This window comes from Macaca nemestrina, chromosome 2, assembly GCF_043159975.1.
Source record: "Macaca nemestrina isolate mMacNem1 chromosome 2, mMacNem.hap1, whole genome shotgun sequence".
Lineage (NCBI taxonomy): Eukaryota > Metazoa > Chordata > Mammalia > Primates > Cercopithecidae > Macaca > Macaca nemestrina.
In genome coordinates this window covers 65,594,002-66,170,717 of record NC_092126.1, presented here as the reverse complement: position 1 = coordinate 66,170,717, position 576,716 = coordinate 65,594,002, and the positions used below count along the sequence as shown (strand labels likewise).

At 35.5% G+C, this 576,716-nt stretch overlaps 1 non-coding gene across 1 annotated transcript; it reads left to right on the top strand.

Moving 5' to 3' along the window:
• Window positions 1-76,511: 76,511 nt before the first annotated feature.
• On the top strand, window positions 76,512-76,613 carry LOC112427841 (small nucleolar RNA U13). Its single transcript, XR_003019592.1, has one exon. It is a non-coding gene; the product is annotated as a small nucleolar RNA U13 (small nucleolar RNA).
• Window positions 76,614-576,716: the final 500,103 nt, after the last annotated feature.

Sequence of the window (576,716 nt, the reverse complement as noted above, 5' to 3'; positions counted from 1 at the left end):
GACCCATCAGAAAGCAGTTTCTCAGAAAGCTTCTTTCTACTTTTTGTTTGAGTATAATTCCTTTGTCACCGCAAGCTTCATTGTACTGAGAAGTAATCATTGCAGACTTCAGGAAAAAAGTGTTAGCAAACAGATCAATGAAAAGAGAAGTGTAACTCTGTGAGATACACTCACATGTCACAATGCAGTTTCTCAGAACGCTTCTTTCCAGTTTTCATCTGACGATATTTCCATTTTCATCATAGCCCTCAAGGCGCTCCCAAATATAACTTTTCAGATTCCCCTAAAGTATTGTTAGCAAACTCCTTCATGAAGACTAAGCTGTAACTCTGTGAGACGAATTCACATATCACAAAGAAGTTTCTCAGAAAGCTTCTTTCACGTTTTTAATTGAGGATATTTCCTTTATCAGAATACGTCTCAAAGCAATCCAAATATCCCTTCTCAGACTCCCCAAAGACAGTAGTAATAGTCCGCTCCATGAAATGAAAGTGTAACTCTGTGATCAATGAAAAGAATTAAGATCACAAAGCAGTTTCTCAGAAAGCTTCTTTGTAGTTTTTATCTGAGGATATTTCCTTTGTTATCGTAAGCTTCATTGCACTACGAAATATCTCATTGCAGATTTCAAGAAAACAGTGTTAGGAAACTGATCAATGAAAAGAAAAATGTAACTCTGTGAGATTTTTTCACATGTCAGAATGCAGTTTCTCAGAATGCTTCTGCGAGTTTTGGTCTTATGATATTTTCTTTTTCACCACAGCCCTCAATTCGCTATCAAATATCACTTTGCAGATTCCCAGAAAGTAGTGTTAGCAAACTGCTTCATGAAGACTCTGTTGTAACTCTGTGAGATGAATTCACATATCACAAAGACATTTCTCAAAAAGCTTCTTTCCCGTGTTTAATTGAGCATATTTCCTTTATCAGGATAGGCCTCAATGTGATCCAAAGTAACGTTTCCCAGATTCCCCAAAAAGAGTAGTATTAGACTGCTCCATGAAACGAAAGTGTAACTCTGTGACATGAATTCACACATCACAAAGCACTTTCTCAGAAAGCTTCTTTCTAGTGTTTGTCTGAGCATATTCCCTTTGTCATCATAAGCTTTCAAGCACTAAGAAATATCCCATTGCAGACTTCAGGTAAAAAGTGTTAGCAAACTGATCAATGAAAAGAGGAGTGTAACTCTGTGAGATACAGTCACATGTCACAATGCAGTTTCTCAGAACGCTTCTTTCCCGTATTTATCTGAGGATATTTCCTTTATCATCATAGCCCTCAATGCGCTCCCAAATATAATATTTCAGATTCCCCGAAAGTGGTGTTAGCAGACTCTTGAATGGAGACCAAGCTGTAACTCTGTGAGGTGAATTCACATATCACAAAGAAGTTTCTCAGAAAGTTTCTTTCCGTTTTGAATTGGGGATATTTCCTGTATCAGGATACGCCTCAGTGCAATCCAAAGTATCCCTTCTCAGATTCCCCAAAGACAGTGGTAAGATTCCGCTCTGTTAAACGGAAGTGTTACTCTGTAAGATGAATTGACACATAACAAAGCAGTTTCTCAGAAAGCTTCTTTCTAGTTTTTATCTCAGGATATTTCCTTTGTCAGCGTAAGCTTCATTGCACTAAGAAATATCCCATTGCAGATTTCAAGAAAACAGTGTTAGCTAACTGCTCATTGAAAAGAGAAGTGTAACTCTGTGAGATATATTCACATGTCACAATGCAGTTTCTCAGAACGCTTCTTTCCAGATTTTTTCTGACGATATTTCCTTTTTCCCCACAGCCCTCAATGTGCTCCCAAATATCGCTTTGCAGATCCCCAGAAAGTAGTGTTAGCAAACCGCTTCTGGAAGACTCAGTTGTAAATCTGTGAGATGAATGTATATATCACAAGGAAGTTTCTCAGAAAGTTTCTTTCACGTTTTCAATTGAGTATATTTCCTTTATCAGGATAGGCCTCAATGAGGTCCACAATATCCCTTCTCAGATTCCCCAAGGACAGTCATAATAGATCCCTCCAGGAAACGAAAGTATAACTCTGAGAGATGAATTCACACATCACAAAGCAGTTTCTCAGAAACATTCTTTCTAGTTTTTATCTGAGGATATTTCCTATGTCACCATAAGCTTCACTGACCTAAGAAATATCCCATTGCAGACTTCAAGTGAACAGTGTTAGCAAACTGATCAATGAAAAGGGAAGTGTAACTCTGTGAGATACATTCACATGTCAGAATGCAGTTTCTCAGAACGCATCTTTCCAGTTCTTATCTGACGATATTTCCTTTTACATCATAGCTCTCAATGTGTTCCCAAATATAACTTTTCAGATTCCGCGAAAGTAGTGTTAGCAGACTCCTTCATGAAGACTAAGCTGTGACTCTGTGAGATGAATTCACATATCACAAAGAAGTTTCGCAGAAAGCTTCTTCCATGTTTTGAATTGAGGATATTTCCTTTATCAGGATACGCCTCAATGCAATCCAAAGTATCCCTTCTCAGATTCTCCAAAGACAGTGGTAATAGTCTGTTCCATGAAAGGAAAGTTTAACTCTGTGAGACGAATTCACAGATCACAAAGCAGTTTCGCAAAAAGCTTCTTTCTAGTTTTTATCTGAGGATGTTTCCTTTGTTATCGTAAGCTTCATTGCACTAAGAAATATCCCATTGTAGATCTCAAGAAAACAGTGCTGGCAAACTGATCAATGAAAAGCAAAATGTAACTCTGTAAGATGTGTTCACATGTCACAATGCAGTTTCTCAGAACGCTTCTTTCGAGTTTAGGTCTTACGATATCTTCTTTTTCACCATGGCCCTCAATTCGCTATCAAATATCACTTTGCAGATTCCCGGAAAGTAGTGTTTGCAAACAGCTTCCGGAAGACTCTGTTGTAGCTCTGTGAGATGAATTCACATATCACAAAGAAATTTCTCAAAAGGCTTCTTTTCCATCTTTAATTGAGGATATTTCCTTTATCAGGATAGGCCTCAATGCAATCTAAAGTAAGGCTACCCAGATTCCCCAAAGAGAGTAGTAATAGACTGCTGCATGAAATATAAATGTAACTCTGTGACATGAATTCAGACATCACAAAGCACTTTCTCAGAAAGATTCCTTCTAGTCTTTATCTAAGCATAATTACTTTGTCACCGTGAGCTTCATTTCACTAAGAAATATCCCATTGCAGACTTCAGGAAAATAGTGTTAGCAAACTGATCAATGAAAGAGAAGTGTAACTCTGTGAGATACACTCACATGTCACCATGTAGTTTCTCAGAACACTTCTTTCCAGTTTTTATCTGACAATATTTCTTTTTTCATCATAGCCCTCAATGCGCTCAGAAATAATAAGTTTTCAGATTCCCCGAAAGTAGTGTTAGCAGACTCCTTCATGAAGACCAATCTGTAACTCTGTAAGATGAATTCACATATCACAAAGAAGTTTCTCAGAAAGCTTCATTCACGTTTTGAATTCAGAATATTTCCTTTATCAGGATACGCCTCAATGCAATCCAAGTATCCTTTCTCAGATTCCCCAAAGACAGTGGTAAGAGTCCGCTCCGTGAAACAGAATTGTTACTCTGTAAGAGGAATTCACACATCACAAAGCAGTTTCTCAGAAGGTTTCTTTCTAGTTTTTATCTGAGCATATTTCCTTTGTCACTGTAAGCTTCATTGCACTAAGAAATATCCCATTGCAGATTTCAAGAAAACAGTGTTAGCTAACTGCTCAATGAAAAGAGAAGTGTAACTCTGTGAGATACATTCACACGTCACAATGCAGTTTGTCAGAACGCTTCCTTCCAGATTTTATCTGACGATATTTCCTATTTCCCCATAACCCTCAAAGCGCTCCCACACACCGCTTTGCAGACTCCCCTAAAATAGTGTTAGCAAGCTGCTTCTTGAAGACTCAGTTGTAACTCTGTGAGATGAATGCACATATCACAAAGAAGTTTCTCAGAAAGTTTCTTTCATGTTTTCAATTGAGACTATTTCCTTTAACAGGATAGGCCACAATGAAGTCCAAAATATCCCTTCTCACATTCCCCAAAGAGAGTGGTAATACACCACTCCATGAAACGAAAGTGTAATTCTGTGACATGAATTCACACATCACAAAAACTTTCTCAGAAAGCTTCTTTCTAGTTTTTATCAGAGCAGATTTCCTTTGTCACCGTAAGCTTCAGTGCACTAAGAAATATCCCATTGCAGACTTCAGGCAAAAAGTGTTAGCAAACTGATCAATGAAAAGAGAAGTGTAACACTGTGAGATACAATCACATGTCACAATGCAGTTTCTCAGAACGCTTCTTTCCTGTTTTTATCTGACGATATTTCCTTTTTCATCATAGCCCTCAATGCGCTCCCAAATATAAATTTTCAGATTCCACGAAAGTAGTGTTAGCAGACTCCTTCATGAAGACTAAGCTGTAACTCTGTGAGATGAATTCACATATCACAAAAAAGTTTATCAGAAAGCTTCTTTCACGTTTTGAATTGAGAATATTTTCTTTATCAGGATATGCCTCAATGCAATCCAAAGTATCCCTTCTCAGATTCCCCAAAGACAGTGGTAAAAGTCCGCTCCGTGAAACGAAAATGTTACTCTGTAAGACTATTTCACACATCACAAAGCAGTTTCTCAGAAAGCTTCTTTCTGGTTTTTATCGGAGGGTATTTTCTTTATCACCGTAAGCTTCATTGCACTAAGAAATATGCCATTGCTGATTTCAAGAAAACAGTGTTAGCTAACTGCTCAATGAAAAGAGAAATGTAACCCTGTGAGATACATTCACATGTCACAATGCAGTTTTTCAGAATGCTTCTGTGCAGATTATATCTTACGATATTTCCTTTTTCCCCATAGCCCTCAATTCGCTCCCAAATATTGTTTTGCAGATTTCCCGAAAGTAGTGTTAGCAAGCTGATTCTTGAAGACTGAGTTGTAACACTGTGAGATGAATGCACATATCACAAAGAATTTTCTCAAAAGTTTCTTTCACGTTTTCAATTGAGACTATTTCCTTTATCAGGATAGGCCTCAATGAAGTCCACAATATCCCTCTCAGATTCCCCAAAGACAGTGGAAATAGACCGCTCCAAGAAACGAAAGTGTAACTCTGAGAGATGAATTCGCACATCAGAAAGCAGTTTCTCAGAAAGGTCCTTTCTAGTTTTTATCTGAGGAAATTTCCTTTGTCACCATAAGCTTCATTGCACTAAGAAATATCTCATTGCAGACTTCAAGACAAAAGTGTTAGCAAACTGATCAATGAAAAGAGAAGTGTACCTCTGTGATATACATTCACATGTCACAATGTAGTTTCTCAGAATGCTTCTTTCCAGTTTTCATCTGACGATATTTCCTTTTTCATCGTAGCCATCAATGTACTCCCAAATATAATTTTTCAGGTTCCCCGAAAGTAGAGTTAGCAGACTCCTTCATGAAGACTAAGCTGTAACCCTGTGAGATGCATTCATATATCACAAAGAAGTTTCTCAGAAAGCTTCTTTCACATTTTGAATTGAGGATATTTCCTTTATCAGTATACGTCTCAAAGCAATCCAAATATCCCCTCTCATTCCCAAAGACAGTGGTAATAGTCCACTGTATGACTAGTATACAGTGTAGCTCTGTGAGACGAATTCACAGATCACAAAGCAGTTTCTCAGAAAGCTTCTTTCTAGTTTTTATCTGAGAATATTTCCATTGTCACCGTAAGCTTCATTGCACTGAGAAATATCCCATTGCAGATTTCAAGAAAACAGTGTTAGCAAACTGATCAATGAAAGAAAAATGTAACTGTGTAAGATGTGTTCACATGTCACAATGCAGTTTCTCAGAACGCTTCTTTCCAGTTTTTATCTTACGATATTTCTTTTTTCACCATTGCCCTCAATTCGCTCCAAAATATCACTTTGCAGATTCTTGGAAAGTAGTGTTAGCTAACTACTTCATGAAGACTCTGTTGTAACTCTGTGAGATGAATTCACATATCACAAAGAAGTTTTTCAAAAAGCTTCTTTCCCGTTTTTAATTGAGGATATTTCCTTTATCGGGATACGCCTCAATGCGATCCAAAACAACGATTCCCCGATTCCCCAAAGACAGTAGTAAGAGACCGCTCCATGAAACGAAAGTGTACTTCATTGCACTAAGAAATATTTCATTGCAGATTTCAAGAAAACAGCTTTAGCAAACTGATCAATGAAAGGAAAAGTTTATCTCTGTGAGTTTTAATGGTATGTCACAATATAGTTTCTCAGAACGCTTCTTTCCAGTTTTTATCTGACGATATTTCCTTTTACTCCGTAGCCCTCAATGTGTTGCCAAATATCTCCTTGTAGTTTCCCCGAAAGCAGTGTTAGCAAACTGCCTCATGAAGACCCAGTTATAATTCTGTGAGATAAATTCACATATCAAAAACAGGTTTCTCATTAAGCTTACTTCAAGTTTTTAATTGAGGATATTTCCTTTATCAGGATAGGCCTCAATGCGATCCAAAGTATCCTGTTGGATTCCTCAAAGACAGTGCTAATAGACTGCTCCATGAAACGAAATTGTAATTCTGTGAGATGAATTCACACATCACAAAGCAGTTTCTCAGAAAGCTTTTTTCTAGTTTTTTTCTGACAATATTTCCTTTGTCACCGTAAGCTTCATTGCACTAAGAAATAGCGCTTTGCAGATTTCAACAAAACAGTGTGAGCAAAGTGATCAATGAAAAGTCAAGTGTAACTCTGTGAGATATATTCACATGTCATAATGCAGTTTCTCAGAACGCTTCTTTCCAGCTTTTATCTGACTATATTTCCTTTTTCACCATAGCCCTCAATGCGCTCCCAAATATCGCTTTGTAGATTCCCTGAAAGTAGTGTTAGCAAACTGCTTCATAAAGACTAAGCTGTAACTCTGGTGAATGAATTCACATATTACAAAGAAGTTTCTCAAAAAGCTTCTTTCCCGTATTTAATTGAGGATATATCCTTTATCGGGATACGCCTCAATGCGATCCAAAACAACGATTCCCAGATTTCCCAAAGACAGTAGCAATAGACCGCTCCATGAAACGAAAGTGTACTTCATTGCACTAAGAAATATTTCATTGCAGATTTCAAGAAAACAGTTTCAGCAAACTGATCAATGAAAGGAAAAGTGTATCTCTGTGAGTTTCAATGGTATGTCACAATGCAGTTTCCTAGAACGCTTCTTTCCAGTTTTTATCTGATGATATTTCCTTTTTCTACATAGCCCTCAATGCGTTGCCAAATATCTCATGGCAGTTTCCCCGAAAGCAGTGTTAGCAAACTGCTTCATGAAGACCCAGTTATAATTCTGTGAGATAAATTCACATATCAAAAACAGGTTTCTCAGAAAGCTTACTTCAAGTTTTTAATTGAGGATATTTCCTTTATCAGGATAGGCCTCAATGCGATCCAAAGTATCCTGTCTTGGATTCCTCAAAGACAGTGCTAATAGACTGCTCCATGAAACGAAATTGTAATTCTGTGAGATGAATTCACACATCACAAAGCAGTTTCTCAGAAAGCTTTTTTCTAGTTTTTTTCTGACAATATTTCCTTTGTCACCGTAAGCTTCATTGCACTAAGAAATAGTGCTTTGCAGATTTCAACAAAACAGTGTGAGCAAAGTGATCAATGAAAAGAAAAGTGTAACTCTGTGAGATATATTCACATGTCATAATGCAGTTTCCCAGAACGCTTCTTTCCAGTTTTTATCTGATTATATTTCCTTTTTCACCGTAGCCCTCAATGCGCTCCCAAATATCGCTTTGTAGATTCCCCGAAAGTAGTGTTAGCAAACTGCTTCATGAAGACACAGTTGCAACACTGTTAGATGAATTCACATATCAAAAAGAAGTTTCTCAGAAAGCTTCTTTCATGTTTTTAATTGAGGAGTTTTCCTTTAGAAGGATACACCTCAATGCAATCCAAAGTGTTAATTCTCAGATTCTCCATAGACAGTTGTAATATTCTGCCTCCTGAAACGAAAGTGTAACTCTGAGAGATGAATTCACACATCACAAAGCAGTTTCTCAGAAAGTTTCTTTCTACTTTTCATCTGAGGATATTTCCTTTGTCACCGTAAGCTTCATTGCACTAAGAAATATCCCTTTGCAGATTTCAAGAAAACAGTCTTAGCAAAATCATCAATAAAAAGAAAAAGGTAACTCTGTGAGTTGCATTGACATGTCACAGTGGAGTTTCTCAGAATGCTTCTTTCCAGTTTTTTTCTGGCCATATTTAGTTTTTAACCCTAGCCCTCAATGAGCTCCCAAATATTGCTTTGCAGTTTCCCCGAAAGTGGTGTTAGCAAACTGCTTCATGGAGACTCAGTTGTAACTCTGTGAGATGAATTCACATATCACAAAGAAATTTCTCAGAAAGCTTCTTTCCCGTTTTCAATTGAGGATATTTCCTTTATCAGGATAGGCCTCAATGAGATCCAAATTATCCCTTCTCTGATTCAACAAAGACAGTGGTAATAAACTGTTCCGTAAAAGGAAAGTGTAACTGTGTAAGATGAATTCACACATCACAAAGCAGTTTCTCAGATAGCTTCTTTCCAGTTTTTATCTGAGGATATATTCTTTGTCACCATAAGCTTCATTGGACTACCAAAAGTCCCATTGCAGATTTCAAGAAAACAGTGTTAACAAACTGATCAATGAAAAGAGAAGTGTAACTCTGTGAGATACATTCACATGTCACAATGCAGTTTCTCAGAACGCTTCTTTTCAGTTTGTATCTGACGATATTTCCTTTTGCACCGTAGCCCTCAACGCGCTCCCAAATATCGCTTTGTAGATTCCTCGAAAGTAGTGTTAGCAAACTGCTTCATGAAGACTCAGTTGTAACTCTGTGAGATGAATACACATGTCACAAAGTGTTTCTCAGAAAGCTTCTTTCATGTTTTAATTCAGGACATTTCCTTATCAGGATAGGCCTCAATGCGATTCAAAGTGTCCCTTCTCAGATTCCACAAAGACAGTGCTAATAGACTGCTCCCATGAGATGAATTCACACATCACAAATCAGTTTCTCTGAAAGCTTCTTTCTAGATTTTATCAGATTATATTTTCTTTGTCACCGTAAGCGTCATTGCACTAAGAAATATCCCATTTTAAATTTCAAGAAAACAGTGTTAGCAAACTGATCCATGAAAAGAAAAGTGTAACTCTGTGAGTTGCATTCACAGGTCACAATGCAGTTTTTCAGAACGCTTCTTTCCAGTTTTTATCTGTTGATATTTCCTTTTTCATCATAGCCCTCAATGTGCTCCCAAATATAACTTTGCAGATTCACTGAGAGTAGTGTTAGCAGACTGCTTCATGAAGACTAAGCTGTAACTCTGTTGGATGAATTCACATATCACAAAGAAGTTTCTCAGAAAGCTTCTTTCACGTTTTTAATTGAGGATATTTCCTATATCAGGATGTGCCACAATGCAATCCAAAATACCCCTTCTCAGATTCCCCAAAGACAGTTGTAATAGTCTGCTCACTGAAACGAATGTGTAACTGTGTGACATGAATTCACACATGACAAAGAAGTTTCTCAGAAAACTTCTTTCTCGCTTTTATCTGAGAATATTTCCTTTGTCACCATAATCTTCATTGCATTAAATAATATCTCATTGCAGATTTCAAAAAAACAGTGTTATCAAACTGATCAATGCAAAGAAAATTGTAACTCTGTGAGTTGCATTCTCAAGTAGCAATGTAGTTTCTCAGATTACATCTTTCTAGTTTTTATCTGATGATATTTCCTTTTGCACCATATCCATCCATGTGCTCCCAAATATCACTTTGCAGATTCCCAAAAAGCAGTGATAGCAAACTGCTTCATGAAAACTAAGTTGTAACTCTGTGAGATGAATTCACATATCACGGAGAAGTTTCTTAGAAAGATTCTTTTACGTTTTCAGTTGAAGATATTTTCTTTATCAGGATAGGCCTCAATGCGATCCAAAGTATCCCTTCTCAGATTCCCCAAAGACAGTGGTAATAGCCCGCTCCATGAAACCAAATTGTAACTCTGTGAGAGGAATACACACATCACAAAGCAGTTTCTCCGAAAGCTTCCTTCCAGTTTTTATCTAAGGATATTTCCTTTGTCACCGTGAGTAAGCTTCATTGCACTAACAAATATTCCACTGCAGATATCAAGAAAACAGTGTCAGCAAACTGATCAATGAAAGGAAAAGTATATCTCTGTGAGTTGCAATCACATGTCACAATGCAGTTTCTCAGAGCGCTTCCTTCCAGTTTTTATCTGACGATATTTCCTTTTTGACCACAGCCCTCAAAGTGCTCCCAAATATTGCTTTGCAGATTCCCTGAAAGTAGTGTTAGCAAACTGCTTCATGAAGACTAAGCTGTAACTCTGTGAGATGAATTCACATATCACAAAGAAGTTTCTCAGAAAGCTTCTTTCATGTTTTTAATTGAGGATATATCCTTTATCAGTAGAGGTCTCAATGCGATCCAAAGTAACCCTTCTTACACTCCCCAAAGACAGTGGAAATAGACTGCTCCATGAAATGAAAGTGTAACTCTGTGAGATGAATTCACACATCACAAAGCAGTTTCTTAGAAAGCTTCTTTCTAGTTTTATCTGAGAATATTTTCTTTGTCACTTTAAGCTTCATTGCACTAAGAAATATCCCATTGTAGATTTCAAATAAACAGTTTTAGCAAACTAATACACGAAAAGAAAAATATAACTCTGTAAGATGCATTCACATGTCACAATGCAGTTTCCCAGAAAGCTTCTTTCCAGTTTTCATCTGGCGATATTTCCTTTTTCACGTTAGCCGTCAATGCGCTCCAAAATGACGCTTTGCTCTTTCCCAAAGGTAGTATTATCAAACTGCTTCATGAAGACTCAGTTATAACTCTGTGAGATGAATTCACATATCACAAAGAAGTTTCTCAGAAACTTTCTTTCACTTTTTAAATTGAGGATATTTCCTTTATCAAGATAAGCCTCAATGCAATCCAAAATTTCCCTTCTCAGATTCCCCAAAGACTGTGGTTATAGATTGTTCCATGACACGAAAGTGTAACTCTATGAGATGAATTCACACATCACAAAGCAGTTTCTCAGAAAGATTCTCTCTACTTTAATCTGAGAATATTTCCTTTGTCACCGAAAGCTACATTGCACTAAGAAATATCCCATTGCAGATTTCAAGAAAACAGTGTTAGCAAACTGAACAATGCAAAGAAAAGTGTAACTTTGTGAGTTGCATTCACAAGTCACACTGCAGTTTCTCAGAATACATCTTTCAATTTTTATTATGACGATATTTCCTTTTTCACCATATCCCTCCATGCGGTCCCAAATATCACTTTGCAGATTCCCCAAAAGTAGTGTTAGCAAACTGCTTCATAAAAACTAAGTTGTAACTCTGCGAGATAAATTCACATATCACAGAGAAGTTTCTCAGAAAGCTTCTTTCACATTTTTATTTGAGGATATTTCCTTTATCAGGACAGTCCACAAAGCGATCCAAAGTATCCCTTTTCAGATTCCCCAAAGACAATGATAGTAGACTGCTCCATGAAATGAAAGTGTAACTCTCTGAAAGGAATTCACATATCACAAAGCAGTTTCTACAAAAACTTCCTTCCAGTTTTTATCTGAGGATATTTCCTTTGTCACCGTAAGCTTCACTGGACAAACAAATATTCCATTCCAGATTTCAAGAAAACAGTGTCAGAAAACTGATCAATGAAAGGAAAAGTGTATCTCTGTGAATGGCAATCACATGTTACAATGCAGTTTCTCAGAACGCTTCTTTCCAGTTTTTATTTGACGATATTTCCTTTTTGGCTATAGCCCTCAAAGTACTCCCAATCTTGCTTTGCAGACTCCCCGAAAGTAGTGTTAGCAAACTGCTTCTTGAAGACTCAATGGTAACTCTGTGAGATGAATTCACATATCACAAATAATTTTCTCAGAAAGCTTCCTTCTCATTTTTTAACTGAAGATATTTCCTTTTTCAGGAGAGGCCTCAATATGATCCATAGTATCCCTTCTCAGATTCCCCAAAAACGGTGGTAATAGACAGCTTCATGAAACTAAAGTGTAATTCTTTGGGATGAATTCACACATCACAAAGCAGTTTCTCAGAAAGCTTCTTTCTACGTTTTATCTGAGGATATTTCCTTTGTCACTGTAAGCTTCATTGCACTAAGAAATATCTCATTTAGATTTCAAGAAAACAGTGTTATCAAACTGATCAATGTAAAGAAAAGTGTAACTCTGTGAATTGCATTCACATGTCACAACGCAGTTTTCAGAACGCTTCTTTCCAGTTTTTATCTGATGATATTTCCTTTTTGTACATAGCCCTCAATGCGCTTCCAAATATCTCTGTGCAGATTCCCCGAAAGTAGTCTTACCACACTGTTTCATGAAGAGTAAGTTCTAACTCTGTGAGAGGAACTCTCACATCACAAAGAAGTTTCTTAGAGAGCTTCTTTCACGTTTTTAATGGAGGATATTTCCTTTATCAGGATAGGCCTCAATGTGATCCAAAGTATCCCTTCTCAGATTTCCCAAAGACAGTGGAAATAGACCACTCCAAGAAACGAAAGTGTAACTCTGTGAGATGAATTCACACATCACAAAGCAGTTTCTCAGAAAGCTTCTTTCTCGTTTTTATCTGAGGATATTTCCTTTGTCACCGTAAGCTTCATTGCACTAAGAAATGTCTCATTGCAGATTTCAAGAAAACAGTGTAAGCAAACAGATCAATGAAAAGAAAAGTGTAACTCTGTGCACTGCATTCTCATATCACATTGCAGTTTCTCAGAATGCTTCTTTCCAATTTTTATTTGATGATATTTCGTTTTTCACCATAGCCATCAAAGCGTTCCCAAATATCGCTTTGCAGATTCCCCGAAAGTAGTCTTAGCAATCTGCTTCATGAATACTAAGTTGTAACTCTGTGAGATGAATTCACACGTCATAAAGAAGTTTCTCAGAAAGCTTCTTTCACGGTTTTAATTGAGGATATATCCTTTACCAGGATAGGCCTCAATGCGATCCAAAGTATCCCTTCTCGGATTTCCCAAAACAGTGGTAATAGACTGTTCCATGAAAAGAAAGTGTAACTCTGTGAGATGAATTCACACTTCACAAAGCAGTTTCTCAGAAAGCTTCTTTCTCATTTTTATCTGAGCATATTTACTTTGTCACCATAAGCTTCATTGCACTACCAAAAGTCCCATTGCAGATTCAAGAAAACAGTGTTAGCAAACTGATCCATGAAAAGAAAAGTGTAACTCTATGAGTTGCATTCACATGCCACAATGCAGTTTCTCAAAATGCTTCTTTCCAGTTTTTATGTGACGATATTTTCTTTTCCACCATATCCCTGAATGCGCGCCCAATTATCTCTCTGTAGATTACCCGAAAGTAGTGTTAGCACACTGTTTCATGAAGACTAAGTTGTAACTCTGTGAGGTGAATTCACATATCAAAAAGAAGTTTCTCAGAAAGTTTCTTTCACGTTTTTAATTTAGGATATTTCCTGTATCAGGATAGACCTCGATGTGATCCAAGGTATCCCTTCTCAGATTCCACAAAGACAGTGGTAATAGACCACTCCATGAAACAAAAGTGTAACTCTGTGAGATGAACTCACACATCACAAAGCAGTTTCTCAGAAAGCTTCTCTCTACTTTTTATCTGAGGATATTTCCTTTGTCAATGTAAGCTTCATTGCACTAAGAAATATCCCATTGCAGATTTCAAGAAAACATTGTTAGCAAACTGATCAATGAAAAGAAAAGGGTAACTGTGTGAGATACATTCACATGTCACAATGCAGTTTCTCAGAACGCTTCTTTCCAGTTTCTATGTGACGATATTTCCTTTTTCACCATAGCCGTCAATGCGCTCAAAAATATCGCTTCGCAGATTCCCCGAAAGTAGTGTTAGCAACCTGCTTCATGAAGACTCAGTTGTAACTTTGTGAGGTGAATTCACATATTACAAAGAAGTTTCTCAGAAAGCTTCTTCCACGTTTTTAATTGAGGATATTTCCTTTATCAGGAAAGGCCTCAATACGATCCAAACTATCCCTTCTCAGATTCCCCAAAAACAGTTGTAATAGTCTGCTCCATGTAACGAAAATGTATCTCTGTGAGATGAATTCACAAATCACAAAACAGTTTCTCAGAAAGCTTCTTTCTACTTTTTATCTGAGGATATTTCCTTTGTCACCGTAACCTTCATTGCACATAGAAATATTCCATTGCAAATTTCAAGAAATCAGTGTTAGCATAGTGATCATTGAAAAGAAAGGTGTAACTCTCTGAGCTGCATTCACATATCATATTGCAGTTTCTCAGAACGCTTCTTTCCAGTTTTTATCTGATGATATTTCCTTTTTCACCATAGCCATCAAAGCACTCCCAAATATTGCTTTGCACATTCCCTGAAAGTAGTGTTAGCCAACTGTTTCCTGAAGACTAAGTTGTAACTCTGTGAGATGAATTCACACATCATAAAAAAGTTTCTCAGAAAGCTTCTTCCACGATTTTAATTGAGGATATGTGCTTTACCAGGATAGGCCTCCATGCAATCGAAAGTATCCCTTCTCAGATTCCCGAAAGACAGTGGTAATAGACTGCTCCATGAAACAGATGTGTAACTCTGTAAGATGAATTCACACATTACAAAGCAGGTTCCCAGAAAGCTTCTTTCTACGTTTTATCTGAGGATATTTCCTTTGTCACCATAAGCTTCATTGGACTTACAAATATCCCATTGCAGATTTCAAGAAAACAGTGTTAGCAAACTGATTAATGCGAAGAAAAGTGTAACTCTGTGAGATGCATTCACATGTCAAATGCAGTTTCTCAGAACACTTCTTTGCAGTTTTTATCTGACGAAATTTCCTTTTTTGCCATATCTCTCAATGCGCTCCCAAATGTTGCTTTGCAGATTCCCCGAATGTAGTGTTGGCAAACTGCTTCATGAAAACTAAGTTGTATCTCTGTGAGATGAATTCACATATCACAAAGAAGTTTCTGAGAAAGCTTGTTTCACGTTTATATTGGAGGATATTTCCTTTATCAGGATAGGCCTCAATGCAATCCAAACTATCCCTTCTCAGATTCCACAAAGACAGTGGTAACAGACTGCTCCCTGAAAAGAAAGTGTAACTCTGTGAGATGAATTCACACATCACAAAGCAGTTTCTCAGAAAGCTTCTTTCTAATTTTTATCTGAGGATATTTCCTTTGTCACCGAAAGCTTCTTTGCAGTTAGAAATATCCCATTGTAGATTTGAAGGAAACAATATTAGCAAACTGATCAATGAAAAGAAATGGGTAACTCAGTAGCATTCACATGTCATAATGCAGTTTGTCAGAACACTTTTTTCCAGTTTTTATCTGACGATATTTCCTTTTTCACCATATGCCTCAATGTGCTCCCAATTATCTCTTCGTAGATTACCCAAAAGTACTGTTAGCACACTGTATCATGAAGACTAAGTTGTAACTCTGTGAGATAAATTCACAGATCACAAAGAAGTTTCTCCAAAAGTTTCCTTCACGTTTTTAATTTAGGATATTTCCTTTATCAGGATAGACCTCAATGCGATCCAAGGTGTCCCTTCTCAGATTCCCCAAAGACAGTGGTAATAGACTGCTCCATGAAACGAAAGTGTAACTCTGTGTGATGAATTCACACATCACAAAACAGTTTCTCAGAAAGCTTCTCTCTACTTTTTATCTGAGGATATTTCCTTTGTCACCGTAAGCTTCATTGCATTAAGAAATATCCCATTGCAGATTTCAAGAAAACAGTGTCAGCAAACTGATCAATGAAAAGAAAAATGTAACTCTGTGAGTTGGAATCACATGTCACAATGCAGTTTCTCAGAATGCTTCTTTCCTGTTTTTATCTGATGATATTTCCTTTTGTACCATAGCCCTCAATGTGCTCCAAAATATCGCTTCCCAATTTTCCAGAAAGTAGTGTTAGAAAACTGCTTCATGAAAATTAATTTGTAACTCTGTGAGATGAAATCACATATCACAAAGAAATTTCTGAGAAAGTTTGTTTCACGTTTTTATTGGAGGATATTTCCTGTATCAGGATAGGCCTCAATGCGATCCAAACTATCCCTTCTCAGATTCCCCAAAGACAGTAATAGACTGCTCCATGAAAAGAAAGTGTAACTCTGTGAGATGAATTCACATATCACAAAGTAGTTTCTCAGAAAGCTTCTTTCTCATTTTTATTTGAACATATTTACTTTGTCACCAAAAGCTTCTTTGCACTTAGAAATATCCCATTGCAGATTTGAAGAAAACAGTGTTAGCAAACTGATCCATGAAAAGAAAAAGGTAACTCTGTCAGTAGCATTCACATGTCACAATGCAGTTTGTCAGAACGCTTCTTTCCAGTTTTTATCTGACGATATTTCCTATTTCACCATATCCCTCCTTGCGCTCCCAATTATCTCTTTGTAGATTACCTGAAAGTACTGTTAGCACACTGTATCATGAAGACTAAGTTGTAACTCTGTGAGATAAATTCACAGATCACAAAGAAGTTTCTCCAAAAGTTTCCTTCACGTTTTTAATTTAGGATATATCCTTCAACAGGATCGACCTCAATGCGATCCAAGGTGTCCCTTCTCAGATTCCCCAAAGACAGTGGTAATAGACTACTCCATGAAACGAAAGTGTAACTCTGTGTGATGAATTCACACATCACAAAACAGTTTCTCAGAAAGCTTCTCTCTACTTTTTATCTGAGGATATTTCCTTTGTCAATGTAAGCTTCATTGCACTAAGAAATATCCCATTGCAGATTTCAAGAAAACAGTGTCAGCAAACTGATCCATGAAACGAAAAGTGTAACTCTGTGAGTTGGAATCACATGTCACAATGCAGTTTCTCAGAACGCTTCTTTCCTGTTTTTATCTGACGATATTTCCTTTTGCACCATAGCCCTCAATGCGCTCCAAAATATCGCTTCGCAAATTTCCCGAAAGTAGTGTTAGAAAACTGCTTCATGAAAATTAATTTGTAACTCTGTGAGATGTAATCACGTATCACAAAGAAGTTTCTGAGAAAGCTTGTTTCACGTTTTTATTGGAGGATATTTCCTTTATCAGGATAGGCCTCAATGCAATCCAAACTATCCCTTCTCAATTCCCCAAAGACAGTGGTAATAGACTGCTCCATGAAAAGAAAGTGTAAGTCTGTGAGATGAATTCACACATCACAAAGCAGTTTCTCAGAAAACTTCTCTCTACTTTTTACCTGAGGATATTTCCTTTGTCAACGTAAGCTTCATTGCACTAAGAGATATCCCATTGCAAATTTCAAGAAAACAGTGTCAGCAAACTGATCCATGAAAGGAAAAGTGTAACTCTGTGAGTAGCAAGCACATTTCACAATGCAGTTTCTCAGAACGCTTCTTTCCTGTTTTTATCTGATGATATTTCCTTTTGCACCATAGCCCTCAATGCGCTCCCAAATATAGCTTCATAAATTCACCGATAGTAGTGTTAGAAAACTGCTTCATGAAGACCCAGTTGTACCTCTCTGAGATGAATTAACATATCACAAAGCAGTTTCTCAGAAAGCTTGTTTCACATTTTTAATCCAGGGTATTCCTTTATCAGGATATACCTCAATGTGATCCAAAGTAACCCTTCTCAGATTCCCCAACCACAGTGGAAATAGACCGATAAATGAAACAAAAATGTAACTCTGTGACATGAATTCGCACATCACAAAGCAGTTTCTCAGGAAACTTCTTTCCAGTTTTTATCAGAGAATATTTCCCTTGTTACCATAAGCTTCATTGCACTAAGAAATATCCCATTGCAGATTTCAAGAAAACAGTGTTAGCAAACTGATCAATGAAAAGAAAAGTGTATCTCTGTGCGCTGCATTCACATGTCACAATGCAGTTCCCCAGAACGCTTCTTTCCAGTTTTTAACTGATGATATTATCTTTTTCACCTTAGAACTCAACGCGCTCCCAAATATTGCTTTGCAGATTCCCTGAAATTAGTGTTAGCAAATGCTTCATGAAAACTAGGTTGTAACTCTGTGAGATAAATTGACATATTACAAAGAAGTTTCGCAGAAAGCTTCTTTGACGTTTTAATTTGAAGATATTTCATTTATCAGGATGGGCCTCAATGCGACTCAAAGTGTCCCTTCTTAGATCCCCCAAAGACAGTGGTAATAGACTGCTCCATGAAAAGAAAATGTTAAGTATGTGAGATGAATTCACACATCACAAAGTAGTTTCTCAGAAAGGTTCTTTCTAATTTTTATCTGAGGATATTTCCTATGTCACTGTATGCTTCATTGCACTAACAAATATCCCATTGCAGATTTCAAGATAACAGTGTCAGCAAGCAGATCAATGAAAAGAAAAGTGTAACTCTGTGAGATGCATTCACATGTGACAATGAAGTTTCTCAGAATGCTTCTTTCTAGTTTTTAATCTGACGATATTTCCTTTTTCACCATTGCCCTCAATGCGCTCAGAAATATCGTTTTGCAGATTCCCAAAAGTAGTATTAGCAAACTCCTTCATGAAGACCCAGTTGTAATTCTGTGAGATGAATTCGCATATCATAAAGAAGTTTCTCAGAAAGCTTGTTTCACGTTTTTAATTGAGGATACTTTCTTTATCAAGATAGGCCTCAATGCGATCCAAAGTATCCCTTTTCAGATTCCTCAAAGTCAGTGGTAATAGACTGCTCCATGAAACGAAAGTGTAACTCTGTGAAATGAATTCACACATCACAAAGCAGTTTCTCAGAAAGCTTCTTTCTAGTTTTCATCTGAGAATATTTCCTTTGTCAATGTTAGCTTCATTGCATTCAGAAATATCCCATTGCAGATTTCAAGAAAACAATGTCAGCAAACTGATCCATGAAAAGTGTAACTCTGTGAGTTGCATTCACATGTCACATTGCAGTTTCTCAGAACGGTTCTTTCCAGTTGTTATCTGACGATATTTCCGTTTTCATCAGAGCCTTCAACGCGCCTCCCAATATCGCTTTGCAGATTCCCCGAAAGTAGTCTTAGCAAACTGCTTCATGAAGACTAAGCTCTAACTCTGTGAGATGAATTCACATATCACAAAGAAGTTTCTCAGAAAGTTTCTTTGGCGTTTTTAATTGTAGATATTCCTTTAACATTATTGGTCTCAATTCAATCCAAATTATCCCTTCTCAGATTCTCCAAAGATAGTGGTAATAGACTGCTCCATGAAATGTAAGTATAACTCTGTGAGATGAATTCACACATCACAAAGCAGTTTCTCTGAAAAGTTCTTTCTAGTTTTTATCTAAGGATATTTCTTTGTCACCATAAGCTTCATTGCATTAAGAAATATCCCATTGCAGATTTCAAGAAAACAGTGTTAGCAAGCTGATCAATGAAAAGAAAAGTGTAATTCCGTGAGTTGCATTAAAAGGTCACAAGGGAGTTTCTCAAAATGCTTCTTTCCAGTTTTTATCTGATGATGTTCCCATTTTCACCATAGCCCTCAAAGTGCTCCCAAATATCTCTTTGCAGATTCCCTGAAAGTACTGTTGGCACACTGTTTCATGAAGGCTAAGTTGTAACTCTGTGAGATGAATTCACATATCGCAATGAAGTTTCTCAGAAAGCTCCTTTCACGTTTTTAATTGAGGATATTTCCTTTATCAGGATAGGTCTCAACGCAATCCAATATATTCTTTCTCAGACTCCCCAAAGACAGTGGTAAAGGACTGCTCCATGAAATTTAAATGTAACTCTTTGAGATGAATTCACACATCACAAAGCACTTTCTCAGAAAGCTTATTTCGAGTTTTTATCTGAGGATATTTCCTTTGTCACCGTAAGCTTCATTGCACTAAGAAATATCCCATTGCAGATTTCAAGAAAACAGTGTTAGCAAACTGATGAATGAAAAGAAAAGTGTAACTCTGTGAGTTCCATTCCCATGTCACAATGCAGTTTCTCAGAACACTTCTTTCCAGTTTTTATCTGATGATATTTCCTTTTTCCCCATAGCCCTCAATGCACTCCCCAATATCGCTTTGCAGATTCCCCGAAAGTACTGTTAGGAAACTGTTTCATGAAGACTCAGTTGTACTCTGAGAGATGAATTCACATATCAAAAAGAAATTTCTCAGAAAGTTTCTTTCACCTTTTTAACTGAAACTATTTCATTTATCAGGATAGGCCTCAATGCGATCCAAAATATACCTTCTCAGATTCCCCAAAGACAGGTGTAATACACCGCTCCTTGAAACAAAAGTGTAACTCTGTGAGATGAATTCACATGTCACAAAGCAGTTTCTCAGAAAGCTTCTTTTTAGTTTCTATGTGAGGATAGTTCCTTTGTCACCGTAAGCTTCATTGCACTAAGAAATGTCCCATTGCAGATTTCAAGAAAACAGTGTTAGCAATCTGACCCATGAAAAGAAAAGTGTACTCTGTGAGATGCATTCACAGGTCACAATGCAGTTTCTCAGAACGCTTCTTTCTGGTTTTTATCTGACGATAATTCCTTTTTCACCATATCCCTCAATGTGTTCCCAAATATCGCCTTGCAGATTTCCTGAAAGTAGTGTTGGCAAACTGCTTCATGAAGACTAAGTTTTAACTCTCTGAGATGAATTCAGACAGCATAAAACTTTCTCAGAAAGCTGCTTTCACTTTTTTAATTGAGGATTTTTTTTTTAATCAGGATAGGCCTCAATGCGATCCAATGTATCCCTTCTCAGAATCCAGAAAGACAGTGGTAATAGACCGCTCCATAAAACGAAAGTGTAACTCTGTGAGATGATTTCACTCGTCACAAAGCAATTTCTCAAAAAGCTTCTCCTACTTTTTATCTGAGGATATTTCCTTTGTCTCCGTAAGCTTCATTGCATTAAATAATATCTTATTGCAGATTTCAAGAAAACAGGGTTAGCAAACTGATCAATGCATAGAAAAGTGTAACTCTGTGAGTTGCATTCACATGTCACAATGCAGTTTCTCAGAACGCTTCTTTCCTGTTTATACCTGACGATATTTCCTTTTTCACCATAACCCTCAACCCTCAATGCACTCGCAAATATCGCTTTGCAGATTCCCCGAAAGTAGTGTTAGCAAACTGCTTCATGAAGACTAAGTTGCAACATTTGTGATGAATTCACATACCACAAAGAAGTTTCCCAGAAAGCTTCATTCATGTTTTTAATTGAGGATATTTCCTTTATCGGGATAGGTCTCATTGCGATCCAAAGTATCCCTTCTCAGATTCCCCAAAGACAGTGGTAATAGACTGCTAAATGTAACGAAAGTGTAAATCTGTGAGATGAATTCACATGACACAAAGCAGTTTCTTGGAAAGCTTCTTTCTGTTTTTTCTCTGAAGATATTTCCTTTGTCACCGTAAGTTTCATTGTCCTTACAGATATCCTATTGCAGATTTCAAGAAAACACTGTCAGCAAACTGATCAATGAAAAGAAAAGTGTATCTCTGTGTGTTGCATTCACATGTCACAATGCAGTTTCTCAGAACGCTTCTTTCCAATTTTTATCTGATAATATCTCCTTTTTTATCATAGTCCTCAGTGTGCTCCCAAATATAACTCTTCACATTCCCTGAAAGTAGTGTTAGCCGACTCCTTCATGAAGTCTAAGCTGTAACTCTGTGAGATGAATTCACATATCACAAAGAAGTTTCTCAGAAAGCTTCTTTCCCGTTTTTAATTGAGGATATTTCCTTTATCATGATTGCCCTCAATGAGATTAAAAAGTATGCCTTCTCAGATTCCACAAAGTCAGTGGTAATAGACTGCTCCATGAAACAAAAGTGTAACTCTGTGAGATGAATTCACACATCACAAAGTAATTTCTCTGAAAGCTTCTTTCTACTTTTTATCTGAGGATATTTCCTTCGTCACCGCAAGCTTCATTGCACTAAGTAATATCCCATTGTAGATTTCAAGAAAACATAGTTAGCAAACTGATCAATGAAAAGAAAAGTGTAACTCTGTGTGTTGCATTCACATGTCACAATGCAATTTCTCAGAACGCTTCTTTCCACTCTTTATCTGACGATATTTCCTTTTTTACCATAGCCGTCAATGCGCTCCCATATATGGCTTTGCAGATTCCCCGAAAGTAGTGTTAGCAAACTGCTTCATGAAAACTATCATGAAAACTAAGTTGTAACTCTGTGAGATGAATTCACATATCACAAAGAAGTTTCTCAGAAAGCTTCTTTCACCTTTTTAATTGAGGATATTTCCTTTATCGAGGTAGGCCTCAATGCAATCCAAAGTATCCCTTCTCAGATTCCCCAAAGACAGTGGTAATAGACTGCTAAATGTAACGAAAGTGTAACTCTGTGAGATGAATTCACACATCACAAAGCAGTTTCTCAGAAAGCTTCTTTCTTGTTTTTATCTGAGGATATTTTCTTCGTCACCGTAAGCTTCATTGCACTAAGACGTATCCCATTGCAGATTTCAAGAAAACAGTGGTAGCAAACTGATGAATAAATAAAAGTGTAACTCTGTGAGTTGCATTCACATGTCACAATGCAGTTTGTCAGAATGCTTCTTTCCAGTTTTTATCTGATGATATTTCCTTTTTCACCATAGCCCTCAATGTGCTCCTAAATATCTCTTTGCAGATTCCCCAAAAGTAGTGTTAGGAAACAGCTTCATGAAGACTCAGCTGTAACTCTGTGAGATGAATTCACATATCAAAAAGAAGTTTCTCAGAGTTTCTTTCACCTTTTTAACTGAAACTATTTCCTTTTCAGGATAGGACTCAAAGCGATCCAAAATGTCCCTTCTCAGATTCCCCAAAGACAGTGGTAATAGACTGCTCCATGAAACAGAAGTTTAACTCTGTGAGATGAATTCACACAACACAAAGCAGTTTCTCAGGAAGCTTCTTTCTACTTTTTATCTAATAATATTTTGTCACTGTAAGCTTCTTTGCACTAAGAAATATCCTACTGTTTATTTCAAGAAAACAGTGTCAGCAAACTGATCAATGAAAAGAGAAGTGTAACTCTGTGAGTTGCATTCATATATCACAATGTAGTTTTCAGAATGCTTCTTTCCAGTTTTTATCTGACGATATTTCCTTTTTCACCATAGCCCTCAATGCACTCCCAAATATCGCTTTGCAGATTCCCTGAAACTAGTTTTTGCAAACTGCTTCATGAAGACTCAGTTGTAACTCTGTGAGATGACTTCATATATCACAAAGAAGTTTCTCAGAAAGCTTCTTTCACATTTTCAATTGAGGATATTTCCTTTATCAGGATAGGCCTTAATGTGATCCAAAATATCCCTTCTCAGATTCCCCAAAGACAGTGGTAATAGACTGCTCCATGAAATGAAAGTGTAACTCTGAGAGACGAATTCACACATCATAAAGCAGTTTCTCAGAAAGCTTCTTTCTACTTTTTATCTGAGATTATTTCCTTGTGACTATAAGCTTCATTGCCCTAAGATATATCCCATTGCAGATGGGATATATCTTTCCCTTCTCTCTGCTAACATCAGTATTTGCTAACATCAATGTTCACTATCATGGGACCAGCTCCCAATATTTCAACTTAGGTTATTTTCTATTTTCCCTCAGCTTCAGCCAGTCTGAGAAATAAAGAGAAAAAGTACAAAAGAGAGGAATTTTACAGCTGGGTTTCTAGGAGTGACATCATGTGTTGGTCTGTTCTGTGATGCCCACCTGAGCCGCAAAACCAGCACGTTTTTATTAGAGGTTTCAATAGGGGAGGGGAGTACAAATAAGCAGTGGATCACAGAGATCACATGCTACAAAGGCAATAAAATATCACAAAGGCAGAGAGGCAGAGTGAGATCACAAGGCCAGGGCAAAACTACAATTACTGATGAAGGTCCATGTCCTGCTGGGCACACATTGTCATTGATAAACATCTTAACAGGAAACAGGGTTCAAGGACACACAAGTGGTCTGACTAGAATTAACCAGGCCACAATTTCCTAATCCTAGCAAGCCTGGGGATGCTGCAGAAGACCAGGGTGTATTTCTTCCCTTATCTACAGCAGCATAAGGCAGACACTTCCAGAGCAGCCATTTTGGAGACCTCTCCCTGGGAATGCATTGTTTTCCCAGGGTTGTTTCTTGCTGAGAAAAAGAATTAAGTGATATTTCTCTTATTAGCTTTTGCAAGAAGAGAAATATTGACTCTGTTCTGCCTGGCCCTGCAGGCAGTCAGGTCTTATGGTTATCTCCCTTGTTCCCTGAAAATCACTGATATCTTGTTCTTTTCAAGGTTTCCAGATTTCATATTGTTCAAATACACATGCTTTACAAACAATTTGTGCAGATAACGCAATCATCACAAGGTCCTGAGGTGACATACATCATCAGCTTACGAAGATGATGGGATTAAGAGATTAAAGTAAATACAGGCATAGGAAATTATAAGAATATTGATAGGGAAAGTGATAAATGTCCATGAAATCTTCACAATATATATTCAGAGATTTCAGTAAAGACAGGGATAAGAAATTACAAAAGTATTAATTTGGGGAACTAATAAATGTCCATGAAATCTTCACAATTTATGTTCTTCTGCCATGGCTTCAGCCAGTCCCTCCATTGTGGGTACCTGACTTCCTGCAACAGTTCACAACAACCAAGATTTGGAATCAACTTTCGTGTCCATCAACTCATGAATGAATAAAGAAAATACGGCACATATACGTAATGGAGTACTTATTCAGTCATAAAAAGAATGAGATCCTATCATTTGCAACAACATGGAAGGAACTGAAGGGCCTTAAATTAAGTGAAATAAGCCAGGCACTTACGGACAAGCTTCCTATATTTTCACTTATTTGTAGGGGCTAAAAGTTAAAATAATTTAACTCAGAAAGACAGATAATACAATGATGTTTACCAGCGGCTGGGAAGGGTAGTGCAGATGGGGCAGAAGTGAGGATAGGTAATGAGTACAAAATTATAGTTAAATAGAATAAATAAGATCTATTTATTGATAGCACAACAGGGTAATTACAGTTGATAATACGTTATTGTAAATTTTAAAATAGCTAAAATATAATCATTGAAATGTTTAGAATACAAATAAATGATAAATGTTTCAGGTGATGGACAATTTACCCTAATGTGGTTCTTATGCAGTATATGCCTGTATCAAAATATCTCATGTGTCTCCCTCACAAAAAAAAAATATATATATATATATATATGCCTACTATACAATCACAAAAATAAAAAAAAATAATAATCAATTAATTTAAGAAAAGAAACAAAAAACCCAGGACAGGTTCATCTCAAAAAGTCTCTGGCTGAGTCTGTTTATCTGGCTATATCAGATTGGTTCCTAAGCACAGGACAATAACATTTAGAATTAAATATTTAGAGAAAATTGAAAGTTAAACATTTAAAATTTAAAGGTGAAGTTTTCGTTAAAAATAATCTTTCACCCTATACTCATGTTGAAGATCTCCTTAATCTAGGTAGCTGTATCCCATTGAGCTGCCAATTATGTAACCAAGGCAACCAATACTGGAAAAATATTAAATGTTAGATTGCCAAAGCATGTGAAAGAATTTCTTGCCTCCCTATTTTTCTTTTCTTTTCTTTCTTTCTCTCTTTCTTTCTCTCTCTCTCTCTTTCTTTCTTTCTTTCTTTCTTTCTTTCTTTCTTTCTTTCTTTCTTTCTTTCTTTCTTTCTTTCTTTCTTTCTTTCTCTTTCTTTCTTTCTTTCTTTCTTTCTTTCTTTCTTTCTTTCTTTCTTTCCTTCTTTCTTTCTTTCTCTTTCTTTCCTTCCTCTTTCCTTCCTTCCTTCCTTCCTTCCTTCCTTCCTTCCTTCCTTCCTTCCTTCCTTCCTTCCTTCCTTCCTTCCTTCCTTCTTTCTTTTTCTTTGTCTCTCTCTCTCTCTTCTCTCTCTCTCTCTCTCTCTTTCTGTCTTTTTTCCTTCAGATGGAGTCTCGCACTGTCATCCGGACTGGAGTGCAGTGGTGTAATCTCAACTCGCTGCACCTCTGCCTCCCAGGTTCAAGCAATTAAGTGGCTGTGATTACAGTCGTCCACCACCACATCCTGACTAATATTTTTGTATTTTTAGTAGAGATGGGATTTCACTCTGTTGGCCAGGCTGGTTCTGAACTCCCGACCTCATGATCTGCCTGCATTGGCCTCCCAAAGTGCTGGAATTACAGGAATGAGCCACTGCACCTGGCTCCCTGTTTTCTTGACTATTGTCTCTGCTAAGTTTGCTCATCTGCTATTTCTCTTTCAGGAACTCCTACTAGACCTGGTTGAAGATTTCCATTTGATCTTACTTCCATTAACCTCTTTTGTGTGCTTTCTCTATCTCCATTTTATGTATTGTATTCTATGTAATTTGTGATTCCTTAATATATTTAGTATATTTAATTTAATAAATTAATATGTGTTAACATATTTAGTTTTCTCTACTTCAACTTATGAATTCAATAAAATCCATGCCTACTTTTTTCATTTCACATTTTCTGTGTGCTTGTTTATATTCTACTGTGTAATGAATTATAAACCATTTTACTGAATGCTTTAAATATGCTTATGTAGAAATACATTTCTGGCTACACTGTCATATGTTGTTTTGGAAGTATATATTTGCCCACGTATTTAATTTGCTTATTATATTTCTTCTTCGGTTATTTTTACATCTCTTCCTCAAAGAAGGTGTGTATGTGTATATATATGTAGCTTTACATATATTCTGAATACTGGCATTTCTATTTAGAAGATTTTTGCATTTTTCTTTGGCTAAATTTAGTTAGTAAGAATGTTTAATTTTTCAGCTATGTGTTTCTGAACATTACTTTTTCCTTCCTTCCTTCCTTCCTTCCTTCCTTCCTTCCTTCCTTCCTTCCTTCCTTCCTTCCTTCCTTCTTCTTCCCTTCCCTTCCCTTCCTTTCCCTTCCCTTCCCTTTTTCCTTTCCTTTCCTTTCCTTTCCTTTCCTTTCCTTTCCTTTCCTTTCCTTTCCTTTCCTTTCCTTTCCTTTCTTTTCCTGTCCTGTCCTGTCCTGTCCTGTCCTGTCCTGTCCTGTCCTGTCCTGTCCTGTCTTTTCTTGCTTGTTTTTTTGAGACTGAGTCTTTCATTGTCACCCAGGCCAGAGTGCAGTGGCACGATCTCGGTTCACTGCAACTTCCACCCACTGGGTTCAAGCAATTCTCCTGTCTCAGCCTCCCGAGTAACTGCGATTGCAGGCGTGTGTCATGACACCCATGTAGGAGTCCGCGTGTTTCCTAAACAAAGGAATGAACACACAAGACAACACAAGACAAGACAAACATGGCGGCCACCCCAAATGGCGCGCTCTGCTTTATTTTATACAGTCGTTTGTGGAATGTTACCAAGTCACAAGACACATTGTTGTTTTTCTGACCTTTCCCTGACTTCGTTTGCAAGAGCAGGACTTATGGGGAATGCCCTGCTTCGTTTGCAAGAGCAGGACTTATGGGGAATGCCCTGCTTCGTTTGCGAGAGCAGGACTTATTGGGAACACCCTGTTTGTGAGCACGTAGTCCTCTACATTTCCGCTTTCATTATTTACAAGTTTGAATTTCTTTTAAAACCATCATTACGTGTTGGGCTCGCTGGGATTCGGTGTTTTCCCTTTGGTACCATCTCCAGCAGACTGTGAAAATGACAAAGGCAAGAACAACAATCAATACATTACTAGAAACAGAGGTCAGCAAAGTTTTTACAGGGCTCATAGGGTTCAAAGACGTCAAACCTTGTGCAATACCAGTCATCACATCTGCACCAGTCAGCAGTGGTAACTGATTGCGAAAAGTTTCAAAAATGTTCTGTGTTAATTCTTGTATTTCTAGGGAAAGATTATTATGACCAATTAAAAGTCTGTTTATCTCAGTCCAATTATGTACAGTGCTGTCAAAAGGAACAGGAGTAATACAAAATTGGGTAGTGTTCCAATCACATTTCAACAAAGCTCGGGTATTCAACACTGTTAGCTGATCTCTCAACCAAGAAATCACTTGTTCCAGATTATCTACTCGTTCAGTCAAATGAGCATCTATGTATCGTTGCTGCTGCCACAACAAATGTGATTGTTCATGCCATTGTTGCACAAATTCTGCATTTTGCATACTCTGGTGTAGAGCTAATCCAGCAACAGTGGCAGTGGAAGCAATTGCTACAAGTCCTATCACCGCAGTCACGATGATTCCAACCATTCTCCAACTGCAGTGGACAAGATCTTGCATAACCTTATAAATTTGAGTAACCCCAGCAGATTCACTCCAAGTACGTGTTAAGTTTACAGGTAGCCAGGTTTCTTTTCTGGCTCTTAGTATATATAAATCGGAATGAGACTCATTCCAATTATTATTCCACCAAGTAGTATTTATACAACTTAAGAATGTACAATTGTTTGTACAGTTAACTACCCCTGTATTATTATCCCATTTAAAAATTCCTGTCAACAACGAGTAAGGCTTTCTTACACATGCAATAACGTATCTAGAACTATTTCGATGCAAAGATATATGGAAAGGGTTAGCAATAACAGTAAGATTTAAGGACATGTTTCCCGTGAAAGTGAACATTGGTTTACCAGCAGCTAGCAACTTCCAAATATGACCTTCTATTTGTGAGGTATTAGCCAAATGTGGCATAGGGGGTGATAGACCACCATCATGCCAAATAATAGTTTCATTGCCATCCGTAGAAATGCTGTGATTACCTTTATACCAACGCAGGTTGACAAGGCTGAATTTAGTCTGAAAATCTCCATGTACACACCAGTCTGTAACAAGGTATTACGACTCTTGCCTTTTAATTATAACAACAATCGTGGACCACTACCTCTACATCTAGTCCACTCTAGTTGGGAAACACCTCCGGACACATCAGGGATAGGGCATAAAGATAATGTACTTGACGGAGTTTCATTAAGTACTGCAGAATGATTATACTTGAAACTTTGAGCCACAACAATCATAGTAAAGGCAGAGATATGACTATGGTTATAGCGAACAGCCCAAGCCTCATGAGAAAGATGCAGACAATGCAGACTACCCCAGAGACATATAGGTAACCCTTCAACCACAAATTGATATGAACTATTTACTGTGCCAGTGTCTAATTCAGGATCCTGGTTTAAAAAAGGCGATGGCATCCAAGCAGTATCATTAGTAAATACTGGGACTTCTCTGTCTCCCCAGGCCACACCTTGATATAAGCATGGAAAATGAATATAAGCCCAGTATGTAAATTCTCCAGCTGTTATCTGACAATTTACTATGGCAAGCATAGCCAGGAATAGAGTCAGTGGGGTTTTTGGCTGCCCAGCTTGTTGAACAACTCCTTCAGCTTCTTGAGTTAACTTTTTCAGTTGTCTCCATGTTGGGGGCTCCGCTTGTCGAGTTCTGGAAGTGAATGTTCTCTGAGCGCTCAGATTTAGCTCCTGGAATTCCTTCAGGAACTCTTCGGATCGGGTCCTCTTCGCCATGGCACTGTTTCAACCGTCGAGATGGAAACCACTTGTCTCCGGCACCTGTACGGATAAGAGCATAGCCTCGGCCCCATTGTAAAACTTTTCCTTTTAAATATTTCCCTTGTAATGAAGGATAATACACCCACAGATTACTGGTTTGCGGCTTTTCTAAAGGCTGTTCAAAATGTTTCACCGCTGCAGACTGCTGTAATTGGCGCCAATGGTTGAGAAAATTTAAAGTAAAAAGGGCTTTCAGAATTTGATGTTTTGGGGAATCTCGCCCATCTCCCCCTTTTTGCTTTAAAAGTTGTAATTTTAAGGTAGCATTGGCTCGTTCAATAATTGCTTGACCTTGACTGTTAAATGGAATACCAGTGGAATGATGAATATGGTATAAAGAGAGGAAGGCAGCCAATTTGCAAGAGCAATAAGCAGGGGCATTATCAGTTTTTAATTCAGCAGGGACTCCCATAACTGCAAAGCAAGTAAGTAAGTGAGTAATAACAGAGTCAGCCTTTTCATAGGGTAATGGCGTAGCCCACTGGAAATGTGACCACGTATCAATAGTATGATGAACATATTTTAAACGACCAAAGGAAGGAACATAAGTTACATCCATTTGCCAAATGTGATTTTGTTGAATGCCTCGAGGATTAATACCTGGACTTAAAAAAGATGCAATAATAGGAGGACAAGATGGGCAGGCTCTGACAATAGCTCGGGCTTGATGGCGTGTTATAGAAAATTGCCATTGTAATCCTAAACTATTAGTATGATGTAGTTGGTGCTCATCCTGAGCCCGTTGGACACTGCCAATAAGTAAAGAATCAATCTGACTATTGCCAGAAGGTAAAGGTCCTGGCAAAGCTGAATGAGAACGAATACGAGTGATAAAAAGGGGGGCAGTGCGGGAAGTAAGAGTTACAAATAATAAAGAAAATAATTTTTGTAAAGGAGTTTGAGGAAATAATGGCAAAGAAGTCTGAGAAATATATTTATTTACATATACAACATATTGGGAATCACTAACTATATTACAAGGGGTTTGACGCCAGTCTTGTAGAACCATAAGAATGGCAAAAAGTTCTCCTTGTTGTACTGATTCAAACGGATAGTGAGAAATTTTTGAATTGTCTGAAGTCCAGTATCCAGCCTTTCCATTGCTTGAAGCATCAGTAAAAAAGGTGGGACCTTTAACTGGAGTGTAAGCGATAGGATGATATGGCAGTAAAGAATATTGTTGCAGAAAAGCAAACAATTTATTACTAGGATAATGCTGAGAAAAAGAACCAATATACTCAGCGCAAGCCACTTGCCAACCCTCATGAGTTTCCAGCAGAGATTCAATGTATTGATTAGATAATCGGGTAATAATTTTTATAGGGTCAGCACCAAGCAACTGACGAGCTTGATGTCATCCTTTAATAATTAATTCAGCCAATTTATCAATATATGGGTGAATTTTCTTAATGGCTTTATTAACCAAAAACAGCCACTCCAGAATATTATTATCCTGATGTAAAACGGTCGTTGGCGAATGGGGAGTATGAAAAAGACACAATGAAAGTGGAAGATTGGGTGCAATATAATCAAGGTGAGCTTCACTAATTCTATTTTCTACAAACGACAATTCTTCTTCTGCTGCAGGGGATAATTGACGGGAACTATTTAAATCTGAATCTCCTTCTAAGGTAGCAAATAGATGTTGCAATTTGTAAGTAGGTATGCCTAAGATGGGGCGAAGCCAATTTATGTCTCCTAGCAATTTTTGAAAATCATTAAGAGTCAAAAGTTGATCTCTTCGAATTTGAACTTTTTGTGGCCTAATCTGCTTTTCTGCTAAAAGGTATCCCAAATATTGAATAGGAAATTGAGTCTGTATTTTCTCAGAAGAAATATGTAAATTATATTGAGTTAATTGTTGTTGTAAGACCTGAAAAACTTGACCTTGTAGGACTTCGTCAGGAGTTGCTAATAGAATATCATCCATATAATGGTATATTAACACAGTAGGGAATTGACATCTAACAGGATTTAAGGCTCTATGAACAAACTCTTGACATAAGGTAGGACTATTAAGCATACCTTGAGGAAGAACTTTCCATTGATATCTTTGAGTAGGCTGTCCATTATTATATTCGGGGATAGTAAAGGCAAATTTCTCACAACCTTGGGGTTGTAACGGGGCAGTAAAAAAGCAATCTTTAAGATCTATAACCATTAATTTCCAATTTTGTGGGATAAGAGCTGGATTAGGAAGCCCAGGTTGTAAAGTCCCCATAGGTTGAATACAAGCATTTACAGCTCTAAGATCAGTTAATAAGTGCCATTTTCCATTTTTCTTCTTAATGACAAACACAGGGGAATTCCATGCAGAAGTACTTGGTTCAATATGCCCCTCGGCCAATTGTTCCTTAACTAAATTGTTTAAAGCCTCAAGTTTTTCTTTAGATAATGGCCACTGTTCCACCCAAACAGGAGTTGTAGTTCTCCACTTCAACTGTAAAGTTTGACGCTTGTGGACAGTGGCTAAGAGTTTAAAGGATTGTAGCCCATTTTGAACATTGTATTTTTGGCAGCTGAAGAAATATGAGGAATGCTTAAAAAGGCACCAAATTGTTGTAAAAGATCATGGCCCCAAAGGTTAATATTAATGGGAACAATATAAAATAACAATTTTCCTTGTTGTCCTTTAGGTCCTACACAGCTCAGGGGCTCGACACTTTGGTAGACTATAGAGCCAAACATTATTATATACATCCACTCCTGGGTCGACTAATGCCTCAAAAAGTATCCCATTAATTTACCATGAACATAAAGGTTTTTGATCAGAAACTAAAGTTTCCCAGAAAACAGTTTTCCCAGTACTACCGAAACCTCCTTGACGAGACACATCTCTAGATAAGAAAGGAAAAAAAGGCAATAAAAGCAATTGTGCAATACGTTCCCCTTCCTCTAGGAGCATAAGTTGTGAGACTTGTACCATAATAAGGATTTCATCAGTAAAATCAGGATCAATAATTCCTGGGACCACCATTAACCCCCGCATAGCGCTACCGCTTTGACCTAGTAAAAGTCCTATATGTCCCTTTGGCAAAGGACCACACACTCCGGTAGCCAACTTATATATTCCTCCATTAGGAGATAAAGTATAAGGTTGGACAATAGCTAGGTCAGCAGCGACACTCTGCTTAGTGGCAGCGTAAAGCTGAGAAACTGGGGTAGGGTAAGATGTCTTTAAGGAGGACTCGAGGTCATTCCTGTTGTAAGCCACTGCTCACTGTGTACTGGGGTAGGCCTGCATTGTAGTTGTTGGGGCCCCAAGCCTGCGGGCCCCGGCTCCCATTTCCCGAGAGGGGTGACAGTACATTCCCACTTTTATCAATTTTTGAACGGCATTCATTGGTCCAATGTCGACCCTTGCCATATCGTTTACACATATCAGATGGTAACCTTTTTTCTTTTAGAGAAGAAGAGCCTAATTTTTTCCGGCATTCCTTTTTAAAATTACCGGGTTTCCCACATTGATAGCATATACCTTGTATAGAAGTGCCTTTTAAAGCCTTAGAAAGTGCCCCAGCAAACAATTGAGCATTGTAAATAGCTCCTCCAACACCTGCACAAGCCTGAATGTATTCATCTAAATCAGCTCCACTAGCTTTTAGAGGATGCAGCAATTTTTGGCACTCAGGATTAGCACTTTCAAAAGCCAGAGTATCCAAAAGAATTTTAGCAGCAGGTCCTGAACCTACAGTCTTTAATACAGCATCTTGAAGACGGGCTACAAAATCTGGATATGGCTCAGTGGCTCCTTGTAGGATCTTTACAAAAGATAAAGAAGTTTTATCTGCTATTTTAACCTTAGTCCACGCTTTTAAAAACAAGGCTTTAATCTGAGTGGGAGCAATATCATCTAGGCCCGCCTGAGCATTAAGAGTGGCGTATTGTCCTGAACCCGTAAGCTGCTCTTCAGTAGGTCCTGGGGGATTTCACGCAGCATTTTTTCTAGCTTGTACTCTTGCTTCCTCCCACCACCAACTTTTTAATTGAAGCCATTGCGAACGATCAAGGACAGCCTGTCCCAAAGTTTCCCAGTCAATAGGAATCATCATATGTTCTGAAGAGAACGAATCGAGAAGGCCAAGGACAAACGGTGATTGAGGTCCATAATTAGAAATTGCAGCTTTCATTTCTTTCAAAAATTTAAATTGTAGGGCTGTAAAAGTCACATTCTGGCCACCGTTTGGGAACTGAGCATTGGGGTCGAAAGCAGCCCTTGTTATTGGGAATAAATCTAATTCCTCGAAATCATCCTTTTCCTTTGAGTCCTTCTTTTCTCCTACAGGAGGAAGGGGCACAGAGAAAACCTGACCTGGCATAGGCAAAGAGGTTGGAGGTGGAGGCAAAGGGAAGTCCTTTTCCAAAGGAGCAGAAGGGAAGGTAACAGGGAAGGCTCGTGGTGGAGAGATAGGAGAAACAGGAGCAGCGGCACCTTGCAATTTTAACAACTGTTGTAACATCTCTAAAATGCGCTGCAAATCAGAATTTCCTTCAGACGAAGGAGGCATTAGCTCTTTTACCAATTCCTTGTCCTCAATAACCGGGGCATAAACATGTTCCTCTCTAAGATCATTCCTCTCTAAAGCTTCAGATGCCTCACCTCCTGTGGCAGTATCACCATGCTCCGAGTCAGTTTCAAGTAACTCTAATGCCTGAGTAATGGAATTTCACAAAGTCCACAAAGTCAGAGGCATCGTTTGCCCTCGCTGATGAGCTCGACACAGGACTTTAACCACTTGTAACCATTCCTTTCAATTTAACTGCACTTTGGTTTGATATTGAAACCAATAACAATGTTTTTCAACATGGGCAAACAATCGCTTCAAAATATTTTCTTTTACTTCTACTCCTATAGACATCAACAGTCCCTGGAGTAACCGCAAATATTCAGAGGCCAGAGAGGTGGAATTCCCCATAATTTTCCCGTGGGTCCCCCTTTCTTTATTTACCTGCCCGGGCTGTTCCCCCTCCGGTTCCTTGCTCTGGTGGAGCCACGGACCCTGCTGGCTGCACCAGATGTAGGTGTCCACGTGTTTCCTAAGCAAAGGAATGAACACACAAGACAACACAAGACAAGACAAACACGGCGGCCGCCCCGCATGGCGTGCTCTGCTTTATTTTATACAGTCGTTTGTGGAATGTTACCAAGTCACAAGACACATTGTTGTTTTTCTGACCTTTCCCTGACTTCGTTTGCAAGAGCAGGACTTATGGGGAATGTCCTGCTTCATTTGCAAGAGCAGGACTTATGGGGAACGCCCTGCTTCGTTTGCAAGAGCAGGACTTATGGGGGACACCCTGCTTCATTTGTGAGAGCAGGACTTATCGGGAACACCCTGTTTGTGAGCACGTAGTCCTCTACACACCCAGCTAATTTTTGTGTTTTTAGTAGAGAGAGGGTTTCACCATCTTGGCCCGGCTGGTCTTGAACTCCTGAACTCAAGTGATCCACCAGCCTTGGTCTCCCAAAGTGCTGGGATTACAGGCATAAGACACCATGCTTGGCCTGGAGATTACTTTCAATAAAAATAAGGAGTCTGTGTCAATGACTGCAGCATGTCTTGTGTGCGTGTGTGGTTTTTTAATGAGTTTTTCTAAAGGCTTTATAAAGAATAATATCCATTCTCTTTATGCAGGCTCTTATGCTCCAAATTTGGTTTTTGCAACATCATTTCTTCCTATCACACAGTAGTCATCAGAATGAATATTGTTCCTATCAACTGAGTAGTCTCATCTTATCTTTGCTTATATTGGCTCCAAAAATCCCCTAATGAAATTCAGCTTGGCTTCATTTTATCCTGTAGATTTTTCTGAACATTTAAATTCACTTTATTACTTAAAATTTACTTTTATACACATCTGTGTTAAAAATGAATCATTATTTTACATATTAAAAATTCACTATTGGCTGAGCATGATGGCTTCCACCTGTAATCCAAGCAATTTGGGAGGCTGAAGTGGGAGAATCACTTAAGGTCAAGAGTTTGAGACCAGCCTGGCCAACATGGTGAAACCTAATCTCTACTAAAAATACAAAAAATTAGCCAGACGTGGCAGTTGGTGTCTATAATACCAGCTACTTGGGAGGCTGAGGCAGGAGAACCACTTGAAGTCGGGAGGCGGAGGTTGCAGTGAGCCAAGATTGCTCCACTACACTCCAGCCTGGATGATAAGAGTGAGACTCTGTCTCAAAATAATAAATAAATAAATAAATAAATAAATAAATAAATAAGAAAACTATTATAAGCAAATAGTTGATATGATTATATTAATAACAAAAATGTAGTGGCGCTAAATCATTTCTAGATATACTATTTTTATTATTGTTACATAAGAAATTCCTTGATTGAAGACTTAACTCTGCATTCTTTATGTTTATATATTCGCTTAATATGCCTACAATTATAGACTGAGAAAAAACCAAGTGAAAAATCTTTTAACTAAGTTTTCTAGAAAATTAAAAAAGAAACTATTTTATGGCCATGAACATTCTCATTGGGTTCTATGTAGGAAAATGACTTAGAAAGTCAGCAAACAAGTAACCATAAACTATTTTATAATTGCTGTTTATCATTTTTGGAAAATGTCAACAACTTAACTTGCCTTTAAGAAGGTGTATTAAAATAATTATCACTGCATGTAGGTATTGTAGTTTTCTCCTTTGTTATCAATCAATATTTGAAAGAAGTTGAATAATGTTAAGATAATTTTCCAAAATAATCTTAAGACTTTGTTATCTGCATGTCTCTTCATCACTGTTGTATGGTAAAATGAAATAATGCCATGAAAAAAAAAATACAGGGATTTCATTCCTGATTCATAAAATCAGGGCTCAATTAATATTCCTCTTTTAAATAGTTAGAATTTTTTTTCAAGATGATGGTTCCCTAATTTAAAATAATTTTAATAGCTTTGATTAACATTATTGTTTTGAATAATTTTCTTTATTTGATAATCATTGTTCATAGACACACTTTGTACTTATGCAAATTTTTGTGAGTTGTTATCTTGCAGACATAGATAATGCTAACATCTTTATGTTTGTTAATTTTATTTTAAATGTAAGATGGAGAGTTAGGCAAGAAGGTCAGTTGCATCCGTTTTGTCACTTGGCTCTGCACAGAATTACCAAGAGATACATAAAGCTTCCACTGATGTCTTAGAATCATAAGAATAAGAGTTATAGGCTGGGCGCGGTGGCTCAAGCCTGTAATCCCAGAACATTGGGAGGCCAAGACGGGCGGATCACGAGGTCAGGAGATGGAGACCATCCTGGCTAACACGGTGAAACCCCCTCTCTACTAAAAAAAAACACACAGAAAAACTAGCCGGGCGAGGTGGCGGGCGCCTGTAGTCCCAGCTACTCTGCAGGCTGAGGCAGGAGAATGGAGTAAACTCGGAAGGCGGAGCTTGCAGTGAGCTGAGATCTGACCACTGCACTCCAGCCTGGGCGACAGAGGGAGACTCCGTCCCAAACAAAAAACAACAACAACAACAACAACAAAAAAGAGTTATGACATCTTGGGCACCAGCTTAAAAGCATCTAAAACTCCAGAGTGTGGAGTCTAACTGATTTTCTTCAGTGCATTAATCAAAGCACCTTTGACAACTAGAATTATGCTGTTATTTGTGTGAAGCACTCAAAACTGTTCTAAATTCCTGGGTGGTATTTATTTCACTACTCTGGAGTAGTGACAGAGGGGGAAAAAAAAGAAAACATCTCAGTTAAAATATCAAAACAGTAAGTAAAAATGGTAAAATATTCTTAATCAAACATACATGAACTACTTGACTTTTAGAACTAAACATTAATGCTGCATATTTTCTATAATATTTTGAAGAAATAAACTATAAAATATTTTATATTTGCCATTTTCTTCATAAGTAGTAAAATCATGTTTATATTATCTTTATTTTTATAAAGTTTATAATATTATATGTTTTTAAATATAGCCTTCCTCCCAATAACTGAATAGCAAACTAAAACTAAAATTTTAATCAATATCAAATATGATTTTTATATTGTGTATTTGTGTATTATTATTAAAAGTTGAAAGAAATCCTGGGCTCAAAAAGAGCACATTTGCCATAGAAAATATAGCAAATTGAATAATAGCTGTTGAATTTAACTTTAGTATTTTTGTATTTGCAAATTTAACAGGCAAGTTGCAAATTCAACAGATATGTTCTGTTATTATGCTTATTAAACCTGTACTATGTTACCAGCAAAGTTTTAATTGGGATACCACATTATGATCCCTTGCCTCAACTGCACTAACTCTAAATAACAATGAATAGAATCCTGAAATCCAGAAATCTAAAGATCTGCCTTTATTTCTCTTATTTATACTTACTTATTACTACTGTAGAAAATCTAAATATTTCAAGATTTTCAGGACAGAAGAAGGCTGTTATGAGGGAAAATATGTAATCAAATCCAGGAATGTAACTATGAGGGAAAATGGAAAGATACATGTTCAACTAGATATTTGTTTGGGGAACCATCTAATTATCCTAAACAGCATTGATAACATTGATTAGCTTATCAAAGGCAAATACAATATCAAGTTCAGAATTAGGGCTCTAACCATTTCTGTTAGTGGATAAGAAATCTGTACAACAATAGTAGGTGGCACAATCACATTAATTGAAGTTTTAACTAACTGTAATAGAGAAAAACAGACAAAACTTGTAATCTCATTATGCTTATGTGACTTGCGCATTGCCATTTATTCCATATATAGTATCAAAATATGTTACTGTAAAGGCACAATATGTCTCTGGTACAGCTCTAAATCATCCTTTTCTTTTCTTTTTCTTTTCTTTTTTTTTTTTTTTGAGACAGTCTCAGTCTGTCATCTGGGCTGAAGTGTAGGAGCATGAATACTTTTTCTATGTTCTGAATGTGTTTCTTTAGGTTTGATGTGATGTCTCTTAAATACCTAAGAGTACAGAATGTTTCTTACTGTGCTCACATCCCACTTTATGAAGTGACATTTTCTTTGGAACTTTTCTTTTACTGGGAAATTATCCCCCAGTAATTCTATGTAGCAACATCCAAAATGGGCATTGGGGAGTATGTTCCTGGGATCAGCAGAGTTTTTGTGTCCTATTCTCTAACATAAAAGGTAAGGCTAAGGTTAATTTTTATACACAAATAGTCATCTAGTTTTTTAATACTGTTGTTTTACTTTATTTACTTTGAGTGGAAGTGGTGGTCAGGTAAGAAATGTTGTTGTTGGTGGTGGTATTGGTATTTTTTGTTTTGTTTTGATTCGAGTTTGGGATTTTCACATCTTTTGATATGAGTAAGTTTCTTGTACCAATAATCACAGTCATAGGCCCTTTCAAGACACTTTACCTTTTTTTTGTTGTTGTTGTTTCTTTATGTTTTGTTTTTGTTTTAACCTTGTGCTTGTTGCCTAATGGGAAATACTGGCACTATGACACTATTTGAGAAGTATTATCTGTAGATCAAGAAGATAGTTTATTCAAAATTAACTTCAGTAAATAACTTGGAATAGAGATCTCATGTTCAAAATGAAATGTTAAGAAAAAGAAATTGCACTCAACATTACTTACTCTGCAAATCTGTTGAATCGTCATTGACTTAAATTATTAATCATAGCAAAATGCATTTTCAACTATTTATAGTTTTACAGTTCTTAAGAGCTTATACTTAATGGGTATTGAAATCCCTCATAGCTTTTTTAGTAGGAATAACTAATTTGACTTTTTTTTTTAACTTAAATCTTTCTTGAAAACTAAGCAGAGAATTTCATTAGAAAGTACCTAATCTTATTGGATAAGTGTTAATGATGTATTTTTTACATTAATTGTGTTATAAAACCTTTGGAACAAAGAAAAAGAGTGAACAAATTAGAAGGAAGCAGGATTAACTTAAAAAGTCTAAGTTTATATACTCCTTTAAGGTAAATGCATGCAGGAGAAATTTAAAAATTGGGTGCTATGTATTAGGTTAGCAGTTTCCAGTTTACCATTAGTTAATGTAAGTAAGATCTGCTTTGGCAAGGGACTCTTAGTTGCAAAAAGATGGAAAATCTATTCTTCTCTAAGAATCTTCTCTGGCAAGATGTATCTATTAAGGCTGGCTGCATCAACCAGATCTTTATAGCACACTCTAGTGGAAATGTGGATCACCATCTTATTTAAGTAAGTTCACTTTAAATCACATAAAATAATAAAATAATGCTCAACTGGGGTGATGCAAAACAAAATCATTCTATGTTTTTCAGAAAATAGGAATTTCACTATAAATAATAAAGGCAATCATTGATTATTATATGAACTCCAAGTGGGCATACATGTTTATATACAAATATATATTTAATATAAATGTGTATTATGATATTCAGTAGTAATAAAATATGAAATATGAAAATACTCTATTTATCCTCATATTACTTTTATTAAAAATGAAAATGGAATTGGAGTAACTAGAAATAAATCAGATGACAGATTTTAAGTTTAGAATGAAACAACAGATCATCTGCTTTACCCTACCAAAAGATAAAAAGGACTTGTCTGCAGCCATTAACATACAACAAAATATTCATTCTTTGGCAAAACATAAATTATGATCACTTTTATTAAATTCCAACATTTTCTATTTATTATTTATTCCATTAAAAGCACTTGGAAAGTCAGAACAGAATCTAAAAGAAACATTTGTAAAGGGATAAAAGTGTTTGTGAATCCCTGAATCCAACACACTCTTGTGCCTATGATCTATTAAGAAACATGTCAGGGCAGTCAGTCTTTTAAATCTCTGCAGTGTTATTATTAATAATACATGATCTATGTAAAGGTGATGACAAGTGATGAAAGGAAAGGAACAGCTACTTAGAAAGAAATGCCTATTTCCTCTTGATGATGTGTTCTATTTGCTTCTGATGTCAAGACAGTAATACCTGTTAATGAGAATTTGAATTTTGTGTTACTTTAAGACATAACAGGGTAGCTAGATCTCCCTAACCTATCCTTCCACCCCTGATTATTTTGTCAATTTGATTTCCTTTGAGTCAGTGCTAGTCTATAATCTTCCTGTTTAGCATTTGCCTTTATGGATTAGGCCTTTCACTCTCATCTTTCAAATTTATAATAAAAGTAGATGTTTTCTAAAAGTGGTATTCACATGATTGAATTTTTATAATAGTAAAAAACATTGTAGATGTCACCCAGTGTCTTGTTCTTAGACGTTTGCACTCTGACATTCATGAAGTATTTTCAAAGAAAAAACAGTCTGAAGTCAAAGATTACCATAGTCATTACAGGCATTATACAAAAGTTGTGTATCAAAATGTAAACCATGAGAGTGCTGCAAGATGCTAATGAGTAGTATCTACAAAGGTTAAATATAAATGCACATAATCATAGCTTTCTTGTGACAAGAAATTATTACTTTCTTTCTTACCTACAAAACATAATTTTTTTAAAATAACAAACAGAAAGTATATTTATTCTGCAATCATAACAGAACTAGCAAATGTAAAAATATAGCACAGCATTTGAGACAGTTTGAATATGTATTGCTACTGCCTGTAGAGAAGATTAAAAAACTTCTAACCAATGAAGTTGTATATAATAGCACATTTGAATTTTGAAATTTAAACTGGTAAGAAAATATATATTTTTGTTTATGTCAAATTTATTACATCATCAGAGTTAAAATCTTAGAAAAAGTCAACTAGTTCCAAAGTAAAGTCTGTAATGAAGTTATTGTGAAGCAAGACTACCAGAGTAAAACTTTGTTTCATAAGAATAAATTGAATCATGAATTATTTTTACTGCATAATAAAGTATAAATTACTATAAGATGCCCTGTGTTGATTTTAGAAATGTAAGTTGCATTATTGAGTTGATTAATAGATAGTTGCTCTATAATGTAGTTGTAGATTTCAGTTTAGATTAGATGTAATCAGCATGATTATGAAAATGAGGGATACTAACGAATGTTAAGTGAAAAAATAAAAATTGGATTTATTTTATAACTATAATTAATAAAATACATGCATACATATTCATAAACACCGATTGGAGAGAAACATTAAAAGGAAAACAACGATTTAAAATTTATAATAAGAAATTTATTTTGGGGGGTTGTTTATTACTATAATAATTTTGATGAAGTAAATTTATTTTGGTAAATAAACTTCAGTAGATCTTGTGAAGGTACTAAGAGACTAGTAATTTACCACAAATAATACTCATAGAAATTAAAGTATAGGGATAATTTGAGGGAAAATCTTGGATAATTAAGTTATACTAATTATTTCACACTTGCTGACTGGAAATAGGGCAATTACAGTTCAAGAGTTTCTTTATACATGATAATTTAATTGATTGGGTATTGCATATTTTTTCAGGTAAATATATGTACTGAGAAGGAAAATTGTCCCTAAAGTCTCCCCTCTTACTTTTGACTTTAAGTTGTAAAATTTACACCTTTATCTTTCTTTTGTAAAAGAAAACAAATATACATTATTATCTAAAATCAAAAACAAATATAAATTAATGTGAGTTCCTAGCATGGCTTACAAGGACTTATAAGATCCAGGCCCTTGGAAACTCTCTGATCTCTTTGCCATTCATTATTTATTTCTTTATTATCTATATATTTATTTACTTAGTTTTTTTGTTTGTTTGTTTTTTGTTTTTGTTTTTGTTTTTTGACGGAGTTTCTCTCTGTCAGCTAGAATGGAGTGTAGTGGTAGGATCTCGGCTCACAACAACTTCCGCTTCCCACATTCAAGTGATCCTCCCACCTTATTCTCCTGAGTAGCTGGAACCACAGGTGTGCACCACCACATCCAGCTAATTTTTGTATTTTTGGTAGAGATGGGGTTTTGCTATGTTGCCCAAACTAGTTTTGAAGTCCTGAGCGCAACTGATCCTCCTGTCTCAGCCCTCCAAAGTGCTGTGATTACAGGCATGAGCAGTTGTGTCTGGCAATTCATTATTTTTCACTGGCATACAGCCACAGTCTTTGTCCTCTTGTTCTTTGAGCACTCCATGTTTGATCTTGCCTCAGGCACTTGCACTTGCCCTTGACTCTGCCTTGAGTGCTCCCCCAATCCTCCATATGCCCATCTGTCAGTCTGTTTCCTTTTGTTCAGGTCACTATGTTTATGACAACCCCTCAGAAATAATATTGCCAATTACCCTATAAAATAGTGGTATTTGCATTCACAATTCCCTAGTATATTTTCAACCTTTACAAAAGATAATAGAGCCACCTTATTTTTATGTGTGTGAATGTGTATATGTGTGTGTGTGTGTGTGTGTGTGTGTGTGTGTGTTTCCTATCTACATCCTAAGGAATATCAACAGGGGCATTTTCTGTCTTGTTTGTTGCTGTGGCCCAGAAGAGCATCTGATGGATATGCAGTGTTGAATACACATTTATTTGAATGAATTGATGAGTCATTTAAGGAAGGCTTAATAGTCCAGGGATCAGCAAAAGTGATCCCATCATTCTTTTATGCTCCAAATCGCTATGGTGAAGAGGTATAAGGAAACACCAAGAAACAGTATTGAAGTTACGTACTGCATCCTTTGGCATTGATGTTACAGTATTTCACCAAAGGCCTTGGGATAAATAAACCTTTTACATTTTTAACTCTGAGAAGAATAGAGAATAATTATATGACCATAAATTTAAATGATAGTAAATGTCAGCTATCATTGGTGCAGCCCAACTATGAGCCAATCATAAAACTGTTTATAAATGTACCTGTATACTTAAATCTAGTTATAAATATGTGTGTGTGTGTGTGCATGGAATTTTAACAATGCTTTGTAAATACTTACTTGTAACATTAAATATGATATTTCCGTAGACATGATAACTTAGTTTCACATAAAAAATATGCTCACTCAGTTTCTTACTCTTAGACATGTGAGATGTTTTTCTCACTTTTTCTCTTTCATAATTCACCACTGTTAAACTACTTTTTTTTCAGGAATTCTAATTGGAACATACAAAAACCCAATGCATGATTGAGCAGTAAACTATTCATCAGGTCACAAAAAGAGGAGTAAGAGGAGCTGACTCTTTATGTCATACCTTGGCTTTATAATTTGATTCTTTGCCAACATGCACAGCTTTTCTCTATGGGCTGTGCATTTGGGTAGGTTCTAGAGCCACAAACTAATTCAATTTTATGCCAGTTCAGCTGTAAAAACAAAAAAAGAAAAACGGTGAACATATTGCAGTTTCAGAATATATAAATATGAGTAAAGGCAATACTTGATCCAGTTTAGACTAAGTGTCTATTTCATGAAAGAATCATCGGTGTCTAGAAGAAAGCCAGTAGCCACTCTTGTAAATAGAGCTTGTGATGATGTGTCTGATATCAAATGGAATGTTTCAATAATGTGGTATAAGAGTAACAGAGAGTAAAGTAAAGTGATGCAATGTGCAGAAAACCTCATTCTAAATCGCCTGACACCAAAGTTTTATGAATCTTTATTTATTTTCCCAGGATATATTGTTAATATTATAGTATCAAAATACTAATCAAATAGATTTATTTCTATAACATGTAGTATGCATCATTGTGTATTTGATACTTAATATGTTTACTTAATACTATACAAAAACTGCAATAAAGCCATTCCCTGACTGGATGTGCCTGACACTTGTCTGGTTCTTAAAGGAGTTGGCTACATGCATGGGTAAGTTGTATAATTATTATATGATTTTTGTGAATATTAATATATTTTTTAAATCATAAAGCACAACACTGTAATGAAGAATTAAAAAGAAGTTGAAAGATAGGATATGATGGAAAACACATTTTATTTCAAAGCCACAAGTTAGTATGTTATCCTGCTTATATAAGGAAGAGTTTTGATAGTATTCATATGATAAAATTTGGCATATAATTTAAATTTTAATGCTTTTTAAAAAATTTAAGATGCTTAAATTCTAATCAAATATCTAATTTTTTACATACTACAGACCTCTACAGACCTTTATTACTAGGTGGTTAATGTTTGCTGAGATATTAAAAAAAAAAAAAGAAAAAAAGGCTTTTACTTTTTATTTTATTTTATTTTATTTTTTTAATTATTATTATTATACTTTAAGTTGTAGGGTACATGTGCATAACGTGCAGGTTTGTTACATATGTATACTTGTGCCTTGTTGGCATGCTGCACCCATCAACTCGTCAGAATGGCGATCATTAAAAAGTCAGGAAACAACAGGTGCTGGAGAGGATGTGAAGGCTTTTACTTTTAAACAACACATAATCTACTTGAGAAGACAGAAAAAACACAAAACACACAACCAAGGAAAAAAGAAATAAATGCATATGTGCAGTGTGGGGTGCCAGAGAGATTTGCCCCACAAAATTCATCAGAAACGCAAGCTAACTGAGGTTCCACTAGTTTGGGACCGTACCAACTGGAACACAAATTCTTTTTGGGCACCGCAACAGAGCAACGTAGAGCCAAGGGGTTTTGTGGGACCTTTTAATGCCTAAGCACTTCACTCCTGTTTACATTGAATTGGCTATGTTCATAGCACAAATTAGATGAATGGATGTTTGAAAATATAATGAGACAGTTAAAATATTGATGAGCACTGCTGTTTCTGTCATTCTGTCAAATAAAGAAAAATATGTTTCTTTTATAATGCAATGGTAGTATAAATGGAGAAAAAATGATGAATAACTCTACCACACATGTGCTCAGCTCATTCTATGAGGACATTATTAGTATGAAGCCAAAACTAGACAGATATACCATAGGGAAAAAATAGACTGCTGTAAATAAAAGTAAAAATACACCTATCCAAATTTGGGAGACACACTAAATAAATGCTTAAAGAAATAAGTTTTAGCACTCTATGCATATATTGGAAAATTTGAAGTATCAAATCAATAATCTAAAGTCCTACTTCAGGAATCTAGCAAAAGGAAAGCAAAATAAACCTAAAGCAAGAAGAAGGGAAAAAAAAATAAGGATAAGATCAGATATCAGTAAAGTTATAATGAAAAAATAGAAAAGCCCTTTTTATCAGAAAATATACATTTTGTATAAAGAGATTAATGTTTTTCAAACATGTTTATGGGAAAATAATTCTCATATTTAGTAGAGAAAATAATGAATCACTTGTGATTAATAAATCATAAACACATGATATAATTGATTTCCAAACACATTTATACTAAGAATTCCACAAAGTATTTATTATATTACATTATGAAGCCTAGAATGGAGAAGGAAAACACTTTTTAGATTCCTAAATGCTTAAAGTAGTTAACAATAATAAATTAGTTCATTTTATTATCTAACAATGATAAGTATTCTGATATAATAGCAATAAAAACTTAAATGCTAATGAATAAGATTTGCATTGCTGCCAACAGCATTACTTAGAAAACATTTATACTTTACTATCAGTTGGAAAGTCTATACAAATGTCTTGGACTTTGCCTGTTTTCTGATTCAGGATGGAAAAGTATTCAACAGTCAATGGCAGAATCAAATTTTTAACTTAAGAAGGCAGAAGGAATCTACCTCAATGTAAATGTTTTCCAAATAATCAACTTCAAATACCAATTTAAATTAAAAAATATTATGTTAGAAATGAATGATTAATTCAATATTAATTCCTATGCTAGTTTGCATTACTTGATGTTTCAGAAATGTTGGAGAGTCACCAAAAATAGCTCTCCAAGTCAGAAGCGGTGCAAAAACTGCCTCAGCTGTTGGTGGATTTTCAATTTCTCCCAGCCATCTCTGTTTCTCTAAAGGTTTCTGAAGACAGTGGGTATGTGGCAAAATTCTGCAATTCTATATTAAGATAAACTGTTAGATCAATTATGTGTGTTATATTATATTCCTTGTGCAGAGTTTGAGAAATAAAATTTTTACCTGTTTGCTTCAGGGACAACTTGTTTGGAAAAAAAAAAAAAATCACCCAGGGTTAAACATCATATTCTTTAGAACCCAAAAACATTGATACATTAATATCCAGCTTCAAGTACCATCCTAGTATTCCCCACTTAAGGGCCACCATATTGATGCATGCTAATGTGCCAACAGTTTCATCCACTATTTTATTTTATTCATTTATTGATTGATTTTTTGAGATGGAATTTTGCTCTTGTCACCCAGGCTGGAGTTCAATGGCATGATCTTGACTCACTGTCACCTCTGCCTGTTGGGTTCAAGTGATTCTCCAGCCTCAGCCTCCTTAGTAGCTGGGATTACGGGCACCCACCACCATGCCCGGCTAATTTGTGTATTTTTAGTAGAGGTGGGGTTTCACCATGTTGGCCAGGCTGATCTCCAACTTCTGACCTCAGGTGATTCTCTCACTTCGGCTTCCCAAAGTTCTGGAATTACAAGCATGAGCCACAGTGCCTGGCTTCACCCACTAATTTTTAGACACAATTAGTGTGTCATCAGAATAAAAAAGACAAATAATCTATTAATATTATGTGACTATAGTTGTGTCCTCACAGATCCTCAGGAAGCTTCTGGGGACCATCATGGTGCCACAGGCCATTCTTTGAGAATTGCAATCACAGAGAAAAGAAACCGTTGACACATCATAACTGCAGTCTATAGTACAGGATTTGTATATGCTGAAAAATTTCAATAAAGATCTGGAACAGAAGCTACAATTAAGAGTTGCCACTACATCAAACTTTTTATAATAATTTATCTTCCATCCCCAAGATACACCTATAGTCAAATTGTAAAATCTCTTCAGGAAGGTGTTAGAACTTGTTATGACACTGTAGCATTTTTCAAAACTATAATGGTGGTACCAATCTTCACAGTCCTCAGGATCATGGGCTTCCTTTCTTCTGGTAGGAAAGAAGTTCTAATGATCCTGGCTTGCTAAATTTGCCATCATATTTTAAACCCTGTGCATCTGGGAGCCACCACAGATAATTTGTTTAGATCTAGACCTTATTGAGTCTATTGAAAGATGCATATTGGTTAAAATTAGTGACTATCTATAAGCTTCCATTCTGAATAGTAAAGCAAAATTGCTTTATGGGTTGTCAAGAATTACTTTCTGTAAGTTTTTACCATCCAATCATTTAAATATTGGTTGTTTACTTTTCTACTATGATTACCTTATTTAATATCCACTGGCCACTGTCAGGGAGACTTAGAGAAAATATTCACCGAATGTAACTATGGTGTTATTTCAACAACTCTTCTTCACTCAAGTTGTTCAGCATGTGGAGATTTATGACAGACCTCTTAAAAGTGAGTGACTTTATAATAGTGGCTGTATTCATTGGAACTAGAATTTTTCACTTATGGAAATTAAGATGGACATTTGTCAGCTGCTCATCTATTCAGGTCCTGGACATCTTATGATAAATTAGTTGATTCAAAACATATTTTGATATTAGACTTTTCTGGTAGCCATGCTAGATTTGCTGCCTATTGTACTAATTAATCCTGCTTTGCCTCGATATTGCTAACTCTAATACTTGAGTGTATGCGTTATGAGATCTTGCCCTTACCGAAAAACAAACTAGTAACCATTTAAACTATTACATCTCACTCAAGCAACCCCAGTCTTCCGAAAACATGCATTAAACACTTTACAAAGATGTAGGTTGACTCAAAGTCAGTATTTTTCTCAAGCCTTGATGAAGGGTATAGCTTCTAGAATAATTTGAGATAACATATTTGTGGAGTTAGGAGGTAAGGTTTCATACTTACCTACACATTATTCCAGGAATATATGTAATCTAAAAATCACTTAATTTTCATCCTTTTGTGACCATCTGGGGAAATTATAGGAACAGTGTCAGCTGTATAAACCATTACTTTCAATTCAATAAATATTAGTGTACTCATATATTAATTTTCATAGCTGAAACTAAAACTATATTTTTGTGTATTTGGCTTTTCCTAAGAATTAGTTTCTGCCATGTATTCTCCAAATTTTGGCTCATATTAATTAAAATTATGTAATTATGTGTCATATATTTTAGGTTTGACTTTTTAAATGAACACAGTGCAAGCTGAAATATGACTTTAATTTTTAATTATATTTCTAGGGGAAAAATGACAAAATCAAAGCATAGGAAACGTATGCCATAAGGATAATTTACTTTTTTACTTTCTGGACAGCATTTTTCTCATTTTAGAAAATTAGAACATCTTTTAGCAAGAGAATAAATCAGGTTTAGAAGACAAGTGAGACTCAGAGGAGATTGTGGTTTGAATAGTCAATGTCTTTACAGTTCTCCCATATAAAACTTTTTGAATTCTCAGGGTCTGAAACTTTCTTAAGAAATTCCTTATCTTGCACTAGTGAAACTCTAAAGTCTACTGAGATTATAAATTGGCATTCTGAAGGATCAGACCTTGCATTTGCTTTTGGCTACCACAGCCCCGCAGCTCAGAAGAAAAACTTTTAGCATGTTCACAAAGTCCAGCTTCTCAGTCTCTGCTTTGAACCAGAGAATTTATAGATTCAGTCTTGTGGTTCTCTTTTTTCAGAGTGCCTATAAATATTTGATGTGAACACTTCAATTCACAATCCTCATATTACATAACATTTATGGCAATGCTGGATGAGTCCTTGAAAACCTTGCTTTCAATGTGATTTCATTTAAGATGACAACAGCCAATTATTTAATTAGCTATTTTGACATGGAATAACTTGGGTTGCCCGGGTCTCATTCCTGATTATTTTCTGTATTTTCCCTTAGTACTTTCATCACATTCGGTTCCTAAAAGACCATGTAATGTTTGTTAGCATATTTTTTTAAATCTATAATTCCCTATTGGTACCAATTTCTATATGAGTCCAGTTTATTGGTTACACAAAAGAGAAACTATGTATTCCTAACTTAAACACTGGAAGACTTCAACGGAGAGGTATTTTTGTAGCTTATAAGAGTAAATAGAGATGCCAAAGCACTGAGCTTGGAACGTTATCTGGAAGTTAGAACATGTAATCTACTTAGAACACTGTTTCTGGCAGTGAGATTTCTTTATTAACAGTGTTTAAAATCTATCTTGCCAAAAACGACAAAAATAGCATAAGCATAAATCACAACTAAAGTTCTCCAAAAGAACTTAGTTAACAGTAAAATGTTAGTGTCTGTGTGTTCCAAATATCTGGTGACCTGGTGTCTATTTTTAAACACTTAACAATTACCCTTGTCCTTAAATTTTGCAATAAAACAATGCAAAGTCTTATCCTCTATAATGGAGGTAGCTCCTTGAGAAAATTAATTTTTTACACATTTCTGAAATTTACCTTCTTTTAGACAACTTGGCTGTTAATAGGTAAAATATATAATTTGATTATTTGAAAATAATCAGAAATTATTTCTTATGCATAAGGGAAAAATCACTAAATATACTATTACTAATCATTTACTAAAAATATACAATATTAATGTCTACAGTCTTCTGGGTAATGTGCAAGATCTTGGTAATACACCTGTTAAGAATCCATTGCCATATTTTTGTCAAAATGTTCAAGATATATACTAGCTTTTGTAAGTTATTACTGAATTAAATGTATCTAATGATAAATTTCAGCTATCAAAAATTAGGAGATTTCTATTTTGTGTACCTATAAATAGCATGTCCATGTAAAAAATTACAAATCAGAATTGGAAATAAATATATGCAACAAAACTTGTAAATATCATCATCAACGCAAATGTGCCAAAGCTGTTATCCATAGGCCCTCTATAATTTTTTTCCCAAATAAGGATTATCTGGTTATTGCTTCTTCATGTTAATCACCATCTATGTACCACAAAATATTATGTAAACCTTAATCAGTGTAATGTATACTGATTTGTTGTGTTCTTAATGTTTGCCAGTAGTATTGTAAATTGCTAATATTTCCGTTTTAATTTTGTTTCAATTTGATAATTTTGTGTGGTGCTTAGCTTATTTTCATAAGTATTTTATTTATTTTTAGATTGTATTTGACAAGCTAGACTGAATAATAAATTATTTCTTATCTTATTCATTTTCTTAAATGTTTTATTTAGCATAGGGCTTTTTAAAGGATTAGCCCCAAAAAGAAGCCATGCTAGACAATTTTATGAGCAAAAATTAGTATCTTACTCACTTTCTTCCAAAATTAACATATTTAAATTTACTGATTATTTCTGAAGTTTTATACCACTTTAATTCTATTGTCATTCTGAACATTAAAATATTTATATCTTCAATCCTAGCAGTATAGCTTGATGCTACCTTCAAAGTTGGAACTTTTTTATTTCAAATCTTACCTCTATGAAACATTTTGCTCTTCTATTTTAAACATTTCTCAAGTTTTACATACAAATTCTAAATCACACATACATTATTTTTATTTTTCTAAACCATTTAGCAATTAACTTTAAGTTAAAAAAGCTGTTATACTCAATACAAATAAAATAACTTGACTTTCAAATTATAGGCTAAGGGTGTAAATGAGCATAATTATTAATTTTTTTGCATAGTTTGTGTTAGGAAAAAAATGGCTTGACCCATTTTGAAACCCTTAACAGAGATCTTTAAGGGAGATAATTTATATCGTAAATAATGAACTTGTAATATATTTGTAAAGTTTTATTAGAAAAGATGACGTTTAACAGCTATAGTTATTTTGGTAAAATTGGAAGCACTTTTTCAGTGATTGCTGCTGCTGTTTCACTATAACCCTCCTGTGGATGATCATTCAATTGCTGCTCCCCATCTCCGAGCACAGGCAGGCAACTTCATTTTTAACCACTGTATGGAAACTAGCAACAAATAACAATTTAATGTGAAATTCACTGAAACAAATGTATATGACAGGATTTGTGACTTACAGGATTTTAAAAGTATGAAATAGGGCTAAAACAACAAACAAACAAATAACAACAACAGGAACAGATTAAAGACTGAATGTGGCATGAAGATAACTGCATACTAACCCTCACCTAGTTAGTAATATATTTGAAGACAGAGATTTTTGTCTTCTTCATCTCGGCATCTGTCTGAGGTTTAAATGTAGCAGATAAAACTATAAAGTACTTTCTGGCTGCTTCAAATTGCCCTTTTTTCCAAGATAGACTAGAGGATATAATAGTTTACTAACATATTTGGGTCCTAGAATCCCAAAATACAAACTTTGATTATTAATTGCAGATGTTTCTTCCTAATATATGCATTTAATAATTTTCATTTCAGTACTGCTTTCATAGAATCCAACTAATTTTAATACGTTTTATTTTGTTCTTTATTTATATATGTATGTGTGTATGTATTTCTCTTAAGACTTCTTTTTAACTCTTGAATTATTTAGAAATGGGTTTATTTCCAAATATTGGGAACTTTTCCAATGATCTCTTCTTGGTTTCTTTTTAATACAATTTCTGTTTTAAAAATGAATTATATTATTTTTATTCTTTTAAATTTCTTAAGATGTGTTCAATATTTTAGGTGTTATACCTTTGTGATTGTTCTATGTGAGCTTGAAAAAATGTATATTCTGCTGTTTTGGATTGAATATCTATAAATGTCAATTATATCATGTTGATTTAAAGTGCTATTTGTCTCTTCTGTATAATTACAGATGTTCTGCCCATTTTTTATATCAATTATTGACAAAAGGTAGTGAAGTCTCCAACTATGATAGGGATTTCTATATTTCTCCATTAAATGCTATTTTTTGAAATATATATAGAATTGCTGTTTTAAAAAAAGAGATACCTTGAATCATCATGCCGCCTTGGACAATTGACCCCAATAACATCATGCTCTTTATTCTTGATTAAGTTCATTGCATGGTATATTTTTCATCATCCTGCTTTTAATCTGTCCGAGTATTTGCATTTAAAATGGGTTTTTATAAAAACAACAGTTATATTCTCTTATGTACTCTGATAATCCTTTTGTTTGGATGCTTACACAACTATATCTAAAGTGATTATTAATCCTAAGTCAAAAGAACAAAGCTGGAGGCATCACGCTACCTGACTTCAAACTATACTACAAGGCTACAGTAACCAAAACAGCATGGTACTGGTACCAAAACAGAGATATAGACCAATGGAATACAGCAGAACCCTCAGAAATAATACCACATATCTATAGTCACCTGATCTTTGACAAACCTGAGAAAAACAAGAAATGGGGCATGGATTCCCTATTTAATAAATGGTGCTGGGAAAATTGGTTAGCCATAAGCAGAAAGCTGAAACTGGATCCTTTCCTTACTCCTTATATGAAAATTAATTCAAGATGGATTAGAGACTTAAATGTTAGACCTAATACCATAAAAACCCTAGAAGAAAACCTAGGTAATACCATTCAGGACATAGGCATGGGCAAGGACTTCATGTCTAAGATGCCAAAAGCAATGGCAACAAAAGCCAAAATTGACAAATGGGATCTCATTAAACTAAAGAGCTTCTGCACAGCAAAAGAAACTACCATCAGAGTGAACAGGCAACCTACAGAATGGGAGAACATTTTTGCAATCTACTCATCTGACAAAGGGCTAATATCCAGAACCTACAAAGAACTCAAACAAATTTACAAGATAAAAACAAACAACCCCATCCAAAAGTGGGCAAAGGATATGAACAGACATTTCTCAAAAGAAGACATGTGTACAGCCAACAGACACATGAAAAAATGCTCATCATCACTGACCATCAGAGAAATGCAAATCAAAACCACAATGAGATATCATCTCACACCAGTTAGAATGGCAATCATTAAAAAGTCAGGAAACAACAGGTGCTGGAGAGGATGTGGAGAAATAGGAACACTTTTACACTGTTGTTGGGATTGTTAACTAGTTGAACCATTATGGAAAACAGTATGGCGATTCCTCAAGGATCTAGATCTAGAAGTACCATATGACCCAGCCATCCCATTACTGGGTATATACCCAAAGGATTCTAAATCATGCTGCTATAAAGACACATGCACACGTATGTTTATTGTGGCACTATTCACAATAGTAAAGACTTGGAATCAACCCAAATGTCCATCAGTGACAGACTGGATTAAGAAAATGTGGCACATATACACCATGGAATACTATGCAGCCATAGAAAAGGATGAATTTGTGTCCTTTGTAGGGACATGGATGCAGCTGGAAACCATCATTCTCAGCAAACTATTGCAAGAACAGAAAACCAAACACTGCATGTTCTCACTCATAGATGGGAACTGAACAATGAGATCACTTGGACTTGGGAAGCAGAACATCACACACCAGGGCCCATCATGGGGAAGGGGAAGGGGGGAGGGATTGTACTGGGAGTTATACCTGATGTAAATGATGAGTTGATGGGTGCTGACAAGTTGATGGGTGCAGCACAGCAACATGGCACAAGTATACATATGTAACAAACCTGCACGTTAAGCACATGTACCCTAGAACTTAAAGTATAATAATAATGAAAAAAAAAAAGAATTTCAGTATCAACACCAACATGTAAAGAGCTTCTGAAGTTGTTACTTCACTTAATTATTTTAAAGCTGAGCAAAGAGAAAATTATTTACATTTTTTGAACCCATCACATAACTAAGGTTGCGGAGCAATCTACCATCCTAGTATTTGGAGAAAGAGAAATTCTTTAGTCCCAGCCAAGATCTGCATACCTGAAATAGATCTTGCTGAGCCCAAACTGGTAGAAACATTTAAATAACATTTTAAAGATTACTGGCTGCTGAGTGTGAACTAATATGAGACTGAGAAACTTGTCTCCTTAGGATGCCCACAACTCTTTAGTGAATATTATCATGATAAACTCCACTAAGTGAAGAATCAGGAAAGATATCATGGCACTAGAAGAAGAAAAGAAATATTAACCATTGTGAAATATGCTCATTGTGTTCTTCCCAAGAAAGGCCTACTTTCTAGGGAAAAATATTTTAACAAAGCCGGATCTGACATGAAGGAGAAACATTGTTCTGACTGCAGCCCCTTTTAACCTTTCTGTTTTACATAAAAGAGTAAAAAGAGCTAAGAAACACTGTGGAGTTCTTTGCCTCAGAGAACAGGCCATTAAATGATGGATCTAGTCATGAGATTATAGAATGATTCTCTTTAGTCATCCCTTTACCACTAACTATGATGCCTCCAATATAATAACAGTGGATTACAGAGAAGAGAGCTACAGGAAAAATACTATCCCTTAAGGGAAGTACTTAGTGAATCCCAAAGACAGCAAGATAGACAAATACATATAGTTGAAATCACTGGCATCTATGACTACAGAAAACAGCTCAACTCCTAGCCACAGTAACATCAATCCTTACAAAAAAGCTTATTTTCTCAGTTCTTGTTACCTGATACAAAATGACCAGCTTTCAACAGTAAAATTACAAGTCATTCTAAAAGCCAAGTACAGTCTGAAGATGCATAGGAAGCATCAGAGCCAGATTCACATATGACATTGACTTTGAATTTATGAGACCAGTAATTAAAAATAACTACAGCAAATATATTAAGGGCTCTAATGAAAAAAGGAAACATGTAAGAACAGATGGGTAGTATGATAAGGGAGATGGACATGTTCAGAAAAAAAGTCAAAGGCAATGCTAGAAATTACAAAAAAAAAAACCCTACAGAAATGAAGAATGTCTTTGATGAGCTCCTCATTAGACTAAAAAATTATGAAAATAATCATGAGCTTGAACATAGAATAAAAGAGGTTCATAAACTGAAATACAAAGAGAAAAAAAGAATAAACCAACAGAGTTCCTATTAGCTTATTGTTCCAGAGGTTTTTGCCTCAAATAAACAGATATCAATTGCCACATCTTTCTGCGTATACCTATCTCTCTACATTTTAAGGTAGCAGTTTGCCCTGTTATCTCATTTTTTCTGAAGTGTTCAAAACATTGATTTTTTTTTAATTTTTTGATATAATACAGGAGTTATAACTTTCAAACTGTGTCTATGTTAGTGCTGAACATGAAAGTAGATATTTATATTTTCAACCATAGCTTCTGTTATTCTTTAAAAGTCTATTTAAACCTGACAAAATAAAATGAAGCAAAACACTTTCTACAGACCTCCACACTTTATGAAAATTTTATCAGTGTATATCCAGGTCATTGAAATATTCAAACCTAAAGCAAATATATGTTTCTATGTTTATCCTAGGAAGTGGTTACTAAGTTTTTGTGTTTTTTTAAATAAATTATTCAGTCATACAACGTGTATAAAGTTTTAAAATATTTCTTACAGTTTATATAATGTTATTTAAAATAAATCAAAAAATCACATACAGTTAACAGATGCATCTGACATAGAATTTAGCTGCTTTAAGTATTTTTGATCATCTTAATCATGTATTCTTTTGTGGAGGAAAGAAATCCAAATTTGGAAGGTGACTTCTGGAGTAGCTGTTCAAGTTTGTTTTGCTGTTCATATGCTTTCCATTTAAACAACCAAAACTGGTAAAAAGTAGAAAAACAAAGAAAATACGTAAGGTTGATGAAAATTTTCCTGAAGCAATACAAGGAAAAAAAAACAAAAACTAGAAATTTTAAATCTCCTTAAGAACAGCAGTAGTCCATAATACTTGAGATGCAACCAGCTTCCTTTATTACCTCCCTTAGTCAGCATGGTCAAAGCTTTACACTGGATGTATAAGAGTAAGGACATAGTGTTCCTTTTCCCCAAGTTCCCTGTCAAGGGCTACAATATCTCATCAGAGGGGCAGGCCTCTAGCTTTTCTCATCTACCTCAGCTCTGTGTTGCAGAAGTTCTCTTCCAAGAATGAATAATCATTATTTTTGGGTCTCTCTTTCTCAGATAGCGAAAGAGAGGTCCCATGGTGGGGATCTCAGCCATGTCATGTAAACACAGCACTATGAAGCTTTTCCTAAGGAAAATCATTTTATTTGAAACAGATAAAACTTGGGTAACTTCACTCTGAGTTAAGTTAAAGAGATAAGGGTATTCTAAAACAATTCAAGTTTTGTGGTAAGCAGTTGCCACCAGGGAAATGCAAATCGAAAACCACAACAAAATACCAACTCACACCTACTAGAATTGAAAATCGAATACTACCAAGTGTTGAGGAGGATGTAGAGAAATCAAAACCCTCATATACTTCCAGCAGACATGTAAAATTTTGCAACCACTTTAGAAAACAATTGTCAGTTCCCCAAAGTTTATACATGGAGTTATACAATCCAACAATTCCCATTCTACTATATACCCAATTAAATTGAAAACAAAAGTCCACACAAAAACATGTGCACAAATGTTTATAGCAACATTATTCATATAAGCCCAAAATGTCATCAAACTGAATATTCATCAGTTGATGAATAAATAAAATGTGATATATTTATACAATAAAATGCAATTTGACCATATAAAAAGAAATAAAGCACTGATTCATGCTACATACAGCATGTATAAATTTTAAAAACATTATTTTATGTGAAATAATTTAGTCACAAAAGATTACATATTACAAGAATCTATCTATCTATCTATATCTATCTATCTATCTAGCTAGCTAGCTACCTATCTATGTATCTATCTATCTATAAAGAATAGACAAATTAGTAGAAGCATAGAGCAGGTTAATTATTTCCTAGGACCGATGATGTTGAGGAAAATGGAGGGAGATTGACTACTAATGGCAATGGGTTTCTTTGAGTGGAGGCATTGTGAAAATATTTTAAAGTTAATGAGGTTAAAGTATTGTACAAATCTGAACATATTAAAAACCATTAAGATGTAAATTTTAAATAAGTGACTTGTATAGTAGAGGATTATATATCAATAAAGTTAGTATTTAAAAACTAAGATTTTATTATTCTAAAATTATTGTATAAATAATTACACTTTCTATCATTTTTTTCTCTTACTATGTGTCAGAAACTACTTTCAATATCTTAAAACCACATTATAAATAGGCAAGATATAACTTCTTCATTACAGTTTTACAGATGATGAATTAAGCTCAGATAATTTAACTTTTAGAAGCTCTCATGGTGGCATCTGTAGGATATAAATTTAGGACACTGCACATTATTACAGAAGTTGCCCATGGAAGTTATGGGGTATGTGAAAACATACCTAAAAGACAAGCATGATGGCTATAGGAGGATTTCACTCACGTTAAATAAACTCACCTTTAACTGCTTGCTGTGGAAGATAGAGCCATTAAATTTTGAGGTTAAATTAGACACAAAACAAGATAATAACCAATATTGATAACCATTATTCACACATTATTTGTTGGAATATAATTTTATAATTTTTGGATTATAATTTGATAGTTCCTCTTTAAATTAAGAGTTTAAAATCAAGCAGTATGCTTGTAGAAATATATTCTCCATAATATCTCTAAGACATTAGCTTGTTTTTACCTTGACTACCAACCCATCTTATACATCCCTGTCATTTTCAACCAACCTTCTCAAAAGTCAAATTGCTTCCCTCTTTTGCTCCTAAACATGTCCTTCTTCAACCATTTGTAACTGTATAGTCAGAAAGATTGTAAAAATATGTAAAGCAAGTGATGTCATCACTTAAAGTTTTCAAAGGTCTTTTCGGTTCACTTACAGAATGCTAACTCCTTACCATTTCCTACAAAGCAGTACATGACCTAACTCCTGATCTACACTCTCATTATCCACACTAAGCTTCTAAACACATAAACTTCTTTACTTTTCTTTAAAAATTAGTAATCCTTTTAAATATATTACCTTAACATTGGTTCCCTCTGTTTAGAACACTACTCTTCTAGTATGTAGCATATCTAGTTTATTATCTATTTTATTGATATTTTGAGCTGTTGATTTTGTTGATATTTCATTAGTTTACTATTTTTAATTTCATTAGTTTTTGTTCTAATTTTTATTTCTATTATTCTGCTAACTTTGTGCTTAATTTGCTTTTTTCTAGATTCCAAAGATAGCTGGATCCCACAAATTTTAAGTTATACATTTAATTTCATGTAGTTCAAAATATTTTATAGCATTTCTCTTGAAATTTATTTTGATCCATGTGTTGTTTAGAAGTATTTTAATTTTTAAGTATTTGGAATTTTTTTACCTATCTCTCTGTTATTGATGTTTGTTTATTTTCATTATGTCTGAGATAATATTCTGTGTGATTTCTATTCTTTTAAATTTATTAAGTTGCATTTTATGGCCCCAAATGTGATCTGTCTTGGTGAATATTCCATGTGAGATTGAGAAGAGTGTGTATTCTGACACTGCTGTATATTTTATAAATGTCAATTAGAGCTATTTGATTGATGGTGCCATTCGGTTCAACCATGTCCTTATTGATTTTCTAACTGCCAGAACTGTCCATTACTGATAGAATACTGTTGAAGACACCAGCTTGATAAAACAAAAACATCAGCCAAATTAAATTTAAAGGAGTTTAATTGAGCAAATAATTATTCATGAATCAAGCAGCCTTCCAAGACAGAGTAGGCTGAATGACTCCAGCACAGCCACGTTGTGGAAGATTTATGGACAAAAAAAAGAAAAGCGACTTATAGAAAATGGAAGTGAGGTACAGGAGCAGGGAGATTGGTTACAGTTTGAACAAGATTCAAACAGTTGGCTACATTTTATTGGCCAAAACTTGGTGATTGGCACAAGTGTAGCTATGATCTGTTTACACCTCCACTTGTTCACAATGCACAGAGAAACCATTAGGCCAAACTTAAACTGTGTAAGGAGACAGGTTTGGGCTACATTTTATTTAACAAGTTATAACAGTAGATTTATCTATTTCAATTTTCAGTTGTATTAGTTTTTGCCTTGTGTATATTAACACTGTTACTAGGTGCGTACACAGAAATAATCATTATAAATTGACTCCTATATCTTTATGTAACGCCTTTCTTTATCCCTGATAAATTTTCTCAATATAAAATCAGCTTTGCCTGAAATTAATATAGCTAATTCAGCTTTCACTTGATTAGTGTTTCCATGGTATATCTTTCCCTCTCTCTTTAAAAACTTATATGTGTTTGTGGATTTAAAGGGGATTTCCTGCAGATTACATAGAGTTGGGTAAGTTTTATTCTTTAAATTACTCTGAGAGTTTATGTTTTTAATTGTCATATTTAATCCAGTGACGTTTAAAGTGATTATTGATATTCTTGGATTAATAAGTATAATATTTGTTTTTCTTCTATTGTAGTCATTGCCTTTTATCTTTATTGTCTTCCATTCCTTTCTGCCTTCATTGATTTTTTATTTATTTTGTATGATTTCATTTTTTTTCTTTTCTAACTACATTAAATATACTTCTAATACTTCTATTTTACATTTTTATGGGTTGCCCTAACATTTGCAATATGTATTTACAATTAATCAAAATTGCTTTTTAAATAGCGGTATACCAATTCCCAGGAAGTTCAAGCATAATACTACAAAGTATTCCCAGTTCCTCTCTTATTCCTTTTAGCATTGTTGCAAATCATTTTATTTATTTATAAGTGACAAATACTAAATTAATCACTGTCCTTATCACTTTGAAAAACTTGTTATCTATTAAATCAATTAAGGAGAAAAATGAAATATTTTATTGTATCAATATGTATTCCTTATTTAAGACTGTTTTGTTATTTACCTATAACTAAGTTTCTGACTTATATCATTTTTCTTCCATCAAAATAATTTCTTTTAAAATTCCTTACAAGACCTATCAAGTAGCAATAAATACGTTCAATTCGTATTTGTCTGAGATAATCGTCATTTCTCTTGCAATTTTAAAGTACAATTTTTCTGAATACAGAATTCTAGGTTGGTATATTTTTTAACTTATTTAATATATTACTTCACTCTTTTCTTGCTTGTGTCAACCTTAAAAATAAAAAAGACAACATAGAAAATTATCTCTAAAATTGTTGGCTTTACCTGAGAATAAGAAATATGTATTACAATATAGGATGCATGGAATCATAAGCCATCAGTGCATTTGGTGAGGGAGGGGAAAGTATAAGCTTCTATTAGAAATAAGAAATTTACACTGGCTTCTTAAAAACAGATTTTATTGATTTCAGAGGTTCAAAGTCAGATTTATTTATTCCTTGTAAGTGAAGGTACCATTTCTAGGTAGGGGTTCTTCTGAAAGCATCTTGTCTGAATTACTGCAGCACTAATTAATGTCTATTGATGAACCTAATCAAAGCAAGAAGTGCATGAAAGATGCTAAATGGTTTATTGTGCAGTTCTTAGAAAGTCCTTGATAACAGTTCTTGTCTCAGACATATAAGCATGAGCCTCCTCTATTTCATAACTTCTTTGTCTGCACCCAACAAAAGTGATTTTATCCTGTGTCTGCAATGTTCATATTTGATTTCTGAAGAGAAAACCGAGGTAAATTTTATTCATGCTCAATGATGAATAGGTCATTATGTTTCTCTGTCTTTTTAATTTTTTTCTTTCATTTTATGCAGTTTGAATATAATATGTCCAAATTTAAATGTTCTGGTATTTATATTGCTTTGTGTTCTCTGAGTTTTTCAGATCTGTGGTTTCACTAATTTCACTTGAAACCACAATGATTTCACTAGGTCATTAGTTTCAGAAAGTTCTCTGTCATATTGCTTCAAATATTTTTTCTTTCTCTTTTTCATTATTCTTCTATTATTACTATTGTGTGTATATCACACATGTTGTGATTGTCTCTTTTTTAAATATTATGTTCTTTTATATTCTTTTTTATCTTTCAGTTTTGGAATTTTATGTTGTCATTTCATCAATCTCTCTGTTCTTTCCTTGGCTGTGTTCAGTCTGCTAAAGGGATTGAAGTCACTGTTCATTTCTATTATAATTTTTTTTAGCATTTCCTTTTTATGCTTTCTTAAAATTTCTACCTCTCTAGTTGCATAACCCATCTATTCTTGCATTTTTTCACTTTTCCATTAGACCCTTTAACGTATTCATTATCATTGTTTTAATTTGTTGTCTTTACAAGCCCAATATGTATGCCATATTCAAGTCTAGCTAGATTCTTTCTCTACCTCTTTAAACTATATTTCTAGTATTCCATTCTCATCCATCTATAAGGACATAACCAAGTCTGAGAAATTTATTGAAAAAAAAAAAAAAGGTTTAATGTACTCACCTTTCCAATGGCTGACGAAGCCTCACAATCATGACAGAAGGTGAAAGAGGAGCAAAGGCACATGTTATATGGTGGCAGGAAGGAAAAGAGCTGAGCATAAGGGAGAAAAACCCCTTCTAAAACCAACAGATCTTCTGAGAACTCACTCACTATCTTGAGAACAAGAGCGTGGGAGTAACTGTCCCCTCAATTCAATTACCTCCTAAAGATCTCTCCCGTGGCATATGGGGGTAGTGGGAACTAAAATTCAAGATGAGATTTGGGTGGGGACACAACCAAATCATACTTTTATGCCCCTGGCCCCTCTCAAATCTCATATCCAAAATAATTCAAAACACAACCATGCCCTTCCAACAGTTCCCCAAAGTCTTAACTCATTTCAGCATTAACTCAAAAGTCTTAAGTTCAAAGTCTCATCTGAAACAAAGCAATTCCCTTCTGTCTAGGAGATTATAAAATCAAAAGTAAGGTACTTCTTAGATCCAGTGGGGTTACAGGATTAGGTAAATACACCCACTGCAAATAGAAGAAATTGTTCAAAACAAAGGGACCACAATCCCCATGGAAGTTCAAAATCTAATAAGACAGTCATTAAAATGTAAAGTTCCAAAATGATCTCCTTTGATTTGATGTCTCACATCTAAGTCATGCTGATGTAAGAAGTGGTATTCCACAGCTTTGGGTAGCTCTGCCCTGTGACTTTGCTGGATACAGTCTTCTGTTCTGGCTGCTTTCATAGGCTGGCCTTGAATGTCTGTGGCTTTTCCAGATGCATGGTTCAAGCTGTCAGTGGATCTACCATTCTAGGGTCTGGAGGATGATGGCCCTCTTATCACAGCTCCACTATGCAGTGTGTCAGTGGGGACTATGTGTGGGGACTGCAACCCAATATTCCTTTCCTCATTGCCCCAACAAAGGTTCTCCATGAGGGCTCCACCCTTGTAGCACACCTCTGCCTGAACATTGAGGCGTTTCTATACTCCTCTTAAATCTAGGCAGAAGTTCCCACACATCAATTTTTGTCTTCTGCACACCTTCAGGATCAATACCCTGTGGGAGCTGCCAAGGCTTGGAGCTTGTACCCTCCGAATCCATATCCCAAGCTATATATGCATCCCTTTTAGCCATGGCTGGAGCAGCTGGGACACAAAGCACAAAGACCTGATGGTTCACACAGCAGGCACACACTTGACTGAGCCCAGGCAACTATTTTTCTCTCCTAGGCCTCTGGTCCTGTGACAGGAGAGGCTGCTGTGGATATCTGACATGCCTTGGAGATATTTTCCCCATTATCTTTGTGATTAACATTTGGCTTCTTGCTACTTATGCAAATTTCTGAAGCCAGCTTGAATTTCTTCCTAGAAAACTGGGTATTCTTTCCTCCTGTATCATCAGGCTGCAAATTTCAAACTTTTATGCTTTGTTTCCTTTTGAATTTTTACCACTTAGAAATTCTTCCAGCAGACACCCTAAGTCATCCCTCTCAAGTTCAAAGTTCCACAGATCTCTAGGGCGGGGCAAAATGCCAACAGTCTCTTTGCAAAGCAAGAGTGACCTTTACTTCGGTTTCCAAGAAATTCCTCATCTCCATCTGAGACCTCCTCAGCCTGGATTTATTGTCCATCGCTATCAACATTTTGGTTAAAGGTATTCAACAAGTGTCTAGGAAGCTCAAATGTTCCTACATTTTCTTTTTTCTTTTTTTTTTAAATCATACCTAAATACTAGGGTACATATGCACACAGTGCAGGTTTGTTACATATGTATACATGTGTCGTGTTGATGTGCTGCACCCATTAACTCGTCATTTTCATTAGGTATATCTCCTAACGCTAACCCTCCCTCCTCCCCCCTCCCCACAATAGGACCCGGTGCATGATGATCCCCTTCCTGTGTTCAAGTGATCTCATTGTTCAATTCCCACTTGTGAGTGAGAACATGCGGTATTTGGTTTTCTGTTCTTGTGATAGTTTGCTGAGAATGATGGTTTCCAGCTGCATTTATGTCCCTACAAAGGACATGAACTCATCCTTTTTTATGGATGCATAGTATTCCATGGTGCATATGTGCCACATTTTCTTAATCCAGTCTGTCACTGATGGACATTTGGGTTGATTCCAAGTCTTTGCTATTGTGAATACTGCCCCAATAAACATACATGTGCATGTGTCTTTATAGCAGCATGACTTAATAATCCTTTGGGTATATACCCAGTAATGGGATGGCCAGTTCAAATGGTGTTTCTAGTTCTAGATCCTTGAGGAATAGCCACACTGTTTTTCACAATGGTTGAACTAGTTTACAGTCCCATCAACTGTGTAAAAGTGTTCCTATTTCTGCACATTCTCTCCAGCACCTGTTGTTTCCTGATGTTTTTAATGATTGCCATTTTAACTGATGTGAGATGGTATCTCACTATGGTTTTGATTTGCATTTCTCTGATGGTCAGTGATGATGAGCATTTTTTCATGTGTCTGTTGGCTGTATGAATGTCTTCTTTTGAAAATTGTCTCTTCATATATCCTTTGCCCACTTTTTGATGGGATTGTTTGTTTTTATCTTGTAAATTTGATAGAGTTCTTTATAGGTTCTGGATATTAGCCCTTTGTCAGATGAGTAGAGGGCAAAAATTTTTCCCATTCTGTAGGCTGCCTGTCCACTCTGTTGGTAGTTTCTTTTGCTGTGCAGAAGCTCTTTAGTTTAATTAGATCCCATTTGTCAGTTTTGGCTTTTGTTGCTGTTGCTTTTGCTGTTTTAGACATGAAGTCCTTGCCCATGCCTATGTCCTGAATGGTATTACCTGCGTTTTCTTCTAGGGTTTTTATGGTTTTAGGTCTAATATTTAAATCTTTAATCCATCTTGAATTAATTTTTGTATAAGGAGTAAGAAAAGGATCCAGTTTCAGCTTTCTACTTATGGTTAGCCAATTTTCTCAGCACCATTTATTAAATAGGGAATCCTTTCCCCATTTCTTGTTTTTCTCAGGTTTGTCAAAGATCAGATGGCTGTAGATGTGTGGTATTATTTCTGAGGGCACTGTTCTGTTCCATTGGTCTATATCTCTGTTTTGGTACCAGTACCATGCTGTTTTGGTTACTGTAGTCTTGTAGTATAGTTTGAAGTCAGGTAGCGTGATGCCTCCAGCTTTGTTCTTTTGGCTTAGGATTGTCTTGGCAATGTGGGCTCTTTTTTATTCCCATGTGAACATTAAAGCTATTTTTTTCCAATTCTGTGAAGAAAGTCATTGGTAGCTTACTGGGGATGGCATTGAATCTATAAATTACCTTGGGCAGTATGGCCATTTTCACAATATTGTTTCTTCCTATCCATGAGCATGATATGTTATTCCGTTTGTTAGTGTCTTCTTTTATTTCACTGAGCAGTGGTTTGTAGTTCTCCTTGAAGAGGTCCTTTACATCCCTTGTAAGTTGAATTCCTAGGTATTTTATTCTCTTTGAAGCTATTGTGACATTCCTACATTTTCTTATCTTCTGAGCTTTACAAATCTCTAGGATGTTTCAAACCTTCGCACATTTTCCTTTCTTCTTCTGAGCCCTACTAACTGTTCCAACCTCTGCCTATTACTCAGTTCCAAAGTCACTTCCACATTTTGGGGCATCTTTACAGTAGAACCCCACTCTACTGGTACCAATTTACTGTATTAGTTCCTTCTCACGCTGCTATAAAGACATACTGAGACTGGGTAATTTATAAAGAAACAATGTTTAATAAACTCTGTTCCACATGAATGGGGATGCCTTACAATCATGGTGGAAGGCAAAGGAGGAGAAAATGCATGTTTTCCATGGTGGCAGGATGGAAAAATGCAGAGAAAAATGTGGAAAACACCCTTATGAAACCATCATATATTGTAAGAACTCAATCACTATCACGAGAACAGCAGCATGAAGGCAAACACACCCAGGATTCAATTTCCTCCACCAGGTCCCTGCTATGACACATGGGGATTATGTGAGCTAAAATTCAAGATGAGATTTGGGTGGAGACACAACCAAAAGACACCAATATTTACTATAGTTTAGTATGTCTTTTTGTTTGTTTGTTTTTTTTTTTTTTTTTTTTTTTTGGTTCAAGCCAAACTTGAAAGCCTGGTAAAAAGAATTGAAGTAAATTGGCCTTTAACGTGAAGTTCTATGTTTATCTGGCAGTGGTTAGGCTGTGTTTACTGCTTGTAGTTATAGGTGTCAGACATGAATCTTATTCTGGTATCCTAGATTACTCTCCCTGTTACGTAAAAGCCCTATTGATGTAGTAGTAAGGTGTGGGAAAGAGGAAGCATTCTATGGTACTATGATTAGATCTGAGCCCTTTAGGGAGCCTGTGTGCTTGGGCTGTAACTTTCACAATTGCTTCTTCATTACATGCATTTTGCTCACCTAAGTGAGACAGGGAGGTTGGAGAATGATGAAGATAGGTATTTTCCTTTTGCCATTGTTAAGGTTAGCAAAGGCTGGAGATAGGTATTTTTATTCTCACCTAGTTTGTTGGCTCTAATAAAATTATAGTAGATTAGGATCTGGTTAAGAAGTTATCTCTTAAGGAAAATCCTTGATAGAAAGAATAAAATGCTCTGGATGTGTTTAGCAATAACTAAATTTCCCCTGATGCTGACAGAGGCATGAGGGGATATATGACAATATGTGAGACAATATATGAAAGGGGGATTTTTATATATGTATATAAATATATATCATGAAGCAGTTTTCCCCCAAAATTTTCTCATGATATTGAGTGAATTCTCAAACAATCTGATGGTTTCATGAGGAGTTCTTCCCATTTACTCTCTTTTCTCTCTCCTGCCTCCATGTGTAGAAGGTGCTGGCTTCCCTTTCCCCTTCCACCATGATTATAAGTTCCCTGAGGCCTCCCCAGTCACATGGAATGGTGAGTCAATTAAATCTTTTTCCTTATAAATTATGCAGTCTCATGCAATTCTTTATAGTAGTGTGAAAATATATTAATACAGTAAATTGATACCACAGACAGTGAGGCACTGCTATAAAGATACTTGAAAATGTAGAAGCAATTTTAGAACTGGTTAACTCTCCAACCAGCAGAGGTTGAAAAGTTTGGAGGGCTTAGAAAAAGACAGGAAGCCATGGAAAAGTTTGGAACTTCCCAGAGACTTGTTACATGTTTTTGACTAAAATGCTGATAATGATGTGAACAATGAAGTCTAGGCTGTTGTTGTCTCAGATGGAGATGAGGAACTTCTTGGGAACTGGAGCAAAGGTCACTCTGACTATGCTTTAGCCATGAGACTGGTGGAATTTTGCCTCCCTTAGAGATCTGTGGAACTTTGAATTTGAGAGAGATGATTTAGGGTATCTGGTTGAAGAAATTTCTAAGAAAGAAAGCATTCAAGCAGTGAGAGTGTGTAAAAGTTTGGAAAATTTGCAGCCTGACCATGTGATAGAAAAGAAAAACCCATTATGGGGGAAGAAATTCAAGTTGGCTGCAGAAATTTGCAAAAGTCATGAGGAGTCATGAAAGTCATGAGAAGGGAAAAATGATTACATGGGATGGGTCCAGGGCCTCCCTGCTGTGTGCAGTCTTATGACTTGGTGCCCTGCCTCCCAGGTGCTCCAGACATGGCTAAAAGGGGCCAAGGTACTGCTCAGACTGTTGCTTCAGAGGGTGTAAGCCCCAAGCGTTGGAAGCTTCTACATGTTTTTGGTCTTTCAGGTGCTCAGAAGACAAGAATTGATCTTGGGAACTCCTGCCTAGATTTCAGAGGAAATGACTGGATGTCCAGGCAGAAGTTTGCTGCAGCAGTGGGACATCCATGGAGAAACTCTGCTAGGGCAGTGCAGAAGGAAAATGTGGGATTGGAACCCCCACAAGTCTTTACTGGGACACTGCCCAGTGGAGCTTTGAGAAGAGGGCCATCATCCTCCAGATTCCAGAAAGGTAAATCTACCGAAAACTTCCACCATGCACCTGGAAGAACCACATATACTCAACACCAGCCTGTGAAACAAACAGGATGAGTCCCCTTCCACTGCAAGGCCACAGTGGCCGAGCTTCCCAACCTCTTGCATCAGCTTTACCTGGATATGAGACATAGAGTCATAGGAGATTATTTCAGAGCTTTAATATTTAATGACTGTCTCACTGGATTTCAGACTTGCATGGGGCCTGTAACCTCTCAATTCTAGCCAATTTATTCCATTTGAAATGGGAACATTTATTGAATGCCTGTACTCTCATTTTATTTCAGAAGTAACTAATTTGCTTTTGACTTTACAGGCTCCTAGGCAAAAGAGATTTTTCTTTTCTCTGATGAGACTTTGGACTTGGACTTTTGGGTTAATGCTGAAATGAATTAAGATTTTGGGGTACTGTTGGGAATGGATGACTGTTTTTGAAATGTGAAAGTGCCATGTGATTTGGGAGGGGCCGGGGCGGAATGATAAGTTAGGCTTTGTGTCTCCATCCAAATCTCATCTTGAGTTATAATCTCCACTTATCAAGGGAGGGAGGTGATTGGATCATAGAAGTGGCTTTCCCCATAATGTTCTTGTGATAGTGAGTGTGCTCTCATGAGATCTGATGGTTTTATAAAGATCTTTTACCCCTTCACTCTTCTTTCTCCTGTCACCATGTGAAGAAATTCCCTGCTTCCCCTTTGCCTTCCACCATGATCGTAAGTTGCCTGAGGCATCCCTAGCCATGTGGAACTGTGAGTCAATTAAACCTTTTGCCTTTATAAATTACTCAGTCTTGGGCAGTTCTTTATAGCAGTGTGAAAATGGAATAATAGGTATTGAATTTAAAAGCTATTGAATAGTTACTGAATTTAAAAGTTGAGCCAGAAACTGCTCTTTCATCAAGTAGACTCTTTCCTGAGAACAAATACTATGTCAATCTCATTTAACTCTGTACCTCTAACTTCTGATACATGCCATGCCACAATATGCACTTTATAAATACTTTTGGAATAAATAAAAGCCTTCAAAAAACATTCCAAATGTTTTACTGAAAGCATTAATACAAGTCACCACCGAACAACACCATTGGAAGCATAATATGGTATATCTCCTATTGCAGTGCCATGATTGTTCAGTAGCCTTCAGTTGTCTCTTCAATGCTGAAAAGAATTGTCCTTGTCATTGAGAGAATAACAAAAATATCAGTATTTTCAGTAAACTTCATTGAAAGAAACTTCATGAGATCAGAGGCCCAAAAAGGTAGTATGGCAGCATTCGTAATTTACAGAAATCTTGAATTAGTCATTTTTCACATTTTAACAGAGAATTTGCCACTGACTAAAGAAAGATGGTTAGAATACACTACACTAAGTCCCTTCCTTCCTTCCTTCCTTCCTTCCTTCCTTCCTTCCTTCCTTCCTTCCTTCCTTCCTTCCTTCCTTCCTTCCTTCCTTCCTTCCTTCCTTCTTACTTGTTAATACTCTGAGAAATCCAAGCCCTGTTATTCATTATGACTGATTTTCTTTTTTCTTTTTTTTTTTTTTTTTTGAGACGGAGTCTCGCTCTGTCACCCAGGCTGGAGTGCAGTGGCCGGATCTCAGCTCACTGCAAGCTCCGCCTCACCCAGGCTGGAGTGCAGTGGCCGGATCTCAGCTCACTGCAAGCTCCGCCTCCAGGGTTTACGCCATTCTCCTGCCTCAGCCTCCCGAGTAGCTGGGACTACAGGCGCCCGCCACCTCGCCCAGCTAGTTTTTTGTATTTCTTAATAGAGATGGGGTTTCACCGTGTTAGCCAGGATGGTCTCGATCTCCTGACCTCGTGATCCGCCCGTCTCGGCCTCCCAAAGTGCTGGGATTACAGGCTTGAGCCACCGCGCCCGGCCCATTATGACTGATTTTCTACTAACTGTTCTGTGTGTTTACTTCAGGTAAGATTGATGACAAAAAATTATTCACATAAGTTGAAAGCAAAAAATACTTGCCACACTGCAAGTTTTATATACAACAGAGTAAAACATGATTTAATTAGAAACAAAAAGTTTGTTTCTTAAGACTGCAGTTACATAAAGTTTTGAATTTAGGGGGCCAGATGGTTGTCTAAAATAGCACATATTTTAGAATCTTTTGTAGCAGCAAAGTAGATCAAGTTGTTGAGAGGTTCACTTTATTCAGGTCAACCAACAGTTGCCACATCCAAGCTGATTGAAATTCAGTGAAATAAAAAATGTAACTCCTATATTCCAGAATTTTACTGAGATAAAAGATACAACTTATTTCCCATTTTCCTGTTTATAGATTGGATAATGTAATAGAAATTTACTCAATAGTTTATAAAAATAGAAATATAAATACAAATATTTCAGGCAAATATGAACTGGAAGAGATAATTGACAGATAAATCAAATTTAATTAAATTCTTGATGATAGTCAGGATTCTTACATGTTACACAAATGTATTCTTACTATTAACATGTATATTAATTCAGGATTTGAAATGTGATTTACAAATAAAATTGGAGGAAATCACATTTAGTTAGAAGGAACTGAGAATTTAACTTCAGGGTCATTCAGAAAATATATTAAAATTATTAAACTCTTTATCATTAAAACCCACTAAAACTTAAATATTAGCAATTTCCTTAGCTTCCCTGATCATGCATTTACTTGTATGGCATTGGCAATATGACTAAATGATTGCTGAGAACATTTTTCATTTTAATATCACTTAACTCTATCATTTACCTGACAAGAGGAAAAGAATAAACTTCATTTATTTTTATTCATTTATTTGGCAAATAAATATCAAGCAGTTACATGCAAAACAAATTTATGCTAAGGGAATAAATGCATCAAGTTCTTTTTCTCAGGGTACTCACATTTGATTGTGAATAGAAAGGCAGAAAATAAAGAAATGTGTAAGTATTAATGTGTTTAAAGAAACGTAATGCAATGGATGAGAGAGCATTAGAGAATTGTTCCATTTTTATATGGGGCAAAAGAAAGTGTGTTCAAGAGCAAAGGAGAGTTGAAGTGGAGAAAACACATTTTTAAAGTTGTCTTGTGGGTGTGCCTTTGAAATAATTGGCTCTTCTATGACTATCAATAGTTATTATTTTAAATTCTTTAACTGTGAACTTTGAGAATATGTTATTATAACATGTCTCTTTCTTCATTGGTACATATTAGGAAAAATTGCAAAATTAGGACAAGTTAATAAAGCAAGTAATAAAAGGCAAAACTAAGCATGCTTTCTTAAAAACAAAATTCTTAACTTTATTTTGAAACTTTGAAGAACCTTTTTTTAATGCTGATGTCATGCAGATATTTGAGAGAGAATTTTGAAAATGCAAGGGAAATAAGAAGATCAACAACATTAACTTTTCAACACAAGAGGAATAATATCTGTTATATTTGGAGTAAGATGTGGATAAATGTACAGACAAATTTATCCATTTGTATTTTATTTTCTGATTGTGAAAAAAGAGGAACTAATGCTAGAACTAATGAAGGAGGTTGTGAGAGTAGGAGGGTAAACTACCTGGACATATTAGTTCCCTGGATAATATTAAACATAACTAGAACAGTCTGGAAATAATTAAACAAGGCCAATTAATATTTGTGTTGGGGAACCTGAATTTAAAGCAACGTCAATAAATAATTTATTTTTCCTTATTTCTTCCATTTAAATCTCTCCCATAAAAAAGAACTGTGCTCCATATATCTGGAAAGCAAGAATAAAATAATTTAAGATATACTATTGAGATTTCAGTTAAGTAATATGTTTAATTTTATTATGTTTTATATAATACAAACTATATGTGTGGCATATATGTGTGTATGTTAAGCTGTATGTATAAGAAAAACACCAGACAACAGTTTTTAAAATATACATGTTAGAGAAAAATGCTTGTGTTTCAAGTACATTAGTTGATAGGCTTAAAAATATTTCTAATACAAAGCAATTATATTTACTCTATGAAGTACAGATTAGGAGCATAACTGATCAATAAGAAATTCCAGATTTTTATATATATATAAAATCATACTATAATAGTTTCTTTCTAATAATACAGTTTTTATTGTATGTTTTTCTCATGCTTTAACGATGCATTTTTTATTACCTTTAGCCACTTTTCTGTTGAATGTGAAAAGGAAGTGACATTTGTACATCTTCCTGTGTAAAATATAAAAGAAAAGATATAAACATGTTACTTTTAATTTTTTAGTGTATGTTATTAGTTTTTCTTTAGATTTGTGTCAGTTTTATAAGAATAATTTTTTTAAATGTCTGAATCCTTATAAGTTCACAAATATAACTTGCTACATAGATAGTTGGGAGTTTTGTGGTCTGAAATAACCTGAAAATAAAGAGAGTACATATCAGTATCCTAGACATCATTCTGTCTCAGAATCTTAGATGCTTTTTGGCAAGCTAACTACATTTTTCACCGTTTATTTTTATTATAATTAAAATTCAACTACAAATAGCTTTAATAGCAGTATGGGAATATTATATCATATTTATTAATTATTTAGTAATAAATTTATTGACAAACACCAGATTTTTTTAAACAAGGAATTTTTAGTGATTCTAAAACTGCATTCCTTAGAAAAGTAGTATGTATTTTTGTGTCTTTCTCCCTTTGATTAACGAGGTTAAATATACCAAATAATATCACAGGCCTCATTTTTTTTCTAATTTCATGGAAGTAGCATAGACATATGTAGTTTTAGCTCAATATTCATTTTTCCTCTTTTCATTTACTAAGCGAAGAACAAATTATGCTGTGCTTAGTGCTACCTTGCTAGCAAAAACAGTTCCTCTTGCCGGAAAGGCTTAATGTGTAATTTAGCACTACTCAATGAGATATGAGGGAAAATGATATGTAAAATTTCTCAATCACATCCTTCAGGGGAAGCTTTTTTCTCCTCTCCATCATAATCACTAGTATGAGAAGGGGTGCTAATGGACCAGCCTTGGCCTTGTAGATGAAAATGATGAAGGAAGAAGGTAGAAGGAAACTGGATACCTGTGTGACCTCTGGTATTTCACATGCCCTATCCTGTGGGTCACCTATTAGCTTAAACTTTTGCATAATTGAGAAAATGAGGGTTCTCTCTTATTTAAGGCACTATTGTTTGTTGTTTAGTAAGGCAGCCAAATAAATAACCTAGCTAATAAAAAATGTGTACTTTAAAAATATTCAAATATGAGACCTGCAGATGTTGAAATATTGTAATTAATGTATTCCCATTATTGAAGAATACGGTTTGTTAAAAATAAGTGTTTCTTCACTGAGATAGACTATATGAGAGAATAGTAATTCCTCCCTTCACATAACTTGGTATTCAGATGCTGTGAAGCTGATTTTTTCTTTAATACCTACAGACATGTTCTCTTAAATATAATCTACCATTTTCTTCTTGGTAACGTAGCAGAAAAATAAAGATTATTTCTAAAACAGCCTTCCTGCTTTCCAGTCCAAACCTAGGTCATTCTCTTCAGTCACCCTCTACCATATGGCTGTGTTTACCATCAGGTACAGAAGCCAGAAATTAAATTCAAAGTCTCAGGAAAGCTAGCATTTCAAATCTTTTATCCTGAACTCAATATTGTCTTTCTGGGGTCTCTCACAATTCCTCTCTACTTCCCAGTTTAAGGAAGCTATTTTTACTATACCCACATGCTGAAAAATACAACTACTTATTCTCTTCTCCTTCTTCTCCCAGACAGGAACAAAAAAAACACTAAAGCATTCTGTGGGTTCTTAATACGTATACCCAGTTTGAGCCTGGTCCTAAAAGAATAAAACTGACCATTTTGAAAGGAGGCAATAGCTAAAATCAGATCTCAAATTGAACTATCAAATTGGTGAGTGAAAAGAAAACCAGACCTTATAGACTATTAATCAATACCTTCATTTATTTTGCCTACATATAAGGCATGGAAATATCATATAATTGTCAACTTTGACTCCTAATTAAAAAAAAAAAAAACTGCAAGATTAAAAGGAACAAAAAACTAAATAGGCTTGTTATAGTGTATTTATTGTGTTATATTATTTTGTTTGAGGGAAATTCCAGAAACAATCTCCTGGGTCAGAATTTCCCAAATTCTATTCCCACTTCTGAGACTCCAATAAGTGAGGGGTGAGGTCCTAAGAACAGATGGTGGAGAAATAACTCACCTTCAGTCATAATTAGCTATATTAACTAACGTTCATATTTACAGCTTCAATAAATGAGTACTGTCTGCTTTATAATTATATTTTATTTGAATAAAATATTTAATGAGCTTTTGCTGAATAAAAAAACCATTGTAGGACATTTCAAATACATTGAAATGATAAATTAATTGGTTTAGGTATGATTTTTCTTTATAATTTGGTAATCAGTCAGGAAAAAATAAAATTAATTAAATTTTTAGTCATTGTTTACATTTTGTTGTCCTCTTTGAGTTCTTTAAATACAACATGCCAAACACTTCTCTCATAGTAGATAAAATACTAGTTTGTTTCCCCTCCCAGCTGAAGCTCCAAGATAGCCAGACCCAAATAAAAGTGACTTTAGAATTCATAGTCCTTAACACTGTGTTTGCAATGCATTAGGTGCTCAATCATTTTTTTATGGAGTGACTAAATGAATTAGAGTCATTCACTGTACATAATTCTACAGTTAGTATTAGAAGTATCCCCAGATATGCACATTTCAGAATTGAACTTCTGTCTGAATTAGAGCTTTGCAAAAATTTAGGGAGAGAAAAATATCCACATAAGGTGTAAAATATAATGGGGAAGTTCTGGTTAAAAAAAAAAAAACATAATAATAATCCATTGGCCCAGAGACCATGGAATTGTCTTTGGAAGAAAGTCTAAAGGAGAGCTCTTAAAAGAGATTTGACAATTACCTTTCAGGACAAAATCTTCCAGGAAGATGTTCTGACTAGTATCCAACAAATGAAGGAGCAAACCTAGAAATTCTAAGAACCTAGTAAGATGAAACGTTATTGAGTGACATTGAGGAGATTACAATTTCTCAACTAAAGTCTTTTGCTGCAAGAAGTCAGTTTTCTATTCCAATAAATGAAATAACAGACTGTATACCACAGAGAATTAGGAGAAACATCTCTGAAGCACAATGCATTGCTCAATTAACACATCAGCAGATCAACTTAAATCTGATCACTCACAATACACTTCATATATGTCCAATAATTTTATGGTACTTCAGAAATATATCCAATAATTCAGCCCCAAAACACAACAAATTATTTTCAGTTTGCTGTTGTTTTTATTTGTTTGTTTTATTTCCCCACTTGTCTTTTTTTCATCACTTGTTGTTACAGGTGTATTTTTGCACCTTTTGAGTTTGAAAGGTGTATAAGACTCCAGCATTGTTCTTGTAAATTAAATCATCAACATGGTCATTATATAAAATATAATATCTTTTGAAAACTAGTTTTTTGGAAAATGAATTGTAGTGACTGTTTTTACTATAAAATTTTACTATACTATGAGTATGTCAGTATTTGTACTACTAATTAACTGGAAGGTTTTAGCAGAATATAAATGAGTATTATGTATTATGTCACTGAACTTCTCAAATAAGTAGAAGTCATTAACATGCTTTGTGTCGTTCTAGCCAACTAATGATTTCACTTTAAAATATAGAACTTTCTAATAATGACCTTGTAGCTAAGCAGATTATATTACTTCTAAAATGAATAAACACAAATATTCCTTATGAAATGATATTCTTACATTTGATTATACTGCTTTCTGTTGTCACAAAATTATATATGAACAATGACTCTTATAATCTCTGTTTTGCTGTATATGCTACAGAATATTAAAAGTAATCATGATACTGACTTTTCCATAGACAGAATTAGAATTGTGTAACAAACATATCAAATTTTGAAACAGATCTTGAGGAAATTTCTGAATTTAGACTTACTTAATTTCTCTCAGCATCGTGTACCCAATTTGTTAAAATGAAATGGCAATGCCTTTATCATAGGGCTGTTACAAAAATTACACACAAGATGTTGTATTTTTAGCTTGTCTCTCTTAGGCCTTCCATGAATGATGATGACACTTTACTCGTTGTTGACATTTATTTCTAGAGAAATAGAGTGAGCTTATATAAATCTGTATTTAAGAATAAAGTTAGTGTTTTTATTTATGCTATCCAAGAAGAAAGAAATAGCATTCACCAAATATTTAATGAAACTTGTAATACAGTATTCCCTTTACTGGGAATATAATAGGGAATAAGGAGAGCAAGGTGCACCTTCTAAATATGCAATGGCAAATTCAGGTAAATATGATTTTGTAACAGTGAAACACAAAGAGGATTTTGACAGAGAGTATTCCCGAAAATGGGGCACATTTTACTTTGGAAAGGATTTCAGCGAGGACATAAAAGAAGATATAATCATTTCAGCTAAAACTAAATTATGAGAAGAAGCTTGTCATGTAAAGATGTAGATGTAGACAAAGGAACGGGCAATTGGAAATCTCACAACATAAGAATGAATTTACTATTTTTTATAATCAGAAAGTAGGTCCGTGTGTCTTGATTGCAATAAAGTATATTGTCAACAAGTTGGTGGGGGCCACATCACACAGTGCACTGTAGTAAATGCTATGGAGTTGGGGTTTAGTCTAAGAGAATGAAAGCAATACTAAGTGGTATTTGCTTATTTTTTCAAAGGAGATTGTTGCTATTGTGGATAAAATGCATTTTGATGGGACAAGTGAAACAACCAAAAAAAAAATCAGAAGCTTCAATCATAGATCCTGATAAATCAATTTCTAAAGTTAAAATCATTGACAGAAATAGACAATTAAAAGATGAGGTAGTTTTGTGGTTCGTAAGTGTGATATATGACTTTTAATGCTCATGTATGAGATGTGCCTCCCTCAAAGCTTAGGACTTCAGCACATGGCATAACATGAAAAAAAAAAAAAGAAAGAAAGAAAGAAACAAACCCAAAATATATGAATGTAGAAAACAACTTTTATAAACAGGTCGATAGCAAATACATAATATGCAGAGTTTAAAGGCATTTTAAAAACCAGTGGATTCTTCAGTGAGCAAAATAAGTAATTTATAGGAAAATAAACAAAATTTATAGGTGGACTTCTTTTCATTTTATAGAGATACAGAGAGAATAATTGGGATATTTTTCGACATGTGATTGTAGGAAGACATCCTTGCGGAGAAGATAATTCAACTGAAAACTGAACAATTATAAAAAGCCATTAACAAAGTGCTTTCTGCAATATTTAACAGATACAGCTAGCTAGATGCCAAGGAAGAGTCAGAAAACAACAATATGAATAGAGGCAAAAATGTCAGAATTTCACTGTGGTCTGAATTATGGAATCCCAAAAAAGAAACTTCAATTCTTGTCTGGACACCATGAAATTGATGTCATTTATCAACTACAGTTGTTATGAAGAGGGCTCTTAACGTAATTGCTGTTATTTTTGCAATAATGTGATGAACTACCAAAACAGGCTGAAATTCAGCAACGTTCATTCTCTTGGACTATAAGTATTTGTTTCTGTCTTGCTGTATATTATATATATAATCTATTTAAAAGTTCATTTAATTTTTTTTAGATTCTCATGTCTTGTTTACTTACCATATATTTAAATAAAAATACATATTTTTATGAAGATGTCCCATTGGAAAATAAACTAACTATAACCAACTTCCGTAAATGTTTTATTTTCTCTCCAAATGTATAAAGAACCTCTGAAAGAGTCCCATTTTTACATTTTGAAGTCTTTTGCCTTCTATTTATTGTTTTGTTGGGATTCAGTGGAGGATATTTGGTGGAGAATTGATTCTGAAACTTTCCAAAATATGGATAATATTTTGCTCATTTTCCATTGTGGGTTATCATAGAGAAAAGTTTCCATTTTAATAATCTATTTACAGGTCTGGCAATAGCTATTTTCTTTTTCTTTTTTTTTTTATTTTAGGTTTTATTTTAGGAACATGTGAAGTTTCTTGTATAGGTAAACTATGTCATGTGGGTTTGTCGTACAGATTACTTTATCACCTAAGTGTTAAGCAAGCTCTGTGCCCAATAGTTATATTTTCTGCTCCTCTCCCTCATCCCACTCTCCACCATGAGGTAGACCCCAGTGTCTGTTATTTTCTTCTTTCTGTTAACGAGTTCTCATCATTAAGCTCCCACTTGTAAGTGAGAACATGTGGTATGTGTTTTTCTGTTCCTGTGTTAGTTGGCAACAGATAATGGCCTCCAGCTCCATATTTGTTTCCCTCTCCAGCATGTTATTTTTTTTTAATTTTTAGTAATATCCATTCTGACTGGTATGAGATGGTATCTCATTGTGGTTCTGACTTCCATTTCTGTAATGGTCAATGATATTGAGCTTTTTAATTTTTTTCATGTGCTCCTTGGCCACAAGTACGTTTTGTTTTGAAAAGTGTTTGTTCACATCCTTTATCCACTTTTCAAGGTGGTTGTTTGCTATTCTCTTGTAAATTTGTTCAATTTTCTTATAAATTCCATGACCTAGCCACTGTACCTTTTTTATTTTGAAAACATACAATAAATTAAGAACCAATAGCACAGTTGATGGGTCTCTCTGTGACACTTGCCATCTTTCCTCTCTTCATAGCTATAAGAAAATATTTTGGAAGAAGAGTTTCTGATAAACGCCACTTAGAGAAGCTCTGAGCATCCATTATTATAAATGGTTGACTAAAATTTGGGGTAAAGCATCCTATTAAAAATGAAGTTAAGAACTTTATGTAGAACTTTAAAATGTGTCCCTCACAGAGTAAGTCTCTGTCTCAAAAAAAAATTGTCCCCCAAATCCTGTTGTATGTCAACCTATTATAAAATACATTGTAAATATGATAACTCAGCAGAAGAACGTCATTCTAAAATTCATTAAGAATTTAATGTTAAGTGTATCAGTGACACACAAATCATGAGGCAAGATGGTTTAAATATGTTACAAATAATATTAAATAATCACACCCTCTGAGTTTAAATTCTTTTTCACCCTATGTGTACTGCCACTCAACACTTGACTTCAGGGTCATAATCCTTAGTGAACCCATCTAACATCCACCTAAAATAAAGGTCAAGAGCCACTCTTCTATGCTTCACAAATAGCCTCAGGGCTTCATGAATAAACAGAGATAGGCTAGCTCCCTTTTGCTCTATAGCCTTAAGTAGTTCTGACCACAGCCAGAAAGAAATAGCTGCATGCAGCCTGATCTTTATTTAACATCTTGACCTTTGGCAAGGTATTTCTAAAATATGTTACTAATATGTACTTCTTGGTTGTTTTACTAATATTTGAAAGAACTGAAGTTACTATTATTCACTTTTCATTTGAAACTACAGAAGCAATAACAACAAAGTTCCAATATAAAATCCATTATTAAATAGCTTTCAACATAATAGATTATTTACTACAATTGGCAAAATCCAGTTATTAATAGTTTCCTACTAGAATGACTTTTTTTTTTCTTTTTGCCACATTTTAGGTTAACCCTATTTGTTTTAATCTCAATTTTATTGTGCATTTCCCTAAGTACTAAAAACACCAGTAGTGTCAGCAGCAATTTGCTACTTAACAAAGCTCCAAGTAACACTGTAGTATGCCACTTGCTACTAGTGCTATATTTTATCCAGAGGAGATTAAGAGGAGGTGCTAAAATCCAATTATGAAGTGGTAGAATTTCAGCACTTAATTCCCAAGTGCTACTATCAACATCAATTGACTATCCATGTGTTTTCATAACTGTCTGCCAGGCACTGAAGCTATGATAGAGCATCTTTCATGTGACTTCATGGGCTCGATTAGCTCCAAATGATTGTGCATAAAATTGCCACTCATTAAGTAAAGGTGTTAACTTTGGCTGTAAGATTTCCCTGTTTTAAAATTAGCATAATTTTCTCACCTATTGTGTGCACTTCCTACACCTAAAAAGTAATCTGTAGTTGCACTTTATCAGTCTGCTGAATAGTGTCAGCAAGATTATATATATATCATATTTTTTGGCTCCTCTCTGTAACACATTTAATATTTTTAAAAATATTAAGTCAAAGCACTGAAGCTAGCTGGGAATTCCTATACTCACCCAGAGTTGGCTAAATGTTCCATTTCTATAAAAATTATTCTAACTTTTAACATATTTTCCCAATATGAATCTTCTATGATCTCAAGTGATGACATTATCATGCCATCTTAAGTTAAACAGTGACTGTATGACATAAACTGCCCAATTTCCCAACCCTATATCTGAAAATGTTCCTAAAATAATATGCATTATTACCTGTTTCCTGATGTTGTCAGATGAAGAACAATACTTTCTTCCCTACCAAGGCTAACACAACATCCTTGTATACTCACAGTGCTATTTGTTTTGCATTCTCAGGAAAAGTTATCTAATAGTTACTGTCTATTGAAAAGAGCTGGGCACATTCCTCAGCCCCGGGCTCAAAACTCCCTGAGCCTAGTACAAACACATCCCATCCTCCCATCCCACCACATACCACCATATATCTCTCCAACTCCCTGAGCCCAGTACAAACACCACCTGGAAAGTCTCCGATAAGGGGACAGCCATTCAAGGTTACTGAAAGCGTGGGAGCCAAAAGAATTTCTTTGTTCCCCTGCAACTTTCAGGCTATAAAAAGCAAACGCTCGCATTGTTCGGGGCCCTCTTGTATACTGTGGAATGGAGGGACCAAGTTCGAACTTGTAGTAAAGATCCTTGCTGCTTGGCTTTGACACTGGACTCTGGTGGTCTTCTTTGGGGAACAAACGGTGTGGGCATTACATCTGGGGGCCCGTCCGGGATTCCCCAAGCCCACCAGACCCCTGGTCAACGGATCTGCTAGGATCGATCTACTGATAGGTGAGCTGGCTCGTCTCCGTTTGTCTGTCTGTGTCTGTATGTCTGTTCTGAATCTGAATCTGTGACTCGTGAGGTCTGAAACTGGAGCTGGCACAGTCCTGGCAGACGCGCTATAGGACGGCCAGCGGAGACCGGTGGGAGACGTCCCCTGGCTCTCTTCTGATTTAAATTGCGATCTGAGGTGCCGGAGCGCGTTCGCTATCCGGGCAGCAGCTGACTCTCACCCGGACTGCCGGGGCGTGCTCGCGATCTGAGTTGCCAGAGCGCGTTCACGATCCGGGCAACAGCTGACTCTGACCCAGGCTTCCGGCTCGCGCGTGCGATCTGAATTGCCCCGGTTCCCGGGCGCGCGCGTGCGATCTGAATTGCCCCTGTTCCCGGGCGCGGGCGTGCGATCTGAATTGCCCCGGTTCCCGGGCGCGCACGTGTGATCTGAATTGCCCCGGTTTTCGGGCGCGCGCATTTGCGGCCCCGGTCCCCGGGCTCCCGGCTTCCGGCACGCGCTTCCGGCCCCGGTCCCCGAGCTCCCGGCTTCCGGCGCTCACTTCCGGCCCCGGTCCCTGGGCTCCCGGCTTCCAGCGCGCGCTCGCGATCTGAACTGCCCCGGTTCCCGGGCTGCTGAAGTGTGCCTGTGACTAGCTATCATTAATAAGTCAGATCAGATTTCCTTTACAGGGATTCTAACCCACATTCCTTTACAGGAAGAGACACAGAAAGTGAAAATGAGTGAGAGAGAGACCATAAGAGACGGGAGAGGGAGAAAGTGGGAAGGGAAATCGGAAAGAGAAAGGGGAGGAAACGGCAGACGTGGAGAGTCAGAGAGAGAGACAGAAAGAGAAAGAGACTGAGTGTAAAGGAGAGAGGACACGGGATGACAGATAGAGGGAGAGAGCAGGCGGACGGGAGGCGGCCGCCGCACCCGGACCCACCCCCCAGGCTGAGTCGCGGGAGGGAGCAGGCGGAGGGGAGACGGCCGGCACTCACGAGCCCGCTAAAAGAGAAAGTAACTTTGAAGGGCTGGCAGGGCAAACGCGAGGGCACACTTCGCGGACTAGTCCCCTCCCCCACCGCCTGACTCCACGGTGGCTTTACCCCTTCGGGAAATAGGACCCCCAGATGACACAGGAATCCCCAAGCTCCAGTACTGGCCATTCTCCAGCAGTAATCTGTATAACTGGAAGACTCAGAGTGCTTGGTTTTCAGACAACCCCAAAGATTTACTGGCTTTACTAGATAGTGTCATGTTCACCCACCAGCCCACTTGGGATGACTGTCAGCAGCTCCTCCGAATCTTGTCTACCACGGAAGAGGAAAAAAAGAATACAGGTAGAAGCTAGAAAGCTGGTCCCGGGGGACAACGGTCAACCGACTGCCAATCCTGACCTCATAAACGTGACCTTTCCTCTGACCAGGCCGGCGTGGGACTACAACATGGCAGAAGGTAGGGGACGGCTACACCTTTATCGCCAGACTCTAATGGCAGGTCTCCGGGCAGCTGCTCGCAAGCCCTCTAATTTGGCCAAAGTATATTCTATTCTACAAGGAAAGACAGAGAGCACAGCTACCTACTTAGAGAGATTAATGGAAGCTTTTAGACAGTACACCCCCATAGATCCAGAGGCTCCAGGAAGTCAGGCAGCTATAGTAATGCCATTCGTAAATCAGGCAGCCCCAGATATTAAAAGAAAACTCCAAAAATTAGAAGACTTGGAAGGAAAGCGGATTCAGGACCTCCTTCAGATAGCCCAGCAGGTTTACAATAACAGAGATACTCCAGAGGAAAGGCAATTTAAGGCCACTGAAAAAATGACCAAGGTCCTGGCAGCAGTGGTACAGAAAGAGCATCTACAGCCAGAGTACACCCAACCCAGGTGGCCCCCTAGGCAGGATAATCTGAGAAAAGACCAATGTGCCTACTGCAAGGAGGCTGGCCACTGGGTAAGAGACTGCCCCAAAAAGAAACAACGAGGACAGGGACCCCCCAGGTCTACACCTGTACTAGTCACTCAAGATGAAGACTAGGGAAGACGGGGTTCAGATCCCCTCCCCGAACCTAGGGTAACTTTGCAAGTGGAGGGGTCCCCGGTCCAGTTCTTGGTTGATACGGGAGCACAGCACTCAGTCTTAGTTAAAACTAATGGAAAATTATCCTCCAAGTCCTCATGGGTACAAGGGGCCACAGGAGTTAAAAAATACCCATGGACAACACAAAGAACAGTAAACCTCGGAGCCAAGAATGTAACCCATTCTTTCCTGGTCATCCGTGAGAGCCCCTGTCCCCTATTAGGGAGAGACCTGCTAACTAAAATGGGAGCACAGATCCATTTCCTCCCTGAGGGGCCCGTCGTGACCAACTCCCACAATCAACCCGTGTCCGTCCTGACTATAACCCTAGAAGATGAGTACCGGCTCCACCAGGAGCAAACGGCCCCTGACCAGGACATAGCAACCTGGCTCCAGCAATATCCAGAAGCTTGGGCGGAAACGGGGGGCTTAGGACTAGCAAAACACCGTCCTGCTTTATTTGTTGAACTTAAACCTGGGGCAGACCCCGTGCAGGTACGCCAATACCCGATGCCCCTAGAGGCCAAGAAAGGAATTGCCCTGCATATCCGCCGGCTCCTTAACCAAGGGGTCCTTCGCTCATGTCACTCACCCTGGAATACTCCATTGTTGCCGGTACGAAAACCTAATAGTGGAGAATACAGACCTGTACAAGACTTAAGAGAAATCAATAAGAGGGTTGTGGACACACATCCAACTGTGCCTAACCCATATACCCTCCTGAGTACCCTAAACCCTAAACATCAATGGTACACTGTTTTAGATTTAAAAGATGCTTTCTTCAGTTTGCCTTTAGCCCCTCAGAGCCAAAAGCTCTTTGCCTTCGAGTGGAATGACCCTGATAGGGGCATAAGTGGCCAACTGACATGGACCAGACTGCTGCAAGGATTCAAAAACTCTCCTACCCTGTTCAATGAGGCCCTCCATGAAGACCTGGGTGAGTACCGATGCAAACACCCTGAAATAACCTTACTACAGTATGTTGATGACCTCCTGATTGCTGCTGAGACCCAAGAAGCTTGCATCCAAGGGACCAAGGGTCTCTTACAAGCTCTGGGAAATCTAGGCTACCGAGCCTCGGCAAAGAAAGCTCAAATCTGTAAGCCAGAGGTAACATATCTAGGTACCTGCTTAAAGAAGGGCAGTGCTGGTTAACAAACGTCCGGAAACAAACTGTTCTGCAGATCCCCAGGCCGAAATCCACCCTACAAGTGAGGGAATTCCTGGGGTCGGCGGGGTTTTGCAGACTATGGATACTTGGGTTCGCGGAACTGGCTAAACCCTTATATCAGGCAACACAGGGGCAGCAGCCATTTAAGTGGACAGACGAAGCCGAGTCGGCTTTCCAACAGATTAAAACTGCCCTACTCTCTGCGCCTGCACTGGGACTACCTGATTTTACCAAGCCCTTCCATTTATACGTAGATGAAAATAAAGGTGTCGCCAAGGCGGTAATAACTCAGAACTTAGGCCCCTGGCGGAGGCCAGTTGCCTACTGTCAAAGAAGTTAGACTCAGTGGCTGCCGGGTGGCCCCCTTGTCTCCGAATGATTGCAGCCACAGCTCTGATGGTGCAGGATGCTAATAAACTTATCATGGGGCAAGAATTGTGGGTTGTTACTCCACATGCCATCGAAGGTGTACTCAAACAGCCACCTAATCGATGGATGAGTAACGCCCGACTCACCCACTACCAAGGACTACTACTAAATCCTCTCAGGATAACATTCCTGCCCCCAACGACCTTAAACCCTGCCTCGCTGCTGCCCAACCTGGACCTGGACGCCCCACTCCACGACTGCACCGAGATACTAGCTCAGGTGCACAGAGTTCGAGAAGACCTGCAGGACCGCCCACTTCCTGATGATGACCTCGTCTGGTTCACTGATGGGAGCAGCTTCATGCATCAGGGCCAGAGGTACGCTGGAGCAGCAGTGACTTCAGAGACTGAGGTTATCTGGGCGGAACCCCTGCCCCTGGGGACATCGGCCCAGAAGGCCGAACTGATAGCGCTCACCCAAGCTCTTACCTTAGGGGCGGGGAAAAAGCTGACAGTATATACAGACAGCCGATATGCTTTTGCAATGGCTCATATACATGGGGCCATTTACAGGGAGCGGGGGTTACTGACGGCTGAAGGAAAAGAGATAAAAAAACAAGCAAGAAATCCTAGCCCTGCTAACAGCCCTATGGAGGCCAGAAAAGTTAGCCATTGTGCATTGCCCAGGGCATCAGAAACTAACTACTCCAACTGCTCAAGGCAACTTTCTGGCGGACCAAACTGCAAGAAAGGTGGCGAAGGCTCCCAGCCAACTCCTTGCACTCCAGCTCCCTGACCCGGGCCCCCGGGACTTGTCATATTTCCCTGATTATTCAGAACAAGATCTCCAGTGGATTGACAAGCTTCCCCTAAAACAGATCCAGAATGAGTGGTGGACTGATACTAATGACCAAACCATCCTACCAGAAAAATTAGGACAACAAGTGTTAGAACACATCCACCGAACCACCCACCTGGGTGCTCGGCGGATGATAGACCTGATCAGACGCTCTAAACTCAAATTCAGACATACAGCTGAGATGGCCAGCAACATCGTGACAAGTTGCAAAGTCTGCCAGCTTAACAACGCCTACCCCCAATCCCAGGCTACAATGGGAACAAGGCTCAGGGGAACCAGGCCCGGTATCTACTGGGAAGTAGATTTTACTGAGATAAAGCCAGGAAAATACGGGTATCGGTACTTACTTGTCTTTGTAGATACTTTTTCAGGGTGGATTGAAGCATTCCCCACCAAGAAGGAAACTGCTCAGGTTGTAGCAAAAAAAATCCTGGAAGATATCCTCCCCAGGTATGGCTTCCCTGTCCAGATAGGGTCAGATAATGGGCCGGCCTTTGTCGCTAAGGTAAGTCAGGATTTGGTTTCCATCCTTGGGGCAAATTGGAAACTACATTGCACTTACAGGCCCCAGAGTTCAGGACAGGTAGAGAGAATGAATCGGACCTTAAAAGAGACCTTAACTAAATTAACCATGGAGACTGGCGCTAATTGGGTGTTCCTTCTCCCCTACGCTCTGTTCCGGGCCCGTAATACCCTTTACAGACTGGGCCTTACCCCTTATGAAATTATGTATGGCAGACCCCCACCCTTAGTTCCCAGCCTAAAAGATGATCTGCTCAAGTCTGAAACAGAAAATGTCTCTGAACTCTTATTTTCCCTACAAGCCTTGCAGAAAATTCATCAAGAAATCTGGCCCAAGCTGAAGGAACTATATGAGACCGGTCCCCCGCTGACACCCCATCCATACCAGCCAGGAGACTGGGTCCTGGTCAAGCGACACCGACAAGAGACCCTAGAACCCAGGTGGAAAGGACCACTCCAGGTACTCCTAACCACACCCACCGCTCTAAAGGTAGAAGGCATTGCGTCATGGATCCACTACACCCACGTCAAGCCGGTGGACCCAAACTCTGACCTCCTGGGACCAATCACAGTGGCGGCTGAAGCACCAGACACATGGACTGTGGACAGAGCTAAAAACAACCCCAGTCAGGAGAAGTTTCCCTACTGTTTCTCAGAAACAAATTCCAGCCTCTGTAGCATCACTGCAACACCCCCTAATATCACCTTAAGGGCTCCATCAGGCATATTCTTCTGGTGTAATGGAACCATATCTAAAAACCTACCTAGTCCCTCTGTTAACAACCTACTGTGTCTCCCTGTCACATTAGTTCCCCGGTTGACTCTACTAACTGCTGGCGAGTTCCTAGGGTATACCGGTAACTGGACTAGTGCTGTTATTCACCCAGACCATAGACCGAGACCTGCATGAGCCATATTCCTCCCCCGCATTGCAGGAATCTCCCTCACCGCATCCTTCATTGCGGCCGGACTGGCGGGGGGAACCCTAGGTCACACCCTCATAGAAAGTAACAAGTTGTACCAACAATTTGCTGTTGCTATGGAGGAGTCGGCTGAGTCTCTTGCCTCCCTTCAGCGGCAGCTCACATCCCTAGCTCAGGTAACCTTGCAGAACCGGAGGGCCCTAGACCTACTCACTGCAAAAAAAGGTGGTACATGTATATTTCTAAAAGAAGACTGTTGTTTCTACATAAATGAATCAGCACTTGTAGAGGACCGGGTCCAACAGTTACGCAAGTTAAGCGCAGAAGTGAAAACACGGCAGTTTGCTTCAGCTGCAGACCAATGGTGGAATTCCTCTATATTTTCTCTGTTAGCCCCCTTCCTTGGACCCCTGCTAAGTCTACTATTTCTGCTTACCGTAGGACCTTGTGTTGTTAACAGAATTTTACAATTTGTTAGGAAAAGATTTGACACCGTACAACTCATGGTCCTCAGAGCCCAATACCAACCTGTAAACGCTGAAACAGAAAAAGACTTATAAGACCCAAGATTGGCTCTAAAGATACCTGAAAAGAAGGGGGGAATGAAAGGAGCTGGGCACATTCCTCAGCCCCAGGCTCAAAACTCCCTGAGCCTAGTACAAACACATCCCATCCTCCCATCCCACCACATACCACCATATATCTCTCCAACTCCCTGAGCCCAGTACAAACACCACCTGGAAAGTCTCCGATAAGGGGACAGCTGTTCAAGGTTACTGAAAGCGCGGGAGCCAAAAGAATTTCTTTGTTCCCCTGCAACTTTCAGGCTATAAAAAGCAAACGCTCGCATTGTTCGGGGCCCTCTTGTATACTGTGGAATGGAGGGACCAAGTTCGAACTTGTAGTAAAGATCCTTGCTGCTTGGCTTTGACACTGGACTCTGGTGGTCTTCTTTGGGGAACAAACGGTCTGGGCATTACACTATCATGAACAATTTTCTCTCCAGTGAATCCTTCTAATTCATCTATAATTCCATGGGCAATTTTCCTTCTAAATTAATAATAGTTTTTGGAAATTTTTTGTAGTATTAAACAGCTATCCTCTATTTTATTAATAATAATAAAATAGTGACAAAAATTATAGTGACCACGAAGTAATCATCCTAGACCTGTATTCCTTCTCTCGTTTTATTATTACATTTTAGATAGTCATATTTCCTCCAAAATTGCACTTGCTACCAGTGTTTTTTAATTGTTAAAAATTTATTTTTGCTGTGCTGCAGTGGGTTCAACCCAGTCCCAACTCCCAGCAGCTTTGTTTACACTGCGAGGGGAAAACTGCCTACTGAAACCTAAGTAATGGTGGATGCACCTCCCCACACCAAGCTCCAGTGTCCCAGGTAGACTTCACACTGCTGTGATGGCAGCAAGAATTTCAAGCCAGTGGATCTTACCTTGTTGGGCTACATAGGGTTGGGATCCACTGAGCTAGACCACTTGGCTCCCTGACTTCAGGCCCTTTCCAGGGGAGTGAATGGTTCTGTATCACTGACATTCCAAGTGCCACTGGGGTATGGAAAAAACAAACAAACAAACAAACAAACAAAAACCAAAAACTCCCACAGCTTTGTCAGTGTCTGCGAAATGGTTGCCCAGTTTTGTGCTTGAAACCCAGAGCCCTGGTTGTGTAGGCACCCAAAGGGATCTCCTCATCTGTGAGTTGCAAAGACTGTGAGAAAAGAGTAGCATCTGGGCCAGAATGCATGATACTTATGGCACAGTCCCTCACAGCTTCCCTTGACTAGCGGAGGGAAGTCCCTGATCCTTTAGGCTTCCAGGATGAGATGACACCCCATCCTGCTTCAGCTCGCCTTCCCTGAGCTGCACCCACTGTCTAACCAGTCCCAATGAGATGAGCCGGGTGCCTCAGTTGGAAATCCAGAAATCACCCTCCTTCTGCAGTGGTCTTACCGAGAGCTGCAGACCAGAGCTCTTCCTATTCGGCCGTCTTGCCAGTCAGCTGCTGTAGCCAAGCAACCTCTCTAGATTCCTCCTTTTAGGACAGGGAATGTCTGAAAGAAAGGCAGCAACCCCAGGCAGAGGCTTATAGATAAAACTCATCTCCCTGGGACAGAGCACCTGGGAGAAGGAGTGGCTGTGTGTGCAGCTTCAGCAGACTTAAACGTTTCTGCCTGCCAGCTCTGAGAGCAGCAGATCTCCCAGGACAGCATTCGAGCTCTGCTAAGGGAGAGTCTGCCTCCTCAAGTGGATCACTGACCCCTGTGCCTCCTGACTGGGGGGACACTCCGCAGCAGGAATTGACAGACTTCTCATACAGCAGAGATCTGGCTAGCTTCTGCAAGTGACCCCCTGGGATGAAGCTTCCAGAGGAAGAGACAGGCAGCAATCATTACTGTTCTGCAGCCTCCACTGGTGATACCCAGGCAAAGAGGATCTGGAGTGGATCTCCAGCAAACTCCTGCAGACATTCAGCAGAAGGGCCTAACTGTTAGAAGGAAAACTAACAAACAGAAACCAATAGCATCAGCATCAACAAAAAGGAAATCCACACAAAAATCCCATTCGAAAGTCACCAGCATCAAAGACCAAAGGTAGATAAATCCACAAAGATTACAAAAAAAGTGCAAAAAGGTACAGAACTCCAAAAACCGGAATACCTCTTCTCCTCCAAAGGATCACAACTCCTCACCAGCAAGGGAACAAACTGGACAGAGAATGAGTTTGACGAATAGACAGAGTAGGCTTCAGAAGGTGAGTAATAACAAACTCCTCCAAGCTAATGAAGCATGTTCTAACCCAATGCAAGGAAGCTAAGAACGCTGAAAAAATGGTTAGAGGAATTGCCATCTAGAATAATCAGTTTAGAGAGGAACATAATGACCTGATGGAGGTGAAAAACACAGCACAAGAACTTTGTGAAGCATACACAAGTATCAGTAGCCAAATTGATCAAGTGATAGAAAGGATATCAGAGATTGAAGATCAACTTAATAAAGTAAAGCATCAAGACAAGATTAGAGAGAAAAGGAATGAAAAGGAATGAACAAAACCTCTAAGAAATATGGGACTATGTGAAAAGACCAAACCTACATTTAATTGGTGTATCTGAAAGTGAAAGGGACAATAGAAGCAAGTTGGAAAACACTCTTCAGGATATTATCCAGGAGAACATCCCAACCTAGAAAGACAGGCCAACATTCAAATTCAGGAAATACAGAGAACACCACAAAGATACCCCTTGAGAAAAGCAAGCTCAAGACACATAATCATCAGATTCACTAAGGTTGAAATGACAGAAAAATATTAAGGGCAGCCAGAGAGAAAGGTCAGCTTACCCACAAAGGGAAACGCATCAGACTAAAAACGATGTCTCTGCAGAAACCCTACAAACCAGAAGTGAGTGGGGAGTCAATATTCACCATTTTTAAAGAAAAGAACTTTCAACCCAGAATCTCATATCCAGCCAAACTAAGCTTCATAAGTGAAGGAGAAATAAAATCCTTTACAGAAAAGCAAATGGTGAAACATTTTGTCACCACCAGGCATGCCTTACAAGAGCTCCTGAAGGAAGCACTAAATTTGGAAAGGAATAACTCGCACCAGCCACTGCAAAGACATACCAAATTGTAAAGACCATTGACACTATCAAGAAACTGCATCAACTAATGCGCAAAATAATCAGTTAGCATCACAAGGATAGGATCAAATTCACACATAGTGATATTAACCTTAAAGGTAAATGGGTTATGCCCATTTACATTTAAATGTAAATGCCCCAATTAAAAGACACAGACAGGCAAATTGGATAAAGAGTCAAGACTCATTGGTGTGCTGTATTCAGGAGACATATCTCATGTGCAAAGACATACACAGGCTGGAAATGAAGGGACAGAGAAATGTTTACCAAGCAAATGGAAAGCACACACACACACACAAACAAAACAAAACAAAACAAAACAAAACAGAAGTTGCAATCCTAGTCTCTGATAAAACAGACTTTAAACCAACAAAGATAAAAAATGGCAAAGAAGGACACTACATAATGGTAAAGGGATCAATGCAACGAGAAGAGTTAACTATCCTAAATATAAATGCACTGAATACAGGAGCACCCAGATTCATAAAGCAAGTTCCTAAAGGACTACAAAGAGACTTAGACCCCCACACAATAATAAAGGAAGTTCTTAACACCCCACTGTCAATATTAAACAGATCAATGAAACAGAAAATTAACAAGCATATTCAGGATTTGAACTCAGCTCTGGACAAAATCATAACAGTTTCTCAGACCACAGTGCAATCAAATTAGAACTCAGATTTTAAAAACTCACTCAAAACCACACAGCTACATGGTAACTGAACAACCTGCTCTGGAATAACTAGTGGGTAAATAACAAAATTAAGGCAGAAATAAAGGAGTTTTTTGAAACCAATCAGAACAAAGACACAACATACCAGAATCTCTGGGACACAGCTAAATCAGTGTGTACAGAAAAATTTATACCACTAAATAACCACAGGAAAAAGACAGAAATATCTAAAATCATCACCCTAACATCACAAATAACGAATAAAATAACAAATTCAAAAGCTAGCAGAAGACAAGAAATAACTAAGATCAGAGCAGAATTGAAAGAGATAGAGACACAAAAAACCCTTCAAAAATCAATGATTCCAGGAGCTAGTTTTTTGAAAACATTAACAAAATAGATAAACTACTAGCTAGACTAATAAAGAAGAAAAGAGAGAAGAATCAAATGACAAAATAGAAAATGATAAAGGGGATATCACAATTGATTCCACAGACATACAAACTACCATCAGAGAATACTACAAACATCTCTACACAAATAAACTAGAAAATCTAGAAGAAATGAATAAATTCCTGGACACAAACACCCTCCAAGACTAAACAAGGAAGAAGTCAAATCCCTGAATAGACCAATAACAAGTTCTGAAATTGAGGCAGTAATTAATAGCCTACAAACCAAAAAAGCTCAGAACCAGAGGACTCACACCCGAATTCTACCAGAGGTACAAAAAGGAGCTGACACCATTACTTCTGAAACTATCCCAACAATAGAAAAAGAGGGACTCCTCTCTATCTCATTTTCTAAGGCCAGCATCATCATGATACCCAAAGCTGGCAGAGACAAAGCAAAAAAAAAAAAAAAAAAAAAAGAAAAAAAAGAAAATTTCAGACCAATATCCCTGATGAACGTCGCATGAAAATACTCGTTAAAATATAGGCAAACCAAATCCAGCAGCACATCCAAAAGCTCCATGATCAAGTTGGCTTCATACCTGGGATGCAAGGCTGGTTCAGCATATGCAAATCAATAAACATAATTTATCACATAAGCAGAACCAATGACAAAACCACATGATTTTCTCAATAGAAGCAGAAAAGGCCTTCAATAAAATTCAACACCCCTTCATACAAAAATCCCTTAATAAGCTAGGTATTGATGGAACATGTCTGAAAATAATAAGAGCTATTTATGACAAACCCACAGGCAGTATCATAATGATATGGCAGAAGCTAGAAGCATTCCCTTTGAAAACCAAAACAGACAAGGATATCCTCTCTCACTGCTCCTATTAGACATAGTATCAGAAGTTCTGGCCAGGGCAATCAGGCAAGAGAAAAAAATAAGCATATTCAAATATGAAGAGAAGAAGTCAAATTGTCTCTGTTTACAGTTGTCATGATTGTATATTCAGAAAACCCAATCGTCTCAGCCCAAAATCTCCTTAAGCTGATAAGCAACTTCAGCAAAGTCTCAGGATACAAAATCAATGTGCAAAACTCCAAGCATTGCTATACACCAATAATAGACAAAAGGGTGATCTCAATCATGAATGAACTCCCATTCACAATTGCTACACAGAGAATAAAATATCTAGGAATACAACCTACAAGAGATGTGAAGGACCTCTTCAAGGAGAACTACAAACCACTGCTCAAAGAAATAAGTGAGGGCACAAACAAATGGAAAAATATTCCATACTCATGGATAGGAAGAATTAATATTGTGAAAATGACCATACTGCCCAAAGTGATGTATAGATTCAATACTGTCCTCATCAATCTACCACTGACTTTTTTCACAGAATTAGAAAAAACTACTTTACATTTCACATGGATCCAAAAAGAAGCCCATATTTCTAAGACAATCTGAATGAAAACTGACAAAGCTGTAGGCATCACCCTACCTGGCTTCAAACTATATTACAAGGCTACAGTAACCAAAACAGCATGGTACCGGTACTAAAACAGATATATAGACCAATGGAACAAAACAGAAACCTCAGAAATAACACCACACATCTACAAACATCTGATCTTTGACAAACCTGACAAAAACAAGTAATGGGTAAAGGATTCCCTATTTAATAAATGGTGTTGGGAAAACTGGCTGGCCATATGCAGAAAACTGAAACTGGACCACTTCCTTGCACCTTATACAAAAATGAACACAAGATGGATTAAAGACTTAAATATAAGACATAAAACCATAAAAACCCTAGAAGAAAACCTAGGTAATACCATTGAGGTCATAGGCATGGGCAAAGACTTCATGACTAAAACACCAAAGCAATGGCAACAAGGGCCAAAATTGACAAAGGGGATCTAATCAAACTAAAGAGCTTCTGCACAGCAAAAGAAATTATCTTCAGAGGGGACTGGCAACTTACAGAATGGGAGAAAATTTTTGCAATCTATCCATGTGACAAAGGGCTAATATCCAGAATCTACAAGGAACTTAAACAATTTTACAAGAACAAAGCAAACAATCCCATCACAAAATGGGCAAAGGATCAACAGACACTTCTCAAAAGAGACATTTATGTGGCCAACAATAATCTTAAAAAGGCTCATCATCATTGATCATTAGAGAAATGCAAATCAAAACCACATTCAGATACCATCTCGCACCAGTTAGAATGGCAATCATTAACAAGTCAGGAAACAACAAATGCTGGAGAGCATGTGGAGAAATAGAAACATTTTTACACTGTTGGCAGGAGTGTAAATTAGTTCAACCATTGTGGAAGACAGTGTGGCAATTTCTCAATCATCTAGAACCAGAAATCCCATTTGACCCAGCAATCCCATTACTGGGTATATACCCCCCAAATTATAAATCATTCTACTATAAAGACACATGCACACACATGTTTATTGCAGCACTATTCACAATGGGAAAGACTTGGAACCAATCTCAATGCCCATCAATGTTATACTGGATAAAGAAAATGTGGCACATATAAGCCATGGAATACTATGCAGCCATACAAAAGGATGAGTTCGTGTCCTTTGCAGGGACATGGATGAAGCTGGAAACCATCATTCTCAGCAAACTAATACAGGAACAGAAAACCAAACACCACATGTTCTCACTCATAAGTGGAAGTTGGACAATGAGAACACATGAGCACAGGGAGGGAACATCACACACCAGGGCCTGTCAGGTGGGGTGAGGTGGCTAGGGGAGGGGTAACATTAGGAGAAATACCTAATGTAGATGACAAGTTGATGGATGCAGCAAACCACCATGGCACATGTATACCTATGTAACAAACCTGCAGGTTCTGCACATGTATCCCAGAACTTAAAGTATTAAAAAACATATATATATATTTGGGAGGAATGCTTTAAAGTGACATTTTTTAAGTGGGTAAAAAGAAAAGGGACTGAAAGTCAGAAACTCAAATCTCAAATCAATATTATAAAGCTAGAGAAAGATTCCAATGCAAATTTCTTTGTTTTCAGCACATTAACTATGATTTTGATAAGTCAGAATTTCTTTTAATTTTTGAGATTTTATAACCAGAAAAAATTAGTAAATAAGAAAATTGCTGAAAAAATATTTTATTCTATATGAGGGTTAATAATAAATGAAGCTTAACTTTTGACTTTGAATTATCTATGTCACAATTACCCATAGTCAAACTGCATCAGGGGACCGTAGCTGGATTTGAACCTAAGAAAGTAACTGGAGGTTAAGAATATCACTTTATGTCTTCCTATTCTGTTTTCCAATATGACTGAGAAATTGGATTATCTTCTTATTGTGAAATTTAATTTACCTTCAGACATCTTTCATGTAAGCAGTGATAGAAGTTCACTAAATTTACAAGAAAGACTGCCTGCTTGTTAAAAATGAAAAAGAAAAAGGTTTGCTCATGTGAAATAATTTCTACATGAACAATGAAACTTGCTCTGTCAAAAACTGCCTGACAGGAATACAAAAGAAGAAAGATACAGCCTATAACCACCTCTAATTATCTAAAGGTACAGATATTTTCCAAAAAGAGCAGGTTTAAATTACACACAGGGCTTAGTATGATTCTCAAAAAACCTGTTTTTCTTTTAAATTACACACTAAGAAATGCACCTCATGTAAAGATCAAAGACTTTCGCATGCTATAATAAAATTCTCGTTCCAGGTGCAACAATCCAGCTGTTTTTTCTTCATGTTTAAGTAGTCTTAGACCTCAAATGACACATTACAAAGTTTTAATGAACAGTTCAGAGAGTTGGAACAAGATGGCAGAAATGGAAGACTTCATGGATTGTCCCCCAACAAGAACATTAAATTAACCACTATCTACACAGAAGAAAACAACTATTTAATAATCAATAATCTGGTGAAGACTCATAGTACCTGGTTTTAACTTCATATCCCTGAAAGAGGCATTGAAGAGAAAGAAAACACATTCATGAAATGAGATGTCATTCCTCACCCACCCCCAGCAACAGCAAAGTGCTATGGTGGTCATCACTGAATGCTGTAGGGGAGAGAACACAGAAATTGTCAGAACCTAAACTCAGTGCTGAAAAACAGACCAATGACTGATGCTTGCCCACAGAGGGAGCATTTAAACTAGGACTACCCAGAGCGGAATTGTGGATCACAGCGAGTGGAACTAGAGTTCCCACAAACCTAGCCCTCAGGGGCTACAGTGCTCTTTGTCTCTAAGTAAACATGAAAGGCAGATATTTTTATCTAAGTAAGCACAAAAGGCAGTCTAGACCATAGGATCAGCAACTTTTAGGCAAGTCTTGGTGCTGAACTAGGCCCAGAGACAGTGCATTGTGAGGACACATGGCATACTGAGACAACAGTCAGGACAGCTAAGGAAGTAGTGGCATCCCCACTTCTTCTAACTCCAGATCGAACAGCTCCTGCCTGCAAAGGAGACTTTTTCCTTCTACTTGAAGAGAGGAGAGAGAAGATTGAGAAGGACATTGTCTTACACCTTGGATACCAGCTCAACTATGAGAAGATAGGTCACTGGTCAGAGTTTTGAGCCCCTGCCTTGCAGGTCTTAGCACCCAGATGACATTTTTAGACAAACCATAGGCAAGATGAGAACTTGCTGCTTTAAAGAAAAAAGCCTGTTTCTGACAACATTTGTCATCTGCTAACTGAAGAACCTTTGGGGTTTGAATAACCAACAACAATATCAAGGTATTATATGGAGTGCCTTGGGTGAGGTTCTGAGACTTGCTGGCTTCAGGGGAGACTCAGCACATTACCAGCTGCAGTAGTAATGGGCAAAACTCCTTCTATTTGAGAAGAGTAGAGGAATAGTATAGTGGACTTGGTCTTGAACTCTAGGTACCATCACAGCCACAGGGGTTTACAGCACCTAGCAGGCTCTTGGCATTCTTAATTCCAGTACTTGACTTTTGGATGGCATACCTTGACTGGTGCTGAGCCAGAGGGAAGCTCACTGCCCTGAAAGGTGAGTCCCAGGACAGGCAGCATTCAACAGAAGCTAACTTAAGAGATCTTTGACTTTAAGGGAACGTCACCTATAGTTTGGCAGTATTCCTTATGGCCTGGGGTGGCAGTGGCTAAGAGGTAAGCCTCCTCTGCCTTTAGAAAGAAAAGGAAAGACTGGGAAGGATTGCATGTTGTGGTTAGAGTGCCAGCCCTTCAGCAGTACAACAGACCACCAGGCAGACTTCTAAGGTTTTTATCTGTAGCTCTTGACTGATAGGCAGCAACTCTGGACCCCTCTGGGGCCTAGGGGACCTGGCACCCTGACAGGAATAACAAAGATCTGACTTTTATTTAGCACTAATTAATTATAGAGCCCCAGGGCCTTGAGCAAACATAGGCAGCAGCCAGGTAGTGGTTACAACAGGCCTTGGGTGAGATCAAGTGCTGTGCTGGCTTCAGGTCTGACCCAGTGAACTCAAAGTGATGGTGGCCACAAGGACATGTATGTCACTCCACCCCAAGCTTTAGGTGGGTCAGAACAGAGAGAGAAAACTCTGTTTGTTTAGTAGAAAGTAAGGGAAGAGAACACGAGTCTCTACCTGGAAATTCAGAGAATTTTCCCAGAACTTGTCCAAACCAACAGAGCAGTATCTCTGTAAGTCTGCAAGAACTACAACATTACTTCCCTTGGGATGCACCATAAATGAGATATAGCTGGGATTATATCACCCAAGCCTTTTCACATATCTAGAAACTTCCCAAGAAAGATGGCTGCAAAATAAGTTCTACAGTCAAGACTACAATAAATACCTAACTCTTCAATGCCCAGATACTGAAGAACATCTACTAGCATCAACACCATTCAGGAAAATATGACTACACCAAATGAACTAAATAACAGATGAGAGACCAATCCTGAGGAAACAGAGATATGTGACCTTTAAGACAGAGAATTCAAAAGACCTGTGTTGAGGAAACTCAAAGAAATTAAAGATAACACAGAAAATGAATTCAGCATTCCATCAGATAAATTTGACAAAGAGATTGAAGAAATTAAAAAGAAATAATCAGAAATTTTGGAGCTAAAAAATGTGATTGGCATACAGAAGAATCCATCAGAGTCCCTTAATAACAGAATTGATTAAGTGGAAAAAAAAATTGGGAGGCTGAAGACAGGATATTTGAAAATACATAGTTCGAGGAGACAAAAAAAAAAAAGAAGAAAAGAAGAAAAAGAGGTGAGAACACCTACAACATCTAGAAGATGGCCTCAAAGACAAACAAATAAACAAACAAATTAGGAAATATTGGCCTTAAAGAGAGGTAGAGAAAGAGTTAAGGGTAGAAATATTATTCAAAGGGATAATAACAGAAAATTTCAGAAACTTGGAGAAAGATATCAATAGTCAAATAGAAGGTAATAGAATACCAAGCAGATTTAACCCAAAGAAGACTACTTCAAGGGACTTAATAATCAAACTCCTAAAGGTGAAGGATAAAGAAGAGATTCTAAAATCAGCAAGACCTAAATAAGTAAATAAATAAATAAATAAATAATAAAGTACACTGAAACTCCAATGACTCTGGCAGCAGACTTTTCCCTGCAAATCTTATAGGTCAGTAGAGAGTACCATGGCATATTTAAAGTGTTAAAGGAAAAATACTTTTATCATAGAATAGTATATCTGCTGAAAGTATCCTTTGAACATGAATTAGAAATAAAGAAGTTCACAGACAGACAAAAGCTGAGGGAATTCATTAACACCAGGCATGTCTTAAAAGAAATGCAAAAGGGAGTACTTTGAGTATTTCAATTCAGAAAAGGTCATTAATCAGCAAAAAGTAATCACCTGAAGGTTCTAAATTCACCGGTGATAGTAAGTATACAGAAAAACACAGAATCTTCTAACACTGTAATTGTGGTGTTTAAACTACTCCTATTCTAGGTAGAAACTCTAATTGATGATCCAATCAAAGCATAACTACAACTTTTCAAGACATAGTTAATACAATATGATACAGAAAGAAACAACAAAAACATTAAAAGTGGGAGGTGGGGCAGTTATATAATTAAGGTGAAGATTTTTTATTAGATTTTTTTTTTCTTGTATGTTTATATAAACAGAACTAAGGTGTTATTCGTTTAAAATAATGGATTATAAGATCATATTTGCAAGCCTCAAGGGAACCTCAAACTGAAAACCAACATAGAAGAAATGAGCAAATTCCTAGAAACATGCAACCTACCAAAATTAGATAATTATTAACAAGGTTTAATTTTTAATAATAATAATATTAAAAACTTACAGTACAAACAACAACAACAATACTCCAGGACCCAATGGCTTCATGGCTGAATTCTACCAAATATTCAAAGAAGAATTACTACCAACCCTATTCAATCTATTCTGAAAAATAGGGGAGGAGGAAATAGTCATTCTACCAGGCCAGTATAACCATGATACAAAAACCAGACAAAGATACATACAAAACAGGAAACTATAGGCTAATATCTCTAATGAATACTGATGTAAAAATTCTCATTGAAATACCAGCAATCTGGATTGAACAATACATTAAAAAAGATCACTCCATCATGACAAAGTGGAATTTATCCCTGGGATACAAGGATGGTTCCACATGAGCAAATCAATCAATGGGATACATCATATCAACAGAATGAAAAATGATAACCATATGATCATTTCAATTGATGCTGAAAAAACATTTGACCCACAGATAATATCATACTGAATAGGGAAAAAAGTGAAAGCATTTTATCTAAGATCTGGAACATGATAAGGAAGCCAACTGTCACCACTATCATTCAACATAGTACTGGAAGTTCTAGCTAGAGCAATCACACAAGAGAAAGATATAAAAGACAACCAAATTGGAATGAAAGTAGTCAATTTATCCTTGTTTCCAGATAGCATGATATTTGGACAAATTTAAAGATACTGTGAATGAAACTATTAGCATTGATAAAAAAATTTAGTAAAGTTTTAGGATATAAAGTCAGCATATAAAAATCAGTAGTATTTCTATATTCCAACAGAGAACAATGCAAACAAAAAATAAAAAACATACTCCAATTTACAAAAGCCATATATAAAATTAAATACCTAGAAAATAACTTAACCAAATAAAAGATCTCTAAAATAAAAACTATGAATCATTGATCAAAAAATTTGAAAAGAACACCAAAAAATTAAAAGATATTTCATTTTAATATATTGGAATTATCAATATTGTCAAATGTCCATATATACCCAAAGCAAACTACAGATTCCATACAATCACCATTAAAATACAAACATTCTTTACAGAAATAGAAAAAACAATCCTAAAATTTATATAGTACTAAAAAAGACCCAGAATAGCCAAAGCTATCCTGAGCAAAAAGACCAAAACTGGAGGAATCACATTACCTGACTTCAAATTGAGTTGTACTAAGAGCTATAGTAAACAAAACAGCATGGTACTGGGATAAAAACAGACATACTTATCAATGGAACAGAATAGAGAACCAAGAAACGCATTCACACACTGACAGTAAATCCATTTTTGAAAAAATTGCCAAGAACATATACTGTGGAAAGGACAGTCTCTCATATACATTGCACTAGAAAAATAGGACATCCATATGCAGAAGAATAAAACTAGATCCCTATCTCTCTCTATATAGAAAGATCAAATCAAATTGAATTAAAGACAAATCAAACACCTCAAACTATAAAATTTCTTCAAAAAAACTTTGAGGAAAGTCTGCATTACATTATTCTGGGCAAAGATCTCTACAAACACAAGGATCCAAAACAAAAATAGACAGATGGGACCACATTAAGTTAAAAAGCTTCTGCACAGAAAACAATACAATCAATTAACTAAAAAGACAAACCACAGAATGGGAGAATTTATTTGCAATCTCTTCATCTGGCAAGGGAATAATAACCAAAATATATAAGGCACTCAAATAATTCTTAGGAAAAAAATCTAATAATCCAATCAAAATATGGGCAAATGATTTTAATCAACATTTTTTTCAAAAGAATACATAAAAATGGCAAACAGACATGTAAAAACATACTCAATATTATTGAGCAATGTAAATCAAAACTACAATGGGATTATTATCATCCCACTCCAGTTAAAATGGCTTATATCTAAAATACAGGGAATAACAAAAGCTATCAAGGACGTGGAAAAAAAGGAACCCTTACATACTGTTAGTGGGAATGTAAATCAGTACAATCACTATGGAGAACAGTTTGGAGGTTCCTCAAAAAATTAAAAATTGAGCTACCATATGATCCAACATCCCAATTCTAGGTATATACCTCAAAGAAAGGAAATAATTATACCAAAAAGATATCTGCACTCCTGTGATTGCTGCCACACTGTTCACAAGGGCAAAGATTTGCAAGCAATTTACATGTCCATCAACAGATGAATGTGTAGAGAAAATGTGGTACATATTCACTGTGTACTGCTACTCAGCCATAAAAAGGAATGAAATGCAGTCATTTTAGAAACACGAATAGAACTGGAGATCATCATGTTAAGTGAAGTAAGCCAGTCACAGGAAGACAAATATCACATGTTCTCACTCATTTGTGGAATCTAATAACCAAAATAAACTCATAGATATAGACAGTAGAAGGACGATTTTTAGAAGCACAGACTGGTTGTGGGCTGGGGAGGAGTGGGAGATGGTTAATGGGTACAAAAAAACAGAAATAATGAATAAGATCAACTACTTGATAGCACAACAGGGTGACTATAGTCAATAATAATTGTACATTTAAAAATAACTTAAAGAGTGTAATTAGATTGTTTATAACTCAAAGGTAAAATGTTTGAGGAGATGGACACCCCATTGTCCATGATATGTTTATTTCACATTACATGCCTGTATCAAAACATCTCAAGTACCCTATTATTGGGAGAACCCGCTCCTGATGTTTAGCATGAGTTCTTTTCTATTTCCCGAGTGTCTTGGATGGATTGAGAAATAAAGGGAAAGAGCACAAGAGAGAGAAATTTAAAGCTGGGTGTCTGAGGGAGACATCACATGTTGGTAGGATCTGTGATGTTCCCCGAGCCTTAAAACCAGCAAGTTTTTATTAGCAATTTTCAAAAGGGGAGTGAGTGCACAAATACGGTGTGGGTCACAGAGATCACATACTTTACAAGGTAATAAAATATCACAAAGCAAATGGAGGCAGGGCGAGATCACAGGACCACCAGATAAGGTGAAATTAAAATTGCTAATGAAGTTTCAGGCTCCCATTGTCATTGATAACATCTTATCAAGAAACAGAGTTTGAGAACAGGTAACCTGTCTGACCACAATTTATTAGGTGGGAATTTTCCTATCCTAATAAACCTGGGAGCACTATAGGAGACCAGGGCTTATTTCATCCCTTCAGCTTTGACCATAAAAGATGGGACGCCTTAAAAAGGGGCCGTCCATAGGCCTACCTTCAGGGCGTATTCTCTTTCTCAGGGATGTTCCTTGCTGAGAAAAATAATTCAGCGATATTTCTCCTGTTTGCTTATGAAAGAGGAGGAATATAGCTCTGTTCCGTCCTGCTCAGTGGCGGCCAGTTCAAAGTTACCTCTCTTGTTCCCTGAACATCGCTGTTATCCTGCTCTTTTTTTTTTTTTTTTTTTTTTAGATGCCCAGATTTCATATTCAAACACACATGCTCTATAAACAATTTGTGCAGTTGATACAATCACAAGGTCCTGAGGTGACATTCATCCTCCTCAGCTTACAAAGAAGATGACAGAATTAAGAGATTAAAGTAAAGACAGGCATAGGAAATCACAAGGATATTCATTGGGGAAGTGATAAGTGTCCATGAAATTTTCACAATTATGTTCAGAGATTTCAGTAAAGACAGGTGTAAGAAATTATAAAAGTATTAATTTGGGGAACTAATAAATGTCCATGAAATCTTCACAATTTATGTTCTTCTGCCGCAGCTTCAAGCTGGTCCCTCCATTTGGGGTCCCTGACTTCCTGCAACACCCCATAAATATATATACCAACTCTGTACCCACAAAAAAATAAAAATAAAGAAAATTAAACACACATAAAATTTATCAAGTAAATTTGTTGAAAAAATGAAAAAGAAACAAAGATTTATTTTATGATTTAGCTCTGAATATGACAGACATAAAAATAATTGGCAATCATGCTGCTTAACCTAGAAAAGAATGAGCTGAGACACGTTTAACAAATATCACTCTATTTTCCCACTTCATTTTCTATTAACAAATCTTTAATAATAAAATAAATATTTTAATAAGTTACAAAAACTATACTACAACGTTAATCAAGACTGCATCTAAGAACACTGTAGGTGTACACATAGTAATATAAGTCTAGGCAATACATTGCATTTATGTTTTTGTTTATAATGTTTAATTATTTTCAATTCAAATGTTACATAATAGAACATATAATGTACAACTGGCCATGGCAATACTTCATATCTTTTAAATCCAAACTAAACCATGACTCATACTTTAACATCTCATAGTAAGTACTATCATTCTTGCTTCATAATTTAGAAAATAATATAGCTGCCTGATGGTTTTTCTAATCTGCTATATAAAAAGGCATATCCAAAATTACTAAACACTTATTCTAAAATCTAAGGCTCTTAGCCAGTAATTTGCTGAAAAGTTTTATAGTTTGATGTTTCATGTAATTTTAACAGAAACCTTTGTTGAAACATGTATTTTGATAAATTATTTTGAGATGTGGAACATATTTTGCCAAACTAATTGAAACCCCTTACAAAAGTATTTATCAAAATATGTTTTTTTCTTAAGAAGTTTCATTATTGTCATTTTCAAACTGGATAACTAGGAAAGGTGGTTGTATAATTCAGTCTGATTCTGAAAGCCTCAGAACCAAGAAGGTTGCTGCTGTATGTCTTGGAGTGTGAATGTCCAAAAGCTAAGAGCGCTGATATCTCAGTGTAGGAGAAGATATATGGCTCAGCTCAAGAAAAGAGAGAGAGAATTTTCTCTTAATCCACCTCTTTGTTCTATTTGATCTTCCCATGGATTGGATGATACCCCTCCCACATTGCAGAGGATGATTATTCTTTACCCATCTGCTGATCCAAATGCTAAACTCTTGTGTAAATATCCTCACAGAAACACTCAGGAATAATATTTTATCAGCTATCTAGCCCAGTCAAATTGAAACATAAAATTAACCATCGCATATATTTTTTGTTTGTTTATTTGTGTTCATTGGCAATAAGGAAAGGAAGTTAGTGATCAATTTACGTAATCCAAGTTGTGGTTATTTTTTTTAACTCAAAGCAATTTCTGAAATGTGTTTTGATATGCTTTTTTGTTTTGTTTTGTTTTGCTTTCTAATCATATCTCCTTGATATCCCATTCCTCACCATTTGCGTGGCATCCACAATGCTTATGTTCTCAACTTTGTGTAGCAAAGAGGAACTTCAGAAATTTGTGTAATCTTCGATAATTATTACCTGACTGAACTGAACTTTTATATTACCTCCAAGCCCACAGACTGTAATAAGCTGTAGGCAGATAATATTTTAATTCCTGCTACAGGCCTCTGTCCAATTCTACAGTCAATGGCTCTTTCAAAGAAATAACAATCCGTGGCACAAATAAAAAAAAAAAATTGAAGAACCCATTTTCATTCTAGAACTCTCAGTTTAGCTTCACTCATAATCCACATGTTCCTGCATCAGGCCTAGGGTTATAGCTAAGAGCAGAAATAAATCTATCTCCATTTCTACCTCCCCCTATATGTGTATGTGTATGTGCATGTGAATGTGTGAATTTACATGTGTTGGCAGTAGGGTTTGCTCTACCTTTTATCTGAATTCTGAATCAGATGGAAAAATGGAAAGACGCTGGCAGTTTTAAAAAAAGACTGCTTAAATCTTGAAATCTGCTTTTGATTAAGAAAACAAACATGGGTAAATACTTGAAAAGCAACTTACTCATCAACATCACTGAGGTAAATTGGTTAATATCATTAATTACCTTGACATTGCCAATTAGAAAGTTGGAAAATAAAGATACATTCATTATGGCATTTTCCTGTTAGTCTAGGTTAAAATGTCTACTAATATACTACTAAACTTTTATAAAAACTCAATTGTAATTATCTTCCAAAAAAAATCAAATCTAGTTTGCATTATCTTCCACCCCATTTTTAGCACTAATCATTTTAAAACAAGACATTCTAAATAGACTTGACTTTAGTCATTTTTTCAGCCCTTTAAACATACACACAATGTAAGTAAGAGTTAAAGTAAACTGTCTTACTTTCCTTTAATTAAATGGTGGAGAATTTTATAAATGTCCCCAAGGATGGTCTGATCGTCTAATTTGGATTTGCCTCACATAAATAATAAACTTGTAACTTCAAAATACTGTGGAAATCTAACTTAAAGGCAATTAATTATGCAATAGAAATGCCAAAGTAGGTATCATTTAGCCTTGAGGAAATTTGATCACATTCTAATACTATTTGCTTATTTACGTAATGAAAAACTATTGGAGGTTTGAATAGCACAATTTAAACACATATTCTTTTATGGTATCCTTTTAAAATCAGTGCCAACAAATAAATATCATATTATTTATCTGAAAAAAACTACGTAAATTGTTGAATGACAATTGGAAGATGAAAATGTAACCCATTGCCCTTTTTGTCATAAATTTCAATGATTTTATGTTTTTAAAATGTCATGATATTCTTACCAAGTTTTCTTCACATATTGATAAAAATCACATGTTTTGCATCTGCTTATAATTCTACTATACATATGTTGACCTAAGACATCTGATTGGAGAGTAAATATCGTGCAGATGCTTGAATGTGTGTAATAGTAAAAAGTATTTTATTTATTGAATAAATATTACACTTTTCCTTCAGATTTAACTAAAATTCATAAAATAGCTTTTCTTCTTTTTCCTTCCTTCCTTCCTTCCTTCCTTCCTTCCTTCCTTCCTTCCTTCCTTCCTTCCTTCCTTCCTTCTTTCCTTTCTTCCTTCCCTCCTTTCTTGCCTTCTTCCTTCCTTGTTTACTTTCTTTTTTTCTCTCAATCTTCCTCTTCATTTTACTTCAAAAATATGTTTTTAAGTACAAAATTAAGGATAGAAACAGTGACGTTGAAGAATTCTTATTTTATGAGCACGAATATTTTAATAGGTTTAGAAATTTAAAAATTGAGAAATTTTAAAAATTGAAATATTGTTTCTATATTTATATTTCATTGTAATTAAGATGGTTATTTTTAATTTATTCCAAGTACAACCCTTTGTTTCCTAACAATGAGGAAACATTCTGAGAAACATGTCTACTGGTAATTTTGTAAATGTGCTAACATCTAGCTTTGTGTAAGCACAAACCTGTTGCTTACACAAATCTAGGTGTTATAGCCTATGGTTCCTAGGCTACAAACCTGTGCAGCATGTTACCTTACTGAATGCTGCAGGAAAATTTAATGCTATAGTAACTGTATACTAAACATTGCTAAAAATAGAAATGGTAGTAAAAATATGGTATAAAAGATTACAAATGATACACATTTATAGGATATTAACCATGAATGGTGCTTGAAGGGCTAGAAGTTTCTCTATGTGAGTCACTTAGTGAATGGTGAGTAAATTTGAAGGCAAAGGACATTATTGTACACTACTGTAGACTTTATGATCTAAACTTAGTGTACATTACATTTATTAAACTTTTTTATACAATAATAAGTTAACCTTAGCTGTCACATTTTTACTTTATAAACTTAATTTTTTAAACTTTTGATTCTTTTGTAACAACTTAAAACCCACACATACTGTACAGATGGACAAAAATATTTACTGTACATTTTATAAACACTGTAAATGTAGGTTACACTAAATTTATAAAAATTGATCTTATCTTCAATGAATTACTCTTAGCCTACTGTCACATTTTTACTTTATACACTTTTAAGTTATTTTGACATTTTTACTGTAGTAGTAACTCAGCTTAAAACACAGTCATATAGTACAGCTATGCAAAAATATTTTCTTTATATGTTTATTTTATAAGCTTTTCTGTAGTTTTATTATTATTATTATTTTTTACTTTTCAAACTTTTCTGTTGAAAACTATAGAACAATACACACATTAGCCTAGGCCTACACAGAGTCAAAATCGTTAATATCGTCATCTTCCACCTCTACATCTCATCCCACTGAAAGGTCTTTAGAAGCAAAAGGAAGCATGGAGAGGTCATTTCCTGCCACAACATTGCCTTCTTCTGGAATGCCTCCTGAGAGGCCTACCTGAGGCTGTTTTAAAAAGTTAACTTTAAAGCATATATATATGTAGGAGGATTACACTCTAGTGGAAAGCAGTATAGTAAGTTCATAAACCATTATCATAGTTGTTTGCTATCTGTATTAGTCTGCTTTCACCCTGCTATAAAGAAATACTCAAGATTGATAATTTATAAAACAAAGAGGTTTAATTGACTTGGAGTTCCAAAAGACTAGAGAAGCAACAGGAAACTTACAATCATGGTGGAAGTGGAAGCAGTCACAACTTATATGGTGACAGGCAAGAAAGCATATGTGGGAAATGAAGAAAGAAGAGCCCCTTATGAAAACAGAAGATCTCATGATAACTGACTTGCTATCATGAGAATAGAATGGAGGAAATCATCCCCTTGATCCAGTCACCACTCACCAGGTCTCTTCCTCAATACCTGGGAATTACAATTCAAGATGAGATTTTGGTGGGACATATATCCTAACTATATGAATCTGCCCTGATCCCTCCCAAATCTCATCTCCTCAAATTTCAAAACCAGTCATGGCTTTTCAACCATTCCCCAAAGTCTTTAATTTCAGCATTAACTCAAAAGTCCATAGTCCAAAGTCTCATCTGAGACAAGGCAAGTCCCTTCTCCTAGGAGCCAATAAAATCAAAAGCAAGTTTGCTAATTCCAAGATACAATAATCATCCAGACATTGAATAAATGCTCCCATTTCAAATGGGAGAAATTGGACAAAACAAAAAGGCTACAGACCCCATGCAAGCCTGAAATCCGCAGGGCAGTCAAATCTTAAAGCTCCAAAATAATAGCTTTTGACTCCATATCTCACATCCAGACACACTGGTGCAAGAGTTTGGCTCCTATGGTCTTGAATAGTTACACCCCCATGGCTTTGCAGAGTACAGCTTCCCTCCTGGCTGTTTACCTGGCCTGGCATTGAGTCTCTGTGGCTTTTTCAAGAGCATAGGGAAAGATGTTAGTTGATCTACAATTCTGGGTTCTGGAGCATTGTGGCCCTGTTTTCACAGCTCCACTAGGCAGTTCTCCAATGGGGACTCTGTGTGGGAGCTTCAATCCCACATTTCCCTTTTGTACTCCCCTAGGAGAGGTTCTTCATGAAGGCATCATCTCTGCAGCAAACATCTGCCTGGACATTCAGTTGTTTCCACACCTCCCATGAAATCTAGGCCAAGGTTCACAAATTTCAGTTATTTACTTCTGTGCACCTGCAAGCAAAACACCATGTGGAAGTTGCCAAATCATGGGGCTTGAAACTTCTGAAGCAATGGCCTGAGTTGTACATTGGCTTCTTTTAGACATGGTTGGGATGCAGGGCACCAAGTCCTAAGGCTGCACAGAGCAACAGGGGGACCCTGGGTTCTGCACACAAAACCATTTTTCCCTCCTAGTCCTTTGGGTCTGTGATGGGAGGGGGCTGTTGTGAAGGTCTCCAACATGCCCTGGAGATTTTTTCCCCATTGTCTTCTGACTCCTTGTTACTTATGCAAATTTCTGCAGCTAGTTTGAATTTCTCCTCACAAAATGGGTTTTTCTTTGCTACTGAATTGACAGGCAGCAAATTGTTCAACCTTTATGCTCTCTTTCTTTTTAAACATAAGTTTCAATTTCAGATCATCTCTCTCAAGCTCAAAATTCTACAGATCTCTAGGACAGGGCAAAATGCTGCCAGTCTTTGTGCTAGAGCATAACATGAGTGATGTTTATTCCAGTTCCCAATAAGTTCTTCATCTCCATCTGAGATCACCTCAGTCTGTACTTCAGTGTTCACATCACTTATCAACATTTGGGTCAAAACCATTCAACAAGTCTCTAGGATGCTCCAATCTCTCCCACATCTTCCTGTCTTCTTTTGAGACCACCAAACTGTTCTACCTCTGCTTGTTACCCAGGTCCAAAGTTACAAGTTACTTCCACATTTTCGAGTATCCTTATAGCAGTGCCCCACTCTCTGAAGTGCCAATTCACTGAGTCTGTTTTCACATTGCTATAAAGGTATACCCAAGACTGGGTAATTTATAAAGGAAAGAGTTTTAATTGACTCACAGTTCCACATGGCTGGGGAGGCCTCAGGAAACTTACAATTACAGAGGAAGTGGAAGCAGACATGGCTTACATAGCAGCGGCCAAGACAGAGTGTGGCACACAAAGAGGAAAGAGCCCTTTATAAAACCATCAGATTTCTTGAGAACTCACTCACTATCACAAGAACAGGATGGGAGCAACTGCCCCATGATCCAATCACCTTCTACCAGGTCCCTCCCTCCACATGTGGGAATTATTCAAGATGAGATTTGGGTGGGGACACAGAGCCCTAGCATGTCACTATCATTATCAATTATTATGTATTCTACATAATTGTATATGCTACCCTTTTATATAAATGGCAGTGCAGTGAGTTTGTTTGCACAAGCATCACCACAAACATGTGAGTAACACATTTTGTTATGACATTGTGACGATTATAATGTCACTAGGCTACAAGAATTTTTTTTAGCTTCATTATAATCTTACAGGATCACCATTGTATATGCAATCAGTTGTTAACCAAAATGTTGTTTCGTGGCACAAGAATCTAGTTGAAATTAACTTAGGAAATATTTACTTTGACTTTAAAGGGAGGTATTTTGAAAGGAGAGATAGGACAGTAGAATCTTGTCCCAAAACTGAGAAAGTACTTAATTTTGGAAATTGTTCAATTTATGTTACAATTTTACATGTAAGTGATTTACCATAATAAAATAACCTAGTGTATGACTAGTCAGTAAATGGTAAGTACTTCTTTTAACTCCCTTAAATACATTACTCGTCATTCCAGAATTGATAAAACTTTTCAAAATAACTTAGAAGCCTCAAGTGAAATAATGGCATGACTTTATTTTGGGATGAATAGCCTTTTGGGGGCTAGAGTTGAAACTCTCATGACTATAATATAGTTTTTGATTTTTGGGGGAAAGATGTTTCAGTTTTGGCATAATGGTTGCTGTATAGCACTGAATGCATTTTTGTTAAATGTGTTAATTAATTAATACATAAAAAAGTATTTATAATTAAAAAAGACTTTTTGGAGCAGAATTCAAAAATTATCTCACCTTGATATGAAATGAAGTTGGTCTACAGAATATTTGTTTGACCCAGACGAAGGAATTTAAAGAGACCATCATAATAATCTTATGGAAGACTTTATCAACTGTTTTGTCTTTTTGTCTTTGAAGGAAAATTTTGGATTATAATGATGAAAATGATACACCAAGTAGAAATCTGTAGTATGATGAGCTTCATTTTGCCATATGGTCAGCATTTAGCCTGAAGACAGGTGAAGTTTGACACTTGAATTTGACTAAATTTGAAGACGGAAAGAATTGTGCACTCATAAAGAGTATTTGAGAACAAAATTAATTACATCTAATTTGTTTCTTTTGAATTTTTAATTTGAAATATTCATTTTATGCATCAAAGAAATTCAATATTCTTTTTCTAAAGTAAAGTATTTTCATTTCACTGATTAAATAACATTTTAGAATTCTTATTTGAAACTTGGACATCATGTTTTATATTTTATGCTTTCTTTTTTCCCCATCTGTACCTACAGTGTGTGACTAAAAATGCATTCATTATCACATAACTTATACCAGGGAAAGGTCATAATGAAGGTGTCTCAGCATTGCCATATGGTTCAATTGACCCCATTGTCATTCCATGCTCATAAGTGTCCAATAAATTGCCATATTTAGAAATATGTAGAGATGGAGTACTCAATTGTGTTGGCATCTTCACAACTGTTCTACTTCTTTTTGGCAGATTCACTGCCTCTTGGCCAAGTCACAGTGAGACAGATTCAAGAGCGTATGATGGAATAATATCTTCATCTAAGAGACAGAAATGTGAATAGAGTCAGTATCAAAATATATAACTTCAATTTTACATTTTATATCTAAAGATCATATAAATAAAAAGTCAAAATGAAACAAAACATATATTCTCTCAAATATATCCATGTTTCAAAAGTGGAAAAGTTTCAGCTTATTAATTGTCAATTCCAGCCCCCACTTACAGAACAAATATATTGAGTCATTAATCCTTTTGTCAACAACTAATATTCCCACTGTGCTAAAGATTTAATTTTTAAAGCAGTGGAGAGAACAGCATTTAGCACTAGCAGCTACTGGTATTTTTCAGAGGCCATACAGAGGGATTTTATTATTTATCTTATAGTTTTTAACCTGCATCTCACAAGGATATGTTTCTTCAGTCTTGTAAGAGTGTGACATAAAATGAATTTCTATTATGATAATTTATTGAGGAATGTCGTTCTCTTAAATGAAATGAGTTTGCATTAATTCTGAATTTCTCTTCTGCATATTTTCTTGCAACAGGCCCTGCTATTTTACTCACTGGTAGGTCAGAAGAGCAGCAAGAATTTTACTAAAATTCTCTCAATAGGTTCAGACAGAGTGACTCGCAGACTAGAATTCACTAGTCTATATACAGGAACTAAAATAAAACAATCAGCTTCGTTAGTAAAATTCATAGTAGTAATTTCAAGCTTAAATTTTTCTTCATTTAGTAACTTTTAATTGAGCTTTGTAGTTGACCCAAAGAAGGATGGTTTATATATATATATGTGTGTGTGTGTATGTGTGTGTATTCTACATCAGTGTTATGTAAACTTTAATATTCACAATGATCACATAAAAATCTTACTTAAAATACAGATTTTGATTCAGAGTTGCTGCATTTTGTACAAGCCCCCAATCTGTTCCAACAATCTCTCTTTGTGTATAAAGGTCTTAGAAGCCTTTATAATTCATTTGAAAACACAAAGGCCTTAAAAAATTAATGTGTACATAATGTGGTAAGTTTTATTAAATAATTGAGAATTAAGAGTTAAAAACATCACAGATAGAGAAATCAAATCTTTACAAAGACATCAGGGAAGATTTCACTGTTATGGCAATATTTAAAGTAAGTCTTGGAGGCTGTGTAGAATTTCCAGAATAAAATAAATTTTTTAAAAAACATTTTGTCAGTTTTGGCAGAAGGAAAAATATAACATATAAATACAGTGACTCATAAAAAATCATGGGATAATGTATTTTCTGTGAGAACTGATAAACTGGAAGAATACTGGTAGAATGATTTTGGTCCAGATTGTGAGGGCCAAATCAACAAAATTGTTTTTAGACCCTATGAATTGCATAAACAAAATAGGTTAATGAAAAGTGGACTAATATTATTGCTCTCTTCTGTGAAAATAATTCTAGAAGTCATTTTTAGGATTGATTAAAAAGGAAATTCTGGTGTAAATGAAACAAAATGAAGACTTAAAACGGTTCAGGCTGGGCGCGGTGGCTCACTTCCGTAATCCCAGCACTTTGGGAGGCCGAGGTTGGCGGATCATGAGTTCAAAAGATTGGGACCATCCTGACCAACATGGTGAAACCCAATCTGTACTAAAAAAAACACAAACATTAGTTGGGTGTGATGGTGGGCGCCTGTAATCCCAGCTACTCAGGAGGTTGAAGCGGGAGAACTGCTTGAACCCGGGAGGTGGAGGTTGCAGTGAGCCAAGCTCTCACCACTGCACTTCAAACTGGTTACAGAGTAAGACTCTGTCTCAAAAAAAAAATCATGAGTGAAGATAATAGTGTACATTCAGGGGTGTGAAGGATAGAAAAAAGTGCCAATTTTAAGAGATATTACCAGATTTTATTAATAATAACTGGTGATTAGGCATGGGAAACAGACAGACAAAGAGCAATGAATTATGATACCAAATTTTCTACTTTAATAATCAAAGTTAAATAATGACAGCATTAAATATGAAAAAATTTTGTATATCAAAATTTTTGTTCTTATAAAAATACAGCTATGACTATTGATACATTTGGTAATTACTTTTACCTCTGTTATGTAAAAGTTAATAGATAGTAATTATCAATTCACATAGTACAGATCAGGCTGTCTTTTGTGATTTTAAAATTATGCTTATCAAAATACTTTTTTTCTTTATTTCTTTCAAAAAGTAAATGGGATACAAGTTGCAGAATGTGCAGGTTTGATACATAGGTATATGCATGCCACTGTCGTTTGCTGCACCTAATGATGTATCCTCTAAGTTTTCTCCCCTCACTTTGCCCCCAAGAGGCCCTGGTGTGTGTTGTTCCCCTCTCTGTGTCCATGTATTCTCAATGTTCAACTCTCACTTATGAGTGAGGACATGTGGTGTTTGGTTTTCTGTTCTTGTGTGTTAGTTTGCTGAGAATGATGTCTTCCAGCTTCATCCATGTCCTTGAAAAGGAAATTATTTCATTCCTTTTTATGGCTGCCTAGTATTCCATGGTGTATATGTAGCACATTTTCTTTATACAGTCTATCATTGATGGGCATTTGGGTTAGTTCCATGTCTTTGCTATTGTGAATAGTGCTGCAATAAACGTAAATATGCATGTGTCTTTATAGTAGAATAATATATATTTCTTTGGCTATATACCGTGTAATGGGATTGCTGGGTCAAATGATATCTCTGGTTCTAGATCCTTGAGGAATTGTTATACTGTCTTCTGCAATGGTTGAACTAATTTACATTCCCACCAATGTCTAATGTTTAAAAATAGAAATGATTTCTATAGGCTTCAGAATTTTAAAGAACATTTCCTCCAATGTGATAACTGGAAAAGAGAACATCAAAAATTTGTTTAGGGTATATACATTACTTGTCAATAATTTTTTCCTGCTCTTGTCGTAGCTTTATTTCCAATAGAAATGAAAAACTTTCTGATACAATTGGACAGTTTCAAATTTTACTGTACTCTATGACTGCATATTCAGCAGTAAGAGTAAGAACATTTTCTGAAAGTTGACATATATTTGAAGGCATATGGATGATAAGGGAGTTTACAATTTTTATAGGTAATAATTAAGATTAAAATATGAAATACATTGAAAAAGAGAACACTACTATGTACTGCTATTTTGTTTAAGAGGGAAAAAAACTGTATAAGCCTTTATTATATATTTTCTGAGCTCAGCTGTAGTTTATAGCAGTCTAAAGGATAAAATATTTTGCACAAATAATGAGGATAAATATAAAACATGCTTTTCAGTAGCATCCTGCAATATTTACAATAGCTAACAGCGTGACTTTCAGAAACCTGAGCATGTAATAGTAATTTGTCATTTTTCTCCAAGTTTGTTGACATTGTCAAGGCATATTTAACTCAGCAGGAGAATTTAAATTTTATACTTGGTGAATTCATGAAGCATTCTTTTCACTCTGAGGTTTCAGCTAAAAACACCCTTTTCAATTATTTCAATAAATTACCATCTTTCACTTCTCATGGCTTCATTAGAATATTCAGTTGCAAATAATCAAAACACCACCTGCTTTCAAACTATGTTTCTATGAAAGTTTACTTCTAATTTGTAATTTGGATAATGACTGAAGAAATGCTTATAAATATAATCTCGGTGGGCAAGCAGAGTTAGAGAATTTGGTCAGAGTTCCACATGGTGTAACATAATCTATTTTATCAGTATGTTGGATTTAAATAGGCTGTGTTATATTAACTACTATTACCACTGGGAAAATATTTAAGAAATTAAAACAAAGTGAAATAATGGCATTTGAAAATTAGTAACTCACAGAGAAACAAAACGATCTCTTTAGTAGGAACAATGTGCTCCTATAAGTTTTACTCTTAACTCCAATTGGATGTATCACACACATACTCTTAAAATAGATGCGTACTGTATTGTATAATAATTTTCCTCTACCTACCAACCCCAGCCCTAAACAAGATCTCAACATTCCTGTGAATTATAATGCAGTCTTCTAATTCATGCACATGATGGTTTCTGAAAATATCTTATATTATGTCATTTTCTTAATGTTCATAACGCTAATACCATTTATTAAATCCCTACAATAGATAGGTATCATGCTGCATACCAGAGGTATTTTTTGCTGTATTTATTTATTTGTTTATTAGTTTTTGAGATAGACTATCTCTTTCTGTCACCCAGGCTGGGGTGCAGTGGAGTGATATCAGCTCACTACAACCTATGCCTCCCAGGTTCAAGTGATTCTCCAGCCTCAGCCTCCCAAGTACCTGAGACTACCGGCCTGTGCCACCTTGTCTGAATAAGTTTTGTACTTTTAGTATAGACCAGGTTTCACTATGTTGGCCAGGCTGGTCTTGAACTCCTGACCTCGGGTGATCCACCTGCCTTGGCCTCCCAAAGTGCTGGGATTACAAGCATGAGACACCACACCTACCCCCCTGTAATATTTTAAATAGGCATTATTATATCCATAGTATGTCTACATTATATAGAGAAGGAAACACATTTAGTTGGTTATTTACTTTGCCCTATCAAGGCACACAGCAGGGAATGCAGAAGCTAAAACTTGAACTACTTACTTTCACTATATTACATTGTTTTAGTCTCTTATATTTAAACCTTTACAATATGTGTTCAAGTGGTATCTTGTTTTATTCCAGTATGATTACTGGGCTCACTTTTCTTTTCTACTTGCTCTTCATGTACTTGGATCCAGAGTCCTAACAGTTTACACTTAGTTTACTTCTGTGGTTGCTATAAGATAGCCTCTCTACTTCCACCCTTGTCTATTCTTTCATTCCGCTTTTCACTACCAGCTATAATTTTTCTGGTCGATCAATGCATGTGCTTAGTTCAGTGCTGTAAGGTATAAAATTTGATGTTTTACTTGCAAGTTCTTCCTTACTTTTGCTATAACTCTTAAAATATATCTCTCATTTTATTTCTGTTAGGGTTTAGATATCTTGTGCTACGTTTTTTTTTTTGCCCTCAGCTTGCTATATAAGTTACCTGACTAATGTGGATTTTGTATTTTACTTCAACTTTGAATTATCTCCTGTCGATTTTATTTTTGTCTATACAATTCCCGTCCATTGAACAAAACACAAATTAGATTCTATCATTTACAAAGATATTAATTTACCTCCCATATTCAACTTTCCTGTTTAGAAACTTTGGCCCATACTGTGAGTGCCATACATTTTTCTAAAATTAGCAATAACTCTTTTTTTGTGGCATCTTATATGCAATCAGCTACTTCAAGGTGAAGCTGAATATGTCCTTTCCAGCTACTGGCTACCAGAATCTCATTGAAGTGGGTGATGAATGTGAACTTCGTATTTTTTTTGAAAAGCATATGATCATAGAAATCACTACTAATGCTCTGGGTAAAGAACGGAAGGGTTATGTGGTACAGATCAATGGTGGTAATGACAAAGAAGGTTTCCCAATGAAGCAGGATGACTTGAACCATGGCTTGGTCTTCTTCTTACTGAATAAGGGGAATTCTTGTTATAGACCAAGGGGAACTAGAAAACAGAATGTGAAAATGTTTTGAGTTGCATTTTTATGCCAATCTGTCTGAACTCAACTTGGTTATAAAAATAATTGTAAGAAAATAATACAGTAGAGAAGGTCATTTGTGGACTGACTGATACCACAGTGCCTGATCACCTGGGGCCCAAAAGAGCTAGGAAAATCCACCAATCATTTAAGACTCTCTAAAGAAGCTAGTATCTACCAATATGTTGCAAGAAAGTCCTTAAACAAATAAGGTAAGAAACCCAGGATCAAAGCTCCCAAGATTCAACATATTGTTACTCCACATGTCCTTCAACACAAACTCTGGTGTATTGTTCTGAAAAAAACTGTGTATCAAGACAACTAAGGAAGAGTCCACAGAATATGCTAATATTCAAGAGAATGAAGAAAGATAAAACAGATCACCAGGACCAGATTGCCAAGACACACGGACTGTCATCTGAGACCTTCTACTTCTAAATCTTAGTTCAGATAAAAATAAGTTTTTTTGTTGTTGTTGTTTTTGTTTTTTTAAAGTAACAACTAAATAAGACCAAACCTCAAATTAGCTAGAGTTTCTTAAGTGTTTAACATGTATGAAAAATCCTGATAACTATACAGTTTCTGAACCCTCACAACACCCCAATGAATTATCAATTATCACTAACCTTACCTAAGAAGAAGAGGAGGAGAAAAATAATTTGAGAAAGAGTAGGTTTCTCAATGTTGCATAGATATTAAATACTAAATTTGTTATATGATCTAGAATTTTATTTATTTGGTTTATGGTTCAAAGAAAAATTATCTTTACTTCTTTGTACTGAGTGGAAATGTTTTAGAAACCTTGGGATTCATAATCTTCATAGCTCTTAACCAATGTTTATAAGGCAGTCCATGTGGTCACATAAAAGATAGTTATTCATAAAGGAAATGGAAGATAGTCAGTTTCTTTTAAAATCATTTTAAGGGTATTAGTTATGAGGGTTTATGAAAACAATTTTATAATGAAAGTTTATTTTGAGAAAAAAATACACCTGTTTACAGAAAATTAAATTTATGCTAATATTGACAAACAGAGCCTATGGTTAAATCTTGTATGACTTTGGAATTAATCAGAATATGACCAATAAGTTCATTGATTTACATATGTATTAATCCAGTCCTTCTCTCTTTAATGAGTAATTGGAGGTAAGGATAGTATTTGACTTAGGAATAAAACCAAGAAAAATTTAATTCACCTGGATAGCATTGTATTTTTTAATTTACCAAGATCCTTTCTGTCTTAAACTGCCTGAAATAATTTTGTTTCAGTTTGTGACCCCAGTTACATTAAAATGAAATCCTCGATGTCTGTCATGTAAGACAGTGTTTGGCGTACAGTGGCATACAGACCCATGATATAATAGAACATCTATATAGGGCAAGTAGCAAGGAAAAATTGCCTTTGTCATATTTCCTCCTTGGAGTAATAGAAGAAGCATCGTAAAATTTGTAAGAAAGAAAATAAAAATGAAAACTTTGGTACCTTCAGATTTTAATGTCTTAAATAGGTTTAAAATTTAATGTGCCATCAAATTAGATTTTTACACTTCTTTGGGAGATGTTCTGGTTCAAATGTAACCAAAGAGAACGAGGCCAATCAGATTTTGTTCAAAAAGTATTGCATGTGGCAGAACTGAAAAAGTAACTTAATGTTCAACAGTAATTAGTTCTTTTATTTCAAAATGTACCCTCTAAGACTTTTACTGTTCATGATGAGAGACTGTCTGACACTAAGTAAAGTCAACAATGTAGCTGGAAAGAAGGAAAGCATTCCACATTTACAATATTTTAAATTAATTAGGAAAAAGATTGAGTTGTACAACCAAGGAATAAGGGGGAAAAAAAGACCGTGTTTACATTTGTCCTCTGTTCTTAAGTGTTTGCTTTGTTTTATGTAAATATTTTAAAAATTACAATGTCAGAGAATATTGGCTATACAGTAAGACTATTCTGTAAGTACAGTCATATGTACGTAGGTCAAATACAATTCAACACTGAATTTGTAGATTTCACAAAAAAAATAAGCCTCATTAAATTATGTTTCTGAAAATTTAGTAAATTTTTGATACAATGTTTATATTTCTATAACAAAAACATTCTGTTTGAAAAGTATAAATGATTATAGAGACTTCTCAAAAAATACACAGAGTAATTTGATTTTGTAGCTACCACAAAAAGAAACCAACCAATCAAACCAAGAAACAAAATTGATCCACTATTTCTATTGCCTGACTCTAAATCTATCATGAGGTTTATTATGCTTTTGCCTTCTTGAGCTTTTTTAACCTCAAATTTTAATACCCTGGTTTACAGTACTATACTGAATTTTTAATTTCTACACACATGATATTTATATGCATTCTTTCTGTAATCCATTAAAATTTAGCTTTGGATAGAGTGTTATGCATGATAACACGTCTGTCATGCATAAGTGTCTTTAGTTTTGTCATCTCACATATAAAACAGGCAAAGAGTGTGAAGCAGGAGAATAGGTCTAAAGGGAGATCTTGGTGTGTTTACTTCCCTACTGTGGTTAAAGTAATGTCAAAGAACTTCTTAATATTTATACCATTTATAAAATTACATTATTCAAACATAAAATCATACTATTTAAATCATTTGATTTAATCAAATAATCACTAAATTGCATTATATAAAATTACCTATAGTTGGTCTACCTAACTGAAAGTTTATGTTATACTTAATATTTATGTATCTGATTTGTTTAACTTGGTCCATAAACTTATTCTTAAAAGATTAAGGTTAATCCTAAAATGTAAATCCAAAAGAGCTACTTGCAATGTCAATGTTAATATGATTTACAGATAAACTATTCATATTCATGAATATGTGTGAAATAGGAAAACCAAAGCATATTTTTTGAGTTTTCTTTCTATTTTTATCATTATCAACATAAAATATTCAATAAGCTAATATTTAAAGCCTCTACTACAATTAGTACAAGTCTAAATTATCTAATGAAGGTTACGAATCAGGAATATGTTATATTGCACATCAAAAACTAGGATTAAAAAAGAGACAAAATAGATAACTAAAACAAGTGGCTAGATATTTAGGAGAAGATAATTTACTAGGTCAATTTATGTGATATGGCCAATATAATATTGTATTAAGAAACAATGAAATAATAGATGAAAGTCAGTATGGAGGATTCAGTATAGAAAGGAGAACTTAAAGTGATTTATTTAAAAAAAAATAAGCTTGCATCTTATACAGGCATAGTTCATTCTGCCTGGAAAACATTTGTAAATGGTAACATCAAAAATGCCTGATGATAGATCACCATGCAGACATAATAATAATGAAAATGTTTTAAATATTATGAGAATTACCAAAATGTGACACAGAGACACTAAATGAGTACTTGCTTTCTCCAGGCAGAGTTGCCATAAACCTTCAACTGGTTAAAAATACAGTATCTGCAAGATGTAACAAAGTGAAACAAAATACAGTGAAGCATTCCTGTTATAACACAGTTTCATTTTCTATTGTAAGAATTAAGTGAGCTAAAATGTGTTTTCTTATTTTTCATAGCCTTATGTTCATACGTGATCAACTGTTAATGGCAGCCATACACAAAATGGGGAACAAAAAGCAGTGTAATAAAACTTTTTTAATTGATTACATTTTGAGTAAAATTAAATTATTTATTTTAAAATAATAAGTGATAAACATCAAATAAGGGAAATTTAAGTTCTAAAATTAGACTTTGATAAATAAATTCACACATATATATCAGGAGGGTTACATCTGAGAAGTAATCACAGCCATGCATACCATATATTTTGTACTCGGTTTTGTGTTTACTGATTTAGAGATATTTACTTTTGAAGGCTAGCACCAGCACTCATTTATAATTTTTTTTGTGTGTGTGTCCTAAAAGTAGTTTAAGCTTGCTATAACATATCTAGAAAATACAGAAAATGAAATAGCCCATCAGAAGCTAGGCCATGTTTTACCTACCTGTGTTGCCCAGATTTTTATATCTGAATTAGTGATTTGCCCCGTTTGTTTTAGTTTCCTCTAAGGCTTGTTGAGAAATTCTAATCACTACATGCTCAATTGCATTGTCCTACTTAGGGAGATAAACACCGATAGCAAGTAGACTTAACACTTTGTCTCAAGCTTGCTTGTACTTATTACAAAATTACCTTGGATTTATATTTATTTTAAACCAAACTACTTTCACTATGCAAAAGCTCCATATATCATGAATTTTTAGAAGTTCTCCTTTACATAGAGCAAATATTTTAAAAATGATATTCTGTGGAATGTTTCCTATTTTATAAACTGATGCCTTTTTTATGGTTGCTTATCACCATCAAAGTTAAAATGTAAATAAAAAATTAAAATGTCTCCTACAAGTTCAGATAGAAAATTTGAGCACCCAGGCTTGTACTTCTCCATTATGAAATTTCTTTAAAATTACAGAGAGAAATATCTCATTTTATATGTTAAATTTATAGTACTATTTATAAATTTATAGTACTATTCAAATCAAGGAGAATGCATAGTTGAAAGTTTGAAGAGTTTCAAAGTTTACTTAGTCTCAGAGTTTCTCCAATAAGCAATATGGAAAAGACAGTCACTTTACAATAGAGAAATGCAGAAGACAGCATTTTAGCTAAAAGATTAAGGTAAAATTCACCACTAAGAAGGCATATAAACATCACGGAACAATTGAAAAGATGTGCTGAGAAGGACAAACATCACTGTTGTGATAGTCTTGTCAAAAAGCCCTAACCTCATTCCAATAATCTATAAACATAAGGTAAATATAAATTGAGGGCCATTTTGCAAAATAATTCATTAGCACTCATCAAGTGTCTTGAAAATCATGAGATGACATGAAAGGAATGTAGAATTGCTACAGTCTGGAGGAGACTAAAGAAAAATAACTGATAGCCATGTGGAATCCTGGTTAGGTTCTTGAAACAACAACAAAAGAAACAAAATGGTAAAACTGCATAATATTTGTGGTTTATTTAATAATATTATACCAATGTTTGTTTTTCCTAATAGCTATATTATGGTTATATAAGATATTAACATTTGAGGAAACAGGGTGAAGGATTCCAGTGGTTTGCAATTTTTCTAAAGTGTCTAAAATTAGCACAAATTTGTGAAGTGACTGTCTTTTCCATAGTGTTTAACATATTGAAGGGGAAACTGAGACTAAGCTCAAACAAAAAGTTAAACACACACACGCCCTCCCCTGCAGAAAAAAGAACCATAAAACTTTAGCAGCCTACAATAATAATCAAAGATAGAAAGAAGATTAGGAAGAAAAAGCAACATTATCAGAAACAGAATTTTTGTAATTTTTTTTTGTAAGACTGGAAAAAAAGATTACAAATCAAAGGAAAGAGGTCAAAATATCTTTTAGGGCCTGAGAAAGAGAATGTCAGGAAGAGGGAAGACACATTTTTCTTAAAAGTGCTTAAGTTTTTTTTTTAGGTACAATCATCAAACATAAATCCAGGTTAAAAACACAGCCTTAGGCTACATATTTTGTGTACTTCCCAAAATTCGCCTGGGAATAAAGTATCATTAACCGCATATTGGGTTATGTGAAAACATCTCTCTGACATCTCCTAACAGTTGGTTTCAGACAACTACTAATTTTGCTTTATACTGGAAATTTTGAGTAAGTGTTGGTGGAATGGATTCCATACATTTTTTAAGTGAAAGCATGCTTACTTATTAAGAAAGCAAAGGAATAAAAGAATGGCTACTTAAGGCCGGGCGCGGTGGCTCAAGCCTGTAATCCCAGCACTTTGGGAGGCCGAGACGGGCGGATCACGAGGTCGGGAGATGGAGACCATCCTGGTTAACACGGTGAAACCCCGTCTCTACTAAAAAATACAAAAAACTAGCCGGGCGAGGTGGCGGGCGCCTGTAGTCCCAGCTACTCGGGAGGCTGAGGCAGGAGAATGGCGTGAACCCGGGAGGCGGAGCTTGCAGTGAGCTGAGATCCGGCCACTGCACTCCAGCCTGGGTGACAGAGCGAGACTCCATCTCAAAAAAAAAAAAAAAAAAAAAAAAAAAGAATGGCTACTCAATAGGCAGAGCAGTGTGTATGTTGGTATTATTAACAAAAAAAGGTAGGGGGAACAAGAATTTTAGTTTATATTCAGGTTTGTGATCAATTGTTCACTATTCTGTAAATTGATGATTGTACCCTGTGGGGCTACACTTCCCAGAATATAAGCAAGGCACTACAATGTACATTATCTTTCTATTGTGCTGTTTTCTGTAATTAGTTATATTTGAACAAACACACAAAAAATAAGAGAGACATTGCCTTTATAGCCTTGAAAGCAACATTCCTGCTGTTACGGGAAATAATCTGAGAGTTTGATCCAGGCCAAAAAGAATAGAAATTAAAAAGATATCTTTCTCTCTTTCTTCAAGGAAGAAGGCATCTCCTTTGAAATAGACATCTTATCTGTCATATTTTAATCACTGCTCTTTAGCAGAGTACCATCAGCCTTATGGTTGATGAGAATCTTTGCAGAGTTGAACACTTAGTTATCTCTGTCTGATTCATAGAACTCTCAAATGTAATTGTTCGACATTTTTGTATGTTTATTTATGAATGATTTCCTTATGAAGTTCGGAGAGTTCAATCAATGGACACATTTAAGTTCATTGTATTTAATATGGATATCCCCTTGCTTCTGCATTATTTATTACAAAAATATTCTTTCTGCAATTATTAAATACCTTAGCATTGAAATCAATGAAAAAATACATATGAGTTTATTTTATATACTTCATTCTGTTATTCTCTATAACTTTTCTTATTCCAGTACCTAAGTACCCTACTTAGTCTTGAAAAGGGGTAGTTGGAGATCTTCAATGTTTTATTTGTTTTTTAAACATTTTACTCACTCAAGGTTTCTTGGATGTCCCTATAAATATAGAATTAATTTGTTAATTACTATAAAATAGCTTGTTGAGACTGTAATAATGTTGTACTGAAACTATATGCAAATTTAAATAAAGGATATTAAAATTTTACTTTAGACATCTACAAACATACCATATGTCTTCATTTACTTGTCTTACTAATGAATTTTAATATACATGCCTTAAAAATATTTTGTTATGCCTATTTTACTTTAAGCTATTTAGAAGTATTACATTTTTAAACTTCGGTTTTCTAAGTATTTTTTGCCAGTGTGTAGAATATTTTTTTATATGTTCTATTATTTAACATGGATAATTTTACTAATTCTTCTAGCAGTTTTATTGGCAAAATATTTAGGATTTTGTATGTATATAATTACCTTGTCTGACTTTTTAAAAAATTTACAATCTCTATAACTTTTATTTATTATTCCTGCCTAAATGAATTGAACTACCAGTATATTACTGGATAGAAGTGAGACTGGAAATCTTTGTCTTGTTCTGATCTCAGGAAAGCATTTAAGCTTTTAATATTAAGTATGAAGTTAACTCTAGATGTTTTTGTTGATGTTCTTTTTTTTAGAAAGTTTCTTTCTACTCCACTTTTCTGTGCATTTTTATCACTAATAGATGTTAAATTTAGGCAAATGCTATTGCTGCATCAAAAAACATGAGTATAGATTTTTTTAGATGAATGTTTTCCCCCGTTTTCCTTTTGCTTACGTAGTGAATTATACTGATATTCCTTCAACCTTGCTGACATTTCTGGGCTACATTCAAGTTAGTAAAAATGTATGTATTTTTATATATTGCTGGATTTTATTTGTTAATATTTCATTCAAGATTTTTAAGTCTACATTCATGAGGACTATTTTTCTGCATTTGTCTTTTATGATAACACCCTGGTCAGGTCTTGATATCAAGATAATACATTATATAATTTAAGCTTCACCTCAAGTATATGAAGTGATTATTACTAATGCATTTTGCTGATGAACTTTCAAAACAAATGATAAAGTGTTTATTGAGCACATTTAAAATACACCAGATCATTATGATACTTTGTAAAACTGCATACTCTTGGATGTATGCATAAGGCAGTGAAATAAAGAGTCTTGAGTAGGATAGCATGGCAACAGATTATCCTTAAAGGTTAAGGAAAAATGAAATACAAGGAATTAAGTTAGAAAACCTGAAACATCATATTGGATCCCAATTGAAATAGTTTCAGAGAAAACATTGTTTCCCAAAGAGTAATATGTAAATATTTTGTATCTATTAATTGTTCAGAATTCACCTGTCAAATGTTCATTTCTACAGATAAATTACACATATTAAATTTTTGAGTAGAGTTACATTATGGAATTTAAGTATTTTACAATGAATGATTTTTAGCCAATGGATACACAGAGAAAAATTACAATTTCTCCAAACTTAATATACCACAAATCAAACAATAACAGTATGTTATTCTGTTTTCACACTGCTGATAAAGACATACCTGAGACTGGGTAATTTACAAAACAAACAATAAAAGGTTTAATGGACTTACGAGGCTAGGGAGGCCACACAATCATGGCGGAAGGTGAAAGGCATGTCTCACAGGGTGGCAGACAAGAGAAGAGGGCTTGTGCAGGGAAACTCCTCTTTTTAAAGCCATCAGATCTCCTGAGACTTATTCACTATCATAAGAATAGCACAGAAAAGACGCACCCCCTTGAGTCAATTACCTCCCATTGGGTCCCTCCCACCACACTTGGGAATTCAAGATGAGATTAGGATGGGGACACAGCCAAACCATATCATTCTGCTCCTAGCCCCTCCATAATCTCATATACTCATATTTCGAAACCAATCATACCTTCCCAACAGTCCCACAAAGTCTTAACTCATTTCAGTATTAACTCAAAAGTTTATGATCCAAAGTCTCATCCAAGACAAGGAAAGTTCCTTCTGCCTATGAGTCTGTAAAATCAAAAGCAAGTTAGTGACTTATCAGACGCAGTGGGGGTACAGGCATTTGGTAAAGACAGCCATTCCAAATGGGAGAGATTAGCCAAAAAAAAAAAAAAAAAAAAAAAAAGGGGGCTGCAGTCCACATGCAAGTTTGAAATCCAGTGGGACAATCAAATCTTAAAATTCCAAAATGATCTTCTTTGACTCCATATCTCACATTGCAGGAAGGTGAAAAAATTGCCACAATAATGCCGTCTTAAAATATGCCTCCATCTATAAGAGGTAGGGGCACCTAGGTGAAAAGCAAAAGACACCTTGTGTAAGATTTGGTTAAAAGCCCAGATATTAACCCAAGTCCCAGAACACATCCCGAATACCGCTTCTGGAACTATTGTTAAAGTCCTGGAGTGTGCGTTCCAAAATGCTGCTCCTGAAACACTGCTCCTGGAACAATTGTTTCAATGTTGTTTGTAAGAAGTAGGCCAGATATTAAATTTAAAAATCAGCCAAGGAAGATGGCATCCAAATAATAACAGTTATGGAAAGAGAAAGCAGATAATAGCAAAGGGAATATTCATAGAAAGGATCATTCGTTGTAACTTTGAGAAAAGCAGAGATGATAAATATGACCTCCTTATCTTTGTCATAAATCTTTTCATTTTTTGGTGGTGGGGGCGTTGTTCTGGATTAGCCACATCTATTCCCTAGCTTATGACAGAAACTAGAGAGTTGATATAATATTGCTAGGACATGTAAATTCTGTCTTTTATTTCTTTCTAAATTATCTAATTGCATATATCCACCTGGTAACCAACCCCATTTTCAAGCCATCATCCTCTTGCACCAAATAATAGCATATTTTCCTAAATGTCATTTTTGCAACAGTTTTTTCCTCTAATTATTATTATTCTTTTTCTAAATAAGTATTATTTCAAGAGGTTAATAAATCTGTATGCTCTTAATATACCACTTAATTTTTTAGAACACTTCACAATGCTTTTATTATATAAAGGCATAATTTCTAAGTGACAAGACTTTCAGCATAGTGTTTCTTGCCTTCCTCAGTGCTCTCACATTCCAACTCTACATAGTAACTTACAAATCTCTGAATATTTCATGATCTATCTCATCTCTTTGCTTTAACTGTAACTGCCCCATACTTGTGACTTGATATGTTACCTCATTCCTCTTGTTTAATCTAACTCCTATTTTTATTATCTTTCAATTAAATTCTTAGTCCTCCAGAAAGCCTTCAAGATAATTATACTCTGGGCTTTGAAAGCATCCTTCACTTGCCCAAAGTAACTTTGCTTATATTTTAATTGTAATTTTCCACAGTATTAGTTCCACTAAACTGTGAGTCATTTGAAGATAAAAACTGTATTTACTTCATCTAGGACTAATAGCAAGTAGACACTTGACATACATGGATGTGAAATAAATGTGTGTTGAATTAATGTGCACATAAAACGTTGGACAAATTTTCTACATTTTCCCTTGATTATAGAAAGGAAACATTTGACAGGCAGGTAGATAGCAAAATTTTGGCTTCAGTATTATGATAGGGATAAATGCAGCTCCTGAAAATAATAATAATAAGATGAATGGGTATAATAACATTTCTAAATGACTAAGTTATGTTTTAGCATTTAGTTCTAGAACTTTTCCTTGCTGTTATATATAATCTGAATGACATTGGCTTTTTTATAAAAGCAGAAATTAGTAATTCAGCAAATACCTAAAAACTGAATATACTTTACCACGCTTAAAATAAAACTAAATTAATTTCAGTATGTGTTACTTAGAAAAATGTTACTTGTTTTTGGAAAATTGCTTTGAATAATGTTGATCAACTGTTTTCAGCCATCTGATGGTAATGTAGAGCAATTAGTAAATGAACCTTTTCTGAAGAGTTTATTCTATGTTTTTATAAAACATAATTAGTACATTTAAAATTTTTGGAGACATTTTTACATAAACACACAAAAATATTATTTAGAAAAATAGCTGTATAGGTTGTAATCTATTAGTTCCACATAGAACTGCCCTGATGAATCCCACTAACAAAACAAAACAATTTCTTAAGCATGTCCAAGTGAACTTGACATTTGAAAAGGTTTTGAAAGATTTTTTATTTTATCTTTTTTTGTCTATTCTTCCATCTCTGATATCTGTTGTAGTATGAGCTGAAAATGTTAAAGAGATTCTGTAAATGAACATAAAATTTGTGATTTTATTTGTATATGAAATGCTTCATATTTTCAAGATATTATAGCCAAGCAGTAATTATTCACAGTACTAGTCTCATAAAAACATTGACATCTTGCTGTGGGTTACTCATTTCACTAAATGACACAAAGTGTTCCCACTATTAGCTCATAGTGTTTACATAACAGATGTACTTCAAAAGGTTAAAATTATCTTACCTACCAAAAGAAATGTAATGTTAGAGATTATATAACAGTTTTGCAGATAATTTAAAAATTTGCTTATTTAGTCAAATAAAATAACTTCAGAATTGAATAAAACATTCCATAAATAACCTCTAATTTTATTTCAAGTCTCGAGATTCTCTGTGATATTTGTAAATACCATATATAGGAACTTAAATTCTAGCAAGGTCCTCAAGAACCTTTTCAGTTTTTTACTTGAGCCCCCAAAAAATAAAAAAATAAAAAAATAAAAATATTTGCAAGAATTTTCATTTCTTTCTTTCTGTCCTTCTCAACAGTCATACATGTAAAAGTCAATGAACTTTTGTCCTACTTTGTGCCTAGGAGAAAGCAGAAGGTTTCCATTATTTCTTCTCAACTTTGAGCCCTGGATTTTCCAATAAATACTTGGGGACCTTCTATGTACTACTAAGTAATTTTAAGATATTTTGTTATTAAAGCTGTTATTTCCCTCTTCTTCTTCCTATGGGCATTTCTGCATTTATAGAGCCATTGTATTTAAAAATAATGATTCCATCATCACTGAAGAATATAAAGAAATTTAAAACTATTTAGAATTATTAACTTTTATTCATGTTTTCATAGTTTTTCTACTATATGTATATCTATTTATGATATGAGCTAATTTAAACATATCTTGGAAATAATCACTGCACAGAATAATAACTATGTGCATGATCCTAAAATTAATCTAGGTTCTTGGCAGAGTTTTAAACCATCCTTAAAAATTTTTATTTATTTTGCATGTAGTTTTTATGGAGGTTTTTGATACAACTAATGTATTTTGTTGTTCTCTAGGTCTCATACAATGTGCAACTACCACCATTGCTTTTCATAGCTGAGTATTGTTCCATGGTAAATATGTGTGTGTGTATATATATATTTTATATATATGCATATAATATATACATATATATATATATATATATATATATATATATATAGAGAGAGAGAGAGAGAGAGAGAGAGAGAGAGAGAGCACATTTTTTATCCACTCTGGTTGATGGCATTTAGGCTGGTTCCATATTTTTGCAATTACAAATTGTTCTACTGTAAACATGTGTATGCAAGTATATTTTAAATACAATAACTTTTGTTCCTCTGGGTAGATACCCAGTAGTGGGACTGCTTTATCAAATAGTAATTCTACTTTTAGTTCTTTAAGAAATCTCCTTACTGTTTTTCTTAGTAGTTGTACTGGTTTGTATTCTCACCAAAAGTGTAAAATTGTTCCCTTTATGCCATATCCACACAAACATCTACTGTTTTATGATTTTGCATTTATGACCATTCTTGAAGGAGCAAGGTGGTATTTTACTGTGGTCTTGATTTGCATTCCCTGATAATTAGTGATGTTAAGCATTCTTTATATGTCTGTTGGCCATTTGTATATTTTTCTTTTGAGAATTGCCTATTCATATCCTTGGCTCACTTTTTGATGAGATTATTTGTTTTTATTTTGCTGACTTTTTTGAGTTCCTTGTAGATTTGGGTTAATAATCTTCATTTTATGAATGTTTGTGAATATTTTCCTCCACTCTGTGTGTTACCTGTTTACTTTTCTGATTATTTTGGTTGCTGTGCAGAAGCATTTTTGTTTAATTATATCAAATTTTTTCTCTTTGTTTTTCTTGCATTTGCCTTTTGGTTCTTGATTATGAAGTCTTTGCCTAAGCCAGTGTTTCAAAGGGTTTTTCTGATGTTATTTTCCCTAATTTTTATGTTTTCAGGTCTTAGATTTAAGTCTTTGATTCATCTTGAGTTGATTTTTGTGAATTGAGAGATAAGGATTCAGTTTTATTCCTCCTACATGTGGCTTCCCAATTATCCCAGCACCAGTTGTTGAATAGGGTGTCCTTTCCTCATTTCATATATATATATATATATTTTTTTTAGTTGCTTTGTCAAAGATGAGTTTACTGTAAGTATTTGGCTTTATTTCTGTGTTTTCTGTTCTGTTACTTTGGTTGATATGCCTGTTTTATATACCAGCATTATGCTGTTTTTCGTGACTATGGCCTTATAGTATAGTTTGAAGTCAGGTAATGTGATGTCTCCAGATTTGTTCTTTTTGCTTAGTCTTACTTTGGTTATGCAGGCTCCTTTCCGGTTTGTATATATTTTAGAATTTTTTTTTCTAGTTTTGCAATGAAGGATGGTAGTAGTTTGATAAGAATTGCATTGAATTTGTAGATTGCTTTTGGCAGTATGGTCAGTTTTCACAATATTGATTCTACCCATCTATGAGCATGGGATGTTTTTCAATTTGTGTTTTCTATCATTTTTTTCAGCATTGTTTTTTTAGTTTTCCTTGTAGAGGTCTTTCACCTCCTTATTATGTGTATTTCGAAGTGTTTTTTTTATTTTGTTTTTTGTTTCTGTTATTGTTTTTGCAGCTACTGTAAAAGGAGCTGTGTTTTTTATTTGATTCTCACCTTGGGTTCTGTTGATTTAGACCATGGATACTGACTTGTGTACATTAATTTTGTATCCTGTAACTTTACTGAATTCATTTACCAGTTCTAGGAGCTTTTTGGCTAAGTCTTTAAGATTTTTAAAATATACAATCATGTGATTGACAAACATGGACAATTTGATTTCCTCTTTACCAATTTGGATGTCTTTTATTTCTTTCTCTTGTCTGATCACTTTGGCTAGGACTTCCAGTACTGTATTGCATAGTAGTGGTGAGAGTGGGCATCCTTATCTTGTTCCAGGTCTCAGGGGGAGTGCTTTTAACCTTTCCCCATCAGTATAATGTTGGTTGTGGGTTTGGCATAGATGGCTTTTATTACTTTAAGGTATTTCTCTTCTATGCTAATTTCTATGAGGGTTTTAATAATAAAGTAATTATGCTGCATTCTGTCAAATGCTTTTGCTGTGTTTATTTAGATAATCACATGACTTTTGTTTTTAACTATATTTATGTGATGTATCATATTTATTAAATTGTGTATGTTAAACCACTCCTGTATCCCTGGTATAAAACCCACTTGATATAGTGGGTTATTTTTTGATATGCTGTTGGATTTGTTTGGCTGCTATTATGTTGGTGCAAATGTAATTGCAGATTTTGCCATTACATTTAATGACAAAAGCTGCAATTACATTTGCACAAATCTAATATTTTGTTGAGGATTTTTGCATCTATATTCAACAGGAATATTGTCCTGTAGTTGTTCTTTCCTGGTTTTGGTATTAGGGTGATACTTGTTCCATAAGATAATTTAGAAAGGATTATCTCTTTGTCTATCTGTTGACATAGTTTCAGTAATATTGGTACTAATTGTTTTTTGAACATCTCTTAGAATTCAACTGGACTCTTTTGTTGGCAGTTTTTTTTTTTTTTTTTTTTTTTTTTACTCTTTTAATCTCTCTACTTGCTGTGGGCCTGTTCGGCATTTCTATTTCTTTTTTGTTTAACCTAAGAGGGTTGTACATTTCCAGGAATTTTTCCATCTCCTGTAGATTTTCTGGTTTGTGAGCATGAAAGTGTTCGTAGTAACTTTGAATGATCTTTTTTGTTTCTGTGGTGTCAGTTGTAATATCTCCCATTTCATTTCTAATCTAGCTTATTTGGATCTTCTCTCTTCTTGGTTAATCTTGCTAATGGTCTATAAATTTATCTTTTCAAAATCCTGTTTTGTTTCATTTACCTTTTCTATTTTTTGTTTCAATTTTATTTAGTTATTTTCTGATCTTTGCTATGTGTCTTCTTCTGCTGGATTTGGGTTTAGTTTGTTCTTCTTTCTCTAGTTCCTCAAGGTGTGACCTTAGATTGTCCACTTGTACTCTTTCTAACTTTTCATATGTAGGCATTTAATGCTGTCAACTTTTAACACCACTTTTGTTGTATCCCAGAGAATTTTTGTAGGTTGTCATTATTGTCATTCAGTTTAAAGTAGTTTTTAATTTCCATCTTGATTTCATTGTTCACTCAAAGATCATTCCAGAGCAGACTATTTAGTGTCCATCTATTTGTATCATTTTGAGGGTTCCCTTTGCAGTTAATTTCCAATTTTATTTCACTATGTTCTGAGAGGGTTCTTGATGTAATTTTTATTTTCTTAAATTTATTGATATTTGTTTTGTGGCCTATCATATGCTCTATTTCGGAGAATGTTTGATGTGTTGGTGAAAATAATGTATATTCTGTGTTTGTTGGGTTGGGTACAATGTTCTTTAAATATTTGTTAAATTCATTTGTTCTAAGGAATAATTTAAGCCCATTTTTGAATTTACTTTTTTTTGTTGTTGTTTATTTATTTTTTTCCTGAGACAGAGTCTGACTCTGTCACCCAGACTGGAGTGCAGTGTCATGATCTCGGCCCACCGCAGCCTCCTCCTCCTGGGCTCAAGCGATTCTTGTGCCTCAGTCTCCAGAGTAGCTGGGATTACAGGTGTGTGCCACTGTGCTTACCTAATGTTTGTATTTTTAGTAGACATAGGATCTCACCATGTTAGCTAGTCTGAACTCAGGACCTCTGCTTAGCCAGGATGTTGCAGGCAGTGGAGTTAACTGTCATTTTCTCCTTCCTTAAAACAGAGTTATTCTGTCATAAGTTGCTATAATAGTTTGAGTCAGGTGGCCCCCAGTCAGAAGGTGGCACTTACAAGAGAGCACCTGCTGTGGTAATAGAAGGGGGATATAAGTTTGCCCTAAGTTGGCCAAGATAAGTATTGGAGTTTCTCAGGTGATGGGCAGATACATAAAAATCTCAAGTGTTTATATGTCTTTTGTGTTTGGCAACCAGGGTGGGCAGTGAAAAACCACCAGGTCGGGGCAGAGTCTGAGCTCAGGGGTTCCTTGGGCGGGGTTTGCTGCAGACACTGTGGGGGATACAGGGGTGGTTCTCAGGTTAATATAATTATGTTCAAGGGAGGATTATGGTTTCCTGTGTTGCATCATACAGGTCACCAGGGAGGTGGGAGGAAGCCAGCAGTGACAACCTCACCCATGCAGCCAGCAAAGCCTGTCTTATTCCCATTGTGAACCACCAACAGTGTCAAGTTTATAGACAAGCAGCCTGTGCGCAGGGTTCAGAATTTGCTCCAGGCCACAAACCTCCTCACTGAGAAAGCAAGCATGGCTTTCAGACTTCGCCCTTCTTACCTGCCAATGCCATTGGCCACAGCTCCTGTGCTTCCTTGAGCCACCAAATTCTACTCAAGAAAATTCATGCTCAATTGAAATTATTACAAAGTCCCGTTGGAAGCTTCATTTATCCTGTGACTCCTGCCTAGTTCTGCTGGCTGCCTTCCCCAAGAACCCCTGTGAGATCAAGTCAGGGATGGTTTCCCTGGGCTTGAGCTGAGGACTAGGAGTGCCTCCAGCACTCCTTCCACTGCTTCTCCTACTTTAATATTTTGTTTGGCTCCCCAAATCTGTTTCAGCTCTAGGTAAGTTTAAATCCTTCTCCTGTGATCCGGATTTTGAAGTTCCTCAGTAGGGATGAGTGTTTGGAGACAGAGTTTTCCCTCTCACACTTTGGAAACTCAATTTTGAAGCAGTCTCACAGCGCCTGCAGAGGCAAACCACATCTTCCACAAGACCTGTGAACTGCTCTTCCTGGCACATACCTGCAGTGGTTCTTAAGGGAAAAGTCATGGTGTGAGTCTCCACATGCTCTTCTATTCCTCCAAGTGGAAGTTGTACATTTGTCCTGTCTCCTATCTGCCGTTTTTCCCCTTTTAGCATTTAAACAATTACATCAAGCCTCAAGTAGCAAATATATCTTGGAAAATATTAACAATGTTAATTTATTTACAAAGTCTGTTTGAATCATAAGCTTTAGAGATGTGCAACATGTTAAAAAGTATTTTATAGTTTGTTCAATGTTTCTAAGTCTTCCATACTCCATATTATTCCAATTTAAATTTCAGAATTGACTTACAGTGTCTTATAATATGACAATTTAGGTTGCATGTATATTCTTGCTTTTTACGTAAATTTAAGCTTTTTTTTTTAAATCAATTAAATCACAGTTCCCTAGAGTGTCGAATTTAAAATCTAGTCAAGTGAAACCAATTAAGTCTGACCACTCAGTGAGCTTGTTTTTTGTTGTTAGTGGTGTTGTTGTTCAGCCTTTTCCCCTGAACTTCCAGCTTTTTCTGTTTAGTTTATTCTACTACAATGCTGTGTAGGTTTTGATGTAGTTAAAAATCACCCTGAGCTATAAGGATAGACCTTGACTGACTCATAAAAATCACTATTACCCCATTACCCTTACAGGAAATTTACCTAAACTGGTTCATAGTAAAGCTCAGGGTATATAATCAGAATAGAAAAGGGAAAGTTTTTTTCTTTGAAAGTAATACTTTCAAAGTAATCCTTACAAAAGCAAAAACACTCATTTTTGATTTGATGTCCGAAATTGCTTCTGTCATTTTTGGGAGGTCATCCTCAGGCCAGATCCATATGTGGAAAGTGGAAAATCTAGAAATGTTCTAGAGAATTAGAATTATTTGTTATGTATAACATTGGAGTCAAACCATGTTTAAATTTAAATATACCTCTGGACTTTCTTGTTACATAGATTAACAAATTATGTTTCTTAATCAAGCCTGTTTAAGTCATTTTCTAACAATAAAATGATTCTTAATCTGATAAATGTTTTTAAAATTGTATGGTGCTAATTACCAGAAAGTGAGTTTTTCATAAAGAAAGGTGATTAAGCCAGGTAGAATTATGTGTAGAAGAATTAATTTAAAAATACATCTTTATCAAAAAAGTAGTTTCTCATTTGTGTCTAAACAAGAACTACATATGGAAAGAAGAAGGGGTAGCAGTATTACAGGAGACATTATATCTACGGTGCCTTTTGTTAGCATCATCTACCGTTTCTTCTCTGTGTTTCTTTCAGTTATAATTGTTGTTACTCCAACCCTGGAATTAATTTGTTGTATCTTTTGTTTTGTTTTGTTTTTTGTTTTTTGAGATGGAGTCTCACTCTGTCACCAAGGCTGGAGTGCAGTGGCACCATGTCAGCTCACTGCAACCTCCATCTCCTAGGTTCAAGCAATTCTAGTGCCTCAACCTCCTGAATAGCTGGGATTACAGGTGCCCACCACCACGCCCAGCTAGTTTTTATATTTTTAGTAGAGACGGGGTGTCACCACGTTGGCCAGGCTGGTCTCGAACTCCTGACCGCAGGTGATCCATCCACCTTGGTCTCCCAAATTGCTAGGATTACAGACGTGAGCCACTGCACCCAGCCAGTTTGATCTACTTTTAACTAGCAATTAGGCAATATAAGTACAGTAATAGTGGAACTGTGACCAGAACACTAGGGGTTTGGTTTAGGTCCTGCTGCTCATCTCATAGAAAACCAATTGCTGAGATGATGAGTATTGCCCAGGAAGAAGGCTTTAATTGAGTACTGCAGCTGAGGAGATGGGAGCTCAGTCTCAACTCCATCTCCATGGATAACTAAAACTAGGAGTTTACGTACTAGGAAAGACATGTAAAAATGTGTAAGAAATAAGGAACTGTGGAGGGTCAAGGGAGCAATCATGATGTATGAGGGGTCCAAAATCTTGTAGTCTGGTTGTCGTGATCTGATGAGTTTCAGTTCTTTGATACTTTTTTTTAGAGGACAGAAGGTCGTTTCCTAAGGAAGGAGCTCAGATAAAATAAATATCAGTTTTAAGCTTTAAGATCAGAATGGTCAATTTCTATGTTTATCCAAAATAAACAATGGTATATATAGGATATATAGCCTATATTGCATGTGAGCCAATTGTCATAATAAATCCCTTCTTATATCATCTATCTATCTATCTATCTATCTATCTATCTATCTATCTATCTATCATCTCCACATCCTATGTTTCTATTTCTCTGGAGAACTCTAATACAACAAACAATAGATAAATTGATATAGAAAAACAGCCAATAATTATCCAGTCCATATAGATTGATCTTTACAGGTATAGTTAGCCATGAACTGAACCTGAAATATATGAAACCAAATCTAAAAAAGTAGAGCTAAAATTTTCAACTTGAAGTTCTGCAATTAAGACAAAGAAAAAAAATTGAAACTTAAAAAACAGCAGTAAAGAAGATAATTCAACTGAAGCAAAAATAGATATGCCTAACTCCAGTCTAAAATTGGCACTAATGTAGTGAGTAGAACTATTTCAGGTAATGAAGTAACAATGCTTCATTTCATTTTTGTGTTTCAAATTGGTTCATAATCATTAAATCAGGCACACATGCACATGAAAATATGCACACATACACCCCTACAGACACAAACACAACCTAAAACAAACACTATACTATCTATCCAGACTTCAAAATTCAATTCTGAGAAAGACAGATAATACCAGCAAAGTTATAACAAAAAATATGTGGGCCAATCCAGGATAGAAGGTCTTTCACTTAATTACCAGAGAATTCCAAATGCTTCAACTGGCTGTCATGGTAGGAATTACATAACAGATAGCATTTGACTTAAAATCTCTAATGCTATTAAAAGGGATAAAGCAATCTTATAAAAGACAATGGGTAAAGATTATGCAAAGTGAGTATGCTTTCATTATATTTTATTATATTTTATAACCTCACCATAAATTAATTCAAAAATCTCTCCCACTTGAATTTAGAGATTTAAGTACAGAAAAGGCTACAAATGTTTAAACACATTATTATTTTTATCTGGCATATATTAGTGTAACTGTTTTATCCAACCCCATCAATTAGTTCAGTAATCAAATGTGTTTTAATTTCATTTAAAGTGTAAATTAAATGATTCTAGAAGCCTAGTTTATAAGTTATAAGAAGCCTGTATTATATCTCAACTGACACCTCCCTGCACAATTTCATCACTCTTAGAAAAAACAGAGTATGCCAGGGTTTAATCCAGGCAAAGAGTCAGGTTGTAATACTTGTTTCATTAAGCAGGTTGATTATTGAGCTAAGATGCCTCATTCATGTTTATTATTGTTGCTTCATAGCGTTAAATTGGCAACATCAGTTCCCTGAAAATTCCTGTTTCCCATTTCATGGAGTGTTTCTACCTCTCTATGATGTTGTTGCCAGAATTATGGTCTGAAGCTGAATAAGGCAAGGTGTTTTTCTCATACCAAGTGTGATGACAGTTGAGACTTGCAGTCCGGCCATGTAGCCCTGATTCTACAGGATACTGTAACCAATAAAACCTGATTTCTCAGCAAAACCTGTAACAATTGTTATAGGTATTGTGAAAATCAGTGATTTCCATCCTACCCTCAGGTCTGTCAGCAGTCCCTGACAGCATTCATGTGCTGAAGGGAAGTGAAACAGGCAAGTAGAAATCAGTGTTCCCCAAGTATCCTCAGTTGTATGCCCATACGAGCACTCTATTCATATGTATGATCACTAGATATTCATGTACTACTTCTCTATGATGGAGGCTTTTAATACAATTTTAATTAAGTCTCTCAAAGTGGTAGGATATAGGACGCTCTACAAATAGAAATTCACTAGATACAAAATTTGTATTGTAATATCTACTACTATAAAGTACTATCAACCTAGTTTTAGGATGTACCATATACTCTTGTCATGTTTAGTGGTTATGGATTGATGGGTTTATTAGAGACATTCTTTAAGTCTCAGAAAAAGATAATGTGTGTGCAGGCCTCACTCTGTTCTCTCCTAAGAAAACCTCCCATGCCTTTTCAGATTCTCAACTTGCAACATTCAATTGACCCATAAGAGCTGATATACATGGAAGACTGACTGCATCATCCTATAACCAAAGCAATTTACAGACTTTCATCAAAATAATGTTTCTCAAGCTAGGACAATTCTTCTCTTTTTCTGGGATATAGTCGACAATGTCTAAAACCATTTTTGCTATCACAACTGGGAAGTATTATTGGCATCTAGTGGGTAAAGGGCAGGTATTCTACTACATCCCCTAAAATGTCCAAGACAGTCTCACACAGCTAAGAATTATCCTGGCTAAAATATCATTAGTGCCAGAATTGAGAGATAGTGCTTTATAAGATTTTCTGTATAAGTACAGTTTACTGTTTTCATTTTTAAACTCCATTCATCTTGGATTTCCTGATGCTAAAATTTTGTAGCATTCTTTATATATTTTCAAATACTTAAACTCACATCAAATTTCCTTGAAATAGAGTTTATAAGCAAGATTCCATTATAAATAAAATAAAATTATAAGAAAAGTATTTACTCAAAAAATGTGATATTTCTTTTTTTCAAATCAAAGGGTAAACTAGGAAGTCAGAAAATACAAATATATTAATGAAAAACATCAAATTGTGCCAAATTAATTTTGGTTTAGAGCTTACAAAGGTTTAGAGAAAAAAAAAAAGTTGTGTGTGTGTGTGTGATTGTGCATATTTATATTTTGTTGATTAGAAGCAATATATCTATATGTTACATTAATTAATACTGAGTATTAAAATGTATTTAATTTTTAGTATTTGCTTTATAAATATATTACATTTATAATCATAAAAATACCAAAGAAGTGTCATTTAATGATATTTTTGGACAGGGTATAGATTCTCTAATCAGACCTACACATGCAATCAATTAGTTTAGGACAAAGGTAAGCTTGCAGTTTGGGTGAAGAGAGAATGGTCATTTTAATAACAGTACTGTGACAGATATATATCCAAATAAATCATCTTAATTCAATATTCTTAACAATAATAACCTTCAACGTATACGTGAAGTTTATCCCAGACATAATACAGGCATAAATGTGAAATGATAAACAATAAGGGTTTTGGAAAAAATCTAAATATCTTTGTGATCATGTAGCAGGAAAGAAAACGACCAGAAAAAAGAAAACCATAATGGAAAATAATGTGTAATTTAGACAATATTAAAATTAAGAAACACTATTTTCCAAAGATACTATTAAGAGAGTCAAAAGGCAAATATATAGACTGGAGAAAGATATTTGGAATTGATATATTCAATCTCGAGTCTAGAATACATGAAGAATTCCCACTGAGAGACCAGACCATCAAGAAGACTGGCACAGTCCATGAAGATTTTCAGAAGAAAGGCGTTGAGAATGGACAGAGGAAGAATGCAGGTCCTGGTTTGAATGTGGAGGAAGTTGGGAACCCTGCACAGGGTTGCTGAATGCCAGAACTTATTTCCGGTCCTGAAAATCTTCTGGGGAAAGAGTAAGTTAAATAGCTATGGAGTGGCCCCCACATAACACAGACCTATGGAATCACAGCTGCAGAAGACCTCACAACCCCCACAGATATTTGGACTGGAAGGAGAAACTATTTAGGGAGTTAGCAGGGAGAGAACTCAAGCCTGTGCAGAACCCAGAGGTTTTGGTGTGGGAAGAGTAGCAGCGGAGCATGACCACGGATGCCCATCCCCTCAGTCTCACTACACTTCTTTACGTGGCTTTGGCATATGTTAACTGTTGAATCTGAACAGATCAGGTCTGTTTTGCCTGTCTACAGGGTCAGCCTAATTTGAGGGCCCCACTGTCTGCTGGCCTCTCCCAGGGTCCCTTTCTGGATGTACCTACTTGGAGTGTAGCCCCAGATACCCAAACAGAATGCCTCCTAGAGACTGCCACCACAGCTCTTTCACCAACAGGCCCTTCCTAACCATCAAATAATTTCTGCAGACAGATGTCCACCAGCACAAATTCATCTACAACCTCTACTGACTGCTTTTTCTGTGTGCATACACGTGGATCTTGGCGCCCCACATCCAGTGCTGTAGGTAGTGAACTGAGAATTGATTCCTCCAGTGCAGCAGGTGTTTAACCCCAAGGGGCTCAAAAACAAAGCAGTGGGACTGGTCCCAGCTTCCTATGTTATAGCACATAGTCCAGAAGCACTGAGTTGAGCTATGGCCCCTGAAATAATACAGAAACAAAGCCAGTCAACTGACTGCAACTTATACCACCGTCAAAACCTCTAAGGAATCAAAGTATATAAAAGCAAAAATCCTCATCCAAAGACAGCAGCATCGAAGATTAAAGAACAATAAGTTCACACAGATGAGAAAGAACAAGGAGAAGAACTCTGGCAACTGAAAGATATGGAAAGGCCTGTTACCTCTAAATTGCCACACTAGTCCTCAGCAATGGATCTTAACCAGGCTGAAGTGACTGAAATGACAGATATGGAATCCAGAATCTGGACAGTAATGAAGATCACTGAGATTCAAGAGAAAGTTGAAACTGAATCAAAGGAATATAAAGATTCCTTGAAGTAAAATGATACAAGAGCTGAAAGATGAAATAGCTATTTTAAGAAAAAGCAAACTTATCTAATAGAGCCAGCTAGATAGAAAACTAATATAAAAACTTGTGATAAAAAAACTAATCACAAAAATTTCATGATTCACTTGGACGTATTAACAGCAGAATAGACCAAGCAGAGGAAAGAATCTCAGGGCTCAAAAACAAGTTCTTTGAATCAATTTACTCAGACAAAGATAAGGAAAAAAGAATAAAAAGCAGTGAAAAAATTTCTGAGAAATATGATGGGATTATGTAAAGAGACCAAACCTGTGACTCATCAGGAAAGAGAGTAAGCAAATTGAAAAACATATTTGAATATATTGTACATTAAAATTTCCCTGACCTCACTAAGGAAGTTGACATTCTAATTCAGGAAATTCAGAGAATCCTTGCAAGATCCAATACAAGACAACCGTCCCTGGGACACATAGTCATGAGATTCTCCAAGGCTAGCGTGAGAGAAAGAGTAGGTTATGTACAATGGGAAATACATCAGGCTATCATTGGACCTTTCAGTAGAAACCTTATAAGCTAGAATAGATTATGGGCCTCTATTCAGCATTCTCAAAGAAAGAGATGTCAACCAAGAATTTAATATACAGTCAACCTAAGCTTCCTAAGCTAATGAGAAATAAAATAGTTTTCAGATAAGCAAATGCTAAGGCAATTCATTGCCACTGGACATGCCTTACAAGGGGTATTTAAGAGAGTGAAAAATATGGAAATAAAAGACTGCTACAGGCCACCACAAAAATACACTTAAGTACATAGATCATTGACACAGCAAAGCTACTATAAATTAAGTCCACATAACAAGCAGCTAACAACATGATGACAGGAAAAAATCCTCACATAGCAATATTAACTTTGAATGTCAGTGGGCTAAATGCCATACTTAAAAGTCACAGAGTGGCAAGTTGGATAAAGAAGCAACACCCAATGGTATCCTGTTTTCAAGGGACCCATTTTACATGTGAAAACACCTATAAGCCAAAAGTAAAGAAACAAAGGAAAATATATCAGGCAAATGGGGAGAAAAAAGCAATAGTTTCTATTCTTGTATCTGATAAAATGGACTTTAAACTTATAACAATCAAAAGGACAAAGAAGGACATTACATACTGATAAAACATTCAATTTATATATTTAAAAATTTACTAATAACTGTTATAAATATATATGCACCCAAAACTAGAGCACGCAGATTCATAAAATAAGTTCTCAGAGACTTATAAAACCATACAATAGTAGTGGGAGAATTCAACATTCCACTAAAAATATAAAACAGATCATCAAGGCAGAAAACTAACAGAGATATCTGAGACCTAAGCACAACACCTGAAAAAATGGATCTAAGAGATATCTACAGAACACTCCACTCAAAAAAAAAAAATCAGAATATATATTCTTCTCATTTCTACATGGCACATATTTTAAAATAAACAGCACACCCATCCATAAAGCAATTCTCAACAAATTCAAAAAAACCAAAATCATACCAAGCACGTTCTTGGGCCATGGTCCAATAAAACAGAACTCAGTACCAAGATCTCTCAAAACCATAATATCAAATGGTAATTAAGCAACCTGTTCCTGTATGACTTTTGGGAAAGCAATAAAATTAAGTCAGGAGTTAAGAAATTATTTTAAACTAATGAAAACATTAAACACACCAGAGTTTTGGGGACATAACTAAAGCTGTATTCAGAGGAAAGTTTATAGAGCTAAACACCCACATCTAAAAAGTGAGAAAGATCTCAAATTAACAACCTATCATCACTCCTAGAGTAACTAGTAAACCTAGCAAATAAATCCCCAAAATAACAGGATAAAATAAATAATCAAAATCGGAGCTGAACTGAGCAGAGCAGAAACAAAGAAAAAAGAAAGTTACAAAAGGTCAATGAAACAAAAAGCTGGGTTTTTTTTTTGAAAGAATAAATAAGATAAACAGACTACAAGCTACACTAATAAAGAGAGAAAATCCAAATTAACACAATGAAGATTAATAAAGGAGACATTACCCTAGACAACCCCACAAAAATATAATGCAAAAACCTCAGAGATTATTATGAATACTTTTCTGTACACAAAATTAAAAATGTGGAAATGTACCACCCCCCAAGATTGAACCAGGAAGAAATTGAAACCCTGAACAGACCAATAATGAGTTCTGAAACTGAATCAATAATAAAAAGCCTAGGAACCGGAAGAATCCCTAGACCAGATAAACTCACATCCAAGTTCTACAAGAAGTATAGAGAAGAGCTGGTACCAATCCCATTGAAACTTAAAAAAAATAATAAAAAAGAAGAAGGGCCTCCTTTCTAATTCATTATATGAGACCAGCATCATTCTGATACCAAAACCTGGCAGAGATACAATGGGAGAAAAAAATTAAAAACTTCAGGCCATTATCCCTTGTTGCAGGAAGTCAGGTACCCTGTACAGAGGGACCATCTGAAGCTGCGGCAGAAGAACGTAAATTGTGAAGATTTCATGGACCTTTGTTAGTTCCCCAAATTAATACTTTTATAATTTCTTACACCTGTCTTTACTGCAATCTCTGAACATACATTGTGAAAATTTCCTGGACACTTATCACTTCCCCAATCAATACCCTTGTGAGTTCCTATGCCTGTCTTTACTTTAATCTCCTAATCCCATCATCTTCATAAGCTGAGGAGGATGAATGTGGCCTCAGGACCCTGTGACGATTGCATTAACTGCACTAGTTGTTTGTAGAGCATGTGTGTTTGAACAATATGAAATCTGGGCACCTTGAAAAAAGAACAGGATAACAGCAATCTTCAGGGAACAGACTTGGAGTCTGACTGCCAGTGAGCCAGATGGAACAGAGCCATATTTCTCTTCTTTCAAAAGCAAATAGGAGAAAAATGGCTGAATTCTTTTTCTCAACAAAGAACATCCCTGAGAAAGAGAATGCACCCTGAGGGTAGGTCTATAGATGGCCCCCCTTGAGGTGGCTGCCTTTTACGGTTGAAGCCGAAGGGATGAAATAAGCCCCAGTCTCCTGTAGTGCTCCCAGGCTTGTTAGGATGAGGAAATTCCCGCCTAATAAATTTTGGTTAAACAGGTTGTCTGCTCTCAAACTCTGTCTCCTGATAAGATGTTATCAATGACAATGCATGCCTGAAACTTCATTAGCAATTTTAATTATGCCCCATCCTGTGGTCCTGTGATCTCGCCCTGCCTCCATGGCTTTGTGATATTTTATTACCTTGTGAAGTATGTGATCTCTGTGACCCACACCCTATTTGTGCACTCCCTCCCCTTTTGAAAATCACTAATACAAACTTGCTGGTTTTATGGCTCGGGGAACATCACAGAACCTGCCAATATGTGATGTCTCCCCTGGACACCCAGCTTTAAAATTTCCCTCTTCTGTACTCCTTCCCTTTATATCTCAAACCAGCCCAGATGCTTAGGGAATAGAAAAGAACCCACGTTAACCATTGGGGGCGGGTTCCCCCGATAATCCCTGATGAACACAGATGCAAAATTACTCAACAAAATACTAGCAAAACAAATCCAGCAACACATTAAAAAACTAACACACCACAATCAAGGAGGATTTATTCTTTGGATACAAGGTTGATCCAACATAGACAAATCAATATAAATACATATGATTCATCAGATCAACAAAACTAAGAAAGAAAAAAGAAAACCCACATAATCTTGTCAATAGATGCAGAAAAGGCTTGTGATAAAATTCAGTATTTCTTCATGCTAAATATTCTAAAACAACTAGGCATCTAAGACGCATATATCAAAATATTAAGTCATCTATGATAAAACCACAGCTAACATCATATGAAACAGGGAAAAGTTACAAGTATTCCTCTTTAGAACCAGAACAAAATGAGGTTTCCCACTCTCATCACTCCTATTCAACAAAGTATTGAAAGCCCTAGCCAGAGCAATCAGACAAGAGAAAAATTAAAAAATAAAACACATGCAAATAGGAAGTAAGGAAGTAAAACTATCTTTTTTCACAAATAATAAGACTCTATACCTAGAAAACTCCGTAGTCTCTGCCTGAAAGCTCTTTGATCTGATAAACAACTTTAGCAAAGTTTCAGGATGCAAAATCAATGTACAAAAGTCGATAGCATTTCTATACACCAACAATGACCATGCAGAAACTAAAAAAAAAAAAAAAAAAAAAAAAAAAAAAAAAAAAAAAAATGCAATGCTATAGACAAAAAAAATAATAAAATACCTAGACATACAGCTAAGTAGGGAAATGAAATTATCTCTGCAATGGGAGTTACAAAACACTGCTCAAAGAAATAAGAGATGACAGAAACTAAAAATATTCCATGCACATGGATAGAAATAATCAATATTGTTCAAATGACCATACTGCTCTGAGCAACTTACAGATTCAATACTATTCCTATCGAACAATTAAAGACATTCTTCACAGAACTTGAAAATACTGTTTTAAAATGTATATGGAACCAAAAGAGCCTGAATAGCAAAGGTAATTCTAAGAAAAAAGGAAAATGAAGCTGGAGGCATCACATTACCTGATTTCAAACTATACTAAAGGGCTACAGTAACCAAAATGGCGTAGTACTGGCACAAAAGCAGACACATAGACCAATGGAACAGGTTAGAGAACCAAGAAATAAAACTGTACACCTACAACCATGTGATCTTCAACAAAATTGACCAAAAAAAAAAAAAAAAAGGAATGGAGACAAGACTGCCTATTCAACAAATTGTGTTGGCATAACTGTCTAACCATATGTAGAATATTGAAACTGGGCACCTTCCATTCACCATACACAAAAATCAACTTGAGATGGGTTAAGGGCTTAAGCGTAAAATCTTAAACTGTGAAATCTCTAGAAGAAAACCTATAAAATACTATCATTTTGTGCTGAATAGAGGTCCTGTCAAAGATTTCATGATGAAGATTCCAAAAGCAATTGCAACAAAAACAAGAATTGACAGGTGGGACTTATAAATTAACAAGCTTCTGCACATGAAAAGTAACTATGAACAGAGTCAACAGACAACCTAGAAAATAGGAGAAAATACTTGCAACTTATGCATATGACAGAGGTCTAATATCCAGAATATATTAGGAACTTAAACAAATTAACAAGCAAAACCCAGATAACCCCATTAAGAATAGGCAAATGTCATAAACAGAAGCTTCTGAAAAGAAGACATACTCATGGCCAACAGGCATATAAAAACTGCTCAGATCACTAATCATTAGAGAAATGTAACTTGAAACCACAATGAGATACCATCTCTTGCCAGTAAAATGGCTCCTATTAAACAGTCAAAAATGTGCAGATGCAGGTGAGATAGCAGAGAAAAGGGAATGCGTACACACTGTTGGTGTGAATGTCAGTTAGTTCAGCCACTGTGGAAAGAAGTTTAGAGATTCTTCAAAGAACTCAGAACTGCCATTTGACCCAGTAATCCCATTACTGGTTATATACCCCAAGGAATATAAATAGTTCTACCATAAAAACAGATGCATGTTTTTTCATCAAAGCACTATTCACAATAGGAAAGATATGGAATCAACCTAAATGCTCATCAACAGTGGACTGGATAAAGAAAACATGATAGGCATATATGCAGGGGCCTTTGAAAACAGTATGCTGAGAATAGATAGGGCTCAAGGACAGTATCTCCAATTGAACTTTTAATGAACTCCCATAGGCGCCAAGAAGGCGGGCAGATAAGGAAGAGCATAGAGACAAGGAACTGAGTAGAAGGTTACATCTGGGAAAAGAAAGTTTGTTTTGCATTGCATTCTTTCTGCTGATGTGGGCTTTATGGAGTATAAATAAAGTGAGGCGGAGGCTCTGAGTGCGGCCGCCATGTTCTCTGTTTGTCTTTGTCTTTTGTGTCCTTTCATTCTCCACCACCCCTGGCACGGACCCCAATACATATATATATACACCATGGAATATTATGCAGGCATTAAAAAAAATCATGTCCCTGCAGCAACATGGATGGAGCGAGAGTCCATTATCCTAAACGAATTAACACAGGAACAGAAAGTGACATGCTGCCTGTTCTTACTTATAAGTGGAAGCTGGACATTGAGTGCACATGGAAACAGGGAAGGGAACAACAGACACTGGTACTTACTTGATGGTGGATAGTAGGAGGAGGATGAGGATTGAATACCTACTGAGGACTGTGCTCATTATCCGGGTGATGAAATAATAATATGTACACCAACTCCCAATACATGCAATTTACCCATGTAACCAATCTGTGCATGTACTTCCTGAACCCAAAAGAAAAAGTTGGAAAGAAAAAATAGGCAATAGGCCAAGAGCAGTGGCTCATGCCTGTAATCTCAACACTTTGGGAGGCCGAGGTGTGTGGATCACCTGAAGTCAGGAGTTCCGGATAAGCATGACCAGCGTGGTGCAACCCCGTCTCTACTAAAAATACAAAAATTAGCTGGGCGTGGTGACTGACACATCTAATCCCAGCCACTTGGGAGGCTGAGGCAGGAATATTGGTTGAACCTGGGAGACAGAAATTTCTACACCATTGAACTGCAGCCTAGGCAACAGAGACTCCAGCTCAAAAAGCAAACAAACAAACAAACAAACAAACAGGCAATAACATTTGACAACTTAAATGGTGATATGGTTTGGCTGTGTCCCCACCCAAATCACATCCTGAATTGTAGCTCCCATAATTTTCATGAGTCATGGGAGGGACCCAGTAGAAGGTAATTGAATCACGCGGGCGGGTCTTTCCTGTGCTGTTCTCATGATAGTGAATAAATCTCATGAAATCTGATGGTTATGTAATGGGGAATTCCCCTGCACATGCTCTCTATTGCATGCTGTCATGTAAGACATCCCTTAGCTTTTCCTTTATCTTCTGCCATGATCGTGAGGCCTCCCCAGTCACGTAGAACTGTGAGTCCATTGCATCTCTTTCTTTATAAGTTACCCAGTCTCAGCTATTTGTTTCTTAGCATCGTGAGAACAAACTAATACAAATGAAAGAATCATAAATTATTTAAAAATAGGAAATAAAATCATTAAGATAGTCAACTTTATTTTTTATCAGCTAAATGCATATATAAACCAAAGCAAGAACACAATAGATATACTATAGTGATTAAAATAGGGGGAAAAAAACTAGTAATTGTCAAGAATGTCAAGCAAACAAAACCTACATACATTGCTAATGGAAGTACAAGTTGTTACAATGAACAGGTCTTCTGTAAAATTGTTTGATGCTATTTACTAAAGCTGAGAACCATTCCGTATGAATCAGCAATTCTTCTCCAAGGTATTTATCCAAGAGAAGTGCTAACAAATGTCTGCCCAAAGTACAAGAATGAAGACTAGCTCTATTTGTCAGTCAAAAATTAGAAACAATAGAAGTATTTTCTAGCTGTACAGTGGGAATAAAATTATACCATAGTAAAATAATCTGAAGCATTATGACCATGAAAATGAACAAATCATAACTACAGCAACAACGTGAATGACTGTCACATGCATTATTTTGAGTGAAAGTTGTCACAGGTGAAAGGGTAAATATAAAATTATTTTATTTATACAAAGTTAAAAATCAACAAACTAATCTATGTTGTAAGAATCAAGATAGTGGTTAGTTTATGGGATGAATTGTGATTGGAAGAAGAGATAATTCAGATTCTCAGTTGCTGATTATGTTCTCCTTCTTGTGGATGTAGTTTAATGGATATGTTCAGTTTGTGAACATCTTAAATTACAAGATTTCACACTTTCTTGGTATGTGTTTTACTCAATAAAATACACGAAAATATTAAGGGAGTGAAATCATTTTCTCATTCTTTACCAAGCATACAAAATATTATTTTTGTATGCACTGTTGAATTTGAATTATAATACTTTTATTTTACTCAACAGAAATTGAACGTGGATTCTTATTATAAAATAGTTTCAAACACCTTTTGTTCAGAGTAGATGAGGTATCTATTTATCCCCAATAAGGACTCTGGGAAAATGAAATTATCCTCTTCAAACTGAAGTTCTTTATAAATAAAATTTAGATAAGCTATTCACAAGCAAATATTTTGCAATTAAATTAGAAATTGTATGTAAAACTTAGCACAAATCCTACTACAAAAATTTAGTTCACATTACTTAATCTTTGTTCCTCTCCATCTTTAAATATTTCAAATGAAACTATGTACATATTCTGATCAATAATAAATTGAAAACTAAACAAAATAAATAGTTTCATTTTTCATTTAACAATTGGGCACCTTGAATATCATTTATCAGCACAAAAATTGCTTAATCCTGTGTTACCACGACACATGGCAAGTCCTTCTGCTGCCACATCTTTCATCTAATAGACCCTGCTAGATGCTGTGGGTAGTGATCATTATCATTTATATTTGTCATCAGATATAAACCACGCAGCCCTAAGATGAATATAGCTACTCAAAGCTCAAAATCTCTAGTAGATATTTGTCATCACATTTGTATGAAGAATATTAAAATATATTGCTATTTTTAACTGGGTTTATACTGAAAAATTACACTACCTAGTTTAGTGACTTAAGCATTCTTCCTTGGCTGTAACCTTCTTCTTGGAGATTAGACAATGAACTTCATGATTTACCTGCTTTACATGTCTCTAATACCCAGATCAAAGTGGGAAGAGGACTAAGAAAATGAGGGAAAACAGCTATTTCTATTAAATTTGTGTTTCTCCCTGAATCAGCTTGGATGTGAACCTTCTACAGTTTTAGCTGGAGACTGAGAACATCACTTTTTATAGTTCAAGAGTTTAATGTTGTGCTTAATATTGTGCATATACGTCATATGGGGAGATAACTGTCAGTAGAGAATTAAAGGTAAAACAATTGAAATATGTATTGAAGTAACAATAACTAGAAAATTGTCAGACATGGGTTTAAAATTACCCTTGAGTGATATAGTATATTAATTCATGTTGAAGGGTGTTTGCTAACAGTCAATAAACTGGAATACTAACAACTGGGTATAAAATAATTTCAAAATGTTTCACTACTGAAACATGCTGATAGTTCAAGGTACTGAATGTAAACAATGAGAACACTTGGACACAGGATGGGGAACACCACACACCAGGGCCTATCGTGAGGTGGGAGGACAGGGGAGGAATGGCATTAGGAGATGTACCTATTGTAAATGACGAGTTAATGGGTGCAGCACACCAACATGGTATACATATACATATGTAACAAACCTGCACGTTGTGCACATGTACCCTAGAACTTAAAGTGTAATAAAAAAAATCTACAAAAGTAAAAAAGCAGTGCTTTCAGTTCAAAAGCCTTGCAAAATTCTGATTCGAATAATTAAAAACTAAAAGCTGTGGCCCAAGACCAAGCAATGGCAGATGCACTAAGATAATAATCAAGAAAGGCAAACTCATGTTAGAAAATAGGAAACCAAGTCTAATTAAGTAAATTAGGGCAAGTACTCAGTTGCAAGTTAAGCACAAAGCATTAATGAATATTCGGCTGCATGCAGTGGCTCATACCTGCAATCCTAGCACTTTGGGAAGCCTACGTTGGGAGGATCACATGAGGCCAGGGGTTTGAGACTGCAGTGAACTATGATTGAACTACTGCACTTCTCTGTAGGCAACAGAGTGAAATCTTGTCTACAATCAATCAATCAATCAATATAAGCATTCACTCAGAGTCTTGCCAAGAGGAAGTTACATGAACTAAAGAGAGGCATTTTCTATCTCTCAATGGAACAAAAGTCCCAAACCTGGCTGGAGTGTCTCTGCTCTTGTGCTGTACCATCCTATACAATAATAATCCACCCTCTGGATATACAGTTTCTTCCAGGAATTTGATTAGAGATTGATATAGAAACCAAGGGTCTGGCATGTGGGGACCAAAAATAAACGTTTACTGAAAAGTAGTGAAATAAGTACTCTACAAAAACAAAAAATATTAAAAAGTGCTACATAATCAGTTTTCTGCTCTTCAATTTTAAGTTGGAAGTTGCTTATTATGGAAAATAATTGAACTTCTTTATCTTCCTAATGATGTTATCCTTAAATATTGGAGGTGTTTACATGCTAGTAATGGATATTTTAAACATGGTGAAGGAAAAAACATTTAAATTTATTTCTCAACCAAAGTTATTTTTATTAACATCTAGAAAACATTTTAATATATATCTGTATATATATAAGTAGATAAAATATGAAGTTATAAACAAAATAGATTTATAAATTATGAATAGATAACAGATTTTAGAATATTGCTTAGTATTCCATTGTTTCAAAGAAATAAGTATGTCTCACTTTTAGGTGTTCTAGGCAAAGTTCTGAGAATGTTCCTTCCTACAATTTCCCACACTACTTCCAAAAACTTTGAGTATTATGAGTTTTCATGTCCATAAAAATATCACTTTACACAATAGAGGGACTTGCAAACATAATTAAGTCTACTGTATTAGTCAGGGTTCTCCAGAGAAACTGAACAAATGGGAAATATATTTTTCATATACATAATCTCTTTTTAGGAATTGGGTCACATGATTATGGAGTCTGAGAAGTTCCACAGTCTGTCATCTGCAAGATGCTATTAGTCCTGACAAGTAAAGAGCTTGGAAATAATCACTACAGTATTCATCAAAACAATAATAAGCTGAACAAACGGAAAATAAACAACTATTTTCAAATCTATCAAAGAGTTGATGTCGCAGGGGAAGTTCCTACCCCAAAACCTGAATAGGCCTATGAATACAGAGAAATATAGTCAAAGAATGGTAGGGAGATAATAAAAATGCAAGCTAACGTGTTTGCTACACATATATCTAATGAAAGATTTATATCCAAAAGGTACAAAGCACTCTTTAGACTCAACCGTAATAACACAAACAACTCAATTATATAATGGGCCAATTATCTGAGCATGCATTTCACCAAAGGTGTTATAAAGATGGCAAATAAAAATTTGAAAAGGTACTCAACATCACACATCATTAGATAATTGTCAATTAAAACAAGATATAACTGAGTATTTATTAAAATCCAAAATGCTGACAACACCAAATGCTATTGAGAATTCAACGCCCTAGAAACTCCAATCCATTTCTAGTGGGAATTCATAATGATACAGCAACTTTGGAGCACAGTTCAGCAATTTCTTTTGAGGCTAAACACAGTCTTATCACATATCCAGCAATCACACTTCTAGATATTTACCCGATTTAGTTGAAAATATATGTCCACACAGAATTATGCACACATCAAAGTTTACAGAAGTTTTATTCATTATAGACAAAACCTGGAAACAATATGTCCACAGATATGTAAACAGATACTCTGTGGTACATCTATACATTGAAATATTATTTAGTGATAAAACTATATGAGTTGCCAAATTGCCAAAAGACATGTAGAACCCTTCCATGTATATTGGTACGTTGGGGAGGAAAAGCCCTCTGAGAAGGCTTTATATTGTACTATTCTTTCTGTATGGCATTCTGGAAAAGGGAAAACCACAGCGACAGTAAAAAAGGCAGGGTTCCTAGGGATTTGAGGGAGGACATATTAGTATGGACAAGCCATGCACCTGCATTATCTTCTCAATGTATTTTTTATGCATTATTCTTTGTTGTATCAGCAGTCATTAATTGCCATGTTTTATTGATTACTTAGTTTTTTTCTTCTTTGCCAGATTTGTAAAATTTTTATTCATGAGATAAAACACACTATATTCTCAACTAACTATTGAAACTCACTAAAATTGAAAGGCAAAATCAGCCAAAAATGATAGTGTGGTGCTTAGAATACTGTTGAATCACAAAGCCATTAATTTGTTTTTGTTTGTTTTTCTTTGTATTTCAAGATTCTCCCAACAAGTCTTTTATTAGACCTTTTCTTTTTAATGAATCATTTTAACTAAAGATAAATTTTTCATTTTTCTGATTATGAAGTAAAAAGTTTATTGCTAGTATTTAGGGAGCTGATATTTAAAATAGCTAAAGTCATCAACTTTACTGTGTAGGCTTCTACTTAATGCCCATCTTTTCATTAAGACATATTTCTTCAACCTCAATTACATGTTTTAGGGGGAACCTTTCTATGTCACATTCTCTGGAAATAATATAACTTTATGTCATCTGGCACAGCTGCCTTGTTGGGGCAGGATTAAAAACTGAATCTAGTGTTTTAATAACTGTTTTGTATGCAACCTATATAAATAAAAATCATATCAACACCTATAGAGTCATTACTACATGCCACTTGCTCAAGGACCCTATGCTTATTAATTCCTTTAATTCTCTCAACAAACCTTTGTGTTAGGTAATCTTATTGAAAAAATTGAGGTAGAGATAGATTAATCAACTTGTCTAAGGTAACATAGTTTTTGAAAACCTCAAGAAGTTTGGCTGAAGATACTTCTCTTCACCATTACACTAAATTGCTACTCATGCTTTTTAAATACTCATTGCTATTTAGGACAACCTGTATCCATACTTTCAAAGGTAGATGGCACATGGAATCCTGAGCTGCAACTGCACATATCCTCAGGCTTCTTAATGTATTTTCCCCATGAACGGACTGATACTACTCTTGCTGGTTTACTCATGCAGTAACCAATCAGCTGTCTCCTTGGTAGATGCCCAAAATATGATGCTATCACTTTTCTCTTGCTCTTAGTTTTTATGTGTTTGTTATGTTTTTACATGAAAGAATGGATATGTTTTCTAAAATTCTAATTTTTTTACCAACATATTTTCTATCTAAATTGATACATTTCTCTAAGTCAATACAATGTAATGCCTCTTTGTATTTCTACCGATTGTAACAACAAAAATGGTTAACATGAGTAGCAAAGAAGTTAGGAAGAGTATTGCAAAAACTTTGGGAAATCTGTTAGATACAGTGTCATTGAGTGTGATAAAGTATAAAATGAGTAGTTTTCAATCATTAATTGTATTATTCTCTGCATTGTTTCCAAAATGCATGAAGGATTCTACGAACTAGAGATTTGCTTCTCTATGGTACTGTGCATTGTCTTGTCTAGTGTTCAAGGTTTGGTGGCATCCTTTGCATTTTTAAACTCATAAAAAGTCTATTTCAGTGATAAAGTTAGCTTTAACTGATTCTATAACACAACTTGCCCTTCATGGCTAAATGATTCAGGGGTTTGTCTTGCTTTAGTAAAATCTGTCTGGCCTGATGTCTTAATACACACATCTGCAGAGGCAGTAGGTAATTAATGTTATTGATGGTACTCATTTGCTTTCCATCTTTCCACCAAACTCCTTACTAAAGTAGAATGGGCTTTCACATGAGAGCTCTTTAAAAATGTCTTATAATATTTCTTTTCACAACTTGTTACCACTTACTTCCTCTAGAAAACATATTTTTATCTCTTTGCTAAAGCATATTCTAAGGTCACAATAGACACTACTTTTATTCACAGTGAAAAAGGGTGATGAATGTTTTCCAGAAGAGCCTTCATGTCCCTGATGGTTAACTTTTGTAATTGCTCGATTTTTCAGAGAATATAGTAAAGGTCTTTCAGGAAGGAATCAAATTGAATTAGGATGAATAAACCATTTTGGATGTTATTTAGTATCAATTAGCTATTGCTGAATAGTGTATTTTGAAAGTTTCTAAGAGTCTGCTTTGATTCTAAATTGGAAAACACCTTAAGCAGTTGATAAAACTTGTGTTCACCTAACATTGCAATAAAATGCAGGTGTGCTCATCTAAAGAGATCCAATTCACAATGAAATCTCATCTCATACAAGGTGCAGAATTATTTGTATAGTACTAGTAACTCATTTATCAAATACACATATTTCGATTGCTGAACACTACTTTCACACACTAAACCAAAGATCTTAATTCATATCTTGTGGTTTCTTCAATAGGCTGCCTCAATGTTTTTATTCACTGCAAAACATTTTTTTCAAAAAAAAGAAAATGTAATCATACACAAATATATATGTTATGCAGAGCTACACTTTGTGCAATCAAATAATAAAGTTGTCCTGTTAGTGACATTCGTAATTCTGAGATTGCTCCTACATTTAAATTATGTCATGAGTTTTATGCTGCTCATTAGAATATATGTTTGTTCCAGAAATAACTAATTAGCACAGGCCCATTAATTCTGTAGGACAAAGTAGCAGTCATAGAAAACTGGTAACAATTGTCAAGACAATGTATGCCCTTGTACAAAAATATTAAGATACTTATAGTATTTCTCTATTATAATGCAAATTGTCTTTGTTCGAAATTAATTTATAAGTGAGTTTATAGACAAGATGTATTATAAAAACCCAAGCCATCTTTCCTTATATGAAAGAAGGAATAGAGTTAAGACATACTAAGTAATTTTAGTACTTTACATGGCATTTCATGGCTTCTTATTAAATTACAATAAAATTTAATTTTTTAAAAAATGAGAAAATTTTTGCACATTTATAATTGCTCTTGGTTATTTATCTTAAATAAACTATATCCATATATTTCATGATGAATCATTACTTTTTATATTTCACATGACCTGGGAGAACTCCTGAGAGTCTTTGAAAACTGTTAAGCTTGTATTAAAAAATAGAACATAGATTCAAATGAGTAGAAAGGGAATGCAATGTGTTATAGATATGTGGAAAAACTGACAAGTCGAGTTTATAGGCATTGAATAAGAGATTGTCAATATAAGTTTGACAATCAGCTAGTGAATATTGCAAATTTATAAATTCAGCAAAGTGATGAGATGTATAATATAATGTAAAATGAGAGGAAGTGTTATAGGCAAAGGAATTTATCAAGATCTGTTTTTGTTGATTAATAATTGGTAATTTTTAATCTGAATAATTGTTATCTGTGGAAAAACGTTCAGTTGAGTTCCCCAAATATTTATTGACACTATTTTGTATCAGTTTCTAGGTGATGTTTACAACTACATAAAGTATCTCTTCTTCAGGTACTTATTAATATGTAGGAGATGGAGAACGATGTGGCTACAAGAAAATAACACATTGTGTTAGAATAACAGAAAGTCTATCAGCCCGTCATCTAGTTTTTAAGCCCCGCATGCACATAGCACATATATACCTATGTAACAAACCTGCACTTTCAGCTCATGTATCTCAGAAATTAAAATAAAATTAAAAAAATAAAAAATAAAAAGAATAATGGAAAGCCTGAGATTCAGGTACCACTTGAATCACAGAAGACAGAAGATAAGATATTGAAAGTAGACCAAATTTGTGGATTGAAAATAGTAGACAAGTTGGCATTTTCCCATATTCATTCATGCAGTCATTATTGATCATCTGTTTTTTCCAAGCTTCCCTGATGGGCTCTGCATATACAGTGGTGATTCAGATAAAGTCCCTGCTATCAAGGAGCAGACAGTGCAGATTATACAAAGGTATGTAAATAAGAACATGAAAAACAGTGAATTAAACTAGTTGGTATTATCTCTTATGAGATCATATTTATTTAGTAACAAAGGGCTCTTGAACTTTAAAATATGAGTATTTTCACAAACCTGTCAATCACTTTTAAAAATTGACAAATCTATACCTTTCCTTGTTCTGCCAAGGTCACTTAAGCACTGTACCCTATCCTGATGTCACACATCTAAGATTGACAGGAAAGATAAATACCTTGCCTCTCCCATTCTGCATATTTTTTTCTTTAGAAACACTTTCTTTGGTTCATTCCATTTGATTCCTTCTTATTTTCATTTCTCTTAGCAGATAAGCCCATTGTTCACCTTTCTATTATCAGCTTTTGGATATGACACTGCAGATTTTCTAGCTGGCATTTTTCTTCTCTTTTGAGCATACATTTAAAAATATAATATTCAAAAGGGTTAAAATATGACTCCATTAAAAACATAAGTATAAAATAAACATGTCTTAGTAGTTCAAATATAATAATAAAGTACCATAAACAAGATGTCATATGAACAACAGAAATTTATTTTTCAAAGTTTTGGAGGCTGTGTGCTAGTTTCATCATATCTTCACATTGTGGAAAGAGAACAAGAGAGCTCTCTGGGGTTCCTTTTATTAGGACACTAAACCCGGTCATAAGAGTGACTCCCGTGACTTATCTCCAAAGGACCCACCTCCTAATACCACAATATTTGGGGTTAGGATTTCAACATATATAAACATTCAGAGTATAAAAGCATGTGTCAAAAACTTTACCTAATCCATTAATTAATGAGGTGACTGTAGAGGACTACGTGCTCGCAAACCAGACGTTCCCGATAAGTCCTGCTCTTGCAAACGAAGCAGGACCTTCCCGATAAGTCCTGCTCTTGCAAACGAAGCAGGGCATTCCCAATAAGTCCTGCTCTTGCAAACGAAGCAGGGTGTTCCCGATAAGTCCTGCTCTTGCAAACGAAGCAGGGCGTTGGGGGCTTGTTTATGTGTAAACATCTTGAAAATCCAGAAAGTCAGGGAAAGGTCAGAAAAACAACAATGTGTCTTGTGACTTGGCAACATTCCACAAACGACTGTATAAAATAAAGCAGAGCGCACCATTCATGGTGGCCACCATGTTTGTCTTGTCTTGTGTTGTCTTGTGTGTTCATTCCTTTGTTTAGGAAACATGCAGACCCCAACATCTGGTGCAGTGAGCAGGGTCCGTGGCTCCACCAGAGCAAGGAACCAGAGGGGGAACACCCCTGGCAGGTAAATAAAGAAAGGGGGACCCACGGGAAAATTATGGGGAATTCCACATCTCTGGCCTCTGAATATTTGCAGTTACTCCAGGGACTGTTGATATCTAGAGGAGTAGAAGTTAGTTAATGAACATAAGACTTTGAAGTGATTGTTTGCCCATGTTGAACAACATTGTTATTGGTTTCTATATCAAACCAAAGAGCAGTTAAATTGAAAGGAGTGATTAAAGTCCTGTGTCGAGTTCATCAATGAGGGCAAATGATGCCTCTGACTTTGTGTACTTTGTATAGTTCCATTACTCAGGCATTAGAGTTAGTTGAAACTGACTCAGAGCATGGCAATACTGCCACAGGAGGTGAGGCATCTGAAGCTTTAGAGAGAAATGATCCTAGAGAGGAACATATTTATGCCCCGGTTGTTGAGGACAAAGAATTGGAAAAAGAGCTAATGCCTCCTTCATCTGAAGGAAATTCTGATTTGCAGCGTATTTTAGAGATGTTACAACAGTTGTTGAAATTGCAAGGTACCGCTGCTCCTGTTTCTCCTATGTCTCCGCCATGAGCCTTCCCTGTTACCTTCCCGTCTGCTCCTTTGGAAAATGATTTCCCTTTGCCTCCACCTCCAATCTCGTTGCCTATGTCAGGTCAGGTTTTCTCTGTGCCTTTTCCCCCTGTAGGAGAAAAGAAGGAATCGAAGGAAAAGGGCGATTTCGAGGAATTAGATTTATTCCCAATAACACGGGCTGCTTTCGACCCCAATGCTCAGTTCCCAAACAGTGGCCAGAATGTGACTTTTACAGCCCTACAATTTAAATTTTTGAAAGAAATGAAAGCTGCAATTTCTAATTATGGACCTCAGTCACCATTTGTTCTTGGCCTTCTCGATTCCTTCTCTTCAGAACATATGATGATTCCTATTGACTGGGAAACGTTGGGACAGGCTGTCCTCGATCGTTCACAATGGCTACAATTAAAAAGTTGGTGGTGGGAGGAAGCAAGAGTACAAGCTAGAAAAAATGCTACCCGAAATCCCCCAGGACCTACTGAAGAGCAGCTTATGGTTTCAGGACAATATGCCACTCTTCATGTTCAGGCGGGCCTAGATGATATTGTTCTCACTCAGATTAAAGCGTTGTTTATAAAAGCATGGATTAAGGTTGAAATAGCGGGTAAAACTTCTTTGTCTTTTGTAAAGATCCTACAAGGAGCCACTGAGCCATATCCAGATTTTGTAGCCCGTCTTCAAGATGCTGTATTAAAGACTGTAGGTTCAGGACCTGCTGCTAAAATTCTTTTGGATACTCTGGCTTTTGAGAGTGCTAACCTGAGTGCCAAAAATTGCTGCATCCTCTAAAAGCTAGTGGAGCTGATTTAGCTGAATACATTAGGGCTTGTGTAGGTGTTGGAGTAGCTATTTACAATGCTCAATTGTTTGCTGGGGCACATTCTAAGGCTTTAAAAGGCAATTCTAAACAAGGTATATGCTATCAATGTGGGAAACCCAGTCATTTTAAAAAGGTATTCCAGAAAAAATTAGGCTCTTCTGCTCTAAAAGAAAAAAGGTTACCATCTGATATGTGTAAATGATGTGGCAAGGGTCGACCTTAGACCAATGAATGCCATTCTAAAACTGATAAAAGTGGGAATGTATTGTCACCCCTCTCAGGAAATGGGAGCCGGGGCCTGCAGGCTTGGGGCCCCAACAACTACAATGCAGGCCTACTGCAGTACCCAGTAAGCAGTGGCTTACAACATCAAGGAATGACTGAAACTAGGCCTCATAATTCCTAAGCCTCATAAAATTTAGAAAGCTTGGCCATCATGAAACTTAAACCCCAGATGGCCACGGATAGCCCCCCGATGTTCCCAGAACCCAAACAGAAAGACAATTCCAGGAAATAGCCTCATAAGGTCCCACCCTGATAGCCTCATGAGGTCCCATCCTGATAGCCTCATGAGGTCCCACCCTGATAACCTCATGGGGTCCCACCCTGACTCAATGTCCCCGATGTTCCTGGAACCAGCAATTCCAGGAAAGAACCTCCTAAGGTCCCGCCCCAACCAATCAGAACAAGATACCTTGCTCAGGCCATAGACAGACCCAATGACCACGCGCCTAAAGCTTTGTTTGAATTTCGCGCCCTAAGCTGTGTTTGAACTTGTGTTTGCCTATATAAACAACCTGTAACAAGCACTCGGGGTCCCAGGGCCAACTTAGAGCTTGGGACCCTAGCGCTCTAGTAATAAATAACTCTCTGCTGTGAATCTCGTGTCGATGATCCTTCGCGGTGACCCCTGCCCAGGAGGGAATCAACAGTTCGGTTCCAACATTTGGTGCATTGGCCGGGAAGTGGGGTCGTCCGAGGACCCCCGACCCATCCGGTGGAGACTCATCTGGCCCGGGCCACGGACTGCTGACTGAACGGACATACCAGGTACTTTCGTTTTGTTCTGTCTGTCTTGCCAGCTAACTCTGAACTCTGGGGAGTACTCCTTCTGAATTAAGTGGGGAAGGGGGACAGACGTGTCCGGCACCTTCCCACTTACGCCCCGGGGGACACCCTGGTGGTAGTCTGGGAGAAGGCTGACGACTCAGTCAGCCTCCTTAAATCTGTAGGCAGGTCGACCCTGCCGTCTGAATATTTTGTGATCTTGTGGCGCCACTCTCTGGCCGCGCGGCTTCTCCTTACTTCTCTGGTCTTTGTTTTTGTTACTTTCGTTTTGTCCTTGTTATACGTGGACGAAATGGGACAAACGTTGACGACTCCTTTGTCTCTGACCCTGACTCACTTCCCTGACGTCTGGGCTCGAGCCCACCACCTCTCTGTAGAAGTCCGTAAGGGACAATGGAAAACATTCTGCTCGTCTGAATGGCCAACCCTCCATGGAGAGTGGCCCCGGGACGGAACATTTAACTTCTCAATTATCTTGCAGGTTAAAGCAAAAGTGATGGATCCTGGGCCACTCGGACACCCGGACCAGGTGGCCTACATAATTACTTGGGAGGATCTGGTCCAAAGTCCTCCCTCTTGGGTGAAACATTTCCTCCATTCCCCTTCCCCATCCCAATCTACCCTCCTTGCCTTAGAAGCCCCGAAGAATCAGAATCCGGACCCGCATAAGCCAATCCTCCCAGATGAACCCCAGAGGGATCTCCTCCTTCTTGACCCCCTGCCTCCTCCACCTCAAAACCCCCTTCTAAGACCTCCACCTTACGCTTCACCCTTGCCCCCTGTCTTGTCCCCAGCTCTTTCCTCTACCGCCTCGGCCCCTACCCTTTCTCCAACTTCTCCCTCGGCCCCTCCCTCCACCCCGTCTCCTTCTCCAGCCCCGCCCAAACTCACCCCTCGGACGCCGCCACTGACACCTCCTCGTCTCCGCTTGCGGCGGACTGAGGACCCAGATGGCCCTTCCACTTGGCAATCCTCCCTTTTTCCCCTCCGTACCGTCAATCGCATGGTCCAGTACTGGCCCTTCTCTGCCTCTGACCTATACATAACCTTTAACCCATAACCCATAACCCTTCCTTTTCCCAAGACCCCCAGGCCCTAACCTCGTTGATATAATCCATTCTCCTCACTCACCAGCCCACTTGGGATGATTGCCAGCAACTCTTGCAGGTCCTCCTAACCACTGAAGAAAGGCAGCGAGTCCTCCTGGAGGCCCAGAAAAATGTGCCAGGACCAGGAGGTCTCCCAACCCAACTTCCCAATGAAATAGATGAGGGATTTCCCCTCACCCGCCTGGACTGGGACTATGAAATGGCACCAGGTAGGGAGAGTCTCCGAATCTATCACCAGGCTCTGTTGGCGGGTCTCAAAGGGGCAGGAAAGCACCCCACAAATTTGGCCAAGGTAAGGACCATAACTCAGGAAAGGGACGAAAGCCCGGCAGCCTTCATGGAAAGGCTTCTGGAAGGGTTCCGAATGTATACCCCATTCGATCCAGAGGCCCTAGAACATAAGGCTACCGTAGCTATGGCATTCATAGACCAAGCTGCATTAGATATAAAGGAAAACTCCAAAGGCTACATGGGATCCAAACCTATGGATTACAGGAATTGGTTAGGGAGGCAGAAAAAGTGTATAATAAGAGAGAAACCCCTGAGGAAAGGGAAGCCAGGTTAGTGAAGGAACAGATGGAGTGAGAGGATCGTAGGGACCGAGTGAGGGATAAGCATTTAACAAAAATCCTGGCGGCAGTTGTGAGAGAGAAAGGACCAGGGAGAGAGGGAGAGAAGCGGAGGCGGCCAAAAGTGCAAAAAGACCAGTGTGCCTACTGCAAAGAACGGGGACATTGGATCAAAGATTGCCCCAAGCGTCCTAAAGACCAAAAGAAACCTGCCGCTGTCCTCACCCTAGGTGAAGATAGCGAATAGGGGTGTCAAGGCTCTGGAGCCCCCCCCAAGCCCCGGCTAACTCACTCTGTAGGGGGGCAACCCACCACCTTCTTGGTGGACACAGGGGCCCAACATTCAGTTTTGACAAAGGCAGACGGGCCCCTGTCTTCCCGCACATCCTGGGTCCAGGGGGCAACAGGGGGAAAATTGCACAAGTGGACTAACCACCGGACAGTTAATCTTGGACGAGGAATGGTGACACATTCCTTCTTGGTGGTACCTGAATGCCCGTACCCCCTCCTAGGGCGAGATCTTCTGACCAAGCTCGGAGCCCAAATCCATTTCTCCAAGACAGGGGCCCAGGTATTAGATTGGGACAGTCAGCCCATCCAAATCTTAACTGTGTCTCTGCAAGATGAATATCGGCTTTTCGACACTCCGGTCATCACTAGCCTCCCTGATGTTTGGTTGCAAGATTTTCCCCAAGCTTGGGCGGAAACGGGAGGACTCGGGCGGGCCAAGTATCAAGCCCCAATCATAATTGATTTAAAGCCCACGGCGGTGCCCGTGTCTATCAAGCAATATCCCATGAGCTGAGAGGCTCATATAGGAATTCGGCAGCACATTAACAAATTCCTAGAACTCGGAGTGTTGCGACCTTGTCGCTCGCCCTGGAACACTCCTCTTCTGCCAGTAAAAAAGCCTGGTACTCAGGATTACAGGCCTGTCCAAGACTTGAGAGAAATTAACAAAAGAACCATGGACATCCATCCCACGGTCCCCAATCCTTACAACTTACTCAGCACCTTAAAACCAGGCTATAACTGGTATACAGTATTAGATTTAAAAGATGCTTTCTTCTGTTTACCTCTGGCCCCCCAAAGCCAAGAACTCTTTGCCTTTGAGTGGAAGGATCCTGAGAAAGGAATTTTGGGCCAATTGACCTGGACCCGGCTTCCCCAAGGATTCAAGAACTCTCCCACTCTCTTCGATGAGGCTCTTCATCGAGACCTGACCGACTTCCGGACCCAAAATCCAGAAGTGACTCTACTCCAGTATGTGGATGACCTCCTCTTGGCTGCTCCTACAAAAGAAACCTGTATACAAGGTACCAGGCATCTACTCCAGGCACTGGGTGAAAAAGGATACCGGGCATCCGCCAAGAAGGCACAGCTCTGTCAGACCAAGGTAACATATCTGGGGTATATCCTGAGTTAAGGAAAAAGGTGGCTCACCCCTGGGTGCATAGAGACAGTGGCTCGCCTTCCACCACCACGAAATCCCAGGGAGGTACGTGAATTCTTGGGAACTGTTGGGTTCTGTCGCTTGTGGATACCCGGTTTTGCTGAACTGGCCGCCCCCCTTTATGCACTCACCAAGGAGAGCACCCCTTTCACCTGGTGGGCAGAGCATCAATTGGCTTTTGAGGCACTAAAAAAGGCCCTCTTGTCTGCTCCAGCCCTTGGGTTACCAGACACCTCAAAGCCCTTTACCCTCTTCCTGGATGAGAGGCAAGGGATTGCCAAAGGAGTCCTGACCCAAAAATTAGGGCCTTGGAAAAGACCGGTAGTGTACCTGTCTAAAAAGCTGGACCCTGTGGCGGCCGGCTGGCCCCTGTGTCTTCGCATCATGGCAGCCACCGCTATGCTGGTCAAGGACTCTGCTAAGTTAACCCTTGGGCAGCCACTAACTGTTATTACCCCACATGCCCTAGAGGCCATAGTGCGGCAGCCCCCGGACCGGTGGATAACCAACGCACGCCTAACTCACTACCAGGCCCTCCTACTGGATGTGGACCACGTCCAGTTTGGCCCTCCGGTCACCTTAAACCCTGCCACGCTGCTGCCGGTACCAGAAGACCAACTAAGCCCACACGATTGTCGGCAAATACTGGCTGAGACCCATGGAACGTGGGAAGACCTTAAAGACCAAGAACTCCCAGACGCGGATCACACTTGGTACACAGACAGCAGCAGTTACCTTGACTCAGGTACCTGGAGGGCGGGAGCGGCAGTAGTAGATGGCCACAACACCATTTGGGCACAATCACTACCTCCTGGCACGTCTGCACAGAAGGCTGAGTTAATAGCACTAACCAAGGCCCTAGAGCTGTCCAAGGGAAAGAAAGCTAACATTTATACTGATAGCTGGTATGCCTTTGCAACGGCTCATACTCATGGAAGTATTTATGAAAGAAGAGGTCTCCTAACCTCAGAAGGAAAGGAAATCAAGAACAAAGCTGAAATAATTGCCTTATTGAAAGCCCTTTTTCTTCCTCAAGAAGTGGCTATAATTCACTGCCCCAGGCATCAGAAAGGACAGGATCCAGTCGCAGTAGGAAACAGACAGGCTGATCAAGTGGCCAGGCAAGCCGCCATGGCGGAAGTACTGACCCTAGCCACAGAACCTGATGAAACCAGCCACATAACTATTGAACATACTTATACCCCAGAAGACCAGGAAGAAGCAAAAGCCATAGGGGCTATAGAAAACAAAGACACTAAAAACTGGGAAAAGGAGGAAAAATAGTCCTTCCCCAAAAGGAGGCCCTGGCAATGATCCAGCAGATGCATGCCTGGACACACTTGAGTAATCAAAAGCTAAAATTACTGATTGAAAAAACTGACTTTCTAATCCCAAAGGCAAGTACCCTCATAGAACAAGTGACATCTGCCTGTAAGGTCTGTCAGCAAGTAAACGCTGGGGCTACCCGAGTGCCAGAGGGAAACGAATTTGTGGTAACCGCCCAGGAGTCTATTGGGAAATAGACTTCACTGAAGTAAAACCTCACTATGCTGGATATAAGTACTTACTGGTGTTTGTAGATACCTTTTCAGGATGGGTAGAAGCCTACCCCACCTGGCAAGAAACGGCACACATAGTAGCCAAGAAAATTCTGGAAGAAATCTTTCCTAGATTCGGACTTCCCAAGGTAATTGGGTCAGATAACGGGCCGGCCTTCGTTTCTCAGGTAAGTCAGGGGCTCGCCAGGATATTGGGCATTAATTGGAAATTACATTGTGCCTATAGACCCCAGAGCTCAGGACAGGTAGAAAGAATGAATAGAACAATAAAAGAGACCCTTACTAAATTGACTTTAGAGACTGGTTTAAAAGATTGGAGACGCCTCCTATCCTTAGCTCTGTTAAGGGCCCGAAATACGCCTAACCGTTTTGGGCTCACTCCATATGAAATCCTCTATGGAGGACCTCCCCCTTTGTCAACCTTGCTTAACTCCTTCTCCCCCTCCGATCCTAAGACTGACCTACAGGCCCGGCTAAAAGGACTCCAAGCAGTACAGGCCCAAATCTGGACCCCCTTGGCAGAACTGTACCAACCAGGACATCCACAGACCAGTCACCCCTTCCAGGTGGGAGACTCTGTCTACGTTAGACGGCACCGCACTCAAGGACTAGAGCCTTGATGGAAAGGACCCTACATTGTTCTCCTGACCACGCCCACAGCCATAAAGGTTGACGGAATCTCCACTTGGATCCACGCATCCCATGCCAAGGTCGCTCCAGGGACGCCCGGACCAACACCACCTGAGACATGGAGACTCCGACGCTCCGAGGACCCGCTCAAGATAAGACTCTCTCGTATCTAGCCCCTTGCTTATTACTAGCCCTCCTTCCCTGCGTCGCTGGCAGTAATAACCCCCACCGGCCATATAACCTGACCTGGCAGGTAACTGATTTTAGTACTCATGAGGTCTTAGGTAAAACCTCAAAAATTGCTCCTATAGGGACTTGGTTCCCTGACCTCTATTTCAACCTAGACAAAATAGCAAGGATAGATGACATGGAAGGGGGAGAATGGAGAAAACAGGCTAGAAGGGTGTCCGTAAGCCGGAATGGGTTCTATGCCTGTACCGGATTCAGGACAGGAGAAATGAGAAAAACTTGTGGAGAAATAGATGCCCTGTTTTGCTCTAGTTGGTCCTGTATAACTACTAATGATGGAGAATGGAAATGGGCCATGAAACCCTGGTACATAACCATGTCCTTTGTCCAGCGCTGCACCAGAACCCGATATTCAAAAACTTGCCATCTGGTCCGCATCAAGTTTGAAGATGCAGCAAAATCTGATAACCGCTGGATATCCGGGTTAACATGGGGCCTATATTTATACCAAAAGCCACTGTATGGAATCCCTATCCAAATCAAATTAATAGTCAACCCTATCACAGCCCCTGTCGCAGTAGGACCAAACCAAGTTTTATCAGAAACAAGGAAGCCCCTGGTTCCTGCACCGAGAGAGCCCCAACCAAGAGCTCCTAAAAGCACTTCCCCGCCCTTAATCTCCACCTCCTCTAAATACACACCCTCAGCCCAAAACGTCACCCACGGGCCCCTTGACCTGGGAATAGGTGACAGGCTCCTAAATCTCATAAAGGGCTCCTATTTCGCTTTAAACCAGACAAAGCCAGAATTTACCTCCTCTTGCTGGCTATGTCTGGCAACAGCCCCCCCTTACTATGAAGGCATCGCCTCCACTAATAATTTCACTAACTCCGCCAATCCTACTGGATGCACGTGGGAACAACAAAGAAAACTAACCCTGGCTGAGGTTTCTGGGTCGGGAACCTGCATAGGCCAAGTGCCCCCTAGTCATCAGCATCTTTGTAATGTAACCTTGACAGTACCCAGCTCCAATCACTATTTGGTCCCCTCCAAGACGGACTGGTGGGCTTGCAACACTGGGCTCACCCCCTGTGTATCCACAGCCATTTTTAGCAGCGGCACCCACTATTGCGTATTGGTACAAGTTGTTCCCCGAGTATACTATCACTCTGGAGACTCCTTTGATCTCTGGTATGAGCAAAAAACTCATACTAGACCAAAGAGAGAACCTATCTCCCTCACCCTCGCCGTCATGTTAGGAATTGGGGTAGCGGCTGGAGTTGGGACCGGGACAGCAGCCCTAGTGCATGGTAACCATCATCTGCAACAACTTAGAGTAGCCATAGATGAAGACCTTAGAGCCATAGAACAATCTATCACAAAACTTGAAGAGTCCTTGACTTCTCTGTCTGAAGTTGTATTACAAAACCGACGAGGACTAGAAATTGTCTTTCTGAAAGAGGGCGGGCTCTGTGCAGCCCTGAAAGAGCAATGTTGTTTTTATGCAGATCATTCAGGAGTAGTTAAAGATTCTATGGCAAAACTAAGAGAAAGATTAGACAAGAGAAAAAAAGAGAGAGAATCTCAGCAAAGTTGGTTTGAAAATTGGTGCAACCGATCCCCTTGGTTTAGCACCCTAATCTCCACCATCTTAGGACCCCTCATCCTGCTCACGCTCATCTTGACTTTCGGGCCATGCATACTTAACCGTTTACTCGCCCTTATTAAAAATAGATTAAACATAGTACATGCTATGGTTCTGACCCAACAATACCAGACCCTCAGGACTGAAGAAGAGGCTCAAGATTGAGCCTCTAACAAAAAAAGAGGAGGGAATGAAACTAGGCCTCATAATTCCTAAGCCTCATAAAATTTAGAAAGCTTGGCCATCATGAAACTTAAACCCCAGATGGCCACGGATAGCCCCCTGATGTTCCCAGAACCCAAACAGAAAGACAATTCCGGGAAATAGCCTCATGGGGTCCCACCCTGATAGCCTCATGAGGTCCCATCCTGATAGCCTCATGAGGTCCCACCCTGATAACCTCATGGGGTCCCACCCTGACTCAATGTCCCCGATGTTCCTGGAACCAGCAATTCCAGGAAAGAACCTCCTAAGGTCCCGCCCCAACCAATCAGAACAAGATACCTTGCTCAGGCCATAGACAGACCCAATGACCACGCGCCTAAAGCTTTGTTTGAATTTCGCACCCTAAGCTGTGTTTGAACTTGTGTTTGCCTATATAAACAACCTGTAACAAGCACTCGGGGTCCCAGGGCCAACTTAGAGCTTGGGACCCTAGCGCGCTAGTAATAAATAACTCTCTGCTGTGAATCTCATGTTGGTGATCCTTCGCAGCGACCCCTGCCCAGGAGGGAATCGACAGTTCGGTTCCAACAATGACCTCGAGTCCTACTTAAAGACATCTTACCCTACCCCAGTTTCTCAGCTTTATGCTGCCACTAAGCAGAGTGCCACTGCAGACCTAGCTATTGTCCAACCTTATACTTTATCTCCTAATGGAGGAATATATAATTTGGCTACCGGAGTGTGTGGTCCTTTGCCAAAGGGACATGTAGGACTTTTACTAGGTCGAAACAGCAGCGCTATGCGGGGGTTAATGGTGGTCCCAGGAATTATTGATCCTGATTTTACTGATGAAATCCTTATTATGGTACAAGTTTCATGATTTATGCACCTAGAGCAAGGGAATGTATTGCACAATTGCTTTTATTGCCTTTTTTTCCTTTCTTATCTAGAGATGTGTCTCGTCAAGGAGGTTTCGGTAGTACTGGGAAAACTGTTTTTGGGAAACTTTAGTTTCTGATCAAAAACCTTTATGTTCATGGTAAATTAATGGGATACTTTTTGAGGGATTAGTCGACCCAGGAGCGGATGTATATAATAATGTTTGGCTCTATAGTCTACCAAAGTGTCGAGCCCCTGAGCTGTGTAGGACCTAAAGGACAACAAGGAAAAGTGTTATTTTATATTGTTCCCATTAATATTAACCTTTGGGGCTGTGATCTTTTACAACAATTTGGTGCCTTTTTAAGCATTCCTCATATATCTTCAGCTGTCAAAAATATGATGTTCAAAATGGGCTACAATCCTTTAAACTCTTAGCCACTGTCCACAAGCCTCAAGCTTTACAATTAAAGTGGAGAACTACAACTCCTGTTTGGGTGGAACAGTGTCCATTATCTAAAGAAAAACTCAAGGCTTTAAAGAATTTAATTAAGGAACAATTGGCCGAGGGGCATATTGAACCAAGTACTTCTGCATGAAATTCCCCTGTGTTTGTCTCCTCAAAAAAAAAAAAAAAAGGAAAATGGCGCTTATTAACTGATCTTAGAGCTGTAAATACTTGTATTCAACCTATGGGGACTTTATCCCCTGTAGCAGAAGAAGAATTGTCATTTGTATAAAATAGAATTAGTAAAGCTCACCTTGATTATTTTGCGCCCAATCTTCCACTTTCGTTGTGTCTTTTTCATACTCCCCATTCGCCAACGGCCGTTTTACACCAAGATATTAATATTCTGGAGTGGCTGTTTTTGGCTAATAAAGCCATTAAGAAAATTCACCCATATATTGATAAATTCGCTGAATTAATTTTTAAAGTACGACATCGAGTTCGTCAGTTGCTTGGTGCTGACCCTATAAAAATTATTACCCGATTATCTAATGAATACATTGAATCTCTGTTGGAAATTCATAAGGGTTGACAAGTGGCTTGTGCTGAGTATACTGGTTCTTTTTCTCAGCATTATCCTAGTAATAAATTATTTGCTTTTCTGCAACAATATTCTTTACTGCCATATCATCCTATCGCTTACACTCCAGTTAAAGGTCCCACCTTTTTTACTGATGCTTCAAGCAATGGAAAGGCTGGATACTGGACTTCAGACAATTCAAAAATTTCTCACTATCCATTTGAATCAGTACAACAAGGAGAACTTTTTGCCATTCTTATCGTTCTACAAGACTGGCCTCAAACCCCTTGTAATATAGTTAGTGATTCCCAATATGCTGTATATGTAAATAAATATATTTCTCAGATTTCTTTACCATTATTTCCTCAAACTCCTTTACAAAAATTATTTTCTTTATTATTTGTAACTCTTACTTCCCGCACTGCCCCCCTTTGTATCACTCGTATTCGTTCTCATTCAGCTTTGCCAGGACCTTTATCTTTTGGCAATAGTCAGATTGCTTCTTTATTTATTGGCAGTGTCCAACGGGCTCAGGATGAGCACCAACTACATCATACTAATAGTTTAGGATTACAACGGCGATTTTCTATAACACGTCATCAAGCCTGAGCTATTGTCAGAGCCTGCCCATCTTGTGCTCCTATTATTGCACCTTTTTTAAGTCCAGGTATTAATCCTCACGGCACTCAACAAAATCACATTTGGCAAATGGATGTAACTATGTTCCTTCCTTAGTCGTTTAAAATATGTTCATCATACTATTGATACGTGGTCACATCTCAGTGGGCTATGCCATTACCCTCTGAAAAGGCTGACTCTGTTATTACTCATGTACTTACTTGCTTTACAGTTATGGGAGTCCCTGCTGAATTAAAAACTGATAATGCCCCTGCTTATTGCTCTCACAAATTGGCTGCCTTCCTCTCTTTATACCATATTCATCATTCCATTGGTATTCCATTTAACAGTCAAGGTCAAGCAATTATTGAAAGAGCCAATGCTACCTTAAAATTACAACTTTTAAAACTAAAAGGGGGAGATGGGCGAGATTCCCCAAAACATCGAATTCTGAAAGCCCTTTTTACTCTAAATTTTCTCAACCATTGGCGCCAATTACAGCAGTCTGCAGTGGTGAAACATTTTGAACAGCCTTTAGAAAAGCCACAAACCAGTAATCTGTGGGTGTATTATCCTTCATTACAAGGGAAGTATTTAAAAGGAAAAGTTTTACAATGGGGCCGAGGCTATGCTCTTGTCCGTACAGGTGCCGGAGATGAGTGGTTTCCATCTCGACGGTTGAAACAGTGTCATGGTGAAGAGGAGCTGATCTGAAGAGTTCCTGAAGGAATTCCAGGAGCTAAATCTGAGCGCTCAGAGAACATTCACTTTCAGAACTCGACATGCGGAGCCCCTGACATGGGGACAACTGTAAAACTTAAGAAGCTGAAGGGGTTGTTCAACAAGCTGGGCAGCCCAAAACCCCACTGATTTTATTCCTGGCTATGCTGGCCATAGTAAATTGTCAGGTAACAGCTGGAGAATTTACATACTGGGCTTATATTCATTTTCCATGCTTATATCAAGGTGTGGCCTGGGGAGAAAGAGAAGTCTAATGATACTGCTTGGATGCCATCGCCTTTTTAAAACCAGGATCCTGAATTAAACACTGGCACAGTAAATAGTTCATATCAATTTGTGGTTGAAGGGTTACCTATATGTCTTGGGGGTAGTCCACATTGTCTGCATCTTTCTCATGAGTCTTGGGCTGTTCACTATAACCATAGTCATATCTCTGCCTTTACTATGATTATTGTGGCTCAAAGTTTTAAGTATAATCATACTGTAGTACTTAATGAAACTCTGTCAAGTACATTATCTTTATGCCCTATCCCTGATGTGTCCGGAGGTGTTTCCAACTAGAGTGGACTAGATGTAGAAGTAGTGGGCCACAATTGTTGTTAGAAGTAAAAGGGAAGACTCATAAATACCTTGTTACATATTGGAGAGTACATGGAGATTTTCAGACTAAATTCAGCCATGTGAATCTGTGTTGGCATAAAGGTAATCACAGCATTTCTGCAGATGGCAATGAAACTATTATTTGGCATGATGATGGTCTATCACCCCCTATGCCACATTTGGCTAATACCTCACAAATAGAAGGTCATATTTGGAAGTTGCTAGCTGCTGGTAAACCAATGTTCACTTTCATGTGAAACATGTCCTTAAATCTTACTAATATTGCTAACCTTTTCCATTTATCTTTGCATCGAAATAGTTCTAGATATGTTTTTGCATGTGTAAGAAAGCCTTACTTGTTGTTGACAGGAATTTTTAAATGGGATAATAATACAGGGGTAGTTAACTGTACAAATAATTGTACATTCTTAATTTGTATAAATACTACTTGGTGAAATAATAATTAGAATGAGTCTCATTCCGATTTATATATACTAAGAGCCAGAAAAGAAACCTGGCTACCTGTAAACTTAACACGTACTTGGAGTGAATCTGCTGGGGTTACTCAAATTTACAAGGTTATGCAAGATCTTGTCCACTGCAGTCGGAGGATGGTTGGAATCATCATGACTGCGGTGATAGGACTTGTAGCAATTGCTTCCACTGCCGCTGTTGCTGGATTAGCTCTACACCAGAGTATACAAAATGCAGAATTTGTGCAACAATGGCATGAATAATCACATTTGTTGTGGCAGCAGCAATGAGACATAGATGCTCATTTGACTGAACGAGTAGATAATCTGGAGGAAGTGGTTTCTTGGTTGGGAGATCAGCTAACAGTGTTGAATACCCGAGCTTTGTTGAAATGTGATTGGAACACTACCCAATTTTGTATTACTCCTGTTCCTTTTAACAGCACTGTACATAACTGGACTGAGATAAAGAGACTTTTAATTGGTCATAATAATCTTTCCCTAGAAATACAGGGATTAAAACAGAACATTTCTGAAACATTTTGCAATCAGTTACCACTGCTGACTGGTGCAGATGTGATGACTGGTATTGCACAAAGTTTGACGTCTTTGAACCCTATGAGCCCTGTAAAAACTTTGCTGACCTCTGTTTCTAGTAATGTATTGATTGTTGTTTTTGCCTGTGTCATTTTCACAGTCTTCTGGAGATGGTGCCAAAGGGCAAACACCGAATCCCAGTGGGCCCAACATGTAATGATGGTTTTAAAAGAAATTCAAACTTGTAAATAAGGAAAGGGGAAAGGTAGAAGACTACGTGCTGGCAAACGAGACGTTCCCGATAAGTCCTGCTCTTGTAAATGAAGCAGGGCATTCCAGGTAAGTCCTGCTCTTGCAAACGAAGCAGGGCATTCCCAATAAGTCCTGCTCTTGCAAACAAGGCAGGGCGTTGGGGGCTTGTTTATGTGTAAACATCTTGAAAATCCAGAAAGTCAGGGAAAGGTCAGAAAAACAACAATGTGTCTTGTGACTTGGCAACATTCCACAAACGACTGTATAAAATAAAGCAGAGCACGCCATTCAAGGTGGCTGCCCTGTTTGTCTTGTCTTGTGTTGTCTTGCGTGTTCATTCCTTTGTTTAGGAAACACGCGGACCCCAACAGGTGTCAAATCATATTTTTCAAAAAAATGTAAAATTATGACTTTAAATCTAAAATGAATGTTTCAGAAATTGTGTTAACTTTGATGATGTATGAGTAAGGAATTATGGCTCACTTGAAAAACATCTGAAAAATTAGGGTATTTACGATACATTTGCTGAATTATGTCTAAAACTTATTATCGCCCTACATATTCATAAACAATGACTTTTCAGGGACACACTCACTAAGTAAGTAAATAATGAGTCAAAATAGGAACATTTCTTTAGATAATATTAGGGTGGACTTTGCTTCTGTAATGAAATTACTAGGTAGAAATACAGTATGGCTTTTGGCCTTAATTCTAAGCTTCAGATACATTTTCCTGCACATCAGAATTTCTCCTCACCTGCTTAAGCACCATGTGGAAAACACACTTCCCAGTTAAACCTAGCCAAGCACTTCATTTTAGAATCGTAGCCTCATCCACTCATTTCCATACTGATCTCTGTAACAATTTTTGGTATTAATGTTATAAATCACCCCAGAAATCCAGCATCTTTACTGTAAAAATGATAATTTCAAATTTTACTCTTGATGATTCTTTGAATATTTTTAATAGATGAGCTCACCACCACATTTAAGAATAGTCAGCCAGGTGAGGTGGCTCACGCCTGTAATCTCAGCTCTTTGAGAGGCTGATGCAGGCTGATCACATAAGGTCAAGAGTTCGAGACCAGCCTGGCCAACATGGCAAAACACTGTCTCTACTAAAAATGGAAAAATTAGCTGGGCATGGTGGCACATACCTATAATCCCAGCTATTTGGGAGGCTGAGGCAGGAGAATCACTTGAACCTGGGAGGCAGAAGTTGCAGTGAGCCAAGATCGTGCCACTGCACTACAGTCTGGGTGACAGACCGAGACTCTGTCCCTGCCTCTCAAAAAAAAAAAAAAAAAAGATAAAAGATAAAAAGATTAAAAAAAGAAAAAAAGAAAAGAAATAATAATCTTGGTGAAAAACAAAAGCTACTATGATGATTTTTAAAATAGTAATTTTACGTGTTAATTTTATACGTGTACATCAAAAAGGCAGCCTGTATTTCTGAATATCTGGTTAATAGCTTTGTAAAAATTTCCATATGGCCCCGAAATAACGTAAGAGGCAATGCATACTGACTTCTGATAACACCCTAATTTGACGTGCATACCACATTTCAACTGTAAGTCATGTAAAGAAAACTATTATCACTCTTTGTTGGTTGAATTTTCTGCTGTTGTTTTATTTGACGTGCATACCACATTTCAACTGTAAGTCATGTAAAGAAAACTATTATCACTCTTTGTTGGTTGAATTTTCTGCTGTTGTTTTATTGTTTGATTGACTAGTGTTGATATATTATCTCACCTTTGGACAGTGTCTGAATTTTATTTTGCCTCATATTCTATATTCTTCAAAACCTGGAATGTCTTTGACTACGTAAGTGATTTCAAAAAAAAAAAAAGATTCATCTTGCATTGAAAATCATCCCACATAAGTTATCCAAGCAAGAGGTAACTTGGTTTTGAGCAAATAACATGAATTGTGAGATTAGACAGAACAGCATTTCCATCCCCACTTCTTGCCCTTACATTGTTTCATCTTGTTATTAAAGATGAGCAAGTTATTAAAATAACTTGTTATTAAATAAATCTGAACAACTGAACTTCAATCACTGCTCTGAAAAAGTAAAGGGTATTTTGAAATACTATTTATAGTACCACTAAACACGTTGTCTGACATGTAACAGAATGACAATAATTTATTTTTTATTTCTTCCCATAACTTATCCTCTTGTTTTCTCAACCTTAATTTCTCTCTTGAAATTAAGCCATGCTACTTTTTTGCAAGAAGATAATGGAGCATCATATGTAGCATGCAGACATAACCAGTAGACCCCATTTCTCTGGCATAGAATGTTTTCTATACTTGACTATGCCAGATTTTTGTCCCCTTTTAATACTAGAAGGTTTAGATCAATGTCACTACTCTGATTTTAAAAATACACCTTTCTTTGAACATCATAGGTACTTTCATTTAGGAATGATTAAGTATTTCACTACTGAGTTTTTAATGAATGTAATGAATGTTTTACAAATTACTATGTGCCACTCATAATTCCAAGTTATGGGTGTATAGGAGTGCTTAAAAAAGGCTGTATTTAAGAAAGGAGGAAATCAATATACAAAACACATAATACAGCAGATGATAGCAAGTGCTGTAAATTAGAAGGGAAATAGCTTGAAGAAAATCAGGAATGCAAGTATAGATATAATAGAATGGTTGAAGAGGAGACAATTCAAAAAATAAACACAAAAGTTAGAAGAGGACCAGAACATATACATATCTTATAGTCAGTGAAAAGGTATGTGAAAAATGGTTGCACGCTGGATACATTGGAGCTCTTTCTTGATAGAGGGTGAATGTTTCTTGGTAGTTTGTTTGTATAGGGAGAAAGAAAATACCATTGTAAGATGTTGACTTGAAAAGAATAAGACACATGTTCTGTTTACTGTATTGGAAAAATTAAGACAAGCAGATTTAAGGGGAGAATAGTTTAATTTCCCACATATTAGGTAAGTTGTATCTACTAGAAGTCAAGTAAGTTATTGAACATACAAACCTGAATCTAAGATTTAGCATTAAAATATTGGAAATTTTTAACTATAGGAGATACTTAAACCATGAGGTAATATAAAATCTTCAGCCACTGAATATAGATAGAGAAGAAGAATTGAAGAGAAGAGTTCTGTGTATATATATATATGAGTGTCTGCATGTGTGTGTGTGTGTGTCTGTTTCAGGGCAAAAAGTAACGTATTGTAGGATTAGAATTTACATGATTCCAAGTTAGTGTAAAAATAAACAAAAATGAAGGTGGTAAAAATAAACAAAAATGAAGGTGGTCCACATAAACTAAGTACAGATGGAAGTTCAAAAATTTAAAAGGTGATGTATATTAATGGTTCTCAAGTAGCATGTGTGAATCATTTACAGATTTTGAAAAATTATTATTTTAAACAGATGTTGAGGAACTGCCTTAAATTTATAAAATTAAGCACCCCCAAAATAAGTTATTTTATTAAATATTTTCTATAAAAATTTTAAAATAAAGCAAAATTTTGCATAATAAAAAATTTCCCCAACTTTATTTCAAATTTTACATAATGGTCACTGATGAGCTTTTAGATTAGAAGAACAAATTGCTTATTTTTCTTTAAGAATATGTTTTATGCTGATTAACAAACTCAACTACATTTCTGCTTTCTAATTTACTCATTCTAAAATTTGTCTTTATTGAACTGCTTTCCTTTGTATTGAATTGTCAGATCTTTCTTTTTTTTTTTTTTTTGTATTTGAGTAGTATGTGAAGAATACTTATTGTAAAATTAAAAATAGTATGGGTAAAGTCATTTTCTTCTATGCATGTTATAATCATTCTTAGTCTCATTTATTGAATTGTTTACATAAATGTTCAGTTTATTTCATCTTTCTTATTTATTAACATAGCATTAATTATATGATCTTTAATGTAAGCTTTTTCTTTAACAAAATTTCAAGACTTCAGAAAAATGTTGTTTTCGTCTTTAATATTTTGAAGCTAACCCAATATTCTTTAACATAATATGTTTGTGTGACTTTTACAAATAATTTAATATGCTGCATATTTCTGTTTTTATCTTAGTTTTATCTTTTAACATAAATTCAAACTTAATGTTAAATTTACTGTATTAACATAAAGTTAAATGTAACTTATTTCCAGATTTGTTAAGGATTTAGTGGTTTAATATGTCAATTTTTAATTTTTACTTATTTGTTTATTTATTTATTTTTGAGACAAGGTCTTGCTCTATCACTCAGACTGGAGTGCTGTGGCATGATCTTGGCCCACTGCAACCTCCTCCTCCCGAGCTCAAGTCATCCTCCCACCTCAGCCCCGTAAGTAGCTGGGACTACAGATGCATATCACTATATCAGGGTAAGTTTTTTGCATTTTTAGTAGAGATGGGGTATTGCCATGTTGCCCAGTCTGTTTTTCAATTACTGAGCTCAAGCAATCCACCCACGTTGGACTCTCAAAGTGCTAGGATTACAGATGTAGGTCACCACTCTTGGTCCTAATATGTAAACATTTTTAAGTGTTCTACTAACATTTTAAAAGTAGGTATATTCTCAAAGATATAAAAATACCTTCCTTATAAAGCCAAAAAATATTTTAACCAAAAACTAAAATAAGTTTATACATTAGAAAACAGAGGCAGCTACATTAAGATATGATGTAAAAATACTATATGTGACAGCAAAAATATTAATATGATAAATATATACAATACATACATACAGATAGATGATAGACAGATGATAGATAGATGACATTTTAAATAGGTAAATCTTATTTTATATTTCCAAAGAATGTAGAGCTCTTTCAACATTAATGAAGTAAATTATTTTCAGTATGTTTTTCAAAGTATGTTGGTCAAAAGAAGACAGAAAATACACAAAATAAGCACCAAATTAAAAAAATGACTCAAATTCAACATTTTTAGACATAGAAATATACTTCAAAATACTTACAGATTAATAAAAATCAAAGTTCAAGTATCATATCCTAGGGGAAAACAGAAAAAATAAAAACAGCAAAACAAACAAACAAAATATATATATGAATGAGGTGGCATATGTGTGTATGTGTGTGTGTATATATATATGTAGAAAGAGGCAGACTTTAGCACTAGCATATTAATAATTACACTAAATATAACTGCTCTAAATATATCAACTAAAGGGAGGATATTATCAGAGTCTATTAGTGGGACCATTATATGCTGTGCACAATGAATTTGCTTCAAATATCTTATAAATATGTTGAAAGTCAAAGGATGAAAAGAGAAGTGTCTTGTAAACATTAACCATAGGAAAGCAAGGTTTATTTTATTAATATTTGATAAAGTAGAGTTCAGAGCAAAGAAACTTACCAGAAAGAGAGAGCAATATGAAATAATTATAGGATCAATAAACCAAGATGGTATAGCAATTCTAAATGTGTATGCACCAAACACTAGAGCTACTAACATATGTGAAGCAAAACACTCAATAGAATATAATTGACACCTATTGGGCACCATATTCAGAAAAGCATAATATGTATTTTTCAAGATATTATGAAATATTTGCCATGACAAATATATACTACATTTTGGACCTTTACACAAGACTCAACAATTTTAAAATAATTAGAATCAGTCATTGAGTTCTGATTATATTATTATACTAAAAAAATTAATGTAAAATAGTACATAGATTTTGGGGGAGTTGAGGCTTTTCCCTGCAGATTCAAAATAAAATGAAAATATTAATTTTCTGTTTATTGATGTATAAGTGTACTGTGCCAAAATGACCATAATATATAAATAATTTCATTTTTAAATAAATAATACAATGAATATTAACATTTAAGAAGAGATAAATCATAAAGACAGACAGACACCAGGGACTGAAGACCGTAGATTAAAACTAGATTTCTCTCAATGCATTTTGTTGTATAGATTTAGACTGAGGTGATGCATTACATAAATGTAGTTCTAAACAAAATTTAAACATCAGTATTTTAAAATGGAAAACAAAATTGAACAAATTGATCTTGTGTAACCTTTGTTAGTAGAGTAATCACAGAATGAACTTGACAGAATAAAACTACTGAGGTATGTGCTAAGTCCAAAAACAATTTTTTAAAAAGTGTTAAACATTGTTCTGTAATCATGTAATTCAAAAAAAATTAAAATCGCTAAATTTTCACTTTAATTTGGGGGCTCTATCAGCCCTAAACTCCATTCTCTAATATCTTAAACTAGTATGGTAATGATTATAAATTGTAAAGGAGGTCATGAAAGGAAAATAGGGGCTGGAAACTGAAATAACTGAGCAGATATATCAATTGTTAGTCACCAATTAGGAGACCAATTTTGCAGTTTGTACTAGATTACCTTACTAAAACAAAACAAAATAAAACAAACGAACACCTGAACATTTAAAAGCTATTAAAGCACATTAACCCCTAAGTCCAGTTTTCAAATAAAATTCGTTATACATGAATACAAACAGAAAATATAACCACAATCAGGAAGAAAAAGGAAAGGGGGCAACGAAATAGAAATTAACTTCATGTACTTATTGTGGCAGACAAATAACTTAAACTAGCTATTGTGATTATATTTAAATAACTAAAGAGAAATATTTTCAAAGCATTAATGGAAAATGTAGTCTTAATGAGTAAGTGGACAGAAAAAAAAAAAGACAAAAAGACATAGAAACTTTAAAAAAATAGCCAAATAAAAATTCCAGAACTAAAATATACAATAATTATCTTTTTTAAAACTTCACGATATTGACAAAAGCAGATTGCTGATAACAGAAGGAAAAATCAGAGAATTTGTTAATTGCTTAAGATAAACATTTAATTTATCTTGAATAATATAAAGAAAATATTTGAAGAAATATAAACAGGGCCTGAGAGATGTGAGATAAAAAATTAAATTGTCAAACACATAATTTGTGTCAGATAAATCCAAGAGCAAAAATGAGCTGAGAGACAGAAAATTTATTTTCATAAATAATAACCTAAAACATTTAAATAAGATGACTAGCATTAGTTTGTAATAATCCAAATAATCAACCATTATTAAATAAAATATAACTAAGCTTATTATAGTAACACTTCTGAAAGTCAAGGATGAAAAGAAAATCATGAAGACACCAAAGAAAAATATCTATTCTTGTTAAATTTATATATTTAAACAATACTAACTTTACATCAATTGTAATGATAAAGTGAATATTTTAATCAAGATATTAACATTTTAAAAATAATGCCAATTATTGTAACTGGAAAGTGAATTTAAGCATTGATATGGAATATTAAACATACTTAACAGAAAAGAAGACAGGAATATAGAAATTAAAAAAAAAAAGAACCACTACAACAAATACAATTAGATGAGAGAATTATAAAACAGTGAAAAAAGCACAGCTAAATTTAATCATACTATATGTGCCTTAAATTTAAATGGACAGGGCCTTTCAATAAAAATAAGATATTGGAATTGATAGAAAAACAAAAGCCGATTTTAAGTTGTCAACAAAAGAAACATTCTAATGAAAATACAGTAATAAATTAATATTAAGCAATTAATATTAAAAGAAAAGATATTTTGCACAAAATAAAAATATTAATAACATTTATACATTATTAATAAGATTTACTTTGATAAATATTCAGCAAATGCGCTAAAGAAAATTGAATAAAAATAAAAATCGAATAATATAATTTTGGATATATATGACCAAGAGACAAGTAATTTACCTAATATATGAGAGATCTTTAAGAGAAACAGGGGAAGAAGCCATAATTGTATTTGTGAAATACAGAAATAAATTTTTCAAAAAATAAGAAGCATTAATGAATTTTAAGACATTAAAAGTTGTTCATCCGTATCTGTTAATAAGAAAAGTATATTAGCATCAGAGAGACATCATTTTATCAATTTTCAACTTGAAAAATATCAGTAAGTTAGATACTAGAGTGAAGAAAACAACATTCCTCTTTAATACTTGAGCTGAGAGTAAAGTCAGGGTGAGAGATACGGAACAAGTAATTTTACGCCAAGCTTTCTAAAGTGGCCAAATAAAGTATGGCTGGGAGGAAAAGGAAGCTTGCTAATATCATAATTTCCAATGCCTATGAGATAAAAAGAACTAATTGTACAAGGCAAACAAAATTTTATTAAACAATATAGGACAGAAAATTATTTCCACTATTCTACACACTAAACCCCATGAAATGTAATAAATAACAACATTTATCACATTTTTTTCTAAACAATAGTTTATTTATTTTAATCATAGTTATGTATTTATTTTTATTATACTTTAAGTCTTGGGATACATGTGCAGAACGTGCAGGTTTGTTACATAGGTATACATGTGCATTGGTGGTTTGATGCACCCATCTACCCATCATATACATTAGGTATTTCTCCTAATGCTATCCCTACCCTTGCCCCCACAACTCCTGACATGCCCTGGTGTGTGATGTTCCCCACGCTGTGCCCATATGTTGTAATTGTTCAACTATCACTTACGAGTGAGAACATGTAGTGTTTTGTTTTCTGTCCCTGTGTTTGTTTGCTGAGAATGATGGTTACCAACTTCATCCATGTCCCTGCAAAGGACATGAACTTACTCTTTTTTATGGCTGCATAGTATTCCATGGTGTATATGTGTCACATTTTCTTTATCCATTCTATCATTGATGGGCATTTTGGTTGGTTTTAAGTCTTTGCAATTGTGAATAGTGCTGCAATAAACATATGTGTGCATAAGTCTTTATAGTAGATTTATAATCCTTTGTGTATATACCCATAATGAGATTGCTGGGTCAAATAGCATTTCTAGTTCTAGATCCCTGAGGAGTTACCACACTGTCTTCCTCAATGGTTGAGCTAATTTAAACCCCACTAACAGTGTATAAGTATTCCCATCTTTCCACGTCCTCTCCAGCATCTGTTGTTCCTGACTTTTAAATGTTTGCCATTCTACTGGCGTGAGATGGTATCTCATTGTGGTTTTGATTTGCATTTCTGTAATTACCAGTGATGATAAACTTTTTTCATATTTGTTGGCTGCATAAATGTCTTTTGAAAAGGGTCTGTTCACATCCTTAGCCCATTTTTTATAGGGTCATTTGTTTTTCCTTGTAAATTTGTTTAAATTCTTAGTAGATTCTGGATATTAGCCCTTTGTCAGATGGATAGATTGAAAAAATTTTCTGTGATTTTGTAGGTTGTCTGATGATAGTTTGTTTTGTTGTGAAGAAGCTCTTTAGTTTTATCACATCAAATTTATCAATTTTGGCTTTTGTTGCCCTTGCTTTTGGTGTTTTAGTCATAAAGTCTTTGCTCATGCCTATGTCCTGAATGGTATTGCCTAGACTTTCTTCTCAGTTTTTTTGTGGTTTTAGGTTGTACCTTTAACTCTTAATCCATCTTGAGTTAATGTTTGTATGAGATGTAAGGAAGTGATCCAGTTTCAGTTTTCTGCATATGGCTAGCCAGTTTTCCCAACACAATATTAAATAAGGAATCCTTTCCCTATTGCTTGTTTTTGTCAGGTTTGTCAAAGATCAGATGGTTGTAGATGTGTGCTGTTTTTTTCTGAGGCCTCTGTTCTCTTCCATTGGTCTATATCTGTTTTGGTACCAGTATCATGTTGTTTTTGTTACTGTAGCCTTGTACTATATTTTGAAGTCAGGTAGTGTGATGCCTCCAGCTTTATTCTTTTGCTTAGGATTGTCTTGGCCATTTTTTAGTTTCATATGAAGTGTAAAGTAGTTTTTTTTCTAATTCTGTGAAGAAAGTCAATGGTATCTTGATGGGAATAACATTGAATCTATAAATTACTTTGGGCAGTATGGCCATTTTCACAATATTGATTGTTCTTATCCATGAGTATGTAATGTTTTTCACTTTATTTGTGTTCTCTCTTATTTTTCTTGAGCAGTGGTTTGTAGTACTCTTTAAAGTGGTCCTTCACATCCCTTGTAAGTTGTATTCCTAGGTATTTTACTCTCTGTGTAGCAATTGTGAACTGGAGTTCACTCATGATTAGGCTTTCTGTTTGTCTATTTTTGCTGTGTAGGAATCCTTGTGATTTTTGCACACTGATTTTGTATCCTGAGATTTTGCTGAAGTTGCTTATCATCCTAAGAAGTTTTGGGGCTGAGACGATGGGATGTTCTAAATATACAATCATGTCATCTGCAAACAGAGTTAATTTGACTTCCTCTGTTCTTACTTGAATACACTTTATTTCTTTCTCTTGCCAGATTGCCCTAGCCAGAACTTCCAATACTATGTTGAATAGGAGTGGTGACATAGAAGATCCTTGTCTTATACTGGTTTTCAAAGGGAATGCTTCCAGCTTCTGCCTATTCATTCTGATATTGACTGTGGGTTTGTCATGAAAAGCTTTTATAATTTTGAGATACGTTCCATCAATGTGATGAATTACATTTATTGATTTGTTTATGTTGAAGCAGACGTGCATCCTGTAGATGAAGCTGATGTGATTGTGGTGGATAAGCCTTTTAGTGGGATGCTGGATTTGATTTACCAGTATTTTATTGAGGATTTTCACATTGATGTTCATTAGGAATATTAGCCTGAAATTTTCTGGTTTTGTTGTGTCTCTGCCATGTTTTGGTGTCAGGATGATGCTGGCCTCATAAAATGAGTTAGGGAGGCACCCCTCTTTTTCTAGTGTTTGAAATAGTTTCAGAAGGAATGGTACAAGCTCCTCTTTGGACCTCTGGTGGAATTTGGCTATGAATCCGCCTGGTCCTGGACTTTTTTTTGGTTGGTGGGATATTAATTACTGCCTCAATTTCAGAGCTTATAATTGATCTATTCAGGAATTTGACTTCTTCCTGGTTTAGTCTTGGGAGAGTGTATGTGTCCATGAATTTATCAATTTCTTCTGGATTTTCTAGTTTATTTGAGTAGAGGTGTTTATAATATTCTCTGATGTTAGTTTGTGTTTCTGTGGGATCAATGGTGATCTCTTCTTTTTATATTTATTATATTTTAAGTTCTAGGGTACGTGTGCACAATGTGCAGGTTTGTTACATATGTATACATGTGCTTTGTTGGTGTGCTGCACCCATCAGCTAGTCAGCATCCATAAACTCATCATTTACATCAGTTATAACTCCCAATGCCATCCTTCTCCCGTCCCCACTCCCAATAATAGGCCCTGGTATGTGATGTTCCCCTTCCCATGTCCAAGTGATCTCATTGTTCAATTTCCACCTATGAGTGAGAACATGAGGCGTTTGGTTTTCTGTTCTTGCAAAAGTTTGTTGACAATGATGGTTTCCAGATGCACCCATGCCCCTACAAAGGACACGAACTCATCCTTTTTTATGGCTGCGTAATATTCCATGCTGTATATGTGTCACATTTTCTTAAACCAATCTGTCACTGATGGACATTTGCGTTGATTCCAGGTCTTTGCTATTGTGAATAGTGCCACAATAAACATACTTGTGCATGTGTCTTTATAGCAGTATGATTTATATTCCTTTGGGTATATACCCAGTAATGCGACGGCTGGGTCATATGGTATTTCTAGTTCTAGATCCTTGAGGAATCACCATACTATTTTCCACAATGGTTGAACTAGTTTAGAATCCCACCAACAGTGTAAAAGTGTTACTATTTCTCCACATACTCTCCAGCACCTGTTGTTTCCTGACTTTTGAATGATTGCCATTCTAACTGGTGTGGGATGGTATCTCACTGTGGTTTTGATTTGCATTTCTCTGATGGCCAGTGATGATGAGCATTTTTTCATGTGTCTGTTGGCTGTATGAATGTCTTCTTTTGAGATGTGTCTGTTCATATCCTTTGCCCACTTTTGGATGGGGTTGTTTGTTTTTTTCTTGTCAATTTGTTTGAGTTCTTTGTAGGTTCTGGATATCAGCCCTTTGTCACATGAGTAGATTGCAAAAAATTTCTCCCATTCTGTAGGCTGCCTGTTCACTCTGATGGTAGTTTCTTTTGCTGTGCAGAAGCTCTTTAGTTTAATGAGATCCCATTTGTCAATTTTGGCTTTTGTTGCCATTGCTTTTGGTGTTTTAGACATGAAGTCCTTGCCCATGCCAATGTCCTGAATGGTATTGCCTAGGTTTTCTTCTAGGGTTTTTATGGTATTAGGTCTAACATTTAAGTCTCTAATCCATCTTGAATTAATTTTCATATATGGAGAAAGGAAAGGATCCAGTTTCAGCTTTCTACTTATGGCTAGCCAATTTTCCCAGCACCATTTATTAAATAGGGAATCCATGCCCCATTTCTTGTTTTTCTCAGGTTTGTCAAAGATCAGATGACTGTAGATGTGTGGTATTATTTCTGAGTGCTCTGCTCTATTCCATTGGTCTATATCTCTGTTTTGGCACCAGTACCATGCTGTTTTGGTTACTGTAGACTTGTAGTATTAGTTTGAAGTCAAGTAGCGTGATGCCTCCAACTTTGTTCTTTTGACCTAGGATTGTCTTGGCAATGCGGGCTCTTTTTTGGTTCCATATGAGCTTTAAAGCAGTTTTTTCCAATTCAGTGAAGAAACTCATTGGTAGCTTGATGAGGATAGCATTGAATCTATAAATTACCTTGGGCAATATGGCCATTTACACGATATTGATTCTTCCGATCCATGAGCATGGTATGTTCTTCTATTTTTTTGTGTCCTCTTTTATTTCACTGAACAGTGGTTTGCAGTTCTCCTTGAAGAGGTCCTTTACATCCCTTGTAAGTTGGATTCCTAGGTATTTTATTCTCTTTGAAGCAATTGTGAATGGAAATTCATTCCTGATTTGGCTCTCTGTCTTTTACTGGTGTATAGGAATGCTTGTGATTTTTACACATTTATTTTGTATCCTGAGACTTTGCTGAAGTTGCTTATCAGCTTAAGGAGATTTTGGGCTGAGATGATGGGGTTTTCTAAATATACAATCATGTCATCTGCAAACAGAGACAATTTGACTTCTTCTTTTCCTAACTGAATACCCTTGATTTCTTTCTCTTGCCTAATTGCCCTAGCCAGAACTTCCAACACTATGTTAAATAGGAGTGGGGAGAAAGGGCATCCCTGTCTTGTGCCAGTTTTCAGAGGGAATACTTACAGTTTTTGCCCGTTCAGTGTGATATTGGCTGTGGGTTTATCATAAATAGCTCTTATTATTTTGAGATATGTTCTATCAAAACCGAATTTATTGAGAGGTTTTAGCATGAAGGGCTGTTGAATTTTGTCAAAGGCCTTTTCTGCATCTATTGAGATAATCATGTTGTTTTTATCTTTGGTTCTGTTTATATGCTGGATTATATTTATTTGTTTGCATATGTTGAACCAGCCTTGCATCCCAGGGATGAAACCCACTTGATCATGGGGGACAAGCTTTTTGATGTGCTGCTGGGTTCGGTTTCCCAGTGTTTTATTAAGGATTTTTGCATTAATGTTCATCAGGGATATTGGCCTAAAATTCTCCTTTTTTTTTGTTGTGTCTCTGCCAGGTTTTGGTATCAGGATGATGTTGGCCTCTTAAAATGAGTTACGGAGGATTCCCTCTTTTTCTATTGATTGGAATAGTTTCAGAAGGAATGGTATCAGTTCCTCCTTGTACCTCTGGTGGAATTCGGCTGTGAATCCATCTGGTCCCGGACTATTTTTGGTTGGTAGGCTATTAATTATTGCCTCAATTGCAGAGCCTGCTGTTGGTCTATTCAGGGATTCAGTTTCTTCCTGGTTTAGTCTTGGGAGAGTGTAAGTGTCCAGGAAATTATTCATTTCTTCTAGGTTTTCTAGTTTGTGTAGAGGTGTTCATAGTATTCTCTGATGGTAGTCTGTATTTCTGTGGGGTCAGTGGTGATATCCCTCTTATCATTTTTTATTGTGTCTATTTGATTCTTCTCTCTTTTCTTCTTTCTTAGTCTTGCTAGCGGTCTATCAATTTTGTTGATCTTTTCAGAAAAGCAGCTCCTGGATTCATTGATTTTTTGGAGGGTATTTTTGTGTCTCTATCTCCTTCAGTTTTGCTCTGATCTTAGTTATTTCTTACCTTCTGCTAGCTTTTGAATGTGTTTGCTCTTGCTACTCTAGTTCTTTTAATTGTGATGCTAGGGTCTCACTTTTAGATCTTTCCAGCTTTCTGTTGTGGACATTTAGTGCTATAAATTTCCGTCTACACACTGCTGTAAATGTGTCCCAGTGATTCTGGTATGTTGCATCTTTGTTCTCATTGGTTTCAAAGAACATCTTTATTTCTGCCTTGATTTCGTTATGTACCCAGTAGTCATTTAGGAGCAGTTTGTTCAGTTTCCATGTAGTTGAGCGGTTTTGATTGAGTTTCTTTGTCCTGAGTTCTAGTTTGATTGCACTGCAGTCTGGGAGACAGTTTGTTATAATTTCTGTTCTTGTACATTTGCTGAGGAGTGCTTTACTTCCAACTATATGGTCAATTTTGGAATAAGTGTGATGTGGTGCTGAGAAGGATGTATATTCTGTTGATTTGGAGTGGAGAGTTCTGTAGATGTCTATTAGGTCTGCTTGGTGCAGAGATGAGTTTAATTCCTGGATATCCTTGTTAACTTTCTGTCTTGTTGATCTGTCTAATGTTGGCAGTGGGGTGTTGAAATCTCCCATTATTATTGTATGGGAGTCTAAGTCTCTTTGTAAGTATCTAAGGACTTGGAGGAGGGTGGAGAAAGATGGCCGAATAGGAACAGTTCCAGTATCCAACTCCCAGCACGAGCTACACAGAAGACCGGTGATTTCTGCATTTTCAACTGAGACACTGGGTTCATCTCACTGGGGAGTGCAGGACGATCGGTGCTGGTCAGCCGCTGCAGCCCGACCAGCAAGAGCTGAAGCAGGGCGAGGCATCGCCTCACCTGGGAAGGGCAAGGGGGAAGGGAATCCCTTTTTCTAGCCAGGGGAACTGAGACACACAACACCTGGAAAAGCGGGTAACTCCCACCCCAATACAGCGCTTTAAGCAAACAGGCACACCAGAAGATCATATCCCACACCTGGCCGGGAGGATCCCACGCCCACGGAGCCTCCCTCATTGCTAGCACAGCAGTCTGTGATCTACCGGCAAGGCAGCAGCCAGGCTGGGGGAGAGGCGCCCGCCATTGCTGAGGCTTAAGTAGGTAAACAAAGCCACTGGGAAGCTCGAACTGGGTGGAGCTCACAGCAGCTCAAGGAAACCTGCCTGTCTCTGTAGACTCCACCTCTGGGGACAGGGCACAGTAAACAATAACAAACACAGCAGAAGCCTCTGCAGATGCAAACGACTCTATCTGACAGCTTTGAAGAGAGCAGTGGATCTCCCAACACGGAGGTTGAGATCTGAGAAGGGACAGACTCCCTGCTCAAGTGGGTCCCTGACCCCTGAGTAGCCTAACTGGGAGACATTCCCCACTAGGGGCAGTCTGACACCCCACACCTCACAGGGTGGAGTACACCCCTGAGAGGAAGCTTCCAAAGCAAGAATCAGACAGGTACACTCGCTGTTCAGAAATATTCTATCTTCTGCAGCCTCTGCTGCTGATACCCAGGCAAACAGGGTCTGGAGTGGACCTCAAGCAATCTCCAGCAGACCTACAGCTGAGGGTCCTGACTGTTAGAAGGAAAACTATCAAACAGGAAGGACACCTACACCAAAACCCCATCAGTACATCACCATCATAAAAGACCAGAGGCAGATAAAACCACAAAGATGGGGAAAAAGCAGGGCAGAAAAGCTGGAAATTCAAAAAATAAGAGTGCATCTCCCACGGCAAAGGAGCGCAGCTCATCGCCAGCAACGGATCAAAGCTGGACGGAGAATGACTTTGACGAGATGAGAGAAGAAGGCTTCAGTCCATCAAATTTCTCAGAGCTAAAGGAGGAATTACATACCCAGCGCAAAGAAACTAAAAATCTTGAAAAAAAAGTGGAAGAATTGATGGCTAGAGTAATTAATGCAGAGAAGGTCCTAAACGAAATGAAAGAGATGAAAACCATGACACGAGAAATACGTGACAAATGCACAAGCTTCAGTAACCGACTCGATCAACTGGGAGAAAGAGTATCAGCGATTGAGGATCAAATGAATGAAATGAAGTGAGAAGAGAAACCAAAAGGAAAAAGAAGAAAAAGAAATGAACAAAGCCTGCAAGAAGTATGGGATTATGTAAAAAGACCAAATCTACGTCTGATTGGGGTGCCTGAAAGTGAGGGGGAAAATGGAACCAAGTTGGAAAACACTCTTCAGGATATCATCCAGGAGAACTTCCCCAACCTAGTAGGGCAGGCCAACATTCAAATCCAGGAAATACAGAGAACGCCACAAAGATACTCCTCGAGAAGAGCAACTCCAAGACACATAATTGCCAGATTCACCAAAGTTGAAATGAAGGAAAAAATCTTAAGGGGAGCCAGAGAGAAAGGTCGGGTTACCCACAATGGGAAGCCCATCAGACTAACAGCAGATCTCTCAGCAGAAACTCTACAAGCCAGAAGAGAGTGGGGGCCAATATTAAACATTCTTAAAGAAAAGAATTTTAAACCCAGAATTTCATATCCAGCCAAACTAAGTTTCATAAGTGAAGGAGAAATAAAATCCTTTACAGATAAGCAAATGCTTAGAGATTTTGTCACCACTAGGCCTGCCTTACAAGAGACCCTGAAGGAAGCACTAAACATGGAAAGGAAAAACTGGTACCAGCCATTGCAAAAACATGCCAAAATGTAAAGACCATCGAGGCTAGGAAGAAACTGCATCAACTAATGAGCAAAATAACCAGTTAATATAATGGCAGGATCAAGTTCACACATAACAAACTTAACGTTAAATGTAAATGGACTAAATGCTCCAATTAAAAGACACAGACTGGCAAACTGGATAAAGAGTCAAGACCCATCAGTCTGCTGTATTCAGGAGACCCATCTCACACGCAGAGACATACATAGGCTCAAAATAAAGGGATGGAGGAAGATTTACCAAGCAAATGGAGAACAAAAAAAAGCGGGGTTTGCAATATTAGTCTCTGATAAAACAGACTTTAAACCATCAAAGATCAAAAGAGACAAAGAAGGCCATTACATAATGGTAAAGGGATCAATTCAACAGGAAGAGCTAACTATCCTAAATATATATGCACCCAATACAGGAGCACCCAGATTCATCAAGCAAGTCCTTAGAGACTTACAAAGAGACTTAGACTCCCATACAATAATAATGGGAGACTTCAACACTCCACTGTCAACATTAGACAGATCAACGGGACAGAAAGTTAACAAGGATATCCAGGAATTGAACTCATCTCTGCAGCAAGCAGACCTAATAGACATCTATAGAACTCTCCACCCCAAATCAACAGAATATACATTCTTCTCAGCACCACATCGTACTTACTCCAAAATTGACCACGTAATTGGAAGTAAAGCACTCCTCAGCAAATGTACAAGAACAGAAATTATAACAAACTGTCTCTCAGACCACAGTGCAATCAAACTAGAACTCAGGACTAAGAAACTCAATCAAAACCGCTCAACTACATGGAAACTGAACAAGCTGCTCCTAAATGACTACTGGGTACATATCGAAATGAAGGCAGAAATAAAGATGTTCTTTGAAACCAATGAGAACAAAGATACAACATACCAGAATCTCTGGGACACATTTAAAGCAGTGTGTAGAGGGAAATTTACAGCACTAAACGCCCACAAGAGAAAGCAGGAAAGATCTAAAATTGACACTCTAACATCGCAATTAAAAGAACTAGAGAAGCAAGAGCAAACACATTCGAAAGCTAGCAGAAGGTAAGAAATAACCAAGATCAGAGCAGAACTGAAGGAGATAGAGACACAAAAAACCCTCCAAAAAATCAATGAATCCAGGAGTTGGTTTTTTGAAAAGATCAACAAAATTGACAGACCACTAGCAAGACTAATAAAGAAGAAAAGAGAGAAGAATCAAATTGACGCAATTAAAAATGATAAAGGGGATATCACCACCGACCCCACAGAAATACAAACTACCATCAGAGAATACTATAAACACCTCTACGCAAATAAACTGGAAAATCTAGAAGAAATGGATAATTTCCTGGACACTTACACTCTCCCAAGACTAAACCAGGAAGAAGTTGAATCCCTGAATAGACCAATAACAGGCTCTGAAATTGAGGCAATAATTAATAGCCTACCAACCAAAAAAAGTCCAGGACCACATGGATTCACAGCTGAATTCTACCAGAGGTACAAGGAGGAGCTGGTACCATTCCTTCTGAAACTATTCCAATCAACAGAAAAAGAAGGAATTCTCCCTAACTCATTTTATGAGGCCAACATCATCCTGATACCAAAGCCTGGCAGAGACACAACAAAAAAAGCGAATTTTAGACCAATATCCCTGATGAACATCGATGCAAATATCCTCAATAAAATACTGGCAAACCGGATTCAGCAACACATCAAAAAGCTTATCCACCATGATCAAGTGGGCTTCATCCCTGGGATGCAAGGCTGGTTCAACATTCGCAAATCAATAAACATAATCCAGCATATAAACAGAACCAAAGACAAGAACCACATGATTATCTCAATAGATGCAGAAAAGGCTTTTGACAAAATTCAACAGCCCTTCATGCTAAAAACGCTCAATAAATTCGGTATTGATGGAACGTACCTCAAAATAATAAGAGCTATTTATGACAAACCCACAGCCAATATCATACTGAATGGGCAAAAACTGGAAACATTCCCTTTGAAAACTGGCACAAGACAGGGATGCCCTCTCTCACCACTCCTATTCAACATAGTGTTGGAAGTTCTGGCTAGGGCAATTAGGCAAGAGAAAGAAATCAAGGGTATTCAGTTAGGAAAAGAAGAAGTCAAATTGTCCCTGTTTGCAGATGACATGATTGTATATTTAGAAAACCCCATTGTCTCAGCCCAAAATCTCCTTAAGCTGATAAGCAACTTCAGCAAAGTCTCAGGATACAAAATTAATGTGCAAAAATCACAAGCATTCTTATACCCCAGTAACAGACAGACAGAGAGCCAAATCAGGAATGAACTTCCATTCACAATTGCTTCAAAGAGAATCAAATACCTAGGAATCCAACTTACAAGTGGTGTAAAGGACCTCTTCAAGGAGAACTACAAACCACTGCTCAGTGAAATCAAAGAGGACACAAACAAATGGAAGAACATACCATGCTCATGGATCGGAAGAATCAATATCGTGAAAATGGCCATACTGCCCAAGGTAATTTATAGATTCAATGCCATCCCCATCAAGCTACCAATGAGTTTCTTCACAGAATTGGAAAAAACTGCTTTAAAGTTCATATGGAACCAAAAAAGAGCCCGCATCTCCAAGACAATCCTAAGTCAAAAGAACAAAGCTGGAGGCATCACGCTACCTGACTTCAAACTATACTACAAGGCTACAGTAACCAAAACAGCATGGTACTGGTACCAAAACAGAGATATAGACCAATGGAACAGAGCAGAGTCCTCAGAAATAATACCACACATCTACAGCCATCTGATCTTTGACAAACCTGAGAGAAACAAGAAATGGGGAAAGGTTTCCCTATTTAATAAATGGGGCTGGGAAAATTGGCTAGCCATAAGTACAAAGCTGAAACTGGATCCTTTCCTTACTCTTTATACGAAAATTAATTCAAGATGGATTAGAGACTTAAATGTTAGACCTAATACCATAAAAATCCTAGAGGAAAACCTAGGTAGTACCATTCAGGACATAGGCATGGGCAAAGACTTCATGTCTAAAACACCAAAAGCAACAGCAGCAAAAGCCAAAATTGACAAATGGGATCTCATTAAACTAAAGAGCTTCTGCACAGCAAAATAAACTACCATCAGAGTGAACAGGCAACCTACAGAATGGGAGAACATTTTTGCAATCTACTCATCTGACAAAGGGCTAATATCCAGAACCTACAAAGAACTCAAACAAATTTACAAGAAAAAAACAAACAACCCCATCAAAAAGTGGGCAAAGGATATGAACAGACATTTCTCAAAAGAAGACATTCATACAGCCAACAGACACATGAAAAAATGCTCATCATCATTGGCCATCAGAGAAATGCAAATCAAAACCACAATGGGATACCATCTCACACCAGTTAGAACGGCGATCATTCAAAAGTCAGGAAACAACAGGTGCTGGAGAGGATGTGGAGAAATAGGAACACTTTTATACTGTTGGTGGGATTGTAAACTAGTTCAACCATTATGGAAAACAGTATGGCGATTCCTCAAGGATCTAGAACTAGATGTACCATATGACTCAGCCATCCCATTACTGCGTATATACCCAAAGGATTATAAATTATGCTGCTATAAAGACACATGCACACGTATGTTTATTGCAGCACTATTCACAATAGCAAAGACTTGGAATCAACCCAAATGTCCATCAGTGACAGATTGGATTAAGAAAATGTGGCACATATACACCATGGAATACTATGCAGCCATCAAAAAGGATGAGTTTGTTTCCTTTGTAGGGACATGGATGCAGCTGGAAACCATCATTCTTAGCAAACTATCACAAGAACAGAAAACCAAACACCGCATGTTCTCACTCATAGGTGGGAACTGAACAATGAGATCACTTGGACATGGGAAGGGGAACATCACACACTGGGGCCTATCATGGGGAGGGGGTAGGGGGGAGGGATTGCATTGGGAGTTATACCTGATGTAAATGACGAGTTGATGGGTGCAGCACACCAACATGGCACAAGTATACATATGTAACAAACGTGCACGTTATGCACATGTACCCTACAACTTAAAGTATAATAATAAATAAATAAATAAATAAATAAATAAATAAATAAAAGTATCTAAGGACTTGCTTTATGAATCTAGGTGCTCCTGTATTGGGTGCATATATATTTAGGATAGTTAGCTCTTCCTATTGAATTGACTTCTTTACCATCATGTAACTGCCTTCTTTGTCTCCTTTGATCTTTGATGGTTTAAAGCGTTTTTGTCAGAGACTAGGATTGCAACCCCTGCCTTTTTTTTGTTCTCCATTTTCTTGGTAGATCTTCCTGCATCCCTTTATTTTGAGCCTATGTGTGCTCTGAATGTGAGATGGGTCTCCTGAATACAGTAAACTGATGGGTCTTGACTCTTTATCCAATTTGCCAGTCTGTGACTTTTAATTGGACCATTTAGTCCATTTACATTTGAAGTTAATATTGTTATGTGTGAACTTGATCCTGTCATTGTGATATTAGCTGATTATTTTGCTCATTAGTTGATGCAGTTTTTTTCCTAGCATCAATGGTCTTTACATTTTGGCATGTTTTTGCAATAGCTGGCACCGGTTTTTCTTTTCCATGTTTAGCACTTCCTTCAGGATCTCCTGTAGGGCAGGCCTGGTGGTGATAAAATCTCTAAGCATTTCCTTGTTTGTAAAGGGTTTTAATTCTCCTTCACTTATGAAACGTTGTTTGGCTGGATATGAAATTCTGGGTTGAAAATTCTTTTCTTTAAGAATGTTGAATATTGGCCCCCACTCTCTTCTGGCTTGGAGAGTTTCTGCAGAGAGATCTGCTGTTAGTCTAATGGGCTTCCCTTTGTGGGTAACCTGACCTTTCTCTCTGGCTGCCCTTAACATTTTTTCCTTCATTTGAACTCTGGTGAATTTCACAATTATGTGTCTTGGAGTTGCTCTTCTCGAGGAGTATCTTTGTGGCCTTCTCTGTATTTCCTGAATTTGAATGTTAGCCTGCCTTACTAGGTTGGGGAAGTTCTCCTGGATGATATCCTGAAGAGTGTTTTCCAACTTGGTTCCATTTTCCCCCTCACTTTCAGGCACACCAATCAGACGTAGATTTGATCTTTTCTCATAATCCCATATTTATTGGAGGCTTTGTTCATTTCTTTTTCCTCTTTTTTCTCTAAGCTTCTCTTCTTTGTTTCATTCATTTGATCTTCAATCATTGATATTCTTTCTTCCATTTGATCGAGTCAGTTACTGAAGCTTGTGCATTTGTCACATGTTTCTCATGTCATGGTTTTTATCTCTGTCAGTTCGTTTATGGCCTTCTCTGTGTTGATTATTCTAGTTATCCATTCTTCCATTCTTTTTTCAAGATTTTTAATTTCTTTGGGCTGGTTATGTAGTTCATCCTTTAGCTCTGAGAAGTTTGATTGACTGAAGCCTTCTTCTCTCAACTTGTCAAAGTCATTCTCCATCCAGCTTTGATCCATTGCTCTTGATGAGCTGTGTTCCTTTGGAGGGGGAGACACTCTGATTTTTTGAATTTCCAGCTTTTCTGCACTGCTTTTTTCACATCTTTGTAGTTTTACCTGCCTTTGGTCTTTGATGATGGTGACACACTGATGGGGTTTCTGTGTGAGGGTCCTTTCTGTTTGTTAGTTTTCCTTCTAAAAGTCAGGACCCTCAGCCATAGATCTGTTGGAGATTGCTTGAGGTCCACTCCAGACCCTATTTACCTGGGTATCAGCAGTAAGGGTTGCAGAAGATAGAATATTGCTGAACAGCGAGTGTTGCTGTCTGATTCTTGCTCTGGAAGCTTCGTCTCAGGTGTGTATCCTGCTGTGTGAGGTGTGAGTTGTCAGTCTGCACCTAGTGGGGGATATCTCCCAGTTAGGCTACTCAGGGGTCAGGGACCCACTTGAGCAGGCAGTCTGTCTGTCCTCAGATCTCAACCTCCATGCTGGGAGATCCACTGCTCTCTTCAAAGCTGTCAGACACGGTCATTTACTCTTCCGAGGTTTCTGCTGCTTTTCGTTTAGTTACGCCCTGTCCCCAGAGATGGAGTCTACAGAGATAGGCAGGCCTCCTTGAGCTACAGTGGGCTCCACCTAGTTTGAGCTTCCCAGGGGCTTTGTTTGCCTACTTAAGCCTCAGCATTGGCAGGCCTCCCTGCCCCAGCCTCACTGCTGCCTTGCAGTTAGATCTCAGACTGCTGTGCTCGCAATGAGGGAGGCTCCGTGGGCATGGGACCCTCCCATCCAGGAGTGGGATATAATCTCCTGGTGTGCCGTTTGCTAAGACCATCGGGAAAGTGCAGTATTAGGGTGGGAGTTACCCAATTTTCCAGGTGTTGTGTGTCTCAGTTTCACTTGGCTAGGAAAAGGGATTCCCTTCCCCCTTGCACTTTCCAGGTGAGGTGATAACTTGCCCTGCTTCAGCTCTCACTGGCTGGGCTGCACCAGTTGACCGGCACCGAGTGTCCAGCACTCCCCAGTGAAATGAACCCAGTACCTCAGTTGAAAATGCAGAAATCACCCATCCTCTGTGTCGCTCACGCTGGGAGCTGGAGGCTGGAGCTGCTCCTATTCGGCCATCTTGCTCTGGGATCCGATTTCTTCTTTAGCATTTTTTATTGTGTCTATTTGATGTTTCTCTCTTTTCTTCTTTATTAGTCTGGGTACTTGTCTACCTATTTTGTTCATCTTTTCAGAAAAACAGTTTCTGGATTCATGGATTTTTTGAATTTTTTTTGTGTCTCTATCTCCTTCAGTTCTGCTCTGATGTTAGTTATTTCTTTTCCTCTGCTAGTTTTTGAATTAGTTTGTTCTTACTTCTCTACTTCTTTTAATTGTGATGTTACTGCGTTGATTTTAGATATTTCCCACTTTCTACCGTGGGCATTTACTGCTTTAAATTTCCCTCTAGACACTACTTTAGATGTGTCCCACAGATTCTGGTAGGTCGAGTCTCTACTCTCGTTGGTTCCAAAAGACTTATTTATTTCTGCCTTAATTTTGTTATTTACCCAGTAGTTATTCAGGATCACGTTGTTCAGTTTACATGTTGTTGTGCAGTTTTATGTGTTTCTTAATACTGAGTTTTAATTTCATTGCACTGTTGTTTGAGAGATTGTTATGATTTTCATTCTTTTGCATTTCCTGAGGAGTGTTATACTTTAAATTACACACAGATTCATAAAGCAAGTTCTTAAAGACCTACAAAGAGACTTAGACTCACACAAAAATAGTAATGGGAGACTTTAACACGCCACTGTCAATATTAGACAGATCAATAAGTCAAAAAATTAACAAAAATATTCAGAACTGAGCTCAGCTCTAGACCAAGCAGATTTAATAGACTTCCATAGAACTCTTCACCTCAGATCAACAGAATATACAGTCTCTCATCACACAGCACTTATTGTAAAATCAACCACATAATTATAAATTTTTATAGCACATAAAAATGTATTTCATCTAGATAAAATAATGTTGATTTTTAGAGTGACCTCATGAAAGCAAGTAGAAGTCAATTCTGGGTCATCATAATTCCTTACAGGACTCAAAAAGGACCAAAGTAAACCATTGAAAGAAGAGTTTTTTTGTTCCAGTTAGATGTCTACTCACTTTCAAATTTAATCAGTATGAGAGGTGGATACATTTACCTGACTGGCTTTATCCAAGATTTCTTAATTTCTTTAGTGACTATATGATTTTTTCTGTTTTCATTTACACTGGAAAATATGAAGTCAGGCAAAATTTTAGGAAATTGTTATTCATCCCATAATTAGTTGTGGCATTTTAGACTTGGATAAAAATCCCCTTTGGACAACGTATGCTTGCTTACTTATGACAGGGAGAAAATAGGCTAAAAAAATGGTAGGATATTACACAGTTGGTTGAAAGACTTAAAGAAACTGGTTTAAGTGCAGCAGCCCTAGAGAGTCTATAATTGGTATTGCACTAAATAAACAGTACTGAATATAATGACTTCATTACTGTAATTTATGTATTGTATGTAATTTAGGTATCATTTATAAATATATACATTTATTGTTCCACGTAAGTGTTAAATATATAAAGCAAGTTAAACTCTTGAATCTCCCGTAGTATTTGACTCTTCATAGTTTCTAAATAGATGTAAATTAATTAATTGGAATATTGATTACCATGTAATCTTTAAAAGTTGTCCTTGTTTTATTTTTCTGTTATTTTGTCCTTTTTTTTTTATTTTTATAAAGTATTTTGGGTACCTAGTAGATTTGTGTATTCGTGGGATATGTCAGATGTTTTGATAAACATATGCAATGTGAAATAATCACATCATGAAGAAAAGGGTATCTATGCCCTCAAGCATTTATCCTTTGAGTTAGAAACAATCCATTTACATTTTTTAAGTTATTGTAAAATACACAGTTAAGTTATTATTGACTATAGTTATTCTCTTATGCTACCAAATAGTAGGTTTTATTCATTTTGCAACTTTTTGGTACCCATTAATTATCCCTGTCTGTCCCTCTACACCCCACAACCCTTCCCAAACTCTAGTAACCATCCTTCTAATCTCCATGTCCCTGAATTCAATTGATTTGATTTTTAGATTCCACAAATAAGTGAGAACATAGATTCTTTCTCTTTCTGTGCATTGCTTATTTCACTTAACATAATGATTTCCAGTTCTATCCATGTTGCTGCAAATGACTGGATTTCATTCTTTTTCATGGCTTAACAGTACCCCATTGTGTATATGTAACACATTTTCTTTATCCATTAATCTGTTGGTGGACACTTAGGTTGTTTCCAAATCTTAGTTATTGTTAACAATGATGCAGCAAATATAGGAAGGTAGATATCTCTTCAATATACTTATTTCCTTTCTTTTAGGTATATACACAGCACTAAGATTGACAGATCATATGGTAGATCAAGTTTTAGTTTTCTGAGGACCCTCCAAACTGTTCTCCAGAGTGGTGGTATTAATTTCCATTCTCATCAATAGAATACGAGTGTTCCCTGTTCTCACATCCTCACCAACATTTGTTAATGCCTGTCTTTGAATATAAGCCATTTTAACTGGGGTGAGCTGATATCTCATTGTCGTTTTGATTTGCATTTCCCTGATGATCAATGATGTTGATCATCTTTGATTATAGCTGTTTACCATTTGTATGTCTTCTTTTTAGGAATGTCTATTCAAATATTTCCCCACTTTTTAATCAGATTATTATATTCTTTTCTATAGAGTGGTTTGGGCTTCTTATATATTCTGATCATTAATCCCTTGTCATAAGGGAAGTTTGTAAATACTTTCTGCCATTCTGTGGGTTGTCTCTTTACTTTATTGACTGTGTCCTTTGCTATGCAGAAGCTGTGTAACTTTATGAAATCCCATTTGTCCATTTTTGCTTTGGTTGCCTGAGTTTGTGGAGTGTTGCTCAAGTAATTTTTGCCCAGACCAAAGTCCTGGAGAGTTTCCCCAATGTTTTCTTGTAGTAGTTTAATAGTTTGAGGTCCTAAATTTCAGTCTTTAATCCATTTCCATTTGATTTTTTATATGACAAGAGACAAGGCTCTAGTTTCATTCTTCTGCATTCAGATGTACAGTTTTCCCAACACCATTTACTGAAGACATTTACCGAAGAGGCTATCTTTTCTCCATTGTATGTTCTAGGCAACTTTTTCAAAAATGAACTTACTGTAGGTGTTTGGATTTGTTTCTGGAGTCTCTACTCTGTTCCATTAGTCTAAGTGGCTGCTTTTATGCCAGCACCATGCTGTTTTTGTTAGTATAACTCTGTAGTATAATTTGAAGTTGGGTAATGTGAGTCATCCAGCTTATTTATTTTTATTTTATTTTTTGTTTTTCTTGCTTACAATAGCTTTGGCTATTCTGAGTCTTTGGTGGTTCCATACAAATTTTTATTTTATTTTTTTCTATTTCTGTGAGGAAGTCTTTGACATTTTTATAAGGATTGCATTTAATCTGTACATTTATTTGGGTAGTATGGACATTTTAAAAATATTGATTATTACAACACATGAGCTGAAAATATTCTCTGATTTTTGGTGTCTTCTTCAATTTTCTTCATCAGTGTTTCATAGTTTTAATTTTAGAGATCTTTAACTTCTTTGATTAAATTAATTTCTAGGTATTTAATTTTATCTGATGCTACTGTAAATGGGATATTTTAAATATTGTACACTGTTGGCATATGGAAATGCTACTTACTTTTGTATGTTGATTTGTATCCTGAAACTTTATTGAATTTGTTTATCAGTTATAACAGTTTCCTTGTGGAGTCTTTAGGTTTTCTCCAAATATAAAATCATATCATCAGCAAACAACAATAATTTGACTTTCCTTTCCTATTTAGATGCCCTTTATAACGTTCTCTTGTCTTATTGCTCTAGCTAGGACTTGCAGTACTATATTGAATAACAGTGGTGACAGTGGGCATCCTTTTTATATTCCAGATATTAGAAGAGGAAACGCTTTCGGTTTTCCCCTATTCAATATATTAGCTGTGAGTCTGTTATATATTACTTTTATTATGTTGAGATATATTCTTTATATACCCAGTTTTTTGGTGAGTTTCCATCATGGAGATGTATTTAATTTTATCAAATGCTTTTACAGCATCAATTGAAATTATCATGTGGTTTTATTCTTCCTTCTGTTGATGTATCATGTAGATTGGTTTTCATATGTTAAACCATCCTTGCATCCCAGGGATAAATCCCACTTGGTCCGGATGAATAATCTTTCCAATGTACTGGTGAATTCAGTTTGCTAGTATTTTGTTGAGGGTTTTTGCATCAATATTCACCTGAGATATTGGCCTGTAGTTTTATTTTAAATGTGTCTTTCTCTGGTTTGATAATTATAGTAATGTCATCACAGAATAGATTTGAAAGTATTCCCTCCTCTGTTTTTCTGAAAAGTTTAGGTAAGATTGCTATTAGTTCTTCTTAAAATGTTTCATAGAAATCAACAATGAAGTCATCAGTTCCTAGGATTTTCTTTACTGGGAGACTTTTAATTTTGCCTTCAAACACTTCACTTGTTATTAGACTGTTCAGGTTTGGATTTCTTTCAGTTTCAATTTTGGGAGGTGAAATGTATCTATGAATATGTCCATGTCTTCTAAATTTTCTTGGATTTCTGTGAGTATAGCTGTTCAGAGTAGCCATGAATAATCTTTGATTGTCTTCAGTATAAGCCAATAAATCTTGTTCATTTCTGATTTTATTTATTTGGCTATCTTCTTTCATTTTCATAGTTAATCTGGCTAAAGATTTGTCAATTTTGTTTAACTTTTCAAAAAGCAAACTTTTGTTTCATTGATAGTTTGCATTTTTTCATTTCAATTTCATTTATTTCTGCTCTGATCTTTATAATTTCTTTTGTTTCTACTAATGCTGGGTTTGATTTACTCTTGCTTTCTAACTCATTAGCATGCATTGTTAGATTATTTATTTATTTGAAGATTTTTTCTCTTTTTAAATGTAGGCACTTATAGCTATATGCTTCCCTCTGAGTACTGCTTTTGCTTTATCCAGCAGGTTTTGGTGTGTTGTGTTTCCATTATTATTTGTTTAAATAAATGTTTCAATTTCCTTCTTAATTTCTTCCTTGACACACTAGTCATTCAGTAGCATACTGTTTAATTTTCATGTATTTGTGTAGATTCTAAAATTCCTCCTGTTATTGATTTCTGGTTTTATTCCATTGTGATCAAGGAAGATGCTTGATATTTTTTCAATTTTTTTTTAAATCTTTAAGACTTGTTTTTTGACTTAACATATGATCTCTTCTTGAGAATGATCTATACGCTGAGGAAGAGAAGGTATTCTGCAGACCTTGGATGAAATATTCTGTAAACATCTATTACATCCATTTAGTCTCCAGAGCAGACTAAGTCTGATGTTTCTTTGTCAATTTTCCGTCTAGAAAATCTGTCCAATGCTCAAAGTGGTTGTTGAAGTCTCCAGCTATTATTGCATTGGGGCATATTGCTGTCTTTAGCTTTAATAATATATTTTTTAAATATCTGGGTGCTCTAGCATTGGGTGCATAGATGTTTAAAATTGCTATATTGTCTTTCTTAATTGACCCCTTTATCATTATACTAGTGACCTTCTTTTTCTCATCTTATAATTTTGGAATTGAAATATATATTTTTTTCTGTTATAACTATAGTTACTCCTGCTTTTGTTGTTGTTGTTGTTGTTGCTGTTTCTTCCCCTGGAATGGAATGTTTCAACACTTTATTTTCAGTCTGTGTGTGTTATAGGTGAAGTGTTTCTTGTAGGCAACAGATCAATGTGTCATGGGATTCTTAGGGTATTGTTTCACCAGCCAGAAACCTCTGTGGCCATTGGCTCCTCTTCTTGGGTTTTGCTTGTGCTCATTGGGTTCATTTCATCCACTCAGCCCAGCAGGCTGTGCTTGGTTTTCAATACAGACCCAGATCCCACACTTCTCAAGGGTAAGCCAGGCATAGAGCAGCAAGAGGTATATGAGTGAGCAAGCATGGGATCCAGTCACAGGCCACAGGCACAAAGCTGTGGCTGGGCAGCTGCAGCGTCACCCAGGAGTACAGAGCTCCTGTCCCACCAACTTGTTAGGGGTCAGGGCTCAAGCCTGTTCCTAGACCCCATTGGCACCATGGAGTATGCAGCCTCTAACACACCTCCCCCACTGGAGCTAGAATTCCGCAGAGGTTGCTCCAGATGGACCCTGCTGCCATCAGATGGGTATTTTGTTTGTTTGTTTGTTTTTGTTTTTTCTTTTTTTAGCCCATTCAGGTAGTGTTTTGTTTCTTTTGGTTTTTGTTGTTGCTGTTGTTTTTGTTGTTGTTTGAGACAGAATCTCACTCTGTCATCCATGCTGGAGTGCAGTGGCATGAATTTGGCTTTCTGCAATCTCTGCTTTCCCAGTTCAAAAGATTCTCAAGCCTCAGCCTACTGAGTAGCTGAGATTACAGGCACACACTACCACACCCAGCTAATTTTTGTGTTTTTAGTAGAGACAAGGATTCACTATGTTGGCCAGGCTGGTCTTGAACTCCTGACCTCAAGTGTTCCTCCCATCTTGGCCTCTCAAAGTGATTACAGGCATATCCCAATGTGCCCAGCCACTGTATGTCTTTTGGTAGGAGAGTTTAGTGCATTTAAATTCATTGTTATTAATAAGTAAGAACTTATTCTTTCCATTTTGTCATTTGTTTTCTGGTTGTTTTATGGTCTTCTATTCCTTCTTTCTTTACTTCTTGTCTTCCTCTAGTGAAGGTAATTTTATCTATTGGTATGATTTAGTTACTGCTTTTCACGTTTTTGTTTACACATTGTATGTTGCTTGGTTTGAGGTTACCTGTTGCCCTTCTTTAAAAGATTACAATTATTTTCAGTTTTGTACTTTTGAGTATATTGGATATTAGGTAATTTTTATGCAAATAGTTTTACCATTATTATTTTTAATCACCTTGATTTTGTTTGCTCTAATATTTTACTCCACTTGCATTATCTGACAATCATAAGAATTTTAAACAATTATTTGTTCACTTTTGAAGCCTATTTTCACAAAAAAAGTTAATAAAACAATGATTTACTGAATAGATGCTATATAAGTGAATAAAAATGGAAACATCTCTAATGAGCTAACACACACATTTTGAAGGAATAAACATTTTTGATAGCTAAAGGAAAACAAATTGAAGAATAAATAATAGAAATTCTAAACTCAAGACCAATTGATGTGAGGAATCAATATGAGGATAATTTCTTATAAGATTGCATAGAAAAGTCAGGTTTTAAATCTTGATCAATGATAGTGGTAGGAATTCATATGGAGAAAATATTTGGTGATGTTTCTATTTCATCATTTTTTGTTTTTTTATTTTGTTTGTTTTGTTGGTTTTACTTTGTCTCAGTTTGGTGTGATTCTGCAAACTGCAGAATGAGATTATTTTCTCAATTCTATCTTTATTCCATTATGGCTGCATTTGTTCCACAGGAATTCCTAAACTTATAATTGTACTAAAAAGCAAAATGATTTTCTTTGGCTCTTATTCTTAATAGTGTATGTTAAAGATTTTAAAAATCATGCTCTGTATGTGAGATTATAAATTTTCTTTAGATTTCTAAATTTTAGTAATTTATAGCTGTGAATTGTAAATATCTTTATTTCATAAGTGATATACTTTTACTAAAACAATCAGCAAATTATAAAACATTGAATATGCAATTTTTAGAGATTTTTTTTTTTTCTGTATAGATTCCTCAAGACTTTTCTGTCTCTATCTGGAAATCAATAGCTACAAATCAGCATTTGTTTTCTGTTTCTGAGTAGCAAATTACCCAAAACCTAGCTGCTTAAAGCAGAAAACATTTGTTACCTCATAGTTTCTGTGGATCAAAAATCCTGATACAATTTAGCTGCATTCGTCTAGCTTAGGATTTCTCAGAAGAATACAGTTGAGGTTATTGCCAAGACTGTGTTCCTCTCAAGACTCACTCCAGATATGATTCATTATCAGTTTAACTCACATGGCTGATGGACAGAGATATCAGATCCCTGTCATATGGTTTACTTCTTAGAACAGCTCACTGAAGGGGAGCTTACTTTTCTCAGTGTCAGCAAGCAATACCGTAAGAGTCCAAGCTGAAAGTCATTGTCATTTTATCACTAATATTAGAAGTAGCATTTGTAATTTTTGTCTTATTTTAGTCATTAGAAGTGAGTTACTAGGCCCAGTCCATACTTAAAGGAAGGCTATTAAACAAGGGTGTGAATACCAACAGATGAAGATGTAGGGAGCCTCTAGGAGACTTCTTACTATAAGTTCTTTCTCTGGCATAAAATGTCAGATTCTGTAGATGGAACTAGCATTATTTCCAACCCTTGGCTTCTGTCACCTAAACCATAATGATGATAAAATGTCATCATAAAGTATTTTTTCATTCTATATTAAGTCTAGAAATTTTACTTTTTCACTTTAGGAAAGCACTTTATGAGGTTATTTTTTGGTCATACCTGAATTGTCAGTATGACTACTTTGTGCTTGGGGCCATTATTGAGAAAAATAACAGTTACTTGAAAACAAGCTCTGTGATACTATGGTGGCCTATTTGATAACCCAGAAGGCTACTAAGGAATTAAGGAGTGGGTAGCATAGACAGCAGAGGCATAACAGACAAGGAAGATTTATGTCCTGTTTGGGATGGAATAGGACAGCTCATTATTTTAGTACACTATTTCAGCATAATGCATAAATTAAAATTTCTAAATTGTTTATTTCTGCAATTTTCCATTTAACATTTTCAGGCCAAAATTGACCATGAGTAACTAAAACTGTGAAAAGTAAAACTATGGATAAGGGGGGACTACAGTTGTTTAGTTTTATATAATAAGTTTAATGAATTATATAATTAAAACACTGTTATAACACAGTGTTTGTCATAAGAACAGAGCAAATGATGGTCCTGTTCCAAGGATGTTAGCAAAAAGGAAAAAACAAAACTTTCACAATTACAATTATTTGTTTAAAAATTTTGAACATTATTTTTTCACAGATTTAAAATAATAATAATAATAATAATCTTGATGTCTTAAATAAGTGAATATGATAAATATTGCAATTAACCAAAAATTTCTATGACAAATAGCAAAACAAAAGTGATTAAACAGCTTTTACTTTTTGATTTGGAATTAGCTATCATTAGCAGATTGTGGACAATCGTTTCTTTTAACGCACATGCTGCCATATGATCTGCAGTAATGTCCTGGGTTGTTCAGAGTAGTAATCAATTTACTATTAAGAAGGAACAAGCAGAGTAGACATTCGTCTACCATGTTGTTTACTGTTGACTACAAAGACAAGGAATCACTTTAGGCACATTTCTAGCTTTATATGTATATTTTGGTATATTATGATCACAAAACTAAATTAAATTATGGCCTTCCCCAGGAAGAGATTATTTAATTTTCACTAGTGATAGCAGAAACTGGTTGCAAGAGATAATAGAATTTGCGAAAAACAAAGAGCTAGCCATTTTTTTAACCTCATGATTTCCCCATGTTTTATTTTTTAACGATAGTCAAGTTATACATCACATGACATTGGATGAGAAGACAGTATCAGGTTTCTTAGAATGAAACAAGTCACTCAGGAAGACCAGAGCATCTGGTAAGCTGATCTTCATTCTTACCTTATTATTAGGCTAAACTTAATTCTTATATCTTATGGGGAAAAAATAAGTGTAGTTACTGACTATGGATAGTTAATTATGACCTATGTGAGATAAACATCTGCAGGAACAAAAAAGGTAAATATGCCCAAGGTCAGACAGAGCTGCTACCTGAGCTACTGTATTAAAAAATGTCCTTAACAATCCTGCGTGTCCCTATAATCTCAGGTGTATTTTCAAACTTAGCTTAGAAATATAAAATTAAATAACACCAAATTTAGTTAAGAAGTTTCCCTTGGTAGCAAAAACAAAAAAAAAAGTTCTTGTGCTATGATAATACTTGAGTGAATTCATTACTTTCAAAACAATAAACTCAATTTTTAAATTGGTTATTTAAGAGCATTTCGATCCTAGCATGCAGAGGTTATATGGACCCTTGAGATCTGGAACACAGGTAATGCACATATTTTCTTCATTTAGACATAAATCCCTATGTGACACCAACAAGTAATCTTTTACTATATTTCTCACTGTAGTGATTGATATTTTCTACTTAAATAGTTGTCTACAGCTTCTGAAATTGAACTCATCCTTGATGATAGGTGAATTTGCTGACCAAACTGCTAAGGAAAAGTATTTTTAGAGTGGGAATTCTTAGTGGTTTTATTTATTTGCCTTTCAGTTTCTTTATTTTTTATGTCTTTATGTTTCTCAAATAATTCTGTATGATTTGTAAGTCATGAGGTATTAATTAGGAAATGCATGTGTACATACACAAACACACATATAATCACATATTTAAACAAATACATATACACACATAAGGTAAAGAAATTCAATGAGTACAAAATAATGCAGATTTAAAAATAGGTCCTCCAATTCAATTCCCCAAATGTTTTTTTCTTCAAAAGTAACCACAATATGTGTCTTATTTTATATATTTTACACTAAATATTATTTGTGAATGTGCTTAGGCTTTTATAAAACAAAGGGTAGTATGTAGACCCTTTTATATCATTTGTTTCCTAATTCTTTCTTATGAAAGAGCTCATTCTATTTAAAAAGTGTATCTACTGAAAGTGAGGGAGGTAGATTGCTAAACTGCTAAATCTGCCTAATTATTTTTAACTAACACATAGCTAACACTTTATGACCACGTTGTTTAGCCGTTTGTCTATTAAAAGGTATGTGGATTGCAATTACAAAACATGTGCCAATAAATAGATAATTATTTGTGTCTCTTTATATATGTAAAACTCACATATGTATATGCATGTATATAATATATAATTACAGGGTTTGCTTACTGAACATTTAAGTATTATAAGATTACCTTGCAAAAGAGTTTAAAAATTTACATTTTCATTAAGAATAAATGAGAGTGTCTGTTTTTTATAATACATTTATTTTTTGACAGAGGTAAATTTAAAATAATATTTTAATAATAAATTGTAAATCCATTAGATTATAACATTTTAATAAAATAACTGCATATATAGGCAAAAACAAAACAAAACAAAATACCTGCATTGAATTTCATGTATTTTGCTCAGGAGGCTATATATATACACACACACACATATATATACACACACACACACACACACATACACACACACACAGTATTCAGAGTAGTAATCAATTTACTATTAAGAAGGAAGAAGCATGATGCCTCCAGCTTTGTTCTTTTGGCGTAGGATTGTCTAGGCAATGTGGGGTCTTTTTTGGTTCCATATGAACTTTAAAGCAGTTGTTTTTTTTTTTTTTTTTTCCAATTCTGTGAAGAAAGTCATTGGTGGCTTAATGGGGATTGCATTGAATCTATAAATTACCTTGAGCAGTATGGCCATTTTCACAATATTGATTCTTCCTATCCATGAGCATGATATATTCTTCCATTTGCTTGTTTCCTCTTTCATTTCACTGAGCAGTGGTTCATAGTTCTCCTTGAAGAAGTCCTTTACATCCCTTGTAAGTTGGATTCCTAGGTATTTTATTCTCTTTGAAGCAATTGTGAATGGGAGTTCATTCATGATTTGACTCTCTGTTTCTCTGTTACTGGTGTATAAGAATGCTTGTGATTTTTGCACATTGATTTTGTATCCTGAGACTGCTGAAGTTGCTTATCAGCTCAAGGAGATTTTGGACTGAGACAATAGGGTTTTCTAAATATACAATCATGTCATCTGCAAACAGAGACAATTTGACTTCTTCTTTTCCTAACTGAATACCCTTGATTTCTTTCTCTTTTCTGATTGCCCTAGCCAGAACTTCTAAGACTATGTTGAATAGGAGTGATGAGAGAGGACATCCCTGTCTTGTGCCAGTTTTCGAAGGGAATGCTTCCAGTTTTCGCCCATTCAGTATGCTATTGGCTGTGGATTTGTCATAAATAGCTCTTATTATTTTGAGATATGTTCCATCAATACCGAATTTATTGAGAGTTTTTAACATGAAGGGCTGTTGAATTTTGTCAAAGGCCTTTTCTGCATCTATTGAGATAATCATGTGGTTTTTGTCTTTGGTTCTGTTTATGTGCTGGATTACATTTATTGATTTGTGTATGTTGAACCAGCCTTGCATCCCAGGGATGAAGCCAACTTGATCATGGTGGACAGGCTTTTTGATGTGCTGCTGGATTCGGTTTGCCAGTATTTTGTTGAGGATTTTTGTAGCAATGTTCATCAGGTATATTGACTTCAAACTATACTACAAGACTAGAGTAACCAAAGCAGCATGGTACTGGTACTGAAACAGAGATATAGACCAATGGAACAGTCCAGAACCCTCAGAAATAATACCACACATCTACAGACATCTGATATTTGACAAACCTAACAAAAAACAAGAAATGGGGAAAGGATTCCCTATTTAATAAACGGTGCTGGGAAAATTGGCTAGCCATAAGTAGAAAGCTGAAACTGGATCCTTTCCTTACTCCTTATATGAAAATTAATTCAAGATGGATTAGAGACTTAAATGTTAGACCTAAAACCATAAAAATCCTAGAAGAAAACCTAGGTAATACCATTCAGGACATAGGCATGGGCAAGGACTTCATGTCTAAGACACCAAAAGCAATGGCAACAAAAGCCAAAATTGACAAATGGGATCTCATTAAACTAAAGACTTCTGCACAGCAAAAGAAACTACCATCAGAGTGAACAGGAAACCTACAGAATGGGAGAAAATTTTTGCAATCTACTCATCTAACAAAGGGCTAATATTGAGATCCTATAAATAACTCAATCAAATTTATAAGAAAAAAACAAATAATCCCATCAAAAAAGTGGGCAGAGGATATGAACAGACACTTCTCAAAAGAAGACATTCATACAGCCAAGAGACACATGAAAAAATGCTCATCATCACTCACCATCAGAGAAATGCAAATTAAAATCACAATCAGATACCATCTCACACCAGTTAGAATGTCAATCATTAAAAAATCAGGAAACAACAGGTGCTGGAGAGGATGTGGAGAAATAGGAACACTTTTACACTATTGGTGGGACTGTAAACTAGTTCAACCATTGTGGAAAACAGTGTGGCGATTCCTCAAGGATCTAGAACTAGAAATACCATTTGAGCCAGCCATCCCATTACTGGGGATATACCCAAAGGATTATAAGTAAACACACATGCACACATATGTTTATTGCAACACTATTCACAGTAGCAGACTTGGAATCAACCCAAATATCCATCAGTGACAGACTGGATTAAGAAAATGTGACACATATACACCATAGAATACTATGCAGCCATAAAAATGGATGAGTTTGTGTCCTTTGTAGGGACATGGATGCAGCTGGAAACCATCTTTCTCAGCAAACTATCACAAGAACAGAAAACCAAATATAGCATGTTCTCAGTCATAGGTGGGAACTGAACAATGAGATCACTTGGACACAGGAAGGGGAACATCACACACCAGGTCCTATTGTGGGGAGGGGGTAGTAGGGAGAGATAGCATTAGGAGATATACCTAATGTAAATGATGAGTCAATGGGTGCAGCACACCAACATGGCACATGTATATGCATGTAACAAACCTGCACATTGTGCAGGTACCCTAGAACTTAAAGTATAATAAAAAATAAAGTAAAATAAAACTAAAATTAAAAAAATAAAAAAGTAAATTCAACCTAAGAAAAAAAAAGAAGGAAGAAGCAGAGTAGACATTTGTCTACCATGTTGTTTAATGTTGACTAAAAAGACAAGGAATCACTTTAGGCACATTTCTAGCTTCATATATATATATATATATATATATATATATATATATATATATATGTATATTATGATCACAAAACATTAAAGTACGACCTTCCTCAGGAAGAGATTATTTAATTTTCACTGGTGATAGCAGAAACTGGTTGCATGAGATAATAGAATTTGCTAAGAAAAAAGAACTAGCCATTTTTTAACCTCATGATTCCCCTATATTTTTTTTTTTACTGATAGTCAAGTTATACATCACATGCCATTGGATGAGAAGACAGTATCAGGTTTCTTAGAATGAAACAAGTTTTTTAGAAACAACATTTCTAAAATTATTACTTTAAAATATACTTATTATGTGTCTACAAAATGTCACCTGATGAACACTTTGTTTTCATGTTGTTTCATTATTTCATTACATCTAGTTACCATATTAAGCAAACTAATCAAAAAGTACAATCATGTCTTTTGACAGTGTGAACACTCAGGTAATAAATATTTTTAAACTGATATTAGCTAGTTAGACCTTTTGTACAGGTGAATGCTTCTTCCTCTTGCTTAACTCATCAATGTATTTAACAGATGTTTTCAGATATGATTATCACACAATAAACTGTATGTACTTGAAGTGTGCAATTTGATAAGTATTAACATATGTATTCATCAATGAAATAAAAAAATCACAATAGTAAACTTATCTATTACTTCCGAAATTTTCCTCATGCCCCTTTAACATCCTTCCTCCCTGGCTCTCTCAGTCCCAGTGTTCAACTTCTGATTTGTTTCTCCTCACTAAACTTTGAAGGTACATGTGCAGGTTTGTTAAAATGTCAAACTCGTGTCATAGGGGTTTTGTGTACAGGCCATTTCATCAACTAGGTACTAAGCATGGCACTTGATAGTTACTATTCCTGATGCTCTTCCATCTTCCACCTTCCTCCCTCAAGTAGATCCCAGTGTCTATAGTTACCCTTTTTATGCCCATTACTTCACATTATTTAGCTCCCACGTATCAGTGCAAACATGGGGTGTTTTGTTGTCTGTTTCTGTGTTAGTTTGCTAAGAATAATGGCCTCCAGCTCCATCCATGTTCCTACAAAGGACACCATCTTGCTCATTTTTTATGTCTGCAAAATACTCCATAGTGTATGTGTACCAGATTTTCTTTATCCAGTCTATCATTGATGGGGATTTGGGTTGAGTCCATGTATTGGTTATTGTGAATAGTACTAAAATGAACATATGCTTGCAGATGTTTTTGTGCAGAATGATTAATATTCCTTTGGATATAACCCAGTATTGAGGTTGCTGGGTTAAAATGGTAGTTGTGTTTCTGGTTCTTTGAAAAGTCACCACACTGCTTTCCACAATGGTTGAACTAATTTACACCCCCATCATCAGTGCATAAACATTACCCTTTCTCCTCAACCTCCTCAACAACTGTTATTTTTTGATGTTTTAATAATAATCATTCTAACTTGTGTGAGATAGTACCTCATTGTGCTTTTGATTTGTAATTCTCTAATGATCAGTAATATTTAGCTTTTTGTTTTTTTATGCTTGTTGACTGCATGTATATTTTCTTTTGAAAAGTGTCTGTTCATGTCCTTTGCCCAGTTTTTAAAGGGATGAATCACACGTGTTGATTTCCAGTTATTGAACCAACCTTGCATCCCAGGGATAAAGCCTACTTGATCATGATGGATTAGTTTTTTGATGTGCTGTTGGATTCATATTGTTCATAGTTTGCTGAGGATTTTTGCATCTTTGTTCATTAAGGATATTGACCTTAATTTTTTATTTTCATCTCTGCCAATTTTTTGTATCAGAATGATGCTTGCTTCATAGAATGAGTTACGGAGGTGTTCCTTCTCCTCAACTGAAAAAAAAAAAAAATCAGTAGGAATGGTACCAGCTCTTCTTTGTATATATGGTAGAATTCAGCTGTGAATCCATCTGATCCTGGGCTTCTTCTGGTTGATAGACTATTCATTACTGATTCAATTTCAGAGCTCATTCAATAACGATCTCTGAATAATAATTGGCCTGTTCAGGGATTCCATTTCTTCCTGATTCAATCTTGGGAAGGTGTATGTGTCCAGGAATTTATCCATTTCTTCTAGATTTTCTAGTTTGTGTGGCTAGAGACGTTCATAGTAGTTGCTGATGATTATTTGTATTCTAGTGAGGTCAATAGTAACATCCCCTTAGTCATTTCTAATTGTGTTTGGATTTTCTCTTCCTTCTTCTTTATTAGTCTAGTCTTATTTATTAATTAAGAATAATATTGATTTTTCAAATAATCTACTGTTGGATTTGTTATTCTGTTGAATAGTATTTTACGTCTCCATTTCCTGCAGTTTGGCTAGATTTTGGTGATTTCCTGTAGTCTGCTAGCTTTTGGGTTGGTTTGCTCCTGCTTCTTTTGTTTTCCTAATTGTAATGCTATGTAGTTAGTTTGAGATATTCCTAACTTTTTTATGTGGAGTATTGATGTTATAAATTTCCCTCTTAAAACTCCCTTAACTATGTCCCAGAGATTCTGGTATGTTGTATCTTTCTTCTCATTAATTTCAAAGAACTTCTTGATTTTTCCCTTAATTTCATTATTTGCCCAAAAGTTGTTTAGGCACAAGTTGTTTAATTTCCTTGTTAAAGTATGGTTTTGAGCAATTATCTTTTTATTAAATTCTGTTTGTATTAAACTGTGGTACAAGAGTGTAGATGGTAGTATTATTTTTTAATTTGCTGAGAATTGTTCTATGTCTGATTCTGCGGTCAGTTTTAGAGTATCTGCTATGTGGTAATGAGATAATTGTATATTCTGTTGTTTACAGATGGAGCTTTCTGCAGATGCCTGTTAGGTCTCTTTGGTCAAGCATTGAGTTCAAGGCCTGAATATCTTTGTTAATTGTCTGCCTTGATGTTGGTCTAATACAGTAAGTGTGGTGTGGAAGTCTCCCACTATTATTTTATGGGAGTCCAAGTATCTTCCTAAGCCTCTAAGAAGTTAATTTATGAATCCGGGTGTTCTTGTATTAGGTGCATATATATTTAGGATAGTTAGTTTTTTTTAAAGTGAATTGACCCCTTTACCACACCTAATGCCATTTTCAAGTCTTTTTTTTTTTTTTTTTTTTGGTATTCATAGTTTGAAAGCCAGTTTTGTCTAAGTTAGGGTTGCAACCATTGCTTTTTTCTGTTTTCCACTTGCTAGGTTCATTTTCCTCCATTCCTTTATTTTGAGATTATAGGTGTCATTGAATGCAAGATAGCCCTCTTGAAGACAGAATACATTGTGTCTTGTTTCTTTATCCAATATGACACTCTCTGACTTTTAATTGGGACATTGAGTGTGTTTACATTCAAGGTTAGTATAAATATGTGTGGATTTTATCCTGTCATTGTGTTAGGTAATTGTTGTGCAGACTTGTTTCTGTGGTTGCTTTATAGTGTCACAAGTCTATGTACTTAAGAATGTTTTTGTATTGGCTGGTCATTGACGTTGCTTTCCATATTTAGTGTTCCTTTATGGACCTCTTAAAAGGCAAGTCTGGTGGTAAATAATTCTCTCAGAATTTGCTTCTCTGAGACGGATCTTATTTCTCTTTCACCTCTGAAGTTTAGTTTCACTAAATATGAAATTTTGGTTTGAGAAATTTTGCTCTAAGAATGTTGAATATTGACACCCAATCTCTTCTAGCCTAGAGGGTTTCTGCTGAAAAGTCTGCTGTTAGCCTGATGGGGTTCTCTTGGCATGTTATCTGGCCTTTCTCTCTAGCTGCTTTTAACATACTTGTCTTTCATTTGGACCCTGGAAAATCTGATAAATTATGTTTCCTGGGTATGATGGTCTATTGTATTATCTTGCAGGGAATTCTTTGCATTTCTTAAATTCAGTGGATGGCCACTTCTCTAGCAAGTTTTCGGACATTTTCATGAATAATGTTTTGAAATATGTTTTCCAAGTGGCTTGCTTTCTCCCTATTTCTTTCAGAGATACCAATGATTCAACAATTTGGCCTTTTTTACATAATTAACTGTTTCTTGATGGTTTTGTTCCTTCCTTTTAATTATCTTTATTTTCGTCTGACTGTCTATTTCAGAGGGACAACCTTCATGCTCTTAGATTCTTTTCTCAACTCAGCCTATTTTACTGTTAATACTTGCAATTGCTTTATCAAATTCTTGTAGTATGATTTTCAGTTATATTAATTCAGTTAGGTTCTTTTTTATGCTGGCTATTTCATTTGTCACCTCTTGTATCATTTTATTGTGAATCTTAGCTTCCTATAATTGGGTTTTGACATTTTCCTCAATCTCAATGATCTTCATTTTTATCCATATTCTGAATTCTGTTTCTGTCATTTCAGCTATTTCAGCCGAGTTAAGAGGCCTTATTAGAGAATTAGTGTAGTCATTTGGAGGACAGAAGACTCTGACCATTTGAGTCACTGGAATTATTGCACTGGTTCTTTCTCATCTCTGTGTGTAAATGTTTCTTTACCTATGATGTAGACAGAGTACAGTCAGTAGAATTTTTTTCTGGATGTTCCCAGAGGTCCAAGTTTTCATGCAGCATCTTTGTTTGCAGCTGACTCCTTTTCTTTTGTTTCACAGCAGGGTATGTTAGCAAAGTACTTTTGGTGTTGAATTTTGTGGGTAGAATACGGTATGTTAGTAGGTGGGCTCTCATTCCAGTAGGTGGGCTGTCATTCTAGTAAGTGTTTAAGTGTAATTACCAGTTAGTAGGGCTCAGTAGGTGGGCTCTCATTCTAGTAAGTATCTAAGTGTAATTGTCAGTAGGTAGGCTCTTGTTTAGCCAAATACTTTTCTTTTTTTCTATATTTCCTCACAGTTTTAGCTTTCAGTGTTTCAGTGTTCTGAAAATGTTTGTTCCTCTCCCACTTGAGAGCTGCAGATCAAAGCTTGACACTGCACACCACAGCTCTAGGGTCCTGTCCAATGAGGAGAAGTGGGATTGGGAACCTGTGTAAAACAGTCCGACTGTCTTTCCATAGGGTAGCTGTGCTGTGCTGGCAATCTGCTTCAGGCACTGGTCACCTTGGACTCCCCAGAGCCTGAAGGCAGCAGCTGTGAAGGCTACAAAACAGCAAAATGCTGGCCTGCTCCTCTCTCTGGATACTCCGTTTCAGGGAGATGCAGTCCTTGCTGGCCAGAGAACTGCAGCAGGTGTGGCTGGAGCTCCTGGTCAGAAGGTCTTGCCAAGGGAGAAGAAATGGAATCAGTAGAGACCCATGCCACTTCTGGCCACTTCTCCACAGGGAAGTCATGCTGCACTGAGGGTCCACTCCAGTTCTCAGTCCTCTCAGATTCTATAGAGCCTGAAGGCAGCATCAAGGAAGGCTGGAAAACAGCAAACATGGTAGCCTGCCCCTCCATCTGGAATCCCAGTGTCACAGATTTGGAGCACTGGTGCTGGCCAAAATATACAGGCCATGGGAGGCTGGAATCCCAGTTAAATGGGTCTTATCCTGTGAGGTGCATGGAAGCGAGACTGCAAACCATCGCTGCCCAGACCCCTGGACTCAGTTCCTTTCCTGGAGGTGGGTAAGGGAGGCTGATTTCCCCCTTTGATAGGGCTGCAGTCATTATTGCCAAGATGCCCAAGGATCAAAGGCTTCTGAGACTCAGAGTGTATCTGGGTGATGGCTCTCCTAGGACTACAAGTAACCCTGTATGTCAGACTGAAGGCCCCGGTGGAGTGGATTCAAAGGGAATCTTCTGACTTTAGGATTGCAAAGATCCATGGAAGAAGGGTGGGTCCTGGGGTCTCCCACTCACTGTTTCCCTGGAAGGGGAAGCCTTTGCTGGCTCCCTGTTGCTCCCAGGTAGGTAGTCATCCTGTCTTGCTCCTCTCTACATTCCATGAGTCATGTTGTTTTCTTGATAAATCCCAGTTGGTGCATCTGAATATTTCACTTGAAGGTTTGGTATTCATTTCTCCCTTTTATTTCTTTCCATGAGAGTGTTGCACACTAACTACTTCTAGTTAGCAATCTTCTAGAATGTTCACATTTTCTGTAGGTTTATATAAAAGGGACATATGCTATGTATACTTTTTATCTAACTCTTTTCATTTATAATGATTTTTAAGATCTATGTATTTTGTTTTGTGTATGAATAGTTTCTCTGTATTGCTATATACTATTTCATTGTCTCTGGATATATTACAAATCGTGAATCCATTTATGTGTTAATTGATATTTCTGTAAATTCAAGATTTGAGCTACTACAGATAAAGCTGCTGTGAACATTCATGCACAAATTGATCATTGTAAGGTATAAAATTTCTTCTATTTGGGGCAAATTCCTAGAAGTGAAATGAATGGATCTTATAATATATTTGTGTTTATCCTTGCCAAAATATTTTCAAAGTGGTTGTATAAGTAAAAATTTTCAACACCTAAAATTTATGAGTATTCCAGTTCTTCCACATCTTTGTCAATACTTGGTATGTTTTAACATTTTAATTTTAGACATTTTCATATGGGCATAGAGAGATCTCATTGTAGCCTTAACTTTTATTTTCCAACTGATTATGTTGACATTTAATTATGAAATTATTTGTTGTCTGTGTATTTTCTATGGTAAAATTATTGCTAAAATATTTTTGCTCATTTTTGTAGTATTACTTTGTTCCTCTAACTCCAATTTGTTTTCAGTTTTGAGAGTTCCTTATATATTCTAAATACAATCAGTATGTGCTTTGCAAATACTTTCTCACAGCTTATTATTTTTCTTTTAATTTTGTTAAAAGTACCTTTTGATGAGATAGAGATTTTAATTTTGATGACGTTCAATTTTATTCATTTTTTCACAGATAATTGTTTTGAATTATACCTAAGATATCTTTGTAAATCAAAGCCACAATTTTTCCCAACTTTTCTAGAAGTTTTATAATTGTAGTTTTTTGCAATTAGTACTATGATCCTTTTTGAGTTAATTTTCATATATGGTGTAAATTACAGATTGACATTAACTTATTTACATATCAATATCTAATTGTTGTAGCATCAGTTGTTGAAATTATTATCTTTTCTCCACTGAATTGCTTTGAAAAATTTCCAAAATCTATTGTTCAGGTATGTTTGGGTCTATTTCTCAACTATTTAATCAGTTATATTGATCTATTTTTCTATATTTATTTATTATTTCTATATAGTAATCTAATTCCAAATGATTTTGATTATAAGTCTCAAATCTTTTTGTATTAATCTTCCAGATGTGTTCTTTTCAAAGCTGTTTCAGTTATTTTAAGTTTCAGATTTCTTTACCAACTTTAGAGTCAGATTTTCAATTTCTAAAAAAAAAGTCTACTGGAATTATGAATACAATTTATTGAATGTAAAAATCAAGTTGGAAAGAGTTAAATCTTAAAAATATTGAGTTTCCTATCGAGGAACATCATATATGTCTCCATTAATTAAAATTTTTATTTTTTTCTGGGCAATGTTTTTTATATTTGGGTGTGTGCCTTTCTCATATTTGTCAAATTTATCTGTAAATATTTTACACTTTTGATGCTATGATAGATTTCATTTCAAGATTTTGGTGTTTATTACTAACATAAAAAAGAATTTTGTAAAAAAAAAAAAGTTGATTGTGTATTCTACAATCTTACTAACTTCACTTCTTGGTTCTAGTACTATCTTATAGATTCCATAGAATTTTCTGCATAAGCTATTATGTCATCTGTTTATAAAGATTTTTTATCTCTAAAGTAAGACATTTTATTTCTTCTTGTTGCCTAATTGTACTGGCTGGAACCACTAATACAACGATAAACAGAAGTGGTGGAAGTAGATAGTCTTGTCTTTTTCCTGGTCTTGGTGTAAGGCTAAACCCTTGGGAGAAGGGGCTCTCCATGTAACTGGTGATATCTTCTTTCCAATATGTGATTGTGATAATTAATGCTGAGTGTATTGAAGAATACAAAATAGTCATCCTAGGTGTGTCTGTCAGGGTGTCGCCAAAGGAGATTAACATTTGAGTCAGTGGGCTGGGAGAGGCAAACCCACCCTTAATCTGGGTGGGCACAATCTAATCAGCTGACAACAGGGCTAGAATATAAGCAGGCAGAAAATCGTGAAATGAGAGACTGGCCTAGCATCCCAGCCTATACCCTTTTCCTCTGCTGGACGCTTCCTGCCATCAAACATCAGATTCCAAGTTCTTCAGTTTTGGAACTTGGACTGGCTCTTCTTGCTCTTCAGCCTGCAGATGGCCTATTGTGGGACCTTGTGATTGTGTGAGTTAATATAATAAAATTCTGTGTGTGTGTGTGTGTATGTGTGTATATATATATGTGTGTGTGTGTGTATATAGTTGTAGCATCAGTTGTTGAAATGATTATCTTTTCTCCACTGAATTCCTTTGATATATATACATATGTGTATGTATATATTATATATGTATATGAGTATATATATATACACACACACTCTCACACACACACACACACATATGTATATATTCCATTAGTTCTGTTCCTCTAGAGAACCCTGACTAATACAGTGATCTTCTGAGTTATGTTACTTTTGCCTTCTTGTACTCTGAACTATGGCTATTGGGCTCTGTCTGAGTTCCCTCTCAGTAAACCACAGGCTGAAAATTACTTCAAAGCAGTAAGAAAGGTTAATTGTAAGGTTGTAAGAATGATCTTGTTTTTCTTTTCTTTTTCTCTCATAAATCACTGCCCTTCGTTTTCTGAGTCCAGTGTTTTGACAACTTCTGTTTCACACATTTTATCTGTTCTCATTTTTGGTTGTTTTAGTTGAGAGGGAAAATATAAATCCTGTTACTTTATTTAGGGTAGAAGAAGAAATTCCCTAAATGATTTTTTTAAGCAAACCAAAGATAAAATTAATTTTTTTAAAAAAGAATCAGAATTATTATGCATTCCCAGTTAGTTAAATCAGTATTTATAAAATCTGTTAATTCATATGTATGATAGTATAGATTAATTACTGTTTGCATCTCGTTTCATGAACCATAATCTCTTAAGGCTATTTCTTTTTTACAATTATCTGCAGTACAGCAGTAGCTCTAGAGTTATGGTTAAGTGTGAAATTTTGTACATTTATTACTGATAATACATAAACAAATCATACACTTAAAGAATGTGGTTATTTATCATATTCTCTAATTATCCAGAATCTAAATATATGAATGTGTCCTATTTTACTTTGATGACTTTTATATATCAGATAAAATAGGGACATTAGAAAAGCTGTTCTCTTGTTTTACTTCAGGTTATCACATGTTTTTAGGAATATTTTTGTGATCTATAGGGGAGACTTATAATTGTTATGAAGACACACTAACTAATGTAAAAATAACCAATATTCTACAGTAAAATTGGCTAATGTTTCTTATCTAAGTTAATCTTTCAGATGGTCTGTAAAACACAGCAATGACTCCTTAGGTATTTAAAAAATAATACTTGTTCAAACCTCCTTCCATGATCACCTTAAAGTTATAAAAGTCTCTTTTTTAGCAAGCTAAATTTACCAGAGGTGTATATTTCTACTGTGTTTTCACATTGGTAAATATTTTTAAAAATTCGGAATGAAAATTATATCGCTTCAACAGTACTAGATTTCTGGGATATGTAGGAAAGTGCTTTGAAAGTTGTTAGGCAACACTAATATACTATTGAAAGGAATTGGTTAGTTTGCCTTAGGTGGTTCCTTGGGAAATCACGGCCCATTGCTCAGTACCTCATCCTCACATAACATAATAAGCAGCCTGAGGAAAAATTCAAGCTGCAGGCATCGATAAGGTAACTAGCATAGGCTGTTGTGCCGGAAGACATGCTCACGGCTACACAGATAGAAATCCTCCAACCCATTTGGATAAAAACGTACACAAATCTCCAGCTCACTCAGATAAAGGAGCAAGCCCTGACCTAGAAACAAGACCTGGCCTATTTGTCCTTTTGAGGGCATGGGCACAGTGGGTTCCAGTGGGTTCTGGTGGGCACTCTATTTTCCTTTGTTGGACTGTAAGTCCGGCCCCTATGAACCATCACTTCAGCCCCTGATTGGTCCCGGGCGAAGGCCTTTGGCCAAGCTTAGCAATGCATTCTCCAGACAGCCCATGGCCAAATTTCTTCCCTTTCCCAGTCCATAAAAAACCTGGACTCCAGCCTCACAGGGAATACTCCCGTTTGGGAACTCCTCTCTGCTGGCAAATAACTTTCTTCTTTTGCTTATTAAACTTTCACTCCAACTTCACTTTTATGTCTGTGCTCCTTAATTTTTTTGTCAGTAGGACAAAAATCTCCAGGTGTTACATGTTGGTGCCTGGGTCAGGAAGAAGGGAACTCATCAGAAGGGTAAGTAAGAGTGAATCTTTAACGCTTTACTTCCATTTCTGAGGCTTCTTGTCTATTTCAATCTAGTTTCCTTTCATGGAGGACCTAGCCATTGTGTGGGATTGGAAGGAAGTCCTAGGGCAACTGAAGATTCTGGTTGGGGTTATCCCTCAGTGTTGTGTGAATGTCCTTAGACTAACTCCAGTCACTGACAGCCAATCAGGGTGTCGGCACAAGGACTTCCAGTCTTTTTATACTGCATTTCTTTCTTTATTCTCCCAGATATCATATCTTCTATCCCTTTGTCTGTTTGTTTGTTTGAGATGGAGTCTCGTTCTTGTTGCCCAGGCTGGAGTGCAGTGGCCTGATCTCAGCTTACTGCACCTTTGCCTCTCAAGTTCCAGCTATTCTCTTGTCTCAGCCTCCCTTATAGTTGGGATTACAGGTGTCCACCACTGTGCCTGGCTAATTTTTGTACTTTTGATAGAGATGAGGTTTCACCATGTTGGCCAGGCTGGTCTTGAACCATTGACCTTAGGTGATCCACTCGCCTTGGCCTCCCAAAGTCTTGGGATTACAGCCCTAGGCCACTGTGACTGACCCTATCCCTTTTTTATATATAATGTTACGGGTGTTTTTGCAACCTAGAGATATAATCCTGTTGAGTAGAGTTAGTTGGCGTCTTAGCAATCAGTAATGTAATACAAAGAATTGTTGTTTTTGTAATTTCCTAGACACTGGAGCAAATAAAGATTTCGGTCTAAATTTTCACCTGGTAAGATCCCTTCTATCCCTCAGTAATAGATATTCATGGCACTAAATGGGAGGAAACTTTACCCTAAGTGTATATTCTCCTCTCCATTTGGGTTGTATTTTCCTTTTCATAAGAGCTCAGCATTATCCAGTGAATGCTGAACAAGTTAATTTTATTATGCTGGGGGAGGTAGAGTATGCTATAAGGGCAGCCTATCAAACCCTAAACCTCTTTTTCTAACTTTTTCCAGAAAAGAATTTGGAGAGTTTTTTTACGTAACATTTCTAACCTTACACTGCCACCTAGTGGAAATGGATTTTTTCCATGGGGAGCCTTGTTAGACCTCTGCCCCAAACCTCTAGTTACTCAATTCTTTTTTCTTCTTCATCCTTCTGTCAGTTATCAAGCCATATGTCCTATTTGTAAACAGAAAAAAACTTCACTCTCCACAGCCAGGAGGAAGCTATTCTGATAAGACAGATCTTAGCTTCAATACTGTCCCCATCAAAATAGGGGCCGCTATTCAATTTTCATAGTCTTTTAAGGCACCTGTTTTGCAGTCAATTACATTGGAATTTAAACAAAGAAGGAACTTTGTGTTTAGAAGTTAATGAGTCCCATTCTGTGGGATTGCTGCGGGCATAGCAAGGGAAGTTAAAGATAGTCTTAAAAAACTCCTTCCATTGAAGAGTCTTGCCCAGATCCAACTACTATATAATTTATCCTAGACCTCTGGGGCACCTTGGGTACCTTTTGGGCTGAGTTGGTCTAGGAATCAGCATGGTGGAAGCCTAGGGCTTTAAGCAGGTAAGCATGACCACATCCTGCCGACTAGCTTTTCCAGGACCATGGGCAATGGTCATACTTGTGACCATGGGGTGGCACCTGTGATGGTCGCCAGGAATCAGAGAAGAGGAAGGAGGAGGAGGACACGGTTTCCTGCACCCTGTGTCACACAAAAGGGAGGAAGGGAACTGAGGGATGCTTTGTCTCCCCCTCTCTTTCTAGATGGGTAACAAACTATCTGCACTCTGTACACCCCTCGAGTGCATTTTGAATAACTGGAAACACCTTTGACCCTATGAATCTAAAAAGAAAACAGCTTATATTCTATTGCACAATGGCATGGCCATCTTATGAACAGAAGGCCTAACCTTCTCAGGGAAGTATTACATTTAATAGTGTCTAACAACTAGATCTTTCTTTACCCTGCAAGACAACCCAGATCTTTGCAAGTATTGTAAAATTAACCCTTCCCTCTTGGCAGCCATGTCAGGAAAGCCTATAAAGGCTAATTCCTCAAAGACAGACACACCCTTGGGGAACCCTTAAATGCAACATCTGGGTGCCCTACCTGTCCTACTTATTTGGGAATCCCAATAGCCAAATCATTAGCTCCTCTGGTTGTGCCACTCAAAAAACCCCCAATTTTGCTTTTGCCCCTCCAGGGAATGCCCAATGAACATGGTGCCACTAGAGTCCAAGTTTCCTTTTCATTACAGTACCTTAGACAAAGGAGGATCTAGGCAAGTTCTCTAATAACCCTGATAGATATATAAAGGCATTCCTAAATTTAACCCAAGCATTTAATCTTTTATGAAGAGTTGCTATACTACTTTTAAGCCAAACCTTAACTGTTTCAGGGAACAGGAAAACCTGCAGGCAATAAAGATATTCAAATATTAATAACAGGCAGTCAAAAAAGAACCTCAGTCAAAGGGGAAAGAGGGCAAAATAATACAGAGAGACAGAATCCTCATTCTCAATAGGAAGAGAGTCAGTGTCCCTTGAATACCCTAATTTGAACCCTAGTGATCCCATACATAAGTGAAAAAAAAATGCTTTCTAATGTGCATATTAAAAGGCTTGCAAAAAAATAAGAATAACCAGCAAATTAAGCAAATATCTTAATTACTCTAAACTGTCCTTGTTGAAGTAGAAACCAGATGGAAATTCCTCTGCCTTTTTGGAAAGGCTGAGAGAAGCTTTAGTAAGACACACCTACTCGTCTCCAAATTTAATAGAAAACAGGTTCATTATTCAGGCAGCTCCTGATATCAGAAGAAAGCTGTTGAAACAGGCCCTGTCCAAAGATCTTTCTAGTTTTATTCACCCTCAATTTAATAGTTTACACTATGTAAAAACACTCCCTCTGTGCCCCAACTGAGGGGGTTTCTCAAGAAGGCACTAAGGCTCTTCTTAATTTTCTAGTATGTAGAGGATATAAAATTTCCAAATCTAAAGCTCAGCTCTGGCAAACTTCGGTTAGATACCTAGGCCTAGTCTTGTCAGAAGGAACAAGAACGTTAGGTGAGGAAAAGATTAAGCTTATTTCCTCCTTTTGCCTTCCCAAAACCCTCAAACAGGAAAGAAAATTTGGGGGCATCACAGGTTTTTGTGGATTGTGGATACCTGGGTACAGTGAAATAACTCATCCTTTATACCACCTCATAAAAGAAACTCAAGCAGCTAGAACTCACTCTGTAACTTGGGAAGCTAAAACTCAATAGCCTTTAACCATCTAAAGCAAGTCCTATTTAAAGCATCAGCCCTCAGTCTTCCTATATGGAAGATATTTAATCTCTACATATCAGAAAGGAAGGAAATAGCCCTGGGAGTTTTGACTAAGGCTCAAGGTTCAGCTCAACAGCCAGTGGGTTAACCTCAGGGAATATCTTAACTGTTTGCATCCCACACAGTATAGCAGGACCACTGTCATCTAAGGGAAGTCTCTGGCTAACAGACAATTATCTCCTCAAATATCAAGCTTTGCTGCTAGAGGGATCTACAGTCCAATTAAAAACCTGCACTTGCCTGAACCCAGACACTTTCTCCCAGAGGAAACTGGAAAGCCTAAACATGATTTTGAACAGGTGGTGGTGCAAACCAATATAAGAAATGGTAAAAATCACTGTTTATATTATGTGTAAAGTTTTATTTAATAAAAAAGGATTTTCTTAAAGAGCACTCAGTGTAATTAAAAACAGATATCCAAGCTATGAGTATATATTCAAAAGGCCTTTATGTTTTTCTCTTCATAAATCTTGTTTATCTGAAAGAGGATTTTTTCTTAGTTGACTGAGTTACTTTTCTCCACTCTGTCTTGTCCCTCTTGCTGCATGCAAGAAAGGCCCTAGAATAACTTCTGGTGGCCTGGGACTCCTTGAGAAAACAGAACAGTTATTACAAATCCCATTTTGGGAAAAATCTCTGTTTTCCTCATGGAGTCCCTGGAAACTGTATTCCTAGCTCTCTTCTTAAAGGGCCTCACCAGAGGCCAATGAGCCAGTTGAGAAATAAGAAATTAAAAATGTTATAGCCACTGGATCTTCTTCTGTTTGTGTCTGATTATATATGTGTTATGTGTGTAATGTCTATTTAAAAAGAGAGCTCTAATTAATTAACTTCAAGAAGGATAAACACTTGAATCAAATATTCTTAAGGGAAAAATAAAGGCTGTAGTGCCTCTTGGTTCATGTGACTTCAATCTTTAAGAAAAAGAACAGCCTTGGAGATTATCAATAAAGTGCAAATGTCTTCAAGATGTAAATAGATAGTCTAAATTGTGCACCTCAGACACTAGTTTTGCTAAATGTTTTAAAGTTGTAAACTACTTCTTTGATGTATAAAAATTGTTCACCTTGCCTGCTTCACAATAGGTAAGGACTGGGGACATATGGAAGTTTCCATGTCCCTAACTATGGTGGAAGGAGTCAAACTTTTTCTGTACCTAGGACATAATTAAAACAACTTAATAGGTTTTACATTCACATTAAAAATTTGTTAAGAGTTACCATTATAACGTGTAATTTAAACTACTGAAAATAAATGTATATACAAGGTATACAAGAGCAGTAAAATGTGTTTTTACTGAAAGATTATAAAAAGGCATGAAAATGTATATTTTGCATAGAGAAAAAGGATTGTCTTAAATATAATAAAGCAAAAAGTTTAAGCAAATTGTGAAAAGATTGTAAAAATTAATTTTGCAAAAAAATTCTGTGTAAACGTGTTAACTAAATTCAAAAGGGTATAATATAGTTTTATAAATTAAGCATTCAAATTCAAGCACAACAACGTTTTCTTACAATGAGAATTTACTCTTTTTTTTTTTTTTTTTTTTTTTGAGACGGAGTCTCGCTGTGTCTCCCAGGCTGGAGTGCAGTGGCGTGATCTCGGCTCACTGCAAGCTCCGCCTCCCGGGTTCACGCCATTCTCCCGCCTCAGCCTCCCAAGTAGCTGGGACTACAGGCGCCCGCCACCATGCCCGGCTAGTTTTTTGTATTTTTAGTAGAGACGGGGTTTCACCATGTTAGCCGGGATAGTCTCGATCTCCTGACCTCGTGATCCACCCGCCTCGGCCTCCCAAAGTGCTGGGATTACAGGCTTGAGCCAACGCACCCGGCCGAGAATTTACTCTTTAGCAAAATTTGTAGAGAGTTATAAAAGGTTTTTGAAAATCTCACCTCATGGTAAAACTTGTTAAAATTAAGTAAAATTGTCTATACAATTTCATTAAAATTGTGGTTAACATTAATAGAAAACTAATGCAAGGGTGAAATTTAGCTTTCTCTCTCTTAAATAGGATTTTCATATAATAATATGGCCTAATGAAAGTTTTTTGCTTTTTCAAATTTTTGAGTCATCATTTTGGCAAAACAAGTGACTTAAGGTAATCTGAAATTCTATTTCAGAATATTAAGTGTTTTAAACCTCTAACATATTCAACAAACTTTCCCAAATCAAATTTCAGTTTCAAGGCTGTCATTCCTGATGTCTGATTTTGGGTGATGCAGAGGGTCTCTTGGGCAACCAGAAGAGAGATAAACAAGATTATTTAATATGTTTATGTACATAGGACTGCCAGAATGATGTCCAATCTTCTTCAGGATATATATATCTTTAGGCCAAGGTCCTGGGCCAAACTTCCACTTCAGCCCCTGATAAGTTCTGGGCCAAACTAAGCATCTTCTATAAATCATCAAGTCAACCCCTGAATGGTCCTGGACCAAGACCCTGTGCCAAGCTGAGTCACGTGTTGCTCAAGACACCCAGTGAACTAAGCACGTTCCTTCCCCTTCCCAGTCTATAAAACCTCTGCACCCCAACCTCATAGGGGGTACTCTTATTCAGGACCCCGTCTCTGTTGTCAGAGAGCTTTCTTCTTTTGCTTATTAAACTTTGACTCCAACTTCACTTTTGTGTCTGCACTCCTTAATTTTCTTGGAGGTAAAACAAAGAACTCTGGGCACCATCTCAAACAACAAAAATCTGTTGCAATATAATATACTACAACATAGCATTTTTCATAATTTAACGTGGGAGATAAACCTAATGTTATTGATTTCAAATAACCTTAAAATATACAGGACATTAAAAACGCAAAAGACGGGATGGGTGTGGCAGCTCACTCCTGTAATCCCAGCACTTTGGGAGGCCAAAGCAGGTGGATCACTTGAGACCAAGAGTTTCACACCAGCCTGGCCAACACAGTGAAACTCTACCTCTACTAAAAATATGAAAATTTACCCGGGTGTGATGGTACACACTTCTAATTCCAGCCACTCCGGAGGCTAAGGCATAAGAATCGCTTGAATTCAGGAGGCGAAGGCTGCAGTGAGCTGAGATTGTGCCACTGCACTGCAACCTGGGTGACTAAGTGAGACACTGTGTCAAAAAAAAAAAAAAAAAGAAATACAAAAGAGTGCAATAGTATAAAAGTGAATCCTCCCATATACACACTAAATTGATTGCTTTAGTATTGTGCAAGCCTTAGTGGTTAATAAAACTATAAATTTGTGTGTCAAATTTTAAAATGTATTTTTTGTTTGTGTACATTTATAATAAACCTTCTTAGATAGCATGTTCCTATTGCATTCGTTTGATGTAGTTTCACTCTGGAGATTATAAAATGACAGATTATTTAAACATAATGTCTTGACAATTCAGTCTTTTAGTGTATTTTCAATATATGTATATTAAATACTATGTACTGAATTTGAAAATTAAATGTTATTATGACATGTCAATTTTTAGAAAATCTATAAAATTTGCTGGTCCACTCCTGAAATTAGTCAATTTTGTTGTGCCAAATCTGTCATATTTACATTTTCTTCTCTCCCCTCCTGGTATTTTTAGAGAATACAGAAATTTCCTCTACGCCAATACCCTCTCAGGAAAGAATATGATTTCAAATATGTATAATTTTTGCACATTTGACCATATTTTCATTCTCTTAAGAAAGTAAGCATTTAAAAATAAATATTGAATTATGCAGTACATGGATTTCCCTAAAGAAGAGAATGATAAATCATTCATGACCAGGTGACAAATAATTGTTGTGGAGAATAAGGATTTATTTATCACAAAACACACCCAGCTAAATTTGTGTAAGACGAGACCTTGCATCTTTGTGCACATAATGTTTATTTAACAATAATGACCAATTTACAGTATACTAACTACAGTAAGAAAAAAATATTAGAAATGAAACACCAAGTCTATCTTCCCTTTTAACGTCATTTACATAAAAGTTTTGGAAGTTTTGTCTTGTTTTATTTGAAAGATGAATTTCAATGAATTAAACACACCCAAAAAATTCATTTTATGGCTTCTTTACTTGTGTTTAAAACATCCCTCTGGTGCTAGTAACCCAAAACAGCATTTTTATGAGGAATTCACGAACTTATTCTCAGGAAGACATTGCACAGATTCACTATTTTCTATTCAAAACAATTTTAGTTAGTTTCAATGTTAGAGCCAGTGTAATTCCTTGATAAAACTACACAGAGTGCTTCACTTGCCTTTTAACAGTTAAAAGTATAGCCACCTCATTCGACTTCTTCTTCAGTAAGGAAACCTGTCAGCTGTAGTCCCAGTACAATTATTGCTTTCACAAAGTGCTCTAAATCTGTCAACAAGAAAATACATGAACTACTATATAATAAAGTTGTTAAGAAGGTGACCCAGTTGTTACCACAACTGCTTTCCCTGCCAGAGATAGCTGGGCTAAACTGCTGATTAACAGTGTCTTGGTAGCCAACATAATTAGAGAGGAATTTTCTTTTTCCTTGTATATAATGGGGGATTTTAATGGTTTGAAAATATTTGATAATGTTTTCATCCAATTTGATTCAAATGAAAATTTAGGAAGGGAGCATTAATAGAATATAAGCAACCTCAAATAATTTTAAACAACAAAAGGAAGGATAAATAGCATTTGTAAAGGGCTTACTATGCATCTTGTCTTTTAGTGATACTATTTCAATAAAATCTCACATAAATCTATGGTAGGTAGTACCCCTTTTTAAGGATGAACAAATAGAACTTTGAAAATTTGTGCACCTTCAGTCACAGGGTTTGTAACTGATCAAGCTGAAAGTCACAATAAAGTTAGTCTTAATACAATGTTTTTTCTTCCGGTTTCGGCTACCTATGAATATTTGCATATATGACTATTAAAAAAAAACTACACATGACACTACACTTTCTACATATTCAATATCTGATCTGTTATTCTCCACAAATTCCCTACCACTTGGTTTGGGGAAAATTAACTTTAGTTAAACAATACAATCAATTAAATGTAACTTAAAATAAGAACGTTTTAAGTAAACTTTTTATTGAAACATATACAGTAAAGGCATGCACAAATCCTGAATATCCATTTTGACAAATTTTAACAAACTGAGTACATTTGTGTGAAAATTTAGAAAGAGAAATAAAGTGTTATCACACCACAAGGGACTTAACATGTCAACATCCTTCACTACTCACCTCATCCAGAGGTAACAAGTGTACAACGTTGACTACCATTAATTATGCTTAATTATGACCATTCCACAATATATAAAATTGAATTAAAAGACCGGGTGGGGTGGCTCACGCCTGTAGTCCCAGCATTTTGGGAGGTCAAGGCGGGTGGATCACCTGTGGTCAGGGGTTCGAGACCAGTCTGGCCAACATGAGGAAACCCCATCTCTACTAAAAATACAAAAATTAGCTGGGAGTGGTAGCATGCACCTGTAATCCCAACTGCTCGGGAGGCTGAGACAAGACAATCACTTGAGCCTGGGAAGCGAAGGTTGCAGTGAGCTGAGATCGCATCACTGCACTCCAACCTGGTTGACAAGAGTGAGACTCCATCTGGAAAAAAAAATAGAATTAAAAGAGTATAAAATCTCTTTTGATTAGCACTGTGTACGCAAGAGTCATTTAAATTGTTATGTGTAGTTGTAGCCCATGAATTCTTGTTGTCATACAAAAGTACAACTCTACCAAAATCCTTAATCCATTCTATCCTGGATATATATCTGGGCTGCTTGCAAGGTTTGGGTATTATAATTTTGCCACCATAAATATTCTTGTATATTACTTTTGGTAAACATATTTATATAGTCATGTATTGCTTAACAATGGGGATATATTCTCAGAAATGCATCATTAGGTAATTTCTTGTTGTGCAAATGTCACAGTGTATACATAGAAACCTTACACAAACCTTACTACATACTTGGGATATATGATGTAGCCAGCCTGTGAAGTACACTAAAACCTGAACAATATGTTACTATACTAAATACGCAGGCAATTTTAACACTTTGGTAAATATTTGTGTATTTAAACATTGAAAAAGCACAATACAGTATGGTATAAGATAAAAAATGGTATGTGTGTCTAAGGCACTTACCATGAATAGAACTTGCCGGCCTAGACGTTGTCTGTGTGAGTCATTGAGTGAGTAGTGAGTAAAACTGAAGGTCCAGAACTTAATTGTACACTACTTTAGACTTCATAAAACTGCAAACTTAGTGTACTTTAAAGTTATTAAAAACTTTTTCTACAATAAGTTAACCTTAGTTTATGGTCTTTTTTTTTTTTTTTTACTTTATAAATTTAATTTTTTAACTGTTGATCCTTTTGTGCTAACAGCTTAAAACACCAATATATGTGCAGCTGCACAAAATATTTACCTTCTTTATATCCTTCTTCTACAAGCTTTTTTATGTTTCTAACTTGCTAATTGTTTTAATATTTTTATTAAAAATAAAGACCCAAACACACACATTAGCCCGGCCTACACAGGGTCAGGATAATCACTATCACTGTCTTCCACCTCCACATCTTATCCCACTGAAAAGTCTCCAGGGGCACTAATACACATGAAGCTGTCATCTCCTATGATAACGATAGCTTCCTCTGTAATGTCTACTGAAGGACCTACATGAGGCTGCTTTACAGTCAACTTTTAAAATATAACTAGAGGAGTATCCCCTAAAATAACAATAAAAATGTAGGATAGTAAATACATAAACAGGTAACATTGCTGTTTATTGACTACCATTAATTATTTTGTATTCTCTACTGTACATGTTATATTATGTATTAAGTGTTCTGTATTGTACATATTGTATTTTCTATCATTTTGTATGACTGGCAGAGCAGTAGATTTGTTTATACCAACATCACCACAAACATGTGAGGAGTGCCTTGTGATACAATGTTACCATGTCACTAGTCAATAGAAAATTTGTAGCTCCATTATACCCTTACTGAACCATTGTTGAATATGTGATCCATCACTGACTGAAATGTGGTTATGCGGAGCATGACTACATTACTCTATCTGTTTATATTGGCTTTATGCCTTAAACCTGAATTGTTGCTGATAGAGAATGCCTATCATGAGCTCTTAGACATATTCTGAAAGAGTTATCCAAAGACAGTACCAAAATAGATACACACATTTACACTCCCACTAGCAATGTGTAAGAGGTCTGTTTTCTTTACATTCTTACCAATAATAGTTCTTGTCAGCATTTTTCATTTAGCTCTTCTGGTGGGTGTTGTGTTGTATAGCATCTCATTCTGAGTTTGTTTTGCATTTTACTATTGCTTGATGAGTTAGAACTTTTTTCTCATGTTTTTTGGATATTTTGATATCTTCTTATCTATAAGGCCTGTTCAAATCTTTTTCCAAATTTTCTATTAGATTGTCTTACTGGTTTTAGCTTTGAAACAAGGTTGAATGTAACACCTTTATCATATATGTGTGTATGTATACGCACATATGAATTAAATTTAAAATATTTTTGCCATTCCATGTCACATTTTTCACATACTGAATAATATATTAGATTAATAATTTATAATTTAAATATACTACACATTATCAATTTTTTCCTTTATAGTAGCAATTTTTGTACTCGTTTTCAGATATCTTTACTGAAGTGAAAGACAATTATTCCCCTACATTTTATTCTAATAGACTTACTGTTGTACTTTTTACATTTATATACATTGTCTCTGAAATTGTTTTTTGTGTAGAATGTGAGGAAGCTTTTTTCCTTCTTTGTATATTTAATTGATCTAACATTATTTTCAAAAGGCCATTCTTCCTCCACTGCATTCCACTGCAGTTTCTCCATTCCACAATGTCACTTTGTCCTGAGTCAGATGGCACTATATGTGTGAATTTGTTAATTCGACAATTTATCAGCCAATACAAGTCTCCTTTGAAAAAATGCTTAAATAAGTGTATATTGCTCTCTACCCCAAAAGATGAAGGGAGAGAGGATTATGTAAATTACCACAATGACTTTCAAACTTTTTTTACTACAAGAAAAAGATAGAAATAAATTTTATATTGCAACCCAATATACACAGAACATAACACACACACACACACACACACACACATACACACACACACACACCCTGTGGGTGTTTGGAATTAAATGGCATGGGTTCTTCTTCTAAAGGTACCATCTACTTCCTTTAGACCCATTCTTGAACAAACTGTGGTCAAAACAGCTTCAGCAGAAAACATTTTAAGAGGATGAAATGAAAAAAAATTACTTTGTTTAGTACTTTCAGATATACATACATCCAAAAAATATATACAAGCATACTTATATATTCATACTCAGTAAGACAAATATGTTAAACATATGCCTCATGGTCTTGAATAATGACTTGATTGTCTAATCAATCTTTATTATATTTGTAACAAAAATAATATTACCAAAAAACAGAAAAAAATTCAGAAATGTTTTTCAAAGTTATGATTGCTGCAAGAGGTATAGCAAATTAGAGCTTATAAAAACTTACCATCATATAAACATTTAGCATGAAGCCCATTGATGTAATACATGCACATCTATCTGCTGATGTTATCGACTCCTTTATTCTCCTCTGTTTAATATTTTATGAAGGGTAAAGCTATATTATAAAACGTTATCATTGCTCATGATAATGTATATTTAGATTTAAAATACATGTTTGTATGTAGATATATGCATACAGATGTGTGTGTGTGTGTTTGTATGTGTGTATTTTAGAGACTGACTTATAGTTTAGTAAAAGAAAAACAGAAAATATGAGAAGGCCATTATGTTGAACAAATACAAAAGGAATACATACTCAATCAGGAAATCAGACTTTGACTATTAGGTATTTTTGAACTTCTTGCTACAGTACCACATACTGATTAACCTCCGTAAACTCTGCTACAGCCTATATTTACTCATCGTGGAGATCTAAGGAGTTAAAAGAAATTGAAACATGTGCTTAGCTGACAAAAATAGAAACAGGGAGAATATTCCAACAAATGGAGTCAACCACAAAAGGCCCACCAGCACCCAAATATCCTGTTAACGGACGCTCAGCTCACAGCCCACCTGCATCCAGCATCCTCTCTGCAATCTTTCAGCCTAAGTAGCATGACTTTATAAACCACCCCTGCATTATCAAATCAAAAATTTGATAATGTGGAGTATATTTAAATTATAAATTATATTATCTAAAATATTATTTAGAATGCAAAAAATGTACCCTAGAATAGAAGAAAATACTAAAATTTATTTCATATATACATATACATATGCACACATATGATAAAGATCTTATATTCAACATTACTTCAAAACTAAAATCTATCATACAATCTAATAGAAAATTTGGAAAAGGATTTGAACGGGGCTTATAGATAAGATGATAGGAAAATATCCTCTTTGCAGACAGCAGACAAGCTTCCCTCTGCTGTCTTGCCTGTTGCTCCCTTGCAACATATCTCTGCACTTTACTCCAAATAAATTTTGCTTTCTAAACTCATTACCATCTTGGTAAATCACTTAATTAACCCACATGCCGGATTCAGACATTTTTTGACAACAACATTTTGGTAGCCCCTAAAGGGACCTTTCTCCCTACAGAAACTCTCTCTCAATGGGAAATCTCTCCATATGCGCGACTCTCTCTCCTCTGCCTTTCTCCCCTTCTACTCAAGACCCTTGGAGGTCAGTGTCTAAGTATGGAGACAACTGAAGGTGTCTAGTCAGGGCTACACTCTGATGAAACTGAAGGGTTTCCAAGCAGAAATGTGTGACCACCACCACCTGCTCAGGTGAGGGACCTAGGTTAATTTTTCTTTTTCAGCCTTCCAGCAGTCAGCTTATAGCAGCTCTCTGGTAGTTGATGGTACCAGGCCAGGGCCACCCCCTCATGTTACCTGAAGGCCAAGGGGTAAACAGGGCTGGCTGCCTTGCTCGTAATGGAGGAAGACTCTCTTTTCCTCTCTGGTCAGAGGTCCCAAATCCCTTTGTGTGAAGCCACAAACATTTTAGGAGACTTAGACCCTCTTTCTCACTTGCTCTAATTCTCTCATGAAGACAACCTGCTGCCTGCTTCAGAGGTTCTCAGATCATGTCATCTCAAGTGGCTTCAGAGTGATGAATCTCCCACTGTTGTTCCCTCTCCTTAGCTGGTTTCAGGCTGAATTCTCCCTTCCCCCTCTTTCTTCATATTGGACTGGCCATCCAGCAAAATGCCCCAGTGCCATCAGCACCAGTGCTGTAAGCTGTTGGCCCCAGTGACAGAAGATTCTTATAACAGTTGGGACTCCCCTTTGGAAAATGTGTCTCAGAGTCCCTTAGCAGATGTGAGTGGAACCCTTTTGCTTGGCAGGATGCCCAAGTGAAAATGCAGTTTGTGTCTCCAGTTGACATTAGCTCCAAGCAGCCGAACATTTTTCAGTCCCAGCATAGAGCAAACTCCATCTATTCGTACAGACTCACCTCTGGGTTGCAACCTAAAACATTGGGACAGATTTGGCCCCCAGACTCTCAAAATGCCTAATTTTCTGAGTTATGTAATTTGGCCTCCCAGATCAATTAACCTGGTCTCTGAAAAAGACTATGGATTATAATGCTCTTATGCAACTTGATGTGCTCTGTCACAACATTTCTAAATGACCTGAAGTTCATTATGTCCAGGCTTTCATGACTCTCTCTCAGGATCCTGATCTCTGCCAAACCTATTGAATGTGCTTAGCTAAATTTTCTAACCTGCTGGCTCCTGTTACATTCTGGATGACCCTTCCTTTGCCCTTTTCCACTTTTTGCATCCAGATAGACCAGTTGAGAACACCCCTGCATCTTCTTCCTCTGACAAGTCACCTACACGTTCAACTATACCTACTCTACCTGCTCCTTCTCCCTCACTTTCTCCTCATCATCTCAAACTTGTATGTCATTTTCCAGTGCCTTCTCATTAAGGGATCCTTCTCCACTTTACATACTAGGTCAGGGTCAGTTATAATTACATTTTGGGCCCAGAAAAGGTTCTGCTACATGGAGAAGGGGCAAATGGGGATCTAGGCACCATCAGAGTCCTCTCTCAGAAAGAAGCTAAGTTTAGCTCCTGTAACCAGGACTCTTTGATTTCACAAAGGAATTCAAAGGACTTACATTTTCTTTAATCTCAAATGGCATGACCTTTATATTAACCTTACCACCTATTGTATACATGAGAGAAGACTTTAATTCTGTCTCTAGCTCAACAATGGGCAGATGAGGTTCATACCCAGAACCCTCAGGAGTCTGGCCCAGGGAGAATGACAGTCCCTGATGTCGATCCTATATGGGGCTACCATGAGTAAAATGCTGGGGCAGGTAATGTTGTAATTATATGATTACCTCTATAATTAAAGGCATGGAAAAGGCTGTCATAAACCAGGCAACTACCCCAAACTAAGAGAGATAACACAGTGGTCAAATAAAAACTCAACTATATTTTGCTCCACACTGGCCAAAGCCATGAGAAAATATACTAATATGAAACCTAAGAAGCCCTCGATATTCTGGCTGTTCATTTTCTCAGCCAAGCCTCTCCAGGTATTAGGCACAAACTCTGGAAACTAGACCAAGAAACAAAAACTCTTTTCCTCACTTAGCTGGACGCAGCCCTCAGGTCTTTAATAATCTGGAGGAAATGTTGCAGGTGAAATGAGGTGGGAAGGATTGAGAAAGAGATGAATGGCAGGATCACTACAAGGCTGCTGCCATTGCAAATTCTCTGTACATACCAAGGACCCCAAGTCAGCCATCAGGTTGGACCCTAATGACCACTAAGGAGCCCACTATCTGCTATTGCTATAATCAACCAGGGGCTATTAGCCAGAACTTCCCAAACCCTCCCCAAACATCTGCTGTTCCTTATAGACCACCAGGTGGCCCCTGTGCACACTGCAAACAAGTGGGACATTGGAGAAGGGATCTCTTCCTCATGTGAGAGGGTTATCCCACAACCAACAACTCCCATTATGGGCCAATTTGGGAGGATGACAACAGCAAGTGCCCCTAACTCTGCTCACAGATGAGATGAGAAACCACCCAGGCTTCTTTATTTACATTCTCTATAGCTGAGCTTTGGATAACTCTAAATGTGGCAGGGAATAAAATTGAGTTTTTCATCAACACAGAGGCTACTTATTGAGAATTAACTAGTTTTTCCAGAGCTACCTATTGGTTCTCAATCATCCTCATTGGCATAGGCAGCAAGCTACAGCAGGAATGCTTCACCTCCCCTTTACTGTGCACTCTGAAGAAAAAATGTTTTTACTTACTATTTCCTGGTTCTGTCAAGCTGTGCTATCTCCCTACTTGGAAAATATAAAGTGACAAAACCTAAACTAACTTTCAGTTCCCTAAGCATGCCCGCCCAGTATTAGCATTACTAGCTCCTGTCACCAAAAGCTACAATCTCCTAAAATCCTACATCTTACAACAAGTTCCTCTATAAGTATGGGATACCGCCATTGCAGGATGTTCTTTGTTTGCAGATTCTGTAAAAATCCATCTTGATAACCTGAACATATTCCCAGTCCCAATATCCCTTAAAGCCTGAAGCCCAAATGGGCCTAGAACCCTTAATGAAAAAGTACTTGAGCATGGGATTATTATGCCCTTGCAAATCACCATGTAACTTCCTAATCATAGCAATCAGAAAGTCAACCAGCACCTACAGAATGGTCTAAGACATAAGGGCTATCAACAAGGCAGTAATCCCTATACACTCCATCATTCCCAATCCCTATACCCTTTAGGCCAGATTCCCTCTGGTATCTCATGGTTCAGAGAATTAGATTTAAAGATGCCTTCTTTTGCATTCTAGTACCTCCAAACTCCCAATTGTTAGTTGCCTTTGAATGGCAAAAATCCCTCTATCCATGTTTCTCATAATTAACCTGAATGGTCTTCCCTCAGGGATTTAACAACTAAAGACCTGTTGATATGATTTGTCTGTGTTTCCACCCAAATCTCATCTTGAATTTCCATGTGTTGTGGGAGGGACTCAGTGGGAAGTGATTGAGTCATGGGGACAGTTTTTTCCTGTGCTCTTCTCCTGATAGTGCATAAATCTCACGAGATCTGATGGCTTTATAAGGAGTAGTTCCCCTGCACAAGCTCTCTTTTTGTCTGCTGCCATCCATGCTTGCCCCTCCTTGACTTCCACTGTGATTGTGAGGCTTCCCCAGCCATGTGGAAGTATAAGTTCCATGAAACCTCCTTCTTTTGTAAAATGCCCAGTCTCAGTTATGTCTTGATCAGCAGTGAAAATGGACTAATACACCTGTCCTCCTTCCAACTCTCTCCTATAGTGCACTGCTTTAATATGTTGATGAATTGCTTATTTTCAGCCCAACTGAAAATGTTTCAGATTTAAATACTGTTAAAACTCTCCAGAAATAAGTTACAAAGTTTCTCTTCCTAAGGCTCAAATCCCCACCCAGAGGTTTCAAATTCTGGGACTCACACTCACCACCAGGTTCAAAGGTCTCTGAGCACTGCAAAAGTCTTATCCTGAACATGGACATTCCATCCACTAAACAGCAGTTACACTCTTTCCCAAGAATGGCAAGTTTTGGTTGCACTTGGATGCCCCAACTTGGACTCATAGCAAAACCTCTTTATGAGGTGCTACAAGGACCAGAGGAGGAGACTCTTTACTGAAACTCTGAAATGGACAATGCCCTAGAAACCCTTAAATGAGTCCTCACTGTTGCCTCAGCTCTGGCCTTGCCAGATCTTAGAAAACTTTTTTATTTATTTCTACATGAAAGAAGGGGTATTATCATTAAAGTCCTAGCCCAGCCATTAAAACCTTCCCAGGGACCTATCACTTACGTATCAAAAACCCCTGACCTGGTAGCACAGTGATGGCCTGGATGCCTCTAGGTCCTAGAATCCGTGGCCCTCTTGGTTGAGGAGGCCTCCCAGCTAACTCTGGCCACGGAATACATCCTAGATGAGGTAATGAATATCCAAAACTCAAAGGTTTTCCACTAGATCTCAAATAGCCAAATTAGCAAATATCAAACGCTCCTTCTACGGGCATCAGAATAAAGTATCAAACCATACCATACCCTCAATCCTGCCACCCTGTTACCAGAACCAAATGCAGAAGGATCACTTGAATACTTATGCTGAGAACCCATAGATTTATCCTGTAGCATACTCTAAATCTCTGGGGTACTCTCCTCGCAAATCCAGAGTACACATGGTACACATACGGCAGCAGCTTCATGCTAGAGATGACCTGATTATCAGAGTATGCTATCATTAGCCTCACTAAAGAAACGGAATCAGAACCTCTACCAGGCAACATCATCTCAGTCCAGAGAGAGAACTCTGCTCTTACCTTACAATTAGAAGTAGGCATGAGGCTTAGCACTAGCAAAAGAGTTAGCCTATGCCTTTCATGTAGTTCATGCCCATGCAGCCTTTTGGTAGGAAAGAGGACTTTTAACCACCCCAAATACTCCAATTAAGAATGCTCCTGAAATTATGATCTTGTTTGGAGGCAATGATGCTTCCCACACAGGTAGTTATCATTCATTGCAAAGTCCATCAGAGGAACAATGGTAAAATCTCTATCACGAACAACTGGGCTGATAAATAAGCAAACACAGTCAGCAGGCTCCCCATTCAGACTGTCTTAGTTCCTACTCTAATTCCCTCGTCTCTTTAACTTACTGGTAAATTTATTTCTCCCAGAATGCAGCAATTCCACACTAAGCTTCTAAGGATGCAAGGGGATCAGCCAATTGTCCCCAGAGATCCCCACAAATCTTGTTTAGACTCGACTGGACATCAGCTCTGTAGGGACATGCTCTTTCTCCCAAAGTTCCATTCTTCAGCCGTGCCCAATATTTTATGTCCCATAATATAAGACCCACAGCCCATAGGGTACAACATAGAGAACACACACTCAGAAATACACACACACACACACACACACACACCGTGCGTGTGTGTGTGTGTGTGTGTGTGTGTGTGTGTGTATATATATACATATATATATATATCATATAAACACATTAAAACTAAAAAACTTTTAACAAAAACTTTAAAGTGTCAATTTGATGGAATATTTCAAGATGCATATTTCCATATTACGTACTATAATGTAATTTGCTTACAAACTGACAACCATAGTTAGGGTCAGTTCCACAACCCAGGCCAGCAGGAAGTAGTTGAAAGATGAGACCTCCACTCAAAGACCAAAGATTTGTCTTGTTGTTCTGTCAGGGGAAAATGTGAAGTCTAATGAGTTAAAAGAAAATTGAAAAAAAGACTTAGCCAGTAGGAAAATAAACAGAGGAAAGAATGTTTCAAGAAATGGAGTCCACCACAAAAGGTTACAGGCACTTAACTCACAGCCTACCCAGTCTACAAGCATTCGGCCTAAGCAGCATAATCCTATAAAACTCCCTTCCAGCCTCTGCCCCTTTGCAGACAGCAGACAGCCTTCCCTCTGCTGTCATGCCTTTTGCTCTCTTGCAACGTATCTCTCCCTTTTCCCTAAATAAATTTATCTTTCTAAACTCATTACTGTCTTGGTAAAGCCCTTTACCACCCACATACTGGTCTCAGACAGTCATTGACCAAGACACTCTTCATTAAATTGTAATACCCTTTATTTCATTTCCTTTCTATAAATTTCTGGTTTTACTTCTGACAATTTCTGTGAACTTGAGTAATTAATTTAATCTATGTAGACCTCAAGTTGATCCCAAATTATTCCTATGATTAGAATATGAATGTTAGATTCCTAAGGACCCTATGTATTTTTTGTTTATCTCTTTCCCACAGTTATCGAAAGCTCTCTAATACATATAAAATTTGACTTAATGAAAAATATTAATAAACTGTTTGAAGTAAGAAATAATCCCTGTATAAATGTTATTTGGTACAACAAAGAGAACACAACACACTCACACATACATATACACACACACATACATATATACACATAGATATATACATATATAAAAATATGTGTGCTTTAATGTGTTTATATATTTGTTACATATGTATATATGTATGTATAACATAATGTATAAACACACTAAAACTAACAAACTTTATGTTAAAATTTAAATGTCTCAATTTGATGTACTATTTCAGTAGGAATATTGCCACATTCCATATTGTAGCATTAAAAGCCAGGGCTCTTATGGGATTATAATATATCTTTATATGTAGGTAACTATGGTAGGTGAAAAAGTATTTCTTGAAAATTGTCTTAAATATCTTAAATATTTGTTTTTTAAAATTAATATTAAGTTTCAGCAAATATTTATTTTTAACGTAAAAAAAATTTTTTAACTCCAAAATCACCATACAAAATTGATTTTTGGCAACATTAAGAAAATAATTTAAACCATTCATTAATAGATAATTTTTGAAACAACAGTACAGTTATCTTTCCTACCATTCTACTCTACAATATATCATTTCTCTATTTAATGAGCCCCACCACTGTCACAACTGCTGCCATAGGCTTGCAGTCTTTGGGGTGGGGGAGGACATGGACCAAGAAACAAAGGAACAAAGAAAACCAATACACTTTAACAAATTGCGTTAGTTACAATGAAGGAAATACTCAGAGCAGAGAAGTATTATCCATCTCTTAAAAGAGAGAGGAGTAAGTACGATGTGGTGCTGAGAAGAATGTATATTCTGTTGATTTGGGGTGGAGAGTTCTATAGATGTCTATTAGGTCTGCTTGCTGCAGAGATGAGTTCAATTCCTGGATATCCTTGTTAACTTTCTGTCTCGTTGATCTGTCTAATGTTGACAGTGGAGTGTTGAAGTCTCCCAATTATTATTGTATGGGAGTCTAAGTCTCTTTGTAAGTCTCTAAGGACTTGCTTTATGAATCTGGGTGCTCCTGTATTGGGTGCATATATATATTTAGGATAGTTAGCTCTTCCTGTTGAAATGATCCCTTTACCATTATGTAATGGCCTTCTTTATCTCTTTTGATCTTTGATGGTTTAAAGTCTGTTTTATCAGAGACTAGTATTGCAACCCCCGCTTTTTTTTGTTCTCCATTTGCTTGGTAAATCTTCCTCCATCCCTTTATTTTGAGCCTATGTATGTCTCTGTGTGTGAGATGGGTCTCCTGAATACAGCAGCAAATGTACAAGAACAGAAATTATAACAAACTGTCTCCCAGACCACAGTGCAATCAAACTAGAACTCAGGACTAAGAAACTCAATCAAAACCACTCAACTACATGGAAACTGAACAACCTGCTCCTGAATGACTACTGGGTACATAAAGAAATGAAGGCAGAAATAAAGATGTTCTTTGAAACCAATGAGAACAAAGATACAACATACCAGAATCTCTGGGACACATTTAAAGCAGTGTGTAGAGGGAAATTTATAGCACTAAATGCCCACAAGAGAAAGCAGGAAAGATCTAAAATTGACACTCTAACATCGCAATTAAAAGAACTAGAGAAGCAAGAGCAAACACATTCGAAAGCTAGCAGAAGGCTAGAAATAACTAAGATCAGAGCAGAACTGAAGGAGATAGAGACACAAAAAACTCTCCAAAAAATCAATGAATCCAGGAGTTGGTTTTTTGAAAATATCAACAAAATTGACAGACCACTAGCAAGACTAATAAAGAAGAAAAGAGAGAAGAATCAAATCGACGCAATTAAAAATGATAAAGGGGATATCACCACCGACCCCACAGAAATACAAACTACCATCAGAGAATACTATAAACACCTCTACGCAAATAAACTGGAAAATCTAGAAGAAATGGATAATTTCCTGGACACTTACACTCTCCCAAGACTAAACCAGGAAGAAGTTGAATCCCTGAATAGACCAATAGCAGGCTCTGAAATTGAGGCAATAATTAATAGCCTACCAACCAAAAAAGTCCAGGACCAGATGGATTCACAGCTGAATTCTACCAGAGGTACAAGGAGGAGTTGGTACCATTCCTTCTGAAACTATTCCAATCAATAGAAAAAGAGGGAATCCTCCGTAACTCATTTTATGAGGCCAACATCATCCTGATACCAAAGCCTGGCAGAGACACAACAAAAAAAAAGCGAATTTTAGACCAATATCCCTGATGAACATCGATGCAAATATCCTCAATAAAATACTGGCAAACCGGATTCAGCAACACATCAAAAAGCTTATCCACCATGATCAAGTGGGCTTCATCCCTGGGATGCAAGGCTGGTTCAACATTCGCAAATCAATAAACATAATCCAGCATATAAACAGAACCAAAGACAAGAACCACATGATTATCTCAATAGATGCAGAAAAGGCTTTTGACAAAATTCAACAGCCCTTCATGCTAAAAACGCTCAATAAATTCGGTATTGATGGAACGTACCTCAAAATAATAAGAGCTATTTATGACAAACCCACAGCCAATATCATACTGAATGGGCAAAAACTGGAAAAATTCCCTTTGAAAACTGGCACAAGACAGGGATGCCCTCTCTCACCACTCCTATTCAACATAGTGTTGGAAGTTCTGGCTAGGGCAATTAGGCAAGAGAAAGAAATCAAGGGTATTCAGTTAGGAAAAGAAGAAGTCAAACTGTCCCTGTTTGCAGATGACATGATTGTATATTTAGAAAACCCCATTGTCTCAGCCCAAAATCTCCTTAAGCTGATAAGCAACTTCAGAAAAGTCTCAGGATACAAAATTAATGTGCAAAAATCACAAGCATTCTTATACACCAGTAACAGACAAACAGAGAGCCAAATCAGGAATGAATTTCCATTCACAATTGCTTCAAAGAGAATAAAATACCTAGGAATCCAACTGACAAGGGATGTAAAGGACCTCTTCAAGGAGAACTACAAACCACTGCTTAGTGAAATCAAAGAGGACACAAACAAATGGAAGAACATACCATGCTCTTGGATAGGAAGAATCAATATTGTGAAAATGGCCATACTGCCAAATGTAATTTATAGATTCAATGCCATCCCCATCAAGCTACCAATGAGTTTCTTCACAGAATTGGAAAAAACTGCTTTAAAGTTCATATGGAACCAAAAAAGAGCCCGCATCTCCAAGACAATCCTAAGTCAAAAGAACAAAGCTGGAGGCATCACGCTACCTGACTTCAAACTATACTACAAGGCTACAGTAACCAAAACAGCATGGTACTGGTACCAAAACAGAGATATAGACCAATGGAACAGAGCAGAGTCCTCAGAAATAATACCACACATCTACAGCCATCTGATCTTTGACAAACCTGAGAGAAACAAGAAATGGGGAAAGGATTCCCTATTTAATAAATGGTGCTGGGAAAATTGGCTAGCCATAAGTAGAAAGCTGAAACTGGATCCATTCCTTACTCCTTATACGAAAATTAATTCAAGATGGATTAGAGACTTAAATGTTAGACCTAATACCATAAAAATCCTAGAGGAAAACCTAGGTAGTACCATTCAGGACATAGGCATGGGCAAAGACTTCATGTCTAAAACACCAAAAGCAACGGCAGCAAAAGCCAAAATTGACCAATGGGATCTCATTAAACTAAAGAGCTTCTGCACAGCAAAAGAAACTACCATCAGAGTGAACAGGCAACCTACAGAATGGGAGAAAATTTTTGCAACCTACTCATCTGACAAAAGGCTAATATCCAGAACCTACAAAGAACTCAAACAAATTTACAAGAAAAAAACAAACAACCCCATCAAAAAGTGGGCAAAGGATATGAACAGACATTTCTCAAAAGCAGACATTCATACAGCCAACAGACACATGAAAAAATGCTCATCATCACTGGCCATCAGAGAAATGCAAATCAAAACCACAATGAGATACCATCTCACACCAGTTAGAATGGCGATCATTAAAAAGTCAGGAAACAACAGGTGCTGGAGAGGATGTGGAGAAATAGGAACACTTTTACACTGTTGGTGGGATTGTAAACTAGTTCAACCATTATGGAAAACAGTATGGCAATTCCTCAAGGATCTAGAACTAGATGTACCATATGACCCAGCCATCCCATTACTGGGTATATACCCAAAGGATTATAAATTATGCTGCTATAAAGACACATGCACTCGTATGTTTATTGCAGCACTATTCACAATAGCAAAGACTTGGAATCAACCCAAATGTCCATCAGCGACAGATTGGATTAAGAAAATGTGGCACATATACACCATGGAATACTATGCAGCCATCAAAAAGGATGAGTTTGTGTCCTTTGTAGGGACATGGATGCAGCTGGAAGCCATCATTCTTAGCAATCTATCACAAGAACAGAAAACCAAACACCGCATGTTCTCACTCATAGGTGGGAACTGAACAATGAGATCACTTGGACTCAGGAAGGGGAACATCTCACACAGGGGCCTGTCATGGGGAGGGGGGAGGGGGGAGGGATTGCATTGGGAGTTATACCTGATGTAAATGACAAGTTGATGGGTGCAGCACACCAACATGGCACAAGTATACATATGTAACAAACCTGCACGTTATGCACATGTACCCTACAACTTAAAGTATAATAAAAAAAATAAATTAAAAAAAAAGGAAAAATAATAAAAAACAAATATCCATTTGAAAAAAACAAACAAACAAACAAAAAACCTTACTAATGGTAAAAAAAAAAAAAAAAAGAGAGAGAGGAAAAAACAGAGGGAGTGAGTTACTTTAATTAGGTGAGTCGTTTAAAACCTCTTAAAAAATTTATTTAATTTGAATCCCTGAAAATGAAAAAGTCGCTCAAATAAACTAAAGAGAGAAATTCTTCCAGGAATTGAAAACAGTTTGCACAGAGCTCTGAGTTGGGAAAGAATCGGGAGGCCTGTTCTAGGAACCACGAGAAATTCAGTGTGGCTGCATCATAGTGAGCCAAGGATATAAGGAGCATAAGTGGGGCTGAGAGGGGTCCTATAAGGCACAGCCTTGAGGAAGAGGGAGACTTTTTGAGTTCTGTGTAAATGTAGAGAGATAAAAGATAAAAGTGAGGGTTTATTGTTGTTGTTGTTAAGCAAGAAGTAATTTCATCAGTTATATTTCAGAAGCTCACTGTGGAAACAATATCTAGGAAAACAAAAATGGAAAAAGGAAGACAATATTACAGAAGTATAAGTGAAATATTGTGAAGCCTGGACTAGAGTTTCAGCCATAAATATAAAGAGAAGTCAATGGATTTGCAAAATATTTTCAAATTAAGATGTATAGAATGTGTTGATAGTTTGAATTTGTTAGGTAAAAGAAAGTGAGGGATCAAAGAGTAATCTCCAGATGTAGCTTCGAAGGCTTGATGAATAGTAGTGTAATTTCCTTTGATGAGAAAGACGGGATAGAAGAGCAGGAGGCTGGTAAAGTGAGGACAATCAAGAATCCACCTCTGTACATGGAGCAGACACATATATGACAATGAAATGGATATGACAGGTAGGCAAATTAAATATTGTAATGTATAGGACAGAAGTATGAGATAGAGATGTGGATTTAGAGACAGTTAGTGAATGTATGTAAAATAATAGAAAAGACAAGATTACCTATAAAGTATAAAGATGACAAGTGAAATAGTAGAACAGAAAAATAATAAACTAGGTACTCTCTGAATACGGTAGACAGATTATTTTCTACACTGCTGGGAGAACAGTAACTGTAGAACCTCAGTAATTTAACAAAAGCCAATGCTTATTTTTGGTTCACAATACATATATTTTTTGAGTTAGCTGAAGCCCTAGTCTTGTCCTCATCTGGGGAATCTGGCTGAAGAAGAAGACATTATCTGGGCTTAAATATTCTGCACAGAAATGCTTCACATCACTTCCCATCATATATTACTGAACAAAGCTCACTGGACAGGCAACATTGACATCAGTGTAGTAGAAGGTATACTCATGCTTAGGGAAGAGGCTCCAGGGAGAGGATGTAAACAATCTGAACAACAATAAAATTGACTTCAGACATAAAAGCCTATGTACTCTCTCCAAAATTATATATGGCTTGAAAATCTATGTTTTTTATTCACCTTATATTTATTTGTTCAAAGCTTATGTTTCAGTGGTTTGTTAATTTCCTTTTATTTTTATCAGAATACACATGTCAAAAACATTAAGCCATACAGAAAATCTTAGACTGAATAGTAGCCATCTCCAGAAACATTCTTCTTTACCTCCAGTGCTCCATCCAAAGGGCAAAAAAATTTAACTTTCCACTTCTCACCAAGGTGTAAGTGTAAATGTGAAATGGAAATGTAAGTAAAATTAAAATGTGAATGTCCAGACCTAATATATGTTTTTGCCTATCTGGTAAATAACATATTGTTTGCCAGAATTTACATATTTTTTTTTATATTTGTGTCACAGCTTTGGTTATCAATTGAATACTCTATGTATCCCAATAGTTAGCAAGGTTTATAAATATTACATTCTAAAAGAGTTGTTATATTTAGTATTTACATGTTTGAAAGGCAAAAATGGAGAAATAAACAAGTGTGACTATATTATTTATATAATTTAACCCATTGATTTAATATGATTAGAAATTACGAGTCATAGATTATTTTCCCAAAATAAATCAATTATTTTCTTTTGCTGAAGAAAAATATTCTCAACATATCCAGTGACTGAACTGCATTCTTCAAGGATACAGGTAGTTTTAATTTGAATAGTTTATGGAAGAATTGATTTGCTTTTCTTTTAAAAAGGACTGATGACATGCAAATCCGTCAAGTGTTCCATATTTATTTATTTTTATTTTTTATTTTTAAAAAGGGCTGATGAAAATGGACTGGGGATAAGTGAAAATGACAAACTCATATTTCTTCTGGTTCCTGGGAAAATCACCAGAGATATAAAGTGGCAATGCATTCTACGTATTCCACTGCCTCTTTACACTTTGCATAGACAGCATGTGCTTGATAAATTGTGAAATTCTGGCAGGCTGCAGTTTGAAAGTTGTTGAAAGTGCAAACAGGAATTAAGATAATTTCTAGAATATCTGTGTAACAGAATAGTCGTTTGAGTTTAGAGTCAGTCTTGTGGTTACTTTTCCTTGCAAAAATCTGGGCATCACGAGATCATCCCTGCTATAAAAATTATGTACATAAATCTGAGCAAAAACCAGAGCAACAAAAGTAGAACCATTCTACAGAAGTAAGGGTATGCTTGCGATTTTACTGATAAGTGAGAAGCCAAAGGGTTCCTTTTTTAGAACTTTGAACTAGGAAATCAGAAAGTTAAACCTTGTCCAGATTTGGCTGTTTTTAACAGGTTTAACTTTTGATTTCTTAGTTTCTAGTACTCTACTATATATATTGGGTTACAGTCTAACTAATATTGAACAATATAGAAAATTAATGTTGACTAAACTGATACAAGACAAAAATCTCCCCAGAGGAAACCCTTCCTGTTCAGTATATGCTTAAGTTCAACAAACTATAGAACAAACTATATTTGCTTAGTATTCTACAGCACAGGTTTTTGCATCTTCCCATAAAAGGTGTCTGAATAAATTCTCAAGATAAATAATTTCTCTAAGTAGTTTTAAAGCTTAATGTATCAACTGAGAATACTCCTCAATTGCCAATTTCAACTAAGATGTGGTGAAAAGTCACAACCAATTCAGTAAGAATCAGCCCTTATACAATTATGACTTAGAAAAGGCTGTCTGACCTCTTTCAGACATATTGCATGTTGTCAGCCAAATGGATGACTAAGAGTTCACATTCTACCTTTTACTTTGCATCACCCATCAAGGTTAAACATTTGATGTCCATATGAACTACATTTTCAGAGGTTCCCTGTATATTTTAGAGATTATAGCAAGATGTGTGCTCTCAATTCATAAAGCCTCCAAGATTCTACAAAATAAAGTTAAGTAACCCAGCTTCATCCAGACTACAAGAATAAGCTTTTCATCTTCAAAGTCTTCTGGTATAAGGAAGTTAAAATTAAACCTAAGTTACTTTACTCACACATTTTGCAATTCCAGAATATAATGAGACATTTCCTTGTTAGAATATATCTCAGTCTGCTTTTTAAAAGTTTGGCAGTTTAAATAGTATTGCCTGCCATGTTTTCTCTTTGTTTGATTAAAAAAAATAAGCAAAAAAACCAAAAAACAAAATGAGACAAAAAACCTGGCATCCAGTGATAACATATGTTTGTATACACAGCACTTGAATGTGTGTTTGTATGTTGTATTCATAAGTAGGCAAAACCAAGGGATAAGGAAGAACAGATATAGAAGGAAAAAAGTGAAAGGGAAGAAATATTAACACTTAGTATGGTAGATAGACAAATAGAAAGATATATAGATAAAATTTTGCCACAAAAAATAAAAGGGAATGGGAAATGAGGAAAGATTTGTGGTGACAAATTTTTCACTCTCTCCTTTCTTTTTCAAACCTGACCCTTTCCTCAACTCTACGCCTGGGTCTTAAATCTCAAACAACCCACAGCCTTGCTTCTGAGGGAGGTTTCAAATTTCACAGTTTTTATGAGCTGAATTGTGTCTTCCTAAAATTTGTGTGTTGAAGCCCTAATCCCCAGTACCTCAATACAAAATTGAAATTGTATTTGTATATAAAGTCTTTAACGAGGCCATAAAGTTAAAAATGAAGCCATTAGGTTGGACCTTGAACCAATCTGACTGGTGTCTTTACATGAAGAGGATTAAGACACATAAAGAGACACTAAGATGCATACATATGGAGAAAAGACCATGTGAGACACAGAGAGAAGGACTCATCTGCAACGCAAGGCTCGAGGCTTCAGAAGACACCAATACTATCCAACCTGTCAACGTCTTGATCTTGGACATCTCACCTCAACAGCTGGGAGACAGTAAATTTCTATGTTTAAGCCATCCTGTGTGTGGTATTTTGTTCGGAAAGCCTGAACTGACTAAATACAACTGTTGACCTGGGAACAACACCTGATCATACTTTGAGATATAATCCCAAATTATTTAAAATACTGGGATAAAGGAGAGGAATGGTTCTAGTTGTCAACCATGTGCCATATCACTCCAAAATTCATTGATTTACAAAGATAAACATAACATTCTTATTATTTTTACGTTCTTTATTTGGAATCGTTGTTAAAAATGTAAGTCCCTGGATAACTTCCTTTCCTTTCTCCTCAATCAAAATGGCTATACATTTAGTTAAATTTTCTTACTAAAATGCATCCTTTATAGTAAGGTTTGCTGTTGTATTTTGACAGTGTTTAAATTTTTATATGGCACAATGTATCCGTCCGTTCTCATGCTGCTAATACAGACATTCCTCAGACTGCGTAATTTAAAAAGAAAAGAGGTTTAGTTGATTCGCAGTTCAACGTGACTGAGGAAGCCTCACAATCACAACAGAAGGCGAAAGAGGAGCAAAGGCATGTCTTACATGCCAGTAGGCAAGAGGGCATGTGCAGGGGAACTGCCCTTTATAAAACCAACAGGTCTTGTGAGGCTTATTCACTATCACAAGAACAGCATGAGCAAGATTCGCTTACCTCTCACCAGGTCCCTCCCAGGACAAGTGGGGATTATGAGAACTGTAATTCAAGATGAGAGTTGGATGAGGAAACAGCCAAACCATATCACATGCATTCTTGTTGATTAGAAGAATGCCTATATTGCCCATAAATCATAGAGAATGAGGTAAAATTATTTTGAATATTTTATAATTTCTGAGATGGTTTTTTTCATATATATGTATATATATAAATATATGGCACAGAGTGCAACATCCATCTATTTTATTTTCCTAAACAATTTGAAATTGCACACCTGAGTTGACCTTTCTAAACCATTTGGTAGTAAACTACTCAGAGTTCAGAAATTTGAGGAAAATTTATTTTATATTGAGGTTGCTGAAGCCTTTCCCTTAATTGTATTATATTTGAAGTATTTGCACATCGTTATATAAATCTTATTTATGCTAGCTTATTCATTATGCCATAGGGTCCAGTCTGACCATTTGTATCAGATTGTTTTATGGACATTTTTACTTTCTATTTGAAATTCTTTTTTTTTTTTATTGCAGATGGATGTTTATTTTTTTTTATTTTTTTATTTTTTAATTTATTTATTATGATTCTACTTTAAGTTGTAGGGTACATGTGCATAACGTGCAGGTTTGTTACATATGTATACTTGTGCCATGTTGCTGTGCTGCACCCATCAACTCATCATTTACATCAGGTATAACTCCCAAATTAAAATTTTTGAAAAATATTAATGGTTGAGTTTACTGTAGTTTATTCTATCAAATATTAAAAATTTCAGTATCTACAATAATAGCTGTTTAAATAATATAAAATTGTAATATCTATAATAATAGCTATTTAAGTAAAGCAACTTAAACAATAGATTGTTACTTACTCCATCATATTCAATGACTAAACAAGTCCACAAATACCCATGTTTTAAAAATTATTCAGAGTACATATAATTATCATTAAATTTTGGAGAATATTATGGGTTTAATCTGGGGAGAAACTGATGTGTTCATATGTTAATGACCTAATTATTTGGCCCTTAAACAAAACCAAGATATATTGATATTTTTGTTTTTGTGTAAACTTGAAATTTGAACATTTTGATAATTTTTTAAAAGTATACTTTTCCTAATATATAAAAGTCATGCTGATATGCCAGAATCATATAGTAAGAAATATTTACTCAGTAACCATTATATGTCTATAATATATTGAAAGCCATCAACATTTCACCAGAATATTTCCCATAATTTGATCGAATATGACCAATACTTTTTGTTAATGAATCCCCAACCCTATGTCCAACACCTCTATCCCTTTGCACATCCTCCTGTGGAGTCAGGGCAGCAGGTGACCATGCAGCTTAAGGTCTCATAATGAAATTGATATTGTCTCAACAATCTAGCCATAAATTTCTGCACATGCCATAACAATATATTAGTAAATAAAAATGATAAATAAGATATTAAGCAGGGGTAGATCTGGAAGGTATAAGTAAGTTGCATAAGCAGGGGGCTCAGACCACGTCAATAGCAACTCCTGTTGCACTGCCCTCCTTCCCTAAATCCATGTTTATGTACTGCTAGGGTACTCTTCTTGAACAGTTGATTGAGGAAAAAGAAAATCTTGAGCCTGATTTATATGTGGTTATGTCTGACATAGTGATACCATCTGAGAGTGGACAAATCTAACACTACACACTCTCACAGGTTACACTGAAGGATAGTGGTGAAAGAACATCCTTCTAGTAAGCAGAACTTTGAATAGTACATTTGGAGGCCTATTACATATGAAGTGATAGGTGACTGGAAACACAGATTTGCATTGATTTAGGGAAAGTACTATGGTCTGTTTGGATGAAACAGGATTGGAAAATTAGTTATAAGTGAAAGAAGTATTATAATGAAACTTCCAGAATAAGCCTGCACTGCGAAGATGTTTGTGTCCCATATGATTGGGGACACATAGGATCCATAACAGAGAAGGTTTTTAATAATGAGGTGGACAAAATGCCATGTTCTGTGGATGTCATAAGTCTTTTCTTGGTCATTCCTGTGCTTGGTCAATGGATGCCATGTTCTGTGGGTGTCATAAGTCTTTTCTTGGTCATTCCTGTGCTTGGTCAATGGATGCATAAATACACTGGCCATGGTGGCAGAGATGAAGGCTACACATGACCTCAACAACATAGACATTCAATTACCTAATTGAAAGGTGGAATTGCTTCCTGAAGACTCAGTTACGGTACCAATTGGAAGATAACTACCTGAAAAAACTAGGATATTATCTTGTAGCTGCACTATATCTATATCTATATATATAAAATTGTAATTATTATATATCATATATAATATTGTAATTATATAATTAACATATATATAATTATATATAATGTAATTAACATTATTACAGTAGTCCCCCCTTATTTGTGGTTTCACTTTCTACAGTTTCAGTTATCCACGATCAAACATTGTCTGAAAATATTACAGTATTTTCAGAGAGAGTCTACATTCACATAACCTTCATGACCATGTATCATTATACTACTTCTATTTTATTACTATTTATTATTTAGTATTGTTGTAAATTTTTTACTGTGCCTAATTTATAAATTAACTTTATCACAGTTATGTAGGCATAAGAAAAATGACATATATAGGGTTTGTTACAATCCACGGTTTCAGTCATCCACTGGGTGTCTTAGAATTCGTTCCCTACCGATAAGCAGGGACTACTGTGATCGGTGCTGTCTCCAACATATCCAGGATATGTAGATCTAGAACTCAAAGAGTAGAATTCTGCTACTATCTAATAACACAGGAAATGGTTCCTCTCACTGGTAGATACTTGCAGAATTTTTGCTTTTCTTCACTCCTGTGACACCGAACCAACAAGCAGAAAAAGGAGGGGCTCTAAGGGATAGAGTGATCAAATGACAAAGGGGAAATTCAGGTGCTACTAGACAATGAAGGCAAGAGGACTGTGTCTCGCACCAAGGAGAGTTTTTGGAGTGTCTCCTAATACTTCCTTGCCAGATACATACTTCATTTTATGATTTTGAAATGGCCTATGAAAAATAATATTTCTGAGCATAGTATTGTACACTGATAATTTCCATTTTATTTTGACAAGCCTAAGGGGAGAAAGCATGTTTTGCAAGTTTTACAAGTCACCATTATATATATGAATATATATATTCATATATATTCATATACAATACTATATATTATATGATATACATTTTATAGATTATATGTGCTATATAATTACATGTAACATATAAATATAATCATGTATTATTAAAGATTTGTTGGGATTTGATGTTTTTACAACTTATTTTATACTTTTTTTTTCACTTGCTTAGATTTTCATTTTAGTGAAAACAAATAACAATGTAATCTTATATGCAAAAAAGGCCATTTTCTTCAACTTTGCTGTCATTTTTTGAAGGAATTATAGTTATTTTGCATGTCTTAAAAACATATATCTAAACTGTCCAAACTAAATGTCCAAAATTTAACTTCCATAAATTTTGTAAAATCAGCCATTTTCATTTTAGAATACTTGCCCAATTTAAGAATAAATTCTAGTTTGTTGGAAAATTTAGCTTCGTGGTTATTCAATTTAAATATATATTGAGCAAGAAAATATAAGTATAGAAAAAAGAGATGATTATTTATTGATTAATATATAACTCATGACTTTCTTTATTGCCTTGATTGTAAGGAAGCAGAGGTCAATTATTTTCTTTGAACTTAGGTATCCTGCTGTATTTATTTCTTACTTTCCTCTTCATCTCCTTTTAATTGACATTTTCTTCTTTTTTTTTTCTTCTTTTTTTTTAGTTTGTGTCCTTTGTAGGGACATGGATGCAGCTGGAAACCATCATTCTTAGCAAACTATCACAAGAACAGAAAACCAAACACCGCATGTTCTCACTCATAGGTGGGAACTGAACAATGAGATCACTTGGACTCGGGAAGGGGGACATCACACACAGGGGCCTATCATGGGGAGGGAGGAGCGGGGAGGGATTGCATTGGGAGTTATACTTGATGTTTACATCAAGTCGATGGGTGCTGACGAGTTGATGGGTGCAGCACACCAACATGGCACAAGTATACATATGTAACAAACCTGCACGTTATGCACATGTACCCTAGAACTTAAAGTATAATAATAATAATTAATAAATAAATTATTTTATACTTTAAAAGAAGCCCAGAATTGCTACACTTCCTCTAAAGAAAAAAATGTGTAAACATCACCTTAATAGATGTGTAGAACTTCTGCCCAAACCTTTACTTACACAAAATAACATGTTATTTTAAAACATACTACTCCCTTGGCGCTGATAAAGAGAACAAACATGTAACTCCTTTCATCGTTAAATTCAACATAGCCAGCTAAACAGCTTTACAATCCTCAGGGTTATACTAATAAATGCCTTTCAAAGTTATTGTCAACTTTCTTTTACCTCTCTTTTGAAACTGTGATAGCAGATATATCTTTGTATCCTGTAGGAATTTTACATTTTTATCACAAGATTGTTATATTTTCTCATATAAAATTGAAAAGCTCAAGGAAATTCAAGGTTTCAATAAGATAAAAATATTTTTAACAATGTCCTCTCAATTTATACTGTAATTTATAGAAAGGTACATTCATGCTTCCAGAACCCAATTTAAGAAACATGCTTTCCTACACATGGATCCTCCATCTATTATCTGTGTTTCACGATTCTGTGGATTTATAATTATAAGATTGATATGCTATACATTTTAATAAATGTGCTACGTTTTAAAATAATATTTTACTCACTTGATTTGCCACTCCACATTATATTATAATAAGCCCTAGCATATAATAGTTAGGTTATAGGTTAATTTAAAATAAAATAAATAAAACACGTAGCAAATCTTTAAGTCATACAGTATCTTGGTGAGTTTAAACATGTTGTGCTTTTGTACCAATTATGGTCCATTGTCATGCAGGTTATCCTCACATTCCCCCACATGTATTCAAGTGATGGAAAGACTAAATACATTTTCTACAATCCATTCCCAGTGTGTCTCTTCTTTAGATGCCTCTACTAAAAGGTATTTGGGTGGGATTTGGAAGACACTGGCTGCAAATTAACCCAGGATTCTTACAAGTTCCTCAGATTTCATAATCCATTTTTGTTATCTGGTCTCAAATATGTAGATCACCCTGGGTTCATCTGCAGTCTCCTGAAGTTTTCTTATTTGGAGGTAACATCCTTGCTTGACATCTGTTTCTCCTGTACTTCCCACAATTTGTGAGTACTTATTTCTCTATATTTCTGCTGAAAATATCTGAACTTTTGTTTTCGCTGTTTTCCTTATTGAACTTTGATAACTACATTCAATTTATAATTTTAAGTATACCTTATGCACAAATGAATTATATGTAGTGAAATACTGAAGTCAGCCTAAATTACTTTTAATAATGATTTATTTATTTATTTTCTGAGTACTTGTTTTTGATCCATTACAAACACACCATTTGGTATTCATAAATTAGTATCGATTTTAATAATGTGTTGCCTTTGTGTTTGTTTTATATCCTCAACTTCCCATCTGAATAATAATTATGTGGTAAAATGATCATTCAATTACAATATTTAAAATATAGTTAGTGTATTACTCCAACAATCCTGTACAAAACTGTTTATTTTATAATAAACACTGTCACTGAATATTCAAAGCATTATACAGAATTATATCTGTATGCCAATATTGTTAATTTAAAAAAAAATTATCTCAGAAATGCTACCTTAATTCATATTTATATAGCAGTGGCTTTATATTTTAATTAACTTGTTGAATTTTAATATCTGATTGATAGCATTGATAAGATATGATCAGTGATGTTTAAAAAATTAAGTTATTAATTATTTTTCAGGAATAACAACTCATTAATTGGCAATCAAATTGAACGATTGTTAGAAGATTTTTATTACTTTGAATTATCTCCTCAGTAAAGCCTCACTGGAAATTTTATATTATTTTCAATCTCTCAAACATGTAAAAAATCACAAAAGCATAGTTTAATGTTAAACAAGTATGTGTAGTTGCTACACAGACAAGATAGTAGCCTGTCAAACTAGTCACAAACTGTGACAATGACTAGTTGGAAGAACTATTTTAATTAGATAGAAATCTGATTCTCATAGTTATTTTACATTTAACAGCTACAGATACATGGTAAAATCATCGTATTCTGACTTATAGCCAAATAAGGACATTTGACTGAGTTTTGGCAAGTAAGATTTGAAGAGTTCTAAAACAAAATGAAATTGCTTATACTTAATTAATGGGACAAACAAGACAATTTTTAAAATAAAGTTTTTTTTGCCCCCATTTCTGCCATCTACCTTGACTTTGACATTAGAAGACAAACTCGTTAGAAGATATATATATATATATATAAACATATATATAAACATATATATAAAAACATACATATGAGTAGAAACAAGAAAATGACATTCTAAGGTGTATAGAGCAAAAGTAGTAATAATGCTAATAATAAACCTGTATTTACTGTTATTTAATTGAGCACTAGATGCGGTAAATATTCTTAAGAACCATAAATGCCAAAAAAAGCAAAAATTGACAAATGAGATCTAATTAAACCAAAAAGCTTCTGCACAGCAAATAAAGTATCAACAGAATAAACAGACAACCTATAGAATGTGAGAAAAATTTTGCAAACTATACAACAGGCAAAGGTCTAATATACAGTATCTATAAAGATCTTAAACAAAATTACAAGAAAATAGGCAACTCTTAAAAAATGGGCAAAGGAAATGAAAAGACACTTCTCAAAAGAAGACATACATGTGACTGATAATCATATGGAAAAAGCTCAATATCCCTGGTCATTAGAGAAATGCAAATCAAAACCACAATGAGATACCAACTCACACCAGTTACAATGACTAATATTAAAAAGTAAAAAATTAACAGATGCTGGTGAGGTTGTAGAGAAAAAGGAACACCCTTACACTGTTGGTGAGAGTGCAAATTAGTTTAACCATTGTGGAAGACTCTGTGGTGATTCCTCAAAGACCTAAAGAAAGAAATCAAAACCACAATGAGATACCATCTCATACCAGTTAGAATGGCGATCATTAAAAAGTCAGGAAGCAACAGGTTCTGGAGAGGATGTGGAGAAATAGGAACACTTTTACACTGTTGGTGGGACTGTAAACTAGTTCAACCATTGTGGAAGACAGTGTGGTGGTTCCTCAAGGATCTAGAACTAGAAATACTATTTGACCCAGCCATCCCATTACTGGGTATATATCCAAAGGATTATAAATTATGCTGCTATAAAAACACATGCATACGTATGTTTATTGTGGCACTATTCACAATAGCAAAGACTGGATTAAGAAAATGTGGCACATACACACCATGGAATACTATGCAGCCATAAAAAAAGATGAGTTCATGTCCTTTGTAGGGACATGGATGAACCTGGAAACCACCATTCTCAGCAAATTATCGCAAAGACAATAAACCAAACACTGCATGTTCTCACTCATAGGTGGGAATAGAACAATGAGAACACTTGGACACAGGAAGGGGAACATCACAACCTGGGCCTGTCATGGAGTGGGGGGAGGGGGGAGGGATAGCATTAGGAGATATACCTAATATAAATGATGAGTTCATCAGTGCAGCACACCAACATAGCACACGTATACATATGTAACAAACCTGCAAGTTGTGCACATGTATCCTAGAACTTAAAGTATAATAATAATAATAAAAAAAAGAAATACCATTTGACCCACCAATCCCATTAGTGGATATAGACCTCAAGGCATATAAATCATTCTGTTATAAAGACACATGCACGCATATGTTGATTGCAGCACTGTTAACAATAGCAAATATTTTACATGGAATCAACCTAAATGTCGATCAATAATAGACTAGATAAAGTAAATGTGGTACACCTACACCATGGAATACTGTGCAGCCATAAAAAAGAACAAGTTCATGTCCTCTGTAGGGAAATAGATGATGCTGGAGACCATTATCCTTAGCAGTCGAATGCAGTAACAGAAAACCAAATACTGTGTGTTCTCCCTTATAAGAGGGAGCTAAATTGTGAGAATACATGGACACATAAAGGGGAATAATGCATACTGGGGCCTACTGGAGGTGGGAGATGATCAGGGAAGATAACTAGTGTATACAAGGCTTAATACCTGGGTGACAAAATAATCTGTACAACAAACCCCTATAACATACGTTAGACCTATGTAACAAATCTGCACATCCTGCACATGTACCTCTGAATTAAAAGTAAAAAAAAAAAGAACTATAAATACATTTAAACCAATGTTGTTATGTTTCCCTGATATTTGAAGTTGAAGTAATTCCTTATCTAAACAGACTTTAATGTCAATAAAAAAATATCTATTTTGAAATTAATAGGCCGGGCGCGGTGGCTCAAGCCTGTAATCCCAGCACTTTGGGAGGCCGAGACGGCTGGATCATGAGGTCAGGAGATCGAGACCATCCTGGCTAACACAGTGAAACCCCGTCTCTACTAAAAAATACAAAAAAAACTAGCCGGGTGAGGTGGCGGGCGCCTGTAGTCCCAGCTACTCGGGAGGCTGAGGCAGGAGAATGGCGTGGACCCGGGAGGTGGAGCTTGCAGTGAGCTGAGATGCAGCCACTGCACTCCAGCCTGGGAGACAGAGCGAGACTCCGTCTCAAAAAAAAAAAAAAAGAAAAAAAAGAAATTAATTTTATATTACTTTTGGATGTATTTTAATTGGATAACATTCTATGGAAAGACTGTATCAATTATAATTATGCATGGCATTATCAAAATATAATCTTTGTCATTATTATATTTTATAATTCTTTGACTTAGTATATCATTAGATATAGTGTTGTCAAAGTGACAGTTCTGAAAAATGTGTTGACAGTAATTATTTTCAGATCTGTGACCATTTACATAATTAGTTCTTGCACAATCAAAGCAAGCAAGTAAACAGTGGATTCCTTGCTTCATAAAATAAATTACATCTGAAACTTCATAAGAATAATAAGATGGTAGATAAGTGTCAAAATGATCTTGTGATCTCTAACTTTAACTTTTTCCTTACTACAAAATAAATTTATTTCTAGATTAAGATAAATGAGTGAGTTTATGCTTTGACAAATGACTATTGTCTACCAAGTGAAGGAACAAATTCTTAAAGTAAGTAACATAAATGTATAACTATGCTAAATCCAAGCTAATTTATATTTCTATTTTACTGGAAATTGATTCTGGATAAAGCCATGGGTCTGCCCTTCTCCAGAGCTGAAACTTTCAGCTGGGGGTGTGCCTCTGAGGAGCTCTGCACATGGCTAACTGATGCTTCAATCCAGGGACTTGTACTCTCCCTGCCAACTCATTCTCATGATACAAATTAAAGTTCTGAAAAACTCTTGCAAAATAATGAAATCTCCACAGACTCTAGCAAACAGAAAAAGAAAAATGGAAAAGCAGGTCTTACCTTATAAACAGGAACTGGGTCCAGCTGTCAATTATTTCTGTGGCTGGCTCTGTAACATCCCATGCATCACCACATTAGCAAGTAACTTCTAACTCCTCTAAGAGAAAGAAGGAGCAAAGGAGAGAGAGAGAGAGGCTGTCATATAAGTTGAGAGTTTAAACTAATATCCTAAAGCATACTAAGAAATTACGAGTGAAGAAGTATAGACAAATACACAAATACATTTTTAAAACTACCCCCTTATAACAATGATTTGATTGAATAATCTTCTGAAAACTTTATAATATGTATGTATAAGACATTCAAAGACATGTAAAATTGTAAAACAAAACAGAAATGTTAATGAGAAAAGATGACGAAGGGTATTAGTGAGAAACTTAAAAGTTAGTTATCAGAGGTTAAAATCTTATAACTAAACTGCACAAATTCTAATGAGCACATTTAAAAGAAAATTAGAATATTATATATTTCTACTAAGAAATTTATCTCAAATAGAGTCTGGAGAGAGAAATGAGAAACTACATGTAGATATACACTGAAAAAATTAAATCTACAAATTTTAATGCTATAGCCTGGATTAAAATTTGTTGTTTGTATATGTTTATATGATCTTATAAACATTACATTATTCTACATGTATTATTTTTAAAATTAAATTTCTGTCATATTGTGCATTTTAATAAGTGAAATAAGTATTCTATATTTTAGTTACATAAAATTGACAGTTTTATATTAAATACTTTAGTTTTAAAAAGTACTTAAATTGTCTTTCTGATCATAACAGGAATGTGCAAAATAATTTCTACAAATACTATTGGGTATTCATTTAATTTTTTACAATACGTTTATAAGAACTGAGTTGAAAACCACAATTAAACAATTAGTTATTTTTTTTTTTACTTAGAATAAATGCTTAAAATTGGGTCAAAATTCATAAATAAATTTAGTAAATTCATTAAAAGTCTGCTGTTGTGAGAATTACATAAAATAGTACATCTAATAATTTAGGATTTTGTCTCACTTATAATAAATGAATTATTATTTCCAATTAAAATTATCACTGACAACTGTATTTCCATGCTAATTAGGCATGTAGGAAAATACTTCTTATTTAACTTCTAAATATATTTTCTGACTATATATTATCACATATAGGACAGCAAAAAACTTATGTAATAATGAAAGGTTATTCCTAAACTGAAATATTTAAAAATTAATACTTTTACTTCAACGTCTCTCATAGTTTCTCAACTTAATCAGCCTGTGCTCTTCCCACTACAGGCTAAAAATCTTTTCTCTCTTTTTCAAATGTGAGGTGAATTACACTAAAAATTAGAAGTACAAGTCAGACGAAGTTATGTGAAAAATTTGGAATTCACTTGGATTGTATTCTAATCTCCACTAAGAGTTCAGTAATCTTAAAATGTGTGTGTGAAAAATGCATGAAGATATTTAAAGCTACTCATTTTTATTAAAATAATAGCAATGAAATAAACTAAACAAATTGGCCAACTTGAAGAGTTTGTTAATGCACAAAGATTGAATTCAAAAAAGCACATTCCACATGATATGCCCATTTTAAAATTATGACATCCTTAATAAAGTAACTTTAAATGGCGATCAACATATTTCATCATAGTAACCAATAAAAATATGGTTATTACATAAGTTAAAGTATTTGGTTCTCACCAGATGGTATAGCTTTATTCCTTAAAGGTCATTCCTCTTACGACTATAAAGGTCTTGACCTAATAAAACAAACAAGCATAGGAAGGTTTGGAAAGGTAGACAGAAGAAAGTGGACTACCTAGGGCTATTGGGACTTGAAGAACACGATGATTGTTTTCTGAATTTCTTTATTGCCTCCTATACATAATAAACAGGGCTTTGTAGCCAGCTCCAACTCAGAAATTATACATCAACTGTATGTCAATTGATTGTTCCTTTATCTCACTTTCCCAGTTCACAGCAGTGTACTTTCTAAGAAGCTGACTTTATATCCAGTTTACACCTGGGTCCCTCCCTAAGTAGTTCCATACAATATTTCTTTTGTTACGGAATAAATGTTTGTATCTTCCCAAAATTCATATGTTGAATCCTTAATCCTTAATGTAATGGTATTTGGAGGTAGGGTTTTCAAGCAGTAATTAGGTTTAGATGAGGCTATGAAGATGGAACTTCCCTGACAAGGGTGAATATCCTTACCCAAAGAATAAGAGAGAGACCAGCACTCTCTCTTTGCCATACCATTCAATGGGTGTTTTTTAGCAGGCTGAGCTAATTTATGCACTCCTAATATTTAGCCCTGATACCTAGTAGAAGCCCCCTTGTCATAGATGAAGAAGGAAGTAGATATTTACTCTAAATGAATTGCATGTTCACACTTTTGTCAAGTGGTGAAGCTAAGCTTCAAACCCAAATTTATTATATTTCTCAAACTTTTGTCTTAATTTACCATCTAGAAACCTTTCAAATATTGTAATGTATAAATATGGGTTCTGCAGTTATCAATCATTCTCATTATAGAGTAAATGGTACACTTTATTTAAAAAAAACCTTCCATTTCAATGGAATGATGAGGTACGCTGTTTAGATACTGAAATCAAGACCCATTGGATATCAGAAGAATGTCAGTCTAAAGGTCTTTCCATCAAAACTACTTTCATATCAATGTCAAGGTTTTACTTGGGCTGGACTCCCTCCTTCATTTTGCCTTTTACTAGCTCAGGATTCCTTCAAACCTTTCTCTTGAAGAGTTAAAATGGAAATGAAGTCTTTATTTACGCTCAGACGTCTTCTGTGGGAATCTGGTATAGAAAGATCCTTTGTAGATAATGATTTATGTAGGCCATGAAAACTACGTCCAGGGGTTTTTAACACAGAAATAGACATGTTCTACAAAGTAAACTATTAAAGGCAAACATTTCAAAGAGCCAGAATTCTGTCTGCTTTCTTGTGAAAAGACATATAGATACAATTAGGCATTTCAGATTAACTTAAAGTTTTTTTGTACTGACCTAGAAAGAAGTTTTTAATTAATTTTTAAAAGGAAGATACAATGGAAAAGGAATGACATACTCTTTGGATTGCTGACATTTTTAAAGTAAAAACTAAACAAAGTAAAAGCAAGTCTTTCTAAACTGCTTAAGAATCTTCAATACTGAAGAAGCCTAGAAAATTAATTACACTTCTTTCTTTTCTAATTCCAATTTTTATGAAATTCTATTTTAATGATTATCTTAGAACAAATAAAATAAATAAATAAAACAAATATATTTAACTTTGTGGTTAGAAAAAAACGAGACTATAAAGAAAGTCTATTCTTTTCCTTACTCATAACAATGATGTTCATAGACAACTTTTATTATTTTACATATCAAAAGTCACACTTCCAATTCAAAATTTAAGTTGTATGTTTTGTTTCATACAGTATAGGTCAATTATTAGATAAATTATTTCATACCATAACTACATTAAAAAAATAAAAAAATTAATATGTTATTTGCAAAGCAAATATAGACAGCTTATAAGAGGTGACGTACTACTGCCTTTTTTTTTTGTACCAAATATGTGGTTTTTTTTAGACTTGTAAACCATTTTTTCCAAGATGCAAGAAACAAAGGTTAAAAAATAAATATATTTCTCATAGTAATCTTTGTTTTCTTATTTAGCCCTTTTATATTGAAATTGTTGTTTTTTAATTAATCAATAGAAAGAAGAAAATAGAATAAAATAATATAAAATGTGGCTATCCATCCATCCTACAATTGGAATTAGGAATATGTATTTGAAAATAATTGGCTAGCTGTATAATGTTGCCCGTTCTCAGAAGGAGATAATTCCTGCAATAATTGTATGATAGCAGACAACTTTGCAAATACAAAACCAGAGGAAGTAAATTTTGTTAGAAATTAAACATGAATGACTCGAAATTCCCAAACTGATTATTGAATAATGAGATAAAGAATGATAATCTTACCACTATAATAAAGGAGACATCTACTTAAACAAGGCAGAGAAGCCATGCCATGATGCCTTATCACTGAATCTATAAGAGTTTACATCTAAAACAAAAGGTTACTATAGAATTGAAATAATGCAAAAATAAAAGAATTGATTGAAAAAGAAAATTTTTAGAAAATAAGAAGCATGACAAGGAAATGCAAAAATTCAGTAAGAAGATTAGAACATCAAGTTGAGAAAAGCACAGAGAAGAGATGGTAAATGATATACATTTTTAAAAAAATATAGAACATTAAATTAGCTGATTATTGGGTTCTATATTCATATAAAATATTATGTTATAAAAAGAGAAGAGAAAGGATAGGAACATCTTCATTTTTATTTGAATAATTCAAATTTCACAGAATATACATGATTTGAGTTTCAAGACTAAAAAACAACTACCAAGTGTTCACTACAATAAAAAAATTACACATATATTTATATCACACATACACAAATGCACACTCACATATGCATATTGGTTACAACACTAAAAATTGCAGTATGAAATAAACAACAGGTAGAAACTAAGAGCTTTCAGAGTTAAAAAGGAAAGTCACATGAAGTGAGATTTGAACGAGACTGGTATCAGATTTCTTAGCAGTAGCAATCGATCTTAAGAAAACAGTAGAATAATGCCTGTACACTTCTGAGACTATACTACTTACAATTTTGCATTTTGATTGCCAAGCTGTGAGGGAGGAACCATACATCTATTTTTTTTTCAGCAAATGGAAGATACACCTTGAAAAATAACATAAGAACAAAAAGAAATGGTGTGGTATCCATTAACAAATGGGGAGGAAGAGATATTTTTTAGTAGAATTTCACCAAATGTAGAATTATTAGAAAAAAAAATTGAGAAAGACGGTAAAAGGATGGATGCATAGAAGGTCACCAGGAAAAGCATAATACAATTAAAAAATTATCTTATGTCACAATATTGGAAATGCTATCATTGGGTATATGATAAATCTAGTGAGCATTTGAAAATATAATAATTAAATGTAAAAATTAAGGAGGTGAATAACATCTATAAAATAGAAATAAAAGGTAAGAATGTCATGTGCAAATAATATAATTTTATTATTTTGTGTTCAAAATGAAATGTAATGTCCACTAATTTAACCAAATACTGTGATACATTGCTACTAGAAAGATGGATGCAGAGAAGAAGAAAGAGTGGAAGTTAAAATTTTTTAAATAAGTGTGAAATACTCAAATGCCATAGAATAAAATTAATATATACTGCTATAAGAGCATATTATACCACATTATGTAACCATAATTATCAGAAGAAATAACTAGCTTGAAATTGTTAAAAGTCAATATTTCTTGGGAGCAGTTATGAGAGTTAGACATGACACTGCAAGGTATTTTAAAACTATTATTATTATAAATTTCCAGAATTATTTAATATAGTTTGATCTTTGTGAATGCATTAAACTGATAAAGATTTCTAAAATTAAAAATAAATAAAATGAGGATATTAATATAAGCAATTGCATTTTAGAACAAAAATTATTTGGTTCAAAATTATTTGGGACTATTTCTGCTATGTGATTATTCTCCATTCCCTCTAACTGGTTGCATTATTTTTAATTAGTATTGTTGTTGGTATTATACAATTTTGAGTTAAAAACGGAAATAAAATTACCTTTTTTTTTTTTTTTTTTTTTTTTTTTTTTGAGACGGAGTCTCGCTCTGTCACCCAGGCTGGAGTGCGGTGGCCGGATCTCAGCTCACTGCAAGCTCCGCCTCCCGGGTTCACACCATTCTCTTGCCTCAGCCTCCCGAGTAGCTGGGACTACAGGCGCCCGCCACCTCGCCCGGCTAGTTTTTTGTATTTTTTAGTAGAGACGGGGTTTCACCGTGTTAGCCAGGATGGTCTCGATCTCCTGACCTCGTGATCCGCCCGTCTCGGCCTCCCAAAGTGCTGGGATTACAGGCGTGAGCCACCGCGCCCGGCCAAAAATTACCTTTAAGTATTGTAAAGGTGAGAATATTCTAGTGACTACAAACCTACTGTGTCTAGACCCTGTAAACAAATAATAATCTGGATTCTCAAGATGGAAATGGCATCTTATTTCAGATAATAACAAGACCAAGGTACAAAAGGGTAACCAATTTTGTGCCTATTCCAGTGCAGAGGATATATTTAGTTTTTCTAGGCTATTTATTTGTCTAGAGGAAATAGCCCAACTCAATTAGTGAATTCTATCATGTCTATCACATTTATTAATCACTCCTTCACTAAACAAAAGTAAAGTGCAAGTGTTCATTAGAAAGGATATTTTCTAGTAATATCTCAATTCCCTACCTCCACTCCCCATTCTCCAAATTTATTTTTTTAAATAATTACATTTATAGTACTGAATATATTTTGAATATATTTATCTTCCCATTTTTAGTAGCAATTGATCATAAGAAAACAGTGAAATAATGTCTTCTCATTTCTGAGACTATATTGCTTTCAATTATTTTAGTTTGATTGCCAAGCTGCAAAGGAGGAATCATGCATCTTTTTTTTTTTTTTCCAGCTAATGGAAGATGCACTTTGAAAAATAATATAAGAACAAAAATTAAAAAATTGTGTCCATCATTAAACAATGGGGAGGAAGTGGCTGGGCGTGGTGGCTCACGCCTGTAATCCCAGCACTTTGGGAGGTCGAGGCAGGCAGATCAGGAGGTCAGGAGATCGAGACCATCCTGGCCAACACGGTGAAACCCCATCTCTACTAAAAATAAAAATAAAAATAAAAATAAAAATAAAATTAGCGAGGCTTGGTGGTGGGCACCTGTAGTCCCAGCTACTTGGGAAGCTGAGGCAGGAGAATGGCGTGAACCCAGGAGGTGGAGCTTGCAGTGAGCCGAGATCGTGCCACTGCACTCCAGCCTGGGAGACAGGGCAAGACTCCGTCTCAAAAAACAAACAAGCAAGCAAGCAAACAAACAAAAAGCAATGGACAGGAAGCAACACTTTCACATTAGAATTCTGTACCAAATCAAGAGTAATCAATCAGAAAAGAATTGAGAAAAATGGTAAAGAGACGGATGCATAGGAGGTCAGCAGGATTTATTCCTAAATCCTCTATTGACCTACTGTTATGGGATCTTTGGGGTGTCACTTTTCTGGCTGGATACCTCTGTGGCTGGTTGCACATTTGCCTGAGTTCTTGTCCTGTATCCAGTAAGAATGAGGTATGTGGACAAGTGGGTGGTGGGTAAAATAAAGAGGATCTTTACTGAGTGTTAGAACAGCTCAGAGGAGACCAGGAGTGGGTAGCTCCTCTCTGCAGACAGGTCATCTCGTTGTCTCTGCAGCTCTCATCAGAGAGCAGGCCCTAGAGATGGTAGCTTCACTCTGCAGCTGGTCATCCTGATATCTGCCCAGCTCCTAGCAGAGAGGAGACACTGAAATGGGCTGCTTCACTTTGAAGCTGGTAGTACCCATCTCTCTACAGGTCTCTGAAGCTCTCAGCAGAGAGGATAGCTCCTCTTTGCAGCTGGTTGTTCTGCCATCTGCTCACTCTGGCTAAGTCCAGGGTTTTAATGGGCCTCAGAGGGGAGAAAATGCACCCTGATTGGTCCATGGGTGGCCATGAGTGGTCCCCAGAAAAGGCACCACAAGTTCCCACTTCAGTCTGTGGGAACTTGTCCCCTTTTACACAGAAGCCTGTCTGCCTCCTGCTGCCCATCATGGCACCCAGGATCAACCTCGCCTTTGATCTAAGATCAGAGTGGGCACCGACAGCAGGGAGAAGCCAGGCAGCAGGAGCAGGCATTTCTGAGCTTGCCAGGGAAGGGGGTCCTTCCTGGGTCCTTGAGAGTGCAGGGATGCCTGAGTCTTCAGACACAGTTTGGGCATCAGCAGTGGCACCCAGGGAGCTCCCTCTCCAACTCAGAAGGGGCAAGGTTGCTGCTTGTCCCCTGCTCCCACCGGCTCCATGGAATGTGCAGCCCTGTGCACATCTCAACTGATACAGCTGGTGTGATGGCAGTGGCAGGCCATCTGGAGTGGCTGATATCATCACCACTAGCATTTGAAATCCAATGTGTCATAAATTCTATTAAATATTTACACTTAGAAAGCAAATATACACATACCTTAATTTTCAGTTCCTGAAAAACAACTTTTCTTGTATTTTCTTTTATTACTGTATGCCGTCTTTTGCCTGGATTATGTTCAACTAAAAAATATATGCTGAAAATCATCCATAAATAAATTACTATTCTAGGTGCTGCAGAAACAAATCTATCAATAAGACTTTAGTCAGATTGTATTCAATAGGCTGTATATATGTGGCAGGTAAGAAAATAATTAATCACATACATGAACTTTCAATACTATTAACAAGGTTCTTAGTCTTAAACAGTTTGCTTAGAGGCCGCAGGTTTGTTTTCTTCCTTTTGTAACTATCCATGCATCCATACCTTGGAAGTATTGTGGGTTTAATTTTAGACTACTGAAATGAAGTGAGTCATACAAATATTTTAGTTTCCCAGTGAATATAAAAGTTATTTTTACACTCTAAGTATGCAATAGTATTATATCTAATAACACAACGTACAAATGTTGTTTTAAAAGTGCTTAATTGATAAAAATATTAACAATCATCTGAGCCATCAGCAAGTTATAATCTTTTTGTTGGTGAAGGGTTTTGCCTTCATGTTGATGGCTGCTGACTTATCAGGATTTTATTTGCTAAAGATTAGGGTGAGTGTGGCAATTTCCTAAAATAAGGCAACAATAAAATTTGCTGCACCAATTGACTCTTTCATAAAATACTTTTTTCTGTAGAATTCAATGCTGACATAGTATTTTGCCCAATGTAGAACTTCTTTCAAAATTGTATCAGTTTTCTCAAGTTTGCTGCTGCTTTATCAATTAAGTTTGTGTATTATTCTAAATACTTTGTTATCATTTCAACAATGTTCACAGCATCTTCACCAAGAGACGATTCCATCAAAAAAAAAAACACACATTTTTTACTCATTTACATGAGAAGCAAGTCTTCACTGGTTCAAGTTTTGTCATGAGATGGTAGAAGTTCAGTCACTTCTTTATTCTCCAATTCTATTTCTAGTGGTTTTGCTATTTCTAACATATCTGCAGTTGCTTCCTCCACTGAAGTCTTGACCCTCTCAAAGGCCTCCATTGGGGTTGTGCCAAGACCAGCTTGGTCGGGAAGACCCTAACCCAGTGGCGCTAGAGGAATTACAGACACACACACAGAAATATAGAGATGTGGAGTGGGAAATCAGGGGTCTCACAGCCTTCAGAGCTGAGATCCTTGAACAGAGATTAACCACATATTTATTGACAGCAAGCCAGTGATAAGCATTGTTTCTATAGATTATAGATTAACTAAAAGTATTCCTTATGGGAAACAAAGAGATGGGCCGAAATAAAGCGATGGGTCTGGCTAGTTATCTGCAGCAGGAGCATGTCCTTAAGGCACAGATCACTCATGCTATTGTTTGTGGTTTAAGAATACCTTTAAAGTGGTTTACCACCCTTGGTGGGCCAGGTGTTCCTTGCCCTCGTTCTGGTAAACTCATAACTTTCCCACGTGGGCATCATGGCCATCACAAACATGTCACAGTGCTGCAGATATTTTGTTGATGGCCAGTTTTGGGGCCAGTTTATGGCCAGATTTTGGGGGCCTATACCCAACAGGTTGGAATCAACTTCTTCCAAACTCTTGTTAATGTTGACATTGTAACCTCCGCCAATGAACCACAACTCCTTTTAATGGCATCTAGAATGGTGAATCTTTTCCAGAATATTTTAAATTTACTTGGCCCAGATCTGTCAGAAAAATCACTATCTATCACAGTTATAGTTTTAGGAAATGTGTTTCTTAAATAATAAGACTTGAAAAAAAATTACTCTTTGTATTAGGAAACATCAAAACAACATTAATCTCCTTGTATATTTCCATCAGAAGTCTAGGATGACAACATACATTGTCAATAAGCATTAATATTTTGAAAGGAATCTTTATGAGCAGTAGGTCTCAACAGTGGACTTTAAATATTCAGTAAACCAACATATAAACAGATGTGCTGTCACCCAGGCTTTGTTGTTCTACTTATCAAGTACACATAGAGTAGATTTAGCATAATTTTTAAGGCCCTGGTACTTTCAGAATAGTAATGAGCTTTGGCTTCAACTTAACATCAGCTGCATTAGCTAGTTCTATGAGAGTCAGCCTGTCCCTTTGAAACTTTGGAACCAGGCATTGATGTTTCCTTTATAGTTATGAAAGTCATAAATGGGATTTTCTTACAACATAAGGGTATTGCATCTGGTATTTAGATTATAGACATATTAATCAGTTATCTTCGCTAGATTGGGATTACGTACTGTAGCTTCTCATTAGCACTTGCCGGTTCACTTTTATGTTATGGAGACAGGTTTTTGTTTTTTGTTTTTTACCCTTAATCCTCATAAACCTAACTCTGCTAGCTTCCGATTTTTCTTTTGCAGCTTTCTCACTTTTTGGAATATTCCTAGAACGAAAGAGAGTTAGGACCTTGTTTTGGATTACACTTCGTCTTGAGGGAAAGTTGTGATTGATTTGAGCTTCAGACCACTAAAAATGTTTTTCAAATCAGCAACTCTATTATTTTCCTTGCTTGTCATTTATGTGTTCACTGGAGTGAATTACACTTTTAATGTCCTTCAATAACCTTTCCTTTGCATTCACAACCTGGCTAAGTTGGGTACAGGAGGCCTAGCTTTCAGCCTCTCTCAGCTTTCTACATGCCCTCTTCACTAAGCTAAATCATTTTTCAGTTTTTAATGTAAACTGACAGATAATGTGACTGTGACTGTTTCTTTCACTTGAATGTTTAGAGGCCATAGTAGGGTTATGAATTGACCTAATTTAAATATTGTTGTGTCTAAGGGAATTGGGAGGCACCTGGAGAGGGAGAGAGACTGGCTTATGGCTGTTCATTGGAGCCGTTAGAATACACACAACACTTATCAACTAAGTTCAACATCTTATAAGGGTGTGGTTTGTGGCAACCCACAAAAATTATTATAGTGATATCAAAAATCACTGAGCACAGATTACCATAACAGATATAATATAATAAAAAGGTTTAAACTAGTAATAATTATCAAGACGTGACAGATAGACATGAAATTAATACATGTTTTTGGAAAAACAATGCCAATAAACTTGCTTGATGCAGATCATCACAAACCTTCAATTTTAAAACGCATAATATCTGCAACCTGCAATAAAGTGTAGTACAATAAAATGAGGTATGCATATATCTACTTCTGTATAATTTTTTGTTCATCAAACACTTTATATAACTTTATATAGTTAAAAAAGAGTTTAATGTAATGAAAATTTTATTTATTTTGTTTTTCTGCTGTGTCAAGACTGTTGCTCTTTGGTATCATAACTTTAAATTAATTCAATATCTCTAAATAACCAAAGAGACAACAGACTACATGGTAGTCTTTTCTCTTCACCAGTATAGAATGACTTGAAATCTTAAATCTCATAATGGTTCATAAAATTTGGGCTGTGTACACACAACTGATCAAACGAATTATAGTCTTTTTACCAAACCCTACAAATGAAGCCCTTCCACTTGGCTATGATTAATAATATTTTCTCTAGATGCCACTGAAGCTGTAAACAGACTTTAAGGTGGACAATGCAGGCAAGCAAAAACTCTCCTTCCTGGTTTATTTATCAATAATCTTCTGTCCTAAACCTCTCTCAGGTAGTAGTCTCCTCTATCTCAATTGGTTAGGACGTCTCTATTGTTCTTCTTGAGACCAACTCTGACATTCACCTTTGTTTCTCAGAAATCCCCCACTTCTTGTATACAGTATATTGTCTGGATTACTGCCATGTCTCGTAATTCATTTCTGTGACTCAACATTTATCCATTCGTATTGAAGAAAACCAGAATATGTCATACTAAAATATTCCTCTTTTACATAAATATATTTTAGGTAAGGCCAACTGAGAAACAGTAAATGCAGAAAAATCTCTATAAATCCCATTTCTGCTTAAAAATCAAAATACTAATTATCCTTTGCACGAGACAACTTTTATCAGCTCAGAGATGGCACCAGAGAAATCTAGAAACTTTACTTCATTTGTTTCCTTTTAAATAATTTTACCTTTCTATAGTTTCCTGCATCTGGAATCCTAAACCTACTTTTCTTTGTCTTATCACTTCTCTAAAATTTACTGTTCTTTGTTGAAGATGTTATGTAAGCCAGAATTCTATGCCATTACTTTGAGTTACCTTTCATTGGTGTTTCCTAATGACATACAGTGTACATATTAATATTCCTAATTTTTTATCCTGCTAATCTGCCTAATTTTTTTATAGACTCAAATTGTTGAATTTTCAGAGTAGAGGGAAAGTCACCATTCCTCTACACAATCCACTTCCCATACTATCATGATCAAATTGCTATTAATATATACCTTATAATTTCATTATTATAATTAAAATAATGATGATAGTCTCTGCTATATAAGCACATATTATGTGCTGTGCTATGTTCCATGCATTTTTTATATACTGACATTTTTCCTGATAATAAGCTTATGTGTTAAATGTTATAATGAGATCTATTTTGCAGAGAAAGAAAGTAAAATTTATGGATGGTATATAACTTGTCTTAGATCATACAGTTATAAGCTTTTCATATGCTTTTCTTTATTTTAAGTTATCTACTTTATAGTTGTTTATATTCCTATATTCTACCCTATTAGTATTCATGTGACTTATAGCTATCATTCTCTTTAGGCTATTAACTTATATATTGCTAATATGTAGGGAATATCTGCTGTGTCAAGATTAAATAAAATGAATAATTAAAATTGTTCCAACAAAGAGATTCAAAACAGTTTTTCTTTACAGCCATAGAAAGTAAGATATAACACAGTTGGAAGAATCAAGAAATTATTATTCAAACAGCTGCAAATACTGTTTTTGGGATTAATGTACAGGATAATTTCACACTTCTTTAATGTCTGTAAATTTTTATCCTCTGAAGCTATCACTTGGTATCAGGTCTTGTTTGTAAAGTTAGTAATTTATCAATGTAGGCACTAAGATGACTAAGTCTAATGAAATCATGCTTAATTATAATGCCCCCTTCCCCTTTCTCTTAACCCTTCTTACCCATCCTTTCTTTTTATCACTCTCTGCTCCCCAAACTGCACGTTTTAAAAAATAAATGGGTGTTGAGCATAATTAGGATGATATTAATTAAAGGAAATGATGTTTGGTATTGAATGACTTTTTGTTTATTTTTAAAATCCAGTATAGCAATATGAACCCTAGAGCTATTCAGGCTGTATTCGAGTCCAGATTCTAACAATTAACAGCTTTATGAACATAATCAAGTTAGTTTTTAAAATTACATATTGACAAATTGTAACTGTAGCTATATAGGGAAATAATGTTGCTGTTTCAAAGATAATGTGCAAAGATTAAATTGAGCTAATTGACATATTAATCATCTCAAATATTTAACATTTTTATGATGAGAATATTAGCAAATAAAACAAATAATCGATCAAAAATGGGCAAAATATTGAATGGACATTTCTCTAACAACATGCAAATACCCTACAGATATGTTTAAAATTATTCAATTTTACTGATTATCAGGGAAATGCAAATGAAGCCACAATGAGCTATTATCTCACTCCAGTCAAAATGACTTTAATCAAAAAGAAAAACATGCTTATATACTGTTAGTGGAAATGTGAAGTAGTACAACCATCATGGAAAACAGTATGGAGGTTCCTCATAAACTAAAAATAAAACTACCATGTCATCCCACAATCCCACTGTTACATACATACACAAAAGAAAGGAAATCAGTATATTGAAAAGATATCTGCACTCCCATATTTATTGTAGCACTATTCACAATAGCCAAGATTTGAAATCAACTTGTGTCCATTATGGATGAATAGATTTAAAAAGTGGTACTTATATGTAATGGAATATTATTTGGTCATAAAAAAGAATTAAATCCTCTTATTTGAGGTAACATAGATAGAAGTAGAGGTATTATGTTAAATAAAGTAATCCAGGCAGAGAAAGACAACCTTCAAGTGTTGTCAGTCACATGTGGGAGCTAAAAGTGGATCCCATGGAAGGAAAGCAAGTGAAGAACTGAAGAGAAGTTAGGTAATGTGTAAAAAAATACAGTTTTATAGAAGGAATAAGTTCTAGTATTTGACAGTACAGTAGAAAATTATAGTTGACAATAATTCATTATTTTTCAAAACAGCTATAAGAGAAAAATGGAAATGATCCTCATACACAAAAATATAACTGTTTGAGGTTATAGATATCTCAGTTATTCTGATTCGATCATTACAGATTCCCATTTATTCAAATTTGAATATTTCCTAATCTCTTCTCTTATTAAATTTTTTTATCATGTAATTATCAATGAAATGTCATAATGTAGCATATTTTCAGTTTATGGGTCTTTGGGAATTGTAATCACCATTCCTACATTATAGTATTCATTGAGAAATAGTATTAGTATATCTTAGATTTACCCCATATAGAAACATGACTTCATCAAAAAGGTTGGGTCAATTCTGTCGCAATGCTTTGTTATTTTTTGAGTTGCAATCATTGATTCAATTTAATTTTTATACCTCTCAATGTTCAATTAAAAACATTACTAGATCAAAATGGAGAGAGTTGAAGAGAAACCTATTACTTTTAAGATACTCTTGAGTCACACTTATTTTTTAAGAAAGCAAGTATAAATGATGAAAATAGGAAGAATAACTGATTTAGTCACTCTGACCATTACTTCACTGACAAAAAATGTCACCATAGTCAAGACAACAATGCTTTATAAGTTGAAGAATGATGTTTTCTTACATACTTATTTAAAATTTTCAGGATTCTATGACACATTTTTGAAATATTCACTATAATGAGAAAAGTACAGCTCAGATCAGAATAATGCAGGAGTGAAGTATTTGATTTTTTTCCAATACAATTTTATTCATCACCTGCCAAAGCAAGTCATTTTAGGTTGGCACTTTTGGTGAAAAACTTGAGCTGGCTATGAGATTTTTACCTAAGGCATAATTTTCTAACTTTGCAATTTTCAAATCATTAGAGTGTGCACAGTATTGAAAAGTTATTAACCCACTAACAACCAACACTGATTGACATGTATCTCTAATTATTCATTAAAATATATCTATAAACAATAGTTTGAATATTTTTAATATATGACCTGGACTGGTTGCTCACACCTGTAATATCAGCAATTTGGGAGGCCAAGATGGGCAGATACTTGAGGCCAGGAGTTTGAGACCATCTTGGCTAACATGGTGAAACCTCATCTCTACTGAAACAAATAAATTAGCCAGGTCTGGTGGCAGGTGCCTGTAATTCCAGCTATTCATGAGGCTGAGGCAGGAGAATTGCTTGAACCCTGGAGGCGGAGGTTGCAATGAGCAGAGATTGCATCACTGCACTCCAGCCTGGATGACAGAGTGAAACTCCATCTCAAAAAAAAAAAAAAAAAAAAAGTAATTAAAATTGTATTTCAAAGTTGTGAAGTTTTTTTATCAATCTTGACAAACCCGAGAGCAATTAAAAAATTTTTAAAAAGGAGCTTTTCATTAGACTATTGGTAGCAGGCATGACTAGTTATCTCTAATTTTGTTACTGCCTTTCTGATAGAAACTCTAAGTCATTGGGGGTGACTTAACCCTGGATAAAGACTTTCTTCTGATATTTCTCAGGGTTAGCAATAGTTATGTAATAAGATGACTAAGTTCAAGACAGCATTTGGGAGATGGACTCTCCAGAAAGATATAGGAATGGAGACTGTTACTGCCATTTTTCTACTTTCTATGTTGTCATGCTTTATTAATAAGAAGCTGTTATGATGGCAGTGTCTCCAGAAAATATTAATGTCTCAAAATAATTCTCTGAATACACATTATGTCATGTTATATGAAGCATCAAGTACGGGATGAAAATCCTGTTTTGGTATCTTTGGGCATCATAACTGCTCCGGACTGCCAATATTAAGATTTATTTATTAAGAGAAAATACATTTGTACTTGGTTTCTGGTTTCGAATTTTAGGGTTTTCAGATTTAGTAAACAAAATCTAATACTTTTAATTTTCTTCTCCTTTTATTTTTAATTTTTGAGTACATGGTAATTGTATGTATTCCTGAGGTACATGAGATGTTGTGAAACAGGCATGCAATGGAACATAAGCACACCATGGAGAATGGGATATCCATAGCCTCAAGCATTTCACCTTTGAATTACTTACAATCCAGTTATACTCTATAAATTATCTTAAAGTGTACTACTAAGTCATTATTGACTAAAGTTGCCCTGTCATGCTATTATATAGTAGGTTTTATTCATTCTTTCCATTTTCTTGTGGGTCCATTAATTAATCTCAATTCCCCACCAATCCAACTCCCTGCTACCATTACTAGCCTCTGGCAAACATACTCCTACTTTCTTGTGTCCATGAATTCAATGGTTTTGATTTTTAGATACCACAAATAAGTGAGAACATGTGATGTTTGCCTTTCTATGCCTTGTTTGTTTCATTTAACATGACAATCTCCAGTTTCATCCATGTTGCTGCAAATGACTGGATCTCATTGTTTTTTTCAGCAAATGATATTCCATTGTGTATATGTATCACATTTTCATCATCTTTTCATCTATTGATGAACACATAAGTTGCTTCCAAATCTTTACTATTGTAAACAGTGCTGCAACAAACATAAGAGTGCAGGTATGTCTTCCACATGCTGATTTTTTTTGGGGGGAGGGAGGAATATGTACCAAAAGAAACCTACTGTAGCAGTAGAATTGCTGGATCATATGGTAACTCAACTTTTAGTTTTTTTTGTGGAATCTTCAAACTCTTTTGCTGTGCAGAAACGTTTTAACTTGATGTGATTACATTTGTCATTTTTGCCTTTTGTTGTCTGTACTTGTGGGATATTGCTCACGAATTTTTTGTCCAAACCCATGTTCTGCAGATTTTCACCAAAGTTTGCTTTTAGTAGTTTCATAGTTTGAGATGTTACATTTAAGGCTTTAATACATTTCCATTGGATTTTTTTGCTTGGTGAGAGCTAGGGGTCTAGTTTAATTCTTCTCCATATGAATATCTAATTTTCCCAGCACCGTGTATTGAACGGACTCTCTCCCTCTGTATAAGGTCTTCGCACCTTTGTCAAAACTGAGTTTGCTGTAGTTATTTGGATTTGTTTCTGGACTGTCAATCCTGTCCCATTGGCCTATGTGTTTGTTTTTATACCAGCACCACGTCATTTTGGTTACTAATATAATTTGAAGTCAGGTAATGTGATTCCTTCAGTGTTCTTTTTGCTTAGGATACCTGTGGCTATTCTGAGTCTTTTGTGGTTCCACATACATTTTAGGATTTTTTTTTTCTATTTCTGAAAAAGAATATCGTTGGCATTTTTATAGGAATTGCATTGAATCTGTAGATTGCTTTGGGTGGTATGAACATTTTAACAATATTGATTCTTCCAATTCATAAACATGGAATACAAATCTAATTATAATAAAAGCACTACCCATGGTAAGTGGAAGTCTAAAAATGTCTCCCAAGATCCCTCTTATAAAAGGTATGCTATGATTCACCACAGGCTACAAAACAACTAGGACCCTTGACTTTTGGGAAGCCTAATAAAACACTCTTCTTTAGATTTAAGATAAAAATACACATTTATACAAATGCAGGGATTGATGAACCAGATAAAAAAGAGCTATTTTGAAGAATTTTCATCTAATAGGCCACCTCAAAATTTGAACTTAGATTTAAATAAGCATAATGAAATTACAAAGGTAATTACAAATAAAAATATCTACATGTTAGATCTTATATCATTCATAAGAGAAATCATACCAGGTAGTAAGTTAAAATAAAGAGCACGATTAAGAAGCAAACATTAGTGACAGGCTTGTAAAAGGTATGATATTATCCACCCTAGTATATACAACAAGACATTCTAAGCTAAAAAAATAGAGATAATATTCATCAATTACACAACTGAGAATATATTCAAAGAAAGTAAAATCAATATGTCGAAGAGATATCTGTATTCTCATATTCATTGGAAAATTATTCACAATAGCTAGAACACGGAATCAATCTAAGTGTCCATCATAAAATGAATGAAGAAAACATGGTATATTTACACAATGGCATACTTACTATTAAACCTTAGAAGGAAATGCTGTTATTTGCAAAAACGTGGTTGAATCAGGAGGACATTACATTAGGTGAAATAAGCCAAAGAAATACAAATACTTCATGATCTCTTTGACATGCAGTATCTAAAAATAATTGAACACATACAGGTAGAGAGTAGAACAGAGGTTAATAGGGATGAGGGGCAAGAAGGATTTAGGTTATGTTGATCAAAAATACTAGATTTAAGTTAGAAAGAAAGAATAATTTTAAGGTATCTATTGTATAGTATGGGGACTATAGTTTATAGCAATGTATTGTAGTCTTAAAAATTGATAAAAACTGTAGATTTTTTGTTCTCACCACAAATTTTGAGAAATTCAGCTATTTTAAAATAATGAAAATATCAATTCAAATCAATATAAAGCAGGATTAAGAAATGATCTTGAAATTATAATATGGTGAAACAGCAGAACAACAAGAAATAGGAGGAAATCTCAAAAGTACTCAGATGGCAGGGAAGAAAATACAGATTACCTTAAACATATTGGCAGTTAGATGGACAACTAAATTATTAACAGTAACAGTGACAGAAGAATGTTGGATGGTACCATTTCAAAAAAAAAATCACCACCAACCTCAAATACAATATCCAGACAACGCAGATTTTAAAATGACACATTAAAATAAGAAAAAATAAATAAACAAAATAAGAAAAAGAAGGAGAATAGCAGGAGCAAGATAAAAAATCAAGAGAAAGAAGGAGAAAAAATATTGAGAGAGTTTACCATGAGTAAACAGTTTATTAAAAATACTACAGGCAAGATTACATTTTCTAAATGCAAAGGCTGAGAAGCAAGAAGATTAAAAACAAGTGGAAAACAAAATTAAATATAAATAAACATAGACTGTATAAGATAATATTACTAAGGTACAGGTTTTAGGTATGGAGATAGACTTACAGTGCTTTGTAGTTTTTAGCTTAGACTGATAAGGACAGTTAATGTTTAATTAGTTTTAGCATTTAAATAATATAATTAATAATATTATTTTATAGGTAATTGTAAAATAATTAAAAATAAATGATTGTATCTTCCAAAGTACTAGAGGTTGAGTACGTTTTATTCAATATTCTTGAAACCAGAAATGTGTCACATGTCATTTTTTTCTTTTTTTTTTTTAAGATTTAGACACATTTGCATATGGAAAATGAAAAATTTTGAAGAAAAGATCCAGGTTTAAATAGATAATTAATTTATGTTGCAAATACATCTTATACACATAGTTGGGGGATAATTTTATATAATATTTTTAATCATTTTCTGCATGAGACAAAGCTTGTATACATTGGACCATCAGAAAGCAAAAGTGTTAGGTTCCACTACTAGAATCATGTGGGCAGTCAAAAATTTCAGATTTTGGAGCTTCCTGGATATCAGATGTGTTTGGTATAAGAATGCTTAACATATAGTATGAAAACGTGGAGGGAAACAATAAAATAAATGTAGAAGTTTAGAAAAGAAAAAAAAACATAACAGGAAGAAAAAATAGAAAGTGTAAAATAAAGTGGTACATTTAAGCCCTTCTATAAGACCAATTACATTAAATAATCTTATTAAAATACAAAGGTACTAGAAAATAAACAAATTAATACTCTTTAAGATAAAAATAATTCAAATGAATAATAAATACAATGTAGAGAATTAAGAGAGCTAGCATCAAATTTCTGTGAAGGCTAATAACATTGAAAGTTACAACTCAAACTTGTAACTGTGGGACAAAATTATCAGAATGGATTAATAAATAAAACAGCTATATGAAGTTTATGCAATATACCTGGAATATAAACATCCAAAGTTTTACTAAAGTTATACTTCAGAAATACTAAGCCATATAATGCTGATGTATTATAATACTATCAGTCAAAATATTCTCTGAAGTATAACAGAACATGAGCAAGTGGAAGCTATACAAACACATGGACATTGAAGAATATGTTGCCGTAAGAACAGTGGATCAATGAAGAAAATAAGAAGGAAATTGAAAAATTTCTTTAAATAAATGACAAGGGAAATACTATGTACAAAAACCCATGAAATACAGCAAAAGCAATACTAAAAGAAGTTTATAGAAATAAGTGCCTGCATTAAAAAAGTAGAAAAACTTCAAATAATCAACTCAATGATGCACCTTAACAAACTAGAAAAGCAGGAGCAAGTCAAACTCAAAATTAGCAGAAGAAAAAAATAATAAATATCATAGCAGAAATAAATGAAATCAAAATGAAATATGAAAAAGATTAATAAAACAGAAAATAGATTTTTTAAAAACATAAACAAAATTTTAACCAGGTTAATAAAGAAAAAGATATAGAAACCCAACAAATAAAATCAGACACATAAAAAGAAATATTACAACCGATAGTGCACACAAAGGGTTATTAGAGGCTACTATATGCATCTATATGTCAATGAATAGGAAAATCTAGAAGTGGATAAACTTTTAGACACATACAACCTATTAAGATTGAACTAAAAAGAAATCCAAAACCTGAACAGACCAATAAATAGTGAGATTGAAGGTGTAACAAAAAAATCTCCCAGCAAAAAATATGCGGGACTCCAAGGCCTCGCTGTTGAAAATTAACAAATGCTTAAAGAGAACGAATTCCAATCCTACTCAAATTTCTCTGAAAAAGAGAGGAAGAGAGTATACTTCCAAACCCATTCTACATGGCCAGTTTTGCAGTGAGTGTAAAATCAGGAAAAGTAACACACAAAAAGAAAACTAGAGGGCAATGTCATTGATGAATATTGATGCAAAATTTCCAACAACACTTTAAACAGATCTTTCATCATGATTAAGTGAGATTTTTTCCAGAGATTCAAGGATTGCTCGCCATACACAAATCAATCAATGTGAAAAATCATATCAACAGAATGAAAGACAAAAACCATATGATCATTTCAATTAATATTGAAAAGACATCCGATATAATTCTATGTCTTTCCATGATAAAAACTCTCAAAAAAATAAAACTAGGTATAGAAGGAACATATCACACTATAGTAAAAGTTACATGCAACAGACTCACAGCTGGTATCATAACTGAATGGGAAACAAATGAAAGTCTTTTCTCTAAAACCTGAAACACGACAAAGATGTCCTATTTTGGCATTGTTATTAAACATAGTACTGGAAATTTTAGCTACAGCAATCAGAGAAGAGGATAAAACAAAGGACATTCCAACTGGAAAAGAAAAAGCCAAAATATTCTCTTTTTTGCAGATGATCTAATGTAACACTTGGAAAATCCTAAAGTCTTCAGACACACACACACACAAAAATTGAACTGATTTAAAAATATAAGATTCAAAAATCAGTGACATTTCTATCTGCCAACAGTGAATAATCTGAGAAAGAAATCAAGAAAGTAATCCTATTTACAATAGCTACAAATAAAATAAAATAAAATACCTGGGAATAAACTTAACCAAATAAACACAAGATCTCTGCAATAAAAACCAAATATCTTTGATTAAAAGAAATTGAAGAGGATGAAAAAAAAAAAAAAAACGAAAGATATTCAATGTTCCTGGATTGGATTGGAAGAGTCAATATTGTTAAAACGTCCATACTATCCAAAGCAATTTATAGATTCAATGAAAACCCTATAAAAATATCAATGACAGTCTTCACAGAAATAGAAAAAGACAAGCTGAAAATTTATATGAATCCACAAAAGACCCAGCATAGTCAAAGCTATCTTGAGAGAGAGAGAAAAAAAAAAAAACAAAAACTGGAGGAAACACATTACATGACTTCAAATTATATTACAGATGTATAGTAACTGAAACAACATGGTGTTGGCATAAAAACAGACACATAGACAAATGGAACAGAATAAACAACCCAGAAATAACTCCATACATCTACCAGCGAACTCATGTTTTCCAAAGTTGCCAAAAACATACATTCAGGGAAGTACAATGTCTTCAATAAATGATGCTGGGAAAACTGCATCTATATGAAGAAGAATAAATTAAACCCTTATCTCTTATCATGTATAATAATCAAATTAAAATGGATTAAAGACTTAAATGTAACACCTCAAACTATGGCTCTACTAAATGAAAACCCTGGAGAAACTCTCCAGGACATTGGTGTAGGCAAAACTTTCTTGAGCAATATCCCACAAGCACATGCAACCAAAGCAAAAATGGACAAATGAAGTCACATCAAGTTAAAAAGCTTTGTCATATTAAAGGAAACAATCAACAAAGTGAAGGGACAGCCCATAGAATGGAAGAATATATTTGCAAACTATACATCTGACAAGAGATTCGTAACCAGAATGTATATGGAGGCCAAACAACTCAGTAGAGAAAAAATCTACTACTCTATCAAATGGGCAAATGCTCTAAGTAGACATTTTTGAGGAGAAGACCAACAAATGACAAGTATATATGTTAAAAAAGTATTCAATATCACTGATTATCATAGAAATGCAAGCCAAACTACAGTGATATCATCTTATCCCAGGTGTAATGGCTTGTATCTAAAAGACAGACAGTAACACATGCTGGTGGTGATCTGGAGAAAAGGGAATCCTCGTACACTGTTGGTGGGAATGTAAAGTAGTACTACACTATAGACAACTGTTTGGAGGGTCCTCAAAAAACTAAAAATAGAGCTTTTATATGATTCATTAATTACATTGCTAGGTATATACCCAACATAAAGAAATCAGTGTATCAAAGATATATTTATGCTTTTATATTTAATGCAGCACTATTCACAATATGCCAAGATTGGCTTCCAAATGCCAAGATTTGGAGGCAACCTAAGTGTTCATCAGCAGGTGAATGAATAAAGAAAATGTGGTATATATACACAATGGAGTGCTATTAAGGCATTAAAAAAATAAAATTATTCCATTTGCAGCATCATGAACAGAACTGGAGGAACATATTGTTAAGTAAAATAAGCACACCACAGAAAAATAAACTTCACATGTTCTCACTCATTTGTGGGAATTAAAAAAATTAAAACAATTTTGCTTATGAAGATAGAGTATGGAAAGATGGCTTCCAGAAGTTGCAAAGGGTATAAGGGGTTGAGAAAATAGGGAGGATCAATAAGTGCAAAAATATAGTTAGATAGAATGAATAAAGTATTTGATAGCACAACAGGATGGCTACAGTCAACGATAATTTATTATACATTGTGCAATAACTAAAAGAGTATAGTGGGATTGTTTGTAATAAAAAAAAAAGATAAATGCTTGAAGGGATAGCTACCCCTCCCAAAAAAGTAAGCAGTTTTGCTTACTAACTATATATTATCCAATTTAAGAAAAATACACACACATATTTTAAACATGTTTTAATTCTAAACACCTAATAACAGTATAAATAATACTAATAACAAAAATTAATGGAACTACAAAGAGAATAGAAAATATTATAATGAGCTAAAAATTTGAATATAGATCTCTCATTAAACAGTAGATCAGCTAGCCATCAAAACAAGAATAATACTTAACACAAATATGTAATAAAGTTAATTCATCAGATATGTGTAGTAAATTATACTCTAAATGTGGAGAATGTCTCATCTTTTTAACTACAAATGTAATATGTATGCAAACTTATCAGATGCTACACAGTAAATTTCAAAAACTTTGTTCACACCACTCTAGTCATGATAATTGAGTTGGAAATTAATGACAAAATAAGCTAAAAGTCCTTCCTACATTTGAAAATGTTTATACTCTCAAACAAATAATTTACCAAAAAATAAAAAATACTTAAGAGAGAGTAAAAACTATGGAATTCAGCTAAAGTGATAATTAGATTGACATTAATAATTTTAAGTGCTTTTGTTACTAACGATAAGTAGTTCAAATTAACAGCCAAGTTTTTTATTTAAAAATATAGAGATACCAGAAAGCAATGAAGTTTAACAAAGTGTTAATTTAAGAAAAAATACACGCAGTGAAAAATCCCAAAGACAAAAAGCAACATTTTTTGGATGAGTGAATAAAAGTAAATCTCTAAGAAGAGTAATCTTGAAGAAAATCAGAAGGCATCATTGAACAATATTAAGAAGCAATGATGCTTGCACTGGGAGTTATACCTGATGTAAATGACGAGTTGATGGGTGCAGCACAGCAACATGGCACAAGTATACATATGTAACAAACCTGCATGTTATGCACATGTACCCTCCAACTTAAAGTATAATAATAATAAATAAATTAAAAAAAAAAAAAAAAACAAGAAGCAATGATGCTACGTAAGTATGGATGCTGCAAGAGATTATCTAGTTAGGGATTGTATTAAAAATATTCAGTTCAAAACTCAGTTAAACAAATTATAGTAATGTCAAAGCAGCATAAAAATAACCACCCTATCCAAATAATCTTGTGGCCATTAAATAAAATATACGTATAATTAATAATATTTTACAATAAATAAACTAGGCCCAGAAAGCTTTAAAGATAAACATAAGCAGACAGTAAAGGAACAGATATCTTGGATCTTAATGAAACTCTTGAAGAAAATAGAAATTATGGTAATATTGCTATGTATACTTTAGAAGGCTAGTGTAATATTGATACCAAACCAGGTGTGCTCCAAAAGAAAATAAATATTATACACTAATCTCATGTGAGACAATATGTGTTAGTTAAGACATAGGCTGAGTTATTGTAATAGAGGAACATCAAAGGCAGTGGTGTCAGTAAGATAGGATTTTATTTATCTTGAATATAAAAGTATAAAAATAGATAAGGAATGGCTAATTGGAAGCTCTGACCTACAAGGTGAAACCAATACTCAGGGTCCATCATTTCTAGGGTGTTTATCTCATGAATATGGATTAATCTGGCTTACTGCTATGACATTTGTACACCAACTCACAAGAAAAGTAACAAAGTATTAGATAAGCAGCTGCTCTTAAGTACAGGGCATGGAAAATGCATATATCATTTGCTTTACATTCTACATCTTACTTCTAATATCAAGAAAAACCACGTTATGTGGTCTACTAAGTAGCCAAGAGAACCATTAAACTCTACCAGGTTGGACAGCTTGTGGGAAAACAATTTATGTTTTTATATCTCAAAGGAAGAAAGAGAGAAAAGATTCTGGGAGAAAAGTATCAGTCTCTGACAAAATATAGATATAAATATATTTTTAAATGGGTCGGGCGCGGTGGCTCAAGCCTGTAATCCCAGCACTTTGGGAGGCCGAGACGGGTGGATCACGAGGTCAGGAGATCGAGACCATCCTGGCTAATATGGTGAAACCCCGTCTCTACTAAAAAATACAAAAAAACTAGCCGGGCGAGGTGGCAGGCGCCTGTAGTCCTAGTTACTCGGGAGGCTGAGGCAGGAGAATGGCGTGAACCCGGGAGGCGGAGCTTGCTGTGAGCTGAGATCCCGCCACTGCACTCCAGCCTGGGCGACAGAGGGAGACTCCGACTCAAAAAAAAAAAAAAAAAAAACTATCTATATTTTAAATGTCTAAAGATGCTCCAACATATGCCCCAAAAGGAAACTGTCAAAATAACAAAACAAAAATAAAATTTAAAGAATTCAAATTTAAATAGAAGTTTTAATGTACCATTAAAATGACACATTGTGTTTTAAAATCTAAAAGAAAAGTATATTTTACAAATAAAAATTTTTTTTGGAAAATCTGGTAAAATAAACTTCTATTCAAAAGGTGAAGAAATGGGACATCCAACTCTTCTGTAGGAAAATTCTACAATGGAATACAATACAATAAAATTTGCAAATATCCTGAAGAAAAGTGTTACCAAATCATTTTATACCTAGGCATACTTGGGTTTAATAAAATTATCAAGACAAAATCAGTTTTAACCATGCAAGAGTCATTGATTCTTTTTCCCAGGTCCTAGTAAAGTAATAGGGAGTAAACATAAATCCATATAGCCTACATGGCCCTTATGATACCTCTCTAATATTTTTCCTACTACCTCTTAACCACTCATTTAGCTCCAACCACACTGGACTCAGCTTTTCTGTAAGCATGTCAGAAATGTTACTGCACTACAGCCTTTGTCATTGCAATTCCCTGTCTGAAATATTCTTCCTCCAAATATCCACATGACTTAATCCTTCACCTCCTTTAATTCTGTTCAAGGCCACATTTCCAAAGATAATTTTCCAGGTAGCTCTATTTTAAATTGCATTCTATGACTCTTCCTTTTTTACTCTCTACCCCCTTTCCTTTATTTTTGATAATATATTTATTACCACAGTACTTATTATCTTTACCATGTTATATACTATTTTCAGTTTACTCATTGTGTCTCACCTACTCACTAGAATGCAATAAATTTCTGAGCAGGCTTTTCCTCCCATTTTATTCATGAGATTTTTCGACTTACAGAAAAGTACTTGAACATTGAGCAATACAATAAATATCTGTTAAACCAAGAGATGTCTAGAAAATGTGATGTAAAATGCCAGTGAGCATTGAATATACTCAACCAAGAGGTCACTGGGGGACTATACTAAGCAGTCCTTCAATAAGGATCAGTTCTTTTATAATTATACAACAAAATATAAATGTTACATACTAAATTGTCCCCCCCCCACCCCTACAATTTATATGTTGATATGTTGAAGCTTCAACCCCCACTATGACTGCATTTGTAGATAGGGTATTGTATTAGTCCATTTTCACACTGCTATAAAGAAATACTTGACACTGGGTAATTTATAAGGGAAGGAGGTTTAACTGACTCATAGTTCCACATGACTGGGGAGGCCTCAGGAAACTTATAATCATGGCAGAATGTGAAAGGGAAACAAAGACCTTCTTCACATGGTGGAAGGAAAGAGAAAGTGTGCAAGAGTAGGGAAAACTGCCTTATAAAACCATCAGACCTTGTGAGAACACACTCACTATCACCAGAACAGTAGGAGGGGAACCAACTGTATGATCCAGTCACCATCCACCAGGTCTCTCCCTCAATACCTGGGGATTGGGTTTCAAGATGATATTTGGGTAAGGACACAAAGCCTAATCATATCAGATCTGTTAGAGGTATTTAAGCTAAATGAAGTAATAAAGATTTGAATATGATTTCACAGAAACGCTGTCCTTATAAAAAAAAGAAGTGATGCTAGGGATCACTCTGTCCACATGCATAAAAGAAAGGCCACATGAAGACACAGAAACAAAAGAGCCATCTATAAGCCAAGAAGAGAGTCCTCGCCAGAAAGCAAATTTTCTGGCAATTTGATTATGAACTTCTAGCTTCCAGAAATGAGAAAACAAATTTCTGTTGTTTATGCCACCTGGTATTTTGTTACGGAAGACTAAGCAGATTAATGCAATTATGTGTATAGTCTCTGACATACAATGTCATATTCGTACAGGTAGGGAACTAATATAAATGAGCAAAGGGAAATATTAAGTTAATCAGAATAGTTACTGTTGCATGACAAGGGCTATAATGAACTAGACACAGCACAGCTTAATGGGAAAAACATACATAATTTGGGTAAAGCAAAATTTGGAATTGTGTCAAGGTATGTTCAAAATGTTTTAGAAAACAAATCAAGATATTTATACGAAATCCCTTGACTTTTAAATTTGGGAAACTAATTCAGATTCTGTTTCTCTTAAACAGTAAAAACTGAAAATGGCTGAATATTGGAAGATTCTGCTAACAGTGAGTTTCTGACATTTTTACTATGATGAATACTAGATTCAATGCATTCAGTGTAATCAAATAGACTACATCTCAAAAATGACAATAAACAAGAACATTTAAGCAATACATTTTTGAAGGAATGAAAAAATGAAATTTTCAGGATTAAGCATAACCTTTTTTTAAATATTACATTACAACATAAGACCATGAAGCAAAAAATAATTGTATTTCTCTCTATGTATCTGTGTTTTCTTATATCCAACTTTTCACAGTTTAGTTAAAGACCACAAAAGGAAAACCTATTAAAGTAGAAGGAAATATACATGTGTTTATATTTCATTAAGAATTATGAGCTAATTTTGTAAAAAAAGTACATTTTACAAATGAAACATAAAATAAATGTATTTATTTTAGTTTAATATTCTTATTTATTATACTGGAACAAAATGGGAGAAGAAAGTAAATATAAAAATGAAAGATATAATAATAATAGTATCACAAATATCTAATGAAAAATCCTGACAAATGTTTTGATACTTTTTGTGTGATTTTTTCAAACTTTAAAAATGGTAACATGTATGAGTACTATGAAAACTTTTATTGATATGTAACACATTGTGAAAGTTATCAGAATCCAAATGGAGTTGCTTATGTTTAAAAAAAATGTAAAAACAAAATCCCTGACAAATAGAGCTGGGAAGGTAATAAAAAAAAAAGAGTTCTCATGCACAAATATCTGATAACAAAAGCTATCATAAAAGATTTCAAAAACTGCACCTTGCACTAGAGCCATCACAGTCTTACACCAAAAAGTATTTCTGTAAAGACATCTGCCCAACAACTGTGGGTCTAACCTCAGATTAGTACCACACTTATTAGTGATATCTATCACTGAAGCTCTTTTAAACAATTGTTATCCTCCTCATTGTTTTGTTGACAATCTTTGTCTTCCTTTACCTCCCTGATTATGTTCATAGTTTACTATGACACACATATTCCTATTGAAATGCCCTATCCTCAAATAAATATCATCTTATCTTAGAGAGCTTCTTTCTCTTTGTTATTTAGATTGACATACATAGTGTACAGAAGCAGGACATGAAGCAAGATCATGCTCAAGAGGAATCAGCAATTACTGGGGCTCTTGTGCAGTACCCACACGAGCCCTTACAGCTCTCCACTTCCACAGATTGCCCTTTCTGCCCTGGTGAGTCTATTCTAAGGGAAAGATTCCTTCTTTTCGTTAGAAGTTTTTTTTTTTTTTGTTTGTTTGTTTGTTTGTTTGTTTGTTTTTTTTTTTTTAACTTTGGGATTTGTTTTGATTATAAGGCTACCTTTGATGAAGGACATTACATCCCTCCTAAGATAATAAAAGATATTTTATCTTTCCTGGAAAGTTCTTTCTTGTGTAAAGACAAATGTCCTTTTGGTTTGAGTGCTCTAGTTTCTACAGAGTTTGCATTCTATGAGGCATGTCTTTTGTGGTGAATTTACTTTTGCTTCTTTTGCATGCCTAATTTAATATTTTGTTTGATCTTTATGTCCGTGTTACATTTTGTGTGAGCACTCTGATTTTGGTTTCATTTTGATCTGATTGCACGCATCTGTAAAGTATTCAGCTCTTTTTCCTTGCCAGTTTCTGGAAATCTGAGAGCAAAAATGAGCATTCTAACTGGTGGACCCAGGTTGGCTCCTTAAAAGCCACTAGGACAGTGCCATCATCTACAAACTGGATCAAACTTCTGACGTTCAGTGACAGAGTTTATATAATTTTCTTTGCTCTCAAGCAATTAATATAAAAATGTAATGAGGGCCGGGCGCGAGCCGTGGCTCAAGCCTGTAATCCCAGCACTTTGGGAGGCCGAAACGGGCAGATCACGAGGTCAGGAGATGGAGACTAGCCTGGCTAACACAGTGAAACACCGTCTCTACTAAAAAAAAATACAAAAAACTAGCCGGGCGTGGTGGCGGGTGCCTGTAGTCCCAGCTACTCTGGAGGCTGAGGCAGGAGAATGGAGTAAACCCTGGAGGCGGAGTTCGCAGTGAGCTGAGATGCGGCCACTGCACTCCAGCCTGGGCGACAGAGCGAGACTCCGCCTCAAAAAAAAAAAAAAAAAAAAAAAAAGTAATGAGATTTTAAAATCTCATGAAGATATGCCAAGCTATGTAGATTTGTCTTGTGTACATTTTGGGTCAATGACCATGTTGGGGATCACTTCAACTCCCCAAGCTTTTTTATTCTCACTATACAATTAAGAGAATACAACTATAAATTAATATGTAGAGCCTTCTAAGTTTTCTCTTTTTTGTTGTTGTTGATTTGTCTGCTTACTTTGAATATGCTGACTCTTCTCCAGATGGTGAGATAAAACTTACTGCTCATGGCATTCCAGCCAATATAAAAAAATAAAAAAAGGAAATTTTTGAGGCATTTTCAAATCAATGACGTTCCAAATTGTAACAACCTAAATACCTTTTGGAAAGGTATATTTAGGTTTTCTTGGTTAATAAGTATGTGGGGGAGAGGGAACAGTTCATTGAAATGTTAATAATATAAAATAAAAATAACTAAAGAAATGCTTATAAAAGTTTTCTCAGATGAAACTGATTAAAATTTTAAGCCCAGAGCAACAATTAAAATATCTGTGTTCAGCATAAAACTTTTGGTTTTTCTGTCATGCAAGCCACATAAAAACAAACAAGCAAAATAAAACAAAGCAAAAAAGCTAAAATGCTTTCCTGACTGCATTAACTAGTCAAACAACTATTTGGCAAACAAAAAATTGATTTATTACTAGTTCAAGGGTACTTGGAGATGTTGTTTTTTCTTATAGAATTCTGCCAGTCCTAGCTAAAATGTCAAAATTGAAAATTTAACCTTAAACTCATTTGAAACTAAAAAAGGAGGATAAAATGTGAAGGAGATTTTTAAGTCAAACTGCTTTACCCACAACTTTAGTACACAGCCTTCATTAGGTTACCTATCAGGGAAAAAAGAAAAAAAAAAAAAAACAATAGCGATGTGAACAGATGTCTCATTTAGTCAAAATTGTAATTTGGAATCACCTATTTTTTATAAACCATTATGTTTGTGCTACTATCTCATGAGTAAAAACCTAAATTGAAAGCTATAAGATTTTTGTGAACATATGAATTTAGGCATGTTTACACATATTTGCATGTATTATGAGGTATATTGTGTCTACAGGGTAAAATCTGGTATAGCCAGCCAGAAGTAATTAAGAAATTTGATTCAGATGTGCTTAGGTAAATAAATGCTCATATAAAAACATATACTAATTAACCCAAATGCTTTTTAATTTATGTGACTTAAGTGAATCTCTGATAAATATGCTGATTTTTAAATTACTGATAAAATAAAAACAGAAATATCCTAAAAATTGTCAGCATACATGTTTGCCTGAATTTACTGCTCAGATAAGATAGTATTTGTCTCTGATAGATATTTTAAAGGTATAAAACTATCAACCCAGCTAAAATAGAATTATCTTTGTTTAACTCTTTCATACATAGTATTAATTTAATATTATTTGTTTAATAAAAATATCTGTATAAACTGAGTTATCAACAAAGTAACTATGTATTTAAATGTAGAGTTCTTACATAGATGAACAACTGATCATCGCTGGCTGTAAAAGTGATTATCAGGGAAATAACTTGAAAAGATGACTAGATTTGTCCAATGTCTCAATTTTCATAGGTAATCTGGGTATAATTGTTAATTGTTAAAAATAAATAAATTGGGTAAAGATAAATAACACTGAAATTTATAAGTAAACTTTTCATGTAATTTGAAATTCTATGTATATTTTCAGGTAAATTAAGTGATAAATATTCATTAATGTCTGAATCATTTCCATATAAGATGTATAAGATGATAAAAACTAAAGGAAATTGTTGAAAGCAAATGTTTCCCTTGACTTTTAACATTTTATAGAAATACTAAATATATCTGAGACTATTAGTATATCTACAAATTATGTTATGAAGAAACATATTTCTAAAATTATAAAATTATTTTTATCTATAAAATACTGGTGTTTGACAAATGTTAAAAATTGCTTTCTTCCTCAGTTTTTACTAAAAATTAAGGTTACTAATAATTAAAGTTCTAATTTGTATAGAAAGTGTACCAAAAAAAAAGCTGTATTATTAATTTAAAAATCTATAAAAAAAACATAAAAATGTGTTTTTTGTTGAGAAAAGTAATAATTTGTCTAATTCAGAAGTTATTTAAAAGTTGTTTCAAAGAATAGATTTATGAAGAAAATAGAAGCAAGTCAAAAAGAAACCAATAAGTAGGAGAGAGAGACAGATGTGAAGAAAGTTATGAGTAGAAAGATACATTTCTATCCCAATTCTCATGGTAACATCAAACCAAAAACCATACAACAGATCCACAAAAACTAAAACACAAAAAATCAAAACATACCACCAGTGAATCTCATCATAAGTAAAAGGCAAGGAGAAAAGGGTGAAAAGAAGTAAAAAAATCCACTAGAAAATAACATGACAAAAGGGAAGGAATAATGCTTTCCTTATCTATAAAATACATGGTGTGTAAATGCACTAAACACTCACGTCAAAATAAATAGAATGGCTGAAGAATAAAACCAAAAATCCGGGGGGCGTGCCCAACATGGCTGAATAGGAACAACTCCAGCTTCCAGCTCCCAGCATGAACGACACAGAAGATGGGTGATTTCTGCATTTTCAACTGAGGTACTGGGTTCATCTCACTGGGGCGTGTTGCACAGTTGGCACTGGTCTGCAGGTGCAGCCCAACCAGAGAGAGCAGAAGCAGGGTGAGGCATTGCCTCACCTGGGAAAGCCAAGGGGGAAGGGAATTCCTTTTCCTAGCCAAAGGAAATTGAGACACACAACACCTGAAAAATCGGGTAACTCCCACCTAATACTGTGCTTTACCAAGGGTCTGAGCAAATGGCACACCAGGAGATTATATCCCACACCTGGCCCAGAGGGTCCCATGCCCACGGAGCCTCCCTCATTGCTAGCACAGCAGCCTGAGATCTAACTGCAAGCCGGCAGCGAGGCTGGGGGAGGGGTGCTTGCCATTACTGAGACTTAACTGGGTAAACAAAGCCACCGGGAAGCTCGAATTCGGTGGAGCCCACCACAGCTCAAGGAGGCTGGCCTGCCTCTGTAGATTGCTCCTCTGGGGACAGGTCATAGCTAAACAAAAAGCAGCAGAAACCTCAGCAGTGGTAAATGCCCCTGTTGACAGCTTTGAAGGGAGCAGTGGATCTCCCAGCATGGAGGTTGAGATCAGAGAACGGACAGACTGCCTGCTCAAGTGGGTCCCTGACCCCTGAGTAGCCTAACTGGGAGACATCCCCCACTAGGTGCAGACTGACACCTTACACCTCACATGGCAAGGTACACCCCCAATACGAAACTTCCAGAGCAAGAATCAGACAGCAACACTCACTGTTCAGCAATATTATATCTTCTACAGCCACCGCTGCTGATACCCAGGCAAACAGGGTCTGGGGTGGACCTCAGGCAAACTCTAACAGACCTATAGCTAAGGCTCCTGATTGTTGAAAGGAAAACTAACAACCAGAAAGGACACCCACACCAAAACCCCATCAGTACGTCACCATCATCAAAGACCAGAGGCAGATAAAACCACAAAGATGGGGAAAAAGCAGTGCAGAAAAGCTGGAAATTCAAAAAATCAGAGTTTATCTCCCCCTCCAAATGAACGCAGCTCATCGCCAGCAACAGAACAAAGCTGGATGGAGAATGATTTTGATGAGTCGAGAGAAGAAGGCTTCAGTTGATCAAACTTCTCAGAGCTAAAGGAAGAACTATGTAATCAGCTCAAAGAAACTAAAAATCATGAAAAAAGATTTGATGAATGGCTAACTAGAATGATCAATGTAGAGAAGTCCTTAAAAGAACTGATAGAGATGAAAATCATAACAGGAGAACTACGTGAAAAATGCACAAGGTTCAGTAACTGAGTCGATCATCTGGAAGAAAGAGTATCAGTGATTGAAGATCAAATGAATGAAATGAGGTGAGAAATTAAGTGTAGAGAAAAAAGAAGAAAAAGAAATGAACAAAGCCTCCAAGAAATATGGCATTATGTGAAAAGACCAAATCTTCGTCTGATTGGTGTGCCTGAAAGTGACGGGGAAAATGGAATCAAGTTGGAAAACACTCTGCAGGATATCATCCAGGAGAACTTCCCCAACCTAGTAGGGCAGGCCGATATTCAAATTCAGGAAATACAGAGAATGTCACAAAGATACTCCTCAAGAAGAGCGACTCCAAGACACATAATTGTCAGATTCAGCAAAGTTGAAATGAAGGAAAAAATCTTAAGGGCAGCCAGAGAGAAAGGTCGGGTTACCCACAAAGAGAAGCCCATCAGAATAACAGCAGATCTCTCGGCAGAAACTCTCCAAACCAGAAGAGTGTGTGGGCCAATATTCAACATTCTTAAAGAAAATAATTTTCAACCCAGAATTTCATATCCAGCCAAACTAAGTTTCGTAAGTGAAGGAGAAATAAAATCCTCTACGGACAAGCAAATGCTTAGAGATTTTGTCACCACCAGGCGTGCCCTATAAGAGATCCTGAAGGAAGCACTAAACATGGAAAGGAACAACAGGTACCAGCTATTGCAAAAACATGTCAAATGTAAAGTCCATCAATGCTAGGAAGAAACTGCATCAACTAGCAAGCAAAATAACCAGCTAATATCATAATGACAGGATCAAGGTCACACATAACAATATTAACCTTAAATGTAAATGGACTAAATGCTCTAATTAAAAGACACAGACTGGCAAACTGGATAGTCAAGACCAATCAGTTTGCTGTATTCAGGAGACCCATCTCACATGCAGAGAGACACACATAGGCTCAAAATAAAGGGATGGAGGAAGATCCACCAAACAAATGGAAAACAAAAAAAAGCAGGGTTTGCAATCCTTGTCTCTGATAAAACAGACTTTAAACCATCAAAGATTAAAAGAGACAAAGAAGGCTGTTACATAATGATAAAGGGGTCAATTCAACAGGAAGAGCTAACCTAAATATATATGCACCCAATACAGGAGCACCCAGATTCATAAAGTAAGTCCTTGGAGACTTACAAAGAGACTTAGACTCCCATACAATGATAATGGGAGACTTTAACATCCCACAGTCAACATTAGACAGACCAACGAGACAGCAGGTCAAAAAAGATATCCAGGAATTGAACTCAACTCTGCACCAAGCAGACCTAATAAACATCTACAGAACTCTCCACACCAAATCATCAGAATATACATTCTTCTCAGCACCACATCACACTTATTTGAAAATTGACCACATAGTTGGAAGTAAAGCACTCCTCAACAAATGTAAAAGAACAGAAATTATAACAAACTGTCTCTCAGACCACACAGTGCAATCAAACTCAGGACTAAGAAACTCAATCAAAACCGCTCAACTTCATGAAAACTGAACAACCTGCTCCTGAATGACCACTGGATATACAAAAAAATGAAGGCAGAAATAAAGATGTTCTTTCAAACCAATGATAAAAAAGATACAACATACCAGAATCTCTGGGACACATTTAAAGCAGTGTGTAGATGGAAATTTATAGCACTAAATGCCCACAAGAGAAAGCAGGAAAAATCTAAAATTGACACCCTAGCATCACAATCAAAAGAACTAGAGAAGCAAGAGCAAACACATTGAAAAGCTAGGAGAAGCCAAGAAATAACTAAGATCAGAGCAGAACTGAAGGAGATAGAGACACAAAATTCCTCCAAAAAATCAACGAATCCAGGAGCTGGTTTCTTGAAAAGATCAACAAAATTGATAGACCACTAGCAAGACTAAGAAAGAAGAAAAGAGAGAAGAATTAAATAGATGCAATAAAAAATGACAAAGGGGATATCACCACTGACGTCACAGAAATACAAACTACCATCAGAGAATACTATAAACACCTCTACACAAATAAACTAGAAAACCTAGAAGTAATGGATAATTTCCTGAACACTTACACTCTCCCAAGACTTCACCAGGAAGAAGTTGAATCCCTGAATAGACCAATAGCAGGCTTTGAAATTGAAGCAACAATTAATAGCCTACCAACGAAAAAAGTCTAGGAACAGATGGATTCACATCTGAATTCTACCAGATGTACAAGGAGGAGTTGGTACTAGTCCTTCTGAAACTATTCCAATCAATAGAAAAAAAGGGAATCCTCCCTAACTCATTTTACAAGGCCAACATCATCCTGATACCAAAGCCTGACAGAGATACAACACAAAAAGAGAATTTTAGAACAATATTCCTCATGAACATTGATGCAAAAATCCTCAATAAAATACTGGCAAACCGAATCCAGCAGCACATCAAAAAGCTGATCCACCATGATCAAGTGGGCTTCATCCCTGGGATGCAAGGCTGGTTCAACATTCGCAAATCGATAAACGTAATCCAGCATATAAACAGAACCAAAAACAAAAAACACAAGATTATCTCAATAGATGCAGAAAAGGCCTTTGACAAAATTCAACAGCCCTTCATGCTAAAAACTCTCAATAAATTCGGTATTGATGGAACGTATCTCAAAATAATAAGAGCTATTCATGACAAACCCACAGTCAATATCCTATTGAATAGGCAAAAACTGGAAGCATTCCCTTTGAAAACTGGCACAAGACAGAGATGCCCTCTCTCATCACTCCTATTCAACATAGTGTTGGAATTTCTGTCCAGGGCAATCAGGCAAGAGAAAGAAATAAAGGGTATTCAGTCAGGGAGATAAGAAGTCAAATTGTCCCTGTTTGCAGACGACATGACTGTATATTTAGAAAACCCCATTGTCTCCGCCCAAAATCTCCTTAAGCTGATAAGCAACTTCAGCAAAGTCTCAGGATACAAAATCAATGTGCAAAAATCACAAGCATTCTTATAAACCAGTAACAGACAAACAGAGAGCAAATATATATAAAGCAAATATTGTTAGAATTATAGTATTGGTATAGACCCCAATACTAGGTGGAGACATCAACACCCATCTTTCAGCATGGTACAGATAATCCAGACAGAAAATCAACAAAATAAGCATCAAACTAAATCAGCACTGTAGGATAAATTAACCAAATAAATATTTACACAACAGTTCACCCAACAACTACAGAATATACATTTTTTTTCTCTGCATGTGGATCATTCTCAAAGAAAGACCATATGTAAGGCCATAAAATAAAGCTTTAAAAAATTCAAATAAAAAAAGAAATCCAGTATCTTCCTTGACCACAGTGGAATAAACCTAGCACCCAATAATGAAAGAAAATTTAGAAACTATAAAAACATATGGAAATTAAACAATATGGTCCTGAATGAGCAGTGGGTAAAAGTAGAGATTAAGAAAATAATTTAGAAGTTCCTTGAAACAAATGAAAATAAAAACATAACATACCAAATTATGTGGGATACAGCCAAAGTAATACTAACAGAAAAGTTTATAGCAATAAGTAGCTACACCAAAAAAGTAAAAAAAAAAAAAAAAAAAAAGGCAAATAAATATTTTAACAATGTCTCCTAAAGACTTAGAACAACAGGAGCAAAATCAGCCTCAAAATCAGTAGAAGAAAACATATGAACATCAGAGCAGAAATAAATGAAATTGAAATGAAGAAAACAATACAAAAGATCAGTGAAATGCAAAGTTTTTTTTTTCTAAGAAGATAAACAAAATAGACAAAGCTTTAGCCAAACTAATTAAGAAAAAATGCAATGAAGATCAAAAAAATAAAATCAGAGATAAAAAAGTAAGCATTATAATTAATACCACAGAATTCAAAGGATCAGTAGAGGCTACTCTGAACAGCTATTTGACAAAAAACAAACAAACAAACAACAACAACAAAAGAAACTGGAGAACCTAGAAGAAATGGATAAATTCCTAGACACATGCAACCTGCCAAGATTAAATCATGAAGAAATCCAAAATGTAAATAGAGAAATGACAAGAAATGAGATTGAAATGGTAATAGACACCTCCTAGCACAGAAAATATTGGGAACTGCTATCTTTAATGCTGAAGTTTACGAAACATTTAAAAAAAGAGCTAATAACAATCCTATTCAAACTATTCTGAAAAATAGGAGAGGAGGGAATAGTTCCAAACTCATTCTATGAGGCTAGAATTATCCTGATACCAAAACCGGACAAAGATACAACAAAAGAAGAAAAGTGCATGCCAACATCCCTGAGGAACATTGATGCAAAAATTCTCAACAAAATACAAGCAAACCAAATCCAACAACATATTAAAAAGATCACCTATTGTTACGAAGTGGGATTTATCACAGAAATGCAAGAATGGTCCAATATATGTGAATCAATCAATGTGATACATTATATCAACAGAATGAGCATTTACACACACCATATGATCATTTCAATTGCTGCTGAATATCATTTGATAAATTTCAACATCTTTTTATGATAAAACACAGAGAATGTACCTGGGTGGTTAGGGGTGAAAGGGTAGAGATTTTTAGTGAGTACAAAACTATAGTCAGAAACAATATGATCTAATATTTGATTGCACAAGAGAGTGACTACAGTCAACAATAATTTATTGTACATTTTAAAATACTTGAAAATTATAATTGGATTGTTTGTAAAAAATAAATAAATAAATAAATAAGGATAAATGCTTGAGGTCATAGATACCCCTTTTACCCTAATGTGATCATTACACATTGCATACCTGTATCAAAATATCTTATATATCCCTAAAATATTTACACCTACTATATACTCACGAAAATTTAAAGTAATAAAAAGAAGAAAACAAAGGGAGTTACTAGTTGTATTACTTTATTCTCACACTGCCATAAAGTACTACCTGAGACTGGGTAATTTATGACGAAAAGAGGTTTGATTCGTAGTTCTATAGGCTATAGCAGAAGCATCACTGAGAGGCCTCAGGAAACTTACAATCATGGCAGGAGGCAAAGGGGAAGCAAGGACGTCTTTATGATGGCAGAGCAGGAGAAGGAGTGAAACTGAAGGGAAATGCCATACACTTTTAAACCATCAGATCTCATGAGAAGTTGCTCACTATCGTGAAAACAGCAATAAGGAAATCTGCCCCCATGATCCAATTAAGCCTCACCAGGCACCTCCCCTGAGATGTGGGGATTATAATTCTACATGAGATTTGCATAAGGACACAGAGCCAAACCATATCACTGGTGTTGAGAAAAAACAAAAACAAAAAACTGATTAATAAACCCAGAGATGGCTTTGAAGAGACAGTTTTCACGCACCAATGCCTGATAATGAGAATTATTACAAAAGACTCTAAAAGTCACAACCTTAAACAAAAGCCATTACAACCTTAAACAAAAAATACTTCAACATAATCTACCCAGCAAGTTCTAGCACAACTTTAGACTGATGCTATCCTTGTTATTGATCTTTTCAGGCAAGGATCATTATCTCAAAATTATAATGAAATCCTCCTCATTTTTTTCTTTAAAAACTTTGACTTCCTTTACCTTCTTAAATATGTGCATAATTTTCTATGGTTTGCATATTTTCATTGCAATGCCCTATTCCTGAATAAATATCATTTCCTTTTTGAGAGTTTTTCTCTGTTTATTTAGGTTGCAAATATATATGTTTACAAATCCTAACTCCACAGAAAAACAATGCTGCAAATTTAACATTTTAACAAAACTTTACCTAAATCAAAAAATGCATCATTCTAACAACTTACAGAGTAGCTATGGTAACAGTCACTGTTCCCAAGGGGCTTGTAACACCACACAGTTACTCAGCACCTGCTGCATTATATCCAGCTCATGGTGCTCAGCATTATTCATGTTATTCCATGCAAAAGGCACTATAATTAAATTCCACTATTTCAATTATCATTAAGTAGGAATTTCAATGATTAATGTAACACATGTACTTTATGGATTTTGAGAATATCTCTATTAGACACCTTTAAAAATAGTATTTTGATTCACAATCATAGTTTCCTTAAAAGTTACCTAACAAGTTGCACAAAATGAAAGAGTAATATGCAACATTTGTGTTAGATTTCATTGCTATTGAAGATTTACAAGTCCTGATTGTTACATTGTTTTTAGCACAATTTTAGTTGAACTTATACTTACACAAAATATGTTATTATAAATTGAATAGAATATTTTTATTGAACTATAGTTTTTATCATTTAATATGGATAACACTTGACTATCATCATCTGAGAACAGCATGGTTTATACAGCATATACCCTAAACCTTCTAAAAAATAAAACACATATTACACTTACATTTAATTAAAGGAAGTGTGCATCACACTATGAATACAATTTCTTTCATCAAGTAAATTGCAACCAATGTGAAAAAAAAGGACGATAGCTTTTTGCATTATTTGTCTTTTTTATTACATTTCTTTAATTTCAAATTGTCCAAAGAAGCAATATCTTGCATATGTTAATATTTCCTTTGGGATGGTCAAAGTTTAACTTCCATTAGTAGATGGATGTTAATACCTTAATCTATTCATCAGTAATGAAATAAGACCTTTGGTATGAAGTTTATGAGAAGACCAAAAGAGAGATAAATGACAAATGTTCTGTAATATTTCTAAAATTATGGCATAATTACCTGTTATAATGTACATTATAAGGGGAATCAACTATTACAATTAAATGTTGAGCAGAAACAAAGATAAAACTTCTTCAAATTAATATTATTGAGAAATGTTATAACACTATCATGGCAGTATTACTTCCAAAAATATCTTGGAAAACTTATAATGAGAAAGTATATATTATTTGTGTAAAAATAAAAGCATTTTTGCAAGTCTCGATCTTTCCAAAGCTATCAGTTTTGATGCCACAGAGAGAAAATTACCATTTTAGGTGGCAAAACTGCTAGCACAGATGAATTCCGAAGAAATAAGTATTCCATTTTTATTCAGATATCCTCTGCAATAAAGAATGAGGAAAACAACTTACATAAGTTATGTGTAAGCAGATTGATTTCTAAATAAAATTTTTCAAATTCTTACTGAGATGTCAGCAGCTGCTATTTGAAAATGAGTGACTACTTTCAATATGCTACAGTGGAAATGGAGCTCTCAAATTAAAACTCAAATTACTTGTCTCATCGTTAATACATGAACTATTTGGATACTATAATAGTTGCTGTCCACGACTGGACTAAACAATAAAATGTAAGTACAAGAATTCAAAACTCATAATATTCTTTCTTTTATTCTATGGTCTTCATATAAGATGAGGTTATTGCTTATTGCTTAAAATTTTGCATGCAGAGCAATTATATTTAGCAGTCACAATCAAGTCAGTCTGTTATCGAAAGGGACAGCCTGAATCACAACGGGCAAGAGGCTAAGCAAAGGTGGTTTATGCTTTTAGATCATTTGAGAATTCTGTCACCCCAAATTTTTAAGAGTATCCCTTATGCTTTATTCAAATTCCACCTATAGTCTAACAACATTTATTACTATTCTAACCCTTGTCACTTTTAGTTTTTCTAAAAATTTTTTATCTTTCAGCTTGCAAGTCTTCCCTCAGAAACACATGTTGCAATTTGGTTGCCATTATGACATTATTATGACGGGGGACTTTAAGAGGCGATTTAACACTTTTATAACACAGCTTTTGGGAGTGGATTTTCTCTTTCACCTTTGGAAAGATGCATCACGAAAACTCTAAGCAGATGCTGACGACCTCTTGATTTTTGACTCTCCAGACTCCAGAACTGTGAGCCAATTAATTTCTGTTACCCAGTCACTGGTATTTTCTTACAGCAGCAGAAATGGACTAAGACATGGCTTATATACAATACTGAATTTTTTGTTTGTTATTTATTGTATAAAATATTAGTTTTCCAAAAAAAACCTAAAGCATGTACAAATCAAAACTTAATTGTTGTATAAAATGTTTTTATTCTCTCTTCTATTCTTACTGTAACTAGTCAATAAAATATATTATTTAAGAGGAGATTATCTTTAAAATAACAAACAGAGGGTGCTCTATTTAGGCATTGCTTAATTGTTGGTGTCCCCTCAAAATTTATACCGTGAAACTTAATCCCCCACACAATAGTATTAAGAGGTAGAACATTTAAAAGTCGATTAGATCATGAGAGTGAAGATCTCCTGAATAGTATTAATTCCCTTATAAAAGGGGGCCACTTTGCACTTCTACCATGCGAAGGTCCCGTCTGTGAGAAATAGGTCCTCAACAGACACTGAATCTATTAATGCCTTTAGTTTGGATTTTCAAGCCCCCAGAACTGCAAGCCATACGTTTCTTTTATTTTTATTTTTAATTTTTTGCAGATTACCAGACCTGAAGTTTCTGTTATAGCATGTCCTATCTCTGGCCAAACCATGTCAATCAACTTCCCAGTATCCTTGTTCACAGCTCTCTCCCTTCTCTGCGAAGGCCCCAGGTGAGCTCATCAACTCCTGCCACTCCGGCAACTTCCATCTCCGCCCTGTTGCCTTGGCCCAAATTGGCTATGACAGGGATGGATATGTTTCATTAGTTGTTCAAAGCTCGTAGTCTATTGATTATAGATTTAAAGTAGCCATCAAAAACAAATAAATGTTTTGAAGTTTATGGAGATACTTTTTCTGTATCAAATGTCCAAAAAAAAATTGCAGTCCTTAAGTTTCCATTTCAAGATAACTTTTCTTCTTCATGACTTGACTTTGTTAGGCATTTTCCAACATCGTGAGTAATTACATGGCTCATAAAAACATCATGCATTAAAGTTATTCTTATTTCATATTTAATATTAAGTAAGTAGTATCTTGTCTTTTTAACTAGTCTATTTTATTATAATTTATACAAAACTCTATATTTATTTTATTATTGGAAATTACTATATTTAAAGTGATTGGTCCATATATTTCTACGTTTACTACCAGCATACCTTTCTAAATTTTATTCAGAATTTCATTTTGGCTAAATTGTATCCCTCCAAAACTTACATGTTGAAGTCTTTATCCCCAGTAGCTCAGAATGTGATTATATTTGGAGGTAGGAGTATTAATGAGGTAATTAAAGTAAAATGTAGCTACATGTATAGGTCCTAATTCGATATGGCTGGTGTCCTTATAAAAAGTGATACTTAGGACATAGAAAACACACACACTAAAGGGTGACCATAAAATGTCACAGAAAATAGGTGGCCATTTTCAAGTCAAAGCAAGAGTTCTCAGGAGAAACCAATCCTACCAAAGCCTTGATTTTGAACTAGACCCCAGAATTCAGAGAAAATATCTTTCTGTTTTTTAAGCATACAATCTTTGATATTTTGTCGTTGCAGCCCTAGCACACTAATACAAAATTTCACTACCATTTTACACAATCAATCCTATCTACCTTTAAAATCACATTTTTGGTTTACTTCCCAAGCCTGGTCAGTTGGGCCTGTATTATTTTTCCCCATACCATAAATAACACACAATTAAAATAAATTAGGTAAAAAGAGATTTATATTTACAGAAGGAGATTTTTAATTCTTAAGATTTGGCCAGATCTATTTTCTGTATCTCTTTACTGGGTAAGATATTTAAAGGTATGAAATAAAAAAATAAATTGGATTGGCTTATGTAAAAGTCATATGAATACTCTTTCAAGGTATATAAAAATTCTCATTAAAGTTAATAAACATCATTTCAATTTTTATAAACTAGTATTTTTCCTTAGGTTTTCCTTCTTCAGAAAAATTACACAGTATTACTTGATTAATGACCTACTTAATTGGACATTACATGTGAGTTTGAGTTTTTCTTTTATTAATGTAACTAAAATTGCATAATATAACAATTTATTAAGATAACTAAAATTGCTTATGATACAAAATTTATTATATGTAAGTAAAACTTGTTTATGCTATATTTCAATAAGACAGCGGTACCCCTGAAACACCACATGCCCTGGAAAAAAAAAAATATATATATATATATATAAAAATATAAATATTTCCACTTAATGTTGTTTCTTATTAAAATTGATTTTAATAAGAATATATTTATATATGTTATATTGTATTATTGATATATATAATAATATATATAATGATCAATTTTAATAAGAAACTGAGAGTCAGATGGGAATATTTCCAACTCTCAAACATAAACATCTGATGGCTTGCATTTATGACTATTTTAAGAATCTCAGCATTGGCCAGATTTGGAGGAAATCTTCATGGGTGCCCTGGGAAGTCAAAATACACAGTGAGGGATGGTATACTCTGCTCTTTGCTAAAGGGAAAAAAATGGATCTGAAAGAAATAAAACAAAAAAATATATTGCTGCAAGCGTATTGTCCTTTCTTAAGGTTAAAAAAGTTAACTCATTGTAATCTTTGTTTTTTATCTTCACATTTTAAGTATGTATTTACCAAATATTAGTTGAAAATAAAACACCACCTCCATGAGTCCTGGCTGGGGGATAACTGCTAACCCCTGGCCTGCGGCTTTATTCGTCTCCTGTGTCCTCCCCCACAGAAAACTCATTTCCAGATATCAGGCCCTGAAACGGCTTCCAGTGACAGCTACCATGGCTGATACAGTGGTTATGCCCTTCACCCATCCAGCAAATCTGAAAAGAAATTGGAGAGCCCCACCAACCTTTCCCTGACCTGAACATGTAAATTTTCAAAAATAAGCAAGACTATGGGTTATGGTATGGTTCTTCCATCCTCACAGGGAGATACATGTCTTATGACAAGAACCTTCCCAGGAATGTAATGGAGAGGTGGAGAGAAATTGAATTTCTGTGCCTTTTGAATACTAGTACATAGGTGACCATAATTTCCACAACTCCTTGTATCAAGATGAGAGGAAGAAATTAATGTTCTTCAGTGTTTGTCCTGAGATTACCATTAGCAGTATTTTTGTCCAGGGTAGACTACGGGTGGGCCCATTTGGGCCCCTACAAATCTCCATTGTTGTGGCTGTTATTACCAAACATATCATTGATACATATTGTCTATGGGCAGTTCTTATTTTCTTTGCCCCCAGTCTCTGACAGGAATCTTTGAAGTTGAGGCCATCTTTTGGGTCATGTGAAATCCTGTAAACCAACCTGAATGTAGGCACCTAGTGAGAATATCATTTATGGCTCCTTTCAGTTAACTTTTATCAAGATGGAATGGGATGCAAATACCATCCAGCCTCAGAAACCTATCCCTACCAAGAATAATAAAGCATGCACAGCACAACAGGCCAAGCTTCATGTCATATTACCATCCAGGGTACTGCAGTAAAAGAGCATACAATATTTTTACTGACTCGTAGCTGTGACTAAAGGTTGAGCTGTTTGGTTGGACCATTAGCAAGCCTTGGACTGGCATATAAAATAAGCCCTCTTATGGGAAAAAACATATGGATAAAATTCTGTTGTGCTTCTAAGTTTCTTTTTTCCCATGTAGATGATCATCAGAAAGTCTCCTGTGCTAAGAAAGGGCAAGGTAATAAACGAGAATATCATACTTTTTAGCTAAATGCAGAGACTGGATTGCTCTCCACTCAGCAAGCACATGTGTGATCAATTGCCTTCTGGGCCCATAAGATATTCTTGGCAGATGGATTATTCTGGGTCCCTTATCCAATCCAGAGGGTTCTGCTGGGTCTTGACTGGAGTTGACACTTTCTGCTGGTTTGACTTGGTCCCTATACTTTCCACTAACCCTAGCTACACGATTGAGGCCCTAAAATATCTCATTTGTTTTCCTGTTTGGCTTCCTTGAACAGATTGTGACTAACAATGGTTCCATATTTGTGGCAAAGGCAGAGGATGTAATCATGGACTCTCCATGTTTCATATCACACCCCAGCCACAGTGTGGTCAAAACATTTAATGAACAATTTAAAGGTAGGCTTAAGAAGCTAAAAGGAGAGGGCAAGATGATCTAAGCTGAGACCACATATCTCAAGTGAGCAGTCCTGGGCCTTAATGCAATAATTCCTAAAAGAGTACTTTTCACTTATGAAAAGAATGGAAAGAATATGTGCATAAATAATGTATTTCATAATTATATAATTAAATTTGTGATTGTTTTTATTTACTGTGTGAACTTATTGTTTGAGATCACATGCTTTCAGTCTGAAGAACTTATTATTTATGTTATTAAAAAGAAATATTAGCAACAACTAATTGTTATTGACAATGAATAAAACAGCTAGTAACAATTACTTAAAATTATAAATAAGTACTTGTTGTTAGTTTTTGGCCTTCATTTTTGAAAGACAATTTTGCTGCATGTAAGACACTACTTCATAGAACTTTTCTTTTTTTCCTTTGATGCATTGAATGTGTCATTCTGACAGATGCAGGAAGAAGATAAGGGGGAGTGTCCCTGGAGAATCTCCCACTGGTCTGCACACTGGGAGAACAGGGTGGAGCCACAGGAAGTTAATGTCGTTTGCAGGGGGAGAAACCTGTCCTCTCCTGTTCCTGTGTGGTGACCTGGGATCCAATCTGTGAGTTGGGGGTCTGTTAATAGGAACTTGTCTCGCTTTGTTGAGAGGTTCTTTTCTAGTTTCCTTTTCATCCAATAAATTACATTCCCCTCACCCTTCAAAGTGTCTGCCTGCTTAATGTCTCCTGGTTGTGCTACAAGAACCTTTTTTTTTTTTCCCACAATAACTCTACTGCCTCTGCCTTCTACATTTCATTACTTAAAATGAGACGTGACTGTTAATCTTGGAGTTTCATTATATGGGTCAATTTTCTCTTGCCACTTTCAAGATTATTGTGTTGTTTTTGGCTATCAACTTTTAAAAAATAATGTTTTGGAGTGTGGATATCTTTTTATGTATTTATCCTACTTGGAGCTTAATGAGCTTCTTGGATGTACAGTTTCCTTTTGTTTTTCATTTAATTAATTTTATCAACTTTTATATTTAAAAAATATTTCCGCTCTTTTGTCTGTTTCTTCTACTTCTGATATTCCCACCAGACATTCCCACTGAACATATACATTGGTATTAATGGTATCTTATACTTTGAAGACTTTTTGTTCATTTTTCTTCATCATTTTTCTTTGTTCTTTTAATTACATAATCTCATTTGATCTGGCTTCGAAGTTTATATCTTTCTTCTGCAAGTTCAGATCTACTGTGATGCCTATTCAGTCATTTTTAAATTTCAATTATTGTATGTATTTTTCACCTTTAGAATGTATTTGGTGTTTCCTGTAATTTATCTCTTTTCTTAATATTTTCTATTTCAAGTGTCGTTCTCATTATACCTTCCTTTACTTTTAAAAGCATAAATTTCCTTAGTTATTTGAACGTATATATAATAGATGCTTTAAAGTATTTGCCTATAAAGTTTGATGTCTGATCCCTTTCAAAGACACTTTTCTTGCTGTACATTGACATTCTGGAAGTCATCTCTTCAGATAATAATTTTTGTAGCAAAATAAAAGAATTAGCAAATTGGATATGGATGAATGACCAAAATAAATAATTCAAAGGCAGTCTAGGAAGGGAAAAATTTGAAAACCACATAAGGAAATTATTAGACATAACATATAAAGAGACATACACATATTTTCACCTTGAGTAGCAGAGTAGAGAATGGGGTTGAAAAAGAGGTAATATTTTATAAGATAATGTCTAAAAAGATAAAAAGACATAAAGTACTAAATTATAATAGCTTTTTGTTTTTGGAAATAACCCAAACTTTCATTACTAAATTTTCTAGACTTTAATTTTTATATATTTATTTATTTATTTATTTATTTATTTATTTATTTATTTATTTTTAATGTTGCTATTATACATAGAAGTTCTGAGTACTAAGAGGAAACTTACCTAGCTTCTGGTTATTTCCTTTCTTCTTTGTCTCCTTCAAACTTTGAGTATATCAATTAGCCACCTCAGTCATATGGTCCATTACTTTGACCTGTATAGAAACATCCTTCTTTTCTTGCTGGTTAAATAGCATCAATGTATCCAAATTATTATAGTTTCAATTTCCAATTTAATAAAAATTGTTCTTTGTCAACATCTATAATATTCTTTCTTTTATTTTTTAATCAACACTTTTAAACTGGAAAATGTTACATTTCTAGAAATAATAAACAAAAACTTGCTTTCATTGTCTGGTGTATTTTGGTTATGGGAGAAACAGCATCATATATTGTTTGACATTTAAAAATCACATACCAGATTATAAAATAGAGCCATTGCTTTGTCACCCAACTTCATCACTAAGTTTTCAGTAGTAAGACCTGCTGCCTCTGGGTGATAAAAAGCATTGTAAAAGTAATGAGTTTCACTTAAATTAAACTATTGCTGAACTTTGTTCTTTAAAAAGTGTTTTTGTTCAGAAGAAATATGTACAGAATCATGTGATAAAGTTGTATAGCTAACTATACTACAAAGCTACAGTAATGCAAACAGCATGGTACTGATGCCAAAACAGATATATAGACCAATGGAACAGAACAGAGGCCTCAGAAGTAACACCATACATCTACAACCATCTGATCTTTGACAAACCTGATGAAAACAAGCAATGGGGAAAGGATTCTCTATTTAATAAATAGTGTTGGGAAAACTGGCTAGCCATATGCAGAAAACTGAAACTGGACCCCATTCTTACACCTTATACAAAAATTAACTCAAGATGGATTAAAGACTTCAATGTAAGACATAAAACCATAAAATAAAAATAAATAAATAAATAAATAAACAAACAAATAAACAAACAAACAAACCTAGGAGAAAACCTAGGCAATACCATTCAGGACATAGGCTTGGGCAAACACTTCATGACTAAAACACCAAAAGCAATTGCAACAAAAGCCAAAATTGACAAATGGGATCTAATTAAACTAAGGAGCTCCTTCACAACAAAAGAAACTATCATCAGAGTGAACAGGCAACCTAAAGAATGAGAGAAAATGTTTGCAATCTATATATCTGGCAAAGACCTAGTGACCAGAATCCACAAGGGACTTAAAGAATTTTACAAGAAAAAAACAACCTCATCAAAAAGTGGGCAAAGTATATGAACAGACACTTCTCAAAAGAAGACATTTGTGCAACCAACGAACATATGAAAAAAAACTCGTCATCACTGGTCATTAGAGAAATGCAAATCAAAACCTCGATGAGATACCATCTCACTCCAGTTGGAATGGTGAGCATTAAAACATCAGGAAACAACAGGTGCTGAAGAGGATATGGAGAAATAGGAACACTTTTACACTGTTGGTGGGAGTGTAAATTACTTTGACCATTGTGGAAGAGAGTATGGCAAGTCCTCAATGATCTAGAACCAGAGACAGCATTTGACCCAGTAATCCCATTACTGGGTATATACCCAAAGGATTGTAAATCATTCTACTATAAAGACACATGCATATGTATGTTTATTGCAACACTATTCACAATAGCAAAGACCAAATGTCCATCAATGATAGATTGGATAAAGAAAATGTGGCACATATACACCATGGAATACTATGTAGCCATAAAAAAGAATGAGTTCATGTTCTTTGCAGAGAAATGGATGAAGCTGGAAACCTTCATTCTCAGCAAAATAACACAGGAACAGAACACAAAACACCACATGTTCTCACTCATAAGTGGGAGTTGAACAATGAGAACCCATGGACACAGGGAGGGGAATATCACACGCTGAAGCCTGTCGGGGGTTGCGAGGGGCAAGGGAAGGGATAATATTAGGGGAAATACTTAATGTAGGTAACAGGTTGATAGATTCAGCAAGCCACCATGGCACGTGTATACATACCTATGTAACAAACTTGTACATTCTGGACATGTATCCCAGAACTTAAAGTATAATAAAAAAGTAAAATAAATGTAAATTTGATTTAAAACACACAAGCTGGGGATTTTTAAAATGAATATGAATAGTCAAAAATAAAAAACAAAGACTTTAGGTGATCATGAAAATATGTAAAAACAGCTGATTTGGTTAGACTTGCATAGACAATATATTAGGTCAGCTGGACAACAAATAGACACTTGTGAAAATACATCCAACTTTTTAGCAAATATCATCCTACAATTTATTATGGTTTTTTTTTTTTTTGGTTTATTTAAGCGCAATAAATGTGTTGGATTAATACAAGTAAAAGAAAAATGTACATTTGCAGTACTAATGTAGTCTTTCCAAATCCAGCACCTGCCTAATTTTTACCTCCCAAAATAATTTCACCTCCTATAGAATGCCTAAATAGTTTATTGACTGTTTAATGTGATTTCACAAGTTTATGTCTTTCCAGATGCTGATTCCTTTACCCATTTTTTTTTTAAACTCAGCTGTTATCACTTCCTGCAGGAATATTTCCATCTCACCACCTAAGGTACACTTTCTGCAGTCTCATGGTACTTAGTTTTCTATTGTATCACAAGTCTTACATTCTATCTTAACATTTGTAAGCATTTCTTTAATTTTCATGTCTATACTTTCGTTGAGGCAAAAGTTGTATTTATCACCACTTTCACATAATTTCTTTTAATTGATAAATGCTTAGTGAGGGAAGGAAATGAATGAAGGATGGAAAAATGGAAGCAAGAAAACAAAATATAATTATATAATAATTATATTTCTGTGCCTTTGGGCAAAATGTAATTCACTGAAAGAAACACTAGTCTGAAGAGTAAGATAGTAAGTAAGGATTCACTCTTTATTGTGTGTCCATTTCCTAAAGGAAATAAATGTACTCTCATTTAAACAAGCACATGACCTCATCTTAACTGGATTAGGGTAGGTCTTAAATCCAGTGACTGATGCTTTCATGAGAAGAGAGGAATTTTTACACAGACACACACACAGGAAAGACAGCTGTAATATATGAAGACAGAGGCAGAAATTGGAGGATAACTGCTACTAGCCAAGTGATGTTGAGAATGGTCCTTTATGACCAGAAACTCGGTAGGGGCAAGGAAGAGACTCTTTTCTAGAGCATGCAAGGAAAGCATGGCCCTGATGACACCTTGATTTCAAACTTGTATTCTCCAGAATTGTGAAAAGAAATTTATGCTGTTTTAAGCTACCCATTTGGTCTTTTTAAATAAAGCTCTAGGAAACATATATTCAGTTATATATATTTTCTATACTATATGACATCCATGTTCAATTCCTACTTTTCTCATATTATTAATTTTACCTACAAGCTATGCAACTATAAAACTCTGTCAAATAAAAGTGTGTGTGTGAGTGCATGTGTATGTGTGTATATTTCAAACATGTTTTATTTTAGATTTGGCCACTGGGAGCAAAGAGCACTGTGGTGTCCTTCCCATTCTTGTGTTTATTCACATATGACAACCATAAAAGTCTATAAATTGAATTTTTATCACTGGTTTTATGAAAGTTGTTAAGATAAACTGACTTGCCAACATGAATAACTAAAGCAATGAGAGCTATTATAGGTGAAAATGATATGTACTATACAATTTATAATATCTTTCTGATATCACAATAAACAAGAACTCTCTTAAGATTGCAATTATTGTTTTCCCACGCAATATCAAAAAGAACTTTCCATCAATGTTGAAATCATCTCATACATAGTTTTAGTATCTGTACGACCTTCCTTTTTTTTTTTTTTTTTCTTTTAAGGGTGGCACATGAAACGTTGGGCTTTTCCAACTTTTTTGTCTTTAGACGTTTTCCTTTAAGTGAAATCTTCAACCCCAAATAGCTTCTGTACTTTCTCGTAAGCCATTTCTTACTCTATAGGGAACTGACATAGCAGGTCTGACCTTGGCTTCAAAGAATATTGAAAGAAGAAAATGGGGTGGAAACTAAGTAAAGCAATGTGAAGGCTTATACTATTCAAGGTCAGGGAAAAATAAAGCATAGTGATTTTAGAGAGTAGTTCGGCTGAATTTGCTTTATGTTTGTTTTAAGGGTAACCTGTTACACGCTCAAGTATGTAAAACATATATGCTCCACGGAGAGAAGTATTTTTAGCTGTTCTCTAGAATAGTTATGCATATATATGCAAATATACACACACACATATACACACATATAAAAATACACATATATGTGAATTTATTCATTGGAAATTTTAAAATTTCCATTTCTAATATTTAGCATATGACAATGTGTACACATATTATATAAAGTGTTTTTAAAATAAACATTGAAAAACTGACAACTATTTATTGATTATGCATTAATATAATTGAAGTGATAAGCTTTTTCACAATAATGAGAAATGCTCACATATATTTTTCAAAATCAAATTTTCTATGACACAATACTTTATAATATACTAAATATGCTTAAATAGGTATGCTTTTATTTCCTACTACGTGAAGGGAAATGTATGTAACTTTTAAAATTATTCAGGAAGCATTTTGTATCTTTTGACTGTCTTTATTAGAATATAACTATTGGTGTTTGTGTCTGGGAGATTCAAATATGAACTTATAATGTGTATCAAAGTACCATAAGCAAAGTTATAACTAATTTCCCTCTACTAATAAAATGGGTCAAAGTATGATTTTATAATATATGATGCCTAGAACAAGGGAAATATAAATATGAACTTAGAGGTAAAGTTGTATTGCAATATCCTATATTCACACATACAAAAATTATGTACTTCCAAAAGCTTTTATAATTCTGATAAATTCAATATTTTAGGCATCATGATTATTTGATGTGGACGTCTAATAAAACTCTCTAATATTATTATACTGGAATGAAAATGTCACAGGATATTGACAAAAGCAAGCAATAACTTTTCTGAAATGTTGTTTTATAAAGCAAAAAGATATAAAAGATATGAAAAAAATAACATTTTAAATTTAACATTATATTGTATAAATATATTAAGTTGCCAAAATTCCTTGTATTCTAGTACACATTATTTTATAAGTAAAATCACTGAATTTATTTCTACATTATAGAATATAGAAAAGCTCTAATTATATGTATGTCTTAATATTAATTCTCCTATTCAATTAATAGTATTCTAGAGATGACTAAAATAAAACTGAAGCTTAGGTAATACATAATAAAGTGAGTAATTCATGATAGAAGCTGTGTACGGTGCTTTGGGAAGCTTATGTAGAGACTTATTTCCACCCAGGAATCAGGGAAGCCTATCTGAGAAAACTTTCCTTGATATTTCCTATTAAAGATAGTAACTCGAATAGGCAAGGGAAGTTATTCTAAAAGATGAAGAAGGATGAATAAAGTTCAAATGTACGAATAGTGGAGTGTATATAACAAACTACAAGGAGATCAGACACCTGAAAATCTAAATGATAAAACACGGTCACTTGAAACAATGTGGGTGAGATACCTGAAAAGGAACTTAAATGAAATTATTTTGATTGGGTCATAGAATCACTGGAGGTGTTGAAAAGTTACTCTCAAGGTTAAGTGTCCAAAACTGGCATAGAATAGTTTTTGAAAACTCCTGGAATGTAGTCTATATAGTATGCACCATACTGACTTTGCGCGACACTGAACAACCTTCCCTCTAAGCGACTATTAGTTAACTTTTACATCTGTGCTCCTCATAGTCTGTTTGGGCTAAGTGTCCAAAACTTTCATAAAATAGTTTTTGAACACTCCTTGAGTGTAGTCTCTGTAGTATGCACAAAACTGAATTCTTTAGCAACAATCTTCTAAGCGACTACTTGTTAGCTTTTCTATCTGTGCCCCTCATAATCTTTTCCATTCAGTCTCTGTTTCTCTCCTGGACTGTTTTAGTAAGCACCTAGCAGTTTTCTAACTTCCAGTTTATGACACTTGAAATGTATCCTATACAATCTGGCAGAAATATATTTTCTAAGTTTATTTCCAAATATCAATAAATGTATAAAAGTTATTAGAAAAAAATTTATCAAGTAATATGGAAGTTTCATTTGTAGGAAAGAAGCATTATCACAGTTCAAAGGACATAAATGATATTTGAATAATTAATTAGAAATAAGTATAGTGGTCATGCATTCAGCTTCTTAAAGTATCAGTTCACACTAACTTAATTTGTCCATTCAATGAAATCCCAATAAAAATAGAAACAACACATGGGAAAGAGATGTGACCAACTGAAGATAAAACTCAAATGGAAAATTTGAAAACAAAAGCATCAAAAAGTCATAAATTTAACGAAGTTAAAATAGAAAAAAAAGTAGCAAAACTAATATAAACAAAGAGAAAGTGAAATGAGACTTTTAAAACAGAGAGACTTTTATCTAAGAGAAAAAGGGCTTTGCAATTTCATATAAGAGATGAACAATCTAGTATATGAACCTTTGCAAAGGTTTTGTGCCAGACACTTCTGTATTCCTCCAATAACAGTTTTCTCTACTGTATCTTTTTAATTTGTGCATAGCTCTCATTTCAGAATTACAATATTTTATTACAATAATATAACTGCAGTATAATTAAGGTAATTTGAGATCCAATGAATACACACTGTCATGTAAACATGAACATAAGAGAAAAAATATAAATGAGATGTAAAACTGTAATCATTTTACCTAGAAATTGATGAACTGATGGGAGTAACTTATGATTTAAGCTTCAAAAATCTTTCCTACTCATAGTTGCTCCCTCAAAATCCTTCTGTAGTCTTCCTTCAAAGTTCTCAATAAATTTCAACCTCTATAATTTCTAAATATCTTCCCTCTATTTTTCATTTATGCCTTTTGCTAAATTTCTATTTTTTACATTTCTATCTCAGACACCACACACTCACATATAAATACATTTAACAGAAAAACATAAACATAGATACTCATAAACACACACACAAACGCATACACACACACACACACACACACACATAGTTTTGTTTACCTTGCTGCTCCTTGGAAACCATAGGCTATTCTCCCAGTTACTCATTTTTTTAAAATTATTATTATTGTAATTTAAGTTCTAGGGTACATGCGCATAATGTGCAGGTTTGTTACATATGTATACTTGTGCTATGTTGGTGTGCTGCACCCATCAACTCGTCAGCACCCATCAACTCGTCGTTTACATCAGGTAAAACTCCCAATGCAATCCCTCCCCCGTCCCCTCTCCCCATGGTAGGCCCCGGTGTGTGATGTTCCCCTTCCCGAGTCCAAGTGATCTCATTGTTCAGTTCCCACCTATGAGTGAGAACATGCGGTGTTTGGTTTTCTGTTCTTGCAATAGTTTGCTGAGAATGATGGTTTCCAGCTGCATCCATGTCCCTACAAAGGACACAAACTCATCCTTTTCTATGGCTGCATAGTATTCCATGGTGTATATGTGCCACATTTTCTTAATCCAGTCTGTCATTGAAGGACATTTGGGTTGATTCCAAGTCTTTGCTATTGTGAATAGTGCCACAATAAACATACGTGTGCATGTGTCTTTATAACAGCATGATTTATAATCCTTTGGGTATATACCCAGTAATGGGATAGCTGGGTCATATGGTACTTTTAGTTCTAGATCCTTGAGGAATTGCCATACTGTTTTCCATAATGGTTGAACTAGTTTACAATCCCACCAACAGTGTAAAAGTGTTCCTATTTCTCCACATCCTCTCCAGCAACTGTTGTTTCCTCACTTTTTAATGATTGCCATTCTAACTGGTGTGAGATGGTATCTCATTGTGGTTTCGATTTGCATTTCTCTGATGGTCAGTGATGATGAGCATTTTTTCATGTGTCTGTTGGCTGTATGAATGTCCTCTTTTGAGAAATGTCTATTCATATCCTTTGCCCACTTTTGGATGGAGTTGTTTGTTTTTTTCTTGTAAATTTGTTTGAGTTCTTTATAGGTTCTGGATATTAGCCCTTTGTCAGATGAGTAGATTGCAAAAATTTTCTGCCATTCTGTAGGCTGCCTGTTCACTCTGATGGTAGTTTCTTTTGCTGTGTAGAAGCTCTTTAGTTTAATGAGATCCCATTTGTCAATTTTGGCTTTTGTTGCCATTGCTTTTGGTGTTTTAGACATGAAGTCCTTGCCCATGCCTATGTCCTGAATGGTATTACCTAGGTTTTCTTCCAGGTTTTTTGTGGTATTAGGTCTAATATTTCAGTCTCTAATCCATCTTGAATTAATTTTTGTATAAGGAGTAAGGAAAGGATCCAGTTTCAGCTTTCTACTTATGGCTAGCCAATTATCCCAGCACCATTTATTAAATAGGGAATCCTTTCCCCATTTCTTGTTTTTCTCAGGTTTATCAAAGATCAGATGGCTGTAGATGTGTGGTGTTATTTCTGAGGACTCTGTTCTGTTTCATTGGTCTATATCTCTGTTTTGGTACCAGTACTATGCTGTTTTGGTTACTGTAGCCTTGTAGTATAGTTTGAAGTCAGGTAGCGTGACGCCTCCAGCTTTGTTCTTTTGTCTTAGGATTGTCTTGGCAATGCGGGCTCTTTTTTGGTTCCATATGAACTTTAAAGCAGTTTTTTTTCCAATTCTGTGAAGAAACTCATTGGTAGCTTGATGGGGATGGCATTGAATCTATAAATTACCTTGGTGCCACATTTTCTTAATTCAGTCTATCATTGATGGACATTTGGCTTGGTTCCAAGTCTTTGCTATTGTGAATAGTGCTGCAATAAACATACATGTGCATGTGTCTTTATAGTAGCATGATTTATAATCATTTGGGTATATACCCAGTAATGGGATCACTGGGTCAAATTGTATTTCTAGTTCTAGATCCTTGAGGAATCATCACACTGTCTTCCACAATGGTTGAACCAGTTCACGCTCCCACCAACAGCATAAAAGTGTTCCTGTTTCTCTACATCCTCTCCAGCACCTGTTGTCTCCTCACTTTTTAATGATCACCATTCTGACTGGTGTGAGATGGTATCTCATTGTGGTTTTGATTTGCATTTCTCTGATGGCCAGTGAAGATGAGCATTTTTTGATGTGTCTGTTGGCTGCATAAATGTCTTCTTTTGAGAAGTTTCTGTTCATTCCTTTGCCCACTTTTTGATGGGGTTGTTTGTTTTTTTCTTGTAAATTTGATTGAGTTCTTTATAGGTTCTGGATATTAGCCCTTTGTCAGATGAGTAGATTGTAAAAATTTTCTCCCATTCTGTAGGTTGCCTGTTCACTCTGATGATAGTTTATTTTGCTGTGCAGAAGCTCTTTAGTTTAATTAGAGCCCGTTTGTCGATTTTGGCTTTTGTTGCCATTGCTTTTGATGTTTTAGTCATGAAGTCATTGCCCATGCCTATGTCCTGAATGGTATTGCCTAGTCTTTTTTCTTTGGTTTTTATGGTTTTATATCTAACATTTGAGTCTTTAATCCATCTTGAATTAATTTTTGTATAAGGTGTGAGGAAGAGATCCAGTTTCAACTTTCTATGTGTGTCTAGCCAGTTTTCCTGGCAACATTTTTTAAATAGGGAATCCTTTCCCCATTTTTTTTTTTGTCAGGTTTGTCAAAGATCAGATGGTTGTACATGTGTGGTATTATTTCTGAGGGCTCTGTTCTGTTGCATTGGTCTATATCCCTGTTTCGGTAACAGTATCATGCTGTTTTTTTTTACTGTAGCCTTGTGGTATAGTCTGAAGTCAGGTAGCATGATGCCTCCAGCTTTGTTCTTTTTGCTTAGGATTGTCTTGGCAATGCAAGCTCTTTTTTGGTTCCTTGTGAACTTTAAAGTAGTTTGATTCCAATTCTGTGAAGAAAGTCATTGGTAGCTTGATGGGGATGGCATTGAATCTATAAATTACTTTGGGCAGTATGGCCATTTCATGATATTGTTTCTTCCTATCATGAACATGGAATGTCCTTCCATTTGTTTCTGTCCTCTTTTATTTCACTTAGCAGTGGTTTGTAGTCCTCCTTGAAGAGGTCCTTCACATCCCTTGTAAGTTGAATTCCTAGATATTTTATTCTCTTTGAAGCAATTGTGAATGGGAGTTCACTCATGATTTGGCTCTCTGTTTGTCTGTTATTGGTGTGTAGTAATATGTGTGACTTGCACATTTATTTTGTATCCTGAGACTTTTCTGAAGTTGCTTATCAGCCCAAGGAGATTTTGGGCTGAGATGATGGGGTTTTCTAAATATGCAGTCATGCCATCTGCAAACAGGGACAATTTGACTTCCTCTTTTCCTAACTGAATACCCTTTATTTCTTTCTTCTGCCTGACCTCCCTGGCCAGAACTTCCAACACTATGTTGAATAGGAGTAGTGAGAGAGGGCGTCCTTGTCTTGTGCTAGTTGTCAAAGGGAATGCTTCCACTTTTTATCCATTCAGTATATTGGCTGTGGGTTTGTCATAAATAGCTCTTATTATTTTGAAATACGTCCCTTCAATACCTAGTTTATTGAGAGTTTTTAGCATGAAGGGCTGTTGAATTTTGTCGAAGGCCTTTTCTGCGTCTGTTGAGATAATCATATGTTTTTTGTCTTCGGTTCTGTTTATATGATGGATTGCGTTTATTGATTTGTGTATGATGAACCAGCCTTGCATCCCAGGGATGAAGCCAACTTGATCGTGGCGGATAAGCTTTTTGATGTGCTGCTGGATTCGGTTTGCCAGTATTTTATTGAGGATTTTTGCATCGATGTTCATCAGGGATATTGGTTCTAAAATTCTCTTTTTTGTTGTGTCTCTGCCAGGCTTTGGTATCAGGATGATGCTGGCCTCATAAAATGAGATAGTTTTCAAATATGTAGGGTTTTAATGAATTGTGTGGGTTTCAAAAAAAATCAAAAATAATTATAGCTTTTGACACAATCTGTACCTCTTTATAAAGGGAAATAAGTTCAATTGCTTACTTAATATGGCATAAAATTAACTATCTTTACCACTGTAAAAAGGCTCGAGGCACACGCTTTTGGTAATTAAAAAATGTCTGAAATTATGGTGCTTGAGACTTCTTCTAGCTACAATGTATGGCACATGTATGAGACATATGTGTGTGTGTATATATACATACACAGAATGAGAGAGCTACAGCATATATAGACCTTTACAATATAATATACAATATATCATATATATATATAAAACCCCCCTCATATATATGTGTGTGTGCTTTACCTACAGTAAGTTTAAATTCTTTGCATAAAGGAAACATAGTGAGCACTACCTTTCCCCAACTTTTGTGCCAATGAACATTTTTAAAAACATGCTACCACATCATTAGGGCGGAGACCAAAGTTCAGTGAAGCTGTCACACTGGAATTTGTGAAAAGAGTACAGAAGAGGAAGCACTGCAGGTAAACAGCTTCAGAAATCTTGACTCTTTGGCAGAATATTAAGCTATGAGTGCATATTGAGAAACTTTATAAAGCTAGCCAAACTATAACTACATACGTTACACAGGAGCCAATATCTCTTCATTTGTGTTTTAACAAGCAAGTGAAAAATATAGGGAAATATGTCTATACTTTAGCAGCAAGTTTTTTTTACCCCAACCACCAGTTTTTTTTTTTTTTTTTTTTCAGGGTGTATGTAAATGCAGTGTCAATGGTGGCAAGAATGAAGATTTCCCACATGCTGACCAAATCAATTTTTCAAGGCTTTTATGGTTACAGCCCCCGCTGAGTTGGCAGAAATTAACACTGAGTCCCAGCTATGGCATCAGAGAGATCAGTTGGACATGGGCTAGCTCACTGATGGAAACATGATGGGAACATGGGATTATTTCCACCATGAAAGTTGTAGTATTTTGTGTAGCTCAAAGTAAATCACACTGGAATAGATAATTCCATCTGTATGTTGGTTTTCCTTTTCTAATGACAGTATTTCTACAGAAACTAGTATTTGTAGATGTATGGAAAGACTTATTCACCATCATGCTTGCCTCTGAAGAAGTAATTCTTGTTGGAGCAAATGAATCTTGTTGAAATACTTATTATTTTGGAATTCACAGGCTTTACTGTGTTTCTAATCTATATTAGGCTTCTCCAGAGAAAAAGAACAAATAGTATTGTGTGTGTGTGTGTATGTGTGTGTGTGTGTGTGTGTGTGTGTATGTAGAGAGAGAGAGAGAAACAGAGAGAGATAGAAAAACATAGAGAGGGAGAGAGAGATTTAAATTAATGAATTGGTTTACAAGATATTAATATTATGGAGGCTAAAAAGTGCGAAGATCTGCAGTCAGTAAGCTTAAGATCCAGAGAAGCCAATGGTGTCATTTCGATTCAAGCATGAAAGCCTCAGAAACAAGAGAGCAAATTGGGGTAAGTTTCAGTTCAAGTCTGAGTCCAAAGGCCGAAGAAGCCTGATGTTCCAGCCCAAAAACAGTGAGGCAGAGGGAATACATTTGTTTTTACTCAGCCTTTTGATTCTACTCAACTCCTCCACAGATTAGATAAGGTACTTCCACAATGGGAAGGACAATCTGCTTTACTCAATCTGCTGATTCAAATGTCATCTCATCCAGAAACACTCTTACAGACACACCCAGAATATTGTTTAAACAAATAGCTGGGAACTCAGTGGCCCAGCAAGTTTGACATATAAAATCAACCATCACACATTGAAAATGAAGTATATGGCCTGATATATGGTAGAGTGGCCTTTGGAAATTTTAATTTTAGCATCAGCAGACTGGCAACACCTTTCTGAACTAGTATAATATATTCTAGGTTGTGATTTTTGAATAAAAGACAGATAGAGGGTGCTGGGATTTTTGTTGTTTGTTTGTTTGTTGTTTTACAGCCAGAGTTATTGGGTCTGGGAATCTAAAAATGGAAATGCTAATCTAAAAATAGAGAGTATTTCTGCTCACTACTACTTCCAGAGTTCTAAGAATGAAATACATTTTTCTTTTCCATAACCACAATTTTAGGCTTCCCTAGCCTAGAGGCTTTATTTCTCAAGGAAGAAATACTTCCAATATGGGATACCAACATCTTTCCACTGAGTCTGTCCTCTGACTACTTTGGGTTCCCCAAGCCAACAAATCATCAAGCAGGTTAGAGAGTGTCTGAACATGGCTGATTGGTTCTGATTGCTGCTATATTACAGGGATAAGAAGAATGTAAGGTGCTCAGGAAATGCCTTGGAGTACTGCCTAATGACCTCAGGCCATGTGATGAAAGTCAATATATAACTGTCATTCCCCAATACAAGACAGATTGCCAATGGTCCAGATGTTTTAGAAATATATCTTTGGGTCACCCCACCAAAAGAACTTAGACAACCCAAAATATTTTCTAGACACAAAGGGAAAAAGAAATTGACCGTGGAAGAAGGAAGTTATACATACCAGCTGCAACCATGTGACAAATTATACAAATAATGATATAAGAGTTATTGGTATGCTTTTCTCATTTCTTATGCATTTGTGGATGTGTTTTCAATTATATTATCTTCTTCTCCTCTCACATATTTCTTCCAAAAAATAATATGCTAAAATGTAATAGTTTCAAACAACTTCAAACAATCTATTGAATCTATAGAAATCCACCACTGTGAAACTATTTATTGCTCATTTGAGACTTGCTTTTCTTCTCAATTTCTTGTCTCAAAAGTGTGTCTCTAAATTAAATTATTTATTTATTTATTTATTTATTTATTTATTTATTTATTTATTTTTTCAGATGGAGTTTCACTCTTGTTACTCAGGCTGGACTGCAGTGGCGCGATCTCAGCTCACTTCAACGTCCACCTCCTGGGTTCAAGTGACTTTCTTGCCTCACGGTCCTGAGTAGCTAGAATTACAAGCATCCGCCACCACCCTTGGCTAATTTTTTGTATTTTTAGCAGAGATGACATTTCACCATGTTGGCTAGGCTTGTCTCAAACTCCTGATCCCAGGTGATCCACCCGCCTCAGTCTCCCAAAATGCTGGGATTACAGGTGTGAGCCACCATACTCAGCCCTAGGCTTTACTATTAAATGTTTCCCAGAATGTAGAAATGGGCATTATATATCTAGAGTTTCAAGAAAAAGCATTGGAAAATGATGTATTAATAATAAAATAATTTTATTACAAAACTTTAGTGTAAATATTTACAGATGAAACTTCATTAAGTTTGAAAGTAGCTACTTTGCATATGAGGATCAAAACCATTTCAATGATAGTAAAGGGGGGTCTTGGAACCTGGGAATAATAAAATCTGTCTATACTCAAATAAGTGTATGGGTCTGATATTGCATGCTTAGAGGAAGTCTAGAGGTGTCTCAGTACTAAAGTAGGCAATCAGGAGGTCCAAAAAAGTCCAGCCTATAGATGACAGCAGATACTGTACATCAGAAACATACTCTAAAATCATCAGTTATTCAAAAATCATGTAGGCAAATGAAGTCAACAATGCCTGGCAATGAGTAACAAAAGTTTTCTCACCAGGGTTAAATTAAACGAGTTTTTTAAAAATATTATTTTATATTTTCTCTGTAGCAATCTTGGAGTACCAGGATTATTTCCTAAGTATGACGCATTCACATGAATACTGCATATTTCTAGTTATAAAACTGAAGATCAAATTCAAATTAAAAACTGTTTTCATACATGCAAAAACATTATAACTTTGGTAATTTATGATGTTTGGTAGAAACTCCACGGACATATCATTTCTAAAATTAATATTGATTACAAACACACTTTTGCAGTCAGTGGTGCTGTAGATTTAATGTTTGTGTGCCCTCCAAAATTCTTATATTGAAAATTAATCCCTAATGTAATGGTATTGGAGATTACCTTTGGGAGGTGATAAGGTCATGAAAGCAGGGTCTTCATTAATGAGATTAGTGCTCTTAGAAAAGGCCTCCCAGGGAGCTTCCTAGTCTTTTCTGCCATGTAGTGTGTTATTGGGACTCAAAAGGTAATATTCCAAAATATGGTTCTTTAGCATGCCGAATACTCTGAGAGTGTGAACATTCTAAGGGTCTCAGAAGTGTTGTCTTTCTGACCTCCTACCCTTCTTTCTTCAGCTTCCCTTTCTCCTCAAAGGTATGCCAGAGAAACTAGAATTCTTTTTCTGCAGTGCAAGTCATAGAAGCTAGAAATATCATTCTAACTTTCTCCCTTTCTGTGTAGAAGCTGGCCATAAAGATAATGGTAGGTCATAAAACTCTCATTCCAAAAGGAGTCCTACTTTCTAACTGGAATAAATGCCACACACAGAGAGACAAAGAAGAATCTGAACAAACAGGCATTGCTGGATTCCCCACTTGGTCTATTCCATTAGATCATTCTCTTTTGTCCAATCACATTTCTATATGGCTGTCCAATATTTATTGAACCTAAGCGAAAACAGACAGTTTTTCCTGAGTCTTTGAGTCTTTATTTCTGAAGGCTCCCATACCCCAAAAAACTTTGATTAAATAAATGTGTTATGCTTTTCTCTTGCTAACCTGTCTTTTATTATAGGAGTGCTGGTGGTGATCCTTTTAAGAAAGATTTTACGCCTTTTCTGTCCCTAGGCTATGAATCAGGAAGTGGGTCTGCACCAGAAATTGCTTCTGTTAGTGCCTTGGTCTTGGAGTTCCCAGTCTCCAAAACTGAGAAAAGTATCTGTTGTTTTCAAAAGCAAAATGCTTTTGTAATTTTGTTGTAGCAATCCAAAATGACTAAGACAACTAGCCTCAGACTATGTGCTGTATGTAAAATTTTAGTTACCAATTAAGTGATTTAGTCTATGGTTATTGAAGAAATCAGAAGTCTTAAAGATACAGTACTTACAAAATTAGGTAGAACATGGAAAACAGAAAATAAGCTGCTTGAACACTTAAAAAATAACAATGTGTATTTATTTTCTTCTGTTTTCTTAATAAAATATGTCCACCCTAATTTACTCTGTTTGGTAATGATGACATTGAGTTTTCAATAGTGTGTTACTTTTTGAAAAATAAAAATTCCAACTTTATTAGAAACTGATAAACATTGCAATATATGTTACCCTTTTTTTCACTGTGAAATAACAACCTTATTATAATGAACTTCTAGATCTAAGATCTATTTATTTATTTAAGGGTCTTTGGTGCTATTATATATATAACAGTTCAAAGATAAATATTAGGGAAGAACAGTTTGTACTCTACACCTTCCTCCACATTGATATCTCCTATAAATTCTTGCCATTATGATGAGGGATTTTGCCCATCCTAGTATAATTATGACATTCTCAACATAATGTTTTAGAAAAAAATTCCTTGTTAAATATATTCACCAAATATAAAATCTTTGGATAGACATTTTATTTTCAGATGTTGTCAAAGGCATAATCTTTCAGGATGTACAAGATACAACAGTATTATTTTAGTTAGATAACTCAGCAAAGATGGGATATAAAAAATTTAAAATTATTATTTTTGCTGCTTTCTGAGTTAGAACATTTTATACCATTGCAACATGTACATAATTGTAGTAAATGTGAAAAAAATTAAACCTTATTTTTTAAAAAAAGGTGTTGAATGTGAAAGATTTTTATTGTTAGCTCCAAATTATTTTCAACTACAAACTATATTTATTCCCAATGATTACTTAATTGACAATTCTTAAAGGGAAAAATAAGGAAAAAATATATTTTAAAAAAGGAAGAATATCTGACAAAAGATGGCAACACATGCTATGGAGAGGTTTAATATATCCCAGGGACAATTTTCTTGAGGATGAAGGTGAAGTCATTTCTATTACAGGGTAGGGTTTTGTATAACAAATTATAGGTTACCAATTGATTAACAACAGGATACTTCCTAGGCATAGTGTTTCAAGGACTGAGAAGCTAAGACCTATGGGAACTCTGCTTTGTAGACCATATGTTTTTATCCAGGCAGACTCTGAAAATCACTAGCCTACCCAAGAAATTTCTCTACATCCATGAGAATCTTTATGTGTGCAAACCTGTAAGGCATTTTCAGTAATATACCATTTTATTCTAATATTAATGACATTTAGTATTTTACGTATCTGTTCTTCATTTGTTTCATTCTGTCACATGAAAATGTACACATATTAATAGAAATATATAGTTATATTTGTAAGAGCAGATTAGTATAAAATACTTATGAATATCTTTTTTCAATCAGGTTAGTTCTTTTCTTAAGAATCTAATCCCTTTCTTTTAGAGAGAGACACTATATACAACAAAGACAGCATTGGTCTACATACATGTCTTTATATTTAAAAACTAAATTTCATATATGTAGAATAGGTTAAATTATGAGCTAGCACATAATTCAAGGGAAGCTGTACATGAAACACAAACTGTTAAGTAGAATTCTGACTTAATTTAAGAAAATCCTTGAAAAATGTCCAAGACAACTTTTTTCTAATAGTCACATTAATTTATGTTGAAGCTGCCTCTCTAACCATCATAGTTTAATCATAGATGAAATATGACATAGTAATTTAGATTTTAAAAAGTCATTAATTGCATTTTGGAAAAATCAATTTTATTTTCTACATATTGGGGCATTATTTTTCAAATTCTTGTTATTTTTGAATACATAAACTCTACAGGACACATTAAAATCTAATTTTTTTAAGGATAAGTTATTAAAGGAATTCAAAAATCAAATGAATGATAATAGGCACCATATTTTCTGGAAGATTCTTTAATTTTTTGCCATACCAAACTGAGGTCTGTTTGTCTGGCACAGTAAAGCCAGACACAATGCTAAGATTTGCAGTAGGAGAAAAAGACATTTCTTGCATGGCGCCAAGCAAGGAGAATGGGTAACTAACACTTAAGACCCAAACATCCTGGTCACTTACAAGCGAAGGTTTTTATAGACTGGAGTACACATCAGGAAAGGAGAAGTTGCAGGCAACATTGTAAACCAATACATGGAAATTATGAATTGGCTTGGTCCATGAGTGTGACTCTCTTCAGGCCCTTCAGGAAGAAATTTAGAAAAAAGAATGGTGGTCAGAGTTCAGTTCTCAGTTCCCCCTTATATAAGGTCTATGTGATAGTAATCAATATTTTCCATCTGGTAGGGGTTTCTGAAAGACAATTCAAGAATACATGGTAAGGTGCTATTTTTTTAGTTTAAATAGGGAACCAAAAACACCTTATGACTGATTTGCTTGGAAGACTACTATTACTGTATTCTTGCCTATCAGGTTGCTCACTTACTTTTCAAGGAGAGTTAAGTGCCTGGAATTTCACTTGAAGAGACTCAAGAGTTTTTCTTTGTTTCCATACTTGTGGGGATCCAGCAGGTCCCCAAAAGGGATCTTAGTTCCATCTCAAATGTACATCCACATATGGAGTATAATAAAAGATTATGTGTTCCTGTATTTATTTAAATTTAAATAGTTTTTGGGATACAAGTGGGTTTTTGTTACATGGATGAATTATATAGTGGCGAATTCTGAGATTTTAGTATATCCATACCTGAGTAGTGTACATTGTACCTATGTGTAGATTTTATCCCTAGCCCTCCTTCCACCATTCCCCTGTGAATCTCTAAAGCCCATTATATCACTCTGCATGTGTTTGGGTACTCACAACTTAGCTCTTCTTTTAAGCACGAGTAAACAGTTTTCAGTTTTCCATTCCTGAGTTATTTCACTTCGAATAATGACCTCTAGCTCCATCCAAGTTGCTGCAAAAAGCATTATTTCATTCCTTTTCATGGCTTAGTACTCCATTGTGTATGTATACTACATTAGCTTTATCCACTCATTAGTCAATGGGAACCTAGGTTGGTTCCACATCTTTGCTATTGTGAATTGTGCTGGCATAAATACATGTGTGCAAGTGTCTTTTTCATATAGTGATTTCTTTTTCTTTGTGAAGATACCCAATAATGTGACTGCTGGATTAAATAATAGACCTACTTTTAGCTCTTCAGAGAATCTCCATACTGTTTTCCATAGAGGTTGTACTAATTTACATTCCCACCAACAGTGTATAAGTATCTACTTTTCCCCACATCCATGTCAACATCTATTATTTTTTAGTGTTTAATAATGGTCATTCTTGCAGGAGTAGGGTGGTATCTCATTGTGGTTTTAATTTGTATTTCCCTGATAATTAATGATAAGCATTTTTTCATATGTTTGTTGGCCATTTGTGTATCCTCTTTGGACAGACATGTATTCATGTATTTTGCTCACTTTTTGATGGAATTATTTGTTTTATTCCTTGCTGATTTTTTTGTGTTCCTTGTAGATTCTGGATCCTGATCCTTTATCAGAGGCATGGTTTGCAAGTATGTTCTCCCATTCTCTGGGGTATTTTTTTACTCTGATTATTATTTTTTTCTGTGCAAAACTTTCAATATCAGGTCCCATTTATTTATTTTTGTTTTCCTTTAATTGTCTTTTGGGGTCTTAGTTATGAATTCTGTGCCTAGGCTGATGTCTAGAAGAGTTATTCAAATGTTGTCTTTTGAATTTTTATAGTTTCAGGTCTTATATTTAAGTATTTGATCCATCGTGACTTTGGATAAGGTAAGTGATAGGGATCCAGTTTCATTCTTTCACATGTGGCTTGCCAGTTTTCACAGCATCATTTATTAAATAGGGTGTTCCTTCCCATTTATGTTTTTGTGTGCTCTGTTGAAGATCAGTTGGCCGTATGTATTTGGCTTTATTTTGAGGTTCTGTATCCGGTTCCATTGATCTATGTGCCTACTTTTATAACCATGACATGTTATTTTGTTAACTATAGCCTTGTAGTATAATTTGAATTCTGGTAATATGATGCCTCCAGATTTTTCTTTTGCTTAACATTGCTCTGGCTATTTGGGCTCTTTTTTGATTCCACATATATTTTGGGATATTTTCCAATTATTTGAAAAATAATGTTAATTTTTTTATGGGAATCACATTGAATCTGTAGATTGCTTTTGTCAGTGTGGTCATTTTCACAGTATTGATTTATCAAATCCATGAGCATAGATTTTATCAAATCTAGGAGTCTATTGGAGGAGTCTAGGATTTTCTAGTTATACAATCATGTCATCCTCAAACAGTGATAGTTTGACTTCCTCTTTTCCAATTTGGGTGTTATTTATTTATTTATTTATTTATTATTTATTTTCCTGCCTGATTGCTCTGGCTGTGACTTCCAGAACTATGTTGAATAGGTGTGGTAAAAGTGAACATCCTTGTGTTGTGCCTGTTCCCAGGGGGAATGCTTTCAACTTTTATCCATTCAGTATGATGTTGGTTGTGGGTTTGTCATATATAGTTTTTAATATTTTGAGATAGGTCTCTTATATGCCTAGTTTGTTTAAAGTTTTTAATCATAAAGAAATGCCTATTTTTTCATATGCTTTTTTTGGATATATTGAGATAATAGTATGTCTTTTGTTTTCAGTTCTCTTTTTGTGATGTGCACGTGTTCAACCATCCCTGCCTCCTTGGAATGAAATCAACTTGATCATGATGAATTATCTTTTTGATGTGCTGTTGGATCTAGTAAGTATTTTGGTGAAGATTTTTGCATATGTGTTCATCAGAAAAATAGGTCTGTAGCTTTCTTTTTTGGTTGTGTCTTTTCCTCTTTTCTTGGTTTTGGTGTCAGGGTGATACTGGCTTCATTAAATTATTTAGAAAGGATTCCATCTTTCTCAATGTTTTAGAATAGCTTTGGTAGGAATGGAACTAATTTTTCCTTCAATATCTGGTAGAATTCAGATGTGAATATAAGATTTTGTTGATGTTGATGGAAGTTTTTAAATTACTGATTCAATCTTACTACTTATTATTGGTCTATTCAGGGTTTTTATTTTTTCCTGATTTAATCTAGGAGGGTTGTATGTTTCCAATAATGTATCTGTTTCCTCTAGGTTTTCCAGTTTTTGTGTATATAGGTGCTCATAGTAGTCTCAAATAATTTTTTGTATCTCTGTGGTGTCAATTGTAATGTCTCCGGTTTCACTGAGGTTATTTTTATATTTTCTGTTCTTGGTTAATCTAGCTAATGGTCTATTTTTTCAAAGAACCAGATATTTTTTTCATTGATCCTTATATTGTTTTGGTTTTATTGCTGTTGTTTGAATTTCACTGAGTTCTTCTTTGATCTTTTTTATTTCTTTTCTATTTCTAGCTTTGGATTTAGTTCATTCTTCTTTCTCTAGTTCCTTGAGATGTGATATAAATTGCCAATTTGTGCTTCCAGATTGATGGAGGCACTTAGCACTATATACTTTTCTCTTAGCAATGCTTTCACTGTATCACAGAAGTTTTAAACTTGTATCATTATTATCATTCAATTCAAAAAGCTCTTGAAATTGCATCTTGATTTCATTGTTAATCCAGATATTACTCAGGAGCAGATTCCTTAACTTTCCTGGATTTGTATAGTTTTGAAGGTTTCTTTTGGAGTTGATTTCTAATTTTATTCTACTATTATCTGAGAAGATATTTGATATTGTTATAATTTTTAAAAAGTGCATTTGGACATGTTTCGTGGCCTATCATATAGTCCATCTTAGAGAATGTTACATCTGGTAATGAGAAGAATGTATATTCTGCAGTTCTTAGGTAAAATGTTCTATAAATGTCTCTTAAGTCCATTTGTTCTAGCATGTCATTTAAATCTATTGTTTCTCTATTGACTTTCTGTCAACAGAAGATCTGAAGATCTTCTAGACTTCTTTCACTAGACAGATCTTCTGGATCTTCAGTGATATATTGAAGTCTCCCACTATTATTGTGTTGCTGTCTATCTCTTTTCTTAGGTCTAGTAGTAATTGTTTCATGAATCTGGGGCCTCCAGTGTTAGGTGCATGTAAATTTAGGATTATAATATATTCTTGTTGGATTCATTCTTTTATTATTATATAGTAACCATCTTTGACTTTTTCTATTGATGTTGCTTTGAAGTCTGTTTTGGCTTATATAAGAATAGATACTTCAGCTCGCCTTTGGTTTCCCTTTGGGAAGAATGTTTTTTCCTAACTTTTTACCTTGAGTTTATATGCATCATTCTCTGTTAGGTGATTCTCTTGAAGATAGCAGATATTTGGATTTTTATTTTTTTATTCCATTCTTCCATTCTGTATCTTTTAAGTGAAACATTTAAACCATTTGCATTCAATATTAATATTGAGATGTGAGGTACTTTTTTCTCTCTTCATTATGTTAATTGTCACCTAGTTTTGTTTTGTTTTTCATTGTGTTATTGTTTTATAGGCTCTGTGAGTTTTAAGCTTTCAAGAGGTTATAATTTGGTGCATATCGAGCTTTTGTTTCAAGGTTTAGAGCTCCTTTTAGTATCTCTTGTTGTGCTGGTTTTGTGGTGAAAAATTTCATCAACATTTGTTTGTCTAAAAATGACTTTATTTCTCCTTCGATTATGAAACTTAGTTTTGCATAGTACATGATTCTTGGAAGACAGTTGTTTTGTTTATGGAGGTTGAAGATACAACCCCAATTTCTTCTGACTTGCAAGGTTTCTGCTGGGAAGTCTGATGTTAGTTTGATAGGCTTTCATTTGTAGGTTAAGTGATGATTTTGTCTTACTGCTCTTAGAATTCTTTCTTTCATGTTGACTTTAGATAGCCTAATGACTATATGCCTTGGTGAGCATATTTTTGCAGTGAAAATCTCAGGATTTCTTTGATTTGGATTTGAATATTTTTTCTGGGACACATCAAGGTGACTGCATCCCTACATAAGGAAGACCCTCCAGGTTCAGGCTTGCATGACAGAGTCACAATTCCTCTGTACTTGAAATATCAAGATTTCTATGGATGAAACATTGCCTGTCTGACCTGAATAGCCAGAGCTCTGAGACAGGAGCCTACATTTTTAAAGTGTGTACGTTTTTAATTACATGCTTCTTGGGTTTGAATATTTACATCTCTAACATCTCTACACAGACCAGAGAAGTTTTCCTCAATCATTTCCTCAAACAAGTTTTCCAAACATATTACTTTCTCTTCTCGCAAAAGAACACCAGTTGTGGCCGGCGCGGTGGCTCACGCCTGTAATCCCAGCACTTTGGGATGCCGAGGCGGGCGGATCACGAGGTTAGGGTATGGAGATCATCCTGGGTAACCCCGTCTCTACTAAAAATGCAAAACTTAGCTGGGCGTGGTGGCGGGCGCCTATAGTCCCAGCTACTCGGGAGGCTGAGGCAGAATGTCCTGAACCCGGGAGGCAGAGCTTGCAGTTAGCCGAGATAGCACCACTGCACTCCAGCCTGGGCGACAGAGCGAGACTCCGTCTCAAAAAAAAAAAAAAAAAAAAAAAAAAAAAAGTACACCAGTTGTTCTTAGGTTTGGCTGTTTTACATAATCTCATATATCTTGGAGACTTTCTTTGTTTCTTTTTTTTTTTCTGTATTTTTGTCTGACTTCATCACCTCAAAAGCCTTGTATTTGAGCTCTGAAATTTTTTCCTCTATATGTTCTAGTCTATTGTTAAAACTTTCCACTGTATTTTGTAATTGCCTAAGTGTGCTTTTCATTGCTAGAAGTTATGATATGTTGATCTTTCCTTGGTGATAGCTATCTCTCATTTTTCGTTCATATCCTGAAATGCTTTTTAAATTTCTGTATTATAATTTTCCTCTTTCTCTGATATCTCCTTGAGTAGCTTAATAATTGCCTTTCTGGCCAGGTGCGGTAGCTCACACCTGTAAGCCCAGCACTTTAGGAGGGCGAGGCATGCATGTCACCTGAGATCAGGAGTTCAAGACCAGGCTGGCCAACATGGTGAAACCCTGTCTCTACTAAAAATACAAAAATTAGCTGTGCATGGTGGCAGGTGCCTGTAATCCCAGCTACTTGAGAGGCTGAGGCTGGAGAATCGCTTGAACCCAAGAGACGGAGGTTGCTATGAGCCGAGATTGCACCATTGCACTCCAGCCTGGGGGACACGAGTGAGACTCTGTCTCAAAATAATAATAATAATAATAATAATAAACCTTCCAAATTCCTTATCTGGTATTTCAAATATTTTATCTTGGTTTGGATTCATTGCTGGATAGCTATTGTAATATTTTGTGGGTGTTATAGACCCCTGTTATGTCGTCCTACCAGAGTTACTTTTCTGGTTTCTTCTCATTTGCGGTAGACTATTTCTTCTAATTATTCTTGAATGTATGCTTTATATATGTGATGATTAATATTAGGTATAAACTTGATTAGATGAAAGGATGCCCAGATAACTGGTAAAGTATTGATTCTGATTGTGTCTGTGAGGGTGTTGCCAGAGGAGATTGACCTTTGAGTCAATGGACTGGGAGAGGAAGACCCAGACTCAATGGGAGTGGGCAGCATCCAATTTGCTGCCAGCATGGCTAGGGCAAAGCAGGCAGAAGAAGGTGGGATAACGTTGCTTGTGCAGTCTTCTGGCTTCCTTCTTTCTCTGGGGCTGGATGCTTTCTTCCGCTCCTCTTTCCCTTCGACATCAGACTCCAGGTTCTTTGGCCTTTAGAATCTGAGACTTGCACCAGTGGCTTTCTGGGGGCTCTTGGGTCTTTGGCCACAGAATGAAGGCTGCACCGTCAGCTTCCCTAGTGTGAGGCTTTTGGACTTGGACTGAGCCACTACCAGCTTTGCTCTTCCACACTTTGCAGAGAGCCTATCATGAGACTGTCTTTTAATTGTGTGAGCCAATTCTCCCTAATAAACTCCCTTACATATATATAAACTTACATATACATATATATGTATGTAAGGGAGTTGATTGTGTGTGTGTGTGTGTGTGTGTGTGTGTGTGTAAATTCTGTCCACCAGTTCTGTCCCTCCGGAGGACCCTAACTAATACAATTTAACTGTGTTTCTCTTTTTGTTTGTTTTTAATGTATTTTTTCCCCTTAAGAATTTGAGTTTAATGCTTACAGTTAATTACAGCCTAATTCGTTTCTTGGTGCTTTCAGGGGTGAATACTCTGTCAGAGTTCCTTGGTTTTAGAGTTTTTGTGTGATGGCTTTCTCATGTGCTAGTTGTAGTAGCAATACACTTGGTGTTGAGCAAGGTCACTGTCTCCTATGAGGTTGGAATGGGATAGGTCTCTTAAAGCTTATCTCATCCTCTGTGGCATACACTTTTTAAAATTATTTATTTTCCTCCAGAATTTTTTTTTTTTTGAATAGTTGGATAATTTGGGCTTCAGGACAGTAGGGGATGTGTCCCACGGTAAGAACCAGTTGTGTCTAAAGCTGGTGGGTAAATGCAATACTCAGCAGTGGGTACAAGTCCCAGCCTTGACAAAGGTTCCTGGAGGAGCTCTCAGTGACTCACACTGGGATCTTATCGTGGGGAAGGCTTGGAGCCACCTCAACTCCCCTGACAGGTCATCAGGAAAGTTATCCGTCTCTCAGGCACTCCTGTCTCAGAGCTCTGGCTATTCAGGTCAGATGGGCACTGTTTTCATCTGTAGAAATGTTAATATTTCAAGTAGAGAGGAATTGTGACTCTGTCATGCACACCTGAAGCTGGAGGGTCTCCCACATGTGGGGATGCAGTCATCTTGATGTGTCCCAGAAAATATGTCTATAGTTGCATCATTGCCAAGCTGCTGTGGAAGAAGTCCCAACTGTACCTGCCATGGCGGACAAGGGGGCAAAAATGTCTCCTTCTCCAAGACTCCCCATGCACACCAGGACTGTCTGACTGTTGGATTAGAGACTCATCAATAGAGAAGGCACTGAGAAATTGACATAACAAACTATTTCCTATTTTTCTAAACTTTTCCTGATTACCTCCCATAACCAGCCTTCTCCATACCCTTTTTTCTTTGTTTCCTCAAATGATAGTATTTAAGCCTGGATTCAAAGGCACCTCTTTAAGATTAATTATGTTTTTCTGTGTATTTTTCATGTATACATGATGTGTACATGTTAATAAACTTGTTGGTTTGTCTATTCTTAGTATGTCTTTGGTTCCAGGGCTAAAGCCCAAGTAAGAAGTATAAAGTTTAGAAAGAAAATCATTTTTCTTCCCCTATATCATGTTTAGAAAGAAAATCATTTTTCTTCCCCTATATCATGTTAAAAAAAATTCCACAACCCATATGTATCTAATACCCTTTAAAGTCTTTCATTTTGATAGTTGCCTCTGTTCTTTGATATGAATAATTTTTTTTTTTTTTTTTTTTTTTTTTTTTTTTTTTGAGATGGAGTCTCGCTCTGTTGCCCAGGCTGGAGTGCAGTGGCGCGATCTCGGCTCACTGCAAGCTCCGCCTCTCGGGTTCACGCCATTCTCCTGCCTCAGCCTCCCGAGTAGCTGGGACTACAGGCGCCCACAACCGCGCCAGGCTAATTTTTTTTATTTTTAGTAGAGACGGGGTTTCACCGTGGTCTCGATCTCCTGACCTTGTGATCCGCCCGCCTCGGCCTCCCAAAGTGCTGGGATTACAGGCGTGAGCCACCGCGCCCGGCTGATATGAATAATTTTTTATTGACCTGTATTCCAGGTCATCTATTCTGTCATCTGCTCTGTGTAATGTTCTAGTAAATTGGATATCTCATAAATATCTAGTGACTTTTAATTACATGTATTTTATTTTCTACTTCAATAGCATCTGTTTGGTTATATATTTAAACAATGCAATTTTGGGTGACAATTAGCATATTTTCTTTTATTTTCTTCCTCTTTTTCTTGCTTTTTGGATATATTAGTCCAAGTAATTTTTAAATTCTGGTTATACAGTACAACTACATTATTACCCCCTTAATCGCAGTTTTACTTTCCAATATTTCAGTTTTATATGTTCAAGCATGGTCTGAAAATGTTAAATATAAAATTCCAGAAAGTAATACTTTTTACATTTTAAATTATATGCTTTTCTGAGTAGCATGATAAAATCTCATGCTATCCTTCTCCATCCTGCATTGGACATGAATCATCCCTTTTTCTAATACATTCACACTGTATACCTTACTCACCTGCTAGTCACGCAGTAGGTGTCTTGATTATCAGATTAACTTTCAAGGTATCACAGTGCTTAGGTTTGGTAGCATTCAATGTTTTAAACATCCACTGAGGCACTTAAATTGCATCCCCAGTGGGAAAGGGTGATGCTATATAAGATGATATAAACAATCATCTTCATTTGTTTCGTTCTGCTATAATGGAATACCATACACTGGGTAATTTATAAACAAGAGTTTATTTAGCTCATGGTCTTGCAAGCTGAGTAGCTCAACCAAGGTGCTCCATCTGGAGGTGGACTTCTTGATGCATCATAACGTGGCAGAAGGCATGAGAGAGAGAGGGTGAGAGAAAGCAAGAGAGGGCTGAACTGGCTTTGATAACAAATCCACTCTTGTGATAACTAATCCACTCTCTCAATAATAGCATAACTTGACTAACAAGGCCACGACTCATGACTTAATAGCCTTATAAAGTTTCCACCTCTCAACACTGCTGCATTAGGGTCTGAGTTTCCAACACATGAGTTTGGGGAAACATTTAAACCATCGCATTTCACCCCTGTGTGCCCCTCTCATATTGCAAAATGCGTTCATTATATTCTAGTGGCCTCAAAAGTCTTAACTTGATTCAGAATCAACTGAAAAGTCCAGAGTCTTATCTAAATCAGATCTGGGTGAAACTCAAGGCATGAAATTATCCTGAAACAAACGTCATCTAACTGTAACCCTGTGAAATGAAAACAACTTACACAATTTCAAAATACAATTATATGATAAGTATAAGACAGACATTCTTATTCCAAAATTGATAAATGAAATAGGCCCCAAAACAAATGGTAACTGGTCCCAAGTAAGTCCACAACCTAACAGGTAAACAATATTAAATATTAAGGCTCCAGAATATTCTTCTTGGACTCCATGTCCCACCTTCTTGGCACACTGAGGGAGAGATTAAGTCTCCAAGACCTCAGGCAGCCTCACCACAGCCTTTTCTGGGTTCAGTACACAAGCATCTCTTACAGGTTGGAATCTCATGCCTGCAGCTCTACCAATATGGCATTGCATGATGGTAGTGCTATAGTTCTGGGGGCTCCCATGAGTCCAGTAAGCATTGCCCAGGTGAGGACTTTCTGCAGCCCTTCTGCTCCTGTGGCAAGTTTCTGCCTGGACTTTCAGACTGTCTGATGCATCCTTTGAAATTGAGGTGAGCACTATGGGTGCACAGCTTTTATATTTCCTGCAAGTGCAGAATAAGTACTATGTAAATGCTGCCAAGGTTTATAGCTTATACCTTTTGGAGTGGCAGGTCAAGTTTCTCCCAGAACCCTTTGAGCCATGGCTGCGGTGGTTGAGGGGGGAGATGCCAGAACTCAGAGAACACAGTCTATAGCTGGCACAGAAGAGTGAATGCTGAGGTCCTGCAGCCACCTCTCTGGAAACCTTATCATCAATGTCCTAGCTGGCTTTGAAGATAGCTAAAATGCCTTTGGGATCTTTTGCCCATTGTCTTGATAAGGAAACATGGGCTTCCTTTTATCCATATTAATGACTTTAGCAACCTGCTAGTTGGCTACACCTTTAGTACTCTCCCCTGAATTTTCATTCTTCACTTGGTCAGGCTGCATTTTTCTAATCTTTTCATTCTGCTTCTCTTTAATTTTAAATTCCATCTGTAAGTCACTTCTCTCTTCTTTCATTTTGCTGTAAACAGATAAAAAAGTCATGTAGTACCTTGAATGCTTTGCTGCTTAGGTATTGTTTCTGCCAGATATTATGTTTCATTGCTCTCAAATTCTGACTTCCATAAAATTCTAAGACATAAACACAATGCCATCAAATTATTTGCAATTGTATAACAAGAATGATCTGTACTCTTGCTGTTACTGGTGAAAGAGATTCAAATTACAGATGGTGAATCCATATGCATCTGCAGCAACTTCAATTCTCACCTCCTCAGAAGAAAGAATTTGGAGCATAAAGCAGAGAGAGAGAAAGACCAAGGCAAGTTTCAGGGCAGGAGTGGAAGGTTATTTAAAAAGACTTTAGAACAGGAAAGAAAGGAAAGTTCACTTGAAAGAGATACAAGAGGGTGCCTGAAGGTCAAAGAGAGCATTTAACCCTGATTCTAGAACTTTATAGCCTCACCTATTTCTGACTGCATGCACAGTGCGCTCCTTACCCTCAGGAATTGAGCATGTATGGTGTATTTAGGAAATTGTATGCATGCCCATCTGAGGCTTTCCTCCATTTTTCCAGTGGAGTGCACGCAGAAGGTCATACTTCACTATTTTGTCTCAATACACATGCCCAGGAAGTTTCTTCTCCCTGGCATCTGTATTCAATTCACAGTTCAATGATAGTAGCTGTAGATCATCAGGAGATTGTATCTCCTTGGCACCCTGACTCCAAGTGCCAAATTTTCACTTTTAAAGAGTCAGTGTGATCACTGTCAAACCATCATCTGGTATTCTTAGTGGGTAGGGGGGAAACACTTTATTGTCCCTCTCGTGCCTATCTATCTACCTGTAAAACAGTTACTAATAACTATTCTTTATTTTCATCTAAGATCTCACCAGAAGGACCTTTACTGTATATATTTCTACTAACATTCTAATCATGACCACTTCAGTAATCCTTAAAAATATTCAGACTCTCTAAAACTCTCATCTTCTGAGCACTCATCGCCCTCGTCAGAATTCCTCTTAATGTTCCGTTCATGTATATGTAGGCTTTGCCATGCTTGTTCCTCGAAATACTTCCAGCGTCTACTGATTTCCCAGTTACACAGCTACTTCTACATTTTCAGGTATTTGTTACAGCAACAACCCCACTTCTCAGTACCAATGTTCTGTTTAGTCTATTTTGTGCTGCTATAACAGAATACCAGAGACTGGGTAATTTACAAATAAAAGAAATTTATTTCTCATCATTCTGGAGGACGGGAAGTCCAAAATCAAGGAACTGTTATCTGGTGAGGGCTTTCATGCTACATCGTCCTGTGGCAGAAGGCATCCCATGGAGACAGGTGGCATGAAACCGTCAAACTCACTTTTATAACGATACTATTACCGTAATAACAAACTCACTCACTCTTGTGATAATAACATTCATCTATTAATGAGGGCAGAGCTCTTATGACCTAGTCACCTTTTAAAGGTCTTGCTTCTCATCACTTACATTAGACATTAAGCTTTCAACACATAAACTTTGGTGGACACATTCAAACCATTGCAACCATTAATATTTTTGCTCCTACTTGCAAATGAGCTTAATTAAATCAAGAACTCTTCTAAATAGGATTATGCTGGATCCTGGTAAGAGTCAGTTGACCTTTGTTCTCTTAACAGTTTGCAGCTGAGAACCTGTTGTATTCTTTGAGGTATCTCCCTGAGGCATGATTGAAACTCTAAGCTTTGTTCTCCCAAAACAAAGGAAGATATTTTTCTGATTCTCGGAGGTTTCTGATTGAGTTTATTATCCCTCTGCACAGGTCAGTACTAGTATTGAGCTAAAGTTCCTTGATGTGGTGATATTCTTGAGGTCTGCTAAGTGCTCTTGTAGTTTTGCTTATCATCAGTGTTGGTCCTACAAAGTTACAAGACTTATACATTTTGTCGCCTGCCTGTAGTCAGTTTAAAAATGGGACTCATAAAAGAGCAGCTACAGAGATAGTGGTGCTCTTTCAAAAGTTTTACTTTCTTGTTTGTCTTAGCTCCATTAGTTATCTTGGCCTCACTAAAACCATCTGCCTTATAGTAAATACTGTTTATATTTTCTCTTTACTTTCTGTTGATATATGTTGATACGCTAGTTGATACCTAGCTGCTGCAACAAACCCAGAACTACAAACTAAGATTATCTACATTTAACAAATCTAAACTATTTTTCCATTTTAAATTGGAAAAAAAGAATAAATATAATAATTCATTCTAAGATATATTTAAACATGTATTTTTTTACCAATTCACTTTGTAAGTTTTCTTGTGTTTGAAATTTGTAAGTTATAAAATCATTAGTTTTTTTTTTTTAATTTCTTTATTATTATTATACTTTAAGTTGTAGGGTACATGTGCATAACGTGCAGGTTTGTTACATATGTATACTTGTGCCTTGTTGGTGTGCTGCACCCATCAACTCGTCATTTACATCAGGTATAACTCCCAATGCAATCCCTCCCCCCTCCCCATGATAGGCCCTGGTGTGTGATGTTCCCCTTCCCGAATCCAAGTGATCTGATTGTTCAGTTCCCACCTATGAGTGAGAACATGCAGTGTTTGGTTTTCTGTTCTTGTGATAGTCTGCTAAGAATGATGGTTTCCAGCTGCATCCATATCCCTACAAAGGACACAAACTCATCCTTTTTTATGGCTGCATAGTATTCCATGGTGTATATGTGCCACATTTTCTTAATCCAATCTGTCACTGATGGACATTTGGGTTGATTCCAAGTCTTTGCTATTGTGAATAGTGCCGCAATAAACATACGTGTGCATGTGTATTTATAGCAGCATAATTTATAATCCTTTGGGTATATACCCAGTAATGGGATGGCTGGGTCATATGGTACATCTAGTTCTAGATCCTTGAGGAATCGCCATACTGTTTTCCATAATGGTTGAACTAGTTTACAATACCACCAACAGTGTAAAAGTGTTCCTATTTCTCCACATCCTCTCCAGTACCAGTTGTTTCCTCACTTTTTAATGATTGCCATTCTAACTGGTGTGAGATGGTATCTCGTTGTGGTTTTAATTTGCATTTCTCTGATGGCCAGTGATGATGAGCATTTTTTCATGTGTCTGTTGGCTGTATGAATGTCTTCTTTTGAGAAATGTCTATTCATATCCTTTGCCCACTTTTTGATGGGGTTGTTTGTTTTTTTCTTGTAAATTTGTTTGAGTTCTTTGTAGGTTCTGGATATTAGCCCTTTGTCAGATGAATAGATTGCAAAAATGTTCTCCCATTCTGTAGGCTGCCTGTTCACTCTGATGGTAGTTTCTTTTGCTGTGAGGAAGCTCTTTAGTTTAATTAGATCCCATTTGTCAATTTTGGCTTTTGCTGCTGTTGCTTTTGGTGTTTTAGACATGAAGTCTTTGCCCATGCCTATGTCCTGAATGGTACTACCTAGGTTTTCCTCTAGGATTTTTATGGTATTAGGTCTAACATTTAAGTCTCTAATCCATCTTGAATTAATTTTCGTATAAGGAGTAAGGAAAGGATCCAGTTTCAGCTTTGTACTTATGGCTAGCCAATTTTCCCAGCACCATTTATTAAATAGGGAATCCTTTCCCCATTTCTTGTTTCTCTCAGGTTTGTCAAAGATCAGATGGCTGTAGATGTGTGGTATTATTTCTGAGGACTCTGTTCTGTTCCATTGGTCTATATCTCTGTTTTGGTACCAGTACCATGCTGTTTTGGTTACTGTAGCCTTGTAGTATAGTTTGAAGTCAGGTAGTGTGATGCCTCCAGCTTTGTTCTTTTGACTTAGGATTGTCTTGGAGATGCGGGCTCTTTTTTGGTTCCATATGAACTTTAAAGCAGTTTTTTCCAATTCTGTGAAGAAACTCATTGGTAGCTTGATGGGGATGGCATTGAATCTATAAATTACCTTGGGCAGTATGGCCATTTTCACAATATTGATTCTTCCTATCCATGAGCATGGTATGTTCTTCCATTTGTTTGTGTCCTCTTTGATTTCACTGAGCAGTGGTTTGTAGTTCTCCTTGAAGAGGTCCTTTACATCCCTTGTCAGTTGGATTCCTAGGTATTTGATTCTCTTTGAAGCAATTGTGAATGGACGTTCATTCTTGATTTGGCTCTCTGTTTGTCTGTTACTGGTGTATAAGAATGCTTGTGATTTTTGCACATTAATTTTGTATCCTGAGACTTTGCTGAAGTTGCTTATCAGCTTAAGGAGATTTTGGGCTGAAATGATGGGGTTTTCTAAATATACAATCATGTCATCTGCAAACAGGGACAATTTGACTTCTTCTTTTCCTAACTGAATACCCTTGATTTCTTTCTCTTACCTAATTGCCCTAGCCAGAAATTCCAACACTATGTTGAATAGGAGTGGTGAGAGAGGGCATCCCTGTCTTGTGCCAGTTTTCAAAGGGAATTTTTCCAGTTTTTGCCCATTCAGTATCATATTGGCTGTGGGTTTGTCATAGATAGCTCTTATTATTTTGAGGTACGTTCCATCAATACCGAATTTATTGAGCGTTTTTAGCATGAAGGGCTGTTGAATTTTGTCAAAAGCCTTTTCTGCATCTATTGAGATAATCATGTGGTTCTTGTCTTTGGTTCTGTTTATATGCTGGATTATGTTTACTGATTTGCGAATGTTGAACCAGCCTTGCATCCCAGGGATGAAGCCCACTTGGTCATGGTGGATAGGCTTTTTGATGTGTTGCTGAATCCGGTTTGCCAGTACTTTATTGAGGATTTTTGCATCGATGTTCATCAGGGATATTGGTCTGAAATTCTCTTTTTTTGTTGTGTCTCTGCCAGGCTTTGGTATCAGGATGATGTTGGCCTCATAAAATGAGTTAGGGAGGATTCCCTCTTTTTCTATGGATTGGAATAGTTTCAGAAGGAATGGTACCAACTCCTCCTTGTACCTCTGGTAGAATTCAGCTGTGAATCCATCTGATCCTGGACTTTTTTTGGTTGGTAGGCTATTAATTATTGCCTCAATTTCAGAGCCTGCTATTGGTCTATTCAGGGATTCAACTTCTTCCTGCTTTAGTCTTGGAAGAGTGTAAGTGTCCAGGAAATTATCCATTTCTTCTAGATTTTCCAGTTTATTTGCGTAGAGGTGTTTATAGTATTCTCTGATGGTAGTTTGTATTTCTGTGGGGTCGGTGGTGATATCCCCTTTATCATTTTTAATTGCGTCGATTTGATTCTTCTCTCTTTTCTTCTTTATTAGTCTTGCTAGTGGTCTGTCAATTTTGTTGATCTTTTCAAAAAACCAACTCCTGGATTCATTGATTTTTTGGAAGGTTTTTTGTGTTTCTATCTCCTTCAGTTCTGCTCTGATCTTAGTTATTTCTAGCCTTCTGCTAGCTTTCAAATGTGTTTGCTCTTGCTTCTCTAGTTCTTTTAATTGCGATGTTAGAGTGTCAATTTTAGATCTTTCCTGCTTTCTCTTGTGGGCGTTTAGTGCTATAAATTTCCCTCTACACACTGCTTTAAATGTGTCCCAGAGATTTTGGTATGTTGTATCTTTGTTCTCATTGGTTTCAAAGAACATCTTTATTTCTGCCTTCATTTCGTTATGTACCCAGTAGTCATTCAGGAGCAGGTTGTTCAGTTTCCATGTAGTTGAGTGGTTTTGATTGAGTTTCTTAGTCCTGAGTTCTAGTTTGATTGCACTGTGGTCTAAGAGAAAGTTTGTTATAATTTCTGTTCTTGTACATTTGCTGAGGAGTGCTTTACTTCCAATTACGTGGTCAATTTTGGAGTAAGTACGATGTGGTGCTGAGAAGAATGTATATTCTGTTGATTTGGGGTGGAGAGTTCTATAGATGTCTATTAGGTCTGCTTGCTGCAGAGATGAGTTCAATTCCTGGATATCCTTGTTAACTTTCTGTCTCGTTGATCTGTCTAATGTTGACAGTGGAGTGTTGAAGTCTCCCATTATTATTGTATGGGAGTCTAAGTCTCTTTGTAAGTCTCTAAGGACTTGCTTGATGAATCTGGGTGTTCCTGTATTGGGTGCATATATATTTAGGTTAGTTAGCTCTTCCTGTTGAATTGATCCCTTTACCATTATGTAATGGCCTTCTTTGTCTCTTTTGATCTTTGATGGTTTAAAGTCTGTTTTATCAGAGACTAGTATTGCAACCCCCGCCTTTTTTTGTTCTCCATTTGCTTGGTAAATCTTCCTCCATCCCTTTATTTTGAGCCTATGTATGTCTCTGCGTGTGAGATGGGTTTCCTGAATACAGCAGACTGATGGGTCTTGACTCTTTATCCAGTTTGCCAGTCTGTGTCTTTTAATTGGAGCATTTAGTCCATTTACATTTAAGGTTAAGATTTTTATGTGTGAACTTGATCCTGCCATTATGATATTAACTGGTTATTTTGCTCATTAGTTGATGCAGTTTCTTCCTTGCCTCGATGGTTTTTACATTTTGCATGTTTTTGCAATGGCTGGTACCGGTTGTTCCTTTCCATGTTTAGTGCTTCCTTCAGGATCTCTTGTAAGGCAGGCCTAGTGGTGACAAAATCTCTAAGCATTTGCTTATCTGTAAAGGATTTTTTTTCTCCTTCACTTATGAAACTTAGTTTGGCTGGATATGAAATTCTGGGTTTAAAATTCTTTTCTTTAAGAATGTTGAATATTGGCCCCCACTCTCTTCTGGCTTGTAGAGTTTCTGCCAAGAGATCTGCTGTTAGTCTGATGGGCTTCCCTTTGTGGGTAACCCGACCTTTCTCTCTGGCTGCCCTTAAGTTTTTTTCCTTCATTTCAACTTTGGTGAATCTGGCAATTATGTGTCTTGGAGTTGCTCTTCTCGAGGAGTATCTTTTTGGCCTTCTCTGTATTTCCTGGATTTGAATGTTGGCCTGCCCTGCTAGGTTGGGGAAGTTCTCCTGGATGATATCCTGAAGAGTGTTTTCCAACTTGGTTCCATTTTCCCCCTCACTTTCAGGCACCCCAATCAGACGTAGATTTGGTCTTTTTACATAATCCCATACTTCTTGCAGGCTTTGTTCATTTCTTTTTCTTCTTTTTTCTTTTGGTTTCTCTTCTCACTTCATTTCATTCATTTGATCCTCAATCGCTGATACTCTTTCTCCCAGTTGATCGAGTCGGTTACTGAAGCTTGTGCATTTGTCACGTATTTCTCGTGTCATGGTTTTCATCTCTTTCATTTCGTTTAGGACCTTCTCTGCATTAATTACTCTAGCCATCAATTCTTCCACTTTTTTTTCAAGATTTTTAGTTTCTTTGCGCTGGGTACGTAATTCCTCCTTTAGCTCTGAGAAATTTGATGGACTGAAGCCTTCTTCTCTCATCTCGTCAAAGTCATTCTCCGTCCAGCTTTGATCCATTGCTGGCGATGAGCTGCGCTCCTTTGCCGGGGGAGATGTGCTCTTATTTTTTGAATTTCCAGCTTTTCTGCCCTGCTTTTTCCCCATCTTTGTGGTTTTATCTGCCTCTGGTCTTTGATGATGGTGATGTACTGATGGGGTTTTGGTGTAGGTGTCCTTCCTGTTTGATAGTTTTCCTTCTAACAGTCAGGACCCTCAGCTGTAGGTCTGTTGGAGATTGCTTGAGGTCCACTCCAGACCCTGTTTGCCTGGGTATCAGCAGCAGAGGCTGCAGAAGATAGAATATTTCTGAACAGCGAGTGTACCTGTCTGATTCTTGCTTTGGAAGCTTCCTCTCAGGGGTGTACTCCACCCTGTGAGGTGTGGGGTGTCAGACTGCCCCTAGTAGGGAATGTCTCCCAGTTAGGCTGCTCAGGGGTCAGCGACCCACTTGAGCAGGGAGTCTGTCCCTTCTCAGATCTCAACCTCCGTGTTGGGAGATCCACTGCTCTTTTCAAAGCTGTCAGACAGAGTCGTTTGCGTCTGCAGAGTTTTCTGCTGTGTTTGTTATTGTTTACTGTGCCCTGTCCCCAGAGGTGGAGTCTACAGAGACAGGCAGGTTTCCTTGGGCTGCTGTGAGCTCCACCTAGTTCGAGCTTCCCAGCGGCTTTGTTTACCTACTTAAGCCTCAGCAATGGCGGGCGCCCCTCCCCCAGTCTCGCTGCTGCCTTGCCGGTAGATCACAGACTGCTGTGCTAGCAATGAGGGAGGCTCCGTGGGTGTGGGACCCTCCCGGCCAGGTGTGGGATATGATCTCCTGGTGTGCCTGTTTGCTTAAAGCACAGTATTGGGGTGGGAGTTACCCGATTTTCCAGGTGTTGTGTGTCTCAGTTCCCCTGGCTAGGAAAAGGGATTCCCTTCCCCCTTGCGCTTCCCAGGTGAGGCAATGCCTCTCCCTGCTTCAGCTCTCGCTGGTCGGGCTGCAGCAGCTGACCAACACCGATCATCCGGCACTCCCCAGTGAGATGAACCCAGTACCTCAGTTGAAAATGCAGAAATCACCGGTCTTCTGTGTCGCTCGCGCTGGGAGTTGGAGACTGGAGCTGTTCCTATTCGGCCATCTTGCTCCGCCCCCCATAAAATCATTAGTTTTAAGATATATTCCAAATTATTTACTCCTTGAGTTATTTTTCCCTTTAGTAAGTACACAAGATAAGTAAATTTCCTTCTCCCTAAACTTTCAATAGTCTGATGACTATGTCTTCATTTTTCTTAAATATTTTTATATTTTAAAGAAAAATAACAACTAGTTAATTTTTACTTGTCCTCTTATATACTATGTCTTTCATTAGCATTATACTTTTTTCTTCATTATTCAGTCTTCAGTGTTTGAAAGAAAATAGTAATTTAATTTGTTGCCTGTCTCATCCCCAACTTTAATATCTGCCAGAAGTTACTCTGATAAATTCATTGTTAGTCTCATAGAGTTCTGTTCCTCATTGATGCCATATTTAATTTAGAAAGCACAGCCACATTTTAACATAGGCCATGATGGATCAATAGACACATTCTTTTTATTGTATGACCAATGTATGTTTATCTTTTTTTAAAAAAAACCTTGAAACATTTTTAAACTTTACTTTAAACATTGCACAATTATTTGATTAAATAGAGAAGAAGATACGTAGTTTTGTTATCATTGACCATTAATAATTTAAAAGATATCTTTGCACATGAAGAATATATTAGCCCAAATCTCATTGAATATTAAAAGATCCTCCACATTTAAATGTGCGTTGTTTGTAATTTCTTATATTAAATCACGATTAGGTATTTAAAGTTATTTCTAATTTTATTAAATTAAATTTTATGGAAAAATAGAAGTGGTAAGCCCCCTTCGTATGTTACTAGCATAATTAACATAAATATGTATTTAAATATTAAGAAAAATGAGACAGTACAGATATATATTAGCAAAGTATACATTATAGTTACTTCTTCTCTCATGTAATTATATTCTATAATCAATCAGTTGAATTGATATTTTGTCAACCTCAAAGGTATAATAAAGAGGAGACTAATGACAACAACTGTACAAATGTGCTCGGTAACAGTTACATAAGATGAATTTTCAGGTTGAAAAGTTAGTATTAAAACAATTTGAAACTAATTCCTTCCTATAATGTACATTTGTATAGCCAGTTAAAATCTGCATAATAAAACACAGTATTTTAGCTTGTGAATAACATTATTTCAAATTTTTAATGTTTATGGGTACACAGCAGGAGTGTGTGTGTGTGTGTGTGTGTATAAATATATACATATTCATACAGGGTACATGAGATATTTTAATACAGGCATACAATGTGTATTAATCACATAGGGTAAATGAGGCATCTGTCACTTCAAGAATTCATAACTTCATTGTGTCATAAACATTCCAATGATAACATTTTATTGGGGGAACCAGCCCCCAATATTTCAACATAGGCTCTTTTCTATTTTCCATAAGTGTCAGCTGGTCTGAGAAATAAAGAGAAAGAGTACAAAGAGAGAAATTTTACAGCTGGGCCTCCTAGGGTGACATCACATATTGGCAGGTTCCCTGATGCCCCTTGAGCCGCAAAACCAGCAAGTTTTTATTAGGGATTTCAAAAGGGGAGGGGGGTATGAACAGGAGTAAATCACAAAGATCACATGCTTCAAAGGGCAATAAAGGGCAGAAAGGCAGAGCAAGATCACAAGTTTAGAGTGAAATTAGAATTACTGATGAGGTTCCATGTCCTGCTGGGCACACATTGTCATTGATAAACATCTTAACAGGAAATAGGGTTCAAGAGCAGACAGCTGGTCTGACTAGAATTTGCAAGGCTGGAATTTCCTAATCCTAGCAAGCCTGAAGGCGCTGCGGGAGACCAGGGCGTATTTCATTCCTTATCTTCAACTGCATAAGACAGACACTCCCAGAGCAGCCATTTTATAGACCTTCCCCTAGGAATGCATTCCTTTCCCAGGGTTATTCCTTACTGAGAAAATAATTCAGCAATATTTCCCCTATTCGCTTTCTGCAAGAAGAGAAATATGACTCTGTTCTGCCCAGCCTCCCGGGCAGTCAGAACTTATGGTTATCTCCCTTATTCCCCAAAAATCGCTGTTATCCTATCCCTTTCTTAGGATGCCGAGATTTCATATTGTTCAAATACACGTTTTACAATTTGTGCAGTTAACACAATCATCACAGGGTCCTGAGGCAACATACATCCGCATCTTATGAAGATGATGGGATTAAGAGATGAAAGTAAAGATGCACAGGAAATTAAGTATTGATTAGAGAAGTGATAAATGTTCATGAAATCTTCACAATTTATGTTCAGAGATTATGGTAAGACAGGCATAAGAAATTATAAAAGTATTAATTTGGGGAACTAATAAATGTCCATGAAATCTTCACAATTTATATTCTTCTGCCGCAGTTTCAGCTGGTCCTTCTGTTCGGGGTCCTTGACTTCCTGAAACAATATTTTATTTATTTTAAAATGTACAATAAATTATTGCTGACTGAAATCACTCTGTTGTGCAACCAAATACTAGATCTTATTCAAAAGAAGTATATTTTTCTAACCATTAACTATCTCCATTCCCCCCATACTACCCTTCCTAACCTCTGGTGACCATCATTCTCTTCTCTATCTCCATGAGTTCAATTATTTAATTTTTAGCTTCTATAAATGACTGAGATCATGCTAAGATTCTTGTTGTGTGCCTGGCTTATTGCATCTAACATAATACCTTCCATTTCCATACATGTTGTTGTAAATGGTAGGATCTCATTATTTTTTTGGCTGAATAGTATTCCACTGTGTATATATACCACATTCTAAAATGTATCTGTTTAAGAACACTTAATTCCATATCTTGGGAATTGTGAATATTGCTGCAAAAAGAAAGGGAATACAGATACCTATTTGATATACTGATTTCTTTCTGTTACATATATGCCTAGCAGTGGGATTGTTGGATAATATGAAGTTCTAATTTTAGATTTTGAGGAAACTTGATACTCTTCTCTAAAGTGGTTCTACTAATTTATATTTCACTAAAAGTATATGATGTTTCCATTTGTTTCTACATCCTCATCAGCATTGATTATTGCCTATATTTTGCATACAAGTCCTTTTTAACTGGGGTGAGGTAATATCTTGTAGTTGTGATTGTCATTTCTCTGATGATCAGTGATGTCGAGCAACCTTTTATGTATCCATTTGCCACTTGTGTGTCTTCTTTAAAGAAATATTTACACAAAACCCTGCTCCATTTTTAACTGAATTATTTTATTATTTCCTATTGAGTTGCTTAAGTCCCTTATATATTCTGGTTATTAATCCTTTGTCTGATTGACAGTTTTCAAATAGTTTCTCGTTCTGTGGGCTGTCTCTTCACTTTTTTGATTGTGTCTTTTGCTGTGCAGTGGTTTTTAAAGTTGATATGATCTCAATTGTTCATTTATGTTTGGGTTGCCTGTGCTTGTGAAGTAATGCTCAAGAAATATTTGCCCAGACCATTTTCTTGAAGGGTTTCTCCAATGTTTTCCTTTATTAGTATCACAGTTTGAGGTCTTAGATTCAAGTCTTTGATTCATTTTGATTTGATGTTGTATATGGTAAGAAATAGGGGTCTAGTTTCTTTCTTCTGGATATAGGTATTCAGTTTTCCCAGCACCATATATTGCAGAGATATTCTTTTCCCCAATGCATGTTCTTGGTACTTTTGTTGAAAGTGAGTTCCCCGTAGATGTATACATTTATTTCTGTGCTTTCTATTCAATTCCATCAGTCTAAGTGTCTGGTTTTATGCCAGTACCATGCTATTTTGGTTTACTAGAGCTCTGTAGTATAATTTGAAGTCAGGTAATAATTCAATTTTTGTTCTCTTTGCTCAGGATAGCCTTGATTATGCTATCCTGGGCCTTTAGTGGTTTCATATAAATTTTACAATGATATTTTGTATGTCTGTGAAGAATATCAGTAGTATTTTGATAAATATTGCATTGAGTCTGTAGATTGCTTTTGGTAGTATGGACATTTTAATAATATTGATTCTTCCAATGCATAAATATGAAATATCTTTCCATTTTATGGTATTATGTTCAATTTCTTGCATTAATGCTTTGAAGTTTTTATTGCACAGATATTTCACCTTTTTGATCAAGTTTATTCCTAGGTATTTTATTTGATTTGTAACTATTGCAAATGAGATTAACATTTTGATTTACTTTTCAGATTGTTCACTGCTGGCATATAAAAATGCTACTGATTTTAAATGTTCACTTTTTACTCTGAAACTTTACTAAATTTGTTTATTAGTTCTAAATAGTTTTTAAGTGGAGTCTTTAGTGTTCTTCAGATATAAGAACATATCATCTGCTAAGGATGCCCTATAATGCAAATATGGTGATAATGACCAAATTTAGATCACAACACCCAAGTCCCTTCGAAAACTTGAAAAGCCTTCTCAAGAAGGACAAATATAAATAACTCCAGACTATGAAGACTACAATAAATATCTAACTCTTCAATGCCCAGATATTGATAAACACCCACAGCTCAAAACCGTCTAGGAGAACATGACCTCACCAAACAAACTAAATAAGGCAGCAGGGACCAATCTCAGAGTGGCAGACATACAAGGAAAATTTGGATGACCTTTATTTCTTTCTCTAGTCTGATTGCTCTAGCTGGGACTTTCAGTGGTGAAAGTGGATATCCTTGCCTGTTTCTGAATTGTAGAGAAAAAGCTTTCATTTCCCCATTCATTATGATACTTTCTGTGGGTCTGTTGTATATGGTGTTTATTGTTTTGTGTTATATTTCTTCTATACCTAGGTTTCTGAGGATTCATGAAGTGCTTTCATTGCCCCATTCATTATGATACTATCTATGGGTCTATTGTACATGGTGTTTATTGTGCTGTGTTATATTTTTTCTACACCTAGGTTTCTGAGGATTCATGAAGTGCTTTCATTGCCCCATTCATTATGATACTATCTGTGGGTCTATTATACATGGTGTTTATTGTGCTGTGTTATATTTTTTCTACACCTAGGTTTCTGAGGATTCATGAAGTGCTTTTGAATTTTATCAAATGCTTTCCTCATCATCAGTTGAGATGCTCATATGATTTTTGTCCTTCATTTTGTTGATATGATGTACCACATTAATTGATTTGCATATGTTCTAAGATTCTTGTCTTCCTGGGATAAATCCCACTTGGTAATGATGAAAAAAAAAATTTAGTAGGTTGTTGAATTTAGCTTGCTAATATTTTAATGAGGAACATTGCATCAACATTCATCAGGCTTATTGGCCTGTGTTTTCTTTTTCTTGGGTTGGGGTGGGTGAGGGGATGGAGTCTTGCTCTGTCACCCAGGCTGGAGTGTAGTGGCGCAATCTCGGCTTACTGCGTCCCCCACCTCTTAGGTTCAAGTGATTCTCCTGCATCAGCCTCAGAAGTGGCTGGGACTACAGGCACGCGCCACCATGACTGCCTAATTTTTGTATTTTTAGTAGAGACAGAGTTTCACTATGTTGGTCAGGCTGGCCTCAAACTCAGACCTCAAGTGATCCACACGCCTCAGCCTCCCAAAGTGCTGGAATTACAGACATGAACCAATGCTCCTGGCCTGTATTTACTATTTCCAGTGAGTTTTGTAGCCTCAGATAATTTCTTTTTGCTCTTTAATGTCCTTTGCTTTCAGATTGAGTATCTCCATCTAGCATTTCTTATAGGGTGGGTCTAATGTCAACAGAATTCCTCAGCTTTTGTTTGTGTGGGAACTCTTTATTTTTATTTCATGTTTGAAGGATATTTTCACTGGATATAATGTTCTAGGATAAAAGTCTCTTTCTTGCACCATCATAAATATGTCATCATATTTCTGGCCTGTAAGGTTCTCACTGAAAAATCTGCTGATAGATGTATTAGCGCTCCTTTATATGTTATTTGTTCTTTTTCTCTTGATGCTTTTAGGATCCTTTCTTTATTCTTGACATTTTGGAGTTTGATTATTAAATGTCTTGAGGTAGTCTTATCTGTTTAAATCTGCTTGGTCTTTTATAATCTTCTTGAACTGGGATATTAATACATTTCCCTATGTTTGGAAAATTTTCTGTTATTATCCCTTTGAATAAACTTTTTACCCTAATTTTTCTTTCTATCTCTTTTTTGAGGTTAATTACTTTTTGAGGCCATTATCCATTTTGAAGCTATTTTCTCAATCGTGTAATGTAAGCATGTTTTATTCTTTATTATTCTTTTATTTTGTCATCTCTGATGGTATTTTCCAATACCTGTATTCAAGCTCTCTAATTCTTTCTTCTACTTGATTAATTCTGCTGTTACTAGATTTTGATGCATTCTTCAGTTTGTAGGTTGAATTTCTCATTTCCAGAATTTTACATTGATTTTTAAACATTATTTTGATCTCTGTTAAAGTTTTCTGATAGAATTATGAATGTCTTCTTTTGGTTGTCTTGAATTTCATTGAGCTTTCCCAAAACAGCTATCTTGAATTATCTGTCTAAAAGATCATGTATGTCTGTCACTCTGAGATTGGTCCCTGCTACCTTATTTAGTTTGTTTGGTGAGGTCATGTTCTCCTAGATGGTTTTGAGCTGTGGGTGTTTATCAATATCTGGGCATTGAAATGTTAGATATTTATTATGGTCTTCACAGTCTGGAGTTATTTATATTTGTCCTTCTTGAGAAGGCTTTTCAAGTTTTCGAAGGGACTTGGGTGTTGTGATCTAAATTTGGTCATTATCACCATATTTGCATTATAGGGCACCCCAAGCTCAGTAACAGTGTGACTCTTGAAAACTCATAAAAGTATCACCTTGATGGGCTTGTATAATTCAGGACAATTTCCTGAATTATCAGGCATTTTCTTATTCTCTTCCCTCACATGCCCTCTAACAAATGGAGTCTTTCTCTTTTTGCAGAACTGCCTGGAATTGGGGGTAGTGTGACACAAGCATTCCTGTAGCCACCACCACTAGGACTCTGCTGGGTCAGAAATAAAGCTACCACAGCACTGAGTCTAACACAAGGCCTGTATCAACTGTTGCCTGGCTACTGCTGATGTTTAATCCCCAAGGGCTCTTTAGACAGCAGATTACAAACCCTGTCAGGTTTTGCCTTTCCTTTCAGAGCAATGAGTTTCCTCTTTGCCCAGGGTAGGTCTAGATTTCTAAACCCTAGAACTAGGGTTTAGAATCATGAATTTTAGATATCTACATGGTGCTTTATTTTACTGCGGCTGATCTGACAGCCAACTTGCAAAACAAAATGCTTTTTGCTCTTCCCTTTCTTTTACTCAATCAGAGGTGGTGTCTCCCTATGTCCACCACTGTCTTACATTCATGGTGACTACTGCATGGCTGCTGTAGTTGTTTATCGAAGGTTCAAGCCAGCAGGTGATGAATCCTGCCAGACCTGGGTCTCTCCCTTCAGGGAAGTGGCTTCTCTTCCTGCTCAAGGTGGGTCTAGAAATGCCATCTGGGACCTAAATTCTGTAATGGGGAACTTTAGGATTCAGCTTGGTGTTTTATTTTACTGTGCCTGAGTTGGTACTCAAGTTGCAAGAAAACTTTACTTAACTCTTTACTTAAGAGTAACGTTACTTCACTCTGCCCTCTCCATTCATCAGGCAGAACGAGTCTCTCCCCATGGCCACCCCAGCTAGGAAGGCACTTTTTCACACCTGAAGCCAGCACAGCACTGGGTCTTGCCTAAGGCCCATGGTGACACTGCTTAGCTTCTGTAGACGGTTATTCAAGGCCCAAGGGGTCTTTGGTCCACAGGTGATGAGTCATGTCAGGACTGTGTGTTTCCATTCAGGGCAGCAGGCTCCCTTCTGGCCAAAGGTGGGCCTAGAAATGCCATACAGGGACCGGGCATAGTTGCTCACACATGTAATCCTAACACTTTGGGAGGCTGAAGCGGGTGGATTGCTTGAGGTCAGGAGTTCGAGACCAGCTTGGCCAATATGGTGAAACTTTGTCTCTACAAAAATATAAAAATTTGTTTGGCATGGGGGTGCTCACCTGTAATCCCAGCTACTCAGGAGGCTGAGGCAGGAGAATGCTTGAACCCAGGAGGTGGAGGTTTCAGTGAGCCGAGATCATGCCACTGCACTCCAGCCTGAGTGACAGAGGGAGATTCTGTCTTAAAAAAAGAAAAAAGTGAAAAGAAAAAAAAAAGAAATTCCATACAGGAGCTAGGTCCTGGAATCAGGGACTTTAGGAATCTACTTGATGCTTTATTTTACTGTGGGTGAGCTGGTACCCAAGTTGCAAGTTAAGTCCTCTTTACATTTTCCCCTCCTTTTATTAAGCAGGAAGAATCTCTCCCTATGGCCACCACTACCCCAGGCCCATGTTCACTACTGCCTGGCTACTGTTGTTGTTTATTCAAGGCCCAAGGGCTCTTTCGAATTTTATTTTTTATACTTTCATATATCAAAATCAGAATTATACCATGGAGTCTATAAAAGTAACTTAAATAGGTCAGGTGTGGTGGCTCACGCCTGTAATCCCAGCACTTTGGGAGACCGAGGCAGGTGGATCACTGAGGCCAGGAGTTCAAGACCACCCTGGCCAACATGACAAAACACTATCTCTACTAGAAATACAAAAGTTAACTGCACATGGTGGCACACACCTTTAATCCCAGCTACTCATAAGGCTGAAGCATAAGAATCGTTTGAACCTGAAAGGCAGAGGCTGTAGTGAGCCAAGATCATGCACATAAACTCCAGCCTGAGTGACAGAATGAGACTATGTCTCAAAAAAATAAATAAATAAAAATAAATGTCACCAAATAACATATTTGTGAATTTGTAAAATTTTCAAATATTTATAAAATTCTACAGTTTAGAGTATATTTTACATTATGCTTTTAAAAATTACTGTAATATTTTATAGTTACAATTTTTTCTAAATTTTACTAATTTTCTACTATGGGCTTAATAATAGGAAGTATTATGTAAAGGAATAAAAATATTATGTAAATATTTAGGTGTTGATAATTTTAATATCTTTAGAAACATTTAAATAATTAATGTTTAGATTACTTAACTGAAACCATACCAAAAAAAAAAAATCCAAAAGATGCACTAATGATAACATTTAATATATGACTCTGTCCCTATTTCTCTCTCTCTCTCTGTCTCTCTCCTCTCTCTCTCTCTCTTTCTCTCTGTGTATGGAAAACCTGTCTTTGTAATGTGGGCAGAAATACTTAATGCAATGCATGCAAACAATAATTTCTTCTCAAGAGAAATTTTTCTTCAATCCTAACTCAATAAGAAATAAATTATATAAAGAATGTTTGTATTATTCTTTAATATGTATTACCCAAAGTGCTTAAGTGATAATTTTTCTCATGCTAGTTGGAATAATAAAATAATTTTGAAAAACTAGTATTATTATATGTCATTTGAGTTATTTTTAATAACATCCCTTGAATTCTTCTCATAAGTTAACAGAGTACACATTAATAAGTCTGGCCTCTATATTCCATATGTTACCTGAGGTACAAATGGCATTTAATCATGGCTATTTTACCATTCCACATTGCTATAATCTGAGGAGTGAATTTAAAATTTAATTAAGAAAAAAATCAAAAAAAAAAAATTTTCTATATTGTTTTAGTCTCCCAGATAATCACACTGCTGAATTTCTTTGGCTTGATGCCACTAGTCTGCTTAACCAGAAAGAGACCTATAAAATGCATTGTTGAACTTACTATAACAATTTCATTCAAATTGTTTACTATATAACAGTGTGTTCACTACAAGTGTTTGCAGGAGAAATATTCCTCTAATCTTAGGACCAAGCATGGTTATTCTTCCATGTAACATCTGGTTTGTTTTTATCTTAAGTGTACTATAAATAAGCAAAGTGATAATTTTCTCCTGTTTGCATTGACGGCTGGAAAGCTTGGCTCTAAATGTGTTACACTCTTCTCGTGGGTGTATTTGAATTAATAACATATATTTCACATTTCAACATTTCTCCTTTCTGCACCTTGCTTTCTTTTTTCCCCTTGTCTTTTCTTTGAAAATATTTATTTATTATATAAAAATAGTGTTTTCAAGTAGTCTTAAACATTGTATTTTGAATTATGTGAAGTATTAGATGGGTAATCTTATACTTATTCTTATTTCAAAAAGGTTTGAAATCTTAATCTTATTTCAAAAATAACTTAATCTTATTTCAAAAAGGTTTGAAAATAAGAAAAAGAAATGCTTAAGATTTTTGACTAATTTTAACAACCATTTGTACTAACCAGCTGAATTTTAAAAGACAATGAATATTGAGTTTGCACAAAAAAAGGAATTTAATTGAATAGTTGGCTTCAAATGGCTGTTTTCATATTTCAGGTTGAAAATTTAAAAAAAAAAAAATGTCAGCAGCCAAGCGAGAGCAGATTGGTACAAATACAATGCCGTATTTTTTGTTTGTTTATTTTAATTTAGTATAATATTCCTCATAAAGCCTTCACCACATGTGTATCTGGCATATGGACTAGAGGATTTATCTGTGCTTCAGGCCAACAGAAAAGGAGGAGGAAGACTGCTGTGAAGTTTAATGCAAACAGAAATAATGAAAGTTAAGATGTGAACCAAGGGTAAAATGCAAGGTAGACATTATGGCACAGACATTTTTAAGTTTTATGGGTTTCAAAGGCCCTCAGGTTTAGAGAAGTCTTGCTTAAGCTCTCTAATATGTTCTTCATTTTCTCATATGTAAAGTTGAATACAAATATATAAAATATCTGGTACTATGCTAGAAACAGAACGTTTAAGAAATATCATTTCATGCCCCACCTTTTTTTGGTTCTTACTCTTGATTCAAAATATGAATTCTAAATATATTCTCTAGTGATCTCTAAGATTTACCAATGCCTGCCTATTTGCAGACTAAGTGAAGGTAAATTTCACTTGATGGCATCTAGAAGTCTGCAATTTTAAAGCTTTCTAGGTGATTTTATTTCCATCCAGTCATTATTTTCCAACATGGCCTTGTTAATTTCCTGAAAATTTGTTTATTATTTGATAGAACTTTTATGTCCAAATATCAAGTGAATGAACTTGTGAATCTGAGCATGACAGAAAATTCAGCTCAAGATAGAGTTCAAAAATAGTGCCAATCATAATTTGAGTGACAGTGGAGTCTTCTATTATTTTATGGCTATGATGAGGTCATATAAGGATGTTCCCTCTTAGGAAGAATGTAGGTCCTTTACCATTAATTCTTCTCTTTTCAGGCTTCTATACCTATTACATCCCTAAGCACATTCATGTTAAAGTCATCAATGACTTCTTTGTCAGATTAAATTCTTTGTCTTATTTGTTCATATTCTTGGAATCAATTGACATACTTGTTAATTCCTTTTTGCAACAATATCTCCACTTCTGCCTCTGAGAAACCACACTCTCCTGGTTTTCTTCCTAGTTTCCAGGCTGTTTCTTCTGACTCAGTTCTGTTGGAATGTTGTTATTTTTCTGACCACCCAGTCATTGGATGGTCCAGGGCTCAGGGCTCTCTGCTCCCTTATTTTTCTTATTTTAATTCACTCTGTAGGCTATCTCTTTCAGCTCCATGACCTTCAATACCATTTTTATTCTGATGACTCTCAAATTTGGAGTCGTGACATTTCCACTATATCCAGACTCATATTTAAGACTCACTACTTTCCATCTCAATTTCAGTGTTTCATAGGCTTCTCTCAACCAAAATATCCGAAATCAAACTTCTTGTTTTCTTCAAACTTGCTTATCCCCGTGTTTACCAAATAAGAAGTTTCCAGGATTGACTTTCTGACAACAAAAAACTTAGAACCATAGGGACTGTTTTTTTTTTCTCCTACACCTCTTATACAAAACATCATCAAACTCTGTTATATTCATTTTCAAATTTGTTCCAGAATTAGAACACTTTTTAATTTATTTATTTTATTTTATTTTTTATTTTTTTTAATTTTCTTTTTTTTAATTATTATTATACTTTAAGTTCTAGGGTACATGTGCATAACATGCAAGTTTGTTACATATGTATACTTGTGCCATGTTGCTGTGCTGCACCCATCAACTCGTCAGCACCCATCAACTCATCATTTACATCAGGTATAACTCCCAATGCAATCCCTCCCCCTAGAACACTTTTTAAACTCCCTCCATCTTAGAACAATACACCATCATATCTCATTTGAATTGGTACCATAGACTCCCAACAAATCTTTCCTTGTCCATTATTAAGTTGCAATTGGTAATCATTTTAAAATTTAAATTCATTCATTCTGTCTGCCCCACATACAGACACTTAACACTCAAATGGTTTACCAACCATTTAGAATAAATTTCCTAATGCTTATCATGGAATATAAAGTCCTAAATTATCTGCTAGGCATAGTTTTCTCTTGGACTTTATCTTCTAATGCATTCCCTTTAGTAATGGAACTATAGATGCCCTGTTCTGCAGCACATACTCTTTCTAAAACATTTACTTGCACCTTATAATCTATCATTCTCTTTTTCTGAAACATTCTTCTTCATTCACTTCTTTTTGATCACTCCTCAGAAGTTACTTTCTCAAGAGGCCTTTCTAGATCCCTTGTTCTGCTCTATCATCTTGTTATGCTACAATGTTTTTCTGGTTGTTTTTGTTGTTGTTGTTATATCTAAATATATGTGTATTTTTGGTTTGTTTTTTTCTTCATTTGCATTCGATCTTTCCACCAGAATGTAGGCTCTATGTGTTGATGAAAAGAGACAAACTCTGTAAAATATTTTAAGAGATTTACTCGCAGCCAAATATGAGGGACCCTAGCCCATGACACAGACTTCAGGAGGTCCTGAGATCATGTGCCCAAGGTAGTTGGGGTGCAGATTGGTTTTATAGATTTTAGGGAGGCATGAAATATCAATCAAATACATTTAAGGAATACATTGGTTTGTTTCAGAAAGGCAATACAACTTGAAGCTTGAAGTGGTATGTGTGGACTTCCAGGCTATAGGTAAATTTAAACATTTTCTGCATTTTCTTGTTGACAATTGCTTGATTTTTTTGTCTATCGACCTGGGATCAATAGAAAGGAAATGTTCAGGTTAAGATAAAAATTTTGCAGACAAGGTTCTTTTGATATTTCATAGTGACTGCCCTTAGAAACAAAAGATGACAAATTTTTCCTCTTCAGACCCTTTAATAGGTGCTGGGCTCTCAGTTAATCCATTGAGAATTGGAGGGGCCTTGAAGGAAAAGGTCTAGCTATGTTAATAGGGATTCTTTGGAGATGTGAGTTTTCCACCACAATGGACAGTTTGCAGAGTCATTTCAAAGCGTGATCAAAAAAAAAAAAAAAAAAAAAAAAAAAAAAAAAAAACCCAAAAAAACCTCACACATTTAGAGGGTAAACTATGTTTATTTTCTTCCTTGTCTTGTAATGTTATGCCAGAGTCAGGTTGGAAAATAAGTCATGATGTATAGGGTTAAATAAAACCCATCTGATGAGAATTTATGGTGTGTAGGGCATGATTCCCCAGGCCCCTTAGATAGTAATTTGGGCAAGATAAAATAAAGCAGAGTTTAGTCCTCATATAAAATCAGATAATTTATTTGTTCCTTGTTTTACGCCCCACATTGAGAACAGTTCTTGGTATATGTAAGCATTTAATAACTATTTTGTTTGTTGAAAGACAAAACGACATCTATTTTCATATATTTTCAATTTTTCTGGGGAAGAAACCAATCACTTTCTAGGATTTTCTCCCAACTTCTAGCTCAAGAGCCCTCACATTGCTATCCCATAGAACAAACTCTTCATTTCTGTGTGTAGCAGACATTTTCAACAACATATGTTGGCATTTCTCAAGTTTATTAAACTTTCAATTAGATTTTTACCATTACTTGGCTTTTTATATTTGTTATTCTTTTTTAAATTTTAAAATTATTTGTTTTTTTTTAATTTTATGGATTTCAGAAATGTCTTCATCCAGTGGAGAAATATTATTTATGTCCATCTACGTGTGTGTGTGTGTGTGTATGTTTTCCGTGGCTTGTGTGGCCCATGCCATAGACGATTATGTCCCAGTGTTTGAGATCAATGGCATGAGGTTTGTAACAGATCATTTTGCTGGAAATCATTCACAAGGATACATTATAGCTCAGTTTATCTACTTGAAAGGTTATATCATCATTGGTTAAAAATATCTAATTTTCTTTTTTTAAGGCTTTTAAAATAAATTCAGGGTATGCTTAATCTTGTAACAAAACCAAAGCTTTGTGAAACAGTTTTCTGTTCTTTTGCTGATGGCTATGGGCTGTCAGACTTTGTGTAATTTAAAGTGATTTTTATTTTTGGTAATATAAATATAAGCTCATTCTGAGAGTATTCAAATGCCTTACTCTAAACACAATTAACATGACAATTTCAATTTCAAATAACAATAATAAAATAGAAGTCACGAAACCAAGTAATCAATAAATCCTCCAATATTGTTTGAATTAGCATTCTGCATGGTTTAGTCACTTGTGATACAAACAATTTTATTGAAACTGTTCGTATTTTAAGATTAGTAGACAAAGAATGGGATAGTGTAATTGTGTTTGCTTCTCTGTCTGTTAATACACAGACACTTCCTTGGCTACAGGGAGAAAAGTTTCCTCATAGAATATTGTATCAGCAGAGCTTTGACAAAAATCAAGCCAAAAAAATCAGTTTCACATCAATTCTATTTTCTTTCATGGGATTAGAGAAATCAAAGATAATGTAAGTTTTCTTTCCAAAATTTGACTCAGAAATCCATTCCCTGGAATATCACAGGGCATAGTCGATATTCTAATGTCATTATTCTCTCAAAAGCAAGCAAATTTTACATTATAAATCCATGGTTCTCATCCTACTTTATCTGTACCCATGTCCACATTTCATTTTACCTGTCACTGTTCAACATGGAGTTTAGTTCAGATAAAGGTCATACCATGAAACCCTTTATAACTATAAGAAATAGTAGAGAGTTGATAGGATTAAAAATTATTTTACCTATTTAAAAAAATTGATTCAGGTATAATAAGAATACAAAAAATCAGAGAGAGAAACAAGGTAGCATTTTTTCTTTTCTTACTTTTTTCCAGCTTTATTAAGGTATACTTATAGTACAAAAATCTGTTCATATTTAATTTACACAATGCGGTGAGTTTGGCATACATATGCACATACCCAGGATACGATCAACACAATCATGTTAATAAACCGATTACCTCCAAAAGTTTCCTTATGTCCCTTTGCTCCCTGCACCACCACTGCTTAGAACTCACAGAAGCAGAACAGAAAGATGATTACCAGATACTGGGGAGGGGAATTGGGGAAATATTAGTCAAAGGGTAAATTTTTTTGATTAAAAGATGAATACATTCTGGAGATCTGATGCAAAATGTGGTGACTATAGTTAGTAATGATGTATTGTGTACTTGCTAAGAGAATAGATTTTAAATATTTTCTCTTTCTCTGCCTCACACACACAAGGAAACTATGTGAGGTAATGGATATGTTAATTATCTTGATTGTGGTTATCATTTCATAATAAATACATGCATCTAAAAATAATATAGTACATTTTTAATTATATATGACCTTTATTTGTAAATTATCCCACAGTAAAGCTGTAAAAAAGGTTTCTAAGAGTGTAGATCTCATGTTAAGTGTTCTGACCGCACCTTTCTTATTTTTGATATATAAGTCTGGTGTCTACATTCCAATTTGGCTGACTCAGCAAATTAGCATCTCAACCTTACCATTCGTTATCACCTTTGTTTCTCTTAGTTTCTGGAAATTCATAGAATGATTTATAGATGCAAGTGACTCTGGAATTAGTTCTCTAAACCTACTTGTTTTACTGATGCAGAAATAATTGCATTCTATTTAACTGCTCATGCATGATCATATTCTCAAAGTTCGAGTTCAAACTAATAAATGACCATTTGATTGCATGAGAATACTTTCTAGAAAAGGGAGCCTGTAATATTCCAGGACAGCCTATTCCTTCCATGAACAATTCTGCTTATCCCTAAATTAATGCACCTAAAATTGAACACAGTACTCTGCCTTTAAATTAATAAATATTAGTCTTAACCTGAGTCAAAATATTTGGTTTCTAGGTGTTGCTGCTCACATTTGTGATACTCAATCTTTCCTAGTATCAGCATTAATGTAATATGCTTTTATGTTTGTTGTTTTTAAATCTTTTATCTTCCTTCCCTTCTTGCTTTTTTCCCTCTTTCCCTTCTTTCCTTCTCTCCAGATTGCAGATTCTGGGATTCTGATCACTGTAAACAGCCATAAAGGGTTTACGGTTTTATCCTACTTAGAGCTACCAAATTAGCCTTCCAAAATTTCATGGATACTCTCAGAAGACATAAAACCTGTAAGTCAGAGACAAAGGTATTTGTTACTCAAAACAAAGCAGTAGCCAGACTATTGGCATTTGCGTTGGTTCACAGAGTCCCAATTCCCACAAAATTCTGCCAAGAGGTTTGAAGTGATTCCTGTACACCTAGCAGGTTCCTGTAGTCCTGTACAAACATAAACCCTGAGCTTAGGCAACCCAAATCTTCTAAAATAAGCAATAAACTTTCCTTTTTTCTGCCCTGAAGGAAGACATTATGTTTATTTTAATAGGCAATAAACAACAACAACAACAAAATAAAACCTCACACACACAAACTGCCCTTTGCTCTGGAGAAAGGCACTATCTCAATCTTCCAAGGCTCTTCACTAAACAAATATCCTTGAAAAAAATAATCGGGAGCCAAGGATGTCAGCACTTCAGCTGGTAACACACAGAGAAATGTACAAGACCCAATAACTACTTTAAAATATATTGGTATTGAAATTTCTTTAGATTGCTCTAATTTGGAACATTTTCAGCATATATTTTTAAATATATCTTTTTATGTCCCATTTTATTTTCTCTTCTCCTTTTCAGATTGAAATTACATATGTATTAAAATGTCTTATGAATCATTAAAGCTCATTCAGCTTGTTTTCTTTTTCCATTCTGTACTTCTCTTCCAATTATTTCCATTGTCCTGTCTTTATATTTACTAATCATTTCTTATGAAATACCCAATCTGCTTTTAATCTTGTTTAATGTATATATTTTTAAATTTCAGATATTTGATTTTTCAGTTTTATTCAAGATTTCAATTTGATTCCTTTTTATGCTCTCCTAATTATTGATGAAACACCACAATTCTTCTTTTATTATTTTCTACTGTTCCGAAGGTCTTAACCCAATTATTTTACAATAATTTTATAGTTTATCTCCTAATTTTAATACCTATTCAATTTATGGTCATGATTTGTAGAATGATTTCTTTTATTCTGGTGTTACATTGTTTTTGTTTTTTCTCATTTCCAGTTATTTTCAATTGTATGCTATATGATGCTGTAATATCATATTTGGGATTTTATAATTTTCCTCTGAAGATTGTTAATTTTTGTGGTAATGGGCATTAAATAACTAGAAGATTACTTTAAGTTTGGACATACTTGGTTTTACATTTAGTAGTTATAGTCCATTTGGGTTTTGTGCTTAGTCCTAAGGAAAATATGTTAGTATATAAGGGATGCTCTCCTAGAATATCTATGGAAAGTTCAAGGCATTTAACAAATTCCTCTGTATTGTCAAGATTCAAACTCCAAACTTCATTGTGAAACCATTAAAATCTCTTCTCAGGTCTTCAAGCTTTGCAGTTGTGGTTTTCTTCCTCAGGTTTTTGGAATCTTGCCTGCAGCTCTGGTGTCAACCAAAAACCTAGGAGAATTTATGTACAGAATTGTTGGCTTATCCAGATCTGGCTCTCCCATGTCTTCATGACCACTTCATTTTCCAGTTTCTCTTAATGTCCCACATTCCTCAGGTCAAGAAGCCTGTGACTCTTTGCTTATATTCCTCTCAATGAGAAATGAAAAATGCCTTCAGAAGAAAAGCTAAATAAATGAACATGTCACCCAGTGCAAATCCTTTATTTCAAGGGTTAAATTCCTTCTAATATTTGGCTGCCTTTGATCATGTTTCAGCAACTTTTAGTATGATTTTTTTATATCTGCCTAAGAATTGGCAATGTTTTCTGCAAGAGGATTAATTTGATACAAGCTACGCTGCCATTACTGGAACCAGCTGTGTATAATTGCTAGCTATGTGATTGTGGGGAAGTTTCTCTTTTAAGAAGTGCTTTTTTCATCTTTAAATGAAGAATGTCAAGAATATCTACTTCCTAAACATGTTATGACAATCAAACATGAACAATAATGTAAAGCATTGAAAAGGAAGTTTGATACTGCAAACACACACACACAGTTTCCTATTGTATTTACCAAAGGAACACCTTTCTCAAAAGCTCTTAGATCCAATAGTTCTTGGGTTAACAATGAAAGAAAACAAAATTATTTGTATTGATTTTGGGGTAACTTTATTGACAGCAAGGTTTCTGAAATTCAACTCTATTTTTTATGGGAAAAGATAATTATTCATTTCCTGATGCTAAAATGTTATTTTAAATGAGATGAATAATAGAAAAAATTACCGCACGGGAGCTTTCTTTAATATTACTTTTTCTTGAAAGAAGAGTAAAAGTTATGTGTGCTAAGTTTGCACCTATTTAAGCAGGTATTTGCAGACCAATCTACTAAAAATTTCATGTATCCTACCTTGTGATGAAACATAAGTGTCACATGGAATATTCCATACTACACGTTATTTGACTCTATTTTGCTGAAATTTTTATTTAAAAATAATTAATTAAATATCAATAAATATGTATATATATTTTAGCACTTCACACCAGCCTTATATATGCATATATAGAGAAACATATCCCACCCACAATAATCTTATAGTAGTGTTATTTGAAAGCCACTAATATTGAAATTGTAGGAGACACTAACTGGATATTAATAAATTGTTGAGCCTAATCTTATTGTGTGGAGTTTCTTCTTTTTTCTGTTAACTTACTATCCTGCATCTCTTCTCAAACCATGCTAAACCAGATTAATACGTTTCAGGGACAATATATTAATAGCAACAGTATTTACTTAACTATGTAATTTGTCGCTATCAATTCTTTTAAAATATGGCAGTTTTAACTTTTTTTTTCAACTTTAGATGAATTTGTAGTTTTATGGAGAATATTAGAGAAAATCACCAAATGTGGTTTGAAATTCGTAGAACTACTATGTAAATTTATTTTCTCATAAAACATGGGATTAACAGATTATCAATATTTTCTCACTAAACGTAGGTCAATTTCACTGAACTCTTTGCTGGGGAAAATGGTTTCATGTATTCACTGAGGAAGAAAGATAAATAAATAGATAATTTCTTGCTTAAAGCTTTTTGGTTTCTTTATACTTTTTGATGTATGTTTGTATACCTAGATTAGAGAGAACATAATACCTCTGATTATAAAACACATTGTAATCATATTTTACATAGTCTTACAATTATATTTGCTGGAAATACAGCTGTTTTACCCACAAAGGCCTGGCTGTAAACTTCAAATTAGGCCAAACTGTGTCCTGCACTGTACCCTGCCCACTCCCCTAACTGTTCATCTACTTCTTCACACCTAATCAGTGTGTCAGTGTTCACTGAGGCCTATGAAAATCAGAGTACCACAAAGTGCCTTCACCAAGAGTAGGACTGAAATAAAGCAGGCAACTTCAGCGTATGTTTTGAACATTTCCATTGATAGAGAAGAAAATGTATGGCAAGCCTATTAATCTGCAGTGTTCTGGGAGTTTTATCAGTGGGATTCAGTAAAAATTATAATAGATGATATAAAGGTATACAGATCAATGCTAGAGAAGGAATGACATCCACAGATTTGGCAGACCCCAAAACATTTACTAATTGACATGTTGTTGACACTTACATTGTTTTGAGATTCATTAGAACAATTGAGTCCCCATTGCCTGACATTTATATACCAACTACATATTAATACGTAGGTAAATACTTTTGAACTGAGGATAGATGAAAATATTTTAAATTACACTATTATTGATATAGTTTAGATATCTTGCACCCCCACCCAAATCATATGTGGAAACATGATCTCCAAAGGTAGAGTTTTTTGATTCATGGAATTGGATCCCTCAGGAATGGCTTGCTGCCCTCTATGGTAATTAGTTCACAGGAGAGCTGATTATTTAAAGGAGCCTGGGACCTCCCTACTTTTCTTTTTCTCTCTCTCTCTTGCTTTCCCTTGCTCCCCATTCACCTTCCGCCATGAGGAACAGCTTCCCAAGGTCTCACCAGAAGCCAAGTCGATGCTGGCGTCATGCTTATACAGCCTGCAGAAATAGGAGTCAGTTAAACATTTCTTTAAACAAAATAAATTATCCAGCCTCATCTTCCTTGTCTTAAATCATTCAGGTTCATTTATCTATATGACCTTTTGCTTTTCTATATGCCTTTATAACAATGCAAATGGACTAACACAATTATATATATAATATGTTGTTAACTAATTCATTCAGCTTAATCAAATATTACTCTCATGTCTAAAACTCAGATTCCTTTATTTTTGTTTACTTCTAGTTCAACACTTTTTTTGTCCTATTTTATATGAGCTGAAGTATGAGTAATATTTCAAAGCTAAATGTTATGGTTTAAGCATGCATTTGTGAGAGAGCTGGTTTTACATTTTTCTAATTGATGCATAATGTATATGGTTTCATGGTACATGTGATAATTTAATACATTCATATTATTTATAAAGGCCAAATCAGCATGCTTAGGATGTCCATCAGATTAAATATTGTCTTTTTATTATGCTAGCAACATTCAAATTATTATCTTCTAGATATTTTGAAATGTACAGTAGGTTATTGTAAACAATAATCATCCTGCTGATCTATAAAACACTAGGTCTTATTTCTTCTATCAAACTATATATTTGAACCCACTAATCAACCCTTCATTCTCCCTCTCTTACACTTCCGGGTCTATGATAACCACCAATCAACTCTCTATTTTTTTTTGAAACAGTCTCGTTCTTTCTCCCAGACTGGAGTGCAGTGGCTCAATCTCGGCTCACTGCAACCTCCACCTCTCAAGTTCAAGCAACTCTCCTGCCTCAGGGTCCTGAGTAGCTGCGATTACAGATGTGTGCCACCACGCCCAGCTAATTTTTTTATTTTTTAGCAGAGATGGAAATTCACCATGCTGGCCAGCCTGGTCTTGAACTCCTGACCACAGGGGATCTACCCGCCAGTGCCTCCCAAAGTGCTGGGATTATAGGGGTGAGCCACCGCGCCTGGCCTCAACTCTCTATTTTCATGGGATCCACTATTTGTTGCTACCATGTATGAATGAAGACATACAATATTTATCTTTCTGAACTTGGTTTAGTTTGCTTAACATAATAAGCAAAATTAGTTCTATTTTCACCTATATTCCATCACTAGTAGAACATAAACAAATACAGGAATTACTTATATTTCAAGGCCCAGTGTGTTAATAGGGGTGTGGATTTGTCTCCTGAGAATCCCTTAACAAATTATAACTTGAGCTCTTAAAAGAACAGAAATGTATTATCTCAGAGTTCTGGATGCTTGAAGCCTAAAATCCGGTTGCTGGCAGGAACAAACTAGTTCTACCTATGTGGCCACAAATGGCAGTATTTCATTCTTTTATGGCTAAATTATATTCCTTTTTGTACATATACCATATTTTTGTTATCTATTCATCTGTTGATGGGAACTTAGGTTGATTCCGTATTTTGGCTATTGTGAAGAGTGCTGCACAGAACAAGGGAGTGCAGTTACCTCTTTGATACATTGATTTTCTTTGTTTTGAATATATACCCAGTAGTGAAAATGCTGGATCATATGGTAGTTCTATTTTTACTTTGTTGAGGAAACTTCCTACTGTTCTTCATAGTAGTGGTACTAATTTACATTCCCACCAACAGTGTATGAGGGTTTCCCTTTCTCCACATCCTTGCCAGCATCTGTCATTGTCAGTCTTTTTTGATAAAAGCAATTTTAACCAGGGTGAAACAACTACTTTTGCATTTTTAAAAATAAATATTTTGTTTTAATTTTTAACCTTTTATATAGACTACAGTCTACCTCTATGAGGTATGGAAATGGTCAAAGCATTGGATTAGAGATTGCAATCTTTAATGCATGCCATAAGTTGTCTGCAATGTATTTACTGTTTTTAAACACACTGGGTACTCTGAATCTCCTTTGTCTTAAATCATTCAGTTTCATCCATCTATAATGACCTTTTGTTTTTCTGCATACCTAAAAAATTTTTATTAAATTTTGAAAATCCAAACCAAATTTTATTTTTCCATAAGATAATTTTTCTGAGATCGTTCTACCTTGGTCAATTGGTAAATCACTATGTCTTTTATATAATTTATTTTTTTTAGAAAATATTTAATTGCCTATTACCTTATGGTGAGACTGAGGCAGATGAAAATGATGTGGCCTCAAACCCAGGAATGCTCAGGAAACCACCAAAAGCTAGAAGAGACAAGGAATGAAATCTCTTCTGGGTTGGTCCTGCCACAATTTGATTTTAGGCTTAAAGCATCTAGAACTCTAAGACAATATATTTATGTTCTTTTAGGCCATCAAGTTTATAATGTGTTAAGGAAGCCTCAGAAGACAAATCCACCCCCTCATTAACACATTGGACCCCAAAATATAAGTAATACCCATATTTGTTTTATTTTCTGCAACTCTAAGCACTGTGTATTGATGCACATTCTTAAGACGTAAAGTTTTTTAAATTAAAACTCCACTTTCCTATAGTGATACAGTGGTTATTTGTAACCTATCTTATTTCAGATAGCATTTAAAACAACTAAATTTTCAGGGATGCAAATGTTCATTGCACATTATGACTAATAATGTCTTCCCTGGTCTGCTGCAATATTTATTACTCACTGTAAAAATAAATAAATGGCAATGTAACATCATTTACATAATTTATATTATGTAACGACAAGTTCTTTTTTTTTTTTTTTTTTTTTTTTGAGACGGAATTTGGCTCTTGGCTCTTGTTGCCAGGCTGGAGTGCAATTGGGCGATATTGGCTCACTGCAACATCCTCCTCCCAGGTTTCAAGTTATTCTCCTGTCTCAGCCTCCCGAGTGGCTGGAATTACAGGTGTCCATCACCAGGCCTGGAAATTTTTTTGTATTTTTAGTAGAAAAAGAAATGCAGGGTTTAGTAGAAAAAAATACAGAAAAAAAGGACAGGGTTTCACCATGTTGGCCAGGCTGGCCTCGAACTTGTGACCTCAGGTGATCCACCTGCCTCAGCCTCCCAAAGCGCTGGGATTACACACCTGAACAACCATGCCCCACCAGAGTTCTTAAAACAATTTTTCTTGAGTTTATCATAATCCTTTATGAAACTTGAATTGGTCATTAATATAAGGTCTTTAACAGATGAGAAATGTTAACGGAGTAAAATTCTCTTAAAGAACATTTATGTATTTTATTCAACTATGGTTAGACTTGATAATTCCCATTTCTAATTCTCATGTATGAAAAAGAACAGGACAAACATGAAAATAACATGCCTTTGTTCATTAATATTGAAAAATTACAGGTGCTAAATAATACTTTGCTAAATGTGAGCAGGTTTTTTTGTGTCAGCTTTAAAAAAAAAAACCAGTATATAACAGTATGATGTTTATTTATTATGTAGGTGACATGAAAGTATCTTGATCAGTTTATTTTTACATTGTTTTGCAGTGTGTGGTAACTTTCTGTCAAAATATTTTTCAAACGTACATATTTTAGCAACCCCTTGAATATTCTCTGTTATGATATCATACAATTTTAGTATGGAATAGTAATCAAGAGGTAAAAGCAATATTACTTTCTCTGTATATCACGTTGAGTAAGGAGTCAGAGATGCCTGAATTTCAAATATTGATATATAATGATTATTATTCCAAGATTGCACAGCTCACAATCTTTTTAGATCATCTAAACCATTATCATCTATAATATAATGCCGGGTATCTCTGAAAATTTTAAAATACAAAGCATTTTACATAAATTGAATTCTTATATTTTTGCTTAGAAAATTTAAGAAATATTATTATACAGTTATTCATTGATATCTATTTTCAGAGGAATTATTTGTAACGTTGAGTTTATACATTCTGAAAACATGATAGACTATGAAATTTAAAGGCAGTAGTTAAAATTCAACTGTCTCATGAGACTATTTTACTTAAAAAAGGACTAATTGTATATTTACTGATTGAATTTTTTACCTTTCTAATTTTATATCAAATACTATTAAAATAAAACAAATACTATAAAGTAATTATGTTTGGTTGGGAAACATAATTAAAAAGATATTTAAAAGCTGAAATTTTATTATTAAAAAATTTAAAAATTGGCCAGTTTGGAGGCGCGCACCTATAAACCTAGCACTTCGGGTGGCCGAAGCATAAGGATCACTTGAGGTCTGGAGTTCAAGACCAGCCTGGGGAACATAGTGAGTCCTCATCTCTGCGAAGAAAAAAGATCAAAAAATTAACCAGGCATGGTGACGTGTGCCTGTAGTTCCAGCTTCTCGAGAGATTGAGGTGGGAGGTTGAGGTTGCAGTGAACTAAGATCAGGCCATTTCATTCCAGCCTTAATGACAGAGTGAGACTCTCTATCAAAAATTAAAGTCAAAAATCAAAAAATCTAAACTACAAAACACTTCACAACAAATTTTTGTAACATATGTTATGTTTGTATTTGAAGATGTTATTGCTGAAGCAGTAGCCAGGATGATTTTTTTAAGACATTCATCTGTAGACCCTTAATTTCTTCTACTAAGAATGTATGAAATAAGTTCTGATACTTGTATGTTAGTTCCTATAATCTAAGCAATTCATTACTGATATTGACACATAATAGTAAACACTTATATGGTACTTGTAATGTGTAAGGTCTATTTGAAGACCTTTTCAACCATAGAATTTTCCAAGCAATCCTATCAGGTGGATGCATTTTATTATCTGCTATCTTGCTCATAAGACACAGAGAGTTTCAGAAACTTATCTAGATGTGAAATTAAAAACTCAGGCATAATGGCTTCAGAAAATGTTCTAACTATTCTGTCATTCTACCCATTACAAAAATAAACCATCATTAACAGCAACAAAAATGAAAGACAAATGTAATACATAAACTAAGAAACAGAGCTAAAAATGTCTTATAGCTATCAATCTAAGAATAGAATCCAACAGTTCTCATTGACCTTTCTGTTATATAAATATCATTCATTTAATAAGAAAGTTTTCTTCAAGGATGCTGGCCTGTTGCTGCAATTTCTTTCAGATTATTTCTTCTGAGATTTTCTTCACCACTAGTTTCTAGTTTAAATCTTATCACATGATATCATGATTTTTCTTTAAAGGAATCTGTTTTTTTGTTTGTTTGTTTGTTTTTTAGATCTTTGGTTGAAGGAACTCTAAGTATCGAATTGCTATCTTTTATGACTGGTTATCTACCATGAAACATTTTCTGAATTGTTCACTGAAATGATACATGTCTCTGTTAGCACAGTTATATGATTTTTGGTTCTTCTCTTATTCATATCCTACTTGTACTCAGTCATTAGTTTCTGCCACAAATCATTTATTACTATTAATTTTTCTGTATACTGTATAAAGTCTTAGACTTGTAAAATTCTGATTATGTAAATATAAAATATATGAAATATTTTACAAAAACATAATCACCAGCTTACAGTGATCTTAAAATACAGTGATTTGAAATATAAGTAGGAGTTACATGTTATTACTCTTTCATATATCTCATTAAAAGTTTTTTCAAAATACTGATAAACAATAAAGTCTTTAAGAAAAATACAATTTGAAAATTATGAGCACTTATGAAATAAACATGGAATCTTGAGAAATCCCAGGGAGTCTATGGAAAAGGGGGAAATGACAATATAGGGTGACAAGCTGACAATTTGAGTTTCATGTTTTTATATTACACAGAAAAGTCAATTAAAATTATTTTTCATACCTTTCACAAAATGGCTTTTATTTATTTTAAATCAATGACCACTCCATGTAACCCCAGATTAGAGCTAATCTTTCAATCCAAAAACTTGTCCCCACAGAGTACCTCATTTATATACTCCTATTTCCTCCTAACAGAGTTGCACAGCACATCAGTAGAAGTTAATTGCTGTGTCTAGAGACTTTCTATTAGCCCATTCTTTAGATCTGTAGTAAAACTTTAAATTGTAGATGTAGAGAGATTACATAGAAGATGATCAGCATTTTCAAAATATTTAAGAAGTCTATTAAATTGCTATAAAATATCTTATTTGCAGTTTTTGGCACCAAACTTGCAACTTAGCACTATGAGAATGTTTCCATTTGGTCATCAACTGAGCTAAAGCACAGATAATTTGTATAGATTCCAAAGATGATAATTAACATTATTGCAGTGATAACCCCCAGTATATTTGCAGACTTCTCAGGCAGCAATAATAACCAGCTCATCATCTTTTAATTAAAATGGTAGTAATTTTGTTTTCTAAAAATAAAACTGTGTCCCATTTTATTGTCAATGGAATGGTATATTCATTATAGTATACATTTTACTTTAGTTTTCATTTGACATTAGAACTTTTTTTGTCTTACGTGACACATATTATCAAACTCAATTTAAAGTAATTTCATAATATCTACTGTATTAAGGAAATAGTAAAATATCTTTAAGGAGGCAGCTGGTCTTTTAAATAATCATGCCTACTGTAATATTACATTTGATTCATAAACAGAACAAGTGCAGATGTTACTCCTTTGCAAATTTTAAATAAGTAAATGAATTTATAAAATAATGTAATTGAGTTAATGTAGTGTTATAGATGAACAACTTTGTTGTATTTATACTTACAGCTTTTCTTTCTTATCATTTCTAAGTTGAAAAAATTGGATTTATAAATATTTAAAACTCCCTTAAAGACTAATAGACTACTAAGCCCTTTCCAAGGTGAGGGAGAGATTGCTGACCATGATTTAAAACTCAGGACTTGCTTATGTTAAATAGAGCAGATAAGGAGTATTCTCTAAATTATAGAGTCTGATTTTTTAGCAATACACTATTTTACAAATGTTCTTATGCTTCCTTGACAATATTTCTTAAAGATTAGAGAGTTTCATATTGTTTTTTCGTCAAATCATCTCATTCTCATTCAAACCAAATGTGCAATTGCAATTGCTTACCATCGTCTCTTTAGCAATTAAAGTAGTAAAAATTTAAAACATTTTATTTTAGAAAACTAACCACCATTAGATGTACTCTTCTTATTACTGTTTCCATTTTGAAATCACAGTTCCTTTTGGTTTTATTTTTATTTTGAAAACATTTGCATAGGTAATAATAAACTGCATGAAAAGAATATGGCAATTTAGGGAAGCCATTAATATTCCTTTCTATTTCATATCCTGTGGCTTAATAAGTTATTGAAATTAGGAGTTATTGCATCTCAGTTTTGTTCTATTATGTGAATTGAATTAAGTCACCTTAGTTTTTGAACCTGTTTAACTGCAAAATAAGGATCTTTCTTAAATAAGTAATTATAATGCAATATGTTGTATTTACATTTTGGTATAGAATAATATGTTTTTGATACCTTAAATTATATGTAATTATTAATGCAAACAAGAAGTATCAGTTTACAAGCCTGATTTGTGCATTACGGACAAAAGTGATGTCTTGGCTTCTCTCTCTTTCTCTCTTCCTCTTATATGGAGGAAATTTATGGGCTCTGCAATAGAAAAGCTGCAGGATAGATGAGGCTGTGTTGCCTTACTCACAGTTTTAAGGAAGTGGTGGGTCTCCTACATAGTACTAGGTACTGTGATACTTAAGAAACTTTAAAAGTTCAGTTGGCAGCAATGGCAATAACACCAAAAACTATAGCTTGTATTCCAGCATCAGATTTATTTTTGTTTTGTTTTTATTATTTTAGACTTAGAGGCTACTATGGGCTCATTTTTTTTCTCTCCCAAATTTGTATGTTAAGTCTTGAGACCAACTGTGGAGGTTTTTGAAGATAGGGCCTATAAAGAGGTGATAAAGGCTAAATGAGGTCATGAAGGCAGGGCCCTGAGTTGAAAAGGTTAGTACCTTTTTTAAAGAAGATGAAAAGACATTAGAGTACTCCCTCTCCCCATCATTTGAAGACACAGTGAAAGACGCCATTTTAAAGCCAGGAAGAAATCTCCCACCAGCAACTGATTCAGCTGAAACCTTGATCTTGGACTTCCCAGCCTCCTGAAGTGTGAAACGTAAATGTTTGTTTTATAAGACATCCAGTATATGTTATTTGTTATGGCAGCCCAAGAAGACTGACATAGAGGCTTTTAAATGTCCCTTCCAACCCTGAAAAACTTTGAATTACCTACCTAATTTCAAATCAGTAGTCTCTTGCATCATTGCTAACACTGTTTGTAATAGACTGCTCTATCAGTCACAAAGAATCACTCTTCCTGGTATTTAAACACTTGTATGATTTTCTTTTACATTGATTCTGAGGTTGGTCATATTAGTTACTCTTTCCAATAAAACGTCAAAAAGTATGATTCAAGCAGAGGATTGAAAAACACATGCACATTGGAGCTTATCTTCTTAGAATACCTCATCTTGTAAGCCAACAACTTTGCTAGGAAGAATATCAGAATAGACCATTGAATGATGACAGGCTTCATGGAGAGATATACTGAATGATGAGAAACATATTGTACATTAATAGAACTGGCTGAGCTCTCAGATGAATGCAACTAAATATGTGATTTTAGATATACCATGAAGAACAGAAGCATCAACCATTGACCATAGCCAACCTGCAGAATAGACAGACATAAGAAGTTATTTTTTAGATCACTAATGTTGAAATGGTGTGTTGCACAAAAATCAAGAACTAAGTTCATGTTTAAATAAGCTAAAAAGAAACAACTTTTTCTTTCTATCAATGTATTATCTATATCATAATCATAATATACTGCCAAAAAACATTTGTGCTTTACATGTCCTGCAGCAATGCTGCTCACTAGAAATTTCTGTGATAATAAAAATGTTTTATATATTTGCTGTCAACTATCCACTTGACATGTGCACCTTTGGGGGACCTGAAGTGTAGCCAGTCCAAATAGAAATCTATTTTTTAAAATTTTGTTTCAATTAATTTTACTTTAAATTTAAATAGACATTTGTGGCCATTGGAAATATTATTGGACAGTGAAGTTCTAGCATATTTTTTAGATCAAACAATCATATGGGAAATTGACTTCTGAAACCAGCTACTTTTTCACATATAATTTTAATATGAATCATCATGTATAAAAACTGCATCTTATATTTTGCATATTTCCACCTTTATTAATACGTCAATTCATTAATTTAATAAGGAAACTAGAGTATTAAAAGATAACCTAGAAAGTTTTATTTCAAATAATCACAGCTAAAAGATAAAGAATGTTGATAATTAATAGTAATATTGTTATAAAACATTATGTATCCAAAGATAGTGTTTATATCAACACAATTATTTATTTTACACATATTTGTCAAATGCCTTTTGTGAACTAGCCCCAGGAAACACATTAGAGAGTAAGAAAGTCAAGTTTTCTGTTTCACAGAGATTATAATCTGATTGGTACGATGGACAATAAACATAATAAAATAATTTGTGGGGATACTGATAAGAATAACATTGGAATAACTCCAATAGAAGAGTATTATCTGTTAGAAATGAGAAAATCAATATAATGGCTTACATATGTGCTGAGGCAAGCCAAATTAAATTTGTGAGAAATTAGAATTTCAGGCCAAGATTCTGAGTGAGGAATTACCCTGGCATTCATAAGAAACAAAAAGAGGTCAGAGTGACCTGAACAGTGTGAGCAAGTCGGGACAAGGAGGAGAGTATTAAAAGAGGGCAGAGAAGTAGGGAAGGGCCAGATGAGACAGGATTTGGTAGACTGTGTTAAGAGAGTATGAGTTTGCTTCCATTAAAAAATCAACAATAACAACTTTGCTTTTTGAAAAATTGAAGTAGGAAAAAAAATGTGATATTTCAAGTGTCTTATAAAAAGTTCTCTATGGCTCCTGGGGAGCTTGGTAGGCAACAATTAAAGCAAATTAATAATCAGAAAACTATTATAGATTTCTAAGGTGAGTCAATGGTGTCTTTGCAAAGATGATGGCACTTGAGTTTCAGGAATGTATTTAGTAAATAAGATTCACTGAATACAAGAGAAAGAGTCCCCCATAATGTCAAACACTGGTAATTACATTTCTGATAGTAAATATTAACATTTCTAACTAGGATTTCTAAAAATATTTCCTAAATCAGATTATATTCACTGACCCTAATAGGATCAAAAGAAGATCATCCGTCATTTCCATAGATGCCAGAAAATATTTGTTAAAATTTAACATCTTTTCATGATAAGAACTCTCGACAAACTAGGTATAGAAAGAACATACCCGAAAACAATAAAGGCTGAATATTACAAACTCATGACGGGCATCATACTACACAGAAAAAATTGAAAGCCTTTTCTCTAAGATTTAAAACAAGACAAGAATACCCTCTTATACTTGTATTCAACTCGAAGTTCAACTAGCCAAAACAGTCTAGCAAGAAAGGGCATCAGAATTGGAAGGGAAGAAGACAATTTTTAAAATATACAGAATCAAAATTGTAACATTATTTCAACATACAAAAATCAGTAGCATTTCTATGTGCCAATAGAAAATCTGAAAAAATCAAGAAAGCAATTATATTAATAATAGCTATGAAAATAAAATATCTAGTAATAAATTTAACAGATTTGAAACATCTCTACAATGAAAACTATAAAACACAAGAAAGGAGTTGGGAAGGACACAAATAAATGGAAAGGTATCCCATGGCCCTGTATTGGAAGAATTAATATTGTTAAAATGTCCATGCTTCCTAAAATAATCTACATGTTCAATGCAGTCTTTATTAAAATATTAGTAACACTCTTCAACGAAATAGTAAGAAACTCTAAAATTTGTATGGAACCACAAAAGACTCCAAGTAACAAAAACAATTCTGAGCAAAAATAATAAAGCTGAAGGCATCACAAGACCTGACTTCAAAATATACTACAGAGCTATAGTAATCAAAATAGCACAGTACTGGCATGAAAACAAACACATAGACCAATGGAAAAAAATAAAAGAGAAATTAGTCCAGGCATTTACAGCCAACTCATTTTTGACAGAAGCACCAAGAACATACAGTAAGGAAAGCACATCCTCTTTAATAAATGAAGCTATAAAAATAGGATATTCATATTCAGAAGAATAAAACTAGACTTCTGTCTCCTACCATATCCAAAAATATAATCAAAATGGATTATAGACTTACATGTAAACTTGAAACTATGAAGGGACTACGAGAAAATTGGCAAGCCAATAAACTTCTTCGTATCAAAGATAACAATAAACAAATTAAAAAATAAAGCTACAGAATGAAAGAAAGTATTTGTAAACTATCCATCCAACCAGTGATTAAGAAACAGAGTATATCAGTGATGAAAATGACTCAATAACAAAAAAATAATAATAATTATCTGATTTTAAAATGAGGAAAAGATCTAAATAAAGATTTATCAAAATATAAACACCAATGGTGATATGAAAAAATGCTGAGCATTACTAATTATCAGAGAAATGCAAATCAAAGCCATAATGAAATATCATCTCACTCCACTTAAAATGACTATTATCAAAAAGACAGACAATAACAAATGTTGAATATGTCATGGAGAAAGGAGAACACCTGTACACTCTTGGAGGGAATGTACGCTAATACAGTCACTATGGAGAACAGCAAGAAAGATTTTAAATAAAACTAAAAAAAGAACTATCACATAATCTAGCAATCTCACTGCAGGACATTTATTCAAAAGAAAAAAAATCAATATATGGAAGTGATTCTACACTCCTATGTTTATTGAAACACTATTCACAATAGCCAAGAAAACAAATGAATCTGAGTGCCAATCAATGGCTGAGTAGATAAAGAAACTCTAGTATATATGGTAACGTAATATAATTTAACCACAAAAAAATGAAATTCTGTCATTTGAAGCAATATGGATGGAACTGGAGGTCATTATGTTAAGTGAAATAAACCAAGTATGGAAAGACAAATATTACATGTACTCAGTCATATGTGTGAGCTAAACATTTGATCTCATGGAGGTAATAAGCAAAATGGTGGTTACTGATGACTGTAAAGTTTAGTGGGGAGGGAGACAAGAAGAGGAGTTGGCTACTGTGTACAAAAATACATTTAGTTTGAAAGAATAAGTTCCAGTGCTCAAAAGCACAATAAAGTTAATATAGTTAATAATAATTTGTTGTATATTTCAAAATAAATAGAAGAAAAGATTCAGAATATTCTCAACACAAAGAAATAATAAATTTTTGAGGTGATGGCTCTATTAATTACCCAGATTTGATTATTACACATTCATGCTTGTATCAAAATATCACATGTCCTTACATGCACAACTATTAAAAATCCATAAAAATTAAAAAGGAAAAATGATTATTGTACAATTTTATAATTGTATCCCATGAATTAACCTATGCTGTATGACATAAATTAAGAAATACTACCATTGTGCAGCCTGTAATTTATTTTTGAAAAACAGGGACACTCAAATTTTTCATTCTTAGGAACTTTCTTATATTCTTGAATAACTCTTATTATCCCAGAAAGGTTTATGTTATGCATGCTTTATCTAGATTTGCCATATTAGTTATTAACATTGGCAATTTAAAACTGTTCACTTACTAACTTACTTTACAATTAAAATAAACTTATATCCTAAAACATATTTATATCAACATTAACTAAATATTTCAAAACTAAGTAAATAAATAAATACTTCAAAACCCAAATACAGAATGATTACATTGTTTTTCATTTTGTCTACTTTTTTTAAAGACTGTCCAAACACAAGGTGGTTGGATTATCATATTTATTCCTTTATTTAGTCAGTTGTGGTGTGTTATTTTAGTTGAAGTACATGAAGAAAATTCAACCTCATACAGAAATGCATGAATATACATCTTTGATGTTACACCAAATTTTGACAAGTGGTAGTTTCTTTAAGGTCAGTTGCACAAGGAATATACCTTCATACAAATGGACTTTTCATACTTTACTACATTAAAATGTATTGGCCTATATTGTTCTCTGAGTGGATTCCTTCTCCATTTGTGATTTTATGACATTACAACCATTTGGGAATATTGGTTCAATGAGTTATGCAGGAAAAACAATTTTGACATATATATTTATGAAATATAAAAAAAGACTTATCAATCATTTCATCAACAAAGGCTAAGTACTTGGAATCTGTCAAGATTGTGGAGGTAGGTGCATGTTTTCCAAAATTCTAATATTTGGTTGAAAGCTCAACTTTTATCATTGATAAAAACATACAGTTGGCCCTCTATATCTATGAGTTCTGCATCTGTGGATTCAACCAACTGGGGATAATTTTTTTTTCCAAAAAAACCTCAAATAATTATGATAAAAATAACATAAAAACAATACAGTTAACAACTATTTACATGGCATTTGCATTGTATTAGGTATTACAAGTAATCTAGAGATGATTTAAAATATAGGGCAGAGTCTGAATATGCAAATACTAGACTATTTTACAAAAGAGACTTGAGCATTTATGAATTTTGGTGTCTGCTGGGGCTCCTGGAACCAATCCCTTGTGTATACCAAGGAATGACTGACTTCCTGACTTTCTGATACAAGATGCTTCAAGAAAATCTCATAATTTTCCTTTTCTAGTACTAGAATTATTAATTTCTACAAAGCCCTCTGTTTTCTTGATGTCACTGGTGTTTTGTGATCTTTAAGCAATTTCAGCGGGTAGAGCTAGGCATTTTATATATATGTATTAATATATGGACATTAATATATAATATACATATATGTATAGTTTATATATATATGGAAACCTCTAATTTCAGCCTAATATCATGGGAATATTCTATTTCTTCTGCATTTCATGTTTATTTGCCTCTTCTCACAATAAAACCTTACTTCCTAAGACTTTATTTTATTTTGTAGTGTTTAGGGGATAGCAAACAGTGTTTCCTGGGAATGCACTGGTATCTTTATTCTAAAGGCTAGAGGCTTTACGAGCAATATAAGTCATTTAAAGTTCAGTTCTCTGTGATTCTGAAATGTATTCATTTAAAAGCTCTAATGCCCACTGAGCTCAGCATCAAATCCTGATAAAGGCAATATGGAACAGAGTTTGTGTTTAGAGCTTCTATAGGAAACCCACTTGTAAGAGGATATACATATCTCTTCAGGGGAGTACAATACTGTGAATTTGTGAAGATGATGCTAAAATATGACTGGTAATCTATCCTACAAGCACAAAACCTTTCCACTGCAAAAAAAATGTAATAACATTCCTCAAATATTTATTCAAAGAATCACAAGTCTGCACGGAATACTGAAAGGCAGTAGAACCCATTTTCTGGCTTTCAGGCAAGATCACATTTAAATTAACTTAGATGATGAAACCCTCTTTCTTTGTAAAGGACCTCCTTGGATAACTAATTTTCACATTTGGCATTCTTAACTCTTAGAAAATTCTTTGTTATATATAGCTTACACCCTCTATTCTGCTGTATAATCCCCTTTCTCTTCCTACATTCTAAGTAGTGAAGGAAAATAGCTTGTCATTCTCCATTGAAGAATATCTTTTTATATACTAGAAATATTATTATATAACTCAGTCTCATTTTCTTTTTTTTAAGTTTGTATTTCTCCTCACGGTCTTACTTCCTTTATCTATTTATAACCTTATTATTGTGCTGAAATCTCTTCAAATTATGCTTAGCCTTTGAATATTTTAGAGCATCATCACAAACAGAAAGATGTAGACAAAAATGTGGCATAGTTTGACTATATTTTTAGGAGACATTAAACCTCTTGTCTGTTTTATGTTTTTTAAGTAATTCTGTATTTCTGATTTATTGTGTTATTTTTCTCCATGATGTATCAAAGTTTTTTTTGTTTCTTTTTTGTTTCTTCTGTTCAGTGACATATAGCCATTTAAACCAATTATCATAGTAAGCCACATTATTTAGTGCAGAGGTACTAGGAATTCTTGAATGGTGCCAAATTATGTTTCAACCTGCCAAAATAATTCCTCATAATTTTTGTATTTCCTGAACAACTGGGTAACAATAATATTGCAATGATAATAACTGTTTTTTGAGTGCTTAACTTATGCTAGCCATTGTGGTAAGCACAGTATATGATTCACCTAATTTAACTTTTTCAAAAATAATACTGTAAATTTTTTTTTTTCATTTAAAATGAAGTAGGGGACACTAAAACAGTTCAGTGATAATTAAAATAAGGAGTAAAGTTGTTATTCAAACACAGATCAGTTTAACTGAAATCTATGCTTTCAACAACTATAAAAACCTTCCAGAATTTAATTTGGCTCCTAATGCTTCATAAATTACCTTAGCTATAAGAGTTATAAGATTTGATGCTACTTACAACAGTCCTATGGAAACAGGGGAGTACTACTTAAGTCCAATCCAATCTCAAAGTAATCTCTGCCCAATTATGAATTGGAGGGCAGTTGCAATTTTCAGGCTACCAATTACTAAATTAGTACATAATTAAACCCAACACATTCCTTTATGTAACAAATAATATAGAACATTTTATCACAAGAAGATACTATAGAATCAGAATGGAAAAGAAGATAGAATTGACTGAGTAATATGCTACTTTGAAGACTGAAGACCATCCAGGAGGGTAGATTTCAGATTGATGAGGAAAGTGGGTTGACTTGAGTTAGTCAGTGGTATCCAGCTTTAGGAAAATAGTGGTTTCAAAATGGAATTATAAAACTATAATGTGATGTAGTCTTAGCCTGGAGGTTGAATAGTTGCCATTGCAGGGCCGATATAGTACCTGGGTACACAATACCTCAGAACATAGATGTGACATTTTTCTGGTCTCGTAGAAAATCTAGCATGAGTGTAGGTTGAATAAAAGGTAGAACCAAGAGGTACAGTAATGGTAGTAGGCGATAAGCTTATTTAAAGTAGTGCTGTAAGCGTAGGATAGAGAATCAGAACAATGTCTACTACCAGTTACTAACAGCTTTGTAGGTAACCAATTTTAACTAAAGACAGATGTCTGTGATTAGGATATCTCAGAATATATAGAGCTTGGTTATTCTACATGAATAGAAGAAGAGAAAGATTTATTTTACTACATTCTATAATTTCTTCTTTTAAAACAGGTTGACACATTCAGAAATAATTATTATCTGTAGAATTACAGAAAAATAGCACATAGAAGAACCTTAAAAATGATTTAGAAAATGGGCCAATATTAAAAATTTGTATCTTTAAGAACAACCACTTAACTCTGCTATTGTAGTGCAAATGCAGTCATAGAAAACATGTAAAAAAATGGGCATGACTATGCTCTAGCTAAAACTTATTTACAAAAATAGGTGGCAGGTCATATTTTGTCTATGACAAGTAGTAGTTTCTGACACTTGATGTAGTCTAATCCTGTCATTTTTGGATTAGAAAAAGGCTTTGCCAGATGTTAAATAGCTAGAATTTGCAAGCATGAATAGAAATCAAATCTTCAGTATCCTAGATCAATATAGTGACCATATTTCTCATAATATATAAATTCTATGACAAAATAAAACCTATGTTTCATAAGAACAGTTATAAATATTATTGGTTGAAATAATTCTAAAATAGTTTTGTATTTTCTCATCTTTATTGTGGTATAATTGACTGATAAAAATTTCATATATTTAGAGTATACATCGTGATGTTTATATATATATATATATATATATATATATATGCATTGTGCAATATTTACTACTGTCAAGCTAATAAGCATATCCAGCACTTCACATAATTACCCCTTTTGAGTGTATACTGAGAACACCTAAGATCTACTGTCATGGTTAATTTCTAGTATGCTGTGTAGTACTATTAACTATTGTCACCATGCTGTACATTTTATGTATTCATTAATCTTGCTTAGCTGAAACTTTGTACCCTTTGACCAACATCTTCCCATTCTTCTTGTCCCCAGTTGCTGGCAACCACTATTCTATGCTCTGCTTTTCCAAGTTCAAATTTTTCAGATTCCACATATAAGTGAGATCATACACTAGTTGTCTTTCTATGCCTGGTTGACTTCACTTAGCATAATGTCTATCAGGTTCGCCCATGTTTTGATAAACAACAGCATTTTCCTCTTTTTTAAGGCTTAATACTATTCCAGTGTGTGTATATGTCTGTGTATGTATGTATCTAATTTTCTATCCATTTGTCAATGGACACTTAGGTTGATTTTGTATCTTGGCTATTGCCAACAGTTGTGCAAAAAACGTGGAACTTCAGATATCCCTTGAATATACTAATTTACTTTCTTTTGGATATATACCCAGAATTTGGATTGTTGGTTCACATGGTAGCTCTATCTTTAATTTTTTGTAAAAATCACATACTGTTTTATATAATGGCTGAAAAATTTACATTCTCACCAGTAGGGAACAAAGGTTCTCATTCAAATCCTCTCTAACTCTTGATATCTTTTGATTTTTTACAACGATCATGCTAATAATAGGTATGGGATGACAGCTCATTCTGGTTTTGATTTGCATTTCCCTGGTAGTTACAAATATTGAGCCTCTTTTCATATATGTATTGGCCCTTCGTATGTCTTTTTTGAAAAAAAAAATCTATTCAGGTCCTTTGCATTGACTGTTTAGTTAGTAAAATACATTTACTATAATTATTTCATTTAATTCCCACCACTCACCCTTATGAGGAGGGCATATAATTATTCTTATTATATAGATGAGAAACAGGAATGTAAGAAATTGACATCCTTAGTATATTATCCAATGTAATATCTAAATTAATAGGGATAATTCATATATAGATAGATTTGACCCCAGACAAATTTTTTTTTACTAGTAGACTTTGACTATTTTCTTAAAGTTCAGAATGGTTTTAGATCTATTTCCTCTTCTTATATGTCTGCATATGTGGTTATATGTGTGTATACATTATTTATTTAGCATTTTATTTTATTTATTTTTATTTCTGGAATACATGAGCAGGATGTGCAACTTTGTTACATAAATAAACGTGTCCTGTGGTTGTTTGCTGCACCTATCAACCTGTCACCTAGTTATTAAGCCCACATGCATTAGCTATTTATTCTGATTCTCTATCTCCCCCTATAAATTCTTCAGGTAGTTTAAGTGATTATATTTTGTAAAAAATTTTCATTGCCATTACTTTTAACTTAGTTGTATATTTTATGAAAATATGACATTTGACATTTTTATTTTTAAAATAGCTAATACATATATTTGCCTAATTCATTTTACTTACAGCATTGTTCATTTCATGCTTTACATATTTCTTCCAAACCTTTTACAATTGATTCTCTCAATTTTATGTCTAAACTAAAGAGTGGATATTGAATAGTTTATTTGTTAAAGTTTGGGCTCTAAACTTGTTGCTATTTGCAGATGAAATAACAGTCTGAATCAGAACCAAGAAATTAACAACAACGAAAAAAGAACTTTATAATTAATACGCATGTATCCTAAACACAAGAGCCATTAACAGAAGTCAGTACTGTTTCTGTACACCAGAAACCACTTGGAAATGAAATTTTAAAATTACGATGGACAAGAGTAATAAATCTATGACGTAACTTTTTTTTTTTTTTTTTTTGAAACAGAGTCTCACTCTGTCACCCAGACTGTAGTCCAGTGGCGCCATCTCAGCTCACCGCAAGCTCTGCCTGCCGAGTTCACGACCATTCTCACACCTCAGTCTCCCAAGTGGCTGGGGCTACAGGTGCCCGCCACCACGTCTGGCTATTTTTTTTTTCTTTTGTATTTTTAATAGAGACGGTGTTTCACCGTGTTAGCCAGGATGGTCTCCATCTCCTGACCTCGAGATCCACCCACCTCAGCCTCCCAAAGTGCTGGGATTACAGGTGTGAGCCACCGTGCACGGCCAACTTTTTGACATTTTATTATGCCACTTTAGCTTAATTCTGCTGGAAAAATATACAGTATAATGAAAAAGGAAATAAAGGTTATAAAAGTACAAGGGATTTTTTGGTTCAAAAATTAAATACTGAACATCACTGATCAACAGAGAAATAGATATTAAAACCACAATGAGATACTATGTCATACCAGTTGGAATGACTATTATTAAAAAGTCGATAAACAACAGATGTTGGTAAGGAAGCAGAGAAAAGGCAACACGGATAGATCGTTGGTGGGATGTAAATTAGTGCAACATCTCTATGGAAAACAATGTGGAGATTTCTCAAAGATCTAAAAATAGAACTATAATTAGACTTAACAGTCCTACTATTGAGTATCTACTCAAAGGAAAAGAAATTGTTTTATCAAAAAGATACATGCAGTCATGTGTTGATTATAAAGAAATCATTATATCAAAAAGATAACTGAAGCTCTATTCACAATATCAGAGTCATACAATCAACCTAAGTATCCATCGACAGATGACTGAAAAAAGAAAATGTGGTAAAAAGGATGACATAATGTCTTCTGCGGCAACATGAATGAATCTGGAGGCCATTATTCTCATAAGCAAAATAACTCAGAAACAGAAAATCAAATACTGTATGTTCTCTCTTATAAGTAGGAGCTAAACAAAGGGCACACATGGATATATGGAGGGGGATAGTAGACAGTAGGGCCTCCAAAACAGGGGAGGCTGGGAAAGAGTAAGAGTTGAAAATTACCTATTGAATACAGTGTTCACTATTTGAGTGATGGGTACACTAGAACCTCAAACCACACCACTGCGCGCTATATCCATGTAACAAGTCTGCACATGTACCTCCTGAATCTATACATTAAAAAAAAATAAAAATTAATATAGTCACAAACCATTGTGTCCTTAGTAAATTGAGGTCATAAATGTATTCTTACTGAGTATAAATAATTTTCTTTGAACTCATAATTGTGGTTTTAATAAAGTTAATATTGGTTTTAACATATTTATCACATTCTATATTTTTTAAGTTCAATTAATGTTTACTATTAAAAATTTTACTTGCAATTTGTGTTCTGGCTTTGGTCCTCTTTCAAGTTTTTGTCTCTGTGCATATATGCTCCTGTTGTTGGTGCATTACCTCAAGTTTAAAAAAACTATATTAATACACCCAGAACCTCCTACTTACCCCAGATCCTGATACAAACAAACACAACAAATATTTATTGAAAATCTACAACATGCAAAATATTGTGTTAATGACACAGATGTTTCAACTTGCAATCTCCCGACAAACATATTCATTAGGCACATATTACATTATTTGTATAGATGATGAGAAACACAGCCAGTTAAAGGAAACCAGAATCTAGCCCTAAGTTTATCAGTAGCCAACAATATAGCAGTTGGTGGAGGAGCGTGATAAAAATTATGTCAGACCTGATTGAAAAGTGCTAAAAGGTTAATTTCTATTTGTACAAACATATATTTGTAAATACACTGTGTTCTTTACACATGATGTGTAACTAAAATATTTCAATTTATCTAGTGATGTTCAATACCTTGTTCACTGACCTAATGTTTTTAAAAGAAAATATAGGTTATAAGGTAGGGGACATCTTATAATTTTAAAACTCCTTAAGAAGGGGCTACTATACAGATATAAAAACTCTTTAGATGTAATTCCTAAAAGCAAGAAAGACAATTCACTGGTAGTGAAAATGTTTTTCTTAACACAGAAATATGTTGAATATTCAATCATTTTTACTTGAACATCTCAAGGAGATATGAGAAAAGCTTTATTAGTACCAAACAATATTTCTGCTATTTATTCCTACATCACCAAGAAATTATTGCTTCTACAGCCCAAGATGAAATGGCATATTTGGAGCAGTTTTTCTACATAAAATGACATTCAGCAGCATATCTATTTTCAGTTCTTATAAAATGGCATATTTTCCTAATATGATACAGTGAGAGTATTTCACATTCTATTTCTTTTATTGACATTCTGTTATTACCATTGATCATTTCTTCTGGAAAGAAACAAAATTCATTGTCAGAAAAATTTTAAAAAATTTCAAAACATGAGAAACTAAATTGACTGTAATTTTAAATGCAGCAGGCCCTAATTGTTACTTTGGTGGGTAACAGCTCGTCCAACAATCATTATAAAAATCAAAAAGTTTTAGCAATTATTTTGAAATCAATTTTAAAATAATAAATAAATTTTCATAACAGGAAGCATTATACTTTAGAAATGTTTTTGGTTTCTTTGAAATCAACTAGCTATTTCTTTAAAAAAAAAACTCTTAACTTGGGTCTGAATGTGAAATTTGTCTTCCAGTTATAATGGTAAACATGAAAAAAAAATGTTCTATAATGACAATATTGTACTTAGTGCAATACATGTATATGTTTCCAAGATAATTGATATGAAGAATATGGTATTCATTTCAAACTCTTCATTGTAGTCTTTGATTTTTTTTAAATTTACTATATAGTAATAACTTCATGAACTATTAAATATATATTGGAATCATCAATGAAAGTAATGTGAGACTAAAATGGCTAATTTCATGCTCAAGTTTATGCTTCTGGAGAAAATTGCACAACAACATTCTTTGTGGTAAAAGACACTCAGAAGTAGCATTAAATCAGATAGATAAGTTTCAACTTATCTTCAAAATGTTTGATAAATATTTATTTTGTGTGAAAGGAATTTATTTTAATGTCACAAAGAAACACAAATAAATGGAATTTATTTTAATCTCAAAAAAAAAAAAATGAAACACTTCTCCCCCTTAAAAAAGTTTTAGTAACATATCTTCCAAAATGAAGAACTCATTAAAACTCTACAATCAGCATCATCCACACAATGAATTTTTTTGCACTACTGCATCATGCAATTACTTAAAACAGTTTGCAAAATTAATATGTTTGGCTTTTCTCCAATTACATTTATAATATCTTATGCTATCTCAGAACATTAAAAAAATGCAGACGTGTTTACAAAAGTGATTTATTGGCTTTTTACTTTTTAAATTATAAATAACTTAGCATGTTATACTAAAAGTAACTCAATTTCATTATGTAAAAAATATTAAAGTAAGCCAGAATGAGGGAGACATGTTGGCATATTAATATGTATAACATGGATACTATAACACTACAGTAACTGAGCTTTTCAATTGAAATATTGAGGCATAAATGCAAATTAACATATATTATAAGATTGTCTCTGAACTTTACTTAAACAAGCATAAGAAATAAGATTTTAATAAAACTAAAATAGTAAATCTGAAATCACTTTTTTCAACTTTAGACATATACTACATGTAAAGGCAAAATAAATTACAATTATATAAGCAGACTGACACCATAAGTGGAATATTTCTCTATGATTAAACGACAACAACAACAAAAAATATAATAATTCCAAATAAATTTTAGGGTTTTTTAAAATTTTTATGAAGAAAGTTATTGGTACTTTGATAGAGATGGCACTGAATCTGTAGATTGTTTTGGGTAGTATGGACACTTTAATAATATTAATTCTTCAATCCACAGACATGGACAATGTAACTTCTTATTTTTTAATTTGGATACCTTTAGTTTCTTTATCCTGCCTAATTGCTCTGGCTAGGCCTTCCTGTACTGTATTGAATAGAAGTGGCAAAAGTGGATGTTGACATTCCTGTCTTGTGACAGATAGTAAATAAAAAGCTATTGACTTTTCCAAGTTTAGTATAACATTAGCTGTGGGTTTGGCATTTAGGGCCTTTCCTGCTTTGAAGTAAATTTCTTCTGTAACTAATTATTGAGAGTTTTTAACAGGAGATGTTGAATTTTTTCAAATATTTTTCTGCATCTCTTGAGATAATCATATGGTTTTTGTCCTTCAATCTGTATCCCAAATAACCAAAACAATCTTAAGCAAAAACAAAGATGGAAGCATCGTACTACCTGACCTCAAAGTATACAACAGAGCTGTACTAACCAAAGCAGTGTGGCATAGGTGTGAATATAGACACAGACCAATGGAACAGAATAAAGAAAGGAGCCATGAACACACAGTGGAGAAAGGACAGTCTCTTCAATAAACGGTGTTTGGATAGCCACATTCGGAAGAATAAAACTAGACTCCTATCTCTCACCATAGACAAAAGTCAACTCAAAATAGAATAAAAGTTTAAATGTAAGACCTGAAATTCAGAAACTATTAAAATAAAATTAAAGAAATATATTTCATGACATTAGACTAGGCAAAAACTTTTTTAGATAGGACCCCAAAAGCACAAGCAACAAAAGTAAAGTGGTCAAATAGAGCTATATTAAACTGAAAAGTTTCTGCACAGCACACAAAACAATCCATAGAGTGAACAGACAACCTACAGAATGAGAAAAATATCTAGTTAAAAAATGGGCAAAAGACATGAATAGACAACTCACAAAAGAAAATACAAATGGTCAACAGGTATATGAAAAGATGCTGACCATCACTAATCAAGGAAATGTAAATCAAAACCACAGTGAGATATCATTTTACTCCAATTAAAATGACTATTATCAAGAAGAAAAAAAATAAAAATAATAAACGTTGAGAATAAAGAAAAAAGTGAACAGTTATACACTGTTGGTGAGAATGTTGTTAGTACAGCCACTATGGAAAATAGTACAGATGTTTCTCAAAAAATTAAAAATAGAATTACCAATGATCCAGCAATTCTACTATTTAGTATATATCCAAAGAAAATAAAATCACTATGTAGAAGAAATATCTACACCTCATTTATTTCAGCATTATTCACAATAGCCAAGATATAGAATCAACCTAAGTGTCCATCAATAGATGAATGGACACAGAAATTGTGGTAGTTATACCACGATTTCTGGAATACAATACAGCCATACAAAGTAATAAGATATTGTTATTTTGGGCAACGTGGATAAGCCTATAGGACATTGTGCTAAGTTACAGAGACCAGGTATAGAAAGAGAAAAGCTTCATGTTCTAATTCAAATGTGAAATATAAACAAGTTAATCTCACAGAACTGGAGAATGGAATGGTGGTTACCAGAGGCTATAAAAAAAGAACCTATAATGTTCTTACCACAAAGAAATCGTAAATACATGAGGTGATGGTTATGCTAAATACATGATTTGATTTTTACACAACACATTCGTGTATTGAATCATCACATTTTACTTCATAAATATATAAAATTATGATGTGTTGGTTGAAAATTAAATTAAAAAAATAACAAAATGGAAAATGTCTTATTTGTTGTTTTGGCCATTATCTTGCCAAGGCAGTCAAATAAAATTGCTGATAAAGATGATGGAAAATCAGCTAATGTCATGGTAAATACTCTCAGAACCAAGTGTGTGCTTGCTGCTTAGACACCTGCACAGATTATGGGAAGCACATGGTAATTTAAAATAATATATATCCACTCCTACTGGTTACAAATTACCAATTTCAAAATGTCCTACAGGTATGACATCTGAATGTCTAAATACAAGTTATATTGTCTATTTTAAGTAACTAAACTGGAACATAAATGCCATGCTGTCTTTATTTATCATAAAGGAGAGCTGCCATTATCCTATTACCTGGAAAGGACTGGCCAGATTCCAGTGTTTCTATTTCAGGGCCAGCAACCACTTATCTGCACTAGTTGTGTTGCTAATTTCTGTACTCATAGTAGTCTTATATATTGATTTAGGATTATTTCCTTCTATATGTAGAATTGATGTCAAAATTATTCTCAACACATTTTAGGTAGCCCCTAACTATTCATCAGAATTGAATGCAAATTGAATGAATTGGTCACTGCAGTTTAAGTGAAGGACTCTTACAAGTTATAGTAGAGATTCCATGGGTTAAGATAGATGGTGTCACAGTAATTATAGCTAAAGATATCTACTTTATGGCAGATCTACTTTATCTAGGATATCCCTCTTTGTGATTTTAGTTAAGTTTCTTATGTTTATAAAGTCATGTTAGAGTCATCATGAAGTAGGTGCTTAAGTAGTAATGATGGCTAATGTTAATCTATCGCTCATCTTCAACAGTTCAGCAATTGTATATCACTAGTTTTTACTACACATGTGTGTGCAGATATACAGACTTATTTGACAAACTGACACTTGAATTATTAGGTCTCACAATTTTTCTTTTTTTATTATACTTTAAGTTCTAGGGTTCATGTGCACAACGTGCAGGTTTGTTACATATGTATACACGTGCCATGCTGGTGTGCTGCACCCATTAATTTTTCTAATTTTATCACTTATAGCTCTCTTCCACTCATCCAGCATTTCATCCAAAGGAGGCCATTTCTTTGCCAGAAACATCCATTATTTTCTGTCCTCATAATTTCACTTATAACTTATAAGTCTTTATTCTCATATTTAAGGATCCACATTTTCATCACTGTTTCAAAGCCAAACTTGAATGCTATCAATCATTAAGTACATTTTCCATAAAAATCACCTTCATCTTTAAAGTGTTAATTCTTCAAAATTTGCATAGAATATTTTATATTATTGTTATTCTACTGACAGTGTTTATTCTGGTGTTGAATAATATCTGGTTTTTCCCCCATTACAATATAACTCCCAAAAGGGAACTGATTTTTATCTTGATATTTCTCAAGGTTCCTGTGAAATTTCAGTGAAGGTAGTAGGATGAATTCATTAAAACTGTGCAAAAGAATGTTTATACCTTTATATTTTTATGAACATTCATATGCATGTAGAGTAAAATGGCATTCATAACATGTGAAATCTGGATATTACTGATCTAATTGACTTGTTCTGCTCTGCTGTGCTTGCTTTTTGTCCACTCTTAGCAACTTACCATAGCAATATTGCTCGAAACTCCTTTAATCATCTCCACTTAATTCATTCCACAAAGTCCTTTTCTCTCTTTCTTATTATTCATGCCCTTTTACAAATTTGTTGCTTCCCTTCAATTCCCCTTCTTTCTGCCATATTCTATTTCTTAGTAGTAAATCACTAGGTCCAGTTTATATTCAAAAAGAAGAAAACACAAAAGGGCATAATACCAGAAGGTAGGCCTTGGAGGTCATCTTACAGGCTGCTGACTACCATTAGATTTCATCCTCAATTTATATGATATGAAAGTATAATTGCAGAAACATGGGAGTATTTCAACCGCTACAACAAAAAGAGATTTGGCAAAATCTAACACCCATTCTTGGTTAAAAAAAACAATCAAAAGCTAGGAATTAAAATGGAATATCTACATTTTGATTAAAAAATAAAGTCCAGAGAATATACAGGTAAAATCACAATTAATGCTAAATGACTGAATGCTATTACCTAAGATTTTGAACAAGACAAGGGTTTATGATGTTACTTTATCTGCTCAACATTACGCTTTGGGATCTAGCCAAGGCAATAAGGCAAGAAAAGAAAATTAGATGTATCCATATTGGTTTAAAATAAATACCTGAGATCTTTTTCTTGATCAAAAAGTTTTTAAAAGCAACAAACCCTAAGAAACTCACACACGCACAAATCTTACTTGAAAAAATAAACAAGTTGGGTAAGGTCATAGGCTGCAAGATCAATATTTTAAAAAACTGTATTTGTATGCTAGCAAAAATCAGTCTGATAACTAAATTGGTAAAATTATTTTAATGAGATAGCATTAAAAATACTTAAACATAAATTTAATAAAGTAGTAAAAAAATCTACACTTTAAACACCAAAATATAACTGAGATATGTTAAATAAGACCTACATAATAATCTATTGAAAGACATCAAATTATTAAGATGTTCTCAAGTTTATTTATAAAAAATTCTGTCAAATTTTTAGGAGACTATTAATAAAAAATAACAAATTTATCCCACATTTTACTTGGAAATGCAAAGAATCTAGAATAGGAAACTCCATTTAAAAATAAGTATAAAGATGTATGATTTACACTATCTGATTTCAAAATTTAATATAAAGCTATAGTAATAAAAAACAGTGTCTATTTGGCATAAAGATAGATAATAGATAAAAGAGCAGAATAGATTCAAGAAAAAACTAATTTTTGACAGAGGCACTTGGAATTATTCAATGATATAGAAGTCTTGTAGGGAATATATATGGAACATTGGATTTCAATATGCAAAACAATACAAAAAATTAGCCTAGTTTCTTCATCTTAAATGTTAAACAATAATTAATTTAAATATGAATCATAGATGTAAATATAAAATCTAAAAAAAGAAATCTGATAAAAACAAAAATGAAAAGAAATACTAGAAATTTTTGTGAACTAAATTAGAAGGAAGTTTCTTAACAATGATACTGTATAAAATAAAAAATTATTGATAAAAGCATAAATTTAAAAAATGATTAATTATATTTTATTGAAATTAGAAACTTCCACTCAAGTGACAGTGAGTATGCATATTCAAATTGCATATTTATAAAAGAGTTGTATCTTTAATTTTTTTTTTTTATGAGATGGAGTTTTGCTCTTGTTGCCCAGACTGGAGTGCAATGTCGTGATATCCGCTCATCGTAACCTTCGCCTCCCAGATTCAAGCGATTCTCCTGCCTGTCTCACAAGTAGCTGAGATTACAGTCATGTGCTATCATGCCTGGCTAATTTTGTATTTTTAGTAGAGATGGGGTTTCTCCATGTTGGTCAGGCTGGTTTCGAACTCCTGACCTCAGTATAAATATTTTTAAAAGCTTAATAATAATAAGGAAACAACTCAGTTTTTATAAAGAAGTAAAATCTTTTAGGAAACACTTCATCAGATAAGATAAACAGATGGTACAGAAACATTTTAAATGATGCTCAAAATCATTCATCATTAAGAAAATACAAATAAAAATCAAAATAAAATATTACTATGTATTCAAAAGAATTATTATAAATACAAAGGTTTAATATCAAGCATTGGCAATATTGAGGGGAAACGCCAATATTTTTATACTGCGAGTAATAATATAAAACATTACAGCCATTTTGGAAAATATAGATTCATCATATGAAACTAACAATTTCTCCCTCAGTAATGCACCGAAGAGAATTGACCATATATATTCATATAGAGAATTTTAATGAAATGTCTGTAGAATTATTCGTTATTGCCTAGAATAAAACAACCTAAATATCCTTCAGCTGAAAAAACAATATATCAATACAATGTAATCCTACTCAGCAATTAAATTAACAATTGATACATTCATCAAAATGATACACCAGAAAACATGATAAGAAGAAAAACATATAACCCACCCTACCCCAACCAGCACTGTCTTTTAAGAGACAGGTTCTGACTCTGTCTGCTCTGCCTCCCAAACAGGTGTGCAGTGACAAGGTCTTAGCTCACAGCAACTTCGAACTCTTGGGCTCAAGCAGTAGCCTGGCCTCAGCCAACCTAGGAGCTGGGATAACAGGCACATGCCAATGTGGCTAATGTATTAATTTTTTGTACAGATGATGGAATCCTACTTTGTTGTACAGGCTAGTCTTGAACTCCTGGCTTCAAGCAATTCTCCCACCTTGTCCTCGCAAAGTGTTAAAATTAATGGCGTGAGTCACCACACCTGACATAAGCCCTGTTTTTAATCATTAATTTTTCTTGAAATTCTAGAAAAGACAAAACTATTGAGACACAAATTAGATCCGTGGTTGGCTAGGACAGGATTTTTAGTATTGCTGAAAAAAGACGTAAAGTAATTATTCAAGATAATGAAAGTATTATTTTTAATTAATTCATAATAATACATATTTATAGAATACATGTGATACTCTGATGAACACAAACAATGTGTAATGATTAGCAGGGTATTTAGAATAACCATCACCACAAATATTTACCATTTCTCTGTGCAGGGAACATGTCAAATCTAGTTATATTGAAATGCAATAAATTATTAACTATTGTTACCCTACTATGCTGCTAAATGCTAGAAGTCATTTCTTCTATCTAACTGTGTCTTTGTATCCATTAACCAATCTCTTTTAATCCCTCCTGCCCTACCCTGTCTCAGGTAGTCATCATTCTACTCTCTACCTGAGCGAGAAAAATGTTTTTAGCTTTCACATATAAGGGAAAAGATTTACATGCAGGATTTGTCTTTTTGTGCCTAACTTATTGGTAACACAATGACCTCCAGTTTCATTCATGTTGTTACAAATTACAGAATTTTCTTATATTTTGTGGTTAAATAGTATTCTATTGTGCATACAAACCAAATTTTCTGTATTCATTCATTGATGAACACAAGTTGATACTGTATTTTGGCTATTGTGAATAGTGATGCAGTAAACATGGGGAGATAGTTATCACTTCCATATACTAGTTTCCTTCTCTTTGAATAAATGCCCAGTAGTGGGATTGCTGGATTGTATGAAAGTTCTATGTTTTGTTTTTTGAGAAACCTGAATACTGTTTTCCATAATGGCTGTACTAATTTATATCACTGCATCCTTGCCAGCATTTGATATTGTGTGCCTTTCTGATAATAACCATTCCAGCTGGGGGGTGAGGTGATAGCTTTTGGTTTTGATTTGCATTTCTCTGATTATTAATTATATTGAGCATTTTTTATATACTTGTTGACAATTTGTGTGCCTTCTGAGAAATGGCTATGCATATCCTTTGCCCTATTTTTAATGAGATCATTTGGTTTTTTGCTTTTGTATTGAGATCCATTTATATTCTGTATATAATTCGCTTGTCATACAAGTAGTTAGCAAATATTTTATCCCATTCTTCATGTTATCCATTCTATTCATGTTTTCTTTGCTGTACAGAATATTTTTAATTTAATATAGTCCTGTTTGTTTATTTTCATATTTTTTTTGTACTTTTGAAGTCTTATTTATAAAATCTTTCCCTAGACCATGATCCGGAAGGTTTCCCATATGTTTGCTTTTATTAATTTTATAGTTTAGGATCTTATGCTCAAATCCTTGATTTATTTTAGCTGACTTTCATACATGGCAAGAGATAGATGTCTAACTTCATTCTTTTGCATGTGGATATTAATTTTCTCAGCACCATTTATTGAAGAGCATGTCCTTTCCTCAATGTAGGTTTTTGTTGATTTTGTCAGAAATCATTTGGCTGTAAATATGTGCATTTACATTTGGTTTTCTCTTCTATTCCATTGGCCAGTCAAACCATGCTGTTTGATTACTATAGATTGGAAATATACTTTGAATTCAAGTAGTGTAAGGCTTCCAGCTTTTTTTCTCTTTGCTCTGGGTTACTTTGGCTGTTCAAGGTCTTTCATGTTCCCATATCAATTTTAGGATTCTTTGTATTACCGTGAAGAATGTCATGAGTATTTTGATAAGGATTACCTTGAATCTAGAGATTGCTTTTCAGTATTGTCATTTTAACAATATTAATTCTTCTGATCCATGATCATGAGCTATCCTTTCATCTGTTTGCAACCCCTTCAATATCTCTCATCTGTATATTCTAGTTTTCCTTGTGGAAGTTGTTCACCCTCTTCATTACATGGAACCTTAGGTATTTTAATATTTTGTAGCCACTATAAATGGAAATGCTTTCTTGATTATTTTTTTTCAGCAAGTTTATATTGGTGTAAAGAACCACCACTAATTTTTGTATATTGATGTTGTGTTCTATAAGTTTACTGAATTTGTTTTTGAGTTCTGAAATTTTTTGTTAGAGCCTTTAGGTTTTCTATATATATGATAATGCCACCTGCAAAGAGGGACAATTTGATCTTCTCTTTTCCATTTTGGACACTTTTTTTTCTTTTTCTTGCCTGATTGCTCTGGCTTTGCTTTCCAGCGCTATGTTGAGTGAGAGTGGGGAAATTCAACATCCTTGTGTTTTTGCAGATCATGGAGAAAGGGCTTTCAGCATTTTCCCATTCAGTACAATGCGGGTTTGTCATATATGGCCTTCATTAAGTGGAAGTTCTAATTTTTTGAGAGTTTTTATCATGAGGAGGATATTGAATTTTATCAAACATTTTATCTGTTTCAATAGAGATAATCATATTTTTCCTTCATTCTGCTGATATGATGTGTCATATTTATTAATTTGCATATGCTGAACCTTCCTGGCATTCCTGAGATAAATTCCATCTGACCATGGTGTAATATATTTTTGATATGTTGTTAGATTGGGTTTTCTAGTGTTTTTGAGAAATTTTGCATGTATGTTGATCAGGGATATTCTTCTCTAATTTTCATTTTTCTTGTGTCTTTTTCTCGTTTTGGTATCAGCATACTTCTGGATTTATAAAATGACAGAAAATAAATTCCTCTTCTTTGATCATCTGGAATAATTTGAAATGAATTGGTGCTGGTTACACTTTACAAGTTTGGTAGAATTCGATCATAAAGCAGTTCAGTCCTGTGCTTTTCTTTTTAATACTGATTCAATATTGTTACCTTTTATTGGTCTATTCAGGTTTTCTATTTCTTTGTTTCAATCTTAGGAGGTTGTGTGTATCCAGGAATTTATCCACTTTTCTAGACTTGTCAGTTTGTTAGCTTATATTGTTCATAGTAGTCTCTAATAATTTTTGCATTTTTGTGATAACTGTTGTATTATCTCTTTTTTACTTTCTGGTTTTATTCATTTGGGTCTTCACTTTTTTTTTTTTTTTTTTTTGGCTAGCCTAACTAGCAGTATACTTATTTTATCTTTTTGAACAATCAACTTTTCACTTACTTTATATATATGTATTTAGTCTCTATTTTGTTTAATTTTGCTGTGATCCTTATTATATGTATATTCTTCTACTAATTTTGTGTTTGGTTTGTTCTTATTTCTAGTTCCTTCAGTTGCTTTGTTAGGTTGTTCATTGGAATTTTTTCTGGTTTTTGCAGTAGGCATTTATTGCTATAAACCCTCCTCTTAGCATTATTTTTGCCGTAGTGTATATTTTTTGTATAAATGTATAATACACAGGTACAAGTTTGTTACATTCTTAGATTATGTAGCAGTGCGGTCAGGGCTTTTAGGGAATCCATCACCCAAATAGCATGCATTGTACCCTATCAGTCACAGATTTTGCTATGTTGTGTTTTCATTTTCAATTGGTTCAAATTTTTTTTTAAATTTCTCTATTAATTTTTCTTATTGACCCATTGATCATTCAGGAGCATGTTGCTTAATTTCCATGTATTTGTACAGTTTTTATATTACCCCTTGTTATTAATTTCTCATTTTATTTCTTTGTGGTTTAAGAATATACTTGATAGCATTCCAATTTAAAAAAAAATTGTTGGGACTTGTTTTGTGGCCTAACATATGGTCTATTTTGCAGAATTTTCCATGTGTTGATGAGAAAAATTTTATTCTGCAGCCTCTAAAAATGTTCTGTAAATGTCTGTTAGATCAATTTTTTCTACAGTGCATATTATGTCTGAATTTTTTTTTCTTTTCTTTTCTTTCTTTTTTTTTATGGATTTTCTATCTAGATAATCCATCCAGTGCTGAAAGTAGGGTGATTAATTTCCTAACTTTTTACTTATTGGGATCTATTTTTCTCTTTATCTCCATCAATATTACCTTTATATATCTGTGTGCTCTGGTCTTTGGTGCATATATATTTATAATTGTTATATCTTCTTGCCAATTGATTCCTTTATCATTATGTAATGATAAACTAGAGATGATACTGGTAGAATCTGATTGCAACATTATACCTGGTAAGAAGTACTTTGACAGTTAATATATTTTGAAGTTAAGAGTCAACAAAATGTCCTTAAAAGTAGAGACATATTGTGAAAGATTAAGATAAATTATGGAGCTCTGGTTTTTATATAACAATGTAGAGAGGTAAAACAAGCATCACTTCCATCACTACAATAACCAAAAAGAAAACAATAAATAAAACAGAAAATCTGAAAATTCATTACTCCTTGAAGACAGGAGAGAGCTGAGTTAAAAGAGCAAAAAATTAGTCTGACATCTAAACAGAGATAAGTAGTCTATTAGAAGACTCAGGACAAAAGTGTTTGCTCGAGTAGAAACACAAAGCCAGACATCAATTAAAAATTTAACTACAGAAGTAAAAAATGAATGGAAACTGTATGTGGCAAATAGTTTGGTGATCAAAGATATAGGGATACATTTTAGTTTTTTTCTCCAGGGGTTTCATGCAGTGCTCACAAATCAGATTGGTTTGGATCTTGAGAAAGCATTATTCATGTTTCAGGGATGGAATGGTGACTGTGTGGAAGCACAAAATTTTGCTCAGGGCTTCCGCCCCTGTTTTCCTTACTGGAGGAAAACCATTTGTTCAAAGGTGAGGGATCAATGAATTATATCTCTCTTAGAACACAGGAAAAATCTGTTGCTGCTAAGAAATAGAAAAAAAGAAAGAAAGAAAGAAAAAAAAAAGCACCTACCACAGGAACATGTACACATGCAAGATGAGTGGCAGGAACACTGAGAAGGCCACTCCCTCATGATCTAGCTACATGATGCCTACTCAAAAGAGATGCTTAATCAAAGCATCAAAAAATGCTTCCTCTTCCCACATTCTACCAGCAGACTCACAAGTGTCAAGATACAAATAATAGTGGAATATCTCTAGGAGAGTTTTATAAGAAAGCGTGAAACACTTTTGATACAAAGTACGAAGTAATGTTTCAAGATCCTTAGGGTGTTGCATTTCCATTTCTAGCCAGAAACCTCTGTGATAAGTGGTGCCTTTGCCTGAGTTTTGCTCAGGTCCACTGGCTCATTTCACCCACTTAGCCTGGCAGAGTGGAACTGGCTCATGCTAACAGCCTGGATCCCATGCCTGCCAAGGGCAAACCAGGCATATAGTCATTAGGGATGTGTGAACAGGTGAGCATGGGGTCCAGGCATTGTGCACAGTCAGGCACAAGGGCTGCTGCAGAGGGGTGGGCAGGTCCATGTGCTGCCACAGATGCTGCTCTCTGCAAGACTGTGGCCAGACCAGGGGCACCGCAAGTAGCTTTCACCATTGAGGAATGCAGTGTCACATGTAAGCTTGGAAACTCCAGGAACTGCATGGTCCCAAAGAGGGAGTTACAGCCCTGACTTGGGTAATTTCCAGGTCTGGGATCCCCAAAGGGCTGCAGCTCTTCTCCACTTTACCAACAACATGGTGAGCAAGGGGTGTGTTTCAGCCCTGTTTGTGTTATAGTTCTTTCAGCCCTGCCATTTGGCAGGTCTGAGTTCTTCTCCCATACCCAGGAAGAATGAGGTTCACAGATATCGGGAGAACCAGCCGCCAATATTTCAACATAGGTTCTTTTCTATTTTCCCTAAGTGTTAGCTAGTCTGAGAAATAAAGAGAAAGAGTACAAAGAGATAAATTTTACAGCTGAGTCTCCGGGGGTGGCATCACATATTGGTAGGACTGTGATGACGACCCGGAGCCACAAAACCAGAAACTTTTTATTAGGGATTTTAAAAAGGGAGGGAGTGTACGAACAGAGAGTAGGTCACATGGATCACATGCTTCAAAGGGCCATAAAGATCACAAGGCAAAGGCAAAGTTAGAATTACTGATGACGGTCTGTGTCCCACTCTGCAGGCATTGTCTTGATAAACACCTTAACAGGAAACAGGGTTCAAGAGCAGAGAACTGATCTGACTGGAATTTACCAGGCTAGAATTTCCCAATCCTAATAAACCTGAGGGTACTGCAGGAGACCAGGGCATATTTCAGTCCTTATCTCCACTGCATAAGACAGGCACTCCCAGAGCAGCCATCTGTAGACCTACCCCCAGGAATGTATCCCTTCCCCAGGGTTATTACTTGCTGGGAAAATAATTCAGCCATATTTCTCCTACTCGCACATATGTTTATAGGTTTTGTGCAAGAAGAAAAATATGGCTCAATTCTGCCTGACTCCACAGGCAGTCAGACCTTATGTTTATCTTCCCTTGTTCCCTGAAAATCACTATTTTTCTGTTCTTTTCAGGGTGCACTGATTTCATAATGTTCAAACACACATATTTTACAATCGATTTATACAATAGTGGTCCTGAGGTGATGTACATTCTCAGCTTACAAAGATAATAGGATTAAGAGATTGAATAAAAACAGGCATAAGAAATTATAAGAGTATTATTAGGGAAGTGATAAATGTCCGTGAAATATTCACAATTTATGTTCAGAGATTGCAGTAAAGACAGGTGTAAGAATTTATAAAAGTATTAATTTTGGGAACTGATAAATGTCCACAAAATCTTCACAATTTATGTTCTTCTGCTGTGGCTCCAGCCAGTCCCTCCATTCCAGGTCCCTGACTTCCCACAACACACAGACAAGTAGAGGGTGAGCAAGGTAAATAGAAGCTTTATTGAGTTACAAAATATCTCAGAGGAGGCCCTGGAGTGGGTTAGTCCACTCTGCAGGCAGGTGGTCAAGTTGAAAGGTGACAATTTGCTAGCAGCCCTCACTCTCAGTGACTCCTTGGCCTCAGTATCCACTCTGGTGGCACTTGAAGAGCCCTTCAGCCCACCATGGCACTGTAGGAGCCCCTCTCTGGACTGGCTGAGCATGGTGCTGCCTCCCTCTGCTTGCAGGGAAGTGTGGACGGAGAGGCGCAGGTGGGAACCGGGGCTGTGCATGGCACTCTTGGGCCAGTGTTAGTCCCCGCGGCCATGAGCACAGGCTCCCCGTACCCTGCACTTGGAGCAGCCGGCCGGCACCACAGGCCGAGGGCAGTGAGGGGCTCAGCACCCGGGCCAGCAGCTGCAGAGGATGTGTCTGGCAGAACTCTGCTGGCACTGTGCTTGAGTTCTCTCCAGGTCTCAGCTGCCTCCCCACAGGGCAGAGGTGGGGGATCTGCTATTCACCATGTTCATGCCATGCCTCCATGGTGAGCTCCCATGTGGCCCAAGACTCCCTGATGGGCGCTGCCCCCTGCTTCGTGGTGCCCAGTCCCATCAACTGCCCAAGGCCTGAGGAGTGCAGGTGAGGCTCAGGACTGGCGGGCAGCTCCACCTGCAGCCCCAGGCGGGATTCACTAGGTGAAGCCACCTGGGCTCTTGCCTCTAGTGGGAACTTGGAGAACTTTTATGTCTAGCTAGAGATTTGTAAATGCACTAATCAGCACTCTGTGTCTAGCTCAGGGATTCTAAATGCACCAATCAGCACCCTGTCAAAATGGTCCAATCGGCTCTCTGTAAAATGGACCAATCAGCTCTCTGTAAAACGGACCAATTAGCTGTCTGTAAAATGGACCAATCAGAAGGATGTGGGTGGGGACAGATAATGGAATAAAAGCCGGTTGCCCGCTAGCGCGGTGGCAACCTGTGGGGTCCCCTTCCATACTATGGAAGCTTTGTTATTTTGCTCTTTGCAATAAATTTTTGTGCTGCTCACTTTCTGGGTCCATGCTGTCTTTATGAGCTGTAACACTCACCATGAAGGTCTGCAGCTTCACTCCTGTCAGCGAGACCATGAACCCACCAGAAGGAGGAAGCTCCAGATACATCTGAATGTCTGAAGGAACAAACTCGGGACATACCAAGAACTGTAATGCTCACCGTGAGGATCTGTGGCTTCATTCAGCGAGACTGAGAACCCACCAATTCTGGACACAAAGTGTTCAGCTCTCAGTGGAGAGGAGGCCCCGAAGTGGGTAGCTCCTCTTTCTAACTGGTTGTCCAAATGTCTGCTCAAATCTGGCTGAGCCTAGGGCTTTTATGGGCCTCAGAGAGGAAAAAGTTCATGCTAATTGGTCCATGGGTAGCCATGGGCAGGCCCACAAAACGCACCGCAAGTTCCCACTCCGGTCCCTAGAATTGGCAGCCCAGTCCCCAGCCTTCCTGGCTTCCCCTCCCTGGCTTCCTTCTTATGCGCACTGGCACCCAAAGTCCAGAAAGGGGCTGAAGTGGCAGGGAACTAGCATCTCAGCCCTTCCCTGAGAGTTTGTACACCTGACTGGGCTGTGACAGTGGTCAGCCTTGGCTGTGACTTTGCTCTGAGATTGGAGTGGGTGCCGACAGCAGAGAGATGCCCGACAGTGAGAAGAGGTACTTCCAAGCCTGCAAGGACAGAGCAGTGTCTTCCTGGACCCCCATGAGTGCAGGAATGCCCTGAGTCTGCAGCCACCCTTTGGGCGGCTGCATCTGTGCCTGGGGTAGGGAATCGGGGCTCCTGTCTGCTCCATGAAGTTAGAGGTCCTGGTGTGCAGCCACAACTTGGGTGGATGCAGCTGCACAGGGGAGCTCCTGCACCACCAACTCAGAAGGGTCGGGCTTCCACTATTACCAGCTCCCACTGGCTCCATGGAGTGTGTAGCTCCAGCCTCGCCTCCCTTCTGCAGCTGACATGAAGGCACTGGTCTCTCCGGACTAGCTGCCACTAGTATAGGTAGTACACTTGTACAAGGTACAAAATAGTATGAAACAGAAAATTTGGCACAGAGTACAAAAATAGTTCAAAATGACTGTACCATTTTGCATTCCTACCAGCAATAAATAAAAGTTTCTGTTGCTCCACATTCTTACCAGTATTTGGTATTGTCTGTGTTCTGGAATTTGGCCACACTAATGTGTGTGAAGTGATTGTTGTTTTAGTTTGCTTTTCCTTGATATTATAAGACATGGTACATCTTTTCATATGTTTATTCATCTAATTTTCTTTAGAGAGATATCTGTTCAGGATTTTGGCACAGTTTTAAATTTTGTTATTTGTTTTCTAATAGTAGAGCTTTAACTGTTTTTTTTTTTTTTTTAATATATTTGGATACAATCCTCTATTAGATATGTCTTTTGCAAATATATTCTTCCAGTCAGTGTCTTGTCTTTTATTCTCTTTACAGTGTATTTAACATGACAGCATTTTTTAAAACTTAATGTTGTCCCGCTTATTTATTAGTTTGTTATTGGATCATGATTTTGGTACTGTATTGATAGGGTCATTGTCGTCTATGTTTTCGCCTATGCTATATTGTGGGAGTTTTACAGCTTTCATGTAGGTCTATAACCTATTTTGAGTTAATTTTGTTGAAGGGATAAAATCAGGGTCTAGTTTTATTTTATGTGAATGTGCAGTTGCTTAAGCACCATTTATTGAAAAGACTATCTTTGCTTTATTGCATTGCCTTTGCTCCTTTGTCAAAGATCAATTGAATATATGTGTGTGCATTTCTTTCCAAGCTCCCTATTTTGTTTAATTTATTTGTCCATTTTTTTCACCAATACTATGCTATCTTTAATACTATAGCTTTATAGTAAGTCCTGAGATTGAGTAATGCCAGCCCTGCAACTTTGTTCTCCTTCAATACTGTGTTGGCTATTCTGAGTATTTTGTGTCTCTGTGAAACTGTAGAATCAGTTTTTTTAATACCCTCAAATTTGTATTAAGATTACATTGAGTCTTTAGTTCATATTGGGAAGAAATGACATATTGACAATATTGAGTCTTCCTATCCATGAAAATTAAATATCTCTTCATTTAGTTAGTTCTTTTGGAATTTATTTCATCAACTTTTTGTAGTTTTCCTCATATAGAGTTTGTACATATTTATTAGATTTATGCATGAGTATTTCATTTTGTTGAGGGATAATGTGTGCTTTTTTAATAGAAAGTTTTTATAGATTGATACAATCTTTAAAATACACATAGAAATAGTGAATAATCTAGTTCTCCTGTGTGAGTTTTGGTATTTCATGTCTTCCAAATAAATTAGTCCACTGCATCTAAGTAATTTGATTTGAGGACATAGATTTGTTTAGGGTAGTTTTTTATTATTATTTTAATGTTTATGGAGTTAATAATAATGACCTATCTTTTACTTATGCTATTGATATTGATGTTTTGTGATTTTTTTTATTTGCCTTGGTAGAGTTTCATCTGCTTTTATTTGAAAACCAGCTTTTCACTATCTTTACCTGTTTTCAAATTATGATTTCTTCTATTTCATGATATCTTTTCTTTTGCTTTCCTAAGGCTTAAGTTGATTTTGTTTCCTTAGTTTGTAAAGGTGAAAGCTTATATCATTTGTGGTCAGGAGTTCTAGACCAGCCTGGTCACGCCAGCTCTACTAAAAATACCAAAAATTAGCTTGATGTGGTGGTGTCTTGCACCTGTAATCCCAGCTAATCTAGAGGCTGTGGTATAAGAATTGCCTGTAACTGGGAGGTGGAGGTTGCAGTGAGCCAAGATCATGCCACTGCAGCCTGGGCAACAGAGCAACACCTAGTATTTTGGGAGATCAAGCTGAAAGGATCACTTGATCCCAGGAGTTTGAGACCAACCTGGACAACATAGTGAGACCCTTGCCTCTATAAAGAAATTAAAAATGAGTCAGGCTTGCATGCCTGTGGTCCCAGCTACTCAGGAGGCTGAAGTGAGAGGATCCCTTGAGCCCAGGAGGCCAAGGCTGCAATGAGCTATTTTTGTGCCACTGCACTCTAGCCTGTGTGATAGGGCAAGACCTCATCTCAAAAACAACCAAATGAATGACAACAACAACAAAAAACAAAACTGACACACATACTCCTGAACCTAAATGTTAAAATAATAAAAATAAAAATAAATAAAAGTTTAATGTATACGCCAATAGCAGTACAGATGAGGTAGGTGGAAGAAAAATAATATTAGGCTAAGAAAATGTTTCTAGACAATAACTTGTATCCACAACAGGAGAAAGCCTGAAAAACAAGAATCTTAAACAAAACAAACCTGTAAATATGTAATTCCTCTGCTTTCTTCTTTCAGCTTATTTAAAACAAGTAAAATCATATAAACAAAAAACTAAAATGAGCAGAGAATATTGACAATTATAATTCAGATACCTTTTTTATATAAAAAACCAAGTCCCCAAATTTCAATGATTTACTATATTTCCAGAAATACCAACAAAAGCAAATCTATTCTATAGTGTTTTAAAGAAAAAGTTTAACAGAATAGCTATTTTTTGAAATAGGGTCTGCTTTTCAATAGATTAGGATCATAGTTAAATATCATAAGATGACATTTTATTTTGCACCATTTCCGTTGTGTTAATCCATAAACTGAAGTAAGCATAGGGAAAGATATGCTATTGGAGAAAGCCTTAAAAGACAGAAAAAATAACAAAAAGAAAATCTTACTCTGTTCCTCACCCAGTTGAATGGTTGGTGGGGGGAACGGGAGAGAGAAGAGGAAAAAGCAGGTGATCAGAATTAAGTTTTGATCTTCTTTCTCTGAATCAAAGTTATCCACATAAACCCCAAGAAAAGATGAATTCCTTCCTTCTGGAAGGTACTTTAGAGTGGGGAGTGTTTTATTACTGCTATTTGTTTTGTTCAGCTCCATACTCTCAGGTCATAAATTGACTTTCACAAGAATCCTTGGAGCTCAAGAATTCATTCGTTAAATCAGCAACTCTCAACAATACATCTATGTGTTTGCTTTTTCAGTTACTTCTAAGGTGATTATGCAAAGCTTTACTTTCAAGAAATCCCATACAATGTGCTTTATTCAATGGGAAAAAAGGTCAATTCCAAAAGTGAAACTGAGATATTATTTGCAGGAGTGGCATTAATGCATGATCAGTAGACAAAACAAAAACTCTTTGTAAAATTTTATTTAAATTGTAATTGTTTGCCTTTTCTATTTTGGGATTAGATTGCCTAAAACAAGAGAATCCAGATTAAAATGATCAGATGAACCACATAATTTATTATCATATATTATCATGGGCAACAATGTCTTTTGTTATCCAGTTGCCATTGATAATAAAATAGAGAAAGGCCACTGTTGCTTACTTGAATGCATTCCTATTGCATTATATTTTATATCCTTCCATAGACTCTATATCAATATTTATAAATTCTGGTTTTGTAGATTAGAAAATTTATGTAGCTCTTTTTACAGAGTTCTTCTAAGCCTTTGCTATTTTCTTAATATTGCATTTTTCTATGCCTAGCTTTTCTCACTTTCCAGTTAAACACATCTTTAATTTCTTGATACTGTAGATCTATTCCATTACACACACTTAGCTACAGTAAAAGGCCACTTAGTCTGCCTTCTCATAACTTTAGAGTGCTTAATTTACTTTATATAGTTTATACAGTTCTATATAAATTATGAAGTAGGTGTATTTTTAAAAATAATTCTCCTTTAATTTTATGTTATTAGGAATTTTTTGGATAACATGGAAAAATATTTCCTGTCCATTTTTTATTTGGTCTGGCATATCCTCTTCACCCCATGCCTATTACCCCCAACTAGGAACAGCAAAGAAAAAGGCAGCGTGGATCATTGCCTTAGGGGAAGAGACAGTCCCAGGACACACTGCTGGACTAAGACATGGCAACACTCTGGGAGGTGTGTTATCTGCTTTGAAAATCAGCAATTATATTAAATCACATAAACTTTGTATGTTCATATGTATTTATATTAAATATGGGAATACTTGCTCATTATTTTAAAAGTTGATTAATGTATACATTTTGCTCATAACTCACTTTATTGTTAACATTTTGTAATAGTTCTTTGCAAAATAGCTGGTTAAGAATTTAGCCTAAAGCATGGACAAACTTCAATTTGTGTGTTAATATATGATTCTTTCTTATACACTGCAAATTAGCCAGCTAGTATAAATGTAACATTTGTCAAATTATCTAGACCTAGCTTATTTATTGAAAACATTTTATTTTTATTTATTTATTTATTGAGACAGAGTCTCACTCTGTCACCCAGTCTGGAGTGCAGTGGCGTGATCTTGGCTCACTGCAACTTCTACCTCCCAGACTCAAGCGATTCTTGCACCTCAGTCTCCCAAGTAGCTGGAATTACAGGCATACATCACCACACCTTGTCAATTTTTGTATTTTTAGTAGAGACGGGGTTTCACTATGTTGGCCAGGCTGTTCTGCAACTTCTGACCTCAAGTGATCCACCCACCTCAGCCTCCAAAAGTGCTGGGATTTTGGGTGTGAGCCACTGTGACCGACTAAGAAAATATTAAAAGAAGAATATAAAATAATGATATACTGTAAAGTATTGCTATATAATCTCTTTTACATAACACAGTGGAAAACTCAATATGTCTACATGACTCCTATTTTCTCAGAAACAGGTGCACTAATGCATAATGAAAGGTCAGAGAGTTCTTAATCTGGTTCAAAATTTCCCTCACCAATGAATCACTTTTATTCCTGGCATTGGTATTTCTGTCAATATAACCAAACAAATGAATATTTTATACTATATGTTATAAAATTGTGTTAATGTGTTCAACTCTATGGATTAGCATAATTGAAGGAGTACGAAATAAAATATCATGTAGTGAACATATATCTTTTTTTACTAATAATATGGGAATATATCTTGTAATTATTGTTTTTAATAGAGCAATATTATTTACCTTGATTATGAGAAATATGAAAGATCACTTCTTAAATAGAAATCAAGGAATGTGTTTTTTTCATAGATAACAAATATTTTACCAATATAGTCACTACTTTAGATGACAGCTTTCAGCATATTTATTTATTTATTTATTTTATTTTTGTGTGTGTGTTTAGCGGTTTATTCAGTTGTGAGGATTTTATGAGGTTAGATTATTTGAATTCCAGGTTATTTTAACACATTCAGCAAACATTTGCATTCCTAGCACATTGATCATTCAGTATTTAAATCTTACAGGGTTTTTTTTTGCCTTATTAATAATTCACAGATATTTCCTAGGGCAGGGGGAAACATGATTACCTAGAGCTTTAGTGGTTTTTTGTTTGTTTTTACTTTACCTATGGTGCTGGCAGTAAAGCTTTAGATTTTTTTCTAATTTTGAACGACTTAAAAATTTGCAAAAGCACATGCAGATTGCACCATTGTATTTTCCTTAAAGCACCATGGTGACTGCATCTGTGCAAAAACAAACCAAAACAAAATTTATTTGCTGACTTTGTTTATTAAACTGGATAAATATTGATATATTTTATCCTGAAATGTATACTGACATTTAGAAAAAAATTAGCTACACTACAGTTTATGTGCACAAAGTTATGTTAATGAGGTAATAGACATGATTAGTAAACAAAATTGTTTCTGTTTAATTTTCTGTTGCAGTAAGCTCTGTCCCCTAAATTTGATATTTAAGATCTGTCTTCATTTCCTACCCTCACCACCACTCCCTGCCACCAACAAATACATTAGAATTCTTGTCTGATTTTTGTCTCTCCAGGATCTCTTCCACATTCCTCCTTCTTATAAGAGCACAGTAACACTATCCTGGAAACCATTCTTTCCATGCTTTCCCAGTTGCAGCTTCAAGGCAAGGCATTCTGTGCATTCTCTCTCTGGGATGGATATAGATTCTGAGAGATATTAGTATGAATGCTCTTTCTTGGACGTTGTCAGCTTGCTGCCTATACTCCCATCTTCTGTAGCTTGCTTAAGAAGACAAAAGTTTAGGCAGGTGTGGTAGCTCACAACTGTAAACCCAACGCTCTGGAGAGGCCGAGGTGGGAGGATAACTTGAGCCCAAGAGTTTGAGGCCAGCCTGATAGTCAGCAAGTGAGGCCTCTCAACTCCTCCTCCAGCGCCGACCTTTCCAAGATCCCTTTCAGCATATTTAAACCATGTATTTATGGCTCAGTGCAATGGCTCAGCCCTGTAATCTCAGCATCCTGTGAGGCCAAGGCGGAATGATCACTTGAGCCCAGGAATTCAAGACCAGCCTGAACAACAAAATGAGACTCTCTCTCAAAAACTAAAATAATTAGCTGGGCCTGGTGGTGCACACCAATAGTCCCACCTACTTGGGAGGCTGAGGTGAGAGGATCCCTTAAGTTCAGAAGTTCAAGCCTGTAGCAAGCTGTGATTACACCACCGCACTGCAGCCTGGGCAACAGAGTGAGACCCTGTATCTAAATAAATAAATATAAATATGTCTATATGTAATTTATATATATAATACACATATATAGATATGTCTAGAGTTATATGAAATAATACAAAAAGTAAAATATTTTTAAAATAAATAGTTCCTTTTTATTAGTTATTTCTAGTCACTTGACCTCTTTAATTCCCTCTTACAATGATGTTTTCATGGGCAGTAATTGCATTTATTCAATATTTTTAATTCACAATGAACTTATTTAAATATTACCTTGTCAGAAATCTATAAATAGATATTTATATTGCATGCTCTAATATTAAAAAGGTAAATCACTGATATAATGAATTGTAATCTCCAGAGCTGAGATTTCACTAGTTTTCTTTTTTCCTTTAAAAATTGTGTCATTCTCAGTCTGCATTCTATTCTAAGACCCAGAGAAGTGTTTCTTCAATTTTAATGCTCTAAAGTCTAGTGTAATTACCACTGGAAATGTCACATTGTCCATTTTTTTAAATTCTTTATTATTTCTGTATCTGTATATTTACTTACACACCACTACAATTTGCGCTCTCCTTTATGCAGATGTGCCTACAAAAACAATTATAGTTCTAGACATTCTGAAAAAGACTGGTTCAGAAAGTATCACTGAGATATATCATTTTTCATATTTTTCTAAAAATCTTAAAAAACTAAACAAAATTGATACTCTATGTCACTAAAATGGGTTTTATTTTATTTTTGGCACATTATATACCATTCATAAGAAGATGAAAAAGAATAAAAGGCAAGGAAATAAACATCTATAAGATTATTACTCTCAACTACATTTACTTTGAGGAACTATAATAGATTGTAATTTTAATTTATTTGTTATTTATTTATTTATTTTTTATTATTATTAAACTTGCACGTAATTTTAATTTAAATTGCATCATTTTACATATTAGATACATATACACTAATATGTCTCTGTGAATATGTCTCTAAATACATTTATATTCAGAGATAGATCCAGTAAGGGGAATATAGTTGAAGTGTAAAAATATATGTTTGTTTAGATACAGACACACACACTTTTCCCCCCTCAACATTCCTTGCAGAGACTAGTGAGCTTTGAGAGGTTCTGTGGTCAGACGCCTGTGTATTCATTGACAAAGAGGATAATGATGCTGCTGGCAGCACTGAGATACTGCCCGCTGTATAACAACAGGCTTGAAAAGGCATCGCTGAAGGTGATAATAATGAGGACCAGCAGGAGGACATATTTCAGAGTGAGAAGCCGGGAGAGTATTATCAGTCTGATGGAACAGGCTGAGCTTTGGATCCGTGTAGATGTCACTCTTCTTTTATTGAAAATCCTGCATGAAATTGATACCTCATACTCTAGGATGGGCTTTTTGCAGCAGCTAGAGATTGATTGCAAAATATTCTTCATGCAAGAGCAAGTCCGGGAAATGATAAATCCACAAGTAAAGGTATAATTTTAAGAAATAAGAGACTTGAGAAATTATCTGGAGATTTTAATTCTATCTTAAAACTAAGATAGCAAATGATGCTACATTTTAGTGTATATTTAGTAACGCAAAAATTAAATATTAACTTTCTTGACCTAACATCAACCCTTCTGAAATATATGTGATAGAGAGTCATTCTTATGCTTTACTTAGCAAGTTTATCAGTTCCACTAAGAATGTTTTCCCTATTGAAAATTTACAGTGGTGTTCAGGGTTTCACAAAGGAATTATTTAGAAAGATTCTGGGACTAGATTTGGGTTCCAAAACTCCCTTGATCTAGGTGCCAACACAGATCATGTGATATGTAATAATGTATCACTGAAGAGCAAGTTTGTAGACTGCAAGGGTGTATTCTAAACTCATAATTAGATTTTTAGGGGATAAAAAGGTAGAGAAGAAACAAATAGGAACATGAGGCTGGCTTTGATGTGCTGGTTTGCACCAAGGATGTAATTGTATGTGATTCTGGATTAAGTCCCTTCAAGGCACACCCTTTGAAATGGGAATGTAACTAGTCCTAGGTTGCTCTACAGGGACATGCTCTGATATGGTATCTAGGCGAAAATCAATCAGGCTCATATTGAGCTCTCTAATTTGTACCAGTATAGTACCCAGTGTCAGACCTTAAACAGGTTATGATTTTGGGAGCATCCACTTCATAATTAACCACTGTAGTCATCAATACAAGAAAACAGATTATGCATTATGATCACTATACATTATCATTAAGTTCAGATTCCTTACAAATTAAATCAATTTTGTATAAAAATTATGACAAAGCCCAATTAGTTTGCATTCTGATATTTCAGTTTCTGTTTGGATTATCCCTTCAAGTCTACCTTTATTGGGCAAAACAAAACACAACAAAAATTATAAAGGAAACAAGACTCAAATGAGTGATTGGCGCATTGAAAAAATCCTGCAGAAAATGGGAGATGGAAGAATTTTTCAGTCCAAGAGGAAAATGACCCACAGTGGCTAAAATTCTATACCTGTAAGTGACAGATCAGAGCTGACCCTTTTCAGAGCACTGAGGTTGCTGCACCCATGGACTGAAAACCTCATTAAAGAATTGATTTCCTTTTTGGTCTCCACGTCCTTACTTCCTAGTTGTTTTTAATCCACTCTAGCTGGCTTCCATTCCAGTTATAGTTCTTAAATATCAAGGTTTCCAATAATCCATATGTTTTAAATTCTAACATATACAGTTTGTTCTTATTTTATTAGCCTTTTTAAAGCAATATTTGATATATTGGATCATTTCTTCCTTCAAAATTCTCTTCCCCCACTAACCCCTCATGTTACTACAGGCTCCTATATATGAGGTTATTTTTACAGCTATTCCTTCTTAATATTTTTTTTCTTTTTTTATATTATTATACTTTAAGTTCTAGGGTACATGTGCACAACGTGCAGGTTTGTTACATATGTATACTTGTGCCATGTTGCTGTGCTGCACCCATCAACTCGTCAGCACCCACCAACTCGTCATTTACATCAGGTATAACTCCCAATGCAATCCCTTCCCCCTCCTCCCTCCCCATGATAGGCCCCAGTGTGTGATGTTCCTCTTCCCAAGTCCAAATGATCTCATTGCTCAGTTCCAACCTATCAGTGAGAACATGCAGTGTTGGATTTTCTGTTCTTGCAATAGTTTGCTGAGAATGATGGTTTCCAGCTGCATCCATGTCCCTACAAAGGACACAAACTCATCCTTTTTTATGGCTGCATAGTATTCCATGGTGTATATGTGCCACATTTTCTTAATCCAGTCTGTCACTGATGGACATTTGGGTTGATTCCAAGTCTTTGCTATTGTGAATAGTGCCGCAATAAACATACATGTGCATGTGTCTTTATAGCAGCATGATTTAGAATCCTTTGGGTATATACCCAGTAATGGGATGGCTGGGTCATATGGTAACTTCTAGTTCTAGATCCTTGAGGAATCGCCATACTGTTTTCCATAATGGTTGAACTAGTTTACAATCCCACCAACAGTGTAAAAGTGTTCCTAATTCTCCACATCCTCTCCAGCACCTGTTGTTTCCTGACTTTTTAATGATTGCCATTCTAACTGGTGTGAGATGGTATCTCGTTGTGGATTTGATTTGCATTTCTCTGATGGCCAGTGATGATGAGCATTTTTTCATGTGTCTGTTGGCTGTATGAATGTCTTCTTATGAGAAATGTCTATTCATATCCTTTGCCCACTTTTGGATGGGGTTGTTTGTTTTTTTCTTGTAAATTTGTTTGAGTTCTTTGAAGGTTCTGGATATTAGCCCTTTGTCAGATGAGTAGATTGCAAAAATTTTCTCCCATTCTGTAGGCTGCCTGTTCACTCTGATGGTAGTTTCTTTTGCTGTGCAGAAGCTCTTTAGTTTAATGAGATCCCATTTGTCAATTTGGGCTTTTGTTGCCGTTGCTTTTGGTGTTTCAGACATGAAGTCCTTGTCCATGCCTATGTCCTGAATGGTATTACCTAGGTTTTCTTCTAGGGTTTTTATGGTATTCAGTCTAACATTTGAGTCTCTAATTCATCTTGAATTAATTTTTGTATAAGGAGTAAGGAAAGGATCCAGTTTCAGCTTTCTAATTATGGCTATCCAATTATCCCAGCACCATTTATTAAATAGGGAATCCTTTCCCCATTTCTTGTTTCTCTCAGATTTGTCAAAGATCAGATGGCTGTAGATGTGTGGTATTATGTCTGAGGACTCTGTTCTGTTCCATTGGTCTATATCTCTGTTTTGGTACCAGTACCATGCTGTTTTGCTTACTGTAGCCTTGTAGTATAGTTTGAAGTCAGGTAGCGTGATGCCTCCAGCTTTGTTCTTTTGACTTAGGATTGTCTTGGCCATGCGGGCTCTTTTTTGGTTCCATATGAACTTTAAAGCAGTTTTTTCCAATTCTGTGAAGAAACTCATTGGTAGCTTGATGGAGACAGCATTGAATCTATAAATTACCTTGGGCAGTATGGCCATTTTCACGATATTGATTCTTCCTATCCATGAGCATGGTATGTTCTTCCATTTTTTTGTGTCCTCTTTGATTTCACTGAGCAGTGGTTTGTAGTTCTCCTTGAAGAGGTCCTTTACATCCCTTGTCAGTTGGATTCCTAGGTATTTTATTCTCTTTGAAGCAATTGTGAATGGAAGTTCATTCATGATTTGGTTCTCTGTTTGTCTGTTACTGGTGTGTAAGAATGCTTCTGATTTTTGCACATTAATTTTGTATCCTGAAACTTTGCTGAAGTTTCTCATCAGCTTAAGGAGATTTGGGGCTGAGACAATGGGGTTTTCTAAATATACAATCATGTCATCTGCAAACAGGGACACTTTGACTTCTTCTTTTCCTAATTGAGTACCCTTTATTTCTTTCTCTTGCCTGATTGCCCTAGCCAGAACTTTCAACATTGTGTTGAATAAGAGTGGTGAGAAAGGACATCCCTGTCTTGTGCCAGTTTTCAAAGGGATTTTTTCCAGTTTTTGGCCATTCAGTATGATATTGGCTGTGGGTTTGTCATAAATATCTCTTACGATTTTGAGATACGTTCCATCAATACCGAATTTATTGAGAGTTTTTAGCATGAAGGGCTGTTGAATTTTGTCAAAGGCCTTTTCTGCATCTATTGAGATAATCATGTGGTTTTTGTCTTTGGTTCTGTTTATATGCTGGATTACGTTTATTGATTTGCGTATGTTGAACCAGCCTTGCATCCCAGGGATGAAGCCCACTTGATCATGGTGGATAAGTTTTTTGATTTGCTGCTGGATCCAGTTTGCCAGTATTTTATTGAGGATTTTTGCATCGATGTTCATCAGGGATATTGGTCTAAAATTCTCTTTTTTTTGTTGTGTCTCTGCCAGGCTTTGGTATCAGGATGAAGTTGGCCTCATAAAATGAGTTAGGGAGGATTCCCTCTTTTTCTATTGATTGTAATAATTTCAGAAGGAATGGTACCAGCTCCTCCTTGTACCTCTGGTAGAATTCAGCTGTGAATCCATCTGTCCTGGACTTTTTTTCGTTGGTAGGCTATTAATTATTGCCTCAATTTCAGAGCCTGCTATTGGTCTATTCAGGTATTCAGCTTCTTCCTGGTTTAGTCTTGGAAGAGTGTAAGTGTCCAAGAAATTATCCATTTCCTCTAGATTTTCTAGTTTATTTGCATAGAGGTGTTTATAGTATTCTCTGAGGGTAGTTTGTATTTCTGTGGGGTCGGTGGTGATATCCCCTTTATCATTTTTATTTGCGTCTATTTGAATCTTCTCTCTTTTCTTCTTTATTAGTCTTGCTAGCGGTCTATCAATTTTGTTGATCTTTTCAAAAAACCAACTCCTGGATTCATTGATTTTTTGGAGGGTTTTTTGTGTCTCTATCTCCTTCAGTTCTACTCTGATCTTAGTTATTTCTTGCCTTCTGCTAGCTTTTGAATGTGTTACTTCAAGGAGAATGAAATACCTAGGAATCCAACTTACAAGGGACGTAGAGGACCTCTTCAAGGAGAACTACAAACCACTGCTCAGTGAAATAAAAGAGGACATAAATTAATGGAAGGACATTCCATGTTCATGGATAGGAATAAACAATATCATGAAATGGCCATACTGTCCAAGGTAATTTATACATTCAATGCCATCCCCATCAAGCTACCAATGAGTTTCTTCACAGAATTGGAAAAAACTGCTTTAAAGTTCATATGGAACCAAAAAAGAGCCCGCATATCCATGACAATCCTAAGTCAAAAGAACAAAGCTGAAGGTATCATGCTACCTGACTTCAAACTATACTACAAGGCTACAGTAACCAAAGCAGCATGGTACTGGTACCAAAACAGAGATATAGACCAATGGAACACAACAGAGTCCTCAGAAATAATACCACACATCTACAGCCATCTGATCTTTGATAAACCTGTGAAAAACAAGAAATGGGGAAAGGATTCCCTATTTAATAAATGGTGCTGGGATAATTGGATAGCCATAATTAGAAAACTGAAACTGGATCCTTTCCTTATTCCTTATACAAAAATTAATTCAAGATGAATTAGAGACTTAAATGTTAGACCGAATACCATAAAAACCCTAGAAGAAAACCTAGGTAATACCATTCAGGACATAGGCATGGGCAAGGACTTCATGTCTGAAACACCAAAAGCAACGGCAACAAAAGCCAAAATTGACAAATGGGATCTCATTAAACTAAAGAGCTTCTGCACAGCAAAAGAAACTACCATCAGAGTGAACAGGCAACCTACAGAATGGGAGAACATTTTTGCAATCTACTCATCTGACAAAGGGCTAATATCCAGAACCTTCAAAGAACTCAAACAAATTGACAAGAAAAAAACAAACAACCCCATCCAAAAGTGGGCAAAGGATATGAACAGACATTTCTCAAAAAAGGACATTCATACAGCCAACAGACACATGAAAAAATGCTCATCATCACTGGCCATCAGAGAAATGCAAATTAAAACCACAACGAGATACCATCTCACACCAGTTAGAATGGCAATCATTAAAAAGTCAGGAAACAACAGGTGCTGGAGAGGATGTGGAGAATTAGGAACACTTTTACACTGTTGGTGGGATTGTAAACTAGTTCAACCATTATGGAAAACAGTATGGCGATTCCTCAAGGATCTAGAACTAGAAGTACCATATGACCCAGCCATCCCATTACTGGGTATATACCCAAAGGATTCTAAATCATGCTGCTATAAAGACACATGCACATGTATGTTTATTGCGGCACTATTCACAATAGCAAAGACTTGAAATCAACCCAAATGTCCATCAGTGACAGACTGGATTAAGAAAATGTGGCACATATACACCATGGAATACTATGCAGCCATAAAAAAGGATGAATTTGTGTCCTTTGTAGGGACATGGATGCAGCTGGAAACCATCATTCTCAGCAAACTATTGCAAGAACAGAAAACCAAACACCGCATGTTCTCACTGATAGGTTGGAACTGAGCAATGAGATCACTTGGACTCAGGAAGGGGAATATCGCACACCAGGGCCTATCAGGGGGTGGGGGTAAGGGGGAGGGATTGCATTGGGAGTTTTACCTGATGTAAATGATGAGTTGATGGGTGCTGACGAGTTGATGGGTGCAGCACAGCAACATGGCACAAGTATACATATGTAACAAACCTGCATGTTATGCACATGTACCCTAGGACTTAAATTCTAATAAAAAAAAATAAGAAATAAATAAAATCTAAATTTTAAACACTTTCAACTGTGAATGAGGGTGTTTGACGATATTTTAATCCCATCAAGTGACATTTTAAAAAATGAGTCACAGGATTATCAATTGATACAAAGAATACTTTCCTTAAAAAATTAGTACTTGGTAATTTTTCTAGAATGAGGTTTTAAGTAAGTACATGCCTATAGATGCCTTCTCAATAAACTTTTATAAATTTTTATAAAGACAAAATAGTGTGTATAGCACTTGCACATATACAAAAATAAGTTAAAAATATCTAAAATTCTGATAATTTTATCTACCATTTATATAGGCATAATTTCTGCAAGTGTTTTGTATAATGTGGAATTTTATCATTAAGAAAATCTTTTTCTTCCATAAAACTATTCACTGTTTTTTTTTTTTTTTTTGAGACGGAGTCTCACGCTGTTGCCCACGCTGGAGTGCAGTGGCGCGATCTCGGCTCACTGCAAGCTCCGCCTCCTGGGTTCACGCCATTCTCCTGCCTCAGCCTCCTGAGTAGCTGGGACTACAAACGCCCGCCACCGCGCCCTGCTAATTTTTCGTATTTTTAGTAGAGACGGGGTTTCACTGTGGTCTCGATCTCCTGACCTTGTGATCCGCCCACCTCGGCCTCCCAAAGTGCTGGGATTACAGGCTTGAGCCACCGCGCCCGGCCCTATTCACTGTTTTTTAAAAGCCATTATTACCTTTCAACTAACATAACACCTACAAGTTCACATAATGCAGGAAATCTGGTGACTTATACTATTAGCATATATCTTCTCATGTATAATTTATTATTCTGAAAGTTTAACTTTTTATTTTCTTTCTTTCTTGTACTGTAGGCATAGTGTTCAATTTCAGTTAAGCTTTTCATCTTCCTTCCATCTCAATTGTGAAGGTCGAACTGAATATAATATTCCTTATAAAATCAAAACCAAGGTCAGCCTTTGAATTTTATGATCAAAATTTCCCACAGGGGAGAAGGCTAAAATCTGGGAATCAATCCAGCAACTGAAGCTAACATGAGCTAATTACTGAACACTTTCCTCTGAAGGTTCTGTTTTTAAAAATAAATTCCCAGATTCAAATTTTACAGCTTCAAATTCAAGACAAAAGTAGAAAAAATGATAGTTATTTCTTTATTGTAAGATGTGATAGTTCAATATACGAAGTCTTATATCAAAATGATCACATCGTGTCCAGCAATTTGGCTTCTTTATCTGGATTCAAAGAATTGAAAGCCACTGTGCAGCATTGTGACATGACATGTCCTATAAAAATCTTCACTTATGCTTCAATGTCAGTTTGTCTATGGAAATTCAGAATTGATTTTCTTCTTAATGGATTATTAATTAATGGGCTGAATAAAGGCAAATCTTCTCATCTTTGAAAATGTCCTTGTAAATGAGAATTAGGGAAAAAAAGAAAATCCTCTACTCAAGTTTTGCTTGTAAATGTATACTCCACCTTTCTTTTACCCATTTATTTTATTGTGTTTTTGAGTTTTTTAAAAAAAAACATTTAAAATTATTATTATAAGAATAATAAGTAACTAATTCTCTTCATATCCAATCCACTTTCCAGAAATAAGTGCTATTAACATCTTGTTATATTCCTTTCAAATGTTTAAGAAGATATACACACATCCTCATATTAAGGCTTTGTATACAAGATATTTCAGCATTTGATGAAAAAGTGTGTACTACATATTTTAAAGTAAATGGAATAACGCAGCAGTCCCCAACTTTTTTGGCACCAGAGACCAGTTTCCTGGAAGACAATTTTTTCACAGGATGGGGGTCATATATGGTTTTGAGACGAAAGTGTTCCACCTCAGATCATCAGACATTAGTTAGATTCTTGTAAGGAGTGCACAACTTAGATCCCTGGCATACATAGTTCACAATAGGATTTGATCTCCTATGAGAATCTGATCCTGTTGCTGATCTGACAGGAGGTAAAGCTCAGGTGTAATGCTTGCTCACCCCTTTACTCCTCTCACCCTGGCTCACATCCATGACTGCGCAGTGTGGTTCCTAACAGGCCAGCCACATGCCTCCACAGCCTGGGAGGTGAGGACCCCTGGAATACCACATTGCATAATGTGGCCTTGTTTAATCTTCCTTAGTTTGTCCAAGAGCTAACACATTGTTCCTAATACCTGCCTATTATTTGAAAGCAATATAGTTTGTTTCCTACTTTTCCTCATTGCTTAGTGTTTGAGGTTTCTTGAATAGTTCTTTCACAAAACAGTAAGAACCGTCTTTGGTCACAAATCTTTACACATATACAAATTTATTTCTGAAATATTATTTTTGTTCTTTTTTGTTGTATCTTAGATCAATATTTTTCAAGAAAAAATTTAAATCATTAAATATTTAAAATAAATAGAAAAATGAAGACAGAAATGTAATAGCAGTCTTGTTTTAACTTTCAAATTTAACAAGTGCTAAGATTAAGTCATAATTATAGATCTATTAAAAATGAGTTAGATTTTCCATTGAAACGTATTCTCCTCTCTGCGCTAACAAAATTCTGATCCTGAAGGATTTGCGTTTATATGTTTTGTCAATGCTTTTATGTTTCACTACAATTTGTAGTATATATCCACCAAATATCTTAATTTGAGATTTTAATGCTTACATGAACTGCACAATACTCAGAAATATACTCAAAGTATAATTCTGAACTTTTTTCAAACATGTCACCCATGTAAGCATGAATAGGTCATGTTCATAAAATTTAAGTGCTGTATTAAATTTACATTTCAGAATATACCAAATTTTATTTTTCCTTTACTCTATTGATAGTTGCTTAGTATATTTATATTTTTACCACTGGAAATAATTCTTCACTCACTTTTCATGAATATATTTCCTTAAACTCATACTCAAGAGATATCATTGTATCAACATGACATCAGCATTGTTTTGTAATGAAATTATTTATATTAAATTCTACAGGATAGGAAACACATTCTCAGCATGATAATAATGCCAACTTACAGTCACACTATTAAGTATCAGAGTTAATGCTTTTTCATGTTCTTATCAGCAGTTAATATTTCATTTCATGTAAATTTTATAATATTAACTTTGCACCAATTTTATGCTTATCGATTGATATTGCTGTGTTTCTCAGATTACCAGATAAATTGAATAAATTCCCATCAGTTGGTGACTATTCAGACTCCTTTATCTGCAAAATACATTTATATTTTTCTTACTGATTCGTAGAACTTATTAACATGTACTTGATAGTAATCACTTGTTTTATGTGATGTAGATATCTTCTTATAGTCTAGAATAATCTCTCAAATTATTTGTGTGTTTTATTTCATAAAATATTTAATGTAATCAAATATCAATATTCCTACCACCTTTAAAAAACAAAACAAAACAAAATCTCACTATGTTTCCATGACTGGAGCGCAGTGGCTATTTATTGGCATGATTGTAGCTCACTACAGCCTTAAACCTTAAACTTCTGGGCTTCTGCCTCAGTTTCCCAAGTAACTACTTTTATAAATTGTCCTCAGGGTTGAGATTCACAGTCAATCATCAACATCCACATAACTTGACTATCAGAATTAATAAACATGACCATGTATGTCAACATGAAATAACAGTTTCAGGGATTTATAGACCAAAAATTTAAGGCTATAAACCAGTAAATAGATTTATTGTCAGCAAACAACTTTTGTACCCAGAAAATATTTTTACTTAAAGACTAAGCTCAGCAAACAACTGACTTAACAAGCAATATTCAGTTCAAGATCACCTCATCGTGTCCATCAGACCTAAATTATTATGTCATTGACTTTGCCTAACTCTAATATTTCTTGCCTTGAAATCTCTTAAACCGATTGATCACAGTCTCAAACAGTATAAATATATTCCCCTGGCCAACCAACTTCTTATAAGAATATTTAAGACTATGGCAAGACGGTGTTGTCTCTTATTTTTTTTAATTTTGTATTCCACCTTAAGTGCTAGGAAACATGTGCACAATGTGCAGGTTTTTTACATAGGTATACATATGCCATGTCTTGGCAACACGGGCCCTTTTTTGGTACCATATGAACTTTAAAGTAGTTTTTTTTTTTTTTTTTTTTTCAATTCTGTGAAGAAAGTCATTGGTAGTTTGATGGGTATGGCATTGAATCTATAAATTAACTTGGGCAGTGTGGCCATTTTCACAATATTAATTCTTCCTATCCAAGAGCATGGAATGTTCTTCCATTTGTTTGTGTCCTCTTTTATTTCTTTGAGCAGTAGTTTGTAGTTCTCCTTGAAGAGGTCCTTCACATCCCTTGTAAGTTGGATTCCTAGGTATTTTATAGTCTTTGAAGCAATTGTGAATGGGTATTCACTGTCTGTTTGTCCGTTATTGGTGTATAAGAATGCTTGTGATTTTTGCACATTAATTTTGTATCCCGAGACTTTGCTGAAGTTGCTTATCAGCTTAAGGGGATTTGGGGCTGAGATGATGGGATTTTCTAATTATACAGTCATGTCATCTGCAAACAGGGACACTTTGACTTCATTGTTTCCTAATTGAATACATTTTATTTCTTTCTCTCGCCTGATTGTCCTGGCCGGAACTTCCAACCCTATGTTGAATAGGTGAGAGAGGGCATACTTGTCTTGTGCCGGTTTTCAGGCACCTTTATCTTGTGCTGGTTTGCAAAGGGAATGCTTCCTGTTTTTGCCCATTCAGCATGATATTTCCTGTGAGTTTGTCATAAATAGCTCTTATTATTTTGAGATACATTCCACCAATACCAGTTTATTGAGAGTTTTTAACATGAAGGGCTATTGAATTTTGTCAAAGGCCATTTCTGCCTCTATTGAGATAATCATGTGGTTTTTGTCATTGGTTCTGTTTATGTGCTGGATGACATTTATTGATTAAATGTAATCAATGTTAAACCAGCCTTGCATCCCAGGGATGAAGCTGACTTGATCCTGATTGATAAGCTTTTTGATGTGCTGCTGAATTTGGTTTGCCAGTAGTATATTGAGGATTTTCGCATAAATGTTCATCACGGATAATGGTCTAAAATTCTATTTGTTGTTGTGTCTCTGCTAGGTTTTGGTATCAGGATGATGCTGGCCTCATAAAATGAAATAAGGAGAGGTCCTTCGTTTTCTATTGACTGGAATAGTTTTAGAAGGAATGGTACAATTTCCTCTTTGTACCTCTGATTGAATTCGGCTGTGAATCCATCTGGTCCTGGACTTTTTTTGGTAGGTAGGCTGTTAATTATTGCCTCAATTTCAGAGCCTATTATTGTTTTATTCATAGATTCAACTTCTTCCTGGTTTAGTCTTGGGAGGGGGTATGTGTCCAGGAATTTATCCATTTATTCTAGATTTTCTAGTTTATTTGCGTAGAGGTGTTTATAGTATTCTCTGATGGCAGTTTGTATTTCTGTGGGGTCGGTGGTGATATCCCCTTTATCACTTTTTATTGCATCTATTTGATCCTCTCTCTTTTCTTCTTTGTTAGTCTTGCTAGTGGCCTATCAATTTGATGTTTTCCAAAATCCAGCTCCTGGATTCATTGCTTTTTTGAAGGGTCTTTGGTCTCTCTATCGCCTTCAGTTCCGCTCTGATCTTAGTTATTTCTTGCCTTCTGCTAGCTTTTGAATGTGTTTGCTCTTGCTTCTCTAGTTCTTTTCGTTGTGACAGTAGGGCGTCAATTTTAGAATTTTCCTGCTTTCTCTTATGGACATTTAGTGCCATAACTTGCCCTCTACACACTGCTTTAAATGTGTCCCAGAGATTCTGGTATGTTGTGTCTTTGTTCTCATTGCTTTCAAAGAACATCTTTATTTCTACCTTCATTTTATTATGTATCCAGTAGTCATTCAGTAGCAAGTTGTTCAGTTTCCATGTAGTTGTATGGTTTTGAATGAGTTTCTTAATCCTGAGTCCTAATTTGATTGCACTGTGGTCTGAGAGACCGTTTGTCATAATTTCTGTTCTTTTACACTTGCTGCGGAGTGTTTTACTTCAAACTATGTGGTCCATTTTGGATTAAGTGCTATGTGGTGCTGAGAAGAATGTATATTCTGTTGATTTGGGGTGGAGAGATCTGTAGATGTCTATTAGGTCCCCTTGGTGCAGAGCTGAGTTCAATTCCTGTATATCCTTTTTACCTTTCTGTCTCATTGTTCTGTCTAATGTTGACAGTGGGGTGTTAAAGTCTCCCATTATTATTGTGTGGGAGTCTAAGTCTCTTTGTAGGTCTCTAAGGACTTGTTTAATGAATCTGAGTGCTCCTATGTCAGGTGCATATATATTTAGGATAGTTAGCCCTTCCTGTTGAATTGATCCCTTTACCATTGTGTAATGACCCTCTTTGTCTCTTTTGATCTTTGTTGAATTAAAGTCTGTTTTATCAGAGACAGGATTGTAACCCCTGCCTTTTTTTGTTTTCCATTTGCTTGGTAGATCTTCCTCTATCCATTTATTTTGAGCCTATGTATGTCTCTGCACGTGAGATGAGTCTCCTGAATAGAGCATATTGATGGGTCTTGACTCTTTATCCAATTTGCCAGTCTGTATCTTTTAATTGGAGCATTTAGCCTATTTACATTTAAGGTTAATATTGTTATGTGTGTGTTTGATCCTGTCATTACAATGTTAGCTGGTTATTCTGCTCGTTAGTTGATGCAGTTTCTTTCCAGCATTGAAGGTCTTTACAATTTTGCATGTTTTTGCAGTAGCTGGTACTGGTTGTTCCTTTCCATGTTTAGCGCTTCCTTCAGGAGTTCTTGTAGGGCAGGCCTGGTGGTGACAAAAAATATCTCAGCATTTGCTTGTCTGTAAAGGATTTTATTTCTCCTTCATTTATGAAGTTTAGTTTGGCTGGATATGAAATTCTGGGTTTAAAATTATTTTCTTTAAGAATGTTGAATATTGGCCCCCAGTCTCTTCTTACAGAAGCACTCTCAGCTTATAGAGTTTCTGCTGAGAAATCTGCTGTTAGTCTGATGGCCTTCCCTTTGTGGGTAACCTGACCTTTCTCTCTGGCTGCCCTTAACATTTGTTCCTTCATTTCATCTTTGGTGAATCTGACAATTATGTATCTTGGAGTTGCTCTTCTCGAGGAGTATCTTTGTGATGTTCCCTGTATTTCCTGAATTTGAATGTTGGCCTGTCTTGCTAGGTAGGAGGAGTTCTCCTGGATAATATCCTGAAGAGTGCTTTCCAACTCGGTTCTATTCTCAGTCAAATTGTCCCTGTTGCAGATGATATGATTGTATAGTTAAAAAATCCCATTGTCTCAGCCCAAAATCTTCTTAAGCTTAGAAACAAATTCAGCAGTCTCAGGAAAAAAAAATCAATATGCAAAAATCACAAGCATTCTTATACACCAGTAACAGACAAACAAAGAGCCAAATCATGAGTGAACTCCCATCCATAATTGCTTCAAAGAGAATAAAATACCTAGAAATCCCAATTATTAGGGGGTGTGAAGGACCTCTTCAAGGTGAACTACAAACCACTGCTCAATGAAATAAAAGAGAACACAAACAAATGGAAGAATATTCCATGGTCATGTATAGGAAGAATCAATATGAAAATGGCCATACTGCCCAAGGTAATTTATAGATTCAATGCCATCCCCATCAAGCTGCCAACGACTTTCTTCATAGAATTGGAAAAAAAGTACTCTAAGTTCATATGGAAACAAAAAAGAGCCTGCATTGCCAAGTCAACCTTAAGCCAAAAGAACAAAGCTGGAGACATCACGCTACCTGACTTCAAAATATACTACCAGGCTGCAGTAACCAAAACATCATGGTACTGGTACCAAAACAGATATATAGACCAATGGAACCGAACAGAGACCTCAGAAATAATACCACACATCTACAACCATCTGATCTTTGACAAATCCAACAAAAACAAGAAATGGGGAAAGGATTCCCTATTTAATAAATGGTGTTGGGAAAACTGGCTAGCCATATGTAGAAAGCTGAAACTGGATCCCTTCCTTACACCTTATACAAAAATTAATTTAAGATGGATTAAAGCCTTAAATGTTAGATCTAAAATCATAAAAACCCTAGAAGAAAACCTAGGTAATACCATTCAGGACATAGGCATGGGCAAGGACTTCACGTCTAAAACACCAAAAGCAATGGCAACAAAAGCCAAAATTGACAAATGGGATCTAATTAAATGAAAGAGCCGCTGCATAGCAAAAGAAACTACCATCAGAGTAAACAGTCAACCCACGGAATCAGAGAAAATTTTTGCAATCTACTCATCTGACAAAAGGTTAATATCCAGAATCTACAAAGAACTCAAATAAATTTACAAGATAAAAGTAAACAACCCCATCAAAAAGTGGGCAAAGGATATGAACAGACACTTCTCAAAAGAAGACATTCATGAAGCCAATGAACAAATGAAAAATGCTCATCATCCCTGGCCATCAGAGAAATGCAAATCAAAACCCTAATGAGATATCATCTCACACCAGTTAGAATGGTGATCATTAAAAAGTCAGGAAGCAACAGGTGCTGGGGAGGATGTGGAGAAATAGGAACATTTTTACATTGTTAGGAGTATAAATTAGTTCAACCATTGTGGAAGACAGTGTGGGGATTCTTTAAGGATCTGGAACTGGAAATACCTTTTGATCCAGCCATCCCATTACTGGGTATATACTCGAAGGATTGTAAATCATGCTGCTCTAAAATCACATACACACATATGTTTATTGCAGTAGTCTTCACAATAGCAAAGACTTGAAACCAAGCCAAATGTCCATCAATGATAGTCTGGATTAAGAAAATGTGGCACATATATACCATGGAATACGATGCAGCCATAAAAAAGGATGAGTTCATGTCCTTTGTAAGGACATGGATGAAGCTGGAAACCATCATTCTCAGCAAACTATTGCAAGGACAGAAAACCAAACACCGCATGTTCTCACTCATAGGTGGGAACTGAACAATGAGAACACTTGGACACAGGAAGGGGAACATCAGACACAGGGGCCTGTTGTGGGGTAGGGGGAGGGAGAAGGGATAGCATTAGGAGATATACCTAATGTAAATGACGAGTTAATGGGTGCAGCACACCAACGTGGCACGTGTATACATATGTAACAAACTTGCACATTATGCACATGTACCCTAGAACTTAAAGCATAATAATAATAATAAAGGATTTTAAAGAATCATTCTGCCAGCTTTGTTAACTAAAGAAAGGTAGAATGGCTGTGGTTTAGGCAATGAGAGGAGCAGATGTTGCAGATAGGGGTGTTGTAAACTAGTTTAGAAAAGAGAGAATTATGACTTTGACCAAGGTCATTTTAATAGAAGTGGACTCAGTAAAGGAGTATAGGAAAGAGTGAATCAGTTTCACTGAGCACAGGTTTATAACTTGTCTGAATCTGGTAAGACAGAACACACAAGTTATATGAAGCAGATTTACTGCTTACACAAAGGGACCAAGAAACAACTGAAACTTAGGATTCATTGTGAGCTGGCCCAGACAGGTTTGTAACCCCTGCCTTTTTTTGTTTTCCATTTGCTTGGTAGATCTTCCTCTATCCATTTATTTTGAGCCTGTGTGTGTCTCTGCACGTGGATGAGTCTCCTGAATACAGCACACTGGTGGGTCTTGAATCTTTATGCAATTTACCAGTCTGTGTCTTTTAATTGGGGCATTTACCCCATTTATATTTAAGTTTAATGTTGTTATATGCAAGTTTGATCCTGTCATTATGTTAGCTGGTTATTTTGCCTGTTAATTGATGCAATTTCTTCCTAGCATCTATGGTCTTCACAATTTGGCATGTTTTTGCAGTGACTGCTACTGGTTGTTCCTTTCCATGTTTAGTGCTTCCTTCAGGAGCTCTTGTAGGGCAGGCCTGGTGGTGACAAAATCTCTAAGCATTTCCTTGTCTGTAAAGGATTTTATTTCTCCTTCACTTATGAAGCTCAGTTTGGCTGGATATGAAATTCTGGGTTGAAAATACTTTTCTTTAAGAATGTTGAATATTGTACCCCACTATCTTCTGGCTTGTAGAGTTTCTGCTGAGATTTCTGCTGTTAGTCTGATGGGCTTCCCTCTGTGTCTAACTCAACCTTTCTTTTTGGCTGTCCTTAATATTTTTTCCTTCATTTCAACCTTGGTGAATCTAACAATTGTGTCTTGTGGTTTCTCTTCTCAAGGAGTATCTTTGTGATGTTCTCTGTATTTCCTGAATTTAATGTTGGCCTGCCTTGCTAAGTTGGGGGAGTTCTCCTGGATAATACCCTGAAGAGTGATTTCCAACTTGGTTCCATTCTCCTCATCACTTTCAGGTACACCAGTCAAATGTAGATTTGGTCTTATGAAATAGTCTCATATTTCTTCAAGGCTTTGTTTGTTTCTTTTTACTCTTTTTTTCTCTAAACTTGTCTTCTCACTTTATTTCACTAATTTGATCTTCAATCATTGATACCCTTTCTTCCACTTGAATCAGCTATTGAAGTTTGTGCATGCATCTTGTAGTTCTTGTGCCATCGTTTTCAGCTCCACAAGGTAATTCTCTACACTGTTTATTCTAATTAGCCATCTGTCTAACCTTTTATCAAGGTTTTTTAACTTCCTTGCCATGGGTTAGAACATGTTCCTTTAGCTTGGAGAAGTCTGTTATTACTGACCTTCTGAAGCCTACTTCTGTCAACTCATCAAAGTGATTCTCTGTCTGTCTTTGTTCCATTGCTGGCAAGGAATCTTTTGGAGAAGAGGTGCTCTGGATTTTAGAATTTTCAGCGTTTGTGCTCTGGTTTCTCTCCATCTTTGTGGTTTACTGCCTTTGGTCTTTGATATTGGTGACCTAGAAATGGAATTTTGGTGTGGATGTCCATTTTGTTGATGTTGATGCTATTGCTTACTGTTTGTTAGTTTTCCTTCTAACAGTCAGGTCCCTCAGCTGCAGGTCTGTTGGAGTTTGCTGGAGGTCCACTCCAGACCCTGTTTGCCTGGGTATCACCCGTGGAGACTGCAGAACATAAAATATTGTTGCCTGATCCTTCCTCTGGAAACTTCATCCCAGAGGGACACCTGCCTGTATGAGGTGTCTGTCCATCCCTACTAGGAGGTGCGGCCCAGTTAGGTTACCAAGGGTCATGACCCACTTGAGGGGGCAGTCTGTCCATTCTCAGAGCTCAATCACCATGCTGGGAGAACCCCTGCTCTCTTCAGAGCTGTTGGACAGGGACGTTTCAGTCTGTAGAAGATTCTGCTGGCTTTTGTTCAGCTATGCCCTGCCCACAGAGGTGGAGTCTATAGAGGCAGTAGGCCTTGCTGAGCTGTGGTGGGCACTGCTCAGTTTGAGCTTCCTGGCTGCTTTTTTTACCCACTCAAACCTCATCAATGGCAGACACCCTTCCCCCCACCAGGTTTCAACCTCACAGGTCAATCTCAGACTGCTGCACTAGCAGTGAGCAAGGCTCCGCGGTCATAGGAGCCACAGAGCCAGGCACTGGAGAGAAACTCCTGGTCTGCCAGTTGCTAAGACCACAGGAAAAGTACAGTATTTGGGCAGAAGTGCTCTGTTTTTCCAGGTACAGTCACTCACAGCTTCCCTTGGCTAAGAAAGGGAAATCCCCCAACCCCTTGTGCTTCCTGGGTGAGACAACACCGCACCCTGCTTCAGCTCACCCTCCATGAGTTGCACCCACTGTCCAACCAGTCCCAGTGAGATGAACCATGTACCTCAGTTGGAAATGCTGAAAGCACCCACCTTCTGTGTCGATCATGCTGGGAGCTGCAGACCAGAGCTGTTCCTATTTGGTCATCTTGTAACAGACCCCAGTATTCTCTCTTATTAAAGTAAGTTTAATAAACTTGGTTTTGCCTGAGTAATGGCTGTTTGTGTGGCTTTCTGGAAGTCTAGGTGAGGACCATCTTAGAAGCCACACAGAGATCTAGTCAACATACTTTCCCTGCTACAGCCTAAAATTCCCAGCTTGTTACTGTGCACTCCATTGAAGGCCTGTTTTAATCTTTCACTCAGAGTTCCCCCGATAGTGATAATGAGATGATATTGTATTGTGTCTGAACTCTAAATACTTTTTGTCAAGCTCCCACATATCTTCCTAAGAATAAGCAACACTTTTGGGAATTCTTTGATTATCTAATCATATATAAAAACTCTTATCTTGGGCAAAATCAGCCCTATTAGTAACAACACTCCTATCTGTCCTTGCCATGTCTTGCTAAGTCATTAAGAGGAACACCATAATGAGGGGGAGTGTGAACATGAAACCTACAAGGCCACATCTCAAGCTGGATGTGAAGACTGATTAGTTTCAACAGAACATTGTGTTTTACAGACAAATTTTCTTTGATTTAACTCTCAAAATCTTGTGAGGAATTTCCTTTTTGTTTGTTTCTGTCTGTTCTGGAAGTAGTCTTTAATATAAAATTTCACCTGTCTGAAACTGAAGGTTTATTAGATCTGCAATGGAAGTGGCCATACATTAGGTTAGGGACATGAGTCATAAAGTGCACAAGCAACACATCCAAAGGACAATTTGCAGACACCTCTCACAAATCTACATCATTCTAAATTTAAGAACCCCCTGGTTCAGATTACTTCTTTCTGTGTAAAAACTATGACCCTAATTCTTGTGTTCATCTTTCAATATGGCATAATTTCATGGAGGAAAACTGAGAATTGGCATCTTTGGGAAACTTTTGGTATGAGCAAACTGCAATCTGGGTTATAGAGAGAAACCTTGTCTCAAAAAAAAAGGGAGGATAGAGACAGAATGTGAATTTTCTGAGGATGATTTATAGGACTCCAAGTTACATGGAACACTAGAAAGGTTTAGAACAATGTAATGCTCAGCATCTTGTGAAGGCTTTACCTAAACATTTTTTGTAGAAACAGATTGTATTCTAATTCAGCACTACAATTAAAGAAAGGATGAATCCATTGAAAAAGTGAGAACTGATATTTCTACCACTACCAGACAACATTCAAGAGTGTACTCCAAAGAAGATGTGATAACAGCTTTCCCTTCACTTTTTATGATCAGCCTTAGAAAGGAATATGTGCATTTAATATACAAGCCAAAACTGGATTGGTAAATGTGCCCATTGACAAATCTGCATCTTCTCATTGAACATTTTAAAAGAATGTTCAAAGGAAAACCACCATTAAGCATCTGAGGTGGGAGTATTTTGATAAACACACCTGTGAATACCATAAGCAATAAAGTCTTTAAAAACTAATTGCACTGTTTGTGTTGGATAAGAAACATATGAAGAAAAGTAGACTAAGTTGGTGATTAATACAGATGCTAAACAATGATATTGATAATCTTATTTCTCATTTGTTTGGGCTGCCACCCAATCCAACCCCCTTAGTATGAGTTATTTCTATAAATCAGCTCATAAGGAGTTAACTAGGACAATATCACAACAGACCAGACAAGCATCTAATACCTCTTCCAGTTTTGGACAAGATGGAGCAGAATTATTTCTTCCCATACCTCCCACTAAGTACAGCAAAACACCCTAATCTTTATATATAAAATAAACAAAAGAAGATAGTTAAAAGCAGAGAAAAGAAGGTTGACTAGGAACCCTGGGACTTACGCTATCTAAAGTGGTGAGATGAGTTTTCTGGGTTTTATTTTCGCATCCTGTATATCTAAAGCTGATTGCTAAAGGAGCCCTAAAGCAAAAGTGTAAAATGAGAGCCAAAAAAAGGTCACAAGAAAGCCTGTTCCCTTTTACCAAAGAACCATACAAGTAGCAGCCTAGCCAGGCAGAAGACTTAAAAATAAATAAATAATAAAAATCCTACTCCAGCAAAACATGGTTGGACGAGGGGGAAAACAACATTGTTTATAACATCAGCAAAGACTGAGTGGAGATTTTAGACTTTCACTTTCACCAACAGTAATGAGACACCTCCCTTTTCCCCACTAGGGTGGTGTCTCTAGAACTTGAAAGCCTCGACATTCACACTACCTAGTACTGATTCATATTTTTCTAGAAAATATAAATCAATTTATTTGTATTTTGCAAAGTTTGCCTAATATTTTCCAATATTTTCAATTTGATTTTTGGTATTATTATATCTTCTCTGTTTTTCCTCAAGGCATTTGCCAGAAACATTTCTATTAGTAGTCACTTTCTAGAACCAACTATGGTTATTTTGATCTCTGTATAATTTATTGAATTTATTCATATCTTCCATTGCAATACTTTCATAATTTTTAGATTCACATAATTTTACATTTATTGATTTATTGAGTTGAATTAACTATTAGGAATATATATATACACATAATTTTTTTTTTTTTTTTGAGACTGAGTTTCACTCTTGTTGCCCAGGCTGGAGTGCAATGGTGCAATCTTGGCTCACTGCAAACTCCACCTCCTGGGTTCCAGTAATTCTCCCGCCTCAACCTCCTGAGTAGCTGAGATTACAGGCGTGCACCACCATGCCCGGCTAATTTTTTTGTATTTTTAGTAGAGATGAGGTTTCTCCATTATTATATCTTCTCTGTTTTTCCTCAAGGCATTTGCCAGAAACATTTCTATTAGTAGTCACTTTCTAGAACCAACTATGGTTATTTTGATCTCTGTATAATTTATTGAATTTATTCATATCTTCCATTGCAATACTTTCATAATTTTTAGATTCACATAATTTTACATTTATTGATTTATTGAGTTGAATTAACTATTAGGAATATATATATACACATAATTTTTTTTTTTTTTTTGAGACTGAGTTTCACTCTTGTTGCCCAGGCTGGAGTGCAATGGTGCAATCTTGGCTCACTGCAAACTCCACCTCCTGGGTTCCAGTAATTCTCCCGCCTCAACCTCCTGAGTAGCTGAGATTACAGGCGTGCACCACCATGCCCGGCTAATTTTTTTGTATTTTTAGTAGAGATGAGGTTTCTCCATGTTGGTCAGTCTGGTCTCGAATTCCTGAACTCAGTTGATCCGCCCACCTCGGCCTCCCAAAGTGCTGGGATTACAGGTGTGAGTATTAGGAATGTATTTAGTGTTAAGATGAAAAGTCATTATAATAAACATGCATTAAGCTAAATAAGATTTCCTTTTCTCATTCTCAAAGTAACTGGAGGAGGTCAGTCCAATTCAATATGCATAAATTATATTCTCAAAATCACTCCAGGATTCAATATAGCTGCTAACATTTTAGCTATTACATTACAACTGCAGGCAGAAGAAAGAAAGGAAAGAGATAGGAAAAAAAATGAGAACATTACAGAGGATTTGTACAAAAATGTAAATCTCAGTGGTGACAACTTAGTCATATGTATATGCCTACCTATGGCCATCAAATACATATTTTAGAATAGAAAAGATACTATTTATTCTGAAGATCACATTCCAGATATAAATCAGAAGTAAAACTGACATGGAAGAAGGGAAGAAAGAGAATTACATGCCTTTACATCTTACTGAATGTCCTTTATATCTTGTTTAATAAAAGCTTGTAAATTGATGTCAGTTATTTTCTCTATTGTCTGTATTTAAAGTATAGTTCTAAATATTTAAACATTTTAAAATATATATTTGATTAATACATTTTATGTTTTTCCATCAATTTTTAATTGTATAGCATTCACCTCTCAGGAAATGTTATTTGTATAACAATATCTTTTATAAAAATTTATGTATTTAAATAAAACTACTGTTATATTTTAAAATTGTTTTGTAATTTATAATTTAAATGTTAAAATTTTAGTATATTAAATATAACTAATATTAATATTAAATATTTTAATTTTTTCAATAACATCTTTAGTTTATCAGAAGCTTATTTAGTAGTGATTCTCCAACTAACGATCACCCTTGAATTTGATAAACAAAAATTTTTTTTTACTCTTCTTATTCTCTAATATCATTTGTAACTAGTTTTAAAGTAACACTGAATTGTTCACACAACAATATCATATAGAATAAAATATAAATCATAAATCTTTTTGTTTTATTCAAAATGTGGAAGTTAACTTACATCTATTTTGTAGTATTTCTGATTATTCTGAAATAATGGTGTGCACCACCATGCCGAGCTAATGTTTGTATTTTTTGCAGAGACAGGGTCACTATGTTACGCAGGCTGGTCTCTAAATCTTGGGCTCAAGCAATCCAACTGGTTCAGTCTTCCAAAGTGCTGGTATTACAGGTGAGAGCCACCACACTTGGCTGAAAAAAAATTTTTTTTGAGCCATTAGGAGAATACTACTTTAAATGAACTGAATAGTGAATAGTAACTACTTTTTAAGATTTAAAATATATGCAACAAATATTTATATTTATCTATATTGCCCCTGTTAACAACAACAAAAAAAACAAGAGAAATTCAGTTAATTAAAATCAACCGTTTCTCAGTGAATTAAATATAAATTTATACATCCCATGCATTTGTTAACAATGAGAATATATGCAGAGGAATGTCTCAATTTCATTATTGTGCAAACATCATAGAATGTATCTACATAAAACTGTATTGTGTACTCTACTTGTTTGTATTCTAGCATGGCCTACTTTGGAGAATGTGCTGTTGGGAAAACAAAAATTCATCTGCAGCTGTAGAATGAAATTAAATATTCTATAAATATCTATTAGGTCCATTTGTTCTAGGGTGTTGTTTATCATCTATATTTCTTTGTTTATATATTTTTTCTGGATGATGTGCACACTACTGAATGTGTGGTGTTTGAAGTCCCCTACTATTAGTGCATGAAGTCTCTCTTTTCAAAACTATTAATACGCTTTATATATGTGGGTGCACTTCTGTCTGGTGCATATATATTTACAATCGTTGTATCCTCTTGTTTGATTGACCACTTTATATAATTACCTTCTTTGTCTTCCTTTTTTACGGTTCTTGGCTTAATTTTTTTTATCTGATTTATAGACAGCTACTCCTGCAGCTTTTTGTTTCTATTAACATGGAATATCTTTTTCCTCCTCTACTTTCAGTCTGTGCATGTCTTTATAGGTAATGTAAGTTTATTTCTAGCATATATTTGGATCTTACCTTTTTATTCACTCAGCCACTCTATATCTTTTAATCATAGAATTGAACCAATTTACATTCAAGATGATGTTTGACAGGTATGTGTTTATTACTCCCTCATTTGTTACTTTTCTTGTTTGCTTTATAGATCCTTTATTTTTTCTCTCTTATTGTCATCTTTGTGATTAATTTTTACCTAGCATTTTTTTCATTACATCTTATGTATTTTCAGTGTATGTAATATAAGTTTTTACTTTATGGTTACCATTAGGATTAAAAAACCTTTAGTTATTATAGGTTATTTTAAGCTCATAACAACTTGATATTTCAAAGAAAAGTACCAAAAACAATCTCTACGCTTTAATACTATTGTCTCTCACCATATCGTGACCTTTCAAATTTCAATGTAAATGATTTTTTTGTTATCAATCTCTTAACCAATTTCTGTAGTTTTTTTTGTTCGTTTTTAATAGCTTCTCCTTTAGTCTTCGTACTTAAGATATAAGTTGTTTATTTTCCAAAATTGTGCTGTTAGTATGTTTTGAAATTGTCTTCTTTCCAACTTCTATCAGTGAGGTTTTTTTTTTTTTTTTTAATTTTAAGCCCAATTTATTCGAATTCACTAGCAGAGCATAAATAAACTTTTTCTGTCAACAGTAATGAAAACAAAAGAGCACCACATTTAGTGAAGCTATTCAATGACAACTTGGATTTCAAACTTAGAGAAAGGAAAACAGGAATAAAAATGCACTTCATTTTAATGTTTACCTTTAACATGGGTAAGTAAACTGGGAAGTAAATCTAAATGACTGTGACTTCCACAACCTCTGGCAGCCTATCCAAGTGCTTTAAGTCTCTTTTTCAACCTCCTCTCCTTTCAGGAGCTGGTATCCTCCCCTCTCAAATCTTACCTTTAAAAAAGAATTGATTAAGTATTGTTGATTTGTTCCTTAGTAGGAAGTTCATTTTTTTGAATGAAACTCCTTCCAAGGTTTTACGTATTAAGACTTATCTTTACCATTCTTTTTTTATTTTTATTTTTTAAATTTTAAGTTCTGGGTTACATGTGCAGAACATGCAGTTTTGTTACATAGGTATACACATGCCATCACGGTTTGCCACACTCCTCAACCCGTCACCTCCTACATTAGGTATTTTTCCTAATGTTATCCCTCCCCTAGTCCCCCAACCTCCTACAGGCCCTTGTGTGTGATGTTCCCCTCCCTGTGTCCATGTGTTCTCATTATTCAGCTCCCACTTATGAGTGAGAACATGCAGTGTCTGGATTTCTGATATTGTGATAATTTGCTGAGAGTGATGGTTTCCAGCTTCTTCCATGTCCCTTCATAGGACATGAACTCAACCGTTTTTATGGCTGCATAGTATTCCATGGTGTATATGTGCCACATTTTCTTAATTCACCATTGAGTTTTATACCTTCAGATGTTTTCTTGCTGCATGTAAGCATCCCCCTTTTTTTTCTTTTTTTTTATTATACTTTAAATTCTAGGGTACATGTACACAATGTGCAGGTTTGTTACATATGTATACTTGTGCCATGTTGCTGTGCTGCACCCATCAACTCGTTAGCACCCATCAACTCATCATTTACATCAGGTATAACTCTCAATGCCATCCCTCCCCCATTCCCCCTCCCCATAATAGGCCCTCGTGTGTGATGTTCCCCTTCCAGAGTCTAAGTGATCTCATTTTTCAATTCCCACCTATGAGTGAGAACATGCGGTGTTTGGTTTTCTGTTCTTGCAATAGTTTACTGAGAATGATGGTTTCCAGCTGCATCCATGTCCCTACAAAGGACACAAACTCATCCTTTTTTATGGCTGCATAGTATTCCATGGTATATATGTGCCACATTTTCTTAATCCAGTCTGTCACTGATGGACATTTGGGATGATGCCAAGTCTTTGCTATTGTGAATAGTGCCACAATAAACATATGTGTGCATGTGTCTTTATAGCAGCATGATTTATAATCCTTTGAGTATATACCCAGTAATGGGATGGCTGGGTCATATGGTATTTCTAGTTCTAGATCCTTGAATAATCGCCATACTGTTTTCCACAATGGTTGAACCGGTTTACAATCCCACCAACAGTGTAAAAGTGTTCCTATTTCTCCACATCCTCTCCAGTACCTGTTGTTTCCTGACTTTTTAATGACTGCCATTCTAACTGGTGTGAGATGGTATCTCATTGTGGTTTTGATTTGAATTTCTCTGAAGTATCCCTTTTTTTAAGACTGATTAACTCCCTTGAGAATGTCATATAAGATAGTTTATATATATATAATTATATATATATATAATTTCTTTCAGGTTTTATTTATATGTGAAAGTATTTTTCTCTGCTTGTTGTTTGAAGGATAACTTTGCTGGAGATAGTATTCTTGACTGTTAGTTTTTTTCCTTCAGCATTTTGAATATAGCATTCCACTCACTCTTAAACTGCAAGATGTCTGCTGAGAAATCTACTAAGAGCCATGTTAAGGTGCCATTGAATGTGATACTTTCTTTTCTCTTGCTTCGTTGAGTATTCTCTCTTTTACTTTGGTTTTTGCTAGTTTGATTATTATGTGTTGGGGATATCATCCTCGAGTTGAATTTCAATGGTGACCTATGAACTTTCTGTATCTGGATGCTGTTGTATCCAGATTTGGAATTTTTTTAGTATTATTCTCTTGAATATGCAATTTATGCTATTTTCTTTTATTTCCTTTGGAAATTCTAAATATATGGAGGTTAGTAGACTTGATGGCATTCCTTACTTCTGGTAAATCTTCTTCACTCTTTTGAATTATTTGTTTTTTTTCTTTTCGACACTATGATTGGCTAATTTCATATGTTCTCTCTTTGAGCTCACCAATTCTTTCCTCTGTATGACCAAATCTGTTGTTGAAGCTTTCTACTAAGTTTTGCAGTTATTATATACTTCGTTTCTAAGATCTCTACTTGTGTTTAAACAATTCTTTCTATTGTCAGATTTCTCATATCGTTTCTGAATTGTTTTCTACATTTCCTTTAGTTTTCTAACCACATGTTTTGTGTGATTTTTCTCTGATTTTCTGAAACTTCTTTAAGAAGATTATTCTGAATTATCTATTAGACACTTCATAGATCTTCAGTTCTTCTGGGTCCATTGTTCGAACTTTGTTGGATTCTTTAGTGGACTGAGTTTTCATAATTCTTGCATCTTTATGTTGATGCCTGTACATTTGAAGAGATAACCACTTCTTTCAGATTTACAGGTGCTCTTCTGTCATGTTAGACCTTTACTTCTTAGTACTGGAACTTAAAAGTTAGGTGTTGTTGCTTCCCATTCTGGGCGGGGTTTATACCGAGAATTAGAACTGAAGTGTGGCATCGGAACTAACTCATTGCCCTATCAATGTTTCCCAGTCTGAGGAAGACTTATAGTGAACACTAAAGCTTAAATGCTTCCCTGGAACTATATTGCTGCCCTGCCATTGTTTCCTAGTCTTGGTAAGACTTAGCAGGCACTGGGTCTTAGTCTTGACCTTTTACTTGTTTCCAGGCCAGGTAAAGGCTACACAGGAGCACCTAGGCTTTATAGAAAATCAGGCTAGAAATTCAAGTCTTTCTTTGGCCTTGACCTGTGCAGTGCTGTGACACCAACCAGTTTCTTCAAATTGGCATTCCCCACTGATCAAAGTGCTGAACAGTTGCCAAGAGCTGTGCACCCCAGCGGTTGTCCCTAATTTATCTCAGATCATTCAGCCCTCTTGGGACTCCGATAGTTTTTGTGTGACTGGGAAAAACTGTGCTTCCCGTCAAGATTTCCACACTGGTGAAGAGATTGAGCATCCACCTCCGATTTTCTTCTCTCACCTTGGAAACCATGGGTCTAGGAAAAATTTCTGTGAGTGGCATTATGCCGACATAGGGGAAGGAATGGTACCGTCTAAAATCATTATTTATCATACTGGTTGTAGCTTCCTTTGATTCTGTGGGCCCAGAAAGTTTCTCTGCTTCTCCCAGGAGTTCTGGTGTATTCAGAATGATTTTCCTGCCTTTGAATAGCTTCTACTTGCATTTTTGACAGGGCAGTATTGCCAGGGGATTTTTCATTACATCATCTTGCTGATGTCACTTTCACCTTCAAATAAATTTATTTCTGAGCACATGATTTATTACTAAAACTTTATTTGATGTATTAGCCTCACACCATGTTATAATATTTTGTTTATATTTGACAAGTTCAAATTAAAAAGGCATATTGCAAGTTACACATGCTACAGAATTGATTTTTCCACTATACATTTTAGGTTTTTCTTTTTTTTTTTTTTTTTTTTTTTAACTTTTTAAAATTTATTTTTTTTTCTTTTTTTTTTTTTTTAATTATTATTATTATACTTTAAGTTGTAGGGTACATGTGCATAACGTGCAGGTTTGTTACATATGTATACTTGTGCCTTGTTGGTGTGCTGCACCCATCAACTCGTCATTTACATCAGGTATAACTCCCAATGCAATTCCTCCCCCCTCCCCCCTCCCCCCTCCCCCCTCCCCATGATAGGCCCCAGTGTGTGATGTTCCCCTTCCTGAGTCCGAGTGATCTCATTGTTCAGTTCCCACCTATGAGTGAGAACATGCGGTGTTTGGTTTTCTGTTCTTGTGATAGTTTGCTAAGAATGATGGTTTCCAGCTGCATCCATGTCCCTACAAAGGACACAAACTCATCCTTTTTGATGGCTGCATAGTATTCCATGGTGTATATGTGCCACATTTTCTTAATCCAATCTGTCACTGATGGACATTTGGGTTGATTCCAAGTCTTTGCTATTGTGACATTTTCGGTTTTTCTAAAGTTTAGTTGCTTGTGGTGAATGAACCCTCTCATTCATCTTAACTAAAGTATGTTGACACGATAGCTGCTTCTCGATTCCTCTACAATTGGTTATTTTAGTGTTTCAGCTACAGTATATATCTATGTTTTCACACATTTCTGCCCTAAAATATTTGGGAATAAAAGTTTTTAGCAACAATATTTTTTGAGAAATTCTCTTCTAAGATGTTGAAAATCAACATTTATTGAATAATAATAACAATGTGGCTTTACAATGCAATAACATTTGCACACAATATAATGATAAGATACATATATTTATTTATAACAAAAACAACGCCAGCACTTTCTCCATAATCCAAGTCTTTGGGAAGAATGACCAGCGCCTTTGAAAAACCTTTAAATGGCTATTCATGGTGAATTGATGTGCACTGTGGCATTAAATGAACAACTTTCACCAGTAATAATAATTAACCCAGTCACCACATATTAGAATTACATATATCCCATAGTATGCTTTGCATGGTACACTTAATGTTTCACAGACCCTCCTCAATGGCATTTATGTGGGTACACTTAATATTTCTATTTTTTCTGATGAGAATATTAAGTCTTAGAAAGGTTAGGTTTTTCAAGGTCTTAGTTGCAACTTGTACTTGAAACCATAGTCTTACTATAGGGCCTGTGATTTAAACTACTTTGATCATTGTCTTGCACAACTGTTCCTTGATATATGTGTTACATTTACCTTATATGTATGTTTTATTCTCTAAATTTATGTAGGCTGACTATAGATGGAAGTTAAAACAACAGTCATTATTTTAGACATGTAAAACTTGAACAACACAAGTCTTTTCATTCTCAAACAATATCTTTGCAAGCCATAAAATGATTGGCAGTTTTATTAGTTTGAATATAGGTTAGTCTGAATATAGTGGTTTTCAAAGCCACTTTGTAACAAAGTGGCTTAAGAATATAGTGGCCTTGAAAGATGGAAATTATTCCTCTAACATACGATTCCAGGTAGAATTTCATGCAGGGCTGAAATGCTGTATAAAATTAAGAACCTAGATTCTAGGTGAGTTAAAACTGGCGGTCTGAAGTGGCCGGTGATCTTGTAATCGTAAGTGCATTTAGAAAGGGAAAACAAGAAAGTAGAAAGCAATGATTTTTTTTTATCATTATCGAATAATGATCATGATCATGAGGGCATGCTCCAGAAAAACTATGCATTTTCTAAACTCTTATTCTTTTGGCGAGAATATAATCCCCTGGTCACATACAGGCAAAAGAGGTAATAAATAACCTTTTGTTGAAAAGCCTACTGCACAGCTAAAAATTCTGTTTTAAAGAAAGACAATCATAATTTATAAGATCTGACTTGAACATATCTTTTAATGATTGATAATATGTCTCCTTCAAATCAATATCAAAATGTTGAGAAATGAAATTATTTTTCAAATTCCAACAAACAGGTCTCTAGCAAGTAATTACTACAAGGCTTTTTAAAACGTATTATCAGACTCTACTTTCTTCTATTTTAGAACCCACAATGGGAACATTAGGAGGCATCTTAAGTATCATTTCTTTTTTTTTTTTAATTTATTTATTATTATTATACTTTAAGTTGTAGGGTACATGTGCATAACGTGCAGGTTTGTTACATATGTATACTTGTGCCATGTTGCTGTGCTGCACCCATCAACTCGTCATTTACATCAGGTATAACTCCCAATGCAATCTCTCGCCCTCCCCCCTCCCCATGATAGGCCCCGGTGTGTGATGTTCCCCTTCCTGAGTCCGAGTGATCTCATTGTTCAGTTCCCAACTATGAGTGAGAACATGCGGTGTTTGGTTTTCTGTTCTTGTGATAGTTTGCTAAGAATGATGGTTTCCAGCTGCATCCATGTCCCTACAAAGGACACAAACTCATCCTTTTTGATGGCTGCATAGTATTCCATGGTGTATAAGTGCCACATTTTCTTAATCCAGTCTGTCACTGATGGACATTTGGGTTGATTCCAAGTCTTTGCTATTGTGAATAGTGCTGCAATAAACATACGTGTGCATGTGTCTTTATAGCAGCATAATTTATAATCCTTTGGATAGGCATGGGCAAAGACTTCATGTCTAAAACACCAAAAGCAACAGCAGCAAAAGCCACAATTGACAAATGGGATCTAATTAAACTAAAGAGCTTCTGCACAGCAAAAGAAACTACCATCAGAGTGAACAGGCAGCCTACAGAATGGGAGAAAATTTTTGCAATCTACTCATCTGACAAAGGGCTAATATCCAGAACCTACAAAGAACTCAAACAAATTTACAAGAAAAAAACAAACAACCCCATCAAAAAGTGGGCAAAGGATATGAACAGACATTTCTCAAAAGAAGACATTCATACAGTCAACAGAAACATGAAAAAATGCTCATCATCACTGGCCATCAGAGAAATGCAAATCAAAACCACAATGAGACACCATCTCACACCAGTTAGAATGGCGATCATTAAAAAGTCAGGAAACAACAGGTGCTGGAGAGGATGTGGAGAAATAGGAACACTTTTACACTGTTGGTAGGATTGTAAACTAGTTCAACCATTATGGAAAACAGTATGGCGATTCCTCAAGGATCTAGAACTAGATGTACCATAAGTATTATTTCTTTTGCTTCAGTTTGTCTTCTTTTTAAACTAATTATGCGCTCACTGAAAATTAAGCAGGTTAAATAGTGAGGAAGAGAGAGAATAATTAATTCATTTGTTTATTCAGTAATATGAATTTAGGCTTATTAAATGGCACACATTTTTCTGGATAGTGGTGAGGCAGTAGTTAAGAAACACAAATTTCCTACTCTTATAGAATTTACATTTCATAAAACACCAAAGAGAAATAAACTAGTAAACAAAGAGGGCTATATATCATGATAGAAAATGAAGCAAGTGCCTGGGGAAAGGTGCTATTTGATAGGGGTTCATTAGGGAAATCCTACTAATATTGTGATATGTGAGCAGAGACCTAAAGGGAGAAGGAAAGTAAGTCAAACAAACATCTGAGGGAACAACATTTCAAGCAAAGGGAATAGAAGGGGTAAAAGACCTGAGGAATAAGTGTATTTATAATATCTGAGAGTGAGAAAGGAGACAAGATGTGTCACTTATAAACAATTTGAGGGGAAAGGAGGGAGTAGATGAGTTCATAGAAAGAAAAGGGAGGCCAGTCATGGTGGCTCATACCTGTAATCCCAACTATTTGGGAGGCCGAGGAGGGTGGATCACAAGGTCAGGAGATCGAAACCATCTTGGCCAACATGGTGAAACCCCGTCTCTACTAAAATTAAAAAAAAAAAAAACTAACCAGACAGGGTGGCACTTGCCTGTAGTCCCAGCTACTTGGGAGGCTGAGGCAGGGGAATCACTTGAACCTGGGGGCAGCAGTTGCAGTGAGTCGTCGTGCCGCTGCACTCCAGCCTGGCGACAGAGCAAGACTGTTGGAAGAAAGAAAGAAGGAAAGAAAGGAAAGAAAGGAAAGAAGGAAGGAAGGAAGGAAGGAAGGAAGGAAGGAAGGAAGGAAGGAAGGAAGAAAGAAAGAAAGAAAGAAAGAAAGAAAGAAAGAAAGAAAGAAAGAAAGAAAGAAAGAAAGAAAGAAAGAAAGAAAGAAAGAGAGAGAGAGAGGGAATGAGGGAGGGAGGGAGGGAAGAAGGAAGGGAAGGGAAAGGAAACAGACTATTCAGGGACTGTAGATAATGTTAAGTGTATTAGATTTTATCATGCATGAGAGGGACAAACACTGAATGGTTTTAAGTATGCTCCAGGAGTTTCATTATCTTCTCTGAATCCATAGGAAAATGACAGTGTTAGGTAGAAATGCTGACAACCCTGTTGTACAGGGCAACAAGCTATAGATGATGTCACCTGTATCGTTGAGGTGTAGGGTCATGTCCTGCTGGTTCATTTTATTTTACAAAGCATTTTTGGGTACTAATACAGGCAGAGCTATTTTTACAGGCAAAAGAACAAATAAAGCTCCTAACCTATACAAGAAAGTTTTTTGTCGTTGTTGTACAAAGTTAATGTCCCATTATCAAATATAAGTCTTTCCTTTCTTCCCCAAATTAACCATTATATTGATTTCTATACTACTGATTGGTTTTGCCCCTTTAAAAATCTTCTATATAAATTAAATCATATATCTACTCTTTTATATCTGTTTCTTAACACTATATTTGATATTAATCTGGTGTAAGCATGCATTGCTATTATTTATTTCTTATGATTGCATGGTATTTCATTGTGGAATATATTAAGTATTATTTATTCATTCTACTGTTGTTGTAAGATATTGACTCATGTATATCGATGCTATTGATGCTTATTTTATTTTATTTTTTTCAGACAGAGTCTTGCTCTGTAGCCCAGGCTGGAGTATAGAGTCTTGCTCTGTAGCCCAGGCTGGAGTATAGAGTACAGTGGTGTGATCTCGGGTCACTGCAACCTCCACTTCTGGGTTCAAGCGATTCTCATGCCTCAGCCTTCTGAGTAGCCAGGATTACAGGAATTCACCAACATGCCTAGTTAATTTTTGTATTGTTAGTGGAGACAGAATTTTGCCATGTTTGCCGGACAGGCTGGTCTTGAACTCCCGGCCCCAAGTGATCTGCCTGCCTCGGCCTCACAAAGTGCTGGGATTACAGGCTTGAGTCACCTGATGCTTAAACATTCTTGTACACAGTTTTTACTATTGTAAATGTAGTACTTTTACTATTGTGAAAGCCAACCTGATGCTTAAGCATTCTTGTACATAGTTTTTACTATTGTTTCTTATTTGATTTGGCAGTTAAGTAGAATAATTCTGGCTTGTGTAATCCATACACAAAAGTCTTCAGATTTATTATTGATTTATACCTTGATTCAAAACCTTGTGACTTTAAAATAAACTGTGTGGGCTGGCAGCAGTGGCTCACGCCTGTAATCCCAGCACTTTGGGAGGCCAAGGTGGGCAGATCACAAGGTCAGGAGACCGAGACCATCCTGGCTAAGATGGTGAACCCGTCTCTACTAAAAATGCAAAAAAATTAACTGGGCGTGGTGGAGGAGGCCTGTAATCCCAGCTACTCAAGAGGCTGAGGCAAGAGAATGGTGTGAATGCAAGAGACGGAGCTTGCAATGAGCCAAGATCATGCCACTGCACTCCAGCCTGGGCAAGAGAGTGAGACTCCACCTCAAAATAAATAAATAAATAAATAAATAAATAAATAAATAAATAAACAAACAGTGTGTGATCTTATTTCTTTGACATTTGTTATTTAATTTTAAACCCAATGCATGGTCAATCATAGGAAATGTTATATGTACACTTAAAGAGATTATATAACTGATAAGCCAGCTGTACATGGTCCTATGTATGCTATTTAAGTCAATTTGCTAACCTTATTCTTCAAATCTCCAACCTTTCTAACTTTTCGTTTGCTTTTCTGTGAAGAATGCGTCAAATCTCAAATTAGGAGAATTCATTTGTTTACTTATATATTTATATATTAACCCAATTTTAGATTTTGAAAACTTTACAGCTATGCTATCAAAAGCATACAAATTTAGATTTTTTTCTTATTTTATCCCCAGATAGATTAATCTTTTTTTGAGTATGAAATGCCTCATTCAACTCCAGTAATGTTTCTTCCTTTAAATTCTAATAGATTTAACATTAATATAGCCACATCAGCTATCTCTTAGTTTGAGACTATTCAATACATTCTTCTCATCATTTCACTTTTATTTTATTGGCTGCTGTTAATTTTTGTGTTGTTTTAGCAAATTTACTATTGTGTGTTTAGGTTTGCTGTTATTTTTTATTTACCCTATAGAGAGTTTCTTCCTAAAAATGTGATTTCATAACTTTTTGATGGTTTTGGAATTTCACAGCCATTTTCTTTCAAAAATTGCTTATCTTAATCTTCTTCTCACTGTGAAAAATCAAAGGGTACAATAACTAAGTGATGTTAACAGATTTGGTTCATAAACTTTCACTGGCTGGATTGGACAGGTAGCTAGTTCAAGTGGTTATATCAAGTAAAAATGTGAAAGTTGCAAGCATCATTTAAAATTCTCAGTTGAAACTTCACTCGGATGAAATAAGTTGTGCATCATCTTAATTCTTGTATCAAAACAGGAGATATAAATGATTGTCTCATATCACCAAGAGGTGATCATCTTTTTTAACAATAGAATATTTCCCTAAGTATGAAGCAACTCCCGGGGGAGGAAAAAAAAACCTAGAAAAGTTCATCTAATACAGGAAATGCTATAATTAAGCTAATAGGAAGAGAAATAACATATAGTTCAACATATTAAGGATCTTATGTAATAATCTCCAAAGAGTTGTGGGGGAAAAACAATTTTTGCTTTCTGAGTAAGAAATATTTCATAGCTCTTGTTATCTCTGTTGTTTCCAATGCTACAATTATACCTATGCTCAGCCTGTTTTTATAGGAAGAACAGATAATTGATCTAATGTTGTTTATATGACCAGCTAATGTTGGTCTAAAAGCTTGAGAATTTAAGATTTTTGATCACTCAATAGAAGCTTGTAAGTCAATTTAAAAAAAAATGAATGTAATAGTTTAAGAATGAATATATATATAATATTTCTTTTTTCTTTTTTTTTTTTTTTTTTTTTTTTTTTTTGAGACAGAGTCATGCACTGTTGCCCAGGCTGGAGTGCAGTGGCGTGATCTCGGCTCACTGAAAGCTCCACCTCCTGAGTTCACGCCATTCTCCTGCCTCAGCCTCCCGAGTAGCTGGGACTACAGGCACCCTCCACCATGCCCGGCTAATTTTTTGTACTTTTAGTAGAGACGGGTTTTCACCATGTTAGCCAGGATGGTCTCGATCTCCTGACCTCGTGATCCGCCCGCCTCGGCCTCCCAAAGTGCTGGGATTACAGGCGTGAGCCACCGCGCCCGGCCAAGAATGAATATATATATAATATTTCTATATAAATAAAGATATATTCCTTACAAATAATTATAAATCCTCAATTATAATTCCAAATTCCATTCCACTCCCTGCCACAAGGGGAATAAAATATAAAATTACCAATAAATATTTTTTGGTAAAATATTTTTACCAAATAAAATATTGCTTTGTGTGATTAGTTGGTTTGGTAAATTTCATATTAATCATTCAAGGTTTAATAATGTTTGGCTTATGCTTTAAGTGGAAACATGAACTATTGAAAACAAGAAGTTTAAAATACCACAGATTAATAACAATGAATTATTTTAATGATTCATATTAAACTTGAAATCATCAAATTATGTCAAATTATGTCAATAGTGTTCCACAAAATCACAATAATAAGGTTCTTATTAAAAATGCTATTATCATCACAAATACAATACATAAATCAGTTATAAGTACTATTTATGATGAAAAGCATGAAATGGACTTAGATGTTTATTTTGAAAGGGGTTTTATCACTGTAGATTATACTGACTCTAAGTCTTGCTGCTTTCATATGGAAAAGATCAAAATATAAACCTATGTACTGTGATTTTACAGCAACATTTACATTGTTTCAGTTTGTATACTCATATTTAGTAAAACCGTAGGGTAACATTTTGGCAATTAGGCAGATGAGAAAAAATACCTGGAAGAAATATGATAGACTCAGTGAAACCACATCACCTATTGATTAAAAACATAAATAGGACATTTAAGAATATTTTGGTTGCTTCCTTTTGCTAATAGTAAGTAATAGTAAGCTTTATATCTTTACATCTTTATTTTATCAGAACAATACTACTTTAATTTAAAATAGAAAGCAGATGTGTTTATAATTTTAAATAGGTCATGAGATTTCAGAGAAATTTCTTTCCAAAGATATTGTGGGTTATAGTCTGCCAAACTGTAAAGAAACATACATTATTCTCAAGTTGTTGTTAGTTTTGAGAGAGAAAGTGTGGTGGGGAGGAGACAGAGAGAGAGAGAGAGAGAGAGAGAGACAGAGAGACAGAGAGACAGAGAGAGAGATATCAAGTGAAAATGAAAGTTATTTTAAAATATAGTATGATTGATATGAAAGTGTATATATTGACAGTAAGTAGTAAACATACCTATTTCATAGATTTAAAGAAGAAATGGGGAAGAGGTTAATGACTGGAGGAGACTTAAATAGCTTTATAAAGAAAACAGATTCATAGTTGCTCAAAAGGTCTGTTTCATTGTCACGCAAACTATGGCTTGTAGACAAACACACACTCACCAAACTTGTCATGTGCTATTCTGAATGCAGAGGTGTCTGCCTCCAATTAAAGGACAAGAATTGAGATAGTTATTTTTGTTTACTTTTCAGAAACCCTTGAAGGGAAAATAATAAAATCTGCATAATCTTAGTGTATAGAGCTGTGGAAATAACAGAGGAATGGATTAGTCTGTGAGTATATGAATCTATAAATAAAAGTAGAGATACAATATACAACAAATTCTAGGCAAAGGTAAAGCCATAGAGAAGTTAAAGAGAGAGGAATTGTACATGCCAGAATTTGGAGGCCACTAAGTAGATCAATAGAATTAAAAGGTCACTTATAATGCCACAGGAAAATGAAAGAATTGATGAATTACTCTTGTAGAAAGCTATAAGATTTGAAAGCCAGGAGTACAAACTTTAGACAGGCAATCACAATATAACTTGATAATGTAAGGTTTTATGAAGATTTTTCTGGCGAGTGTCTAATACCTCATGGAAACGGAAGGCAATTTCAATATTTTGAAAGTAAGGTAATATGTAAGGAGATAAGGAAACTTATTGGTCATGCCATGATGTTGGATTTTATCCAGAAGGCAATGAAATGTTTAATTGCGTTTTAGAACTTGCATTTTGCAGCGTGAATATATTGAGGAAAGACAAGGTTGGAGGCAGGGGTATTAACTGGGAAACTGCTGCCTGATTCAGAGGAGAAATAATCATGTTGGAAAGAAGATTATAGACTCAATAAGTATTTCAAAGTTTGACTTCTCAGTATTCAATGAATAATTGAAAATGAAGCTGTCGAGTGAGAAGATGGATTAAGAGAGAATTATGGTTTCTGGCTTGACAAACTGGAAACAGTGTCATTCTGAGATATGGCATGAAATTGGTAGGAGATACTTTATCAGAATGGGAGTGATGTTGAATAAGTGATGAGTGGTAGAATGATGAATTCAGTTTAGAACAAATTGGTTCTGAGGTATCTGTGACTATCTAGATGGAGGATAGATTATTATCTAGGATGTGGGTATTTAGGTCTAAAGTTAAGGAACTATTTAGCAGTTTACAGGTTTAGGGGAGATTTGAAGACAGAAAGAAGGGAGTTAAATTAGGAAACTAGAGTTCCCAAGAAGCTAAAGAAAATAAATCATAAATTTTAAATCTAGCAATGCAATTTCATATGAACAAGAACAGCCATTATTAATATATGTTTTTTATTATAACATGTATTTAAAATGAGTTGATTTTGCTAAATTTTTATTTATTTGATTCTCCATCGATGATACAAGTACAAGGAATAAATGTTTTCTTTTACACTAAATCAAAGGATTTTATTCAACAAATTAAAAATACTATGCAAAAATTGAAGGATTGATACAAGGGAAGTTTATGTAAAAAGTTGTGGCTATCATATGACTTATTTTGATATATGGATTGTGAAGTTATTTAGAATTGCACAGGAGACACACCGGCTTTTTCCTTTTAACATTACTGTGAAACTCACACAAAATCTCATGTGATCTTGGTAAGATTTACATTATGCATGCATTTGTTTACTATTTACACACATTATACCAGAAAGAATGTTAAAGAATATATAAAGTTTTTATTATAGATGTATTCGAATGGCTTATTAGAATACATGTCTCTCCCTCTATATAGATTTATATGTCTAAAATTAAAAAAAAGGAAAGCTAGGGTAGGGACAGAAATTAGTAATAAAATTGAATATATTCATAACAATTACCTTCTTACTTCCATGGACCACAAATTTGTCTCAAAGTTTGTTAAAAACTCCTGTAAGAAGATGTTAGTTTACTCATTTACACATTTCACAGTGATCATAAAATTAAATATGTTCTTGGAGGAACAAGAATGAATCTACTCAGACAATGTTTGCTATAATAAAGTCCTTGATGACATTGTCTTAAAACAGCTGTGATAAGGTTTTGCTTCCTGTACATTTGTCATAGCATTTTCTCCAATAATGACTGATGAAGAATTCACAAAAGCAATTCTGTAGGAGTGGTGGGGTGGTGCAGTAAAATGTAGTTCAGGTACTAACTCTCTGTTTGATTGAATCCAGTGGCTGACGACAGCACACTGTATTCCATATGAAGGACTCCATGTACAGATCTGACAATGAAAAATATGTGTACTTAACCAATCTTTCGGATGTAATTCTCTGTTGAACACAAAATGTCTGTGCTTATGATCGTCCAGGCATTCAGAGAAGATGAATGGCTTTAGCATGTCTTAAACTTCTACACACTGAGATGAATATGCATGCTGTCCATCAGGGAGGAATTCATGCAGTGAGACTTGGAAAGGGAAAGTTAAAGACTAAGGCAAAGGATGTTAGCCTGCTTCAAGTTGAAATATTCTCACAAGTCCCTGAATTTTTTCTTATCTGTATCACTTCATACACTTCGTAGAAAAGCACTATCTTCTCTTCTATCAAAGAAAATCACACTGGAAATTACTCCAACAATTTACACATAAAGGCATGGGAAAAGTGTGTCACATATAAACTTAATATTACTAATTCATCTACTTAAGCATGAATAAAATAATCTGTGCTGGCAAATGTAATGCAAACTATGTTATGATACACATTCAAGTATTCTGCAAAGAAACATTTCAACATTTAATTGTAACTTCTATTTTTGTTGTGGTTGTTGTTTGTTTGACGGAGTCTCACTCTGTCCCCCAGGCTGGAATGCAGTGGTGCAATCTTGGCTCACTGCAAGCTGTGCCTCCTGGGTTCATGCCATTCTCCTGCCTCAGCCGCCCTAGTAGCTGGGACTAAAAGCACCCACCACCACGCCCTGCTAATTTTTTGCATTTTTAGTAGAGACAAGGTTTCACTGTGTTAGCCAGGATGATCTCAATCTCCTGGCCTTGTGATCCACCTGCCGCAGCCTCCCAAAGTGCTGGTATTACAGGCGTGAGCCACTGCGCCTGACCTCTAATTTTATCAGTACCAAAGAACGTATAGATTGTCTCCTTACATACCTTTTATTTTTAAATTAAAATAAACTTTCACTTCATCATCCTTTAATTTGCTATCTTGCTAGATACCTCAAACACAAATAAGTCATTTCTGCTTCAAGGAATACATAAATACAAATATAATGTTTTAAAAATTAGAAGTCGTGTAACTTCTTATTTTCCTAAACTTGATTATGTAAAAATCTCAGTTTTTTTAAAGGCATACCACTACTGCATGATATTTTGGTCAACACGGTTTTTAAGTATAAATACCAAAAAGTTTTAGGCAGATAACCTAAGTTCAGAGAGCTGGGTTCTATGATGAAAAATAAAGCAGATACCATCAGCCATCAGGATCCTACAAAAATCAGAAAGCTATATTTTGTCATATCTTGAGATTATTTAAAAGATCATCAGAAAATCAATATTTTGTATTTGTAAAAGCTCATAATACACTCAACTAATTCTAAACAACGTGTGTGTGTTTAGGCTCACATCCGTAGGCTTGATATATATATAGTTTTAGAGAAGAAAGCTAAAATTCTATACAAGTTCTCTTTCAATGTCTAGGGAAATGCAGACATTCCACTCATATTCTGAAATCAGGGTATATACAGAATGTTTTACAGTTTTCAAATGTAAATTATTATTGATATAGACTTATGCTTTGCAACTATCCAGGTTTTAATGTTTACTCCTACAATGACATATTGAATAATTGCTATTAAAATTATAGAAAAATATCAATAGTACAATGATGTGCCAAAATGATTTAAAAGTTCTATCTCTTCCAATAATATTACATATATTAATTTAAAATAATATTATTTCATTTTGCAAAATATTGACATATAAACACAAAAATTAAAAATTGTACATCTTCCAAAGAGCTATCCAGGGTTAATATTTTAGTGAATTCCTTTCTTGTAATTATACTTGAATACATTTAACCAACTGAAAAGTTAGGGTAAAATTGAATTCAGAGTTCTGTTACCTGCCTTACTACTGTTTTAATACAACCAATGTTCATGCAATTAGACTTTGAGTATTAATTTTAATGACAATATAATATATATAATATTGCATCATATAGTCACAACATAATCTAACAGAACTAGTATTGAATATGCATGACATATTCCATTTTTTACTATTATGAAACAGAACCAAAGACAAAAATCACATGATTATCTCAATAGATGCAGAAAAGGCTTTTGACAAAATTCAACAGCCCTTCATGCTAAAAACGCTCAATAAATTCGGTATTGATGGAACGTATCTCAAAATTGTAAGAGCTATTTATGACAAACCCACAGCCAATATCATACTGAATGGGCAAAAACTGGAAAAATTCCCTTTGAAAACTGGCACAAGACAGGGATGCCCTCTCTCACCACTCCTATTCAACATAGTGTTGGAAGTTCTGGCTAGGGCAATCAGGCAAGAGAAAGAAATCAAGGGTATTCAGTTAGGAAAAGAAGAAGTCAAATTGTCCCTCTTTGCAGATGACATAATTGTATATTTAGAAAACCCCATCATCTCAGCCCAAAATCTCCTTAAGCTGATAAGCAACTTCAGCAAAGTCTAAGGACACAAAATTAATGTGCAAAAATCACAAGCATTCTTATACACCAGTAACAGACAAACAGAGAGCCAAATCATGAATGAACATCCATTCACAATTGCTTCAAAGAGAATAAAACTTAAGAATCCAATTTACAAGGGATGTGAAGGACCTCTTCAAGGAGTACTACAAACCACTGCTCAGTGAAATGAAAGAGGACACAAAAAAATGGAAGAACATAACATGCTCATGGATAGGAAGAATCAATATCGTGAAAATGGCCATACTGCCCAAGGTAATTTATAGATTCAATGCCATCCCCATCAAGCTACCAATGAGTTTCTTCACAGAATTGGAAAAAAACTGCTTTAAAGTTCATATGGAACCAAAAAAGAGCCCGCATGGCCAAGACAATCCTAAGTCAAAAGAACAAAGCTGGTGGCATCACGCTACCTGACTTCAAACTATACTACAAGCCTACAGTAACCAAAACAGCATGGTACTGGTATCAAAACAGAGATATAGACCAATGGAACAGAACAGAACCCTCAGAAATAATACCACAGAACTATAGTCATCTGATCTTTGAAAAACCTGAGAAAAACAAGAAGTGAGGAAAGGATTCCCTATTTAATAAATGGTGCTGGGAAAATTGGCTAGCCACAAGTAGACAGCTGAAATTGGATCCTTTCCTTACTCCTTATATGAAAATTAATTCAAGATGGATTACAGACTTAAATGTTAGATGTAAAACCATAAAAACCCTAGAAGAAAACCTAGGTAGTACCATTCCGGACATAGGCAAGGACTTCATGTCTAAATCACCAAAAGCAACATCAACAAAAGTCAAAATTGACAAATGGGATCTCATTAAACTAAAGAGCTTCTGCACAGCAAAATAAACTACCATCAGAGTGAACAGGCAACCTACAGAATGGGAGAACATTTTTGCAATCTACTCATCTGACAAAGGGCTAATACCCAGAACCTACAAAGAACTCAAACAAATTTACAAGAAAAAAACAAACAACCCCATCAAAAAGTGGGCAAAGGATATGAACAGACATTTCTCAAAAGAAGACATGCATACAGCCAACAGACACATGAAAAAATGCTCATCATCACTGGCCATCAGAGAAATGCAAATCAAAACCACAATGAGATACCATCTCACACCAGTTAGAATGGCGATCATTAAAAAGTCAGGAAACAACAGGTGCTGGAGAGGATGTGGAGAAATAGGAACACTTTTACACTGTTGGTGGGATTGTAAACTAGTTCAACCATTATGGAAAACAGTATGGCGATTCCTCAAGGATCTAGAACTAGATGTACCATATGACCCAGCCATCCCATTACTGGGTATATACCCAAAGGATTCTAAATCATGCTGCTATAAAGACACATGCACACGTATGTTTATTGCGGCACTATTCACAATAGCAAAGACTTGAAATCAACCCAAATGTCCATCAGTGACAGACTGGATTAAGAAAATGTGGCACATATACACCATGGAATACTATGCAGCCATAAAAAAGGATGAGTTTGTGTCCTTTGTAGGGACATGGATGCAGCTGGAAACTACCATTCTTAGCAAACTATCACAAGAACAGAAAACCAAACACCGCATGTTCTCACTCATAGGTCGGAACTGAACAATGAGATCACCTGGACTCGGGAAGGGGAACATCACACAGAGGGGCCTATTATGGGGAGGGGGCATGGGGCAGGGATGGCATTGGGAGTTATACCTGATGTTAATGATGAGTTGATGGGTGCAGCACACCAACATGGCACAAGTATACATATGTAACAAACCTGCACGTTGTACACATGTACCCTAGAACTTAAAATATAATTAAAAAAAAAAAAGAAAAATACTACAAAAGGCATTCACTGATATTTCTTAGCATCTTTAGAATAATTAGATAGAGAAATCCAAAAGAAAAAATATAAGCTTTTCACCATTTTATGAACATTTTCATTTCTGCATAGATCTGACCATCATAATTAATACATAATATTTTTTGTTACAAAAGGTATTATTTCATTCTTTTTTATGGCTGAGTAGTATTCTATGGTGTGTGTGTGTGTGTATGTACTCAGAGACATTCTGAATGGTGTAATGAACATTGGGACTCAGAGGGTGGAGGGTAGGAAAAGGGTGAGGGACGAATACCTACCTGTTGAGCCATAGTGTACACTACTCAGGAGGTGAGTATAATAAAATCACAGAATTCACCGCCATACAATTCATACATGTAACCAAAGACCACTTGTACTTTTTAAGCTATTAAAGTAAAAGAGTTTTAAAAATAAAAGTAAAATAAAATTTTGTAAATTTTATTAATTCAAGTCATAGGAAATCTCTATTCTTTGTTGTTTTTTAGTGTAAATGAGCATATTTTACTGTGTGCTGCCTTTCTGTATTTTTTCCCCTAACAATTATCTTTTCATACACTTATTTAGTATTTTAATGAAAAAAAGTGATTAGTTACATATTTTCAAGAACTCATGTATTAAGGATAATAACCTTTTCTCTACCATGCTTGCAATTATGTTTCTATGTTTCTATTTTTAATATTGCTTTTTAATCGAAAGTACAGGACATTATAAATGTCTAATATTTACATATCTATGCCATTTACCAAATATGGTGATATTAACAACAATAAAAAGCTAACAAAAATGGATTTGTATATGCTTTGGATGCATAATCATCTTCCTGTGGATTTACTCTCACTTTACAAAATGTTCCATTTTCTGTTTTACTATGATAACAAATATCCTTTAAATTCTTATCTCTAGAGAAAGTAGATGAAATCACTGGCTTAATAAAAATGCAGCAAACTAAGACAAATTCAGGCAAAAGAACATGAATTAGATTTTGACTTTGGAAGTGGGGAGAAATTGCCAGAGATATAAAGATTATTTTAAAGTAATAGCTGCCTCAGTTGCTCTAAATATGATTGAATGTATGCTTTTATATTCTGAAAAAGCTTTGTATCAGAAATATATCTTGATTCTAGTCCTAATTGATTCAAAATTAAATTGGATCATAATAAAAACAGCTTCATACCTTCATCAGTGCTTTAGAACGAAGAATTTAAAATAATCTTTATTTTCAGGCAGAAGAGGACGGAATGATTTTAGCACTGGAAACCACCTTTAACTGGTCCTAGATACATGAGCATACAAATGTGTTTATGAAAGCTGCAATTATGTGGCAGGTCTGTCCTCAGGACTGTAGAATTGTAGTTGAGTGCTTTGGAAGTTAGAAGAATAAAAACAGACTATTTGATGCAGTGTAATGTTAAGTACGGCCAGAGTTTTTTAATAGATGCTTCCTGCATATTTTATTCAAATGTGTTTCACAACATTTTAAATAAAAGACTGTATCATTAAAATAAATTTTATTGAAAAATCCCAGTGATATCCTCATTATATATTATGAAATACAACTTAAATTTAAATCACTTTATGCAGCTTAACCCTTGTCTCTTATGAATTATATGATTGATAATAAATAAGACAGTTGGCTAAGTAAATAATTAAGATGGTGTATCCCATTGGTCGGTAGGACTCTTTGGAAGGAAAGGATTAGGTGATGAGTAATTACCATTCTATTTTCATTTGTATAACAAAATCAAATTATTGTCTAAATAAGTAATCCACAGTGCTTTTGTATCAATCTGGCAATGATGTTTCCTTCTATTATTCTGACAGCCAAAAACATTTGATAAATATTAGCACTTTGTAAATTATATTAGTTTTAATTAACTCAGTGATCTCATTTAAAACATCAGATGCATTAGCAAACAATAATAAATACTGAGCCAAGTTAAGAACTTTCTATGTCTTATATATCTAGCCGTAGAATGTTAGTGAAAAAATTATCAAGAATGAATCACTGACAAAGAGAATAAAGAGATAAATTACTAACAAACGATTGACAGGAAAAGATGCTATAAGAGATTGTCAATGATTAATACCAATATAATTATAAATAACTTTTCAATTGGGTAATTTAATTTAACATTGAATTATAGAGAGATGATGGAGTAAAGTCTGGATAAATTGAAATCAAGTATCTAAGAAAATTAAAAATAAAATGTTAGAAAATTTTTTCATTCTGGAAACATTCCTAGGACCATAACTTAGGAAAGAAGTAAACATTTAGCAGTGGAATTGGTCAAAATTTGTTAGAGTTAAAATTAGAGAAATGTTTTTAGAGCAGAAAGAGAGCATTACATGGCACCTGACACATATTTGGAGTTTAACAAATGACAAATAAAATTTAAGACTGAAAATATGTGGGGAAATGCCCGTCAAAATTCTATCTGCTTTTGGAAGGTGTTTATTGAATGTCAGATTTAAAATAGCTACTCAAATATAAGATATTATAATCAATTAATTGACATCTAATTTGGTATTTATATCTTGCTAAGTACAAATTAACCACCTGTATATACTCTTGAAGGTTAATACATTCATATGAATGCAGTTATAATTTTAGTATTTATGAAGTTCCAAGTTAATTAAATGGCACAAAGACTGATTCATTGCATACATGTAAATGGGGCTTTCAGTGCAATTTTTTACTCCTTTTACTTCTTCATTATTAAAAAAAGATGTCTATTTCTTCCAGGGATTTCTGCATGGTGAATATCTAATACAATCACATTTAATGCTAAAATAATAAAATTGTAATTAGAAGTTGACTTATACCAGGTGGAAAATCAAAAATTGGAATGGAAAAATTCTCACTAAATAATGAGATATTAAAATAAAATTTGAAGTTTGGCACAATGGATCACATCTGTAATCCCAGCACTGGGGCTGGAGTGGGCACATCACTTAAGGTCAGTAGTTGAGATCAGCCTGGTCTAACATGGTGAAACCTCATCTCTACTAAAAATACAAAAAAAATAAATAAATAAAATAGCTGGGCTTGGTGGTGGGGCACCTGTAATCCCAGCTAGTTGAGAGGCTGAGGCTCGAGGATTGCTTGAACCTGGGAGACAGAGGTTGCAGTGGGTTGAGATTGTGCCACTGCACTCCAGCCTGGAAGTCAGCAAAACTCTGTCTCAAAAAATAAAGAAAGAAAAGAAAAGAAAGAAAAGTAAATAAAATTTTAAATTTTAAAATTATTATTGATATAGACTTATGATTTGAAACAAGCCAAGTTTTAATGTTTACTCCTACAATGATATATTGAATAATTGCTATTAAAATTATAGAAAAATATCAATAGTACAATGATGTACCAAAATGATTTAAAAGTTCTGTCTCTTCCAATAATATTATGCATATTAATTTTAAATAATATTATTTCATTTTGCAAAATATTGACATATAAATACATAAATTAAAAAATTGTACATCCTCCAAAGAGCTATCCAGGGTTAATATTTTGGGCTATGCTTCCCTTAAACCTCACATTGTGAGTATAAATTTGCATAAATATATAATTTAGGTATTTATTTGTGACTTTCAAGTATCTTATTATAAATAGTTTAGAATTATCATAAGTCATATAATATTGGCATAAGTAGTCATTTTATGTAAAAATATTATTAAATCTATGAAGTGACACAGAAGCAAATATAAATGACCTGAATACAACTATAAATGAGATATGGAATAGATAAAAGGTCAGAAGCAGTTAAACATTTGTTGAATGTTTATTGTTAATATATTAAAGAACGTGTGTTTTTTTCACATTGTTTAATACAACAAACTCCATGACATGAGTTCACGTATGTAACAAACCTTGCACATGTACCCAGAAGCTAAAATAAAAGTTAAGGTAAATACATAAATATATGTATATATTAAATTCTTCAAAATATTCTAACAGATATTTTTATCATCACTTGTTTCATAAATAGGTGTTTGTTTAATTAAAGGAATGAATTCATGATTCTCTCTTTTACAGATGAGGAAGCTGAAAATCAGAATGATTAACACATTTTCCAAGAATTATTCAGCCAGAGGATGACAAGCAAGTGTTCAATCAGAATTCTAAAACATACTTTTGCTATCATATAGTACTAAATATTAGTATAGTAGAAGTAAATTATCTCTTTACCATTATTCATCTTAGTTTGGAAAGAGATCTCAACTTCAACACTGACAATGACAAAGACAAGACCCATAAGAAAGTCAGGGAAGACCTAGTTTGCCTGATAACTAAGTAACCAAAGTTAACACAGAATATAGGTTCTCCAAAGGGAGTAAGCAGCTCTGTAATCCTGCTCAAGTAAACATGAATAAACTGAGTTACCTGAACAACACTAGCCCATGATATGTTTTTGTCTCTGTGCTTTACTTATATGAGACTTTTTGACCTTAAACAGAGGATCAAACTAACTTGTTCTGACTTGAAACATTATGTTTAACCTATCTTTGAGGCAAAAATAAGAATATTGATTTTCCAATACTTTTCCTGACTTTCAGAGACTATATGTGACTTATCATATTCACCCAGAAAATTGAAACTGACCAGTCAGCTTTGCTTACCACTGGGAGTTCTGAGATATCAGTCTTACATAAAAATTTCCACAGGGGAGAGAAGGTGGAACAAGACGGCGGGCTCCAGTGATTGTCCCCCATGTCCTGCAAAAACACCAATTTAACATCTATCTTCACAGAAGAAACACCTTCATGAGAAGCAACAAATCAGTTGAGCACTCATAGTAGCTGGGCTTAACTTCACATCACTGAAAGAGGCACTTAAGAAATAGAAAAAAAAAAAACAATCTTGAATCACTGAGGTTACCCTCCCTCTTGTCCCTGAAGATATGGTGCTAAGATCATCTCTGGGCACTGGGGGAGAGATAGCACAGACAGTGTGAGGGCTTGAACTCAATAATATCCTGTACTGCAGAGAGAAAAAACAGACCAAACTTACCAGCCTTAGCCAGAGAGGAATTGCTGATCTTGGTGTTCTGAATTTAAGTGCCTGTAAAAGTCACTACCCAGGGTGGAAGTACACTATGTCTCTAAGTGAACTTGAAACCCAGTCTAGGCCATAAGGACTGCAAATCTTAGGTGAGTCTTAACACTCAACTAGGTCCAGAGGCAGTGGACTGTAGGGAGAGAAGGCAGGCGAAATGAGATACCCATTGGTATGGCTAAGGAAGTGCTGGTATCACTCCTACCCTAACTCTAGATTGCACAGATTGTAGCTCTAAAAGAGACTTCTTCTTTCTGCTTGAGGAGAGGGAGGAGTAGGGAGGACCTTGCATTTTAGGTATAGCTCAGCCACAGAAGAATTGGGCATCAGTGAGAGTCATGAAGCCCCAGGTCTAGTCCATAGCTCCAGGATGACATTTCTAGACACATCCTGGGCCAGAAATGAACCCACTACCTTAAAGGGAAGAAGCCAGTCCTGGCACCCGGTTAACCAACAATGATCCCCAGATAATACTTAGGTGAGCCTCAGAGAATTGCTGGTTCTAGGTGCAATCATGATCATGGTGAGTTACAGCACTAAGCTGATTCTTGGAGTCTCATTTCCAGGACTTGACTCTTGAATGGCATTTTTGGACCTGCCCTGGGTCAGAGGGTAGCCCAGTGCCATGAATGGTGAGTTCTAGGTCAGGAGCATTCACAAGCTGACCTACGAGCCCTTGGGAATTATGAAAGTGTCAGTGGTAATCTGGTAGTATCCCATGTGGCCTGTGGGGGCGGTAGCATGGGGTGAGGCTTCTCTGCTTTGTAAATGGGATGGAAGAGCGGGAAGGACTGTGTCTTGTAGTTTGAATGCCAGTTCACCCACACTATAATAGAACACCAGGTAGATGTGTAAGATTTCTGACTCTAAACCCTGACACCAAGACAACACCTGTGGACTCACCCAGGGATCTGGGGGAACTCACTGTTACAGGCCTGTAACAGGAAGGTTACAGGCCTGACAGCTTAGCCACATGATAATTATAGAGTCCCATGGCCTTGAGCATTCATAGTGGGTAACCAGGAGGTGGTTATGGCAGGCCTTGGGGGAGATCCAGTGCTGTGCTCCCTTCAGGTCTGACCAAGTGCATTGATAGTGGTGGTGGCCACAGGGTTGCTTGTGTCACTTCGCTCCCAGCTTTAGGTGGCTCAGAAGAGAGAGAGAAAGACAGACAGAGAGAGAGAAAGAGAGAGGGAGGCATTCTGTATCTTGGGGTGAAAGTAAGAGAACAAAAGTTTCTGCCTGGTATTCCAGATAATTCTCTCAGATCTTGTCCAAGATCATCAAGGAAGTACCCCTATGATTCTGCTAGAACCACAGCATTACTGAGCTTGTGGTCCCCCCAAAGTAGATACAGGTTAGATCAAATATATGACCAGCATTCTCAAGAAGGATGGCTACAAGTAAGACCAGATAGTGAAGACTACAATAAATATCTAACTCTTCAATGTCAATAAATGAAGAACAGCTGCTAGCATGAACACTATCCAGGAAACCAGGACCTCACCAAATGAAGTAAATAAGGCACCAAGGAGAAACAGAGATATGTGACCTTTCATACAAAGAATTAAAAATAGCCGTGTTGAAGAAACACAAAGAATTTTAAAATAACGCACAAAAGGAATTCAGAATTCTATCAGATAAATTTTAGAAGAGATTGAATCATTAAAAAGAATCAAGCAGTAATTCTAGAGCTGAAGAGTGCAACTGGCATACTGAAGAATGTATCAGAGTCTTTTAATAGTAGAAGTAATTGGTCAAGCAGAAGAAGGAAGCAGTCAGAGGAAGCAACAGGAAAAAGAATTTAAAAAAACGAAGCACAACTACAGGATCTAGAAATTACATGGTGAGAGGAGGTTAATAACAAAAGGAATTAAAATACATAGTCAGAGAAAGCAATTTGAAAGTACACAGCCAGAAGAGGCAAAAGAAAAAAGATTTTTTTAAAAACGAAGCACAACTACAGGATCTAGAAAATATCCACAAAAGGGCAAATTTAAGACTCATTAGGCTTAAAGAGGGGGTAGTGAAAGAAATAGGAGGGGTAGAAAGTTTATCCAGAGGGATAATAAGAGAGAAAATTCCAAACCTAGAGAAAGATATCAATATCCAATACAAGGTTACAGATCACCAAGCAGATTTAACCCAAAGAATACTACCTGAAGGCTTTTAATAATCAAACTCACAAAAATAAAGGATAAAGAAAGGATCATAAAAGTTGCAAGAGAAAAGAAACAACATGCAATGGAGGTACCATACGTCTGGTATCAGATTTTTCAGTGGAAAACTTAAAGGCAAAATGAAATTGACGTGACATAAAGTATGGAAGATAAAGAACCTCTTACCCTAGAATAGTATATCTTGCAAAAATAGTCTTCAAACAAGAAAAAAGAAATACAGACTTTACCAGACAAATAAAAGCTGAATGATTTCATCAACACCAGATCTGAGCTGCAAGAAATGTTAAAGGAAGTGCTTCCATCATAAAGAAAAGATGTTAATGAGCAATAAGAATTCACCTATAAGTAAAAGCAAACTGGTAACAGTAAGTATACAGAAAGACAAAGTATACTGTAACACTGTAACTGTGGTTGTAACTTACTCTTATCCTGAGAGAGTAAAAAACAAACTAATAAAAAATAATGAATACAACAACTTTCCAAGACATAGGCAGTACAATAAAACATGAATAGAAACAAACAAAAGTTAAAAAGTGTTAAGATTAAGTTAAAGGTTTTTTTCCTTTCGGTTTTGCTTGTTTGATTTGTTTCTTTAGGCAAACAGTGTTAAGCATAAAGTTTTTTTTCATTTTCTTTTTACTTGTTTGATTTGTTTGTTCATGCAAACAATGTTAAGTTCCTATCAGGTTAAAATAATGGGTTATATGATAATATTTGTAAGCTCCATGGTACCTCAAACCAAAAAACGTATATTGAATACACAAAAAATAAACAGCAAGAAACTAAATCATATCACCAGGGAAAATCACCTTCACTAAAGAAAGACAGGAGGAAAGAAAGAAGGAAGAGAAAAACAACAAAACAGCCAGAAAAAAAAAAATGAGAGTAGTAAGTTCTTACTTATCAATAATAACACTGAATGTAAATAGACTAAACTCTCTAATCAAAAGATGTATAGTGGCTGAGTGCATGAAAAAAACAATCCCCAATGATTTGTTGCCTATAAGAAACACACTTTACCTATAAAGACACATATAGACTGAAAATAAAGAGAAGAAAAAAATATTTCATCTCAATGGAAACCAAAAAAAATGTATGAGTAGCTATAGCTATGTCACTCAAAATAAGATTTAAGACCAAATAAGAAGAGACAAAGAAAGTCACGAGACTTAAATGTTAGACCTAATACCATAAACACCCTAGAGAAAAACCTAGGTAGTACCATTCCGGACATAGGCATGGGCAAAGACTTCATGTCTAAAACACCAAAAGCAACAGCAGCAAAAGCCAAAATTGACCAATGGGATCTCATTAAACTAAAGAGCTTCTACACAGCAAAATAAACTACCATCAGAGTGAACAGACAACCTACAGAATGGGAGAACATTTTTGCAATCTACTCATCTGACAAAGGGCTAATATCCAGAACCTACAAAGAACTCAAACAAATTTACAAGAAAAAAACAAACAACCCCATCAAAAAGTGGGCAAAGGATATGAACAGACATTTCTCAAAAGAAGACATGCATACAGCCAACAGACACATGAAAAAATGCTCATCATCACTGGCCATCAGAGAAATGCAAATCAAAACCACAATGAGATACCATCTCACACCAGTTAGAATGGTGATCATTAAAAAGTCAGGAAACAACAGGTGCTGGAGAGGATGTGGAGAAATTGGAACACTTTTACACTGTTGGTGGGATTGTAAACTAGTTCAACCATTATGGAAAACAGTATGGCAATTCCTCAAGGATCTAGAACTAGATGTACCATATGACCCAGCCATCCCATTACTGGGTATATACCCAAAGGATTCTAAATCATGCTGCTATAAAGACACATGCACACGTATGTTTATTGCGGCACTATACACAATAGCAAAGACTTGGAATCGACCCAAATGTCCATCAGTGACAGACTGGATTAAGAAAATGTGGCACATATACACCATGGAATACTATGCAGCCATAAAAAAGGATGAGTTTGTGTCCTTTGTAGGGACATGGATGCAGCTGGAAACCACCATTCTTAGCAAACTGTCACAAGAACAGAAAACCAAACACCGCATGTTCTCACTCATAGGTGGGAACTGAACAATGAGATCACTTGGACTCGGGAAGGGGAACATCACACACCGGGGCCTATCATGGGGAGGGGGTAGGGAGGAGGTATTGCATTGGGAGTTATACCTGATGTAAATGACGAGTTGATGGGTGCTGACGAGTTGATGGGTGCAGCACAGCAACATGGCACAAGTATACATATGTAACAAACCTGCACGTTATGCACATGTACCCTAGAACTTAAAGTATAATAATAATAATAAATAATAATAATAAATAAGTAAATAATAGAAAGAAGCTTTCAGAGACAAAAAAAAAGAAAGTCACTAACAATAAAGGGGTCAATTCAGCCAGAGAATATAATGATTTTAAGAATATATGAACCCAACATGGGAGCATCCAGATATAAAAATAAAATATTATTAGAACTAAGGAGAGAGCAAGGGCTCAATGAAATAATAGCTGGAGATTTCAACACTCCACTTTCAGCATTGGACAGACCTTCCAGACAGAATGTTGGTGAGAATGCAAAGTAGTACAACCACTATAAAAGACAGTGTAGAAATTCCTTAAAGAACTAAAAATAAATCTACCCGTTGATGTAGCAATTCTACTACGAGATATCTATCCAGAGGAAAATAAGTCATTATACAAAGAAGATACTTGCATGCACATGTTTGCAGCAGCATAATTTGCAATTGGTAAAATATGGAACCATCCCAAATGCCCATCAATCAACGAGTGGATAAAGAAATTGTGGTATATACATATAACATGGAATACTACTCAGTCATAAAAATGAATGAAATAATGACATTCACAGCAATCTGAATAAAATCTGAGACTATTCTAAGTGAAGTAGCTCAGGAATGGAAAACCAAACATTGTATATTCTCACTCATACGTGAGAGATAAGCTATGAGTATGTAAAGGCAAACATTGAATTTTGGGGTCCTGGGGGAAAGGGCTGGGGGTGGTAAGGGATAAAATACTACATATCAGTTATAGTGTACACTGTTCAGGTGATAGGTGCACCAAGATCTCACAAATCACCACTAAAGAACTTATTTATGTAACCAAACACCACCTGTTCCTCAAAAACCTATTGAAGTAAAAACAAAACAAAAATGTTTTAACGTTTTCAAAAGAATACATTACAAAAATCCTTCATCATGACCAAGTGGGATTTATTCTTGGGATGAAGGGGTGGTCCAACATACAGAAATCAAACAACGTGATATATCATATTAACAGAATGAAGGATAAATACAGTATGATAATTTTAATTGACGCTGAAAAAGCATTTGATAAATTTTAACATTTTAGCCCCCTTTACTTATACACCAGTTATTCTCAATTTAGAGGGTGAGACCTATTAAGGTAATAAATTACAGTGTCAGATGACATTGGAAGGATTTCCTGGCACTAGGAACACAAAACATGTTGCAATTATGTGTGGTTACAAAATAAAATTACCTAAACTGCTTTGGTTGGCTTTTTAGTTACAGTGTCTTATGTTTTGTGAAGTGCCAAACCATGTTAATACATAATATATAATTGTAAGGTTTATCAAAAAGGCACATAGGTTTTACAAAGGTAAGAAATATTGCAGTATCTTCTACTATACACCACAAAAAGACACTTCTCTATATAAAGGTTGCCTAATTTTTTCCTGGTATCAAAATTAGCCTGGAAGATGAAGCAGACTCATATTTTGTGGAAAACAGTACTGAGTGATATAAGTACAGAAAGAAAGGGAGTGAAAGATCCCTTGGCACAGAGACAGAGTAGGGTAAACATAAGAGGAAGTCCCAGATACATCTGTGAAAACCCAAAGCATTTTCTCCATTTCAGATATGTGGTTGCTGGTGCTTGAGAGACAGTTTGAAAAAGGCCAAATGGCCAAGTAGGGTGTTGCACAAATTTATCACTTTATTAACTGCATATTGAGCAAATTCTTAGTTTCAATTGTATTAAACTAAAACTAACCACTGAATACAACAAACTAATATATTTTAATAGTAAATAGAATTTCCAAAACATTTTTAAACTTCCCTTTGCTGTGTAGAATAATTAGCATTGTAAGAATTGATTTGCAGTTACATGAACCAAAGAAACAAACAAACAAAAAATTCCTGAACTAAAGATACTGTCCCAGAGTGTGTTGTACACTATGAATCTTCTTTCTATGAAGGTGTGGTCTCTTTTTTGCCAAAGCACATAAATATACAGTTATTACTTTGTGAAATTAATTTGTAGCGTAAAAATGATTCCAAGATGTTACATGTAGCTTTGACAAAGAGCACTATAACTTTGGGTGCTCATTTCACTTCTAAATGTTTCCTTTCATACGAAATATCATGTTAATATTTACCTATCTCATCAGGTAGCTGTGAGAAGCAAATAAGAAAAACATAGTTGTTCACCAGTTACTTACCTCGTATTCTTTCTTTGATTTGTAGTAGGGAGTCATTTACCCTATTCCAGTAGAGCTGCAGTAAAGCTGCACCTACATTTTGAAAGGTCATAGCCTCTGCACTCTGATCAGTTCCAGACACACTAGATACCTATGTAGTGGACTTTTCTGGGGAGACACTTCACAGCACTGGGCCCCTTGAGGCCTAGGATCTGAGCCAGGAGCTGCACTTACCCAGATCTAAGGGAATTTCTGTTGGGGTGAACTTAAACATTCTTCTCCACACTTGAGTCCCCATTCTGGACAGAGAATATTGAATGATTTATTAAATTGAAAATCTAAATAAAATAACCCTGGAGCTCTCTCTCAGCATCTACTAGCAACAAGCCATATAAATTCTCATTGGGAGAGTGTTGTGGGTGTCTCTGTGTGCTCATTTTATCTAAAAGGTTTCAATTCATGAAAAGAAAATTACTAAGTCCACTTTGAACACAAAATCAGAATTTCCTATCTAGTTTTGCTTTGATTATTTAATTACTGTGCCATTTTTCAATTGGCTTAGAATTTGGAGAGTATATATTTTTAATTTTTCTGTGTAGAAACTCCTGTGTTTAGAAACAAATAGCACCTGTAATAAAAATATATATACTATCAAGTTTTGCTTGTTTTGAGTTTCACATAAATTGAATCACAGTGTACATATTCTCCTGACTTGCTTATATTGTACTTTCTATTTGTGATATCACCTACATGGATGTACATAATGTGACTTCATTTTGTTTTGTGAATATATTAAACAAAAGTACCAGTAAACTACAAGAAGACATTCAAATATCATATATCATTACCATAATATTAATTATTCTTATTATATTAATTATTATTGTAGTATGTTATTATTTTTATGTTATATAACATTTATATATAAACATATTTTGTATATTATATATAACATGCATATATCATTATATTATATTATTATAATATATAATATATAATCATATTTATAGGTTTCTATAATATATAATATATAATATGTACTATGTAATATATATTATATATTTTATATATAATATATAATAAATTATATATAAAATAAAAATATATAGATATGTATTATTAAATATATAATAAATTATATATAATATATAATAAAATACAATATATTATTATAAAGATTATAATATATAATATATTTTATATATAAAATATAATATATAATATACAACATATATTATATATATAAGTTTATATATACATAATATATAATATATCAAATATAATAATATAATAATATAATGACGCATATTTTAGTTATTTTATAACCACAATATATATTATATATTATATAATATATAATATAATAATGTACTATACATTGGATATTATTATATTATAATAATTACATATTATATATTATATTAATATTAATAATATTACTATATTCTCCTCTAGCTTTCAATCCCAGCACTCTAATAAAACTGCTTTCATTACAAAAGCCAATGTCCCTGTCCCCTACATTGTTAAATTCAATATATCTAGACTTCTTTATTTGAACCACCAGCCAGTATTTGGTGCAGTTGGTCATTTCTTCTTTCTTAGCACCTTTCTTTACTTGGTTTCCGGAATATCACACTTATTTTATTGTTTTCCCACATTACTGCAGAGCTCAGATCATTCCTTTTCTTCTGTAGAACGTGTGGGGAATGCAACATCTTGAGAAAAGATGGAGCATGCAGGAAAAGCCCAGTCTCTACTCCAGTTCTCCTTAGAAACAAGGTGTTCTTCAATGCTTTAGCCTAGTGAATACTGCTATGAAGAGGGATCAAAACTAGGGTGGCTGCTTCCTGAGTTCCCTTACTTATAGTGAAAATGGGGCATGTGCAGTTAAAAAATCCATCTATCCTGGGCAGCATTCTGAGGCCTTGGATGGCCAGCTGACAATGAATCCTAAGTTTCAGTTGTTTCTTGCTCCCTTTGTGTAAGCAGTAAATCTGCTTCATATAACTTGTGTGTTCTGTCTTACCAGATTCAGACAAGTTATAAACCTGTGCTCAGTGAAACTGATTCACTCTTTCCTATACTCCTTTACTGAGACCACTTCTATTAAAATGACCTTGGTCAAAGCCATAATTCTCTCTTTTCTGGACTAGTTTACAACACCCCTATCTGCAACATCTGCTCCTCTCATTGCCTAAACCACAGCCATTCTACCTTTCTTTAGTTCAAAGCTGGCAGAATGATTCCTTAAAATCTTTCATTATTATTATTATGCTTTAAGTTCTAGAGTACATGTGCATAATGTGCAGGTTTGTTACATATGTATACATGTGCCACGTTGGTGTGCTGCACCCATTAACTCGTCATTTATATTAGGTATATCTCCTAATGCTATCCCTTCTCCCTCTCTCTACCCCACAACAGGCCCCTGTGTCTGATGTTCCCCTTCCTGTGTCCAAGTGTTCTCATTGTTCAGTTCCCACCTATGAGTGAGAACATGCGGTGTTTGGTTTTCTGTCCTTGCAATAGTTTGCTGAGAATGATGGTTTCCAGCTTCATCCATGTCCTTACAAAGGACATGAACTCATCCTTTTTTATGGCTGCATCGTATTCCATGGTATATATGTGCCACATTTTCTTAATCCAGACTATCATTGATGGACATTTGGCTTGGTTTCAAGTCTTTGCTATTGTGAATAGTACCGCAATAAACATATGTGTGTATGTGATTTTAGAGCAGCATGATGTACAATCCTTCGAGTATATACCCAGTAATGGGATGGCTGGATCAAAAGGTATTTCCAGTTCCAGATCCTTGAAGAATCCCCACACTGTCTTCCACAATGGTTGAACTAATTTATACTCCTAACAATGTAAAAATGTTCCTATTTCTCCACATCCTCTACAGCACCTGTTGCTTCTTGACTTTTATTTATTTATTTATTTGTTTATTTATTTTTTATTATTATTATACTTTAAGTTCTAGGGTACATGTGCATAACGTGCAGGTTTGTTACATATGTATACTTTTGCCATGTTGGTGTGCTGCACCCATCAACTCGTCATTAACATCAGGTATAGCTCCCAATGCAATCCCTCCCCTCTACCCCCTCCCCATGATAGGTCCCAGTGTGTGATGTTCCCCTTCCCGAGTCCAAGTGATCTCATTGTTCAGTTCCCACCTATGAGTGAGAACATGCGGTGTTTGGTATTCTGTTCTTGTGATAGTTTGCTAAGAATGGTGGTTTCCAGTTGCATCCATGTCCCTACAAAGGACACAAACTCATCCTTTTTTATGGTTGCATAGTATTCCATGGTGTATATGTGCCACATTTTCTTAATCCAGTCTGTCACTGATGGACATTTGGGTTGATTCCAAGTCTTTGCTATTGTGAATAGTGCCACAATAAACATACGTGTGCAGGTGTCTTTATAGCAGCATGATTTAGAATCTTTTGGGTATATACCCAGTAATGGGATGGCTGGGTCATATGGTACATCTAGTTCTAGATCCTTGAGGAATTGCCATACTGTTTTCCATAATGGTTGAACTAGTATACAATCCCACCAACAGTGTAAAAGTGTTCCTATTTCTCCACATCCTCTCCAGCACCTGTTGTTTCCTGACTTTTTAATGATCGCCATTCTAACTGGTGTGAGATGGTATCTCAATGTGGTTTTGATTTGCATTTCTCTGATGGCCAGTGATGATGAGCATTTTTTCATGTGTCTGTTGGCTGTATGCATGTCTTCTTTTGAGAAATGTCTGTTCATATCCTTTGCCCACTTTTTGATGGGGTTGTTTGTTTTTTTCTTGTAAATTTGTTTGAGTTCTTTGTAGGTTCTGGATATTAGCCCTTTGTCAGATGAGTAGATTGCAAAAATGTTCTCCCATTCTGTAGGTTGCCTGTTCACTCTGATGGTAGTTTATTTTGCTGTGTAGAAGCTCTTTAGTTTAATGAGATCCCATTGGTCAATTTTGGCTTTTGCTGCCGATGCTTTTGGTGTTTTAGACATGAAGTCTTTGCCCATGCCTATGTCCGGAATGGTACTACCTAGGTTTTCCTCTAGGGTTTTTATGGTATTAGGTCTAACATTTAAGTCTCTAATCCATCTTGAATTAATTTTCATATAAGGAGTAAGGAAAGGATCCAGTTTCAGCTTTCTGCTTATGGCTAGCCAATGATCCCAGCACCATTTATTAAATAGGGAATCCTTTCCCCATTTCTTGTTTCTCTCAGGTTTGTCAAGGATCAGATGGCTGTAGATGTGTGGTGTTATTTCTGAGGACTCTGTTCTGTTCCATTGGTCTATATCTCTGTTTTGGTACCAGTAGCATGCTGTTTTGCTTACTGTAGGCTTGTAGTATAGTTTGAAGTAAGGTAGCGTGATGCCTCCAGCTTTGTTCTTTTGACTTAGGATTGTCTTGGAGATTCGGGCTCTTTTTTGATTCCATATGAACTTTAAAGCAGTTTTTTTCCAATTCTGTGAAGAAACTCATTGGTAGCTTGATGGGGATGGCATTGAATCTTTACATAACCTTGGGCAGTATGGCCATTTTCAGGATATTGATTCTTCCTATCCATGAGCATGGTATGTTCTTCCATTTTTTTGTGTCCTCTTTCATTTCACTGAGCAGTGGTTTGTAGTTCTCCTTGAAGAGGTCCTTTACATCCCTTGTCAGTTGGATTCCTAGGTATTTTATTCTCTTTGAAGCAATTGTGAATGGAAGTTCATTCATGATTTGGCTCTCTGTCTGTCTGTTACTGGTGTAAAAGAATGCTTGTGATTTTTGCACATTAATTTTGTATGCTGAGACTTTGCTGAAGTTGCTTATCAGCTTAAGGAGATTTGGGGCTGAGACAATGGGGTTTTCTAAATATACAATCATGTCATCTGCAAACAGGGACAATTTGACTTCTTCTTTTCCTAACTGAATACCCGTGATTTCTTTCTCTTGCCTGATTGCCCTAGCCAGAACTTTCAACACTATGTTGAATAGGAGTGGTGAGAGAGGGCATCCCTGTCTAGTACCAGTTTTCAAAGGGAATTTTTCCTTTTTTTGCCCATTCAGTATGATATTGGCTGTGGCTTTGGCATAAATAGCTCTTATTATTTTGAGGTACGTTCCATCAATACCGAATTTATTGAGCGTTTTTAGCATGAAGGGCTGTTGAATTTTGTCAAAAGCCTTTTCTGCATCTATTGAGATAATCATGTAGTTCTTGTCCTTGGTTCTGTTTATATGCTGGATTATGTTTATTGATTTATGAATGTTGAACCAGCCTTACATCCCACGGATGAAGCCCACTTGATCATGGTGGATAAGCTTTTTGATGTGCTGCTGAATCCGGTTTGCCAGTATTTTATTGAGGATTTTTGCATCGATGTTCATCAGGGATATTGGTCTAAAATTCTCTTTTTTTGTTGTGTCTCTGCCAGGCTTTGGTATCAGGATGATGTTGACCTCATAAAATGAGTTAGGGAGGATTCCGTCTTTTTCTATTGATTGGAATAATTTCAGAAGGAATGGTACCAGCTCCTCCTTGTACCTCTGGTAGAATTCAGCTGTGAATCCATCTGGTCCTGGACTTTTTTTCATTGGTAGGCTATTAATTATTGCCTCAATTTCAGAGCCTGCTATTGGTCTATTCAGGGATTCAACTTCTTCCTGGTTTAGTCTTGGAAGAGTGTAAGTGTCCAGGAAATTATTCATTTCTTCTAGATTTTCTAGTTTATTTGCATAGAGGTGTTCATAGTATTCTCTGATGGTAGTTTGTATTTCTGTGGGGTTGGTGGTGATATCCCCTTTATCATTTTTTATTGCATCCATTTGATTCTTCTCTCTTTTCTTCTTTATTAGTCTTGCTAGCAGTCTATCAATTTTGTTGATCTTTTCAAAAAACCAACTCCAGGATTCATTGATTTTTTGGAGGGTTTTTTGTGTCTCTATCTCCTTCAGTTCTGCTCTGATCTCAGTTATTTCTTGCCTTCTGCTAGCTTTTGAATGTGTTTGCTCTTGTTTCTCTAGTTCTTTTAATTGTGATGTTAGAGTGTCAATTTTAGATCTTTCCTGCTTTCTCTTGTGGGCATTTAGTGCTATAAATTTCCCTCTACACACTGCTTTAAATGTGTCCCAGAGATTCTGGTATGTTGTATCTTTGTTTTCATTGATTTCAAAGAACATCTTTATTTCTGCCTTCATTTTGTTATGTACCCAGTAGTCATTCAGGAGCAGGTTGTTCAGTTTCCATGTAGTTGAGCGGTTTTGATTGAGTTTCTTAGTCCTGAGTTCTTGTTTGATTGCACTGTGGTCTGAGAGACAGTTTGTTATGATTTCTGTTCTTGTACATTTGCTGAGGAGTGCTTTACTTCCAATTATGTGGTCAATTTTGGAATAAGTGCAATGTGGTGCTGAGAAGAATGTATATTCTGTTGATTTGGGGTGGAGAGTTCTGTAGATGTCTATTAGGTCTGCTTGCTGTAGAGATGAGTTCAATTCCTGGATATCCTTGTTAACTTTCTGTCTCGTTGATCTGTCTAATGTTGACAGTGGGGTGTTGAAGTCTCCCATTATTATTGTATGGGAGTCTAAGTCTCTTTGTAAGTCTCTAAGGACTTGTTTTATGAATCTGGGTGCTCCTGTATTGGGTGCATATATATTTAGGATAGTTAGCTCTTCCTGTTGAATTGATCCCTTTACCAATATGTAATGGCCTTCTGTGTCTCTTTTGATCTTTGATGGCTTAAAGTCTGTTTTATCAGAGACCAGTATTGCAACCCCTGCTTTTTTTGTTCTCCATTTGCTTGGTAAATCTTTCTCCATCCCTTTATTTTGAGCCTATGTATGTCTCTGCATGTGAGATGGGTCTCCTGAATACAGCAGACTGATGGGTCTTGACTCTTTATTCAGTTTGCCAGTCTGTGTCTTTTAATTGGAGCATTTAGTCCATTTACATTTAAGGTTAATATTGTTATGTATGAACTTGATCCTGCCATTATGATATTAACTGGTTATTTTACTCGTTAGTTGATGCAGTTTCTTCCTTGCCTCGATGGTCTTTACATTTTGGCATGTTTTTGCAATGGCTGCTACCGGTTGTTCCTTTCCATGTTTAGTGCTTCCTTCAGGGTCTCTTGTAAGGCAGGCCTAGTGGTGACAAAATCTCTAAGCATTTGCTTATCTGTAAAGGATTTTATTTCTCCTTCACTTATGAAACTTAGTTTGGCTGGATATGAAATTCTGGGTTTAAAATTCTTTTCTTTAAGAATGTTGAATATTGGCCCCCACTCTCTTCTGGCTTGTAGAGTTTCTGCCGAGAGATCTGCTGTTAGTCTGATGGGCTTCCCTTTGTGGGTAACCCGACCTTTCTCTCTGGCTGCCCTTAAGATTTTTTCCTTCATTTCAACTTTGGTGAATCTGGCAATTATGTGTCTTGGAGTTGCTCTTCTCGAGGAGTATCTTTGTGGCGTTCTCTGTATTTCCTGGATTTGAATGTTGGCCTGCCCTACTAGGTTGAGGAAGTTCTCCTGGATGATATCCTGAAGAGTGTTTTCCAACTTGGTTCCATTTTCCCGCTCACTTTCGCTTCCTAACTTTTTAATGATCACCATTCTAACTGGTGTGACATGATATCTCATTAGGGTTTTGATTTGCATTTCTCTGATGGCCAGGGATGATGAGCATTTTTCATTTGTTCATCGGCCTCATGAATGTCTTTTTTTGAGAAGTGTCTGTTCATATGCTTTGCCCACTTTTTGATGGGGTTGTTTGCTTTTATCTTGTAAATTTATTTGAGTTCTTTGTAGATTCTGGATGTTAACCTTTTGTCAGATGAGTAGATTGCAAAAATTTTCTCTGATTCCGTAGGCTGACTGTTTACTCTGATGGTAGTTTCTTTTGCTATGCAGAGGCTCTTTCGTTTAATTAGATCCCATTTGTCAATTTTGGCTTTTGTTGCCATTGCTTTTGGTGTTTTAGACATGTAGTCCTTGCCCATGCCTATGTCCTGAATGGTATTGCCTTGGTTTTCTTCTAGGGTTTTTATGATTTTAGATCTAACATTTAAGGCTTTAATCCATCTTGAATTAATTTTTGTATAAGCTGTAAGGAAGGGATCCAGTTTCAGCTTTCTACATATGGCTAGCCAGTTTTCCCAACACCATTTATTAAATAGGGAATCCTTTTCCCATTTCTTGTTTTTGTTGGATTTGTCAAAGATCAGATGGTTGTAGATGTGTGGTATTATTTCTGAGGGCTCTGTTCAGTTCCACTGGTCTATATCTCTGTTTTGGTACCAGTACCATGATGTTTTGGTTACTGCGGCCTGGTAGTATATTTTGAAGTCAGGTAGCGTGATGTCTCCAGCTTTGTTCTTTTGGCTTAAGGTTGACTTGGCAATGCAGGCTCTTTTTTGTTTCCATATGAACTTAGAGTACTTTTTTTCCAATTCTATGAAGAAAGTCGTTGGCAGCTTGATGGGGATGGCATTGAATCTATAAATTACCTTGGGCAGTATGGCCATTTTCATGATATTGATTCTTCCTATACATGACCATGGAATATTTTTCCATTTGTTTGTGTTCACTTTTATTTCATTGAGCAGTGCTTTGTAGTTCACCTTGAAGAGGTCCTTCACACCCCCTTATAATTGGGATTTCTAGGTATTTTATTATCTTTGAAGTAATTATGAATGGGAGTTCACTCATGATTTGGCTCTTTGTTTGTCTGTTACTGGTGTATAAGAATACTTGTGATTTTTGCATATTGATTTTTGTTTCCTGAGACTGCTGAATTTGCTTCTAAGCTTAAGAAGATTTTGGGCTGAGACAATGGGATTTTTTAACTATACAATCATATCATCTGCAACAGGGACAATTTGACTGAGAATAGAACCAAGTTGGAAAACACTCTTCAGGATATTATCCAGGAGAACGCCTCCTACCTAGCAAGACAGGCCAACATTCAAATTCAGGAAATACAGGGAACATCACAAAGATACTCCTCGAGAACAGCAACTCCAAGATACATAATTATCAGATTCACCAAAGATGAAATGAAGGAACAAATGTTAAGGGCAGCCAGAGAGAAAGGTCAGGTTACCCACAAAGGGAAGGCCATCAGACTAACAGCAGATTTCTCAGCAGAAACTCTATAAGCTGAGAGTGCTTCTATAAGAAGAGAGTGGGGGCCAATATTCAACATTCTTAAAGAAAATAATTTTAAACCCAGAATTTCATATCCAGCCAAACTAAACTTCATAAATGAAGGAGAAATAAAATCCTTTACAGACAAGCAAATGCTGAGATATTTTTTGTCACCACCAGGCCTGCCCTACAAGAGCTCCTGAAGGAAGTGCTTAACATGGAAAGGAACAACCAGTACCAACTACTGCAAAAACATGCAAAATTGTAAAGACCTTCAATGCTGGAAAGAAACTGCATCAACTAACAAGCAGAAAAACCAGCTAACATTGTAATGACAGGATCAAACTCACACATAACAATATTAACCTTAAATGTAAATAGGCTAAATGCTCCAATTAAAAGACACAGACTGGCAAATTGGATAAAGAGTCAAGACCCATCAATATGCTCTATTCAGGAGACTCATCTCACGTGCAGAGACATACATAGGCTCAAAATAAATGGATAGAGGAAGATCTACCAAGCAAATGGAAAACAAAAAAAGGCAGGGGTTACAATCCTGTCTCTGATAAAACAGACTTTAATTCAACAAAGATCAAAAGAGACAAAGAGGGTCATTACATAATGGTAAAGGGATCAATTCAACAGGAAGGGCTAACTATCCTAAATATATATGCACCTGACATAGGAGCACTCAGATTCATAAAACAAGTCCTTAGACACCTACAAAGAGACTTAGACTCCCACACAATAATAATGGGAGACTTTAACACCCCACTGTCAACATTAGACAGATCAATGAGACAGAAAGTTAACAAGGATATCCAGGAATTGAACTCATCTCTGCAGCAAGCAGACCTAATAGACATCTACAGAACTCTCCACCCCAAATCAACAGAATATACATTCTTCTCAGCACCACATAGCACTTAATCCAAAATGGACCACAGAGTTTGAAGTAAAACACTCCGCAGCAAGTGTAAAAGAACAGAAATTATGACAAACGGTCTCTCAGACCACAGTGCAATCAAATTAGGACTCAGGATTAAGAAACTCATTCAAAACCATACAACTACATGGAAACTGAACAACTTGCTACTGAATGACTACTGGGTACGTAATAAAATGAAGGTAGAAATAAAGATGTTCTTTAAAGCAATGAGAACAAAGACACAACATACCAGAATCTCTGGGACACATTTAAGCAGTGTGTAGAGGGCAAGTTATAGCACTAAATGTCCATAAGAGAAAGCAGGAAAATTCTAAAATTGACGCCCTACTGTCACAACGAAAAGAACTAGAGAAGCAAGAGCAAACACATTCAAAAGCTAGCAGAAGGCAAGAAATAACTAAGATCAGAGTGGAACTGAAGGCGATAGAGAGACCAAAGACCCTTCAAAAAAGCAATGAATCCAGGAGCTGGATTTTGGAAAACATCAAATTGATAGGCCACTAGCAAGACTAACAAAGAAGAAAAGAGAGAGGATCAAATAGATGCAATAAAAAGTGATAAAGGGGATATCACCAGCGACCCCACAGAAATACAAACTGCCATCGGAGAATACTATAAACACCTCTACGCAAATAAACTAGAAAATCTAGAATAAATGGATAAATTCCTGGACACATACCCCCTCCCAAGACTAAACCAGGAAGAAGTTGAATCTATGAATAAAACAATAATAGGCTCTGAAATTGAGGCAATAATTAACAGCCTACCTACCAAAAAATGTCCAGACCAGATGGATTCACAGCCGAATTCAATCAGAGGTACAAAGAGGAAATTGTACCATTCCTTCTAAAACTATTCCAGTCAATAGAAAAAGAAGGACCTCTCCTTATTTCATTTTATGAGGCCAGCATCATCCTGATACCAAAACCTAGCAGAGACACAACAACAAATAGAATTTTAGACCATTATCCGTGATGAACATTTATGCGAAAATCCTCAATATACTACTGGCAAACCAAATTCAGCAGCACATCAAAAAGCTTATCAATCAGGATCAAGTCAGCTTCATCCCTGGGATGCAAGGCTGGTTTAACATTGATTACATTTAATCAATAAATGTCATCCAGCACATAAACAGAACCAATGACAAAAACCATATGATTATCTCAATAGAGGCAGAAATGGCCTTTGACAAAATTCAATAGCCCTTCATGTTAAAAACTCTCAATAAACTAGTATTGATGGAATGTATCTCAAAATAATAAGAGCTATTTATGACAAACCCACAGTCAATATCATACTGAATGGGCAAAAACAGGAAGCATTCCCTTTGCAAACCAGCACAAGATAAAGGTGCCTGAAAACCGGCACAAGACAAGTATGCCCTCTCTCACCTATTCAACATAGGGTTGGAAGTTCCGGCCAGGACAATCAGGCGAGAGAAAGAAATAAAATGTATTCAATTAGGAAACAATGAAGTCAAAGTGTCCCTGTTTGCAGATGACATGACTGTATAATCAGAAAATCCCATCATCTCAGCCCCAAATCCCCTTAAGCTGATAAGCAACTTCAGCAAAGTCTCAGGATACAAAATTAAAGTGCAAAAATCACAAGCATTCTTATACACCAATAATGGACAAACAGACAGTGAATACCCATTCACAATTGCTTCAAAGACTATAAAATACCTAGGAATCCAACTTACAAGGGATGTGAAGGACCTCTTCAAGGAGAACTACAAACTACTGCTCAACGAAATAAAAGAGGACACAAACAAATGGAAGAACATTCCATGCTCTTGGATAGGAAGAATCAATATTGTGAAAATGGCCACACTGCCCAAGTTAATTTATAGATTCAATGCCATACCCGTCAAACTACCAATGACTTTCTTCATAGAATTGAAAAAAAAAAGGAAAAAAAGCTTATCCATCATGATCCACCATGATCAAGTGGGCTTCATCTTTGGGATGCAAGGCTAGTTCAACATACGCAAATCAATAAACGTAATCCAGCATATAAACAGAACCAAAGACAAAAACCACAGGATTATCTCAATAGATGCAGAAAAGGCCTTTGACAAAATTCAACAGCCCTTCATGCTAAAAACTCTTGATAAATTAGGTATTGATGAGACGTATCTCAAAATAATAAGAGCTGTTTATGACAAACCCACAGCCAATATGATTCTTTAAAAAATCTTAATCAGATTATATCTCTCTTCCAGCTAAAGCCCTTCAAGGACATCCACACACTTGACAGTAAAAGTTTAAGTCTATAGAATGGCCTAGAAGGCTCCACGTGATTCAGCACTTAACTATTCCTTTGAGCCCATTTCCAGTACTCTCCCCATCCATCCCTTTGCTGCATTGGCTTTGTGGCTGTTCCTTGAACACAGAAGTTTCCTTCCTGCCTTGGGGTCTTTACACCCCTTTAAGTGCCACACAATTTTGCCAGGTATTTCTCTGTGTAACTTCAACTCCAGCTTCTTAATAATTTATTCAAGTATTACTTGTTCTGTTTTTGTTTGTCTAATTCAACTCTCATCCGCGTGTTGGCACTTTTAATTTCTCTTATTATTATCTACCTTTTAAAAATTTATTTGAAAATAGCCTTATGACATACAATGAGTATTGTGGATTTCATGCTCTCCATTTTTAAACCAGAAAGTCTAAAAAGTTTCAGCTTTTTATTTCTTTTGTTCACTGAAATATCTCAATACCTGAAAATGCCTGGACATCATGGTTACTAGAACAATAGTTATTGAATAAAGTTCCCTTAGCATGACTTTATTTATATAATATTCTTCTTGACCTAATTGCCCCATATAACATTTTTTGAATTACTCGTGTATGTGTTCTTTTAATATGCCTTGTGCTTATTAGTGTACTATAACAATGACGTAGTTTTTTATACTGTGTGAAGTCATGCTCAATAAAAGAACCCAAAGCTGACAGCTTTCACCAAGAAATTGAATTATATGGTGATATGTTTGTATCTTACTTTCAGGGTTACTGATATTGCTTATCATGAAAGTTTAGTTAACACAAATAGATGCTTTGACTCATGAATCATTAATTTGAAGAAGACTTATTCTGTCTCTGCCTTCATCCTATATCTTTATTTTCTACTGATTTTTTTATATATATCTTGCTATAACAGCAGAGGCATCAAGTGTATATTCTAGAATTAGAGTACTGCCTAAATCCCAGATTTAGTACATTTTTGCTGTGTGTCCTTGGGCCATCTACTCCATATCACTATGTCTCAAATTCTACATATGGAAATTACAGATAAGAATTTTATATCTCACAAGATTTTTCTGAATATTAAATGAGTTATTATATGTAAAGCACTTAAGGAGTGTCTGACACAGAGTAGTTGCTAATGATTAATATGTACCTTACATTAAATTAATTACATTTCCTGTTTATTGCTACAGTATCTGAATCTTCCAGCATTCTACATGTTTTTAATTAAATTCCATTATTCCCTCAGAACACTTACTCAGTGAAAACAGGTAAGAAATGAGTCTTCAGAGATTTAATAATATAATTTACTTTCTCTTTTATAATTTAAATAAATTTTACTTATGCTTTTGTGATGTTGTGAGCCTCTCTCTCCTCTTCCTCTTCCTTTCACTCTGTCTCAAACCTGAGTATTCTATGTTTACCAAGGTTGATTTTCTTTGCCATCAATATATTTCACCAGGGTAATTATTTTTTCAGATACTGTAGCTATAGGTAGAGAATTTTTAATCTTCCCATTGAGTGGAGGCCTCTCTTTTTTTTAGTTTAAAAACAGGTATAAATATCTCAATGCTGACAGATAAACATCTTTTGAAAAAAAAATGTTAACATAGTTTGTGAGAAAAATCACTAGGCTTCCTAAGCGGTTCTGGCTAAGGTCATTATTGTTTAATATTGTAAAACCTGGTATTATAAGTTTACATTCATGAGATATAAAGCCATGCTTTGTGTGGGTTGAAGTGTAATGGTTTGGAGATTTCTCCAATCCTTTCTCAAGCATAAGATAGTACTTCTAGGACTTTTCTTATCCAATATGCAATGGTATGAATACCTGGAAAATGGCAACATTTTATTAAGGCCATGGTTATGGTCTTTATAAGAAACAAATATAGCTGAGAACCTTCCTGAAATTAGAGCTAATATTTGGCACGAATATTTATTCTAAGTATTATAAAGACTATCTTTGCAATTATAAACAATGCTATGATGGGGACAGCTTACATGCTTTCAAACATTTTATCTAGATTCTCACATGTAAGTCTGAATGTATTCCTTATGGGCTGAATTTCCTCCATTTTATTGTATGTGTTCTCTACAATATACTTTCAAATATTTTATCTAGATTTTCACATGTAAGCCTTAATATATTCCTTACAGGCTAAATCTCCTTTTTCACTTTATTGTATATGTTCTCTATCTGCCACAGTTCTTGATTGCACAAGCACAAAAAGACTAGTTCAAACAAATTTAAGTTTTAAAGTAGTTCATATACTGGGTCACTCATCTAATACAAGAAAATCTGGAGCACCATGAAAGAAAAACTGTAAAACACAAGAGAGATTTTAAAGTCACAGAAAAGAGAGCTGCAGGACCAGTAAGGAAGGCCATGATGCGGTTTTACCTTTATTGTATATAGAATAAGCACTAAACAAAGGGAGCCCTGCAGGCTACATTGCAATGACCACTTCTTGAAATTAGACATTGTCTTTGCTATTGATCCTAAGTTGATTTACTACACTCTATGTTTCTTTTCATCACAATTTTTTAATTCAAAGCACAAGATTTTGGGTCTGACTTGCTAAGCAAGAAAGGCTAGAAATAAAAGTATCTGCTCTTTTCTTGCTTCCATGTTTGAAAGCAAACTCTACTTGGCCCTGATTTTCATCAAGCAGTTAATTTTTGAAACCTATGATGAGGTTCAGAATAGGTCACCAAAAAATAAGTTTGATTCAATTTCTGCTAGTTTGTCAATTAAATTAATTTAAGAAATAGGGCGGTATTTTTATGTGAATCAAAAGTAACACATTTTTATTATAAAAAATTAAGCAAATACCCCTCGAAATAACTACCGTTAACAATTTGATGGGGGGAGGCAAAGAAGATGGTCAAATAGAAGCCTTCACCAATCATCCTTCTCACAGGAATACCAAATGCGGCAACTATCTACTTTAAAAGAACCTTCATAGGAACTAAAAATCAGGGGAGCAATCATAGTATCTGTTTTTAATTTTATATCACTTACAGATACCCTGAAGAGGGTAAGAAAGACAGTTCTAAACTGCTGACACCACCCCTCTGCATCCTCCACAGCAGCTATGTGGCACAGAGTTTTGTGTGACTGGGGTAGGGAGAGCACAGCGATTGTGGGTCTTTGCATTAAAAGTCAGTGCTTTCAACACTGGGAAGAATTCGACCAACAGACACAGAGTGAGCATTTAGACCAAACCAAGGCAGAAGGGAATTATTCATCCCAGCAGTCAGAACTTGAGTTTCTGCAGGCCTTACTGCTGTGGACTTGATATGGTTTGGCTGTGTCCCCATCATATCTCATTTTGAATTGTATTTCCTGCAATACCTACACGTCGTGGGAGGGACCTGATGGGAAGTGATTAGACCATTGGAGTGATTCCCTCATGCTTTTCTTATGATAGTGAGTTCTCATGAGATCTGATGGTTTTATAAGGAGCTTTTTCCCTTTTCATTCTGTACTTCTTGCTGCTGCCATGTGAAGAAGGATGTGTTTTCTTCCTCTTCTGCCATGATTATAAGTTCCCTGAAGACTCCCCAGACATGCTAAACTGAGTCAAGTAAACTTATTTCTTTTATAAATTACCCAGTCTCGGGTATGCCTTTATTAGCAGCATGAAAATGGACTAATACAGGGTAAAGGACTCCGGGAACTTAAGTAAACTTGAAAGGCAGTCTAGGCCCGAAAGACTTCAACACCTAGGTAAGTCTTAGTGTAGTGCTCCGCTCAGATGTAGTAGACTTCACCCACTGAGACACCAGCTGAGATGCTTGTGTCACCTCAACTCAAACCCCAATCAGTACAGCTCATAGCTCCATAAAAGATCCCTTCCTCCCACTTGAGGAGAGAAGAAGGAAGACTAAAAAAGATTCTGTTTTGCAACTTGGCTTTCAATTCAAGCATAGTGGAATAGGCCATGAGATAGAGGCATGAGGACTCTATCTCAGGCCCTAGCTCCCAGATGACATTTCTAAAGAAACCATAGGCCAGAAGGAAACCTGTTGTCTTGAAGGGATGGACTCAATTTTGGCAGGATTCATCACCTGCTAACTAAAGAGCCCTTGGACCCTGAAAAACCACTAGTGGTAACTAGGTAGTAGGTAGTATACACCATGTGCCTTGGGTGAGACTCTGAGACATGCTGGCTTCAGGTGTGACCCAGCATATTCAAGGCTGTGGTGGCTACAAGGAGACACCTTTCTGCTTGACAAAAGGAGATGGAAGAATCAAGGGGATTTCATCTTCCAGCTTAGGTAACAACTCAACCACAGTGGAAAAGAGTACCAAGTGGGTCCTTAGCATCCCTGTTTCCAGTCGTTGGATCTTGAACAACATTTCTGGATCTACCCTGGGCCATTAGAGTGCTTACTATCCTGAAGGATGAGTCCTAGGAATAACAGCACTCATCACAAGCTGACCAAAGAGCACTTGGGCCTTATGTGAATATCAGGAGTACTTTTACAGTACTCCCCATGGGTCCATGACAATGGTAGGCATAGGGACAGACTCTCCTGCCTGGGGAAAGGGAAGGGAAGAATGTGAAGGACTTTGTCTTGTGGTTTTGGTGCCAGCTTAGCCATAGTAGAAGAGAGCACCAGATAGATTTCTAATATTTCTAACTCTATTTCATAGTTCCAAACAGCATCTCTGGCTCTGCCTGGGACCCGGGACCCAGGGGAACTCATCATCCTAACGGGAAAGAAAGGAAACTGTGTGGCATCACCAGCTGCTGACTGAAGAGCCATAGGATCTTGAGCAAGTGTAGGCAGTAGCTAGGTAGTGGTTACAATGCACCTTGGACAAAACCCAGTGCAATGCTGGCTTCAGGTTTGACCCAGCACCGTCCCAGTGGTATTGGCCACAGGGATGCTTGTGTTACATTTCTCCCAGCTCCAGGCAGCTCAGGACAGAGGGATAGACTCCATTTTTTTTTTTTTTTTTTTTTTAGAGAAAATTAATAAGAGAAGAAAACACATGACTCTTTTTGGTAGTACCAAGAATTCTTCTGGATCTCATCCAGGAACAACAAGGGAGTCCCTCTATCTATTCTACAGCTTTTGGATGAAATATTCATCACTTAATCATGATTAATAACATTTTAAACTTATTGTTGAATTCAATTCACAAGCATTTTTGTGAGGATTTTTGGGTCAAAGTTCATCAGGGTTATGGGCCTGTAGTTTGCCTTTTTTTAGGTGTGTCTTTGTCTGTTTTTGGCATCTGGGTAATATTGGGTGAAGCCATCAAGTCCTGGACTTTATTTTATTTTATTTTTTTCCCTACAGCTTTGATCTCTTTACTTATTATTTGTCTGTTCAGGTTTTGGATTTCTTCATGTTTCAATCTTAGTAGGTTGTATGTATCTAGGAATTTATCCATTCTATCGAGGCTTTACAATTGATTGGCATAAATTCCTCATAGTAGCTTCTAATGGTCTGCGGAATTTCTACAATATTAGTTGTAATGTCACCATTTTTGTCTCTAAAGATTGTATTTATTTGGATCTTCCCTACATTTTTTTAGTTTGGGTAAATGTTTGTCAGTTTTGTTTATCTTTTCAAAACACTTTATTTTGTGAATGTTTTGTTCTATTTTCTTTGTTTCAATTTCATTATTTCTACTGTGATCTTTATTTTTTCCATTTTTCTAGTTATTTTGGGTTTGATTCACTCTTGCTTTTCTAGTCTTTAAGATACATTGTTATGTTGTTTATTTAAAGTTTTTCTATTTTTTAATATAGGTGCTTGTAACTCTAAATTTCCCTCTCGGTACTCTTTCACTTTATTCTGTAGGTTTTGGTATGTTGTGTTTTCATTATCACATTTTGCAAGACATTTTATAATTTTCTTTTTAATTTCTTCCTTGGCCACTGATTATTAAGAAGAATATTAATTTCCACTTTTTTGTCTAGTTTCTAAAATTATTATCAATTTATTTCATTGTGGTAAAAAATTTGATATTTGATATTATTTCAATTTTTTAAAAAATGTTTTAAGGCTTATTTTGTGGCCTAATATATGGTTTATTCTTGGGAATTATCCATGTGCCGAGGAGAGGAATGTGTATTCTGTAGCTTTTGGATGAAACATTCTGTATGTATCTATTAACTTGTGTAGTACAGATTAAGTCACATGTTTCTTTATTGATTTTTCTCTCTGGATGATTTGTTTAATAGTGAAAGTGAGATGCTGAAATCTGCAGCTATCATTGTACTGTGGTCTATCTCTCTCTTTAACAGTATTTGCTTTATATAGTTGGGTTATTCATTTTGGGGTACATATATAATTATATTTGTTATATCATCTTGGTGAATTTACCCTTTTATCATTGAATAAGATATTGTCTTTTTATATAGCTTTTGTCATGAAATCTATTTTGTCTGGCATAAGTATAGGTAATTCTGCTCATTTTTGATTTCCATTTTCATGAAAAGATCTTTTATCATATCATACCTTCGTTTTCAGTCTACGTATGTGTTTATGATGAAATGTTTTTCTTTTACATAATAGATCATTTAGCTTGGTTTCTCTTTTTATCAATTCAACCACTCTATGTTTTTTTATTAAATAGTTTAGTCCATTTGCATTCAATGTTATTACTGATAAGTAAGAATTTTCTTCTGTCATTTTGTTATTTGTTTTCTTGTTGTTTTGTGGTCTTCTTTCCTTCCATTTTCGTGTCTTCCTTTTAGTGAAAGTAATTTTCCTGGTGGTGTGAGAAATTGATTTATCTTTATTTTTTGTGTATGTGTGGTATATTTTTGATATTTGGTTTCCATGAGGCTTGGAACTAATATAATCCATTATTGTAAACTCATGACAACTTAACACAGATTACATAAACAAACAAGCAAAGAGAAAACTCATAAAAACTCTATACTTTAACTTTGTTATTCTGCATTTTAACTTTTTGTTGTTTCTATTTATATCTGATTATACTGCCTATGTCTCAAGCATTTGTTGTAGTTAGTATTTTTGATCAGCTTATCTTTCATTCTTTCTACTCGATATGAAAAATTTACACACCACAGTTACACTGCTGTAATACTCTGTGTTTCTCTGTGTACTTACTATTACCAATGACTTTTGTACCTTCAGGAGATACTACTCATTAATATCCTTTTCTTTCAGATTGAATAACTCCCTTTAGCATCCCCTGTAGGACAATTCTGGTGTTAATGAAATCCTTCAGCTTTTGTTTGTCTGAGAATGCCTTTATTTTTCCTTCATATTAGAAGAACATTTTTACTGGATATACTATTTTGGAAAAAGTTTATTTTCTTGGGCATTTTAAACATGTCATATCACTATCTCCTGGCCTGTAAGATTTTCACTGAGAAGGCTGTCATTAGATATATTGAAGATCATTCTTACTTTATTTGTTTTCCTTATATAGCTGTTTTATGATTTTTTTTTAAAATATTGATCTTTTAGAGTTTGATTGTTAAATGTCTTGTGACAACTTTGTTTGGGTTAAATCTGCTAGGTGTTTTATAATCTTCTTGTTTAGTATCTTTCTGTAGGTTTGGAAAAGTCTCTGTTATTATCCCTTTGAATAAACTTTCTACTTCAATATCTCATTTTACTTCCCCCTTAAGTCCAATAATCTTTAGATTTGCACTGTAGAGAATTTTCTAGGTCTCGTAGGCATGCTTCATTCTTTTTCATTCTTTCTTTGTCTCATCTGACTGGATTTTCAAATAGCCAGTCTTCAAACTCACTAATTTTTTCTTCTGTTTGATCAGTTCTGCTATTAAGAGAATACTGAGGTATTCTTCAGTATATTTTTTACATTTTGAACTCTAGAATTTCTACTTGATTTTTAAAAATTATTTCAATCTCTTTGTAAAATTTATCTGTTAGGATTCTGAATTCATTATGGGTATTCTCCTGGATTGTACTGAGCTTTCTCAAAAGAGCGATTTTGAATTCTGTCAGAAATGTCACGTATCTCTATTTCTCCAGGATAGGTCCTTGGTGGCTTTTTTAGTTCATTTGATGAGATCATGGTTTCCTGGATGGTCTTTATACATGTGGATTTTCACTGTGGTGTCTGGGAATTAAAGGGTTAGATGTTTATTGTAGTGTTTACAGTATCAGTTTGTTTGTACCTGTCCTTCTTGGAAAAGCTTTCCAGGTATTCAAAGGAGATTGAGTGTTTTGTTCTAAACCTTTGGTCACTGCAACCATAAAAGTTTTAGAGGGCATTCCTAGCCCAGTAACACTGTGGCTATTGCAAAGTTACAAAGGTACTGTCTTGTTCTTCCTGGGTAAGATCTGGGAAAATTTTGTCAATTATCAGGCATTGGCTCTTGTTCTTTTTCCATACTCGCCCCCGAATAAACAGAGTGTCTCCCTCTGAACTGAGCTGCCTGTGTCACTCAGGCAATTCCACTTAAATTGCACTGGGTTAGATGTGTGGCTACCACCATTTAAATTTCACTGGGTTAGATGTGAATCTAGCACAGCACCGAGTCCACTCAAGGCCCAAAATGACCACTGTCTGGTCCCTTCCTATGTTCACTCAAGGCCCAAGGGCTCTACAATCAGCAGGTCACAAATCCAGCCAGGATTATGTTCTTCCCTTTAAGAAAATGAGTTCCTCCTGGTCCTGGGGAGGTCTGTTCTTTCCATTCTTCCCTCTCCTTTTCTTAAGCAGAGTAATCTCTCCCAGAGGCCACCACCACCCCATGCCCATACCTGCTATTACCAATGATCACTTAATGGCCAAGCCTGTTTGATCAGTTTGTGGTGTATGCTGTCACTTCTGGCTCTCTCTCGTCAGGGAAGTGGACTCCTGCTAGACCAGGGTACATTCAGAAGTGCTATCCAGGAACCAAGGCCTGGAACTGGGGACCCCAGGATCCCACTTTGCGCTCTATCTCTCCGCAGCAGAGCCATTATCTAAGCTGCAAGACCAAGTCTCTTTACTCTCTTTTCCTCAAGCAGAAGGTGTTTCTCTTCATAGCCACCATAGCTGGGAATGTGCTGCATCACACTTGAAGCCAGTGCAGCTCTTAGTCTCATCCAAGTCTAGTGGCAAGTAATTTCTGACTACCACTGTTGATTATTCAGGGCCCAAGAGTCCTCTAGTCAGCAGGTGATGAATTCTGTGAGAACTAGGTCCTTGCCTTCAATGCAACAGGTTTCCTTCAGGCCAGCATGTATTTAGAAGTGTCATCTGGAAGCTAGGTCCTGGGACGGGGGCCTTGAGACTCTATCTGATACCCTATTTTTATTTAGCTGAGTTGGTATTCCACTTGCGACACAGAAACCTCTTTGCTCACTTTTCTCTTTTCCTCAAGCAGAAGGAAATAATCTCTCCTGGAGCTGCTTTTGGATGGGTTATGTGCAATGAAACCACTCCCTTGGAGACCCCTTCTAGTGTCTCACTAGGTTGTGTTAACCCCAAGTCCACAGGCTCTGAGACTAGCACAGCACCAAGACTTGTCCAAGACTTGCAGATTTTGTGGCCTAAACTGCCTTTCAAGTTTATGTAGGACCCCAAAACACTTTAACCTATAGTGGTGGACCTTGTAGAAACTTGTATTCTGACTGCTGGAATGGACAAATTGGTTCTGAATAAAGGTGGTCTAAAAGCTCCCTTCCTAGGTACCAGCTGAGTTTTGCTCATTGTTGCTTTCCACTAATACAGGGCAGCACTAAGTTTCAATGCAAAGCTTGAGAATCAGTGTTTTCCTTCCCCAAGGGCACAGATTCTCTCTTTACACCAATCAGCTGCTGCCAGGGGATGAGGAAAGGGTGGTGTAGGCAATTTAACAGTCTTTTCTACCCTCCTCAGTGCTTCCTTCCTAAAAATGATGTTAAAACCAGATACTGTGATTGCTCACCTGATTTTGGATTCTAATGAAGATGCTTTTTTTGTGCGTGAATAGGTGTTCAGTTGGCGTTCCTGTGGAGGTGGATGATATGGTTTGGCTGTGTCCCCTCCAAATCTCATCTTGAATTGTAGTTTCCATAATCCCCACATGTCATGGGAGGAAACCGGTGGGAAATAATTAGATCATGGGGGTGGTTACCCTCATGCTGCTTTTGTGATACTGAGTGAGTTCTCATGAGATCTGATGGTTTTATAAAGGGCTTTTCCCCTTGTACACATTCTTCTCTGTCTGCCACCATGTGAAGAAGGACATGTTTGCTTTCCCTTCTGCCATGATTCTAAGATTCCTGAGGCCTCCCCACTCATGCTGAACTGAGTCAATTAAACCTCTTCCCTTTATAAATTACTCAGTCTGAGGTATGTCTTCATAGTAGCTGAAAACAGACTAATACAGAGGGAAGTACTAAAAGACTTCTACTTGTCCAACTTGCTCCCCCAAGAGACTCTCTCTGTCTCTCTGTCTCTCTGTCTCTCTCTCTCTCTCTCTCTATATATATATATATATATATTAATTTTAATGTAGCCAAATGTATTAATCTTCCTTTTGTGGTTTTTAGTTACCATCATAGTTTATTAAATAGTACATCAGTTTTCTTCACTAACTCACAATTTTCAAATATTTCAGTCTATTGAGCACTGAAATACTATAAAATTTCTTCATCATCTCAATGCAAACCTAATAAGCACTAAAATATAAATGTTAATCTCTAATATTAAGCAGAATGTATTATTGTATTGTATATGGTTTAAATAAACTATCAAAGAATTGGCATCTTGTATTTACAAAAATATAATTAATTTATACCATAATTAAGAAAAGAGTGTTCATATTGATTTGCAATGTTTAGTGTCCTGAAATTTTAGTCCATTTTAAAAATGTATATTTTATTGTACTAAGAAATATGGAATAAGTTCATGATCATGAAATAATAAGATGATTTATATATGCCATATATAAATATATTGACAGCAATGGTTTGCAAGCCACAAATCAAAATAACATAATATTTTCCTCATTCTTGCTTGAAGGGCTTATATGTATTTTCTTTAATATTCCTGTATTGCCATATCATAATTCTTAATATATATTTCTGCCTATTAAAGTAAATATTTTTGCTTATATAATTAATATCACAGTCCTGATAGGTGTAAAGATATGTTAATATAGGGAACCTAACCTCTGAAACTTTAAGCATCATGTGATAATTTCCAGCAATAGAGAAAAACAATAAAAGAAGAAATTATTCAAAGTAATTTCCATTTATTTTAAATAATCATTTGATCTCTCAATCACCTACTCACCTCCAGCATAGGCTATATTTAATAATTATTTGTTAATTAAATTAAAGTGATTCATATAAGTAACATTAAAATAGAAATAATATGATAGTAATTTAAAAAAATTATTCTAAGCACAAAAACTATGCTTAAACAGTAATTATGTGGAATCAGTAGTGTTATTGCATCATTTTGAATGATCATCTTAAAAATGTTCTCATTTTTGATGTCCTAATTTAAAGAGCTCCCACATTGTGGCCTCTCTAAAATCCCTCTGCTCACACAAACAGACAAACTATGGCATTCTGTACACTTTTAAGCCTCAGTTCACTTACTTTTAGAAGTTATAGTGTCGATACATGATCTACTTGTCGCATTTATTCTCATTATTCCATTGTCTACTGACTCTATCATTACTCTCTTTTACTGAAGACCTCACTTTCAAATTTCACTTTCCATTTATTTGATAAAGGCTTCCATCTGTGTATTCCACATAGTAGTATTTACTGTTGTTTATGTGCTAAGTATTTTCTTGAGATCAAACATGTAAAGACAGGACTTTTAGTTTTAGCTCTGTAAAATAAACAGCTTAGAAGTCATCACTTCCATTGCAACAATACGATAAAAACACCCAGATCAAAGTCTGGAGAGATGGGTTACAACAAGGAAACACGCCCAACCTGGAGCAGAAGCTGCTAGAGCCATGCGCTGGTAGAAACATTTTTTTTTTTTTTTTTTTTTTTTTTGAGACAGGGGAGTCTGGCGTTGTCCCCTGGGCTGGAATATAGTGGCATGATCTTGGCTCCTGCAACCTCCGCCTCCCAGGTTCAAGTGATTCTCCTGCCTCAGTCTCCTGAATAGCTGGGATCACAGGCACTCGCCACCATGCCCAGCTAATTTTTTTGTATTTTTAGTAGAGACAGGGTTCCACCATGTTGACCAGGCTGGTCTCGAACTCCAGACCTCAAGTGATTCACTCATATTGGCCTCCCCAAGGGCTGGCATTACAGGCATCAGCCACCACGCCCAGCCATACACTAGTAGAAAGACTTCAATGGTAATTTTGATGAATTGTTGGAAGCCATGTTTAAACTATCTTAAGAGTGATAAACTCTTGAGGACATGTGGTCTTGTGCCTGGGGTGATGTGTATACTTTTGTCGGTTTAAGATTCAGAAATCTGCTAACATTTGGAAGAGTTAGGAAAACGCACCTCCTGTCTTTGACAAGGGGAAAAGTAACCATTGTGAAATGGTTACTAGTGCATATTTAATAAAAGGCCTACTTTACAACAAAAAAAGACTTTAACAGCCTTATCCCACATAGGCAGGGGCTCAGTTACCCAACACAAATACTCACTGGCCTTCCGATCTCACATATGTGGGAGAGAGAAAAAAAAGATTAGAAGCATCTGTGAAAATGTCAGCTAAGGGTCATAGGTCCACAAAAAGACTGAGAGTTAACTAAAAAATTATAGAATAATTCCCCCCACCCAACTCTTTACCACCACTTAAGCAGGGTTGTTGTATGATAATAGAATTATGGAGAACAAAATGCTAGGCATAGGCTATATTTAGAAAGAAGTTCTTATAAAAATACAAAGGCAGAAAGAGAGTTAAAAATAAGAACAATGGAGGAATTTGAAGCACCTGAAACCTACAGCTACAGCCAACTATAAAAGCAGCCCAAATCCTTGTCAGATTAACATAAACGTCACACTAAAGGTCTATTTGCCCCAGTTTCTATTATCTGATATATCATACCTGGCTTTCAACAAAGTAATTAGAACTCATAATAAACAGTAGAAAAAAAAAAAAAAACTGAAGATGCAAAGCAAACATCAGGACCAGACTCAGATATGGTATAAATTTTGGAATCATGACACGGGAAATTTTAAATAACCATGATGTTAAAGACTGTACTGGAAAAAGTAGACAACTTGCAAGAACAGATGTGTAATGAAGATAGAGAGATAGAAATTCTAAGAAAAATCAAAATAACAAAAATATCAAAAACACTTTAAAAGAGATGAAGAATGTTTGGTTTTCGCTCATCAGTAAACTAAACACAGCTGAGGAAAAAAAAAATCAGTGCACATGAAGATACATCAACAGAAACTTCCCCAAACTTCCCCAAACTTAAATGCAAAGTGAAAAAAGGGTAAAAGAAAAAGAAAAAAAAAAAGAATATAAAGACTGTGAGACAAATAGAAAAGATTGGCATGCTTCATAAGAATACCAGTAAAAGAAAGAGAATGGAGCAGATAAATATTTAAAGTAACAATGACTGGTAATTTTCCAAAATTAATAACAGATACCCAAGTACAGATCCACAAAGCTCAGTAAACACCAAGAAGCATAAATACTAAAAATCTGCAACTAGGCATACATATTCAAATTGCAGAAAATTAAAGAAAAAGAAAAATCTTGAAAGAAAGTAGAAAAACAAAAACACTGTATTTGTAAGGAAACAAGAAGAATTAAATTACATTTATTTTCAGAGACTATGTATGCAAGAAAGTTTAGAAACCATGCATGCAAAGGAAATTTTAAAGGGTTGTAGGAAAAACAAAACCTAGAATTCTGTATCCCCATGAAATCCTTTAAAAGTGAAGGACAACTACTTTCTCAGTCAAAAACAAAGGAAATTCAACATTAGCAGATTTATCCTTCCAAAAAATGTTACAGAAAGTTCTTCAGGAATGAGGAAATGACATAGGTCAGAATATTAGACTCACATTGAACAATAACAAAATAAAGCAAATGAAAAGCAACAGCTGAAATTAAAATAAAATATTGGTATTTTTATTATTAACTAATCCAGTACATAGCTATTCAGATCAATAATAATAACAATGAAGTATTAGACTATAGGATATGAGAGGAGATGAAGGAATGACACAACTTTATAAGGGAAAGGAAGGAAGAATAATGAATATTCAGTTATAATGTACCTGCACTATCTATGAAGTGGTATAGTGCTATTTGAAAGTCGGTTTAAATCAATTGTATATTGCAAACTCTAGTGCATCCACTTAAAAACTAAAAATAAAGAACTCTGATTTTCTAAGAGAGGAGAGAAAATAATATCATGTAAAGTATTCAATTAATAACAAATGAGGCACACAAATATGGAAAGAAAAAAAAGAACAAGTGCAAGGAAGAGAAAATAAACATAGTAGACATTAACCAAATCTATCAAAATTTACTTTAAATGTGTATTCTCTAAATACAACAACTAGAAGACAGAGATTGACAAAGCAAAGAAGGACAATTAAAATGAAACAAGGACTTTACAAACAATACAATTCAGCAATCTCTCTTATATGTAGTTACAGGACTGATTAGACAACCAAAAAGTTATTGTACCTGGAAGCTGCTGTTTCCAGCTATCTTCTATGAGATTTGAGATGCTACAAGCTTCTCGACTTCTATCTTCTAGAAATTTAGAAAGTTATAAGAATATAGCATTGTTGTTGAGGGCATTGAGAGCCCATCATCAAAGTTTTCTTCTAGATCTTCATGTAGCAATTTAAATAGCCCCAAGTTTATTAAGAAGATCAGAACAGTAGGACAAGAAAATAAAAACTATGTAAGTAGCAAAAATTAAAGCTCTGTTTATCGCAGCTCTTAAGAGATACCTTGTCATACATTTTTACTACACGCACATTCTGCTTTTGCTCCCAATAGAAGAGAAGATTTTAATGGAGATATAAGGTAACTGAGGTAATAACTATATAAAAGATTTTTATTTTTAAAAAGCTTAAAACTATATACCATTACAAAAAAATTCTAACCTAAAAATACTAAATTGAGATATGACCCTAATTATAGTTTTCTTATTGCCTTTGTTAATATTACATTACATAAGTACTGAAGTACTCAAACTTATGACATAAAAATGAAATAGTCTTAGTGATCATGATAATTGTTAATAAAAGCACTGTGATTTATAGTAATGTAGTAAGATATGTTTAGCCCAAGTTTATATCCTCTAGTCTATTAAGTGAGATATTTGATATAAAAATGTTTTACATTTCTATGAGGGTTATTTGAAGTTTTTATGTTATAGTCAATAGCATCTTCAATTATGTCAACACACTGGTAAGGATGCCATCTAAGATGTTGCAACAATGCCATGCCATAATTATACACTTCCATAGTTATCATAGTACACTGAATAAGCATTGTGTATGTGTTTGTGTGTATAAAACAAAGCAGAAAATAATTTTAAAAATAGGTGTTTAAGTTTTGTGGTATAAAAATTAGGTAAAAACAAAAAAGTGTAAACTTTTGAAAGCAAATTATGGTTTAAAAGTTGTAATGGAAAATGTGAAAATCAAGAATACACATAGAACACACATGTCTGATAATCACATACACTTGAAAGTAGGTTACTTTTCTTTTTTTACTTTGAATCATCTGTTCTTTATTTTTCCTTTCCAAAATGACTCCATTCTCAACTAATATGATATTTTCAATAAATAGGAAGCTGTATGGTTAAAAAAGAAACACAGGCATTTTAGAGAAAAAGGTAACTCAATATTTTTAGTCAATTAATTAATTCATCCACCAATTCATTGATTTACTAATGATTTATCTCATTATTTAACAAAAAAAGCAATTCAAAGCATGACTGTGTAATTGGGCCCTACACACAAATAGAATAAAACATAATTTTTGTCCTTGTGCTTAGAGACTAAGAGCCACTAACTTGTTTCTTATTTAAAAATAACAGAAACTGATTCTAATTAACCTAGCAGCAGTGAATTTCATTTGAAGTATATTCTGTAGTTCAAATAACAGTTTGAGAAATGCACAGAAACAAAAGATGTCCAGATAGGCTGATCTGCAAACAAATCTAAACAAGAGTCAAGTTGGGATCCCATTGTCATTGCTGCTGATGACTGAGCATCACCTCCAGTGGCATGACCTCCACTGGACCTTGATGCTGCCACTGCTCTTACTGGTCCTGCTGGTGTAGCTTCTGCTGAGCCCTGGATGTTTCTCACAGTGAAATGAGCATTAAAGAGTTACAAATTCTTTTCACCAGTCTTTCCAAATTGAATTTGGTAAAATTGGATCGTTAATGACTCTACATTCTCTTTTACCCCACATCTAATCTTCAGGAAATCTTCTTGTCTTTGATTTCAGAATATATGAAGAATTTTTCCACATTTTACTGTCTCCATTGTACTCCCAGATAGATACACCATAATCTCCAGCATGGATTAGAATAGGCCTCCTATGATAGTTTGCTGAGAATGATGGTTTCCAGCTGCATCCATGTCCCTACAAAGGACACGAACTCATCCTTTTTTATGGCTGCATAGTATTCCATGGTGTATATGTGCCACATTTTCTTAATCAGAACAGAAAACCAAACACAGCATGTTCTTACTCATAGGTGGGAATCGATCAATGAGATCACTTGGACTCTGGAAGGGGAACATCACACACTGGGGACTATTATAGGGAGGGGGGAGGAGGGAGGGATGGCATTGGGAGTTATACCTGATGTAAATGACGAGTTTATGGGTGCTGTTGAGTTGATGGGTGCAGCACACCAACATGGCACAAGTATACATATGTAATAAACCTGCACGTTGTGCACATGTACCCTGGAACTTACATTATATTAAAAAAAAAAAGAAACATGTACCTATTTCATTTATCCTAACTACCACCAGTATACTCTATTGTTTTTACTTGCTAATTTGGCAGGCAAATATGTTGTTTTATTTTTATTTAAGATTTTATTTGTTATTGATTAAAAGTGTACTTAACTCCTTAATAAATCTGATTTTAGTTTGGTAAAAAAAAAAAAAAGAAAAAGAAAAAAAAAGAAAGAATAGGCCTCCTAAACTGATCTCCCTGTATTTACACTTAATACACTGCTCTCTAACCTCAGTGGTATATCTAGAGTGACAATTTGAAATAAATAAAATCATGTCACTCTTCTGCTCAAAACTCTCCAATATCTTGCTATTTCACTCAGAAGAAAACCAAAATCCTTGGCAAAGCTCAATGAATTGGTTGATACTAGATCCTAAGTAATCTGACCTCCTGTTAATTTTCCACTTTCCTCCAATTCTACTGTCCGCTTTGCTGTCTCTGAATAAAGGCAGATATATTCCCACTGTACAGGTTTCCCCTTGCTGTTCCCTCGGCCAAAGGGCTCTTTCTCAATATACATATGGTGAACCTGTTATTCCTCAACTCTGTACTGACCACCCCATTTCAAAATGCAATCTCTTTTTCTCCCTGTCATTTTCAATCCACTAACCCTCTTTATTTTATCCCATGGAAGAAATCAATAAACAATTTATCATTTTCTCTATATTTATCTATTGTTATTTTCCTCCTCTCCTTCCCATAAATAAAACCTACACTAGGATAGAGATTTTTGTCTATCATGTTTGTCTGTGTGTGTGTTTTTGTCTGTCTTGTCAATTATGTCTCTTTCTCTCTCTCTCTCTGTGTGTGCGTGTGTGTGTGTGTGAGATAAAATAGTGTATGTCACAGCATTGGTGCAAAAGAAATATATATATTTTTTAATTGAAAGCTTGATTGCTTTGTGGAAAAGAGAAGAGAGACAGACAAAAACAGGAAGCAGAGAAGACATTTGAGAGCTAATAAGGCATTTCAAATAAGGGATGATGATGGTTAAAACTTATTTAGTAGAGGTGTAGGATGTAGTCAGATTTACAGTATATAGTATATTTTAAAAGGTGACTCAATAGCACTAGATTATGATTTGCTTTTGGAGTTTAGGAAAACAAAGGGATAAAGGATAGTACACAACTTTTTTGGCAAGAGCTTGAGCATTCTGTTTTGAAATTTAAATTTGCAATGCTATTACACATTAAAATTACCATATTAAGTATGTGCAGTAAATTATCACTTAACATTATCACAGATCCTTTAAAATATCTACTTTAAGTGGAATGACATACAGCAGGTCCTTTAATAATGTCATTTTTATTAATGTCCTTTTGTTATAATGTTCATAAGAAAAAAAAACTGAATTTTTTATACATTGTTTCACTTAAAGTCCAAGTTGGCAAATACAGACTTAGACCTGAGCAGATACCTAAGTTTAAATATATGAATAGATATCTTATGCATTCATTATGCCTGATTTACACTTTTTTAAATAAAATCTGTGCTTTGAGTGAAAACTGCAGCTGTGTGGGACATTACTCACATTAAGTTTCTTGAAAGAAAATGAAAAAAAAAAAAAAAGCCTGGCTTAAAGATAGCATTATGCAATATACTAGCATCATATGCAAATACACTTGTTGATGAGTTAGATACTCACAGTGGGTTCTGAAGAAGAATTAAGGAAAAATACTCTAATGAGCTCATTTCAAGCAGTTGTCTTATTGTCGAGTAGCCATGATTTGAGAAATGGCCTGAAGTAAGAATATGTATCTATAATTATTAGCAACTAATGATTGTGCTGCCTGGTTAAAGACTTAGAATCACAAAAATGTAGGACACTGTGTGTATGATGGATTCTCAGAATGTGCTTGGAGCATAAAAGCACCTGTCCCTCACAGATTTCCCAATCCTGTGGTTTTTGGCCAAAGAACCAAGATGAAGTTACCCTCAGGTAAGAAAGGAAGAGATGGCCACTAGGCCAGGAAAAAACAGAGATGACTTTCCTATCGGACTATGACACTTGTCCGCAGGTCCTTGTGCTTGCCAACCACTCCCAGATTCCCTGCCTTATAGCCCTGCAGGATCGTGTTCACAATGCAGCCTCTGCTGCTCAGCCTGGGTCCTTCACTCCACCTGGGTCCATTCCTGGCATCCTGGGAGCACTTCAGATCCTTCAGTCCACCCTGAACCCAACTCCAAGTGTTTGAAGGATAGAGCACAATTCTATCTTAGTGCCCCAGGACTGCAGAATGTAGCTCAGGAGTGCTGAGCTAAGATCTGTGGCTGACACTCAAGTGGCAGAGAAGCCCAAACTCTCAGGGCACTTAGAGGTGAGATGTGTGACCTTGTGGATTTGAGCAACATGGGGGATACTTCCTTCCACAGGTCCAGCCTAGAAAGGGTAAGGCATGTCTCTGTGATGTGGCCTTTTCCCAGGGAGCCCCGCAGCCTAGAACACCTAACAAAAGAAACATGGGCCCAATGCCAGTGATTGGAGATAGGCCAGCAGCAGACCTACTGAAGGAATCACCTCCCTCCCTTTGCACTGCAGAGCATGACTGGAAACAGGAGGAAATACAGAGGAGCCACACAAGCAAGTAAGAACCTATCTACCACCCATTACTTTTAAGTGGCAGCTACTGAATGGCAGCCCAAGCTTCAACACCAAAAATATTTAGCGAATATATTCCCCTGTGAAAGCAAGAGTGTGAATTCAGGCACAAAGAAAGACTGTGTATAGAATCTTGACCCTCTGAAAGCATCCCAAAATGAAACCAACTACCTATAACTTAACTTTTACCACAGATTAAAGAACACTAACACCTACAGATGAGAATAAGTCAGTGAAATAACTCTGGCTGTTTTAAAAGATGGAATGTCTCTTTGCCTCCAAATGAATCCTCTAGCCCCCCAGCAATGATTAGTCTGAAATGACAGACTTAGAATCCAGAATCTTGATGGCAAGCAAGCTCACTGAGATTCAGGAGAAAGTTGAAACTAATTTAAGGAATCCAGTAAAATGACCCAACAGCTGAAAGCAGGACCAATCAGTTTAAGAAAGAACTAAACAAATTCTAGAGCTAAAAAAATTACTACATGAATTTCATAACATAATACAACCCCTCCAATACAATCTATATTTACAACAGAATACACCAAGCTGAGGAAAGGATCTCAGATCCTGAACACCAGTTCTTTCAACTAACTTAGTCAGAAAAAAATAAAGACAAGAGAATTTTAAAAAATGAACAATACCTCCAAGAAATATGAAGCTATGTAAAGATACCAGATCTGAGACTCATGGGCATTCCTGAGAGAGAAGGAGAGAGAATAAGCTTCTTGGAAAATATATTTCAGGATATAGTTGGTGAACAGTTCCCTAATCTCACTACAGAGGTTGATGTGTAAATTCAAGACACACAGAGAACTCTGGCTAGATACTACACAAAATTATGATCCCCTAGGCACATGATCATCAGATTCACCAAGGTCAATACAAAAGAAAAAAGTTTAAAAGCAGCTAGAGAGAAGGGTCAAGTCAGATGCAGAGAACCTCATTAAGCTAGCAGCAGACCTCTCAGAAGCGATTGGAGGCTTATGTTCAGCATGTTTAAAGAAAAGAAGTTCCAACAGAGAATTTACTATCCTGACAAACTAAGCTTCATAAGCAAAGGAGAAATAAAATCCTTCTCACACAAGCAACCAGTGAGGAAGTTCACTTCAAGAAGACCAGTCTTGCAAGAGGGCTTTAAGGGAGTACTAAATATGAAGTCAAAAGAATGACACCTGTTACCACAAAAACACACTTAAATACATAGCCCATAAGTATTATAAAGCAACTACATAATCAAGTCTACATAACAACCAGCTAACAATATGATGACAGGATCCAAATATCACATATCAATAATAACGCCGAATGTAAATGGGCTAAATGCCCACACTTAAAAGACATAGAGTGTCAAGCTGAATAAAAAGACAAGACCTAACCATCTGCTGTCCTCAGGAGATCCATCTCACAAATAACAACACCCCTAGGCTCAAAGTAAAGGGATGGAGAAAGATCTACCATGCAAACAAAACATAAAAAGGAAAAGGTGCTGCTTTTCTTACATCAGATAAAACAGACTTTAAAATGATAAAAATAAGAAGGACAAAGAATGGTATTATATAATAATAAAGAATATAATAGAAGAAGAAGACTTAATGATTGTAAATATGTATGTGCCTAATATTGCAGTCAGAAAACTGTCAAAGAAACTGTAATTAAACCCAACTCTTGAACAATTAGACATAGTAGATATCTACAAAGCATTCTATTCCACAACCACAGAGTATGGATGCATCTTATTGGCACATTGAATGTATTGTAAGATTTACAACGTGCTTGGTTATAAAGCAAGCTATCAATGAATTTGAAAAATTGAAATCATACCACCCACACTCTTGAACCACAATGCAATAAAAATAGGAATCAACATCAAGAAGATCTCTCAAAACTGCATAAATACATGAAAATTAAACAACTTGCTCTGAATAACTCCTGGATAAAGATAGAAATTAGTCTGAAATCAAAAAATTGTTTAAAATTCATGAAAATAGGGACACAGCCTACCGAAATTTTAGGAATACAGCTAAAGCAGTGTTAAGGTAAAGTTTATAGCACTAAAATGCCTTTACCAATAATTTAGAAAGATCTTAAATTAGCAATTTAACTTGTCACCTAAAGTAATTAGGAAAAAGAATAAATCAACATTATAACTAGGAGAGGAAAAGAACTAAAATTTTAAAAGAGTTGAATAAAATTGAGATGCAAAAATCCATACAAAAGATCAATTAAACCAAAAGGTGGTTGTTCAAAAAATAAACAAGATTGATATTCTGCTAGTAAGATTAACAACAAAAAGAGAAAACCCAAATAAGTATAATTAGAAATGACAAAGATGAGGACTTGGCACAGTGGCTTACTCCTGTAATCCTAGCACTTTGGGAGTCTGAGGTGGGTGGATTGCCACAGCTCAGGAGTTCTTGACCAGCCTAGGCAACATGGTCAAGCCCTGTCTCTACTAAAATACAAAAAAAAAAAAAAAAAAAAAAAAAAAAAGGCCAGGTGTGGTGGTGGGCACCTGTAGTCTCTGCTATTCAGGAGGCTGAGGCAGGAGAATTGCTTGAACCTGGGAATTGGAGGTTGCAGAGAGCCGAGATCATGCCACTGCACTCCAGCCTGGGCAGCAGAGCGAGACTATGTCTCAAAAAAAAAAAAAAAAAAAAAAAATGACAAAGATGACACCTTATAACTGATCCCACATAAATACACAAAAGGAATAACTGATCCCACATAAATACACAAAAGGAAGCCTCAGAGGAAGCTATGAACAACTTTATACACACAAATTAGAAAATCTAGAGGTGTGATTGCTCAAACCTGTTATCCCAACACTTTGGGAGGCTGAGGCAAGCAAATCAACTGAGCTCAGCTGTTCGAGACCAGTCTGGGAAACATGGTGAAACCCTGTCTCTACAAAAAGTGCAAAACTTGGCCGGGCGCGGTAGCTCAAGCCTGTAATCCCAGCACTTTGGGAGGCCGAGACGGGCGGATCACGAGGTCAGGAAATCGAGACCATCCTGGCTAAAACGGTGAAACCCTGTCTCTACTAAAAAATACAAAAAAACTAGCCGGGTGAGGTGGCGGGCGCCTGTAGTCCCAGCTACTCAGGAGGCTGAGGCAGGAGAATGGCGTGAACCCGGGAGGCGGAGCTTGCAGTGAGCTGAGATCCGGCCACAGCACTCCAGCCTGGGTGACAGAGTGAGACTCCGTCTCAAAAAAAAAAAAAAAAAAAAAAAAAAAGTGCAAAACTTAGCCGGGTGCAGTGGCTTGTGCCTGTAATACCAGCTACTCAGGAGGCTTAGGCAGGAGAACTGCTTGAGCCTGGGAGGTGAGGTTTCAGTGGGCCAAAATCAGGCCATTGCACTCCAGCCTGGGTGACAGAATGAGACTTTGTCGAAAGAAAGAAGGAAGGAAAGGAAGGAAGGAAGGAAAGAAGGAAGGAAGGAAGGAAGGAAGGAAGGAAGGAAGGAAGGAAGGAAGGAAGGAAGGAAGGAAGGAAGGAAGGAAGGAAGGAAGGAAGGAAAGAAGGAAGGGAAGTAAAAGAAAATAGAGAAAATGGATAAATTCCTGGAAACATGCATTCTCCACGATTGAATCATGAAGACATTGAAACCCCAAATAGACCAATACCAAGCTCTGAAATTGAATCAGTAATAACAAAACCCACCAAAAAAACAAACAAAAAAATCCTTGAACCAGATGGATTCCCAGCCAAATTCTACCAGACATACAATGAAGAAATGGAATCAATCCTACTGAAACTATTCTTAAAAAACTGATGAAGAGAGCCTCCTCCTTAACTCATCCTACAAATCCAACATCATCCTGATAACAAAAATCTAGCAGAGACAGACACACACACATGCACACATACACACAATCTTCAGGCTAATATTCCTCATGAGCATAAATGCAAAATTCCCCAACAAAATACTAGCAAACCAAATCCAGTAGCACATCAAAAAGTTAATATATCATTATCAAGTAGATTTTATTCCCTGGATGCAAGGCTGCTTCAATATATGAAAATCAATAAATGTGATTCATTAGATAAAATTAAAGCAGAAACCATATAATTATCTCAATAGACAAAGAAAAGGCTTTTGATTAAATTCAGCACCCCTTCATGATAAATACCATCAACAGACTAACCATCAAAGGATTGCATCTCCAATGAATAAGAGCTATCTATGACAAACCCACAGCCAATGTCATACTAAACAGGCAAAAGCTGGGACCATTTCCCTTGAGAACTGGAACAACACAAGGATGCCCATTCTCACCACTCCTATTCAACATACCAGAAATCCTAGCCAGATAAAGAAATAAAACATATCTAAATAGGAAAAGAACACAAACTATCTCTCTTCACTGACAATATAATTATATACCTAGAAAACCCTAAAGACTCTGCCGAAAGGCTCCTAGAATTGACAAATGACTTTAGTAAAGTTTCAGGAAACAAAATCAATATATAAAATCAGTAGCATCTCTATATACCAATAACATCTAGGATGAGTCAAATTAAGACCATAATCTCATGTACAAGAGTCAGAAAGAAAATTAAATATTAATACTTAAGAATACAGTTAACCAAGGAGGCAAAAATTCTCTACAAAAAGAACTACAAACAAACAAACAAAAAACTGTTGAAATAAATCAGATATGACACAAACAAAAGGAAAAACATTTCATGTTCACGGACAGGAAAAGTCAATGTCATTGAAATGGCCATACTATCCAAAGCAATTTACAGATTCAATGCTATTCCTATCAAACTATCAATGTCATTTTTCACAAAATTAGGAAAAACACCCTTCCAAAATTCACATGGAACCAAAAAAGAGCCTGAAATAACCAAAGCAATCCTAAGTAAAAAGAACAAAGCTGCAGGTATTACACTACCTGACTTCAAACTACAATATAAGGCTACGGTAACCAACTCAGCATGGTACTGATGTAAAAATAGAAACATAGACCAGTGGAACAGAATAGTGAACCCAGAAATAAACCTGCACACCTACAACCATCCGATCTTTGACAAAATAAATAAAAACAAGCAATGGGGAACGAACTCTCAATTTAATAAATGGTGCCGGGATTACTAGCTAGTCATATGCAGAAAATGAAACAGGATTATGTTTTATTTTTATTCATTTTATTTTATTTTGTTTTTATTTTTTTGAGAGGGAGTATCTCTCTGTTGCCTCCCAGGTTGGAGTGCAGTGGTGTGATCTTGGCTCACTGCCACCTCCTTTCGCCTCCCGGGTGCAAGCAACTCTCCGGCCTCAGCCGCCCTAGTAACTGGGATGACAGGTGCAAGCCACCATACCCGGCTAATTTTTGTATTTTTAGTAGATACAGGGTTTCACTATGTTGGCCAGGCTTGTCTCAAACTCCTGACCTCAAGTGATCTGCCCACCTTGGTCTTCCAAAGTGCTGGGATTACAGGCGTGAACCACCATGCCCGGTCTGAAATTGGACTCTTGCCTTTCACCATATAAAAAAATAACTCAAGATGGATTAAAGATAAAAGGGTGGGGCATAATTAAACTAAAGAACTTCTGCACAGTCAAAGAAGCTATCAATCTACAGAATGGGAGAAAATATTGGCAAACTCTGTAACTGGCAAATGTCTAATATCCAGAATCTATAAGGAACTTAAGCAAATAAATAAGCAAAAGTAAAAAAACCCCATTCAGAAATGAGCAAAGGACATGAACAGATACTTCTCAAAAGAAGACATGTAAGTGGCCAACAAACATAAAAAAATGCTCAGTATTATTAATCATCAGAGAAATACAAATCAAAACCACGATGATATACCATCAAACATCAGTAAGACAGCTATTATTAAAGAGTCAAAAAAAAATAATGATGTTGGTGAAGCTCTGGAGAAAAGAGGATGGTTGTACACTGTTGGTGGGAATGTAAATTAGTTCAGATATTTTGGAAAGCAGTTTGGAGACTTCTCAAAGAGCTTAAAACAGAGCTAACATTTTTCCCAGGAATCTCATTACCAGGAATATACCCAAAGGAAAATAGATCCTTCTATCAAAAAGACACATGCACTCATATGTTCATTGCTGTGCTATTCACAAGAGCAAACATGTAGAATCAAACTAGGTTCCCAACAATAATGGATTGGATAAAGAAAATGTGGTGTATATACACCACAGACTACTACGCAACCATAAAAAAAAAAAAAAAAAAAAGAAATCATGTCCTTTGCCACAACATGGATGTAGCTGGAGGCCATAATCATAAGCATATTAACACAAGAACAGAAAACCATATACTGCATGATCTCACTTGTAAGTGGGAGCTAAGCATTGAGCTCACATGCACATAAACATGGGAATGATAGACATGGAGTGTGGGTGGAAGAACTACCTATTGGGTACTGTGCTTACTACCTGGGTGATAGGATCTGCATGCCAAACATCAGCATCATGCAAAAGACATGTGCAAGAAACCTGCACACGTACCCCCTGCATCTAAAATAAAAGTTAAAAAAAAAAAAAAAAAACAGAAAGAAGTGTGAGTGAAACAAATTTGAGTGAACAATGGTGGGTGTCTAGAAATGAATTTTGAACACGTGAAGTCTAAATGATCTGGTGAATGTCCAAGTGGGGATATTGTCTAGTTGGGGAGAGAGACATGGAGAGTTTGCCACTAGAAAAAGGTGATTTTCATATCTACAAGATAAAATGGGGTTACCAATTTTGTGACTACCACTAAGAAAACACCAAGAACTGTCTTCTGAACATTTTATTAATGAAGATTTAGTAAAGACTACTGAAATGCCAGCTTTTCGGGGGCACTTTTCCTAAGTATTCTATCAGAAATGAGCTACCCAGATCAAAACCTAATGCTTTTTATTAGTTTTCTATAATATTTACTAATAGCTAGAGTTACTAATTGCTAATTTATTTACTTTTTTAATTGTTCCTGTAACAAATAAAAGTTAAATTTTATGAGAGAATGCTCTTTGTCTTGGTTGTCACAATCATCATGTATCAAGAATCAAAAGATAGGCCAGGCGCTGCAGCTCACGCCTGTAATCCTAGCACTTTGGGAGGCCGAGGTGGGTGGATCATGAGGTCAGGAGATCGAGACCATCCTGGCTAACACGGTGAAACCCTGTCTCTACTGAAGATACAAAAAAATTAGCCAGGGGTGGTGGCGAGCGTCCCAGCTACTCAGGAGGCTGAGGCAAGAGAATGGCAGGAACTCAGGAGGCAGAGCTTGCAGTGAACCAAGATCGCTCCACTGCACTCCAGCCTGAGTAACAGAGTAAGACTCCATCTCAAAAAAAAAAAAAAAAAAAAAAAAAAAAGATAAATAAATAATTGCAATTGCAATTCTATTCACAAACACAAACTACTCAAGAATCAAAAAATTAGAAAATATTACTTAAGAATTTAACTAATATACTGTTTACAGTTATAATACATATATTTACAAAATAAACCCTCTAAAATGTATGTAAGAATTTTATTAAAATTTATTAAAAAGGAAATTTCAATATTCAAAATATTTTAGTAATTTCCAAATTAATCTGTTAAATTCCCAAGAAAATTTCCGATAAATTTTTTTTGTTGATTTTTATGAAATACGATGACCTCATTCCACAACTTACTTGGTAAGGTATCTCCAGACACCCCTGAAAAAGAGCATATTATAGGGTTTTGCCTTACTAGGTATCAAAATATATTTTTTTAAAATATCAATAGCATACAATAAAATACTATGGTATAATCAGATATATTACTGCTACAAAACAGAGCCAAGTCCTAAATCCACTCACTTATGGAACTTGATTAATGACAGAGCTCACATTGCACAATGATGGGAAAAGATGACTGTTTGATAAACTAGACTAGAAGAAAAAGTTATACATATGGTATAAAGAGAAATTGTATTTCTACAATGTAATCTATGCAAAAAGCAATTTCAAGTATATAAAATAATCAAATTTGAAATACACAATTTTAACGTTTTAAATGAATGCAATTTTACCATCTCAGAGTAAGAAAGATATCTCAATAGGATGCAAACCATATATGATAAGGTGGGAAAGCTAAACCACATTATAATTAGTAATTCTAGACCGTATTATAGTCAGAAATCTTTTAATTTTGTGTGCATGTGTATATATACATAAGTCACCAAGATGTTCTTCACTCAGTGAATGGATAAATAAACTGTGGTACATCCAAAAATGAAATATTATTCATCTCTAAAAGAGATGAGTCATCAATTCATGAAAAAAACATGGAGGAAACTAAAGTGTATATTATTAAGTAAAAGAAGGAAACAGGAAAAAGCCTACATACTATAGAATTCCAACTATATGACATTACATAAAAAGGCAAACTTTGGAGACAATAGAGATCAGAGGTTACTAGATGTTAGGGGAAAAAGAGATCAACAGGTGAAGCACATAGCATTTTTTAGGACAGTGAAACTATTGTGTATGATACTGAAATGCTAGATACATGACATTATACATTTGTCTGAACTCATAGAATGTACAACAGTTAGAATGGACTCTTAAGTAAACAATGCAGTTTTCATGATAATGATGTGTTAATACAGGTTTATTGATCATAACAAATGTATCATTCTGGTGAGAGATGTTGATAGTGGCGTGGGGGTGGCTGTGGAAGGTTAGGGATAACAAGTATAAAGGAATTCTGTACTTTCTGCTTAATTTTGCTGTAAATCTAAGCTGCTCTACAAATAAAGTCTATTTAAATATCTAAATTAGAGAAAATAGCACAAATGTAACTGAAGTTAATTAATATCTAGCACATATAATTAATTTCTAAATGTAAAATTAAAAAGACAAACCACCCAATCAAAAACTTAGGACAAGACATTAAACAAATTCAAGAGAGAAAATATAACTTGATTTTTAAAAATGGTGTATTCACAAAGGAAAATGTGAATCAAAACTATATTTTCTCAAGTGACTTGACATGTTATTCAGACACAGTGTTACTAAGAATAACAATTAATTGGAAAATATGTGAAGCAATAGGACCTAGTTTATACTTCTGTCGATATTCTAAAATGGTGTAGTTGCTTGACCTAACAAGGTGACCATGTCCAAAGTGTTACCTGGCATCCTGTGATTAAAATTCCTTAAAATGCTTAGACATTTTGCTTTCCCTAGGCAGTTATCATGAAGAATGTCCCTCAGTATCATTGAGAAAAGTCTAGATGGAAGAACTATAAGTCTATAGTTCATAAATTATAGGAAAGTCTTACAGTTATCTATTTTTTTTTCTTTTTTTTTTTTCTTTCTTTTTTTTTTTTTTTTTGAGACAGGGTGTTTCTCTGTCACCTGGATTGGAGTGCAGTGGCTTGATCTAAGCTCACTGCAACCTCAACCTCCTGGGCTCAGGCAATTCTCCTATGTCAGCCTCCCAAGTAGCTGAGACTGCAAGCATGGGCCACCATACCCAGCTAGTTTTTGTATTTTTTGTAGAGAGGAGGTTGCACCATGTTGCTCAGCCTGATCTTAAACTCCTGGGCCCAAGCAATCTACCCTGTCTGGACTTCTAAAATGCTGGGCCTACAGTTGTGAGCCACTGCGCCTGGCCTATTTAATCTTTATATTCAGTGGGTTCTCTCTGAATTCACAGATTTGATGGGAACTGAGTTAGGTGCTATGATTCAAAATTTGTGTGTGTGTGTGTGTGTGTGTATGTATTTATATATATACATATATATGTATTTATATATATACACATATATGTATTTATATATACACACATATATGTATTTATATATATATACACATATATATGTATTTTTCTCAGTTGCACACACAAAAATAATTTTTAATTAAAATAAAGACCGTTTAGAAGTCTGCCTTCTACTTTACTCCTTAAGGTCATGAATAATTCCACCCTACAAAGATCCTTAAGGCAAACCATTTTGATGACTTTACCAGCTCTGCAGTTTGTTGTGGCAACAATGTCTGCCTTGCATCTAGAATTACTGTGCCAGTATTTGATCTCTGCCTTCTTGGGGCCCTCTCATTCTCTTGAATGCAGTTGAGTTGAATCCATTTTACCAATAGAACCTGTATCAGTATCTATGATCTATAGAAAATTACCACAAAAGCATTTTTCAAAGGTGATGACATCCTCAACTCTCCTCAAAGCATATCCTGGCCCTTGGTGAAGCGTGTCCTCTGGGCTCTCACCAGGGATTTAGGTAGTGAGTGGGCTATGTTAAATTCACTCCAGCATTTTTTTCTCTCACAGTTGTTTGGATTTATTTCTCAACTTACTGTCTTGGAATTGCTAGCATTTTCATTTAATTTGCCATGGGATATCAGTGCAATCTGACCAATAATGTGAACCCCCACAGCTGTTTATTCTACCACAATGAATCCAGAAGCTCCGAAAGATAGACCTGCATTGATTAAGTAAGCTAAATCTGTCATTGCATTCTCTGTATCCTCCCTATTTATAGTCTCCAGATTTTCATTAATATGAATTACTAATGTAAGTTCCTAATATAAAGTGCCGCAGGTCTTTCTGTGTTATCACTCTTTTCAAAGTTGTCTTTAATTGAAAATCCTCAGGGAATTTTAGGCTGTTACCTAATTCAATGTTTTGCAATCTTCATTAAATTTCAGAATCAGCTAGGGAGATTTAAAGATTTCTGATGTTCAGGCTATTCTCTAAACTAATTAAATTTTTATCTCTGAGGTGAGTCCCTGGCATTAGTAACTTGTAAAGCTTCCAATGCACAGACAAGCTTGAGAAATGCTGTTTTTAGACTAATGATAGTGATAAATGGAGAGTGTGGTAGGCTAAACGGTGGTCCCCAAAATAGATATCCAGGTCCTAATCTCCAGAATATGTGACTATTACCTTATATGGTAAAAAGAATGAATATTGCCTTACATGGCAAAAGATCTGCTGAAGGATCTTGAGAGAAGGAGCTTTCCCTGTATTATCTGGGTGGCCCCTAACTAAACGTAATCATATGTATCCTTACAGAGGAGAGGTGGAGGAAGTTTAGAGACAAAGAGAGGATAGATAGAAAAGAGAAGCCATGTGTAGATGGAGACAGAGATTAAGGTGATGTGGCTACAAGCCAAGGAATGCCAAGGATTGCTAGTAGACGTCAAACATGGCAAAGGTGCTAAAAGCGCACATTCAACTATGCAACAATGGATGCTTTGTGACGGAAAATGATCTTCAGAAATTTCAGGAGCTCAGTTAGAGAGTTTGCATATCATTGTTGTGGCAATTAGTAAGAAACGCTCTTGAATTAGCTTCTTGCTAAATGACCAAAAGAAGGGCACAAATAAGTCTCTCTGGGCATCAGAGTTAATGAAGCTTTAGCACTTCTTGTATTGTAAAGTAATTTAATTTAAATGACAGATCATGAAATGATGCTCAGCATAGCTATCTAACTTGCTCAATGTAATGGAAATGTCAGTGGCTCAAATAATATTCAAGCCAGATCACTTAGCTACTCGATTTGTTCTCTGATCCACAAAGTTACTATGTAGCAATGGGAACTCTCAGGTTTCCATGTACGAGATATGGTGAGCCAAGGCCACCTTCCTGGGCATGCAACCTGTGCAGTTGCAGAGCTCCACTCTTAGAAGAGCCCTATGATTGGTTTAAAGCTCTGTTTGGTTTAATACATCTGAAATTCTTAATTTTTGAAAAGAGGTCTTCACAGTTTCATTTTGCAACGGAATACACAAATTGTATAGCCAATCTTACTCTTAGCCTTCAGAGTTCTTGTAAGTAGTTTAATTATATTCTCAAGTGTTTTTCACTTACTAAAGTGCTTATATATGTGTGGCATATAGAAATAAATGTAAAAAACTATTTATCAAAGATTTTAAAATGCATACTTTAATATCAGTTTGTAACATCACTAATTTTTGGATGCACCTCTGAAAATATGACATCTTACATTCACTGTCAGGAAGATCCTAGTTTAGTTGCTATTACCTATACTTGTGCAAATATAATCATTGTCTTTTATGTTGTTATCATTAAATGATTTACGTACACTGTTGAAACAACATGTATTGTATTTAATTGCCACTCAAAATGTCTTCGAAAAGATTAGGTTAAGCTTTTTAAAGCTCAATGAATTATCACCAGCTAGCCTGTTATAAAGCAAACCTTAGTTTATTCACCGTCACTTCAATAATGGAATACACCACCTTGACAGGGTCTTTGAACTGTCACAGTAGGGGAGTCAGAAGTGGGATCATTTAGGGTTCTGAGGAGTTTGGGCTCAAGTAGTTTAAGATGGGTCCTTTATGGAAAGAAACTGATAGGAGGGTAATTTGGCAGTTTGTAAGCCTTTTTTCATTCATATGTGTCTCAAGAACTTTCCCAAAGCAAGGTACAAAGTCACCTGTGAATTTACAATCTCATCTTTCCTGAAACAGACAAGAAAATCTTCAGACACATGTTGTCTCCATTTGCTTTTCATCAATATGCTTGTAAAAATAAAGTTCACCACTTTCACAGAAAGTTTATTTTATTCTAATGGGAACATTACTACAGTTCCATAATCCATTTTTGAATAAAATTTGTATGCCTTGTGTTCTGATACTTGCTAACTATGTATTGGGACAATCTGGGATAGGCAGAAAATATAAAATCTTAGCTTCCCACCCCTCCACTCCCAATTCTACCTAATATATAATAATCTGCATTTTATCTAGATCCTCATGAGTTATATGTACATTATGAGAAGCACTGCCTTAAGGTACTACAGAAACAATATCTTACAAGTAAAAGTTGTGTTAACTTTGTCACTAAATTGGATGTAATAGAGTACACATTCAGGCATCAGATAATACAAATGGAGGCAGGAGAATTTGCCAAACCCCTTAGAAGAGAAAGAGTAATGTTAAAGAATCAAGAACTTAGTATAATAGGTTCATGTAACAGGTAGGACTATGGTTAAATTGTTGACTATCAAATTCTCAGAAAATTTGAATATCTGAATAGAATGGCTTAACTTCCATGAAATTCAAATTAGCAAATGGATAAGAGTTTAATTAATCTGGAAGAACTAGCAATGAAACTTTTGTGTCAGAAGCTTTGACAAACATCCCAGAAGTTATAATGTTAAAACTTTAAAGGAAAAAAAAAAAATGCTGCAGCATGATCAACAGTCTCGAGGTCACAAGGGAAAAACAGATACATCAAGGACTCCAAGTTGAAAGGTGATCTGAAAATTCAGGTATTAAGCTTAAAGACATTTACTCATACCCCAACTAATATACGCTTTACAGTTTCTTTTATGAACTATAAGAGTGATAAATATAAGATGTTGTCTAAATAAATCTAGGGCTCTTTGATAAATATAAAAAGAAATCAAAGCCTTATATCACAATTTAATTTGTAGTTTTAGTGTTTTCACAGTGGTATAGAAAGTAATAGTGTATTATTTTAATATCTCCCAGTTTTTGATGAAATAAAGCAGTAATTCAGCAAATCATAACACCAAACTTTTAATTTGCTTTTATTACTCTGAAACTACAAGAGGAAAGACATTATTTAGCAAGGTCACAGATAGTTCCTGGGTTGGGAAAAAATAAACAAATTTTAACATATTTTTTCTTTAAGGTTTTTTGTGTCATTGATGGTAGCCAATTCGCCTTGTAGTTTATTGAATTTCTCCTGTCCTTTTTGCTATTTTTAGGGAGTAGCCAACTAAAATCCCAAAAGTTTCAATGAGCACCTCACTCTAGGAGATTCTATAAATCAACTTAATTAACTCTTTCACTACTGCATGCCTTGGACTGACAGAATCTAAAAATAAAACTGAATGTGTACTACATTCAGCCTGAATTAAGCAAAATTCCCAACCCCAAATTACCACTACTTTCTGAGGATCTCTTTCCAGAAGTCTGTACTCTGTTGTGATTATTTGTATCAGTCAGTGATTTTGGTTAAATACATGAGAAATCTGCTAAAGTTAACTATACAGAACATAAACATATTAGGAATATATTGCCCAGATAGCATGATGCTTCTGTGCACTGTTGTTTCCTGAATTCAGATTCCCAGATGGTTTATCAAATTTGCAAATATTGGTTCAAATATCTATACTCTGCATGCCAGTTATCAAACGAACAAGGAAATCTAGCATCTGAAGCATTTGGGTTTGGTAGTAGAACACAGAACACTGCTTTCCACTGAGAACTATACATTGGTAGAGTCTCAAATATAGGACGGTGTTTCTGATGCCAGTCTAGAGGGAAGATTGTGTCTGAAAGTTTACATAAGGATTTTCTAAAGTATGTGAAAGGGATATGGCAGGGAATAAAGACTATTTCAGATAGTAGAAATGAAGCACCAGATCCAGCACATGTCAGAAGTTTGTGCTTCTAGTTTAAGATGGCAACTCTGGAACTTTATATTCTCTCCTACCCAAATCTCACAAAAAAGACAGAAAAAAAAAGTGATAAATGCATAATTCCATTGAGAATAGAAACATCAGAAACAGTACAAGATCTTTTTTTTCCCAAAAGGTGGAAATCCCACTGATGGTTCAATGAAAGTGAAGTAAATGTCACAGAGTTGTGTTCAGTATAGAAAGCAAGAAAGGATTGTGGGAGAGAAATGCAGGAGGTTAAACAAAGGACTGGATAATGAACAGCAGAGCTAGATCTTTCATTCTTTCTACACTTTCAGGAAAATAAAACTCTGGTAGCACCAGCCTCTGTGTCTGCAATAAAACAATAAAAGATGTGATTTGTCTGGGTAGTGGTTGGCCTTCTATTGCGATATTGGGTCCTCAGGGAGATGTCACATTTATTGTGACATTTAATGATCAGTCTACTTCCAATTCTGTGAATTTGAAAATAAAATCAACCTATTCTTTTAGTCACTTTCTTTAAACAGTGTTTTCATTCAAGTCTTCCACTCAATGAAAAAGTCTCCTAAGGAAACAGAACTTAGTTACTGGTGAAAAAAGCTTTACTCTCTATCTATATTAATAAATGTTTATTCATAAATACAAAGCATTACTAAAGGGGATTCGAGACCCTTTGGTGCAAAAGGAAAAAAAGATCAATAGGGGAGAAAAATGTTTGAATATTTGAACATTTTACACCCATATTCTTTAATGCCTTAGTGAAAATGTACGTGTATGCATATAAAATGTATAATGATTAGGATTTCTTTGTTACCAAAGATCAGAGTGGCACTGCCACTCCACTTTCTATGGGTCTTGAAAATGTAAGGCCTTTTGATTTTACAACAAGAGGTACTGGGGAGTTTGATTCTTAAACTATAAACACATACTTCCAAGATTAATTTATAAGACCCTCAGGAGAGATACTGGAAGCAGTCACAAGGTATGCTCTCTTGTTTCTCAAGGGAATGAGAGAAATTTTAACTTTTATCTCTTTATTTTTTTTGTAAAAAGTGTGTACAATTCTGTCCAGAGCCTGTAATTACTCTTGTGCTACCTTACATGCATGAATTCTGTTAATACGTGATTATAAAATGGTTCTCTCTTCTATGTTGGTAGAGACAGTATTTTTGTTGGCAGAATAATTTATGTTTCAACATATATATGGAATTGACACTAGTGATATATATTTCTGTTTCTGGAAGCAACACCTCTACTTCTAATGCATCTTTAATAATGTTGCACTTACATTGAATATGCAAATATGTAGCAATGAACTAATATTTTTAAATGTTAGAGTTTAAGGTCATATTTAGGGACATTGGGTGAGATATTTGGGTTAGACGTAATTTCTCTAAAGCTCCTCAAATCATGCTTGTACCTGAAAGAATGCTTTACATCAAGCTTGTCCAAACCGCAGGCCACATGCAGCCCAGGACGGCTATAAAATCATAATCTGTGTTTAGAAAATATATGATTGTACCACCAAATTTTATTTTTAACATTATATCCAGAACATACAGTTCCACTGCAATTATTACATAAAGGCCACTATTACTGTAATTCTGATTTTTTATGAATAGACAGGGAAAGCTTGATATGTGTATAATAGTAATGTAAATTTTATTGGGATTTCTTCCTCAAGAAATAACCATACTTTTCTTTTTCTGTTGAGTGTATGTGCGAGTTGGATTGTCCTGCACTTTCCTCACTGTGAATGTGTCCCCTGACTAGATACATTACTGTGTAAAGTTTCATGCCTGTGCATCAGGCATTTTGTTAGTCCCTAGATAGTGGTGCTGACTGAGACTCTTTAGGTACTAAACAAACAAAATAACAAAAAATACGGTATCCCAAATAGGTGTTAATTCCTGTGAGGATTAATTTTTACCCCATTGAGGATGGAGAAGCTGAACAGAATCTATTTACCAACAAATGGACTATTTGCCTTCCCATGGAAAATTGCCATACTAGTGTTCAAAATTTGTCTCTTTTGATGACATATTGAATATTCTGAGAAGGCTGAAACTAGGTTATATAAGTCCATGCTGTTGGGTTTATGTGTAGTCTCCATCTCTATCACCATGGTTGTTATTCTGTTTCTATGATTATCATGCCAAGTCCAGTGGAGCCAAGGAGAAAGGCCATTATTTAAGGTCAGCTGACTGGGTAATTCATCTACTCGGTTGTTTGGTGCCTCTCTTCCACAGTGAGTACTCTTTGGTTACCATTAATATCTGACAGAAAAATTTTCATTCTTGTTACTCATTTGCGTATGTCCATCCACTTGCCTCTCCCCTGTACCTCATTTCATCTAATATTTCAGTTCTTTAACTTCCAGGACATTCACAACAGCTCGTAATTACGTACATATTCTCACTTTTGGCCACATCTGATTTATGTAAAGTAGTTGAACAGTTGTATCCCTAGAAACTCTGTTCATTAGGAAGATTTTTTTTTTTCTCTCTCACTGTCATTCAAAGCCACCACTGAGTGTGGCTGTAATGTAGACTCCGTTTATTTTTGGTTTGCATTTATATACTGAGCCAAAGTGTTTTGGCTTGGATTTTTTTTATTTCTTTCATACATCCAAAAGTACAAGGTGAGAGAGAAATGCAAATGTGGTAGATGACATGAGAATCTAGGCTGTATGTTTGTGCCATTTATTTATGCCTTCTAGTCCTTCTCAGGCTGGATCCTTAATGTGTCATTTCTGTACTGCAATGAACTGTTACTGGATCTGCTTAATTTGAAGACTTCATCAATCTGCTAAAAACCCAGATCAAAATGGACATATATGTAATAGATTAAGGTTACTCAGAGATTTGATCCTATTCATCAAGTTGACAGCCAGAAGTGAAGGTAGGGACACCTCTTGAGAAGAACCTCTCGCTTGCAGGGAGGAGGCCTCCAGAGTGTCTTCCTATATTAGGAAAGCGCTAGTTCATGATTGGAAAGGGTGAGCCCTCTCTAAAGACTCAGGGTTCAGAGTCACAATTATCAGAGGAATTCATGGAAATGCTCCCAATCTGTCTTAGTTTTTTCAGGCGGCCCTAACAAAATAAAATAAACTAGATGGCTTACAAATAACAGCAACTTAGTTCTCATAGTGTTAGAGCTGGTAAAGTCCAAAATCAAGGCGCCAGCATGTTTAGTGCCTGGTGAGGACTCCTTTCTTAATAGATCGTGCTTTCTTGCTGCCTCCTCACATGATGAAAGGACGAACACATTTCCTGCAGCCTCTTTTTCAACAGCATTAATTCCATTATGAGGAATTCACCCCCATGATCTAATCACCTTCCAAAGGTCCTACCTCCTAATACCATCACCTTGGGTATGAGGATTTTAGCATATTAAATTTGAGGAGATACAAACTTTCAGGCCATAGCACACCCTGAGCCTCAGTAACTCATATTTTCTCAATTAGGGCTGTGCACATAGCATAACACACCTGCCTAGATTAAGCATTCTAAAGTTTTTTACCTCAGTGACCTAGGAGTAATATTTTGAGTCTGCTCCTCAGAGTCTTAATATTACTGTTAAGGTCATTGAGCTGCAAAAGGTCCTACCTCACACTGCAAGAGACAAGAAAGGGCCCCTTTGAAATCTAGAGTGGAGGTTTTCTGGCTTGCACCTTCAGCCACACCCAGTTTGTTATCATCTCTCTGTAGGACATCAGTGTACCAGACCCAGATAATTCCATTATGCTTATATGTATTGTTCTTTCTGAACTTTTTAAAGACTTCATTTATCAAATTGTACAAGTCATCCCTCCCGCTTTGTACCTCTACCATCCTTTGCCCTTGCTTCCCAGGATGCTCCTGGCTTCATCCTCAATGGGAGATCTCACAACTAGGAGGCTAGTAGCCACACTCCTTGTGAGAACTTGTCTCTTGAGAGGAGATAAAACAGTTTGGCTCAATGACTGCCACAGTTTATAAATTATATATAATGTGCTTTCTATAACATGATTACCATCCTTCTACTCTCCACGTCCAAGAGTTCAATTGTTTTCATTTTTAGATCCCACAAGTAAGAACATGTGATGTTTGTCTTTCTGTTCCTGGATTATTTTACTTAACATAATGATCTCCAGCTCCATCCATGTTGCTGCAAATGGTTGTATCTCATTCTCTTTTATGGCTGAATAGTACTCCACTGTGTATATGTGCCACATTTTTTTAATCAAATTATCCGTCGATGGTCACTTAGGCTGCCCCCAAATCTTAGCCACTGTAAACAGTGTGTAAACAAACATAGGAGTGCAGATATCTCTGATATTCTGATTTACTTTCTTTGAGGTATATACCCACTAGTGGGATTGCTGGGTCATATGGTAGCTCAGTTTTTAATTCTTTCAGGAACCTCCAAAGTGTTTTCCATAGCAGTTGTACTAATTTACATTCTCACCAACAGTGTACGAGGGTTCCCAATTCTTCACATCCTCACCAGCAATTTTTTATTGCCCATCATTTAGATATAAGCTATTTTAACTGGATGAAATACATTTACTATGTATCTATATAATTTTTTGAAATATTTTTAAGTTAAATATATATATGATGAAATCTTGTGAAAATATGTTATTTGGCATTTATCAATTTTTTGTTAAGAACAGCTATGTAAAAAATGAGTGATGCACAATCTCTACTCTCAAATGACTTAGCCTTAAGATAAAATTTGTGTTATGTACAAGTAGTTTCACTAAGTATATTAGTCCACAGGAAAAAAGTCCACAGGAAAAAAGAAAACCCTATATTAGAAAATATCAGTGAAGTTAGAGATAAAATTCACTTGAAAACTGGAAGGTGGCAGCATAGAGTTACTATTTAAATTTGAAATTTAATTGACAGTAAATTTGGGGAAATAAATTACTCCATGGATAAGAAAAATAGAAAATCATGAGCATAGATGGAGAAAGTGCAGGGTGTTTTCAGGGAAAGAGATTAAGTGTTTTAGTTGAGTTGAAGTATACACAGTACAAAAGGGAGTCCTGAATATGTTGAGATAGTGGCCAATTTTTGAGAGCCTTAAAGACCAATCTTGTGAAAGTGCCAAGCAGGTGTTAACTATGGAGCTACATTTTTGGCCCAGATAGAATCACTTTCACAGCTGCCCAAAGGATTTATGTAAATTTCTTGGGTTTTGTTTTTTCTTCTTGTTGCTGTTTATTTATTTATTTATTTTTAACTTTTATTTTAAGTTCAGGAGTACAAATAAGGTTTATTACATAGGTAAACTTGTGTCATGTGGGTTTGTTGTATAGATTTTCATCACCCAGGCATTATTAAGAGTTGCCAAACCTTCATTACCATAGAATCCTTGAACAAAATAAGGTTATTTGTATACTTTTGAAGCATTTGCTAAAATTTGCTAGAGGGAATAATAACACAAACAAATGAACAAAAAACTTTTCTACCTTCCAACAGAGAACAATATCCTCTAGATAAACTTACTCCTTCTACAAATGGAGTCAAAGTAGGTACCACAATTGGCTCCTAGTTAGTTATGTCAGGATGGCACTGATGATGCCTTAAACAAATGTAGGGAAATTAGAACGGAAAAACAAAGGAAAATTTCAAAGACATGGAAGTATAAGTGCCACGCATTTGCATCTAATGGTATATGCAAAGTAAGGGTACAGTTAAAGGAGATTGGTTACAAAAATAGAGGTAACAAATTAATAAAATAATGTCACAAATGTAAATCTGCACTAAAGTCTATGGATGTGAATTTGTTTAGTTTTATGCATTCTGTGAAACAGAAATGTGCAGTATTTATTGTATTACTAAATTATTATTTGTTATGTGAAAAAAAATTTTCTTGCTTAGTCTTTTTTAGCAAAGATTAATGAAAAATATATTCTAAAAATACAACTGGTCTCCAACTTGAAATGGTTCGACTTACGATTTTTCAATATTACCATGGCGCAAAAAATAATACACTTTCAGTATAAGCCATACTTTGAATTACTAATTTTGATCTTTCTTGGGTTTGCAGTAGGTGGTATGATTCTCTCTTGTCTTCCTGGTTGGCAGCAGTGAGCCATAGCTCCTAGTCAGCCATGTGATCACAAGAGTGAGCAACCAATTCTCTATAGAATAGTACACTCCCAGATAGTTTTGCCCTACTGTAGGCTAATGTAAGTATTCTGAGAGCATTTAAGGTAGGCTAGGCTGATCTAGGATTTTTGGTATGTTAGGTGTATTAAATGCATTTTCTTCTTAAGACATTTTCAACTAATGGTGGTTTTATCAGGACATAACCTTATCACAGGTGTAAGAAGCATCTGTACACATACGCAAATACACACAGTAAAAGTTCATGAGTATAATATATAATCTAATAAGTCTCAATTTATTTTCAAGAAAAATATCAGTTTATTAGAATCTTTTAGCTGAAAAAATGTTTTTCCTGCCGAAATTGTGCCATTACACGTCAGCCTAGGCAACAGAGTAAGGCTACAGCTCAAAAAAAATAAAAATAAAAAAATAAAACTTGACCTAAGAGATTTGTTAGATTTAATGCAGTTCTAATAAATATACCAAAGATCTTTTATAAATGGGGCTACTTAAGTTGATACTAAAGTTACATGGAGAAATAAACATGCAAGAATAGTTATGCATGTCCTTAAAAGGAAAATGTATAAGGAAAGCAATAGCCTTACCACATACTACAATAACTACGAAGACTCTATAATTAAAATAATGTGGCATTGACCCATGAAAACAATGGAAAATCCAAAAATAGACTGATAATGGAGAATCCAAAAGTAGACTGATATCCAAAAATAGAGAAAGATGAATTATATAATACAAATAGTACATAATAACTACTTGGAAATATATTTATATGAAATAATATATAATTGATTAAAATAAATTAATTAAATATAATATGCAATATATTCCCTTTGGAAAAAACGTAAGAATATGTAGTTTTAAGATACCTGGATGGCCACTTGGAAAATTTAGCTAAATCCCTTTCATTTTCACTTGCTTTCTGTACTTCCTATTTCAAATTAATACATTGATTGCTTTTGTTTTTTCCTTTTGTTTCAAAATTTACCTTAAGTTTTGCTTTAGCTGTCTTCCATTAGTTGATATGGATAGTTCAATTTCACCTTTTTTTCCACATGCCATTTATTATTTTATATTAAAAACTTTTATTCAGTTTTAAAGTTTATTTCACTGATCTATGTAAGAAATGGTTACTCCTTACATACCATTAAAAATCAGTGAATAATGTTCAAACAGATAAAAACAACACATATTTCACTAGTGCTAGACATTGAACATTCTATTTAGAAATATTCTGTAATTATGTGAAAATGACATATTTTGTATATTGTAATTGAAATTATGTGCTATCGATTTTGTTGCTGTAGCACAATTTAAATGTTGAAAGGCTGTTTCAAATAGACTCTAAAAAATACATTTATTTATTTATTTATTTATTTATTTATTTATTCATTCATTCGTTCATTCATTTATTTAAGATATGGTCTCAGTCTGTTGCCCAGACTGCAGTGCAGTGGCGTGATCTTAGCTCACTGCAACCTCTGCCTCACGGGTTCTAGTGTTTCTCATTCCTCAGCCTACCGAGTATCTGTTACTACAGGTGCGTGCCACCATGCCCTGTAGTCTCACGTGTCAAATTGGTAATACCTTTGAAACCTGTCTTTCTCTGCTAAGGAGTATTTCTCACTTCCCTCCCCCTTTATATACTTTATACTGAGAAACATGTTAATGTCTATACATTGAATTTGAAGTATTACTTAACTTGTCATTAGTTCCAATTGGTTCACATCAGACATATTTATGCTTCTACACTATTCTTCAAATTTTAGATACAGAGAACAATGATGTCGTACCACTGCTACAATAAATAGCATTTTAGAATAAAAGAGAGATATAAGTAATTACAATATCAAGATAACCTTATGTTATTCCTTTCTGAAATGTTAACACTTCACTCTATTTTCATTCATTTTAGAAGATTAGAGTTGGGAAATAAAAGAAGAAGATTTACACTATATGTAGAAATGTTGTTGAAAATTTCGCTGAAAGCTATCATTAACATATGAGGATATGTTCTTGTTGAAGACACCAAGTCGAAGCAGTTTGTCTTTTTCTGCTAATTTTAATTACTGTCTTTGTGAATTCCTTTATAACTTCTAAATTTTCAAGAAATTATGTGTTCTGAGATGGCATTCATCAGGTAGCCATTCATTTTGTGAAGTTAAAACTAATTGGCAATACTTTTCAAGAGCAGCTTGTTAAAAATTTTCTTTTGATAGATGTGTTAACAGTGGGAACAAAATCCTCAAACTGTCCAGCAACCAGATGATTCAATATAAATAAAATAAACTGCATGTTTGCCATGCTGCATATATTGTCTTGTCATGTGAAAAAAAAAAAAAAAAAACACAGTTAAATGGGCCGGGCACGGTGGTTCACGCCTGTAATACCAGCACTGGGAGGCCGAGGCGGACAGATCACAAGGTCAGAAGATCGAGACCATCCTGGCTAACATGGTGAAACCCTGTCTCTACTAAAAATACAAAAAAAAAAAAAAAAAAAAAAAATAGCAGGGCGTGGTGGCGGGAGCCTGTAGTCCCAGCTATTCAAGAGGCTGAGGCAGGAGAATGACGTGAACCCGGGAGGCGGAGCTTGCAATGAGCCGAGATCTCACCACCGCCCTCCAGCCTGGGCGACAGAGTGAGACTCCGTCTCAAAAAAAAAAAAAAAAAAAAAAAAAAAAAAAAGTTTTTTAAGAATCTAATGCTTAAAGATGAATTCTGAGCATGATTTTCAACAACAGTAACATAGCTACGGACACTTTTGATGATAAAACAATTATATACTGAGCATTTCACCATTAGAATTATGTGAATTCATGTAGATTTAAGAAATTTCTGAAAGACTGTAAACAATAACTTCACATACAAGTAGTACTCAATGCTAGATTTATAGTTCAACCAGATACCACACTCATAACTTACAAAAGGAAGCCATTCATTCCCGAATTAACTAAGGTGATTGATAAATACATTTACTATTCTTCTCGGGTAAAAAAATAGTGTCAGGTCTATTATTCATAGAGCAGAGCTAGGTGCCACAGAGAAGAATTAGCCCTCATATGTGTTCCTTGTATCACTTGTCCCTAAGATGCCTAGGATGAGTTCAATTTTTGATGAAAAGTCAATTCACTAAAAATCAATAATAAAATTGATCAAAGATACACAAAAATTTTTACATACAAATGAAGAAAAGCACTGTTAGGCAATCCTTCAATGGTGGTTCTTAAAAGTGTGGTCCCTGCTTCAAAATTAGATTATATGGGAGCTGGTGAAAAATGAAGATTTTTGGGTCTGATCCAAATCTACAGAATTATAATCTCTGAGAGTGGGCCCAGAAATATTTGTTTTAACAAGTTTGCGTGACTGAGATACGTGCTAAAATTTGAGAACCATTACTATGGAACATAATGAAAATTAAAATAAATGTAAAAATTTTTCTAGAATGTAATGAAAAGGACATTACATAGGCAAATCTATGGAATAGTGAAATCTGTACTTAGGAAAATGTATAGACTTAAAATGTGTTTATATCAGTCTCATAATTGAAATTTTAAAGTGATAATTTATATTTTAAGTCTTTAAAGAAATAAAAGGTCATATAGAAATAAGTGGCTCCATAATATTTTTAGGTTTAATTAATGTATAAACAAATGTCAAAAATGCATCTTATTAAAATTGAGTTTACAGAGACACAAAATAAATAAGTTTATATAATTCAGTTATAAATGAAATAATGTTATTTTTTGTACCTTTTCTTCCTAATTTAACATTGCATCAAAATATAACTCCTAATTCTAGGTTTTCTGAGAACTAGACACTTAACGATTTATCTCTGAGAATAACCTAGGCATTCAAGAGCATGACTGATCCATGAAAATGACTGAACTGGTAATGCTATTAAATTTAAACAGCAAAGGGAATGTGCTAGTACAAAGCTATAAAGTACAATGCTTTCAATTGTAATAAGATTTATATGCTAGAAGATCAAAGAAGGTTATCTTGAAGGTCTCAATTGTTCTGTAGTGCCAAATAATTTACAAAAAGGTTGGCATAAAAATAGTTTATGTTCTACACATTATTTTAGTATTATTTCTAATAAATTTTAATTGTATAGTTTGGAAATAGTTTTACCAAGGATTGCTTTTGGTCCAAATTTGGTTTTAAATCCATAAAGTAAATAAATGAGCTGAATACATCATTATTTAGCATATCATTAAACCTATTGTATTAATCCAATAATTTAAAAAATTCGCATTCAAAATATTCAATGGAAATAAAAGGGAAAGTGTGTTAATAGACCAGGTGTTGTTAAAATTTTCAGTAAACAAATTTTGACTTGTATTTAGCAATGTCACCCTCCAGTATTACGGTGAGTGGGCTCAAGTAATAATTATAATCTATTCTGCATAAAGGTCTTATGCTGCCATTTTTAGGTGTAAAATTTTACAGTTTTCTGCAGTGAGCCAAGAATGTGCCACTGTACTCCAGTCTGAGCGACAGAGCAAGACTCTGTCTCAAAAAAAAAAAAAAAGAAAGAAAGAAAAAAAAGTACAGTTTTCATCATTTCTTCAAGATCCCCATCTCAGGCCCTTGGTAATCATCTGAATCATCAGAATCCTGTCTTTCCCTAATAACTCCATGTTTCTCTTACCAAATTTTGTTGATTTTACATTCTTAACATTTTTTCCAAACTATTTTCTTCCTTTCATACCTACTGATAATACTACAATTAGGTGAGAATCATAGATCCTTACCTCTACTGCTAAAACAGTCAAAATTTATCTTTCGAGTCTCTATTCTAGCTTTTTTCAATTTTTCCTTTACACTTCCTGTAGGGAGAATAATTTAAAGCAAAACATCTTACATATTTAGATGGTCTTCCACTACACTGACCATGTATACAAAACTACTCTAGTTCAATTTTTCTAAAACATAATTATGCATACGACTCATTTGGTGATTTTGCTGCATTAATCTCAGTTACAAGATTCCAGGGATTAACTCCAAAAGAGTCTGATTCAGCGGCGTTTATATTGGGACAGAAACCTATATTTTACTTATCACCCCACCTGGTGACCTGGCCACCTTCTCCCTAGCCATTCCCACATTTAAAGATATTTTCATCTTAATAGCTCAAAACTGATATGGTTTGGCTGTGCCCCCACACAAATCTCATCTTGAATTGTAGTTCCCATAGTACCCACATGTCGTAGGAGGGACCTTGTGTGCGGTGATTAGATTATGTGGGTAGTTCCCCCAAGCTGTTCTGATAATATTGAGTAAGTTCTCACAAGATCTGATGATTTTATAAGGCGCTTCTCCCTGATTCTCTCTGCACTTCTTCCTGCTGCCGCCTTCTGAAGAAGGTGCATTGCTCACCCTTTGTCTTCTGCTATGATTGTAAGTTTCCTAAGACCTCCTCAGCCACTTGGAACTGAGTCTATAAAGCCTCCTTCCTTTATAAATTACCCAGTCACGGGTATTTCCTTATAGCAATGTGAGAAAGAACTAATACAGTAAATTGGTACTGCAGACAGTGAGGTGCTGTTGTAAAGATACCCAAAAATGTGGAAGCGACTTTGGAACAGTGTAACAGGCAGATGTTGGAGCAATTTGGGGGGCTTATAAGAAGACAGGAAAATGTGGGAACGTTTGGAACTTCATAGTGGCTTGGAGGGCTCAGAAGACAGGAAGATGTGGGAAAGTTTGGAACTTCCTCGAGACTTATTGAATGGCTTTGACCAAAATGTTGATAGTGATATGGACAATGATGTCCAGGCTGAAGTGGTCTCAGATGCAAATGAGAAACTTGTTGGGAACTGGAGTAAAGGTCACTTGCTATGCAAGGAGATTGGAAGTATTTTACCCTGCCATTGAGATCTGTGGAACTTTGAACTTGGGAGATATGATTTAGGGTATCTGGCAGAAGAAATTTCTAAATGGTGAAGCATTCAAAAGGAGGCAGAACATAGAAGTTTGGAAAATTTGCACCCCAACAATGTGATATAAAAGAGAACCCCATTTTCTGGGGAGAAATTCAAGCCTACTGGAAAAATTTGCATAAGTAATAAGGAGCCAAATGTTAATCACCAAGACAATGGGGAAAATGTTTCCAGGGCATGTCAGAAACTTTCATGGTAGCCCCTCCCACCACAGGCCTCGAGGCCTAGGAGAGAAAAATGGTTTTGTGGTTGGACCCAGGTCCCTCTACTCTATGCAGCCTTGGGACATGGTGCCCTGTGTTCTACCTATTTCAGCTTTAGCTGTGACTAAAAGGTCCCCAAATTTTAGCAAGCATCAGAGTCTCCTGTTGGGCTAGTGTTAAAATGTATTTCTGGGTCTCATCCTCAGAGTTTCTGAGTCAGTAGTTTGAATGTGAGGCCTGAGAGTTTGTGTTTCTAAGAAGTTCCCAGTTGATTCTGATGCTACTGATGCAGGGAACACATTTTGAAAATCATTGTTAAGAATTTTGAGCCAGATCATTATAAAAACCAGTTTGTAGTTTAAAAGTGTCTAAGGGTTTATTAGGCAGTAATTAAGCTAAGGCCTTAGGGGAGAAAGGACAATTTCAGGTAGAAAAAAAAAAAAAAATAGATTTCCTGAAATCTTCAAGTAGCAGGAAATTGATTTTTTTTTTTTAAATTAAAAGTGGCTGGTGAGGCCATAGTTTGAATAGTGCAAAAGAAAGTGGTGTGCAAAAGAATAATGCAAAAGAAAGAGAAGACCTCAGGTGAGACAGATCAGGGTAGTACAAGCTCCTCCTTCAGGGTCTTGTAGGCCATGCTAATTAAATTGATTATTATTCTAAAATTATACAATTTCATTGGATGGCAATAAAAGAGGACATAACACGACCAAAATTATTTTAAGTTTTGAGGTGAGAAATGAACCCTCTCATTTTAGTTATAGGAGAATAGCAAACTAAATAATAAAATACAGAAATGGGAAATAAGTCAATATCTGACAGTTACAGTGATCCCAGCTTTATATGTACCTGTATAAGAATACCAATAACATTAACTTACATTTTTCACAGTCCATTGAATTTTGCAAAGTATTTTTACACATACATTTTATTGACTTTATAATGATCACTTGAAATAGATGAGAATTAATAACTCTGATGAGAATATAAAGAAAGTTTTTATTGAAATGATCTGAATTCTTGACACTTCATCAGCTAGATTTAGGAGCCATCTGGAGATAACCTGAGGCTTAAAGACAAAGTGAGTTAAGCCTTATCAGATGATTGGGAATACAAAGTAGCCCACAAGAAGAGAGAAGCCTCTAAGAACAGAAACTGCAAATCATTGGTAATTCCCAAAGAAGCACTGATATGCAAATCACATGCCATATAAACTGGTTTCTACATTTTAGAATCCATAAATCTACATTTTATAATCTATAAAACTCAAACTCTGTACTTCTTAAACAATAACTACCCATTCTTCTTCCCCCCCGTCCCCTGCCAACCAACGATTCTACACTGCCTCTATTACTCTGAGTAGTTTTTGTCCTTTTGTGACTGGCTTATACCATTTTGCAGAATGTCTTCAAGGTTCATACATGTTGTAGCATATGTCAGATAAAAATGTCAGACAAAGATGGATCCAGGAGTAAAATAAGAGTAAGAAAATAAAGATGCATACAATTAGAATTAGTCCAAAGCAAGTAAACCCAATAAAAACCTCCTAACACAAATGTATCCTGCTTTGCTCTTCTCCATTATTTTGTGCTCACAGCAGCCCATCTGTACCTAGCATATGCCCACTTCTAACAATAAGGCATAACTGAAAATACCAACTTCAATATACACATATTCAAGTGAATTTGTTGCAGTGTCATAATATTCTCTAAGATAAAAAAAAATAAATCTCTTTTTACTAAAGTGCATAAAATAGGCTTAAAGATCCAGAGATATATACTGAGTTGATTGAAGTAGCATCTGTTTGCATATATTTTGGAATCTACCTACTATCATCTATTGAGTACATAGTTTCTCAATGACATGAGAAGAAATCTAAGAAGATGAAAAATAAATAAAATATTTACTTAAATAGAAAATATTAAACTGTTTTCCATTTTTTCTATTTTTTTATTGTGGTAAAATACAATTAACATAAAATATACTTAACCATTGTTAAGTGTACAATTCTAACCATTGTTAAGTGTACAATTCAATGTTATCAAGGGCACATATATTGCTGTGCCACCATCAATACTATGTTTCCCCAGAACTCTTTTCACCTTGTGAAACTATAAGTCTGTACTCATTAAACAATAACTACCCATTTCTCTTCCCCCATCCCCTGGAAACCAACCATTCTACACTGTCTCTACCATTCTGAGTATTTCATATACATGGCATCATATAATTTTTGTCCTTTTGTGACTGACTTACTTCACTTCACAGAATCTCTTCAAGGTTCATACACGTTGTAGCATATGTCAGAATTTCCTTCCTTTTTAAGACTGCATAGCATTCCAGTCTGCATATATATGTGTATACACACACGCACACACTCTCAGACACACACACATCTACATACATACTACGTATATTTAGAGCATTCATTTCAGTACACACACTTGGCTGACTTCCATGTTGTAGCACTGTGAATAATGCTGCCAAGACCATGAAAGTGTAAATACCTTTCAGAGACTGCTTTTAGTTCTTTGGAGTATTTATTATGAAAAATTGCTGAATTGGATGGCAATTTCATATTTTTTATTTTTTTGAGCAGCTGCCATACTGTTTTATATACTGGTTATACCATTTTACATTCCCACCAACAGTGCACAATAATTCTAATTTCTCCATTTACTTACAAACACTTACTTCTGGTTTTGTTTTTGGTAGTAGCAATTTTAATAGCTGTAAGATGGAATTTCATTGTAGTTTTGGTTTGCATTCCTCAAATTATTAGTGTTGTTAATCAGGTACTTACTGGCCATTTATATATCTTCTTTGAATAAATGGCTTTACAAGTCCTTCTTCCAATTGTTAAATAGGTTGTTTGGGACATTGTTAAGTTTTATATATATTCTGGTCATTAATCCCTTTTTAGATATATGATTTACAAGTATATTCTGTGGTAACAATTTTTGTGGGGTGCCTTTTTAAAACTCTGTTACTAGTGGCTTTCTTTTTTTTTTTTTTTTTTTTTTTTTTGAGACGGAGTCTCGCTCTGTCGCCCAGGCTGGAGTGCAGTGGCCGGGTCTCAGCTCACTGCAAGCTCTGCCTCCCGGGTTCACGCCATTCTCCTGCCTCAGCCTCCGGAGTAGCTGGGACTACAGGCGCCCGCCACCTCGCCCGGCTAGTTTTTTTTTTTTGTATTTTTAGTAGAGACGGGGTTTCACCATGTTAGCCAGGATGGTCTCGATCTCCTGACCTTGTGATCCGCCCGTCTCGGCCTCCCAAAGTGCTGGGATTACAGGCTTGAGCCACCGCGCCCGGCCACTAGTGGCTTTCTATACACAGCTTTTAAAAAAATTTCATGTAGTCCCAATTTGTCTATTTTTTTCTTTTGTTGCTCATGCCTTTAGAATCATGGTCAAAATATCACTGACAAAGTGTTTTGAAGCTTTCACCTGCGTTTTCTTCTACAACTTTTACAGCTTTGGTTCTTACATTTATGTTATGGATCCATTTTGAGCTCATTTCTGTTTAGGGTGTTAGATAATGGTCCAATTTTATTCTTTTATATGTGGATATCCAGTTTTCTTAGCACCATTAGTTGAAAAGACTATTTTTCTCCATTTAATAATCTTTGCACCCTTGTTTAAAATCATTTGACCATATATGTAAATGTTTGTTTCTGGAATTTCTAGGTTATTCCATTGCTCTATATTTCTGTCTTTATGCCAATACTATGCTGTTCTGATTACTGTAGCTTTAGAGTAAGTTTTAAAATCAGAAGTGTGAGTCCTCCATATTTTTTTTTCTTTTCAAGATTCTTTTGAAAATTAGGTATTCCATAAGACAGTGTGCACTTTTTAGAATTGTTTTTTTCTATTTCTACAAAAAAAAAAAAATGAGATTTTGGTAGGAATTACATTGAATCTGTAGATCACTGGGTAATTGGGGCACCTTAACAATATTAAATCTTCCAATCCAGAAACACATGATTTATTTCCATTTATTTATGTTTTCTTTTTTTTTTTCCCAGTGTGTTTTGTAGATTCCATTGTGCAAGACTTTCATCTTCTTGGTTAAGTTAATTCCTAAGTATCTTATTCCTTCTTCTGCTATAGTAAAGGAAATTGCTCGTTAAATTTCCTTTTCTGAATGCCAATTTTTAGAACACAGAAATGAAACTAATTTTTTGTTGTTGTTGTTTACTTAGTATCCTGCTGCTTTGCAGAATTTGGTTATTAGTTCTAAGACTTTGTGTATATGGCGGGTAGATTTTCTAAACATAATATTATCTATGAAAATATAATATTATCTAATTGTTCTTTCCTTGTTCCGGATCATGGAGAAAAATATTTCACTCTTTCACCATTGAGTATGATATTTGCTGTGGCTTTTTTATATGTGGGTTTTATTATGTAGAGGCTGTCTCCTAATATTCCTGTGGGTTGAGTGTTTTTATCATGAAAAGGTGGCAAATCAATTGAAGGTTTTATATATTCCTTCTGTTAATGTGGTGTATTGCAATGATCAATTTTTATAACTTGAACCATCCCTGTATTACAGGAATAAATTTTAGTTGGCCATGGTGTATAATTTCAGTTGACTAGTATCTTGCTGGAGATTTTTGTGTGGATATGTATAAGATATTGGTCTCTCATTTTCTTCTAATGTATTTTCTTTATCTAGCTTTAGGATCAAGGTACTCATGACCGCATAGAATGAGTTAGGGAGTGTTGCCTCCTCTTCAAATTTTTAGAAAAGTACCAGAAAGATTGGTATTAGTTCTTGTTTAAATGTTTGAATTCACCAGCAAAGCCATCAGGTCCAGGGCTTTTCTTTGTCAGGAGATTTTGGATTAGCAATTCATTCTTCTTACTAATTATAGATCTATCCTGACTTTCCAGCTCTATGTGATTTAGTCTTGGTAGATTTTTTGTTTCTAGAAATGTTTTAATTTTATATAGATAATTCAATATATTAGTGTCTAACAACAGCTTACTGTCATGCAGTGAGATCATATACAGAAACTATGATCTATAAGCTCAGCTGCTTAGTTCCTGTGCCAACCACCACAAAAACAATTGCTAGCTAAGTTAGTAGGCCACCCTTTAGAACTATACCCTCACAGGAGAGCCAAAGTGCAAATGACCCAGTTGAGCTCAGTCAATACACTGAACCATGAGAAATAATATTCTTAGTTTTAAGGCACTAAATTTGGGGCACTTTCCAGGCAGAAATAAATAAATGGAACAACACTAAACACCCAGCTTGGCAATATACAAGACTTTCATTAAATGGTTTAATAAAATAGCCTCAGAAGGCCTCTGAAACTTTCTATGGGCTTTGGAATGCTGAGTGATTTCATTATTAGATATCTTACAGTCAAAATTTTCTAAAACAGCCTACCTGTTTTGAGTTTTGAGCAAAAATGTTTGGGTCTTCCTGACCTTCACATGTTGTCCTTCTAGTGACTGGGAATTCTGATGGCTGAGAAGCAGTAACTTGTTTACAATGCCATAAGGCAATTTTGAAAGCTTTAAGCATATGAAATATCATTAGAAAATATTTACTCAGTTCAATATTGTTAATAGTAGAACATCATCTCATTAAATGTAACATATATGCTGCCACTGTCACCCCTCGCAATTACAAGAAGTTTAAAAAAGAAGGCTTCAAAAACTTATTTTGGTTTCATTCCATTGTAACATTAAATTTAATCTTCCGTTTAAATTATTAGGTTCAAAATTTGCTTGAATATTGTTCATAACAGGTGCTGTATTAAAAAACAATTTATCATCTGCAGACCTCTAAAAGTTCAGTGATCACATCTTGAGTATAACAAACACCTCCTTCATTAAACGTATTCCATGAAGTAAGATATCTTATTTCAATAATGAGAGATAATAGTCACTAATTACACCAATTAATTTGTCACAGTGATAAGTTACTTCAAAGTCACAGTGGGTATTTCCATTCTTTCCCTTTTAAAGTACCTACAAATTATTAATAACTAATAAGCCTCTTAACTGAATGTTCTGTATTTTGGCAAATTTAAGGTAGTCATCTAAAAGTTAGCTAGCTATCTTATTTTTAAAAAACTAGGGTTTTAGTTTCCCTTTTAATTGTATACTTCAGACACCAGGAGAATAATAAACAATACAAACAAGGCAATGAATACTGTCTGATTATTATAAGCTACTAGAGAAATACAGTTATGTATTATAAGACACAAGAGACAAGCAAAGTTTTCAAAATCCAAGAGGAGTGATTATACCATAATAAATGTTCTAAAATGAAATCATTTTAGAGGTAGAAGATAGATGTTATTCCTTTTTGAAAAGCCAATAAAACATTCTTCTTTTGACTTAGTGTCCCATTCTTTGTTATAACCATCTGGAATTTGAACACATTTCATATCCTACAATTTTCAGAGGAACAATTATTTGATACTATTTGTACCCCTGAGGTGTTTTAATGCTTAGTAACATCTGACAAGTATTTCAATAAGCTATTGAAATTAACCTGCTCATGGCAGCTAATCATATTTTATTTGTCATTTGCAAAGAGTTATTATAAGTAACAGAATGAAGACAGATTGAAACTTAGAAACTTATGTTTAAAATGCTCAGAATGTATAGTGAAAATGTAAAAATACTATCACAACTATATTTAACATGAGTTTATTTACACATTGTAACAAACTATGTAAATACCTGACTATTTACATGCTTGTGTATGTAAAGTTTGATAGCATCTTAACTTTGAGTGCTTTCTGCCTTTACAAATTGTGCACAGAAAGACAAAGAGAAATAGTATTTAGATTATTGAACCTTTAAAATCTCCATTTCTCTCCAATTATAAATTGAGAAGTTGCCATAAAATTTTAAAATGGATTTTAAATACTTTATTGAGATATGTTTAAAGTTAAAAAAGTTATTTTAATATAATAGCACCTCTTTTTTTTTTGCAAATTATATTTTAGCACAGAAAGAACAAATTGGAGGTTTTATATTAGTGTTATAGAAAGCTGTATTTTTCTGTCCTATGTAGATGGAATTGACAAGAACAGAAGTAATGGAAGGAATCACATAAAATGTTACTTTAGTCATTTAGTAATTGTACTAATGACCTGGGGCAAAGCACTGGATGTGGGATTATGAGACCAACAAAATTTGATAGCTATTTAGGAAACAGAATTGGACTGTTGGGACATCATATTAACAGGATTAATAGGAGGGATTCTTTGAATACTTTGTGAGCTAATCAGAAAAAAATACTTTTACAATAATAATTGTGGTTATTTTCCAAATACTATAAATATTCATCAGACTGCAATTAGCAGAAAAAGATAAAAAGAGCAATGACAAATTACAAAATTAAAAATAAGTAAATAGAAGGAGTGTCCCCCAAAGAGCCAAGATTCAGGGATGATCCCACTCTATGTGTCAGGCACATTTATGTTTGCAGTGGGACTGTATTCTCAGAGCTTCCAACTACTATGGCTACTAAAGTGAATATTACTTCTGAGTCAAATTTTTAATCATCTCAAGCACTGTATTATGCTCCTGTTTTCCTGAGTTTCAGCAAATTTGGTCGCTTCTGATAAGTATTCCTGGTTTCCCTTTCTTAGTTCTCTTTCTTTCCTGTTAACAGTTAGTTAGACTAAGTCAAATTTTCCCTTTTTTCTTTTGGCATTGTTATTTTTTTTTACTAAAACTGTCTGATGAGATTATAATTTCACCTACAACTACTGTACAGACCATTATTTGTTATTCTATTTCTGTATGCTTTTGGTGAAAGACTAGAAGTTTCTACTACTTTTCATGAAGAAATAAAATGTTCTGAGTCAGATATATGCATTTCCAACAGGAAAGCCAGGCTTGTTTTAAGAGTTAAAAATCATATAAGACTGAAAAAGAAAAAGCAGTCCTGCAGTTTAGTCAGTTGAGAAGAATAGACTGAGATAAAGCCAGTTGCAACTTTACAAGAAAACATTATTTCTTTCAATGTCAAGCAGTGGCCATAAAACGCCATGACCATGCTTTTTCATCAATGGTGCCCCGATGTCTCTTAACAACACCCTGTATTTATTTAATCTCCACATCTAATCTGCCTCAGAAACAACAACTTATGTACAATTTATCTCCACTTTTCATATATCTTGATCACAGTTCTTCAGCAGGAACCTGAACCTTATGAAAGACACTTATCTCTTACCACTTTTGACAGTTCTACGGCTACCTTGAGTCAATATATCTCATATTGGTTTTACATATGAGTGTGTTCCTGTAATTATTGCATTTGAAATGCATATACATTATAATTGCTGATAAATACCTTCATTCTTTGAGATTGAATTATGTAGTAATCATCAATTTTCTCAAAGATTAAAAAATATATAATTTTCAATTTTATGCTTATATAGATATGAAACTTTTGATTGAATTTTTAGGTATTTCTAGATGTTGAAACAAAAACAAAAATTAGGAAATTATGGACTCAGTATTTAAAATAAGTGTAAATAAAATTTTACTTATTTGTTTGCTTGTCTCAATGAGAAAGTAAACATTTTAATTTTTAAAAATTGGAAAAACTTTCCTCTTTCTCTTGAATATTTTATTGTCTTATATTTCTCACAGTCAAAAGAGTCTAATGATGTTTTATCCAAGTTGACTCAAGTTGCAACCCAAGGTAAAGATGTCCTGCATTTGGGAAAATGACAGTTTTCACAGACTTAATGTCATTAGCTCAGCTCAGAAACCTATAGTAGCTCTTCAGGGAATGAAAAAGGATGATCTTTCCCTCAATTATTTTTTCAGCTTGTGATGCTCCATGCCAAAACTGACAACATAAATCTCCTAGGTTCACTCATTTTGCCACCACACTGATATACAGTTTGCCACCATCGTATCTGAAATAAAACAATTATCATATGAACATATTACTACTGCCAATCACATTATTGATATCTAGTACAAAGGTCCTCTGAATTATGCATAAAATATTAGCACATAAAACAAAAATGTTTAAATAATTTTGTTATAGATCAATGTGTTACAGTATATACACATACATATTCAAAGCTTTACATAAGTGAGTTTAAAAAGCAGTAAAAACTAAACAGAATATTATGTTTAAATAAAAGCAATGATAACACTCAATCAAAACTATTGCCAACACTTTGTGGGAGGTAAGTAGAGAGTTACATAAGTTTAATATAAGGCGATAACTGTTAGAAACTCACTAATAAACATTCACTTAAAAAGATACAGCAGAATGGCCACATAAAATACTAGATATCCAGTTCAATTTGAATTTCAGATAATTTTTAGCATAAATATATCTTAAATATTCTTATTGTGTGTCTAAAATTCAGTTGAATTAGGCATGCTATATTTTTATTTGATAGATCTGGCAACATTAACACATATATGAAAATTAAAGAAAGGATAAAGGGATTATAAAGTGAACATCAAAATAATCTAGAAATTAGAAAAATTATATAACATAATTAATTATATAAGTAATTAAAAATAACATAAAATCTTTAAAACTCATAATTTGTTTTAAGAAAGACAAATACTAAATTATATAAGAGAGCAGAAATAACTCAACGGGAAGTACCAGAAGCAAAAATTATTTGAAATAACCCAATAAATGGTTTAATTTAGCTTTGGTGAAGTCAATATGAAGGTTATATTGTCATGTAGATACATAGTTCATGACAGACACTGCAGCCTGGGTGACGAAACTCCATCTCAAAAACAAAACAAGATGGAAAAAAAAAAAAATCAATGCTATATTACTAAGAGATAGAAAATACTACAAAATACTATTTAAAAAATTCCAATTATGCCAGTAAGTATGAATTTGAATATAAACAAAATGAAATATTATGAATAACAATCCATCCTCTCTTAACTTACCAATTAGTTTCATAACTAATCAATGCCCTTAATTTCACTGCAGACTATATAGAAAACTAACTCATTCTAAATGATCTACAATAGTAAGCTGTATTTGACTTAGCCAAGAGTCATATGAGTTTCAATTTGAAATGCAAAAATATTACTGTAAAAATAATGCTTTTATGACACATTAATATTTTAGAAGACTCAACAACCTGGGTAGCTTAAAAAGAATACTTTCTTTTTTTTTTTTTTTTTTTTTTTTTTTTTTTTTTTGAGACGGAGTCTTGCTCTGTCACCCAGGCTGGGGTGCAGTGGCCGGATCTCAGCTCACTGCAAGCTCCACCTCCCGGGTTTACGCCATTCTCCTGGCTCAGCCTCCTGAGTAGCTGGGACTACAGGCGCCCGCCACCTCGCCCGGCTAGTTTTTTGTATTTTTTAGTAGAGATGGGGTTTCACCGTGTTAGCCAGGATGGTCTAGATCTCCTGACCTCGTGATCCACCCGTCTCGGCCTCGCAAAGTGCTGGGATTACAGGCTTGAGCCACTGCGCCCGGCCAAAAAAAGAATACTTTCATGGGGTAAAAAAAAATCATACACAAACAAATGGAAGAACATACCATGCTCATGGATAGGAAGAATCAATATTGTGAAAATGGCCATACTGCCCAAGGTAATTTATAGATTCAATGCCATCCCCATTAAGCTACCAATGAGTTTCTTCACAGAACTGGAAAAAACGGCTTTAAAGTTCATATGGAAACAAAAAAGACCCCACATTGTCAAGACACTCCTAAGCCAAAAGAACAAAGCTGGAGGCATCATGCTACCTGACTTCAAACTATACTACAAGGCTACAGTAACCAAAACAGCATGGTACTGGTACCAAAACAGAGATATAGACCAATGGAACACAACAGAGCCCTCAGAAATAATACTACACATCTACAGCCATCTGATCTTTGACAAACTTGACAAAAACAAGAAATGGGGAAAGGATTCCCTATTTAATAAATGGTGCTGGGAAAATTGGCTAGCCATAAGTAGAAAGCTGAAACTGGATCCTTTCCTTACTCTTTATATGAAAATTAATTCAAGATGGATTAGAGACCTAAATGTTAGACCTAAAACCATAAAAACCCTGGAAGAAAACCTAGGTAATACCATTCAGGACATAGGCATGGGCAAGGACTTCATGTCTAAAACACCAAAAGCGACAGCAACAAAACCCAAAATTGACAAATGGGATCTAATTAAACTAAAGAGCTTCTGCACAGCAAAAGAAACTACCATCAGAGTGAACAGGCAACCTACAGAATGGAAGAACATTTTTCAATCTACTCATCTGACAAAGGGTTAATATCCAAAACCTACAAAGAACTCAAACAAATTTACAAGAAAAAAAACAAACAACCCCTTCAAAAAGTGGGCAAAGGATATGAACAGACACTTCTCAAAAGAAGACATTCATACAGTCAACAGACACATGAAAAAAATGTTCATCATCATTGGCCATCAGAGAAATGCAAATCAAAACCACAATGAGATACCATCTCACAGCAGTTAGAATGGCGATCATTAAAAAGTCAGGAAACAACAGGTGCTGGAGAGGATGTGGAGAAATAAGAACACTTTTATATTGTTGGTGGGACTGTAAAGTAGTTCAACCATTGTGGAAAACAGTATGGCAATTCTTCAAAAATCTAGAACTAGAAATACCATTTGACCCAGCCATCCCATTTCTGGGTATATACACAAAGGATTATAAATCATGCTGCTATAAAGACACATGCACATGTATGTTTGTTGCAGCACTATTCACAATAGCAAAGACTTGGAATCAACCCAAATGTCCATCAGTGACAGACTGGATTAAGAAAATACGGCACATATATACCATGGAATGGTATGCAGCCATAAAAAAGGATGAGTTTGTGTCCTTTGTAGGGACATAGATGCAGCTGGAAACCATCATTCTCAGGAAACTATTGCAAGATCAGAAAACCAAACACTACATGTTCTCACTCATAGGAGGGAATTGAAGAATTACATCACTTGGACACAAGAAGGGGAACATCACATACTGGGACCTATTATGGGGTGAGGGGAGGGGGGAGGGATAGCATTAGGAGATATACCTAATGTAAATGATGAGTTAATGAGTGCAGCACACCAACATGGCACATGTATACATATGTAACAAATCTGCACGTTGTGCACATGAACCCTAGAACTTAAAGTATTATAATAAAAAAAAACATACAAAATCTAGTCTGCCCTCAGATTTCTTTATAATTGCTTTTAAGTTTGTACTCTACTTTTAAGAACGCAAAACATAAACTCTTATAAATTGTAAATCAAAGAAGATTATTGAGGTGAGTCTTAATCAATTTAGAGGTTTATTTGGCCAAGGCTGAGGACACGCCTGGGAAAAAGGAACACAAAAACACAGGAATATCTGTAATCCATGCATTTTCCAATGAGGGTTTGAGGACTTCAATATTTAAAGGGGAAAGAGCAGGCAGTAAACAAAAACAAGGGGGAGAGTAGATAAAAGAAACAAGCAGGTACATTCTTTTGAGGCTTTGATCAGTTTTCATCGAAGCCACATTTTATTTGTGAAAGGAGGGAGTAGAAGACTAGTCAGTAACACATTTATCTCCTCTCATCTCCTGCTTAGTGTATCTTCATTTTTACATAAGATAAACTAAACATAGAGTAGACAAAGCAGTCAGATATTCATTTGCCTTAGCTGAGCAGAAGAATGAGGTCTAGTCCTATCTTTACCTCCTACCTGTGAAGATAAACTTTTAATTTACATTGTCAGAATGAAGTTCAACAGAACTCTGTTTTAGGGTAAAGACCTTGGGGCCTACAAGGTATTTCCTTGTGAATAAGTTATGAGGTAGGCCCCATAGAGAGGTATGTGGCCTTTTATCTTTGTAGCCATCTATTTAGGAAATAATAATAATGTGAGGCAGTTTTGTGTAACTCAGTTCCCAAGCTTTTTGGGCCAACAGTATGCTAACTTCTTCTGGGTATGCTAACTTTATTGTAAACATGGATGATAACAATATTGTAAGCAAATTATTATTATTATTTATCTTACAAACAATATATTTTGTCATACATTCCCAGGATCCAAAGCAACCACTCATCTGGTGGATTAGTGAGATTTGGGGATCTGGCAGGTTGGTTATTTGAGTTTTCATATGGATCATATGTTATATTATTTGATTCATCTGGGATATAAACATAATATTTAGTTTTTTGATGGTGCAATTCCTCCCTTGGGCTGCAGCAAGTATGTATACAGCCAAATAATTTTGCAGCACAGCTTTCCTCATAAGTGATACCTCATTGTTTAGCAAAGAGATATTTATGTGGCAATCATTCAGGGTGTTTGAGGTATGATTTGTTAAGGCCTCAATTGCCATATAACATTCACAATACTTATCTGTGGTATGAAGATAGAAGCTAAATGATCATACTATTGAAATACAGAATGTGTCCAGTGAGATTGTAAATGCAAAGGGTTTGCTGGTGTTAGTAGAGTTTAAATTACTCATCTTTGTGCCCAAGCATAACCTGGGGAACATCACCCTGAACATCCTGGGGAATCCACAGCCATAAGTGAGAGCCACAGAGCCAATGTATCCCATTTGCAGCTAGCCAATAAATACATAGTTGCTTTACCATATTGATGATATGCCAGTCAGTGTTTGTAATATAATAATGTGGTCACAAAGTTCTCTGGGTAGCCATTTTATATTTGTTGTACTGTCTGGTCATTGGTCCAAACCTTGGTATGGTTTCTCTGTTCACAGCATAAAGGAGAATTTTGACTGAGTTGGCCAAATGAAGAAGTGAGCCACATAAAACCATCCCAAATTGGATTTAATCACGTTTTGAAAATAAGCAGTTACCTGGAATGTGGTTATTGCCTTTTCCTTTGGTTAAGGGGACACTAAGGTGAGGGCTAATGAGCTGGTCCTTTCTACTGAAAAGCTTTTTTTCTGAGTCCCTTGATCTTTAGGGCATTATAAGTGTGCTGATTATATATATTGTCTTTTGTTATGATGGCACTAAGAATGCCAGGCTTTTTTATTATGAAATAAATTATTGGCATTCTGTTTGGCTCTGACCTTGGAAGAGAGATACCCACCATGGTAGGCCAAAGCTGCTGGAGGCATGAGTTTGCATATCCAGAGGCATTTATTTTATTTTATTTTTATTTTTTTGTAACCTCTCTACATAATACTGGGCCCATTGTAAAAACAGTTTTGTTTCATGGGTAACAGTGGGTGGCAGTGGTAAGAAGGCATAGGGACAAAGAATAAAGAGCAGTGAGATTGTGAAATTCATTTTAACTACTAAAAAGGACATTAAAACAGATGGGACATGTGTCCTGCCCTTCTTCAGATAGTAGCAATTGCCTGTATCCCCAGGAAAATCCTTACAAAGGCTATAATACAATAAACACTAGTGTTCATTTGTATACAGGCCTGGTCCAGTGTCTTGAGTTAAAGCAGTCCACAACAGCTGTAGTCTGCTTCTAGTTCCAGGTCGAAGGCCATAGCTGTTTAGTGAACTGAAGGTGAAGATCCTCGCTGGGAGTTACAGTCCACTTGGAAGGTTGTGTCTTTTTAAGAGGAGAGATGTAGATTCATGAGTCTATGCCCTTAATTTTGCCACACATGAATTAGTCAATAGTACCTTGTATGAGACCTTTCCACCAGCACTAGAGAAAGTCTTTTATTAAAGGTCTTTCCCAACACACAAAATCTCCAGGCTATAGATTACGACCAGAAACTGTGTCTTTAGGGAACATACTGTGAATAGAATCTGTTAACAAAACATAGCTTTTTGAAAGATGATGAATGAGTCCTTTACAATATTGCAGTAGATCTCTCTTGAGAAAAGTTGATTCCATTATTTTAGTTCCCATGCACATGGACCTTCCTGTTATAATTTTATAAAGAGACAGTTGATGTTTTCCAAAAGGGATGACTATGACTATAAATAGCACCAGGGGGGTGCTTTGGTGCTTTGGGACAGGGGTGGTGAAATGCCTCTACAAACTTAGCAAATTGTGTTTTAATTATTCTATTGGTCCATTCCACGAGTTTTCAGGACTAGGAGTGATAGGCACAATGGAAAAGTTGAAATATGGGCCAAATATTACAAATGTTTTGAATGAGCTGGGCAGTAAAATGTATCGCCCCATCACTGAGACGTTCAGACAGAACTAACTCCCAGAGTGGAATAATTTTTTTTAATAGGATTTTTTTTTTCCAACTGCCATCACTGTTGCTTGCTTGCAGAGAAAAAACCTAATCCAATAGAAAAACATGCAGATTATTAGTAAAACACATTTGTAAACTTGAGATGAAGGCAGCTGGATTAAACTGAGCTGCCATACCTCAGAAGGTCCAGCTGGAAGGGGAAAATGACCTTGGGCTCCATGAAGGGACTCCTTGGTTACATATCAGGAGTAAACCTTCAGTGTCACTGTGATGTACTGTATCCAATCATATTGTGTACACCAGAATATTATTTTATTTGAATTCCAATGAGTCAGATTGTGAATACATCCCATAAGAAGCATCTTGCATCCCACTGGAAATATTGATTTGTTATCAGGTCCACACCATATTTCAGTTTCACGAGAAAAGTATTCTCCTTTTTGTTTCCAAGTAGATTTTTCTTTTGTTGGGGCTATGCTCTTGGTTTCAGTTAACATGTTTTCAAGTGTTTGGGGTTTTATGGATACTCCCCAGATTGGGGTTATTGTCTTGAATGCTGTTGCTCTTTTAGTTGCATCATCAGTAAATTGGTTACCCCAGCTTTCAGTTGTGTCCAATTTAAAGTGGTCTGGGACTTGTATAATCATCAAAAGTTGTGATTTTAGAATGGCTTCTAACAGCTCTGATATTTGTTGTTCATTGTTTATGGGTTGCCATGAGGAGATTAAAATTATCTCCTCTTCTATAGCATCAAAGTCCTGGGCAACTGTGAATGCATAGTAGCTGTCAATGTATAAATCTTCACAGTCTTGTTTTTTGCCAATTGACAAGCTCAGGTCAGGGCTATCAGTCTGGCCAGGACCAGTGTCAATTACCTCTAATAAAGAAACTGCAACATATCTCACTCTAAAATGTTTATCCTCCTCTATCAAATAAGATCTAGCTGTATACCAACCAGTGGTATCCCCTGGAGGTCTGTCCTGGGGGTGAGAAGTTTCTCCATCATCAGAATACAGTCATGAGGGGTTTCACGATAAGGGTGAAGAGAGTACCTGAGTTTGATTATTACAGCGAGAAATGTTAATATGTGGAGATGATACAAGTGAAACTGAACATAAACTGCTAATTTACATTGTCATGCTGAAATTTAACAGAACTCTTTTTTAGAGTAAAGATCTTAGGCCCACAAAAAAATTTGCTCATCAGCAAATTATGAGGAAGGCCTCATGGGGAGTTATGTGGCCTTGTATCTTTATAGTTATCTATTTAGGAAAAAAAAAAAAAAATGGGAAGCACTTGTGTATGACTCAGTTCCCAAACTTGAATTTTCCCTTTGGCAGAGGGAGTTTAGAGTCTTGAACTTTTTATTTTCCTCTCATAGATGCATTTTAGGGATGAGTTTAATAAGAAAATCTACAAGAAACCCCTAACTGGTGGATCCATACTCTTATCAATATAACTAATAAAATACATGTCCAGACTACATAGGAGGTGATGGCTTTGTTTCACCATGAAAGATGATAATATTCATCTTTGTGTGGCGGGTTTTGAGGTAAGTTTAATGGATTTATTTTTTTAATATTTTATATGTTTTTAATGTTTTAAACAATAAACATGGGTTAAGTTTCTGTTTCTACAACATGCAGAGATCTTAGGGTTTACTACCCCAAGATGTCTATGCTGAAAGTTTAATAACAGTAATAACAGAGCAATAGATTTTGTAGGAACTAAAGTTTGCAAAACATGGGGACTCTTCAAGGAAAAGAATAAAAATTAGAAATTAAAGTGAATATTTCCAGAATAAGTAAAAAAAAAATCAAACACATCGCAAATTTTTAAAAGCTGCCAATATATATTTTTAAAAGCTGTCACACATATATCCAAAATTAAAATACAAATTACAATACATGTTTTTTTTCCCTGTTCCAAGTGCATATCTTTTGCCTATTTAATGATAAAATTTTCTAAAGGAAAATAATGTAGTCTTTCTTCTAACAATGCTGACTGTAATCTTGTCTTATTTAGAATGTTGAGTTTATTTTATCCTCACAGCTCTTCAGTGTGAAGCAACTTTTGGGGATTATTATCAAAGTTGAGGAAAATTCTACCAATTTTCAGACATGCTGTCAAACTTCAGGGCATTTCAAGTTTTCTTGGGCAATTGGATTTATATACTCCAATATTTTTATTACCAGGTGCTGTAGGCCACTTTCATATATCTAGCTGTGCTCTTAAGTGACATGGTGCCTGGTGAGTCATCAAAGACTTGTTAAGCATGCTGCTGAAAGTCATTTCTCCTCTGGGATTACTAGTAGTATTTAATTGAAGTAGGGAGAATTCTGAGATAAATTCTGAGAGTCTAGGTTCCTGGTGTATACACCCTGTATAATCCTGTCCCCTGAAATATGGACAGAATGGCAAATATGATAGATATTACTCCCATGATTAGTTTTCATTACATTAAAAAGATGAGGGATTCTATAATGTAATTGTCATGGGCGTCCATGTAGAGACCAATAAACAGGCTTTGTGTGAGCAATGTGGCAGTTTATTTCACCTGGGTGCAGGCGAGCTGAGTCAGAAAAAGGAGTCAGCGAAGGGAGATAAGGGTGCGGCAGTTTTTTAGGATTTGGGTAGGTAAAGGAAAATTACAGACAAAGGGGGGTTGTTCTCCAGCGGGCAGCAATGGGAGTCACAAGGTGCTCAGTGGGGGAGATTTTTGAGCCAGGATGAGCCAGGAAAAGGAATTTCACAAGATAATGTCATCGCTTAAGGCAAGGACCGGCCATTTTCACTTCTTTTGTGGTGGAATGTCATCCACTAAGGCAGGGCAAGGAATTTTCACTTCTTTTGTGATTCTTTAGTTACTTCAGGCCATCTGGGCGCAAACGTGCAAGTCACAGGGGATGCAATGGCTTTGCTTGGGCTTAGAGGCCTGACATTCCTGCCTTCTTATATTAATAAGAAAAATAACACAAAATAGTGTTGAAGTGTTGGGGCTATAAAAATTTTGGGGAGGCGGTATGGAGAGAGAATGGGCGATGTTTCTCAGGGCTGCTTCAAGCGGGATTAGGGGTGCTGTGGGAACCTAGAGTGGTAAATATTAAACTGAAGGGAGATCTTGTGGTAAGAGGTGATATTGTGTGGTTGTTAGAAGGAACATTTGTCACATAGAATGATTGGTGATGGCCTGGATACAGTTTTGTATGAATTGAAAAACTAAACAGAAGACACAAGGTCTGAATAAGAAAGGAAAGAAAACAGGTATTAAAGGACTAAGAATTGGGAGGACCTAGGACATCTAATTAGAGAGTGCCTAAGGAGGCTCAGCATAGCCTTGCTAGCAAAGATTATTTATTTACTTTAAGAGTGAATTTAGAGTGGTGGTTTAGGATAGCACTAGGAGATATCAGCTGTGATGGCTTGGAGAAACATTGTAAACTAGCAATGCAAACATGAGCAGGGCATTTATGAGTAGTTGAGAATGGTGAATAGGAGTATAACTAGACAGAAGATAGTAGGGATGACTACTTTTTTTTGGGGGGTGCGCTCCAAGTTGGTCTGGTGTCTGGAATGAGACTGGGAGTTAATAAAATGGAGTGTCCACCCAGGAGCTCAAATGGACTGGAACCTGTAGCATTCTCAGGACAGGCCTGAATTCTGAGAAGGGAAAGTGGTAAAAGTATTCTCTGTCATTTTTAAGTTGGTGACTGAGCTTGGTGAGGTGTGTTTTTAAAAGACCATTAGTCCGTTCTACCTTTCCTGAAGACTGAGGATGGTAAAGGATATAAAGGTTTCACTGAATATCATGAGCCTGAGAAACTGCTTGGGTGATTTGACTAATAAAGGCTGGTCCGATGTCAGACTGTATAGTGGTGGGAAGGCCAAATTGAGGAATTATGTCTGACAGAAGTGAAGAAATGACTGTGGTGGCCTTCTCAGAGCCTGTGGTAAAGGCCTCTACCCATCCAGTGAAAGTGTCTACCTAGACTAAGAGATATTTTAGTTTTCTGACATGTGAGTAAAGTCAATTTGCCAGTCCTGGGCAGGGGCAAATCCCCGAGCTTGATGTGTAGGAAAGGGAGGGGGCCTGAACCATCCCTGAGGGGTAGTAGAATAGCAGATGGAACACTGAGAAGTGATCTCCTTGAGGACAGATTTCCATGATGGAAAGGAAATGAGAGGTTCTAAGAGATAGGTTAGTGGCTTGTAACCTACATGGAAGAGGTTATGAAATGACGACAGAATAGAATGGGCCTCTGAGGCTGGAAAGAGACATTTTCCTTGGTCTGAGAACCATTGGCCTTGTGTGGGAAGAGACTGATAGGTGGAATTTTCAGTGGGGGAGTAGGTGGGAGTGGCCTATGTGAAGGAGGAAAACTGCCGTGAGGGATAGAAGTTGGAACGCTAGCTGCTTTTTCAGCTAACTTACCAGCATAAGCATTGTCCTGAGTGATGGTGTTATGCCCAGACCGTTTATTCCCCGAAGAAGACCACCAGAGTCCAGAGTCAAAGCTAAGCAGCAAGGATCTTTATTGCAGGTTCGAACCTGGAACTCTCCCTCGCTCGTGAAATGAGACGGGCAGGAGAGCTCCCCCACTCAGCTCCGAACAATGTTATATAGTCTAAGAAAAGTGGGCATAGAGTTATTATACAAATCAGATATATGAGTGGCTAGTGTTTGAACAAGGCGATTTGGCTAACTATGATTGGTTCCTGCCATTTCTGATATTTTGGTTCAAACTTTGAGGCGGGAGAGCAGGTTTATGGCAGCAAGAGTTTATCTTACTTAAACACGTCTTGTGACCTTGCCTCAGAACTTACAAAATCTCTGGTATGTGCAAAACAAAATCTCTGGTACGTGCAGAAAACCAGGTACTCACAGAACTTACGAAATCTCTGGTATGTGCAAAGATTAGAGAGCAGAACAAGGGTGTAGCGGGTGGTGGGCGGGTACACATCTATCTTTGTGTCCTTTCAATGGGTGAGGGAAGAAAATAGATTTTGGAAGTTGTGAGAACTGTAGAGAGTTGAGCATAGTTTGTGATTTTTAGGGCATCTAACAGTATTAAAGCAGTGGCAGCCACTGTGCACAGACATGAGGGCTAGACTAAAACAGTAAGGTCAAGTTGTTTGGACAGAAAAGCTACAGGACGCAATCCTGGCTCTTGTGTAAGAATTCTGTCTGCATTAACCATGCCTAGGAGGAAAGGAGTTGTTGTTTTGTAGAAGGGATTAGGATTTGGGAGATTAGCCAGACACGATCAGCTGGGAGATTGTGTATCTATGAGAATTATGCAAAGATAGGTAACAAAAGAGGAATAAATTTTGACTTTACGGAAGTAATGGGGGCTGTCTCTGAAGCCTTGTAGCAGTACAGCCTAGGTAATTTGCTGAGCCTGATGGATGTCAGGGTCAGTCTAAGTGAAAGCGAAGAGAGGCTGGGATGAAGCGTGTAAAAGGAACAGTAAAGAAAGTGTGTTTGAGATCCAGAACAGAATAATAGGTTGTGGAAGGAGGTATGGAGGATAAGAGAGTATATGGCTTTGGCACCATGGGGTGGATAGGCAAGATAATTTGGTTGATAAGGTGCAGATCTTGAACTAACCTATAAGCCTTGTCTGGTTTTAGGACAGGTAAAATGGGGGAATTGTAAGGGGATTTTACAGGCTTTAAAGGGCCATGCTGTAGCAGGTGAGTGATAACAGGCTTTAAATCTTTTAAAGCATGCTGTGGGATGGGATATTGGTGTTGAGTGGGGTAAGGGTGATTAGGTTTTAATGAGTTGGTAAGGGGTGCATGATCAGTCACCAAAGAGGGAGTAGAGGTATCCTATACTTGTGGGTTAAGTTGGTGGGATATGAGAGGAAGACACAAAGGAAATTTTGGGTTGGGGAGAAGGGCGGCAATGAGATGTGGCTGTAGTCCAGAAATAGTCAGGGAAGCAGATAATTTGGTTAAAATATCTTGGCCTAGTGAGGGAACTGGGCAGGTGGGGATAACTAAAAAGGAGTGTGGAAAAGAATGTTGTCCAAATTGGCACCAGAATTGGGGAGTTTTAAGAGGTTTAGAAGCCTGGCCATCAATACCCACAACAGTTATAGAGGCAAGGGAAACAGGCCCTTGAAAAGAAGGTAATGTGGAGTGGGTAGCCTCTGTATTGATTAAGAAGGGAACGGACTTACCCTTCACTCCAAAAGTTACCCAAAGTGTCTGTGATGGTCCAGAAGGCTTCTGAGGAGATGGGGCAGCATCGATCTTCAGCCGCTAAGCCGAGAAAGTCTGGAAAGGAGTCAGTCAGAGGACCTTGGGCCAGAGCTCCAGGGGCTCTGGGAGTGGCCGCCAGGCGAATTGGACTGTCCGATTTCCAGTGGGGTCCTGCACAGATGGGACACGGTTTAGGAGGAATCCCAGACTGCAGGCATTCCTTGGCCCAGTGGCCAGACTTCTGGCACTTGTAGAAAGCTCCTGGGGAGGAGGTTCTGGAGGAACCCCTGGCAGCAGCGGTTCAGGCATTTGGAGTTGTGTGCTGGAGATGTGGCTGGAGTTTGTCTCACAGTGGAGGCAAGGAATTGCAACTCAGAAATAAGTTGCTACTTGGCTTCCTCTACTCTATTATTGTACACCTTGAAGGCAAGGTTCATTACGTCCTGTTGTGGGGTTTGAGGGCCGGAATTTAATTTTTGGAGTTTTATTTAATATCGGGAGCAGATTAGGTAATAAAATAAAATGCATATTAAGAATAAGATGGCCTTCTGACCTTTCGGGGTCTAGAGTTGAAAAGCATCTCAGGGTTGCTGCTAAACGGACCATGAACTGGGCTGGGTTTTTCATATTTGATGAAAAAGAGCCTGAATGCGAACTGATTTGGGAGAGGTCGGATAAAGAAAAAGGAACATTGACCTTGACTATACTTTAGTTCTAGCTGCTTTTTTAAGAGGAAATTGCTGGGCAGGTGGGGGAGGGCTAGTTGTGGAACAAAACTCTAAGGCAGCCCAGGTGTGAGGAGGGAAGGTGATAAAAGGACTATAGTGTGGGAGAGAGGAGGCTGAGGAAAAATTGGGACCTAACTTGGCCTGGTGAGGAGGGAAGAGGTCAGATGGGTCTGTAGAAAAGGAAGATTAGAAAGACTCAGCGATGCTTGGGGTTGGGACTGAGGGGACAGGCGGGAGGGAAAGAAGGAAGATTTGTGACGAGTTGCATTGGGAACAGAGACTAGGGAGGGACTGATGTGTAAAAGAATGCCTGGGCGTCAGGCACCTCAGACAATTGCCCATTTTACGACAAGAATTACTTAGGTCTTGTAGGATGGAAAATCGAAAGTGCCGTTTTCTGGCTATTTAGACTTACTGTTGAGTTTGTATTGGGGTCATGCGGCATTGTAGAAGAAAATAAGGCATTTAGGTTTTAGGTCTGGTGTGAGTTGAAGAGGTTTTAAGTTCTTGAGAACACAGACTAAGGGAGAAAAAGGAGGAATGGAGGGTGGAAGTTTGCCCATAGTGAAGGAGGCAAGCCCAGATGAAAGAGAGAGTAGAGACACAGAGAGAAGGAGTTCGGGGGTTCTTGCCCTCCAGAAAAGCAGGAAAAGAGGTTGGGGCATGGAAATAAGGGGTTTGGGATGCAAAAAGAAGAGGTCAGCATGCGGAAAAAAGGGGTTGGGGCACAAAAATAAGAGGTCGGGGTTCTTGCTCCTCCCCCAGAAAAGCAGAGAAGGGGTAGAGAGAGGGAGAGAAGGGGTTGCGGTTCTTGCCCCTCCCCCAGAAAAGCGAGACTTGCTGCTAAGAGTGAAGGACCAAGGCAGGCGTCCCTGTGGCGTGGTCAGACACCTCTGAAATGTGGGTGAGTAATCAGAGAGGTGTCCCTGCAATGATTAAACACCAAGGAAAGACTGCCTTCCCGAGTCTGTGACTGGTGCCGGAGTTTTGGGTCCACGGATAAAACGTGTCTCCTTTGTCTCTACCAGAAAATGAAAGGAATTGAAACTAAGAGAAGGAAGAGAGAGATTGGGAAAGAAAACAGGCACATTCCTCAACCCCGGACTCAACACAAACAGGCCCAGTACAAACACATCCCACCATATATCTCTTAACTTCCTGAGCCCAGTACAAACACATCCCACCATATATCTCTTAACTTCCTGAGCCCAGTACAAACACATCCCACCATATATCTCTTAACTTCCTGAGCCCAGTACAAACACATTTCTCAACTCAGAGACTACCATATATCTCAACTTTAGAAAAACACCACCTGGAAAGTCTCCGATAAGGACACAGCCGTTCGTGGTTTTACTGAAAGCGCGGGAACCAATAGAAAACTGCCAAATGTATAACTTAAAATGTTAACCAATTGTAGTGCTGTAACTAAAAGAATTCCCTTGTTCCTCTGTAACTTTACGTATCCTATTTACATCGGGCTATAAAAGGCAAGCACTCGCATTGTTCGGGGCCCTCTTGTATGCTTTGGAATGGAGGGACCAAGTTTGAACTTGCAGTAAAAGATCCTTGCCGCTTGGCTTTGACTCTGGACTCTGGTGGTCTTCTTTGGGGAACAAACGGTCTGGGCATTACAATTGAAGGGTGGAGTCAAGATTGAAAGGAGAAAGAGGTTGAGGGCTAGTGAGAGAGGTTGGAGAAGAGAGTAAAAAAAGGGCCACTTACCCAGTTTAAAATTGATGAGATGTTCCTTGGGCTGCTGGGTCTAAGGACCCGAGGTCATAGGTAGATCTTTCTCACGGAGCAAAGAGCAGGAGGACAGGGGAATGATCTCCCAAGGGAGGTCCCCGGATCCAAATCACGGCACCAAAATGTCATGCACGTCCGTGTGAAGGGACCACCAAACAGGCTGTGTGAGCAACATGGCTGTTTATTTCACCTGGGTTCAGGCGGGCTGAGTCCAAAAAAGGAGTCAGCAAAGGAAAATAAGGGTGGGGCAGTTTTACAGGATTTGGATAGGTAAAGGAAAATTACAGTCAAAGGGGGGTGGTTCTCCTGCAGGCAGAAGGGGGAGTCACAAGGGGCTCAGTGGGGGAGCTTTTTGAGCCAGGATGAGCCAGGAAAAGGAATTTCACAAGATAATGTCATGGCTTAAGGCAAGGACCGGCCATTTTCACTTCTTTTGTGGTGGAATGTCATCAGTTAAGGCGGGACAGGGCATTTTCACTTCTTTTGTGGTTCTTTAGTTACTTCAGGCCATCTGGGTGTATACATGAAAGTCACAGGGGATGCAGACATGCAAGTCACAGGTGATGCAATGGCTTGGCTTGGGCTCAGAGGCTTGACAGTAAAAAAGTTCTAAATCAGTGAACTTGAGTTGATCAAAAAGTGACCACCTTGGTTAGGCCTGACATAATCAGGTAAACTCTAAAAGGTACTAAACTCTTTCTAAAGGAAGAGATTCAGAGCATGAGGATGTCAGAAGGCCTACAAAAGAAGCCAACTGGCAAGGAACTTTGAGTGCCTCTAGAAACTGAGAGTGGTCCATCACTGACAAGCAAAAAGAGAAAGCAGGTCTCAGTCCTACAAATGCAAGAAGCTGAATTTTGCCTCCCTATAATGTCCATAATCTCGAAAGAGGATCTTTCAGAAAGGAATATAGAGAAATGCTGCTCAGCTTACACCTTGACTTCAGCTTTATGTGAAATACAATCATAGAATACAGGTCAACTGTGCACAACTTTTGACTCACATCAATTTTTAGATTAAAAAATAAATCAATATTGTCTTAAATCACTAAGTCTGTAGTAATTTGTAATATAGTGATAGAAACTTAAAATAATAACTATACAAAGAAGTGCTATAAAGCCCATAGGTATACACCCAACTCCAAACTAAACATATTTTAAATTATTATTTCCTTGGCTTGATCTCAAAAATGTCCACTGCTATGCTAGTGTACCTGACTGCCTACTCCCACACCAATGCACCTGAAGCAAAAAAAGGAGAGATGGAGAGAAAATGACAACGGAAAGAAGTCTCTGGAGTTAAAACATGAGTTTCTCATGTGCCAAGCACTGAGATAAATATTTTGCCTGTTTTATTTAATTTAACAGTTAAAACAAATCTAGGTATAAATAATAAGAATCTGAAGGTAAGTTATTTTACTACAGATTAAGTATCCTAACGCTACACCATACTTAATCACAATGAGGTCAGTTTCTCTACCTTACTAACATACCAGAAATATCTAGAAAACAAACATATCATGCAGCCTCAAAAATTTTGCATGACACTTTTTAGGCTGATCTTAAGACTGAGCTTCATTATTTAAGATTAGATTCTATTTGTTTTGAAGACTTAAAGTGAAATAAATAAAATGCTCAAACAAAAGCATTTATTGGCCCCAGGCCCCAGGCCAATAAAACATAAGACCAATGGTGAAAGAGAGATTCCTAAAACTGATTCCTTATTCTAGAAGAAAAGTTCCATAATTCCATCCAGTGAATTGTGGACATTATGAGGATTCAGTCTTGGAAAAACAGGTTCAGATGGTGTTGAAATACAGGTTTCCAGCTAAAGAATAGTAGAAATATTGGGTCAACATTTTTGCCATATGTTAGACCACAGCATCTTCTTCACTAGGACTACTTTCAAAAACCCCCCGAGGCTATAGTTTGTATTGCAAGCAAAATCTATAAAAAAATATTAATTTTGTCATGATATAGGATATTATCTGAGCTTAAATTCGATTTTCTCAGAAACCTCAGAACTTGTTATGAGAGTAAGTTCAGAAAATTAACTTTAGAATTAAAGAAAGGTATAAACCCCCCTTTTTTTCTGTCAAGTAGCTTAATGTTACATTTATATCATTTCATTTTTCATACTGAGAACTGGGATTACACTTCCCAAAAGATAGCGCTCTATGCATCTTTTGCAATTCAGAACAAATTAAGGTTTTGAAAAAAGTCAAAGGAATTGAAGCCATCATTTTCTTTTCAGAAAATGAAACTAGATAGGACAGGAAAAAAATGGGAGTTCACAGAAATAATATTTATATGTATAAAGTTCTTAAGGAAGAAAAATCCAAATGTGATATAATTCTTAGGAGTTTTAAGCATGGAATATAATCTTTAGGCCAACCAGAATTGCCAAAATATTAAACAAAAGCAATTACATAATATGAATATGAGTGATAGAATCTATTTGTTATTGAAAGTTATGTAATTTAAAAATTAAATAGAAATCTATGTGATTTTGAATTCATTCATTAAAGACAAAAGCATAAGAATAACACAATTTATAATAGACAAAAGTTTCATAGTCTCTAATTTCATTGCAAAATTGATGAATTGTCCTTTGGATAATTATTTGTGTTAGTTGGCTATGCTAATTACTTTATTGTAATAAAATATATAACTGATAATTTAACACAAATATATAGTCAATATTAATTTTTTGTCTTGATTTTTAAAATAAATATATATATTTTGCTTACATTTCCTATGCTCAGTATTGACCACTTAAAAGATTTCATAATACTAGCCCTACCTTTCCTCATTGCATAATTGCGAGAACTCATTAATGATTGTGTTTTATAAAGCAAGCATATCCTCTTTAGTTTGCCACAGTGCCCACCCCTCCCACAGTGGATGTGTACTTATTCACCTTAATCATCTGCATTTCTATTCTCGTCTGGCATATATGCATGCAAACATTATCTTAACACATCAGTAATTTGGGGTTTATCATAAATACATATCCATGCTGCAATTTATATGTCTTCAATTTATAACAATGTAAATGTGTATAAGAAATACAGGCTCTTCATATAAAATGCATACTTTTAACACATGTATTAGAAAATTATTTTGTATAACTTTTAGAAGCTTACAACTATGTTAACTGAAGATCATGCAACTCACTAAGCATTTATTAATTCCTATTGGTACAAAATCTGGTGCTTAGTTTTTTGGTATAGCTCCTGATCACCAGTACCAGAGATTTATATATATGATTATGAAAAGAAGAAGAATTTGAAAAAATTATATAAAATATAATTATCAAGTAGTGGCATACTTAAAAAATATAACATTTCCAGAGAAATTAGTATAAGACTTTGTTTAAAAAGTGACATAATATTTGTCTTGAAACTGTAGCAGCAAGAGGCAGACAAATCCTAGTCAGACAAGGGTGGGTCTCCAGTGAACCCCAACCTTCAAGCTGAAGACAATTTAAAGCCAAGCTACGAATGCAAGGTGAATCCACGGACCAGATTGAGAATCCCTATTCCTGTTTGTTCCAATTTCCTTTCATTGATCCATACCCTTCACCTATTTTATATATACCTACCCTTCTCTAATTGGTTTTTTACATGGTTGTGCCCCTTTTTGAGTGGTGCCTTTGTTTTAGCCTTTTTTGTTTACTCACAAACAAATCAGCATGCACTCATCATTCTGATCCCATAAAAGCCCCAGACCCAGCCACATGGAGAGAGACCACCAGACTTTGGGTGGGAGACCACCCTCACATTCCCTCTCTGCTGAGAGCTATTTCGTCACTCAATAAAATTCTTCTCCATCCTCCTCACTCTCCAATTGTCAGTGTATCCTCATTCTTCTTGGACACAGGACAAGAATTCAGGACCCATCGAATGTGGGTACAAAGAAGGTTGTAATACTGTAGCCCTCTGCCCTACACCTGTGGAGGGAAACTGCCCCATGTAAAGGGAAGCAGCACTGGGGCCAAGCCAGCCCTAGAACCACAGGGTGGTGTGGGGCAAAAGGATGACAGAGGTGTTAACATGTCACCATTGTCAAGCTGTGGGCAGCGAGACTATAAGAGCTTATTGGGATGCTATAACACCCCCTCTAGGGCTTCAGGGTCATGGGCAACCCTGCTTAAGTGCTACCATGTTCCCCTCATCTGCATGCCAGATTCTACCATGGAAGGTGCTTGTGACATGGCTGGTGCAGCTGCAAGCCTCACACAGAGCCTGCTCCTGTGACATCTCTTTGAAGAGCCAGCTGGACCCCTCACTTGCTCACTAACACACCCTCTCCTGTCAGGGGCTGAAGGCACAGCCTCAGTAGGCACAGGATCCTTGCCAGAGTGCAAGCCATGGGCAGTCCCATGGGCCAAGTAGACAAGGCAGCTCCTGCAGTGAACCTGGGCTTGAGCAAGGCCTGGGCAGGGGCATCACCAGCTGAAAGTCTCTGGCTGGCAAAGTGACCGAGAGAAATTGTGTCAGAAAGATAAGATGTATTTTACTACTGGAGATATGAATAGGTACGATAAAGGATCATTTTGAGAAAAGGAAAAGAATGCATGTAATTTCTAAATACTTTCAAGAATGGTGAATACAGAAGCTCCTCAAGTTACGATACGGTTAAGTCCCAACAACTGGTTACAAGTTCAAATATTTTAATAAAAAATGTATTTTGCACACCTAACCTACAGAACATCATAGTTTAGCCTAACGTATCTTAAGCATGCTCAGAACACTTACTTTAGAGTAGAGTTGGGCAAAATCACTTAACAGAAAACCTATTTTATTAAGATGTGTTGAATATCCCATGTAATCTACTGAATACTGTACTGAAGTATAATTTATACTCAATGTATATTGCTTCACACCATTGTAAATTAAAAAAATAAATTAGTCAAAGCATTTTAAATTGAGGACTGACTGTATTTGAATTTGCTATCTTTAAGTAAAATAAGAATATGCATCTGAAGACCAAAAGGGTAGATTGAATCATAACTCAGAGAATACGGCACTTAATTTTTATGTTGTACAAATCAGAATAGGTTCAATTATGTTTCAGTAACTTAAATAAAAAGTGTGTTTGTTTGTTTGTTTGTTGTCCTTATGCACAAGTCCCAAATTATTGTAGTCTTTGTTTCATGTTATAGTAATTCTGGCAAGTATCATGTCACTCAGGAAGTATCATGTCACTCAGGAAAGAGGAAGGGCATAGTGAGTCACACACTGATTCTTAAAAGATTCCATCTGGAAGTATTACAGACTATTTCCATTTGTAATTTATTAACCAAATAGGTCATAGGATCATGCCTAACTGTTGAGAGATAATTCTCCTGGGTTATCTCACATTTCTACATAATAAAACAAAAGCATTTATAGCTAGGTTAAGGACGTTAACACAACAATATATTAAACGGTAGTCAACTTTAGAGATCTCTTTCTGTTTGAAGGTATTCCAGGGTAGTAAAGATAAAGATATTTTCTTTTTATTTCTGGAGAAGATTAGCTTAACTTCCAGAGTAAAGATAAGGTCTCTCTCTCTCCCAGTGGTAAAGATGGGCATATTATCAGTAACCCTGCATGAGCTCAGAATCTCCTAAACTAAAAGAATTTCTCTTGTACAGTCCAATGCATGTGCAAATACAATCTAGTCCTCACCATATTATATTGTATGAACTGGGGATTGGGAACAGACACTATGATATTATTCTAGCTTCTGCAGCTTTTCCCATTAGGAACAAACCGTTTTTGTCTCTAACCCAGAGGCCTCAGATTTTCTGTTAGCATACAGATATAAAACTCTGCAGGCAGGCTAACTTGTTAGCTTGCAAATAGAGTAAAATCTCAGAACCAACAGTTTCCACCTTTTCATCTTTTTAAATAAATCGAGACAGGATCTCACCATATTGCCCAGGGTGGTTTCAAACTCCTGGGCTCAAGAAATCCTCCCATAGTGCTGGAATTATAGGAGTGAGTTTCCACACCCTACCTGAACCTTCAGTTTCTGAACTAACACCAACTTGAAAGAGTCAGGGAAGTACCATTTTAACATGTACCTAGAAATAAATCTGGCAATAGCAGCAAACCACTAAGATGGCTCTAACACATGGTAAATAAACCAGGGATGATTTCTTCGATCTATTGGTTTCTCACTATTTCAAAAGAGGCATCTTGTTTATAGCAACCCTGTTCTTATATGTAATAGTCTGCTTAGACCCAGATACGAAAGGCCCTTAAAAGTTCTGAGCCCAATCCCTTAATGAATCCTATATATCACAAATGCAAAAATTCAAGTCTTTTATGAAAATTTGGAGACTTCTGTCATTTGTGATGTAGTGCTCAGCATTACCACTACACAAACTAATAAACATAACATCTCTTCTTGGACTAAAAACATTCAGGTCCCAAGATAACGCTTGTCTACATCTCTTCTCCTTCGAACAAATGTTATTACATCTGAATGTTATGAATATGGCTGGGATCTGCTGCTATGAATATTAGAAGTAAACACTACTTTAGGGGATGGGAAGGATTTGCAGCAAAAGGGCCTATGTAAATGTGGTAGGCATTTGCCATGACAGACTCATGACAAAAGATATTTTGTAGATGTAATTAGAAAATCCTGGACATAAGGACATTATGCTGGATCACCTAGGTGTGTTCACACTAATCATATGAATCTCTGAAAGCAGAGCCCTTTCCCAGATGGGATCAAAGAGAAAGATACCTGTGGTGAAAGGGTTAGAGATAAGAAATAATGTGGCCTTCTGAGATAGAGGAGGGAGACAGTGAACCACCAATGGTCCTGGAAAAGAGAAAAGGAAATGAAGTGGCTTCTCCACCAATACCTCTAGAAAGAAACAAAGCCCTGTTCAATCTATGTTGGGTTTCTGACCTATAGAACTGTGTGATAATAAATTTGCTTTGAAAGCTTTAAGTCTGTAGCAATTATCAGAGCAGCAATAGAAAACCAAAGCAGTAAGAGAAAAGGCAGATGAATTTATTTGTCACATCTTTCCTCTAGAAGAGCATGGATGCAACTGATTTTTATATAACAGAGAGTCACTTCTTATTTGTGCTGAATACCCATTCTGTTGTTTCTCTTCCAATTTCAGTTTCTGGTTTAGTAGAGTATCAAACAACTGTGTCAGAGGGGTTTGAACCAGAGCAACTCCATCTTGAATAGGGGATGGGTGAAATAAGGTTGAGCCCTACTGCACTGCATTCCCAGATGGTTAAGGCATTCTAATTCACAGGATGAGTCAGGAGTTCGGCACAAAATACAGGTCAAAAGTACCTTGCTAATAAAACAAGTTGAAGTATCGAAGCTGGCTAAAAACCACCAAAATCAAGATGGGGATGAAAGTGACCTCTGGTCGTTCTTACTGCTACATTCCCACCAGCATTATGACAGTTTGCATATGCCATGACAACATCATGAAGTTACACTATATGGTAACTACATGGTGGATAAATAATACATCCCTCCTTTCGCATATAATCAAGAAATAACCTTAAAAATGGGCAACCAGCAGCCCTTGGAGCTGCTCTGCCTATGTGGTAACTGTTCTTTTATTCCTTCACTTTCTTAATAAACTTGCTTTTGCTTTCCTCTGTGGACCTGCTCAAATTATTTCTTGCATGAGATCCTAGAACCCTCTCTTCAGGTCTGGATCAGGACCCTTTTTCACTAATAATTGTACATCATAGCTAAAGAATATTTTGTAATGTTAAAAACATTAGAGTAACTTGAAATATCTTGAATAAACCTAAGTGTGACATTCACATGTGTGATACCAATATTTTACATAGGATGCTAGAAGTATTTGAACACTAGAACTGTGAATATATTTTAATATCTAATACAATTTGATTGTAGTAAAATGATTTCATATTTATTCAAAATATAATTAGAAATTTTATATTTATCAATTATGATTTATATTTTTCACTTTAGTACAGAAAATCTGCTTATTGAGAGTCTCCAAAAATGCACAAAACTAAAATTTAGGATTTGGTAATTTGCTAAATTTTAATTGCATAAAAGCAGCTTTACATGTGTGTTTATTTATTTATGAAATCATAACTGTCAAGTAGGATGAAGAATCAGTTATATTTAATAGCTTATTAGGTTAATTTATATATTTTATATGTACACATATGATAAATGCTCATCCTTTTGTATCTCTGTTCAATCCTTGCAAATATTAGAGGGATGCCTATGTTAACTGTTGCTAAATTTGTTAAGTAGTTCCCATGAACCACACATGCATGCCTGACCTTGTTAACAACTGCTTTTATTACTCTCACTTTAGATTTTGTATTAATTTTTAATGTTGGAAGTTCATCTCTCAAGATGATTTGTAATTTAAAATAAGTTCAACAAGAAAGCTGGAGGCATCAAATTACCAGACTTTAAAATACATTTCAGGGCTACAGTAACCAAAACATCATGGTACTGATACAAAAACAGGCACATAGATTAATGCAACATAATAGAAAACCCAGAAAGAATGCTACACACCTACAACGACCTGATCTTTGACAACCTCAACAAAAACAAGCAATGGGGAAAGGACTCCAGATTCAATAAATGGTGGTGTGATAAGAGGCTAGTCGTATGCAAAAGACTAAAATTGGATTCCTTTCTTATACCATATGCAAAAATTAACTAAAAACGGATCAAAGATTCACATGCAAAACCTAAAATGATAAAAATCTTAAAAGATAACATAGGAAATACCATTCTGGATATAGGACCTAGCAAATATTTCATGACAAAGATGCCAAAAGCAATTGCAACAAAAACAAAAATTGGCGAATACGATATAATTAAACTAAAGCGGTTTTGCATAGCAAAAGACTACAGAATGGGAGAAAATATTTGCAAACTATGCAGCCAATAGAAGCCTAATATGCAAAATCTATAAGGAACTTAAACAAATTTACCAGTAAAAAACAAACAACTTAATTAAGAAGTAAGCAAAGGACATGAACAGACACTTCTCAAAAAAAGAGATACATGCAGCCCACAAGCATATGAAAATATGCTCAACATCACTAATCATTACAGAAATGCAAACCAAAACAACGATGAGATACTATCTCATACCAGTAGAATGACTATTACTAAAGAGTCAAAAAGTAACAGATGCTACAAGGTTGAAGAGAAAAGAAAACATTTATACACTGTTGGCAGGAATGTAAATTAGATCAGTCATGTGGAAAGTAATTTGGCAGTTTTCCAAAGAAATTAAAACAGAATTATCATTTGACCCAGAAATCCTATTATTGGGTATATACCTAAAGGAATATAAATCATTCTAACATAAAGACACACGCATGTGTGTGTTCACCACAGCACTGTTCACAATAGGAAAGACATAGAATCTACCTAGATGCCCATCAATGGTAAACTGGATAAAGAAAACGTGATACATATGCACCACGTATACTATGCAGCCATATAAAGAATGGGATTATATTCTTTGCAGGAACATGAATGGAGCTGGATGACATTATCCTAAGGTAAGTATCACAGAAACAGAAAACCAAATACCACATGTTCTTATTTATAAGTGGAAGCTAAACATTGAGTACATGGGGACCCAAAGAAAGGAAAAACAGTTACTGGGACCTATTTGAGGGTACAGGGCAGGAGGAGGGTGAAGATCGAAAAAAAATTATTGGGTTCTGTGCTTATTTCCTAGGTGTCAAAATGATCTGTACAACAAAATCCCTGCAACACACAATTCATCCATATAGTAAACCTGCACATATACCCTTGAACCTAACATAAAAGTTACAAAAAATAAAATAAAACAAAATGTATTAGCTTTTGAATAAAAGTTATTGTTTATATTACAGGCACAGAAACAAATTAATTCAGAAAGAATTATAGTCATGAGTAGCTTCATGATGGGTATCCAGTCTGATAAATGAACGTGTCATCTCATCATATGCATACATCATAGAGTGCTTTTACACAAACTTTACTCCATACCTAGGCTATGTGGTATAATCTATCGTTCTTTGGCCACAGACTTGTACAGCATGCTGCTCTCCTAAATACTGTGGTCAATTGTGGCACAATAGTAAGCATTCGTTTGTGTAAACATAGAAAAATTATAGTAAAAATATACTACTAAAGATTAAAAATGGTATACCTGTATAAGGCACCTATCAGAATGCAGCTTGCAGAACTGGAAGTTTCCCTGAGTTGAGAAAATGAGTGAGTGGTGACTGAATGTGAAAGACTAGTACGTTACTGTACAGTGTTGTAGACTTTATGAACACTGTACAATCAGGCTAGACCAAATATATAAAAAGCATTTTTCTTTCTTCAACAATAACATTTTCTTACTGACACTTTTTTACTTTCGAAACTTTTTATTTTTTAAAACTATTTTTTTCTTTTCCTTTTTCTTTTTGAGATGTAGTCTTGCTCTGTCACCCAGGCTGGAGTGCAATGGTGAGCTCTCGGCTCACTGCAATCTCCGCCTCCCATGTTCAAGCGATTCTCCTGCCTCAGCCTCCCAAGTAGCTGGGATTACAGGCACCTACCACCATGCTCAGCTAATTTTTGTATTTTTAATAGAGACGGGGTTTTCCATTTTGTGCAGGTTGATTTTGAACTCCCAACCTCAGGTGATCCGCCCTCCTAGGCCTTCCAAAGTGCTGTGATTACAGGCTTATAATAACACTTGAGTTAAAAATAAGCATATTGTACAGCAATATATAAAAATATATTTCTTTATAAGCTTTTGTCTTTCATTTAAAAAATTTATGTATTCATTTATTTTGCTTTTTTTGTTGTTGTTGTTACAAACCAAGACACACACATATGCTCAGGCCTACAAAGGATTGGGATCATCCATATCACTATCTTTCATCTCCACATTTTGTCCCACTGGGAGCTCTGCAGGGGCAATAACATGCATGGGGTGATCATCGCCTATTATAACAGTATCTACTTCTAGAATATCTCTTGAAATGCCACCACAAAGATGTGAATAATATGTTACAATATCATATTAGAACTGGGCAAATAGAAATTTCTCAATTCCACTATAATCTTATGAGACTACTATCATGTGTGCATGTTGACCAAAATGTCATTAAGGAGTAGATGACTGTAAATATGTGTGAAACAAAGATTTTTTATTGAAGATATGACCATTGTTGTTTTCAAAACAACAAAGTGCTTTATGAGACCTAAGAAATAAAAATTTCCACAGATAGATACATATGTAATTTAGTTTGTTACTACAATACATCTGACTCAGAACCTAAAAGAAGTAAATAAAATATATTAATAAAATTATTTGTTTACATATGCAAAAGTGTTATAAGTAAAACAAATCTGCATTTATATAAATTTGACATCTTTCAATAAGTATGAAATAATACTTCTGCATGATGCAAAATTATTGGGTAATTTAAATTGTACTATTTATTTTTGTTGTTATTCCTTAGAGGTTTATTAAATAATAAAACCTCAAAATCAGTGGCATGCTAGATTAGGTGAAGTATGATAAATCATAACTAAAGATAGTTATTTTAGGAATGTAAGAATGCTTTAGTGTAGAAAATTAATGCAATGTACCATTTTAATCGGTTAAAGAAGAAAGCTCTGAAGAGCATATGAATAAATATAGAAAAGGCATGGAAAATTTTATCACTCTTTTTTTTTTTTTTTTTTTTTTTTTTTTGAGACAGAGTCTCCCTCTGTCACCCAGGCTGGAATGCAGTGGTGAGATCTCTGCTCACTGCAAGCTCCGCCTCCCGAGTTCACTCCATTCTCCTGCCTCAGCCTCCCTAGTAGCTGGGTCTACAGGCAACCGCCACCACGCTAGGCTAATTTTTTTTTTTTTTTTTTTTTTTTTTTTTGTATTTTTAGTAGAGACGGGGCTTCACCGTGTTAGCCAGGATGGTCTCAATCTGATCTCATGATCCGCCCTCCTCGGCCTCCCAAAGTGCTGCGATTACAGGCTTGAGCCACTACGCCCAGCCATCAGTCTTTAATTATACACACGTAGCAAAATGTGCACATACACAAAGCTTTATAATCTTATATCAAACAGCTACTAAAATCATAGGAAACTATTATAATTATTTGGAAGCTTTCTGTAATTCATTCATTATGTCAGAGAAAAGATCAGAAGCTCTGCTAGCACTATTATTTTTCAATATTGGGAGCAGATTCAGAGTTTGTGACCATCTTTGATCTGCAACAAACTACAAGAACCACCTCAAACTAGAAGTAGTTAAATAAATTAACATGATACGATAATATTTATCCACCGTTTTATTGGACAGAGTTGCAAATGTTAGCGAGAGGAAGAAGAAAAAAAGTCTTATACACTATTGATTGAGTGAACACAGATACAATCCTCTCAAGAGCAGTATTTATAGTATCTAGTAAAGGTGAAAATGTTCAAACCCCATGGCTTAGTATTTCCTCTTCTATGTGCACAACCTTGAGAAACTCACAAATGTGCTTCAATAAATTTTCACAAGAAGTTTATAACATCATGTTTTGTTCAGAGTAGCAAAAATACGAAAACTGCTCAATTGATTCCCTCCCAGCAGCGCAAAACTGGAAGGGAAAGAGGAAATGGGGCCTCCTTTGTATGTTTTATATTTAATTTTTGGTTTTGTTTCTTAACAAAACAAACCTAAAACAAATAAGACATAATGTTAAAATTTAGTGACGTGTGGCCAATTTTTAAATGTGTGTATCCATGATATTATTGTCTTATTTTCAATGAATAAAAATTATTTCAAAAATTCAATAAAGAGTGCCTAGAATAAATTTTAAGTTATACAGGGTTTTATGATTTAGAGCTATTGAAAGGGAGAAAATATATTAACATGTATTAATAGTGTTTAAAATAATTTTTATTTATTTAAGAAATTTTGTTTATAAAACATTTAATTTGGACTTTATTAAAACCATCTTAGATTAAACAAAATAGAAAAAAAATTAATTTTATGTTTGATTTCTGTAACTATTATATAAATGTATTTTTAAACACTAATGTGTTTATATAAATTAAAATAGCTATGTTTCAGCTTATCATTATGAAATTTGGTAAAGATTTTTATGAAATTAATAATTTATATTGTGAATTTACTGTACTATGTAGTCTATTATTTTGTAATTTAAAGTGATATGATCATAAATGATGTAAAGAATTATGTTTAAATATTTGTAGTTATAACACTTAAACAGGTGTTAGTATATTCTTTTGCAGATATAAATTCAGCATTATTTTTAAATGTGTTATTTAATTTTTAAGTAAATGATCTTTCCTTTGTTATCTTTATGTCATGGATTTCCAATGCCATCATCTGGTGTGTAGAACAAGTAGTCTGGGTGCCCCTATGCCTTAGTGTTTTGTGCAGATTTTCTCTTAGGATTAGTAGGTTAAAATTTGACAAAACTTTTCCTATGTGCTTTAGGAAGCATGCATTATTTCAGGTTGTGAAATGATTTTTTATACATGTATATTATGGCAGTCATAAATAATTTGTTTAAATGTATAGTTTATTGAATTTTCATATGTTTGAGTTGTGATTTACTGAATCTCATAATATGATAGACTTATTAATTCCTTCTTATAGTTCTGCTAATATTTGTGTTTTATATTTGAAGTTACTTTATGTGGGAAATATATTTTGAATTGTTATATCATCTTGGCTAGTAAAAATTCTATCATCATGTATTGGTTTTTTTTCTTAAAATGATTGCCTTTGAAGTATTTTTGTCTGATATCAACATTTTGTTAACAATTGATATTTAGTTAAAAATTCCACAAATTTTCCACCATTTGACTTCAAATATTTGCTGTGTTTTTATGTTTGTATCTTGCAAACAGCATATAGTTGACAATTTTTAATTATTAGCTGGAGAGTTTAGTCATAAATATTTACTGATTATATTTAGATTAATTTTTATTGTGTTATTTGTGGTCTTTTCCCACTTTTTTTTTTTTATTTAGTCAATTTCTGAATTGACTGTTGATTCCACATTACTTTCACTGTTTGGAAAATTATACACTACTTTTTAATTTTTCCAGTTGCTATGCTATAAATTTAAATACACATATTTAGGATAGTATAATCTGAAGTTAATTCATCCCCTAAAAAATAGTAAATAGTAAATAAATTGCTATTATGTCTGGCATTTCACTTCTCAACTAACAGACCCTTCAGATTTATTATTTTAATTTTGTTTTAAATTTAGTAAGTATGATTAGTTTTTTACATTTTATTTTGATTTGATTTTTCAGAGACTAAGTCTCATTCTGTTGCCCAGACTGGAGTGCAGTGGCACAATAATAGCTCATTGCAACCTCAAACTACTGGGTTCAGATAATCCTCCTGTCACAACTTCCTGAGTAGCTGGGACTATAATCACACACCATCTTTCCTGGATAATTCTTTTTTAGGATTCTCGCTGTATTTTCTAGACTGGTCTTGAATTGCTGAGCTCAAGAGATCCTTCCAACACTGGTCTCCCAAAGTGTGTAGATTATAGGAGTGAGCCACTGTACTGACTACCAACTATGATTTGTTACTACTGTTTTGTAAATGTCAAGTTCATCTGTTTTCTCATGTTTACCATTTTATTTTGCATGTCATTTCTTCCTGCAGGCCAATCCTTATTTTGTAGGTCATTTACCATCTTCCTGAAATACATCTTGCAAAAGTAATTTTATGAAGTGTCTCCTGATAGTATTCTCAATGATGTATCCTTAGTTTTTGACTGAAACATTCTATTGAAAAAAATAGCTTTATGGGATTTAGATTTCTGGTGTGAAATATTTTAAGCATTTTAAATAAATAATTTCATTATCTTTGGCTTCTGTTCTCTCTGTCAAAATAAGAATTATCAAATTGCCATTCTTTTCTTTCTGCAAATGTAGAATTGTTGTTTTTTTCCTTTGGTGTTCTAAAATTTCAGTAAATCCACAACACAGATTTTTAGTATTTATTTTCCTCAAGATTCACAGTGATTTCCAAACACAAAACTGCTATATTGTCATTCATCAATTGGGAACATTTGTTAAGTGTGATCTCTTCAAATACTCACCTTATCTTCTTATTTTCATTCCTTCTGGTAATTTCTTTAGCGTTATGATAGACATTTTCCCCCTTTTTCATTCTTCATGACCTTTAACTACCATTTTATATATTCTGCTTCTTAATTTTACTCTGCTGCATTCATATAAAAATCTAATTCTTAATTCTTATTCAATAATTTGATATTTGGCTGGGTCTAATGTTTAAATGATTAATTTAGTTTTCACACTGAATAGTATTTTCTTTTCTAGAAATCAAATTTGTTTTTATACAGATCTATCTGGTCACTTTCTGTTGATAGATTTTTCTTTATCCTATTTTCAATATCCCTTTTTATTTTTTAATGTAAATATAGTCATTACAGTATGTTGAAATATATGATCTTGAAATTTGGAAATAAGAAACTTGAAACATTTCCATTCAACTAAATATATTATGTATCTGATAAATCCAATAACTGCTCCTAATTTTTAAGACTATGACTTAAGGCTCCTTGACTTCCTCTTGGTTTTGATTTTTTTCTCCTTTTGAAAAAATTTTAAATTTTTAAAAATTATTTTATTTTATGTTTTTTGAGGAGGGGGTCTTTCTCTTTCGCCCAGGCTGGTCTTGAATGCCTGGCCTCAAGTGATCTTCCCACCTTGGTCTCCCAGAGTGCTGGGATTATAGGTGTGAGCCACTACAGCAGGCCTTTTTCTCCTTTTTTGTGAATGTATCCTTTGAATGTTTTCTGTGGGAACACTTGAAGTATGATTTGTGATTGTGTATTTTAACAAATAATTTAACTTTGTTTCTACCAAAAAGGTATGGCTCTACAAACTCAGAAGTATTTTCAACTTTATTGTAAACCTGAGCTTTCTTTTTTTTTTTTTTTTTAAATAAAAAATATATCTTAGGGGGCTGGCTGGGCACAGTGGCTCATGCCTGTAATTCCAGCACTTTGAGAGGACGAGGCAGGTGGATCGCTTGAGCTCAGGGGTTTGGGCAACATAGTGAAAGCCCGTCTCCATAAGAAATACAAAAATTAGCTGGATGTGGTGCCGTAGCCCTGTAGTCTCAGATACTTGGGGGGCTGAGGCAGGAGGATCACTTGAACCTGGAAGGACGAGGCGGCAGTGAGCCGAGATCACACCACTGTACTTCACCTGAATGTCAAAGTGAGATCCTGTCTCAAAAAAATAAATAAATAAATAAATACAAATAAAATAAAATTATATATATATATATATATATATGTATATATTGCATCTTAGGATAGTTTTAGATTCACAGAAAATGTTGTAAATATATAAAAGAGAGTTTCCATATGACATACCCAGTATCTCCATTTATTAAAGTCTTACATTATTATGGTGCATTTGTAATAACTAAGAAACCAACGTTGGTATATTAATCTCCAATTTTATTCACATTTCACTAGCTTCATAACTACTGTTCGTTTTTTGTTCAGGATCCTGTTGTAGATGCCATGCTACATTTAACCATCACGTCTCCTCCGTCTCCTCTGCTCTGTGGCAGTTTTTCAAGCTTTCCTTGCTTTTCATGATCTTGGCAGTTTTATTTAAGAATATTGGTCAGGCATTTTGTAGAATATTCATCAATTTGGGGTTTGTGTGGTGATTTTCTCACGGTTACACTGAGCTAATAGGTTTTAGTGAAAGTGACTACAATGGTAAATTACCCTTCTCACATTTTGTTGTAGGCCCTGATATATGTTGTCTTTGATATGTCCTATCATGTGTTTTGATTTTAAATTAGTTCACAAGCAGTGTCAATTTAAGCCTCAAATCTATGTAATGACAAGATGATTGTCATTATGAATTCTTAGGTGAGCTTTCATTTTTATTTTCTTTTCTCTATTTCAGGTGTAAAGGTAGACAAAAATGTAACCCCAAGCTAGAATCTATCTATTTTCATAACTTAAAGAAAAATGGAGGAAATTTTATCTAAACAATGTTTCTTTGAAAACTTTGAAGTTGACATTAGATTTTAGCATATAAATTTTATGTTGAAAGTTTTCAGACATACTGTTAACTGCCCAATGGATTTCCCTTGTCAATCCCTACACAGAGCCAATCTATCAAAACTGGGGAATTGCAATCGAGAAAGAGTAATTTACACAGACCCAGCTGTGTGGGAGACTGGGAATTTCGTTATTACCCAAATCAACCTCCCCAAGCATTTAGGGATCAGAGTTTTTAAGGATAATTTGATGGGCCAGTGAGTTGGGAGTTCTGATTGGTTGGGTTGGAGATTAAATCATAGGGAGTTGCAGCCATCCTCTTGCTCTAAATCAGTTCCTGGGTGAGGGCCACAAGACCAAATGAGCCAATTCATCAATCCAGGTGGTGTCAGCTGATCCATTGAGTGCAGGATCTGAAAAATATCTCAAACACTGATCTTAGGTTTTACAATAATGATGTTATCCCCAGAAGCAATTTGGGGAGGTACAGAATCTTGCAGCCTCCAGCTCCATTACCCCTAAACCGTAATTTCTAATCTTGTGGACAATTTGTTAGTCCTGCAAAGGCAGTCTAGTCCCCAGGAAGGAGGTTTATTTTGGGAAAGGGCCATTGTCATCTTTATTTCAAAGCTAAAGCATAAACCCAGTTCCTCCTAGAGTTAGATGGCCTACACCCGGGAACGAACAAGGACAGCTTGGAGATGAGAAACAAGATGGAGTCAGTTATGTCAGCTGTCTTTCACTGAAATAATTGTCTCAGTTGTAATGTTTGCAAAGATGGGTTCAATATGCTTTAGTATAGTTTTCTTAGTCATTATATTTGACTTTGTGTTGGTCCGTTTTGTTTCTCACTAGTTAGGTGAGCAAAAGTTAAGCCTTAGTTGTAAGCTGGAGTCTTCTCACCTGGCCATGATCATGGTAAGAATAAAGTGTAATAACACTTTTTAGCACAGTGCCGACATACTGTAAGTGTGCAATATATGCTTCCAATTATTATTATTAGCAATATTATTATCATCAAGGGTAGCAAAGCTCAAATTGATGAAGAAAATATAATAGCTTTGTACTGGAACCAATTATTAAAATAATCAATTTAATTGTCTATTGTAACCTTTAGGATATATATCATTTCTTAAAAGCAATACATTATATGCAGGATAAATACTTAGGATCAAATTAAATAGCAATCTACCTAAAAAAACCTTTCATTTCTCTTTGCTTAATGTTTCTGACTAATTTCTTGCTAAGGCAGTTAGTAAATTTGTTTTTATACAAATGTGTTGTTAGTGTAACATAATTAAACTTTTGTCAAACGGTAAAACTAATTGATCAGGAAGATAAAAAAACATACAGCTTTGGCCACAATTTAGTCTGGTACTATACATTTTAAAAATGCACCCATGTAATCATTGGTGTATTTCCAAATATTTTTAACTTGTTATTATGCATATGTTAGAGATGTAAAAATATTTTCTAGGTGTGATTAATGACCTATGACTATTCCTGAGATCTTTCTTTTTCAATTTATAGCTTCTATGCCAGCAAAAAGTGAGGAATGAAAAATAACCTCATTATCTTTATGCAATTGCAATCACTGGGTTTTCCTATAGCCTTTTCCATCAAGTTTTCATCAAATATCTATTTCTCCTTGTTGAATATTTATAGGTATTTCATGAAAAACTAGATGTTTTAGATTCATTCTTTTTTTTTTTTTTTTTTTTTTTTTTTTTTTTTTTTTTTTTTTGAGACGGAGTCTCACGCTGTTGCCCAGGCTGGAGTGCAGTGGCGTGATCTCGGCTCACTGCAAGCTCCGCCTCCCGGGTTCCCGCCATTCTCCTGCCTCAGCCTCCTGAGTAGCTGGGACTACAGGCGCCCGCCACCGCGCCCGGCTAATTTTTTGTATTTTTAGTAGAGACGGGGTTTCACTGTGGTCTCGATCTCCTGACCTTGTGATCCGCCCGCCTCGGCCTCCCAAAGTGCTGGGATTACAGGCTTGAGCCACCGCGCCCGGCCGATTCATTCTTATACTCATAGACTTTATTAAAAAAATTTTTGAAGAACTACCATCATTGCATAAAGAAATTAGATTAATAACATCAAATTGAAAATGAATATTACAATAAAACACCAAACAGTTGAACTAATCATCTGTCATTATAAGAAAAAGCTCAACATAGTTATTCAAAAAATATAATGAAGCATTGTTTATTATGTATTTTGGTTCTAGTTATAGTTATTAATGTTGTAATAAAAATTAAAAATAGAAGAGCTAAATATAAGACCACTGGGTTTGATTATTACATATCAATATGCTAGGAATTAATCAAACTTCTAGTAGCATGATTATATTCAACGTGGAAGCTACCTTTCATCCTTACCTTGTTTTCTTAGTATTCACTGTGTTCCACATCCAAAATCATAATCTAAAAATAGTCTTACAAATACGAACTGTTTAACTGAATGATCTTTATAGTAAATAAATTTTTTATCCCCTATTTTGAGGAGAGCCATAAATATTAACTTAGAAGTTTCAGTATGAATTATTATTTTTATTATTATTTGAGATGGAGTCTCACTCTGTCACCCAGGCTGGAGTGCAATGGCACGATCTCTGCTCACTACAACTTCTGCCTCCCAGGTTCAAGCAATTCTCCTACCTCAGCCTCCTGAGTAGCTGGGATTACAGGCACCTGCTGCCATGCCCAGCTAATTTTCGTATTTTAGTAGAGATGGTTTCACCATGTTGGCCAGGCTGGTCTCAAAATCCTGACCTCAGGTGATCCGCCTGCCTAGGACTCCTAAAGTGCTTGGACTACTGGCGTGACAGTATGAATTTTTAAAAACAGCTTCATTTAGTCTGACTCTTTATATTTTGTATATTTAATGTTATAACCAAGTCAAATAATAGGATGCATAAGGGACTATCCCTGATTAAATAAAAGGTATTCATGCTTATTATTATTTCTAGTAACAAAGAGAATGTTTAAAGTTGATTAACATATAATAGTTTCTATCTACATACAAACTTAAAATGATCAAGAGGAAGTCTGGGGGATTGAGACAGAAAGAATTAAATTCCTGTGGCTTTCTTTGAGCATTCTTTCTTTGCCACATAAACTTGCATGCATGTCCTTTGATTTGGTGGCCATGATTTGTCAGAGAGAAAATCATTGGTGTATCTGTTTCTTGAAGCTAAGCATTATCTATTTTATCTCAGAGAAAGTGACCTCATTATAAAATATCTGACTTAAGCAAAGGGGATTTATATCTTCTCCTTTCCTTCTATTATACCTAAAAGAATAGAGATATAGTTAACCAAAGTTTGAATAGCCCTGTGGTTATTGATGATTCCATAGTGGCCACACATTTCCATTTTAAAGAGATCAAGAGTCAACACCAGACCTGTCCTACAAGAAATGTTAAAGAGAGTTCTTCAATCTGAAAGAAAACGACTTTAATGAGTAATAAGAAATTCTATGAAAGTGGAAACTTCACTGGTAACAGTAAGTACACTGACAAATATAGAATATTATAACACTGTAATTGTGATGTGTAAATTACTTATATCTTGAGTAGGAAGACTAAAAGGCAAACCTATCAAAAATAATAACTATAAAAACTTTTTAAGACATAGACAGTATAATAATATATGAATAGAAATAACGAAAAGTCAAAAAGTAGGAAGACAATGTAAAAGTTTAAAGTTTTTATTCGTTTTCTTTTTGCTTATTAGTTAATTTGTATAATCAGAGTTAAGTTCTATGTTTAAAATAATAAGTTTTGTCATTTGCAAGCCTCAGGCTAACCTCAAATCATAAACCCTACAACAGAAACACACACACACACACACACACACACACACACACACACACACACACAATGAAGCAAGAAATTAAAACATACCATCAGAGAAAATCACTTTCACAGAAAGGAAGACAGGAAACAAGGAAGAAAAAGAAGACCACAAAACCACCACAAAACAAATAACCAAATGGTAGAAGTTAAGTTCTTACTTATCAATAATAACACTGAATGTAAATGAACTAAATTATGTAATCAAAGGACATAGAGTGGCTGAATGGATAAAGAAAATAAGACCCAACAATCTGTTGCCTACAAACACGTGTCAACTATAAAGACACAAATAGACTGAAAATAAAAAGATGCAAAAAGGTATTTCATGCAAATGGAAAGTAAAAAGTTATGGGAGTAGATATACTTATGTAAGCAAAAGTAGATTTCCAGGAAAAATTATAAAAAGAGACAAAAAAGGTCATTGTCATGGTAAAAAAAATCAATTCAGCAAGAGGATACAACAAGTGTAAAGATATATGTACCCCACACTGAAGTACCCAGATACATAAAACAAATATTATTGAAACAAAAGAGAACCCAGTACAATAATAGCTGGAGACTACAACACCTCACTTTCAGCATTGGACAGATTATCCAGAAATAAAATCACCAAAGTGACAAAGATCTAATCTGCACTATAGATCAAAGGGACCTAATAGATATCTACAAAACATTTCATCCAACAGCAGAATACACATTCTTTTCCTCAATACATGGATCATTCTCAAGAATAGACCTTATGTTAGGCCACAAAGCGAGTCTTAAAAAATTGAAAAAAGAGTAAAATTATATCAAATATTTTCTCTGACCACAACAGAACAAAACTAGAAATGAATAATACAAATTTGGGAATATACAAACACATAAATATTAAACAATATGCTATTGAATGACCAGTAAGTCAAGTAAAAAATTTAAAAGAAAATGAAATATTGTTTTAAAAGAAGTTAAAATGAAAACATAACATACCAAAATCTATTAGACACAGCAAAAGCAGTACTCAGGGGAAAGTTTATAGCTACAAGTGCCTACATTACAAAAGCAGAAAAACTTGAAACAAACAATTTAATAATTCATCTTATAGAACTGGAAAAGCAAAAGAAAATCAAACCCAAAATTAGTAGAATAAAATAAATGATAAAGATCATAGCAGAAATAAATAAAGTTGAAATGAAGAAAACAATACAAAATATTTTTGTAACTAAAAGTTACTTTTCTCTGCAAAGTAAGTACAATTGACAAATTTTTAGCCAGAATAAGGAAAAAAGAGAGAAGATTTAAATAAAATCAGAGATGAAAAAGGATACATGAAAACTAATATCTTAGAAATTCAAAGGATCATTAGAAACTACTCTGAGCAACTATATGCCAATAAATTAGAAAACCTAGAAGGAATGGAAAAATTCCTATTCACATACAAGCTACCAAAATTAAATTATGAAGAAATCCAAAACCTGAATAGACCAATAGCAGGTAACAAAATAGAAGCCACAATAAAGTCTCCCAGCAAAGAAAAGTTCTGGAACTGACGGCTTCATTGCTGAATTCTACCATACATTTAAAGAGGTAATAACAATCCTACTCAAACTATTCCAGAAAATAGAGGAGGAAGAAATACTTTCAAAGTAATTATATAAGCACAGAATTAACCTGAAACAAAACCAAAGACATCTCAAAAAAAAAAAAAAAAAACAAAAAAACTATAGGCCAATATCCCTGATGAACACCGATGCAAAAATCCTCAAATAAATACTAGCAAATTGAATTTAATTAACACATTATAAAGATTATTCCTTATGACCAAGTCAGATTCATCACAGAAACGCAAGAATGGTTCAATGTATGCAAATCAATCAATGTGATATATCATATCAACAGAATAAAGGGAAAAACTATGGCCATTTCAATTGATGCTGAAAAAATCACTTTGTAAAATTGAATGTTTCTTCATGATTTAAGAAAAAAAATCAAAAAACTGGCTGTACAAGGAACATACCTTATTAAAAGTCATGTACGAGAGATACACAGTTATCATCATACCAAATGGAGAAAAACTGAAAGTCTTTTCTCTTAGATACAGAACAAGAGGAGAGTGCCTCTTTTTACCACTGTTATTCCAAATAGTACTCAAAGTCCTAGCTAGAGCAATCAGATAAGAGAAAGAAATGAAACACATCCAAATTAGAAAGGAAGAAATCAAATTATCCTTGTTTCCAGAAAACAAAATTTTATGTTTAAACCTAAATATATTGAAGCACTACTAGAACTGATAAACTCATTCAGTAAAGTTTCAGAATATACAATCAGCATGCACAAATAAATAACATTTCTATATGCTAACAGCAAATAGTCTGAAAAAGGAAATCAAAAATGTAATCCCGGCGTGAGTGCAGTGGCTCACGCTGTAATCCCAGCAGTTTGGGAGGCCAATGTTGGTGGATCACTTCAGGCCAGGAGTTTGAGACCAGCTTGGGTAAGATAGTGAGGCCTTTTTCTACAAAAAATTTTAAAAATTAGCGAGGTGTGTTATAACATGCCTGTGGTCCTAGCTACTTTGGAGACTTGGGTAGGAGGATTACTAGAGCCCAGGATATTGAGGGTTCAGTGAGCCATGACTGCACCACTGCAACCAAGCCTCAGTAACAATGTGAGACCCTGTATCAAAAAGTAAAAAAAAAAAAAAAAAAAAGTAATCTCATTTACAGTAGGTACAAATAAAGCAAAATACCTGGATATAAACTTAACCAAATAAGTGAAAGACCTCTATAAAGGAAACTATAAAACATTGATGTAAGAAATTGAAAAGGAAAGATATTTTATGTTTATAGATTAGAAGAATCCATTTATTTATATTTACACATAAATCCATTATATTTACACATAAAAAAAGAAAAGATATTTTATGTTTATGGATTAGAAGAATCAATATTGTTAAAATGTCCATACTATCCAAAGCAATTTATAGATTCAATGCATTCTTTATTAAAGTGTCAATGACATTCTTCACAGATATAGGAAAAATTGATACTAAAATTTATACAGAACTACAAAAACCCCAGAACATCCAAAGCTATCCTGAGCAAAAAGAAGAAAAATGGAACAATGACATTACCTGACTTCAAATTATACCACAGAAACAAAATTATACTATAGGAAAAAAAAAAAAAAAAAAACCGCAGCCTGTTACTGGGATAAAGGCAGACACATAGACCAATGGAACAGAATAGAGAACAAAGAAACAAATCCATACATCTATAATAGACTCATTTTGACAAAGGTGCCCAGAACATACATTGGATAAAGGAAAGCCTCTTCAATAAATGGTGCTTGGAATATGGTTCAGAAGAAAGTAGACCCCTATCTTTCACCATATACAAAAAGTAAATCAAAATGGATTAAACACTTAAATCTAAGACCTCAAACTATGAAATCACTAAGAAAACATTGAGAAAATTCCAGAAGACATTGATCTGGGCAAAGATTTCATGAGTAATACTCAAATATCACAGGCAACCAAACCAAAATGGACAAATTAGATCACATCAAATTAAAAAGCTTTTGCACAGCAAAGGAAACAATCGACAATGAAGAGATAACCTACAGAAGTAGAGAAAATATTTGCAAAGTATCTATTGCATGAGGATTAATGACTGACATGATTTGGCTGTATCCCCAACCAAATCTCATCTTGAATTCCCATGTGTTTTTGGAGAGACCTGGTGGGAGGTAATTGAATCATGGGGGCAGGTTTTGCCCATGCTGTTCTTGCATTAGTAAGCCTCCTGAGATCTAATGGTTATTATAAGGGGGAGTTTTCCTGCACAAGCTCTCTCTTTGCCTGCTGCCATCCATGCAAGACATGATTTGCTCCTCCTTGCTTTCACAATGATTGTGAGGCTTCCTGAGCCACATGGAACTCTAAATTGAATTAAATCTCTTTCTTTCGTAAATTGCCCAGTTTTGCGTATGTTTTATAAGCAGTGTGAAAACAGACTAATATTATAACCAGTATATATAAGGAGCACAAACAACTCAGTAGGAAAAAAAATCTGATAATTCAATTAAAAATGGCCAAAAATTTGAATAGACATTTATCAAAAAAAAAAAACATAAAAATGGCAAACAGGTATATGAAAAGTTGCTCAACATCACTGATTACCAAAGAAATGTAAATCATAACTACAATGAGATAACATCTCACTCCAGTAAAAATGTTTTTTATCCAAAAGTAATGAATGCTGTATGAATGAAGGCAGTAATGAATGCTAGTGAGGAGGAAGAGAAACGAGAATGCTAGTACACTGTCGAGGGCAATATAAATTAGTTCAACAACAATGGAGAACGGTTTGGAGGTTCCTCAAAAAACTAAAAATTGAACTGTCATACGACCCAGCAATTGCGGTGCTGGGTATATATCCAAAAAGAAAATTAGTGTCTTGAAGAGATATTTGTTCTCCCCTGTTTATTGCAGTACTATTCACAGTAGGTAAGATCTGGAATCAACCTAAGTGTCTGTCAACAGATGAATGGATAAAGAAAATATGGCACAATGGAGCACGATGTATCTATAAAAAGAAATGAGAATCTGTCACTCGCAAGAACATGAATGAAAGTGGAGGTCATCATTTTAAATGAAAAAAGCCAGGCACTGAAAAAGAAACTTCATATATTCTCACTTATTTTAGGGAACTGAAAATCAAAACAATTGAACTCATGGAGATAGGGAGTAGAAAAGCAATTCTACTTTTCAGAGGTTGGGAAAAGTAGTGGGGGCATTGGGAAATGGGAATGGTTAATGTATACAAAAACTAGTTAGATAGAATGAATAAAATCTAGTATTTGATAGTACAACAGGGTGAATACAGTTAGAAATAATTTATTGTAAATTTTTGAATAATTCAGGGAGTAGAATTGTAATGTTCATAACACAAATAAATGATGAATACTTGAGGTGAAACACCATTTACACTGATGTGATTATTATACATTGTATGCCTGTTGTATCTCATGTACCCCATAAATATATTTACCTACTGAACTTGTAAAAATTAAATCTTATAAATAGAAAAATGCAGCTCTCAAATGACTAAGAAAGAAAAAAAAAGGAAGAAAACAGGAGAGATTTCAAGGAACAAGAGAAACATTTTGAAGGAGTACATGAAAAATCCTAATTCTAAGCCATAGCTGCCTCTCACGTGTAATCAGAAAACAGCTCAATACAATGAGCTATATGCTTTTAGACCCTGAGTTTAGATTTTTTTTTTTATGTTGGCATTGTGTCGATTTAAAGAAGAAATAAAATATTTGTCTTTCTAAGGATTTCTTTCTAAGTAACAATAGAATCAAGTAGGTGGAGATAGAGTTAGAATTCCACAGAGAGAAAGGGACTGGAATTTTTTCAATATAATATTCTCAATATTCTCAATATAAAAAGTAATATTATAATCAGATAACAAAAATGGAGTTACAGAAAAGCCAATGCTGAATGGTGTGTGTGTGTGTGTGCGTGTGTGTGTGTGATTCACTTTATTTTTAAAAAGTTAAATGAAACCATCCCAAGCAATTTAATCTGGTATTTCCCATCCCCATATTTGCATAAGTAAAATTTCTTATGTGACATTTTCTTTTGAAAAGTTGGCAATCTTCAACATCTGAATCTGTGAACACATTTTGAGTGACAAACTCAGAATAGGACTTGTAAGTCAGGACTGATTTTTAGCTATTATAGAAAGAGTACTTCTTATTTTCTATTAATGGTACTGACAGGTTTATGCTTGAAGTTATGACATTGCCTTTAGAGTGACTACATACATTTATGAAACATAAATTTATGAGATGTCATTGACTGGAGTTCATAATTAATTCTTTATAACATTAAAATGGATTTAGTCACAAAGCAGTGGTAAAAACCCTTTTGGTAAATTCCTCATGTTTGACTCAAATAGCTATCTCTCTTTGTTGTTTAAATTAGATCATCTACACATATATTGTGCATTTAATAAATGTCAAAAAAAGGGAAGGAAATTATTACATTAAATGTAAAAATGTCCTCCAAGCTGTTGTGATTACTCAGATGGAACAACTCTAAAATATAACACTTTACTTAAAAGTAGTTATTTTTATTTACAAAACTTTAATCTCCAAGATACAGGTATAAAATGATGGATCAAGAGCTATATATGGCTAACTGACACTGCCTTTTACTTTACTCACACTGTAGAGTATTTAAAAACAAAATGGACTTAGCTACTTTTATAAAAACCTGGCTCTTCTATATAAAGATGTAGTCTTACAGCTTGCTTTGACACTTCATAAAACTTGGCCCTGTCAGCACATCCACACTTTCCCAGAACCTTGTAGCTCTTGTGCTTTTGGATAAGAAACAAAGGGGCCAGTTTGGTACATTCCCCATTACTCCCTGTTGTCATGGCAGCACTTAGGTCAAGTTGCAGGGGCTGTCCACATTACCCTTCCACTTCTATGTCTCCCATAGCAGAGGTAAGAGAAAAGCAAACTACCACTTCTATTCTTATCTATTTCAGAAATGGGAAGAATACAAATTGACCCAGAGGGCTACATGTTTCAAGAAAAGATAAGGAGTGCTTTTTCCCCCCATGACTGTTTTTCAAGCTGTCATATTTCAAGCATTCCTATTGCCTGCCTACCCCCTCTAGGCATTTGACTCTGCAAATCCGGCTTTAAGTAGTAACTCATGGTAACAGGGAGAAGTGTACCATAAATATTCTCAAAAGTTTGTTATTACATATCTTGCTCCCAAGGGAAGCAGAAGTGATAAAAGGTTTTATTAGGGGAGACAGGCACATTTCTTCCTACAGTTCAGTGCATGCTATTTTTATTTTTTTCACAAAATTGAATAAAAGCCCCCTGGCATGTCAATCCTATGAAGTAGGATATCTGATTAAAAAAAAAAATTCTCCAAACTATTCAAAATTGTCATTTAAAGAAAAGTTTTGCTCAGTTTTCATTGTGAATCTGATAATGCATTAAAATGCTTACTATTAGTGATTAATAATAGATTACTGCCTATGGATTTGCAGGCTGTTTTAACAAGATATGTCACTTTCCCCATGGCCGTCTCCTATCACTCACAATGGTAGGCTCAGTAACAATGAAGTATATGAAGAATAAAAAATACTTCAATAAAATAATACTTAAATGCTGTGCTACAACACAATCCTATAAACATTTATAGAAATTTGAAAGGAGAACGTGTATAAATACATCATTATGAGATGAAAAAGTGTTTATGCTGTGGTTTCGTGTGTATCACAGAATCTTTTGCATTACTGTAGTCTTGCAAATATTCCAGAGCCAGAAAAATGATGCTCTGCATCATGTTCAGAGTCCTGGAAATATCTATCACTCTGATAATTCAATTAAATGCCATTTGGTTTTAATAATCTGCAAACCCAGTTAACATGTGAGCATAGGCATTGCTGGGATACTTGACAAGATAATTTTCCTAAAACTGAAAATCTGAGGAAGAGAATCTCAACCATGGTAATATCACAAAATCAGAGACATCTGCTAAAATTAAACTACCTTTCATTTCCTCATTTATTCAGAGAATGTTCTGCCAGGCATTCTCCTAGGCACCAAATTATAAGGGCAAGTAAAGAGAGCCTAAATGCCTTCATTTAGTGACTTATGCCTTACGTGGTAGAAGACATGAGGAACACAATCTGAACAATTAATCAACAGGAAAAACCAAAACTAGTTCAAGGGTACTCCCACTTGGGTGCACATCTGCAGAGATTTAAAATTTACCAAAATCTATATCCCACCCCTAGATAATCCAGGGTGAGATTTGGATGTTTGAAATGTAAAAGCCCTGTGTGACTCAAATATGCAGGGAAGAGCCAGAATCACTTGCCTGGAGAAGTGCATTAACTAGAAAATTAAAATTAGGCTGGGTGCTATGGCTCACACCTGTTATCCCAGCACTTTGGGAGGCTGAGGCAGGCAGATCACCTGAGAGGTCAGGAGTTCGAGACCATCATGAAAAACATAGCAAAACCCCATCTCTACTAAAAACACAAAAATTAGCTGGGCATGGTGGAGGACTTCTGTAATCTCACCTACTTGGGAGGCTGAGGCAGGAGAATCGCTTGAACCTGGGAGGCAGAGGTTGCAGTGATCCCAGATCGCGCCACTGCACTGCAGCCTAGGTGACAGATTCAGAAAAAGGAAAACAAAGAAGGAAGGAAGGAAGGAAGGAAGGAAGGAAGGAAGGAAGGAAGGAAGGAAGGAAGGAAGGAAGGAAGGAAGGAAGGAAGGAAGGAGGGAAGGAGGGAGGGAGGGAGGGAGGGAGGAAGGGAGGGAAATTAAAATTGAATAATTAGATGATGTAGTTAGAGTGGAATACATTTAAACTGGCAGTTTAATGACAATGGGCAGTTATGTAAAGATAAAGGTAAAGAACATGCCAGACAGAGGAATCCAGGCAGAGGAAACAGGTTCCAAGGGAAGGATGAGGTCGGTGTCTTTGAGGAATGAAGGGAAGTTGAGTATACCTAGAGCAAAAAAAAAAAAAAAAAAAAAAAGATGAGATTCAAGAAATAGGAAGGGGTGTGTAATGCTCTTAAGCCAGGAATGTGATGACTTTTTGAATTTATAAGAAGCCTTTGCAAGTTTCTACATAAGTGATATTAATCTGATTTATTGTAGTTTAAACACTAATTTAATTTCATAATTCATTATAAGGATACTTTATGTTAAATTTTTCTCTGATCAAAAATCACGGCTCTATCTTTGATTTACAGTTCATTTAAAGTAAGGGTCATTTTATTGAGTATAATTAAAGAAAAAACAATAACTTGAAAAAAAGCTTACTAGAGAGAAAACAGAACCTCTACATAATATTCATAATAACTAATAAATGCGTATTTTATCAGAATATCAAGAGAAATCCCAGTTTCTGCATTTCTAAAATAAATTGACTGGTCCAAGCATCACCTTAAGATATGTTGAAGGTTTCCCAGAATTGAAGATGTCTAAACTTTATTAGAGAAGGGATACAATTGGATAGAAATGCAAAGAATGTCTGGAGGAAGAGTAAAGAGCCTAAAGATGGCTTGCAAGAGATTAAAGAAATTTCTGAAGATCTTTAAAATAAAATTAAGAATTTAAAAAATTCACATGTCAAAGACAAACATATGAGCTACAATTGGTTAAAGGAAAAGATTGGGAATAAGTAGTAGAAATTTAGTGTGGGCTGAATAAGGTAAAAGAGGAGATTAAAATGCTGTAGATAGATTGAAATAACCTTGAGTGACCTATATATTGAGATTATATCTTTAGCTCTTGTTATGATATCTGTATCAATTCAGACACTTCACATATCTACTATCTTGTATTAAAATTTGTAGATTATTTGATTCATTTTACTTCTTGTTATTGTTCCCAGTATTTTTAAAGTGTGTGTGTGCATGTGCATCTGTGTGTACATGCATGTGTGTGTGTGTGTGTGTGTCTCAAGCTCCAATGTCCAACTCAACTCAGTTGGACATCTTAATCTTATTGTGGGACAAAAACCACACTTTCCTCTAGATTATATCTAGGACAGAAGGTTGATTTTATAAAAGATGTGACATAATAAATTATGTTTCTGCCCCTTTTATTTCTCTTTCTTCCTCATTGAACATTGAGTTCCAAAACAGCAAAATGAGCATTATTTTAAAATTATTGTTAGCAGAAGGAGAGCAGTACGGTATATAAATATTTGCCTCAAGGATTGTATAGCAATTATTCATATTTCAAGATTTTGTCCAGAGTTCTGACATTTATGAGCTATGTGATCACCAGCTAGGTAATTAATTAGTCTATCTGTACATATTCCAGATTAATAGCAAGCAGTAGAATTAAAGCTATAAAACACATTCTATCATTTGCTTTCAATCATTTCACAGTAAATTTCACCAGGATGATGGTTTATAATATTTTGTGAAACTATTTGACTTAGGAAATTTCAGCACAAATCCAACAGAGAACCAAATGTATTAAGGATGTAACTTAAATTCTAAAATACACAGTTAAGGACGGGAACAATGGCTCATGCCTGTAATCCCAGCACTTTGAGAGTGTGAAGTGGGCAGATTGCTTGAGTCCAGGAGTTTGAGACAAGCCTGGATGACTTGGTGAAATCCCTGTCTCTATAAATTTAAAATAAATAAATATATATACATTAATAATAATAAATACAGTTAAAATATGATACTGTGCCATTTTTATTACAATTCACTAAATCTCAGTAACAGATAACTTCAGTAGAAAACATTAACTAGCATGTGTAAAACTCGTTATTTAAGATTTTAGTAACTGAGATTAGACAAAGGCTTCACAGTTACATTTACAATAGCCATTTGCTAAAATGAATAATGTATTAAAATAAGTGGACACGATAATCAGCCAACTAGTTGTGGCCACCACAATATAGTTACAATTATTTTGAAGAATTATTTATTATGTGTCCAGGGTGATATAGATAATTTTTTTATCATTGGTGCATTTTCTTTACTTTGTTCTTTATTAGGAAAAGTGCTTACTTACAAATGAATGACACATTTATGAAATTAGAGCTTTGTACTTTTCCTCCAAAGTCTTTATTTTAAAAATAATTGTATATTAATTAAATGAGTAAATACAAAGTGACTATAAATACTACCTGGTTCTGGTGTTACCTTGCAGGTAGGGCTAAAGGAAATATTTATGTCAGTCTAAACATAATCTTAATTCTCACTTAGCATCAGTGACTCATTGCTTTCCATACCTCATAATAATTTCTGCTGAAAAACCTCAGAGGTTTTGTTAACATACCACAGAGTGAGAGTTTTACATTTTAAGTAGAATCTCCTTTAGCTTTGTTCCTAGGACAATTTGATTTCTCCCACTCCTAGCTCTCAACATCTCTGTGAGGGCATCTCTGAACTGTGTACTTTTTTTGTGTGGTGCTTTAATTGATCCACTCCTGATCATATAGTTAGTAAATGCATGGCTAGAATTTTATCCGAAGTCTAGTGACACTGAATCTAACTACTTCAATGCAACAAATAATTTGTGTTTATTTTTATATTATTTAAAATAATAAATTGATTTAATTACCCAGTTTAAGAAATAGAATCATTCAAATAAGAACTGGAATTAACTAACAGTATCATTTACCAGAAATATTGGTGAACACTGGTTTCTTTGCCAATTGAGTGTCTCTCTCTCCCTCAATTGCACTAAGTTTTAAAAATTGAGAATCCAATTTTTGAAGACCTTACATGGTAACAAATTTGGAAAGGGGCATTTGGTGCAAATGTACACTTGAGGCAAAATAGAACAATCTTGTTCTTATTTAAAATTTATGTTTTATATTCATAGGTAAGGTTAGGTTTAAGCTCGAAATCTAGTACTATTTAAATCTACATTGCAAGTTACAGGTTGTTTCAGAGCTACTTTTTATTTTTAATTAAAGCCAATGGGTAATTTATTCAATGTGTCAAATATACAAACATTATTTAACACTCAAAATGTGGTAATGACTTTTCCCTCTGGAAACAGA